At 38.5% G+C, this 576,716-nt stretch overlaps 15 protein-coding genes and 1 pseudogene across 34 annotated transcripts; 2 read left to right on the top strand and 14 right to left on the bottom strand.

The window, feature by feature from the left end:
* Positions 1–18,028: 18,028 nt before the first annotated feature.
* On the bottom strand, positions 18,029–77,683 carry pax7b (paired box 7b). Of its 2 annotated transcripts, none has more exons than XM_051660145.1 (9): positions 77,263–77,683; positions 75,971–76,206; positions 75,540–75,684; positions 75,118–75,246; positions 54,146–54,342; positions 46,643–46,808; positions 46,251–46,447; positions 23,648–23,897; positions 18,029–20,319 (listed from the first exon to the last, which is right to left on the bottom strand). In XM_051660145.1, the coding sequence occupies exons 1-9, from the start codon at positions 77,345–77,347 to the stop codon at positions 20,204–20,206; spliced, it is 1,521 nt and encodes a 506-aa protein (XP_051516105.1). In that variant the 5' UTR covers positions 77,348–77,683; the 3' UTR covers positions 18,029–20,203. The 2 variants fall into 2 exon arrangements, with proteins under 2 accessions (XP_051516105.1, XP_051516106.1); XM_051660146.1 differs by having other exon boundaries at positions 75,555–75,684.
* A 29,901-nt stretch (positions 77,684–107,584) lies between these two features.
* LOC127419074 (ERBB receptor feedback inhibitor 1-like) lies at positions 107,585–118,092 on the bottom strand. Of its 2 annotated transcripts, none has more exons than XM_051660157.1 (4): positions 117,959–118,092; positions 111,833–111,986; positions 111,145–111,227; positions 107,585–109,865 (listed from the first exon to the last, which is right to left on the bottom strand). In XM_051660157.1, exons 2-4 carry the CDS (start codon positions 111,886–111,888, stop codon positions 108,856–108,858), a joined length of 1,149 nt encoding a protein of 382 aa, XP_051516117.1. In that variant the 5' UTR covers positions 111,889–111,986; positions 117,959–118,092; the 3' UTR covers positions 107,585–108,855. The 2 variants fall into 2 exon arrangements, with proteins under 2 accessions (XP_051516117.1, XP_051516118.1); XM_051660158.1 differs by lacking the exon at positions 117,959–118,092 and adding an exon at positions 111,607–111,717 and having other exon boundaries at positions 111,833–111,922.
* A 20,296-nt stretch (positions 118,093–138,388) lies between these two features.
* Positions 138,389–141,081, bottom strand: LOC127419085 (uncharacterized; annotated as a pseudogene).
* A 22,747-nt stretch (positions 141,082–163,828) lies between these two features.
* ttc34 (tetratricopeptide repeat domain 34) lies at positions 163,829–174,575 on the bottom strand. Its single transcript, XM_051660737.1, has 6 exons — positions 173,839–174,575; positions 173,427–173,589; positions 168,290–168,425; positions 166,990–167,156; positions 165,270–165,296; positions 163,829–165,007 (listed from the first exon to the last, which is right to left on the bottom strand). The coding sequence occupies exons 1-6, from the start codon at positions 174,573–174,575 to the stop codon at positions 164,651–164,653; spliced, it is 1,587 nt and encodes a 528-aa protein (XP_051516697.1). The 3' UTR covers positions 163,829–164,650.
* Positions 174,576–187,117: 12,542 nt separating this feature from the next.
* Positions 187,118–199,130, bottom strand: LOC127419073 (tumor necrosis factor receptor superfamily member 1A-like). 2 transcript variants are annotated; one of them, XM_051660156.1, is made up of 10 exons: positions 198,984–199,130; positions 195,168–195,222; positions 194,898–195,008; positions 194,656–194,781; positions 194,295–194,403; positions 192,678–192,739; positions 192,332–192,499; positions 192,071–192,111; positions 191,808–191,946; positions 187,118–187,873 (listed from the first exon to the last, which is right to left on the bottom strand). In XM_051660156.1, the coding sequence occupies exons 1-10, from the start codon at positions 199,011–199,013 to the stop codon at positions 187,554–187,556; spliced, it is 1,161 nt and encodes a 386-aa protein (XP_051516116.1). In that variant the 5' UTR covers positions 199,014–199,130; the 3' UTR covers positions 187,118–187,553. The 2 variants fall into 2 exon arrangements, with proteins under 2 accessions (XP_051516116.1, XP_051516114.1); XM_051660154.1 differs by lacking the exon at positions 198,984–199,130 and having other exon boundaries at positions 195,168–196,252.
* Positions 199,131–223,741: 24,611 nt separating this feature from the next.
* On the top strand, positions 223,742–241,687 carry LOC127419068 (zinc finger protein 362-like). Of its 2 annotated transcripts, XM_051660147.1 has the most exons (9): positions 223,785–223,960; positions 231,259–231,322; positions 231,601–231,847; positions 234,189–234,293; positions 234,388–234,709; positions 237,514–237,738; positions 237,852–237,930; positions 238,260–238,418; positions 239,077–241,687. In XM_051660147.1, exons 2-9 carry the CDS (start codon positions 231,260–231,262, stop codon positions 239,191–239,193), a joined length of 1,317 nt encoding a protein of 438 aa, XP_051516107.1. In that variant the 5' UTR covers positions 223,785–223,960; position 231,259; the 3' UTR covers positions 239,194–241,687. The 2 variants fall into 2 exon arrangements, with proteins under 2 accessions (XP_051516108.1, XP_051516107.1); XM_051660148.1 differs by lacking the exon at positions 238,260–238,418 and having other exon boundaries at positions 223,742–223,960.
* Positions 241,688–243,500: 1,813 nt separating this feature from the next.
* LOC127419059 (coiled-coil domain-containing protein 30-like) lies at positions 243,501–279,710 on the bottom strand. Its single transcript, XM_051660131.1, has 26 exons — positions 279,056–279,710; positions 277,209–277,388; positions 276,937–277,057; positions 274,566–274,756; positions 274,240–274,329; positions 271,398–271,551; positions 271,220–271,291; positions 270,609–270,724; positions 270,083–270,147; positions 269,817–270,009; positions 269,636–269,725; positions 269,416–269,541; positions 269,076–269,213; positions 268,700–268,878; positions 266,640–266,862; positions 266,088–266,210; positions 265,752–265,901; positions 263,405–263,614; positions 261,464–261,621; positions 261,198–261,363; positions 260,878–260,999; positions 260,623–260,764; positions 260,393–260,529; positions 245,513–245,630; positions 245,355–245,419; positions 243,501–245,256 (listed from the first exon to the last, which is right to left on the bottom strand). Exons 1-26 carry the CDS (start codon positions 279,068–279,070, stop codon positions 245,043–245,045), a joined length of 3,558 nt encoding a protein of 1,185 aa, XP_051516091.1. The 5' UTR covers positions 279,071–279,710; the 3' UTR covers positions 243,501–245,042.
* A 694-nt stretch (positions 279,711–280,404) lies between these two features.
* Positions 280,405–303,646, bottom strand: usp21 (ubiquitin specific peptidase 21). The gene is made up of 13 exons (XM_051660151.1): positions 302,882–303,646; positions 301,733–301,925; positions 301,245–301,298; positions 301,027–301,144; positions 286,242–286,356; positions 285,563–285,685; positions 285,411–285,475; positions 284,173–284,276; positions 283,987–284,073; positions 283,814–283,892; positions 282,327–282,434; positions 282,045–282,159; positions 280,405–281,615 (listed from the first exon to the last, which is right to left on the bottom strand). The coding sequence occupies exons 2-13, from the start codon at positions 301,886–301,888 to the stop codon at positions 281,525–281,527; spliced, it is 1,215 nt and encodes a 404-aa protein (XP_051516111.1). The 5' UTR covers positions 301,889–301,925; positions 302,882–303,646; the 3' UTR covers positions 280,405–281,524.
* Positions 303,647–303,783: 137 nt separating this feature from the next.
* Positions 303,784–316,765, bottom strand: LOC127419065 (rho guanine nucleotide exchange factor 3-like). Of its 2 annotated transcripts, XM_051660143.1 has the most exons (13): positions 316,544–316,765; positions 316,236–316,293; positions 316,080–316,142; positions 314,780–314,824; positions 314,362–314,469; positions 312,644–312,808; positions 312,028–312,090; positions 311,855–311,951; positions 311,692–311,768; positions 310,302–310,559; positions 309,917–310,087; positions 309,554–309,746; positions 303,784–304,282 (listed from the first exon to the last, which is right to left on the bottom strand). In XM_051660143.1, exons 1-13 carry the CDS (start codon positions 316,597–316,599, stop codon positions 304,035–304,037), a joined length of 1,602 nt encoding a protein of 533 aa, XP_051516103.1. In that variant the 5' UTR covers positions 316,600–316,765; the 3' UTR covers positions 303,784–304,034. The 2 variants fall into 2 exon arrangements, with proteins under 2 accessions (XP_051516103.1, XP_051516104.1); XM_051660144.1 differs by lacking the exon at positions 316,080–316,142.
* Positions 316,766–319,213: 2,448 nt separating this feature from the next.
* Positions 319,214–381,347, bottom strand: LOC127419060 (ubiquitin-like modifier-activating enzyme 1). Of its 3 annotated transcripts, none has more exons than XM_051660133.1 (26): positions 381,124–381,347; positions 371,204–371,320; positions 364,741–364,799; positions 364,460–364,628; positions 361,056–361,190; positions 360,827–360,933; positions 360,653–360,743; positions 360,357–360,489; positions 355,290–355,387; positions 355,050–355,196; positions 349,393–349,569; positions 348,966–349,073; positions 338,748–338,828; positions 338,279–338,431; positions 331,389–331,554; positions 329,281–329,477; positions 327,723–327,787; positions 327,436–327,631; positions 322,373–322,447; positions 322,087–322,276; positions 321,750–321,838; positions 321,575–321,667; positions 321,299–321,490; positions 321,112–321,213; positions 320,379–320,479; positions 319,214–320,241 (listed from the first exon to the last, which is right to left on the bottom strand). In XM_051660133.1, the coding sequence occupies exons 2-26, from the start codon at positions 371,318–371,320 to the stop codon at positions 320,106–320,108; spliced, it is 3,177 nt and encodes a 1,058-aa protein (XP_051516093.1). In that variant the 5' UTR covers positions 381,124–381,347; the 3' UTR covers positions 319,214–320,105. The 3 variants fall into 3 exon arrangements, with proteins under 3 accessions (XP_051516093.1, XP_051516094.1, XP_051516092.1); XM_051660134.1 differs by having other exon boundaries at positions 381,213–381,336; XM_051660132.1 differs by lacking the exon at positions 381,124–381,347 and adding an exon at positions 377,667–377,920.
* Positions 381,348–382,046: 699 nt separating this feature from the next.
* LOC127419063 (caM kinase-like vesicle-associated protein) lies at positions 382,047–444,283 on the bottom strand. The gene is made up of 11 exons (XM_051660141.1): positions 444,072–444,283; positions 394,743–394,849; positions 392,855–392,986; positions 391,977–392,051; positions 390,477–390,615; positions 388,428–388,548; positions 388,235–388,310; positions 386,955–387,091; positions 386,762–386,840; positions 386,285–386,372; positions 382,047–385,320 (listed from the first exon to the last, which is right to left on the bottom strand). Exons 1-11 carry the CDS (start codon positions 444,276–444,278, stop codon positions 383,959–383,961), a joined length of 2,523 nt encoding a protein of 840 aa, XP_051516101.1. The 5' UTR covers positions 444,279–444,283; the 3' UTR covers positions 382,047–383,958.
* Positions 444,284–458,117: 13,834 nt separating this feature from the next.
* Positions 458,118–472,559, bottom strand: LOC127419061 (activity-dependent neuroprotector homeobox protein-like). 6 transcript variants are annotated; one of them, XM_051660136.1, is made up of 5 exons: positions 471,975–472,359; positions 465,925–466,321; positions 463,924–464,040; positions 461,712–461,804; positions 458,118–461,590 (listed from the first exon to the last, which is right to left on the bottom strand). In XM_051660136.1, the coding sequence occupies exons 3-5, from the start codon at positions 464,029–464,031 to the stop codon at positions 458,756–458,758; spliced, it is 3,036 nt and encodes a 1,011-aa protein (XP_051516096.1). In that variant the 5' UTR covers positions 464,032–464,040; positions 465,925–466,321; positions 471,975–472,359; the 3' UTR covers positions 458,118–458,755. The 6 variants fall into 6 exon arrangements, with proteins under 6 accessions (XP_051516096.1, XP_051516098.1, XP_051516095.1 ...); XM_051660138.1 differs by lacking the exons at positions 465,925–466,321; positions 471,975–472,359 and adding an exon at positions 472,461–472,559; XM_051660135.1 differs by lacking the exon at positions 465,925–466,321.
* Positions 472,560–474,601: 2,042 nt separating this feature from the next.
* LOC127419055 (collagen alpha-1(XX) chain-like) lies at positions 474,602–514,387 on the bottom strand. 3 transcript variants are annotated; one of them, XM_051660117.1, is made up of 42 exons: positions 514,241–514,387; positions 513,222–513,343; positions 509,781–509,885; positions 507,858–508,001; positions 503,919–504,074; positions 500,791–500,982; positions 497,880–498,047; positions 497,626–497,745; positions 497,277–497,441; positions 495,486–495,644; positions 495,179–495,348; positions 494,444–494,573; positions 494,218–494,363; positions 493,988–494,117; positions 491,139–491,278; positions 490,857–490,983; positions 490,568–490,707; positions 489,241–489,373; positions 489,027–489,169; positions 487,716–487,845; positions 487,473–487,589; positions 487,201–487,347; positions 487,044–487,100; positions 485,972–486,010; positions 483,449–483,587; positions 483,189–483,331; positions 482,922–483,031; positions 482,631–482,789; positions 481,021–481,098; positions 480,725–480,811; positions 480,519–480,572; positions 480,203–480,298; positions 480,051–480,104; positions 479,603–479,656; positions 479,069–479,122; positions 478,907–478,978; positions 477,930–477,965; positions 477,759–477,825; positions 477,425–477,613; positions 477,229–477,306; positions 476,432–476,590; positions 474,602–476,329 (listed from the first exon to the last, which is right to left on the bottom strand). In XM_051660117.1, the coding sequence occupies exons 2-42, from the start codon at positions 513,316–513,318 to the stop codon at positions 476,301–476,303; spliced, it is 4,713 nt and encodes a 1,570-aa protein (XP_051516077.1). In that variant the 5' UTR covers positions 513,319–513,343; positions 514,241–514,387; the 3' UTR covers positions 474,602–476,300. The 3 variants fall into 3 exon arrangements, 1 of the variants encoding a protein (XP_051516077.1); XR_007893596.1 differs by lacking the exons at positions 474,602–476,329; positions 476,432–476,590; positions 477,229–477,306 and having other exon boundaries at positions 477,551–477,613; positions 477,899–477,965; XR_007893597.1 differs by lacking the exons at positions 474,602–476,329; positions 476,432–476,590; positions 477,229–477,306; ... (1 more) ...; positions 477,759–477,825; positions 477,930–477,965 and having other exon boundaries at positions 478,909–478,978; positions 480,059–480,104.
* A 1,404-nt stretch (positions 514,388–515,791) lies between these two features.
* Positions 515,792–529,429, bottom strand: LOC127419077 (solute carrier family 35 member C2-like). 6 transcript variants are annotated; one of them, XR_007893600.1, is made up of 9 exons: positions 529,086–529,427; positions 528,420–528,593; positions 528,128–528,278; positions 524,967–525,059; positions 522,494–522,557; positions 518,827–518,933; positions 518,602–518,696; positions 516,906–517,484; positions 515,792–516,681 (listed from the first exon to the last, which is right to left on the bottom strand). XR_007893600.1 is itself a non-coding variant. In XM_051660162.1 (9 exons), exons 1-8 carry the CDS (start codon positions 529,155–529,157, stop codon positions 516,911–516,913), a joined length of 879 nt encoding a protein of 292 aa, XP_051516122.1. In that variant the 5' UTR covers positions 529,158–529,423; the 3' UTR covers positions 515,795–516,681; positions 516,906–516,910. The 6 variants fall into 6 exon arrangements, 5 of the variants coding, with proteins under 5 accessions (XP_051516123.1, XP_051516126.1, XP_051516122.1 ...); XM_051660162.1 differs by having other exon boundaries at positions 515,795–516,681; positions 516,906–517,033; positions 529,086–529,423; XM_051660163.1 differs by lacking the exon at positions 524,967–525,059 and having other exon boundaries at positions 515,793–516,681; positions 516,906–517,033; positions 529,086–529,426.
* A 47-nt stretch (positions 529,430–529,476) lies between these two features.
* On the top strand, positions 529,477–534,655 carry LOC127419084 (transcription initiation factor TFIID subunit 13). The gene is made up of 2 exons (XM_051660176.1): positions 529,477–529,562; positions 531,831–534,655. The coding sequence occupies exon 2, from the start codon at positions 531,838–531,840 to the stop codon at positions 532,210–532,212; it is 375 nt and encodes a 124-aa protein (XP_051516136.1). The 5' UTR covers positions 529,477–529,562; positions 531,831–531,837; the 3' UTR covers positions 532,213–534,655.
* Positions 534,656–536,412: 1,757 nt separating this feature from the next.
* Positions 536,413–538,712, bottom strand: LOC127419083 (troponin C, skeletal muscle-like). Its single transcript, XM_051660175.1, has 6 exons — positions 538,605–538,712; positions 537,806–537,857; positions 537,549–537,692; positions 537,240–537,354; positions 537,014–537,150; positions 536,413–536,897 (listed from the first exon to the last, which is right to left on the bottom strand). Exons 1-6 carry the CDS (start codon positions 538,605–538,607, stop codon positions 536,866–536,868), a joined length of 483 nt encoding a protein of 160 aa, XP_051516135.1. The 5' UTR covers positions 538,608–538,712; the 3' UTR covers positions 536,413–536,865.
* Between the last annotated feature and the right edge of the window lie 38,004 nt (positions 538,713–576,716).

Below are 576,716 nucleotides of genomic sequence, written 5' to 3'. Positions count from 1 at the left end.
GGAGAAACATTTATAACAAAGTTGAAACTTCAACAAATCATAGCTGAGAACTCCATTGGAGCCATAACATTGTCCTCTGGGTTGGCACCACAAGCTGCTCTGGGCCTTTTTATAGAATCCAATCAACACATGAAAATGAAGAAAATGATTCTGACATGCAATCAAAAGTCAATAACTCCTCTTGCATAGAGAAAACACTAACCATTAGCATGTCAATCATAAACAACCTATAAGCACTGAAGCAGTGAAGATGAACAAACTAGTGCTTGAAATGTTACTGTAGGCCATCAGCAGGAGAACTGAGGATGTAACCTCACTCAAGCCTGGCTGTGCGGGTAACCGCACTGACACATGGAAGGGACGCAGCTGTTCAACCAATCTCTCTTTATGCATGTGGGAGAAAAAACATTAAGCAGGAATGGGCATTCTCCCCACTTTTCTCATTACACAACTTTCCCCATTCTGGCACAACATCACAACCGTCTCTTCCTCACACGCATCTGTGGGCACAATGAGCTGTCTCTGGCCTAAAAGATGGGGGAGGAAGGAATCTCAGCTGTTCGAGTTGTCAAAACCCTGGGAAAGTGCTCTCTCCTCTCTTGTTCCCTCTTTGTTTTGCTCTCTCTGCATCTCTCTTTCTTTCCCCTTCTGCCTGCCTCTTATTTAATGCCCCTGAAACCTGAGGCCTTGCCTCTGATCATCATTTTAAGTAAGACTCAGTTCAAGGAAAAAAAAAAGAGAGGTACCAAATGGCTTAGAGGAACATTTAAAACGAGGCACGAGATCCCTTTAAATTTGATTGATTGCGAGTTCTGCTTGGGGTTGTGATGTTGATCCCAAATCAGTTTGAACAGGCAGATCTGTTTGATGGTCACTACAGCTGTACACATTTTGCCAGTGAGATGTCTTACATAGCCAACACATAATAATGAACCAGCCAAACTGGACGAGGAGGAGAACCAAAGCTGTACTTGAACTGTAAATGTGTTGCTGTAATGACTCTAAAAAGAAATGAATCCGATACAGCTAAAGTAAATTATATCTGCAGTTTGACACACTTGACTGAATTTGTTTCTCATCACGATCTTAAAACCTTTTTGATCTAAAGACCTATGCATAAATGCTAGAAATAGCTTTGTTGACAAATCAAAATTGTGCATATGAAGTTCATTCATTGTTTTTTTTTTTTAATGAATGAATGAATAAATAAATGAGCTGAATTTTCTTTAATACCGTTTAAATAGCATCCCATGTGTGCACAGATATAATCCAGGCAAAGAGAGGCTACTTTAAGAAATATTCAATAATTTTGATTAACATTTTTTTTTAAACTGCATGGGACTCTCTGCACTATTTTAGAAGTACACAAACAAGGTGCATGGGCAAAAAAAAAAAAAAAAGGAAAAAAAAAAAGAAAAAGCCAAATACAAAAAAAAGCCAAAATATTATAATAATACCAAGAGAAATGTAACACTTTATGCGAGATAGTTCAGTCACAGGTGACCTTCCTCTGTCGAAAGGAGCCACATTAAATCATACAAATCACATGGTCACAAAATCACATGACAGCATGAAACTGGAACAACACAGACATTAAAAAAAAATTAGTGTTTAGCATTACTAGAATATAATATTCCATGATATAATATTTGTTATCTGTATATGTATTTTATCACTGCTAATTCATATATTTCCATGTTTTAAAACATATTCTATGTTTTGATGACTTTATTACTATTCTAATATGGGTAAATTAGTAATAATTAAGAATGAGTGGGATATAAAAGAAACAATAATAAATAAAAATAAATAGGTTTATCCTTTTTTTACTGGTAGTGTATGTGAATACAATTTTGGGACAAATGTCATTGTTAAAATGTTGCTGAGGTGTGTACAGATTAAGTGATGTTGTGTGACTTTTTCCTCTATATATACAATTTTCATACATATTAAACATATTTGATGATTCTGTGTTCACAGTGAGGTATTATGCAAGCTCTAAACAGTTCAGTTGTGCCTCTCCTTTAAGAGGGTAAGCCATTTTTGTTATATTTCATTCTTTATCAAACAAAACTTCTGGGACTGAGCCCCTCATTCTTTAAAAATACATAATCAAATCTTAATGATCCCACTCTGTTCTGAAACATTTGGTGGCATCATGTACAATCTGGCTGATCTCAGTCGCTCTAATCCTACAAATTAAAATATTTCTCCTCCTTTGCTGCTATTCTTAGATCAGAACCAAATTGCCTTTGTGTGTGATGGTGGGGTGGGGGAGGGGGTCTTGTAATCCCACTCTCGTCTACATGTTAAATTCATTTGTAATATCCCTTTTCCCGAACATAGGTCTGTTTCAGATGTGCACTATTCCCCTGACTGCATGCAGGGACAATGAGAGGGGGATTTCTGATTTTCATCCCAATGAGACTCCAGAGAGCATAATAGATTTAATACAGGTGCTGAGCATAAAAGACAGACTGCATCTGATTTGTCATCTCAGGGATTAACATATTCTCAGAAAGTGAGGGACAGTCCCACAAGACATTCTGAATATGTTTTCATAATGGCAGAGGCTATTTGCACTAAGTGCAATAGTGGCAGAAACTATTCCCACTCCTAACAAAATAACAGTGTTTATTGTTTATGGTGTTTATTCAGAGTCCCACAGACACCCTTCACCCACCCCTACCCATAAACCTAACCCTATCCTAACCTTTAAAAAATTAACCATGTTTTTACTACAGTAACTATAGTATCACCATGGTATTTGTAGTAAAATCATAGTAACTACAAAATTATTCATGGTTACTATATTAACACCATATTACTGTAGTAACACCATGATTCATTGCATTAAAACCATGGCTTCTGCCAAAAACATGGTTACTACAATGCTACTATGGTAAAACCATGGTTAATTTTACCCAGATCAAATCTTTCTCTCAACTCCCTGACCGTCACTGTAACCAAATCACTGTGAGGCAATCAGACTTTACATTATATTTATTTATTATTATAAGTAGTTTTAAAGGAACTATCAAGGATGGAGACAGGAAACCAGTTGGGTAAAAGTGGGACAAAATGGGGACTCGAACCCGGGTCCTTCCACACAAAAAGAGCACATCCACATCATCTTTACACACTACACCATTGCAGCAACATACTAAATTATTTGAGTGCAAATAGCTATGCTCTGTGGCAGGTGCTGATTACACCTTGCAAATAGTTACTCCATTTAATAAAACAGCAGTCATTACTACTAAAATTAGCATGGAAGAAATTGATAGACAAACAGACAGAAGGCATCTTTACACCGGTGAGTAAAGATGCAATGCTGCATCAAATGCTGAATCTGACCCACCTCCCAACGTGATCACATGAGAAATCGACATGTTGCTTCCGAAAGTTTATGTACCCTGAAATCAATCCCATTCAGTGTAATTACTGATAGGTGCCATCCCTCATCAGACATTTTTGCATAATTTCAAGTGTGATGTCTAGCATTACTGATGCTAGAGTGACCTCAGAGACTTATGTTCTGGTCCAGTTGGAACCAGGAAGTATTGTGTTCACATAAACAATTCAGAGGTTACATTTAGGCTCTAAAATAAAAATTTTACTCCACTGACGATTAGGTTTAAGGTTGGGGTTTGGATTAGGGGGTAGAGTAAATAACATATGGATTACTGATAACTGTATTACATAATTTACAACTAAAAATACAGGTCGCTTTTGGTGCCACTGTGTGGACATTTTACCTGAAAACTGGAGCTCATGATCGAGCAAAGACGGAGGTCTCATGGTTTCTTTTTAGCCCTGCAAACACATATATCTTTGGCAAAGAGAATCAGTCACTTGCTTCATATTAGCAAAGAGACCTGAAAAATCAGACAGAAGGTGCAAAAAGGAACTTATCTGTAATGATTGCGCATTGTCACCAGTTTACAACAGAGAGCTACAACATTTCTGAAAGCTGATTGCACAGAGCACTCAACAATACACAATGATACTTCCTGTAGTATCCACAAAAAAATTAAGATTTGCTAAACAAGGAAGCTTTTAGTAGTTATTCATTTGTGTGAGAATTGCTGTGCTCAAGATTACTTGTAAGCCTCTATTCTTTATCTAATATTTACACAATCAAAGCTTATGAGAACTTCAAAACAATGTGGCTCAGCAAGAAATGTGGACTAGAAAAGATGTACAAGACACTGAAATAAGACTTTTCATCTCTAAAGACAGTGGGCTTTACAAGACGTATGGACCCCTCATAATAATTATTCTTCCTTCCAATTTAAACTTGTCCCCCACAAAAGAAAAACACACTCATGGGCCTTAGAGAACTGTCACTGTTCTTTTCTTCTGCAAGTGCTCCACATATTGTACATTTCATGAAGACATGACAATTCCATTGGCCCTAATGTCCAAGAGCCTTTTGGTGCTACACACAATGCTGTCCCTCCAGCCTGATGCAAAGAAAGACAAGCCTCCAGTCAGCAGAATGAGATTCTTTGCTCTGGCAGAGGCTTACTGGCACAACACAAGCACCTTTCATTACCGTCATAATTAATGACCTGCAGTGACACGGATCTAAAAGGAAGCTTGTCTCCTTATAAGGGAATTAAAAAGAGCAAAATAATGCCCAAAAAGAGCTCAGTTAATAATAAAGTGGCACAGCTCTGGGATAATGTAACGAACAAGGCAGAGCATCCATCAAATACACAGACATGTTGGATAAACAAATGCTTGATTCATTTCTGCAGCCCGATGGGACTGCTGATTAAATTAGAAAGCTCTAGAAGCAACAAACAACATACTTGAGGAATAACAATGCTAGTATGATGTAGGGGACAAAATACAAATTAAACAGAGAAACATTCAGTGATGTTTGACACAATTCTTAAAGGGATAGTTCAAAGGAAAATTCTCTCATCATTTACTCACTCTCATGCCATCCAAGATGTATGACTTTCTTTCTTCTGCAGAACACAAATGAAGATTTTTAGAAATATTATCTCAGCTCTGTAGGTCCTCACAATGCAAGTGAATGGTGGCCAGATCTCTGAAGGTCCAAATATCACATAAAGGCATCATAAAAGTAATCAATATGACTTGAGTGGTTTAATCAATATCTTCTGAAGTGATCCAATCAGTTTGAGCTCCAAAACCGCCATTGAAGATATAGGGAGCCCCTTACCTAATCTTTTCCCTAATCTTAATGGTAAGTGGAAGTGATGCCCCCTTTTGGAGCTGGCGCAACCCCCTTTTGGAGTAACCACTAGGGACAGGCGATACCATTATTTTCTTTTCGATCCGATACCATTAATTTCAAATCCAATATCGTCGATACCGATACCAATACCGATCCTTCTATTACTTTTTTTTTTTTTTTTTTTTTTTTTTGCAATTTCTTGGGATAAAATTAGCCATTTAAAATATCATTTTAGTCATAATTCAAGGCAATTTATTTATTTTTTTTACATTTGTGAGCCTAAACAGAAAATTATTAGACTTCTGTTTTGTTTACCCTTACAAAAATTAACCATGGTTTCACTACAGTAACTATAGTTTAACCATATCTTTGTTTAAACCATGGTTTCCACACAGTTAAATGGTTACTAGGCTATTACAATATTACTGTAGTAAAACCAAACTATTTGTTTTAATTTGTTTTGATTACTTATTAACAACAATTACACACAATTGTAAGAAATAAAAAATGTCACCTTTAGATATGTTGTTATTTTAGCGTGAATTTACTCCAGAAGCAGTGGTGTAGTGGTGTCTGAAGAGGTGGGCATACTGTGAATTTATGAAAGACCCCCCATAAAAAATATGCAATAAACTGTTAAGCATTGTTGCTAATATGAGTATAGTAATATTCACGTTAACATGTTATCTTGTATTACCATATATAGCCTATATAAAAATGAATGGTTATTTGTTTTATTTGTGTACTATTATGTGCTTTTCTGTGTAGAGTGAAATTATTTTCCTACTTAGAAATATAAATTGAAATGATTTGATATCACGAGAAAAAGGCAAAACCGACAGCAGTAAAAGGCACAAAAAGAGCATCAAAAATTAGCAGGGGTGCAATAACATTAAGTATTTCTCAGTTTAATTGCATACGTTACATTTAAATGTATATACGTATTATATTTACATTTAGCAGGGAAATAAATTCACGGTGCAAATTATGGTTACTCCTTGTGCATCAGCATTAGATGCTGGAAATGTCCCGCCCCTTACTGAAACGGTAAATATTATTGGTTTGCAAATATCCAATCGCGTTTGAAAAGAAAGTTCTGATTGGTGGATCAGCTTAGTCGGACTGTCTGTCTTGCCAGTGCCGTCAGTATTTCTTCCACAGTCCCGTGCACGTTTGGAAAAGTCTCTGTACACTTTAAAAAAATAATAATAAAAAAATAATAAATGCTGCGTCATCGCGTTCGCAGATTGAAAAAGTTCCGGGTCAAAAGACTACTCGTTGTTCTGGCGGCCACACGTATCATCACTTATCTAGAGACTACACTAGTGTCCAGAAGCTGTTTCTCTGATTTTCTATCATTACCTCCACAAGGTACTGATCCCTCTTGTTTGAACGAGTCTTGTAATGGTGCAAGCGCTTGTCTGCTTGTGTCTTTCAGCATTTATGCATGTTAAGATGAGCGGAAGAAGAAATAGTTCCCATCCTGCACAAGTTTTTGCTAATATAGCCTAATCATTTTTATTTCACTTTAAAGCTTGTGATTATTGCTCATGTTCATGGTAACCAAATAATAATATCCCTAGTTTAAATGTTTTTTATTTTATTTTATTTTTTTAGAATCGATATTTTTGTGTGAGGATCGATATTTTTGATACAACATCAGTATCGGAAGTATAGATATTTTAGGATCGATCCGCCCATCGATATTAACCACGCCCCTTTTAAAGTAACTCCGCCCTCTTTTGGAGATTCTGCTGCTTAGCTTATGCCGCTTATCCAAAGGAAAGCGATAGAAACATTGGCGTTTTAGTTGAGCATCGGACTTATGCAGCCCTGGTTAAAAGTTTTGGAATTTTTTAACCAGGGCTGCATAACACCATCTTTAGGGGTACCAGCATCAACATTAACAGACCCTCAGACACAGAAATAGTCATAACAGATTTATTAGCTGCTACTTTATCACAGTCATGAGAAAAATAAGGTTTCAACATATTAAAGGAATAGTTCACCCAAAAATGAAAACTCTCTTATTATTCACTTACCCTGATGCAATCCCAGATATGTATGACTGTCTTTCTTCAGCAGAACACAAAGAAGAATTTTAGAAGAAGATAGAGCTCTGTCAGTTCCTTATAATGCAAGTACACGGGTGCCAGCACTTTGATGGTCCAAAAGTCACATTTAGGCAGCATTAAAGTAATCCACATGACTCCAGTCGATCAATGTTATTTTGATTTAAAACTCGATAAGCATAAACCTTAAAAACTTTATCTGTTTGGGATAAAATGTAACTCACCTTTAACACCACACAGTGAACATTTCACTTAGGAACTGCCGCAATACATGTAAGTAACCATGTAATATAATTTGGCAAAAATGTTGCCGCTGCCACATAATTTTCACGAGATCAGGCTGATTAGAGTGTTTTTTTAGTGTGTGTTTGCCATCCATATTACATCTACATAACTTTCACTGAGCATTTGCCCAGGTTTGTGAGCACACAAGATTGGTGACATTTGACAGTTTCTCTTAAAGAAGGCTGATTTTTGAAGACCTCGTTCTGATTTTCCTGTTGTATAGAAATTAAAAGCAATTTTGCTCAGTCTGTCCCTTTTGTGTCAAGTTTGCAGTCCAATTTTCAGATAATATGAAGGTTGTGACTGAATCTGCACTGGTCTGAGTAGGACTTAATGCAACAGAACTGTAAATTGTTTTAGGGGGAGGGCTGGTGAAAGTGAGGGAAATTACTATTGAGCACTGTTAACACAGTCAGGGATACTGAGGAATGAAATAGATTTTCCATCTCAGTGTGTCAGATTAGATTTTCAGAGGTGCTCAGTGGCAGGTACATGTCATTAGTAACACTTTAACAATGTAATGAACTTTTTAGTTTATCCATCTCACAGCTCGGGAATGCAACAAGATTTGCTTCACTGCACTACCTACATGATGTGAATGGAGGAGAGGAATATTTTGAATTTATATATATATGTATATATATTTCTTGGGAAATATTCAGAGTTCATCAATTTTTTTTCTTAAATATTTAATGTTCTCTATTAAATGCATGTTATTTAAAATGCATTATGATATTTTCTAATTCATTCAGGGTTCCCATGGTTATGGAAAACCTGGGAATATCAGGCAATTTTAAAATTCAGATTTACAGGCCTGGAAAAGTCATGTAAATCAATAACATCTTTAGTTATACTCAGCTTTAAAATACTTTATTGGCAAAAAAAAAAAAAAAAATATCTTGTTTTGTTACATCCATTTCATAGCAAGGAACTGATTTGCAGTCTTGCTGTTTTTTTGCAGTGCCCCAGCTTGTTTAAAGCATACAGTATGTCAAAGTATGAAGATAAAATTGAATTTCAACAGGAAGCCATCAAAAACATGGCTGGCCTGAAATTGAAGTTCACAAAGTTTTAATTCCTTGTTTATGATATGCCGCAGTGCTGTGTTCTCCTCCGCTCTCTATAACCCTCTGGTCCTTGAGTTGTGGTGGTCAGGGGCTATAAGCCTCCAGCGGGAGGACGTCTGAATTCCTCCAGCTCCCAGCAGCCCTGTACTTCACTCGCCTTCTTTGTGGCTCACAGTGAGCTGGGGTTAGGAGAATGCCGCCTGAGCTGGCCGGAGCCCAGAGCTGCCACCTCAAACAACTTCAGTGTTAATTTCCCTTTCATCTTGTGTGTGAAATTGCTGCTGGTGAGGTGCTGACCCCCAGCATTATGAGGTCAAGTATTGAAATCTAATGTGCGCCTCTCAGGCAGACAGTGCACAGAGATAGATCGAGAAGTGGGAGGGGAGGTATGGGGAAGGGGAAAGTCTTTACTAGTTCTCTACTCTCTACATTGTTAAGGGCTTCATCGGGCATGAAGCAAGCCTTCACGTGTGAAGAAGAGAGAGCAAATCCATCAGATCCTCCATTATTGCAGCCAGACAAGTGCTGCTGTTCTCCCTTTGCAATATTCAGATTCTGCATAAGATATCAATGATATCAAGGGAAAGATGTAAGGTCAGCAAGGCCATATGTTGTATGTGAGGTGATGCTGTAATGTATTTTTCAATTTATTTGGAGAAGAAATTTACTTTAGAAGCACACTTATTTCTCCGAAGTGATCGCTATGAATATTGATGAATATAAATTAATATTTCTAATTAATATTTTTGTTTATTATACAAGTATGTATATGTATTTTTTTTTGTATATGTATTTTTTGTATATGTCATTTGTATATAATATAAAATATAAATACAAAATACTAAGTTTACATGTGACAAGCTATAGTCATCAATTTTTAAGTTTATTTGTATTTATGCTTTATTTATGCTTATTTTGCTAATTATTAGACATGCAGCTTCATGATCACATTAACTAGGAAACTACATGGAATATTTGTGCTTTTAAAAATGTATTTAATTTGTCACACTGCAGGATCACATAAAATGGAACAGTGTGAACAAAAGGGTCATTAAAATGGTGAAAAACAGCACTTAAGATACTGTATATACTTTCCATTAAACATTCATTTAAATTGTAACCTAAAATCTTGATTTTGATAAAGAAAATAAAGTCCATGGACATGTTATGTGTCAACTATCCATTTGCATATAAATACCTCCTGGTCATTGGCATCTCTGCTATCATCCTTAGAGGCTGCGCTCACCTCAGAATTACATTCTTCTTTTGTGCTGCCTGCAATTCACCATAACTTTCCGAACGAAATGCACAAGTTAACATCTTTTCTTCTATATATATTCATAATGATAAATAAATGCAATCTGTGGCAAAGAATGTGAGTGGGTACAGAGAAACATCTGAGTAGATAACCATTAGATATGATTTCCATGATAAGACTCTGTAATTTGGCTTTTAAAGATAACTGCAGGGGCTGTCAGGCTGAATGGCAGCAATTTACTGTTTGTTTTATTTTCCCCCTCCATCCTTTTTCTTTTTTTTTAAACAATTTTTATCTTGCCTATTGAAGGCTTTTCATCTTAGATGATTTTTCCTCTTTTTTTTCCTGTGTGAGCTACAGAAGGTGAGATCAGAAATCTAAAGCAGGCAGACTGGCATGTTTTAAAGCGATGGACAAAATACAAATATTTGAAAATGTATTTCATGGTAATTATGTCAGGTTTCAGGGCCTGAGCTGTGCACTGAGGCACTGCCTGGATGCCTTAATTTGTATAAAAATTGTAATCATTTGTTCATTTCAAGGTGAAAATTGCATTTTTTAATTTAAATTGTATCCTGCGTGATAGGCTATTATCTAGAAAAATTGTCTTTGTGTATTAGAGTCTATACCCAGGCGTCATGCTTGTTAAGAGCTGACTGGTTTTCAGAAAGAAGGTTTATGTATGTATCCCAGCACACAACGCAGCAGGGCGTGCACATTATTTTCATTCTGTAGTGTTTCAGCTCAATTCCTTTTTGGACCATTAATATGAATATGTCAGGAAGCTGACTGTAGATTTTATTATTTATTTATTTTTTTGAGAAACCTGTAAACAGGCGCAGTGACTTACTGCTTCTTATCTCTTGGATTTATAGCTACATGTTCACCTTGAAATCCCTCCTTTCTCTCTTCACTAAGGTGTGATGGTACAGGGGGGATCGAGAGAAATAGACAGCGTGGGACATTAAAGGGAGATATGTGTGAGATATATTGGTAAAAAAAAAAAAAAGTGTTGACTGCTCCAAGACTTTTTTTCAATGGAATGTATTGAAAGCCTTTGAGAGTGAGTGGGGTTAAAGCGACTCCCAGCTCCCTCACAGCTTAATTTTGCAGTGATGCTGGAGTGGGGAGATTAGAGACTTGGGGCAAGGAGGGGCACACAGAGGCTTGGTTGAGGGAAGCCAGGGTTACTATGGGGGACTATAATCTTGTATTAGGTGCCTAGAGACAGCAAATGAAAGACTGGGTTTAAAAAGGGTAACTTTGTATGAACTGCAGGGAGAAATAAAATTGTCTTTCCCTATTGACATCTGTAGTGGAAAAAAAAAATCCATTTTAGTAGAGTATAATGCCTCAGAGAAACAGAATATGTCGAACAATGGAGTCTGTCAAAGGATACATTCTTCTCTCTGTAACAATCTTCTGCTAAGCGCTCTACTTACCAATCCAGGTTATTAGGCAATCATGCGATCTGTCTGTGTAAGCTGATTGTAGGAATGTGGAATCCCTTCGGTGAAGATCAGACACCAGGGCTCAGGTACATAATGTATCCTGGAATAATTATGGGATTTAAAGAGATGTTAGGCTTTGTAAGTGCTTTTTTGTTACATTTTCTAGAGGTTGACACAGCAGAGTTTCTAAAACATAATAATAACAGCTGGAGGAAGGAGGGGGCCTAGGGGTGGGTGGGGAAATTCTTCAAACGTGTTTTAATCAGTCTATACCTTGTGGCATGTTCTTTACTCAAAATAACTGTGTGACCCAAAATATTAATTATCAGGAAAGCAATAAACCAGTTCTGCAATTTCATTGATAATATTGGCCAAATATTTATTTGCTGTCGTCCTGTTCCACAGGACCGGATTAACATAAGGTCTAGGCAGGGCTGAAGCCCCTGGGTCCAGTCGCAAAGGGGGCCCTGTGATTAGCTGCAGAGGACAGGAGTCCTTCATTACTGTTGGTTGCATTCATGATTGACAAGTCATAAGTGGTTTGTCTGTGTTTAACGTTAAAGATCAAAAGTGATGATTGGAACATTTCCCTGACTGTTTTCATTCATTATCCAATGAAAATCACATTTCAACTCGTAATTACGTCTGGGATCTCCTCTTTCATTTCCTAGTGATGGGAAATCCGATTATTTCCACGAACTGGTTCTTTTCAGTGAACCGGTTCAAAAAACGATTCACCCGTTCATTTACGTCATCGCGTAATGACGTCACTGTACATAATGCTAGTGCGCCGGCGTTGTAGAATACACGCTCAAACACATTCAATAAAGCCATGTGTAAGCACATTATACGGCTTGATACATTTTATTTAATTAAGTTATAATAATAAGGGTGTTTATTGTCATCAGTGTTTCATTCGGTGATCTTACAATACATCCTAAATTAAAGATTTGCACCTAAAGCAGATTGGAAGGCTCTAGGTTACTGATCAGAAGGTCAGGGGTTCAAGCCCCAGCACCACAGAAGGTCAGGGGTTCAAGCCCCAGCACCACCAAGATGCCACTGTTGGGCCCTTGAGCAAGGCCCTTGACCCTATCTGCTCCAGGGGCGCCGTATCATGGCTGACCCTGTACTCTGACCCCAGCTTAGCTGGGATATGTGAAAAAAAGAATTTCACTGTATATGTGCAAATGTATAATGTGTGATAAATAAATATAATTATAAATTATTATTATTAATTATTATTATAATTATTATTATTATAATTATTATAAAGCACCCAATACTGACACTGATATACAAATGCGGATGTTCTACACATGTCTAAAGCATATAAAGTAATTCATCTAGTCTTAATCAACTCACCATTTTTTACTTAAACCATGATCCAGCTCAAAACAACTTCAGATATAATCTGCATGCACAATACTCAATAGTATAATTAATTTACATCTCTCGACTAAAACGTTTCACCACCTCATTCAAGTCCTCCATTCGCACATGCTCATCAGCAGCTCACTGATCAGCAGTTCTCAGTATTATGTCCGAAAAAGATGATTCTCAGTTCAGTGTACTGGTGACTCATGAACTGCTGTGAGATGTACTGTTGACTCGAGAGCTGCTGTCCCCTGATCAGTGTACTGTTGACTTGAGAACTGCTGTGAGATGTACTGCTGACTCGAGAACTGCTGTCCCCTGATCAGTGTACTGTTGACTCGAGAACTGCTGCAAGCGACTCAATGTACTATTGACTCGAGAACTGTTGACTCGATCATCTTCATACGTTGAAAAAACGGTAATCAAGTCATAAAAATATTTCCAGTATGTTTTATTTGTTATACTTTTTGTTGTTCAGCAAAATACACCTGAAACGTACATTTTGCCCCTTAATCACATACATGCTCAATTTCAGCAGCTCATCGGTTCTCAGTATGTCGGACACATCCGAAAGAGGCGATTCTCAGTTCAGTGTACTGTTGACTCGAGATCTGTTGCGACCGGAGCATTCAGTCTGATTTGTGAACTAGTTTGAGCTGTTCATTGCAAAGAAGACCCGCTTATCGGCTCATTTCGAGTCGGAGTGTCAGGCACATCCGAGAGACAGGTTAAGATAGAACTTGTGGATCAGACTCGAAACGCGAACTGTTTCAAACGATTCAGTCCGATTTGGTGAACTGGTTTAACTCATTCACTAAAAAGAACAGGTTCAAAAGAACTGGATACTGAGAGACCATTTTGAAGGCTCAGGAAACCTTTGCAGGTGTTTTGAGTTGATTAGCTGATTGGCATGTCACCATATTCTAATTTTTTGAGATAGTGAATTGGTGGATTTTTGTTAAATGTGAGCCAAAATCATCACAATTAAAAGAACCAAAGACTTAAACTACTTCAGTCTGTGTGCATTGAATTTATTTAATACAGGAGTTTCACAATTTGAGTTGAATTACTGAAATAAATGAACTTTTCCACAACATTCTAATTTATTGAGATGCACCTGTATATATATATATATATATACAGTACTGTGCAAAATGTTAGGCACTTAAGATGTTTCACAAAAGCATTTGTCTTAAGATGGTTATTTATATCTTCATGTTTATTGTGTCAATAGGAAAAATACATTTTAGACTCCCAAACATTTATTTTGCAAATAGAAAAGATTAGAATAGAAGAACAGGGTGCTCTGCAAGAGATGGCACTGCCCCCACAATGCCCCCCAATGAATATCGAGTCAGTCTGAGATTACATAAAGAGACAGAAGCAATTGAGATAACCGAAATAGATAAAAGAACTGTGGCGAATTCTCCAAAAAGCTTGGTACATCTTATCTGCCAACATCCAAGAAAAACTGTGTCCAGGTGTACCTAGGGGAATTGGGGCTGTTTTAAAGGCAAAGGTGGCCACACTGAATATTGATTTAGCTTTTTTTATGTTTACTGGACTTTGTATGACATAAAGTGATAAATGAAAACTATTTATAGCATTATTTCTGAAGACATCCTCACTATGCAACATTTTTCACCAGTGCCTAAAACTTTTGCACAGTACTCGGACGCTTCACTGTGTGTATCACACCGCTTGTGTTCGCACCATTCTAAACTAAAGTGTAAGAGCAGTACATATGTGTTAAGAGCTACTGTTTGTCTTTTTTTTGACATTACATATGTTAGCCAGCAGGTGGTGGCAAAAGATCATTTTTGTGTGTAATATGGGCCAGTTGGTGACGTAAAGTGAATCCGCGTCAGCCACTGTTTACATACAACAGCGCTCTGTGATCGCTACTACACTACTAAAGCTGGGAAATAGCTTTAAACGGCTTCAAAAGAACAAATTCAGCATTATGGCTCATCACAGCTGAGAGACACAACAGACTGATTGATTACAGAACTCAAGGCGCTTACCGGAGTTTCCACATTGGACACACACTGTTTAAAATGGCAGAGGACATTGCGGTTTATATAGTGATCGACTCTTGCGTACCGGCTACCACGAAATAGAGAGGAATACCCCTGCTCGGATGGCTATTTTTCTACTGAGAAAGCTGATCTTCAGAAAGCTATCAACATCTCTGCTTGGGAGTGGCAACAGGTGATCGCACACACTCCTCTCTCTCTCTCTCTCTCTCTCTCTCTCTCACCCTCACCCACACACATGCACATGCACACACACACACACACACATCCATCCTTGTTTATCCAATAACTTGTTAGAAACAGCACAAGCCGTGATACTAGTTCTAAAGTGACATTTTTGAATTACAAACGAAGGCTTGGACACATCATTTGGTTTGAACCAGCAACAGCAGATTCTGATCCGTCGCGTAAGAAAGTAGTTCCATGCACAAATGTGTTTTTATGACCGTACTCAGTTTTTCCTATATTTTAAAAATGTACTTGTTCATTGAACTGTTGTATATAAGCAATATCACACTCACAATCCCTAAATCAGCACTGCTATGATTACCTACGGCACTCAGCCTGTGGCCGAATCACAGCAGTGCTGATGTAGGGCCATATCGCACTCTTGCTCGTGTGATATATATATATATATATATATATATATATATATATATATATATATATATATATATATATATATACAGGGTTGGGAGGATTGCTTTTTAAATGTATTCCACTACAGATTACAGAATACTTGCTGTAAAATGTCATTTGTAATGTATTTCATTAGATTACTCAAGGTCAGTAACGTATTCTAAATACTTTGGATTACTTCTTCAGCACTGGTAGATTTTTTCACTTGTTTTGACTATAAAAACTCTGTCAGTACAGTAAGACAAAATACAAATGTTAAAAATGCATTATCTGAAAAACCTAAATATCTTATGCAGTGTTGTTTCTAAAACAAGATAAATAAAACTGATCTTGTTTTAAGGATTTTTAGATATTTTTACAGGAAAACAATACAAAAAGTATCATCAAGAATATGATTTTTGCCCTAATATCAAAGGTCTTACTAGAAAAAAAGAAATTATGATCCAAAGTGAATTTTCTTGATAAACAAATATGATCGTGTCTGGTAACGTGCATGTAGAATGGCTAGAAATAGCACTTAAGCTTAGTGTAAAGCTGACAATTTACACAAGGTTTATTTCTATTTCTTCTGCTCCAAACTTACTTCAAACGAACATCTCTGTCTGCTCGTATGAATGTAACACATCATAAGAAAGTGTTTCACCGCTGTTCAAATGCACTTTGGAAGGACTAAATATAAATGAAACAAATGACAATAAAATGCAAAGTAATCTCTTCAGTAATCAAAATACTTTTTGAATGTAATTGTATTCTAATTACCAATTATTTAAATTGTAACTGTAGTGGAATACAGGTACTTATATTTTGTATTTTAAATATGTTATCCCATTACATGTATATATATATATATATAAACACACACTACCATTCAAAAGTTTAAGGTCACTTACTCATTCTTTATTATAATTTTTTTCACATTTTAGAATAATAGTAATTCATCACAACTATGGAATAATAGAAATGGAAATATGGGAATTATGTTGTGACTAAAAAAATCCTAAATAAATAAAAACTATGTTATATTTTAGCATCTTCAAAGTAGTCACTCTTTGCCTAGAATTTGCAGACATGTACTCTTGACGTTTTCTCAACCAACTTCTTGAGGTATCACCCTGGGATGCTTTTTAAACAGTACTGAAGGAGTTCCCATCTATGTTGGGCACTTAGTGGCTGCTTTTCTTAATTATTCGGTCCAAGTCATCCATTTCAAAAACTTTTTTTTTTTTTTTAAATAGAATTTTAGTTTTATAATGAAATAAATTAATATGGTGGCACAATTATATTTTTGTCTACAAAACTAATTTCAAACATTTAAGCATACGCCTTCAGATCAAAAGATTTTTAAGATCATGAGAAACATTTCAGTCAAGTGACCCCAAACTTTTGAATGGTAGTGTGTATATATATATATATATATGATAATACATTATTATTATATATTTAAATAAAATCATGAATAGTTTGCTATCAATAGCCACTATAACTGTGTCATCAAGGACGAATAAGTCAAGACTAATCTAGCTGGTTTTTTTTTTTTTAAATCATCCAAGGAGCATGCTTGACTGTTTTTCTAATTATTCGAGCAGCTGCTCCCCTCATAGTAATATTGCAAATATTTGAAATGACATTTTATGACATCACATTGCATTGAGGACAGCTGAATCATAAAGAGGGATTCCACAGTGCAAAATAACATTCCAGACACATTTACTCACTGTGTGCATCTGTTAAATGAAATCAAATGACCACACAATAACTTCTTTACAGTGGGTATTAATATGAAGTTCTTAATTAAAGAGAGATATTAAGAAAATTCTGTCATCAGAGAGGTGCTCATTCAGAAGGGTGAGTGACACTTGCTTGCATCTTCCGTATCTTGGACTTTTAATGCCATTATACATAACATGAATTCAGTGCCCCTTAGAATGTGCCCCAATGGTATGAAGTGATGTCAATTCCCTCAGGCCCTGCAGCTCTGACACAAGCTCTATGTGAATACTGTGCTCTGAGTGTCTCTGTTGTGACACTGCCTGTAACACTTCACTCTATTCACTTACAGCGCAACTCAATTACTGGAAACTGATATTTTTAGTATCTAAAATCACCACAACTGTCATGATGCTCTTGACTTCAAAGGGGTTATAAAAATACTGCATTGTTAAGATGGGGATTAAATCATGATTACAGTTGACAGCGACATCAAAGCAGTGAAAAGAGTTTATGTGATAAATGCCTATAGATTTTCATGTTTTAAGTATTACTAAAATATGAATATTTGAGATTAAAACCTCTTTATGGGGCTGTGCAAATTTAACGCTAGGTGGGAAAGCAATCCTACATGATACTTCAGGGCATGTTTCATCCCTGAATGATCTATTAAATGCTTAATAAATATGTTTGCATGTTTTTAAAATGAGAGCCATTTTTTCAACAAATGCCCTGTAAAAACAAATTATAAAAAGGAATAGTTCACCCGAAAATTACAAATCTGTCATAATTTCTTTCAGAAGAAAGAAAGTCATAGTTTTTTGGAACAACATTAGAGTGAGTAAACAATGACATAATTTTTATTTTGGGGTGAACTATCCCTTTTATTCATAAAGAATAATCAGTTGTTTCTTTGTCCAGTTTTTGAGCTTTAATCCATAACAGATATGCCAGTGCTACATTAAAGACACTAACAGGCTGAAGGTAGTAAATGCCAATACAAGTTCCCACTATGCTAATATTTCATACAGCTGAATAAATTATGCCATGGTAATATACACACATGCTGAACAGAAATGTATCAAAAGGAAATTACATATGCAAAAAAAAAAAAAAGGTAAACAATGAAAAAATAAAGAGCAACTGAGGTTGGAAAGATGTATCGCCCAGTCCGATAGTGCTATAAATATCCCAAAGGTAGATTAATGCTTGCATTAGAAATGAGTGCTACACACTAAAAATAATTTTTCACATTTCTTTTTTGTCTTTTTTATTTACATTGTACTAAAAATATTTTAAGTGATAAAATGGAAATGTCCTCAATCTTAAATTGGCACATGGTAATTTGTTTCTTTTTCAGTAATTGTCCTGAATAAATGGCATCTTAGGGCATCTCCAGTGACAATTCATCTTGGTCACAGAAATTGTATCATCACCTCTAAGGTTAAGAACTCAGTTGAGACAAGATGGGGAAAAGTAGCCATGGTTGCAAACAAAATGTAAACGCTATAAATGTGGTCATATATTTTTTCCATCTCTCAATTATAATTCTTGGAATACCTATACATTTTTAAGGTCTGACATTCATCATATGTAAAGGGTGTCAAAAATTTGCTCCTGTGTTGCTTCTTTTCCTCAAAACACAATGGATTTAAATTTAATAATGAATTAAGACTTCAAATATTTCCATGAATCCTTTTCTCTCAACGAATGGTTTGTTCTAAAAACATTTGATTCCCATTCTACAGTTCAATTCACTTTGTTATTTTACATTGACAATAGAGACAGAAAAGTTCCTCATCAATCAATTAGAAGTGCTACCATTGAAGAACAAAATCTACATCACTTTTTAAAGGTGTGTTTGCAGATTGCTTTTCGATGGCTGATATTTGATTGTTTTTTGGTATGTCAGTGCATTTCAATTCATTGACAACAATTGCCATGAATAGCAGAGAAGCATAAGTGAAAGTATATAAAAAAAGAATTTCATTAAATGTTGTCATCTACCCTTATTGGCAAGATAATTTAATTTCATTAGAGAGATTAATGGTAGTACTAATTACCACAGAGAACAATCTGTGTGCATTCATGCTGTTTTGTTCATATTTGACATATTTTTATGATTTGGTCTAATGATTTGGTCATCATACTAGGATAACATATGAGGGGCTGGGGTTGAGGGGCCACTGCACTGGGGTTGCTTAGGATGCTCATCACCTGGTGGGCAGAGAAGGATGAGAAAGTGATCATAAATAACACAGATAATTCACCCTTGATCGAATAGGGCAGGCTGCAGGCTGTCCTGACTCATCTATAACATGTTATTCTAAATTGTTGAAATGACTTAAGTGGCCTAAACATCAGGACAAGGTGAGGATAATGACTGAAATCTGAGCATTCATTGGCCATTCTCCCAAGATTCCACCAATCCAGAAGCCCCACTAACTAGCCCAGATCTTTTGGAACGTCAGGCTTACCACTAACATGAGCAAATCACATGCACTTTGCAAACAGCCTGCAAAGCTATCAGTGTCACTCCATGTGTCTCCATCAGAAATGTAATATTACAAAGCAAGGCCTTGTGGTTAAGATAGAAACATTAACTAAACATGAGGAAAAAAAAGCAACATGTAAACAAAGAGTAATTACGATAGTAAATGCAACAGCAACAGGAACAACTACATTTATAATAACAAATATAATTATAATACCATCATTTTCAGTCCTATAAACAACATGGTCCAAATAGAATGGAATGGTAAAGCGGCTAAAAATTTTGCCTATATGTGGTATCATTGGATGCCACTGGGCAGAGTTTTAGTGATTTGTGCTCAGACAATTGATCCTCATGTTCCCTTGGCTTTATGAAGCCCTGAAAAGGTCTCTTTGTTGTGAAAGAGAGAGAGGATCAGGACGAGTAAGGAGATGTGGCACAACAGTGTCCGTTTTTTGTGGAATGGCTTTTGTATTCACGCTGCCATAGGTAAAGAGTCTAAGACTGTCGGTGATTTCTCTCGGCAGATCGGCCACATGTGGGCACTGCAATAGGATGAAGGGATGCTGGTGAAACAAATGGGTGGATTTTCAGGTATAGCTCCATCAATACGCCTGTCCCGTCTCCACCTGTAGCAGTCCGAGCACAGCCGAGTGCTCTCCCAGCTTCATCCTTCTCTGTGTGGACAAGCTCACATTCTTGGCCAGGTAATCCACTGCAGCTGCACACAGAGAGACAACAGAAACCAATTAATTTCTCAGAGAGATGAAAATAATATATAAGCAAACTAATATGGATTTAGTTTGGGTTCAGTTTCAGAGCAGACAGTGGGCTGATTTCAGAGACATGGAGCACCTGTTCCCAACTGTCACTCACTCCTGTCATAGTGAGTCTTCCTTTGTACATTCCTCATTATGTCTGTCATCCCCATTTTCTGAATTCCACACTTTTCCATCATGTAATGTTATATTGTGACATGTCAGTCTTTTCCATTTATCTATTTTTCTTAATAAATGGTGGAAGGAAAAATAAATGAATAAAATAAAATAAAATTAACTATGGTCAAAATGTAGATTAAGTTTGAAAAAAAAAATAAATAATAATAATAATAATAATAATATATATATATATATAGAACTGTTGTTACATGTGTTTATTTGGGTTACTGTAGCCTTCCTGTCAGTTTGGACCAGTCTGGCCATTCTCCTCTGGCCTCTGTCATTAACAAGCAGTTTTTGCCCACAGAACTGCTGCTCGCTGGATGTTTTTTGTTTTTCGCACAATTCTCTTTACACTTTAGAGACTGTTGTGCTTGAAAATCCCAGTAGATCAGCAGGTACAGAAAAAAAAAAAAAAGAAATATATATATATATATATACTGTATATATATACTGTATATATAAAATATAACCGAAAGTCTTTTTAAAGTACTGTTGAGCATTATCTTTAGCAGCTGGGGAGAAAACAAAAGACAGTGAAGCTAAAACTTTTTCAGCTGTACTGAGTAGATTTAGATAATGAGTCCACTCAATTTTCCACGCTTGTGAAAACCACTCACTCACTCTTGATCTAGATACTGTATATATCTGTATGGCTGCACAAAATTCAATAGAGTGCGGGAGATTTGGCAAAAATAGTGGAGAGATTCCCACCAGATAGGTGTAGCACACAAAATGGTGTGACTAACACAGCAGCACCTGAGGGCACAGCTCTCATTGGATTGATCTGGAGTCTGGCTTGGCTGGAAGATCTTTATCAGGAGCATGTGTCAGTTCTATCCTGCGGGCTAATCCGGGGTCAGAGGGCACCCCAAGTCTCGCTCACAATCCAGGACCTCACCATTGATGTGCCTCACTTCTCACACTGTTTCAATTTAAATACATAAGCAAAAAACAGAGGGCATTCAATTGGTGGAAAAAGACAGTGAATCGGGCTTTGGGTTGCGAGGACAAACCAAGGACAGGATGGAAGTAGTGCGGCGCAGAGGCAAAAACTGAGGAAACTCCAATTAACCCCTCTAGCCACTTCCCTTTCAAAACAAAAAATCAAGCCAGGCCTCCCTCTCTATTTTTGCCTGAGTCAAACTGGAATTGGTAAACTTATTAAGTTAGCACTAGGCTAGCTGTAACCTTCAGGCAATTATTTGCATAAAAATGTGCCCCCTCAGTCCTCAAAGCCTAAATAGAAAACATGGAAGGGGAAGCAGTGACACAGAGGACGTTAAACCTGAGGGCTTTGCATATTCAAACTGACAGGATTGAGTTTTGCGTTACTTGAGCGTTTTTTTTTTTTTTTTGTGTACATGTGTGTGGAGTTAGCATTGCAACCAGGGCCACTCCTTTTCCGACAAGCAGTAAACATAATGATCATTCGATCACAATGTCAACAGTAATGACAAAATTTACCATTTGAAGTTCACGACAGAGACATCTATGATTAATGGATACAAAAAAGTCTTCTTAACGCAAGCATTAGCGCACTGGCATTAGCTGCTGGCATGTCAAGAGTCTCTGATGTTTTTTGGTCGGAGGCCCTTTGATTACCTTGGCTGAGGAGGTGTTATTTGAACCTCTCCTTTATTCATCATTAGCAGAAGTGTTGAGGCAGGGCAGAGCGAGGGTGTTTGCGGAAGGTGCCAGACATCTGTCAGTGTGACAGTAAGTGCAGCGTGTTAGCGTCTGTAAGCAACAGCAGAAAGGAGGCTGTCAGAGAACGGTGGCATGCACGGTAGCAGCCGCATACCTGTGGGTGGGCTAGCTGTCTATATAGGAGACACTCGTGCTGACAGCTTGCAGAGAGAGTAATCGGCGCTCATTTAACCTCTCTCCCTCAGGAAGCCGTTTGCTCCTGTCAGCCCCATTTACTCCTTAAATCCCTCTCAGACTGACTCTCTGCAATCCCTCTACCACTGAATCTGCTCTCTGACACACGGTCATAGCAAACACATGCAAACACACCTCTACAAAGTGTGCCCTTAAGCTGTCTACTAAATATTAATGACATATAAGACAGGTGGGTTAAATCAGTGATTCACAACCAGGGGTGCACATCCAACAGAGGGACCTTAAAGGGATAGTTCACTTAAAAAATGAAAATAATTTCATAATTTGTTCACCCTAATGTTGTACCAAACTTATATGACTTTTTTTGTAGGTAGAGCATGAGGAAAAATTTTGAAAAATGCTAGAGAACGCTGCTCTTTTTTTTTTTTTTTTTCATACAATGAAAGTGAATGACGACTGAGGATAACTCTACCTAACATCTCTTTTTGTGATCCAGGGAAGAAAGTAAGTCATACTGGTTTGGAACTACATGAGGGTGAGTAAATGATAACAGAATTAGTAGTTGTGGGTTAAATATTCCTTTAATTGATTCCAGGTTTATACCTAGGGGTATGTTCACACCAAACACTATTGTGTCTGTCTGCGCTGTTTTTTTTGTTGTTGTTTTTTTTAATAACCTCTAAGTTTTGTTCTGTGCAAGTCATGAGCTTCTCTAAATAATTTGTACAAATTACAGTGTATTTACTTGTGGGTGATATTTTAAACATGTTTTGCTCCTATGATATTTAAATACCACCATACAAAGGTAGCAAATTACATCACTTCTTCACTACTTCACTTTTGGAAACAGTCCCATTTGGATTTTATTAATAAATAAATTTACAGTTAGGAATTTCACAGAGAAAGTTACTCAGGTGTCTTATTAAAGAGAGAGGACGCTACTTGGTAAGACTGTTTCCAAAGTATTGAATGCTTTCATTTATTGTTTTCATGTGAATTTCCTCTCAGGGAGATCAATAAAGTTTATCTTATTTTATCTTAAAAATAGACTAATGTAATAATGGCAACTATAATAGTATTAAAGATAATGCTAAATGATATCCAGTATAATGAGTCAAAAGGAACACATTTATGGTCTGGTGTCAATAAAGGTGTGAGCTTACTGATGGGGCTGTGGGGGTACTTAAGAAAAAAAAAAGGTTATGAAACAATGCGCTAATTGATGTTGCCATTTTTATGTATACTAGAAAAGAGAGAAGCACTCACTCTGGCCATATTGACTGTATTGGTAACCTGCAGTGACAGGGTCCACACTGTAGCTGGTGGTGCTGTACGTGGGAGGGCAGTAGGACTGGGAGGAGGGGAGGCTGTCGGCGGTCTTGATAGGCTCAGAGCGCTGGCTGCAGCTGGCTGAGATGGGGTTGGAGGCCTCCAGGCTGCTGTGCAGGGGGGAGATGGAGAACTCATGCTGGGGTTGAGGGGCCACAGCACTGGGGTTGCTTAGGATGCTCATCACCTGGTGGGCAGAGAAGGGTGAGAGAGTGAGTCAAGACACGGAGAACAATGCTGCTGAAAAGACCTGCATGAATGTCCATGCTGGTCCAAGGTTGTTTTTTGCTGGTTAGTGTTGGTTAGCTATGTTGTTCACCAGCAACAAAATGCAGGTCAACAAGCAATCCATCATAACCACGGGTTTCTACCTTTAAATTAGCAGTAAATCTATCAAATTCCCAATTTTTGTTGGTCTCTGCATGCCACAAAAGCACAAACAGTTCAATGCCTTCTCCTTGATAGGGGTTAAACATCTTCACAACTATCCAATTCCTGCGTCCCAAGGGAGCATTTACTAGCCTGAAAAAAGTGTCAAACTAAATAACAGAGACAGATAGTGCAGACAGAAGGGAGAGTGCCAGGAGAGTGCCAGGATTGTTTGTCCTGAGGCTCTGTTCATAACAAGCTCCCAAGGAGAATTTTCAAGCCATCCCACAGTCTCAGCCCTCATGAATGAATAAAATAATAAACGCTCATATTAGATGCCCCCAGAGATTGGGAGATTAGACACTCTACAAGGTCTGTCCTTGCTTCGTGCAGTGTTGTTTAGAGCAGAGATGCTCCACTGGTTTTTCTTCAAGACCCAACATCAAGTGGCGACCCAACAAGCAATCAAAAATGTCCTTAAAATCAATTAATATCAATTAAATATAAATTAACTGATATTTATTAATAGACCCATTAGACTGCATAGAGCCAACAATATGCAAAATTATTAACACAATATAGGCTGAATAGGATAATTTGTAAATACATAAATAACAACTGAAGTGTGATTTATCCTCCTAACACATTGAACAAACCATCCTGGTCTCACAGTTACATTACTATACCTAAATTTTTGCAAAATGTTTTTTCGTGACTCCTATCATTGCACTTTCATGGTGATATAACCACTAGAGGGAGCTAAAACAACAATGACATTTGTTCCTTTTATTTATTCCTGTTTTTTCACACTAATCATGAGTAAAACAGATTATCAGTTCATAAACACTCACTTTTCGCCCTGTTCCTCACACAATGCTATCCTATGACATCAAAACACCTTTACTATAGCGCATGACTTTTAAGGCGATACATTAATGTTTGCACTTCATCACCAACTACATTTACAAGCTTGTTCAAGTGCATTGCACTTGCGATACAAAGGACCCAAGAACGAGTCCTGAAGCCCACGCAAGTCGACACATGAGCCGAAAGTGTCATAAAAGCACCACAAAATTACGTGGTTGCTTCAGCAATTGCGTTTTCATGTTTCGATTTTTTGACACTATTGGTTAGGTGTATGTTTAAGGTTTAGGATAGGGAGGTAGGTTTTGTTTATTTAAACCATAAGAGCATTAACCTTAAAAACCTCATCTATTGGGGAGAACATTTAGCACTACACAGTGGACATTTCAGCGTGGAACTGCCGCGATACGCGTAAGCAACCACATAGTATCATTCTGCAAAACTGTCGCCACAGGCAAGTAATTTTCATGAGATTAGGCTGGAACAAACACTGAGCCAAATATGTTATATATTTATTTTTTTATAAGCCATATTACCAAGTAACACATTAATTGCCCCAAAATACCAATAGTCTAATTGTGTGAGGGATGGAAGGCGTTTCCTCCTAACTTTTAAAAGTTAATAAGCCTGCTACTCTTATTCTGCACGATTATATGTTTTTTTGCATTTTACTTTTTGCATTTAGCATTATTTTTTCTCTGCTGTCCGAATTCCCATTAGAACAGAGCTGCGACTCATTTTTCATCAGTTGAGATCCACTGATTTAGATTTAATAGAACCCAGTAAACTGAAATAACTGTGCAAAAATAATAATATAAATATTTAAAACCACAATAACTTCTGGCAAGGATCCCAACAAGCTTCACCATTGTTTGTGATAGGTTAAAATCATGTTCACTCAGATCTGTTTAAAAACTGATTTTAAGAAGCCAGATAGGAAGGGGCAGAGACAGAGAAAAAAATAGTTTGTGAATGGAGAAAAAGAGGAACAGAGACACTGCCTGCAGAGTTTGCTCTGCCTGCCACATGCTCCCCATCCGCTGGCTGAGACAAAGCATCTTCCTGAACATCAGGTTCATGTTGCGGATCGCTACGCCCTACTGCCCTTTGGCCATCTCAGGACCCAATGTGCTAAACCAATTAGCCCATCACAGAGCTGCTGTGAGTGAAATCAAGCCCACATGCACCACTCCAACAACATCCATGGGCTATTTGTTGAAGTCTGATCCAACCCAGGAGTTGACAGAGTACTTGAGAATGGTCAACTGCATGTCGTGAAATAAATCAACTTACTCCAGCACGGTATTAGCCCACCAGTGTTCATACATGCTCCAATTCATGGCCTAAACAGATAAGTGAATTTAAACTAATATCCTTTCCCAGACACTTCCAGGAAAATATGCAGCACTTGAAACATATTAAATAAATAAAAGGGCACTTGAAACAGAGCATGCTGAACTGTGTGGAAAGTCCCTTTGCTCACTGGTGGCACACGTGATATAGGATATAAGCAAAGAGACTTCCTGTGATGAAGATGGAGAGAGAGAGGGAAATGTGTTAATTAATGTGGCAGCACACGGCGGGCTGTCACGCTGCTGAGCGCTGGTGTATGACCCTGGACATGGGACACTGGGTCAGGGGCAAACCATTCGCTCGACAGGGGGCTAAATGGGCAGCTGGAGGGGAGACAGACTTAATAGGTGCTTAATTGAGGCCTGATTACATTCAGCTCTCACTGTTAAATTAAAAGCCTCTCTCAGGACTCTATGCAGCACTATTGTGTTAAATGTGTGGTATGCAGTTTTATTTAAATAAGTTTGATGTTAAACACCATATTTGAATAACATTTGGTCACAAGACATGCGAGAACTGAAGACGTTTGTCGTCCAGCCTGCGCCATAAGAACCAATTTTGATTTGAGATCTAAGGCTGAAGACTTTCAGAAAGTCATGACAAACTTCAGTCAGTTCATCACACAAAGCTATCGTATGACTTGAGAAGACTTGGAATATAGTAAACAAGTCATCTTGGTCACTTTTATGGTGCTTTCACAGTTTTTTTTTTTTTTGGTCCTTTTTGGTGCTCTACAGACGTGGTCACTATGAACTGCTGTTGTATGGCAAAAAGTGGTGTGGAGATTCTTGAAAATTGTCCTTTTGTGTATTACAGAAAAAATAGCATATAGGTTTGGAATGAAGAAATAATGACAGATTTTTTTTGTTTTTGCGTGAACCTTATCTTTAAAGGAACATTCGGGGTTCAATACAAGTTAGGCTCAAACAATAGCATTTGTGGCATAATGTTGATTAAGCATAAATCAAAATTACAGTGAGGTACTTACAATGGAAGTGAATGGGGCCAACCTGTAAATGTTAAAATATTCACCATTTCAAAAGTATAGATACAAAACATAAACAATATGCGTGTTAACATGATGTTAGTGTGATAAAACCGATTACTAATCTTTTCGGTGTAAATTAATATCCAATTTTACAACTTCATTGCCATGATGATGTACAATAATGCTGTAAACCTTGTAATCCTGGTAATTTAGTAGCCTGAGGCAAAAATTATGATTTAAACAACCTCACAGCGCAAATAATACACACATTTTAACAGAACAATTAATGTAAGTGTTTTAATAAAATGCTAAGCTGCATATTTCTACCTTTAAATTTTCCAAAAATTGGCCCCCATTCACTTCTATTGTAAGTGCCTCACTGTAATCTCAATTTTTGCTTTTTTAAAGAAAAGGAGGGAGGAATCAAAATAAATGTGTGGTAATTAACATAATGCCAAAAATGCTGTTGTCTGAGCTTAACTTGTATTGAACCCAATATATTATTTTAATGTTTTTTTTTATTTTTATTTCTATTGCTTTGCCCATTTAAGCTGGGAGTGACTAGAATTTCCAGCAAACTGCAATGAAGTCATGAAATTCTGTAATCCGCTGTATTCCCCAATACTGACGTTTTACAGTAATATGAGATAATTTGAGCTAATAGTATAGCCTGAGCCTATGTAAGTTCAGCATCTCCCCAGGAATGGAGTTTAAATCAGATGAGCAGGGAGAGCAAACACAAGGGGTGTCAGCCCATAATGTGGGCAGAGAGGTGGGAGAGCACCGGGTGCCTGACACCTCCATTCAGCCCTGCGCTTAAGCAGCCTGTAGCCTGGGTGATGCCATTATTGTGCTGGAAGACAAATTATTCAAATCTTCAAATTTAGCATAACCTTATTGACATCAATTAAAGTGGCAAACGGAGAATATTCCAGCACGGTGAGAGGTAGGGCCTGGCTTTTATCAAGAGAGGCAGCACGTGGTGAGGCTATTGTCAGCCCAATCCTCTTGCCGCACAGCGGAGAGAGGCCTGCCTTAAACTACAGCACCCAGCCAGCTGTAATTAGGACATTCAACTTAAAGTGCATATGGAGCCACAACACAAACACTAACAAACAGCAGGACTGCCTGTGAACTCTTTACATGGGTTACTGCACTCACAGTGGGACAACCACCAAAACAGAAGGGGTAAAAATGGCAGAGTCTAGCTCAGTTTAAGCAAAGTGGACTGCCATCTAACAGTTTTGACACAGGAAGTTTAAATTCCTTTGAGTTAAACTATCTCTAAGAAAATACGAAAATATAACAGGGGATGGGGGAATGATAAATAAATATGCAAAATGTTGCAGTAACACTTTACAATAAGGTTGTATTCATTCTAACATTAGTTAACTACATTAGTTAACATGAACTATCAATGAACAATACTTTTACAGCACTTATTAATATTGGTTAATGTTAATTTTAACATATACTAATAAAAAAAAAAAAGTTGTATACATTAAAATGAGTTAATGCATGATGGCGTAACATGAACTAACACTGAACAATTGTATTTTCATAAATTATAATTAACCAAGATTAATAAATGCTGTGAAAAATATATTGTTCATTGTTAGTTAGTTCATGATGCCTATTTACTAATGTTAGCAAATACAACCTTATTGTAAAGTGTTACGGTTAATGCATTAGGCATCATGAACTCCCAATGAACAATATTTTTTACAGCATTTATTAATCTTGGTTATAAATATATTTTTGTTCATTGTTGGTTTATGTTAGTTCATGAATGCATTCACTTAATTGTTTTAACCTTAACTTTAAATGTATAATGTATAGAAAAACTTTTAGTATATATAGAAATTAACATTAATCAAAATCAATAAATGTTGTAAAAGTATTAATTATTTAGTAAACTATTGTTAACAAATATTAACCTATATAACCATACTGTAAAGTATTACCAATATAGTTTACAGAAAAAGCTGCTACTTCATTAAAATTCTACAGTTTTTTTCATTTATTATATTGTGTAAATTAACATTTAATATAAGAGATGCTGTTAAAGTAAGGGGTCAAAATCATAACAATAATAACTCGGGTAACCTTGCCTGCGGTAAGACATTGAGACTATAGCCTGAGCTGTGAAGACGGGGAGTGAGTGGACTCCACAGCCCAGCCAGACGCATAGTTGTAATCTATTATTTCCTGCCATACTACCATTGCTAAGTAAAAATCAATGTTTTTTCCACATGTGTAACCTTTTTTGTATCTGATACGGCTTGTGGGGAGAAAGCTGGACTGTTTGCCAATCATTCTGGCTGACAAACAACATCCCCAGGCAGTGTGACTCTCCAGGCCCACCCTACCAACACCAGAGGACAAATCCACCCACCCTGAGAGTCTAAGACGCACTTAACTTTCTTGAGCCCTTTCAAAGTAACTCCCACCCCCACAACCCTCTACACCCGCCCCCCCAACCCCCCACCCCACCCCCCAAACTGTTTCCTTCTTCTCTCTCGATTGCTGTCTCCCTTTCTTTTTTTTATTCCATTCTATGAAGCATCCCCCCAGTAGCTAGGCTTTCAGTTGTTGTCGGTCTGTGTGAGAGCTGCTAGTGCAGATAATGCCAGGCAGGATCCAGTTTAAAGGACATAGCTGCAGGCGCTTCTCCTTTCCCTCGCTCCTTCTCTCCTTCTCTCTCTTTCTCTCCTTTTCACATTCTGTCTCTCGATAGACAGATTACTTTATAAATAATAATAAAAAGTAATTAATTCTCACAACTTCAGAGCCCTCTAGCCTGTAAATGTAAAACTGGAAATTGATACAATGTGCATCCTTTTAGATAAATAAACAGAGGGCAATAAAAAAGGAAGCCTTTCACACTACCATAATTTCCTTAACTGTCAAATTATTATTATTATTATTTGTCAGAGTAAATGTTTCATGCGACTTGACTCTTTGTTGGAATTTTTTTTTCTTTTCTTTTTTTTTTTTCTAAATGGAACCAGGCACATGCTAAGCTGGAACAAAACTGAAATATGATGACAGTGATTTCTCTTTCTCCTTCTCTTAAAGTGGCAAATAGAGAGGCTAATTTAACAGAGCTGGAACTAAACACTTACATAGATGACAGCTTAATAACACTGCACTGTATTACCAATATGATATAATAATATAAAATCACAAATATCTCACATCTAACTAATGGGAAAAGGGGATTAAACAGAGGGGTTTCCTGCTTAAAAACATAATGGTACTGTTGCTATTAAACATTAGGGTACAATGGGGCTAAAGGCACATCTTAAGGAAAATTGGCTTTCTTTTTTTTTCTGGTTCAAAAGTGTATACAAATTAAAGAAATAAGTTTATTTGTACTGAATATTGATTGAGCAACATAATTTGTGTGAAAAGAAAGAACAACAGAAGCTTGTTTTGAATAAAATGTTTTTGTTTTGTTTTTTACCCCAAATACTATCCTTTCACTAATTGAATAGTTATTGAATTTCTTTTATATAATCACCTTGAACAAAATGTAAAATGACAAATAAATATTTTGTCTCAAAATAAATGTGGTTATTTCCAGGATATACATTAGTTGCATACATTTACAACATTTTAAAAACGATTAAATATTAGATCATAGATCAAATTAGATTACATCATATACATATATTGCAGCAGCAGACAAGTAAAGCATTAAGACAATATTAAAAGTAGCTTTAAACATCAAAATATTGTTCGTTTTATAACACTGTTATTGGCCTAGTTCCGTCTACGTTATTTTTGGTCTATGTACTCATGCTTCAGATGGACACTTTTGGAGCGTCACATCTCACTAGTTTTCAGCGTACATCTTGAGATCCCTGAATTCGGTTGTGCTCCACAGTGTGTCATCTCAAGAAGAATCAGTTGCCTGCTCTCGTTGATTTAACCCTAATCTTCTGTTGGAGGTTTTTTTTTTTTTTTTTTTTAAGTCTTTTGAACTTTGCTTCTTTAAAAAACACGGTTCCCTTCATCTCAGTGGGATGAGGTTTGGTGACTTTTCCTAAATGTACTATCTAAACACACTGGGCTGGATTCTGTTGGTGGAGTGGTGTGAAAAAAAGTAACTAAGGGTGTTTGGAGTCAAATTTGACCCCCTATTGGAAATGAATAGGTGAAACAATAAAACTGAGCATTTTATTTGTCAAATAAAATCAATAAATCAGCCACAATGCAGTACACAAACACACAGAAATGAAGGGGTGATACCTGCTCACAGGAATAAAAAGGTGAGACAATAACAGATAGCATTTTTTGTAGAATTAGTCAAATAAAATCAAAACACACAAAGAAATGTAGGGTTAGGACAATAACACATCCACAATGAAGAACACACACACACACACATGTTGGTACTCCTATCATTATGAGGACTCTCCATAGACATAATGATTTTTATACTCTATAAACTATATATTCTATCCCCTAACCCTAACCCCTAAACCTAACCCTCACAGAAACCTTTTGACATTTTTACATTTTCAAAAAACAAACATTGTTTAGTATATTTTTAAAGCCATTGGAATTACAGGGACACTATGGGTGTCCTCATAAACCACATTTATAGCATAATACCCTCGTAATTACTAGTGTGTAACCTAAATAAATGTCCTTGTAAACCACACACACACACTCACACACACTCTCTCACATACACACACACACACACACACACACACACATTTATTGCTGTTGGTTTTATTGACATTTTTTATTCATTTCTTCTATTGTGTTCTTGAATGGGGATGTTTGAAATAAATAATAGGTAACTAAAATTTAATGTGGCATCATTGCAAAAACTGACATTTCAACACACCTCAAACCAAAAAAAAAAAAAAACAAAAGCTACATTTTTTACATTTTTGTCTTTGTTAAGGTCTAAACATTTAAATGCATAACTAGTCATAGGTAGTGGTCGACCGAAATGGGTTTTTTAATGGCCGATGCCGATATCGAGAGAGCAGGGTGGCCGACAGGCTGATACAATGCCGATATATCACACAATTTAAAATAGTAAATTACATAAACATAAAATTGCTAATAAATGAATAAATCTTATTTAGCACTATATTTACTTAATTTCACACAAAACGTATATTAATAAGATATATTAATAAATTGTATTATATTTAATTATCATTTAAAAATAAGATACAATTTTAGTAATTTATTTCTGCATTAAGAAATTGTTAATATATTAGAATGGATGGCATTTGCGCATTAGGAATTGCATTTTCTCATAAAAGACCCAATCAAATTGTACACACAGTACACAGTGAATATGGCATTTACTCAAAGTGCACGTGAAGCGCTTTTACTTTGAAATTGCACTCACGCACTCGTGTGGATCCAGCGAGAGCAGCAGCAATCTACTGAGAGTTTATACGCAGTGGAACGCCTGCTTGGATTATCTTGACTGACCATCATGATTTGTGAATTATCAGAGGAACATTTGATCCTTATCTTGAAGTTTTTGATTCTGGCTGATAGAATACACGTTTCAGAGGAAGAAATTAGATGAGTGCTTGACGGGAAGAAAACACTGGATTTTCGAGAGGATCGTGAATTACATCTGTTTAAACGAGATATCTGCATATTTACAGACAGTATATGATAGAAGTTTTATTGATATTAGCCTTTTTATCATTAAACAAGACAGTTAAGGGATACAGGGAACTGTTGAGGAGAGAGATGGAGAAGGAAACAGGCGAGCACTGTAACGTGTCGTGGCTTTGATATGCGGACCGTTTAAATGAGACTGTGTTGCACACCGGCCTATTATTGTAGTAACAAAATGGAACATAACAACAAAACGAACTGTGATTGGTCATTTACATGTCTCAGATGCTCCTTCACATGCAAGCAGGCAATTCTCTGTGCCCTCGTGGCCTTAAGAAACCAATTGGCCAAACAGGAAAATGTATCGGCATTGCCGATGTATCGGTGGACCACTAGTCATAAGATCTGAAAACAAAAATCAGTTTGCTACAAGGCAAATGAGTTAACCAGCCATCTGCTGGTTAAATATTGTAATTTCATGTCTAAAGTTTTTTTTTTCTCTCTCTCTCCAACAGATGGCAGTAATCTGCCCCCAATGCATGACAATATGTCCCTGAATAAAATTGTGGCATGTAGTTGAAGTGTAAAAGTGAATTTAACATAAAATGTTCTTATTTTATATAAAAATTAAGGATTAGGGTAGGGCTAGGGTTAGGTTACACTCTTAGTGTGTGGGGGTCAAAATTGACCCCTAACACACAGCATGTAAACCCTTAACGAACAGAATACAAGGGTTAACCTGGCGCGTTATCTGTACAGCTGGATTTACGCTTACTGCCCTCTACTGTCACATATTTGCAAACGTTCCTTATTACGGAATTTACGTATGGGTCGGGCGCATGATTAATTGCAATTATTTTGTAACGTGTTATTTTTAATATAATAAATTGCATTCAAGTAACATGTTAAATCGACAGCACTAAAAATAACCATTATTTTTTGCAATTCTGGTTAGTGATGCTAGTGGTGCAGACATTACACACTTCAGCTTTAACCAGATTTGTCTACGAATAACAAGGTTTTGCTGTGGGGTTTACTGTAGGTGAATCCCCTGCAGAGAGCTGCAGTATAATAGCATTAATGATAATGAAAAGACACTCAGAATCCCTTACAATATAGCCCAGAATCTGGCCTGTCCACCTGCTCTTAGAGTGAGAGAGAGAGAGAGAGCGAGCGAGAGAGAGCAGTAGGATGAATATGGGTGGAGACTGAGGACAGTGAGGGCCTGTGGGCCTTTTAACACAGCCCAGCATCTGCACACAAAAACACACACAATCTCTCTCTCTTCCCACACACACACACACACACACACACACACACACACTCTCTCACACACAGCTTAAACTGTCCAAGACCAGCTCTCATTTCACCGGAATATACACAAGCAGATGCATGTTGGGAAAATGTCACCTGTGCAGGGAGCTGGAATTACAAGAGCTGATGTCATAAGGCTATCAGCTCAGCAAAAGGTAATGTCCTTTACCTTCACAGACCCAACCCTTAATATCATACTTAGATAGATTTGCTATTGTAAATGAGATGGCTTAAGGAGGATGGATGCAGTGTGGATAGATTAAAACAAGACATTGCTTCCAAATATAATACTTGATTTGAGGATAAAGAAATAGAGCACAATGTTCTCTTGAGTGACATGAGTATAAAAACATCTCATTCACTGACTTCAGCATTACATTTCAGGGGCAATATCTGATGCAATGCCACCGTAATTAAAGCAGCGCTACCATTCTTTCTCAGGAAGTTGATTTTCAGAGAGGAGCCATAATCCTCAAAATCCTCAAAATACCCCCAATGCCAGAATCAACTAACAAACAATGTCAAGTGGCAAGACTGTAAACAGGCAAATACATACATAAAAATATGGGCATTTGAGTGTGGTGCTTTTAGAATGCCATGATGCAATTTCACCTAGAGTTAGGCAAGATGACACAATGACTCAATGCTGAATAGCTCATTAGTCAAATTTGCATTCAATATTTTATGGGTAGTTGACATAAAATAATTTAAATAAATAACATGTCTTGCAGTGTGAAATGCTCTAAAACTATTTCAAATATTTTAAAAATGTTGCTAAATTTTCTATTTCTATTTCTGCTAAACTATTGTATTTTATTAATATACATAGTTTTTGGTTATTTTTTATATATTGTTTAAGATAATTCTGTATTTATATATAATATTATAATATATATTAGATTTATGCATGCAGCTTTTATGACCTGCATGTAATATTTTAACTTTTAAAAATTAATTTGTCACACCACAGGACCATTTAAAATGAACAAGGCAAAAGGGGATTAAAATGGTGAAAAACCAAGGGAATGGTGATCAGTTCCAGATCTACAATATACACTTTCTTTTTCTCCTTTATCTAATTTTCTGAAATAAGCGTGTATATTTTTTTTTTTTTTTTTTTTTTTTTAGTATCACCATTATTAGCTGGCACAATTATTAGTTATGGTTTCTTGAAATTAGAAAATGCCAGTTCACAAAACACATATGACCACCAAATGCAGAATCTCACCATTATGACATCAGTGCAATCGCCTTTTCATTCAGTCAAGGTGAACAGCCTAAGACACAAAACAGGGTCCCCAACAGAGAGGAAAAAATTGCTATTTTGGAAATAAACATTATTGCATATAATCAGTTAGAGGTTTTGTCACGGCTGGAAGCAGAGGTAGGTAATTAAAAGACCCATCTATTTACTGAAGGTGCCTCTCTCTCCATGTCCTGACCCCCTCCCCTAGTGGCAGGGAGCAGATGATATCGATGATTTCCTCTCCTATAGCTCTATGTCACTGCATTAATTGGACACAGCACATTAATTGAAAGTGAAAAGAAGATCCTGCCAAAAATGAGGAGGTTGTGGGGACTGGGGGTTGGTGGGTGTTTGACTGTGAGAAGGGATGGCACAGTCTGTGAAATAGAGGAAGGGAGGGACAGGAGGGGAGGGCATTTGGGGAGTCTTTAATTGTTTAAAAATTAGGCATGTGATTGACAGTGACAGAAAGTGGGCATTGACAAGCTGTGCCCAGATGAGAACGATTAGCATGCAACCAGACAAGCTGTCACTTCTCGCAACATGTTAGCTATAGGAAATATTGTCAAAATGGCAAACTCTGATCTGTGAATGATCCGGAAAAACTAGTACTAAAGATGACACTTAAACACATTAAGGTTGAGACTTACACTGACAAACAATATCCAGGGTTCCCACATTTTTTGACCAATGAATTTCCATAGCTTTTGCATGACATTTCCAGTCATTCATTATTACCAGATTTTTAAAAGTAATTTAATAGAGATTGCTGGCTGAAATTCCATTTGTATATCAGGTACCAATCTTTTGAATTAATAGATTTAAATTGTTATATTTATCAGTGTACAAATGTCTCCAATGAGATCCTCTAAGGACAGAATGATGTCATCATTCTGGATTGCAAGCACAAGCACTCACAAAGTGCAATATCTACGTAGCCAATGAAATAGAACTGAGCAAAACTTCAAGAAATATATTCATAGACTTTTTATTGCATTGGCTTTTTTCAGGCCGCCAAATCACAACTTTAAAATTCATTTATATGAATATTTCGAGGTTTTCCATGGCCGTGATATCCCTGAATATCAGGTCGCATAAAACAAACAGGAATAATAAACATTGGGAGGGAGGTTATGAACTTTATGGATTTTTTGAAATCATTTTATAGAGATTGCTGGCTAAATTACCATTTGTATCACATTATTTTAGTATGAAGATGAATACACCCTAAAATTAATAGATTTCAATGATATTACATATTATATACAGTTCTAATAAATTATTATGATCAGTGTACAAATGAGACCCACAAAGGACAGGATGATTTTAAAAATGTCCCGATAATTCCAGGCTTTCCATGACTGTGGGATCCCTGAATATCAGGTTGCATAAAACAAATAAGAATAATAAACATTTGGAGTGAGGTTATGACCTTTTCTCATTTTTGAAATAATTAAAAGAACATGCTTGTCAAACATTTTTCCAGAAATATCTAGCATATCAATTGCCCTCTGTCACTGCTAGGCTGTTCGAGTGAAATGCAGACAAAGCTTTTCAATGCCTCTGGACCCTAAATGTCCCAAAGTACTACAAGGCCTCCAGCTAACCAAAGGTTAATGCTTCTTATTGGGTTGATATAGGGGAAAAATGTGAGGTGCAATCTGATTATTTTATTCAATGTTTGTGTATGTGCAAGATGGATCCAGTCACAAGGAAAAAACATCCCCCTCTGACCTCTCATCCCACCTGCCAGTCTTTTCACGTCTCGTGCTGCCGCCGCCTCCGCTTCTGCTAAATTAAACGTCTGCTTTAAATGATTTCACAAGGAGCGGCTCAGCAGCAGCTAACACCGGCCAAGAATAATGCAAGGTGGATCTGAGAGTTGGCGTTGGAGATGGGGGGTGGGAGCGCGGAGGTATTTGTTTGCTAAAAACAGCAGGGAGCAGACCTAGTGAAGAATGTCAAGTCAAATTGTTCTTGACAGTGTTAATATCTGCACCTCATAGGGATAATTACATGTAAATAAATAGTGAAATAGCTCTCAGCTGGAGTCTGAGAGGAGTGAGCGGGGCAGTTAGTGTCAGCCAGATGGGGACTACAGTGCTAAGGACGGTACGTGAGTAAGAGGGAGGGGGGAGGGGACTGATACAGAGGCAGAAGCCTCTAAGATGTTGTAAAACCACATCACAGTACTGTAAAATTATAGTAGCTTTTCATACAAATCCAAAACAATGAGACAAGCTTTCAAAAGTCCATCATAAACGGCCCAAGTGAAGAAGTGCAGAAAGTGGGCGGGCAGGGTGAGTGGCAGTTTGTACTTTTGTGAGGCTGTAGTATTAATCATAGCTTTACACCTGTCAGACTGGCATCTGGAACTAACAGAAAGCATGTGCACTAGGCCGACCCCCCCCAGCCCTTGGTGTTTTGAGCAGGTTCATAATTGTTGGAAGTTCTTCTCCTACTGTTCAGACTCAATGACCCTGCACAATCTCTGACTCCACACTTAAGCCCCTAATGCCATGGCCTGGTGAGCCTATGGGGTGAAAAATCTGTGCATTCTCTAAATATACTAGATAACCCTTTTTTAAAGTAAAGATAGGATGTGGTCTCACACAAGGGTGCGCCTGTTCACCTGTTCACCCTGATTCCTTTATGACTGTATTTTTTTATTTTTTATAGTTCACCCAAAAAATGATTAACCTGTCATCATTTACTCACCCTCATGTAAGTATTAACTGTTTTTCTTCCGTGGAAAACAAAAGAAAATGTTAGGCAAAATGTTAGCCTAAGTCATTCATTTTAATTGCAGAAAGAAAGTTATATGGATTTGGAACAGCATGGGGGTGACACTAATGATCAATAAAGTTACCTTTTTTTATATAAAGACCCTTATTCTCAATAACGTTACTTTTTTAAAATAAATAATTGGTCACAGGTGTGCATTTATCTACATTTTATGGTTTCGAATGTGGCCCTTCTAATTAGAATTAAGGGTTTGAATTATCCGTTTTATACAACATTGTCTGTGCCCATCATCCCCAATCTTTTCCAATATTTTTCCCATGCTCCAATTTTATTTGTGTATGATTATGAATGCTACTCCTTGTTTACGAACATGTTAGCATTTGTGAGACAAAAAAGGATTTTTTAATTTTTTTTTATTGAAATTCAAAAAGAATATATATATATATATATATATATATATATATATATATATATATATATATATATATATATATATATATCAAGCATTTATAATAAGTAAATATTTTAGGATTTTCCACATTTATCATAAGAAAATAAGATTAAAGATTTATGGAATCCATTTTATGGAAGAACATTTGCAATATGCATGAATACATACAGCAAACCAGTTTTCTTTTTTACACATTGTTAATGCTGAGCTAATATTAATGGATAAATACTATTTTCCAGTCTAACAGTTAATTCTCCTGCATGGCACCCTGAATGCAGTGTGTGTACTGGTCTCAGCCCATCCTCACTTAAATCTCCTGGGATTTACTGAAATTTATATTGGCTGCCTCTGCGAGATAAATGTAAATCACAGTTCCCTTATATTTATATTTATCAGGATGCAACAGCTCACTTTTTGCAGCGAAAAATCTCTCACACACCCAAGCACCCTTGCATTTAAATTGAGTTTATATTGTCCTTCATTGCCTTTCATCTATTTAAGAGAAGAAGCATCCCTCTCTGTGGAGACATAGAAAAGAGAGAGTAAAGAGAGTGAAAGAGAGATCAGAGATGCTGTTAAAGAACAGCAGAAATATAGGAACGCAATATGAAGGTTTTATGATGGGGTCAGAGAGGCTGAGAATTGTGACTGATTTTGATTCCATTATATGGACACAAACAGCGTCAACCAAGCAACTGCTTCACTCAAAATGATGATTCACATGTGTTTGAAAGGCAGTGATGATAGTGAAACCGGGGCTAGTTGTCACAATTTTTTCTCCACTGATTAAAAATATGAAACCATTATTTTGGCTATCAAATATTGTAATTTATAAACAGTATAAATTTACAACATTTAAAAGAGACGTGACAACTTCCTGCAATAAAAATATGACTTTTATGAAAATATATCCTTGTCCTGAGAACACAACTCAACTTTCCGATTAAAATCTACCTTTATTAAATGGTTGACCTTTGCCTAAATGCACAGAATGTACAGTATATTCAACAGATATAGATATACAATTATACTAATAACAATTTAAAATGTAATTAAAATTTGGTTTAGAAGATAGAATTCACAAAAAATATTCTAATTTAAGAGGGTTTTAAACTAGGTGCTTCAAACCAACATACAAATCCACTGCTAGAAAAATCACACATTTATGTAATTTGACTTTTGACTCAAAACATAAATTCAGTGTCTGAGATACTGCCTTTGACCACTTCCTTGAGTGACAACTAGCCCCGGTTTCACCTATACAATTGTAAAGATCAAGCTAGGGATAATTAAATCCTTTTTAGTAATTTTTCACTTTCTCTACAAATAGGGTTATGCAGCAGACCTTCTGAAACACAAATATTGTACAGCTGCAGCTCGCCAGCAGGAGCCATTGAATATGAAATGTATGTATCTGAGTGACCTGAGAAACCAACTATATTTCATTAACACATGCACAAAACTCCAATTTCACTCAGTCTACGCTAGAGAGAAAAAAGATAGGATGAGAGAGAGAAACTAAATAAATTCATGCAGAAAACATTCTGCCAGTGGATATGATTTAAATTCCCCTGATTTTCTTGACAGCTTCAGAGCAGGTCTCAACCTTTTTTCTTCTTCTTCTTTTTTTAAAGCCTCTTAGTTTTTAACTCTTGCCAAATTGAAACAGCATCTGTATTTAAGTCGGGTTCTAATTAACAAGCAGTTCTCCTCTGATCTCGGAGTACGGGGGTGATGTAAATATTCATTTATTTAGTCTTTTGATTTGCTGATGGTGTCACGTTCCAGCTGACACCATGCCCAGCGAGCGGCTTAATATTGCAGTCTTAATAATAGCAGAGAGGACATACAGATTCACTCATTGACATTCAGGTGCACAATGTCTTGTCAAAAAGCTGCAAAGAAGAAAAAAAAGAAGCAAAAGGAGTGAAGCAAAACACAGTCTTTTTTCTTTCCCAAACCTCTTCTGCTTTCTCTCTCTCTCTCTCTCTCTCTCTCTCTCTCTCTCTCTCTCTCTCTCACTCTCACTCTCATATAAATTTCTTTTTTGGCAACCCCTGTGCAGGCTTCTTAAATATAATTCATCCAGTTTAAAGTGGCTGCTGTGCTAATGGAAGAGAGGAGAGAGGAGAGAGGTTGGAGTCCCCCCTCCCTTATCTCTAGCAGACAGTTGTCAGGAATCACTGGTGAGGCCTGAGTTTTGCGCGTGGCTCAGGCAGGGAGGCCTGGGGATATGGATCAAAGAGAGTGTTGGTGAGCACTGCTCTGTCTCTGATCCCCCAGTGCTGAAACCCAGCCTATTCGCTCTCCCTTCCTAACATCAAATGCTAGCCAGAGTTCCTTCATTACAAAACACAAATCTTCCAAATGCAATGAAGATAGGTGCAAAAACAAAACCAAAAAAACAATACTGTTGACGTTTTTTTCCCTTTCGCTTCTGTTACAAGTTTATGGATGTGTTTGTTTTTCATTGTTATTCTTGTTTTGTTTTGTTTTGTTTTTGTTTTTTATGGCAAATTGTTTTTTCTGCAATAAACATGTCTGTGTCCATAGTCCACAGGCATGACTGTTTTAAATACTCTTTTAACACATAAACATCCTATTTTAATGTTTCTAAATGTAATTTTTTAATATATGTTTTTAAATGTTTATTAAATTAAGCATGTCATATTTCAGTATGTTTTTAAATGTTTATTGCATTTAAAAAATATTTTTAATTTGTCACATTTTTACATTTTAATAAGTTAATTACATTTTATTTATTTATTTATTTAATTAATTATTTATTTATTTGTCTGCCAGATATATTTATTTTTATTTTCAGTGTATAATAAATTGGAAAAAGAGGCAGAAAGAATTAAATGAAATTACATTTGAAACAATGATAAATATTCTTTATTTACGCATGTTATAAATAAAGTTACATTTAAAAAATGAATTTTAAATTTGATGAAAATAAAGAAAATTCCACAAACTCCATTGCCAAATTCAGAGGACAAGTTTGCCACATTTTTTCTATTTATTTATATATAATGTAATTTATTTAAGATTTACATTGTTTACATTTTGTTGTCTATGAATAGTGTATGTCGAAGGATTTCTCATTATAAGATGCTTTGAAAAAAAAAAACACTTGTTAAAAGTTTACATAAATATAAACATAAATGACATAAAAATAGCAAAAACAAAATTGTAAGCAAAAAAAATAAAAAAATCTAATTTGTTTTCAATCCTTCATTAACAATATCATTACAGTAATGTGGGAAACGTAGAGGCACTCACACTAACAGCTAAAAACATGTGCACGCATCATTACCTGACACTGACAACTTAATCAGCACACTACAGAAATTTCAGTAATGCTCATTAGTACTGGGACACTCTGGAATCTTTGCTAGATGACTTCAGTGCTTTCAGGAGTGGTGTTGTTGCTACGGGGCCCAAAACAAAAAGCATGACTGATTATATTGAATAGTTGGTTTGAGTAAAACCTGTTCATTAAAACTGGCGTGCATTGTTTTCCTCTCCAGTTACGACAGCTAACAACAAAAAGGACACATATCAGGCATAACATACTGGAACGTCTCCCGTTGCAAACCCAATCGCCCGCCTGCACAAAAAGCATCTGTTGTAGGAGGAGGAGTGACTGTAACAGAAAAGCAGCCAACAGCTTTATTACTGCTTTTATCCATTCTCCACATGTCCAATGTTTGGACTAGTCTCTATGTACACCAGAGGATGAAACATAGAAAAGACATGCAGTCTAGGCCATAGAGATCTGTCTATTGCTCTGACCCGGTCCAAAAGTGGGCTTAATAGAGATTAAGACTGGCATTGCATAATTTTCATCTGAACTAATGTGTTTTCCAGAGGTGCAGTATGAAAGTGCTCTGGTTCTACTGGCACATGAGGAGTGAGAGAGCAGGGTGTGCACCTGTTAGTGTTGTGAACCCAGCAGGGTTGGATTTCATTCTGGCAAGTTGCCATTAGAGCACATATACTGAAACCCAAAAGTTTTTCTCTACCTGATTGTGTCTATCTACACCATGAATTTTCTCCTGCATGGCACCTGCATGAGTTTTCAAAAGTGCATTGGAAAATGTGCATTTACTGTATGTCATGCTCCAAAAATGCTGGTACAATAACATTTCCCTAAACTAGAAACAGTGGTGTCTTTCCTCCATTTAATATATAATAAATAAAAAGTAATTTTTCTATGGAAACCATATTAGTACATTTTCTTTTTTCACAATATCACAATTATGTGAAAATATGGGTAAATAAATATTTTCACTTCTTTGGTTTGAGAGGATGTTTCCATTCTAAAAATGGATGACTGGAAAATTGGATGGAACTTTCAGCTGTTTCTTCACGTTTTCCTCTTTCTCTAATAAAAATGTTTCAGACAAAACATTTTTCTGAAAATATTGTTTTAATTGGTATTTTTTCCTTCAGTATCACTTGCCATCCTATTAGTCTTTTGTAATTGTAATATAACTAACAAAAGCCTTTTACTTAAAGGCATCAACCTTCAGGAAGTGATTTCATTTTGGTGGGAAAACATCAGTTCAAACATCAGCCCCTATTAGCTAAGGATTTGTTCTCTTTGATGTTTTGTGGTACTTGGTTTGCCTCACTCTAATATGTTCCTTCCTGATTCAATCGATATGATAATATAACATTTTAAAAGATGCTTAAGAATTATCTAAATTAATTTAAACGCTCAAGAAAATATTTTTTTTCAGATTTACACATTTACATTTCACAAATTTCCATTCAGCTGAATTCAGTAATCTTTAAGAAAATTATTATTATTATTTTATTTTATTTATTTATTTATTTTTTTAAAGATAAAAAATTTAATAAAACTGAATTGTGGAATGAAATTAAAATGAAAAAACAAATCTTAAAAATAGGCTTGATATTTTTTGTCTTTATAGCTAATTAAATTATTGTTATATTAAATGATTATTATATAATATTATATATTTTATTTTTATTATATTATTATCATATATCTCTTCTCTCCATCCCTCACTGAACAATGACCAAATTTAAGTCTTTATTTACATCCAGTTCAATAAAATATGTGGCGTTTAATGCTACATATAAAAATCTGAAGGATATAGAGGTAAACGCAAGGAAATGTATAAGCAGGTGTTATTTTTAAACTGTCTTTTAGATGGGTCATAAAGAAGAACCAACTAATCTAAATTCAATAGTGTCAATGAAGTGGTTGTCCAGACAAATAACAATGGGCTATTATACTACAATATGACAACAACTTTAAGCTATAAAGCTTCCAATAATGGCTCTCTGTGCTTGCTGTTTCCCACAGTCCACTACAATTTGACAAGCGGTAGGAAACATCATTGACAAAATGAAATACAAACTGTGCTCTACTTGTGTATTTCCTTTGTATAAAATTCACAAGTCATGATGGTAATTTTGCTAACCTTTGTTGTAACGAATTATACTCTTCATATCCATACAGAATAATTTAGCGAACACAGCTTATTTGCATTGATTTGCATGAATTGTCTTCATTGAAGATTAAATTAATGTGTTAAAATGAATTACTGTAAGTAAAAGAAAGAGTGTAGATTGGACAAATGATGGAGAAAATCATGATGTACAAAAACAAGCTTGTAAGGACTGTCATGTGGGCTCCCTGTAGTTGAGAAGACTAAGGAGGGTTTTGCCTTATGGGGCACTGGCGGCCTTTTCATGGACACTGAGGCACAGTGTGATGCTGGGGTTGAACTATGATACTCCTGTCAAAGAGAACATACATTTTTCCTACAATAAGGGCCTGATGGAATAGCCACATGTGACATGTGGAGCTGGGTGAGAGGGGCTGGACTGGCATGGGGAGGTTAGGGGGCCTAAGGAGGGGTCAAATGAAGGGAAAACCATCTTCATTTTAGTGTGAGATTCATACAAAACACATGGAAAAATTTAATATTTGAATCTGAAAATGTTCTTTGACAATAATTTGACCACAGCTATTATTGCTATATCATTCTTCCATTTAAATCTATAAAAATTAACTGATGAAAAAGTGTAGCATAACCTGAACAATTTTACGTGTTTGTTTTTTCACATTCCTTCTGTAAAATTGCCAAAGCGAGGAAATTCTGCAATACATTGTAGAAAAAAAAGCACAGACAGCCTCAAATTAAAATAAAATTATGAATTAAATGATAAAACAAGAATAAGCTGTAATTTTATATTTTGTTTCTGTAGCAGGCTGTAAAAAAATAACTTTTTTATATTAGAAAAAAGCACCAGCCATGTTCTATGTTATTTATGCAGGTTTGCAGCAAGAGCATTAGTACTTAAAGCCCCTCCATACGATTAACAATCAAACATGCTGAGAAACGCTTATGTTATCCCCCAACTCTGCAGCAAAAGAGAAAATCTCTTTTTTGTCATCAAATCCCTAATTCTTTCCTCTTTTTGGAAAAAAAAAAGAGTAATACCAGTTTCCAATCTGCTTTGAGAAATATTTGGTGAGGGGGGAAAAGTGGTCATAAAATGTGTGAACAAGGGGGTAATTGTGGACAACTGCAGTATTGAATTTCATTTTCAACTCCTTACGCACCATTTCAATCTTATTTTCTGCCTGTTAGTCAGATCTTCTCAGTTATGGTGGGCAGAACTGCCCACTATTAGATGAACAATTGCATGTAATTTACTCTTCACCAAAAAAATTCATCAATAGCAGTCATTTTTCAATTATTTAGCATTTAATAATCCAGCCTAAGCAAAGAGCCTTATTTTTCCCCATCATTGTTCAAGGTAGCAGGCAAGGATGGTAAATTAACATCTTAATATAGTAACCTTTACGCAAAAACACACACTCAAATAGAGACACACAATGTACATATTTCATTCTATATACCAATATACAAGAGAAGCATGCCTTAAATTGATTCGCAATTGCATGGCTTACTGAAATCCAACATAACTAAACTAGCTAGAAGATGAATGATAACTTCACAATGTTCAGCTTTCACCTTTCTGAACTCACTAAACAGAGCCACACAAGAGCTTCTATACAACTATACTTGTTGCTCTATTCCAATTAATTAAAACATTCTGAATTGTTTAAATGTCTTTTAAGACTTGGAAATTTCTTCTAGACAATTAAATGTACAGACCCATTAGTTTGGTGAGATTGTTTTTCTCAATGAGGCACAATGCTACTAGCTCTTTGATTGAGTATTTCTTACTGTGCAAAGGATTTGTTCTCTTTAGGGTATCCTGTATTGTTTGAAACTCAAGCTCTAATTTTCCTGAAATCAAACTATTAAATCGTTATTTTAATTAGGGAGTGGGAGAAACAAAGGAATATTAATTAGAAAACATTATCTTATAATTACTTTAGCCACACAAGAGTGTATCAACCACTTAAAGACAGTTTCTCAAAAACATGTCTGTTCAGTACACATGAGACGCATCTAATCACCGAACATACACAGTAGCTAACAAAGAATATGCTGTTTTATCTTCAGCGAGGTCTCGTAATTCCACTTGAAAACCTTCTTGACATCTGGCTATAGAGAAGAGTATTTAAACACTGTGACCAGTGACCCTTACTGACCTGTGGAGAAAGCCCATTGCTCACGGGATTCATGTGATTGCTGGATGCTGACTGGCTCATGAAGGTGTCAGTGTAGTTGGAGAAACTGTGGCGACTGGATGAGAGCCCGTAGGCGGAGCTGCTGTCACTGGAGAGCCCGCCCTGATGCATTGTAGAGGGGGGCAAGGGCTGTGGTCGGTGCACTGTGCCACTGCCATCTGGAAAAAACAGCACATTTAATTGCATTACAAAATGCTTCTCATATGCATCATGGGACCAATTTCAACTCACATTTGTATTTGAGGATATTTGTAAGATGTGTTTGCTTATAGTCGTGCTAAAATAAGCCTTGGAACAGGGTAGAATTCTACACAAATAAATCACATTAGTGATGACATGATTGGTTAAGCTACCTTGTGGTAATGTTGTTGATGGGTAGGTGGACTCAGGAAGCTGATATGTTGGTAGAGTGGGCATCCCTGTGGGTGGAAACCCACCAGGTAACAGGTGGTTAAATGCAGCCAGTTGATTAGCTCCAGCTTGTTTACGCCACCTTGCTCGTCGATTGCTGAACCAAACCTGAAAAAAATCATAAAGCGTTAAGGTCATTTACAAATGCCTTATAAATCATTAATATACGGTATAACAACATGAATAAGAAAGGCGACTTTTATGCAATACTTGTCAAATAGTGAGCAATTTAACTTACATGTTATAAATGCTTAATAAACACACTTAAAATGAAAAACATAAAATGCCCTAATGTGTGACTTATGTCACAATGCAGCAAAAGTTTTATTACAGTGAGATTTAAAAGAGGGAGTATGTCATTTTGCTACAGTTCGCTATGTGTTTATATTCATTACTGAAATGTCTTGACTCTCTTGTGTTGTCACTTTCCTTGTCACATTCATGAGTGGTGTCCTAACTTGCCTAACCCTAGTTACCTAAAGTCGCATGTCCTCAGTATTTGCAAGGACCCCCTTTTCAATATTTCCCTTCATGTAGTTATAACCACATATCAATGATTTACAATGCATTTGTAAATGAATTATTAATTATTAATGACTTTCTTCATAACCCCTTAACAAAGGGAAGATTAATGTAAAAAGAGACTGTGAATGTTTATTTATTAGTTTGAAAAAACATTTTCTTTACAAATTTCTTTTTAAAATCAACAAGACATCCTTTATTGTGTTAAATTTTTCAAAGAAAGAAAGAAAGAAAGAAAGAAAGAAAGGAAGGGGGCAAAATGCTTCTGCCACATTAAGACACATTTTCAAAGTTTCATTCTAATGTGACTCATTGAAATGGGGAGAGCGGCCAATAACCCGCTCCTCTCTGGGGCCGGGGCACTGCCCCTGTGTATGCAAAAGAGTGAATGACATTGATCTATGCCTCAGAGGGGCCATTCTTCAGACTTTAATACACTGGCAGTGCAGTTAATCTACTGTTGTTTTTCAAATGGTCTCCACCATTGTGAGTGGAAGTGAAAGAGGGGGACAATGGCCCTTCAATGAATCAGACCACAAAGAGAGGGCGTCCTTTTTTAAACAACTCCTCAAGAATGACGCTTTCAGCCCGGGCATTGATCAAGGGGCTGGCATAGACATACTGTATGTGTACACACTTTTTCTCTGCCTCTCTCTTTTATCCTCACAGGCTCCCCTTCAATATTTGCACACAAAAGTAACAGAATGAAAGATAAAAATTCAGATCATTCTACATAAATTCTCAGGCAAATTCATATAATAGATTTTATGAGGTCAATAATGAGTAGTTGATTAGTGCATTACAGCCCATTGATTCCTTAAAATATGTTGTTGAAATGGCCATGTGGTGATAAATAAAACTGATAAATAAAATAAATAAAAAAATAGAAATGGGAATTTCTAAATTCATTAAAGAAAATCCCACCCATGGAAAAGAAGCAACCACAATGACATTCCTTAAAAACCTTCCCGTCTCATTCACTTATCCAAATGAAGACTAGGAAACACCTATAAGACCAGGAAACACCTATAAGACCTATATAATTATGCTTTGTAACACACCAGGGGACTAATTACTGCTTTGAACATGGTTAGCAATTGTCTACTTGCATAAACATGCCAAAAACACCCAACCTGTGAGAATACTAGACTACTGGAAAATATTGGATTTTTTATTTATTTAATTGTTTTTAATTGATGCTATTAAAATCCATTTAAAATTCCACCTCAAAATCCCAGTTCAGCAGCACTCCACCACCCCCCCATCAGCTGCCCAAAATTGCACCTCCAACAAAACTGCCACAATGTGTCAATAACTCTTCACATAAACTACAAGTCCCACTGACACAAGCCCCATTACTTTACATGTCTTAGGTAAGGATGGGGATCTGTTATTAGCCAGAACAGAAGGGTAGCACGAGGCATTAGAAGGTGCATATCTCAGTGTTAGAGGCTAGAGTGCCTGTTGTCCCACACTCAATAGATGGATCTCCTAAGAGGCTTGCTGTGAGCAAGGGCTTCTGAAAGCACCATTCTGGAACCCGATAGCAAAGGCACCTTGAGCAGGGATTTTCTCTCTGCTGCTGTTCTCTCTAATTCCCCACTCTTCTCATTTCCCTGCTTGAGTGGAGGCACAAAGCACACTGCCCAACCAAAATGGCCAACTCATTTCGTAGTTCTGAAAGAGTTCAAATAATTTCTTTAAAAGTGAATGGTGGCACTTGGCGAAACATTTAAGAGAGGAGAATCCGTTTGAGTGTGGCTGAAGAAACTGTTGTCTGATTGCATTTGGTTTCAAGAGAATGGAAGTCGAAAAATTCAATATACTCTCAATCTTCCAGTGATGCACAACAGGAGGAGTGAGACAGACAAAAGGAACGGAGGTAAATGGAAGACAAATCTGATTGCGGACTGTGTCATGATTTCACATTCCACTTGAGAGATTCGAGTGGGCAGCATCTTGCGTTCTCATCCAATATCAATCATCCTGGCCACCCTATCTGTTCCTTTCCCTTTCTTTTTTGCTGTCTCTCTGACTATGATGGTTATACAGTATGTATTCCTTGGATTACCATTGCCATGTGCAGGGCGGTTGGTGAGCAGACAGGAAGACGAGGAGTTAAACCTGGATAACGTGATTGAATTTCACAGCAAAAAAGTAGAACATAACAGTGGCTGAGAGGCGTAAAAAAGGCCAATATCAATCTCAGGGGCTCCATGCAGAAGGCTACTGGGCAAGGCTGGTAGAAGTTGGGAAGGGCAGTTGGAAAGGATGGGTGAAGAGACTGGACAGAGGCAGGCTAGAGTGGACCCCGGAAGTAACAGTGTGGCAAAACTATGTAAAACGGGGCCCCTCTCCAGAAACATCTGCAAAATTCAACTTCTATATCACCCAGATGTCTAGCATGGATTGTATAACCCTTGGGTGCATTCACACTCTCTTCTTTGCTTTTACAATCATATACATTTACAAATAATATGTGAATACATAAATACAAAACCCAAACAATGTAATCTATTTACAGTATTTGACCTATTTATTGAAGCTCTAATTTTTCGTAAGACATGAGTGTAAGTGTGGAGCTGGTATAGAATAATTGGCTCCAGACTTTGCTGGGATCAATCACAATGCATGTGATATGACTCCACAACAGAGGAGTCATATCTTCCAACACTTGTGGCCTGGAAGTCTTGTTTCAGGATTGGATCAAAGGGTGCCAGATTACAGAGAGGAAGTGGAGACATCTCCAAGTCTACTTGTGCATAACATGTGGAAGGACTAACTCTCCTCGCTCTGTACCTGATAGCAGAGTTCCTCAACACAAAGTCATACATATCTCAGAGGGTCATGTAAGGTGGATAGAGATTTATGTTCAAATTAGGTCACAGTATCTATAGTTGAATATTTCATAGTTACATTTTTTAGAATATAATCTAAAAGTGGTGGGTCGCACATCTGTTCTGATAGGGTCACGGACAGTAGGAATGATGATTTTGTGATTTTTTTAGGATAGCAAAATACATAAGCTTACAAACTTTAAATGAGAAGAATACGTTTCCCATATCTTTTGTAACTACTGTGCATCCAATCACAATCTGTGGTATGTTGATGCAAATTTGTCTGTCATTTGGTAGAAGCCAGCCAAACTGGCAGATGTCAACATGGACCTTTATAATAATATGTTTAAATGTTTTATTTTACTTATGTACGATTAACAATTGTGGTACAGATTTCGCCACTCGATGCCCAATATAAAGCCTGAGTCCTGAAGCAAAATCATTTCAGAACCACTGATCTAAAAATAGGATAAACAGTTTCCTTGTGAGAAAAATGGTTCCTCAGAGTTTTATGTCTAGATTAAACCACTTCTATCTTCTAATCTTCTCCTCATATTTCACAGTGGTTGTACCACAACCTGACACTTCAGCATATCACAAAAAAGATTGCTTGCCTCACTAACTGATTGGAAAATGTAATAACTGCCATTGCCTATGAAATTAACTGTAATTCACCATTAATTCATCCTGTGGTCATGTCTCCCTCTGGTCTTACAAAAAGCAGTGAACCAGAAAGACCAGCAACCATGCTTTAAGACCTGGAAGCACTTAGTCAGACATGGATCAATTCCCGTGATTTGTCATCAGGGGCAATAAAACAGTGGAATTATGAGTAAAGTGTCTGTGCTTAAGAATAACTACACAGTGACAGTGCTCAGTGAATACAGATGACAGCTAATAGAAAAACACTGAAAACATAAATTAGCGATTTGAATAAACGGCTTTGACATCACCACTGATCCATGTCTGACTTTCTCTCTTTGGCATCAAGAATACTCCCTCTCTCCCCCTCTTTCTTTCTTTCTTTCTTTCTTTCTTTCTCTCTCTCTCTCTCTCTCTCTCTCTCCCTCTCTCAGACATCTGGATACTGTGTCAGTGCAGCTGCACACAAGTGGGTTGACACTAGGGCAACGGGGTCTGCCAAAAGCCAGCAGGGTCAGACACCTTCCCCTCCACAAAAGCAATGATCCCAGAGCCCTGGCATCTCCATTTGAGCCATTTCCAACCAAAGTGCTGACACACACGCAAATACACACTCACACACATCATCTGCTCAGCCTCTCAAGAACCAACTGCTGGGCTATGACTGGGTTGAGAAAACAAAACATAAGCTCTTGGGCCAAGACACTGAGTATGTGGTGGTTTCATATTTTCCAGTGAGATTTAAAGGGATAGTTCACCCAAAAAGGAAAAATCAATCAAAATTTTCTCACCCTCATGTTGTGCTAAACCCGTAGACCTTTCTTCCATGGAACACAAAAGGTGAAATTTTGAAGAATGATTCGGTTGTTTTGTGCAGGCAGTTACAAAGAATGGGAACTGAAGCTTTCATGTTACCGAATGGAAGCAAAAGCTCCATAAAAGTATTATAAAAGCTGTTCATGTGACTCATATATTATATATAATTCTACTGAAGCCATATAATGGCTTTGTGTGAGGAACAGACCAATTTTAAAGTGCTAAATATCTCCTTTAGTGTTCCAATCAAGAAAGAAAGCCATACAGGTTTGGAACAACATGAGTAAATTAAAAAATATATATATAATCCTTGCCTGATTCAAGTATGTCAAGAAAAATGCTCCCTCAGAACTGATGTCAATTTTCAGTCATGTTTATTTACTTGTCTTATTAGCATCAGTTGCCATAAACACACAAAAGGGCCAAAGGCCCGATGGGGCTCCTTTCAGAGAGAGAACCTCAGGGCCAAATCACTAACATTTCAGAGAAATCAGCAGGCTCCCTGATACTGCCACTGAGAGGTCCTCTCTCTGCTTAAAAGAGAGACTGAGAAGCAAAAAGAAAGAGAGACAGCTGCATTTCAATTATGTCATGATGCCAAGCAATTTACATACAGTATTTTCAAATTAACACAAATTACCTTGTATCACAAAATCGAATAATCAAGACCAGAAATAGAATCATAGTTTGAGGGTAAGAAATTGAAACCTGAGTCCATCATATACTGCACTATACAACTTTCTGTGAAACTCTGACTGGCCAAAAATCTGCAGACTCTTCAAATCGGGACTAAAATCAGTATTAAAATCATTCCATATAATCCAGCATTTAAATTTGGGCATAAGTCAAAATACATCGACTTGAACTTGGACTCTGCATAAGAGACTTGTGAACAAGTCTGACCAACATAGATTGACCTTACATAGTTGTTCCTCCTTCACTCTTTTACTACAGGTCTTTTACTTTAATTTAACATCAAGACCATTAGCATTTAAAGTCTACAAGCCTGTACCACTGGAGGGCCACAGCAAGTGGTCATATCTTTTACAAGCTCTTGATTGATTAATGTTACTGGTGGAGAGGGATTCCCAGGAGAGAGTGTATGATGCTCTCTGATATGCAGCAAATTTTACAAGAGGCAGTGGTGGGCTTGAAAGTGGTGGGAAGAAAAGATCCCATCCAAAAGCTGAAGTGAGAAATCCATCAGGAATGCACTCTCGCTCTTTTTACCCCCCTCCCAATGCTCCCAACAGCTGCTGCCATAACTCTACTGTATTTCCCTCTCATTGTTTCAACTATCCACATGGTTGACGTGCTGTCAGGACCAGTGGTGGTGGGAGGACAATACTGAGGGCCCTTAAGTGGAGATGTTTGTTAGTTCTGGAAAAAACCAAAATGTGTTGGATGCTAACAAATGGGCCTCTATGTAAATGAGTGATTTAGAGGTATAATTCTGTCCCTGAGATTATTTATTTAAAAAATTGTGTTACAAATAAAGCTGAAGTGTGTATTTTTTTTTTCAGTGGTAAAATACTTTCTCCTATCCTAGCCCTTTGTAGGTTGATTTCCTCAAAAAAGTGTAAATCAAAATATTCCTCTGTTTGTTTGAGCATCCCAACCAGCCCAACACTGTATTATATTTCCAATTCTGTATGGTGAAGATATTGCCACAAAAATGACCCACTTCAGCTTGATTTAATGGCCCCAGGTATTTTATGCTGCTCTTCTACAAATCATGAATTCCGTTTAGGCTTACGCATTTCTTTAATTGTACAAATTGAAGGGGGTTCAAATACTTTTCATCTAAATGCAAGTTAACAGAGGAAGTGCCATCATGTTAGTCACTTGATCATCTTTCTGTCTTCATGGTCGTCCACTGTGATATGGCTGGCAGGAAGAGGCCTGCTGTGTTTTTCTAGGACTCTCTTTGAGATGAACTGTTGCAATGTTACATGCATCATCAATCAGAGGACCTTAGTCCAAGAGATTTAGTGACATTAGTGCTCTATAGAACTTACAGCTGAACTCTTGACTGAAATGCCATTCACATCTCCAACAGAGAGCATCAGTCTTATGCATAGCATCCTTTCTCACCCCTAAGTAAACTGCATACACAAGCACTAATAACCTTTGTGTACAGAATGGTGAAGGTAATCAAGAAATATCAATACTGAGCAACAATGCTGTTGTACTGATTATCAGCATGGCTTTGATTGGGCCATAAGCACAAGGCCGCAGGCCTCACACGATTGCAATAGAGAGAAAAACAAAATTTTTTTTTAACAGCTTATATACAGTTAGTGGCTTACACTTTCAAACACAATATAGACTTTTTATTTTTATACATTTTTGCTCCACCAACGAAAATAGCACCAAAAGAAGCCAAAGCATGATCACTGCCAAGGAGCACAGTATGCAGAGCAATACAAATAATGATGTTTTTTCAGGGATGTTTTTAAATAATCAGCACTCTTTGAATGTCATTCATCCAATCAAATTGGAGAACCGGAACTAACTGTTGTATTATGCTTCTTAATTCATATGTGGCTTTAATTAATATTTAAAGCCATGTATAACTCTACTACAGTCTAAATGCAAAGGACATTGCCGTTTAAAGAGGTGTCGTACTTGTACTCTAGCCTCAGTGAGCTTAGTTCTCTGGGCCAGCTCCTCTCTTGTGTAGATATCTGGGTAGTGTGTCCTCTCGAAGGCCTTTTCCAGTTCCTCTAGCTGCTCAGCTGTGAAGGTGGTTCGACTGCGCCTCTGCTTTCTTTTCAGGGGCAGGTCCGGTTCAGACTCCACGTCGGAGCCATCATCAATTCGACCTATCATAGAGGACAGAGAATGAGCGAACTGAGTCAGAGTGTATCATGCACACTGCTACATAAGTTGCAGGCAACTACTGTACTTTTCCAGTGAGACAAGCCTACCAGAAAGCTCTCTTATTATGAATACTCTCATCATACTGATTTTGACATGTGTGCATGTCAGAGTGAATGTGTGTGGCTTTCAAGCAAATATTATTTCCATGCATGGCTATTTTTACAAGCGAGGCTCCTGTAAATACAATCCCACATCAGCACACATCCGAGCTGGCCCTGGGGCCATGGAGGAAAAATGGGGGGAGTTAATCTCCGCAGACCACCTTAGCTATCCCCGTACCAGTATTCTCCACTAAAACGAAACAAAACTGGCACTATGTAAATAATTCCAGTATATTACTGGGTTCATTTCATTAAATGGCATTTACGATATATTCTCGGCATGTTTATAACACGGTGGATTATCTGTCAAGCGCAGTCATGTCAGTTGCAGATATCTATAGCATTGCTGTTTATTGGTTAGTTGGGGGTAAGCTGATACAGAGTGAATGAGCTCAAATCTGATCTGATGCAAAGAGGAGGTGTGTGGGTGGTATTTCAAGCAAAGAAGCCTATTGATGAAAATGAAACATTTGCTCATCCTTGCTGTGAGGCACAGTCACTAAATTATTCAAATTATAAAATTCACTTCCATTATATGAAAGAAAAAAAAGATGGATCAATGCAATCACTGGAAGTGAATGGTGACTGAGACTAACACACTGCCTAACTCCATTGTGTTCCACAGAAGAAAGTCATATGGGTTTAGAACAACAGTCATATCAATATCATCCAACTTCTCCACCTATGGCAGGGAAGATCTTATAGCCCATTTCATTTGAGTTGATTCCTTATTTATTTCCAGTATGGCTGGCACTGGGCTGATCCCTGAAAATCCCTTCAGCAACATTGGGGGACTAGCTCTGTAGACACTGGCCTTAATCCAGGCCATGACTTCCCCCTAAATTGAAGCAATTCTACATTAGTGATGGCTGAACCCAGGCTTCTTATTTGCTAATGCTGGTGTGGGCTTCCAAGACTGCCCCCTCTGAACACGCTTGATTATAGAGGAGCCTTGTGGGCCGATAGCTGCCACAGTGAAGGCTGTCACACTGCACACTGCCGTGGGTTTACACTCTCCTTCTCCACCCTTCTCTCTCTCTCTCTCTCTCTCTCTTAACCCAGAACCCTTGACCTAGACACCTTTTCTTTAATAATCATTATTATTTCATCATTCTTTGTGCCAGTTTTAGCATTGAAATACCTAGCAGGCGAAGAGTTCAGGAGAGGCCTAGATCAGGGTTTAAAAGAGCCATCTGCCCATAGGCTGCAGGGGAAAATGAGTGTGCCAAATGATATAGTTTAATCTGGTGAGGAGATGATGGACATGACCTTATATGACACTTCCTGCTCATTCACTCTGCCCTGCCTCCATGTCAGACAGCCCTGGTGTAATAGCCCAAGGCGTGAGAGGCATTTGAATGAGAGGTACTGAACAGAAGCCAACCAAATGGTGCTCAGAATTTTCATCCCACAAACATATCAGCAGTGAACTTCAGAACATATATTCCACATCCTAAACATCCGCTCTTTAATAGGATCCTTAAAAAAGATCCTGAATACAGCAAGAACTGGTTTTTCAGGCCAGGTGAAATACAAGAGGGATTGGGGAGGTAATTGCACAACAGTAGAACTTGTGTTGACAGATTCTGTTTCTGACAATTTTGATTCCACACTATTGCATTTGGAGACAGCAAGGAGGTAAGTTTGGGAACACAAACTCCTAACTTTTGGCTGAGTAACAAAAAAGCTTGGATCTAAGTATGTGAACATATTTCAAATATTCAAATTCATTTTAAAGTAAAATGATTTTGAAAAGAAACAAAGTCATTTCATTTGTAGTTCATTCATGTTTCTCTTCATATCAATTTTTTTTGTGTGTTTTTACTTTGGCACACCCTTGACATTGCTTTGGTCATTACAGCAAATCCAAACTAAGGGCAACATCAGATTATGGTATGCATATGTCTGCTAGTCACTGTTTGTGTGTTTTTGTTTGTGTGGATAAAGAACTGGACAAAAAGTTCTAAAAATAACCTACAAATAGAAGCACAACAATGAAAAAGCCATCAAAGTGGCTCCGAATCCAGGCCAGTTCTGTCTTTTAATTAAACAAGGAATTATGGGATTACAGAGAGGTTCTCATTACAGGCCACTTGAGGAGTCCTTTGGTAGATGTCTTTTTGTCTCCCAGAGCTGATGCTCAGGAATTCTCAACGGATTACATGTGGCCGTAGGACATGAGGCCGCATTAATTAAATCAATTCCTTTGCCTGTTCTTTTAAGATTCATTTTGCCCAAATTCTCCCCTCATGCTAACACTGTGGTAAAAACATTCTCAAGTATTCATATATATGGCAACTCATGCTCTTCAGCATCACTTACAACAATCCCTATGTTGTATTTGGAGAGATTACGACAAAGTGGTTTGCCTTTGGCTTGCCGTGACAACACTTGAGGTGCAGTGTTCTATACTGATCATTTTCCAAAGAGACCTCTGGATCCTTAGAGGTGACCGGGACTTTCATTTCAGAGACAACGTGGAATTTATTTGCTCACCCCTATAATGCTAGACTTGAAAAGCAGAAGAAAATCAAACTATTTCCAGCCCTGCTTTTGCCTCATCAACCCGCATAATGGACTCTTTTCACATTTCTGGATTTGGAATGTGGAAGTAAACTATACCGGGGTAAAGCTCTATAGAGGTGAATGGGAGACCACAACAAATATTATTTTTGTGTTCCAATTTGCTCAATTTCGACTTGTCTTTCCTTTTCTTTAAAAAAAGCAAAAATCTGGGTCACAATGAGGCACTAACAATAGAAGCGAACATTTCAAAAGTATAGCCACAAGACATAAACAATGTATGTAAACATGATTTTTGTGTGATAAAATCACTTACTAACCTTATCTGTGTAAAGCTATATCAGATTTTTAACTTCACTGCCCTGACGACGTAATGCAGTAAACCCTAATTACAATTATTTTAACAACTTTACAGCTCAAATAATACTTGAGTTTTAACAGAAGAATTAATGTAAGTGCTTTTATAAAATTATAAGCTTCACATTTCTGCTTTGAAGCCCTCCAAAAATTGGCCCCATTCACTTCCATTGTAAGTGCCTCACTGTAATCTCGATTTTTTTTTTTTAGACAAAAGGAACGACGAGTCAAAAATGATTTTTTGTTGTAATCAACATTATGCCACAAATGTTGTCGATTGAGCTTAACTTCTATTGATCCCGGAATATTCCTTTAATCCCAGGGTAGTATAACAAAAAGAATGTTATACATTTACAGTACATCAAATAATATATACAGTTTATAAACAAATGCTAGATTTCCGCTGCTAAATTTAGGCAGAAATGCATCATCACAGTCTGTAAAAAGAGTGAAAAGAGTCCATTATCTGAGCAGATTTATTTGAAAACCAGAGGTCTGTAATCAACAACTTCACATTCCCCCTGTTTTCTTTCCTTTGGACAAATAAATGAAAATCAGAGGGACAAATCTAAGCAACACAGTTTGAAAGACCAGATGCTTGATGCAGTTGTGCATGCATGACTGATGAGTATGTATTCTGCCATATCACATTCTGCCCTCGTCACAACAATTACAATGTAATTTAGCTGCCATAACAGACAACACACAAGCTGCTTCTCAGCCAGCCCTGCACAGACAGATAAAACCAGAATAAGTTTGACAGCACTCTCTTGCTAAAGGTCAGCATCTCTCTCTCTCTCTCTCTCTCTCTCTCTCTCTCTCTCTCTCTCTCTCTCTCTCTCTCTCTCTCTCTCTCTCTCTCTCTCTCCTACACTTAGTATAATGAAGATAGGATTATGGAAATGAAACAGAAAACCTGGACCTCATCTTTGTCTCTGTGAGTTCCCACAAATGACATGCTAGGTCCTATCACAAAAATGTGACCATGGCAAATACCCAGATATATTGAATGTGCTGCAGCATAAATATAATTAAGACACATTTTCTCTGAAATGGCCCGGAGCAGACACCTTTGAGGATGGGATCTTTGCTGTTGAATAATAATAAATGCAGCAAAGTATTTTATATCTGTTGTTAAAAAAAATTAGAGTTCATTGCCAAACCACTGATCAGGATAGAACATGAACATCCCAATTAAAATAAGATGACATTTTAAATCTATTAAAATGTTCATGGGATGTTGATAAAATGTGATTAATTAAGATTTCCTGTGAACGCATTATTCCATTATTCATGTATTCCTCCGGGGTTGTGGTATTGTTAAATTTGATATTTTTTGAGCGAAAGGCACATGATGCAAAAACACAGAGACATGATTTTCTGAGTAAGATAATCCGACAGTTAATGAGCAATGTTTTTGTTCTGACAAGCTCTGACAACTATTGCATACCCAAATCTATTAAAAACTTCAAACTTCAAGTTATTAAGAGTGAATGTGCCTCATTGGACCAACCTGACTAATGGCATTTAAACATCAAAGGCAGTTAATAAGGACAGAATTGCCCTAATGTACTGTATCTAGAATATGAATTTGACTAAAAGCCCTTCAGTAAAACTCAACCCATACAAGTAGCCAGTAATCTAAATCTCTGTACAGTTTTGAACTGATTCACAGAGCTTTATACAGACAACCTGACTTAGCTTTTGTTGACATTTGGGCATAAAAGTCTTTGAGAGAGGCAACATGGAGGACAGTGATTAACCGCTGTGGATGAAGAGTGACTAAAGCCAAAGGGTAGTCATGACCACCCAGCATAAGCTCTTCTCTTCCGTCCCTGAAGACAACAACACCAGTGAGCAGATGGGATATTCATCATCATGGCCACACTCAGACCTCTTTCTCATCTCTGTTGTCTTTTCATTTTCATTCCCTATTTCTTGCTTTCTCTTCCTCTAACCTGTCCTGCCACAGTCCCTGTGTAAAGAGCTAAAGGGCCTGGGGTAAAGTTTCTTTCCACAGCTGCACATTCCACAAAGCTTAGCATGATAGCAAACATCACACACTTGTCTTCATCAGAACTGGCACTCAGAACAACATTACACTCAGGTTGTGTCAAGAATTAGCTAAGGCACACAACTGGCCTCCTTGTTTCAAACACATTTTCACTCATTTGTGTGGTATTAAACATGGCAGGGTCCAACAAGACAAGTTGGTCACCAAATTAAGCTGTTCTGTCCTTCAGAGTATCCCATTTGTTTTTAAATCATGAACACTACCCTAATATTCTTAGCCACCTAATTGTTGATAAAGCTTTTTTGATTGGCTATTTTTATTTTACATTTGATGTTGTGCTATTCTCTGCTTTAAAATGCAAAACACTGCTGTTTCTTAATGTCATAGTTGATCAAGAATTTATCCTAGGTGACTAAAATCAATTTATCTTTTAAATCACCACTAGCTTTTGGTCAAAAATTCAAAGAACCATTGGTGCAACCATTTCCCTGAATGGACTTTCAAACTATTAACAAATTAGTTTTCATTCAGACACGTCCATACACTCTCTGGTACTATGGAAGAAATAATGTATAATTATAAATATTAATCCCATGTTTTACACTTTCACCTGCTTCTGAGCAATCTCTCTGATTTCAGGACTCTGCCATCATTTACTTGTTTGTGTAAAGCAACTCCTCAGAGAGCAGAAGAAAAGAGGGGGCTAGCACAAAGATTGGCTCATAGAGCATCACATGGTTGCAATGCAATTAAACAATTTTGGTTATTCCAAAAATTAATCAAAATCAAATACCTGGCAATGCTAAAAAACTGATGATCCTCATATTGTGTTTCAATAACTTTTCATTCGCCTGCTACTTTATTGTTATAGCACTTATTATTTAGACGAAAAAAAAAATTTTAAAGAAAGAAAAAAACAGTTTACCATAATATTCCCAAGCACAGATTGGTTTCAGAATAAAGGCAGAGGTTGCATACAAAATCAAAACACAGTGGATATTTGCTTACACATGCTCTGTTCCAATTCACTTTCTACTCCATGTTCATTATTATTATTTTTTTCATTCCATGGAATAATAGAATGTCCTTGAAAAGAAGTGGCTACAGTTGAAAACAGAGCGATTGAGTGAAAAAGGAGGGAAAGCTCCATAATTTTGGCTCCCACAACAAACAATTAGCCCTCCTTTCTTTTTGTAGTATGGAAAAACATTTGAGAGAAAGAGAGCGAAGATGTGAAGGAAAGGTGATGGGTGATGCTCTTTTATAGGTCTTGTCATGTGCATGAAGGCTCAGCGGGCTTTTTGTCTGCTGTGTCTGTGTGAGAGTGTGCTCACCTTAAACAACAGAGAGACTCAGGGGCCTCCATGGCCTTTCAGGCCCAATAGAAGACGCACCTTAGGGGGCCATTTAAGCCTGAAAAGAGGGTTGACAACCCTGTGCAGCTCTGTGGGGCATCAATAAATGCTGACATATTGACTCTCAGTGCCCAAGCGCCACTGGAAAATGCTGCCTGAATATGAATCCATTTAAGGGTAGGGGAGAGGGGGTGGCTGCACAGAGAAAGAGGGCGAGGGTGCTAAGGATGGCTTGTGTCTCTTGGGTTTTGAATGTTCTGGAATGTGGTCACTGAAAAAGTGTTTTTACAATGAAACTATCACTAATGACAGATAGGCTAAACAACAGGGGGAAACTATGAGCATAGAATAGGTTAGGGTAATAGGACCTACTTTTTAACAATTTCAGACATCCTGTTAAAGAAATCATGTTTTGCTGAAATTACTAGATCCGCTCAGAATGTGAATATGAATATCAAATATGTTCAGCTGCATTAACTGAATTTCACTGCACCGCTATTTAAGAAAGACTCAGAAACGGTTCTTAAAATATCTGTAGGCAATTAGGGGGAAAAAATCCTTTTAGTGATATGTGCAGTGCAGTCGATTTAGTAGGAAGTGCTGACTTAACTTGGTCAAAAGAAGCTGGAGAAAGTTCTAATTCAGTTTCTGTGAGAAACTGAAAAGGTGTCCATTTACTTCCAGTCTCATTCATTCTTTTTAATGTTGAGTTTTCTTTTCCTGGGATTGAGATCTCACTATTTGAGGTCAAAAGCAATCAGAACCGTGGAACTTAATCAAATATCTAAAAGGTGAGAAAGATGGCAAAATCAGCCATTTAAACTAGCATGCCTTTAGCATATTCAACTTTAATATGTGTGTCAGAGAAAACCAAAAGACATGAGCATACCTCCTCCTTTAGCAAATTTTAACTGGAACAAGAATCTGGTGTGTTTAAGACTAACTGCTTCACACAACAAACCAGACCAAGCAGATCTGATACAAAATGCACAATCACGCTGCCCTTGTTAATTTCCATTGTCTTTGTGTTGTAAACATTTAAAATGGTCTAAATCTGTTGAAAGACAATTACACAATTGTGATGTACAGAGTTAAATAACTATTTCAAGAACAGTAATTTAAAAAATTAATTATAATAAAAATTGGCCACAGTTCCCTTGCATTACTGCAATAAGGTACATTTTTAGAGAACTTTATGGTACTACATGTGAGGCCTATCCTGTGAATATTGAGGGTAAAACTGCAGCTGAACTAAATTCCATCCTCACAAAGATGTTTGTGCTACCATGGCTTTATGTCTTAGCAAACTACCATTTATTTAATGCAAAGCCTTTATCCGCTTTTCCCACAGCAGTGGCGTGTGTCTCCTCTTGAGATAAAACAGTTGCATAAACAAAAAATGCTGAGTGTCAATTTAACCACTGATTTAGCTTATGGGAAATAAATCTCAGGATATCAATGTGAGCTCTAAGTGGATAGCCTAATGCTTAAAAATGAGTGCCAAAAGTGAAAATAAATAAATAATAATAAAGGCATTTTCTTATTTTGAAAAGAAAACCAGATAAATAATCACAGATGAAGAAAAAGTGATTTGAAATGCATTCACATAGTGCTTCTTAAAGAAGAGGCAAGCTCTTCTTTGGCAGTCAGTCAAAACACAGCCCAGTGAAGGGCAACCCTTTAACACAAATGAGGTGCTCTAATGTCTTTATGAGCCGACCCTGTTAACGCAATTTAATGGGCCCATAAGAACTAAACACTGCAACCAGAACAGAGCACAAATCCAGTTCAGTTGTTTGAGGCAAATCTCATATCAACAGATGCAAGAAGAAAAAATAGCCAGCAGTACTTGCATTTGTATACTAGAGGGAGAGAGAAAAAAAGTAAATGTGAAAAGAGTAGCCTGAAGAGAAACTGACAATGGCTGCATAAATAAGCCCATTAGTTAAAAATGTACGACAAATGCCCTGTTTGAAGCCTGCGTGGGGAGAGGGGAGCGGGTAGACTCCCTCACAGCTGCCTGGCCCCTTCGCAGCTCTCACACTGCCCAGCACATTCACAATTTAAGTTGGTGGAAAAAATCTGAGCAAATTTCTGATTTGCAACACTCTAGGAACATGTTTATTGTCTTTGTGCAAGTGCAAAACACACATATAAATAAAGCTAATGAAAAATCTCGGGGTGAGGCCGCTAAAGAGCATAAAATGGGAAATTTTATGGCCATAAGTAGCGTGGGCTGATGGTGATTTTTAAGCCATTGGACCATGTTGTTCGGCACTAATCACAGGACTGATGCGGCACAATTACCCTGCCCACTTAATTACTGTTACTTATTACATGGGCCAAGCTTCTATTGTCATCTAAATTGGCTACAATTTTACTGTGTGTTTCTATTCTTGAGGCATATTATGGAGATAACACACACAACTTCAATAATGAGAGGTTTTAATAAATTTAAGGTCAAAGGCATTTTACGCACCTTTAACCTTGTGCCAAACACAAATGAATTAATGGAACCTGCAAACTTTACTGAATTGTGTTCTACAGTATCAAACACAGCAGTTCAGCAGAGTAGTGCAATGCTGTAAACAATCATAGCCAAGCAATCACTAATCTATCATTAAGTGACTATTTCCCCAAGACCAAAACAACAAAGGTCAAATAGGTGATTTCATCAGTCATTCATCAAGTTAATGGATTAAGTTATTAAATCAGATTGATGTTAAAGGGACAGTTCACCTAAAAATTTAAATTCTCTCACCATTTACTCACCCTCATGCAATCCCAGATGTGTATGACTTTCTTTCATCTGCTAAACACAAACAAAGATTTTTAGAAGAATATTTCAGCTCTGTAGGTCACATAAACACAGCATAAATGTAATCCATAAGATTCCAGTGGTTAAATCCATATCTTCTGAAGCGATATGATAGGTGTGGGTGAGAAACAGTTAAATATTTAAGTCCTTCATCTTTTGTTTTTGGTGATTTGCATTCTTCATGCATATTGTCCCCTACTGGGCAGGAGGAGAATTTATGGTAAAAACTGAATGAATTATTGATCTGTTTGCACCCACAACTATCATATCTCTTCAGAAGATATCGATTTAACCACTGGAGTCTTATGGATTACTTTTATGCTGTGTTTATGTGCATTTTTGGAGCTTCAAACTTCTTGCCACCATTCACTTACATTGTGAGGACCAACAGAGCTGAGATATTCTTCTAAAAATCTTTGTTTGTGTTCTGCAGAAGAAAGAAAGTCATACACATCTGGGATGCCAGGAAGGTGAATAAATGATGAGAGAATTTTCATTTTTGGGTGAACTATCCCTTTAACATTGTGCTGGAAGGAAGGTATTTATGTACAATCATAAGTTCCTTAAAAACTTTATGGGGAGTTATCCATCAAATCTGAATTGCATAAAACATTAAAACAAGTACCGTGTTATCTTATGTCCAGCAGTATAACTTGCCACATAATGATAATAGTGATTACAACATTGAAATTGCTTGTTTGTGCCCATCATTCTGTTTCTGAAAGATTTGTTTTCTTAGCTGACAACAGGAATATCATTCAGTTACAAGTACATTTCCAGCCAAAACTACATTTCTTTTATTCATGTCTACACAGACTATACACTGTGGGCCAGAGGAGAATGTAAATATACTTCTCCAGCCAAAAAGACAGCAATGTGTGTTTTCAAAACATTCACTAGTATATTTATGCTGTCCTCAACTAGTAACAATCTAACAACATTTTTTCAAAACAAGATCTTTGCAAAACAAAGATAAAATCTGTGTTGTGAACACTAACAAATTAGCATTTTTTTTTCTTTAAATAATTATCATCCTCAATTATAGACTCCATGTAATCTAAACTTCCAACTTCTATCTGGTCCTCTCTTTGCTTCCCACCTCTGACTGCCTCGTCCTGCTCTGGTTAAGCTCACCAACTGAAGTATCCAGCGGTAGCACCTGTTGCCATTTATATATGCATCCCTGTCTCTCCCGGGTCATTTCTCTAAACACTTCAGTTGTAGATGGGAGATCACAAATCACCTCACCAGTAGGAGAGGGTTTTTGTTTGTCGCATTTTGTTAATGTTAGGACTGCCCCGGGTGATCTGTGCATATGACAAATAAACTTTGATTTGATTTGATTTGATTTCACTCAAGAAGCTGAATGCGCTCCTGATTCTATAAGGTGAGAAGTATCTGCTTTAATATTTGCTAAATTGACTATTTAAGTTTCAAATTAAATGAACATTGGACACTGCCAAGAAGTGTCACAAAGAACAGTTTAAATCATTTACATGATTTTCTTTCTTTCTTTTTTAATTTTTTTATTATGCTCTTCAAACTGCAGGTGAGCATTCAAAGATAAAGCAATACAATTTTGTTTTATATTATTTTAAAAGGATTCACATTTTATCCAAGCATGCATTACTATGTAACCAAAGATGGCTTTAAAGTTGAAAAATTAAACATGCCGCCTGTCCACATTTTGAAAATGTTAAACCTTTACATGGAGGCCCAGTAAATCCCATTGCCTGCATTAAGACAAAATCCAAACCCTACAACAGCCAATTTCAAGTCATTCACTTGGAAAATGTTCTGTTTAAAATGTCTAAAGGAGGGCGACTCTTTTCTCGTGCACTTAGATTACCATATTTCTCTCAGGCCTGTGACACCTGCAGCCCACTGAGGGCGTGCAGAACATTGGACTTTACTTCAAACAGCCCAAAGGCTGTGGGTTTGTGTATTGACTGGGATTGAGCTCTTCCAGCTTGGACCCCTCCTACCGCAGATGTACATTAATGCAGAAAAATACAAATCTGTGCAGCAGAAAGAAAGGCCGTTCCTTTTAACATGCTGTTGTCTAGCTTGATCGTGTCAGTTTGAGGGAGCCCATTCAAAGGTATTCATGCATCTGCCTTTGAGGAACAATGGCAGCTAGTTTATAAACTGTCTCTTTTGGCTGGCTAAAAGCTTTAGACTCCATTGTTTTGCTCCTCTTAATAAACTTTTGGAGGAGTTCATCAACTTGCATGAATAGCCAGTGCAGAGAGGCCAAAGACACAAAATAACAGACGGTTCCCTTTTCCCTTTTCTTTCTGCCTTTTGAAGTGACTGTTTTTAAATCAGGAAAGAGGGCTGTCAGACACCAGAACAATTTTTGGTCAAACAAAAAAGCAAACCACTGAGGGAACAAAAGTTAATTCATAGAAGAATGGAAGACTTGACTTTTTAAATAAAACTGAAAAAGGTGCACATTGAAACACATTAAAACTCTCTATCTTTGCAACACCACGTGGTAGATTTGTGCATACAATAATTAATGAGCTAAATGTTAATTAATTGCCTCCATTACACAAATCTTGATGGGATTTTAGTCAGAGACGCTCAAATTCAAATAGCTTCTTTCCTCTTTTTGTCTTCTCAGTAACAGTGAACAGAATTAACAGACTCTGAATTAAGACAAAATTTTGAGCCTGTTAAAAATAAAATAAATTTTCAAAGGAAAAAATATATAGGCTAAATAGTGTTTTAAATGCAAACTGTTGATGCTAATTTTATACACTTCCTTCCCAAAAAAGTAGGCTAGTAGCTACCTATCAAACCTCACACAACGTTTTTCTACTAAAACAAATAAGCAAAAATTGCAGCTAATACTACTCATGCAGAAATATTTTCCCAAAAACATAACTGCAAATTCACATAAAATATAATACGATTAATCGGCAAAGGCAGGGCAGAGGTGAGTAACGAATTTTGAATATTTCTTTACTCAAATATAAATATTTCTGTTGACTTTTACTTCACCCCATTTTGAAGAGAAAATTAATGCTTTTACTCCAATACATTTTTCCCGACCCTTTTGTTACTTTTGCAACTGAGCAACGCAAAAAATAATGCAGCTGCAAATGTGAACTGCACACAGCTTGGCATTAGTGATGGCCGATTCGCAAACCAATCATTAGAGTCGAATATTTTGAATTTTATTCTTTAAAATCGGTCAAATCGGTTCAAAAAGCAGACGATTCGTTTTTTAATACAAATCATGAGAGGAACCTCAGACAATGTGGTTTGTGTCTCCACTTTAATCTTAGCAAAGAAGAGACTGTTCGTGTAGGTTTTAATCTGTTTTTGTTTAGAAAATAATTGCTGTTGGCTGGGATATTGGCAACTTAAGCCTTTATGATCATCTTAACTAATGTAGCTCATTATCTTACGATTAAGTTAAATTGAACTTAAGTGGTTCCTTACGGGAGCTGTCCAGTCCAAAGGTGCTGATCACTTTGGCCAGTATGTCCAGGAGTTTGTCTTCTCAACATGAGAATAATGTGGAAATATTAACAAACATGGAAGTTGTTTGTAACCTCGTAGAAGCGCCCAAACTTATTAACAATTACAGCATTTAATTAAAGAAATAATGATAGTAAGACAGAGTTTCAGATGTAATGATGCTCAATTATAAATGAAAGTGACGCAATAAATGCATGTAATGTGAATGCAGGCGATGTGAATCATAAAGGGCTCTCACGTAAGTTTTGTTACTTTGGCTGTAAACTGAACAAATGCTCACAGAATAGGATTAAAATGACATCAGAACTACTCATAGACCTGTCTAAATATTAATAGATCGTCTGGTTAGAGTTCAAGGCACTGTGTACTTGTAGCCTTACTGCCATAATGCAGCATGTTACTGCCTTGTAAAAAGACTATAGGCGAGCCGATTTGAAACATCCATTGGAGGAAGGAGGAAGAGGAGGAGGAAGAGAGAGAGGGAATCTCTCATTGCACACTCTCACTCTAATCTCCTTTGTTAACCAAATTGTAATTATTTACTAGGCATATTTATTTAAGTTTTAAACTGCATGGTCACATTACTCACATATGTCTTCTTAAATAATCTGTTTAATAAGAACATGTCGTCTTTCTATTGCCATTACAATTATGCTTATCAAAGAAGGCTAATATAACGTTATACTTTATTACGTGTCTTGTCATTTAGATAACGTCGCATGCGCAGACTGCAAAGACTGCCCTTTTGATTTCATAGCGATTTTTCAACACTTTTGATCCTCTAAAATAGTTTACAATGTCTTTCCAGTGATCAAAATATTATATACAATATAAATTATATACAGTTTATTAAATGTCCCATCGTCTTTGTTAAACGGTGAAAGATGAGAGAAGGCACGTTAAAGTTGCACTTATGGACTTAAGAGCGGTTCAAATCTTTCGTTAATTTACGAACGTTTTTGCGAACTATTTACATACAATGCTTTTAGGAAATGTGCCTTAGAGATTAAGTACTACTTAAGTGCTACTAACGTTCAATTTAGTGCTTCTGAAAACCCAGCCAATGAACTTTGTCTAATACTAATGACGTTTCAAAACCCATTTAACCTGAAACAATTAATTAACACATAACTTAAAGTCATTTACTTGTAGGCTACTTTTGATACTTTTGATACTTAAAGGAATATTCGGGGTTCAATACAAGTTAAGCTCACTCGACTGCAATATCTGGCATAAAGTTGATTACCACAAAAATTTATTTCGACTTGTTCCTCCTTTTCTTTAAAAAACAAAAAACAAAAAAAAACGAGGTTACAGTGAGGCACTTACAATGGAAGTGAATGTGGCCAATTATTGGAGGGTTTAAAGGCAGAAATGTGAAGCTTGTAATTTTATAAAAACACATACATTAATTATTCTGTTAAAATTCTTGTATCATTTGAGCTGGAAATTTGTTTATATCTCATTTTAATTTTAATGTTTGCTTTTTTTTTATTACATCATCATGGCAACAAAGTTGTACTATTGGCTTTAACTTTACACAGAAAAGGTTAGTAAGTGATTTTGTCACACTAAAATCCTGTTAACACACATTTTGTTTATGTCTTCTGACTTTGAAATTGTGAGTATTTTAACGATTACAGATTGGTTCCCATTCACTTCCATTGTAAGTGCCTTACTGTAATCCAGATTTTTGCTTTTTTTAAAGAAAAGGAGGGACGAATCAAAATTAATTTTTGTGGTAATCAACATTATGCCACATTGCAGTCGACTGAGCTTAACTTGTATTGAACACGGAATATTCATTTACGTTTAATATCAGCTAGGATATATTAATACTTTTACTTTAGAATTTTTCTCATGAGCTACTTTGACATTTAGGCTTGAGTCAATTTCCATATAGGTAACTTGAAGTTTGACGACTGGCTACTTTATACCTATAACACTGTGCACAGGTTACTTTTCTTTTCTGTTTATGAGTGTCCTTAACCACGTTTGGCACTACTGCTTTGTGGAAGGATTCCCTTTTGTTGGCTGATCAGTCTCCCATTGGGTCTCCAGACAGGATTCTTGGCATTTGTCGGCAAAAATGAAAGAAGGATTAAGGAATGGCTACTGAACACTCCATGGTAAAGGAGTGGGCAACAATTCCCCCAATTCAAACCCCCCTCTTCCGCTTTGGGAACTCCTCTTTTCGTATATTTGTATTCCCAAAGAGGCCATTAAAGCTGGTTTGAAAGCGATACGAACAATAAGATAAAAATCAACAAGTCAAGTCGTATGTTGAAGGTTTCCTTAAATTGAACACCCATAAATATGTGCAATTACATAGTCTATATAAATAGTAAGCTAGCCTACATTTGCCGTTAATCCCGTATTGTTTATTTGGTAAATCTATTTTGTATGCCAAGATATTTATTCTTATCAGTTGGAGCTCCTTCTATTTTTAGATACATTAAGTCATTTGTTGTTTTTATTCTCAGCTTCTTATATAGCCTAATTATTGCCATATACATTTATATTAAACCTAATTATATGCCATATGCCCTATTTTTATTTTTGTTTTTCGTTTCTTGACATGTTAAATGATTGTTCCTCTACCAATTTATAATTTTGGCCCAATTAAGTCTTTATTTGGGGTCACCAAGAGTTCCGAGGGCTTCCAATTTTATGGGGCAGTGTACAGCACTAAAGAGATGGCGAGTCCAGTGCATCAAAAACTTTTGTGACATTACATAGGAAGCCCGGAGGCCAATACTTTTATTAGTGTCAGCAGGAGTTTCCCCCAGTCGTTTGTTCGTTTTGTTCTTCTGGTCAAACAGGATGCCCACCCCCACACTCTACAGCACGGTGCCATTCTCTGTGAATGACATGCATTTTTGACCATCTAATTTTACATTTTTTTTTTTTATATATATATATATATAAATTGTGCAGGTTGCAGGTATTCCATGTCAAAACTGTTAGGGCTTAATTGAAACCTTTTGAGGTTTAATTTTATTTTTGACGTAAACGATGGGGGATCTTTAAAGTTCTTGAGTGGAAAGGGATTATGCGCTTGCTTTTATATGTGAAGAAAAAAAATCCCCATGTTTTACAGAAGATTTTTGAATATCACTAAGTAGGCCGAAATGGGAGATTGTCCCCATAAAAACACGCGCGAGCGCACGCAGCAGAGATCCAAAAAGCCATTGGCATAGTAATATGTGCACTAAGATAGTCCTTGTCCCACATGCCAAGAAATACTTTAATTAATAGACAGGCCGTCTTGAAAGTAGTACTGGCAGTCTGTAATATGATGAACTCCCATTGTCGTGGTGTCACCACAAATGTTTCCGATAAGAAAAAGCACCCAAGGATCAAAGACTATAAGCCTCTCAATTTCCTCCAAACGCCTCTACTTTTCTGCACCTACTTTCTTTTTATTTCTTTTTTTTTTTTCTTCCTCTCTCCCTTAAACATCTAAAAAACACAATAAATCCACTTCATGGCATCTACAGGGTCTGCCCCGGGTTAACAGGTCAGCAAAGCTGTTGAAAATAATTGCATATTAATATTCTGTGCAAGAAGACGCAGTCTTTGGGCGTTTTCAAAATGATTAACGTCAAATGTCACTTGATTGACCGATGACAAGCTGTTCGGAAATGTTATGTTCTATTCGGTTTTGTTCATTCATTGATATGCTATTTCAGTGGTATCCACTAAAACTACGTCTTTCGTAAATAAATAATCCAAATCAAATATTAAAATATAAAGCAAAGACGTTAGCCCATACCAAATGCTATGTATCCTAAGAAATTATGACAAAAAAAAATAAAAAATAAATAAATAAATAAATAAAACCTGTCAAAAGAAGGAAAAACAAGAGACTTGATTGGACGTTTTTTCACATTTGATTTGTTCCACGAATTAAAGATCTGAATTTGGTTCAGGCCTAGACTAGTTTCGTATGAACTTGGTTTGGAAAATAATTTCCTCAGCAAAGTACAGGACTAAAGTTAACTAGCATGTAATTCAATTAAACTGCAAATGTTTCACGAGTCAACGCGGTTGACACTAAACATTTGCTCTGGTGTCATGATCTCTGGATTAGAATATTTCACAGTAGTCTCATAATTAGGTTATGCCCTTGCAAAGAGATGGTTTTAACAAACGCCACACTAACAACGTCAGACTTCTAATTTGTAGAATTGTTTCTGTTCATCATACTAACAAACGGGTTTGTCATATTGTATATAAGCTTAATACTGTAAAAATGTTTAGTCAGGTAACTTAAAAATGTATACATGTGGTAATATCTAAATGAAGCCAAAAAAATATGATTTAATACGACTGAGTAGAAATAACTGCTTAAGGTAACTGCGCATAAAAACTTTTTACAATGGGTTAACAGTGCATTTTCCATTTTACTGTAATTAATTTCTATAATGATAAGAAACATTTGTATTAATCGATCAGTTGGTGAAATACACAGTAAGAAGAGCGCAATAATAATAATAATAATAATAATAATAATAATAATAATAATAATTCATTCATATATTTTCTTTATAAAAAAAAACTCCCTCTCCACAAAATTCCAACGAAATGTGTTGGGTAGCAGTGTAGTGAAAGGGAGGTTAATCCGAGTTTAATACATTGATGCAGAGCGCAGAACCGCGGCTGTGATGATTGTGTTATCTCTTCCCAACATTTGGGTCTCCCTCAATTTCAGCCCAGCCAAATAGCTGCGAGAAAGTGCAGATGGAGTGACTCTCGATGCCTGAGGGGAAAAAAATATTAATAGCTAAATAACTTCCCCATACTTTTACTCCCTCTCTCTCTCTCTCTCTCTCTCTCTCTCTCTCTCTCTCTCTCTCTCTCTCTCTCTCTCTATATATATATATATATATTTCAGATGGAATTGTTTGAAGTGGTCTCCTGACTCATTCTATGGTCCCTTTTTTCAAACGAGACTTAATTCAAAGTCTCAAATATAACTTTAGTTTTTCTACAAATACCTGAGAACTGCTCGCGTGCCAACATGGTGACTTTTCATTTTCTCCACAAAACTGATCTTTTGCAGTATTTTCGAAACGGGTTTGCTCATTAATGTGTGTCTGTATATCTCCGCCAAAGGCACGCTACAAAATCATATTACTTCATTCGATTTTATTCGATGTGTCTTGTTTCATGATTCTCTAAATATTGTGATGGAAGCCTTGTTTGAATCTGCTCCTGTTTTCCAGCCAGATTCACTTTCAGCGTGGTCACTTAACGATTAACGAGTTAATTAAATAGTCATAGAGTCGAACGATACCAAAGGGTCGAAAGAGCCATGGTTGCCTTTTTATTTCCTAATCTACCAATAAGATCAGGTAAGAAAATCAGGTAATCCGACGGTTTGAAGGTATCAATTGGTGTCTTCTGTGGGATTAGTTGGTTAAATCAATTGATGTCAAACGGAGAATCAGTAAATCTCCATTAATTGGCCAGCGATTGTGTTTGCTTTTGTTTTTGTTTTATTTTTCCTCTGGTCAAATTAGATGTTTATTGGTCGAGTAAAACGTGGTTCACGCACCTCTCTGTCTTCAGACTGGGTGTTCTTAAACGGAGTGAAGTTCAGAACATAAAAAATAAAAGCATAGACACCAGCACAGAAAGGCTAAATTCCTTAAATACAATACATCATGACAGGATATGCTTTGGGGACAGACCCTGCGTTTCAGCTCATTTCAAAAGGATCACACAGACAAATAGCCCAACTTATGTTTTAAACCTGCATGATTATGAACAAACAGCAGTGTTTTGGCTAAATTAAGAAGCCAGGGCACACTTCTTTTTGTTCAATAATTTCACCCCCATAGTAATAAAAAACTTCTCTATTTGTCCACAAATCGTGTGCTCGGAGTCTCATTCATTTTCATTTTCTATTACTGTTTGTTCGTCAAATCAACTCAAATAATCCACAAAATACACTAAAACAATAATATAAAATAAACCAATCCCTAACGAGTGTGAGCAAAACGTACAATCTCATGAATTTGTGCCGAAGGCTAGCCAGTGAGGGCCGTTTAAAGATGAAAGCGAAGAGAAAGAAAGGGCTCAATTTAATCTGCTTTAAACCCCTTCAAAATAACGTTGTGCTTGGAACTCGGCGAGTAAGAGCTGATTGGGATAAATAAGTTTCTACTATGCCTGTGAGCTATTACACCATCTCCAACACGGCCGCTTGTTCAAAAGACACGTTTTCATTACGAACTCTAATACGTCTTAACATTATTAAATGCCAGTCGGATGATCAAGTGAAACAACCCCAGAGAAAAAATCTTTTTAAGTCTAGAAAAAGATTGCATTTGAGCTCCATCGCGTTTGCATGACACCGTACAGCTAAAGTGTGCAAAATACGTATGACAAAATGTAAGACAAATGTGCAGTGAATTTGAAGGCTTAAAATGTCAATAAACATTAGCCTTCTCATATGCACACGAATGTATGTGCTGAAGACCCCTGGCAGACATCCATGCATCAGTTTGAAATATGATTTTTCTTTATGTACTGTGTTTTAAATTGATATAGGGCAGTGGCAGAAATTCCTAATCATGGATTGTCACTTCGTATATTCGTAATCCATTCGCCGTGGCTCCTGCTGGCCACTGAATTGTGTCAGTCTCAGGCGCAGAACTTGAGCTCAACGCCTGTCCACTGAGGTTGTTATAAGGGCGTTTTATTTATGCCCGCTCGCACACATGCGCACAAACACAAAACACATTTTTAATCAATTGTGTACAGAGTTGTAAGTAACAAACCATTTTAAAAATTAGTGCAGAAACGCAAATGTGCAAATGCATTTTTGCATCAGATTAGATTTGAAAACATTCCATCTGTTGTTTTAAATTCACGATGAGGTTGCATTAAAACAGACCTAAACTCAACGAATAACGGATGTTGAAATAACACAAGCATAACGACGAACCGATCATCCCACCTCTAAACCATTTCTCTAAACGTCAACTAAGAAACACAATAGTGATTCCAAAAAGAGCAGTGAGCATTTTCAAACAAGAATAAAACATTTTGCACCCTCCAAATCTCATTCTATTCCAACAGACGATTCCATAATATTACAAAACTATCTACCAGCAGGGTGTATTGAATAATTTATCTCTCTATAGTTCCCCTCTTGGCCTTTTGTTACAAGTTTTCCCCCTCCCTTTTACAGAGTTTTAAATGTGAAAGGACGGGTTCGTTCCTTCTTTCGAAACCTTGCTTTTAGGTTTTTCTTTGTACCACAGATTCTTTGCTCCAAAAGAGCTTCAATGAAGCAGAGATCTTTGGACTGAAGTTCATCTTCAAGTTTAAAAAAAAAAGACTAGGACAAAAACGACAGTGTTTTGTAATGTTGCTTTTACTACGCAAACAATATGATTTCTTCTTTTTGCAACCAAAATATTAGGAAATTCTGCACACCATTTCGCTGTCGACATTTGCTAAATATATACATGTATATATATATATATATATATATATATATATATATATATATATATATATATATATATATATATATATATATATAAACTCTACTGCTATATTTTATAACAGTGTAGCCTACAATTAAAATAATCCAACTGACAGTTTATTGCACCGCAATTTTGTTACTGGAAATACTCTTCACTCCGTGCCAGATTGAAAGGTCTGTTAATGTGCGAATAAGCGTGCCGAATTATCGCGAGAACCAGCGGGCAACGTTTCATTTATGGGTTGTAATTGATATTGATTGCCACATCGGTCATCTGTCAGTTACCGTTTCTCAGCGTCAAATGAGTCTGTTGTACAAATAGATCAAGGCCTAAATACCTCCCGTCAGGGCCAATATAAATACATACTAAATCAAATGAGTAAATGGCAATTCAACAGGGAGATAAATCGTAAGCGTTTGAAAGCATGGCCACAAAGAGCGCACACCGATTTAATATGCAAACACATCTTTTTAACATAGTTCATGTGCAACGTTTATTTAGACAAGCTGTCAGATGTATTTTGCACGATACAATCAGAAGAATATTTAATTAATTTACCTTTGTCTCCCAGAATTCCGTCAATGCTGTGCTTAGTTTTTTTTTCCCCACTTTCATCTTTTTTGTCACAATCGTCCTCGTCGTCTTTCTTGCCGAACCGCGCGCGGAGAACCCGGCTAATAGAACTTACTGATGGTATAAGTAAATGAAAATAAAAAGACAATGTTAACATAGGACTTTAATAATAATAATAATAATAATAATAATAATAATAAATAGACAACATCAATATTTCGCAAATAAGGTAGATAAATTAAATCAGTAAATTATCGTTTAAATGCATTTATGGGCAATTCAATTACAATTCATTTTCTTTTCAAAACTATTCATTTATGTCCAAAATGTTTGATAGAAATTGCGCTGGACATCTGAGATGCATGTGATAAAATATTGACGTGATTAAAAAAAGGGGGGCTGCTTACCAGATGAGGCCTCACCTGAGGGAACTGTACTTCTGTCACACACACCGTCCTTCAAAAGTTTGTCCCGAATCTCCCAACTGAACATACCAGGATTTTCGCGCTTGTATTCTTCGATTCGCTTTTCCACGTCAGGTGTTGCCACCTGCTTTTGTGTTTAATTGAGAAGTATAGAGAAAATACGAAGATAGGAAGAGAACGGAAAAACAGAGAGTGTGGGAGATGGGAAAAGACAGAACAGAATACATTTTAGAACAAACTGTATATTAACTTGCTCATGCTAAATAACCTGTCCTTCCTTTTTTGCTTTTCTCTACTGAAAATACTTTTAATATGTCCGGAGGTTGTCGTTGTCATAGCACAGTACTATATAATAATAATAATAATAATAATAATAATAATAATAATAATAATAATAATAATAATGTACTTACTCTGGGTTTACTTCCTCCTATTGCTCCAGGACGGATCGAACCAGTTTCTTGATAGCGGCAAAGGATTTTGGACACACAACCGTGGGAAACACGAAGTTGTCGGGAGATCACGCATGGACGGATGCCGTGGTGAGCCATCTCAACTATTTTGTGTCGGATATGATTTGGCAAAGGTCTGCCATTGATGAATACTCCGCCAAGCTGATTCACCCGACCTTGACCCAGAGGAGTTGAAACTGTGCGGTAAAGAAACCGGAATTAAATCTAACTTTGGCTAGTTTTCACTAAAACTTCAGATTTCTTTCATTCTGACTCTCTTAAAAATGCGTTCGACCTTTCTTCAAAAGACGAATTAAAATCTTCTACATTTATTGGACATATCATCCAAATAATGCATCCTTTATCTTAAACCAAGCCCTGTATCAAGAACCAGAGAAGCACTTAGAAAAAATGCAATTGCACTTTCTAGGCTAACTAAACTATTTGTGTTTAAATATAGGCCTACTGACTAAAAGAACAAAAATATTTATCCATAGGCTAATAAAACATAAGTACAGCTATATAGCCTAAATAGCTTACATTGATAACATTGAACTTAACTGATGGTCTTCCTGTTATAAACTTTCTTGGCTTGTTGTTCAATATTCTCACGCATCTTGAGATCCACCAACAATTGCGTTTTCTGTTAAAACATGTTATTTTGAACAAGCCAAGAAAGTTATTATATATATATATATTTCCGGGTTAAAGTTATTTAACTGATTTCTTTTAAGTGACTCTTTCGGCCTTCAGAAGCCGCGTCCTGCTTTATTATTAGCACTCATGTTGTTCAAATATTGGTATAACTCTTTAATATGAAATCTAGTTTATTTTGCGACACTAGACCACTTCAACAAACAGTGAAAGGCAGGCATAGTGTTTGGAAGTTTATTTGAGCCATTAACACACGAAACTTGTCTGGCCAACAAAATGGTATTTGGAAAAATGGAAGTTTTTTTTTTTTTTTTTTTTTTTTTTTTTGTGCTGCACTGAACTGACCATCAAAATGTGATAAAGTAAAAAAAAAATGTATAGGCCTACTAATAAAATAGTAACTGTCGGAAACGAAAAGTCAGTACGGCCATTGCGAACAAATGGTCTAAATACAGCTGAGAACTTTGTACGAAACTGTTTACAACATTTTTTAATATTGCAGCCAAGAATTAAAGATTCATGTGTAGGCCTATGACTTGCCATAAAATTGCATTATAAATGATAAACAGTGTAGGCTGTCCTACACCTGTCCAACCAACCTTCCAGGGGGAATCCAGTGCGGGGATAGTTTTGTCCAGGAGCCGGTCGCATCATTCGTGGTACTGTTCCCGCTAAAGATGACATTCTACTTTTAATGACTGACGAGGCACAATAAGGCTGATGTTTAAACGGCTAAAGCAAGTCCAGACTTGGTGTTGCTTGACTAAAAATGTACTGAAGTCCTCTTTTTCAAAAAGTGGAAAATAAAAAAATATCCAACTAGACCTTTGCGGAGATGTGAAACCTCCAAAACAAATCAAACAAAGATAAACACTTCTGTCCTCTCGTGCTGAGGGGGTCATGAGCGAAACAACTACTGCAGAAACAAGATGCAGCGCGCGCCAAGGAGGGGGTACTCCAAATGCTCTCGAGTGAACAAAGGTCACTTCATTCTTTGCAGTGTTTTCCTAAAAGGTCTGATAGTTTTGGATGACAAAGTCTGCTTAGGGGTTGGAGTCAGCTGGAGTGGATAACTTTAGCGCGCGGTGTAGGAGGGGTGTCGCGCACGCCGATAGGCTCTCGCAGTCGTCTTTTATTCATGTGGCCATGGTGGGGAACAAGCAAGTTTTTTTTTTTTTCTTCTCGACCAATCACAGAAAGCAGAGGGTAAGACAAACATGCACGCACAAGAGTGCCCAGCTTTTCATTCTGACTCCATGAGATTGTCTTTGAGCAGAAATCAAAACGTCTGATCGATCGACTTCCATATGCCTAATTATAAGTCAAAATAAAAATTGCTATTTTGTTGAGCTGTTTTATTTAATACCAAGCTATTATTTATTTATTTGTCGAAGTGCTTTTACATCTTAAATACATAGCATATTTAATAACCTTTTCACACAACGTCTAATGTGCATCCCAATTTTCTTTTTTTTCTTTTCTTTACACAGTTAGAACAAACACAGGCGCACAGGTTAGTTAACCAGCTCTTTGATTACAACAAATCTAAGGTAGAGGCTTGTGCTAATTGATTTATTCTGTTATTCAAGGGTATTGAGTTCCTTAATTAAAAATAAACAAGCTAATAATGATAGCTGTATTAATGACAGCCTGCTAAGGCTTGAACATTAAAAACCAAGAATTGTTCGAGCACATTTTTTCCTCGATATTTTTGTTTTGTTTGTTTATCCGTCAATAATGCAGTGGAGTCGTTTTTACACATTTGCGTTTGTTTAAACACCGTCCTCCTTTAAAACACCAATTTCATCACATCTTGGAAAGCCAATAAGCAGTCTGAACTTTATCGACGGTACGACAAAGTAATTCTGACTTTTTTAAATAAAACAAAAGAGTATTTCATTGGACAATGTGCATGAAAGCTGGACAAATTAGACAGGAGCAGAACAGAAAGTCTATGTTGCGTATATAAAGACTAACGTATAAACAAATCATTCAATTCCAGAACCTCATTTCAATGCCAAAACTTGTCCGTTTTTAAATTAAGCAATATCAAGCTAATAATAATAATGAAATAAAAAGAATCTATTTGTCAAACAAGGTGTGTTGCTGATGAATGCATATGAAATTAAATGAACATAACCTACAGGTCATTAACAACCATTATAAAGATCAGTAGGCCTAAATCATGTAGGCCTTACATTCAAATATATGCAGAAAATATACAACAAACACACACATTTCATGACATTGTCTGTCTGTATTACATATTAAGCATTATATAACGTAATGACACTGGTTAATGTTATTAATGAAAGTAACCTGACATTTTTCTGATCAGGCTGAGGTTCACAAATATCTGTTGTTGTCGCACATACTGTAAGTTGACATTTCAAACCACAATAAACTTAGAACTGCATTTTGTAATGAGTAAGAGGGATTGTGTGACTGAACTATAACTTTTACAGTCCTTATATCAGCCACTAACAAAGCTAATTAGTATTTCAAGCGAACACAAAGACTGCTTAGTCTAGGTGTGCCATGTGTGCGTTTAAAAAAAAAAAAAAAACATCAAACACGCGCATTCAATTTTAAGAACAGACAGGCAGTAATGACTTGAAAGCTGTGCTTTGTTGTTAACAATGGCGTCGTTAATTTGTGTGCATTGCTGGTTAATATATACGTCCACATGGCCAAGCATGTCACATCCCATGGGACCAGCAGCTTGAATGCCTTTGTGGTCTCCTAAATAGACAGCGGTGTGAAGCAAGACAACCCTTGCAAATGTCAAAGAAAATGTTGTTGACACGAGTTTTTGTGCAAAAACCTTCTTTCTTTTTTTTTTTTTTTTTATTCTTTTTTTTAGGAGGAAGTTTTTGGTTTGTTTGTTTGTTTGTTTGTTTGTTTAGATGTTTCAAAGATACGTTTTTCCTTTGTTTTCAATGCGAAATGACGCATTTTCCTCAAGGGGAAAAGTCCATAATGCAACCACTAACTTGAATTTTGGCGTAGCAATAGCTGGAGAATACACATCAGCCTACTTTTGGATAAATACATTCGGACCCCCAATATCTGGCAAATAACCATTAAAGTTTCAAAGACCTTTTTTATAAAGCCTTATTTATGTGTCCCATCACTTTTCACATCATTCCTATGCAATTGCAGGTAACCTCAACATCATATATCACGACTGGACAAAGTTAGTCAGGCGTGTTTAGAGAAAATGGCAATTCATTTTGAACTGCAGTTAAATAAAATACAATATGATGAGAGAAGGGAGAGAATGCCATATTGCATTTGAATCCAATACATTTTCTAATGTTGTTCAGCTTCTCGATTTAATGACAATGAGTGGTGGACTACAGGTATTACACAAGCCATGCCTCAGGTACATTGGTTATTAGATGACGACACATTTCTTGGGTAGGTCTGTGTATTCTAAATTTACGACAATGTCACCCTTAAAGTCTTCGTTTATATTGTCCATCGGCTGAATTACTCTCTATGTTTTTAAAGTGCAACTTTGTTAAAAGATTTGTTGCAGTAATACACACAATTCTATTTATTTCTAAGTAATCATAAAAACCAAAATGCAAAATTTGGGGGGTATCGTAAAAATAATAATTGTAAAATGGATGCATTTCAATTTCATATAAAAACAAATCATAGAAAATAGGCTAAAATATAATCAATATCATTATTTGTATTTATTTATTTATTTATGTTTGGTGTATATGGTCTTATGCTTCATTTTGGATTGCGTGTGCTCGCCCTATGCGTATACAGTAAATAGGCATATCATACAAGAACGTCAAGCATCACCTGAGTCATCATCTCTGTCACCTATTTCTCCAGAATCATACAAGGAGATCTACACGACGTTTTTTGTAAAATGTTCATGATACGGGCACTGACATTGTATTTTGGTCTGATGTGGGGCCATTTGAGAATGACTGACACAAAACAGGTGACTTGCCACTAGATGGTGTTAAAGAACAGAAAATTCAATTTCTTCAGGATTTACTCAGTTATTTTTCCTGGTTCTAAATGTGTAACTGGGATTTATTCACATGTGTGTTGTAATTTGATCAAATAAAGCACTGTCTCCTTACTTATAATGCAAAATATATTTCAGAAATACAGCTGAAGCATTGACATGTTATTATTGTTTATCTTGAGCAATCAATGGGAGAAAACAATCCACTTTTTAACCATCACAGTATTCAGATATACAGTACATGCCCTATTATATCACTAACAGTACATGTTCATACCTATATGATCACCTAAAATTTTGTAAAACCTATTGATTACTGATGTATTAAAGGGATAGTTCACCCCAAAATTAAAATTCTTTCATAAGTTATTCACCAAAATGCAAAAAGTCTGAAATACGCAGTTAACAAAAATGTCAATAATTATAACAGAGAAATCCATTTAAATGTATTTCCCTTCACAACATTACATTCTATACTGTCTGAAATTCTGGTTATGTATCTGGTTGGATTGGTGAAAAAACAGTAATTAGCATATGGTTCTGTCATCATAATTCTTTCTATAGTAAAAGCTTTTAAAACATTCTGACACACAATTGCCACAATATTACAAAAAATAATATTATTATTTGTACAATTTTAAACACTTCTGTGCTGCTTAAAATTAAATGTTGCAGGACTCTGTTCTGTTGAACAAGTTGTGGGGCCTATTGCTGTCCTGTAGACACAGGAAGAAATAGCATGGAAAGTGAAAGTGCAGAGCTGCATATCTGAAACACAAATGCAAGAAAAGAAGCAAGCAAGGAGAGACAGAGTGGAGAGAGAGAGAGAGGGAAAGAGAGCAGGTGCACCAGATCACACAAAGCCCAGCAGACTAAGGTTGAGTTCCATATGACACTTTTAGCATTGGGGCAGAATAACATTCCAGCTGGAAGCATTTAAAGGTGTTAAATCACTGGCTCGGTAATGACATTCTGTCCCCATACATCACTAAAAGCAAGGGAAGGAATGTCTGTGAGGTAGACCCATCTTTCTCACAAGCATTCCTACCCATTAGCACAGTAGTTTACAATAATATTCAGCATAAATGTTTATTGTTTGGCATACTCAACATTTTGAGTATTTTGAGATAGATGTTTACATGTTCAGATGTAAAAAAAATAAATAATAATAATAATAATTAAAAAAAAAACTTTTTCAAAACAGATGCACTGAATTTGTGCTGCATGCAGGAGAAGCCAAATTGGTGTTTAAATGTAGCCAGGCCAGCTTTTCAAGCCTTTTTTATTTGAGGGGTGACTCAGCTATTACAAATGGTACAAATCCAGGCTTTAGAGGCACTAATGAGTTATACAATTATATTTAGTCAAATTACCTAATATGTCATATAAAACATATAAGCCATCCTGCTTTATTTGAGTGTGATTTTGACATTCCAGACATACAAGCCAACAAAAATAATTAATAGATTATTGTTAATACCTTAGCTTTATTTATTTCCTCCAGGAAAGCGGTATGGCAGGTAGACAGTTAAATTAAAAGGTTTAAATAACCACACGCTGAAATAAAACAAACATAGTCCCATGACAACTCATAATACTTAGTAGATATTCAGCTATTGCAAAATCGTAAGATGTCATATTGGGTCGTACCAAAAGGTACAACTTATATTTCCATTGAGACCAACCAATCAACAATCAGAATATTAAATAGTTACAAGACAGGCATCACATTTTAGCTTACCTCATATCCCTCTCTTTATTTTAAGAAAGCAATCGTCTGTAAACAAATTTGGCTACTCTTTCCATATTTACTGTATTTATGCAATAGAAATGGCTGATGTACTGTATGTCAATAACCTGGAATACACTTGACTTCTCTTGTTCCAAACCCCAGTGTTTTCATTCTTCTGTTGTGTAACAATTGTTTAGATTTAGAGTTTGGGTAAGGGGTCACATTTTATTGATCGGTTTAGGTAAGGGATTCATGTAGGTAAAATAGTAATAACACTGTTTGTGTTTTTAATTTTACGTTTTTGTACGAGCCAATTAGATTTGTTACATATGATTTTTTATGAAAATAATTCTGTAAATTACTCTTAAATTTTGGTATTGATGAAGTGGGAAGGGCCAATAAAATAAACCCCTGCATATAACCTTGGCCTCTGATGAATGGGAATGACAAGAATGTTAATAAAATTGTCATAAAATGTTAACTTTATTCAAATGTTTAAAAGTTAAACACAATAACACTGTAACATCTTTTGCGCTGCACTCAAAAAATGAAGCCATTACCCTTACTTATTGAATCTGAGAACGTTTTTACATGCAATTTTATTTAGTTCATTCAAATTAAACCAGTTTCACTGAGCCAACATAATTTAGTAAAATGAGGTCAATTCAATGTACTTTAGTAACTTTACAACTTTATTAGGTTCATCAAACTCAATTTAATAATTTTCTTATGTTGGTCCATCTTATTTTATTTTATTAATCATTAGTACATGCCAGGCAAGCAAGTTTAAGTAGAACAGTGAAACTGTTACATTGTCAATTTGATAGCAACTGCTTATGGAGCTAAGCAGCACTTGAATCAAGAATCACTTTAAAGTGAAAGTCCATCCTCAACCTATGCACAAATGCCAATCTTCACCACAATGGTAACCCCCAAAACTCCAGCCTAACAGACACTCTTTTACATAACAATACAATAGAATATTAAACATGAACAAATCTCCTCATATTCTCATCTTGCTAAAAATGCATAAAAAACACCTGCATAATTTCAATATTTGTTCACCCCATCCAGTCCCAATCAAAGCATTCTGGGAAATGGAAATCCATTGCCCAGTTTCATCAATGCTACAAAAAGTATTCATGTAGTCCCAACTCAAATGGATTAAGTAAACTAAAAGTCTTTCTAGCAAGTCAGTCGGCCATCTTCCCAGTCATGCCAGTGCAGCTCCTATCTACTTGAATGGGGGAACACCGAAATCTCAAAAATGGTTGGTCAAGATTACGATCAAAGAATATATTTCAAATCAGCAATAAAATTTGATATTTGAATAAAAAATTGTGCTTCTTTACCTCATATTAACATTAAAACACGCAATTTATAACTAATGTGCATGCGCGTTAGTGAGTTGATTGACAGGTGATGCCTGTATCTAAAAGGTGATTGGCTCTTTTACCTTTAAGGCAGGTCTTCCTTTATGTTGACTGTTGGGTGCTAGAGCTTCTTGGTTGGGCATTCCAATTTTTCCCATTCATTTTAATAGAAGTGGCCCGTCTCTGTTAAACAGTCTCTGGTAAACTTAAATTTTACAAATTTAATTGGATGGAACACAATGAAATCAAGTTGTGACAAAATGGTCTAGAATTGTGTTACTTTAGTTCATTTGAATTAAGTAAACTGAACAACTTGCAGTGTGTTATTCTCTTGCAGGCAAAGCTGAAAACTGCTGTAACGCATTCACAAGATGGGCAAGGAGGGCGTGCATCCTCACGGCCTGGCCACGCCCTCCTCCTCGTCACATCTTCTTTTACAATAAAATACAGGAATTTCAAGTTAAGTACAATGATAGATACCATATTATTCTCTATCATCCCATCTTTTATTCAGACATAAAATGCGCCATGAAGACTCTTGGGATGCCTCCATATGCCAAACATGCGATACTCAAGGAACACCAAACCCCTACACTGTGAACTCTTGTGTGTCATCCTGTGAAATGATACCACCCCTTTTGTTGAACTCTTTCATGTGTTGGTGAGCACTGTGAAGTCTGATGGGGGGACCTGTGTGATCGTGAAGAGGTCATGACCAGGAAGGTCATGCTGCATGGGGTGTTGCTCTCTGTTCCAAGCTGTCTCTCTTAACCCTGATAACACAGGGACTGTTAACTCCTCACTACATACAAATCAGGGGTCATGTGCTGACATTTTAAGGTAAATGAGCTGATTTGGGATTACTTTGTGCCACTCATAACCTGATGAATAATATCATGTAGATAGAGGCTCTCTAGCCCTGGCTCTGACTTAGCCTTATTTAATGAGAAAAACAATCAGATCAGTGCTGTAGGAGCATCTAGGTCTTATATTTAACACATTTTGGATGAAATTTAATCAGTGTTTCTCAACTTGTGGGGTTGTGACCCAAAACGTGTCATGGGTCTGTTCTAATAGGGTCATGAACAGCAGGCTGAAAACAATGCTGAATGCAAATAATTATATGCAACTTTCAAAAAGGAGGAGAAACGCTTCCCATGTGTTAATCCATTTAAACACTGGTATTTTAGCACAAATTCATCTGTCACCTGGTAGATGCTAGGCAAGTACGGCAGATGGCAACATGGCAAGGGTGCATGTTGCAAGGTATAATGACACACAGTACAAACTAGACTTTAATAAAGACGTGTTCACAAGCAAACAAGGATAAACATGGTTTGTGTCGAACCCAATGTTTTTGATTTATTGTCTGAAACCATCCAAACCAGCAAAATTCAAGCAACATTCAGAAACCAAATGCTCAAACTATGAAGGCTGTTTAAAACCAAAAAGTGTCATGTTAACATTTTGCACATTTTTTAGCCTATACATTTAATGGTTATAATAGATTTCAACATTAGAAAGTACTTTTGTATGATTGGTACTGGGTTGGGTTGCCGCTTGATATCCAATGAAAATCTGAGACAAGAAGCAAAACCAGTTGGGAACCACTGCTCCAAATGCTTCAAGATAGAGTATATTGTGTTAAGTATACAGTTAAGGCAAGTTACAGGCTACCACAAAACTCATTAACAACTATATATTTAAATCAAATTGTCTGTGTATTTCAAATGTTTATTAAATGTGATCACATATTTCCCATATATTTTGGTATTTTCCCCTCTGAACTGGCAATTCATCTAAAAAAAAAGAAAATGCAGTAACACTAATGTTGAGGATTAGCCAATTCACATTGACACCCCCAAAAATGATAGATATGCAATCAAATGTTCCATAAATTTTATGATAAAATATAGTCTGAATTAATGGTGAGTTTAGCGTTTCGGTAAGTGAAATCCAAATGGGCTGCTCAGAGGCATGACTGTGGAGGTTACCTCCCCTAACAAGACATTTCTCAAGGTTTATCAGCATGTGATAGACTGGTTGTATTTTGCCTTGATCAGTTTGTCCAGACCTTCCCAGAAAATGTCAGAAAAGAAAGTGGTCTGTTTCATGTAGATGAAAGTAACAGTTTCAGTTTTACATGCTGCCCCAATTGGTTTCAGTAAATCAATCTGAAAGTGTAGTGCATGAAGAGAATCATTTGATGCCCCTTGTGGCTCTCCTTACCTCTGACTTTTGCCCCTTGCGTGTGTAAACAAGGAGTGCATAAAGAAACATATGATATTCTGGTGTCCTGTTCAAGTTTTATCATGACTTGTCAGTGCCTGTCATTTCAACTTAAAAACTTTGACTTTTTTTAAAGTTTTGAATCTCTACCATGCATGCTTCCTATATCCATCAACTTTACCATTCAAGATCCTTTCATAAATACTACATTTGACAATGTCTTGAACCATGATGTTTGATCTGTAATTTAAATTTCATTGTCAATGTAAATTCAGCCACATTTTACTATGCCATTTACTGTATAAAGAAAAAAAGCAACTGTTAAACAACATCAACTGGAATCCTAGAAGCCTAAACATTGATTTAATCCCCATTTTACCCTAATTAGTCTGATTGAGCTGGCAAACATTAAAAAGGGCATCAACAATGAATCAAATCAAATTACTCTGCAAAATTTGTCTCACCTTGGTGTAATTTACTTTCCATTAGTGTGGAGGCTACAGCAACACACTGAAACACAAATGTTAGTTCAATTGATATACTAATTAAAATAGAAGATACATTTCCCGTGTAACTCAACAAAGCCTTAGTTCTTATATTAGAGTTGAGAAGATTAAAATTAAAAGATTAAAAAACGAAAATTATTTTATTAAAGATTTCTCAATTCACTATGATGGAATTTTCTTATGAAACTGGAATGCATAAATCTTAAAATTATTTGTTTGAGTGTATGGGAGGTATCATCTTTTTTTATACACAGTCACTGGTTTTGGACAATTCTGACAGACCTTCGTAATTTGAATTCTGAGATATATGATTCAAAGATGGTGGTTAATCCTCCATTTAATACAATTTGTGAAATAAGACATTTACCTGACTGAAAAATGCCATTTGTAAGATAAAATACCATTTGTTTTATAGATGCCTGGATGTGGTTTGAGAAAATAAAATCTCTATCTTTCAAAAAAAATAAAAAAATAAAATAAAATAAAAAATAATAATATATACATTTTAAGCCTTTGAAAATTTAGGATGATCTGCCTTATTTGCCTTTCTGATTTCATGATATTGCAAGTATATCAAAATCATGCTTTGGTTCTAGGCCCCAGATTTCAATGTTTTATAGTTTTGTCAAATTGTTATGACAAAATAACCAGATGCAATGTAAATATAGCCTATCATATGCTTAATGTGCAACAAAACTAACTTTTGCTAATAGCTTACTAAACACACAGCCTTGTGTTTGCAAAAGAGTTGTAAACATAGCTAATTTATTATGGTGGGGTATTTTTTGTGCTTTTTTGGAGTGTTATCAGGTCATCCCATCATCTCTAACTTGTTTTTTCATAGATGATTATGACTGGAACAGACAGTCTTGGAATCTAGAAGAGCATGAGACCTTCATGTGGGGATGAGCCACCTCCGGGATCAGTGTATGCATTTTTTTGATCAAGGACTGTAGATCCACCATGCAAGATGCATTTTGTTTGCTTAATAATTATCTGAAGTCTCTATTCATTTGAAGATTTTTCACAGAAAACCAGAATGAATGATTATGACGTTGTATGGTTGAATAACATTTCCAGGCTTTATTCGTCACAATAGGTGATTAATACATTGAGATGGCTTCTGGTGATTTAACATTTACTGGTTGCATTGACTATTGCTATTTTTATAGTCTTTAATCGTTATTACTATTATTATTATTATTATTTATACTCATTATGTTTTTAATTTTTTAATTTTTTTATTTATTCTTCTTCTTAGTAGTAGTAGTAGTAGTAGTAGCAGCAGTAGTAGCAGTATATTTATTTATTTCCCAATTCTAAATAAAAAGCAGTATACAAATGCTTCTGAAGATTACAAGTTCTGGGCGAGAATTTTAAAAATGATCATCCATACCACATCACAAAAGACTGAAATACAAAACGAAACTTTATAGCTCATTTTCTGTAATATACTGTAATATACTTTTTTTATAATAATAAAAACAGGATATATTTTAATACTTGCTTGTCCCTTCTTTACCAGTCAACAGCACTGAAAGCAAAAATATAATGCGATGTTTTACTGCCATCTGCTGGTTAAAGAAAACGTTGCGTTATGGCAGGATACGTCAGTTTCACGCTTCTAAGATCATCTTAACTAAACTAATATCTTAACTTACATCTCAAGAAGTTTGTCTCTTCAACATGAGCATAGAGGAAAAATATAGCCTACTATCGAGGCACTGAAAGTTATTAAACAGTACAGCCTACAGTATACCTAAAAGTAGGATTTGGTAAGATAATTGATCAACAACTATATAGAAATGAATGAAAGTGGCCCAAGATAAATGCAGGCAATGTGAATACACGTAATGTGTATCACATGTGCTCTGTTGTTATTTAGATTATTGTGCTTTGGTTGGAAAGTTATAAAAAACGATTAAAATGAAAGGCATGACACTGAGTGAACAGGCCATCAGGGGCGCCCTTAGGATTTGCTGGCCCCTAGACAACTTTGTACTCTGGGCCCCTTATCACAACCCATAACAGTTATTTTCATAAACATTATCATTATTAATAAACATAAACATAAGCAATAAGAGACACTAAAAACATATTTTGAATAGTTGAATTAAAAATGCATTTAAAAGAAATAATTTTACAACAAATTAACATATCCATATGAGAATGTTTGATCACGTCAAACATTTGAGTGGAATGGAAATATTGGATTTTTTTATGTTTTACGTTTAATAAACATGTTTATTATGTTTATTTTTATGTTTATTGTCTCTTGGAATATCTGAAGGCAAACAAAACGATAAGGTTAAGACTGTAACCCTGGATCCCTGAAAGGAAGGAATGAGACGCTGCTTGATTGCTAACGCTATGGGGTTATCTCTGCATGTGTAACATATCTCTGAAACTCTTTAAAATCACAGCGATTTTAATCGGCAGATAACGCTTTGTGCTCCGCCTCCTTTGCACGTGTCATTGGGCATCAGGGTTGGGAGGGTTACTTTTGAAATGTATTCCACTACAGATTACAGAATACATGCTGTAAAATGTCATTTGTAATGTATTCTGTTAGATTACTCAAGGTCAGTAACGTATTCTAAATACTTTGGATTACTTCTTCAGCACTGGTAGATTTTTTTCACTTATTTTGACTATAAAAACTCTGCCAGTACAGTAAGACAAAATACACGTTAAAAATACATCCTCTGAAAAACCTAAATATCTTATGCAGTGTTGTTTCTAAAACAAGATCAATCAAATTGATCTTGTTTTAAGGATTTTTAGATATTTTTACAGGAAAACAATACAAAAATGATTATCAAGAATAAGATTTTTGCCCTAATATCAAAGGTTATACTAGAAAAAAAGAAATTATGATCCAACGTGAATTTTCTTGATAAAAAATATGATTGTGCCCAGTAACGTGCATGTAAAATGGCTAGAAATAGCATTTTATCTTAGCGTAAAGCTGACAATTTACACAAGGTTTATTTCTATTTCTTCTGCTCTAAACTTACTTCAAACTTACTTCTCTGTCTGCTCGTATGAATGTAACACATCATAAGAAAGTTTTCCCACCGCTGTTCAAATGCAAATAGGATCGCATAATTTATATGTATAAATGTTTTCCCATCTGAAAGGACTAAATATTAAATGAAAAAAATTACAATAAAATACAAAGTAATCTCTTCAGCAATCAAAATACTTTTTGAATGTAACTGTATTCTAATGACCAATTATTTAAATTGAAACTGTAGTGGAATACAGTTACTTATATTTTATATTTTAAATACGTAATCCCGTTACATGTAGTCTGTTACTCCCCAACCCTGTTGGGCATATATACAGCGGCAAACAATGCAGAATATTCGACTGAAGGGTACAGAACGATACTCATCCCTTGTAGCGAAGATTCAGTAGCACAACCAGCATATGTAGCATCTCATTCCCTCCTTTCAGGGAAATGTAAGCATAAGCGTAGTTCTAGCAGGAAGATCTTTGGATTCATTCATCAGGCATCACATCCAATCACAATACAGTCTCTGCTTTATAAGCCTGCCAGCTGCCTCTCATTGTTCACATATTTCCGTGTTTTCACCCCCCATCCCACCCCATCTCCACCAGTTTAGGTCCCGTCCTGGGCAGGGGTAAGCTCCGCTCCCCTGCCGTCATCGCCTCCGGCAGGATCTGATGGTTCAAGCAGCATCGGCGCACTGAACCATAGGACGGGGTTTATGCCAAATGATATAAGTATCTTTTTGTTCGTATTATTCCAATAATCTCGAGTCTTTCTGATAGAACCAGGGTTACAGTCGTAACCTTATTGTTCCCTTTCAAGTCAGTCATTTCGACGCTGTGTCTTTGCTGACACTATGGGGAATGTATACTATGACACTGTACTACTGTTTCGCACGTGCAACGATCCCTACTAGTCAATGGGGTAGTTAAAGACACCGACAGAGTCTCCTATTCATATCATTATAAGAAGGGAGGAGCAAAATGATGAATGGATGGATATACATGGTGATGATGCTAACCGGTTCGGGTTGCGCAACATCGAAGGATGCTTTAAATCACTAACTTGTGTATATATGGATATAAGGTACTGGCCAGATGGGTAGTGAAAATTTATATAAAGTGACCATTGACTGCGACTTATGAGATGATCATGCATAAATAAGCTGGTAGCAAACAGCGGAATGCACAGATTATCTCACTCTCACAGTAAGCACTTGGGAAGATTGAGAGATGACATCCAGGATATAAAACCTAGCAAAAGTGCTAGGGGAAGCCCAACCTGCAGCTAGGCAGATGTCTTCTAAGAAAACACCATTAGACCATGCTCATGAAGAGGCCATGCCTTTAGCGACTTGTGATGCAGCCAAAGAGATGATTTGACAATCTCATTTGCCTCGTATGATCGACATATGCACACAGTGCCCTTACAGGACTGTGCAACCTCTTCACCTCATCCGAAGCAAATGGAGGAGGGAAGAAAACCTGAATGGTAATAACCTGTGCCCTGAAGTGAGTGGTCAAAATTTTTGGCACATAGCCTTTTCTGGGTTTGAAAACAGCTCTTGACAAGCCCGGTTCAAACTCTAAGCAAGCGCAGACTTAAATGGGAATACACATAAACTCACTACATCCAAAGGTTCCAACGGCAGGCCTGTGAGTGCGTTTTACAAAAGCGCTAAGTTCCAAACAAGAACAGTAATGGGGCGAGACTATCTCAAGAATTTCACGATCAAAGGATGTGTGCCTAATGACAGACCACCCAATGGGACATGTCCAGTTGCTGTGGCATGCTATGGAGCATGAGTCAGTGCGTTTTGACCCAGAACTTACGCCTCATGTATCAACAGTAGATGTTTCTCACATCAGAGTTGAAGTTAATCATTGGGCACGATCAAACTCCCCCTTGTTGATTTATTTATGACACAAACGCCGTGTTGTGGGTTCGGATCAGGACATAAAAACCCTGGATGGCAGTCAGGAAAGCCATAAATGTTAGAAATACAGCAAGTAGTTCCAGACAATTTATGTGCCAGGTCGTTTGTGCATCTATCCAAGTGTCAAAGGCTGGACGTCTCTCAGACAGGGCTCACCAGCCTGTGTTTGAAGCATCTGTCATGACAATTTTTAATTGACCGAGTGCCACGCCCACCTGATATAATGTGCCAAATGGTTAATGTGGCTAGACACCGGCGTGATAACACAAGATGTAAGCAAACGTGTTGCCATGAATGATGAGGCAGCTCTGAAGAGGTCTCATCCGCAGTAGTCCCAGTGGAGTGACTGCTGCTACGGAGGCCATGAGGCCCAGGGACCATTGAAAAAGCTTGAACTGAAAAGTTTTCACATCTTGAATGTGTTCAAACACCAGAGAATGGAATGAATGCATTCTTCTGTCAGGTGCACCAGCATAGTGACTGAGTCGAGATTTAGTTCCAGGAATGAGATCTGGCAACTGGGAGTCAACATGCTCTTCGACCCATTGACTTTGAGTCCAAAAACGCTCCAAGTGTGCAAGCAAAAGGTCTCTGTGTTTGCAAGCTTGTTCCTCTGATTGTGTTTAAAGCAATCAGGTAATTCATAACATTAACATCGCTTAGCCTCAGCGGAGCGAGTGCCGCATTGACATTTTGTGAACATGCGAGGAGCCAGGGACAAGTCGAAGGGCAGGACTTTGAACTGGTAAGCAGTCCCCTCAAAGGCAAATCTCAAGAATGGACTGCGTCAAGAGTCGCATGGTGCCATGTGGGGGTCGGACGTGTGAACGGCGAGCTCTGCGCACTTTGCTAGTTTTTAATTATTTTTGTGTCTTAAACCGGTGAGATTCGACACACCCTGCTACATAACTGTTCTATGAAGTCAACATGTCAAATAGTTCAAAATCCTTGGGCTCTGGAGACACTTACATGCTCAAGCTGATACCCCAGACAGGGCAGCAGACCAGGGACTCAGTTTGGAAGGTGCGGTGGGAAAGATTCAACGTCAACTGTCCAGCATGTCTGTAATGCTGACGAAGGTTGCGGCGGACTTGGAGGATCTAGCTGTAATACGTCGATCGATCACTGCCATGGAGACAAAATTCTCTGAGTTGGTTACAAGAATCGAAGACGTCAAGAAACAGATTGATTATCTGGAGTCATCAGAGAGGGAATTAGCTGCTAACCCACTAGCGACCAAAGTAGATTTGGAACATGTTTGGGAAAAGCTGGAAGACCTTGAGAATCATAATTGGTGAAACAATGTCTGAATTGTTGGAATTCCTGGGCATGATGAAGGCCGAGATATGGTGAAATTCCTAGACGAGCTCTTCCTGAGTCTGCTCAACATAACGGGTCATAAGCTGGAAATCGAGTGAGCTCACAGAGTTCCGGCTCAGAGATCCCCGGAATGAGACAGGCCCGATCAATTCTGGCCAAATTTCTGAGATCATCCGATAAAGATTTCATGTTACACGAAGCGAAGCAAGGCAAGGAGTAAAGGAAGGCTTTCTTGGAAGAACCACAATATTTTCTTGTTCCCAGACTTTACGAATTCGAAAAGAGAGAAACGTGATCGATTCAAGGAATGCAAGAAATTCTTACCTCAATGGGAGGTCGCTTTTGCACTGATGTTTCAGGCCAAGTTGAGAATAGATACTAAGGATGGCCGCAAAATATTTACATGCCCACAGCAAACATTGTCCTTCATAGAGACAATGGGGTGAGTAAGCCCTTTGGTGATTTTCATGTTGCTTCCTAGTGGGCCTGACTCACTGAACATTCACTTGACTATCTGAGGAAGCTGGGCGCCTTTTTGTTTCTTTTTGTGATGGTTCCGCATAGTGGCCAGAGTCTGTTTTGTGGAATAACACTCCTTCAAGAAATTTTTGCATCAACGGAGGGTCGCTTTGCACTGAAGTTCCTGGCCAGGTTGAGAATAGATGCTAAGGATGGCCGCAGAGTGTTTACTTGTCCCCAACATGCAATATCCTTCATAGGGTCTATGGAATGAGTGAGTCATTGTGTGGTGCTCGCTTTGCAGCCAAGTAGACCTAACTCACTGAACATTCACTTGACTGTCCAATGAAACTGGGCACCTGTTTTGTTTCTTTTTGTGCAGGTTCTGCCTAGCGGCTGGAATTTGTTTTGTGGAATAACACTCCTTCGCAACAGTTGTGGATCAATCTGCACGTTCCTTGTGTTTATGCCTCCTATTGGCTGGAGTTTGTTTTGTGGAGTATTTTTTGCAGGACATTGGAAGGATTAGGTCATCTGCTGCACTCATGAATAGCCGGCTCACTGAGCACTCGTTTGGCTGGAGTTTGTTTTATAGATTATTTTCTGTTATGTAATTCTGACTCACAAAATTTGTATAGAAGCACCGGACTCAAGCAATCTGACGGCAAAGTTGTCACGGGGGCTCTCGTAGGCGTACATTGACTGTTTGAGTTTAGAGGGATGGATGCCAGTTGGCGCTGTCGTGCGTGGGGTTAATGTGCACGTTTTTCTTTTTTTCTGTTTGTTTGGCTCGGGGGGATGATCGGGGTTTGACTTTTGCACTAATGTTGGAATGTGGTTTTTATAATTTTATTTTTGACACACAATATATTTTTTCTCATATGTCAAAATGTCAAATGTTAATATGAGAGGAGTATCTCTCTCCACATGGAATGTGAATGGGTTGGGGAACCCCATAAAAAGAAGGAAGGTTATAAATGTTATATAGCGTTTCTTCAAGAAACGCATCTTTCCCCGCAGGAAGCTGAAAATTTTGGGAAGATATGGGGTGGACATGTTTTATTTAGTGCTGGCTCAAGTAAGAGCAGGGGAGTCATTACACTGATAAGTAAACATCTACAATTCAAATGTCTCAAACATATTAAAGATGAATTAAGAAGAGTTATTATTGTTTTAGCAGAAATTCAGGGGCAAAGGTTGATTTTGGCTAATATTTACGCACCTAACGTTGATAATCAGGGCTTTTTTATAGATCTTGAAGGGATGTTGCAAGCCACTGGCACCCCTCATGATATCTATTCAATCTATTGATGAATCAGTCCTTGATCATAGTGAAGCAAAAGTGTGTAAGCCCCCTAGAGCAACATTGACGTTTCACAGGATGTGTAAAAATTTTGGTCTTACAGATATTTGGAGACTTTTGAACCCATCTGGTAGGGACTATACATTTTTTCATCAGTCCATAAGATTCATTCTTAAATCGTTTTTTTTCTATATCTAAGTCCCTCATTTCCTCTGTTGTTGATTGCTCAATTGGGAACATCTTAGTCTCTAATGTTGCCACATTTGGAGAAAAAGAAATCATATAGTTGGCACTTTAATGTATCCCTCTTGCAAAATCCTGATTTCCAACAAATGTTAAAGGCTGAAATCAATGTTTATATGGAGACCAACTGGTCCTCAGTATCATTTGTGGGCATGGCTTGGGAGGCACTTAAGGCGGTTCTTAGGGGTCAGATCATACAGTATGCCTCAGTCATCAAAAAATCCAAAGCACGAGAACTTGTGGAGTTGGAAGGAAATATTAAAAGTGCCGAGGCAGAGCTGAAGCGCCAAATGTTGTCTAATTGCCTCAAAGAATTGACCCGATTGAAATACATATATAAAACTATTTTGTCGCGGAAGGTGGAGTTTTGGCTATTCAGGGCAAGACAGTCATACTTTGAGTCGGGGGACAAAGCAGGGAAGCTTTTGGCTAGATATATAAAGCAGAGAGAGTTTTTTTCCACCATTCCCTCAGTGAATTCTGCTGGTGGTGAAAATTTTACCTCAGCCATTGATATTAATAATGCTTTTAAAGAATTCTATCTTGATCTCTATAGTTCCATGTCTTCATCTGCTGATGAAGATATTAGAAACCATTAAAACTCCCTAAACTGATGACTGAGCAAAAAATTATCTTTATCCTTGGAGGAGCTTAATGAGATAATTAAGGCCTTGCCTACAGGCAAGGCTCTGGGGCCAGATGGCTTTGCCACTGAGTTTTTTTAGATGTTATGCTACAGAATTGGCCCCACTTTTGTTTTAAGTTTACACACAACCATTAAAGGATGGAAAGCTTCCGCCAACCATGACACAAGCCTGGATCAGTCTGATTCTTAACAAGGACAAAGATCCAAGTGAGTGTAAGAGCTATAGTCCAATTACCCTGATCCAGCTAGATGTTAAAAAATGGTCAAAAATTAAGTATTACCGATTAAGTAAAGTTATGACATCTCTTATACCTATACAGCTCTTCTGATAACAATATTATGTGGTCAGTGGTGAATGATCAGACTCCAGTCGCAGCCATCTCACTGGACGCTGAAAAGGCGTTTGATATGGTACAATGGGATTATCTTTTTAAGATTTTGGAAATATACGGGTTCGGGAATACTTTTATTGGATGGATTAAGATACTTTATAGACACCCGGTAGAGGCGGTACAAACAAATGGATTAACTTCAGAATATTCTACTCTGGATAGGGGCACCTGGCAGTGCCCTATCCTATTGGTCTGTCTTACCCTGGAACCATTATCAGCCGCGATAAGAAGGGAAGAGTATTTTCCAGGGTGGTGGTGGGAGGTTTGGCGCATAAGCTTTTGCTTTATGCAGATGATATTTTATTATTCGTCTCCGACCCCATTAGATCTATGCCTTGCCTCCACAGAATTATTAAATCCTTTTCTAAGTTCTCAGGATACAGAGTCAATTGTTCTAAATCCAAAGCTTTGGCTCTGACAGCGTATTGCCCAGTAACAGCTTTCCAGCCGGGCACCTGCCAGTGGCTAAAACAGGGCATAAAGTATTTGGGCATTTTATTCCTAGTAAATTTGTCTGATTTAGTTAATTAATTTTGATCCCTTAATAAAAAGGTTTTCGAGCGATGTGGGCAGGTGGGCTTCATTACATTTATCTATGATTGGGAAGGTTAATGTTATTAAAATGAATTGTATTCCAAAATGTAAATATCTGCTACAATCTCTCCCTGCAGATGTCCCCCTCTCTTATTTCAAGAAATTTGATAGTATAGCGAAGACCTTCATTTGGAATGGTAAGCTTCCTAGCTTACATTTTAATAAGTTACATAGGCCGATTGACAAAGGTGGGCTAGGCCTACCCAAGATTTTGGTTTATTATTATGCATTCGGTCTCAGACATTTGGCTCATTGGTCGCTTCCACCTGAGAGAGCCCCTCCCTGGTTTTGTATTGAACAGGAATTTCTTGCCCCTATTTCGCCATTGCAAAGCCTTTCTATTAAACTAATCAGAGAAGTTAAGTTACACCCCGTTATCTCGCATTTGCACTCGGTATGGACAATAGAGTCCAGAGTGTTTAATTCTGACATTTATTTAAATGTTGCCTCAAGCATATGGCTGAACCCAAAATTATGTATTGATAAGCCCCCTTTCTGCTGGTCGGAGTGGATTGTGAGGGGGGTTTCTGCACACAGTGACCTATATGAGAGTGGAGTGTTGAGATCTTTTGAAAATTTGGTTCAACATTTTGGGATTCCCAGATCTCAGTTTTATAGGTATTTACAGCTGTGCCACCTACTCTGTATTGTTTTTGGGAGTAGCATACACCTCCCTAAAGCGGCAGATACTCTGGGAGTGGTGATTACTGCTTTTGGAAAAGGTCATGAGGCTTCAGTGTATTACTCCCTGTTAATTCAGAGTCTGGGGACGGAGCTCTAACTTCTATCAAGAGATTATGGGAGATAGATTTAAACTTGGTATTGGAGGAGGGAGTGTCGGCTAGGATTCTAAAAGGTAGTAGGAGTTAAATGTTGATTTCCTGTATTTATGTTTTGCTTTTCTGTGTTCAAATAAAAAATGTTAATCATAAAAAAAGAATGGCCTGTGGCGTGGGGCTATGTCTACATGAAAGTAAGTGTCTTTCAGGTTGATTGACACAAAGCAGTCCATAGGACATATGTCGGCCAAAATCTGTGTCTGAGTAACCCTCTTTAATGGAACCTTTGCATGTCCGGTTCAAGCATCTTAAATACACAATGGGACGTAATCTGCTGCCATTTTGGCGACTAGGAAGTAGGGGGTGTAAAACCTGCTCTAAGCATCATCCACCGGTATTGTCTCTGTTGCATCTTTCGCAAGGAGACTTAATACCTCTGAGCAGAGAACCGACGCACCCAGCACAGTCATGGTGGAGGAAATAATGCAGTTGAAATGAGGTGAGGAATTGGAAAAGAGCTCCTTTTTCATGCACATGTTTGCATCCCACGTAATTGCAGCAGGGCACAGTGCCTTATTAGAATGTGACACACTTTTTGGCATGGAGCCAGCAACAGGGTTAACACAAACAGTGCTGAAAACATCTCATCTTTCCCGACAACCAGCAGGTGGTACGGCACTGAAACAAGGCAGCCGCCTCTCGAACTGCAGAGCGTAGCACAACCTTGTCCCCAGCTAGCGATAGCGGGGAAAGTGAGATGGCTATTAGGTGACATGGATGCATCTAAAATCTCTGTGTTACGACATTGGTAAAAACAAGCTGAACCATCCTGCATTACTGAGTATATGATGTACTGCATTCATCAAGATGGCGCCACAGATGGCCGCCTCGGTGTGTAGCTCTTCAGTTCTTTTGTTGTTTTTGTTTGTTTGTCCTGTGTTTAGTAATATTTTTCCAGTCAGTTTTACCAGGGACAAACTGCTGAACATTCGGCAGCATATACCAGACAACCTTTTCCCGGTTTTTGAATATGCAGACGTTTTGTTGGACATTTTAGTCTGAGGCGCAGCAGTGTTGTTTAAATGCGCTATGAGATGCAGGCAAGGGAGACGAGCTGGTCAGGCTCCGTCGGCACGGTTTTCGAACAGTGCTACCAAGTATTCATCTAGTGAATCTCCACTCTCTTCCTAACAAAACGGACGAACTACATCTTCTCACCCATACAAACAAGCACTTTTCAAACTCTGCTCTCTTGTGCTTCACAGAATTATTTATAATTATTATATTTATTTATCACACATTATACATTTGCACATATACAGTGATATTCTTTTTTTCACAAAAAAAAGAATTTTTTTTTGAGTGCAGGGTCAGCCATGATACGGTGCACCTGGAGCAGACAGGGTCAAGGGCCTTACTCAAGGGCCCAACAGTGGCAACTTGGCAGTGCTGGGGCTTGAACCCCCAACCTTCTGATCAGTAACCCAGAGCCTTAGCCGCTGAGCCACCACAGAAACCTGGCTGAGTGAAGCCATTCCGGACAGCGCGTTACATCTGCCGGGCTTTCAGCTGTTCAGAGCGCATCACATCGCAGAGTTAACAGGGAAAACGAGAGGTGGTGGAACATGCTTTTACATCAATGAAACTTGGTGTACAGATGTAGCAACGTTAAAGAGGATGTGCTGTCCTAATTTGGAAGTGCTCTTTATTAACTGTAAGACGTTCTACTCGCCGCGGGAGTTTTCCTCGTTTATTCTGATAAGTGTGTATATCGCACCAAACATGTGTGTGAACACAGCACTACAACAGCTGACTGATTGGACTCTTTTTGGACTCAAGATGGCGCCTAGTATGGCTGCTGCGTTGCGAGCTCTGACACAACATGGCAGTGTTTTGTTTGTTTTGTTCACAATTCTTATGTTTTTAGTCTTGGATGTTGTCTGCCTTATTGTCTACGACAGACAATCACTTTTGGACATTGGTTCAGCAATTTCACACCGTAAACCGGACTTCAAATTCCTCAATGCCGACTCGCTGTATACAAACACGTAAGCGGAGCCCTTTGTCTGTGCTGCACGACCGTGGAAACGCAGAGGAAAAGGGGAAACGGAGCCAGCGTTCTCATCAGAGTAAGACGCCGCGCAAATCGACCCCCGCTACCCAGTATTCTACTGGCAAATATTCAGTCTCTGGATAACAAGCTCTGCGAGCTGAAAGCGCAGATCTCTTTCCAATGAGAGATGAGGGACTGCTGCATTATCTGCCTTACGGAAACTTGGATGTCTGTGGAGATTCCAGACTCAGCCATTGAACCCGCGGGGTTCTCCGTGCTTCTGTGTCGACCATTCTGGCTACCGTGGGAATTCACAGCAGTCATTATCACTGCTGTGTACATTCCCCCACAAGCCGACATAGACCGGGCACTCAAGGAACTGTATGGGAGTATAAGTGAGCAGGAAACCACGCACCCTGAGGCCGTGTTCATTGTGACCGGGGACTTTAATGAAGCTAGTTTCAAATCAGTCGCACCAAAATACCACCAGCACATTAGTTTCAACACACGAGGGGACTGGGTTTTGGACCATTGCTACTCTCCCTTCCGGGATGGCTACAAATCCCTCCCCCGCCCACCATTTGGCAAATCGGACCACTCTTCCATTCTGCTTCTGCCCGCTTACGGGCAGAAACTGAAACAGGAAGCACCCACCCTCAGAACGATCCAGTGCTGGTCGGACCAATCAGACTCTATGCTACAGGACTGTTTTGATCACACGGACTGGGAGATGTTCCGGTCCGCCTCTGATGACGACATCGAGGTTTATGCTGATAGCGTAATGTGTTTCATCAAAAAGTGCATGGAGGACGTAGTTCCGACCAGAACAATATGGATCTATCCGAACCAGAAGCCATGGATAAATAGTGATGTTCACGCGGCACTTAATGTGCGGACCTCCGCTTTCAATTCTGGGAATGCAGAGGAGCATAAACAAGCCAGTTATGCCCTCCAAAACAGCAAAGCGCCAGTACAGGAGCAAGATTGAAGGACAGTTTAACACCACCAACTCTAGAAGCATGTGGCAGGGAATTAACATCATCACGGACTTTAAAGGGAATAAAAACTCCGCCATGAACACCGCTGCCTCTCTCCCGGATGAGCTAAATACTTTTTATGCTCATTTTGAGGGAATAACACCGCCCTCGCGGAGAGAGCTCTCGTGGCCGAAAATACAGAGGTTAATTCACTCTCCGTCTCTGTAGTGGATTTAACCCGATCCTTCCGACGGGTGAATATACGCAAAGCCGTGGGTCCAGACGGCATTCCGGGCTGTGTCATCAGAGCGTGCGCGAACCAGCTGGCTGGTGTTTTTACAGACATTTTCAACCTTTCCCTCTCTTTGTCTGTAGTCCCCACATGCTTTAAAACATCCACCATTGTGCCTGTTCCAAAGCAATCAAAAATAACTTGCTTAAATGACTGGCGTCCTGTTGCTCTGACCCTCATCATCAGCAAATGCTTTGAGAGACTAATCAGAGATTACATCTGCTCTGTGCTGCCTCTCTCTCTTGACCCATTGCAGTTTGCTTACCGCAACAACCGCTCCAATGATGATGCCATTGCATCTACAATACACACTGCTCTCTCCCACCTGGAAAAAAAGAACACTTATGTGAGAATGCTGTTTGTAGACTACAGCTCAGCATTCAACACCATAGTGCCCTCCAAGCTAGATGAGAAGCTCTGGACTCTGGGCTTAAACAGCTCGTTGTGCAGCTGGATCCTGGACTTCCTGTCAAGCAGACGCCAAGTGGTTAGAATAGGCAGCAACATCTCCTCATCACTGACCCTCAACTCTGGAGCCCCACAGGGCTGTGTTCTCAGCCCACTCCTGTATTCCCTGTACACACATGACTGTGTGGCAACACATAGCTCCAATGCCATCATTAAGTTTGCTGATGACACGACGGTGGTAGGTCTGATCACTGACAATGATGAAACAGCCTACAGAGAGGAGGTGCACACTCTGACACACTGGTGTCAGGAGCACAACCTCTCCCTCAACATCAATAAGACAAAGGAGCTTGTGGTGGACTTCAGAAGAAAAGACAAGAGAACACAGTCCCATCACCATCAATGGAGCACCAGTGGAGAGAGTCAGCAGCTTCAAGTTCCTGGGTGTCCACATCACTGAGGAACTCACATGGTCCATCCACACTGAAGTCGTTGTGAAGAAGGCTCATCAGCACCTCTTCTTCCTGAGACGGCTGAGGAAGTTTGGAATGAGCCGCCACATCCTCACACGGTTCTACACCTGCACCGTAGAGAGCATCCTGACTGGCTGCATCTCCACCTGGTACGGCAATAGCACAGCCCACAACCGCAAAGCACTGCAAAGGGTGGTGCGAACTGCCAGACACATCATCGGAGGTGAGCTTCCCTCCCTCCAGGAAATATATACAAGGCGGTGTGTGAAAAAAGCTCGGAGGATCATCAGAGACTCCAGCCACCCGAGCCATGGGCTGTTCTCACTGCTACCATCAGGTAGGCGATATCGCAGTATCAGGACCCGCACCAGCCAACTCCATGATAGCTTCTTCCCCCAAGCAATCAGACTTTTGAACTCTTGATCTCCCACGATCAAAATACATCAGCACTGCACTTTATTACTCTTAGTCTTATATCTCACACCGGACTGTCATAAATTATATTATTATTATATATATTCCCTCTTAACAACTTACTATCAACCGACAGCCTGAATGTCAATACAGTACAATACAGCCTACTGTACATTCTATATATACTACTATATATACTTTTTTATTTTTATTGAATAATGTGTATCTATATGGTGCGTATTGTATACTGTACAGTGTATGTTATTATTTGTATATTGCTGTGTATAATTATCTGTATATTAGACTTTAAATTGTGTTGTATTAATCTGATGTTATTGTAAATTGGTATATGTCTCATCACTGTCATGACTGCTATATTGATCGGAACTGCACCCAAGAATTTCACACACCATTGCACTTGTGTATATGGCTGTGTGACAATAAATGTGATTTGATTTGATTTTGATTTGATCAAATAACAGACACAGAACAACAATACCCGGACTCAGTTATTATTATTCTTAGGGATTTTAACAAAGCAAATCTCACACATGAACTGCCCAAATACAAACAGCACATTACATGCCCCACCAGAGACAGGAACATACTGGATCATTGTTACACATCAATAAAGGATGCATATCACTCTGTCCCTAGAGCAGCTTTGGGACTCTCTGATCACTGTCTGGTTCATCTTCTTCCAACCTACAGGTAGAAATTAAAATCAACCAAGTCAGTAATAAGGACTGTAAAGTGATGGACCAATGAAGCAGAGCGGGAACTACAAGCCTGCTTCGATTGCACGGATTGGAGTGTTTTTGAGGCTGCAGCCACAGAACTGGACGAGCTCACAGATACTGTTACATCATATATCAGTTTCTGTGAGGATATGTGCATTCCTACTAGGACTTATTTAAAGTTCAACAATGACAAACCGTGGTTTACAGCAGAGCCCAGGCAGCTTCATCAGGCTAAAGAGGATGCTTACAGGGGTGGGGATAAAGTCTTGTACAATCAGGCCAGGAACACACTGAATAAGGATATCAGAGTGGCTAAAAGAAGATACTCTGAGAAGCTGAAAAACAAGTTTTAAGCTAATGACCCTGCATCAATGTGGAGTGGCATGAAACAACTCACAAATTACAGGACTCCTACCCCCAACCCTGTGGTGGACCAACAACTGGCTGACGACCTCAATGTGTTCTACTGCAGATTTGAAAGGCCCAGTCTCACACCCCACACCCACTCTGACCTTCACTTCACACAAACACCAACACCAACACCTCCTGCAACCCCCCTCCTCCCCCCTCCTGCTATTCAACCTGCACTTAAGATCTGTGAAGATGATGTGAGCTGGAACTTTCAGAAACAAAAGACGAGGAAAGCTTCAGGCCCAGATGGCATCTCACCAGCGTATCTTCGATCCTGTGCTAACCAGCTGGCCCCCATCTTCACACAGATCTTCAATAGGTCACTGGAGCAGTGTGAAGTCCCATGCTATTTCAACCACTCAATCATCATTCCTGTCCCAAAGAAATAAAAAATCACAGGACTTAATGACTACAGACCTGTCGCCCTGACGTCTGTGGTCATGAAATCATTTGAGAGACTGGTCTTGGCCCACCTGAAGAACATCACTGGACCCTTTCTAGATCCCCTTCAATTTGCTTATTGAGCAAACAGGTCTGTGGATGATGCAGTCAACATGGGATTGCATCATATCCTGCAACATCTGGACAGACCAGGGACATATGCAAGGATCCTTTTTGTGGACTTCAGTTCAGCTTTCAACACTATCATCCCAGCTATACTCCAGAATAAATTACACCAACTCTTTGTTCCCATGTCTATCTGTCAGTGGATTACCAGCTTTCTGACAGACAGGCAGCAGCTTGTGAGGCAGGGGAAACTCACTTCCAGCACCTGCACAATCAGCACTGGTGCCTCCCAGGGATGTGTGCTCTCCCCACTCCTCTTCTCCCTCTACACCAATGACTGCATCGCCAAGGACCCTTCTGTCAAGCTCCTGAAGTTTGCAGACGACACCACTGTCATCAGCCTCATCCGAGATGACGATGAGTCTGCATACAGAAGGGAGGTTGAACGGCTGGCTGTCTGGTGCAGTCAAAACAACCTTGAGCTGAACACACTCAAAACAGTGGAGATGATTGTGGAACACCCCAACACTGACCCCCCTCACCATTCTAAACAGCACTGTGGCAGCAGTGGAGTCATTCAGGTTGCTTGGCACTACCATCTCACAGGACCTGAAGTGGGAGACACACATTGACTCCACCGTGAAAAAGGCCCAGCAGAGGTTGTACTTCCTTAGCCAGCTGAGGAAGTTCAACCTGCCACAGGCACTGCTGATACAGTTCTACTCAGCAGTCATTGAGTCTGTCCTCTGCACTTCAATAACTGTCTGGTTTGGTTCAGCTACGAAATCAGTCATCAGAAGATTACAAAGGACAGTTCGGACTGCTGAGAGGATTATTGGTTGCCCCCCCCCCCCCTTCAAGAACTATACACTTCCAGATTGAGGAAAAAGGCTGGAAAAATCACTCTGGACCCCACTCACCCTGCCCATTACCTTTCTGAACTGTTGCCTTCTAGCTGACACTTCAGATCTCTGAGCACCAGAACCGTCAGGCACAGGAACAGTTTTTTTCCCTCAGGCTATCCATCTCATGAACAGTTAAATTGCCCCGTTGAGCAATAACTATGTGCAATACATAGTTTAGTCTTTTTTTATATTTATCCAGCACATCCAACCTCTTCTGCCATTTCATTCCTCTAAAAAATAAATAAATAAAATTTGCACTGTACATAACAGATTCGTATTTTGCACTGTACATAACAGATATACGTTATACTACGTATGTGTATGTGTGTATGTATATATGTATGTGTCCGTGTGTTTATGTACGTATGTTTATAATTATTTTTTATTTTTTATTATTATCTATGTCTTGCTGCTGTTTTTGTATTGTTGTTCACTGGAAGCTCCTGTCACCAAGACAAATTCCTTGTATGTGTAAGCATATTTGGCAATAAAGCTGATTCTGATTCTGATTCCCAGCTTCCAACACCGAGGGAAACGGGAAGTGTGTTCAGACAGACAGACATGAACACTCAGCATACAAACTCTGCAACCTACTGTATCTCTGGACCGTGTGCATGTCAACCGTGCTTCCCTCGATAAAGATCTCAAACAATAGACAGAACTGAGGAGGAAAAGAGACAACACTATGCCATGTGCTAAAATAAAGGTTTTTCCAAATAACACATCATCACCTTACTAAAATTGATCAATATTTTGTAGTAGCAACAGTCACTGTGGTATTTTGATAAAAAAAAAAATATTCACATTTAATCATCTATTTGGTCAAATCTATTAGACCTCATTTAACTGTGGCAGCTGTAGTTAAAGGGATAGTTCACCCAAAAATGAAAATTATCTCATCATTTACTCACCCTCATGCCATCCCAGATGTGTATGACTTTCTTTCATCTGCTTAACACAAACGAAGGTTTTTTTGAAGAATATCTCAGCTCTGAAGATCCTCACAATGCAAGTGAAAGGGTGACAAAAGTTTTAAGCTCCAAAAATCACATAAGTCAGCATAACAGTAATCCATAAGACTCCAGTGGTTACATCAATGTCTTCAGAAGTTATATGATACCTGTAGGTGTGGGTGAGAAACAGATCAATATTTAAGTCCTTTTTTACTATGAATTCTCCTCCCTGCTCAGTCAATCTCCTCTTTAACTTTCACATTCTTCTTCTTGTGTTTTTTGTGATTCACATTCTTCATGCATATCGCCCCCTACTGGGCAGGGAGAAGAATTTCTAGCAAAAAAAGGACTTAAATATTGACATGTATCTCACCCACACCTATCATATCACTTCTGAAGATATTGGATTTAAACACCAGAGTCATATGGATTACTTTTATGATGCCTTTATGTGTTTTTTGGGGTGTCAACATTTTGGCACCCATTTACTTGCATTGTATGAACCTACAGAGCAGAAATATTCATCTAAAATAATGTTTTCTGCAGAAGAAGAAAGTCATACACATATGGGATGGCATTAGGGTTAGTAAATGATGAGAGAATTTTCATTTTTGAGGGAACTATCCCTTTAAGTCCTGTTTTTACTATATATTCTCCTCCCTGCCCCGTAGGTGGCGATATGTACGAAGAACGCGGATCGCCAAAAACAAAAGAATAATGTGAAAGTGAATTGAAAGTTGAGATTGATGGTAAAAAAAGGACTTAAATATGTATCGGTTTCTCACCCACACCTATTATAATCACTTCTGAATATATAGACGTAACCACTGCAGTCACTCGCATTCACTTGCAGTGTGAGGACCAACAGATCTGAGATATTCTTCAAAAAATCTTTGTGATTAGCAGAAGAAAGAAACTCATACACATCTGGGATGGCATGAGAATAAATGTAAACAATGACAGAATGTTCATTTTTGGGTGAACTATCCTTTTAAGTTTCAAAATGTGTTTAGACAAAAATGTTTTTTGTTTTTATTTTGGTAGAAAAAATAGCTTCATTCATTAAATATAACCACAGCAAAGCAGAGCCATTCATGGTCTTACTCTGGGCAAGTACAAAGGGCTTTAAAGTCTTAACCATTACTTATGGAGAAATTATGGGAAAAGTTTTCCTCCTTTGTAATATTCAGAATGTTTGTTTAAAGGATGTTTGTGATTAGGAAATAAACAGGATAATACATAGTATAGGCTCATATGAATAAATAGGTTCATCAACTTTAAAAGGGGTGAGAGAAAACTTCTTGTATATTTTGTTGTTGACACCAACAACAAAAATAGTCACTTGATACATGCCCTTATGCTTGAAAACCATTAACAAAACTATGTAAGATAAAAGAAAATGCGACCCAAGCTACATTTAATGCAGGTTGTATTTTTTACCGTGTTGGGTCGCCATTTTGATGTCCTGTGTAAAAATCTGGGTCCTGAAGCAGTTGACAACAGCTGCCTTCATAAACTCAACACATTACCTTCTCTAATCAACATTTAACGTCACCAATTTGAGTTGACAAGAGGTGGCGCTGTTGGCAATCAGACTACCACCGCTTTATAAAATTACAGTAGACGGCGTGCTAAAGAATTTTTTTCAGCCAACAATTGACCTCTCGGTCCACCAGCGTTTTATGGGTGGCACGCCGCCAGCATCTGCCTCCGTCGGCAGACCACTGGCAAACCGATATACCCTCATTTTACATATTTATTTTTAGTTTTTTCAATTAAAAACATATTTAGTTGTGCATGAATGGACTACAGTACTACTTTAAAGTCCATACCAGAAGGTCACACAAACCCTAGACGACAACGGTGATTCAAGGAGGGCAACTTTGTTCTGAAACATTCCAATTCTCTGCAATATCTGGCATATTGGTGCGTTGGCACTTTAAATGAAATGACTCATGCCAAAGTGTCAGGAGCTCAACAATCTTCTCATTATCACAGTTTTGAACAAAGAGCAGAGATAAGCTTCCACAATAAAGCTGATACCACCTCAACATATCATACATTCTGATAAGTGAATGTAGGAGCCTTGCTTTGCTTAATCATCTGGGGACAAAACTATAATGTCTCTGTTGATATAACAAGCAAGATTTGCTGTGATCACAAAATTAGAAATTTAAACTGCATGAAAAAATGTATGATGAACAGGAGTATGATCAGTTCAACACACTGGAGCTGAAAGACATTCAAGACATCAGTGCATAAATAAGTTATTACTTTATTTCTTTACGTTATGGTATATAAAAACCACCAATACTGTACATTTTTATAAGATAGTGCATGTTTCCTCTGGTTGAAACAAAGTCAGTTAACATGAGCCTTCACACAGAAAACAAAGTAATTTTTTGTTGGAAGGAAAAACATTAAAGTAGCAGAAATTTTAAATTATTTGTTTGATAATTTAAAGATTATTTATAAAGTTAAAAATCAAATTTTAGTTGGACACAAATGAAACACAAGGCCAGGACCAATCATGGACTTTCATAACTTCCTTTCACAATTCCTTTTACAAGTGATGCAACTTCAGGGTAAAACAGGTATAAAACTACAAAATACCAATGGTCAACTTTTCATTTATATCCAGTGTCCTGGCTTTGGAAACCAAATACTGAATCAGTGGCATTACTGCCTATTTAACAGGTGTAACAGATGAAAAGGGGCTTTGGCATGACTGAATCTGCTTGCTCTTGGCAAACTGAAACTAGCTCCAACTACAGATGTCATAATTTGAAATAAATAAGTTGATTAATTTGTGTCACATCTGAATGTTCCAAAATGGAAAGCACCAGAGCACAAAAAAGGCAATTAATCTTCACATGGAGACCTGAATACTAACACTTTTGCCCAGTCTGTTCCATTTATCTCACTATATAACTAATAACAAGTACAACTCAAACATCTCAATGGTATGATTGCATCATGTGGCAAAGTCCTGGACTTTGAGAGTAAAACAATCCAATGTTGACAGTGCTTGTTCTTGAATGCTACTGCTAATAATACTAGTCTTACACTACATTGTCATTTGTACAGAAAATCAATCTGAATTTATATTGTTTGTACTTGGGTTAATAGAAAAAAAAAAATCAAACTTTTTTCGCATTCATCTCAGAGTGACAAATCACGATAAGACCAGCTTATCCTCAGGTTAAAAAACTGATAACAGTGTAACAGTTCATCCTATTCCTTCATAAAAGGATACTGCACACTATAACTTAAAATACAGCAAGAAAAATAGTACCAAAAAAAAAAAAAACACATCCATAAAGGACACTTCCAACAAAGCTGCTCTGGAGTTTCCAGCAGTGGTAAACCATCAATTCTGACTGTTTCTGACTGTATGGAGTCAGAGGACATACTGCCCAAACACTAAAAATGGCGAGTTATCTGGAACACTGCAAGTATCATTCAAACAAAATATCAGTTTATATCCGGCCTTAGTGTATTTCTTAGTTTCCACTTTAAGCCAGAGGATTTCAGATTCTAACTGTTCCACTTGGGCTCATAATCAACATGAGTAGCACCTGAGTCTGAGGCTTTAAAAAACCTCTCAAACTTGTCCAAGTACCCAGGCTGATGAGGGAGGAGGAAGTAATGGGTATTGCTGACTTTCTTGCCATCTTCCATAATGGGCAAAATACAGGGGATATGGGGAGCCAGCAAGCTCTCACAGCTCTGCTTGTGTTGAGCCTTGCTGACATACTCAGGATAGGGAGCAAAGCTCTGAGTAGGAGGCATTACTCCATTGACATAAATTGGGAGACTCTTTGGACTAATGGCACATGGTATGACCTGAGGGATGGGGTCCTTGGGTGGAACTTTAGGAGGTTTGTCAACATCATAATCAACAGGTGACGGCCATCTGCCATCTGTGCACTCGCTCAGGCGAGGATGGATAGGAATGCGAGGTGGGACTTCGGGTTTCTCCTGTGGGTGGTTGTGGGCTGTGAGGTGAAGGCTGGCCGGCCTAAAGTTTGCAGACTTGAAGGATCCAGCAGGGCCAGAAAGAGAATGGTGCAGCTGACGTTGGGGCCTTTCCTGCGGTCTGTCTCGGTCTTGAGTTTCCGTCTGCTCCCACTGAGGCTTCATCCCACATACTTTCTGATGTTCTTGCATCCCTTCATTATAAGCAAAGTTTATCTGACCACTTCCTCGGATGCTGCGCCTGCCTGGCATGCCATAATGGAAGGATGAGGTTTTGGAACAGCGTGCAGGTATCAAACACTGACTCTCAGAAGTGCTGGAGAAAAACTCCACCTCGTTGTCTTCCGCTTCATCAGAGGACAGATCGCCCATGTCTGGGAGGGGAGGGAGGGGCTTGGAGCTTTTCCTGGGTGAACAAGGGGGTATGTTCTCATAAACAGACAGTTTCTGCAAGGACGGAACCACCTGGTCTCCCCCAGGTGGGTGGCACTGGGAGGAATAGAAGAACTGTGTAGGATTGGGAGTCTTTGGATATAAACATGGCAGAGAAAATGATCCAGACGTCCTTCCTGTGAAGCAAAAATACATTGAGAACATAAATGAGAATAAGCTCTTTTGTAATTCCTATCTAATCCACCTACATATACTAGGGTTGCACGTATACCAGTGCTATGGTAGGATCACGACACTAAAGCTTCAAAATACTGGCGGTGTCAGTATTTTTCAACTGTAGTACCATCAATATGGTAGTATCATAAGTAATGATGTATGTGCAGAAGTAAATATAATATTCGCTAAAACATTCATTTGAATCAGACCAATGTCTGCAATAACATAAAAAAAGTAGTCTTTGAGTCACGTCCCCTTCCTGCAGTGCCCATTAAGGGCTCAAAATGCTGTTTAGAATGGGCCCCTTATATGGTTGTTTTTTTAATATGTGGTTTTTCCCCATGCTTCAAACACGCATCTAAATCCCAAGGAGTTAATTTAGCAGCCGTGTCTCCTAATGGATAATATGGATTTAAATAAAACAGGAGAGCGAGAAGCTTTTAAATAAGACAATTCACGTAGCAAGATTTTGAATTATTCTGGGGTTTTGCCTGATAAGACTGGGAAAACCCATCTGCCGTGAATGCCTACAGAGATTGTAAGTTGAAGGAAGCACCAGCAACTTTTTAAACACTGACACATCTCACTGCTTTTGCAGAATACACAAAAGTTAGTGCCACTTCACTGAACCTAAATGCTTCATCTTAACCTTTACAGATTTACTGTTTCTCTGAAAAACCGAACATTGCACTGAACTCAGAACGATGCACGTAAACAATATGGCGGCACACATACAGGTCATTGCATTTGCATTTATAAATGTGTATGTATTTCTGTAAATTTGGTTCATTTTGTAGATTTGTTTGATTTGAAAAGTTGTAACATTGTATTTGTATAAATACTTAACACAATATCGTGTGGTATCGTGATGCAACTTATCATGATACTTGTATAGTTGGTATAGTATCGTAAGATATGATTATGGTATTGTGACAACCCTAACATATACAATCAACAGAGTCATATTAATCATAAAAGCGTCACCCTAATGAGGCAAGTAATCTTGCAATGGCTCTTTCTCCTGAGATGGTATCAGTCACAACACTGGGAGTTTATCAAAGGTTTGACATATTGTCATTTGCTCTTCTGATCTTACAACTTCCTATAACATTCTGCGCTTCTTGAGATACATACACAACATGCTAAGAGAACAGAGGGTGACCAGACTGTGATATGCACCATTAAGTGCCATCAAACGCTGTGTGAGCCGATATAATTCAACATCAAGAATGCACTCACTTTCAAAGGCCACTGATGCAGAATCTTGCTGATGCATTCTCAAGCTGTTATCCATGGACTCGGAACAAAAACCAAAAAACATCCTACAAAATACAAAAATGTAAGGCTTCAAAATCTTGTGACAAGAGAAAGACTTCTCAATAGAAAAACAGTTTAAATAATAGTACACCCAAAAATTATAATTCTCTCATCATTTACACATCCTTATGCAGACTCAAACTCATACAACTGTCTTCTGCAGAACACAAAAGAACATATTTTAAAGGATAAATGTCTGTTTTGTCCATACAATGCAAATCAACCCATGCGACAAGCGCATCTAGCTCATGATCACGTCAACAAAACTGCAGAAGATTTAAAGTGTAAAAGGAGTTTAATTTGTCCATTTCTCACCCAAAACTGAACATATTGCTTTAGAAGACATGGATTAAACCACTCGAGTCGTATGCATATTAGGCCTACCTTTATGCTGCTGTTTTGTTCTTTCTGGAGCTTGAAAGTTTTGGACCCCACTGACTTGCATTGAACGGACAAACAGACATTATATATCCTTCAAATATATTCATTTGTGTTCTACAGAAGAAAGAAATTCATATGAGTTTGAGACAGCACAAGGGTGAGTAAATGAAGAGAAAGATCATTTTTGTGTGAACCGTTCCTTTAAGCTGAAGACTCAGTTCACACTCACTTGTCCATGGAGTCACGGTCATGGTGTTGATCCCAGTATGGCTGGGCAGAGGCCATCCTGTTTGAGAATGGAGGCTAGTTTAGCCCTGGACCATTTTCAAACCTAGTGAACTCAAACGTTCCATTACACTTCACTATAATGGCACTGAAATAATCTGAAAGTAGAAAAATAAATGTTATATATTTATTATACACACACATGGTCAAGTTTTGAAACACTTATTCTTTATTATAATTTTTTTCACATTTTAGAATAATAGTAAAGTCATTAAAACTATGGAATAACAAATGGAACTATGGGAATTATGTTGTGACTAAACAAAATCCAAAATAAATCAAAACTGTGTTATATTTTAGCATCTTCAAAGTAGTCACCATTTGCCTACAATTTTCAGAAATGTACTCTTGACATTTTCTCAACCAACTTCTTGAGGTATCACCCTGGGATGCTTTTTAAACAGTATTGAAGGAGTTCCCATCTATATGTTGGGCACTTAGTGGCTGCGTTTCTTTATTATTTGGTCAAAGTCATCAATTTCAAAAACTTTTTTTTTTTTTAATTAAATTTTAGATTTATAATGAAATAAAATTAATATGGTGGCACAAGTATATTTTTGTCTACAAAACTAATTTAAAACATTTAAGCATACGCCTTCAGATCAAAAGATTTTTAAGATCATGAGAAAAATTTCAGTCAAGTGTTTCAAAACTTTTGACCGGTAGAGTGTGTATGTATGTTTTTAAGAGTGAATTGGGCCACTTTTGTCACTGCAATGTCCAAACTTGGCCCAGTTTACCTGAATTCACCATATAGCAAAAAAGGTACTCAGATTCAAGTCAAAACGCTTCAATATTTGCAGTGTGTTCATTGAAGAAACAAAATCTCCACTTCAAATACATAACATGTTCATCTAAACATGTTCTATCAGACCGAATGGATTCACAGAGTCCATTATTGAAGGAATACCGTGAGAATTGACTATTGTCAATCTTGGTGCAAGCCCCGTCCGACGGCCCGATGAGATTGTAACTCAAACCGTCAAATCCTGCCAGATGAAAGGCGGCAGGGGCAAGGAGACTACCCCCTGGACAGAAAGGGGACTCTATTGGTGGCAGCGGGGGAGGTGGAGGTTGCTGCGTCGGCACACTGGACAGCGGAGAAGATAGGCTGATAGTGACATTTAAAGGGGGAGCTAATATGTGATTGGCTAACAGGTTAAATTAATTATTGCGTAATGATGATGACCACAAGTCTCCCAACAGAACTACACTTAGGGCTGGGCGATTAATCAAATTTTATTTTCAATTATGATTTTGGCTTCCAACAATTATGAAAACGAGATCATCGAGAAATAATCGCAATGAAACACCCCAGCATTATATCTTTAAAGCATCCTTTATTAAAGTTAAAATAAGGAAGCGGTTATGAAAATAAACTCCAAAACCAGCATTTTTGTGGTCAGTGCTGCGTCTGAGTTGTGTGAAGTGACCGGTGAAGAGACTGATGTTCTCCTAGCTGATGCACACTCTGGCGCGGGCACGCGCATCGCTCACGCGTGTTTGCTGCAGTTAAGATTATAACGTGATGACTCGCAATGTAGTGAATCATAATATACATCACGTTCACTATCTTAACATGAAGCAAATCGGCGATACACAGCTCTATTAAGAAGATAAAGTTTGTTTTTTGTGAGTTAAAGACGGATCGAAGTGAACAAAGCTGAGAGAGTGTAGTCTTAGCCCATTATACACTGGAACAAAATATGTTTTTGATTAGTCTTTTGTCTTGTTTTGTCTTGGATTTTTATTGTTATTTTATTTTGCTGTTTTATTACTGACTGTTTACTAGTCTTGAATAATTAAGAACTTGAAACCATTCTTCCATAATTAACATATAGAATTATTATTTGTTGTGGTTTTGAAGCTGGCATCGCGAATCATCAAATTTCACTACTGACTACTGAAATTGTGGTATTGTGATAATGGATAGCCTTTATTGTACATGGTAGATCTTGCTGCAATAACATGATGAAAAAGCAGATCTCATTCCATAGAAGTGGGAGCACCCCTGCTGTAAATGGGGGCGATGGAGGCTTTTCTTTATTTGACCACAATACATAAAATAATTATCATATGACAATCGCCTCCTCCCCTATCCAGTGCATTTACATTTCAAGGAAATCCACTGTTAAAGACAAGGTTTTTTTTGTTTTGTTTTTTTTTTTTAAAAGTTCAACAAATGCATGATGTTTCCAAAATCAACGAGTAATCGTGTTAAATATTTGTGATCTCAATATTGACCAAAATATTAGGGATTATACGCTTGCGCTTCATTTCTTGGAGGAAATTCATTGACTTCCAAAAGCTGTGCGAGATGAATGTGAAGTTTTTTTCCATTGTTACATTTAGGCACATAGATATAACAAACAGCTCAGCTATGAAGCGCTGGTGATGCAATATCAGTTCTTTAAGACATCACACCCAAACACAATCAAGTATCTGTGTTCGAAAACAAAACCATTCAGTTAGAACTGTGCTGGAATGATTGGGCGCAAGTCAGAATATGATCAATGAAATACCCATGCAGGCTTCATTATGCAACTTGTCACATGCTCTGCCTATGCTTTGCCTCAGTCAGAACCGTGAAAGGCAGAAACTAACAACTGTCAATTCTCCAAGTAAAGACCTCCATGCAGATGCTACACTAAGCATAAATGGTCCTTTGTGCTTCTGTGGTAGGGAGACTGCCTGTGCATTTTCAACATCAGGCAGCTCTTATGCATGATGTTAAAGCCCTGCTATAGAAGCATAAAAGAGGTGTGAGGACGTCAACAGCAGGGCCTGGGATAGGAGCCAAAGAGGACATGCAGATCCATGACTCAGAGGAACAGCATCAACAATTTGCCAAATACTGTGGTGAAAATAGATTAAAACTGTAACACAATTGGGTCACAATAACTGAACTTTCACTACAAGTTCCCTTTGCAATTTTGATCATTTATATTAGGTAAAAGTGAATATCAAAGCACATAGCAGTCTATTTTGCCAAGTATACGCCGATCAGCCACAACATTAAAACCAGCTGCCTAATATTGTGTAGGTTATATTTTTTATAACCATAAACTAACCTTCCCAGAATGTCGCAGGGAGGAACTTACAAAGAATGTTACCTACATTATTTTAGATTTTGCACAATAATACTTATATTTTGTACTGTAATATTTTCATATATTTTTATTATTCATTTATTTCCACATTTATGTATTTCTACATTTCTTTGTCCACATGGTAATGAGGGGGCGTGTTTTCTACTTCAGGCATAGCAATCAAGTTCAGAGTGCTCCAGAGTAAAGCTTGAAGGCCACAGTGACATCTTGTGGTTGAGTCAAAAAGTTCAAATAGGGAATGAACCACACCGTCTTTTTCCAGAGCAGCCTGTATTTCTCCTGAGGTTACCTGTGGATTTTTCTTTGTATCCCAAACAATTCTTCTGGCAGTTGTGGCTGAAATCTTTCTTGGTCTACCTGACCTTGGCTTGGTATCAAGAGATCCCCGAATTTTCCACTTCTTAATAAGTGATTGAACAGTACTGACTGGCATTTTCAAGGCTTTGGATATCTTTTTATATCCTTTTCCATTTTTATAAAGTTCCATTACCTTGTTACACAGGTCTTTTGACAGTTCTTTTGTGCTCCCCATGACTCAGTATCTAGCCTGCTCAGTGCATCCAAGTGAGAGCTAACAAACTCATTGACTATTTATACACAGACACTAATTGCAATTTAAAAAGCCACAGGTATGGGAAATTAACCTTTAATTGCCATTTAAACCTGTGTGTGTCACCTTGTGTGTCTGTAACAAGGCCAAACATTCAAGGGTGTGTAAACTTTTGATCAGGCCACACACACACACACACACACACATAGTTTAATAGTTTTAAGAATTATTAATTCTATAATATAATATTATATCTTAAAAGCCTAGAAATTAGGGGTGTAACAGTTAAATTTTCTCATGGTTGGGTTTTAATTTTTTTAAAAGACACTTCCTATCACATTCATTGCAATAAAGAAAACATATATTATCAGTTCAGTTGTCACTGTCAAAGACACTGTCAATGTAAACTCCATGAGTGTTCAACAAACTCAACTAAGATATTACGTTCCAAAACAAGAGAGATATATCCACTATTAATTCCAAAACTGCTCCAGTGAGAAGTCATAAAGATTTGTTCACCTTCTTTAGCGTTTTGCGGTGAAATTAAGGCTGCCCACTAATAAGCATTTGTGTGAAGGCGCCTCAACAATGTTATTGCAAGATAAACTATTATTCTTTCCAGTTATCATGACAAGCATTATCTCCGTTAAGCGCAAACGGATTTGACAGATTTGCGCTGATGAGCGACTCTCAGGTGAGATTGAGAGCACGCATTCTTGATTGACAGACCGCGCCTGTGCACTGTTTCTATGAATGCGCGCTGACGGATCGTCACTCTCATGAAACGTCAGCTTTGCTCAGATATAATCTTTGTTGCTTATTTCATTCAATACATCCTTTCGCGGTTTATTTCCCTTTCTAACTGTGCTGTGATTCAGCAATCCAGCGAGCTACCGTAAATACTCTGGAAAATGGACACCTCACAATTCATGCATGTTTTATAGGCTATTGATAAATATATTTTTTGATGATGAAATCATAATGCGGGCCAAAAAAGATGGCTTGAGGGCCCGTGTTGAGTAGCACTGACTTAGAGGTTGCACTAGAAAAAAAATTTTTTGTCACTTTGGCGGACTGAGTTGTAAATTTTTCGTCATGGTCTACATCCAGGGGTGCAGCATCTATTATGATTGCATATACACGACAGTGGATACATGATGTTTTTTTTTTTTTGTTTGTTTTTGTTTTTTAACTTCTCAACCGCAAATCTGATAAAACCAAGGAGCTCTAGTGTGAAAATTCTATCTGTCAATCAAACGCTGTTCTGAAACAAGATTTTGAAACTTGTCTGCCGGTTTTGTCCGTCTTTAAAAGGGCAAATATAAAAGCACATATACATGCACAATAGGCTACTTCACAGAACTTAATCAGTGTGCCTGATATTAATATGCAGTGACAGATGAAAAGCATGAACACCTTAAGTTAATACAGGTATTCTACTACAATACCTGATAATTCTGCTCTAAACATCAAGCTTGTGCTTAGGTCAAATGCAGAATTTCCAGTTTCCAGTTAAAGCAACCCTGGATACATGTATGGCTAAGTGATAGCTAATTAAACTAACAAAAATAAAATTGCTTTTATTTTTTCAAATGTGTTGCCCTATTGCCTCCCTCGCTGTGCTGCTGTCCTACTAGGTACTGGAATAAATACTGGAATATAATAGAAATAAATACAATAGCATAAATAAGGAAATAAATGTATAAATACTAATTTATGTACAATTGAAACATTTATTTACTGACAAGTACACTTTCATTTTTTTTTTATTAAATGTTTTTTTTAATTATTTCTTTGCAAATATTAAATATAAATAAATACATATATTGTCACATTCGGTCCTCCATAAATTATCAGATGAACATTAAAAAGTATTTTTCACAGCTGAAATTTTAAATCCAGATTTAAGAGTAGTGTGAAAAGCAATAAATAATTGTATGCTTGCTTTTCCTCTATATTTCTTTTTTAAAAAAATGCTAAAAAGGAAAAATATGCAGAATATTAGTCATGATCCCTGTCAAGACGAGCTATAAAATACGTGCAAGTGCCCATACATCTGTTGGTAAATGATAAACTAGGTTACTACTACTACTACTACACAGGGACAGGTCGTACTCATCGTCCTGTACAGTTCCCTAGAGTGACGTAAGGCAACTCGTAAAGTACGAAATTGAATAAAGATTACTCTACGTCCTTTTCAACACACCCACTGACAAACCCTTTCTCCGGCTGACTCAGGTGCTACTCATCTCAACTCAATTCCAGTCCAAAGAACAACTATTGTTAGGGGCTCACTTGAACAAACGCGAGTTGCACCTACAATGCGAGTTGCCCAAAACATTCTTGACACGTATATCTCTGAAGCGAGTTAAAACGTAAAAAAACCCTCTAAAATATGCAGGCTACTTACTGATTAAATATTCCTTAGTGGCTTGTTTCTTGTTTCTCTCTTATATCCAGTGTAACTGAGACGAGTGTTGTGGGTAATCCCGGCGTATCTTTATAAACCAGTCACCTAAACAAAACGCACGTGCAACCGACGACTCCGCTGCTCGATTTAGCGCGAGTTGGAAACTATTTATATGGATTGCCTACGTCATACTGCCAGCCCCGCCCTTGTCTTAAAGGCGCAGATCAGTGCGACCTTATATGGCATCACTTCTTATGAAAAGCAACGTGTTTTGTGTTGGAATATACTACATTTTCGGACATAAAACGCAAAGTCTCCCTGTTAAAAAAATTATAACATTTAATTTCCAGTATTGCGAGGTAATAATAATATTTAGGCTAAATTACCCAGTCTGAGACAACCCAGTAAAAAACTAACGATGAAGCCTAATATTCGCATGTTGTATTGTGGTGGTGGTTGGAATCCAAACAGCTGTGAGGATGTTTCTTTAAATATTCCATTTCACAATCTGCATCAGGCATGTACACGTGGGTCTGTGTAGCTGTCACAGTATGTAGGCGTAGAAAGTGGGAGTGGGAGGGTGTTACTCTGGAAGTTGCTCGTTTCCGCTGGATCTGTCTTCCATATGGAGTCATGAATCACTGCTCTAGAACGCAAACAACTGAGAGGAGGTGGAATTACAGAAAATGTCACACAAAAAGACATCAGTGATGAATCAAGTCCACTCAACTCACAAACCAAGATTAAAAACAAACAAAAACATTAACAAAAGAAACTCATTCAGACACTTATAAATTTGTTAGAAGAGTGCACGAATGTATTAAAAAGTGATTCACGTCCATACTTTTCACCTACTTGGCAATAAATCAAAGTCTGACAAATCATGAATGGGAAACAGAATCACGTGGAATTACATTGAAACACTGCACAATACTTAACAGATAAATGCTTCAATTAAAAATCATGGTGGAAAATCACTGTGTTCGAATCGAGGTGGGGCAGGGGGTGTCCCGGACCACCCATAAGAGTTAAGGGACCCTCCATAAGACCAAAAAAAATTAACTTGGGGGGTCCCATATGGTGTTTCATCAAAACTGTAATACTAGAGACATAAAACTATAATTTTTGTCAAATTACTGCGCTGATATGCAACACTGTCAATTATTTGTACCCCTTTTCATAAGTAATATAAAATATATTTTGATTTTACCATCGAAAATTCATAAATAAGCACAGCTGCGCCCCCTTTTTTCAGGAGTTTAGAGTGTCACTAACAGAGTGCATCCTCATTATCACTTCACGATTAGGTAAAATATCATTCTTCTTTGATTTATGATTGCTGATAAACTCAATTTATTAACATTTAATCAGTATTATTTTACAGTCGCAGGGTTAATTCATAGTCACGCAGGTAATATGCACATACACGCTAGCCTATATATTTTTAAATCTAGTACTCTATTTAATCTCCACTCGTCTTCACATCAACACATTTATATATTTTTTTTTTAGTTTTTTGACAGAAAACATGATTTTACTATAGTTATATTGTAGTAACCATCCGTGTATGTTGTAATCATGACTATAATATTATCCATATTGAACCATGTTTTTACTACAGTAATGTTGTAGTAACCATGACTGTAATAATAATTTTTGGTGGGAATGTCGATACAATAACCATGATTTTACTACAGTAAAAATGTAGTATCCATATATTAACCATAGTTATAGTAATATTGTTGTAACCATGAGTTTTGGTGGGAACCATGTTTTATTTTTATTTTATTTTTTTAAATAAAATTAACCATGGTTTTACTACAGTTATACCATAATATCCATCTTAAAACATGGTTTTACTATAGTAATATTGTAGTAACCATGACTGAAGTAACAGTAGTACATTTTATATCATAGTGAACTGTGACTGTTTGTGATTTTGAAAAAAAAAAGAAAAAAAAAAGATTTATGTAGACTGAGTACAAGATAGACACTTATTGTAAGTAGATAAATATTATTTATGTACTAATATATTTACAGAAATGGACAAGAGAAAGGGAAAGAAGAGGAGAGCCATTAGTGACTTTTTTAAAGGGTAAAACAATTAATTTCAAAAGCATGTAAGGAAGACACTTAAGAACATTAGGTAAGTATATTCATTTCTTGTAGTCCAGCCTAAGAGGAGTCACAGCAGTGAAACACAAAATCAGCCCACTTTAATATCAGTGCAGCACTCACAAGTAGACCCTAGGCAACAAGAAATACAGATAGACCAGCCTGACCCCAGGAAAACATTAGTCAGTGCAAGCACAACAAACAGGAAACCTCCAGCCCAGACCATCAGCACAGCTTTGTCCCAACCCACTAGTACAGACGAGAGAAGATTCTTCAGCAAGCAGCAGCTTGAGGCATGGAGGCAGCAGTACTCCCCTTGGTTATACATAAATGAAAATAAGTGCAAAGATGCCAAGCACCTGTTTGGAACACAAAAGGGAATACAGGTGTCAGAGGAGTGGGCTTCTGGAGAGGTCTCAGCAAAGGATGTCACGGCCATGAAAAAGAAAATCTACAATCATAAAAACAGCATAGCTCACCAGAAGACAACAGAAATAAATCAACAGAGAGAGAAAGAGATGTTGCCCACTTTACCAGACATGTTAAATGCTAAAGTTCTTTCTGAGATTGTGCATTCATTTAGAACAGCATATTTTGTTGCAAAGGAAAGGTTAGTATTCTTAAAAATGAATGGCTTGGTTGAGTTACAAGAAATGAATGGAGTAAAAACTAGCTCCGTTCACAGATCTGACCACTCTTGCATTAATATAACAACACATATTGCCAATGAAATGAGAAGAAAAATTGTCTCAACAATTAAAACTGTTGGCTAATGGATTGCTCTTTCAGTGGATGAAAGCACAGTGTTTGGGAGAAGCTACCTCATCCTGTACCTCAGGGGAGATGTAACGGGGGAAGGTGAAATTGAAAATATATTTCTGGATTTGATTGAGCTGGAGGAAGGAACAAGTGCTGATGCCATATATAAAGCTCTTAAAAAGAGTCTTCTAGAAGCTGACCTAGATGATGACTGTCTTAACTCACCTGATTTGCATAACAACAGATCGAGCATCTGTAATGACCGGAAGAGAGAGCGGTCTAGTAACAAGGATAAAGAAAGACTTCCCTCTCTTGGAGAGTATCCACTGCCTTGCACACAGGCTTGAGTTGTCTGTAAATGATGCACTCAAGTCAGTCACAGGTTGCAACCACTTTTAGATATTTATTTCAAAGTTGTACACACTGTACCATCAGTCACCAAAAAATGCCAGACAGCTTACAGATGCAGCCTCTCACGTTAACATCAGCCTGCTTAAGATTGGTCAAGTGTTTACCATCCATTGGGTAGCAAGTAGTTTTAATGACTGTACAGTCTGTTTGGAGAGATTTTCCTGCTTTGGCTGAGCAAATGAAAAAATCTACTGAAGATGGATCACATTCCGACGCAGAACGAAAAAAAATTCAAAGGGCTGCTAAAGCGCCTCACCTGCAGTGGTTTTGTCAAGGACCTGGCAGCCATAAAAGATGTGCTGCGTGAACTGCAGAGTCTATCCCTGAAACTTCAGATATGCAACGATGGTTTTCTTTTAATTTAGCCTAAACAAGAAAATGACATTGAGCGTGATTTTGTGAAACTTATGCTTATTGTTCAAGGTTGTCTCCTTATTTTTCAGAACAGAAGCACGTCTCTGATGGATGCCACATGAGAAATAAATATGACGATTGAAGGCTATGAAGACCACACCAGGGAAGTCAATGGAGAAAGTGGAGGAAGGTCTTAACAAAGAAGAATTCAAAGGAGTGTCTTTGCATTTCAGCAAGGAAAATATAAATCGGTTACAGTTCCTCCAAGCCATCATTGACAATCTAACTTCACAAATCCCTGAACTCACAAAGATTCTAACACCACTGGATCCCCTCAACTGGCCAAAAAATAGGGAGTCCCTTGTTCTCTTTGGGGAAAAAGAGATCCAAGACCTGGCAAAGAAGATTGGAGTACCAAATAGAGAGGCAGTTGAGGACTTCAGGTATTGGAAACTCAACAATAGCCAGAATGGGAAGATCCTAAAAAAACTGTTGACTGCAAGCAAGACATACCTGGTAAGTTCAGCTGAATGTGAAAGAGGTTTCTCTGCTCTAAATTTCACTGCCACAGATGCAAGGAATCGCCTTTGAACCAGAAGCCTCTCTTCAGTGCTGTTTATTGACATAAATGGCCCTCCTCTCAAGATGTTTGACCCTTGCCTCTATATTCACTCCTGGCTGAGGGGGAAACATTGTCTGTCAACTGCCAGCAAAACAAGGAGAGGTAAATCTGCTGACAAAAATAGGCCAATATGGGTCGTTATAAACAGCAGTGCATAGAGATGTACTTTCTCAGGAAAAGTTCTCTTCACCACTGCTTTACATTGCTAATAACACTGAAAGAAAGAGTGAAAAGACCATCCTTTTCTGTGTTTTTGTTTAATAAAGTAGTTAAGTAAGAAGAAGAACAACACCATTATAGAGTCAGGTCTCTGTGTAATCTTTATATTTTATCATGCAGAATGTAATTATTGATACAGTTGGAAATGTGTGTGTGTGTGTATATATATATATATATATATACACACACACACACACATTTCCAACTGTATCAATAATTACATTCTGCGTGATAAAATATAAAGATTACACAGAGACCTGACTCTATAATGGTGTTGTTCTTCTTCTTTATATATATATATAATGTGGTACGATGGGACTCCCCAAGAGCTCTGGCACAATTCGAACACTGGACTCCGCCCCCCCCCAGGCAGCATCTTGTGTTCCTGAAGCATATGCTGATTGTTGAGTGAGGCTGGAAGCCACTGGGGGACTGAACTCCCAAGGAGAGGGTCAATTCATTTCCTGCCCCAAGTCCCACACAGCTGCCGGTGCCTTACATCCCTCGTGAACACCCTCCTCAGATAACTATATCAAAGCTGACCTATATCAGCTTCAATCAAGGAACTGTGCCTGAATGGCTACATTTTCACTTTCTTTTCTGTACAATATTTACTATCAGTTTCTGTCTGATATTAATATTTGTTTCAGTATCTTTGCATTAACAGAATTATAAAAAAAAAAAAAAAATCAATTACAAAAAACACAGAACAGGACAACCTAAAAAGAATGCTTAATGTAAAATTTCTATATTCTATGGCAAGAGCAATAGTTTGTGAAATTATGGAATTTTGCACTTCTATTCGAAGAAATATTTGTACTTTATAGTTTTTTACAAATAAGAATATACAGTTACATATACAGTATATGTAAGAATTTACAGAAATGTAGGTTTTCCTCATAATTCTCTGCTGATTCTTTATGAAAGAAAATAAAACAAAAGATTCTCAATGGAAACTGATAACTGAAACAAGAGTGTATTCCTAGCCACATGAGTTTTACTCATGGCTAACTCTGCAAAATGCATTATGTAAGACGATGACATCATTCATCACTGACTTTCTGTGGCAGGAATGAATAATAATAGTAAGAAATTTGACAGAAAAATAACTTTCAAAGAAACCAAATTAATATTATTTTCCATGTGTCATCATAAGTCATTCAATATTTATATTTTACTTAAAGATGAACCATATATGATTTAGTTTCAGCCTGAACAAAAAAACACAACATCAGTAAACGGTTCTGTCTTGTAATTTTCTAAACTGATTGTTCAACTCAATTTGTCTGTGATCATAAACAGAATGCACACCTACTTCACCTTAATTCAGGAACTGATTGTAGTTTTTCTGATAAGAAAGGACTGAATCATAAAAATCTAGGTAAAATCAATAATCTATAGCTGGGATATGACTCTGAAAATACTATAGCCTCTTTTGTTATTGTACATAATGTAAAAACTACATAAAATAGATGCAGTTACATCATATACTGTATATATTTACAGTATATAGTGTATTTCTAGCAACTGTGAACAGTATAGCACTTTAGCTTCCTCTAACATCATAGTCCTTGTGACTTACCCAACTTACTGCAAAAGCCAAGAACAAAAGGCACCCCTTGGGCCTTATAAGAACCCTAAAATCAGCATTGAGCAACAGCATATCTGGAATATTGGGCCTTTCTGGGAAAAAGCTGTGGGTGTGTGGTCAAAATTAAATGTTCCCAGGTAGGCGAACACAGTGCAGCCCAATATCTAAAAACCACGAATGATTTCTACAGGAAGTATATATTTGAATGTTATCTCCTGATACTGGATTGATTGAAATACCAAATGAATCTACTGTATGTAATTTCTATTTTGTCCATGCTTGTCTCAAGCAGAAAGCACACATTTCATCATAAGACTTACAGTACAACCGTCTACCGTTGACTAAGACAAGTACTTTTAAGGGGTCAGGAAGGAACTGTGTGCAATAAAATACAAATGTTTTACAAGGATGACTGCTCTCAGTGTGTGTTTTGTCAATTAACTGAGTGTTTCCCTCAACGTACCCCCTCTGTTCTGCATGTTCCGGCTGAGTTCTCTACAGCATGAATGATGGCAGCTTGAGAATCCTTTGTATGGTCTATAGAGAACCAGGTGACTGAAAGTATTTCCTCTGTCCTGATTTTGTGCTACAGAAATACAGTACTCTTTATCTCTAGGGCAAAGCTGGAGCAACAATTGAAAACAACTGAATGGAAATGACATTATAGCATGGGAGGAGATCTCTGCTCAAAAACTTTCACATAGTAATATCTGTTTCCCCATATATCTGTACAACATGAAAATAAAAATCAGCATACAAATTCATTTATAATATGTAAAGTAAATATCAGGTGTTTTAATATTATAATTCATGAAATTCAGCACTAATCTGGATCCCTAAACACTCTGACCTGATATTTGGACATATTGTGTGCAAATTTATTTATTTATTTTTTTTTTTTTATTGTTATTGTGTTTTCATGAATGTTTCAGTTTTTGTTTAGTTGTAAAATAAATTTTTTGAAAGTTTGTCAGTCAAAATACTGTTACCTTCACTTTGAAAAAAAACATGGTAGATCTGAGCTAGTTTAGGTGGAGGAACCTGACAGGGCTGTTGAGTAGCTTTTTTCGGTAGATGTTTTAATGGGTCATGGTGGCTCAGATCAACTACAGCATTTTTTCTTATGAGTAAGTCTCTTTATAACCAAGTGCACCAGTAAGCTTCACTCAAAAGGCAGGGTCATGCAAAGGAGCTGGTTGCCCCTGTCACTCCATGGCACCACTGTACTGCTAAAAGATTCCAGAGTCTTATGTAATATTATGACACGAGAAACGATAATTGATGATCAGTTCACCAACAAAAATTATATTAAGAACCTCCAGAGTTCCAGGTTCCTGACTTAGCGGTTCTACGGGCACATTAGATATACATTTTCTTGGGTGAAATGCAAAAAACTTATAACCATTCCATCAATAGAAAACATAAATTTGGAGGACCTGTTTAAATTATGAATATGTAATGTAAAATACAGAATATACAGGACTGGCCATCAGGAGAACCTGGACTTTCCTGGTGGGCCGGCCCCAAAACAGGGCCACGATTTGCCAAAGTGGGCCGCGCTATGATGAAGGGGGCCTCAATAAGCTGAAGGGGGCGGCGAAACGGTGCCGCGATATAAAGAAGGGGACAGCAAAACACATCGCCACAGCACCCCCTATATATACAGTATACACTCACTGACCACTTTATTAGGTACACCTGTATACCTACTTATTCATGCGACAGAAGGACAAAAAGGCTACAATAACTCAGATAACCCCAAAGTACAATTGTAGAGAGCAGAATAGCATCTCAGGATGCACAACACATTGAACCTCGAGGAGGATGGCTACAACAGCAGAAGACTACGTCGGGTTCCACTTCTGTTTTCCAAGAACAGCAAGCTGAGGCTGCAGTGGGCACAGGCTCACCAAAACTGGACAGTTAAAGACAGGAAAAAACATTGCCTGGTCTGATGAATCTCGAATTCTGTTGAGGTACACAGATGGTAGGCCCACTGCAGCCTCAGTTTCCTGTTCTTAGCTGACAGTAGTGGTACCCAGAGGGGTCTTCTGCTGCTGTAGCCCATCCGCCTCAATGTTTGACATGTTGTATGTTCATAAATGCTTTTCTAGATAGAATTGTTGTAACATGGTTATTTGGATTACTGTCACCTTCCTGTCAGCTTGGACTTGTCAGGCCACTCTGACCTCTGTCATTCACAATCCATTTTCGCCCATAGAACTGCTGCTCGATGGATGTTTTTTTGTTTTTCGCACCATTCTCTATACACTCTAGAGACTGTTGTTTGTGAAAATCCCAGGAGATCAGCAGTTACAGAAATACTCAAACCAGCCCGTCTGGCACCAACAATCATGCCACGGCTGAAATCACTGAGATAAAATATTTTCCCCACTCTGATGGTTGATGTGAATATTAACTGAAGCTCCTGACCCGTATCTGCATGATTTTATGCATTGCACTGTTGCAACACGATTGGCTGATTAGATAATTGCATGAATAAGTAGGTGTACAGGTGTAACAAGTGCTCGGTGAGTGTCTATATATATAAAACCTCAAAAATGGATCACACATATATAAACTCACATGCTTTAAAATAATCTAATGATAGGTCTAATTAAAGTGCACTGCTATACTTTAGGAAAACAATCCCATTTATAGGATTTTTGTAAGAAAAACAGTGTTTGGTTACTCCAAACAATCCACAAATTACCAATAACTTTCATGAAATTGCAATAAGATTACTAATTAATTATTCAAAAATGTAATCAGATTACTAATTACAGTATTTTCTAAAACACTTTTGACAGAATTTTTTTTTTATCTCAAGAATGTCTAGATTCTCCTTGTTAATTTTCACACACAAGTCATACACTGCAAAGAGATGAACATATCAAAATACTACTGTTTTAAAAATGTGTACCCAAGTAATGTACCTAAAAGAAATCAGTAAAAAAAGCAAGTCAGAATCTGTAATCTGATTTTTACATTTTTTAGAGTTTACAGCCAACAGTAATCTACTTTTGACTAAATAAGTGATACGATTACAGTAACAAATTACTTTGTAATTATATTACACCCAACACTGAAGACAAAAGATAAGCTGAAAATTTGGGTAGTGCACAGGATGCTTTAAAACTTTTTGAATTTCAACATATTCAGTGTGTTGTGCAAATGTTTGATTTGAGCCAGTTTTTCATTATGTGTTGCAATAGGCATCCCACGCAAAAGATAAGAGACGAAAGAAAATACCTAATGTTTCAAAGGAAATACTTAAACTTACCTCCTAAAATTATAACTTCTATCTAACGGCATAAATCGAGTTAATAACTATCAAATTGTGTTACTTTTAAATTTGATGAAGTGTAAATTTAAAGCTACAATGACAGTAGCTTGATCTGGAGTTGCTCTTTAACTGAGCAGGTTTACTTGAGGGGAGGACTCATTTCTTACATCTCTGAGTCACTCATGTGACCCTGAGTTGCAGTGCAACTGTTGTGACACTAGTGCTACACTATCGACCCAACAAGCAGGACCAAAGAGCAAACGGAAGTGAAGATAATGTTTATTATTATAATAAAGCATGCAGGCGCTTATAAAAATAAAAAGATGCATGATAAAGTGAACAGAAATATAATGCATAATCTTAATCTGTTCCCCCCTTTCAAAATAAGTTACAAACTCACAATGGCTGAAAAAAAAAGCCACCCTCAAGAGGAGTTTGGGACAAACACACACACAAACAAACACTGAGCTCCAGTCACACAAAAATAAGGACATCCATTTTCAAGTCACGCATACTTTCCCAGGATGCTGAGGGAACTGAGACAAAGAGAGTCATTTAATTGAGCAAGTGTGCTAGGAAGTAGCAAATGATTGGAGAACAAAAAACTAATGATTTTATGGCAACAAAAACTATGAAAGGCCATTTAGGCTGGATCTTGGGAAAGAAAGAGGCAGTTACTATTGCTGTTTGCCTGGGTTACAGCAATAGGATGGGTCACTCAATTACCCATGGTTCTAGGCAACAGAGAGGGCATGAGGTTTGCTCAGTCAGAAGGGTGCCTTCCGCAGTGTATTGTGAAGAAAAGGCCAGCACATTAATCTCCTCAAAAAGTGCCTTTTTCTGTAGGCTCAGCTCCCGATACTCAGTGCTCATGAGTCATGAACGGAATACAAAAGTAGCAGATATAGAGGAACGAGAAGAGAAGAAATGTCCTTGGATCTTTTTAAGGCATTAACAGGTTGTGATTGTTTAAAACCACTTTTAAATTAAAACCAATTTTGTAGAGTAAAACATTAGAATGTTTCACCTTATTCTTGAAGTAACAACAACAAATTACATTTTAAATTGATATTAATGTTATGTAGCACTTTTGAGGAATACATAAAAATAGTAAAAAAATAAATAAATACATGAATTACAGCTTCACATCTTCCTTTTCATTTTCATCAGTATTAAGCCACAACCAGATGATCACTAAGAAATTTTATCAGCAAATCACCTGAGGTAACAAAATGAGCAAACATGGAGGACATTAAAAATAACTGACCTGAAAGTACTTAAAGAATTCTTAGACATTCTGCTTGAGAAGCAAATATGTGAAAATATATTGTCACCCAGATCATCAACAGTGCTGGAACAACAACTCACCTTCAGTTTAAAATTTACAACATTGCAGATAAGGAAAATAACAAAACAATATTTCAAAGTTGTTAATTAAAGGAACAGTTCTCTCAAAATTTTAAATTTTGTAAATACTTACTCTCACCCTCATGTCGTTCCAAACCCACATGACTTTCTTTATTCTGTGGAAGACAAAAGGAAATCATTTAATGAATGTCCTGTAGGTTGAATTTAATACGATAGCAGTATAGAAACTCATTTTAATGCTTAAAACACCCAAAAGTGTCATGAAAGTAGTCCATGTTACTTGTGTGTCATATACTAAGTCTTCTGAAAGTGTATGATCACTTTGTATGATAAACAGACCGAAATTTAAGTCGTTACACACACTGAAGTCCATAAACAGTGCTGAATTCAAATATGGCAAATAAGGTGATAACATCAAACCATATTGCTTGTCTTGTGGCCAAATTTCATGATGTCACCTCATTTTTTATTTTTGGGGAACTATTATTTAAAGCACATTTCTTCTATCCGACTTCAACAGTGCAGAAATAGTACAAATAACAGTCTGCTGAAATCTATTTACCCAGTATTTGTATGCCTTTATTAATTTTGAAGGCCAGAAGAGATAAAAAAGTGTGAGGGAGTGACTAGTCATGTGTGGAAAGGAGTATCCGGCTGTAAGTACGGAAGCAGTCTATTTATTCCTACAGATTTCCTCTGAGGTCCCAGCCAGGAACTTGTTTTGGAAACCATGTAGGCAACTGCTTCCACTTTTCTTAGCCAACACTCATCTCACAAGCTACTTCCTCTGACTCACCATATCAGAGTCATGTTGTACAGTAACAATAATTCCTGACCTGGCTTTTTCCTGATTCCATCATCCTGACTCACATCTGGAAAACAAATGGATTGAACACAGGCGTTCAACGTTATTGCTAAGCATATGTTGTCTAAGTACATATGTTTTGGAAAAAAACAAATGGCTTATGGTGCGTAACACTTTTAACCTTTGAACTCTCACTCACCAATTACTCAGAAAACACACATTGCTGTCCGTGTGTCCTCTTGTTCCTGAGCACAAGAAAAACAATATTATTGGATGGATTGTTTGCTGTGGCTTCTCTGTGATAGAAAAAACATGATAAGAGCTGTTGTACCCTATTACTGAAAAATGCTGAGTAATGGAATGTGTTTTCAGTACACATTTTAACTTGTTAAAGCATAACTGCTTTTAGGCAGGTTTAATTTCATAAAGAAATGCCACTAAACTATGTAGTTTAGACTGTGTCAGAAACAGTAATGACCACAACTTTTGAGGGCTGCATGGTCATGGTTGGGCATAAATAATTTAATGGGGATTTTAGCAATAAGAAAACATAGCTTTGGAAAGTCCAGACTGGTCTAATGGAAAATCGGCAACAGGCTGTATTATTTTTCAGCTAAAATAAAAAAAAATAAAATAAATAATAATAAAAAAAAATCTTCTGAATTCGTTTCAATTCAAGTTAAGCTCAGTCGACAGCATTTGTGGCAAAATGTTGATTACCACAAAAATGTATTTAGACTCGTCCCTCCTTTACTTTAAAAAAATCAAAAATCAAGGTTAAAGTGAAGCACTTGCAGTGGAAGTGAATGGGGTAAATTTGTGGATGGTTTAAAGGCTGAAATTGTGAAGCTTAAAAGCACTTGCATGAAATCTTCTGTGAAAACTAATGTATTATTTGAGCTGTAAAGCTGTTTAAATTGTCATTTTTACAGTCATTTTAGGGTTTTAGGGTTTGTTGACATGACATCCAAGTTGTAAAATTGGCTATAACTTTACACAGAAAAGGTTAGTAAGTGATTTAATCACACTAAAATTATGTTAACACACATATCCTTTATGTCTTGTTGTAAGTTATATATATATATATATATATATATATTTGTTTTTTTTATGTTCAAAAATTGTCCCCCATTCACTTCCATTGAAAGTGTCTCATGTCACCTTGATTTTTTATTTTTATTTTAAAGAAAAGGAGGGACAATTCAAAATAAATTTCTGTGGTAATCAACATTATGCCACAAATGCTGTCGATTGAGCTTAACTTGCATTGAACCAGGAATATTCCTTTAATTAAACATTTGAGTAGTAATTACATTAATTACATACTCCTAACCCTAACCTAAACTCTAAACCTAACATTGTGGCTTTTTTCTGGAATGTGGCACATTTGGGTCTGAATATGGGTGGGGGTGGGGTGGGGGAACATGGTGATTTCTCACGAGATCATGTTGCGAAATTCAAGATAAGAAAACAGACATGCAGCAAAGTATTCTTTGTATATGTGCAATATGTCACGCAACTCAGTACATCCTTATGACATCACTAAACCTAGATAAATAACTAAGCATTTCATAAAAAAGTTTGCCAAGAATCTGATTGTGCTTCCAAAAGCATGCCTTGAGTCGGCAGCTTTTTATGAGTCACAAGGTTCTCACAGCTGAGTTCACGATGATGCATCCTGGTTTCAAGAGGAAATAATTTGTTCTTTGCCATGGCCTTGATCATATGTCATAGCAACTGATTGTTTTCTGTGGGCTACTTTTCTTTGTCCATCACACAAATAACCAAATCCATCGTTGTAATACTGATGAAAAAGGCGAGAGTTAGGTCATCTGATTTATTACACAATCATTGCGTTAGTGTTTACCCTCCCTCACAGTCATAACAAAATGATGCTTGTCGAAAAGTGGCCAGTGAACAGAGTGACACAATATGGTAAATCCTGTATAACACAATATGGCAAGGAGAGAGCATTTGTTTGACATGTTGTGTCAATCACTTAGTATAAAAGTTTTGAAGACATCAATATGCATCTCTTGCTTGCAGCCCTATATAAGAGAATGAAAAATTGTGACTCTAACACTAGACCTGTGGTTCCCAACCCTGTTCCTGGAGCCTACCCCCAAACACTACACATTTTGGATATCTCCCTAATCAAACACACATGATTCGACTCATCAGCTCATTTGTAGAGACTCCACGACCTGAATTGGGTTAGATAAGGGAGATATACAAAATGTGCAGTGTTGGTGGGCCTCCACGAACAGGGTTGGGAAACACTGCTAGACCATCACCACATAGTTTAGCCAGAGAGTGGTATAACAGCTCAGAGGTATAAGAAAAAGTTTTCATGAGCTCTGCATACTGTAGGAACTTAGTTTTGCAATTGTTAACAATGTTTAAATTCAAAATTTCTGTCTGAGAAAAAAGTTAACTCTGACAGTTAGATGCTATACAACTGACAGTATTTCCATACAGTCCTTTTTGTGAAGGTGGAAATTTCTTTTATTCTTATGAATGTCAAATTCAATGTTCTTGTAAACGGTTCCACTGAGATAACCTGCCCACAAAGTCAAGGTTGGGAACTGTGTGGACAGACTGCAAGGTTATGCATCCTTATGACCAAACCACTCTGACACACTCTTCAGTCTGAAACTCCATTTGTATCTGGTGACAAACTTGCAAATAATTCAAAAACTACTTTAATGTAAAAAATACTTTAATGCAGTTAACATGTTTTTTATATTCATGTGTTACATCTTACAGTCCATGTTGTTTCAAATCACATGCTACATGTCAAATAACGAAGTCACACACTCTAAGAAGAGTTCTTGTACATTTACAAGCTAACATTGTCTTATATATGATGCTGATTCTGCCACCTACAGGACTGCAATTCATTTCTGAGTGAGAATGCATCACTGCTTCATTCTTGTTTCTTGATGAACATTATATTGTTGCTCAGTATTCATTGTTTGTTAATGTTTAGAATCTGTTAAAGGTGCACTCAGTAATTGTTTTCATATGTTGTCTAGGACTTACACTGACACTTAGTGGCCTGGATGCTGCATCATTCAAACACAGTAGTTTTCAGTTTCAGATGCCATTGTAGAAATGTACTATTCACAGTCAGCCATGATTAATTTATTCCATGAGTTAAAAAATCTAATAACAAAGCGGTTACTGAGATTAAACGAGTAGTTCTCGGCTGGTCATGTGATCCTAACATGGCAGTCATCATGAGGGGACCCTCTCCATGTAGAATAAAACAGCTTTTATAAGGTTACAGATATGGCTGAACTCTTCATCTCACTTGAGTGGTCTTGACTTTATACATATGTTTCCATATAATCATTCCTTTCTTCATTTTGTTAATGAGGAAAAAATTACTGAGTGCACCTTTAATAATAATTTACAATAACAATGATGAAGCACCTCCCTATTCGTCAACAAGTCACAATATTTAGTCAAGTCAGTTTAGCGCTTTTTACAGTGCATATTGTTTTAAAGCACCTTCACAGAAAATAGTGCATTAGTATCCCCATTGAGAAAGCCAGTGGAGACACTGGCAAGGAAGGAAAAAAACTCTCTGAAATGTTAAGGTAGATGAGGAAGAAAACCATTGTCCTGGTTACTTGTGTAACCTCCGTTCCCTGATGGAGAGGACGAGACGTTGTGATGATGTAGTGACACTAGGGGTCACTCTTGGGAGCCCGAGACACCTCTGGTCTTTGAAAAAAGGCCAATGAAAATTGGCGAGGGGTTTTTGCATGCCACTCCCCCAGACATACGGGTATAAAAGGAGCTGGTATGCAACCACTCATTCAGGTTTTAGGCTGAGGAGCCGATATAAGGTCCGGCCATTTCAGCGGTTTGTGCAGCGTTGTGGCAGGAGGGACACCACGTCTCGTTCCCTCCATCAGGGAATGGAGGTTACACAAGTAACCATGATGTTCCCTATCTGTCACTCACTCGACGTTGTGTCGATGTAGTGACACTAGGGGTCGCTATACAAAACGCCACAATTGGCTGAACTGTGTTAAGTGAACTAACGGTGTGTGTGTGATGGTCAGACTATTGTGTGCCTCATAGCCAGCACACCAGGTCAACACGTAACCTCCCCCAACATAGTTATGAGTGTCAAACAGCCCTTTTTGGGGACAAGTCGACTACCCAAAAGATAGAGACAGGCTAACCCAGTCGTGGCCTCTTTTCCCCTTCTTTTTTTCCACTCCCTAAAAAAAGAAGGGGGATTATCCAACTGGGCCGCCAGGTCTAGTTGGGGGGTGTCCCTCCCAAGGGGAAGACACCACGGAGACCACACCTCGCCCAAAGAGAGGGGGGGATATTTAAGTGGAAAAATACGTCACATGGTCTTTCCAACCATGTGGAGAGTCTTCAAGGTAGATCCTACCCAACGGGGGAGGAGTTACTACAAACATGGAGACTGGGGCAGAGGGGCTCTGCCCAAGGAAGACGCAGTTTGCCAACAGGGAAACTAATTAGCGGAAGATATATATCGCATGGGGTTAGCCTTACAGGGAACCACCACATGCGGAGCACCTACCCCAGAACAGGACTCTTAGTTAGCACGTGTACTGGGCCGGGAGCGAGTCTCTCCGAAAACTCGACTGCCACAGGGCTCGGAGGAAGTCAACCAGGGAACAAAGTTTGTGAACACTATTGGGAATTAATGGTGCACGTCTTCAGCTCAAAAGGAGGTGGAAGGCACTATGTGCAAGCGATACACCCGGCCAGCTATCACGGGCTTATCCGCTTGTATTGCGTGCCACTACCTGGGACGAAACTGGTTCCACCTGGAGGTTGTAGAACCTTGCAAAGGTGTTGGGTGTTGCTCAGCCTGCTGCTCTGCAAATGTCTGTTAGAGAGGCACCCCTGGCCAGGGCCCAGGAGGCTGCTACACCCCTGGTAGAATGGGCTCGTAGCCCTACTGGGGGTGGCATGTCCTGGGCGTGATATGCCATAGTTATGGCGTCAATGAGCCAGTGGGCGATCCTCTGCTTGGAGACAGCGCTTCCTTTCTGCTGTGCACCAAAGTAGACAAAGAGCTGCTCAGAGATCCTAAAGCTCTGCGTGCGATCCAAATAGATGCGTAAAGCGTGCACCGGACACAGCAACGACAGGGCTGGGTCTGCCTCCTCCTGGGGCAGTGCTTGCAGGTTCACCACCTGGTCCCTAAAAGGGGTCATGGGAACCTTGGGCACATAGCCCGGTCGGGGTCTCAGGATCAAGTGAGAGTAGCCCGGACCGAACTCCAGGCACGTTTTGCTGACAGAGAATGCTTGCAGGTCTCCTACCCTCTTGATGGAAGTGAGCACAGTCAGGAGGGCAGTCTTCAAGGAGAGTGCCTTAAGCTTGGCTGACTGCAAAGTCTCAAAGGGGGCTCTCTGTAGACCCTGAAGAACTACAGAGAGGTCCGATGAGGGAATGAGGTGCGGTCTGGGGGGATTCAGCCTCCTGGTGCCTCTTAGGAACCTGATGATCAGGTCGTGCTTCCCTAAGGACTTACCGTCGACTGCGTCGTGGTGTGCTGCTATGGCGGCAATGTACACCTTCAAGGTGGAAGGGGACAGCCTCCTTTCCAACCTCTCCTGCAGGAAGGAAAGCGCTGATCTGACTGCACATCTCTGGGGGTCTTCCCGTCGGGAAGAACACCACTTAGCGAACAGACGCCACTTAAATGCATACAGGTGCCTCGTAGAGGGGGCCCTAGCCTGAGTGATCGTGTCTACCACCGCAGGTCCCATCCAAGGGCCAGACATGGAGATTCCAGAGGTCTGGTCGCGGGTGCCAGATGGTGCCCCATCCCTGAGAAAGAAGGTCCTTCCTCAGGGGAATTCGCCAGGGGGGGCTGTCACGAGGAGCGTGAGGTTCGAGAACCACATCTAGGTGGGCCAGTAGGGTGCTACCAGGATGACCTGCTCCTCATCCTCCCTGACCTTGCACAGGGTCTGTGCAAGTAGGCTCACTGGGGGAAACGCATATTTGCACATGCCAGGGGGCCAGCTGTGTGCCAGCGCGTTTATACTGAGGGGGGCCTCGGTCAGGGTGTACCAGAGCGGGCAGTGGGGAGGATTCTTGGGAGGCGAACAGGTGCACCTGTACCTGTCCGAATTGACTCCAAATCAGCTGGACCACCTGAGGGTGGAGTCTCCACTCTCCCCTGAGGGTAACCTGTCGTGACAGCGCGTCCGCTGTAGTGTTGTGGTTGCCCGGGATGTGAGTGGCTTGCAGCGACTTGAAGTGCTGCTGACTCCAGAGGAGGAGATGGCAGGCGAGTTGTGACATACAACAAGAGCGCAGACCGCCTTGGCGTTTGACATATGCTACCGTTGCCATGTTGTCTGTCTGAACTAACATGTGCCTGTCCTGGATCAATGACCGAAACCTCCGCAGGGTGAGCAGAATTGCCAACAACTCGAGGCAGTTGATGTGCCAATGCAGTCGCGGGCCCGTCCACAAGCCGGCGGCTGCATGCCCATTGCAAACAGCACCCCAGCCCATTTTGAAGGCGTCCGTCATGACCACGACGCACCTGGAGACCAGTTCTAGGGGAACACCTGCCCGTAGAAACGAGAGGTCAATCCAAGGGCTGAAAAGACAGTGACAGACCGGCGTGATGACCATGCAATGTGTCCCGTGGCGCCATGCCCATCTCAGGACTCGAGTCTGAAGACAGTGCTGAAGTGGTCTCATATGCATCAACCCGAGCGGAGTGGCCACCTCTGAGGATGCCATATGCCCCAGAAGCCTCTGAAAAATTTTCAGTGGAACCACTGTTTTCTGTTTGAATGCCTTCAAACGGGCCGAAGGGGCGGGCTGTGGCAGAGTTGGTGCAGTCACTGCAGGGGGACGCCCTTGGTGATGAGTAGACGGGGTGCGGGATCTTGAGCCGCGCCGGGGCAGGATATGCCGGATAGTCTCCGTCTACTGCTCCACCGTCGAGAACTGCTGGGCAAAGTCCTTGACAGTGTCGCTGAATAGGCCAGCCTGGGAGATGGGGGCAGCAAGGAATCATGTCCTGTCGGCCTCACCCATCTCGACCAGGTTGAGCCAAAGGTGGCGCCCCTGGACCACTAATGTGGACACCATCTGCCTGAGAGACCGCGCCGTGACCTCCGTCACTCGAAGAGCGAGGTCGGTCACCGAGCGCAGTTCCTGCATCAATCCCGGGGCGGAACTACCCTTGTGCAGTTCATTTAGCGTCTTGGCGGACTTGCAGGAGAGCCATGGTATGCAGGGCGGAGGCAGCTTGTCCAGCGGCACCGTAGGCCTTGGCCGTCAGAGACGACATAAACCTACAGGCCTTGGACGGGGGCTTTGGGCACCCACGCCAGGTGGCGGCGCTCTGCGGGCATAGGTGCACCGCGAGCACCTTTATCCACGGGGGATTGCCGAATAGCCCTTGGCCACCCCACCATCGAGGGTAGTGAGTGCGGGGAAGCTGAAAAGATCGGGACCGGGCAGTAAAAAGTGCCTCCCACGACCTTGTCAGCTCTTCATGCACTTCCGGGAAGAAAGGAATGGGGGCGGGGCATGGCTTTGAGTGGCGCCATGAGCCCAGGAACCAATCATCGAGCCATGAGGGTTCAGGGAAGAGCGGAGGGTTCCACTCTAGCCGACGCTCATGGCTTCCCGGGAAAGCATATCGTCATCTCCGCATCAGCCTGTGACTGGGCAATTGTCCCCGAAGGGAAGAGCCCAGCTGAGGCTTTCGCGTCCGACTGGACGAGCCCGCTCTCCGATGCTGCGCTCGAGAGCTCATCACTTTCGCGGGCTCCGAATAAGAGCTCGAACTCGCCTTGAGATGAGCCGGCGGATTCATCCGGAAGCCCGATCGGGGCAGACAAGCGTGCTGGGGAATGGGAGGTCCGCGGGGGATACCCAGCTGAGACGGTCCCATTGGGGTCCCCAAATCGCCCCCAGTGCTAGCCGCGCTGGCCTCATACCTGTGGGTAAAAGGACCGAGGCGGGGAGCCTCTGGGGTGGCTTGCTTTCTTACGAAGGTGAGCCGCTACCGCATCGTTGCCATGGACATGTCCTCGCAATGAGAACATGACCATCCACGAACGCTGTCTCCGCGTGAGCAGTACCCAGACACGAAAGAGAGTGATCGTGACCGTCAGAAGGCGAGAGATAACTAGCGCAACCAGGAATAGCACACAATCGGAAAGGCATCTTTAAAAAGACGCGTCTTTAAAAAGACATTCCGTGCGTGCCGCTCTTTTAGAGAAATATACTCTTATTTCTGCCGAAGTGCCCAGGGGCATTCTCTGCAGTGCACCAGTGCAGAGGAGGGAGAAGCCGCTGAAATGCGCCATCAGATCCAGCAGAGGTGAATGAACAGTCGTGGGAATTCAGCTCAGTGAGCATGACCGTTCGACTCCGAAGAGAAAATCTGAATGAGTGGTTGTATACCAGCTCCTTTTATACCCGTATGTCCGGGGGAGTGGCATGCAAATACCACTCGCCAATTTTCATTGGCCTTTTATCAAAGACCAGAGGTGTCTTGGGCTCCCAAGAGTGACCCCTAGTGTCACTACATCGACACAACGTCGAGTGAGTGACAGATAGGGAACCAGACCTATTCCAACAGAGAGCCCAGCAAAGCCTTGTGGCACTCAATACTTCACTTTTGTTAGGTTTGACAGTTCATTTATAATAACAAAATGGTAGGTCTGTCAGGCATGATCTAATCCATCTAAATCTAACCACAAATGGCAAAATAATTATCCAGTCTAGATTCTGGAAGAGAATGTCATGATTTATACTGTTACAGACAGCACTAAGATCTAATACTTTATGTAATATGTTATGCTTTATTTGTCATTGATTATGTAAAATACAAATTTTTCTCAAATTATGGACAGCACCAAATAAAAACAATCTTATTGTAATTGTACAAAATGATAAGAAATATGATGATTTTATTCTTGTTGTCTTAAATTTTTTTACAATTGTTTTGTCTTACAATAAAAATATGAAACATTAGATGTTGTTTCTCCCTTCTTAGGCTGAGACAGTGATATCCGTGGTTCAAATAAATAAATCTGGACCATTTATGCAAGAATACATATAAATATCTGTTACATTAATCATGAGAAATATGATCCAATTCAGTGTTATAATTTTATAAAAATAAAATAAAAAAGATGACTATATTAAAAATAAAGTCTATTTTCCTACACAGGTACATAAAAAAAAATATCACAAGAAAATTTAAGTCAAATACATATTTATGTGATAATAAAGTGGAATATTAATTAAATTTACACTGTGCATATTTAGCGTTCTTATATACATTCATCAGCTCTCCTGCTCATCACAGAACAAAACCCTGTTTTTCAAACGGACAGGCTCAGCTGCAAACACCAGTCTATGACTTGCTAATGTTTCCTTAGGACCTGACCTAATCAGAGTTGGGTCCTTATGCTGTAGAGATAACGAGAAAAACCATGGTTAAAACACAAGTTATGAAATTACTGAAATTACAGTATAGATCTCAGTATAAAGTCTTTTCACGTTAACCATATTGCTACACAACATGCTCCATTCTGATAATCAGAAAATAACTGCAGTTATTACATTTAAATTATAACATGCAGAATAGGTTATAATATAGCATGCAGATAACTTTCTGTTGCAGACAAGAAAGTGGAAATGGGAAAGACTTACAATCATAGCTGCAATGAAGGATACCATAAGGTGATAATTTGCCAAAATTACCTGGCGCTTCCATGTCTGCTGTGTGCTTTGTGTTCTTATTAATGAGGAAGTCAAACACTTTGATTTCATGTCTATCATATGTCAGTTCCTCCTTGTGAGAGGATGAGCAAATAGGTGTTATACATGATAACACCTATAAACACCTATAAAGTCATCAAAGTGTTGAAATGAATATGATGCCTCACATTACTACCATAGATCCCTGTTCTGCATAGACATATTTTTTCTGTAAACGCTACCATGGTAAAGGCAGCAGTCAAACCTCCTTCAAATTCCATGTTTACCACCTGCAATAAATCAATCAATCACTAAAAGTGGTAAACCATTAACTTTTTGTCTACTTTGTAATCTACTTTGCTAATGACAAACTTTTAAAAACCATATGAATTGTGTATGCATTCATAAGTAAAAACCAAAGAGAATGTTATTGCTGATAATCTTAAAAGTAAGTATATAAGAGGATACTCATTATTATGAAAATACATCAGAACATAGAAAGAGAGATCCTCCAACCTGATTTGAGCACACATCGTTATCACATTCATAGACACAGCGGCCAAAATGTCCTGTTCTGAGGGCTTCAGTCACAGATTCAATATCAGGCAGTGAGTTGGAGCAAATCAATGACATCCAACAATCCCCTAATTTATCAATAAACTGTGTCACTAAGTGAACTTGGTCAACAACATCTCTACATAACCCATATATTATTTTTGTTATAGACATCATAAGTTGAATTTAAAACAGAAAAGAAAAAGAAAGTAATTACGTAAATTACAGAAATACATTACTTTTTCACAGGATCCAAGTAGATTTTCTTCGCAGATTACGCACATTCCTCTTCTATAGGACAGACTAAACAACGATTTGCAGCTCCAGTTGTCTAGAAAAATTATAGAACATAAATTATTTTAAATTCTCACAGTAACAAGCAAACTTCTTTATACTGATAAAAAAAATTACCAACCTTGTTCTTTTTTCTGAAGAGGCTAAGGGACCCAAATGATTAAACTTTGATACACATATTAAAAATATTATTCCACCATGTGAACTTTAAGACCTAACCTTTGTGAATATTTAAAATGATATACAAAGAAAGTGGAACTCAATATCAAAAGTAAAGATTTATTTGATGATCATTTAAGCAAGAAGAAAGACGTTTTAAATAGAGAAAACCATGCTCTGAAAATAGCAGCATCATAGTACCATGAGGTTATGCGTGATCAGCACGTGCAATCAGTCTGAACCCTTGAACATACTAACAGACACTGATAAAAGAAGATATGACATTCCATTCATTCTTTGTATCAATAGTAAATTTTTTCTTCAGCTCAGCATCACCAAATCATTACAAGACATGTTAGTTAAGTGTACCTTCGTCCACCAGCCCAATGATGGCAAGACTTGGTTAACAGAACAAAAGAGCTTTCTGCCTCATTTCTCCGGTTCCCTCTGACAAAGGAGTGAGCAAAATTATAGAACCCAACCTATGAGAGAAGACATAGCTGATATAACACAAAGAGACACTGCACACAGCTCAAACACCTCAAGTTTACTGAAACACATTCTACCGGTTCCAAATGTTGAATGTGGATGACATCTCCGATAGCGCCGCTGTCAATTAGCATTTGCATTGTTGAAAAAAAAAATAATGTGAATGTTCTCCCCCTTTTCTAAGAACTATTATGGCCATTTATTAAGATTTAGAGAAAAATGTAAATACTTTTATTTTGTGGATAACAGGGTCGTATTGGAGAACATGGTACAATGCGAGCATGACGCCACTCTGGATGCAAGTCTCAACAATCTCAGAGCAGTCTTCCTCAGTAACCTTGGAAATCATAATATAATATAATAATATTCATCATTCATTTCAGATGGTTTGTGGTGCTGTGTAACTCCATGCACACAAAGAATGTCTTTTTTTATAGTTGGAGGTCTGAGTAAGTCATGGTGTATTCTTTTCATGTGCCCTCTGAGTGAACTTGACTCTTGATCACCCGAGGAACCAGGATTCCTGTTTTGCTGCTGTTTATGATGGTTCCGCCTAGCGGCTGGAGTTTGCTTTGTGGAGTAACACTGCTTTGGGACAGTTTTGTGGATGAACCTGCATGTTATTTGTTCTTATGCCTCCTGTTGGCTGAGGTTTGATTCGTGGAGTTTTTCTGCGGGACATTGGAATGATTACGTCATCTGCTGCATTCATAAGCAACCGGTTCACCGTTCATCTGTTTGACTGTTCGAGGACACTGAACAGTTTATAGTGGCTGGAATTTTGTTCTGTGGAAGAACACATCTTTGAGTCAGTTCTGTGAATGAATCTATACGTTACGTGTGTTTATGATGCCTATTGGCAGAGGTTTGTTTTACAAAGTATTTTCTGTTATGTAATTTTGCCTTACAAATTTGTGAGGCAAAATTGAGCAATCCGATGGCAAAGTTGTCGTGGGGGCTCTTGCAGGCGTGCATGGACCTTTTGAGCTTGGAGAGATTGACGCCGGTTGGCGCTCTCGTGCGTGGGGTTAATGTGCACGTTTTCTTTTTTTTTTTTTTTTTTTTGGTTCAGGGGGGAGTTCGGGGTTTGAATGTTGCACTAATGGGGATTGTGGTCTGTATAATCTTGTTTTTGACACACATTTTTTTTTCTTTCTATTATATCAAGATGTCAATCGTTAATATGAATGGATTATCCCTCTCCACATGGAATGTGAATGGGTTGGGGCACCCCATAAAAAGAAGAAAGGTTGTTACTTTTCTTAAGCATAAGAAATATGATATAGTGTTTCTTCAAGAAACACATCTTTCCCCACAGGAAGCTGAAAAATTTGGGAAGATATGGGGTGGACAATTTTTTTTTAGTGCTGGCTCATGTAAGAGCAAGGGAGTCATTATATTGATAAATAAACATCTACAATTCAAATATCTCAAACAGATTAAGGATAAATTAGGAAGAGTCATTATTGTTTTAGTTGAAATTCAGGGACAAAGGCTGATTTTGGCTAATATTTATGCACCTAATGCTGATGACCAGGGCTTTTTTATAGATCTTGAAGGGATGTTGCAAACCGTTGGCACCCCTTATGATATAATATTGGGAGAAGACTTTAATCTTGAGTTCTTGATCATAGAGAAGCGAAAGTGTGTAAGCCCCCTAGAGCAATAATGACATTTCACAGGATGTGTAAAACTCTTGGTCTTGCAGATATCTGGCGACTTTTGAACCCATCTGGTAGGGACTATACATTTTTTTCATCAGTTCATAAAATCTATTCTAGAATAGTCCCTCATTTCATCTGTAGTCGATTGCTCAATTGGAAACATCTTAATCTCGGATCACGCCTTGGTGAGTTTAGAGATGTTGCCACATATGGAGAAAAATAAATCATATAGTTGGCGCTTTAATGTATCCCTTTTGCAAAATCCTGGTTTCCAACAAATGATAAAGGCTGAAATCAGTGTTTATATGGAGACCAACTGGTCCTCAGTATCCTCTGTGGGCGTGGCTTGGGAGGCACTTAAGGCGGTTCTTATTGGGTCGGATCATACAGTATGCCTCATTCCTAAAAAAATCCAAAGCACAAGAACTTGGAAGGAAGGAAGGGAATATTAAAAGTGCAGAGGCAGAGCTGAAATGTCGTATGTCGTCTGATGGCCTCAGAGAATTGACCCGATTGTAATATAGATATAATGCTATTTTGTCGCGGAAAGTGGAGTTTTGGTTGTTCAGGGCAAGACTTTGAGTTGGGGGACAAAGCAGGGAAGCTTTTAACTAGATATATAAAACAGAGAGAGTCTTTTTCTACCATTCCCTCAATAAAATCTTCTGCCGGTGATATATTTACCTCGACCAGTGATATAAATAATGCTTTTAGGGAGTTCTATTTTAATCTCTATAGTTCCATGTATTCCTCTAGAGCAGCAGATACTTTGGGAGAGGTGCATGCTGCTTTTGGTAAAGGACATGAGGCATCAGTGTATTACACTTTGCTAATTCAGAGTATGGGGGACGGAGCTTTAACTTCTAGTAAGAGATTATGGGAGAAAGATTTTAATTTGGTGTTGGAGGATGGGGTGTGGGCTGGGATTTTAAAAAACATCAAGTCTGCATCTAGAGATGCAAGGGTGCGCCTTATGCAATTTAAGATTTTGCATCGATTTTATTGGACCCCCTCTAGAATGTATAGGCTTGGTTTTAAAGACACACCCAGCTGCTGGAGATGCCAATCGGAAGACGGGGTCACATCCCATGTTTTCTGGGGATGTGTTAGGATACAAGAGTTTTGGTTGAGAGTACACAAGGTTTTCTTTTTGCCCCAGATTGTGTGTTTTGGGGGATGTAGCGGTCCTGCATGTGGGTGATAAATACGTGGAGAGTTGGGTCCTGACAGGCGTGATGATTGGCAGGCGGTTAATTCTCAAAGGATGGAAGTCATCTGATGCGCCCTCGTTTCGTGAGTGGTGCGTTGGGCTGGGTAGGGTGGCGGCATTTGAGGAGATGGTGTACAGAAGGCTGGATAACATGGATATTTTCATTAGGAAGTGGGGCAGTTATCTAGCCTTTTTGGAGGGTTCTCAGTAAGGGGAAGTGGAGAGGGATTAGTGTTTTGTTTTATTATTATTATTATTTTTAAATTTTTAATTATTTTTTATTTCTATGTCTAAATATTTCCTGTTTTATTGTCTTTTGTGTGTCTTTGTCAGTTGACTCCCGATCACTAGAGTGCTTGTTTGTGTCAGGTGGGATGGAGAAATTATTGCTCGTGTAGAAAAAAAAAGAAAAGTTTTGATTTGATGTGGTCTGAGGTTGTATTTTCTATTATGTCTGTGTGATTTGCTGCATAAATCAATAAAAATTTGTTATTAAAAAAAAAAAAAAAGAATCAGTACTTGGTGTAATGGCTATTTTAAATCTGATAGTGGTCAAATAGCACTTAAAATTCAAAACCAAAGCTGGCTGTTGTCTGTTGATCTATGATTAAAACTGAGAAAGTCATGCCCGCATGCGATTAGGATAAATCACAGCATAGTCAGAATAGTTTTTCCCTCTGTTGCCATCTCCAACCAAAATAACATCCACAGGTGATGACATTACAGAAGAATCTTGCAGATTTAACAACATGTAAACATAAGTTTGACTCTTCCTAAAAACAAACTATAAACAAATAGTATCTGTAGTATACTGTAGCTATACAAGCTACACCTACATTATTCAAACTAGTCAGAGCATATGACAGTTTATCAAGCAAAACACTAGTCCAATAGCAAACTAAAGATCTGTTAGGGTAGGACTTTGCTTTATTGGATGGTCTTTCCAGTAAACCTGCTGGACTATAACGGTCGTGATAGTTCAAGTACTGGTCACCAGATTTTAGACAATAGACTGTAGTGTTTGCTCAGTTGATGCCCAATTCAGAATAGCAGGGAAAACTATATATGTCATTAAGGTGACTTGTCTTCTGCCAACACATTTAAATTTTTGAGACATTGTCTATACAGATAGGGAAGTGTGTCATGTGTTTTTCCAGATTTACCTTGTAACAGAGCTCCAGCGTGCATAATAAAAGTTCAATTACACTTCACAAAGGAATTCTTGATCCTGAATCTGGCTACAGCCCTTTGAGTGCGGGATGTAATTACATTTATTAATATAAGTAAAAACACAAAGACAGTTTTGATAGGAGTCACGTGGCGTCATGCAAGGGTCGGATGTGTGAACGGCGAGCTCTGCACACTTTGCTAGTTTTTAATACTTTTTGTGTCATAAACCGGTGAGATTCGATACACCCTTTTCCATAACTGTTCTATGAAGACAATATGTCAAAGAATTCAAAATCCTCGGGCTCTGGAGAGATTAAAAGACTCTTACGTGCTCAAGCTGATACCCGACAGGGCCACAGACCGGGGGCTCGGTTTGGACGGTGCAGTGGGAGAGATCCAGCGTCAACTGTCGAGCATGTCGGCAATGCTGGTGAAGGTCATTGCTGACTTGGAGGATCTTGCTGTAATATGTCGATTGATCACTGAGGGAATTAGCTGCTAACCCACTAGCGACCAAGACAGACCTTGAGAATCGTAACCGGTGAAACAACATCTGAGTTGTTGGAATTCCTGAGAACAAAGAAGGCCGAGATATGGTGAAATTCCTAGACGAGCTCTTCCTGAGTCTGCTCGACATAGCAGGCCATAAGCTGGAAATTGAGCGAGCTCACAGAGTCCTGGCTTGGAGATCCACGGAGGGAGACAGGCCCCGATCAATTCTGGCCAAATTTCTGAGATCATCCAATAAAGATCTCGTGTTACACAAGGTGAGGAGTAAAGGAAGGCTTTCTTGGGAGAACCACAACATTTTCTTGTTCCCAGACTTTGCGAATTCGACAAGAGAGAAACGTGATCGATTCAAGGAATGCAAGAAACTCTTACATCAACGGAAGGTCGCTTTTGCACTGATGTTCCTGGGCAAATTGAGAATATATACTAAGGATGGCCACAAAATATTTACATGCCCACAGCAAGCTATATCCTTCATAAAGTCAATGAACTAAGTTATTGTGTGATTCTCTCGATGCAGCTGAGTGGACCTGACTCACTGAACATTTACTTGACCATCTGAGGAAGCTGAGCACCTTTTTTGTTTCTTTATGTGCTGGTTCCACCTAGCGGCTGGAGTTTGTTTTGTGGAATAACACTCCTACAAGAAACTTTTGCATCGACAGAGGGTCGCTTTGGCAAAGAAGTTCCCGGCCAGGTTGAGAATAGATGCTAAGGATGGCCACAAAGTAATTACTTGTCCCCAACAAGCATTGTCTTTCATAAAGTCAATGGAGTGATTAAGTCATTGTGTGGCGCTCGCTTTGCAGCCGAGTGGACCTGACTCACTGAACATTCACTTGACCATCTGAGGAAACTGGGTGCCTTTGTTGTTTCTTTTTGTGCTGGTTCCGCCTAGCAGCTTGAGTTTGTATTGTGGAATAACACTGCTTCGGGACAGTTTGTGGATGAATCTGCACATTCTTTGTGCTTATGCCTCCTATTGGCTGGAGTTTGTTTTGTGGAGTATTTTTTGTAGGACATTGGAATGATTAGGTGATCTGCTGCACTCATGAAAGAGCCGGCTCACTGAACATTCGTTTGACTGTCCGAGGACACTGAATGGCTTTTTTTTGTGAGTGTGTGTGTTGGTTCCGCTAGAGGCTGGAGTTTGTTTTGGTGAGGAACACACCTTCGGGACAGTTATGCGGATGTATCTACACATTCTTTGTGTTTATTCTGCCTATTGGCCGGAGTTTTTTTTATAGATTTTCTTCTGTTATGTAATTCTGTCACACAAAATTTTTATGGAAACACCTGACTTGAGCAATCCGATGGCAAAGTTGTCGCGGGGGCTCTCGTAGGCGTGCATGGACTGTTTGATTTAGAGGGATGGACGCCAGTTGGCGCTGTCATGCATGGGGGTAATTCGCACGTTTTTATTTTTTCTGTTTGTTTGGTTCGGGGGGAAGTTCGGGGTTTGACTGTTGCACTAATGTTGGAATGTGGCCTTTATAATTACATTTTTTACACACAGTCTGTTTTTTCTCATATGTCAAAATGTCAAATGTTAATATGAGTGGATTCTCTCTCTCCACGTGGAATGTGAATGGATTGGGGCACCTCATAAAAAGAAGGAAGGTTATTTATTTTCTTAAACGAAAGAAATATGATATAGTGTTTCTTCAAGAAACGCATCTTTCCCCACAGAAAGCTGAAAGATTTGGGAAGATATGGGGTGGGAATGTCTTTATTACTGGCTCAAGTAAGAGCAGTGGAGTCATTACATTGATAAGTAAACATCTACAATTCAAATGTCTCAAACAGAGTAAAGATAAATTAGGAAGAGTCATTATTGTTTTATCAGAAATTCAGGGGCAAAGTCTTTTTTGGCTAATATTTACACACCTAACGCTGATGATCAGGCTTTGTTATAGATTTTGAAGGGATGTTGCAAGCCACTGGCACCCCTCATGATATAATATTGGGAGGAGACTTTAATCTATTGATGGACTCAGTCCTTGATCATAGTGAAGTAAAAGTGTGCAAGCCCCCTAGAGCAACACTGACACTTCAGGAAGGTTATATTAAAATGAATTGTATTCCAAAATGTACCTACCTGTTACATTCTCTCCCTGTAGATGTCCCCCTCTCTTATTTCAAGCAATTTGATAGCATAGCGAAGTCCTTCATTTGGAATGGTAAATGTCCCATATTAGTTAGTTAAATAGGCTAACTGACAAAGGTGGTCTAGGCCTACGCAAGGTTTTGTTTTATTATTATGCGTTCGGTCTCAGACATTTGGCTCATTGGTCACTTCCACCTGAAAGAGCCCCTCCCTGGTTTTGTATTGAACAGGAATTTCTTGCCCCTATTTCGCCATTGCAAAGCCTTTCTATCAAACTAATCGGAGAAGTTAAGTTACACCCCGTTATCTCACATTTGCACTCAGTATGGACAAAAGTGGCCAGAGTGTTTAATTTTGACATTTATTTAAATGTTGCCTTTCTGCAGGTCGGAGTGGATTGTGAGGGGCGTTACTATACTCTGTGACCTATATGAGAGTAGAGTGTTGAGATCTTTTGAAAATTTGGTTCAACATTTTGGGATTCCCAGATCTCAGTTCTATAGGTATTTACAGCTGCGCCACCTGCTCTGTATTGTTTTTGGGAGTAGCACACACCCCCTAAAGTGGCAGATACTCTGGCAGAGGTGATTACTACTTTTGGAAAAGTGTATTACTTCCTGCTAATTCAGAGTCTGGGGATTAGAGCTTTAACTTCTATCAAGAGATTATGGGAGAAAGATTTAAACTTGGTATTGGAGGAGGGAGTGTGGGCTAGGATTCTAAAAAACTTCAATTCTGCATCTAGAGATGCAAGAGTGCGCCTTATGCAATTTAAGATTTACATAGATTCTATTGGACACCCTCTAGATTGTATAGGCTTGGTCTTAAAGACACACCCACCTGCTGGAGATGCCAATCAGAAGATGGAGACACAACCCATGTTTTTTGGGGTTGTGGTAAGATACAAGAATTTTGGTTGAAGGTACAGAGATTTGTGTGTGACATGTTGGGCACTCAAATTTCGTTTTGCCCCAGACTCTGTATTTTGGGAGATGGGGCGGTCATAAACTTGGGGGATAAATACATAAAAAATTGGGGTTTGACCAGTTATGGTCAAATTTATGATTTTTGATATTAATTTTGTTATGATTTGTAGGCAGGTTATTTTAAGGGGATGGAAGTCGGATGGAGCGCCCTCATTCCCGGAGTGGTGTGCGGAGATGGGGAGGGTGGCTGCCTTCAAGGAGGGGTCAAGCAGAAGGATGGGGGTTAAGAATTTGTTTGACAGGAGATGGGGAAACAATTTAGTGTTTTTGGGAGACTCTTGGGAGGGGCGGTGGAGAGAGTAGTTTAGTTTTAGTTATATGTGATCAACATTTAAACCCCACAACCCCCACCCCCCCCAACCCCACCCCCCAAAAAACAACCCTGTGGTAAAACACAAGTAAATATATAGAAATAAAAATCAAACCAACACACATATATACATATATATATAAAAAATATACAAATACATATATATATATATATATATATATATATATATATATATATATATATATATATATATATATACACATATACATATACAAACATACATACATACACACACATAATAATCATACTAACTATAATACACTACTCTCTCCACATCCCACATGAGAGCCCTCCAAAAACTCCAAATACCGGCCCCATTTCCGAATAAACTTATCCAAGCCACCCCGTCTTCCTGATGACACCTCCTCATAAGCGGCCACCCTCTCCATCTCCGTGCACCACTCCGGATATGGGGGCGCACCAGCTGACCTCCAACCTCTCAAAATAACCTGCCTGGCAATCATCACACAGGTCAGAACCCAGTTCTCTATATGGCCATCCCCCACATCGATGACCGCCCCATTGCCCAGAACACAAAGTCTGGGGTAAAACAAAACCTGAGTTCCCACCATGTCGTACACAAAATTCTGAACCTTCGACCAGAATTTCTGGATCTCGACACACCACCAAAAAACATGTCTCCATCCTCCGATTGGCATCTCCAGCAGCTGGGTGTGTCTTTAAGACCAAGCCTATACAGTCTAGAGGGGGTCCAATAAATTCTATGCAAAATTTTGAATTGTATAAGACGCACCCTTGCATCTCTAGATGCAGACTTAACGTTTTTAAGAATCTTAGCCCACACTCCTTCCTCCAATGCCAAGTTGAAATCTTTCTCCCATACTTTCTTGAGAGAAGTTAAGGCTCTGTCCCCCATACTCTGAATTAACAGGGAGTAGTACACTGATGCCTCATGACCTTTTCCAACAGCCGCAATCACCTCTCCCAAAGCATCTGCCTCCTTAGGGGGGTGTGTGCTACTCCCAAAAATAGTACAAAGCAGGTGGCGCAGTTGTAAATACCTATAAAACTGAGGTCTGGGGATCCCAAAATGTTGGACCAAGTTTTCAAAGGATCTCAACACTCCACTTTCATATAGGTCACCGAGTGTAGCAACCCTCCTCACAATCCACTCTGGCCAGCAGAAAGGGGACTTACCAATACACAATCTTGGGTTCTGCCATATGCTCGAGGCAACATTTAAATAAGTGTCCAATTTAAATAATCTGGACACTTTAGTCCATACCGAGTATAAATGCAAATTAACAGGGTGTAACTTAACTTTTCCGATTAATTTGATAGAGATGCTTTGTAATGGCGAAATAGGGCAAGAACTGCCTGTTCAGTAACAAACCAGGGAGGGGCTTTCTCAGGTGGAAGTGACCAATGAGCCAAATGTCTGAGACAACGCATAGTAATAAAACAAAATCTTGGGTAGGCCTAGCCCTCCTTTGTCTATCGACCTATGTAACTTATTAAAATGCAATCTGGGACATTTACCATTCCAAATGAAGGACTTCGCTATGCTATCAAATTGCTTGAAATAAGAGAGGGGGACATCTACAGGGAGAGATTGTAGCAGGTAGATACATTTGGGAATACAATTCATTTTAATAACATTAACCTTCCCATTCATCGATAAATGTAATGAAGCCCACCTGCCCACATCGCTCGAAATCCTTTTTATTAAAGGGTCAAAATTAACACTAAATAAATCAGACAAATTTGCTGGGAATAAAATCCCCAAATACTTAATGCCCTGTTTCCCAGCTGGAAAGCTGTTACTGGACAGTACGCTGTCAGAGACAAAGCTTCGGATTTAGACCAATTGACTTTGTATCCTGAACTTGGAAAAGGAATTAATAATTCTGTGGAGACAAGGCATAGATCTAGTAGGTTCAGAGACAAATAATAAAATATCATCTGCATAAAGCAGAAGCTTATGCGCCATACCTCCCGCAACCACCCCTGGAAAATCAACCTCCTTCCTTATCACGGCTGCTAATGGTTCCAGGGCAAGACAGAACAATAATGGGGAAAGAGGGCAGCCCTGCCGAGTGCCCCTATTCAGAGTAAAATAATCTGAAATTAATCCATTTGTTTGTACCGCTGCTACAGGGTGTCTATAAAGTAACTTAATCCAACCAATAAATGTACTCCCGCACCCATACATTTCCAAAATCTTAAAAAGATAATCCCATTCTACCATATCAAACGCCTTTTCGGTGTCAAGTGAGATGGCAACGATTGGAGACTGATCATTCGCTACTGACCACATGATATTGATAAGATGCCTGATGTTATCAGAAGAGCTGTGGCCCCGAATAAACCCTACCTGATCTATTTGTATAAGAGATGTCATAACCTTACTTAATCGGCTAGCCAAAATTTTTGACAATATTTTTACATCTTGTTGGATCAGGGAGATTGGACGGTAACTTTTACACTCGCTTGGATCTTTGTCCTTTTTAAGAATCAGACTGATCCGGGCTTGTGTCATGGTTGGAGGAAGCTTTCCATTCTTTAATGATTCCGTATAAACTTCTAACAAAAGTGGAGCCAGTTCTATAGCATAAGATCTAAATAATTATGCGGCAAAACCATCTGGCCCCAGAGCCTTGCCAGTAGGTAGGGACTTTATTACCTCGTCATGCTCCACCAAGGTTATCTCAGAATCAAGAGAGTTTTTTTGCTCAATCGTCAGTTTAGGAAGATCTAATGGTTCCACAAATGTTCTAAAATCTTTATCAGTAGACGAAGACGTGGAACTATAAAGATCAATTTAGAATTCTTTAAAGGCATCATTAATATCAATGGCTGAGGTAAAAATTTCACCACCAGCAGATTTCACTGAGGGAATGATAGAAAGTGACTCTCTCTGCTTTATATATCTAGGCAAAACTTCCCTGCTTTGTCACCTGACTCAAAGTATGACTGTCTTGCCCTGAATAACCAAAACTCCACTTTCCGTGACAAAATAGTTTTACACCTATATTTCAATCGGGTCAATTCTCTGAGGCCATCAGCTGACATACAGTGCTTCAGCTCTGCCTCTGCACTTTTAATATTTCCTTCCAACTCCACGAGTTCTCCTGCTTTGGATTTTTTGATGAATGAAGCATACTGTATGATCCAGCCCCTAAGAACCGCCTTAAGTGCCTCCCAAGCCACGCCCACAGAGGATACTGAGGACCAGTTGGTCTCCATATAAACATTGATTTCAGTCTTTAACATTTGTTGGAAATCAGGATTTTGCAAAAGGGATACATTAAGGCACCAACTATATGATTTATTTTTCTCTGTATGTGGCATCACCTCTAGGCTCACCAGGGTGTGATCTGAGACTAAATTGTTTCCAACTGAGCAATCCACAACAGATGAAATGTGGGATTTGGATATTTAAAAAAAAATATTTTCTAAAATAAATCTTATGGACTGATGAAAAAAATGTATAGTCCCTACCAGATGGATTCAAAAGTCTCCAAATATCCATAGAACCAAAATTTTTACACATCCTGTGAAGCGTCAATGTTGCTCTAGGGGGCTTACACACTTTTGCTTCACTGTGATCAAGGACTGAGTTCATCAATAGATTAAAGTCTCCTCCCAATATTATATCATGAGGGGTGCCAGCGGCTTGCAACACCCCTTCAAGATCTATAAAAAAGCCCAGATCATCAGCGTTAGGTGCGTAAATATTAGCCAAAATCAACCTTTGCCCTTGAATTTCAGCTAAAACAATAATGATTCTCCCTAATTTATCTTTAGTCTGTTTGAGACATTTGAATTGTAGATGTTTATTTAGCAATATAATGACTCCCCTGCTCTTACTTGAGCCAGCACTAAAAAAAACATGTCCACCCCATATCTTCCCAAATTTTTCAGCTTCCTGCGGGGAAAGATGTGTTTCTTGAAGAAACACTATATCATATTTCTTACGTTTAAGAAAAGTAATAACCTTCCTTCTTTTTATGGGGTGCCCCAACCATTTACATTCCATGTGGAGAGAGATAGTACACTCATATTAACATTTGACATTTTGATATAGTAGAAAAAATATATTGTGTGTCAAAAACAAAATTATACAGACCACATTCCCCAATAGTGAAACAATCAAACCCCGAACTTCCCCCCGAACAAAACAAACAGAAAAAAGAAAAACGTGTGCATTAACCCCGCGCACGAAAGCGCCAACTGGCATCAATCCCTCTAAACTCAAAAGGTCCATGAGCGCCCACGAGCCCCCACGATAATTTTGCCAACGGATTGCACAATAATTACATAACAGAAAATACTTTGTAAAATAAACCCAGCAAATAGGAAGAATGAACACAAAGAATGTGTAGATTCATTCACAGAACTGTCTCAAAGGTGTGATCTTCAACAAAACATATTCCAGCTGATATAAAACTGTTCAGATATGTTCAGTGAGCTGGCTGTTATGAGTTCAACGGATGACGTAATCATTCCAATGTCCCGTAAAAAACTCAACAAAACAAACTACAGCCAGCAGGAGGTATAAGCATGAAGAAAGAACAGATTAATCCACAGCTGTTCCAAAGGAGTGTTATTCAACAGAACAATCTCCAGTCACTAGGCGGAACCAATACAAAAAGAAACAAAACCAACATCCCGGTTTCCTGGATGGTCGAGTCAATTCACTCGGAGGCCGCATAAAAGTATATACCATGACTTACACAATCCGTCAGCTTTATAAAAGACATCCTTTGTGTGAGCATGTAGATATTTTGCGGTCATCCGTAGTGTCCACTCTCAAACTGGCCGCAAAAGTAATCTTTCGTCAATGCAGAAGATTCTTTAAGGAAGAGTGTTATTCACAAAACAAACTCCAGCCGCAGGGCGGAGCCAACACAAAAAGAAAAAAGAAACCAAAATGTCGCCCAGCTTCCTCAAGAGTAAGTACCAATCCACTCACATGAGAAACACCCAATGGTTTACTCATCCATTGATTCAATAAAATACATTGCCTGATTGGGACATGTAAATACTTTGCGACCATCCTTCGTTTCTATTCTCAGTTTGGCCGGAAACATCAGAGCAAAAGTGATCTTTCGCCGATGTAAGAGTTTCTTACATTCCTTGAACCGATCGCGTTTCTCTCTTGTCGAGTTCGCAAAGTCCAGGAACAAGAAAATATTATGATTCTTCCAAGAAGCTTCCCTTTGCTCCTCGCCTGGCGCAACACAAAATCTTTATCGGATGATCTCAGAAATCTGGCCAAAATCGATCGGGGCCTGTCTCCCTCAGCAGATCTGTGAGCCGGGACTCTGTGAGCTAGCTCGATTTCCAGCTTGTGGCCTGTTATGTCGAGCAGACTCTGGAAAAACTTGTCTAGGAATTCCACCATATCTCTGCCCTTCTCATGCTCAGGAATTCCAACAATTCAAACGTTATTCCTGCGGCTTCTATTCTCAAGATCTTTAAGCTTTTCAAGGAAATGTTCCAAATCAACTTTGGTCGCGGGCGGATTAGCGGTTAATCTCTCAACATAAGTCACTCTTGTAACTAGCTTAGAGAATTTTGTTTCCATCGCCGTAATCGATCGACGTAGTACAGCGAGATCCTCCAAGTCAGCAAGAATCTTCGTCAACATCACCGACATGTTGGAAAACTGATGCTGTATCTCTTCTCCCGCCGCGCCATCCAAATCGAGTCCCTGGTCTGTAGGCCTGTTAGGGCTTTCATCATGAACATGTAAGTGTCATTTAATGTCTCCAGAGCCCGAGGATTTTGACTTGTTTGCCATGTTTTGCATCAAAGAGCAAATGTGTAACTGGGTGTATCAAAATTCACCAGATTATAACATGAAAATAATTAAAAATCTAGCAAAGTGCGCAGAGCTCGTCGCTCACACGTCTGCCCCTAGCATGGCGTCACGTCAGTAGAGGTTTAATGTTAAATGTGATTCATTATATATAAGTAGTGTTTTTTTCATTGTGAAAAGTCTATGAATCAATAAAAATGTTAATTGGGAAAAAAGGTGTGTGGGGTGGGGGGGAGTTTTGATAGAGAGTGTCAACTAGCAGATGGGAGCGCTCAGCTCTTTCACATTACATTGGTTACTTCCTTGTTTATGTGTGAGCCATGATGTTCAGATGACACAAGAGCAAATCTGGAACATGAAGATCCTTCCACCTCCAGCACACATAACAACTCCTACCATATGCTATATGTAAGATTGACAACAAGCGTTTGAAATGGTTACTGCAGTCCAAATTCAAAATATGGGCTTTAAGCTGTCTCCATCTTACAAAGGCATCTCCAAATATTACTACGCCTCTGGTCATGGTGGTTTTTAGATGGATGGAGAGGCTTTTTAGGTCGGGTAGAATCTGTTATTTCTGATCCAGTTTGTTTGTTGGCTTCCATGGCCGCAGTACGCAGTGTTGTTTGCCTGCAAACTTGTTTGAAATCTGGCAACCCGGAGGTGTCGAAATACTATTGGTGAGTGGGTAGTGGGCGGGATCACACAGGCCAAAACATAAACAGAAATTCCAGCCCGGAATGGGAACTTCAAAGTAGAATATACTGGCTGTAGCATTGTTATCGGAGAAGCCAGTATTTCAACTTAGCATGTCTTCTAATTTTCTAATGACATTTTATGATCATTTTATGATTTAGTACAGTAAAAATGTTACATATAGCACCTTTAAAAATCATGAAAGTCCAACTCAGTTGCTTAGGAATCATGCATGACGTACCAGAAACAGACTTTTAAGACTTTTATTATATTGCTTAAAAGGCAACAATATATTGATATTCCTCAAACATTCGAAAAAAATGTTTTCAGAACCCCGACTCTATAAGGCCATTCAAAATTTATTTTGTATACAATTTCAGCATAATGTGTGTCATATACTGTTGAGGGTTATTACATTTATACTCTTTTACTTTTTAATTCCTTATAAATTCTGCCAAAAATCTCCCACTGACATTGGCGGGAAAGATCGTCCTGGTTACTTGCGTAACCTCCGTTCCCTGATGGAAGGAATGAGACGTTGTGTCGATGTAGTGACACTAGGGTTCAACATAGTTATGAGTGTCAAACGGCCCTTTGGGGACAGTGTTAAGGTCGCCAGGTCTAGTCGGGGGGTGTCCCTCCCAAGGGGAGGACACCACGGAGACCACACCTCGCCCAAAGAGAGGAGGGGATATTTAAGTGGAAAATACGTCACATGGTCTTGCCGACCATGTGGAGAAGTCTCATGGTAGATCCTACCCAACGGGGGAGGAGTTACTACAAACAAGGAGACTGTGGCAGAGGGGGCTCTGCCCAATGAAGACGCAGTTTGCCAACAGGGAAATGAATTAGCGGAAGATATACATCGCATGGGGTTACCCTACAGGGAACCACCACATGCAGAGCACCTACCCCAGAACAGGGCTCTTAGTTAGCACGTATACTTGGCCAGCAGCGAGTCTCTCTGAAAACTCGACTGCCACAGGGCTCGGAGGAAGTCAACCAGGGAACATAGTTTGCGAACACTTCTGGGAACTAATGGCACACGTCTTCAGCTCAGAGGAGGTGAAAGGCACTATGTGCAAGCGATACACCCGGCCGGCTATCCCGGGCTTATCCGTTTGTATTGCGTGCCACTACCTGGGACGAAACTGGTTCCACCCGGAGGTTGTAGAACCTTGCAAAGTTGTTGGGTGTTGCCCAGCCCGCTGCTCTGCAAATGTCTGTTAGAGAGTCATCCCTGGCCAGGGCCCAGGAGGCCGCTACACCCCTGGCAGAATGGGCTCGTAGCCCTACCAGGGGCGGCATGTCCTGGGCGTGATATGCCATAGCTATGGCATCAATGAGCCAGTGGGCGATCCTCTGCTTGGAGACAGCACTTCATTTCTGCTGTGCACCAAAGCAGACAAAGAGCTGCTCAGAGATCCTAAAGCTCTGTGTGTGATCCAAATAGATGCGTAAAGCGCGCACCGGACACAGCAACGACAGGGCTGGGGAAGTCGTGGGAACCTTGGGCACATAGCCCGGTCGGGGTCTCAAGATCACGTGAGAGTAGCCCAGACCGAACTCCAGGCACGTTTCACTGACAGAGAAGGCTTGCAGTTCTCCTACCCTCTTGATGGAAGTGAGCGCAATCAGGAGGGCAGTCTTCAAGGAGAGTGCCTTAAGCTCGGCTGACTGCAAAGGCTCAAAGGGGGCTCTCTGTAGACCCTGAAGAACCTCCTGGCGCCTCTCAGGTACCTGATGATCAGGTCGTGCTTCCCTAAGGACTTACCATCCACTCTGTCGTGGTGTGCTGCTATAGCAGCAATGTACACCTTCAAGGTGGGAGGGGACAGCCGCCCTTCCAACCTCTCCTGCAGGAAGGAAAGCACCAATCCGACTGCGCATCTCTGGGGGTCTTCCCGTCGGGAAGAACACCACTTAGCGAACAGACACCACTTAAAGGCATACAGGTGCCTCATAGAGGGGGCCCTAGCCTGAGTGATCGTGTCTACGACCGTGGGTGGTAGACCTCTTAGGTCTTAGGTTCCAGAGGTCTGGTCATGGGTGCCAGATGGTGTCCCGTCCCTGAGAAAGAAGGTGAATTCCTCAGGGGAATTCGCCGGGGGGGAGCTGTCACGAGGAGCATGAGTTCTGAAAACCACGTCTGGGTGGGCCAGTAGGGTGCTACCAGGACGACCTGCTCCTCGTCCTCCCTGACCTTGCACAGAGTCTGTGTAAGTAGGCTCACTGGGGGAAACGCATATTTGTGTAGGCCAGGAGGCCAGCTGTGTGCCAGCGCGTCTATGCCGAGAGGTGCCTTGGTCAGGGTGTACCAGAGCGGGCGGTGGGAGGATTCTTGGGAGGTGAACAGGTCTACCTGTACCTGTCTGAATCGACTCCAAATCAGCTGACCACCTGAGGGTGGAGTCTCCACTCTCCCCTGAGGGTAACCTGCCGTGACAGTGCGTCCGCTGCAGTGTTGAGGTTGCCCGGGATGTGAGTGGCTCGCAACGACTTGAAGTGCTGCTGACTCCAGAGGAGGAGACGGCGGGCGAGTTGTGACATACAACGAGAGCGCAAACCGCCTTGGCGGTTGACATATGCTACCATTGCTGTGTTGTCTGTCCGAACTAACACATGCTTGCCCTGGATCAACGGCCGGAACCTCCGCAGGGCAAGCAGAATTGCCAAAAACTCGAGGCAGTTGATGTGCCAACACAGCCGCGGGCCCGTCCATAAGCCGGCAGCTGCGTGCCCATTGCAAACAGTGCCCCAGCCCATTTTGGAGGTGTCTGTTGTGACCATGATGTGCCTGGAGACCTGCTCTAGGGGAACACCTGCCCGTAGAAATGAGAGGTTGTTCCAAGGGCTGAAGAGACGGTGACAGACCGGCGTGATGGCCACACGATGTGTCCAGCGGTGCCATGCCCATCTCGGGACTCGAGTCTGAAGCCAGTGCTTAAGCGGTCTCATATGCATCAACCCGAGCAGGGTGGCCACCGCTTAGGATGTCATATGCCCCAGGAGCCTCTGAAAGAATATCAGTGGAACCACTGTTTTCTGTTTGAACGCCTTCAAATAGGCCAGCTCCGACTGTGTGTGCTCGTTCGTGAGGCGCGCTGCCAATGCGTTTTTGCGTCATCATCTTGAACGGGAGTCTGTGTAAAGCCCGGTTTAGTTCTCGCAGGTCCATGATTGCCCGCAATCCACCGCCTTTTTCAGTACGATAAAGTAGGGGCTGTAAAACCCTGTCTTCATCTCGGCCGGAGGGACAGGTTCTATCACACCCTTCCGTAGGAGGGTGGCGATCTCCGCACGCAAGGTAGCAGCGTTTTCGTCCTTCTCCAAGGTGAAGTGGATACCGCTGAACCTGGGCGGATGCCTGGTGAACTGAATCGCATAGCCGAGTCGGACGGTCCGGACCAGCCATCGCGACGGATTGGAAAGCGCAAACCATGCATCCAAGTTCCACGGGAGGGGGACCAAAGGGACAACGTCGTCAGACATACCGGCAGGTGGGGCATCGCGGCGGGTGACGAGCAAACGGGGTGCGGGATCTTGAGCCGCGCCAGGGCAGGATATGCTGGATAGCCTCCATCTGCTGCTTCACCGTCGAGAACTGCTGGGCAAAGTCCTCGACGGTGTCACTGAATGGGCCAGCCTGGGAGATGGGGGCAGCAAGGAACCGTGTCTTGTCGGCCTCACCCATCTCGACCAGGTTGAGCCAAAGTTGGCGCTCCTGGACCACTAATGTGGACATCGTCCGCCTGAGAGACCGCGCTGTGACCTTCGTCGCTCGTAGAGCAAGGTCGGTCGCCGAGCGCAGTTCCTGCATCAGATCTGGGGCAGAACTACCCACATGCAGTTCTTTTAGCGCCTTGGCTTGGTGGACCTGTAGGAGAGCCATGGCGTGCAGGGCAGAGGCGGCTTGTCCAGCAGCGCTGTAGGCTTTGGCCGTCAGGGACGACGTGAACCTACAGGGCTTGGACGGGAGCTTTGGGCATCCGCGCCAGGTGGCGGCGCTCTGCGGGCAAAGGTGCACCGCGAGCGCCTTATCCACTGGGGGAATCGCCGTATAGCCCCTGGCCGCCCCGCCATCGAGGGTAGTGAGGGTGGGGGAACTGAGAAATCGGGACCGGGCAGTAAAAGGTGCCTCCCACGATTTTGTCAGCTCCTCGTGCACTTCTGGGAAGAAGGAGTGGGGCGCGGCTGCTTTGAGCGGCACTGCGAGCCCAGGAACCAATCATCAAGCCGCGAGGGTTCAGGGGAGAGCGGTGGGTTCCACTGTAGCCCGACGCTCGCGGCCGCCCGGGAAAGCATGTCCGTCATCTCTGCATCAGCCTGTGACTGGGCAATCGTCCCCGAAGGGGGAGCCCAGCTGAGGCTTCTGCGTCTGACTGGACAAGCCCGCTCTCCGATGCTGCACTTGAGAGCTCATCAGCTTCGCGGGCTCTGAACAAGAGGTCAAACTCGCCGTGAGACGAGCCGGCGGACTTATCCGGAAGCCTGATCGGGGCAGATGAGCGTGCTGGGGAATGGGAGGTCCGCGGGGGGATATCTAGTGGAGGCGGTCCCATTGGGGTCCCCAAATCGCCCCCAGTGCTAGCCGCACTGGCCTCAAACCCGTAGGTTTTCTTACGAAAGCAAGCCGTGACCGCAACGTTGCCATGGTCATGTTCCATCCACGAACGCTGCCTCCGTGTGGGTCATGCCCAAACACGAAAGACAGCGATCATGACCATCTGAAGTTGAGAGGTAATGACCGTAACCAGGAATAACACACAATCGGAAAGGCATCTTTAAAAAGACGAGTCTTTAAAAAGACGTTCCGTGTGTGCCGCTCTTTTAGAGAAATATACTCTTTCAGGAAAATATACTCTCTTTTTTCTGCCGAAGCGCCCAGGGGCGTTCTCTGCAGTGCACCAGTGCAGAGGAGGGAGAAGCCCCTGAAATGCACCGCCAGATCCAGCAGAGGTGAATGAACAGTCGTGAGAATTCAGCTCAGTGAGCATGACCGTTCAGCTCCGAAGAGAAAATCTGAATGAGTGGTTGCATACCAGTTCCTTTTATACCCGTATGTCCGGGGGAGTGGCATGCAAATACCACTCGCCAATTTTCATTGGCCTTTTATCAAAGACCAGAGGTGTCTCGGGCTGCCAAGAGTGACCCCTAGTGTCACTACATCGACACAATGTCGAGTGAGTGACAGATAGGGAACTAAATCTAACCGAAAGCGATAACACCATCCTTTTATTTGCATACTTAATTACTATTGGTTTAATTTCTTACATCTGTTTGCATACTAAATTGTGATCAGCACTGACTTAATTTCAACGATCAAAGCCTTACATTTAAAGAAATAGTTCACCCAAAAATGAAAATTCTCCCATCATTTACTCACCCTCGTGCCATCCCAGATGTGTATGACTTTCTTCCTTCTGAAGAACACAAACAAAGATTTTTAGAAGAATATTTCAGCTCTGTAGGTCCATACAGTGCATGTGAATTGATACCAAAATTTTGAAGGTCCAAAAGCACATAAAGACACAGCATAAAAGTAATCCATATGACTCCAGTGTTTAAATCCATATCTTCAGAAGTGATATGACCGGTGTGGGTGAGAAAATCAGCAATATTTAAGTCCTTTTACGATAAATCTCCACTTTCACTTTCACATTCTTCTTCTTTTGTTTTTGGTGATTCGCATTCTTTGTGCATATCGCCATGTGCTGGTTGAGGCTGGTCAAAGATGGAGATTTATAGTAAAAAAGGAACTTAAATGTTGATCTGTTTCTCATCTACACATCTTATGGATTACTTTTATACTGCCTTTATGTGCTTTTTGGAACTTCATAATGTTGGTACCCATTCACTTGCATTGTATGAATCCATAGCACTGAAATATTCTTCTAAAAATCTTTGTTTGTGTTCAGCAGAAGAATGAAAGTCAAACACATCTGGGATGGCATGAGGGTGAGTAAATGATGGAGAATTTTCATTTTTGGGTGAACTTATCTTTTAAGCTTACCTGAAACTCTAACAACACTATTCATTTACTGCCTTGTAAACACTGGAATTATTTTTTTAAGAAATGTAAATCTAATTACATTTTATCTTCAGAATCCTTCTTATTGGTTGAACAATGTCAAAAACCAAAATAATTCCCAAGTGCATTGTGATTGGTCACAACTTTTCGTTTTCAATCCATATACTTTCCTAATTTTGTAAATTCATTTTTTCCTGTTAGTTACTAAAAGGAGTTTTTGAGGTTTTGAATCAAGATCTTCAGCTCAAGCAGTACCCTCTGGTGGACGCATGTGAAAAGGCAGATGGGTAATTTTATTAAAGAATGAATAACGGCTTAAATTTCGGTCTGTTCATGACACAAATTGATCATATGGCTTCAGAAGACTTAGAATATATTGTGTGAGTCGTATTAATGAATTTTATTGTGGTTTAAAAGTGTTTTTTGTCCTTTGTGGAGCTTGACAGCACATAATCTCTATTCACTTTTATTATAATGTGTGACAAAAGGTTGTGTGAAGACTTTTCCTTTTGTGTTCCACGGCAGGAAGTAATACGGATTTGGACTCTGGAGCTTCATTAGGGTAAGTAAATGATGACAGAATTTCCATTTTTGGGTAAACTATCCCTTTAAGGTCAGTATGAATAGTTCTAATTTATTAATTACATTGTCTTGTATATAAATTATAGAAAGGCTGGTGGTCATCTACTGGGTGTGCTATTCAACTGACAAATCACCCATCGTGAGGTTTGTAGTTGTGATGTGTAGACATGATGAGAATTCGTCATACTACTGATGACAGACATAATAAAGAACCTGCTTTGCCAACAAATTATAAATGTGATTACTTATATTTCTACAGAAATTATAGATTTATCTTGGAAATGTGCACTATGGTTGCAATGATGCAATGTTAAGATAATATTTAGTCAATATAGATTACAATAGACAAGTATACACTTTATCTCTGCAATTCTACTAATATATATATATATATATATACACACACACACAACACTGCCTCCATAGTCTCTGCACAAGACTGTGCACCCAGAAGTTTAATTCTCTAAAAGTAGGCCACAAAGCAGACAACCCACTTTGAAATTTGATGGTCAGTCATTTAGTCCATGCATCTTTTTTTTAATGCATGAAAAGAGAAGAGCATTATTGAATGAAACCAAACAAAAGTAAACACAAGATGCAGATCAAAACTTACATTTTATTTGTCATTAATTCTGTATATGTTTCACCCTAAAACGAAAATTCTCCCATCATTTACACACCCTCATGCAATATCAGATGTGTATGCAAGGGCGTAAATTCCAGGGGGGTGGGGAGGAGGTAACCCCCCCAGTAATCAGAACAAGCAAGTACACCCCCCCCATTAGAAAAATATCTCAGCTCTGTAGGTCCATTAAATGCAAGTGAATTGTGGCCAAACTTTGAAGCTCCAAAAAGTGCATAAAGGCAGCATACAAGTAATCCAGACTCAAGTGGTTAATTTCATGTCTTCAGAAACTATATGAAAGGTGTGGGTGAGAAACAGATAAATATTTAAGTCCTTTTTTCCCCCTATAAATCTACTTTCAAACAGCCCGCCTATGCGTGTTCACGAGAGAACAGAGTTCTTCTTCTTCTGATTTTTAGCGATTCACATTCTTCGTGCATATCGCCACCTTCTGGGCAGGAAGGAGAAAGAAAAAAGGAAGAATAAAGGAAAATAATAAATAAATCTTACTTGCACAACAGCCAAGTAGGTGGTGATATGCACAAAAAACACGAATTGCCAAAAAACAAAAGAAGACCTCTCATGAAAACGCATAGGAGGTGGATAGAAACGCAATAGCAGTGGACACATTCAGGTGTCATACACTTACATTTGTACACTAATGTACTGTATATGTAAAAGGGAAACATATATTGGTAAAGAATAATCAGCTTGGAAAGCATACAGTATTTATGTACAGTAGACCAGTGATGACCTACATTATGTGCATTCTTTTTTAATATGATGCAAGACCATACAGAAGACACACAAATCTACAGTAGTATACTTTATATTCTAACCTCAGAGATTGAGTTGCAGAAATGTAATAAAGTATATAGTGTATAGCCATCAAATGTTCAAACTACTCACATACGTGTGCCACCAAGCATCTGAGCAGCTCACCAGCCACATCATAGAGGTTGCTGACGACACAACAGTGGTGAGGGGTTGTAACTCACGATGATAAGACAAGTGTACAGAGAGGTGACAGACACTGAGTTACAGTGCAGAATCTCTTAACATCAGCAATCATTCAATGCTTAGAAAGAAAGAGATTATGGATACTAATGGACATTCATTTCTATTCTGTGTTGCTCCTACATTGTCAATTAATGGCACAATGACTACGTTACTCATACTCACTGTCGACGCATACTGTATATAGTCAAATTTTCTGTAATTTATGGAAGTGTTTATATTTATTGCCTCTGCCTAATGGACAATATGTTAATGTGTTAAATGCCCTGCACAACATAATTTCCTGCTACACAGGGAAGCAATGACAATAAATCAAACTATGACTTTCACTAAAATAAATAAATAATTTGTTTCAATTATGATACTTTTACAGTGATTTCTTCCATAGCTGATTGTGTTTGTTTGTTTTGTCTTATAATATATTTATTTATATATTTATATCCATCAATGTTAAAATACAAACTGACACAAAATGTTAACAATATACCTTCAGTATAATTTAGTGATAAAATTGCTTGCTAACCTTTTCTGTGTAAAGTCCTATCCAATATTACAAATTAGATGAGGTTGTCATGATGACAAAACACTGGTAAATCCAGTAATATGGTATATCCTATAATGCTGGTAAATCCCCGATTTTATCACACTAAAATCACATTAACACATATAATGTTTACCTCTTGTAGCTATACTTTTGAAACAGTGAGTATTTTAATGAGTATTTTAAAGCCTTACTGTAACCATGATTTTTGCTTCTTTTTTTTAATAAACGAGGGATGAGTCAATAATTTTTTGTGGTAACCAGCATCATGCCACAAATGCTGTCAATTGCCTTTAACTTGTATTGAACCTGAAAAATTCCTTTAAGGCTTACTATAATAGTCTGATACAACACAATAACCTACAGTAATATTGCCATTTCTTTTATCATAAAGTCTTACTATTATGTCTGCCTGTTTGGCCATCCTTAATATGAAGCCATAACTGTCAGCTGTATCTGTCACCTTTGGTTCAATTGTCTTTGCACAATTAAACATGACATCATCATATTTCATCTCTAGTGAACTGTACATGGACCTGAGACCTCTCGTTTTATTCTAAACCTCAGCCACATTAAGCCCATTCTCTGTCAGAAGCCGAGCTTTGTCAAGCTGCTGCTCTCCTAAGTGCTGCAGGGCAAAGTACAAGAACAATTCAGCAAGGTGTTCTATTCCCAGGCCAGCTTCAGCACACAGCAGTGCCTGTTCCTCGTGCAGGTCCAGGGCTTGGGAAATGTCCTGTAAGCCAGACTCCTCACGGGAACACAACAGAAGGCTGCGACCTCGACAGCAAAGGTCCTCTGCCCACACCCTATGCTCCTCTCTGCTGTCTGTGCCATGGCCATGACTTTATTCAGATCAGATACTGCCCTCTCATGCAGGCCCAGGTGGGCTAGGCAGGCTGCACGCTGCCTAAGGTACTGAAGCTTCACCTCATTGACTGCTCGCACTGTGAGAGTCAGCAAGGCTAAGGCATGCTCCCACTGGTCACTTTTAGAGACACTTCTGGCCTCCTGAGATGCTGCCTGGAAGCACATATATTAAAATCAGAATCACTTTATTAGCCACTACAGAGATAAAGTCGAATCTGCATTGAGTAATAGCACAAGAACTATACAAAAAAGAGAAAACTCTTTATACCACATCAAAGCAAATTTGGTTGAATATACTGTATTTACCACTAGACCAGCCTGGAACTGCATGGAAATTTACACTGGTCTAAGCTGGTCTTTCAGCAGGGAGTACCTTATCTTAATTTCTTGAATATTTTATTGGAATAGCGATTACCTGTGCCAGGCATTTTCTTTGAGAGGCCTACGGAAGACTTATTAGAAATTCTAAAGTTGCTGGTTCTTTCTCAGCCACCACACTTAGATAGTTGGCTTCCACTGTGTAGTTCTGCTGCCAGGCCTTCACCATGCCCCATCTGGCCCAAAGGTTTGCACCTGCAGCATTCACCTCCCCTATCAAACATCAGTTCAAAAATCTACTTTGTAAAACATATCTTACATTACGACTTAAAGGGTTAGTTCACCCTAAAATTAAAATTCTCTCATCATTTACTCACCCTCATGATATCCTCGGTGTGTATGACTTTCTTTCTTCAGCAGAACACATTTGAATAAAAACAGAAACATATCTTAGCTCAGTACGTCCTTAAAATGAAAGTGGGTGGTGATCCGACCTTTGAAGCTCCAGAAATCACAGACAGTCAGAATAAACGTCATCCATATGACTCCAGCGGTTAAATTAAGTCTTCTAAAGCAACACAATCGCTTTTGGTGTGAAAAAAGATCTATATTTAAGTACTTTTTAACTCTAAATCATCATTTCTGGTCTGCAGCGGTATGGGCGTGATGTAATTGCGTTGGCACGTGAGACACGTGAGAACTGAGGCACACATGGAAGAGCAGTGCTGTTTACAACTGAGTAGGAGGAATGCTGTACAGAAGCTTCATTGGTTTTGGTTTAGATCTGTATTTGTATCTGTTTCTTTACTCACAATGGTGCGTTTGTGTGCTTATCCTGGATGTCTCAACCGAGAGAAAAACGTGAGATTATGTCTGTAACATGCCAAAGCAAATACGGCACAGGAGAGATCGCATGAACTCCGCCCTCTCCTGAAGTTTACCGGAACTGATGGTTTATATTTAAAAAGTACTTAAATATTGATCTTCTTCGCACCAAAAGCAACCGTATCGCTTTAGAAGACATTAATTTAACCGCTGGAGTCGTTTGGATGATGTTTAAGCTGACTGTCTGTGATTTTTGAAACCTCAAAACTCTGATCACAATCCACTTTCATTTTAAGGACCTACTGCGCTGAGATATGTTTCTATTTTTCTTCAAATGTGTTCTGCTGAAGAAAGAAAGTCATACACACCTGGGAAGAAAGTCATACAGGTTTGGTGAGTTGCACAATGACAATAGGTGAACTATCACTTTAATTAAATTCGTATAACATATAATCTCAGTTTTGTGTAACATAATTTTGTGTTCAATGAAAAACCACAGGAAAGACGAGCCACAGGAATGACTCTCAAACGTTCTATACTGCTCACCTTTGGCAAGTAGTGTATCCATGTACAGGAGGTGCCAACTGGGATCCCTGCAATCAATGTTCACTAGTGCTCCACCAATCAAAAACGTCTCTCGAAGGTGCTCCTCTCGACAGGGTACTGGATTGGCCAACAGAATTTCTAAAAGGCTGCAGTGACAGTGCTGACCTAACCATTCACTGATGAGCTTTCTTGCTTTGTCTTTAAGAGACAACATGCTCTCATCAGCACCACACTGAAGGGCAGCAAGTTAGTATTATGTGTATTCCTGGAGAATAATCAATTTAACAGTGTCAGTTTACCAGCATGCAAGAACAAAATTACTTTCTGTTCTGAGTTTCTGTTATAACAGCCTGATCAGTTATATCTTGAAACATCATGTGACGTGAAGTGAAACTGTTTTAACATAGCTGAGTATCGAAGGAAAGTCAATGTCTTTGCTACCACACCTTCTGTTGGTTCAGCATAAGATAAGTGAATCCTCTTCCACACAAAGCCTGCACATGGTCTGGGTGCCCCTTTAGGATCCCAGTAAAGTCAAAGATGGCTGTCTTCCATTGGCCCAATAAAGCATAACATCTCGCTCTCTCCAGCAGGGAATCTATTGCACCACCACCTACGAATTAATCATTGAAAGGGAAAATTCACACAAAAATTTACATTCTATCATTATTAACTCACCCTCATGTTGTTTCAAACAAATGAAAAACTTGCATTCTTCCATGGAACACAAAAGGGAATGTTAGGCACTATTCACTTTCTTTATCTGGAACAGGATGCAATGAAAGTGAATGGTGACTGAGGCAAACATTTTGCCTGGCTAACATCTCCTGTTGTGTTTCACAGACGAAAGAAAGTCACAGGGGTTTGAAACAACAACATTGTGAGTAAATGATAACAGAATGACCTAGCTATGTTATTTTTTTTCTCTCTATCTTTAAGAATAATTTCTGATAACTGATTATGAGACTTACATGCAATACAAAAAGTACAAATATCAAGATATTATTATATAATGGAAATCAATTACCCAGTGAAGCAAATTAAATTTGCAGAGCTGAAGAGGAAATATTCCCCCATACAAAACAAGAAATTATGTCAGTTAGACATAATCAGTGGTGTGAATTCATGTTAGCATACAACTGCACTATTTCCTAAGCTGTCATCCCCTATTAAGTAATTGAATAATGGAACAAATTTAGTAAGAATTGACAATAGTGACTGTAAGACTCATTTTACAGTGATGTGACCAGTGCTGGGTGTAATCTAATTACAAAGCAATTATTTACTGTAATCTAATTACTTTTTAGAACAAAGTGTATTGTATTGTATTACATTTAAATTTTCTTGTAATCCGATTACAGTTACTGACTTTGAAATAAGTTAATTACTTTTCAGTTCTTCACTTGGGTTACACATTTATCTAAAATAATACTATATATGTAGAATACATTTGAAACATGACATGTTTATACATCTTTTTGTGTTTTGTGGCAGCTAAAGGGCATGAGTCACCTAACAATCAATGAACAAGGAGAAAATATAGACTAAAATAATTTTGAATTCATTGAGCGGAAAAACCAAAGCTTTTCTGTGAAAAGTATTTTAGGAAGTAGATTTTTCGATAAAGTAATCAGTAATGTCAGTAATCTGATAAAAAAAAAATGTATAGTAATTAGTCATTTGTAGTGAATTACTTTTTTTGAGAAATACCCAACACTGGATGTGTCAATAACATGTCTGTGTTACCTGAAGCATGGACAAATAGGCCACAGCTTCCCTTATGGCACATTCGGCTTGTTGGCCACACAGAATACGTTTTGATGCGGTGTGACAATGTTTTTCTAGAAGTGTTCTGTCTTGTAAAAATCAGCTTCTTGAGGAGCTGTAATACATCAGACAGATTCATATTTAACTATCATAGAAACACTTTAATAGTTTCAATACAATTTAGCTGAGGGCGAAATACAACTTTTTCCCTGATAGGCATCACAGAGGAAGCCACAATGTAGTTGCAATATTGCAAGGCATGCAAGAATAGGTGGTCGGGGGGAGAGTCACGTGGCGCCATGCAAGGTTCGGACTTTGAACCTTGACTTTGCTAGTTTTAATATTTTTTGTGTCATAAACTGGTGAGAATCGATTAACCCTGTTCAATCCTTGGGCTCTGGAGACATTAAAAGACACTTACGTGCTCAAGCTGAAGCCCCTGAACAGCAGGCCGCAATCCCGGGACTCATTTTGGCCAGTGAGACTAAAAGAGATTCAGCGTCAACTGTCGAACATGTCGGCAATGCTGATGAAGGTCGTTGCTGACTTGGAGGATCTTGCTGTAATATGTTGATCGATCACTGCCATGGAGACAAAATTCACTGAGTTGGTTAAAGATTTGCTGATGCTGAGAAACGGATCAATTATCTGGTGTCATCGGAGAGGGAATTAGCTGCTAAACCTCTAGCGACCAAGATGGACTTGGAGCGCATTTGGGAAAAGTTGGAAGACCTTGAGAATCGTAACCGGCGAAACAACGTCCGAATTGTTGGAATTCCTGAGGACGAAAAAGGCAGAGATATGGTGAAATTCTCAGAGGAACTCTTCCCGAGTCTGCTCGACATAACAGGACATAAGCTGGAAATCGAGCGAGCTCATAGAGTTCCGGAGACAGGCCTCAATCAATTCTGGACAAATTTCTGAGATCAACCGATAAAGATCTTGTGTTACGCAAGGTGAGGAGTAAAGGAAGTCTTTCTTGGAAGAACCACAGCATTTTCTTGTTCCCAGACTTCGCGAATTTGACAAGAGAGATGTGATCGATTTGAGGAATACAAGAAACTCTTACATCAATGGAAGGTCGCTTTTGTTCCCGGCCAAACTGAGAATAGATACTAAGGATGGCCGCAAAATATTTACATGCCCACAGCAATTGATGTACTTTATAAAGTCAATGGAATGAGTAAGTCATTGTGTGATGCTCTCAATGCAGCCGAGTGGGCCTGACTCACTGAACATTCACTTGACTGTCCGAGGAAACTGAGCACCTTTTGTGTTTCTTTTTGTGTTGTTTCCGCCTAGCGCTGGAGTTTGTTTTGTGGAATAACACTCCTTCGGGACAGTTTGTGGATGAATCTGCACATTCTTTGTGCTTATGCCTCCTAGTGGGTGGAGTTTGTTTGTGGAATATTTCTTGCAAACATTGGAGTGATTAGGGCATTTGTTCCACTCATGTAACAGCAGAGTGGGCCTGACTCCTTGAACATTCACTTGAATGTCCGAGGAAACTGGGCGCCTTTTTTGTTTCTTTTTGTGCTAGAGTTTATTTTGTGGAATAACACTCCTTCGGGACAGTTATGTGGATGAATCTACACGTTCTTTGTGCTTATTCCGCCTATTGACTGGAGTATGTTTTATAGATTATTTTCTGTTGTGTAATTCTGTCTCACAAAATTTGTATAGAAACACCAGATTTTAGCAATCCGACGGCAAAGCTGTCGCAGGGACTCTTGTAGGTGTACATGGACTGTTTGAGTTTGAGTGATGGATGCCGGTTGGTGCCGTCGTGCGTGGGGTTAATGCGCACGTTTTTCTTTTTTCTGTTTTTTTTTTTTTTTCTGGGGGAGGTTCGGGGTTGATTATTGCACCAATGTTGGAATGTGGTCTTTATAATTTAATTTTTGACACAATCTATTTTTTCTTATATGTCAAAATGTTAATATGAGTGGATTGTCTCTCTCCACGTGGAATGTGAATGGGTTGGGGCACCTCATAAAAAGAAGGAAGGTTATTTCTTTTCTTAAACGTAAGAAATATGATATAGTGTTTCTTCAAGAAACGCATCTTTCCCCACAGGAAGCTGAAAAATTTGGGAAGATATGGGGTGGACATGTTTTCTTTAGTGCTGGCTCAAGTAAGAGCAGGGGAGTCATTACATTGATAAGTAAGCATCTACAATTCAAATGTCTCAAACAGATTAAAGATAAATTAGGCAGAGTCATTATTGTTTTAGCAGAAATTCAGGGGCAAAGGTTGATTTTGGCTAATATTTACACACCTAACGCTGATGATCAGGGCTTTTTTTATAAATCTTGAAGGGATGTTGCAAGCCGCTGGCACCCCTCATGATATAATATTGGGAGGAGACTTTAATCTTTTGACCATAGTGCAGCAAAAGTGTGTAAGCCCCCTACAGCAACACTGACGCTTCACAGGATGTGTAAAAATCTTGGTCTTACAGATATTTGGAGACTTTTAAACCCATCTGGTAGGGACTATACATTTTTCCATCAGTTCATAAGATTTCTCTAGAATTTATTTTTTATATATATATATATATATATATATAAGTCCCTTATTTCATCTATTGGGGATTGCTCAATTGGAAACATCTTAGTCTCAGATCACACCCTGGTGAGTTTAGAGGTGTTGCCACAGTCAGAGAAAAATAAATCATATAGATGACACTTTAATGTATCCATTTTGCAAAATCCTAAATTCCAACAAATGTTAAAGGCTAAAATCAATGTGTATATGGAGATCAACTGGTCCTCAATATCCTCTGTTGGCGTGGCTTGGGAGGCACTTAAGACAGTTCTTAGGGGTCGGATCATACAGTATGCCTCATTCATCAAAAAATCCAAAGCACGAGAACTCGTGGAGTTGGAAGAGAATATTAAAAGTGCAGAGGCAGAGCTGAAGCACCGAATGTCATCTGATGGCCTCAAAGAATTGACCCAATTGAAATACAGATATAATACTATTTTGTTGCGAAAGGTGTAGTTTTGGCTATTCAGGGCAAGACAGTCATACTTCGAGTTGGGGGACAAAGCAGGGAAGCTTTTGGCTAGATATATAAAGCAGAGAGAGTCTTTTTCTACCATTCCCTCAGTGAAATATGCTGGTGGTGAAATATATAGCTCAGCCATTGATATTAATAATGCTTTTAAAGAATTCTATCTTGATCTTAATAGTTCCACATCTTCGTCTACTGATGAAGATATTAGAACTTTGTGGAACCATTAGAACTCCCTAAACTGACGACTGAGCAAAACAATTCTTTTGATTCTTAGATAAACTTGGAGGAGCTTGGCGAGGTAATTAAGGCCTTCCCTACAGGCAAGGCTCCGGGGCCAGATGGCTTTGCCACTGAATTTTTTAGATTTTATGCTACGGAATTGGCTCCACTTTTGCTAGAAGTTTATACGGAATCATTAAAGAATGGAAAGGTTCCACCAACCAAGACACAAGCCCGGATCAGTCAAAGGACAAAAAGGACAAAGATCCAAGCAAGTGTAAGAGTTACCGTCCAATTTCCCTGATCCAGATAGACGTTAAAATATTGTCAAAAATTCTGGCTAACCGATTAAGTTATTACATCTCATACACATATAGATCAGGTGGGGTTTATTCGGGGCTGCAGCTCTTCTGATAACATTAGGCATTTTATCAATATCATGAGGTTAGTGGTGAATGATCAGACTCTGGTCGCTGCCATCTAACTTGACATCGAAAAGGCATTTGATATGGTAGAATGGGATTATCTTTTTACAATTTTAGAAATATACGGGTTCGGGAATACTTTTATTGGATGGATTAAGTTACTTTATAGACACCCGGTAGCGGCGTTACAAACAAATGGATTAATTTCAGTTTATTTTACTCAGGATAGGGGCACCCGGCAGGGTTGCCCTCTTTCCCCATTATTGTTCTGTCTTGCTCTGGAACCATTAGCAGCCGCGATAAGAAAGGAAGATGATTTTCCAGGTGTGGTGGCGGGAGGTATGGCGCATAAGCTTTTGCTTTACGCAGATGATATTTTATTTTTCGTCTCCAACCCCGTTATATCTATGCCTTGCCTCCACAGAATTATTAATTCCTTTACTAAGTTCTCAGGATACAGAGTCAATTCGTCTAAATCCGAAGCTTTGGCTCTGACAGTGTACTGCCCAGTAACAGCTTTTCAGCCGGGCGCCTTCCAGTGGCCCAAACAGGGCATTAAGTATTTGGGCATTTTATTCCCAGCAAATTTGTCTGATTTAGTTAGAGTTAATTTTGACCCCTTAATAAAAAGGTTTTCAAGCGATGTGGGCAGGTGGGCTTTATTACATTTATCAGTGATTGGGAAGGTTAATGATATTAAAATGAATTGTATTCCAAAATTTAACTACCTGCTACAATATCTCCCTGCAGATGTCCCCCTCTCTTATTTCAAGCAATTTGATAGCATAGCGAAGTCCTTCATTTGGAATAGTAAGTGTCCCAGATTACATTTCAATAAGTTACATAGGCCGATTGACAAAGGTGGGCTAGGCCTACCCAAGAATTTGTTTTATTATTATGCATTCAGTCTCAGACATTTGGCTCATTGGTCGCTTCCACCTGAGAGAGCCCCTCCCTGGTTTTGTATTGAACAGGAAGTTCTTGCCCCTATTTCGCCATTGCAAAGCCTATCAAACTAATCGGAGAAGTTAAGTTATATCCCGTTACCTCACATTTGCACTCGGTATGGACAAAAGTGTCCAGAGTGTTTAATTCGGACATTTATTTAAATGTTGTAATAATGTATTAAAAAGTCCCCTTTCTACTGGTCAGAGTGGATTGTGAGGGGGGTTACTAAACTCGGTGACCTATATGAGAGTGGAGTGTTAAGATCTTTTGAAAATTTGGGAGAGGTGCAGGTATAAATTATAAATGTGTGTGATTATTATAAATATATTTGTTTGTGTGTTTTTTTGTGTATATACTCATATGTTTGTTGGGGGTCAGGGCGGGGTTGGGGATTGGGAGGGTGAGGGGTGGTTGTGGGGTTTAAATGTTGATTCTATGTATATATATTTTGCTTTTCTTTATTTAATGTAGGAATCAATAAAAAAATTGAATTACAAAAAAGAACAGGTGGACGAGGAGCTGTATGCTCAATGTTGAACAGAAGACGGTAAGCCTCCTCAACACGACCCAGCTGGTACAGGGTATCTGCTATGAGAATCTGGGATCCATCAGCACCGGGTTGCAACTCCATTAGGAGAAGAGCAAGAGCATGCACACCAACAGCAGTCCTGAAACAGGAAGCCAAATAAGAGATAAAGCCAAAAAGCAAGAGATAGCAATACAATGAACTTTTGGTCAGAATCAGAAAGCTGAAAATGTATCTTTGCTTGTTGGTAGAGTGGTTCTGTTCCTGCTCTTGTTGTGCTTTCTGTGGGTTTGAATCAGCTTTCTGCTCTCCAGTCCCCTCAAGCATGGCTCTCCCCTGTTACAGCAACACAGTGCACAGCAACCCACGTTAGTTTCATGGCACCAGGCACCTAACAGTTAGAGCAGTGTCCTGCAGCTGTAATTGGCTCACTGTAACATAATCCAGAGCAGTCAGGTAGTGTGAGTCAGCCATCAAATGTAAGATTCCCCTACCGAAAAGTGCATGCACACGACTGGGTGGGTGAGGAGCGTTATGCTCAATCACTGCCTGGAAATCCTCCAGAGCACCTTTATGGTCTTTGATTAAAAGACAGGAAAACCCTCTGAGCACTTGCAAGGTGTTCTGATAGCTTTGCTGGCCTGGAGCTGCAGAGGCTAGCTGGCAGCTTATGGAAAGAACTTCTCTATGTTCCCCATGCAGAAGAAGGCAGTCTGCCAGACGCACACGCAACTCCCTACCTCCTCCGTCTGATTCTAAGTGACAGAGAGCTCGCAGTTGAGCAATAACGGCATCCAACAACTCCAATCCTTTGGATGAGCGTAGGTCAGGCCACGCAAGAACCGCCACCCTGAAATCTGAGTCACCCTTCTCCACCTGTTGACGCTGCTGGATGCGAGCTGCCAAGCCTATGCCATTGTCAGAGAAGAGGCTTTGTAATTGCTGTCTCGCTGTCGCTGGGTGAACTGAAAAACCATCACCGAGGTCTTTGCAGACTTTGCTTGCTCGTCCTCCAGCTGAAAATTGTGCAATTGCTCTACCCACCAGTAGACATACTCTATTCTTAGGTGACACTGCCAGCTCGGCATGACCGTTAGATGTGTTTGTCTTGACCTGTGAGCCACCCATCTGAAGAGCCAGGGACAAAGCTTCAGCACTTTCCGCAAACTTTCTTGATTAGAACAAAACTTCAGCTTGAAGTTCTCTGACTTGGATGTCATCTGGTGAAATGGCGAGTAAAAACTCAATTGCTTCATGGCAATCAAGATCTCCACTTCATTGGTTTCACAATCTGGCCTTTATTATAGAGAATAGAATTTATCTAAGACATTTGCTCATAAACGGCTTTAACTAATAGTGACACGTGTTGAGTTTCACTTTCTTTGACAAGTCTAATAGTTTCAGATTTATTTCCACAAAAGGCCTTCAGATAGAGCTGTGGACCTTTAGGGTTGTGAGGATCAGAGAGCAAGCAGGCCTGTGCTCTTGTTAGCTCCAGAACTAACCATGTGCAACCCTGTTCAATGATGAACCTAAAGGGTCACAGGAATGACTATCAAATTGTCTATACTGCTCACCTTTGGCAAGTAGTGTATCCATGTACAGGAGGTGCCAACTGGGATCCCTGCAATCAGTGTTCACTAGTGCTCCACCAATCAAAAACGCCTCTCAAAGGTGCTCCTCTAAACAGGGTACTGTACTGGCCAACAGTATTTCTAAAAGGCTGCAGCGACAGTGCTGACCTAACCATTCATTGATGAGCTTTCTTGCTTTGTCTTTAAGAGACAACATGCTCTCATCAGCACCACACTGAAGGGCAGTAAGAATGTGTTGTGTGTATTCCTGGAGAATTATCAATTTAACAGTGTCAGTTTACCAGCATGCAAGAAAAAAATTACTTTCTGTTCTGAGTTTCTGTTATAACAGCCTGATCAGTTATATCTTATAATGAAACATCATGTGACATGAAGTGAAACTGTTTTAACATAGCCGAGTATAAAGGGAAGTCTACGTCTTTGCTACCACACCTTCTGTTGATTCAGCATAAGATAAGTGAATCCTCTTCCACACAAAGCCTGCACATGGTCTGGGTGCACCTTTAGGATCCCAGTAAAGTCAAAGATGGCTGTCTTCCATTGGCCCAGTAAAGCATAACATCTCACTCTCTCTAGCAGGGAATCTACTGCACCACCACCTACGAATTAATCATTGAAAGGGAAAATTCACACAAAAATTTACATTCTATCATTATTAACTCACCTTCACGTTGTTTCAAACAAATGAAAAACTTGCATTCTTCTGTGGAACACAAAAGGGAACATTAAGCACCATTCACTTACTTTATCTGGAACAGGATGCAATGAAAGTGAATGGTGACTGAGGCAAACATTTTGCCTGGCTAACATCTCCTGCTGTGTTTCACAGACAAAAGAAAGTCACAGGGGTTTGGAACAACAACATTGTGAGTAAATGATAACAGAATAACCTAGGGTTCTATGTTATTTTTTTCTCTCTATCTTTGAGAATAATTTCTGATAACTGATTATGAGAATTACATGCAGTACAAAAAGTACAAATATCAAGATAGTATTATATAATAGAAATCAATTACCCAGTCAAGCAAATTAAATTTGCAGAGCTGAAGAGGAAATATTTCCCCATATAAAACAAGAAATTATGTCAGTTAGACACAATCAGTGGTGTGAATTCCTGTTAGCATATAACTGCAATACTTCCTAAGCTGTCAACCCCTATTAAGTAATAGAATAATGGAACAAATTTAGTAAGAATTAACAACAGTGACTGTAAGACTCATTTTACAGTGATGTGACCAGTGCTGAGTATAATCTAATTACAAAGCAATTGTTTACTGTAATCTAATTACTTTTTACAACAAAAAGCAATGTATTGCATTACATTTAAATTTTTTAATAATCCAATTACAGTTACTGACTTTGAAATAAGTTAATTACTTTTCAGTACTTCACTTGGGTTACACATTTATCAAAATAATACTATATATGTAGAATACATTTTAAACATGACAAGTTTATATATACATCTTTTTGTGTTTTGTGGCAGCTAAATGGCATGAGTCACCTAACAATCAATGAACAAGGAGAAAATATAGACTACAATAATTTTGAATTCATTGAGCAGATAAACCAAAGCTTTTCTGTGAAAAGTATTTTAGGATGTAGATTTTTCAATACAGTAATCAGTAATGTCAGTAATCTGATAAGCAATTTATAGTAATTAGTCATTTGAGCAATACCCCACACTGGATGTGTCAATAACATGTCTGTGTTACCTGAAGCATGGACAAATAGGCCACAGCTTCCCTTATGGCACTTTTGGCTTGTTGGCCACATAGAATACGTTTCAGTGTGACAATGTTTTTCTAGAAGTGTTCTGTCTTGTAAAGAATTAATAAGCTTCTTGAGGAGCTCAAATACATCAGACAGATTCATATTTAACTATAATCAAAACACTTTAATAGTTTCAATACAATTTAGCTGAGGGAAGCTGCAAGCAAAATACAACTTTTTTACCTGATAGGCATCACAGAGGAAGCCACAATGTAGTTGCAATATTGCAAGGTGTGCAAAAATATGTGGTCATGGAGCTGTATGCTCAATGTTGAGCTGAAGACGGTAAGCCTCCTCAACATGACCCAGCTGGTACAGGGTATCTGCTGTGAGAATCTGGGATCCATCAGCACCGGGTTGCAACTCCATTAGGAGAAGAGTTAGAGCATGCACACCAACAGCAGTCCTGAAACAGGAAGCAAATAAGAGATAAAGCCAAAAAGCAAGAGATAACAAGACAATGAACAAGCATGGCTCTCCCCTGTTCCAGCAACACAGTACACAGCAACCCACGTTAGTTCCATGGTACCAGGCACCTAACAGATAGAGCAGTGTCCTGCAGCTGTAATTGTCTCACTGTAACATAATCCAGAGCAGTCAGGTAGTGTGAGTCAGCCATCAAATGTAAGATTTCCCTACCGCAAAGTGCACGCACACAACTGGGCGGATGAGGAGTGTTATGATCAATAACTGCTTGGAAATCTTTTTTTGATGAAAAGACGGGGAAACCCTCTGAGTACTTGCACTGTTTTCTGATAGCTATGCTGTGCTGGAGCTGAGAGGCTAGCTGGCAGCTTATGGAAAGAACTTCTCTATGTTCCCCATGCAGAAGAAGGCAGTCTGCCAGACGCACATGCAACTCCCTAGATCCTGCGTCTGATTCTAAGTGAGAGAGAGCTCGCAGTTGAGCAATAACGGCATCCAACAACTCCAGTCCTTTGGGTGACCGCAGGACAGGCCTCGCAAGAACCGCCTCCCTGAACTCTGAGACACCCTTCTCCACCTGTTGACACAGCTGGATGCGAGCTGCCAAGCCTATGCCATTGTCAGAGAAGAGGCTTTGGAATTGCTGTCTCCCTGTCGCTGGTTGAACTGAAAAACTATCACCAAGGTCTTTGTAGACTTCGCTTGCTCATCCTCCAGCTGAAAAATGTGCAATTGTTCTACCCACCAGTAGACATACTCTTTTCTTAGGTGACATTGCCAGCTCGGCATGGCTGTTAGGTATGTTTGTCTTGACCTGTGAGTCACCCATCTGAAGAGCCAGGGACAAAGCTTCAGCACTTTCCGCAAACTTTCTTGATTAGAACAAAACTGCAGCTTGAAGTTCTCTGACTTGGATGTCATCTGGTTAAATGACGAGTAAAAACTCAACTGCTTCATGGCAATCAAGATCTCCAATCTTTTGGGTGCAATTCATTGGTTTCACAATCTGGCCTTTAGTATAGAGAATGAAATATTTCATAAGCCAGTTTCGCGATCGTGGGAGAGAAAGCAGCTTCTAGTTTATCACTCAGAGACGCGGTGAACGGCTTGTAAACCGTCCCGCGGTCTTTGGTTCTTTAATGGATAAACTCAGTGTGCCGGTCTCACCCACGATGGCGGAAATACACAACAGTCCAATGTGGTTGGACTACAACACAGCAGATCTCATTCGTGATAACAGTACATTACAGTAATACCTTGAGTATTATTAGCAGCAATGAGTGGACTCGGTGGTCCGTAAACTGTACAAACAATAACGTTGATACACAAGAATAACACACTATAATATTCTATCTCTACCCAGACGTAAACCTCTTCCTTTAATAGCATGAGGACGCAGGTAGAATGTGTGTTCATCCGTCGTTTAACTCCAACTCGGTTCCTCGAGGCTCGGGTGATGACGGGAGGCCGTTTCCTCGGCGGGCTGGCGGAGAAATCAGCGACGTCGACTTGATTGGAGAGGGAAGAGAAATCTTTTTCTCTTCACTTCTGCAAGCAAATGGATGAAGATGCGGATTGCTCGGCAGTCTCCTTCGGATCTGTTAGAGTGTTCGGTGGAACACAGAGTAATCTCAGCTTGTCCAGCGAGATGGAGATTGTATGGCCACAGTTTCAAGTCGGATGTTACTTCCTTGTGCCACAAGGCTACACCTGAGAGCAGTGATGAGCTGCGTCTACACACGGTGAGCAAAGTTGCTGGAAGCAATGCCCGGAAGGATCTCAGAGGTATTTCTACTACCGATGACGTCATGGTTGAGGGGCGTTCTGTTGTGTGCCTCATCCAATAGGAGTTGAGAGTTTGATCCTTTAGTGAGCAAGGCTTCATGGGATTTGTAGTCTGTTTTTGGACTCCCTTTGTTTGATTTTGGCACGGTTTTTATCAGTAAGATTTATGACTTGGTGTGTGGGCCTCAGTCAGGCTTTTTATGACTGTGTTAGGCCTGCATTTTCTTATATCTGAATACATGAGGCCCAACATATACATTAAAAAACAAAAAGGCTACAACACACACATTTAAAACAACATGTTTCCTTCCACTGCCCCTCGCCGAGAGCCCTCCAAAAAGGCCAAATAGCCACCCCACCTCCTGATGAACATATCCATGTTGCCTAGCCTTCTATATGACAACTCCTCCAAAGCTGCTACCCTGCCCAGCTCCTCGTACCACTCACAAAACAAGGGGGCTCCAGCTGACTTCCATCCTCTAAGGATAACTTGTCTGCCTATCATAACACCAGCCAGGATCCAATTCTTCATGTACTTATCCCCTAAATCAGGGGTGTCAAACTCAGTTCCTGGAGGGCCGCAGCCCTGCAGAGTTTAGTTCCAGCCCTGCTCCAAAATGCCTCCTTGTAATCTTCAAGCACTCCAGAAGACCTTAATTAGCTGCTTCAGGTGTGTTTAATTAGGGTTGGAGCTAAACTCTGCTGGACTGTGGCCCTACAGGAACCGAGTTTGACAACCCTGCCCTATATCAATGACCGCCCCATCATCTAAAATACAGAGTCTGGGGCAAAATGAAATTTGAGTACCTAATACATCGCCCATAAAACTCTGGACCCTCAACCAAAATTCTTGAATTTTAACATATCCCCAAAAGACATGGGTTGTGTTTCCATCTTCTGATTGACATTGCCAGCAGGTGGGTGTGTCTTTAAGACCAAGCCTATGCAATCTAGAGGGGGTCCAATAGACTCTATGTAAAATCTTAAATTGCATAAGGTGAACCCTTGCATCTCTAGATGCAGATTTGACGTTTTTTAGAATCATAGCCCACACTCCCTCCTCCAATGCCAAGTTTAGATCTTTCTCCCATAATCTCTTAAGAGAAGCTGAAGTTCCGTCCCCCACACTCTGAATTAGCAAGGAGTAATACACTGATGCCTCATGACCTTTTCCAAAAGCAGTAATCACCACTCCCAGAGTATCTGCCGCTTTAGGGGGGTGTAAACCACTCCCAAAAACAGTACAGAGCAGGTGGTGCAGCTGTAAATACTTATAGAACTGAGATCTAGGAATCCCAAAAAGTTGAACCAAATTTTGAAAGGATCTCAACACTCCATTCTCATATAGGCCAATGAGTGTAGTAATCCCCCTCCCAATCCAACAAAAAGGGGACTTGTTGATGCATAACTTGGGGTTCAGCCATATGCTCGAGGCAACATTTAAAACAGTGTCGAATTAAACAGTCTGGACACTTTTATCCATACTGAGATCAAGTGCGAGATAACAGGATGTAACTTAACTTCAATTAATTTGATAGAGGCTCTGCAATGGCGAAATAGGGGCAAGAACTTCCTGTTCTATACAGAACCAGGGAGGGGCTCTCTCAGGTGGAAGTGACCAATAAGCCAAATGTCTGAGACCTAAAGCATAATAATAAAATAAAATCTTGGGTAGGCCTAGCCCACCTTTGTCAATCGGCCTATGTAACTTATTAAAATGTAATTTGGCACACTTACCATTCCAAATGAAGGACTTCGCTATGTTATCAAATTGCTTGAAATAAGTGAGGGGGACATCTACAGGGAGAGACTGCAACAAGTAATTGAATTTTGGAATAAAATTCATTTTAATAACATTAACTTTCCCAATCATAGATAAATGTAATGAAGCCCACCTGTCCACATCGCTCGAAAACTGTTTTATTAAGGGGTCAAAATTAACTCTTTTTTTTTGCTGGGAATAAGATGCCCAAATACTTAATGCCTTGTTTGGGCCACTGGAAAGCGCCTGGCTGGAAAGCCGTTACTGGGCAGTACACTGTCAGAGCCAAAGCTTCGGATTTAGACCAACTGACTCTGTAACTTGAAAACTTAGAAAAGGAATTAATAATTCTGTGGAGGCAAGGCATAGATCTAGTGTGGTCAGAGATGAATAATAATATCGCGGCTGCTAATAGTTCCAGGGCAAGACAGCACAATAATGGGGAAAGAGGGCAACCCTGCCGAGTGCCCCTATTCAGAGTAAAATAATCAGAAATTAGTCCATTTGTTTGTACCGCTGCTACCAGGTGTCTATAAAGTAACTTAATCTATCCAATAAAAGTATTCCCGAACCTGTACATTTCCATAATCTTAAAAAGATAATCCCATTCTACCATATCAAACACCTTTTGGGCGTCAAATGAGATGGCAGCGACCGGAGTCTGATCATTCGCTACTGACCACATGATATTGATGAAACGCCTAATGTTGTCAGAAGAGCTGCGGCCCCGAATAATCCCTACCTAATCTATATGTATAAGAGATGTCATAACTTTACTTAATCGGTTAGCCAAAATTTTTGACAACATTTTTACATCTAGCTGGATCAGGGAAATTGGACGGTAACTCTTACACTCGCTTGGATCTTTGTCCTTTTTAAGAATCAGACTGATCCGGGCTTGCGTCATGGTTGGAGGAAGCTTTCCATTCTTTAATGATTCCGTATAAACTTCTAACAAATGTGGAGCCAGTTCTGTAGCATAAGATCTAAAAAAATTCAGCGGCAAAACCGTCTGGCCCCGGAGCTTTGCCTGTAGGCAAGGCCTTAATTACCTCGTCAAGCTCCTCCAAGGTTATCTCAGAATCAAAATAATTTTTTGCTCAGTTGTCAGTTTAGGAAGTAATGGTTCCACAAATTTTCTAATATCCTCATCAGTAGACGAAGATGTGGAACTATAGAGATCAAGATACAATTCTTTAAAAGCATTATTAATATCAATGGCTAAGGTAAATATTTTACCACCAGCAGATTTCACTGAGGGAATGGTAGAAAAAGACTCTCTCTGTTTTATATATCTAGCTAAAAGCTTCCCTGCTTTGTCCCCTGACTCAAAGTATGACTGTCTTCCCCTGAATAACCAAAACTCCACTTTCCGCGACAAAATAGCATTATATCTGTATTTCAATCGAGTCAATTCTCTGAGGCCATTAGACGACATTCAGTGCTTCAGTTCTGCCTCTGCACTTTTAATATTCTCTTCCAACTCCACGAGTTCTCGTGCTTTGGATTTTTTGGTGAATGAAGCATATTGTATGATCCGACCCCTAAGAACTGCCTTAAGTGCCTCCCAGGCTACGCCCACGGAGGAAACTGAGGACCAGTTGGTCTCCATATAAACATTGATTTCAGTCTTTAACATCTGTTGGAAATCAGGATTTTTCAAAAGGGATACATTAAAGCGCCAGCTGTATGATTTTCTTTTTCTCCGTATGTGGCAATATCTCTAAACTCACCAGGGCGTGATCTGAGACTAAAATATTTCCAATTGAACAATCAACAACAGATGAGAGACTTAGATATAAAAAAAATAATAATCTATTCTAGAATAAATCTTATGAACTGATGAAAAAAATGTATAGTCCCTACCAGATGGGTTCAAAAGTCGCCAGATATCAGCAAGACCAAGATTTTTACACATCCCATGAAGTGTCAATGTTGCTCTTGTGGGCTTGCACACTTTTGCTTCACTATGATCAAGGACTGAGTCCATCAAAAGATTAAAATCTCCTCCCAGTATTATATCATGAGGGTTGCCAGCGGCTTGCAACATCCCTTCAAGATTTATAAAACAGCCCTGATCATCAGCATTAGGTGTGTAAATATTAGCCAAAATTAACCTTTGCCCCTGAATTTCTCCTAAAACAGTAATGATTCTCCCTAATTTATCTTTAATCTGTTTGAGACATTTGAATTGTAGATGTTTACTTATCAACGTAATGACCCCTCTGCTCTTACTTGAGCCAGCACTAAAGAAAACATGTCCACCCCATATCTTCCCAAATTTTTCAGCTTCCTGTGGGGAAAGATGCGTTTCTTGAAGAAACACTACATCATATTTTTTAGGCTTAAGAAAATAAATAACGTTTTTATGGGGTGCCCCAACCCATTCACATTCCATGTGGAGAGAGACAATCTGCTCATATTAACATTTGACATATTGATATAATAAAAAAAATAAATTGTGTGTCAAAAACAAAATTACACAGACCACATTCCCCATATGTGCAAAAATCAAACCCCAAACTTTCCCCTGAACAAAACAAACAGAGAAAAGAAAAACGTGCGCATTAACCCCACACACGACAGCGCCAACCGGCGTCCATCCCTCTAAACTCAAACAGTCCATGTACACCTGCGAGAACCCCCACGACAACTTTGCCATCGAATTGCTCAAGTCCGGTGTTTCTATACAAATTTTGTGAGGCAAAATTACATAACAGAAATACTTTGTAAAACAAACCCCAGCCAACAGGCATAATAAACACAAAGAATGTGTAGATTCATTCACAGAACTGTCTTGAAGGTGTGTTCCTCCACAAAATAAACTCCAGCTGATATAAAGCCATTCAGTTTCCTCGGACAGATAAACAATTGTTCAGTGAGCCGGCTGTTATGAGTGCAGCAGATGACGTAATCATTCTAATGTCCTTTAAAAATACTCCACAAAAATAAACTCCAGCCAACAGGAGGCATAAGCACAAAGAAAGAACAGATTCATCCATAACTGTATCAAAGTAGTGTTATTCCACAAAACAATCTCCAGCCACTAGGCGGAACCGAATGGGCAAGTGTGTATTAATCACTCGGAGGTCGCATAAACAAAATACATCATGACTTACTCAGTCCGTCAACTTTATAAAAGACATCCTTTGTGTAGGCATGTAGATATTTTGCAGTCCTTCTTAATATCTATTCTCAATCTGGCCAGGAACTTCAGTGTAAAAGCGATCTTCCGTCCATGCAAAAGTTTCTTGGAGTGATATTCCACAAAACAAACTCCAGCCGCTAGGCAAAACCAGCACAAACAAAAACAAAAATGGCACCCAGCTTCCTCGAAAAGCCAGAGTAAGCATAGCGAATTAATCTACTCTGGAGCTACATGAAAAACCCCAAATGGCTTACTCACCCATTGTTTTTATAAAAGACATTGCTTGCTTTGGACACGTAAATACCCTGTGACCATCCTTCGTTTCTATTCTCAGTTTGGCTGGAAACATCATTGCAAAAGCGATCTTCCGTTGATGTAAGAGTTTCTTGCATTCCTTGAACTGATCGCATTTCTCTCGTCGCATTCGCAAAGTCAGGGAAATAAGAAAACATTGTAATTCTTCCAAGAAAGCTTTCCTTTGCTCCTCACCTGGCGCAACACAAGATCTTTATCAGATAATCTCAGAAATGTGGCCAGAATTGATCGAGCTTGTCTCCCTCAACAGATCTGCGAGCCGGGACTCTGTGAGCTCATTCGATTTCCAGTTTATGGCCTGTTATGTCGAGCAGACTCGGGAAGAGCTCGTCCAGGAATTTCAGCATATCTCTGTCCTCTTCATGCTCAGGAATTCCAACAATTAGAATATTGTTCCTTCGATTTCTATTTTCGAGATCTTCCAATTTTTCCAAAACATATTCCAAGTCTGTTTTGGTTGCTGGTGGAGTAGCGGATAATTCCCTTTCCGACGACTCCAAATAATCGATTTGTTTCTCAACGTCTGCGACTCTTGTGACCAACTCAGAGAATTTTGTTTCCATCGCCGTAATCGATCGACGTATTACAGCGAGATCCTCCAAGTCAGCAACAACCTTTGTCAGCATCGCTGAGATGTTGGACAGTTGACGCTGGATTTCATCTCCCGAAGAGCCTTCCAAATCGAGTCCCCAGTCCGCAGATGCCTCATCTTTAGCACGCAAGTGTCTTTTAATGTCTCCAGAGTCTGAAGTTTTTGACTTCTTTGCCATGTTTACAGCAAAGAGCAAATATGTAACTGGGTGTATCGAATCTCACTGGATTAAACATGAAAATAATTTAAAAAAAACTAGCAAAGTGCGCAGAGCCAGTCGCTCACACGTCTGCTTCTCGCATGGCGTCACGTGACCCACCATGTGAACTATCCCTTCAAAAAATGTCACCATTTGCAATTTAACCCGAAAAGAGTAGTGCATTACATCATCCATATAAACACCTTTCATTAAATTTTACTTACCAATAAAGTCTGTGAGAGGGTACTCTAAACACTTTGGTCGACATCGCTGTTTTCCCTTGTTTTGACTCGTAAAACATTATGTTTTCTTAGATGTCAAAGTTACCGCACAGTAAACACTAGTTTAGTAGATAATCGATTAATCATTTAGCCAATTTATACCAGACATCTGTTAAAAGACCGACTGTTTGGTTAAAAACGAACTTTATGTTCTGACCAGGTGCAGATAAAAGAAGCGCTTTCTGAAACACAATATTCCGACCTCATGAAACGATAACACTAAACAAAAAAGAAAACACATTTACATAGAGAAAACACTAAATGTAAGACTTAGAACTTTTGTAAATAACAAACAACAACACGTAATTTTCTCATCTCAAACGTTCTCTTGTATAAAATAACATGTATCGGCTCGAATTACTCACATCTAATTAAGTTGCACACCTCGTCAGTCTTCATTCAAAATTCGTGTCATGAATTCCCTTAGCGATGAAAAGAAAAAGAAACGGGTTAGAGAGCTTCATCATCTTTACTCAGTCAACTGTTTCTTCACTTTGTTGCATCCACATTCCAAAAGCTTTGAATATTAAGCGACACCCAGCATGTGTTCAGTGGTTGCTATGGAAACTAAGTAGTCTCTGCAAATGTACAGGAGTATTCCGGGTTCGATAAAAGTTTAGCTCAATGGACAGCATTTGTTACATTATGATGATTACCAGAAAAAAAAAAAAAAAAATTCTACTCGTCCCTCTTTTTCTTTAAAACAAGCAAAAATCGACGTTACAGTAACACACTTACAATGGAAGTCAATGGGGTAGATGTTTTTTTTTTTTTTTATTTTTATTTTTTTATTTTTATTTTTTTTTTTTTAGGGTTTAAAGGCAGAAATGCGAAGCGTATACTTTTTTAAAAGCACTTACAATGTTTTATTTTATTTATTTTTATTTCATTTCTTTTTTTTTCTGCTTAAACCTTTGTATTATTTGAGTTATTTGTACATTTGTTTAAATTGGTGTTTAGTGTGTTATGTAGTCATGGCAACAAAATTGTAAATTGGATATAACTTTACACAGAAAAGGTTAGTAAGCGATTTAGTCACACTAAAATCATGTTAACACACATATTGTTAATTTCTTATGTTTGCGGCTATACTTTTGAAACAGTGAGTATTTTAACATTTACGGATTGACCCCATTTACTTCCGTTGTAAGTGCCTTACTGTAACCCAGATTCTTCCGAGGGACGAGTCGAAATTATTTTCTGTGGTAATAATTACCACAAATGTTGTCGATTGAGCTTAATTTATTGAACTTGAAATATTCCTTTAAACAGGGAAATCGCCTACAATGCTTCTTTTTAAATAATTAATAAATACGATGTCAAGAGTCACTGAAGTTATTTGGAAGGACAAAATTACGTTTCACATTTCCCAGAACACATAAGTTTCTTAGAAATGTACTAGAATCAAACAGCTTTGAAAATATGTTAGGACCATATATATGCCTGAAAATACTGCACAGTTTGCAAAAAAAAAAAAAAAAAAAAAAAAAAAAAAACAACTGAGTCAGAATGCTTTTGATTTCCAGTGTGGTTCAAACAGAAGTTAGATTAACCTTCACAGGAGGGGAATTTCCTCCTGTATAGTTCAGAGGCCACAGTAATGGTGTGCTGACCACACTTAATGTCAGTACTTTTCTCTGCCTGTGCTGTCTAAGGGCTCTTTCCCTGTCACATTTTCCATTTTATTTTAGAACTATGTGCAATCTCTTTGTCATCAAGATCTTAGCCATATTCCACACATTCATCAATTATTGTATTTTTATTAAGAAAAAATAACAAAATATACACTGTTGTTACAAAATGAGTGTGAAATAATACTTCATGTAAAATATGACTCAGAACTAATTATCTTTGATTACTGTTTATACTAGCACCAGTGTTTATCCTGAAAAACAGTAGAGTACCTTTATAAGTCCATAGATACCTAAAATATTGTGCTTTTTTTATTTATCTATTTATTTATTTATTTATTTATTTTAGAATAAAATATGAAAGGTTCAATTGCTCTTTAAATATTCACATTTGTACAGTATAGTGGTAACTCAAAGGCTGTGACAAAGAACATGGCACTAAATAATATGGATTTGTTTAACATTATGCAATGTTTTAGATATTTAACTATGACTGACAGTTTCATGTCAATTAAACAACAGTACAAATGTCTGCAATACAGAGTTCTCTGTAAATGATTGCACAATTCAGCTTCAGCTCTCACACATAAGCGATCAAGTCAAGATGAGGCTGTTTTCATGCTCTCTTGCAGTTGCTCTAGCTTCTCTTGCAGCTCCTGGGCACACCCTGACAGGTTCATGTAGTGTAATGTTGAGTAGATATTCTCCAGCTTTGCTCCACTGCTCTGGCTCCACAGACGTAGTATTTGGTACTGCTTTTCTAGATAGAACGGGCCTGTCTCCAGTTCAATCCGTTCCATCTGATCATCTGTCACGGAAAGAAGCCGCAGAAACTCTTTCCAGCGTTGTACAGGAATTTCTCTGATGATCGTGTAGAGCACAGGCGCTGGCCAAGACTCCTTCTGCAGCACCTGCACCACTGGGGGAAAGCATTTTGGATATGGCTGTTAGATTTAGATGTATTGGTGTAACCAGTACAAAATGGTTTTATGTGTTATATTACCTTGGCATTAATAAAATTAGATAAAAGTGCTGCGGTGGGGTTTCAAATACACTTACTGAGGGAGTGAATATAAATGTGGCATCTTTCTCTCTTCTGACTGCCGTATTCTCTCTCTGATGCTTTCCTCTTTTAAAGTCATGGAAGCTTAATAGTGCATTTTCTCTTTTGCTTTTGGAACAAATGGGAGCGCAAAAATAATATGTGATATGGTTTCCCAATTACTGCTATAAGTGTACACTGTTATAGTTTTCTTCTGTGTTCCAAACCCGGAAATGTGAAAAGAGTCCATACAATATGAGGCAAGCTCCCATATTAAGCATTAGGTCTTTTTTAGTGGTGCCTAAGCATCTCAAATAAAAGGGGAATAGTATGTGATGTGTGAACCAATACAAAAATCCCTTTTTCTTTTTTTTTTCTCATGTACTCCGAAAATGTGCTGGTATAATCTCTATTTAATCTACAACTTTTAATGTTGCCCTTCCAACTGGGGTTAAGTGGCTCCGGCATATACAGTTGTGCTCAAAAGTTTGCATATTCTGGCAGAAATTGTGAAATTTTGGCATTGATTTTGAAAATATGACTGATCATGCAAAAAAAAAAACTGTCTTTTATTTAAGGATAGTGATCATATGAAGCGATTTATTATCACATAGTTGTTTGGCTCCTTTTTAAATCATAATGGTAACAGAAATCACCCAAATGGCCCTGATCAAAAGATTACATACCCTTGAATGTTTGGCCTTGTTACAGACAAACAAGGTGACACACACAGGTTTAAATGGCAATAAAAGATTAATTTCCCACACCTGTGGCTTTTTAAATTGCAATTAGTGTCTGTGTATAAATAGTCAATGAGTTTGTTAGCTCTCATGTGGATGCACTGAGCAGGCTAGATACTGAGCCATGGGGAGCAGAAAAGAACTGTCAAAAGACCTATGTAACAAGGTAATGGAAATTTATAAAGATGGAAAAGGATATAAAAAGATATCCAAAGCCTTGAAAATGCCAGTCAGTACTGTTCAATCACTTATTAAGAAGTGGAAAATTTGGGGAACTCTTGATACCAAGCCAAGGTCAGGTAGACCAAGAAATATTTCAGCCAATATGTCTGGCAGACAATTTGCATTCTTCTGCACAAAAGCTGCACATGGGATGCTCTTGGGCTTTCCAGCATGACAATGACCCTAAGCACAAGGCCAAGTTGACCCTCCAGTGGTTACAGCAGAAAAAGGTGAAGATTCTGGAGTGGCCATCACAATCTCCTGACCTTAATATCATCGAGCCACTCTGGGGAGATATCAAATGTGCGGTTCATGCAAGACGACCAAAGACTTTGCATGACCTGGAGGCATTTTGCCAAGACGAATGGGCAGCTATACCACCTGCAGGAATTTGGGGCCTCATAGACAACTATTACAAAAGACTGCACACTGTCATTGATGCTAAAGGGGGCAATACACAGTATTAAGAACTAAGGGTATGCAGACTTTTGAACAGGGGTCATTTCATTTTTTTCTTTGTTGCCATGTTTTGTTTTATGATTGTGCCATTCTGTTATAACCTACAGTTGAATATGAATCCCATAAGAAATAAAAGAAATGTGTTTTGCCTGCTCACTCATGTTTTCTTTAAAAATGGTACATACAGGTGCATCTCAATAAATTAGAATGTCGTGGAAAAGTTCATTTATTTCAGTAATTCAACTCAAATTGTGAAACTCGTGTATTAAATAAATTCAATGCACACAGACTGAAGTAGTTTAAGTCTTTGGTTCTTTTAATTGTGATGATTTTGGCTCACATTTAACAAAAACCCACCAATTCACTATCTCAAAAAATTAGAATACATCATAAGACCAATAAAAAAAACATTTTTAGTGAATTGTTGGCCTTCTGGAAAGTATGTTCATTTACTGTATATGTACTCAATACTTGGTAGGGGCTCCTTTTGCTTTAATTACTGCCTCAATTCGGCGTGGCATGGAGGTGATCAGTTTGTGGCACTGCTGAGATGGTATGGAAGCCCAGGTTTCTTTGACAGGGGCCTTCAGCTCATCTGCATTTTTTGGTCTCATGTTTCTCATTTTCCTCTTGACATACCCCATAGATTCTCTATGGGGTTCAGGTCTGGTGAGTTTGCTGGCCAGTCAAGCACACCAACACCATGGTCATTTAACCAACTTTTGGTGCTTTTGGCAGTGTGGGCAGGTGCCAAATCCTGCTGGAAAATGAAATCAGCATCTTTAAAAAGCTGGTCAGCAGAAGGAAGCATGAAGTGCTCCAAAATTTCTTGGTAAACGGGTGCAGTGACTTTGGTTTTCAAAAAACACAATGGACCAACACCAGCAGATGACATTGCACCCCAAATCATCACAGACTGTGGAAACTTAACACTGGACTTCAAGCAACTTGGGCTATGAGCTTCTCCACCCTTCCTCCAGACTCTAGGACCTTGGTTTCCAAATGAAATACAAAACTTGCTCTCATCTGAAAAGAGGACTTTGGACCACTGGGCAACAGTCCAGTTCTTCTTCTCCTTAGCCCAGGTAAGACGCCTCTGACATTGTCTGTGGTTCAGGAGTGGCTTAACAAGAGGAATACAACAACTGTAGCCAAATTCCTTGACACGTCTGTGTGTGGTTGATGCCTTGACACCAGCCTCAGTCCATTCCTTGTGAAGTTCACCCAAATTCTTGAATCGATTTTGCTTGACAATCCTCATAAGGCTGCGGTTCTCTCGGTTGGTTGTGCATCTTTTTCTTCCACACTTTTTCCTTCCACTCAACTTTCTGTTAACATGCTTGGATACAGCACTCTGTGAACAGCCAGCTTCTTTGGCAATGAATGTTTGTGGCTTACCCTCCTTGTGAAGGGAGTCAATGATTGTCTTCTGGACAACTGTCAGATCAGCAGTCTTCCCCATGATTGTGTAGCCTAGTGAACCAAACTGAGAGACCATTTTGAAGGCTCAGGAAACATTTGCAGGTGTTTTGAGTTGATTAGCTGATTGGCATGTCACCATATTCTAATTTACTGAGATAGTGAATTGGTGGGTTTTTGTTAAATGTGAGCCAAAATCATCACAATTAAAAGAACCAAAGACTTAAACTACTTCAGTCTGTGTGCATTGAATTTATTTAATACACGAGTTTCACAATTTGAGTTGAATTACTGAAATAAATGAACTTTTCCACGACATTCTAATTTATTGAGATGCACCTGTATATTACCAATTCTCCAAGGGTATGCAAACTTTTGAGCACAACCTCCAAAGGTGCCAAAGTGTGAGGGTTATTTGAATTTCAAGCATATTGCCTTATTTGATTAGACAATTCTAAGAAGTCCTTTGACCATGATTTTGATCACCTTGCCTCGAGGCTGAGCATAAATCTTCACATACGCCTACATGATTGGTTAATAGATAAGGTACAAAGATAACAAGAAGAGTACAAATGTCTGCAATTCAGAGTTCCCTGTAAATGACTGCAAAGTGCAGCTGCAATTTTACAACTTATTATGAAAATAATTTCAATTTCCATTTCATTGTAAGATTTAGACAGTTTTAAAACAGAGAATACACCTTAAAGGTGCAGTCATGATTTTCCTTACTAACAGCTAAACTTTTAAAAAGAAAGAAAAGTATTTTTGTAAAATATGTCCAAAATTATGTACACTCACATAAGATGAAAACTCTAGTCATATCAGAGCTGTTTTACACATTCATGAGCGAATGTTGTGATCACATATTACTTGCTTTATCTCGATAATCCCCTGTAATTGGACACTTTCACTTGTGGAATAAATTAAGTATTACTGAGTGCACTTTTAACTTGATATATATACATAATTACATTTTGGGTCTCCATTTGCAATCAAAGGAGCCATGATACTCTGCCAATCTTCACTAAAGAGGCTGTGTGGGTAGCTGGTCACTGGAGACCCCGAGCAAGCTTTGATGATGGTTTCATTGCAGGCTGAGACATTTCTCACCTTTAGGTACAAACAAATGGTTATCAAGATAACACTAGTCATTCAACAAGTAAAAAAACAAAATTTTCACCCTGTCCTTTAATTTTATTTAACACAGAAAACAATGATTACAGAAAATACAAACCGTTGTTATGGGAATGTTGATTAGGTTATTTGAATGATCTCCTGAAACAGAGAAAAACAAATTGACCACACACCTCAAATATAACCATATTCAGATTTCTTAAATCAGTTTCCAGTTTCAGGAAACTAATACATTTCAAATCACAGAATTAACAGAAAAAGTTAAGCTGCTTCTCTTTGCAATGAGAGAAGCCCCCATTAAAGACAAAACATATGCTTTATTTCAACCAAATCAAATGCACGTGAGGTATACAGTATATACCTTGTTGAATCAGAATGTTTGGATGCATGCCAAGATGCAAGTGTTTTGCTTGGCAGCAAAGCCGTCTTTTTCTATAGACCCAGATTAAAAGAAGACAGAGAAGACCACCCAATACTACCACAATGATCAAAGACACTAGCAAGAGCTGGTCAGGATGAGAGGCCAAACCTAAAAAATAAAAATAAACAATTTATATAACACATTGTGACAAATAAAATAAAAATAAATAACAGGCACTGTGATAAAGGGAATGAATAAATATTCAAAAATTTATCAAATGTGTTTCTTGCGATTAAAGAGTTTTATTTATCAGTATTTTTGTATTTCAATAATATTTCAAAATTACCTTGTGATCCACTGTTTATGGTGGTACAAAAAGATTTACAAACCTCGTTCTTGCAGCGAAATCTGAAATAAATGATATCAACCAACAGAAAATGTATACTGATAATTGATTTGATATTCAAGATATTTTGGCTCAAAACACTGTTTCAGTTAGATGGATTTTTCTAGCAGAAATATTGTTAACATTTTACAATAAGGTTCTATTTGTTAACATTAGTAATTTTAAAAGAGAATGAAAATGAAATTAAAATTCTCTCATCATTTACTCACCCTCATGCCATCCCAGATTTGTATGACTTTCTTTCTTCTGTTAAACACAAATGAAGATTTGTATGGTCATTTCAGTGCAAGTGATTGGTGGCCAGATATTTGAGGCTCCAAAAGGAGCTAAAGTCAGCATTAAGGTAATCCATAAGACTCCAGTGGTTTAATATATGTCTTCTGAATCGATCATATCGGTTTTGGGTAAGAACAGATCAAAATATAACACATATTTCACTGTACATCTTGCCATTGCAGTTTCAAGGCACAATCATGATTTCAAGCTTGATTACACTTCCTAGTGCTTGACACATGTGCAGAGCGCTAGATGGCACTATATGAAGTGTAATGGAGCTTGAAATCATGATCGCCAAGGAGACTGCTGTCAAGATGTCCAGTGAAAAAGGAGTTACATTTTGATCTGTTCTCACCCAAAACCAACTGGATCACTTCAGAAGACATTGATTTAACCACTGGAGTTTGGTGGATTATGTTTATGCTGACTTCATCTGCTTTTTTGAGTGTCAAATGCCTGGCCACCATTCAATTGCATTGCAATGAACTACAGAGCTGAAAAATTCTTCTACAAATCTTCATTTGTGTTCTGCCTAAGAAAGTAAGTCATACACATCTTAGATGGCATGAGGTTGAGTAAATGATGAGTGAATTTTCATTTTTGGGTGAACTATCCCTTTAACATTAGACCTCATGAACCAACAATTAACAATATATTTTTACAGCATTTATTATTTTTTATAATAAATATAATTTTATTTGATAAAAATGCAGTTGTTCATTGTTAGTTCATATGCATTATGAGCATTACCAACTTTTAATTTAAAACGAGAAGTATTAGTGAATGTTGAAATTAACATTAACCAAGATTAATAAGTGCTGGAAAAGTATTGGTCATATTAACTAATGCAGTTAACTAATGTTAACAAATACAACCTTATTGTATAGTGTTATGGAAATATTTCACATTTACTGTGGCAAATGTCTGCAAACCATAACTGTAAAATACCTACCAATACATTTACCACATAAACATTTTCACAAGCTTTATTATAAAACAATTCTTCCTAAACTTATGTGTTTTGGAAACTGATGTTATCAGTAGCTAATATCTTGTGTAAACAAAACTTAGAAGGGACAATCATGAGAAATGCAGGACATACTGAAGTTTATGCTAACCCTTATTCACAGGAAACCGCACAACCTATTGACCTACATGCTAAAACCTTGAACAATCAAATCAAAACTTTCAAAGATCCCTATTCTGCATAAATAGTATTATTACCAAAACCCTTTCTGAAATGCACAGGGGAAAAGATGCATCAATTTTAAATCCACTTACTTTACACAGTCTTGGCATTGTCCACCATTCGGAAAATAGCCATTTCCACAAACTGCTGGTGTGGTTGTAATTCTCTGTTGTTGGTTGCATTTCTCTCCACAGTTTAAACCTGAGTGACAGATAAAAGGAAGAATTAGTGGATTCAGTCACAGCTTCCAGATCACAAGAGGTTCTGCTCTGCTTATAAAAATTAAATCATCATCTGTTTCCCATAGCCTTTGCACCATAAAACAAAATGAAAACTTAAAGTTTGGCTTCTTTTAAAAGATAGTTGCTCCAAACATGTATGATTTCCTTTCCTTGTGGAAATGATGACAGAAATTTTAATTATCGGGTGAACTAACCCTTAAATGATACTTACATTCTGTGCAGTTTCTGCATTTATTACAGGGTTTACAGAAGTCAGGATAACTTTTGTAAAAACCAGGTTTACATCCGCAGACTCTGTCCTGTTTTGTTGTACAGGGCCTATCCTCTACTTGATGAGCTGTAAAACCATGGCATGACTTGAAGTGTCTTACATTCAGCTGTACCGGCCATTTCGCTGCAATTATATACATTACAAATAGCCAAAATTCTAGTCTTTTCTGATGTTTTACTTACCAGCAAAATCACATTGAGTACACATTATACAGTACTTCCGATTATTTCGAAAGGCAGTATAATCAGTACCGTTCTCGCACTCTGAACAGTTATGTCCTTTTTTGTAAAATCCTGTAGATGTCAAAATAATCACATAAAATACTTCAATTTATGTTACATTTTTCTCATAAATGTGTTTTATATTTATGATCAGGAAACCTATTTGTTAGGCATGATTCAGTGGTTTTATTGTGACTTTTCATTGAGTCAAAGGAAGACCTATCTATTTACCTGCTTCACACATTCCATTACATTGGTGTTGGGAGGCTAGAAACAGTATGATTACCTGCAATGAAGACACAATGAACTCAACTGCCATCAAATAAATTAATAAAAACTTGAATGTGACACTTCCTCAGGAAAGCTTTTGACATAAAACCCTTAAGATGGATTTCTTTGAAAAAAGTATGGCTTTGCAGACTGACATCAAGATTTAATATGTATTTAAATGTGAGTTTGATGAGAAATATTTTTGTTCATTGGTCTCATTTCAAGGTCGACCATTTGCCATATCAGCTTGCAATTCTACTCAGAAATTGACTTTGAAAAAAATATTTAAAACATTTAAATATCCCCAAAGCAAAATTTCAATTTAGCAGGAAGAATAGTTTAAAAGAGAGAGATTACTTTTTGAAAGCCCATGAAAAGTCAGCCAAGAGTGGAATTCATTCTCATACCAAACAAAGCTTAAAATGCTTTTGATCTGAGTCACGTGACGTCATGCGAGGTTTGGACATGTGAACAGCGAGCTCTGCGCACTTTGCTAGTTTTAACACTTTTAATGACATAAACTGGTTAGATTCGATACAATCTGTTCCATAACTGTTCTAGGAGGACAATATGTCAAAGAATTCAAAATCCTCAGGCTCTGGAGGCATTAAAAGACACTTACGTGCTCTTGCTGACACCCCCGAGAAGGCCCCAAGCCAGGGAGTTGATTTAGTCGGAGAAGTGCGGGAAATGCAGCGAGAGATGTTGAACATTTCGGCATTGCTGAGAAAGGTCGTTACTGACTTGGAAGATCTTGGAGTGATACGTCGATCGATCGCTGCCATGGAGACTAAATTCTCTGAGGTGGTTACAAGAGTGGGAGATGTCGAGAAACGTATCGATTATCTGGAGTCATCGGAGAGGGAATTATCTGCTAATCCACCTAGTGACCAAGGTGGATTTGGAGCGTGTCTGGGAGAACATGAAGCGAGGAGTAAAGGAAGGCTTTCTTGGAAAAACCACAGCATTTTCTTGTTCCCAGACTTCGCGAATTCGAGATGAAAGAAATGTGATCGATTCAAGGAATGCAAGAAACTTTTACATCAACGGAAGGTCGCTTTTGCACTGATATTCCCAGCCAAATTGAGAATAGATGCTAAGGATGGCCGTAAAACATTCACATGCCCACAGCATGCGATGTCCTTCATAAAGTCAGTGGAGTAAGTTATCTTGTGGTACTTTTGTTTTTTTTTTGTGCTGGTTTGCCTAGCAGCTGGAGTTTGTTTTGTGGAGTAACACACCTTCGGGACAGTTTTGTGAATGAATCTACATGCTCTTTGTGTTTATTCCACCTATTGGCTGGAGTTTGTTTTATAGACTATCTTTTGTTGTATAATTCTGTCTCACAAAATTTGTATAGAAACACCAGACTTGAGCAATCCGATGGCAAAGTTGTCGCGGGGGTTGAGCAATCCAATGGCAAAGTTGTCGTGGGGGCTTTCGTAGGCGTACATGGACTGTTTGAGTTTTGAGGGATGGACGCCAGTTTGCGTGGGGTTAATGCACACGTTTTTCTTTTTTCTGTTTGTTTGGTTCGGGGGGAAGTTCGGGGTTTGACTGTTGCACTAATGTTGGAATGTGGTCTTTATAATTTTGTTTTTGACACACAATCAATTTTTTTCTTAAATGTCAAAATGTCAAATGTTATATGAGTGAATTGTCTCTCTCCACTTGGAATGTGAATAAGCTAGGGCACCCCATAAAAAGAAGGAAGGTTATTTCTCTTCTTAAGCGTAAGAAATATGATATAGTGTTTCTTCAAAAAACGCATCTTTCCCCGCAGGAAGCTGAAAAATTTGGGAAGATATGGGGTGAACATGTTTTCTTTAGTGCTGGCTCATGTTAGAGCAGGGGAGTTATTACACTGATAAGTAAACTTCTACAATGAAAATATCTCAAACAGATTAAAGATAAATTAGGAAGAGTCATTATTGTTTTAGCAGAAATTCAGGGGCAAGTCTTATTTTGGCTAATATTTACCCAACTAACATTGATGATCAGGGCTTTTTTTATAGATCTTGAAGGGATGTTGCAAGCCGCTGGCACCCCTCGTGACATAATATTTGGAGGAGACTTTAATCTTTTGATGGACTCAGTCCTTGATCATAGTGAAGCAAAAGTGTGTAAGCCCCCTAGAGCAACACTGACGCCTCACAGGATGTGTAAAAATCTTGGACTTACAGATATATGGAGACTTTTGAAGTCCCTCATTTCATCTGTTTTTGATTGCTCAATTGGAAACATTTTAGTCTCAGATCACGCCATGGTGTGTTTAGAGGTGTTGCCACATATGGAGAAAAGGAAATCATATAGTTGCCACTTTAATGTATCCCTTTTGCAAAATCCTGAATTCCAACAAATGTGTTGTGTGACTTATTGGGCACTCAAATTTCATTTTGCCCCAGATTCTGTATTTTAAGCGATGGGACGGTCATTAGTATATGGGATAAATACATAAGAAATTGGGTCCTAGCCAGTGTCATGATCGGTAGACAGATCATTCTGAGGGATCATTCAGATCATTCTGTTTAATCTTTTTTTTTAATTGTGCCCTCATTCACGCCCTTTAGAATTCATGCTGTTTTCATACAGCCCCAATACTCTGTGTGCAATCTAATAATTACTACATAACAAATGTCATGGCCAATGGGTCAGTAGGTACAATAAAATCGCCTTACTATAAAATGTAAAAGTCACTATAAAATGTGTTTCAGATTCAGACAGCTTTTAATGCTTTATGGTACAGTCAGTGTGGTTGATTTATACACATTAATTCATTTTCAGCTGAACTAGTCTATCCCAAAGGATGATCTGACACTCAAAACATCAAGTAACTAAATAATATTACAGATACATTTATTCACTTTAGGTATACCTATAGATATATAGAATTGCAGATATCGGTATCAGTGTGACAAACCTACATTGGTCCATTGTAAAATATGAACTGTTGTATGTCATTGGCCATTGTGGCATACAGATATGTCCAAAAATAATTAGTGTCAATTAATTTTGTGCCTATGTATTTCAAGTGTGTGCAGTTCAGTTAATATATATTCAATAAGGCATAATTAATAGTCAGCTATCCATTATCTTGCATCACCCTGAAGGAGTTTATTCTGCGATAAAGACTGGCTGATGGCATTGTCCTGCTTATTACATGGCTACTTACCAAATAAATAAATGGACATGAAATATGGATTTGCATTGAAATTATGCTATTATGTGAGAAGAAAGATCATAGAGTCTCTAGAAACCTCCGGTTTGTGTTGGAATTCTGATTAACCTGTTGGTGTTTATTTTGCGAATAACCGTCTGACTGCTCGGTTTCCCACTTCTTGTAAGACTACTTGAGAAAAAATACATGGACATGAAATATTGATTTGAGTTGAAATTATTTTATTAGCTTACTTGTAGAGGTCGTAGAGGGATACGAGAAATACAAAAGATGACTCGCAATACACGGATGACCGGTGAAATATCACTTTAACCCAGATGTGTGGTCAGTATTCAGAAATATCAAGCCACTGCATGGAACGCGCGATTCATCGAGTATTCCATACATTAATAAACTGTACATCAATATACTGTATGTATTTTTATTCATGTTTCATAAACAAACAGTAGACAGCAAAGACATCACATAGTAAGTATTAATAATGATTACTGAAATTTTACCAGAGTCATGATAATTGATCTAGACTGAGAATAGTATAATAAGGAAAAACAGCAATTATTATACTGTAGCAAAAGATGATCAAATTCGAGTTCACTTACCAGTTCAAAACACAATGTAGACACAGTCATGGTCAGCTAATTGTTAAGTTTCAGCTCAAGAATCATGAATGATGAGCAATAATAGCATTTGAATTCATAGAATTCATTGCATCTGTGCATTCAGCTAGTGCTTCACTCCGAGATGTGTTTAAACAGGAAGTTGAGTAACCAAACCAGACAGCTTTAAGTGGAAGATGTAAGAAAATGTGAGAAATGAGAAACAGGATAACACGTCAGACCAACAACCTCAACAGAGCACTGAGTACATATAGCATATCATATAAGGTCTGTGATATGGTAATAATGGCATTTTGCTCCCTTAAAGAGCACTTTAACCAAACAATGACTAGGTAAAGGCAATGGGTTAGTCTTATGTTAATGACTTCAAGACCACTGATGGCCATTCAAACTGTAGCCAGGTGGAGACCAACTTGGGTTCTGATTTCTCCTGTACTAGCTGTTTTGAGACCCAGTGTACCACTTTGCATGGCACTGTGCATTCTTTGTTTTAGAATCACACTTGTACTCTTCTGTCAAATTTGAGCTGAAAACAATAAAAAAGTATTTTTTTGTTGTTGTTGTTTTTTGTTTTTTAATGAAAGAAATATAGTAACACTAACTTCAATAAAGTAAAAATAAATAAATATAGTTGTGCATTTTTGGGAGGGATTTGGGAGGATTTTATGGTTTTTAGACCTAACTTAATTGGCTCTACATTACTAAATTACACCATTCATTTTCATATAAAATAAGCACATTTTATGTTATCTTCACTTCAATAAAAACCTTCATTTCAGTAGTCATCCTGAAGGGTAAAAGGACCCTAAATGTTCAAATGAATGTCATGCATTTGGGGACTCAGGTAAAATCTGCTGAAATATAAATAACAATAACGTAAAATGACAGCTATGTCCAATAGATGCTTCAGTGCTGCTTGCATTGGCTAATCTCTATAAGCAAATGTTTAACAAACTTAACTTCTAGATATTATCAGAAGTTATACATTGGATATATTTTTAGACAATATAAAAACAATTATTTTTCAAATTGTTGCATATTTAGCTCTGAAATGCTTGCACAAATTTTACCAACTGGCACACTGATACTAAGTCATGAGGTTCTTGTGTTCTACAAGAACACAAGAAGATCTTCAAATTAAAGTTGAATAGTATCTCTTGATGCTATTAAGATTGTAACTGATGCAGATTAGTTTTTAAAGAGTAGTTTTTAAAAGTTAAAAAAGGTGCTCACTCCTACTGTCTAGTCGGAGACCCATGCCTGTCTAATGTGATGCCTGAAGCGCTGTCAGATTAAGTTAGGGGTCATGCTTTCATTGTGATTGGTTGATCAGGGACTAATCAGTGACCAAGCAGTATTTATATTATAAAAGCGTGTGGTTTTATTGGTTTGCACCAAAAAACATGTGATGTCCATTCTAATGGAAGCAGGGTCTGAAGGGATTAACTTGGTATAAGCCACCACTGTGATAAAAAAAAAAAGTATGAAATTGACAGAAAAGTTTACACTGTTTGTAGGAAATACCATATTAATCGAAACAGGTGCACAAACACGATTTCCTCAGAATTTCTTCCTTCAACACAGCGATCATCTCTTGTCTAGAAGCCCTCTACCTTCACTATCGATATACACGACTCAGCGGGCGGAATCTTCACGGGAAGACTTTCCACTCCCCTGCAGTGTTCCGGCGAACATCACACCACCTCGCCGATCGACGCTTCGCTGGTGAACTGGCCTCAGCATCCTGATTCCCCACAGCATTTCGGCAGGGTTTGTGTATCCTTACAAAGCAATTGTATATTGTATATTGTATTGTATTTTGTGTGATATAAATATAAATTCCGTAAGTGTTCGTTGTGCGGGAGACACATCCCGCCGTCCAGCCGTAGCCCGTGCATTTTAAGTCTAGGCCTTCAGTGCGATTCATGCCATTAAGCAAACACAGTTTCACAATGAATAAGACACCGTATGCCCATCATACATTACAAGGCAGTCAACTAATAATACCAACTGACATTTTAAAAACACGTCCACACACGAAAGCCAGAAACAAGGAGGTCTAATACCAAGAATAAGCTCTCTAATAATATTTGCGATTTAAATTTAGCTTGCAATAAATTTTGTTTCGTCAGGGTACACGGTTACTTTTCAAAACTTGATCCGACACTGAATGCTCAAGCAGCCTAATTTACACGTAGAAAATTCCTGATGTTGATATAACAATGCAAAAAGCACTTACCAATTTGCTTGAAGTGAAAATCAGTCCTCCTTTCCTGTTTAATTAATCAATCACATCATCATGCAGAACAGGTTTTTAAATCCATAAGGATCTCTTTCTCGATGGTGATGAGGCAGTGATGACAGCCAACTCGTCAGCAAGATCTCGCGCTCTTTGCTTTCAAATTACGTACATCACTTAAAGTGTGATCGCGTCACTCAAGGCCAGCTAGAAGGCCTGGAGCATGTTCAATCTCAAAACGGTGTGCACCATTTTGCTACAGTTTCCGGGTTAAACGACATGTTTCCTCTAAACGGTGTGAAACTGGATGCAACTTTGAGGGATGTTTTCTCTCCTTTGGTGGGTGTGTCAGAGGTGTTACCCAATCAGCAGCGACGTGTATATTAACCCCGCCATATTAAAAAGGCAGTGTACAAAATGAATCCAACTGAAGTCCTTTACAAATGTGTCCACTGCAGCTTGGTGTATGCAACAATTGAAGACATTAGAAGAAATGTTTGCTTTGTCATCCTGAAATGCGAGGCAAATGTTGGATCACCATAATTAGGAACCACAGTTTCCACATATCCCTTCACTTGATTGGGATGTTCTCTGCTATTCTGGATGGCAAGGGCAGTGACTGTATCATTGAGTGTATTTTGTAGTATTAAACATGTATTTAAACCGATTTCATCAGGTTCCAATAATTCTGCGAAAAGAATGCAAAGAATGGCCTTCTCAGCTGCCATTGTTGCAACGCTTGCATAACACAACAGGGTGTTCAACGCACCACAGTTTCCATTTAAATAAACGTTTTTTCGCGGCTGAATGTGCCCCTGGACTGGGACATATCCTAAAGACCACACCCACAAGAACAAATAATCAACCTGATTGGCTTATGAATCTGAAAATCTGACTTTAGATGCCTAGTCACTTACACTGTTGGGGGATTCTGTGGAAATTCACCCTTACAGGGTGGAGCTCAGACTCACACGCTGCTTCGGCTGAGGAGCATGGCTTCGGGCATGCGATTTGTGAAACAGTTGTCACACTTTGCTTGTAAGCATCGAGGAATAAATTCTGATTGGATAAATTTTTTTGCTTTTTGCTATTCGTTTGTAGATTAATTAGGAGTGGAAAGTGATTGAAAATGCATAGGCAAAAAGGTCAATGAGAATGAATGGATGAAAAAATATTTATTTATTAGGCATGTTACGCCAGCAGAGAAGGCTTTACTGGCCCTGAGAAATCACCACTGCTGCTGTCAGATCAGCATGAGAGCTGCGTTTACTGTCTGGGCCGTGCCCACGCAGAGACAGCTCTTATGGAGACACTGTCCTCACTGTGAGGACATGAGTCTCAAGACACTTCGCTCGCGAATCACTCTTGTTCTGAGGGATGATTCAGCCTTACGTGCCCTCCCACCCGCCTCTTCTGTGATACCCAATGATTCACACGATGAGGCACAGCGGGGCCGCAAAGTCGAGCAGGATGACTTTGAGGTGGTCCACGTGGCAGCACATGCCCTGCGAGTCCCCCAATCTCTACGAAGTGCATGTTTTCAGATACGCTATGAGCAAGACGAGCTCCGGCATTCTGAAAGAGCGGGCAGCCTCGTCTCGTTCAGCGGTTCTGACGCTGGGGATAATAATGACGATGCATCAGGCGAGTGGTCAGTGGATGATGTTGCCGCCCCTCTCCCCAGTGAGGGCAAGGAACTTGCATGCGCCACTGACAGGGAGATGCTCCGCGTCTTTACAAGGGCAGTCGAAGAGCTTCACCTTGAGTGGTCTCCCACAGAGGAACCTGAACAGTCTCACCTCGATGAATGGTTCCTGCAGTCCAGATGGCATCAAACGGCAGCATCCCACAAATCTGCCCCATTCTTCACCGAAGTTCATAACAAACTCTAAGTCTAAGGTCTAAGTTCTGGTACGCGCCCTTCTCGGCACGCTCACGCAGTGACACCATCCTCTCAATGTGGATCATGGGGAAGAAAACAGTTATGCCCAACTACTCCTGTGTAGGAGGCGGTAGCAGCACACCTTTGCCCAGCGAGTAACAGGTCTTGGAAATCACGCCCCATACATCCTTACAAACCGTGTCGACAAATGTCCGCAATTGCGGGAAAAGCATACTTAGCAGCAGGACAAGCTGGATCAGCACTCCAAGCAATGGCGGTGCTCCAGGTATTTCAAGCCAAGCTCCTCAGACAAATGGACGAGCATGACTTCGAACCAGAGACATTCAAAAAGCTCCGCACCATTACAGACTTAGTGCTGCATACCACGAAAGTCACTGTGCAGGCCATCGGTAAGTCCATGGGCAACCTGGCAGTTCTGGATCAACATATATGGCTGATCCTCACAGAAATGAGTGATAAGAAAAAGCCACTCTGTTGGATGCTCCAGTGTCTCCAGCCGGACTCTTTAGCAGCTCTGTGAATAAGTTTGCGGAGCATTATGTCACGATTCAGCAGCAGTCACAGGCTATGAGACACTTTATGCCCAAACGGAGTACATCACAGCTGGTTCACCCTCGCTGTTTCGAGCCAGCACCCGACTAAAAGCCCCATACCTGCTACCTCACCGACACCTATGTATCAGCACGTGCAGCAAAAGTGCTCCTGACGGGCACAACCCTTTGAAGCGGAAAGTTGAGCCCTGCTCCAAAAAAGGCTCGGTTGGAGACACAAAACATTGTTCCCCATCTCCCCACTACTGTTTGCCGGGAAAGGAATATTGTTGTTCACAATTTTGTTTCTGTGTCTTGCACTCAAATAAATGCAATAAAAAATTCAATAAGTGCAAAAAAGAATACAGCATTCATTGCAAATGCATTAGATGCTCACACATTCTCAATAAAGAGCCCTTTTTCCTCTTCAAAGCACACATATCAATTCAAAGTCCTGCCCTTCAGGCTGTCTCTGGCTCCTTGCACATTCACAAAGTGCATCGATGCGGTTCTCGCCCCTCTGAGAATGAGCGGCGTGCGCATCTTGAACTACCTCGACAATTGGCTGTTACTGGTGCAATCAGAGACTCTTTCATGCCAGCACAGAGACTTACTGCTTCAGCATCTAAACAGCTTGGGCCTCAATGTGAACTGGGCAAAGAGCACGCTCTCCCCAGCCAAAAAAAACTCTTTTTTGGGAGTCCGTCTCGACTCCACAAGCGGGCACAAACACCTCACGAGCGAGCGTGTTCAGGCCATTCTACAGTGTCTGTGTCAGTTTAAACTGGGGAGAACACTTCCACTGAAGCTGTTTCAGAAAGCATTGGGATTTATGGCAGCAGCATCCTTACATATGAGACCTCTTCAGTGCTGGCTGAAGCACCATGTGCCATGACACGCTTGGTGCCAAGGACGCATGCGCATCACTATATCCTGCCACTATATAGCTTCTTTAGCACCATGGACAGTTCCTGCATTTTACCAGCGAGGTGTCGTGCTTGGGGCAAGTTATCATGCGGCGCCTAGAGCTATCGGCTGTATTTCTAGACTTAAAGGCTTTTCAGTCAGAATTAGTGAACTGTCATGTCCTGGTTCACTCAGACAACATGACAGTTGTGGCATATATATAAACCGCCAAGGCGGAATTCAGGAGACTTCATCCTCAAACTGTATTGAGGATTTGGGAAATATTTGGCAAAGTAGAAATCGATCTATTTGCCTTAGTGGAGAATACCCACTGTCCCCAATGGTACTCGAAGTCCCAAGCCCCACTGGCAGCGGGCACAATGGCACACAAATGGCTGGCAAAATGCAAATATGCGTTTCCCCCGGTATGCCTGATTCACTCTGTCATATGTAAAGTCTGAGAGGACAAGGAAACGATTCTATTAGTTGTGCCGAAATGGCCCAACCAGCCATGTTTCCGGAAATGATAGAGATGCTGTACAGCTTGCCATGGGAAATACCGTTGAGGGGTGTCACGTGACGCCATGCCAGGATCAGACGTGTGAACAGCAAGCTCTGCGCACTTTGCTAGTTTTAACACTTTTAATGATATAAACTGGTGAGATTCGATACACACTGTTCCATAACTTTTCTAGGAGGACAATATGTCAAAGAATTCAAAATCCTCTGGCTCTGGAGACATTAAAAGACACTTATGTGGCTCAAGCTGATGCCCCTGAGCAGGCCGCGAGCCTGGGAGTCGATTTAGTCGAGGAAGTGCGAGCAATGCGGCGAGAGTTGCTGAACATGTCAGCAATGCTGACGAAGGTCGTTGCTGACTTGGATGATCTTGCTGTGATACGTCAATCGATCACTGAGGTGGTTACAAGAGTGGGGGATGTTGAGAAACGGCTCAATTACCTGGAGTCATTGGAGAGGGAATTATCTGCCAATCCGCTAGCGACCCAGATGGATTTGGAGCGTGTCTGGGAGAAGTTGGAGGACATGGAGAACCGTAGTCGGCAGAATAACATCTGTATCGTCGGAATTCCAGAGGGCGAAGAGAGACAGGATATGGTGAAATTCCTGGTGGGCTCCTTCCGAATCTGCTCAACATAGCAGGCCATATGCTGGAAATCGAGCGAGCTCACAGGGTTCTGGCTCGGTGATCTACTGAGGGAGACAGGCCCGATCAATTCTGGCCAAATTTCTGAGATCATCCAATAAAGATCTTGTGTTACGCGAGGCGAGGAGTAAAGGAAGGCTTTCTTGGAAGAACCACAGCATTTTCTTGTTCCCAGACTTTGCGAATTCGACAAGAGAGAAACGTGATCGATTCAAGGAATGCGAGAAACTCTTACATCAATAGAAGGTCGCTTTTGCACTGATGTTCCCGGCCAAATTGAGAATAGATGCTAAGGATGGCCACAAAGTATTTACATGTCCCCAGCAAGCATTGCCCTTCATAAAGTCAATGGAGTGAGTAAGTAATTTTGTGGTTCTCACATTGCAACTGAGTGGGCCTGACTCATCATTCTGAACATTCACTTGACCATCTGAGGAAACTGGGAGCCTTTTTTGTTTCTTTTTGTGCTGGTTACGCCTAGCAGCTGGAGTTTGTTTTGTGGAATACCACTCCTTCGGGACAGTGTTGTGGATGAATCTGCACGTTCTTTGTGCTTATGCCTCCTATTGGTTGGAGTTTGTTTTGTGGAGTTTTTCTTGCAAGACATTGGAGTGATTGGGTCATTTTTTGCACTCATGTAGCAGTCGAATGGGCCGGCTCACTGAACATTCGTTTGACTGCCTGAGGAAACTGGCTTGTTTTGTGGAGGAACACACCTTCGGGACAGTTATGGGGATGAATCTACACATTCTTTGTGTTTATCCCACCTATTGGCTGGAGTTTGTTTTATAGATTTTCTTCTGTTATGTAATTCTGTCTCACAAAATTTGTATAGAAACACCGGACTTGATCAATCCGACGGCAAAGTTGTCGCGGGGGCTCTCGTAGGCGTACATAGACTGTTTGAGTTTAGAGGGATGGATGCCGGTGGGTGCTGTCGTGGCACGTTTTTCTTTTTTCTGTTTGTTTGGTTTGGGGGGAAGTTTGGGGTTTGATTGTTGCACTAATGTTGGAATGTGGTCTTTATAATTTTATTTTTTGACACACAATCTATTTTTTCTAATATGTCAAAATGTCAAATGTTAATATGAGTGGATTGTCTCTCTCCATGTGGAATGTGAATGGGTTGGGACACCTCATAAAAAGAAGGAAGGTTATTTCTTTTCTTAAACATAAGAAATATGATATAGTGTTTCTTCAAGAAACGCATCTTTCCCCGCAGGAAGCTGAAAACTGGGAAGATATGGGATGGACATGTTTTCTTTAGTGCTGGCTCAATTAAGAGCAGGGGAGTCATTACATTGATAAGTAAGCATCTATAATTCAAATGTCTCAAACAGATTAAAGATAAATTAGGAAGAGTCATTATTGTTTTAGCAGAAATTCAGGGGCAAAGGTTAATTTTAGCTAATATTTATGCACCTAACGCTGATGATCAGGCTTTGTTATAGATCTTGAAGGGATGTGCCGCTGGCACCCCTCATGATATAATATTGGGAGGAGACTTTAATCTTTTGATGTATTCAGTCCTTGATCATAGTGAAGCAAAAGTGTGCAAGCCCCCTACAGTAACATTGATGCTTCACAGGATGTGTAAAAACCTTATCTTACAGATATTTGGAGACTTTTCATCCCATCTGGGAGGGTCTATACATTTTTTTCATCAGTCCATAAAATTTATTCTAGAATAGATTTTTTATATATATATATCTAAGTACCTCATTTCATCTGTTGTTGATTGCTCAATTGGAAACATCTTAGTCTCAGATCACGCACTGGTGAGTTTAGAGGTGTTGCCACATACGGAGAAAAAGAAAACATATAGTTGGTGCTTTAATGTCTCTTTTGCAAAATCCTGATTTCTAACAAATGTTAAAGGCTGAAATTAATGTTTATATGGAGACTAACTAGTCCTCAGTATCCTCTGTGGGCATGGCTTGGGAGGCACTTAAGGTGGTTCTTAGGGGTCGGATCATACACATGCCTCATTCATCAAAAAATCCAAAGCATGAGAACTCGTGGAGTTGGAAGGGAATATTAAAAGTGCTGAGGCAGAGCTGAAGCACCGAATGTCACTGATGACCTCAGAGAATTGACCTGATTGAAATACAGATATAATACTATTTTGTCATGGAAGGTGGGGTTTTGGTTATTCAGGGCAAGACAGTCATACTTTGAGTCAGGGGACAAAGCAGGGAAGCATTTGGCTAGATATATAAAGCAGAGAGAGTCTTTTTATACCATTCCCTCCATGAAATCTGCAGGTGGTAAGATATTTACCTCGGCCATTGATATTAATAATACTTTTAAAGAATTCTATCTTGATCTCTATAGTTCCACGTCTTCGTCTACTGATGAGAATATTAGAAATGCTGTGGAACCATTAGAACTCCCTAAACTGATGATGGAGCAAAAAAATTCTCTTGATTCTGAGATAACCTTGGAGGAGCTTGGCTGGGTAATTAAGGCCCTGTCTACAGGCAAGGCTCTGGAGCCAGATGGCTTTGCCGCATATTTTTTTAGATCTTATGCTACAGAACTGGCTCCACTTTTGTTAGGAGTTTATATGGAATCATTTAAAAATGGAAAGCTTCTGCCAACCATGACACAAGCCCGGATCAGTCTGATTCTTAAAAAAGACAAATATCCAAGCGAGTGTAAGAGTTACTGTCCAATTTCTCTGATCCAGCTAGATGTAAAAATATTGTCAAAAATTCTGTCTAACCGATTAAGTACAGTTATGACATCTCTTATACATATAAATCAGGTGGGGTTTATTCGGGGCTGCAGCTCTTCTGATAACATTAGGCATTTCATCAATATCATGTGGTCAGTGGCGAATGATCAGACTCCAGTTGCTGCCATCTCACTTGACACCGAAAAGGCATTTGATATGGTAGAATGGGATTATATTTTTAAGATTTTGGAAATATACAGGTTCGGGAATACTTTTATTGGATGGATTAAGTTACTTTATAGACACCCGGTAGCGGCGGTACAAACAAATGGATTCATTTCAGATTATTTTACTCTGGATTGGGGCACCCGGCAGGGTTGCTGCTTTCCTCATTATTGTTCTGTCTTGCCCTGGAACCATTAGCAGCTGCGATAAGAAGGGAAGATGATTTTCCAGGGGTGGTGGCGGGAGGCATGGCACATAAGCTTTTGCTTTATGCAGATTATATTTTATTATTCATCTCCGACCCTACTAGATCTATGCCTTGCCTCCACAGAATTATTAATTACTTTTCTAAATTCTTTGGAAAGAGTTAATTGGTCTAAATCCGAAGCTTTGGCTCTGACAGCGTACTGTCCAGTAACGGCTTTCCAGCCGGGCACTTTCTAGTGGCCCAAACAGGGCATTTTATTCCCAGCAAATTTGTCTGATTTAGTTAGAGTAACTTTTGACCCTTTAATAAAAAGGTTTTCCAGTGATGTGGGCAGGTGGGCTTCATTACATTTATCTATGACTGGGAAGGTTAATGTTATTAAAATGAATTGTATTCCAAAATTTAACTACCTGCTAAAATCTCTCCCTGTAGATGTCCCCCTCTCTTATTTCCCCCTCGTTCCTTCATGTGGAATGGTAAGCGTCCTAGATTACATTTTAATATGCTACATAGGCCGATTGACAAAGGTGGACTTGGCCTACCCAAGATTTTATTTTATTATTATGCATTCGGTCTCAGACATTTGGCTTATTGGTTGCTTCCACCTGAGAGAGCCCCTCCCTGGTTTTGTATTGAACAGGAAGCTCTTGCCCCTATTTTGCCATTGCAAAGCCTTTCTATCAAACTAAGAAGTTACACCCTGTTATCTCACATTTGCACTCGGTATGGAAAAAGTGTCCAGAGTGTTTAATTCGGATATTTATTTAAATGTTGCCTCAAACATATGGCTAAACCCTAAATTATGCATTAATAAGTCCCCTTTCTGCTGGTCAGAGTGGATTGTGAGGGGGTTTACTACACTCGGTGACCTATATGAGGGTGAAGTGTTGAGATCTTTTGAAAATTTGGATCAACATTTTGGGATTCACAGATCTCAGTTCTATAGGTATTTACAGCTGCGCCACCTGCTCTGTACTGTTTTTGGGAGTAGCACACACCCCCCTAAAGCGGCAGATACTCTGGGAGAGGTGATTACTGTTTTTGGAAAAGGTCATGAATCATCAGTGTATTACTCCCTGCTAATTCAGAATCTGGGGGCCGGAGCTTTAACTTCTATCAAGAGATTATGGGAGAAAGATTTTAACTTGGTATTGGAGGAGGGAGTGTGGGCTAGGATTCTAAAAAACATCTTGTCTGCATCTAGAGATGCAAGGGTTCACCATATGCAATTCAAGATTTTAAATAGATTCTGTTGGACACCTTCTAGATTGTATAGGCTTGGTCTTAAAGACACACCCACCTGCTGGCGATGCCAATCAGAAGATGGAGACACAACCCATGTTTTTTGGGGGTGTGTTAAGATCCAAGAATTTTGGTTGAAGGTTCAGAGTTTTATATGTGACGTTTTGGGTACACAGATTTCATTTTGCTTCAGACTCTGTATTTTGGGCAATGGGGTGGTCATCAATTTGGGGGATAAACACATACAAAATTGGGTTCTGACCAGTATTATGATTGGCAGGTAGATTATTTTAAGGGGATGGAAGTCGGATGGAGTGCCCTCATTTCCGGAGTGGTGTGCGGAGATGGGGAGGGTAGCAGCTTTTGAGGAGATGTCATATAGAAGGCTAGGCAACTTAGATTTGTTCAATCAAAAATGGGGCTGCTATTTGGCCTTTTTGGTTGACTCTCGGGGAGGGGCAGTGGACAGAGAAGTGCAATTTTAAATGTGTCTGATTATTATTATTTTATATATTTTTATATATATATATATATATATATATATATATATATATATATATATATGTATGTATATATATATACATATACACTACCGCTCCTTGAAACAACCACACTGTGTTTTTCCAGAGCAGCCTGTATTTCTCCTGAGGTTACCTGTGGGTTTTTCTTTGTATCCTGAACAATTCTTCTGGCAGTTGTGGCTGAAATCTTTCTTGGTCTACCTGACCTTGTGTCATTTGTATTGTGTTCATTCATGTCTTTTATTTTGAAATTCTAGTTCCTGGTTCATGTCATGTGTTCCTGTTTCCCTTGACATGTGATTTCTGTTTTCCCTCCATGTTCTTGTGTCATGTTTTCATTGGGTTATTGTTTAATTAGCTTGTTATGAGTTCTGTTTGTTCATTGGTTTATGTTCTCCCATGTCTTGTATTTAAGCCCTCATGTTTGCATTGTCTGGTTGTCAAGTATTGATGGTGATGGTATGTGTTTGGTACGCCGTAGTCAAGTCAAGCCATAGTCAAGTCAAGCCATAGTCAAGTCAAGCCATAGTCAAGTCAAGCCATAGTCAAGTCAAGCCATAGTCAAGTCAAGCCATAGTCAAGTCAAGTCAAGTCAAGTCTAGTCCATGTTCATGTTTTGTTTTGTAGTCAGGGTTAATGGTTCTCACTTTGTAAATAAACTGCACTTGGGTTCTTCATCTTCACGTCATCTTCGTCATTGTCATCATTGTCAGCAGCCAACATCGTTACAGAATACTTGACCCACCCATGAACCCAGCAGTTTTACTTCTGCGCCTACGTCAGGGCAATCGTCCCCTGGAGGACTATGTCGAGGACTTCTGTGGTCTAGCCAGCCAGGTGGACTTTAATGAGGTTGCCCTCAAAGACTGTTTTAGATTTGGACTGAATGAGTCCATTTCTTTTTTGATGCCTGGCGGTCGCAGTTCCCTCAGCCTGGCTCAATATATCGACCTCGCCCTACGGTTCATTGGTTCCCCGTTCACTGTGGGGGAGGCGGATGCCGAGCCCGAGTTCCACGTCATGGCCTCCGCCGAGCCCGAGTTCCACGTCATGGCCGCCGCCAAGCCCGAGTTCCACGTCATGGCCGCCGCCGAGCCCGAGTTCCACGTCATGGCCGCCGCCGAGCCCGAGTTCCACGTCATGGCCGCCGCCGAGCCCGAGTTCCACGACATGGCCGCCGCCGAGCCAGAGTGCCTCGTCACAGCAACGCCTCAGCCTGCTCCATGCCTCGTCACAGCAACGCCTCAGCCTGCTCCATGCCTCGTCACAGCTACACCTCAGCCTGCTCCATGCCTCGTCACAGCAACGCCTCAGCCTGCTCCATGCCATGTCACAGCCACACCTGAGCAGTGGGACCTGGAGATGGTTCCCACCCTTATACCCACCCTTAGTTCTCCTGAGCAGGCAAGGGGAACTTTCGGCCCTCCGATCCCGCCTGGACCCTCTGAGCCCTGTATTTTGCCTTGGCCTGTCAGTCCCTCGACATTGCCTCAGCTCGGCGTTCCCTTGGCTCCACTACGGTCCTTCAGCCTGTCGGCTGTGCCGGGGTCCCTCGTCCCTCCGGCTCCTCCTTGGTCTGTCGGTCACCTGGCTCCGCTTTGGCTCTCCGATCCTCTGGCTGCGCCTCGTCCCTCCGATCTGTCAGCTTCACCGGGGACCTCCTTCCCTACGGCTCCACCTTGGTCCTCAGTCCCACCGGCTCCACCTCAGTCTTCCGATCCCTCAGCTCCGCCTTGCTCCTCCGAGCCTCCAGCACCGCCTTGGTCCTCCCTGCCATCGGCTCCACCCTGGCCCTTCGAGTCTTCAGCTACTCTGCCCCTCGAGCCTCTCACAGCTCCACCTTCCATGGCTCCGCCCCTCGAGCCTCTCATGGCTTCACCCCCCACGGACTTTGCCTTGGTCCCATGCCCCTCGCCCTTTCTCGCCATGCCACACCCCACACCTCAAGACAACCCCCCCCCCAGCTCCCTACAGAACTTTGAATTTATGTCATGTTTTACTTGTTTTGTGTTGGGGCGTCGGGAGCCGCCCCTTAATGGGGGGGATATGTCATGTGTATTGTGTTGATTCATGTCTTTTATTTTGAAATTCTAGTTCCTGGTTCATGTCATGTGTTCCTGTTTCCCTTGTCATGTGATTTCTGTTTTCCCTCCATGTTCTTGTGTCATGTTTTCATTGGGTTATTGTTTAATTAGCTTGTTATGAGTTCTGTTTGTTCATTGGTTTATGTTCTCCCATGTCTTGTATTTAAGCCCTCATGTTTGCATTGTCTGGTTGTCAAGTATTGATGGTGATGGTATGTGTTTGGTACGCTGTAGTCAAGCCATAGTCAAGTCAAGTCTAGTTTAGTCCATGTTCATGTTTTGTTTTGTAGTCAGGGTTAATGGTTCTCACTTTGTAAATAAACTGCACTTGGGTTCTTCATCTTCACGTCATCTTCGTCATTGTCATCATTGTCAGCAGCCAACATCGTTACACCTTGGCTTGGTATCAAGAGATCCCCAAATTTTCCACTTCTTAATAAGTGGTTGAACAGTACTGACTGGCATTTTCAAGGCTTTGTATATATTTCTATATCCTTTTCCATCTTTATATAGTTCCATTACCTTGTTACACAGGTCTTTTGACAGTTCTTTTCTGCTCCCCATGGCTCAGTATCTAGCCTGCTCAGTGCATCCACGTGAGAGCTAACAAACTCATTGACTATTTATACACAGACACTAATTGCAATTTAAAAAGCCACAGGTGTGGGAAATTAACCTTTAATTACCATTTAAACCTGTGTGTGTCACCTTGTGTGTCTGTAACAAGGCCAAACATTCAATGGTTTTTAAACTTTTGATCAGGGCCATTTGGGTGATTTCTGTCACCATTATGATTTAAAAAGGAGCCAAACAACTATGTGATAATAAATGGCTTCATATGTTCACTATCCTTAAATAAAAGACAGATTTTTTTTTGCATGATCAGTCATATTTTCAAAATCAATGCCAACATTTCACAATTTCTGTCAGGGTAAGATGGTGTGGTTGTTTCAAGGAACACAATACGACGATACTTGAACAAAAATGAGCTGCATGGTCGAGTTGCCAGAAAGAAGCCTTTACTGCACCAATGCCACAAAAAAGCCTGGTTGCAATATGCCCGACAACACCTTGACATGCCTCACAGCTTCTGGCACACTGTAATTTGGAGTGACGAGAATAAAATAGAGCTTTATGGTCACAACCATAAGTGCTATGTTTGGAGAGGGGTCAACAAGGCCTATAGTGAAAAGAATACCATCCCCACTGTGAAGCATGGTGGTGGCTCACTGATGTTTTGGGGGTGTGTGAGCTCTAAAGGCACGGGGAATCTTGTGAAAATTGATGGCAAGATGAATGCAGCATGTTATCAGAAAATACTGGCAGACAATTTGCATTCTTCTGCACGAAAGCTGCGCATGGGTTGCTCTTGGACTTTCCAGCATGACAATGACCCTAAGCACAAGGCCAAGTTGACCCTCCAGTGGTTACAGCAAAAAAAGGTGAAGGTTCTGGAGTGGCCATCACAGTCTCCTGACCTTAATATCATTGAGACACTCTGGGGAGATCTCAAACCTGCGGTTCATGCAAGACGACCAAAGACTTTGCATGACCTGGAGACATTTTGCCAAGACAAATGGGCAGCTATACCACCTGCAAGAATTTGGGGCCTCATAGGCAACTATTACAAAAGACTGCACACTGTCATTGATGCTAAAGGGGGAAATACACAGTATTATTATTATTTTTTTTTTTTTTTTTTTTGTCATTAACAATTTTTATTGATCCCACACTCAAATCAACACAAACAGCACATGAAAACATGGAATCAACTTTCACTAAATATTTCCCCCTCCCTCCCTCCCTCCCCTCCCTTCCACCCAACACACATCCCAGTGGTCAGACACCAAATAATAACAGACACACATACAACAGACAGTCCAGTGAAAATACTCAGACATAAAAAAATAAAAAAACACAAAAAATTGCCCAACAAAAATGAAAAAGGGTTCCACACATCAATTAATTACATACACACCATTTATACTGTCCCTCTCCACTGTTGCTCCCTGGCAATCCTCCAAGAAGGCCAAATAAGTGCCCCACTTCTTCTCAAAGGCACCCAAGCTGCCAAGCCGTCTATGCGACATCTTTTCAAAGGCCGCCACTCTCCCCAATTCGGTGCACCACTCATGAAATGACGGCGCACCAGCCGACTTCCATCCCCCAAGGATCACTTTCCTGCCAATCATCACACTGGTAAGGACCAAGTTTTTAATGTGTGTATTCCCTAAGTTAACCCCCGCCCCATCACCCAAAATACAAAGTCTGGGGCAGAATGAAATCTGAGTGCTCAGGATCTCACAGATATAACTCTGAACCCTCGACCAAAACTCTTGAATCTTAATACAATACCAACAAACGTGGGCTATGTCCCCATCCTCTAATTGGCATTGCCAACAGGTGGGAGTATCTTTAAGACCAAGCCTATGCAATCTAGAGAGAGTCCAATAAAAACGATGCAGGATCTTAAATTGCATGAGGCGCATCCTTGCATCCCTAGACATAGACTTTAAAAATTCTACCCCATTCTTCATCCTCCAGTACTAAATTCAATTCTTTCTCCCATAATTTCTTGAGAGACGTCAAAACCCCATCCCCTAGACTCTGAATTAGCCAGGAATAGTACGCTGAAGCATCGTGACCCTTTTCAAAAGCCTCTAGTACCATCTCAAGAGTGTCTGCAGCTTTAGGGGGCTGCGTACTAGATGGTACAAAGTAGATGGCGCAGCTGTAAGTACCTGAAGAATTGAGATCTGGGAATCCCAAACCGCTGTGTAATATTTTCAAAGGATCTCAATGCTCCATTTTCATACAGGTCACCTAGCGTAGCAACTCCCTTCTCAATCCATTCTGTCCAACAAAAAGGGAGCTTGTTAATACACAATTTAGGGTTTAACCAGATGCTTGCGGCAACGTTCAGGTAAATGTCCGAATTGAGCATGCGGGAAACTTTTGTCAACACTAACTGCATGTGTGAGATAATGGGATGTGTCTTTACTTCTCCGGGCAGCTTGGTAGAAAGACATTGCAATACGGCAAGACAGGGGCAAGGACCTCCTGTTCGATGAAAAGACAGGGAGGAGCTCTTTCAGGCGGAAGCGACCAATGCACCAAATATCTGAGACCAAAAGCATATTAGTAAAACAATATTTTGGGGAGTACTAACCCACCTTTGTCAATTGGCCTGTGTAACTTGTTAGAATGCATTCGAGGACGTTTACCATTCCAGATAAAAGATTTAGCAATACTATCAAATTTTTAAAATAAAAGAGGGGAACTTAAATGGGGAGAGACTGTAATAGGTAGTTACATTTTGGAATACAATTCATTTTTATAACATTAACCTTCCCAATCATAGATAATTGTAATGAAGCCCACCTTTCCACATCACTCGAGAACTTTTTTATTAAAGGGTCAAAATTAACTCTGACTAAGTCACATAAATTTGCTAGGAATAAAATGCCCAAATACTTAATGCCCTGTTTGGGCCACTGAAAGGCGCCCGGCTGAAAAGCCGTTACCGGGCAGAAAGCTGTAAGAGCCAAAGCTTCGGATTTAGACCAATTAATATCCTCCCACCACCACCCCTGGAAAATCATCCTCCTTTCTTATTGTGGCTGCTAATGGTTCCAGAGCAAGACAGAACAATAATGGGGAAAGAGGGCAGCCCTGCTGGTTGCCCCTATTCAGAGTAAAATAATCTGAAATTAATCCATTAGTTTGTACTCCCTCTACAGGGTGTCTATAAAGTAACTTAATCCAACCAATAACTGTACTCCTGAACCCATACATTTCCAAAATCTTAAAAAGATAATCCCATTCTACCATATCAAACGCCTTTTCGGCATCAAGTGAGATGGCAGCGACCGGAGACTGATCATTCACTATGACCACATGATATTAATGAAACGCCAAATGTTGTCAGAAGAGCTACGGCCCCGAATAAACCCCACTTGATCTATATATATAAGAGATGTCATCAGTTTTTGACAATATTTTTATGTCTATCTGGATCAGAGAAATTGGACGGTAACTTTTACACTCACTTGGATCTTTGTCCTTTTTAAGGATCAGACTGATCTGGGCTTGTGTCATGGTTGGGGGAACTTTCCATTCTTTAATTATTCTGTATATACTTCTAACAAAAGTGGAGCCAATTCTGTAGCATAAGATCTAAAAAATTCAGTGGCAAAGCCATCTAGCCTGGGAGCCTTGCCTGTATGTAAGGACTTAATTACCTCGTCAAGCTCCTCCAAGGTTATCTCAGAATCAAGATAATTTTTTGCTCAGTTGTCAATTTAGAGAGTTCTAATGGTTCCACAAAATTTCTAATATCTTCATCAGTAGACAAAGACGTGGAGCTATAAAGATCAATATAGAATTCTTTAAAAGTATTATTAATATCAATGGCCGAGGTAAATATCTTACCACCAGCAGATTTCACTGAGGGAATGGTAGAAAAAAGACTCTCTCTGTTTTATATATCTAGCCAAAAGTTTTCCCTGCTTTGTCCCCCGACTCAAAGTATGACTGTCTTGCTCTGAGTAACCTTCCACGACAAAATAGTATTATATTTGTATTTCAACCGGGTCAGTTCTCTGAGGCCATCAGATGACATTTGGCACTTCAGCTCTGCCTCAGCATTTTTAATATTCCCTTCTAACTCCACGAGTTCTCGAGCTTTGGATTTTTTTGGTGAATGAGGCATACTGTATGATCCGACCCCTAAGAACCGCCTTAAGTGCCTCCCAAGCCACGCCCACAGAGGATACTGAGGACCAGTTGGTCTCCTTATAAACATTGATTTCAGCCTTTAACATTTGTTGGAAATCAGGATTTTGCAAAAGGGATACATTAAAGCGCCAACTATATGATTTCTATTTCTTTGTGTGTGGCAACATCTCTAAACACACCAGGGCGTGATCTGAGAATAAGATGTTTCCAACCGAGCAGTCAACAACAGATGAAATGAGAGACTTAGATATAAAAAAAAAATCTATTCTAGAATAAATCTGATGAAAAAGTCCCTACCAGATGGGTTCAAAATTCACCAAATATCTACAAGACCAAGATTGTTGCTTTAGGGGGCTTACACACTTTTGCTTCACTATGATCAAGGACTGAAATCATCATAAGATTAAAGTCTCCTCCCAATATTATATCATGAGGGGTGCCAGTGGCTTGCAACATCCCCTCAAGATCTATAAAAAAGCCCTGATCATCAGCGTTAGGTGCATAGATATTAGCCAGAATCAACCTTTGTCTGTGAATGTCTGCTAAAACAATAACTCTTCCTACTTTATCTTTAATCTGTTTGAGAAATTTGAATTGTAGATGTTTATTTATCAGTATAATGACTCCCCTACTCTTACTTGAACCAGCACTAAAGAAAACATGTCCACCCCATATCTTCGCAAATTTTTCAGCATCCTGAGGGGAAAGATGCGTTTCTTGAAGAAAGACTATATCGTATTTCTTATGCTTAAGAAATGAAATAACCTTCCTTCTTTTTATGGGGTGCCCCAACCCATTCACATTCCACGTGGAGAGTGATAATCCACTCATATTAACATCTGACATATTGATATAATGAAAAAAATAAATTGTGTGTCAAAAATAAGATTAGACAGACCACATTCCCCATTAATGCAACAATCAAACCCCAAACAGAACAAACAGAAAAAAGAAAAATGTGCGCATTAACCGTGTGCACGACAGCGCCAACCGGCATCAATCCCTCTAAATACAAAGAGTCCATGTACGCATACAAGAACCCCCACAACAACTTTGCCTTCGGATTGCTCAAGTCCGGTGCTTCTATACAAATTTTGTGAGGCAAAATTTCATAAGAGAAAATACTTTGTAAAACATACCCCAGCCAACAGGCAAAATAAACACAAAGAACATGTAGATTCATTCACAGAACTGTCTCGAAGATGTGTTCCTCCACAAAATAAACTCCAGCTGATATAAAGCCATTCAGTTTCCTCGGGCAGACAAACAAGTGTTTCAAGTGTTCAGTGAGCCAGCTGTTATGAGTGCAGCAGATGACGTAATCATTCCAATTTCCAGCAAAAATACTCCACATAACAAACTCCAGCCAACAGGAGGCATAAGCACAAAGAGCGAACAGATTCATCCACAACTGACCCGAAGGAGTGTTATTCAACAAAACAAGCTCCAGCCGATAGGCAGAACCAGCACAAAAAAAAAACAAAAAACAAAAAAAACAGGCATTCTGGTTCCTCGGATGATCAAGAGTCAAATTCACTCAGAGGTTGCGTAAAAAAAAATACACCATGACTTACTCAGTCCGTCAACTTTATAAAAGACGTCCTTTATGTGAGCATGTAGATATTTTGCAGTCATCCATAGTGTCCATTCTCAATCTGGCCTGGAACTTCAGTGTAAAAGCGATCTTCTATCAATGCAAAAGTATCTTGGAGTCAAGCCACAAAACAAACTCCAGCCGCTAGGCGGAGCCAATGCAAAAAGAAACAAAAATGGCACCCAGCTTCCTCGGTCATTCGAGGCACTAAACAGCGAGTCAGTCCACTCACATAAGAAACGCCCAATGGTTTACTCACCCATAGTTTGTATAAAGGCCAGTGCCTTTTTGTGGCATAAAAATACTTTGCTGCCATCCTTGGTGTCTATTCTCAGTTTGGCCAGAAACATCAGTGCAAAAGTGGTCTTCTGTTGATGTAATGTTGAGTTTCTTACATTCCTTGAACCGATCGCATTTCTCTCTTGTCGAATTCTCAAAATCCGGGAACAAGATCTTTATCGGATGATCTCAGAAATTTTGCCAGAATTTATCGGGGCCTGTCTCCCTCAGCTGATCTGCGAGCTGGGACTCTGTGAACTCACTCAATTTCCAGTTTATGGCCTGTTATGTCGAGCAGACTCGGGAAGAGCTCATCAAGAAATTTCACCATACTCTGCCCTCTTCATGCTCAGGAATTCCAACAATCCGTATATTATTCCTTCAGCTCATATTTTCAAAATATTCAAGTTTTTCCTAAATAGATTCCAAGTCTGTTTTGGACGCGGTGGATTAGTGGATAATTCCCTTTCTGGTGATTCCAAATAATCGATCCGTTTCTCAACATACGACACTCTTGTGACCAACTCAGAGAATTTTGTTTCCATCACCGTAATCGATCGACGTATTACAGTGAGATCTTCAAAGTCAGCAACAACCTTTATCAGCATCACCGAGATGTTGGACAGTTGACGCTGAATTTCATCTCCCGACGTGCTTCCCAAATCGAGTCACCTGCACACAGTCCCATCAGAGGCCTCAGCTTGAACACGTAAGTGTCTTTTAATGTCTCCAGAGTCTGAGGATTTTGACTTCTTTGCCATGTTTACCTCAAAGAGCAAATATGTAACTGTGTGTATTGAATCTCACCGGATTATGATATGAAAATAATTAAAAAACTAGCAAAGTGCGCAGAGCTAGTCGCTCACACGTCTGCTCCTTGCATGGCACCACGTGACTCCGGCAATACACAGTATTAAGAACTAAGGGGATGCAGACTTTTGAACAAGGGTCATTTCATTTTTTTCTTTGTTGCCATGTTTTGTTTTATGATTGTGCCATTCTGTTATAACCTACAGTTGAATATGAATCCCATAAGAAATAAAAGAAATGTGTTTTGCCTGCTCACTCATGTTTTCTTTAAAAATGGTACATATATTACCAATTCTCCAAGGGTATGCAAACTTCTGAGCACAACTGTATATACATATATATATATATATATATATATATATATATATATATATATATATATATCACATCCCTGATATTTGTTGAGGGTCAGGGTAGGATTGGGAGGGAGGAAAGGGAATAATGGGGGTTATAGTTGATTCTATGAAGATATGTTTTGCTTTTCTGTTTCAAATGTGTGAATCAATAAAAAGTGTTAATTGGAAATACCGCTGAGGTGGGATCTCCTCTCTCAGAAACAAGACACAATCTGGCATCCCCAGCTTCAAGAGCGATTAGACACAGGTCTCATCCCGTCAACGCTCAAAGTGTATGTGGCAACTATATCTGCATATTATGCACATGAATCCGGTGCCTCTATAGGCAAGCAATGTCAAGTGTACTGAGTCGTAAGGGAATGTCTCGGTTATGTACGTAACCTCTGTTCCCTGAGATGAAGGGAATGAGGTATTGCGAACGCTAGCCACACTACAAGACTCAGAGTTCTTGAGTTACGAGCGATGCACTCCTTGTTCTCAGTCAGAAATTCTGAGGAAATAGTATTTGTGCACCTGGTTTTATAGCGGACAGTTTCACGCCAAAACAGGCGGGGCTCATACACCATAGCCAATATTAGATTATTGGCATTATTGTAGAGAGGTTTCAACTAAGTCGTGTAAGAAGGCAATCCCCATATGCCTTTATAAACGCAATGTCTCGTTCCCTTCGTCTCGAGGGAACCGAGGTTACGTATGTAACCGAGGCATTAACATGGTAAATTTTTGCATGGGAAAGTACCAGTCTCTTTAGTTTTCACTAATGCTTCTGTCTTCCACCTATGAAAAGGTGAAAGTAATGTGCACTTAGGTAACACAGAAACAGTCAAGCCAACTTAAAAGCAATGCATCTCATCATGTCTGTGTGAAACTACGGAAGCCCTGAACTGCAAGGTGGAAAAAAAATAACAGTGGAAAAAAAAAAAAATAGTGTCTCAGTTCCTTCCTGAGCCTGTCTTAATTTTTTCTTTTCCCTTCCTAAAATGTTTTTTTCTCTATTCAAAAAAAAAAAAAAAAATTCTCTCTTCAAAAATTTTTTTTCTCTTCAAAACATTTCTCTTTAAAAAATCTCTCTTCCAAAAATTTTTTTTCTCTCTTCAAACATTTTTTTTTTTCTCTCTTCAAAAAAATGCATGCGGTACCAACCTTGGCCACCAGATGCCACTATCAGTAAACATGTAATCTTATGCTTTTAATGCTTTCTCTGTTGCTATATAGCTGAATAATACATTTATTATTTATTTAAGGGTATGCAAACCTTAAGACAAAATCAGGTTACATATGTTTGATATGGCATTCGTTGTCGTGTAACAACTGGAGTTATTTTTTTGTTTGAAATTGTTGGTCTTTCTAAAGTGTTACATGGTGGAAGCGAAGGAATGTATTGAGGAAAACGGGAAACATGGGGAAATTATTATTATGTCTGTCCTTTTGAAGTGTTAGGGGTACATCTGGTAATGTTAAGGCCGTGGGTGTCGTGACCATTTATATGTGTATGGTCGTGACATCGTGTACAAAAGAAGTCCGATTTCATTGGCTAGGCACCAACCTATAAAACGACTCCTTTGCGCCCTCCCCCTGCCCCGCCTTTCTCTCTCACCAACACTGAGTTTGCAAGTGCACAAGTTAGTTATGCATCAGATATATCGCGAAAATAGTTGCAAAAGTCAAGGCGCGAAGGTTTGAAATCGCAGTGACAGATTTGAGAAGTTGCAAGTGCCTAACTGAGGTTGTACTGCGAATGTGAATGTAAGAATAAGTGCAATTTGTAAAATATCCATGAGGTAATTAAAGATGAGTGGAATCTTTTGTAATGAAAAATACTGTAAGGTAAAAGTTGGATGTCTACTATAAGTAAAATATTTTTCAATTGTGTAAATTATAACAGAACGCTAACGTGAAATACGTTTAAAATGCAATAACGCTCACTTCTGGCCAGAGATGCTGTGATGGTTCAGCGGCCCGGCAGATGGAACCCCCCAAGCGCAGGGAGAGATAAACAACCTGCCCTCATACTCCTACTCACACACACGCTCATGATAATAAACGCCAGGGGATGAATAAATAACATTACACATAACATTCAATGAGGCCTCCCGGAGAAAAGAAACCCACAAGCATGTAAAACAAATAACCCAAAAACAAAATGTACTGCTGGCTTCCTAACCCGCTACCAGACATGGGATACAGCATTCGTAGAACACATCAACAGCGGCCACCTAAACCTGGAGTTCAAGATTACCCCGAAGTCGCAAATAACCCCTCCCAATTTACTCACGGCGTTTTCGCAATAACAGCCAGCCTACGTCCCGGCACGGCAGCTCCGGCAAAAAAATTAGCAGTACCAAACCCCCCCCCCCCCCAACAACAGAAATCATTATACTTTTATAGCTTCACGCCCATACTGCTAATACAAAACAGGTGTGTGTAGACTACTATTCTTCCCCCCGCGGAACCCGGGGAGCGATACTATAGGTGATTCCTCACCCCTCACCAATTTGTTTGGGATGATCATTTTACATCACCGTAACTGTCTAGATCATGTTTAGACAGACCAACAATATCTGGATATTTATTTGACATTCTTCATCTGGAACTCTTCACTTCTGCAGTAGACAGTGTGTTTCAAAAGCATAGACAACATGTTATATTAAAATATATTATTATAATTAAATTCCACCATGAAAGTCTCACATGACATCCCCGTTCAGTCGCGAGGATTTAATTTATAAATGATCTTTTCGTTTAGAAATTAGATTTCTTACAACAATATTAACATTACCAGATGTACCCCTAACACTTCAAAAGGACAGACATAATAATAATTTCCCCATGTTTCCCGTTTTCCTCAATACATTCCTTCGCTTCCACCATGTAACACTGAGCAAACGGCATAGATGGTTTAGGAAGACCAACAGTTTCAAACAAAAAATAACTTCAGTTGTTACACAACAACAAATGTCATATCAAACATATGTAACCTGCTTTTGTCTTGATTAAAGTTTGCATACCCTTAAATAAATAATAAATGTATTATTCAGCTATATAGCAACAGAGAAAGCATTAAAAGCATAAGATTACATGTTTACTGATAGTGGCACCTGGTGGCCAAGGTTGGTACCGCATGCATTTTTTCTTTTTTTTTTTTTTGAAGAGAGAAAAAAAAAATTTTGAAGAGAGAAAAAAAAAATTTTTTTTGAGGAGAGAAAAACATTTTTGGAAGAGAGATTTTTGAAGAGAGAAAACATTTATTTTTTTTTCACCGTTAATTTATTTTTTTTCCACCTTGCGGTTCAGGGCTTCCGTATGAGACAAAACAAAAAGGCAACAAAAACACTTGTGTTCTCCCAGCTAAAATGTGAGATTTTAGCGTGCAGCAACCAGAAGTGAACAAGCTGACCCGGAAGCTGTGCTATCTAGAGGTGCATAGAGAGAACGTCCAGGCTCTTCACTGCTTTATTAAAGCTTCTCCAGCGAGGAAAAAAGGTTTGTGCTTTTAAATCTTTTTTCCATTTGCTAACACCGAGGTATCGTTACTGCATTGTACGACAGAGAAGTGTTTGACATGCGGCGATTTATCGCCTTTGATCTACCATAGGTTGCAAAAAGCCAAATATAAACTATAAATTGCATTTTGTGAATGCATTGTACAAAATCTTTGTGCGTGCTTTCGCTATAGCGCTGTTATAAAGCAGTTAGGACTGTAGATGTTGTGAAATTACACAGCCGTGCGACAGAATTTCGCCAAAGACGTTTTTTTTTTTTTTTTTTTTTTTTTTTTTTGCACAGCATGATTGCAGGAAGTGTCGTTGTTTTTCAAGGGGGCCGGGCAAAGGTGCTATTCTTCATAAACAAACACACGTATATAACCACAAACATCTCGTAATCGATCCGTTTCTCTCTGATTAAAATTGACCGATTGTGAATTTTGGGGGTCTGCAGAATTTGACCTCCTTATGAAAATATAACAGGCTGCCATTTTTGTTTTGTTTTTTCTTTTGTCTGATTTCTTGGTTTAACTGTACAGAATGAGTTGGAGGCTTTGCGTGTCTCTCCGATCAGTGGATGTAAAGACAAAAGCATTACTCGTAATGCAGCTGCAGTAGGGGAAAGCAGAAAAGTTTTGTAACTGTTGTGTGTTGACCTAAAGAGGCTTCAGGATTTTTTTGCTATTCCGGCATGTGGTTTAACAGATCTGTTAGTCAGGGTGGGTGAGAAACAGGACCAAGAGCTGTTGTGTTGTATTTACAGAACTTGAATTTGAAAAAGCCTCCGAATTCATGATCTTGAAGAAAAAACTGGGTGTAATTTGATGTTATTTTGTGTGAATTCACCAATTCAAAAAATTTAGGTTGTGAAATTCAAGTTTTTATTATTCAAGTGGTGGATTTCAGGTCGTGAAATTTAGGTCTCAATATTCAGGTTGTTGAATACGGGTTGAAAAATTCAGGTGGCAAAATTTGAGGATGACATCCGGGAATGCAAGGAAGAGCAAACGAGTGTTGATGTAATCCATCTCTCTCTTGGACAATCGCAAAGCGATGGAAACAGCTGTGAAAACAACACTGTGAAAAAACAAAAAGGTATAATTTAGGGATACATATAATGTTTCATTAATGTGTTTTGAAGAAAAGATAAACTTAATCATAAAATTGGATCCTTCCCTTACAGCAAGTTTCATCAAGAACCTTATTTCATAATCATATGGGCAAAGGACATTTACCAGTGGAAACGAATAATCAAGCTATCTCATTTTAACTGCAAGTCTGAAAAAAGAAAATTGTAGTCGAGAAGTATTAAATAATACATATAAAAAGAAAAAGATTATATATATATATATATATATATATATATATATATATATATATATATATATATATATTATCTCTGCCTTCAGAGAATAACAGTGTGTTACATCCTACATCCAAGGTAATATGAATCGGGTAGATATCTACCTCATGTTGTTACTGTAAATAAGTGAAATAATACAGACCTATGGCTGACTGAAACAACAGTCGCCTTTACCCATTTTGTAAATGTGTTGCATGTCTTGGCTGTTTGATAATATTTATTATATTTATTATAATTATATTTCACTTTCTTTTGCACATTTTTACTAGTGTTGAATGAAAATATAATGAATTTTGAATGTACAACACACATTCTGTTCCTAATTGTTTACATCAGTCTGGATTGCTTGAGTTAGCATGCCATCTCGCTTTTTAATATTTTTATCAAAATTATGGTCAGTCTAACCTCATATGTAGATTTGTAGACTACTAATGATTTGTCAATGTTTTATTTATTATGAACCGCGGCAGACCACGTTACCTTCATGATAATACAAATCTGGGCTCCATATATACTTTAGAGAAGTGTTCTGTAATATGTGCATTTGCATTGTACCCCTTACTGTAATTAGACAGCAGTATTTCGTTAGAGTTTCTTTTGTTTTGCATGCAATGCATGCGTGAAAGATCAAAAGAGATCATTACAAGAGTCATTTAACCTTAATGGTGCAGTATGTAAGATTCAGAAACCTGTGTTATTAATGACACCTGTGGCCGTTAAGTGAACTGCAGCAGCTACCTGTTGCTCGTGCTTGTGCACACACTCCATAGGGACGCGAGCGAGCATCGACCAAAACAATGACATAACGTACAAAGAGACTGAACGTGATCCACCGGCATCATGCTGATGAGATGTTGTAGCATAATTAAAATTACACAGTTATGATTATTTTACTACAAACTTTGAGACTAAACTAAAACTACTTATCAGCTAACATAGCATACTGATACACACATACAGCTACATACTACCAAACTATACCAGACAGTTTACTGTTGCACTATTGTATGTTTTGTATGTGATATGTTGTACTACGAATAAGAAACCAGCATATTTGCTTAAATGTATCCTGTATACCTGACTTTTATTATAAAGAGAAGATCGCTGAAATTATTTTAAAGTTACGAAGCAAGGTATCTTGCAATTCGTCAGCGTTAACAGGCAAGATCAAGTTAGCTAAAATTACACAGATCAATCCTTATGGCACTATATTTCACGTGCTTTGCAGTTATGTAAGCTTACCTGTCCAATAATAAGAACGCCAATTCAGGGTTGGTTTTGATCCCCAAAACCGAACGAAGGTCCCTCCAGGAATCAAATGCCCTGCCGATGTTCACTCTAGTTTTCGCTCGACCACGATCACGTTCCTGCTTCGCCAGACGGGATTCAGTAAGTAAATGGTTTTTTTTTTGTTTTGTTTTTTGGCTTACTCTGAGTTTGTGTAGGAGTCTGTGTTGTTCTGGGAGCCGGCCGTTTGCTGGATTCCATCTCTAAGATAATGTTACCTAGTGTTGCAGTTTGTTGTCGCTGTTGAATAGTGAAAGAGAAGCTATTATTGTCTGATGCAAGGCTCTCGGGAGCGTGCATAAACTTAACATCCTTTGGATTTTCCCGGCAAAAGCGACCTGCTCCCTTTGCATAAAAATCAGTCTACAGGCTTTAATAGGCAACCTAGGAAGTCCGGGAAGGGCTCATTTTTAAGTTGCGTTACAATCCGTTCACACATTGGCAAAAAAAGGGCAAATATTACATGAAAATTGTTACATATTGCACCTTTAAATGTCAGTCTTTTTCTTTACTCACATTTTCTTTTAAGTATTAACACACACACACACACACACAAAATATATTAATAATAATACAGAGGCCTATAAAGTATTCTTTGTCATTTCCTGTAGCTATTATTAATCAGGTATTATTATATTAATTTCCTATACACTCATTTTGTGCATATACCAATAAATAAATTAATAAAATAATTAACGGTAATGCTTGAGCATATTGACCTGTTACATGTGACATCACTGTATGATCACGCTGCCTTTGTGACCAAAATTCCATTTACTTTCAGACAGTGTGCTGCACGGATGCGACAAAAGTCAGCAAAAGTTTTGTTTCTATTTATAAATCTTGAAAAAGTGGTACTGCTGTTTACTTATCAGAGCCATCATTTTATTTTTCTTTCATTAAAGTTTTATCTTTCAGGTGACATGGCTTCATTTCACCCAAGTCAAGCAGCAATGAAGGGGGAGAACAGAGATATAACACTTATATGTTTCTTCTTTATTTAGACATTTCAGTTATCTGTGTATCAAATATAGTATATATGTTCATATGTTCATTCATGTATATAAGTTCATAACAGCCAGACTATGGTATGTCATGATTGTAACACATTGTAATAATAATAAAAGCACTATATTGTCAATTTACAGTACATTTTTTATGTGTATATACTAATGTTGGTCAATAAACAACACATAAGATTATGAAGCACAGACTTTATTCACCGCCAAACTACAATGTAAACATTAGTCACAAACACGTGTGTTCTTCATGAGTTAAAAGCAGCTCTTACATTCATACGGACGTGATCATCACAGATGTTTTGTAATTAATCAGACCACAAAACAACACAAAAACATTTTAAACTTCTGAATGAGAGATGTTTAAGTGATGTACCGCTGAGATTGGCTGGTGTTATGGATCAACTGGGGATCGTGTTATCTGGACATGTATGCATGCACATGAATAATTTGAATGGCCTTTTCATCAGATTCGTTCAATATGAATTGCCAAGGAGCAAAGAAAAGACGTTTTGCACATAATTAAAAATTTAGGCTATATTTATTTACTGCTATATATGTATAATATACTGTATATATTCATTAATTCATTTAAAATGACTTCTGAGCTGTTTCCATCGCTTTGCGATTGTCCAAGAGAGAGAAAGATTACATCGACGCTCGTTTGCTCTTCCTTGCATTCCCGGATGTCATCCTCGAATTTTGCCACATTCATTTTTCAACCCATATTCAACAACCTGAATATAGAGACCTGAATTTCATGACCTGAAATCCACCACTTGAATAATAAAATCTTGAATTTCACAACCTGATTTATTTATTTTTTTGGTGAATTCACACAAAATATTTTCAAATATTTAAAATTAACAGCAAATATTTTTGATGACATCAAATTACACTCAGTCTTTTTCAAGATCATGAATTCGGAGGCTTTTTCAAATTCTGGTGATATAAAAATGACGCCATAGGAATCCTCCTCCAAGGACACTGGGTGGAATATACTGGCGAAGGTAAACAAATGCAAACAAAGGTAAACAAAATGTTAGACCTCTTACAGAACCACAAAATAATCAACATCCAATGACAGAACAACAACAATGATCCAAAATCGGACATGGCACACTAGAGGATTTAAATAAGCAGGGAAACAAACAAGCGGTTGGTGCCGCTCACAGCTGACAGTTGTCATGATCAGTGTTCCCATGGAAACAGTCAGGGTTACCATGGGAATGCTGATTCCGCATGCCAGCAGCACCTGAAACACATAAGGACAAAACGTAAACACACTCAGGGCGGAGGCAACACAAGACTGTGCAATGGCCGCTGGGCAGGAGGCAGAGAACTGGGCGGCAACTGCTGGACAGGGTTCAAGGGGGAGCGGCTCAGACGTTAATTATTAACCCACAAATGCTGGTTGGCTAAGAGAGGTTTATGAGTTGAACTCTGCAGTTTCATGATACATTTTCTGGCTGTGGTCAGAATAAGGTGTCCTAAATATTGATGTTTACTCAACTTGTTTGTTGGACTGGAGTCAGATTTGACTCACAGTTGTGAGGGCTTATTGCTTAATATTAGAATTCTTGACACTTCACTTGAGCTGATGATGACTCGAATGATATGTTAACAGATTAAAAAAAATATCACCATATCAACCATAGTTTCTGCCAAAATGTCAGTTACAACTGTTATTATTAATGCATTAAAACTGTTGTAACTTGATACTTGCCACCACTGTCTTAAAAAAGGGGGAAAAAGAAATTTAACGTAACAATTTACAATAAGGTTGTATTTGTTAACATTAATGCTTTAGTTAATTATTATCACACGAGCAGTAGTGCTGTTCAAGAAACTAGTAAAGAATAATAAATAATGTACTTTTAAGGCAAACATGGGCCAGTTAGTTTGTGCACTTTTTCTCTGCAAGTGAAAATAGTTCCAAAAGAAGCCATAGCATCATGTAGAACTCCGTTATCTGCACCGCCCAATTCTCTGTTTTGATTTAGCAGTGTTTTGTTTGTAAACAAATCTTTTTGAATGTTTTTTTTACAAATCTTTTAAGACGTGAACAAATCGCTCTCATTCACTTCCATTGTTTCCATAGTGAATGATTCCGTGTTTTGTATGAATCAGTTGAGTCAGTGATTAAATGAATCACTCATAACATAAATGAAGCTCATTTGTCGCCACCTACTGGCGTAAATAAGCAATCTCCAGAAATGATTGCTGAATTAAAGGTGCACTTAGTAACTTTTTGTTCATGTCCTCTTGGACTCGGACAGTGACAGCTAGTGGTGTGGGTGCAACATCATTCAAAATCAATAGTTTTCAGTTATAGATGTCATTGTAGAAATTCACTGTTCACAATCAGCCATGATTCATTTAATCCAAGAGTGAAAGTGACCAATAACAAGACGGTTACTGACATTTAAGCGAGTAGTGTTCAACTGGTCATGTGATTCTAAAATGGCAGCCCCCATGAGGGCGCCCCTGCCCCATGTAGAATAAAACAGCTTTTATAAGGTTATTGATATGACTGGAGTCCTCATCTCATGTAAGAGGTCATGATTTTATACATATGTTTAAAAATTACAATTCATTTCTTTAGGAATAAAATGTTTTTAATGGGGGAAAAATACTGAATGCACCTTTAAACAGTGAATGAAGTAAAAATGAATGATGAATCAAAATCCCCACCACCATTGTCAAGCCACAAACATGGAGAAGCAGAGTGATACAAACAGTAAAGTGTCCCAGTGCTGTTATATTGAATATCAAATTTGAGGACCGGAACTAACTGTTGGATAACATGAACTTACAATGAACCATTGTAATATATATATATATATAAAAAAAACATTAATCAAGATTAATAATGGTGTAAAAAAGTGTTCATTGTTAGTTCATATTACTTTATGGATTTGCTTATGTTAACGAATAGATCCTTTTAATAAAGTGTTACCTATTAAACAAAATGACAGTGATTCTGAAAGTTTTAACACTGTGTGAAGGAGACCCTATATTTATTATAGTTTTACAGAAGTAACTATAACTTTAACTGTACTGTTATTTTTGCAGCAACTACAGCTATATTGGAAATAATAATAATAATTAAGTTGCCTTTTCTGCTTGGAGCACTGTACAGTAATTTGGAAACGCATTAAATGTGGAGGGGAGAAAAAAACATGATTAGTAGGCCTAAATGATGTCATTTAAATCAACTCATTTGTCATCCTGTGTGCATTTAAACCACAAACCCAGTAAAAAAAAATCCCCACATTTATTTAAAGATTGATGGTTGTATGGTATATTCCAAATTCCTCCTATTCATGGTGTATTTATTGGCACTAATAAAACTGTGACTGTCAAAAAGCCAATAAGAATTTCAAGTAGGCTTGAGAGGTTTTTATTGGAATGATTTACATTCCTGCATGGATATTGTATTACAAGCCTCACTAGTGTGGATATCTGTAGTTAAATTCCAAGTACTAGTGATGCAAACCAAAATAAACATGATTTATTTTGCTACCTGAAGAGAAGTTTTGTTATAACTAAATACATGTATGTGTTTTTAACTAGAGTTATTAAATATGTGGTGGGATTTGACACTTACTCTCTTTTTATTGTAAGGATGGCAGAGCCTCGATTCAATAATCCATATTTCTGGCCACCACCCCCCTCTATGCCTTCTCAAGTGAGTATTGCCTGAACTAGGGATCTTCAGTGGGGGAAATATATATGGAATGGTCACTTTGACAAATAACCAGTTTGAAAATGGCTGTTTTCGTTAAACATTTCACTATAAATTAATTTAATTCACCAAAAAATAAATCAAAAAATAAACACACACAAATCGCACACCGAAACCTTAAAAGTTTCACCCAAACTTCCCCCATGTTCTCCTCACTTGGTAGAGTGTCTCAAATCACATGATGTGTCCATATCCTCCAACATAACAAATTACTTTTACAGCTTGATAACCTGATGCTTATCGACAAGATCAAAGAGCAGCTGATGGCGGAAAAGATCAGACCTCCGCATTTGCCACCCACCACTGTCCCCTCTCAGCAGACTCTGCTGCTGGCCTCAGCGCCATCAGATGGCGGGCAACATGTGATGTCCATCCCCAAAATGCAGCAGGTGCCGGGTCTTCAGGCTCACAACTCCTCTCAGCCTGACATCGCCTTGCATGCTCGCCCAGCATCCAGCACCATTTCAGGTATGAAACATTCAACACGAAATCAAAATTGACCCTATTTACTTTATTAACATATAGTTTACATGCAAATGTTATTCCACATTTTTGTTATTGTCGTAATCATTAATCAAAATGAATAACTTATTCTTCTTCTGCAGCAAATTTTCTTTTCCGTTGACGTAACCTAGGCTGCACAGGCTATTGGATAATGTTAACCAATGACCAAATAGCTGTTCAGGCATTGTTTTAGCAAACTTGCATTCAGGTTTGGCTACATTCTGAGATGGAATGTCCATATGCCCATATTATGTTCTAATTAAGTCTTGCCCTGCCTTTTTTTCTCATTGAAAATCCTGTTTTACTCGGAAATACGTAACATTACAGAAGTAAAATGGGTTACAAACAGGGTTTCATGTTGACTTAAGACCAAGTTTAATGTCAAAGGGATTTGCATGTAATGCTTCACTGTAATGTATTGTACATTTTATTATATTAATGTATATATGGGTGTTTCTTCATCTTGGGCTACTCTTATGTCCCAGTGTTTCAGATTTAAACTTTTTTCTTTTTGTTATATGAAGGGCACATTAAAACTGACTTGGAATATTTTTTTAACCAGGCCTTCATCATTTATTTTTGGTTCTTTTCAAAAGCCTTTTATGTACACATTTTCCTGTTTAAGCCTTGCCCCCAAAAAATTAAGGTTGCCGTGCATTTGTGACTTCATACCCACCACACCAAATGATTTTGGCCTGTTAAAATTGTAGCAAAAGTTTATGTACTTGTTAACTAAGTTGACAAAAGTTTCCATTTAAAGAATGCTTGAAATGAAATACGAGACAAGAGATAATTGAAGAAAACAAAGAAAATTCTACGAATATATCCTTACACAGAATATTTTATGGCCGTCATGTCCAATCAAGCTGTAATTCGGGCGAAGTCTGCAAAAAGTATGAAAACATTGTTTAATTGTGGGTATTTAGGATATTAAAAATGTTAGCTATGAAATTAGCCTTACAAGTCAAATGAGTCTTCCTTTTTTCTTTTTTCTTTTTTTTTTTTTTTTTTTTACATTAAAAATTTAATTTCCCCTAATTTCCTCCACAGATTATTAAATTAAATAAATCTCTTGTAATGCATGTATGTACACTGCTGGACATTGTTTAGGGATGCACAATATATCCGTAGTCGATATACAGTGTATTATTGGCCGATTACCGGGAAAATCTAAATATTTTTATCACACCAATAATGGAATTGCCGCCTATAATTTGTTATGGTTTATTTACTTGCGACTGAAATTTTCTGACTGCCTGTGGCGTCTTTCTTTCAGGCAGAGACTCGTGCAGTCTCAAGTGACAGTGTGCGTGCGCATACACAGCATGTCTGTGTGAGTGAGAGCCAAGCTTATGTTGCTCTGTGAGGATTATTTCAACATCTCTGCACCTTGTTACGTTGTTTTGGGGCTGGTTTTAGTCATCTGCTGTAACTAACAATTGCATTTCCCATATTCTGTTTGTTTCATGAGGCAAAAAATTAAACATGGCAAAAACATCTATCATTTTCGCTTATTACTTCATGAAACATAAATAGAATTTGGGAAATAGCACATTGTTACTTACATCGCAGCATTGTTATTAAAACAAGTCCAAGTACAATCTAAAACGGCACATTTAATAAATTATACAGTGGAACTGTTACAGATGAGCACTGCAGCAAGCATCTGTGAATGAGACGCACATAAGCACAAGCACGCAAATTCATAAAACACACACAAACCGCTGCCGCCACTAATAATACACCATGTATACAGAGATTAGGGTTTGTTTTGTGCGTTTTGTTGTTAAATATTCATTACATGCAGTTTATCGCATATCACCAGAAACACCTATATAAATGGGCACCATAATTTATGCAAGTGCATTATTATTTATTTCTCATTTAAATCAGCATACATCTGTAATATAGGCACATTTATGGTTCATGTTACATTTGTCAAACCTTAAATAGCAGTCCAAATTCCAAGCTTTTAAATGACACCTATTTTAAAATGAGAAGATTTTAATGAATTAGCAAGCAATTCCAGGTTGAAGGATGAAAAATGAAAACCTTAATATATATATATATATATATATATATATATATATATATATATATATATATATATATATATATATATATATAAGTTATCGGTATTGGCCACAGTGAGCTGTGAGTTATCTGTATCTGCCCAGAAATTCCATATCAGTTCATCCCTAACATTGTTAGTAGACAGTTTAAAAAAATAGAAGAAACACCCATATACATGTGTATGTAATGCTAAAGTGCTTTACTGACTGTAGTGACATGTATGTATGTTCAGAGCTGAACATAGATGACAAGTCTACAGTGAAGGCAAAGGGATTATGGGAAGACTGGCATATGCGACAAGCAGTGGACCAAGCCAACAGAGTGAACCATCGCTCAGGTAGAAGACAAACACAGATGTGATATTTAGTTTCCATGTCCAATAGATAAATTGTATTAACCTTCTTGTACTTTCAAATTTTTTTCAAAAACAGGTCTTATGCTGTCATCCCGCACAGACAGCCACAACACCTCTGAAGCGATAACGCCCACCACCCCAACATCCAGCAGTCAGAATCGCTTGGGTGGAGCACCTTCCTTAAACACAATTTCTGGCCTGGCCAGTGGTCCTGGTATGGAGCAGCTTAAAAGTGGAGGCTTGGTGGGGATGCTGGGACCTCAGCCTAAAGCTCCACGAGGCCGCAAGAAGATTAAAGCAGAAAACAACACGGGCCCCCTTCTGGTGCTGCCCTACCCCCTTCTGGCCTCAGGCCCTGACCAGGCAGTTACCATCGCCAAAGAGGGAAAAACATACAGGTCTGAACTCACTGGTATTAATGAATTTGATTATTTATGACCTTTATTACACCATAAAACTCTGACTGATTTCAAACCGTTTTTTCGAACAAGTCTTCCTTTTATTAGCCAAACAGATAGTCCTGTCCGAAACTCACACCATTGGTTGTTCCATTGGGCACGTTTACATTCACGTTCTTTCACTGATTATTTCAAATCACATGTAAACACAGTTTTATTGCTTTGTCATATTTTTTGAATAAGCTGATTTTTAGGAGTAATCAGCGTATTGGTATGCATGTAAACGGGCAAGTGTACCTGTGTCGGGCTGGTCGGGCTGCTCAAACAAACAGCAATGTTTTCATGAGTTTTTTTTCCAAGGAAAATGCACTATTTTGGAGAAATTAAGCTATAAATTAGTGTTGTCAAAACTACCGGTTCTTCGGTACCAAGTCGGTTCTAAAATAAAAATATGTTTCTGTAGTACCGAGCACCAACTTAATTCGTACCCGTACGCTGTTTGACTGACACACGACTTTTCAAATGCTCACATGCTTATTGAACGCATGCTCTGTTAATCCTTTTACATTGAAATGGACAATTAATCAAATTAAAATTGTGATACGTCCTAGTGTTGTTTATTAAACTGCTAAAGCCTGCAATCTATGTCTGCATTCGAGCTGCAAGCTTTAAATTAATGTGTGAAGCTGACTGCTGATACACTGGAAACTCCACAGACACTGAGAATCATTTGCGTTGTATCAGATGACAAAGCAGAGCACTCGTCCATTGTGAAGCGCACAGCACATGCAGACTATATATTTATATAATTAAATCACAGCATTTGAGCTTTGATGATCACACTGGGCCATGTAGCGAACTGTTTATCCATCAGAAGAACTGAAGCTTCTGTCAAAACCATGCATCAAAATAAAAGCATGATTCAAAATAAAAGCATGATTCAAAATAAAAGCTAGGCTCCTGAAATTGAAGAAATTGCAAAGAAACTGTAAAGTGAAATGTAATATTCCCTGTAGTAATAGTAATAATAATAAATACTGATTAATAAATAATAATAATAAATAAGCAATACATCACAAGCAAGAGTGCACTTATACTGAATAAAAGTTTGATAAAAAGAAATGCAATGGTATGTTGAAAGTAATTGTTCTATTTTTCACTTGTTAAAAGTTAAGTTATAAGAATTAATTTGATTGGACACCATTTTGATGATGAAATAAAATTAAACTTTAAAACATGGAGTTCTGGAAAATTATTTAAAAAAACAATGAAAAAAGGATTTGGAGGAAAAAATAAAACAGATTTCAGTAGGGCCCTACTTAAAAACACTAAAGCAATGCATACTAAATTGAGAAACACTTGAAGGAAACATGCATTTCTTTTTTTTTTTTTCATTTATTATTTACACAAATTTAACTTTAAATTGACAAAATGAGTGCGTTCAATAGCACATTACCATATTAGCATATTTTTTGCTGTGGTATCGAGAACCATGAAATTTCACTGATATCGGTACCAACTACTGAAATTTTAAATACAAATAATTTACTTATTGTTGTCTCTGAAAATTAAACTGGGATAGGAGAAAGTATTTAAATAAAAAAAAAAACTTATATTACACACTTCACCTTTAATTGCGATAATTAAATAAGACCTTTCTTTTTTGTGCTTTAACACTCTTGTAGTGTTTGGGTCAATTTTGACCCAAATCCATTTTGTTTCTTAAAAATTTAATCTTTTGAGGGTTGTGACATGAGGGTTGGTGACTTTTCCTAAGTTTGCCATCCTAACACACATTTTTTTTGCAGTGGATCCAATGAGTTTTGGCCACATGACAAAAAAAGTCACACACGTAGTGTTCACGGGTCAAATTTGACCCACATAGGAAATGAATGGGCGAGGCCAAAAAACAGAGCAATTTTTTGTGGAATTTGTCTGTCAAATCAATAAATCAGACACAATGCTGAAAACACACGGACAGTAATGAAGGGGTGACACCACAGTACATCCACAATAGAGACACACTGCTTGCACACACACACACAAACACACAGAGGTATGAACAGGTGGGGCTAAGACAAGATACAATTACAAAAATATACATTACCATTTTTTATTAAGTTTGTCAAATGAAATAAATAAATCAGCCACAATGCAGACCACACACACACACAGAAATGAACAGGTGACATTACAGTACATCCACAATACAGAACACACCACTCGAACACACACACACACACATATGTTGGTACTCCTATCATTATGAGGACTCTCCATAGACATAATGATTTTTATACTGTACAAACTATTTATTCTGTACAAACTATTAAATTGTTTAGTATGGTTTTTTTTAAGCTGTTTGAATAACGGGGACACTAGGGATGTCATCATAAACCACCTTTATAGCATAATACCCTCGTAAACCACCAAAACACACACACAGAAATGAGTGGGTGAGAATAACACAAGGCACACATGCACTCTCTCTCTCTCTCTCTCTCTCTCTCTCTCTCTCTCTCTCACACACACACACATTCTCATACTGTATCAAGTATGAACTTGAAAAAGTTTAGGTCTTCACTGAATTGAAAATAACATAAAATGTGCTTATTTTATATGAAAATGGATGGTGTAAGTTAGTAATTTAGAGGTAAATAGGCCTAAATACCATAAAATCCCCCCCAAAATACATAAATGTAGTGTTTTACCTTACTGATGATGAACACTACTCAAGGGTTAAGAGCAGAATGTGGAATGAGGATGATGTTTATAAAGTAATTCCGTTTTTGCTTTTTATGCAGGTGTAAAGTGTGTCCGCTTACTTTCTTCAACAAGTCAGAGATGCAGATTCATTCCAAGTCCCACACGGAGGCCAAACCCCATATGTGCCCTCACTGTTCCAAGTCCTTTGCCAATGCCTCGTACCTAGCACAGCACTTACGTATTCACTTAGGCATCAAGCCTTACCACTGCTCCTATTGTGAGAACTCCTTCCGCCAGTTATCACACCTCCAACAGCATACCAGGTAAGGAGAACTCAAGAGTATGCAGAAAACCCTCTAGTGTATGTCCAATTGAAAACTATAGGACCATTTTAAAGTTGTAATGTTAATTTACTGTATATGTTATTGTTTTTAAGGATTCATACTGGTGACAGACCATATAAATGTGCCCATCCTGGATGTGAAAAGGCATTCACACAACTCTCAAACCTACAGGTGAGGACAGCATTAGGATAGCTAGGGAATGAATATACTGGGCGGTAGATGTCCATAGGTAATGTAATGAACTAAACTTGTGGTTACTCTGCTAAGACACCTGTGTGAACTGACTTCATACATCCACTAAAAATATATTTTGTTTTCTAATGATATTTTGTTGTCTAATGCAAGGACATTCAGACATTTTTAAGTTTGGCTTAAGTGTCCAAATACTTTTTGGGGGCCACTGTATACAGTATAGCAGCCAGTATGTTTTATATCCAATTATGTGTTTGATTCTTCACAAGTGCTAAGCTTTCTACTCCTCCATTCCTTTTCTTGTTCAGTCTCACCAGAGGCAACATAACAAAGACAAGCCATATAAATGTCCAAACTGCTATCGGGCTTACATGGACTCAGCCTCCTTACAGATCCATCTCTCTGCACATGCCATCAAAAACGCTAAATCTTACTGTTGCAGCATGTGCGGTCGCGCATACACCTCAGTGAGTACAGACCACATTCGAGACACATATCAGAAACTGTTCCCTTGTCTTAAAGGCACAGTTCACCCAAAAATGACAGTTCTGTCATCATTTACTCACCCTAATGTTGTTCCAAATCCATATGATTTTCTTTCTTCTGTGGAACACAAAAGGAAATGTTAGGCAGAATGTCAGCTAGGCAGAATGTCAGCCACAGTCACCATTCATGTAGATCTGTGTCTTTTTTGCAATACATTGAAGTGAATGGTGACTGAGGCTAAAGGCCAAAGTATACTGGGGTTGTCCATGTTGCTGATCGCTCCACGCACAGTATGCGTGACGCAGATTTTGTCATTGGCACAGTCTGCGCAAGACTCGTCCTCGTTTGTGTGCATCGTCAGCGCATGCGCCTTCCATTGACTGTACTAAAAGAGTATCACAAAGCAGTCATAGTCCGCATAAGTCAAACGCGCTCATATACGCTCACGGTCAAAAAAGTATACTTTGAAAGGCAACACGGTGACCGATCCAATATATACTCAGGCCTTAACATAGTAAGTCAAATGGGTTGAGTAAAATTATGACATCATTTTCATTTTAGGTGAACTATCCCTGCCTGGTGCTATTACGTTTCAAACACATATTATAACACTATCATGTTTCCTGTCTTGTTTTTCAGGAGACATACCTTATGAAGCACATGTCCAAACACACCGTGGTTGAACATCTTGTCAGTCACCATTCCCCACAGAGAACAGAATCTCCGAGCATCCCTATACGTATTTCACTTATTTGAGCTTCCTCCTGCTTGTTTTTCTTCCATTTAAAAGGTATTTTGTGCACCGTGCTGGTCTTCCATTGAAAATAAAGGAAGAAAGTTGGTGCCCAGCTCCGTAGACCTTGGAGGACATTCGAGTCTGTCATTGTCTTTGCCCCTTTAGCTGTTTAGTGAAACTAAGCATTCAGGCCACAGACTTGGCAACTGCTGTCTGAATTGAATTGTCCATGGCAACAAGAACAGACAGCAGTCTAAGGATTTGACTGAGTATTTCAAAACAGGAGCTTCATTTTGATCATTTTAATATTTTGTTTCAAAGGTGTGTAAGGGAGACTTCCAAAAATAACCTTAAAGCACTTTTTCCGCCTCGTTGTTTTGTCTCAAAGTAGAATGAATCTTCTCAGAATGGGGGCAAATTTCTCGCTTTTGGCAGCTATGAGATTTCTACCTTTGTTTTAGAAAGTAAGATGGCTGTTTGTTGGTTTCTGTCTTCACTTTGCCTCCTTGTCATTTTTATTATTATTTTTTTTTTTACAGGGTAGTGCGTTTTATTTTTCTGTGGATGTGACACTTCTTCCCCTTTAAGCTTCTTTTATGAGGAATATGAGGTCATAGTTGAAAATTTAAAGGATTGTTACATTCTTGTGTGCCACGATGTGGCATCTGTTATTTGGAAAGGTCAATTTTCAAACTGAACTTGTGGCTAGGATTTAAAAGTGTCAATAAGACTCACTCTCTAAAATATGTAGTTGTGTTAATTACATCATATTTGTTTTACTTAAGTTTTTTGTGGCAAGGCCTTTATTGTGCAATGCCATGGAAATCTAGATTATGCCTCCCTTCCAATCACAGTATTAGAGGAAAAAGTGTCCTTTTTGTCATTGATTTATTTAAATGGCATGGCAACGGCAATCATTGCAGCATGACAATGCCCATTGAATGTGGTTATGTCATGACGTAGCAGAAGAAGTGTTACATGGGATAAGTGTCATTGAATCATACATGTTCAGAGTGTAACATGTGCCCTCTAAAGTCTACCAAGTGTTAATTACAACTATTCCTCCCCTGAGATGAGCAATGCAAAAGCACCTTGAGACCATTAACTCACACCTTTGGATAGCTAAAAGTGTACATGGGTTTTTTAAGATTATGACCAAATAGCACTTGCCTTATTTGTGGTTGAATTGTTTTAACTTGTAGGGTTAGAAAACATAGAATTTGTAACACCAAAACAGGTGTGTTTGAAGAACAGAATAAAGTGGAGCCTAATCTTAAAATGTCACAATCAAAAAATGTGTAAATTTAGTCACATTTGAATGTAGTCAAGTTCTTTTCCAACAGTGTATTTTCTGTTTCAGCTCATCCAAAAGAATTAATTCTGTAAATCCAGTATGCTTAACAGCTGTTTTGTTTATACATGTTATAACGAGCATAATCAGCACATAAGCTGATTAATCAGATTTTTTTAAATAATGGACAGCAATTCAAAATGCTCCCTGAATCGAAGCACATGGTCTATTGAAATGTCATCATACACGCAATGTGATCATTGCAGTTGATTTGTTTTATGTGGTCAACAGGCCACAACACTGTTGCTCTAGAACATTAATTTACTTTTGTGTTCATGTATACCAGTCATTTGTTAAGCTTATTGTGATCTATTCATGTATACATAAGAACTTTTTTGTTTTTGTTTGCAAAGGACCAATTGTTCCTCTCAAATATTCTCAAAATCCCTAAAATATATATAACTTCCGATTTTATTTATATATGTTGGTAATTTATTCCATAATAAATGGTTTACCTGGTCAAACAGGATTTTTTGTTTTGTTTTTAAGTTAACGTGGAAATGGAAATGTAATCAGTATCACAATTTTAGATAACAGCAAGTTGATGAGGATCTATTTCTTGGTGTTTTTTTTAAAGAGGACTACAAAACCTCAGCTCTTGTCTGTTACTGCAAGGTTGCCAGGAATAGATTATTGTATTACAGTATAATCAACTCAAGTTCTCCCTAAATCAATAAGACGTGTACATTTACTATAAAATATTCCTGTATTCATTAATAGTGCAAAGGTTTTAGAAACTGTACTGTGTTCATTTTTGTATCAGTATATTTCAACGTATTAAAATAATGTTTTCTGTAAGTACTGATCATTGTTTTTATAGACATCCTTGTCAATTTAATGTCTACGCCTTAATTTTGATCATCATTGAAAGAGGTTTCTTTCTCTTTTTTCCCCTCAATGTCAGTGTTTTTCAGTATTCAGTTTTCTTAAGCCTTTTTTCCACATGGAACCCAGTAATCTTTATTAATTAACTTTGAACATGTATTACGTAAAACATTGTTAAATATGTCCTGAAATAATTCAAGTTTTCCTTTATCTTGCTTTGTCGTTCCATATAAAGTTTTTGTTTAATAAGCACAGACAAGACTGATAGATGAATTAAGAAAATATCAATGTCAAGAACACTTTGTATCTCTATCTTTTTCATTAAATTCAGACTGTTACACCTGAGCCTGTTTTTTCTTTTTTGTTGTTGTTGTTGTTGTTATTGTTTTGTTTTTAAGAATGAGTCAAATGATCTGTTGGTGATTCTGTTAACATTGTAGGCATGCAGTTTTTGACACACTGATGATAGAAACACATATGTAGAGTTGTCATGGACATGCTAGCGAGTGAACCCAAGGAATCAAAATAAGTTCAGACTATCATGTGACACTTTTAAATACAAACTTCAGGGCGTCATTAAAGGCAAAGCAGGATTCTGTTATCTAGTAATGTATACAATGTATCTTCGGAACTAGCAACTGTGTGATTGCTATATTTTGCAGAACTAGAATAAAGTGGCGTCTCTTACATACAAAACACCATACTGCATTGCAGGCCAGACTCTGCACAAAACAGCATAAAAACATCAAATATTAAGGTTTGAAAGAAATAGTAGCCTATTTAGTGTGGATGTTGTTTACTCGAAATAACGCACAACCTACTAGTGTGGATACAATAGCCACTTAAACTGTTGGGCCCGGCCTATTTATTAACATACATTGTCGTCAATAATTAACAGTGGATATTAAGTCCACATATCCTCAGTGAAATTGCAAATTTTGCAATATAAAGCCAAAAAAAATTAGACAAAAATCATACATTGTCCATTTTTTTATGTGACCCCTACAAACAACATTCAAGAGAAAAACAAACTGATAATTCTTGGGAAAAGTAATTGAAATTAAACCGCAACACCCTGGTTGTCTAAGTTCGGTAAAGTTGGATATAATTCACAGATTCGAACTTCCCGGATTAATAACAAACACGCGAAACGATGTTAAAATTGATCTCTGCGTTCAACCGGCTGTGAGACGAGTGCGCAGGGACCGTCAATAAAGTGCAACACCGAAAAGCGATTCTACAAAAATATTAAATAACTTCACTCTTACGAAGTGTAGTGTCACCAAAATCACTTCACACACCAGTGGTCTCCTGCTGGATATACTACAACACTTAGTTTGGAGAAATATGTTTTTCATAATTTTGGGGAATTTTCATTAGGAAAAATATGCAATAACTTTACTCTTATACAGTGTAGTGCCATCAAATTAAGTTCACACATCAACAGGAGACCACTGATGTGTGAAGTGATTTTGGTGACACTACATTGTTTAAGAGTGAAGTTACTGAATACTTTTTCATAATAAAGATTCCCCAAAAGCTTTTTTCCTTAACTAAGTGTTGTAGTACAACCAACAGCACACCACTGTGTGAACTATTTTTCCTAATAAAAATTCCCCCAAATTATGAAAAACATATTTCTCCAAACTAAGTGTTGTAGTATATCCAGCAGGAGACCACTGGTGTGTGAAGTGATTTTGGTGACACTACACTTCGTAAGAGTGAAGTTATTTAATATTTTTGTAGTATCGCTTTTCGGTGTTGCACTTTGTTGACGGTCCCTGCGCACTCGTCTCACAGCCGGTTGAACGTGGAGATCAATATTATTTGTCCAGCTCGTTTTGATGAAAATTAGGTTGTAGCTCATTGTCTACCTTACTACGGTTTGAAAGAGGCGTCGTTTGTGTTTTAACATCGTTTCGCGTGTTTGTTATTGATCCGGGAAGTTCGAATCTGTGAATTATATCCAACTTTACCGACTAAATAAGCTTCTATCCACTGTATTGTCCATGCATGGTGTAATCATTGATGTACCTGGGTCAGTGGTGGCATTTTAAATTATATTTCAATGTGTGGTTTATGAAGGTTAAGTTTCGCAATTTTTTATTTTATTTTTTTAAATTTAGTCTCAGATTGACAATCAAACAGAACCCTTGAAAATAAGTTTATTAAGAAAATACATGCTTTGTCAATGTGTACCTCGTACACTGATGCCATTCGCAGTTCCAGGAGCCCTATATTAATATGTTGTGAAAGTTGCATCCTAAGATTGTATAGCAGCAGGATACAATGCTCACATTATATACAGGCACTACTGCAGGATCCGGATACCTCTGCCACAGTTCAAAATGATATTACAATAGTTCTCCTCTACATCAGCTGATTTTGCTCCCAGATCACAGGTTATTACAGTCTCTGAGGACTACAAATAAACAGAGAGTGCGAAGAAATCATTGAACAGACTACATAATCTATAACTCCTTATAAAAAGGATGTGAAAACATTAACTGAGCACCAACTCACATACTCTATAAACTAACTCCAGAAAAGAAGATATAATGAAAGCCTTAATATGTATTTGTCTTTACACAGTGAACTAAACCAATCTTATGTAACACCGATATTGTCTCGACAAGTATGACCATCCCAGTGTCCATTACGGACAAATGCAAGGGGTTTAACTGCACTTCTCTCAACATCAATAACATTTGCAATCTAATGACATTTAGACCAGATCTCAATAAAACAAAAACACTCTTGATTTCCAATACTTAATGCTTATCAAAAGGCAATAGTGCATTTCAGTTGTAAACACATGCAGATTTTACCGTCTTAACATCAGATTAATAGTGCTTTAAGTGCTTCTCTATTGATGTACCTTTGGGTAAATGTATAACACAAGGTAAATGTGTATGTATGTGTATATATATATATATATATATATGGCATCTTACAGATTTGCCACAGAAAATGTATACTTTTCCTGGTCTCTGGGCAAACAGTAAAATCAGAACTGGCCAATGACAAGGCTATTTTGACTATAGCATTTGAAATCTCAGGCATCTCGATCTCAGACTCGATGTGAGCCACAAAGGCAATGCAAGTGAATTCAGCCAAGCTGTAATGAGACTGTGTATTAATTCATGTGTTCATACTCCTGTTAACAAAATAAATGGGGAAATAAAATGTGGGATAGTTCACCCAGAAATCTAAACTCTGTCATCATTTATTCACCCTTATGTTTTTCCAAACCTGTATGACTTTCTTTTGTGGAACAAAAAAGAAGATATTTAGTAGAATGTTAAAGCCACTATTTTCCATTCAGTTAAATTGGATGAGGACCACGGACAGCTGATGACACAATACACATTCATTGTTTGGAAAAGAGTGGCTTGAACATCCTGCTAGATAACTCCTTTTGTGTTTAATGAAGAAAGAAAGTCATATGGGTTTGGAATGACATGAGGGCGAGTACGGTAAATGATGACAATTTTCATTTTAGGGTGAACTATCCCTTTAAGACATGAAACAGTCATGTGTGCCACAGTTAGAAACCATTTCTTGAGTGAGTTTTTTAACCAAATCTATCCATCTGCAGCTCGCTTGCATTATTTTTAAGCCTAAACTAGCCAGTGACTTGTCAGATTTACAGTTGGCAAACTTTGTAATGGCATTTCACAAAGACAAACTCTCCTAGGTCTCATCATTGGTGACACTGAGACCCTCTTCATGCTCCAATCTGGTGTTAGGAGCCACAGGGGAGGTCACATTCAGGTATCCTATCTCAGTGGACTGTAAAACGGGCACAGGCGAGGAGATCTCCAAGCTCTTCACTCCAGACTCGCACACTTTGACTTTGCGAATGGCATCCAATATTCCCCATGAGTCACAGAGTCCAGGCTTTGGACTAGAGCAGGATGTTACAATGGAAAATGTTAACATTTGTTTTGTGACAAGCACTGTGTATATTGTTACACTGACAATGACGAAATATCTGAATTATACCAGGGAGTCGATGTCCACAATAGGCCATCAGGATGAGCTCCACAAGGAAACATTTTCTTGACCTCCTAAGACAAAAATCCCCAAAATCCAAACATAACTTTCATAATCAGAATTATTATTATTATTTTTTTATTAATCTCTGATCAACAAATCTGTACCTCAACAGTACACACCGACTGAAGGTTTCTCAAAGCACGGTCTAGAATTCCTATTTGATTGGCCAGTGTGAGGATTTTTTCCTGCAGCTGATTATTCTCCATCTCTAGGAATTTAACCCTAAGAGAGACCAGAACAAAGAGAACGTTAGTACTTTCCTCTACTTTCTTGTCAAGTGCAGAAGAGTGCTCAAGATCTTTGCCTTCAGTTTCAGTTTAGTTTACTTCAGTTAATTTTATTAATGCCCACAGGGATATTACAAGTAGGACAACAAAAGTGCTTCTGAACACAGGAAATGGACAGAACATCATAAAATATAATAAACACATAACATTAAAAATCTTAAGGCTGAAGTGTGTAAACTCTGCAGAAGGAATTGCAAAAAAGTTTTCAAACACTCTCCCAGTCTTCCATTAGTCGAGCAAACAGACAGTACCACCCCCAATCTCAAGCAACTGGTTGAGCCAATGTTTCTATGTCAGGCTAGTTGGAATGCTCAAACAGAGCAATGTTTTGGGAGCACCACAGAGTTGGGGGAAAACTTATATTTCACCTTTAAGACCACACAAATGCATGACATTTAACCCTTCAATATTGTGCAGCATTAACAATACAGAGTAAAATAAATGAATAAAAAGTCTATTAAACGTGTTAATTAAGTTTGATTAATTCTATAAAAAACATAGCATAAAAATTAACACAATGAATCATTCCTCGGGACGATAAGGAACAGGGCTAGGAATCGAAAGGAAATTTATGATTCCGGTTCAGAGTCCTTAAAGGTTCCAGTAACGATTCCAGTAAATCTTTTAGTACCTTTTTTTCCCCAAAAATATTTATTTGGAAATAAGAAATGCAATTTCAGAGACAGTTTAGACTGTGTTATGTAGCCTGTATTTCAGGCTTGTGAGACTTCAACAGTTCTTTTTTTTTTTTTGTGATTATAATTTTTTTATTGATTCATATATTAAACAAAGAAAAGCAAAATATATACAAACAGAATCAATACTTAACCCCCACTATTGCTTTTGTCTTTAAGACCAAGCCTATACAATCAGAATCAGAATGAGCTTTATTGCCAAGTACACTTTCACATACAAAAAATTTGTCTTGGTGAAAGGAGCTTCCAGTGCACAACAATACAAAACTGCAACAAGACAGAGATAATAATAATAATTTAAAAAAATTATAATTATTATTGAATAAAAATAAATAAAAATTGAATAGAAAATAAAGTATATATATACAGGTGCATCTCAATAAATTAGAATGTCATGGAAAAGTTCATTTATTTCAGTAATTCAACTCAAATTGTGAAACTCGTGTATTAAATAAATTGAATGCACACAGACTGAAGTAGTTTAAGTCTTTGGTTCTTTTAATTGTGATGATTTTGGCTCACATTTAACAAAAACCCACCAATTCACTATCTCAAAAAATTAGAATACATCATAAGACCAATAAAAAAAACATTTTTAGTGAATTGTTGGCCTTCTGGAAAGTATGTTCATTTACTGTATATGTACTCAATACTTGGTAGGGGCTCCTTTTGCTTTAAATACTGCCTCAATTTGGCGTGGCATGGAGGTGATCAGTTTGTGGCACTGCTGAGGTGGTATGGAAGCCCAGGTTTCTTTGACAGTGGCCTTCAGCTCATCTGCATTTTTTGGTCTCTTGTTTCTCATTTTCCTCTTGACAATACCCCATAGATTCTCTATGGGGTTCAGGTCTGGTGAGTTTACTGGCCAGTCAAGCACACCAACACCATGGTCATTTAACCAACTTTTGGTGCTTTTTGCAGTGTGGGCAGGTGCCAAATCCTGCTGGAAAATGAAATCAGCATCTTTAAAAAGCTGGTCAGCAGAAGGAAGCATGAAGTGCTCCAAAATTTCTTGGTAAACGGGTGCAGTGACTTTGGTTTTCAAAAAACACAATGGACCAACACCAGCAGATGACATTGCACCCCAAATCATCACAGACTGTGGAAACTTAACACTGGACTTCAAGCAACTTGGGCTATGAGCTTCTCCACCCTTCCTCCAGACTCTAGGACCTTGGTTTCCAAATGAAATACAAAACTTGCTCTCATCTGAAAAGAGGACTTTGGAACACTGGGCAACAGTCTAGTTCTTCTTCTCCTTAGCCCAGGTAAGACGCCTTTGACGTTGTCTGTGGTTCAGGAGTGGCTTAACAAGAGGAATACGACAACTGTAGCCAAATTCCTTGACAAGTCTGTGTGTGGTGGCTCTTGATGCCTTGACCCCAGCCTCAGTCCATTCCTTGTGAAGTTCACCCAAATTCTTGAATCGATTTTGCTTGACAATCATAAGGCTGCGGTTCTCTTGGTTGGTTGTGCATCTTTTTCTTCCACACTTTTTCCTTCCACTCAACTTTCTGTTAACATGCTTGGATACAGCACTCTGTGAACAGCCAGCTTCTTTGGCAATGAATGTTTGTGGCTTACCCTCCTTGTGAAGGGTGTCAATGATTGTCTTCTGGACAACTGTCAGATCAGCAGTCTTCCCCATGATTGTGTAGCCTAGTGAACCAAACTGAGAGACCATTTTGAAGGCTCAGGAAACCTTTGCATGTGTTTTGAGTTGATTAGCTGATTGGCATGTCACCATATTCTAATTTTTTGAGATAGTGAATTGGTGGGTTTTTGTTAAATGTGAGCCAAAATCATCACAATTAAAAGAACCAAAGACTTAAACTACTTCAGTCTGTGTGCATTGAATTTATTTAATACACAAGTTTCACAATTTGAGTTGAATTACTGAAATAAATGAACTTTTCCACAACATTCTAATTTATTGAGATGCACCTGTATATATGTATATATATATATATATATATATATACACACACACACACACACACACACACACACACATATACATATGCATACATACATATATACATACAGACACACACATACATACGTAGTGCAAAACTAAATACAAATCTGTTATATATAGTGCAAGGGAATGTAATGGCAGAAGAGTTTGGATGTGTTGGACATACAATCTAGAGGGGGTCCAATAGACTCTATGTAAAATCTTGAATTGCATAAGGCGAACTCTTGCATCTCTAGATGCAGTTTTTATGTTTTTTAGAATCCTAGCCCACACTCCCTCCTCCAATACCAAGTTTATATCTTTCTCCCATAATCTTTTGATAGAAGTTAATGCTCCGACCCCCAGACTATGAATTAGTAGCGAGTAATACACTGATGCCTCATGACCTTTTCCAAAAGCAGTAATCACCACTCCCAGAGTGTCTGCTGCTTTAGTGGGGTGTATGCTACTAGGGATGTGCACGAATAGTCGAATACTCGAGTATTCGTTCTGAAATAATTATTCAAAAAGTAAAAACACTATTCGAATTTTGCAAAGTTTTGCTTTGCCGGCCATATATAGATTGAGATGCATGTTAAATCCTGAACACACAAACTAAAACTGGCAGTTATAACAGAATGCACTGGGTGGCGCTGTTGAGTGTGGACACAAGTTGATCACATTTGATGAGCAAACCATTTTGTCAGTACATTTAGATGGACACCAAAAAGCGGGTTATTGCGATGTGGCTTACTGCCAGGGTTGGGAGGGTTACTTTTGAAATGTATTCCACTACAGATTACAGAATACATGCTGTAAAATGTCATTTGTTATGTATTTCGTTTCATTATTCAAGGTCAGTAACGTATTCTAAATACTTTGGATTACTTCTTCAGCACTGGTAGATTTTTTCACTTGTTTTGACTATAAAAACTCTGCCAGTACAGTAAGACAAAATACACATGTTAAAAATACATTCTCTGAAAAACCTAAATATCTTATGCAGTGCTGTTTCTAAAACAAGATAAATAAAACTGTTCTTGTTTTAAGGATTTTTAGATATTTTTACAGAAAAACAATACAAAAATTATTATCAAGAATATGATTTTTGCCCTAATATCAAAGGTCTTACTAGAAAAAAAGAAATTATGATCTAACATGAATTTTCTTGATAAAAAATATGATCGTGCCTGGTAACGTGCATGTAAAATGGCTAGAAATAGCATTTTAACTTAGTGTAAAGCTGACAATTTACACAAGGTTTATTTCTATTTCTTCTGCTCCAAACTTACTTCAAACTTACTTCTCTGTCTGTTAGAATGAATGTAACACATCATAAGAAAGTGTTTCACCGCTGTTCAAATGCACTTTGGATCGCATCATTTATATGTATAAATGTTTTCCATCTGAAAGGACTAAATATTAAATGAAACAAATACAAATTACAATAAAATGCAAAGTAATCTCTTCAGTAATCAAAATACTTTTTGAATGTAACTGTATTCTAATTACCAATGATTTAAATTGTAACTGTAGTGGAATACAGTTACTTATATTTTGTATTTTAAATAAGTATTCCCGTTACATGTATTCCGTTACTCCCCAACCCTGCTTACTGTGAGAAAGCTGGGTTCCTGTTTAAATGTACTGTATAAGCGATGTGCTCTTTACTCCCATAAATGTGCAGCTTGACAGAAAGCAGCGTCCCTGTAACAACCTAATCCCCGCGACGCTTCTGTAAACAACAAACAAGGCATCCGAGAAAGACTGCTAGCTGAGGTAAGGGACATTCCATCATTTAAACTGGCATTTACAAATGAGTATAGTTTACTGAGCATGTGGATATGCTTGTTTTTCTCAATATGGAGACCAACTGGTCCTCAGTATCCTCTGTGGGCATAGCTTGGGAGGCACTTAAGGCGGTTCTTAGTGGTCGGATCATAAAGTATGCCTCATTCATCAAAAAATCCAAAGCACGAGAACTTGTGGAGTTGGAAGGGAATATTAAAAGTGCAGAGGCAGAGCTGAAGCGCCGAATGTCATCTGATGGCCTCAGAGAATTGACCTGATTGAAATATAGATATAATACTATTTTGTCGCAGAAAGTGGAGTTTTGGTTATTCAGGGCAAGACAGTCATACTTTGAGTCGGGGGACAAAGCAGGAAAACTTTTGGCTAGATATATAAAGCAATGGTTTTTCTACCATTCCCACAATGAAATCTGCTGGTGGTGAAATATTTACCTCGGCCATTGATATTAATAATGCTTTTAAAGAATTCTACCTTGATCTCTATAGTTCCACGTCTTCGTCTACCGATGAAGATATTAGAAAATTTGTGGAACCACAAGAACTCCCTAAATTGACGACTGAACAAAATAATTCTTGATTCTGAGATAACCTTGGAGGAGCTTGATGAGGTAATTAAGGCCCTGCTTACAGGCAAGGCTCCGGGGCCTGACGGCTTTGCTGCTGAGTTTTTCAAATCTTATGCTACAGAACTGGCTCCACTTTTGTTAGAAGATTATATGGAATCATTAAAGAATGGAAAGCTCCCGCCAACCATGACACAAGCCCGGATCAGTCTGATTCTTAAAAAGGACAAAGATCCAAGCGAGTGTAAAAGTTACCATCCAATTTCCCTGATCCAGTTAGATGTAAAAATTTTGTCAAAAATTCTGGCTAACCGATTAAGTAAAGTTATGACATCACTTACACATATAGATCAGGTGGGGTTTATTCTGGTAGCCCTTCTGATAACATTTCATCAATATCATGTGGTCAGAAGCGAATTATCAATCTCTGGTCGCTGCCGTCTCACTTGACGCCGAAAAGGCATTTGATATGGTAGAATGGGATTATTTTTTTAAGATTTTGAAAATGTATGGGTTTGGGAGTACTTTTATTGGTTGGATTAAGTTACTATATAGACAACCTGTAGTAGCGGTACTAACAAATGGACTAATTTCAGATTATTTTACTCTGGATAGGGGCACCCGGCAGGGTTGCCCTCTTTCCCCATTATTGTTCTGTCTTGCCCTGGAACCATTAGCAGCTGTGATAAGAAAGGAGGATGATTTTCCAGGGGCGATTGCGGGAGGTGTGGCACATAAGCTTCTGCTTTATGCAGATTATATTTTATTATTCGTCTCCGACCCCACTAGATCTATGCCTTGCCTCCACAGAATTATTAGTTCCTTTTCCAAGTTCTCAGGATACAAAGTCAATTGGTCTAAATCCGAAGCTTTGGCTTTGACAGCATACTGTCCAGTAACGGCTTTCCAGCCGGGCGCCTTCCAGTGGCCCGAACAGGGCATTAAGTATTTGGCAAACTAACCAGAGAAGTTAAATCACACCCCGTTATTTCACATTTGCACTCAGTATGGACAAAAGTGTTCAGATTGTTTAATTCAGATATTTATCTAAATGTTGCCTCGAGCCTATGGCTAAACCCCGAACTATGCATTAATAAGTCCCCTTTTTGTTGGTCTGAGTGGATTGCGAGGGGGGTTAATACACTCGGTGATCTTTATGAGAGTGGTGTAATGAAATCCTTTGAAAATTTGGTTCAATATTTTGGGATCCCCACATCTCAGTTTTTTAGGCATCTTCAGCTACGACACTTGCTCTGTACTATTTTTGGGAATAGCATACACCCCCCTAGAGCGGCAGATACTCTGGGAGAGGTGATTTCTGCTTTTGGAAAAGGCCATGAGTCATCAGTGTATTACTCCTTATTAATTCAGAGTCTGGGGGACAGAGTCTCAACCACTCTCAAAAGATTATGGGAGAGGGATTTAGACCTGGAATTGGAGGAGGGAGAATGGGCTAGGATTTTAAAAAACATAAAAACTGCATCTAGAGATGCAAGGTTGCGCCTTATACAATTCAAGATTTTACATCGGTTCTATTGGACCCCCTCTAAATTGTATAGGCTTGGTCTTAAAGACACACCTACCTGCTGGAGATGCCAATCAGAGTATGGAGATTTAACCCATGTCTTTTGGGGGTGTGTTGAAATTCAAAAGTTTTGGTTAAAGGTGTAGAGTCTGGTATGTGAGGTGTTAGGTATTCAGGTATTATTCTGCCCCAGACTCTGTATCTTGGGTGATGGGGCGGTCATTGACATTGTAAGTAGACACATAAAGAATTGGGTCTTAACCAGTGTCATGATCGCCAGGCAGATCATTTTGAGGGGCTGGAGGTTGGCTGGAGCACCCTCTTTTCAGGAGTGGTGCTCAGAGATGGGAAGGGTTGCGGCCTTTGAGGAAGTTACATTCAGAGGAACAGGGAGGTATAAAGTGTTCGTGGAGAAATGGGGCGGGTATTTGTCATTTGTGGATGTGTGATTATTGTTATTGTGTTTTTTTTATTTGTTTATTTATTTATTTTTTATGTATTGTTTTTGTATGTGTGTGCATGTGTCTCTATGTCATTTAAGACCACTGTTATGTTGCTGGGGTTAGGGTGGGATTGGGATGGGGAGGAGTAATAGTTGTGGTTAAGTTTGATTCTATGTATATATGTTTTGTTTTATGAGGTACATTTATGTGAAGCAATAAAAATTGTTAATCTGAAAAAAAAAAAAAGATAATTCCATTCTACCATATCAAATGCCTTTTCGGTGTAGGGCTTTACCGGTTGTTTAGATCAGTGTTACTATCAGAAATAATTAATAATTATTTCTGTAGTTATTAATTAATATTTAAATTAATTAATTGGATCTAACTCATTAAAACCTCATATGGGGCTCCAGTAAATGTAGTGTGCTACGTTTAGGAGCAAGTTTGGTTATTAGCAATAATTAATAATTATCAAAGATAATTACTAATTATTAAAATCAATAGAACATTGATGAGAATCAATGTTAGCTTTTTTTAATGCTTTAAAATCAAAAATTATCAAAGATAATCGTTAATTGTTAACATCGATGAAACATTAATTAAAATTAACACTAGCTTATTGATCATTCAAATTCAACAATCATCAAAGATAATTGTCAATTATCAAAAATCAATAGAGTATTAATAAGGATTAACATTGACAGGGCACCACCCTGGAATTAGGGACTAATAACCAAATAGTAAAACAGTCTCAATATTAGATTGTTTTCTTAGGAAAATCAGCATCCGAAGAATATCGATTTTCAGGAAAAAAAACAATGAATGAAGGTTTGAATCCGAGCACTGACATCCCGTCAGCATGACACAGGCGTATGCAAAACAAACCAAAACCCTTCTCTTTGTAATATAAACAAAAGTTTATTTATGCAGTAATATCAATTAATAATTAATACAATGCAGTCAATAAACTTCCGACTTACAACTACAAACTAAACAGTATATAGTTCTATAACACATAGGGTGTGTGTGTGTGTGACAGTGTGTGTGTAAGGAGGGACACGCACAAAATAGCGGACGTGACTCTCGTGGAGAGTATGTCACGCGAGACTTCCGGCCAGGGAATATGACCGCGAATGGGGGCGGAGATGGCGTCTACCAGTTACCGCGTGTATCCGCTTGTACGATAGCTTAGGGACAAAGCTGGGCTTTAGCATTTAAGCTATCTACGAGCCAAAATGTGTGCCAGAATGTTTGTGAGGGTTCGCGTGCCTGCATGTGTGTGTGTGTGTGTGTGTGTGTGTGGTTAGTACGAGAGAGAGAGAGAAGTGACAGCCCTAAGCTGATTTCGCAATCGTGGGAGAGAAAACAGCTGTTTAGTTCATCGCTTAGAGACGCGGTGGACGGCTCGTAAACAGTCCCGCGTACTTTGACTATTTAGTGGATGAACTCAGTTGCTGTCTCACCCGCGATGGTGAAATTTGCACAACAATCCAATTTGGTTGGACCACAATACAGCAAAACAAATTCCTGATAATTAATACCCTGAGTATTAATAATGAGCGGACATGGCGGTCCGTAAACTGTACAAGCAAAAACCTTGAAACACAAGAATAACACACTATAATATTCTATCTCTGCCCAGACGTAACCTCTTACTTGAATCACACGAGGACACAGGTAGAATGTGTTTTCCTCTGTCCTTTAACTTTGACCCGGTTCTTTGAGGCTCGGGTGATGACGGGAGGCCGTTTCCTCGCTCTGTCGGCGGGCGGTACGGCTGTTGATTCTCGGCGGGCTGGCGGAGAACTCAGAAATGTCGACTTGATTGAAGATGGAAGAGAAATCTTTAATCTCTTCACTTCTGTAGGCCAACGGATGAAGATGCGAATTGCTCAGCGGTCTCCTTCGGATCCGTTAGAGTGTTCGGTTGAACACAGAGTAATCTCAACTCGTTCAGCGAGATGGAGATTGTATGGCTACAGTTTCAAGTTGGACATTACTTCCTTGTGCCACGAGGTTGCACTTGAGAGCAGCAAAAAGCTACGTCCGTATTCGGTGAACTAAGCCGCTGGAAGCGAAATCTTTAAGCATTTCAGAATTATTTCAACTCCTGATGATGTCATGTTCGAGGGACGTTCTGTTGTGTGCCTCATCCAATAGGAGTCGAGCGCTCGATCCTTTAGTGAGCAAGGCTTCATGGATCTGTAGTCTGTTTTGGACTCCCTTTGTTTGATTTTGGCGCGATTTTTATCTGTAAAATTTACGACTTAGAAGGTGGGGGCTTGAGTTATGGTTTTACGACTGTGTTAGGCCTGCCTTTGTCTTCTATCTGAATACATGAGGCCCAACATAACCCGAATAAACCCCACCTGATCTATATGTGTAAGTGATGTCATAACTTTACTTAATCGGTTAGCCAGAATTTTTGACAAAATTTTTACATCTAACTGGATCAGGGAAATTGGACGGTAACTTTTACACTCGCTTGGATCTTTGTCCTTTTTAAGAATCAGGCTGATCCGGGCTTGTGTCATGGTTGGCAGAAGCTTTCCATTCTTTAATGATTCTGTATAAAAGTGGAGCCAGTTCTGTAGCATAAGATCTAAAAAAATTCAGCGGCAAAGCCGTCTGGCCCCGGAGCCTTGCCGATAGGCAAGGCCTTAATTACCTTGCCAATCTCCTCCAAGTTCATCTCAGAATCAAGATTATTTTTTTGCTCAGTCGTCAGTTTAGGGAGTTCTTATGATTCCACAAAGTTTCTAATATCCTCATCAGTAGACGAAGACATGGAACTATAGAGATCAAGATAGAATTCTTTAAAAGCATTATTAATATCAATGGCTGAGGTAAATATTTCACCACCAGCAGATTTCACTGAAGGAAAAATACTGCTGTATACACCTAGACAAAAGCTTTCCTGCTTTGTCCCCCGACTCAAAGTATGACTGTCTTGTCATGAATAGCCAAAACTCCACCTTCCGTGACAAAATAGTATTATATTTGTATTTCAATTGGGTCAATTCTCTGATGACATCAGACGACATTCGGCGCTTCAGCTCTGCCTCTGCACTTTTAATATTCCCTTCTAACTCCACGAGTTCTCATGCTTTGGATTTTTTGATGAATGAGGCATACTGTATGATCTGACCCCTAAGCACCTCCTTAAGTGTCTCCCAAGCCACACCCACAGAGGATACTGGGGACCATATAAACATTGATTTCAGCCTTTAACATTTGTTGAAATTCAGGATTTTGCAAAAGGGATACATTAAAGCGCCAACTATATGATTTCTATTTCTCCGTATATGGCAACACCTCTAAACTCACCAGGGCGTGATCTGAGACTAAGATGTTTCCAATTGAGCAATCAACAACAGATGAAATGAGGGACTTAGATATATATAAAAAAAATCTATTCTAAAATAAATCTTATGGACTGATGAAAAAATGTATAGTCCCTACCAGATGGGTTCAAAATTCTCCAAATATATGTAAGACCAAGATTTTTACACATCCTGTGAAGTGTCAATGTTGCTTTAGGGGGCTTGCACACTTTTGCTTCACTATGATTAATGTTTAAAGTCTCCTTCCAATATTATATCATGAGGGGTGCGCCAGCGGCTTGCAACTTCCCTTCAAGATCTATAAAAAAGCCCTGATCATTAACGTTAGGTGCGTAAATATTAGCCAAAATAAGACTTTGCCCCTGAATTTCTGCTAAAACAATAATGACTCTTCCTAATTATCTTTAATCTGTTTGAGACATTTGAATTGTAGATGTTTACTTATCAGTGTAATGACTCCCCTGCTCTTACTTGAGCCAGCACTAAAGAAAACCTGTCCACCCCATATCTTCCCAAATTTTTCAGCTTCCTGTGGGGAAAGATGCATTTCTTGAAGAAAAACTATATAGGTTCGCCTTATGCAATTTAAGATTTTACATAGATTTTATTGGACCCCCTCTAGATTATATAGGCTTGGTCTTAAAGACACACCCACTTGCTGGCGATGCCAGTCAGAAGTTGGAGACACTACCCATGTCTTTTGGGGGTGTGTTAAGATCCAGGAGTTTTGGTTGAGGGTTCAGAGGTATTTGTGCAACGTTTTGAACACTCAGGTTTTATTTTGTCCCAGACTCTGTATTTTGGGTGATGGGGCGGTCATGCATTTAGGGGACAATCATATAAAAAATTGGGTTATGACCAGTCTCATGATCGGCAGGCAAGTAATTTTAAGGGGATGGAAGTCAAATGGAGCACCCTCTTTTTTGGAGTGGTGTGTGGAAATGGGGAGGGTAGCTGCATTTGAAGAGGCGGTAAGTAGAAGGCTGGGGTTGAGGGACTTATTTGCTAAAAAATGGGACAAATATTTAGTTTTTTGGGGGGAATCTCAGGGAGGAGATGTGGAGAGTGTAGTTTAATCATGTATTTTTATTATTTTATTTATTTGTGTGTATATATATATATATATATATATATATATATATATATATATATATAATATATATATATTTTATTTTATGTAAGTGTATGTATGTATATATATATATATATATATATATATATATATATATATATATATATATATATATATATATTTATTTATTTATTATTTTTTTGGATTGTGTGTGTGTTATGTGGGACCACAGGAGTGTTCGTTAGGGGTCAGGGTGGGATTGTATTAGTAGGGTTTAAATGTAAAATGTTGATTCATTATATATGTGTTGAGTTTTTTTCACTGTCATGCACATTAATCAATAAAAATGTTAATTACAAAGAAACACTATATCAAATTTCTTACGCTTAAGAACAGAAATAACCTTCCTTCTTTTTATGGGGTGCCCCAACCCATTCACATTCCACGTGGAGAGAGACAATCCACTCATATTAACAATTGACATTTTGACATATGAGGAAAAATAGATTGTGTCAAAAACAAAATTATAAAGACCACATTCCAACATTAGAGCAACAATCAAACCCCAAACCTCCCCCAGAACCAAACAAAAATAAAAAATAAAAATGTGCGCATTAACCCCACGCACGACAGAGCCAACTGGCGTCCATCCCTCTAAACTCAAACAGTCCATGTACGCCTACGAGAGCCCCCGCGACAACTTTGCCTTCGGAATGCTCAAGTCCGGTGTTTCTATACAAATTTTGTGAGACAAAATTACACAACAAAAGATAATCTATAAAACAAACTCCAGCCAATAGGTGGAATAAACACAAAGAACGTGTAGATTCATCCACATAACTGTCCAGAAGGTGTGTTCCTTTCAGGCCCATTCAACTGCTACATGAGTGCAACAAATGACCTTTTCACTCCAATGTCCTGCAAGAAATACTCCACAAAACATACTCCAGCCATTAGAAGGCATTAAGCACAAAGAACATGCAGATTCATCCACAACACTGTCCTGATGGAGTGTTATTCCACAAAACAAACTCCAGCCAATAGGAGGCATAAGCACAAAGAACTTGCAGATTCATCCACACAACTGTCCCAAAGGAGTGTTATTCCACAAAACAAACTCCAGCCGCTAGGCGGAACAAGCACAAAAAGAAACAAAAAAGGCGCTCAGTTCCTCGAACAGTCAAGTGAATGTTCAGTGAGTCAAGCCCACTTGGCTGCAACACACTTGAGTACCACAAAATAACTTACTCAGTCCATTGACTTTTTGAAGGACATCGCTTGCTGTGGGCATGTGAATGTTTTACGGCCATCCATAGCATATATTCTCAATTTGGCTGGGAACATCATTGCAAAAGCGACCTTCCGCTGATGTAAGAGTTTCTTGCATTCCTTGAATCGATCACGTTTCTCTCTTGTCGAATTCGCAAAGTCTGGGAACAAGAAAATGCTGTGGTTTTTCCAAGAAAGACTTCCTTTACTCCTTGCCTCGCGTAAAACGAGATCTTTATCAGATGATCTCAGAAATTTGCCCAGAATTGAACAAGGCCTGTCTCCCTCAGCGGATCGCCGAGCCGGAACCCTGTGAGCTAGCTCGATTTCCAGTTTATGGCCTGTTATGTCGAGCAGACTCGGAAAGAGCCCGTTCAGGAATTCCACCATATTCTGACCCTCTGCTCCCTCAGGAATTCCAACAATATGGACGTTATTTCACCGACTACGATTCTTCATATCCTCCAGCTTCTCCCAGACGCACTCCAAATCCGCCTTGGTCACTAGCAGATTAGCGGTTAATTCCCTCTCCGATGACACCAGATAATCGATCCGTTTCTCAACGTCCCCCACTTTTGTAACCACCTCAGAGAATTTCATCTCCATGGCAGTGATCGATCAACGTATTACAGCAAGATCCTCCAAGTCAGCAACGACCTTCGTCAACCAACAAATTGCCGACAAGTTCAACAATTCTCGCAGAATTTCCCACACTTCACCAGCCATATCTGCTCCCTGGTCCGCGGTCTTGTCTGGGGCGTCAGCTTGAGCACGTAGTGTCTTTTTTTCTTTTTTCTTCCCTTTTCTCCCCAATTTTGAATGCCCAATTCCCAATGCGCTCTAAGTCCTCGTGGTGGTGTAGTGACTCAATCCAGGTGGCGGAGGATGAATCTCAGTTGCCTCCGCGTCTGAGACCATCAATCCGTGAGTCTTATCATGTGGCTTGTTGAGCGCGTTACCGCGGAAACATAGTGCATGTGGAGGCTTCACGCTATTCTCTGCGGCATCCATGCGCAACTCACCATGTGCCCCACCGAGAGCAAGAACCACATTATAGCGACCACAAGGAGGTTACCCCATGTGACTCTACCCTCCCTAGCAACCGGGCAAATTTGGTTGCTTAGGAGACCTGGCTGGAATCACTCAGCATGCCCTGGATTCGAACTCGCAACTCCAGGGGTGGTAGTCAGCATCTTTACTCACTGAGCTAACCAGGCCCCCCACGTAAGTGTCTTTTAATGTCTCCAGAGCCTGAAAATTTTGAATTCTTTGACATATTGTCTTCCTAGAACATTTATGGACCAGGGGGTATCAAATCTCACCGGTTTATGACAATAATAGTGTTAAAACTAGCAAAGTGCACAGAGCTCACTGTTCACACATTCGAACCTCGCATGGCGCCACGCGACTCCCCGAATTCAACAGTTCTTATTTAATTTCAAGTTGGACATTCATAACTAGGACATCAGTATAAGATTACTTGTTTACCAGACTATACTGGCAGCACTGTAAGTTTTGCGCTGTAGATTCACCATCTCATTGTAGGCCAATGATAGGCTTATGTTCAATGATCTGGAAATAAATCACATATTGCATTCTAAAGCAAATTTTTGTATTACCTACTCAATGCTTCAGTCTGACACAATAATGTAATGTATATTAAAATTGTCTGAATTATTGTATTTATTATATTTTATCTGTATAATTATTTATATATAATTTAATCGTTAGAAATTGATACATGTGATTCATTTGATTAATTAATAATGCATATGATGTAATTAATTTGATTTAAAATTTTAATTGATTGACAGCCCTAAAATAAATAAAACAATAAATACGATTTCATCTTTTGCCTCTGGCGTAGTCGCTGCACTAGAAACAATAGTTCAAACTGCGAGTGCAGAGGATGTGTGCTATCTCCAATGATAATATCACTATTCCTTATCACCTGATGCTCATAGAATTGGGCTAGGCAGCAGCACACCAGTGGTTTCCCAGTGTATCTTAACCATTACCTCTGCTGAATGGTAGTAGCTGTTCTCAGTCCATTATTTCCCATCTCCTCTGCCTCACTTATTCTCTGCAGAAGCTCTCGTCTCTCCAGGAGAAGCTGATAATTTTCTTCTGTCACAGTCTTAATCCAGTCCTTCTCCTGCTCATAGAGTAACACATAGGTGAAGTACATATTATATTATGTATAGTGTTATATTTAATTTCTGGTCTTTAGAAATAAGAGCTGTCTCACTTTCTCTGAAAGACTTGAGGCAAGAACCAGATCATTCTTCAGCTGCTGGATCCTGTGCTCATGTTGGGTTACTTTCTTCATGAAGATCTGTTTGGCTCTACACAACTTGATCTTGTGCTGAGACTGTTTCTCGTTGTATCTCCTGCAGGATAACAAAAGCCATATCATCTACAAGTACAGAAAAGATAGTTAACAAGTACCTTTGCACCACTCTGGTGTTATTTACAGTGTATGCCAAGAGGTGAATGGCTATACCTGATGTTAGAGTCAAGTTGCTGAATGACCAGCTTCAGTTCCTCTTGCAGTCTTTCAGACTCATGCTGGGATGACTGGAGCTGCTCCTCCAGCCTGTGGCTTGTCTTCTGGTTAAGTCTCTGCTGTAGGACACACGAGAGTGGTCAGAAAATCTGCTGACACATCATGTCAGCAATGATACTAGCTCTGTTCCATAACTTAATGAGCCATCTTGCTGAATACTGCCTTCATAGGCAGCTTCTTTCTAAAGGCTAGGCTATGCTTAGTCATTTTGCTTGCCGTTTTGCCTCGCACATGTTTGATAGGCTCACATCACAAACCTCCTCTCTGGCCATGTTGAGGTCACTGTCCAGCACCTGCAGTCGTGTCTCTAGCTCCTGTGTGCGGTGAGACAGCTCTGAGTTGGTGCGGGTCAGAGTTGCTTCCTTCACCCACAATGAGCGCACCTGCTGTTGGAGTTCCTCATCTTTCTGCACTAGTAATTTCCTATCAGAAAACACAAACAGCACAGGGTAGGGTATGACATCAAACTGACAGTCGCTGGGTGCTCAGTGTTATGGCTTGTGATGCAGCAACGGGTGCTGACCTCTGGAGTTGCTCCTCTTGCAGTCTGGCTCTGAGAGCAGACAGGTTATCAGACATGTCTCTTGTGTCTCTCTCCAGTTTGCTGGTCTCTCCTGCTCTGGCCTCCTCCAGACGCAGTTGGTGCAGAGTGTTCTTCAGCTGCTGCTGCAGTTCTACAACCTGCAGAGATCATAATGTAAAACAATAAACTAACTGAGCAAAGCATCTATTTTTCTAGCTATGTTGCCAAACTACCATCACACTTCAAAAAATAATTTTCTTAATAAGTATTTTGCCTTGTTTTGCAGTAAAAATATAAAAAACAACATACATTTACATGAGAACCTTGAAATTGTGAAAGGCAAGAAGACTTGTTTTCAGAGAATATATCTTGAATTAAGTTAATTTCTTACATTTCTTACCCCATTTGTAAAACGTATCCCTCATTCAATTTTGTTAGATTTATGCTTAAAACAAGAAAAAATAAATTGCCAAAGGGGTAAGAAAAGTAAACTTAATTCAAGATATATTCTCTGAAAACATGTCCTGCAAATTTGTTTCACTCCTAAAATCTGACCAAAAGTTCAGTTTCAGGCTGCAGATGATGTTTGGACCACTCAATATTGTTGGCAGATATGGGACAATGGTAATCAGAAAGTGATTCAGGAAGTGATTGGATGATGCTGGCCACAACTTTGAATAAGAATTATTTATTCAGCTTTACAGAACATTAGCTGTAATATCTGTTAAAATTCCACATATGTGAACATAAATTTTTAGGAAAACTATTTGCTCTAGAAAATGCTTTTTTTTTTTTTGCTTGCAGGCATGTGATCGGCTAAGCACAAAAAAAGCAGGAAATGAATTGAGCAAAGTGGGGGGCAGCGAAGACCCCCCCCCCCCCCAATCATTAGTTATCAACATTAGTTAACATGAACTAACAATTAAACCACTTCTAAAGCGTTTATTAATCTTTGTTAATGTTAATTTCAACATATTAATTTTTTTTAAATCAAATGTTGTATATGTTAACATTAGTTAATGCACTAGGAACTAACATGAACTAACAATGAAAAATGTTATATAACCAATGCTAACAAAGATTAATAACTGCTATCAAATATTGTTAATTTGCAATGTAATACATGTTACATGTGCATGTGTTAATGTATAACCTTAACGTAAAGTCATAACACCCCCTCCCCCGTTCAGACCCCGCTGAATGTCATTGTGTAATTCGCACCCTGATTACATCCGTAACCCAAGTTAATCTGCCAATTTAAACGAGGGAAAAATTTGTCTAGACTGAACATTTTTAAATGTCTGCACTGTATCCGCAGGGTTTTATGATTATACAGACAAACGGTTCGATATATGTTAAGATATATTTCATGATTTCACCGCAAATATCACGTTGGTAATGCTGGAATTGCAGCTAGCGATTTTTAACCTGTCAGCAACTGTGGCAACGGTTCAAACCTGTTTTATATCCAACCATTTTATTTTTCTTGATGAATTCAAATAAACCTGTCTTACTTGAATTAAGTCCTGAGGTCGAAAATCTGGAGCCTGTCTCAAAGTGTGTGCGTGACGCAGAAGCAGCAGTGAAGTTTGTGAGTGAAGTTGTTCTGAGGGAAGGTTGAATGAAAAATGCTTATCGAGAATGCACCGGACAGGACATTGTTGATAACAGGAACCCCTGATGACAGATTTACACAATTCTTGTGGGTCACATTTTTAGGTCGGAAAAAAATGAATTCCGGATTAATCCGGAAGATAAAGAATCACATGTCTGGCTTGTTTATTAGGTGGTACTAGTTACAAATCAAGAAGGGAAATGGAAAATACACACAGCAGTCATGCTCAGGTCTCAGGAGGTTATTTTTACTGGAAAACAAGACAAACTTATACTACTGATTAAGAAATTTCAGCCTTGTTCCATGTTCCTGCTCAAAACACACACCTTCTTGTCTACAGCGATCACTCGTGCCCTCTCTGCATTCAGTTCTTCCATAAAGCTGCTGTTAGTCTGTTTGTTGTGACTGGTTCTAGCCACCTCCAATTCCAGATCTCTGGCCCTTTGCTGTAGTTTCTCCAGCTGTACCACCTGCCCTGCTGTGCTTGCCTCCAGCTGAGCTACTTTGGCCTGGGCCTGCTTCAACTCGACACATAGCTTATAAAAAAATAAATAATAAAAAACAGTTCCACCATATTGCTGAACAATACAATCAACATTTCAGAGATAGTGTTGTATACAGCTTACAAGGGACACTACAAATTTGGAAACAGCAGGAAGCACATTAGTAAAGACCTAAATTACTTTCTAAGAAGTAGAGAATGCGTGATTCTACATATCTTCATAATTAACTAATCGCTGTCTTGTCTGAACGATTAGTCAAATACTAGTTGGTCTTAAGGAAGTCCTATAAAGTTATGTTGACTTTCGGTAATGTCCACCATACTCAAAGGTTTTTTTATTGGGTGTTTACATAGGATGCATTCCTATGTTCAAAAACAGCTGGACAAATTTGCAATGTTTTTAAAAGTAGAACTTTTTAAACTTGACATGTTCTAAAAATGCAAAATGTCAGACCCAACAGCCAAAGATGTCCATCTGCATGTGTGCACAAAAAAAAAAAAAAAAAGGACTTAAATATTGATCTGTTTCTCACCCACACCTATCGTATTTCTTCAGAAGACATGGATTTAACTACTGGAGTTGTGTGGATTACTTTTATGCTACCTTTGTGCTTTTTGGAGCTTTAAAGTTCTGGCCACCATTCACTTGCATTGAATGGACCAACAGAGTTGAAATTTTCTTCTAAAAATCTTTGTTTGTGTTCTGCAGAATGAAAGTCAAACACATCTGGGATGGCATGAGGGTGAGTAAATGATGAGAGAATTTGCATTTTGGGGTGAACTATTCTAGGGCTGCAACTAACGATTATTTTGATGATCGATTAATCTAACAATTACTAGAATGATTATTATTGCAATGATTAATCATTAGCTCTTAAGCTTGTGCCCCGACTTAAAAAGTAGTATTAAATGTGCTTGCTAACAATAAAGAGGACAAAATCATCTTTTAAAAATACCTCTAAATGACATTCACTGAATTAAAGGGGGAAAAAAAATACTTTTTATTATGTTTAATTCAGTAAAGGAATTCACTGCAAAAAAATCCTATGGTTACCAAGTGTTTTGTCTTGTTTTCTATTTAAAATTGTCTAAAAATCCTTAAAACACAATAAATTCACTTGAGAAGCAACATATATTCAGACTTGCTTTAAGAGAATGTATCTTAAATATAAGTGTATTTTGTATAAAGTGTATTTTTTTTTTTTACTTGGTTATACTTCTGCCAGTGCAGTAAAGACAAAATATACTTATATTCAAGATCTATTCTCTAAAAGCAAGCCTAAATATCTTATATGCTGCTTCTCAGGTGAATGCATCTTTTTTTTTAAAATATTTTTGTTTTTTCTCCCAATTTGGAATGCCCAATTCCCATTATTTAGTAGGTCCTCATGGTGGCGTGGTTACTCACCTCAATCCGGGTGGCGGAGGACAAGTCTCAGTTGCCTCTGCTTCTGAGACCGTCAATCCACACATCTTACAACGTAGCTCATGCTACTCTCCGTGATCCACGCACAATTTACCACACACCCCATTGAGAGTGAGAACCACTAATCCTGTCCACGAGAAGGTTACCCCATGTGACTCTACCCTCCCTAGCAACCGGGCCAATTTGGTTGCTTAGGAGACCTGGCTGGAGTCACTCAGCACACCCTGGATTTGAACTCGTGACTCCAGGGGTTGTAGTCAGCGTCAATACTCACTGAGCTACCCTGGCCCCAAATATTTGTATTTTTAATATTATATTCAACATACTCAGATACTCATCCTTCTGCAGTATAGCTGCTAAAGAAAATGTACATAGTTTTAAAAGAGTTTTAGATATTTATATTGGAAAACAAGCCAAAACAAAAACAAATCAAAAACATATTTTGTTGCAGTGTATAATGGGGTGAAGACTACCCTCTCTCACCTTTCTGTTCACTTCAATCCATCTTTAACTCACAAAAAACAAACTCTCTCTTATTAATAAATGTGATCTCATGTTACGTTAAATGAGACCAAACGGCTATTCATTGTCGATAAAGTCAACTAATCGTTTCAGCCCTAAACTATTCCTTTAATAAATAGTCGGCTGGTGGACTTCCTACCAATCACTACTAAGAACTATTGCCATGTATCCTGAATATTTTCTTGGGCTATTTAATTGTTTTCTTTCTTTGCATATGTTTTACCTTGATCTTCTCTTGGTCTAGAAGTGCATTGTGTCTCTTAAGGTCTAGATTTTTCTCTCTCTCATAGCGCAGCTCACGCTCAGCAGAGGTGAAAAGGTGCTGGGTTCTGTGCAGGTCCTGCCTCAGCTGTTTGCTCTCCTCTCCCTTTTGCTGCAGAAGTAAAAAACAATATACCAGCCATATTGCGCAGCTAAACAGTACATTCCAATACATCAGTGGATGTTAAAGGTCTGCTATTATTTTCTAACCCCATTTACATGTTTTCATTGGATATTCACTCTTAAATTATGTCAGTTATGTTGTGCATGTGTATGAAAATTGCCGAACAGGGCTGACCTTAGCCCAGACTTGAGCTTCACTGATCTGGGACTGCAGGGCAAGCTGGTGTTGGTCGGCCAGCTGTCTCTCCTCCTCCAGGGTGGAGTGGAGCTTACTCATCTCTGACTTTACACAGGCCAGCTGAAGGAGCAGCACAGAACACCAAACAGATTACACATAACTTAAGCTAACAGACCAAACACACCACACATAGCTTAAGTCAGGCAAAAGATATTCAAGGAAACAACATCCAAAGTACAACAAAAAAGGGCAGAATGGTGGTTGGTAATGGATAGCCCTTTTTGGCCAGTATTCTAGCTAATGAAATATTTTAGAGCAGGACAAAACTATGAAAATTTACAACTTTACTTTCTAATTTATTTTGCATATGTAGATTATTTTTCCAGACCAACTATTCACATTTCACAATTTTATAAACAATTCCCTGGTATCTCCATGTTTTCCATAACCGTGGGAGATCTGGACTTTAAACACTAGACTACAACAACCTAAAGTAATTTATCAGACAGTAAAACAAACAACAATCTCAGGTCCAGATTTGTTTCTTACCTGACAAAGACCCTCATCCCCTGCAGAAGGTTTGTGGTTGGCCGTGTGACCATGTGATGGTCTGGGTATCTGGTCTCTAACAAACTGTAGCTGCTGCTTCACATGCAGGAGCTCCAGACTGAGTCTCTCCTTCTCCCCGTCCATCTGAATCCTCTCATGGGCTCTCTCACTGAGCTCCCTCTGAAGCTCCATCACATGCCCACGCTTCTCCATCAGCTCATCCCTAACACAAAATATATTACAACATGCTTTCTGTAGAGTACAAGAGCTTTAGCAAGAATCAATATTCACTTTGCTGCTATTGAAGGATGGGGCAGTACAAACTATATTAGAACTGACAGCAAACCTGTAACCCATAAGCAAGCAGTGCTACTGATTTCACATGCAAAGAATTTAGCCAATCATAAGAGAGGGCATGCACTGTACATTTAGAAGTCTTGGTAACACTTAATGCAAGTATTTATTAACATTAGTTAACATGAACTAACAATGAACATCATTTTTTCAGCACTTATTAATCTTGGTTCATGTTAATTTCAACATACAAATGCATCATGAACTAACATGAACAATTGAATTTTTGTAAATGATTACAAATAGAACCTTATTACAAACTGAAACGTATTGTAAAGTTTTACTTAAGTCTTTAACCTTGTGCGACCCCGCGTTCTCATGCACATACATTATGTTGTGTCTTCACTATATGCTATGCATAATTTAATTTCATTTATACTGACTGATCAGGACAGTCTGGGCTGTCATTAAAGAGTTAAACATTTGATGCGCCGAGTCATGTGACAAAAGAACATGGCGCTGATCCCTGCGGAGTTTGTCTTTGGGAGAAATGGCAACAAAACTAAATCTGGTAAAAAAAATAATAAAAAAAAACTCATTACGTTTTTACATTGAAACCTGTTTGAGTCAAAAGATTAGAGTCTCTAGTTTCATTCAATATGCCATTTTGAAAATGTCATAGATTTATCGTGAAACGGCACGCTGTTAAACAGCAGACGAGGACTATAGGGCTATTTTCCCCTTAGAAATCCCATATTCACTGTGCGTTATCACCATTGAGAATGAATGAATGCATACAAAAGCTGGAAAATGTTGCTTTCAGAGGCTTTAAAAGGAGTTAGGATGAAAATAAGGTGCATTTCGAACTGTTTGAGACCAGTGCAGACATACAGTACACTAGAGGTTAAGTCATTCACTAAATAGGGAGCAAGGGAGCATCCAAAAGCTTTCCAATGCAGCCAAGTGCATGCACTCCAAACTTCCAGTCAAAAGTTGTTTCAGGCTGCAGATGATGTTTGCACCACTCAACATGGTTGTCAGACATGGGACAATGGTAATCAGTACTTAGATTCAGAATTTATAATGCTTAACTTTACTTGGATGGCAGTGATTGGACGATGCTGGCCATTACTTTGAATCAGAATTAATTATGCAAATTTTTGAATGGTAAAATGCTTCAGCACTGGCTCTCTCTTGTTTGTTTGACTGTGCAAAGAGAGAACATTGAGATTTTGTTGCCAAAGTAGAAAAAAACTTTGAAACATAAAAGTCAAATCAAATAATTTTTATTTCTATAGTTTTTTTAAAAATTATTATTATTTGAGCTTTTGTCAATACACACTGTTCCAAAGCAGCTTTACAGAAAATCAGCTGTAATGTCTGTAATGTCTCGAAAACATGAATAACTAACACTCCTGGAAACATAAACAATTTGATAAAAAAATATCTGACTTTTTTTTTTGCATGTTTATTAGGGGCTACTAGTTACAAATCAAAAAGGGAAATGGAAAATGCACACGGCAGTCACGCTCGGGTCTCAGGAGGTTAAGGGGTAATAGCTAAAATAGCCTTTAGTTCTAAGAGTAAGAGAGAAATTGGTCAGGTAAAACTAATTAATTTAGAACTGTTTTATGTGCAATAAACCTGGACTAATGTTATAAATGGAAAGAAAATGCTTAAAAAAAGCAGAAGATTGCATCTTGAAAACATCATACAAAAAAAAAAAAAAATCCAGGAAAAAGTTATGTCTTTTCAGAGTATTGCACCTTAGAGTGCTGTGTTCCTTCTCCAGTCGTGTCAGTTCTGTTCTTAGCTTTTCCACCACTGTCTTAAGCTCTGCCATCTGCCCCCTGCTCTCTCTCAGGTCCTCTTCAGCCCGACTGTTCTCTGTCTGAAATGTCAGGTTATCCTGGAGTCGTGTCTGAGCACGCTCCAAATGGGCCACCTGCATAGTGGCAACAATAACTTCAGCAAGTATTTTGCAGGCAACAGTAAGTATCTGAGAGTATCCCACCATTAAATAGATTACAAAAAAAAACAAAAAAAAAAACACAAGTACGATTCATTTACACAAGTACATATAACCTTCTTCAGGGTGTAAACCTATAATTACCATACATGACATCATTCAATTTTCATTACCTTTTCTTCCAAAATTCCCTTTTCTCCTTTAATCTGTGTGAGGTTCTTGTTAAGTGTCTTCCCTTGTTGACATTCTGCCTCCCATCTCTGAACCTCTACACGTAAACTCTTCAGCTCCTCGTGGTCTCTTTGCATGACCTGTTCACAAAATGACCATGTAGCATTAAGGCTCTACATTTTACATTTACTTTGCATCTTCAGTTTATGGTCTCATATCACTTTATTATGATTCTTCTTAATGACTGCATAATGCAATATGAATAATGCATGACTTACTGATTCAATATTCAATCATCAGAAATGTCACAATGATGATATATGATGCGAATGTGACAAATACCTCTTTATCCTTTTTGAGAGCAGACTGGGATACAGATAAGTCCACCTCCAACTGTTTCCTCCAACCTTTCTCCTCAACAAGACGATCCTCAAGGAACATAAGTCTCTCTTGAACACTGTTTTTGAGCTTTAAAGTAAAAGACAATGAAAACAGACAACGTTTTTGCAACCACACACTCTGCAAGGACTGCATGGAAGTTGTTGGGGTTTTTTTTCTTTACCACAGAGTCAGTCTCTCTAAACCAATCTTCATCTTTCTTCACAGTTTTCTGAATGTTTCTCTTATTCAACTCTTCCTCAATACTTTTAATCTAGGATAAAGAAGAGGTGGTTATTTTTAAAACATTAGCCCAAGGTGGATGACATGACAGTAAACAAACAAGTGTTGTGAAAACATCTCACCTTTCTCTGTAAGCCCTCCACCTCACACTCATGACGCTCCTGCTCCTCTTTAGCTGCATTCTGCACCTCCCCCAGCAGCGCCTCAAGCTCCTCATTCCTCTCCACCAGCTCCTCATGCTCCTGCTGTTGCTTCTGAAACCTCCTCTCCAGTTCTCGCAGGCGGCTGTCTTTATCTTCAGACTCCCTATGACACCTGCCAACACACAGCTGCCATATCAGCATATTGATTCAGTAGCAACATAAATCAAATAAGAGCAAGGATTTACCTTTTGTGGAGTATCTCGTCCTCTTCAGTTGGTGACTGATAAGGACTGACATTATTCCCAACTCCCTGACAAAAAGAAAAAAAAAAGTAAAAAGCCCTTTCAGAGGAAAATAAACATTAAATTAATATATGCGTCATACAATATATGCAAACTAAACCCTTCAAGAAAAGATTACAAAAGTATAAAAGTGTAATACTTGATGCATTCAAAGCATAAGACACCTCAGATCACAAAGTGTACAAAGCAACTTTAAAATTCAACACCGTTGACTCCCTGTGAAGAGTGTATTTTATTATGCTCAAATGTCACTTTGATTCCTTGATTCGAGTGCATCTTAGTTTGTTCAACCTGTTGTACACCAAACAAAGCAAAAACTGTTAAAAAAACTGTTCTTTTCTGCATTTGCAAATAAAGCTACAAAGAAATAAAAAAGGATACTTTGCTGTCTTACATTTAGTGTAGGCTAATGTACTTTTCTACGATATTAAATACAATCCTTACGAATAAATACAATATTTATTCTTGCCAGTTCAAGAAGGGATCTCTTCTCTGTGTCCAAGGTGCAAACTCTATCCCTCAGCACTCTGATCTCACTATCCAGCCTTTCATTGCATTCCTTTGTCTTCTGCAGCGCCACCATATCTGCCAAACATTTGGATTTAGTACCAGAACACATTCTCTCTGCATTAGTCAACATGAAAGTCAAATTGACCACAAAAAGAAAAGAAAAAGGCTTGTACTTGTATTGTAATATTTGATTAAAATGTAATAACTTGCTCCATCTCTGAAAACACTTTCTTTTTTCCCTGATGTGACAAAGGCTGTACCCACTATTGGATAAAGGCAACCAGTTGCCAAATAGCTATTTACAAATAGCATTGTTTTGGGGAAAACTGCAATAAGGTCTGACTCTATTCTGCAATGGAACACCCACTTTTCATCATCTAATCAATTCCATTGGATAAAAAGTCCTGTCCTACCTTTGTTAATTGAATATACCCTTTTACTCAGAAATACTCATAAAATGGGTTGCAAATGCAGTTTCATGTTGACTTTAGCCACAAAATAAGGCAAACGTGAGATTGTGGATTTTGGGAGATGAATGAGATATTGGTGCAGTGGCAGATAAAATCTCACCACACTGTTTAAGTTTGTCCACTTCCTGTTTTAACTGCTCCACTTCCTCCCCAGTTTTCTGCAGGTCAGGTACTGGAATAAACATTTTATTTAAGTTTATGTCTTAAAGCAAAAATAAAAACAGTTGTACGATGATTAGAAGCATAAAAAAAGCTGAACCTCATGGCTATTCACTTACCACACAAGTTCTGGACCTTATGAGCCAGATTCAGCTCATCAGTCAGGTGGCGAATCTCTTTATGTGCCATTGCAAGATGACTGGATGCCTCTTCCAGATCTCTCTCCAACCTCTGGCGCTCTGTGCGCTCTCTATTGAGCTCCTCACTGTGGGCCTACAGGGGAACAGAGTTTCTGGTGAGAAATAAATCTGACTGACCTGGGTGGGCAAGAGGAAAGCATGTCAGCATCCATGCGTGTTTCATGCATTTGCAACAGAACACAGGTGAAGCTGAATGTGGATCATGTTCCAGTGTGAACAGAGTTTAATGTGTGCCTGCTTTTCTTTAACTATCATCAGAAAAAAACTGAAAATGGGGAAAAACAAATTCTGGTTAATAACCACCCAAAAACAAAAAGGCGCCTTTGAGCTGTTGGCGTCAAGAGCGTAAAGGGAGGTGTTAAAGTGGTCATGTCAGGTGCAGAGTGTGAGAAGCAGTTTTCAATATGTTGTTTTTTCAGAGACAGACTGATGATCGGTTTGACTATTATTTTTTTAACTGATATTCACACTTTTCTACTTAGTTATCAGTTCCTTAATACAGGTCCCACAGTAAATGGCATTTTTGGCATTCAGATTTTCATTTGGAAACATGCCACTTTGTAATAACAATAATACAGACTTAAAGGAATAGTTCACCCAAAACTGAAAATTCTCTCATCATTTACTCACCCTCATGCCATTCCAGATATGTATGACTTTCTTTCTTCTGCAAAGCACAAATTAAGATTTTTAGAAGTATATTTCAGCTCTGTAGGTCCATACAATGCAGTGAATGGGTTCCAAAATCTTGAAGCTCCAAAATCCACATAAGGGCAACATGAACGTACTCCACATGATTCTGGTGGTTAAATCCATATCTTCTGAAGTGATATGAGGTGTGGGTGATAAACAGATAAATATTTAAGTCCCCTTTCCTTCACTTTCTCATTCTCCTTCTTATGTTTTTGGTGATTCACATTCTTCGTGCATATCGCCCCCTACTGGACAGGGAGAAGAATTTATGACAAAAAATGACTTACTGGTAAATACTGATCTGTTTCTCACCCACACTTATCATATTGCTTTAGAAGTTATGGATTTAACCACTGGAATCATATGGATTACTTTTATGCACCCTTTATGTGGATTTTGGAGCTTCAAAATTTTGGCACCCATTCACTTGCATTGTATGGACCTACAAAGCTAAGATATTCTTCTAAAAATCTTCATTTGTGTTCTGCAGCAGACAGAAAGTCAAACATATCTGGGATGCCAGGAGGATGACTAAATCATGAGAATTTTTATTTTTGGGTGAACTATCCTTTTAATTTGTCCACAATAATATTTGTATTGTTATAATTGTAATTATTCACATATTTATAGTTTATACTATGTTTTTATTGTAGTAGTCTGTTGATTATTTAGATAGCATTTTGTCAAAAAGCAGAAATACGACAATAATTAAAAATCGGTTCTACAAATCGGTAATCATACACTAAAGCATTTAAATTATTAGCATTATATCAGTCATAAAAAAAAAACATAATATCGGTTGATCTCTAGTTATTTTGTGCCTTGTTATAGGAGATGTAAGACGTGCAATATTTCATGGTGACCATAGAGCTGTCCTCGTATGCTTTAAAGGGTCAGTTCACCTAAAAATGAAAATTCACTCATTATTTACTCACCCTCATGCCATTTAAAATGTGTATGACTTTCTTTCTTCTGCAGAACAAACGAAGATTTTTAGAAGAATATTTCAGCTCTGTAGGTCTACATTGCAACTGAATGGTGCCTAGAGCTTTGAAGCTCCAAAAAGTAGTTAAAGGCAGCATTAAAGTAATCAAAAAGACTCCTTCGGTTAATCAATGTCATCTGAATCGATCCAGTAGTTTTGGGTGAGAACAGACCAAAATAAAACTCCTTTTTCACTATAAATCTTGACAGCAGTCTCCTTGGCGATCTTGATATCAAGCACAATCACACTTCCTATGGCGCCATCTAGTGCTCTGTGCATGTGTCAAGCACTAGGAAATGTAATAGAGTTTGAACTCATGTTCATGCCTAGAGACTGAAATGGCAAGATGTACAGTGAAGGAGGAGTTACATTTTGGTCTGTTCTCACCCAAAACCAACTGGATCACTTCAGAAGACACTAATTAAACTACTGGAGTAGAATGGATTGCTTTAATGTTGCCTTTATCTGCTTTTTGGAGCTTCAAATTTCTGGTCACCATTCACTTACATTAAAATGACCTACAGAGCTGAGATATTCTTCTAAAAATCTTCATTTGTGTTCAACAGAAGAAAGTCATACACATCTAGGGTGGCATGTGGGTGAGTAAATGACAATATAATTTTCATTTTTGAGTAAACTATCCCTTTATGTGGATCATCCTTACAAGGACAGTGGAGAGTCAGAGAACTCAATATTTTACACTTTTGCATGAGTCATGACTTTTTTGACAATCAGCCCAATCAAGAGACAGGACAGTTATGACAGGTACAGGAACATACAGGAACAAGGTTCTGTGCTCTTAATGTAGACTTGCGCACACAAAAAAACGTCCTCCAAGTACTTTGAACTGATGACTCCTGTCCATTTAGGGTGGGACAAAGAATCAGGAGAAATTATTATGTAAAATACATAGAGAGATGTACAACAAACACTCATTCTGCCTAACGACATGTGGAAAGGCATCAGGGTGAGTAAACGATGAGTTTTCATTTTTGGGCGAACTATCCCTTTAACTAAGCTAGAAAAAGTCCATGACTCTGTGTTCCTCAACACATCTCTTGGGACACTCCAAGATCTTCTCACCTTTTTCATATTGTCTTTTGTGTGCTGCAGTATTTCCTTTTGCTGCCTGAGTTCCTCTTCCAATGTGTGACGAATATGATCTAGCTCCTCCTGATTTCCATAAAAGGGAGATATTCAAATTATTATAAAATTACTATGCCACCACTGCTGTTTACTATAAAAAGAAGGTCAGACATTTAAACAACAACAAAAAAACCTATACTGCCACTATTGTCATTATATTTTATGCATTTGGAAGAAGCTTTGAACCAGAGCGAATTTGACATACATTTTATCAGTATGTGCTCTCCCTGGGAATCGAAACTACAGTATACCAGTTGAGCTACCTGTAGGTGCACCTCTCTGAGGTTGCCGGTGAGGGTCTGAGTGTCCAGCTTCCTCTCGGCAGCCTCCAGTCTCTCCAGTAGAGTGACTCTCTCCACTAGAAGATATGCCACCTGCTCACTGGCACTGCTCTGGCTGATCTCTGCTAGACCCTCCTGCTCCAGCATCTCCACCACCTCCTTACACTGGGAGTCTAAGACACAGCGGAACGCCTTAGGACTGTATACTGGACTAAAAGCGTATTCACTTGCCGGACACAAGGGCTATGTTCGAAATGGAATACAAGCAAACTGATTACAGCATACAATTCTTTAGCAACACAGAAATAACAGATACAATTTTTTTTATTATTTTTTAATCCAATTATGTGTAAAAATGTATTAAAGGACTATTTCACCCAAAAATGAATGAATATCTCAGGTCTGTAGGTCCTCACAATGCAAGTCATCAGGGTACAAAACTTTGAAGTAAAAAAGCACATAAAGGCAGCATAGAAGTAATCTATAAGACTCCAGTGGTTAAATCCATATCTTTAGAAGCGATATGATAGGTGTGGGTGAGAAACAGATCAATATTCAATCCCTTTGTACTACAAATCTCCAGTTTCAAACAGTCCTCCTAAGCACTCTTCTCTCCTAAAGCCCTGTATACACATACTGTGACATCCAGCAACAAAGCGACCTCATTAAATTCGATGGACCCGCCGGCGGGGCCACTATATTGTGAAAAAGTTTACACTTAAAATGTTAAGGTCTCCATATACATAGGTCAGACATATGAGGTTTCGTTTGAAAGCTTAGAATCTGATCTTTTCAGAGAATACCATCACTTTTGCATTTTTGTTACACAAAATAACAAAATAAGGCCTGAAAACATTTGCGTTGCAAATTAGCGCTCCCTAGAGATAATGGGGTAGAAATATTAATATGAATACAAAAGTCTTTCAGATGGCACTTAAATGGGCAAATCATATATCAAATGAAAGCTCTCTTATTTTGTTGCCCTAATACCACAGTTCGAAAGATTTTCAAAGGAATCACAAAATGAAATATGATTGTCATGAAATACAAATGTCTCATTTAAGCACCAATTTTTGCTGCCGTAAGCCCCAAATAACTAAAAACTTTATTCTGCTTTCACTTTAAACAGCCATTTTTTACTTGTCTGTGAGCTTGATTGGCTGAATAATCTAATGTTATATCTTAGATGTCCAGAACAAAATATGCCATCCAGCAGAAAGAGCATACTAAACAAATCATCATAAAAATATGTTTTCGACTACTGATGATAAAATGTTATATATCTTAGCAAAGATGAGGATCTCAGCTTTATAATGACACCTAGACATATGTGAGGGCTAAAATGCGTTATAGCGCCACCTACATTTCATATCTGTATATTGTGATTAAATGTGATAGAGAATGAAATAAGACTTTTCAAAGTGAGACAGAGTGAACAGAAACAGAATTACATGCTTACAAAGCTGGGACAACAACAACAACAACAACAAAAACCTTTCTGTTTATCATAAGATTACAAACACATACAACATTATTTATGAATAATTGGAGTCTTTTTTTATTTATTTTTATTTAATTTTTGGGGGGTGGGGGGGGGGGGGGTTTCTGAAAAAATGAGACCAATTTTTTGCAGTTCGTCCACAGCATTTATGAAGGGTGTACTTTTAAATTTGAGTGTGAAAAATTGCATGCGGCAGCACAAAAACATATCAGAGTTAAATATTGATACGTTTCTCACCCACAACTATCATATCGCTTGTGAAGACATGGATTTAACCACTGGAGTCTTATTGATAACTTTTAAGCAGCCTTTATGTGCTTTTTGAGCTTCAAAATGTTGGCACGCATTCACATGCAATGTATGGACCTACAGAGCTTAGATATTCTTACAAAAAAAAAAAAAAAAATTGTGTTCCACAGAAGAAAGAAGATAGCGTGAGATAGCATGAGAGCGAGTAAATGATGAAAGAATTTTCATTTTTGGATGGACTACTTTTGGCAATCTGAGCAAATTAGTCAAGAAACGGATGGAAAGAAAACTGCGGCAGATATAACTTTCAGTTCATTCATCACCATGAGGAGAGGAAGTCAAGCGCATTGCATTGGTTACAGTGTTCCATGCATGCAGTATGCTCTGCGATGTACTGCACAATTTGCAAATCAGGCTAGGTCAACCGGGTATTCCATGCATACAAAAAAATCTGCAGATTTTGCAAAAAATTAACTTTTTCTTACTGCAGAAAACGTAAGAGAGGTATGGTAGAATGCCATTCTTAACATAGCCAATGACATGACCTCAAGGCACAACGTTTACTATGACAAATACAATATATGATAAAAACATTATGACCACCATGCTGGTGTTTCAGTAGCGCAAGCTCGGCACAGAGTTGTTCGTTGTCGCGTTCATACTCCGCTGTTAGAGATTCCCGCTCCTCCAGAATGTTTCGTATATGCTCCACGTAATTTTCCACCTTGAGAAAAACCCATATAAACGACAATAAATGCAATAGTAGGAATTTGTTTTGTTTAGGTAACAGTGTGGTCATGTTAAAATGTTGATGACAGAGTCCGTCATTAACTATTCTTTAGGGTGGATGCCTGGTTTGCCATCTGTTCACTCACCTCTCTCATCTCGCTGGCCTGCTGTGTGCGTAAAGTTTGCAGGTCTTCAGTGGTTACGGTCAGGCTGCCCTCACTGCACTGGAGCAAATGCAACAGGTGACACTCACGTTCTTCTGCTGAAGCCTGAGGACAAAATCCGTTTCTGTGCAAGTGGAGCGTGATCTCCTCCAGCTCTTCTTCCTTGGTAGGAAACAACAAAAAGTCATTTCTGTCTTTCCCTTTTTTTTTTTCTGACAGCCTTAACAGTTTAAATGAATGGGGCCTGGGTGATCTGATACCTTCTTGAACACTCTGTCACCTTGTCAACAGTACGTCTAACTGACAGCAAGAAGCATTGTTTGAGAAAACTTGCTCAAGCTGCCTGCAACATCCTGTGTTTCCCCTAGGATTTTTTCAGCAGCGGTGCTGTTGTGCGTGGGTCCGTGAGTCCGTAACGCCGGACACGTATTTACACACAGTGGTGGAGGAATAGCTTAAAACGACCTTAGAATCATTATATAGTTTCCATCCACTTTTCACGCTATTTTGTTATCGACAAAGTGAAAATGCATTAAAAAAAAATGTGCCGTCTTCTGCCTGTTTCCATTCAAATGACCTTTTATCGATAAAAATGTTGTGCGTGATGACGTCATGCCTAAAAAAACACTTTGTTGCATAAGTTTTGGTTTATCGCAAAAGAAATCTGCCCTTAAGCCGTTTCCATACAGAAATGTGAGTTTATCGCTAATTGTGTACCTTTCGCCTCCCAGATGTCCCTAATTTTTTTCCACCGAAGTTTTGGTAAAATGGGGAGAGAATTGAGACAATCCATTGAAATTAGACAGCTTGCTGTCATTATAATTTCACAAATAAATGCAATCAGAAGATGAGGAATTGCAATCAAAAGGGAGCAGTTCCTCTTCTGATAGGACTGTAATATTGGTCCTGATGTTGCGACTATCGCAGGTTGCCACCGGTTCCGACCCGAAAGCGAATCATCATGGCCCTGTTCAAGTCTTAGTATAAGGACCATCCATCGATGTGAATATGCTGTGTGCACAGCTATTAAAGAAAAATTGATGCGGTGTAATATCAGGGTTATATATATGATACATTCCTGATATTCAATAGGCTATTTTGATCAATCATCTAATCTAAAGCATTGCCATCTCAACTGCATTATGTCCTGCATATTTGTCCAGCAACTTTTAACGACCAACTGAACTTGATTGTCATCTCAAATTAATTTTAGCATCATAATGCAATTTACATTTTCTGAAGAAGCATCAGATCCATGCGATCTGAGATAAAGAGGGTTAGATTTAAAGTATTTAAAAGTTTTAAAATGATCAAAAGCTTGTTTTCTGAAAGTGAACTCGGCATTGGACAAATAGTACGTGTAGAACATTCTGAGAATGTCATTCAGCCGATATTTTCATCTACAGAACAGGGTAAGGCTAATTTACACCTATAATATTGCTTCTGAAGATATGGATTTAACAACTGGCGTCATATGGATAACTTTTATACTGCCTTCATATGCTTCTTGGAGCTTCAAAGTTTTGGTCACCATTTACTTGCATTGTATGGACCTACAGAGCTGAAATATTCTTATAAAAATCTTCGTTTGTGTTCTGCAGAAGAAAGTAAGTCATACACATCTGGGATGACATGAGGGTGAGTAAATGATGAAAGAAGTTTCATTTTTGGGTGAACTATCCCTTTAACTGTATCGTAAAGAAACTTGTCTAAATACTTTCACCATGTACACAACACATAATTGTCATTACAGACACATTACATAGAATTAACTGGTCTTAAATGCATATGCTGAATGTATATAAGTATATAAATGACTGACACCGTACCTCTCTTCGCTCCATGGCCAAGTACAGCTGAACAGGAGTCCTTGCATCACTTGCAAATTAGCCAAGTGTGTTTATGAGACCAAAGTTCAGATTGTGGTTTCCAACATTTGACAGACAAACCGCCCATGCCAGCTTCTGTCCTAATCATCGCTTTATAATAAAAATGAATGACAAAATAAAATACTAAACTTAAAGAGTACAACGTTAAAAAGGTTTACCATGCATTTAAATTGGCAAATAATTGGAGCCTTTTATATACTATAAAGGGATTAAGCTACAACAAATGATATACATGATCTTCTGCGTAATGTGCCCGAGCAACCAAAAATCCCTCATCATCAAATGTTTTCTTCCTTTTCACGTCGACAGCAACAGACACGTCTGTATTTGACAGAACTAGTGTTACTTCGTGAAAGGAACAACATTAATTTTGCTCTCCAAATTTTTAGTGCAACGTAAAAAGTTTTCTAAACCTAACAACTTTGGCTAGCGGCTAGTTTGCAGGTATTACGCGCGAGTGTCTTTACTTATCATCCTGACGAGAATTAAAAATGAAATAAGTCACAATTGTCGTTGTTCTTCAAAGCCTGTTTTAAACAGATAATGAAGTCTGTCAGGTAGTAAATACCGAAGAAGCAGTTTAGTGTTCGTTTTTACTAAGGTCTACCAAGTATTGTGATGTTGCTGCTTGCAGTAGCTTGGACCGAGCACCTTGACAACGGGTTAAACCATTCTGACAATAGTTGGGGAGGGTCGTGTTTTGAAAGGAACCCTCATGCTGTGAAAGTCTCGCGAGAGTCACATTTGCCGTTTCTAAGATTAGGGTTAGGGTTCGGTTTAGGGATAGGATTAAGGTTAGTATTATGTTTAGGGGTAAAATTAGGTGTTGGGTTTCTGTAGGACTCCAAATAAATACAATATACACAGTAGGCTCGTTCGAGATGAGCAAGTTCTGCGCAGAACCGATCACCGGTGATCAGCGGCAGGTGCATGTCGGTTAGAAATCTGTCCGACCCTCTGTGATATCATGGTGGCATATGCCAAAAATGTCCCACGAGAGCAAGGCGGCCGCAGTTGATTTTTCCGAGCTGTGCACGATGGGAAATGACTGGCTGACGACACAGCTTCAAGACGTTATCTTCTAAAATGTTTGATTTATTTTTTTGTATCTCTAATGTCATGTTTTTATGTGTATAAATTATCTGTGAATATTCCCAACACTCTGACAGTGCGATCTCTGTATGGGATATGTGTATTTATTATATTTCTGAAAAATCTAAAATACGTGTCTTTATTAAAAAGACACGTCTTATTGGCTAAATCAAACAACAGGTACATTGAGTGTCTTTTTCATCATATTTATTTTCATTTTAAAGCAACAGAAATTATCCACTTTATCAGCAACAGCGTATGAACGTGAATCCCGCGATATCTGCCTGTGAACTCGTAGATGTCTGATCCACTACGAGAAGTGAGAAATGTCCGACTTGACAGCTTTTATTTCACTCCTCCCCTGACTGCAGTCGTCTGCTCTCGTCTGCTTACAAGGCGAGGCGTTTGGCATCTCGTACAAGCCTAATGTATGAAAGTAGCATGCTAATCTCGCGAGATTTTATCCAGACAGAGGGTTCCTTTTGCGAACAGGATTTAAAGTATCACATTTAGCCAGCAGATGGTGCTGTTTGCTCAAATTAATCATATGGATAGATAAATGGCAGTAACATACGAACAAACATTTTATATGATCATAAAAGTATTTTCATTTCTAATTGAGTATGTAATGATGTGTATTTTAATTTACAATAATATGATTTTATTATATTACTATAAAAATCCCCCTTATTTGACAACCTCAGGTCTGTTGTAATCCGGGCAAATAAGTTAACTAGAGTCAGATGTATAAAATATTAATTTAAGCATATTACACAGCATGTGGGATGCCTGAAGTAAAATACAGCATACTGCAAATGACTGCCAAATTCTGTGGAGTTAAAAATAAAATAGTTGCCATTTAAAAATTATGCCAGACATAAAATAGTCACATGCTCACACAATCAGACAAAAGTTTGACCTTATCCACCAATTGTAGGCTACTAATGTTCAATTAAGCTCCGTTTTCCCCATTCTCAGTTAACCACATTATCCACATTTACACTTTAATTGCAATGAGGATAAGAAAAAGCATAACAATTTTGCAAACAACAAGTTCTACAGATCTTTGTTTTTTGTTGTCTAAAATGCAATGGCTGAAAAATATGTTTCTGAGCACAATTTTATCAAAAACACATTGTTAATAGTAGAAAAAAAAATAACATTGGTCAAATGAAATACAATTACAAGACTTGCTTATTAGGACTCTCTCAACATCAACATAGCCCAATTATCAAAGTGAAAGTTGATTTTTTTCAGTGGCATCTGAAGACTGCCAAATAATGTTAAGTTGTTTGTAAAAACTGGTGTCTTTGGTACTCATTTCCTGCTGATACTGCAGCTTTTCAGCTCATAGAAGAGAACATATGCCTGATTGGACTGAAGCTTCTCCTCTGATATTGCGTTTACACTGTGAGAAAAACAGAGCATTAATGGTCAAACATTGTCATCTGCTATAGATATTAAATGCTGATCCTTCATTATAAAATTCCCAATATCATTGAGCACAGATACTGTATGTTTTTTTTTTCTTCAATAAACTTATTTCACATGATCTTTAATATGAGCACATTGCCATTATTGTGTCTTGTGTTAGGCTGAATAACAAAATGGAGACTACAGCATCTCATGTGTTAGGCTCAGAAATAGATTTTTAAAGTCAATGATTCCCACTCAATTCAAAGTACATGATACAACATTTGACATTTTCCAATCCATCATATTTCCCCTTAGCAACTCTAGAGCACACTGATTATTGTAATATTACACTTAACTGTAATGCAATGACACCAATCATCCTTTTATTGCCTAGAAGATGTCAGATTAAAGCTCCACGCACCAGGAGTCATTGTAGAAGCACCAGCCCTCCTCCTCTCGACATGCAGCCGTATAGTGACCCATATTTACTGTGCCTGAATGATTGCACACTGCATACAGATCATACAGCACAGGACCTGAAAAGAAACATGTAGCCATATTGCATACACTTCAAAACAAAACAATAGTAAAACTTGATGTATAAAGTTAGTACATAAAACAAATGTAATCATTTATTCAATTGTTAACATGTGACTTCTTTTGAGACTTGTGGGTCATTATACACTAGAGTTAAACAGCTCACCACAATCAACAGGTCCAAATGGCCCCAGATCCAGCCCCATCAAGGGAAAGGAGACAGACACTGTGCTTTTACAGATGGAGTACCTTGATGTGGTGAATCGATTTAAGTCTGAGGTGGCAAGTTAAGTCTATGTTAACAAGCATGAACCTTTAGCAAAGCAAGTAGGCCTACTTTTTAACTGAAAAACAAATGAGTTCCAGCCAGATATCCTAAGAAATCAAATTGGCCCAGTTGCTAGGGAAGGTAGAGTCACATAGGGTAACCTCCTTGTGGTCGCTATAATGTGTAGTTCTCGCTCTCGGTGGGGCACGTGGCGAGTTGTGCGTGGATGCCATGGAGAATAGCATGAAGCCTCCACACGCGCTATGTCTCCGCGGTAACGTGCTCAACAAGCCACGTGATAAGATGCGTGGATTGACGGTCTCAGATGCGGAGGCAACTGAGATTCGTCCTCCTCCACCTGGATTGAGGTGAGTCACTATGCCACCACAAGGACTTAGAGCACATTAGGAATTGGGCATTCCAAATTGGGGAGTTTTTTTTTTTTGTGACAGTCGCTCTTTATCAAGCGTCTTACTCCTTTTAATATAGGGTTCGAGCCTGCAGCCAGGGCCGTTTCTAGCTATAAGCAGTGAAAGCACCTGCTTAGGGCCCCCGAGCCACCAGGGGGGCCCCACAAGTTTTTAAAATCTTTAACCTTATTTTTTAATATACCAAGAGCTTCAAGTAAGACTAAGGCAGCTGTCATGGCTCAGTTAGACAGTTATAGGGGGCCCCCTTGTGGCCCGAGGAAGGGAGAATGTAACTGCAAGGAGAGAGTAGGTAGATGTGACAGGCACACAGGGTTTTTCATCTTCATAAAGTGCACCTACAAGTCAGGAGCAGAAAAACGAAAAAAGGAAGAGTATAAGAAACACAGCCAGACCACTGGTAAGGAATAAATGTAAGCCAGCTACTTGGCTAGATGGTGTTTGTTCGTTGTCATGCATTAAATTGCAACAGTTAGTTAGCTAACGTTTTGCAGTTTTGTCCTGTTTTTCAAATGTAGCCTACATGTTTTCAGACATTTATGCTAGCTATATAACTAAGGTGTAACATTGGACGTAGTGTAGCTAGCCAAGATTACCTCACAGACTCAATGCTATCTTCGTTTCAGTTAGTTAGTTAGCTAGCTGATGGTAATCAGACAGTAGATGAGTCAGCCATCCAAATTTGTCTTGTCTGCATTATTTTCAGGTGCCATACTGAAATATGTATGTGCATCAAAGGCAGCTGGGGATTTGAGTAAACAAATTCCTTGTAAATAGCCATTTTGTATGTCATCTTTACAGGGGCCTCCAAGAAGATTTAGCTTATCTATGCTCAAAAACAGCCCTGCCTGCAGCCCTTGTATTACCAGCGTGAATCCCAAACATTATACTCACAGCTTCCACACCACAATTAATTATCAGTGTGATTATACAGCACTGTATAATCGAAAAGGATACGTATCACGAGGATTCTTGGGAACCTTTGGATGGTTAGTCTTTTTGTGCTGTCAGTGCGACGATTACACCGCTCACACATCTAGGACACAAACAATTTCCACAGGTATCCATTTAAATAGCCATTTTACATGAAACTAAACCGAAAACAAACATGGGCCATGCTATTCACCTACCGGTGAGTTTTCTTTATCAAGTTTTTCCTCTTGTGAGAAGAGGTCAAGACACTCTCTAAGTTTAACAATTCGGCCATAATCACTCTTCTGCAACATAAAAAAAAAAAAGAAAATGACACATTCTCCACACACACAATTAAATACATATTGTTCCAAAGCAGCTGTAAAAGAAATAGAGAGTGTTACCTTCGGGATGGGGAGTGACAGGTCACAAAACACATCAAAGGTGTTGGAGTAATGGGAGCAGACAGAACAGTGCAAGGAGCTGCGCAACTGACCAGAGAATAAATCTATGACATAGATGAGAAAGATATCTGAACACAAATTTAGATTGGCAATGAGTTTAAAATATGCAACAAAGACAACACATCATGATCTGCAAGGACCAGGCATCGAGTGGTGCAACACAAACAACCAGTTATGTCATATGCCACTGCTATTCACTTTTGACAATTTACGATTTATTCACTGACTTAAGTGTAGTCAGTCACACAGTCAGCCATGATTAAGTTAATTCACTAGTAACAGTGTCAGATAACAGGGCGGTTACTGAGATAAAGCGAGTAGTATTCGGCTGGTCATGTGATTCTAAAATGGCAGCCCCCATGAGGGGACCCTCTCCATGTAGAACAAAACAGCTTTTATAAGGTTACTGATATGAATGGAGTCTTCATTCCATGTGAGTCATGATTTTATACATAGGTTTCAAAATTAAAATACATTTCTTTAGAAGTAATTTTTTTAATGGGAAAAAGATTACTGAGTGCTAAATAAACTAAAATGCTCTGCTAAATGACTAAATGTAAATGTAAACAACCATATACAACATCATTATGATCTGGAGAGTGGTTTCCAAAAGAAAAAAAGAAATTGTGAGATATAACAGTATAATATATAAAAGATATAGTATAGCATATAAAAATATAATAGTAATAATAATAATAATAATAATAATAAATAAATAAATAAATAAATAAAACAGGTCAACACAGAATCTGCACACTTTTTCAGATTTTCTATGCTGATTGTGGGGAAATTCTGTATATTTGGTATAACATTTTAAACAGAGCTCAGACCGTACTCTTTTTAGTAGCTGAAAGCATGTTTAAAGGATACTTTTTATTTAAACAACATTATTCACATTGCATTTCAATCCCTTTCAAATGCAGTTATTATAAGAAACTATAAGCAAGCACACATGGTGCAGAATTCAGTGAACAACAGGTGTTCAAATTCTGGCGAATTCTGCAGACACAGATTCAGTTTGTACCTATATACAGGTATAACTAAACAGTTATACAATTTAACAACTGTCTTGAAATCTTTTTAAGCTCTTAGGGATGTAGGGGATAAAAGATTTCTCCATGGTTTAAACACAGCACAGCATTTAAGATTAAACACAGCAGCCATCCATTAATGCTTACCAACAATCTTACTATCATCCCGGTCAAGATGTCTTTGCCACATGGCAAAAGCCTCCTCTGAAATCCTGCAGGAGAGATCAAATAAGTGATTAGGAGGTTCTGAATGACTCAAACTTAGTTTGTTCCTCTCAGGCACTGTGTCTTCTTAGTACCTGAATCGTGAGTATGTTGGTTCCTTAATTTCAATAACTGCAGGACGTTTGGATGATCGGCGGTTAATTTCTGTATGTAGCCTGTCCAGAAGGAATCTTAAGAACTCCTGAGCGTCTTGCTGACTGTGTATGTGAGAAAATGTCTAGATTATTTGATTATAACATGCTACATAGCAATTGCAAATAATATTGACAAAAGTTAAAGGTGCACTCAGTAGTTTTTTGTTTATGTTGTCTTGGACTTACATTGACACCAAGGGGCACAATAGTTTTTAGCTACTGATGCCATTGTAGAAATGTACTATTCAGCTGTCACTCATTTAATCCATTTAATCCATGAGTGAAAATGAGTAGTATTCGACTGGTCATGTTATTCTAACATGGCAGCCCCCATGAGGGGACCCTCTCCATGTAGAATAAAACAGCTTTCATAAGGTTGCTGATATGAATGGAGTCTTCATCTCATGTAAGTGCTCATGATTTAACATACATTTCAAATTACTATTAATTTCTTTAGGAAAAAAAAAAAAAATTAATAAGAAAAAAAAACACTAAGTGCATTTTTAATACACAAACATGCAGTATATTTCACATACTGGGCTAATCAGAGACCAATCTTAAAGTTGTACAATGTAATTAAGGAATACAAATATGACAAATATATTAGTATTGCACACACCTATATCCACTAAAGTAAGGCACTGCTTCTTTAAATACACGATAAAACTTCCCAGGGTTCACTGTGGTTTCCCCGCCATCACATTCCCACAGGCCAGCCAAAACATTAGAGAATTCTACAAAAAAGTCATTAACAAAAACATTATGCTTATTACATTGTACTGAATTGTACATTTTAAAATTAAAGTTTAATTTAATGGTAAAACTTTGCAATAAGTTTGTATTTGTTAACATTAGTTAATGCAATCATATCATGAACTAACAAAGAACAGTCACAGCACATAATAACAGGAACTAAAAATGGTTCAAGGAACGAAAACCAAAAACGAACAAATTTTTTGCAGAACGTAACTGAAAACATTAACAAATTGATTATCAATTGTTCCAGAGTAAAAGCTTTATTTTAAAATTCTCGTAACCCGTTAATTCCATTTTGCTAATTTAAAAAAAAAAATCCAAAATCCACAAGAGAAGTTGTCTGCACACTGAATGAGAAACAGACTAGAAAAAGTCAACTATCAAAAATTTAAAAAAAATATTTTAGACTTGCTTAGTGAAAAAGTGCAAAGTGTAAGTTAAAAACAGACCAGCGAACAAACGTTTCAGCCCATAGTTTCAACAAAAGTAGTACGAGAAAAAAAAAATCCAGAAGAAATTAAACAAACAATACCACAAGAAATTACATCAAACACAAAGAAATTACTCTGTAATAATTTATTGTCTCAATCCCCCCTCTCCTATGAGGAAGGACCCTCTCAATGCCCAGGAACTTCAAATCTGAAGAAGAATGATTAGCAGATTTAAAATGGTAAAAAATAGGAGATGTGTCATCTTGCCTCCTGATGGCACTCATGTGTTCAATAATTCTCGTGCATAATGCACATTTTGTTTTGTCAATATATAACAGGGGACATGGACAGATTATTATATATACGTTTTGGATGCACATGGATGTGTAAAAACTTTACATTTAATGTAGTGAGAACAGGAAATACAGTTGTTACATGGAAAGTTTCTCTGGGCATTGGTGAGGGTTGTAGAGGAGAAGATGGAGGCATCGGCATGCACCAATTTGTCGCTTTTATTGCAGCTCCTAGAGTAGACACAGAGAGGGGGTCAGTAACCAAACCCATTAACTGACTGTCGCTTTGAATAATGTGCCAGTGGTTATTAATAACCTTTTTTATCTCAGAACTCAAAGGACTGTATGTAGATTTAAAAATACAAGATAATTTTTTTGTTCTTAGAGAACGAATTAGTGGCTTCTGATATGTTTGAAGAACGAACTCTATTGAGTGCAGTATCCAGCAAATTGGTAGGATATCCATGTGACCTGTAGTCCCTATATAAGGTCTGCGCTTTGGCTTCAAAGTCATCTGTGTCAGAACAAATACTGTAAAGTCTTGTGAATTGGCTCTAAGGTAGACCCCACAACAGAGAGGTAGGATGAGCACTCTTGGCATGTAAGAGACTGTTTTTTGCAGTTTCCTTTCTAGATAGGGAGGACACAATGCACCCATTAATAACGGAGATACTAGTATCCACTAGTATAAGTTGACATCTATGGTACCAATATGATGTGTAAACTTGATGGATGGTCTTAGGCAGTTCATGTATAGAGCAAATGCTTCAAAATCTGTCGCTGGGCCTTTACAAATTACAAAACAGTTATCAATGTATCTCTTAAACAAAATGTTATTCTCTGAGAAAGGATTGTTTTTCCAAGATATATTTGTCTTCAAGATAGCCAAGATAGGGGCCATGGTGGCACCCATGGCTGTACCTTCAATTTGCAAATAGAACTTATTCCCAAATAAAAAATAATTCTTTGATAATACAAGTCCTGCCATATCTATAATGAGCTCAGTAGGCAGGCCATAATCAACAGTACGTAGATCAAGAAAATGTCAAAGTGCCAAAAGGTCCTCTGTATAGGGAATGTTTGTATATGAAGTGACATCCATAGTAGCAAGTATGACATCTTCATCTATATTCATAATAGCTGACAAACACTGAAGGAAGTCTGCTGTGTCTCTAAGATAGCTGGGAAGAGATGTGACTAAGGTCTCAAAACAAAATCAATAAAATTGGAAAGTGGCTCTGTGGGACTATTATTACCCTTCACTATAGGTCATCCAGGTGGATTAACCAAATCTTTATGGATTTTGGGCAAGATATAGAAAGCAGGCTTGGTAGAAGAGCGATTGACACGATACTGTAGTTCTTTATCAGAGATCAATGAACGAGAGTGTACGGTCTTTAGAAATGTCTCAATCTCTTTTTGAAACTGTATAGTGAGATCTGATGGAAGAACTCTACAGTAGGTTGTATTTTGTAATTGTCGAAGAACCTCCTGATTATAGAGAACTCTAGGCAAAATCACCAAACCACCTCCTTTATTTGCAGGTTTCATCACAATATCTTTATCTCTATACAATTTGTCAACAGCTCCTTTTTCAGATGTTGTCAAAATAGACTTCCTGTTTTGGGGAGAACAGTCAGTTAACCCATCAATATCTCTTTCCACTAGCCTACAGAATGTATCAATTGAAGGTTTTGGAACGGAAGGACAGAAAGTGCTTTTGGGCTTAAATATCTCACGGCTACTATAATTATAAGAATTTGATTGATCTGTTTTGGTATGTTTATAGAAACATTTTAATCTTAGAGTCTGGAAAAATGTAAACAGTTCAATTTTAGTGACAAAAGGATCAGCAGTTCTAGTTGGAACAAAGATAAGACCTTTGTTCAAAAGGCTTACTTCATGAGGATGTAATTCCTGGCCGGTGAGACTGAAGATCAAATTGTCCTTTGACAAGTTCCCCTTTTCCGAGTTGATTGTGATGCCCTTCCTCTTGCCATGGTGGGTCCTCTTCGATGCAGTTGTCTGTGTCGTTTGAATGATCTACTAAAAAAAATCACCATCGCTGTCGCCACTAGATGCAGAGGTATGGAGGATTTCGTCTTTGAAACAGACCTTCCGTAGTGGCTCTATTCTCCTTGTAATCTATGGTGTCCCTACGGAATTTTCGTATCTTCTTCTGTTGCAGATCTCTCTTGAATTCCACCAAGGATGAGTTCAGAAGTTCTGCTTGTTGTTTGAAGTCTGTTTCACTGTGAGATTAAATTATTAAAGCTTTAGTTTCAGCAGTTTCTTCTTTAACTTCTTCAGTTCCTTCTGTGTAAATTAAACAACTAGAAGGGTAAGGTCTAATGAGGCCTTGTTCATAATTTCACACCATCTCTTACAGAATTCAGGATCTTCACCACCAATTGTGGGGGACTTTTGTATCCTAAGGCCTCTTGGTATTCACTCTCCAGTATTCACAGAGGGTTGTGCCATGGAGCGTAAAAAAAAAACTCTTTTTGTAGAAAATGTTTGTAGTGATTCATGGAGTTCTAAATAGTCTCTGAATGTAGAATACTGGTCTCATTTTTAGGAAAAAGTATATTCTGCAAGGTTATAGGTGAAAGTTGTTGCTTTAGAGTCTGTGATCTGGCTAATTTCAGCAAAGGGCAACATTTTGTAAGCTGAAAGCTTTTGGTGGAGCAGTAAACAATAAAACATCAGGTGAGTAGAAGGAATTGTTGCACTCAAACAAGACTTGTATACGTTGTTTTTTGTTTCTTATTTCTGTGCTTCTTTTGTTTAAACTTTGCTGAAGTCTCTGTAATTTAGTGTTGCTACCTTCAGAGTTTCATCATTAAGCTCAGAGGCCTGTACCATGAATTTCACTGAATGAACCTGACTGGTTTCAGGTTGATAAATTCAATCCAATCAGGTTTAACTGGTATCATGATACAGCTCATCAACTTTCTCTGTCAACTCAGGCTTCTATCCTGACATTAAGAATAGATTATGCGCTTGTGCACATGAATGAGTGACATTTGCAGCGCACAACCAATCGTGTGAGAGAACGTGATTCACTTCTCACGAGAGACTCAGCGGGATTTACCTCTCTGCTGAAAGCTTATGATTATGAAAATAAGATTTAAATTAATTTAAACTGTGCACAAGTCATTGTTTTAAAAATATACAAAAATTAAAATGCATTTACACTACTCAAGCATTCAGCATGAAATCATGAAGACTTAAAACACATGATTTACACAGTACAAGTGATAACTGTAAAATTAAAGACATTTATACAACAAGAAGAAACAGCGGCTGCTACGAGAAGAGGACTGCTGCAAACAAATTCTTAATGTGATAAAAAAGAATAATATATAAAACAGCTGGTATATCAATGTGTAAGTGAATTCATATAGGCCCACAACAAGAACACACAGGCTTATTAATTTTAACAGCTTGAATTTATTTAAAATATAAAAGCTTTTATATTTATTTGAATTAAAAACTTTATATATCATTCAAAACTATTACAAATAAATATAGGCTACTATTGGTTACACAACGAATAGAGAGTACAAAGATGAATATTCTTCCTACGTTTATTTTCCTTTTTCAAAATCTACCAGTTAGTATATCAAAAAGTGTTTTAGACAATGGAATAAACTACTTTGTAAATATATGTGGGATAATAGGAAACCTAGAATTAGTCTAAAAATTCTTAAGTTGTCAAAAAGGCTTGGAGGACTACAATTCCCAAATTTAATAAATTAATAAATTTAGCTTCCCAAATTCAACCTATATTGATTTGGATGAATGAAGAATCTAAAGTGAAATGGAGGAAGATGGAAATTTATCAAATGGGGGAACCTATTAGTATATCCCTGTTCCTACCCAAACAAAGCAACAAATTTAAATCAATAGATAATATTTGTATTAATAGTACTTTTAGAATTTGGTTAGAAAAAAAGAAAAATAGTAAAATTAAGAAATATATAGTTCAGCAAATTTGTCTGATTTAGTTAGTTATGTGGGCAGGTGGGCTTCATTACATTTATCTATGATTGGGAAGGTTAATGTTATTAAAATGAATTGTATTCCAAAATGTAAATATCTGCTACAATCTCTCCCTGTAGATGTCCCCCTCTCTTATTTCAAGCAGTTTGATAGTATAGCGAAGTCCTTCATTTGGAATGGTAAACGTCCCAGATTACATTTCAGTAAATCGCATAGACCAATTGACAAAGGTGGGTTAGGCCTACCCAAGATTTTGTTTCATTATTATGCATTCAGTCTCAGATATTTGGCTCATTGGTTGCTTCCACCTGGTTTGTATTGAACAGGAAGTTCTTGCCCCTATTTCGCCATTGCAAAGCCTTTCTATTAAACTAACCCCCGTTATTTAGCATTTACACTCGGTATGGACAAAAGTGTCCAGAGTGTTTAATTCGGACATTTATTTAAATGTTGCCTCGAGCATATGGCTGAACCCCAAATTATGTATTAATAAGTCCCCTTTCTGCTGGTCAGAGTGGATTGTGGGGGGGGGTTACTAAACTCGGTGACCTATATGAGAGTGAAGTGTTGAGATCTTTTGAAAATTTGGTTCAACATTTTAAGATTCCCAGATCTCAAATCTATAGGTATTTACAGCTGCGCCACCTGCACTATATTGTATTTGGGAGTAGCGTACACCCCCCTAAAGCGGCAGATACTCTGGGAGAGGTGATTACTACTTTTGGAAAAGTGTATTACTCCCTGCTAATTCAGAGTCTGGGGGATGGAGCTTTAACTTCTATCAATAGATTATGGGAGAAAGATTTAAACTTGGTATTGGAGGAAGGAGAGTGGGCTATGATTCTAAAAAATGTCAAATCTGCATCTAGAGATGTAAGGGTTCGCCTTATGCAATTTAAGATTTTACATAGAGTCTATTGGACCCCCTCTAGATTGTATAGGCTTGGTCTTAAAGACACACCCACCTGCTGGCGACGCCAATCAGAAGATGGAGAGACAACCCATGTTTTTGGTGGCATGTTAAGATCCAAGAATTTTGGTTGGAGGTTCAGAGTTTATATATGATATGATGTGTTGGGCACTCGGGTTTCATTTTGCCCCAGACTCTGTATTTTGGGAGGTGGGGCGGTCATCAATATGGGGGATAAACACATAAAAAATTGGGTTCTGACCAGTGTTATGATTGGTAGGCAGGTTATTTTAAGGGGATGGAAGTCAGATGGAGTGCCCTCATTTCTGGAGTGGTGTGCGGAGATAGAGAGGGTGGCAGCTTTCGATGAGGTGTCAAGTAGAAGGCTGGGGTTGTGAGATTTGTTTGATTGGAAATGGGGCAATTATTTAGCGTTTTGGGGGGACTCTCAGGGAGGAGCTGTGGAGAGAGAAGTTTCGTTTTAATTATGTATGATTATTATATTTTCTTTTTTTGTTTTCTTTTTGTGTGTGTGTGTGTGTGTGTGTGTATTCTAATATGTGACCACAGTGGTGTTCGTTGGGGGTCAGGGCAGGGTTGGTGATTGGGGAGGGGTAATAGTGGGGGTTAAATGTTAAATGTTGATTCAATGTATATATGTTGTGTTTTTCTTTGTTATATATCTATGAATCAATACAACATTTTAATTGAAATATATATATATATATACACTACCATTCAAAAGTTTTGAAACACTTGACTGAAATGTTTCTCATGATCTTAAAAAATGTTTGATCTGAAGGCGTATGCTTAAATGTTTGAAATTAGTTTTGTAGACAAAAAATATTTGTGCCAACATATTAATTTAATTCATTATAAAACTACAATTTTATTAAAAAAAAAAAAAAAAAAGTTTTTGAAATGGATGACTTGGACCGAATAATTAAGAAAAGCAGCCACTAAGTGCCCAACATAGATGGGAACTCCTTCAGTACTGTTTAAAAATCATCCCAGGGTGATACCTCAAGAAGTTGGTTGAGAAAATGTCAAGAGTTCATGTCTGCAAATTCTAGGCAAAGTGTGGCCACTCTGAAGATGCTAAAATATAACATAGTTTTGATTTATTTAGGATTTTTTTAGTCACAACATAATTCCCATAGTTCCATTTATGTTAATCCATAGTTGTGATGACTTTACTCCTATTCTAAAATGTAAAATAAATAACTAAATAAATAAATAAAGAATGAGTAAGTGACCCTAAACTTTTGAACAGTAGTGTATATTATATATAGTTAATTTACAAGAAATTGCTAAAGATCCTGATTTCATGTCAAATAGATTAGATAATAGATTTAAGTCTTGGGCAGAAAGAGGTCTGAAAAGATATCACCAACTATTCACTGATAAAGGAATAGATACCTTTTCAAACCTAGCAAAAAAGTATGAGCTTCCAAATTCACAATTTCTTAATTATTTACAGGTAAAAAGATATTTATTAACAGATGTTAAAGTAAAATAAAGAAAAAGGGAAATGCATCCATTAATAAATTATTTAACTGATACATACAATACAAAATAATCCAATAAAAATGTTAGGAATTTTAAAGAGTGCACTTGAAAGAGATATAAAAGACACTCTTAATAAAATTATATGTAGGAGGGAGGATTAATTAAAAATAAAAATTAGTCAGCAAGACTGGAAGAAATATCATATAATACATTCCACATCACTCAATCCAGTGTTTGGAGGGAATATGCTTGGAAGATACAAATGAGATTTTTTATAACAACTGTTATTAAAAGTAAATATAATAGCATGGTAAAAGGGAATTGTTGGAGAAATTGTGGGGGAAAAAAAGGCTCATTACAGTTTAGAGTGCTCTAAATTGACAACTTATTGGAATGAAGTGATTAGACAGGTTAATTCATTATTTAACTGCACAATAGAAATATATCCAGAAAACCTTATTTTGGGTAAAATGCCATTGTCCTTAAGAAATAAAACTGAACAAAATATATTTAGAGTAATCAGAATAGCAGCTTTGAAACAGATTACAAAACATTGGCTTAAACCAGAACCCCCACAATTTCAAAGATGGAGAGATTTCAGAAATATACCAAATGGAGAAAGTAACATTTAAAATTAATAATAAAAGTCTGAAACGTGAACATAAATGGGATTTGCTTAAAAATATTATTAATTAATTTAGATAGATTGTTTCCTTCAGATTCTTGATTTTTGAATCAAAATTAGTTAAAATATGAGGTATGATGTCCTATCTCATTTAATATTTTTTAAAAAGGTGGTGATGCCTTAACTTCTTTCCACTTTATTTGAAATAAAATATAACATGTAAATTAATGAATTACGCATGTTATTTATGTTAAATATGTTGTGAACGGTTATTTGATATGGTTATTCAAAATATATATTTTTTTTATTATTTCTCTTTCTTGATGTACAATTTGTACATTGTCTTTAGTAAAAAAAAAAAAAGAAAGAAAGAAAGAAAAAGAAAAGAAAAAAAAAAGAAAAATTAAAAAGCATAAAAAAGGCTACTATTGATTAATTAAAAAGTGAGCACTTGGAATACTGTATGCAAAAAATTGGTATGCAATAATAAGATGTTTTTGTTCTTTTTATAAAAGACGTATTTTGTGTACTGCTTATATTACTTATTGCTTATATTATTACAACTTCAAGTAAAATTCTGTACGTTCATCTCGAGTCCATGAAAGAAAGAAGGGGGTTGGGTGGCATTCACCCCTTTCCATAGCAATCTTGAGCTTTTAATATTTTAAAAACGATTATTTTTTTTGCAGGTATTAATCCATTTTACTGGCTGTTTTATAGACTGCCTAATATAGTATGTTTATATTTTCAAAGATATTTTTTGCTACGGCTAAAGAGGGTAAATGAAAAGCAATTAAATTTTAAATAAAATACAACACTGCTGATTGCTGAAAATCTACATTTATATTCTCAAATCAATAACTGATCATGAAGAGTCGATTTTGTGGATTTCTCAGATTGTATTTGTAAAGTGTACTTTAAGAGACACGGGGGCGTGACTTGATTGCGTCAGAGGTGTCATTTTACTCACAGCTGATTGGTTCAGCATCTGTTAGCGATCTGTAATCCAGAATGAAACCTGTTCCGGAACAGGTTAACCGTGTAGCGTAAATTGCTATGGCGACGAACACCGCTAAAAGCCGACCAACTTCCATGGTACCTAAAACCCGGGGTTGAGGCAAACTAAACTAAAAATTACCTGGCTAGCCACCGAAACCGGCTTCATGGGACAGGCCTGTGCTGGTCTCAATCTGTAATCATGTCTCTACAAAAGGGATGAGTTGTTGTTTGTCTGGTGAGCACTGAAGAAAGCTATGGGCTGAAACGTTTGTTCGCTGGTCTGTTTTTAACTTATATTTTTCACTTTTTCACTAAGCAAGTCTAAAATATTTGAATTTTATTTGTGATAGAATTTTCTAGTCTGTTTCTCAATCAGTGTGCGGACAACTTCTCTTGTGGATTTTTGATACTTTTGTTTTTGTTGTTGTCTCTACGCACCTGAAGTTACAAGTCTCGTTTGAGCGCAACAATTCCTTTTACTCTTGATAATTTTTCATGAAGCCAAAGGATTTATCACAGTAAATCTTTGGAACTACACTTCATGTTGCCTGAAATAATTCAACAGGAACACAGTACAACAGGATCTGACAGTAACGTTCTCAGCTATAATGGGGGTGGTTTTAAGACAAACATAAACCCTAAAAAAACTTGTGATGTTATTTTTTTATCTACAATTTCTTTTGAGCTTTTCTCAGTAAATAGCGGTGAAAGTGTACTTGTTGGGACAGAAAACCATCAGATTTAATTAACTCTAAACAGCTGGACTAAAGTGGACAACGGAGCTCTCTTGTGGCCAAATCACGCAATTGCATTTCTAAAAAATAAAAAAATAAAAAGCTGGGCTAAAGGGAAAAAAAGAGAAATATGATCAGTATGTCCAGTTATTGTACAGTTATGTGAGTGAGCACACATTTATTCCAAAAGTCTACAGTATTCACAATGGAAACTCTCTCAAATATAATATTATTTATTGATAGAAAAAACTGTAGGCATAAAAACGCAACAAACAGGTTCTGTTACCCCGTTTTCAAGATATAACTAGACAGTCATGAATTTGCCTTTCACTTCTAGAATACAACATTCTACAGATAAAACTAGTTAAAAATCTAGTTTTGAGCCTTTGCGCTCTCCGTAGTACCTCAGTGGTACGAGCACAGCATATCGGGGGCGAGCTTTTTGAGATCGCGCGCATCCTTCGCCGTTCGGACAGGGGCGGGGCTAGGGGGAAACAGACTTCGACACAACACCTGTGCTGGCAAAATGATGCCCTACGCCAGCCTCATCTCATTAATATACGTAGCTATTTGTAAGTTAATATTTGTTACATTTAAATGTACATGTTTGTAAGTTTGGATAGACACTAAAACGAACGGGCGTTTGAAAGCATCTAAAAAGTAAAATTCTTTACATATTTACAGCTTTAGAAACGTAAAATATTGACAAATCCATTACAAATATATCTGAATAAACTAATCGATTATAAATATATTTGTAATTTTACTGTTTTATAGATATTTTAGATCCCTTAAAGCTAGGGTGTGCAATCTTTTCCAGAATTTTTTTTATTTTTTATTTTTATTTTTTAATACTGGTTGAAAGTCTCTTAACATCACTTTATTGTGTGACAATAAAGTGATTTGATTTGATTTGATCCTGATAGCAATCAATAATTTAATTGGTCTAAGGGGCCATTTACACGACAACGTTTTCAACTAAAAACAGAAACGTTTTTATGTGTTTTGGCTGTTCGTTTACACGACAACGGCGTTTTGGGGCCTGAAAACGCAAACTTTTGAAAAAGGGTTTCAAAGTGCAAGTTTTTGAAAACGATTCCATTATCGTCTCTGTGTAAACACACAAAAACGCGAATTTGTGAAAACGATGACGTCATGTGCACGCGTATTACATGTTCAGTCTATAGGCATGCGCGCGAGACATTCAAAACTACAGTGGCGGACTACAGGACTGTGTTTGTGCTGCTCAAGATTTTGAGTTTACTGACGCTTCTCCAGCAAAGTGTAGATTTACTGCATCACTACTACGACCAGCGATCGCCATCTTCATTGTTTGTATTCACCGCTCTGTGGAAGAATGCTTATGTGCGCAGGCGCACAGTGTTTCTTTACAAAGTGACATCGCCAACTACTGGCCTGGCATGCATAATACAACGTTTGTAGTCGTTTTGGCGGATCCGTGTGAATGGGGATTGTTTTGACAACGTTGTCGTCTGTACGCGAAACTTTTCCAAAACGCAAAAGAAAAACTTTTCAGTTTTTAGTACATCGTTGTCGTGTAAACGTACCCTTAATGTAAAAAAAATATATATATATCTTCTGTGGAAGGGACAGGACTAAAAAATGATCGACCAATCATTGCATTCGGTCCGAATGTAATGACAGGATGTCCTTCCTGTCTGTCAATCTAAATTTGCATACCGCCACGCAACTTGTTTGCGCAGACAATCATACGTCATCAGCGCGGGTTTCTTGATGCTGTGCAGAGTGAGCGCGAGAATGGAAGGGGAACCGAAGCTACCGTATGTTCCTCCTGAACCACCAGTAAAAGGAAACAAGAAAAGAAAAACCATGTTAGAAACTTCTACAACGAAAAAACGTCTGGATCAAGAGCGTGCTAAAAGCAGAATTAACACTGTGTGATAGAGGAGGCGTGACTTTGGAGATACCTCTGAAGCGAGGGCGGGCTCTATGCTTTCAAAGCTAGCTTGCTAACTGCTAGCCTCCCTGGATTACACACCCTATCCAAACCTCTAAATATAACCACATTTCAACAATATAAAAACATGTAAAAAGTAGATACAGTAGCAATAATTTTTGTTACAATATATTTAAGCAATATCATGAGCAAGAGTGCGATATGGCCCTACATCATCACTGCTGTAATTCGGCCATGCTGATTTAGGGCCATAGCACGATTGCGAGTGTGATATTGCTTATATACAACAGTTCAATGAACAAGTTAAAAAAAAAAAAAAAAAAAAAATGGGAAAGACTGAGTACGGTCATAAAAACGCATTTGTACATGGAACTACTTTCTTACGCAACGGGTCAGAATCTGCCATTTCTGGTTCAAACCAAATGATGCGTCCAAGCCTTCGTTTGTAATTCAAAAATGTAACTTCAGAAAAGCTGTTTAAAGCTATTTCCTAGCTTTAGTAGTGTAGTAGTATTACAAGTGATCACATAGAGCTGTTGTGTGTAAACACTGGCTGATGGCGATTCACTTCACGTCACCTAACTGGCTCATATTACACACAAAAATGATCTTTTGCCACCACCTGCTGGCTAACATATGTAATGTAAAGAAAAAAAAACATGTCAAAAGACACAAACAGTAGCTCTTAACACATCTGCACTGCTCTTTCACTTTAGTTTAGAATGGCACGAACACAAGCGGAGTGATAGACACAGTGAAGCGTCCGAGTGCTGATGGTGTAAGACCATCAGTGCTCATGGAACGTCTCTCGCCCAATCAGATTCGAGGACCGACATTACTGTTGTATATTAATTTATATATATAATCCCACACCTACTCCTAAATCTAACCATTTATTAAGCATATAAAACACGTAACAGGCAGATACATTTAATCACAATAATTTATTCAGATAAATTGCTAAATTCAGTACTAAAGTAGTTTAAAGGGTGATGCGCTGCATCCGATGTGCTCCCTGATGGCATACAATAGCATTGTGTGAGGTGGAGAGTAGAATTTAAACTATTAATCGCTGTAAATCTTCTCCTGATGCACTCCATAATGGTGCTGTGATACCTCATTCAAACATACATCTTAAACGGTCACGAGACACTTGAGAGCCAATGAGCATTCGACATCACTGCTGGTCGTAATGCTTGAGGCAGCAATTTTTGAATTTTGAAAACCAATGTGGGTTTATGGTTACAGCGGGCGCAACGGCGCTGCGGTGGATGGAGATGGAGGTCGTTGAATAAATGGCTTGAATTTGGGTCTGTTCTTCACAGAAATCAGTCTGAAGATTTGGATTATAGCTAACAAATTTATGGATTCATTTTATTATTGTTTTATAGTGCTTTTTGTGGTTTTTGTTTTTTTGGCATATTCTGACATTTTTGTGTCCCATGGCAAACGAAAGTAAAATTAAATGCTTAATAAATGATTAAACGATTACAGAGTTTTTATTCATTTTAACATTTTAAAGTTTAGTCTTGGTTAAAATGATATAATCCTTTAAAACGTTATATAGGGCAGCAGAAATCACACAGAACTAAATGAAACCATTAAAATGTCATATTATTATGTGAACTGCATTAAATAAATGTGATGGCATTTAACTAATCTCATTGATTATAAATGAAATGTAATTAACAGATTAATTCTATGAATTATAAAATATGAATCCATTCAAACAGTACACGTAAACATTTATACGTTTCTGTAGGTGTTAATACGTAAAATGATGACGTTTAGATGCTGTCAGTACGTCAATATTGTACGTTTCTATGTCTATGCAAATGGAAGAGAATGTACGTATGTATAATTACTACATATACATGCAAGGTTAATCCAGATACAAGAAAAACCAACCCGATCTCATGAAAATTCGTACATAATTTATAAGTTGGCTGTTTCATATGGTCTTGCACAGTGTTATTCGCATAAACTCGTACGACGTCATTGGCTGTAGTGAAAGTCATAGGGATTCAAACGAGTGCAGTCACACGATATCATACGAACTGGCCAAATTTAGAAAAGTTGTACGAATCCTGACGATTTCGCCATGAGAGTGTGTTGGGAAAACATTAGAGGTAAAAAGTAAATTTCAGTTGTTTCCAAGTCGTCACTGAATTATTCTTCTATATGATGCATTAACAGATTCAGTGCTGCTGGGCTTTGACTGAGAAGCAGATCTTTAATAAAAATTATACTTTACTGTTAATTAACTGTTTGCTTATGATTTCAATGCTGATAAATCCACCACACAGAAAAAAAATATTGCTTATTTTGGTGAGGCAAGTGTCTTATATTGGGGTTGTTTTTCCAGACCACATTGCTTTTTCTTTTGTGAGATCTGGCAACACAACAACTGGTATTTCACCCACCTCTTAGCGCAGAGTACTGTTATTTTAAAAAGAACGTTATTAACCGTTCTTTTATTTTGTTCTAACCGGTAACCTTTTGGAAAGGAGGCTACAGAACTTTCGAACTGGAACGGAAAAAAAACAAAAACAGTTTTTGCTCAGAATGAACCGAAATGAAAAATATTTTGTTTTTAGTCCCTTTTTAATTGTCTTGGTTAATTTTAATTTATCAAAACACTATTGTTCATTGTTAGCTCATGTAAGTTCATATGCAATAATTAATGTTTACATTTTCAACTTTTAATGTTAAAACAAATTATTAGTATAGTTTTACATTGACATTAACCAATTGTTCATTGGTAGTTTATGTTCACTATTAAAGTGAACAAATATTTAAGCAATAAGGTACGAGAGGCCGTGCTATACTGTGAATATAGTCACGCCTGAAGGGTGTTAGGCATGACGAGAAGTGGATATATTCACAATATGGCACAGCCATGAGTACCTTACTGCTTTTATGAAATGGTTACCACATATTAAAAAGAGGAAGGACCCAAGTGTTCATTAAAATTTTATATATTTAAAATAAAATCATTAAATGCCATCCTTCCGCTAGAAGAATGTTGCTATGCAACAAGAACAACCGTCAGCTTTTTTTTTTTCATATGTAAAGAAACTTGAGAGCAATGTTTACAAATTTAAATTTAAACTTCAAAGGAACAATAACAAAATCTTCTGTTTTTTGATCTACTGATCCATTATATGCCTAATAAATAATGTTTACTAGGATCTAGCACCCACCATTCATAAGAACAGGCTCTTGGTTGGAGTGACTGTCCTGAAGGTACGCTTTCATCAGACAGTAGTCCCGAAGACTGTGAGTGTGGGAGAGACACTGCACAATAGCATTGAGGAAACACTATAAAGGAATCAAAACATACATATGAGAGAAATATACTTCAGAAAGAAAAAGTGAATATTATTTTATCTTGCATAAATAAGCACCAAAACTCATTTACAGTATTTCCAACGTTACACAGTCCAACTTGTCCACTGCCCAGTTGGAGCTCTCTCTGTAGAGTGAAAAATATGACAGCAAATAATTGTTAGTGTGACTTCCTCAATTACCATTACAATTACCAGGATTGCCATTTACTGTCCCTGTATGCAGTAACTGAGTGTCCATTTATAGAGCTGTAATCCAATTACAGCAGGGTAGGAAGATACTCATGACTGATCAGACATACAAACTCACTGGAGGAGGAGTGAGGAGCACAAACATGTCAAAACACATGCCTTTTACTCTTTTTAATATATAGAATAATTTAATACATTATATTTGGTCTGAAGACACTCTAAGCCATTTATATCCAGAATATAAGAGTTGATAGGAATAGGCGTATAATGCTTGTCTCCCTATACTGTATGTATCAAAACATACTAACACAGGGACAGTAATATCATAATCCACTAGATGGATTGTCTAAATACCACAGCACTGTCTCACCTCCTTGTCTGTCACCAGCAGTAGTCCCATGATGGACGTGTATAGTACAGACTGTGAGATGTCCATGTTCTCAGGCTGCAGGCCATTTTGAGTGACTAAAGTGCGGCACAAGGCCTGACACGAGTTGTCCATGGCAGTGGATTCAGCTCTTGGCATTACCTCCTCTGTGTGGCATGCAACCCCACCAATTAACCTGTAAATTAAATATTATCTGTAGCCTCTATCCATTATTTAAGGATCTACAAACCATATTTGAAAGCTTAAGCTACGTTTGTACAGTATGAGTCACAAATGTTTGGAATTCATTGCACAAGATAAAATAGCAAACCAAGTGGCTTCTGCAAACATGATGCTAGACTTTGTTTTTTCTTTCAGATTTTTACTTTTCTTTGTACAGCACAATCTTGCTATTGGTACTCATAGCTACATAGTGTGATTGTATCACATTCAAGTTCACAATATGGAAAAGTGGATATGCATAGTTGTTACCATAAGAAGCTATTTCTACATGATCTAACCCAGAAAAATTACTTTATTTGTGTTACATGTCATGTTTATTAAGTCATACTGTATCCCTGCTTAAAAAAAACAATAGAAACAATCAAAGGAAATCTAATGGTTTAAATGGTTATAATTGTATTTGTTTTACTGGAAACTATAATGGCAATGTTTTGGCTTCATATTGATGGCATCGTTATGTCTTGTGAACACCATTAGAGTCCAATACATATCTGTAATAGAAACCAATACAAACCATTAAATCCTAACGGACTATGGCCCAAAATACAATACACTCAGAATGGCATTAGTTGTGGAAACCATTAGAATTTCTATAGCTTTTTTATTTTATTTTATACTTTTTACTTGTATAAAACCAGTTAATTAAGATGTTACCTCATGAAACACATTTTTAGGTAAACTGACAAAACCTTTTAACATTAAGTTCCACTAACTTTGACAGCCATAAAGTGCCCAAATACTTTTTGTTTTAATTTTGATCTATTGTTTTATCATTTAAAACCAGTGTAAGATAAAAATAAAATAAGAACATTGACATTGCAGAAAATAAGCATATAAAAAAAATTAATTTGTTAAACTTTTAATTTTTGAAAAGGAAACTTTCATAAGAACAAAAAAATGTGTACTCACCGGTCTTAGAAATCCTCACTAATTTTCTGATTGAAGATCAAAAAGTGCCGTGTTTTGGTTCATCTACACATCAGTACAGTTTTGTAATTTATAACAAAACCTTTAGTTTCCTCTCATTGCACTTGCAGTTCACCAGGCTGTCCTGTCGCTGTTTGCGAACAGGCTTTAATCATTGCTAATCTTTTCTCACTCCTTTTAGGACCTTCTATATTTAGCCATGTCTTCGCCTGTGCTTAAGAACAGCTTTGACACTGAGAGGTGAAAGTGTCTAAAAGCCATTCACTGCCAGGATATTAAACTGCAATTGGAGCACATATTATGAATAATTACTGTGCAAGTACGCAGCATAAATAATTATGTTGATAAGCAGTCTTACTCTTTGTTAAGCAAACTTGTTTACAGATGATATTCTCAACCTCATTCTGTCTGAAAACGTAATAGGTCCATATTCCTGGAAGTTGTCAGTTTATTGAAAACAAAACGGTCACCATTATGCATTGTAGGGGGAAATAAGAGCGAATACAGTTTATAAATGCCCCAGGAAATCGTCAAATGTGGAAAAATGGCAAACAAAAGCATGTTAAGGCTACACATTGAGGTTATTTCTTCAAAAACTTTAAGTACCAGTAGATCTAATGCTGCCAAAGTCCAATAAAAAGCCACATACTGTATAATATTAGTTACCGTTTCGATTGCACCAATTTTCTTTTGTATTAACCACATGGGATGGAAAGGAAAGGAACAAGGAATTTAGAGTTTTAGGCCTATATGTTCGACAGATATCACACAACTTTCCCAATGTAAATTAAACAGGTTAACCAAGAAGCATACATCGAATTCAAAATGTTCCCTCCATAAGACATCTGGCACCAGCAAACATCCACATATGAAATATGTAAGTTTGTGTGTGTGTTTGTGTATATATATATATATATATATATATATATATATATATATAAATATATATATATATACATGTATATATATTTGTATTGCAACATGAATTTCTGCTCACAGTTCTAAATATAGGGTGAGTGGCAGTGACTGGGTGAAGTCATTTATCCTGAGAATAGTAGCTGTCATTGTCACAGTAAAAGGGCTTTCTGTTTGTCCATAAACTATAGAACTAGACAGCAGCGCTGTTAGCCCTAGCTTATGTGTCTGGCATCTCCACATCAGAGTTTATACTCAGTTCAGCGATGTTGTTATGGAGTGCAGGGTCAGGGCTCAAACGGTAAGAGGGATTGGAATGGCTGGCTTGGGCCTGTCTGTCTCGTGATTGGACCATTGCTTGGCGCAGACAAGAAATCCATTGCTGCTTGTTGAAGGAGTCATTGGCCTGCAGGCTGTGGGATTGAGACTTTGAGCGTCCTGTGGTGCTCACACGGAAACAGTTCTTCGCTGAATAAGGGAGAAGCAGAAAGTGTGGGATGATGGAAATAAATCACATGGAATAGCAATTAGTAATTGGCCAATCAAAGTCAAATGTGGAAAAAATACAAAAATGAACAGAAACACAAACAACTACAAGGTGCTGTTCTACAAGTTATGCATATACAGAATATTAGACCTGCAGTGGCCCCAAAAGTATTTAAATTTGAATTAAAATTAAAACCTAACAAACTTCTTTTTGTGAATACTTAGCTTAAAAAGTGTGTTTGTGCTGTATAGTATTTGTCAAATAAATGCCACATGATTTGATATTTTCTTATCTAATATAAAGACATTCAGATATCTTAGTAGAGGTAGACTGATACAGGGCCGGACTAGGGCGGGAGTGGGGTGGTGGGGGGGGATTGGTGGTTGGGGGCACAGAACGGCTGTTCCATATTGTATATCGCATCTAATCGCGTTCAGCAGGAGATGCGGATACAAACACGGAGACAGCGTGCAAAAGCTTAAGTGAAAGCCGTCGGGACAGTGCATGTTGATGAAAGAACTGTCCGCCCCCCTGGCTGGACCAGTATATTGGTTTTACAAATTAATCAGTGGCGATTGTTGCTTTATGGAACTATCGAATCTATGCTAATAGTTTCTGATGGTTTTGTTTTATATTTGTGATTAACAATCACATGGGGATTTGCTGAATCTAAATAGCAAATCTCATTTCATCACTGACAATATTCATCCATATTTTCATCCTCACTTCAATGCATTTTGTTATATGATTAGATAACCAAGTGTTCTAAATTGTGACTATATGGAAAAGTGCCCGGTCAGCACATACATTGTGTCTCCAACTTCATATCTTTTGAATAATAATAAAAAACCTAATCTGCTGAAATGTATATTTATATGCAAAATTCTAAATCTGGTGAACACACAGGCTATTATAAGCTTAATTTGGTAACACTTAAATACAGAGCATTGCTTCTGAGCCAAGTGACTGTCATTTCAAAATAAGGGCCCCTTGTTTGTTTTGGGCTTATTTACAGTTAAAAGTCCCACATTCTGCACAAAATCTTCATTTATTTCTGGTTATTATTGGGATTTTGGTTGAACAATAAACTGCATCTGGGATTTTATTCATTTTTGTAACATGTCTGTGCCTGCCATAGTAAGGAAAGACTAATAATGTTTTTTTTAACATTCTATAAATTGAGTTGAAAAACTATCGGCCAATTAATTGGTTATCGGCCTTTATTATCTGTATCTGCAAAATCCACTATCTGTCAACCTCTATTCTTTTTTTCTGATTAACACTTTTTTTTTTTTTATTCACATATTGTACACAGAAAAACAAAACATATATACACAGACTCAACAATTAACCCCCACTATCACCCCTCCTCCTCCCAATCCCCAACCCCACACTGGCCCCCAACAACATCCCAGTGGTTGTACATGTCTATCAACACACACATGCACAAAAAAAATAAAAAATAAATAATCATACATCCAGCAACGTCAGATATCCACCCCATTTCTCCACAAACAAATTCAATTTCCCTAGTCTTCTAAATGACCCTTCTTCAAAGGCATCTCCGAGCACCACTCCTGAAATGAGGGTGCTCCAGCTGACCTCCAACCCCTTAAAAGAATCTGTCTGTCGATCATGACATAAAGATTCCATCTTTATGGAAGCTTATGCGCCACACCTCCCTGAATAAACCCCACCTGATCTGTATGTATAAGAGATGTCATAACTTAATCGGTTAGCCAGAATTTTTGGCAATATTTTTACGTCTAGCTGGATCAGTGAAATTGGACGGTAACTCTTACACTCTTGGATCTTTGTCCTTTTTAAGAATCAGACTGATCCGGGCTTGTGTCATGGTTGGCGGAAGCTTTCCATTCTTTAATGATTCCGTATAATCTTCTAACAAAAGTGGAGCCAGTTCTGTAGCATAAGATCTAAAAAAATTCAGTGGCAAAACCATCTGGCCCCAGAACCTTGCCTGTAGGCAAGGCCTTAATTACCTCACCAAGCTCCTCCAAAGTTATCTCAGAATGAAGATAATTTTTTGCTCATTCGTCAATTTAGGGAGTTCTAATGGTTCCACAAAGTTTCTAATTTCTTCATCAGTAGATGAAGACGTGGAACTATAGAGATCAAGATAGAATTCTTTAAAAGCATTATTAATATCAATGGCTGAGGTAAATATTTCACCACCAGCAGATTTCATTGTGGGAATGGAAGAAAAAGACTCTCTCTGCTTTATATATCTATCCAAAAGCTTCCCTGCTTTGTCCCCCGACTCAAAATATGACTGAATAGCCAAAACTCCACTTTACGCGACAAAACAGTATTATATCTATATTTCAATCGGGTCAATTCTCTGAGGCCATCAGATGACATTCAGCGCTTCAGCTCTGCCTCTGCACTTTTAATATTCCCTTCCAACTCCACGAGTTCTCATGCTTTGGATTTTTTGGTGAAAGATCCTTACTGTATGATCCGACCCCTAAGAACCGCCTTAAGTGCCTCCCAAGCCACGCCCACAGCCTACTGAGGTCCAGTTGGTCTCCATATAGACATTGATTTCAGCCTTTAACATTTGTTGGAATTCAGGATTTTGCAAAAGGGATACATTAAAGTGCCAACTATATGATTTCTTTTCCTCTGTATGTGGCAACACCTCTAAACTCAACAGGGCGTGATCTGAGACTAAAATGTTTCCAATTGAACAATCAACAACAGATGAAATGAGGGACTTAGATATTTAAAAAATCTATTCTAGAATAAATCTTATGGACTGATGAGAACAATTTATAGTCCCTACCAGATGGGTTCAAAAGCCTCCAAATATCTGTAAGACCAAGATATTTACACATCCTGTGAACCGTCACTGTTGCTCTAGGGGGCTTACACATGTTTGCTTCACTATGATCAAGGACTGAGTCATCAAAAGATTAAAATCTCCTCCCAATATTATATCATGTGGGGTGCCAGCGGCTTGCAACATCCCTTCAAGATCTATATAAAAGCACTGATCATCAGCGTTAGGTGCATAAATATTAGCCAAAATCAACCTTTGCCCCTGAATTTCTGCTAAAACAATAATGCCTCTTCCTAATTTATCTTTAATCTGTTTGAGACATTTGAATTATATATGTTTACTTAGCAGTGTAATGACTCCCCTGCTCTTACTTGAGCCAGTATTAAAGAAAACATGCCCACCCCATATCTTCCCAAATATTTCAGCTTACTGCAGGGAAAGATGCGTTTCTTGAAGAAACACTATCATATTTCTTACGTTTAAGAAAATAAATAACCTTCCTTCTTTTTATGGGGTGCCCCAACCCATTCACATTCCATGTGGAGAGAGACAATCCACTCATATTAACATTTGACATTTTGACATTTAAGAAAAAATAGATTGCGTGTCAAAAACAAAATTATAAAGACCACATTCCAACATTGGAGCAACAAACTAACCCCGAAATTCCCCAGAACAAAAAAAAAAGAAAAGAAAAATGTGCGCATTAACCCCGCGCATGACAGCACCAACCGGCGTCCATCCCTCTAAACTCAAACAGTCCATGTACGCTTACGAGAGCCCCGCGACAACTTTGCTGTCGGATTGCTAAGTTCAAGTGTTTCAATACAAAGTTTGTGAGACAGAATTACACAACAATTTGTATAAAACAAACTCCAGCCAATATGAGGCATAAGCGTGTAGATTCATCCACATAACTGTCCCAAAGGTGTGTTCCTCCAAAAAACAAACTCCAGCCGCTAGCGGAACCAGCACAAAATGAAACAAAGGCGGTGCTCAGTTACTCAGGTAGTCAAGTAAATTTTCAGTGAGTCAGGCCCACTCGGCTGTTACATGAGAGCAACAAATGCCCTAATCACTCGTGTTTTCAAGAAATATTCCACAAAACAAACTCCATCCAATAGGAGGCATAAGCACAAAGAACGTGCAGATTCATCCACAAACTGTCCCAAAGGAGTGTTATTCCACAAAACAAACTCCAGCCGCTAAACGGAACCAGCACAAAAAGAAACAAAGAAGGCGTTTAGTTTCCTCGGACGGTCAAGTGAATGTTCAGCGAGTCAGGCTCACTCAGCTGCATCGAGGGAATCACACAATGACTTACTCAGTCCATTTACTTTATGAAGGACATCGCTTGCTGTGGGCATGTAAATATTTTGCGGCCATCCTTAGTATCTATTCTCAATTTGGCCAGGAACATAAGTCCAAAAGGGACCTTCCATTGATGTAAGAGATTCTTGCATTCCTTGAATCGATCACATTTCTCTCATCAAATTTGCAAAGTCTGGGAACAAGAAAATGCTGTGGTTCTTCCAAGAAAGCCTTCCTTTACTCCTCGCCTCACGTAACACGAGATCTTTATCGGATGATCTCAGAAATTTGGCCAGAATTGATCGGGGCCTGTCTCCCTCAGTGGATCTCCGAGCCTGTGAGCTCGCTCGATTTCCAGCTTATGCCGTTATGTCGAGCAGACTTGGGAAGAGCTCGTCTAGGAATTTCACCATATCTCAGCCTTTTTCGTTCACAGGAATTCCAACAATTCGGATGTTGTTTCACCGGTTACGATTCTCAATGTCTTCCAACTTTTTCCAAACGCGCTCCAAATTTTTCTTGGTTGCTAGTGGGTTAACAGCTAATTCCCTCTCCGATGACTCCAGATAATCAATCCATTTCTCAACGTCCGACACTCTTGTAACCAACTCAGTGAATTTCGTCTCTATGGCTGTGATTGATTAATGTATTACAGCAAGATCCTCCCAAATCAGCAACAACCTTCGCCAAGCATTGCCGACATGCTCGACAGTTGATGCTGAATCTCTCCCACCGCACCATCCAAACCGAGTCCCCGGTCTGCGGCCCTGTCCGGGGCATCAGCTTGAGCACGTAAGTGTCTTTTAATGTCTCCAGAGCCTGAGGATTTTGAATTCTTTGACATAATGTCTTCATAGAACAGTTATTGAACAGGATGTATCAAATCTCACCGGTTATGACACAAAAAGTATTAGAAACTAGCAAAGTGCGCAGAGCTCGCCGTTCACAAGTCCGACCCTCGCATGGCGCCACGCCAACCTTTTGACCTCTATAAAGTGTGGCTTAAGTGTCCAAATACTTTGTGGGGCCACTGTTTATATACAGGTATACATGATATAACATCCATCCATCTAAATATATTGCTGTATTATGCTATTTTGTTATAGCATGCAATATTAAGTATACAAGGCAATGCCATTACCTTTATCATTGCCCGTGAAGGCTCCACGGAAGGATCCAGAACTGCTTGGCTCTCCATCAGGTAGGTCCTCTAGATGGAGGTGAGCTGCTGGGAGGGGCTGGCGATACACCTGGAACTGGACTGGTCCTTCCCTGTCTTGTGCCACTGGTCGGCTCAAAACCAGTACCAGCTCAAAGAGGAACACATGCAGCTTCTAGAAAGAGACAATAAAATGAATGTGTGGAAAAAGAGGCAGACTAAAAAGAATTAGAATAGTAATGTTTAGTCAAGTTTAGCATACTTACAAACTGAACATACTGTGTTTGAATCAAGTGTTGTTTTGTAAAAGGATTAAAAACATGTACAATAAAAGGGACTAGTTACCTGTCCTTTAGAGCTCTTCAGTTCACCGTGGCAGTACAAAAAACGGGAGGCCTGAATTTCAGGAACCCTCTGGCCATCTTCTGAGTAGCACAGTCCCCGTCTGTAAAACTGACACTCAGCCTCTCCAGTTTTAAGGTTTACTTCTGTTATAATTCTCTGTATTAGATCCATCTGAAGTAACAAGAAATAAGAGGGCATACTGTGTTGTCTGTATGTAAAATTACATCAATTAAGATAACAGAAGTATAATAATTACACAATTTTATTAGTACAAAGATTAGTACACGGAAAATCAGTGTAACTTATCTACCAATTGCCAACTATAATTATTTGGAGCTTGGCTTCAAATTCAATAATGCTAGATAGTGGAAGCATCTAAACTCACAGCCTGTGGCAGGGCCTCCTCATCCGGATGATCAGGTGGAGTGCTCTTTTGAATTTCCTTCAGCAGCAGAGGGTATTTCACCAGTCTGCTGCGAGGCAAGTCCAGAAAGTTCCACAGGTCCAGCTTTCTGCTGAAGGACGACTCCTGGCACAGCCGCAAGAAATGCTCTACTCGCCGATCCTGCTTCTTTTGATCGAGAAGAGCTTTTGCCCCAACCTGGTTACAGCAATATGTGATGTATGCCTCCAAACAGGGAAACTATGAAGGGAAAGCAAAGAGGTAAAAAGAACTGCTACATATAGTTAAAAGACTGCATAATACAAGATGAACAATATGAAAGCTATTCAGAAATTCTTCATAAACTCTCAAAGTTTGGTGGGTCACCTCAAAGAGCTTAAAGTTTGGTATGAGTTTCCTCAATAATACTAAATGCAAACATTTGAAGAAAGACAAACCTTAAAGCTGATTTGTGTAATGTATTAAATGTTTTAAAATGCAGCGTCATCTATAAGTAAACCATTCATAGGTTGATTTCCACAAAAGGTGTTAACATTGTGGCTCTGTGCGCTAAAGGTCGACCAATAGTGGATTTTGCTAATACCCATATCAAAGGTGGCTGATAACCAATTACCATAATCGGCTGATAGTTAGTTGATAAAATGTATTTATAGAATGTACAAAACTTTCTTAGTCTTTTATTAATATGATATGACTGGCACAGACATAGAGGCTGCAAGATTCAAAAATTAAAAAATACCAGATGCAGTTTATTGTTCAACCAAAATCTCAATAAAATCCAGAAAAATTCAGATTTGGTGCACAACACGTCTTTTAACTATAAACAAGCCTGAAACACACCGGGGACTCTTATTTTGAAATTGAGAATTGGCTCTGTTAAGTAGGCTGTTTACCAAATTTAGCTTTTTATAGCCTATATTTTCACCAGATGAAGGGATTTGTGTAAGTATTTTTAACCTGATGAGGTTTAAAGAGGAATAAGGTTAATTTTTAATGACAAGATATGAAGTTGGAGACACAATGTATCTGCTGACGAGGAACATTTCTAGTCACATTTTCTTTGCATGCACTCGCTTCAATATAAAACACTTGTTTATTTAATGAAATGAAAGAAATATGCATTGAAGTAAGGATAAAATGGGGATGAATATTGTCAGTGAGGACAGATTTATACACACAGAGTAATAATAATAAAAAAACTAAAAATCTATGCCAATAGTTGGCGGTAACCGAAAAAGCAACTATCTACACACGGTATTTATTTTGGCAGTTATGTTTGGTATTGCTAGAGGTGCTTCAAAAGGAGGTTCATGTCTTTCTTCTGAGTATATTTTTATTATATTCTATACATATTAGTATTTGTAACACTGACCCAATCCATCATGGTTGGGCCAACTTCTTGTACAGTCTTCTCTGCTCCACGCAGACCTTCAAGACGAGTTAAAAGATCTGAAAACACAGGCAAATAGCTGTGAATACATCGGTTCACTGCAAAGTTACATGTATTTTGTTGAGTTTTAATCACTGACAATTACCTTCATGAAGGGGTATTAAAGAATCAAGGGTTCCAAATATCTGGCCCAGCTCACTTTCTGTCATTATGTCTAATTTCAACATTGGTTCATAGTACACCTGTGAGACAAGTCAAAATTAAAATCATTCCCATAAAGACAACAACAGGAGTAAATTTGTTGACTTCTGCACAAACCTTTTTCACTAGACTTAGATCCTCAATGAGCTGTTTCTCTCCCTGAGTCAACTCATAAATGACCTACAGGTCCAGTAAATAAAGACATAACAAATAAATGAAGGATAAACAGTGTACAGTCAGTTCTATCCTAACAAGGCCATCATATTCATTCATGCACACAGAGGGAAACACTAATGAAAAAACACTAATACTAACACTTTTTAGTAGGAATCAGTGAAGCCAAACTAATCACAACATAAAACTCAGTTTTGGCAATGCTCATCACTACTGTTTTCATGGTGTGGTAGAGCTAGTGTCTTTCAGAGGAAATATTGAGACTGAAATAGAGAACATGGCCTCATATACTAGCTCACTTCCTGTTTCACAACTAAGGTAGTGAAGACAGAGTTGGGCAGCTGAAAGCTCTTTAAATTCTTTTTTTTTACTAAAGTACAGGAGCCAAAACTACATATGCATCGCTTTTAATCAGCACAATATGATCAACCCAATACAAGCCTTAACATGGCATTGCAGTGTTACCTAAAGACTTTAATTACAACATCTAAAACCATAACTTCGATGGACAAACTCATATATCTGTGTTGTGGCACTAATTAAAACAACTTTGTCTCACCTCTTGTCGCTTGATCTCTTTGGTACTAAGCTCATGACTAAGAGTGTCCACTGTGTCACTCCAAAGCTGGCTGTTCCGTCGGCGTGGAAAGGAAGAGGCCTTCTGGCGTGTTCTTATTGGCATTGGAGGCAATGGCCGGGCCTCTGTCCGGAAACTGATGGAACGCTAGTAGTGGTAAAAAAAAAAAGGGTAAATTTATATTAATTTATGAATATATCAATAAATAAATCAAACAACATTTATTAAAGGGAAAGTTCACCCAAAAATGAAAATTCTCTCATCATTTAGGCTACTCACCCTCATGTCATTCCAGATTTATATGACTTTATTTCTTCTGCAGAACAAAATTTTTTAGAAGAATATCTCAGCTCTGTACGTCCATACAATGCAAGTGAATGGTGGCCAGAACTCTGAAGGTCCAAATACCACATAAAGGCAGCATAAGATTAATCCATATGACTCCAGTGGTTTAAACAATGTCTTCGGAGGTGAACCAATCAGTTTTGGGTGAGAATAGACCAAAATATAATTCCTTTTTCTCCATTAGCTTAGCAATCATGATTTCAAGATTGATAACACTTCCTATAGCGCCATCTAGCACACGGCGCATGCATCAAGTACTAGGAAGTGTAATCAAGCTTGAAAACCAATCAACCTAGAAACTGCAATGGCATCATGTACAGTAAAAAAGGAGTTATATTTTGGTTTGTTTTCACCTAAAACTGATTGGATCACCTCAGAAGACATGGATTAAACCACTGGAGTCATATGGTTTACTTTTATGCTGCCTTTATGTGCTTTTTTGGACCTTCAGAGTTCTGGTCACTATTCACTTGCATTGTAAGGACCTAGAGAGCTGAAATAATCTTCTTAAAATCTTTGTTTAATTTCAGCAGAAGAAAGAAAATCATACACATCTGGGATGATATGAGGGTGAGTAAATGGTGAAAAATTTTTCATTTTTGGGTTAACTGTCCCTTTAAAAACAATACACTGAAGATATTTTCAAGTTGTAGTTTTCTGTTAGTTAATTCGTATGGTTATTGTTTTTTTTTTTGTTTTTTTTTAATGATTTTCTCCTCTTTTCTCCCCAATTTGGCGCTCTAAGTCCTCGTGGTGGCGTAGTGACTCACCTCAATCCGGGTGGCAGAGGATGAATCTCAGTTGCCTCCGCATCTGAGACCATCAATCCATGCATCTTACCATGTGGCTTGTTGAGCACGTTACCGCGGAGACATAGCACATGTGGATGTTTCACGCTATTCTCCGTGGCATCCACGCACAACTCACCACGTGCCCCACCGAGAGCGAGAACCAGGGCCATTTCAGACCTTTCTGGCGCCCTAGGCGAGATCCCTATTGGCGCCCTCATCGGGCAGGGGGGTGGTATGGCAGAGGCCTCCTCTTTGGTACCCTCCCAGCAGGTGCCTAGAAATGGCCCTGGCAAGAACCACATTATAGCGACCACGAGGAGGTTACCCCATGTGACTCTACCCTCCCTAGCAACCAGGCCAATTTGGTTGCTTAGGAGACCTGGCTGGACTCACTCAGCATGCCCTGGATTCGAACGTGCGACTCCAGGGGTGGTAGTCAGCGTCTTTACTCGCTGAGCTACCCAGGCCCCCCTCGTATGGTTATTGTTAATGATAAAACTTTTTAAGCTGGATGAGATGTTTAAAATTAACACATATTTTATTTAAGGGATAACAAAGCTTCACCTGTATGGATTGCCCCAAGCGTTTCAGTGCAGGGGTCTTTACCGGCGTTATGATACCGGTGACTGAAGCACTTTTGTCTACTGGCTTGACTCTTTTGTTACAAGGACCCTAATATGTGGGCAACAGCAGAGAATAAGTGTTAATATTACAATTTAGTTTCTGTTTCATTAAAACAATTAGATGTTTAAGCATGGAGCATGAAATTTTAATGTTTAAGCATGCATCATATTCACTAAAATTAACCGACACAGTTCCCCACAGACACTCTGGCTTTCATTTTCATGATCTTTCAACTAAACATCTGAATTCTCTCTGACAGCCATCATGGTGTTTGGACACATACAAAGGTTAACAGGATAGATCATTCTTGTTTTGAGCAGAAAAGTTAAGAAACAAAGAGAGATATAAATGTCTATACCTCAGAATCCTGTATGTGGTCATTGATGGGAAAGTCATCATCTTCCTGGAAGAGACGTGTCGTTTAGCAAAAAATATCAGTAAAAGCACATAACCACAACAAATAAGATGAAAGATGCATGACATATGAAACAATTTACACTGTAAAATATGGCTAATCAGTAAAACAAAACCTTTGTAACTCAGGAACAAAATTAACTGACAAACATGCACAGTGAAAGATTTGTACAAGCTTGGACTGAATCAATTTTTTCATGGCCTTAAAAACAGATGATCTAAAGGTATAGGCCTATGCTTAAGTGCTTGAAATTAGTTTTGCAGACAAATGTAAATTGTGCCCATGTATGAATTTCTTCACAAGGCTAAATAATTCTTCAATGAATACTTCTTATAAATCGCAAAAATACTGTTGGAAAAGCATCCGAGGTGGCACCTTATGACGCTGATTGAGAGAATACCCAGATTGTGCAGAGCAGTAATCTAGACAAAGTGTGGCTACTTTGAAGAGGCTAAAGTACAAGATGACTTTAATTTTTCCCCCCCTAAAATGTGGAAAATAGTAATAATAAAGAATGAGTTGGTCTGTGCAAACTTTTGACTGGTAGTGTATAGACACTTGACACAATTCAACGTTAGTATGGTTCAACAACTACAAGAAAGAGCAAGCCAGTTTCACTCAGAGAGACAAAGTGGATAGCTATGAGAGTGTGTGCACACATAAGAGTCTTCTTTCAGAACTGATACAGGAAACTGAGTTGTAAAATGTCAGCTTTCTACTCACAGCTGAGCACAAGTTGCTCCACTCTGTGACTGATTGCTGTAACCTTTCTAAGGTTCTATCCATCTTGAAAACTTTTCTATGAATTATGAGTGTTCTTTTTAGCATCTTACATGTCTTGTTTAACAGTTGAATTGAAAACCATGCATTATTAATGCAGTCACTTGGTCTTAAGTTTCTGTTAACGTACACACAGCTTAAAGAGACAGAGACCAAGGAACGGAGCCAAAAGGAAGTTGCAGGCAGACCACTTTCACCATACGAAACCCCTTTACAAAAGTGTATGCTACAGACTGATACTCATTAAGTTAAATATTCATGATTAAGCTAAGGCTTGCATGTTGAAACTCTCAGGATAGACTCAGGACCAAGGCATGAAATATTAAGGCTTTTTTAAATTTGTCTTTCTTAAACATACATGCTGAAAACTGATTATTCAAGAATCCAATCTTCCATGAGACCAATAGAAAACTTTTGACATACTGAGATCAGACATGGTTGGATCTTGACATAGATAACTTACACAGTCCTCCAAGATTCGGGCTGAATTCTCAGCATCACTACTTGGATCTTGTTTTCTTTTCTTCTGCTCAGAAAACCAACAGATAACACATTGGTGTCCCTCAAAGGTACAAGGCCTATATTGTTGTATAAGGTTAAGGATGGAAATTAATCTCACCCCAGCAATTTCTGAAAGGTTGGCACAAGTGAGGAGTCTCTCTCTATGTACAGGAGACCTGAGCGAGAACAAAAATAAAGAGGAATTATAAAAATAAAAAAATGAATACCTCTATATAACCTTATGAAGAAACTCACCTGCTGGTTTCACTGAAAAAAATCACTCTACATATCTATCCATACTGTCATTTGTAATTGAAATAGACTATATTGAATTTATAAGCTGCAACTTAGTCAGAATGATACTGAAACACAGAAAGGTCTGAAATCTTTAGTTTGAGCAAAGTCTGATCCATAAAAAAGAATTACCAAGAAAGTGATGAATCAACCTCCGTCTCTTCAGGCTCCATCTTTGCCTCTTTCATAGCATCTTCAGATGTTATGATAAGGAACTCCAGCAAATAAAAGAGTATTCGATTAAAAATCAGAACAAAAATCTTCAAAACACCTGTACCAAAGTTTCAGAGAAAAAGATAGCAAGACAAAAAATTTTATGTGCACTCTTCTCCTAGCCCTCCCCTCTTCCTCTTACATGTCTGAAACCACATCCTGTGAAAGAACAAAAATTGTGTGCTTCCTGTTGTTAGGCAGAACAAAGCCAAACCACGGCTCTAACAGTAGACAATCTCTGACATATCCCAGACTCTTACCAGTGACTTCTGCGTAATTACGCCAACCTATACATAACTCCATCACTGAAGAGGAAATTAAGTTGAACCAAACCTTCTGACCCATTTCTGTAAAAGAATACAGTGGTGTCAAAAAAAGTACGTTGATTAGATCATGCCAGGGTCACGCTTCATAAATTTGTCTTGTTCAAAAGTGTCAAGCGGTCCAGAATTTCAACAAGCATCATTGTAGACAGAAAATATTGCATGAAGTGAGAAAATCACTTGAAAGATGACAACCAAGAGAAAGACTCTGCTGTGATGAGAGCAAAAACTCAAACTCAGACCCTGTTCCTAAACCAAAAGGGGTTCTGAATACTTGCAGATTCATTGGGCCTTATTCATGAAACACAAGCATATTTGTCATCATACATAAATAATCTTACATAAATTTTGCATTCAATTTAATGGGACAATATACTATATACCTTTATATATAGTTTATATATAATAAGTATATAATATATTTACATAGAAAATCATTCTGCATGTTTCAAATAGGAGCACCAATTATGTTCTGCCAAAATAATTTTTCAATTCTGTAAAATATCTATTGTTTAAAAATGTATATGACAGACATGTTTGTGTTAATGAGTGGCCAAAGTTATCATTAAAAATAACTATGGTTCCATTATATAATGTAATAATTAGGGATGGGTGTTTAGTTCAATTAACATTTCTTACTTTTGAGGAAGAAATATATTATATTGCTGCCCTCAGCAGTCTGTTGCCAAATGATGATTATTTTAGGTTTCAACAGAGCAGATATAACAAGAAATAACATCACATAATTAAAATGCAATTCTTGTGAAAGGCATGTGACACAGCATGTTAATTACTTTTCAAAGACTTTTTAGAGGCATGAATGCAGTTCGATACTTGGTCCTAACGACATATGTTGGCTATTAAAAATTCAGAACAAACAGAACTATGAAAACATATTTGATTCATTTATTTTTATAAAATTCCACTGATGACAACAAATCTTGGTTTAAGATGAAGTACTCTCTACATTAAATACATTTAAGTGTGAACTTGAAAATATTAAGTAAATTCTACATTTGTACTCAATTCAAATATGTAAAAATGTATGCTCTAGTCTAGCATGCAAGTAATAATTGTTATTTTTACAATGTGTCATTATGTATCAATCCTTAAGTAGAAAACCATTTCATATCAATTCAACAATTTGAGTAGATTTCACAGATTTAATTAACTTTTACTTAACTTTTGCAGCTGGTGTTCCCAGCATGCACTGTGCTTCAATACGGTAATTAATGAGCTTGCTTGGTTTCACCGTTTTCAAGTTTTACACAGTTTTTGCTGTTGCGTTTTGATAATTTCTTGTTTTTTAAAGTCTGAAGTTCATTTTCTACTCATTACTCATTCATGATCAAAAAAATTGTTTATTGTTACCGTCATCGTGATGTTGTCTAGACTATATAGCATGCATTAAGTTTCCCTGTGAAAGGCTACCGTATGTCATGTGGTACATGAGTAAATGCGTTTATAAGTTAAAAATGTGAAAAGTTCTAATAAATGTTCATTTAAATTTGACTAAGTTTAAGTACACTGTACATCTGATTTGTAGGTAAACGTTACTGTATTAACTGAAACGTTTAAAAGGAAAGTTTACTCATTTTCCTCAATATGTCAAAGTACATTTGTATTCTTACTTGGAAAGTTTTTGCAGTTTTTTTTTGTAAATTTTAATTAGATATTAAAACGTAAAAATATATTTAAAAAAAAAACCTCGTAGGAGTCATTTGAGCAGGAATAGGGCTACACTGTTTTTTTCCCTCTAGTCTAGATGTTCATCGGAGTCATTCATTCAGGAATCGGACTGCACTGGACGCGCAGGTGTTTCGTGCCAAAGATTCAGTAGCAGGGCAGCACTGCAGGAAACAGAATATTTTAGTATGGTGCTCTGTCCACATGAAAAACGCACGTGCTAGAAGTGAAAGTCATGAAAATCATACGGTTCCTGTTTTTATTTATTTATTTTTTTAAATGGAACCGATTCCAAATAGAAACCTCTCCTTGGTTCCCAACCCTAATAATAAAATGGTGAAAAAGTTGAAGAGGCTGAAGTGTTTTTAGAGGTGACTCCTCCAAAGCAACAAGGCAATGCCCTAAATTAAAAATACACAGACTATAGTGATAAAGGCATAAATAATCTTAAATTCCACAGAAAAACTGTTCTTAAGCACTTTGAAATATTTTTGATGACCAGTTTGATTAGCTGCAGATACTTTTTTATTAACCTTTTAGATACATTTGAAAAACAGTCACAAAGAAAAGACAAAGCAAGAAAACTTTTTCAACTTTATTCACTAATACGCTAAGTGCTCCCATTACAGATTAAAATCCCTTTTTTACTGTAATGTTTGTTTATTTTTCTGAAGTTTAACAAAGTAGAAAGAATACAGGGTTTATGATCTACAAGGCATACACCAGAAGTCTGAAGAGAAAAAAAAAAAAAGAAGTTATGTGCAAGTTCCTGAACCCCAACCCAAACAGAAGCCAGAGAGGCAAAGGGATATTCCCACTGGGCCTATGGAAGAGCAGGAGCTCAATCAGTGGGCCAACTCGCTTTCACACCTTGGCCACTAAGGGCACAACATCAGCATTTAAGGTGACAATAAGCCAAGGCAGATATTTGAAAATTAAATATTAGCAATTAACATGACTGGTAGTTTTTTTTCTTCCCCTCCAGTATTTGGCATCAACATTTTATTCCAATCAACATGTTCATTACTTTCATGTGCACAGCAAGATGGTGCCCACAAACGCATCATGAAGCAAAGAACAGATCAGTGTGCAAAAGATGAATGAGGGAGTGATGATAAGTATACAGAAATTCATGAAGAGGTTAGATCAATTTAAATAAGTTACAGCCAAAATATTACATGCTTCCCATCAACATGTATTGTCCATTCCTAAAGTTAACCAGCTTTTTCAAAATTGAATTAAAGTTTGATTCATACCCTACAGTGCTCAGCCAAAAGGGAAGAGGGTGCTTGAAATCTAGGTTACAGATATAATACTTATATTATCCAACACCTGGTTTAAAAAATTACTCCCACCCCTATCGATTTTTCTTTGGGCTCTCCAAGCATACTGATGCTCTCCAATTTGCTCCACATCCCCAGTGGGTCCCCTCTCCCTCCTCTAACCTGTCCCTCTCCACCCCAATATCCCTCTCAGCGGATGGTGTATCTGACATAGGGCACCTCTACATCCTCTTCTGTGTCATCGTTGCAGCAGAGCTCAAAAACTAGTGCTTTAACATGCTTCCCCAGTTTCTTCTTGGACACCTTGGTCACAATCTCAGTCATCCTATGAAAAGCAACACAGAACAAATGTTAGTATAACAAAAATTTAAAAACAGACCTCATTAATTACATATGCCTCACTTCCACTCAACATCTTATCAGAACTCATTTAATCTTCAAAAAGGAAAAACAGAGACTCACGGCAGGTCCAGCCTTTCTTTAAGCTTGGCCGCAGGCATGAAGAAAGAGTAGAGCATGGAAACTCCCTGAGAGAGCATAGTAATCTCCAGTTTGTGTTCATTCTGAGGGAAGATGAGAATGGGACCATGATTATGCAAGGTCAAAGATTATAAAGGCCCATAACTATGCCAGGTTCAACTAACGCTTCCCAAAACAGGGTTCCCATGCCTTTTGACAAATGAATTTCCATGATCTTTAGTTGTTTATGATTACTGGAAACTAGGGGTGGGACAATATGGTTTTCAAACAATGTGGTTAGATGTACGATATGAGATTCACGATTCTATATAATCTCAACTCAATAAAACGCTTTAATGATAAAAACAGATACAGTGGCAAGAAAATGTATGTGAACCATTTGGAATTACCTGCATTTATGTACACATTTTTCTTAAAATCTGGTTTGATCTTCATCCAAGTTACAATAATGAACAAACATAATTTGTTTCAACAAATAACACACAAATTATTGTATTGTTCTTGTACATAATGTATCAAATTTCGCCTCAATATGGTTTGTTATTTCGGCACGAGATATTTCATCCAATCCCTAATAGAAACTGATCTTTAAGAATTAATTTAGACATTGCACTCACAGAAAGCAATTTCAGGCAGATTCAATATTTTAGAACTGAGCATAACTAGAATTTCACTTGTCTAAAACACTTCACTGAGCATTAAACATCACTGTTACCTTAAAATAGTCCAAGAACTGCCGGAGTGTCATTTCCTCTCCATTGGGCTGAATGCCCTTCACCTCGAAACGATCCCAAAGCGTCCAATCATTCTCGTAGTACTGTGAAAGGAGGTACATGTGTTAAAATATTTCAGACACTCAAAATAGATGCCAAAACCACTGCAGGGAGAATGCTGCTATGTACCTTGTGCTTGGGTGCAGCAATGGGCTCAGAGAAGGCAAAGAAAGGCAGAGCAAGGTTCATGAAGCCGTTCTTGTATGACTCAAGCTTCTTGTGCCGCTGAACAATCTTCAGCAGCTCCAGACAAACCAGACCTACCACGGCAGCTGTCGTCGTGGCGATAGCTGGAATGATTTTTCCAGCAATAAGTTTGCTCTGAAATAATGAAAGGTGAAGATCAGCAACTGTGGGATTTTACTCTCAGAAAGTTGACAAACTAGATTTTTATAACCCTCTCACCTTGTGTCTATCCGCAGGAGGAATGTCGTAGTTCTCTGCTCTCAGATTAGAAGCTGCTACAATGAAGTCCATATGGAAGTTTGTGTCATCGTCCTGAGGAAGAGAATTTAATAGCCATTATAACTAAAGAGTTCAAGAAAGTTCTACTAGCCTGGAAATTGGGACAGAGTCTTACCTTTTCAAAGTCTATGGGACAGAGTTTGAATTGAGAAGCCGCTTCTGTAGAAGGCAACAGTTTCTTGAGCTCTTCAAGCCTGGAGTCATCTAAAAAGAGCAAATTGACATCAAGTCACCAAGTGGCATCCAGAAAAAACATAGATTGAATGAGCAATGCAATGGAGGAAGAAAACAAATAATACTATTGCATTTGCTTTACTTTCTAGTTTAATTTTTTCACTAATTCTGTTATTAAACCCAATCTGCACTATTGCAAAACAAAAAGGACCAACTCAGCAAATCCAAATCCACATAAAATGCTTCCATCAAACGTTCTGCACTGCTTTTTCTCTTACCGACTGATGCACTGGTACTCTGCAGCTCCTGATCAGACACATGGATTTTGACTCCTGACTTGGGTGTGAACTCAGGCACTTTAATACCCTGCAGCTGCTTGGCCAGAGCTGTGCGGTCAGTGGAGCCCTGCAGGCCATATGACTGAGCACATAAGTTAGCCCCTGCCATGATGTAGTCCATGTGAAGATCCTGTCGAGTGAAAAATTAAATGTCTTGATTTTTTTTTCAAAATACAAAATTAGAATAGAGTCCGTTTAATTAGACTCTTTCTCAGTCAATACTCACATTGTTAGTGCTGAATTCCAGTGGATGAGGACATCTCTTTGGACCCGACCAGAATGGCGCCCCAGAACTTGTGAGCTGGTAGACAAAGAGAACAACAAGGTAAGACCCATTAAATCCATTTTCAGATCTTTTTTTTAAATACTTGTTTAGAATTGCAGATCAGATTCCAGAACCATAAATTCAACAAATTAAAAGTTCATAGGGGATAGTTCACCCAAAAAAGAAGCTTTTGTCTTCATTAACTTAGATTGTACCTCATATATCATGATGTCCTAAGTCCATATGACCGGGTTTGGTGGAACACAAGATGAGATGTTTGGCAGAATTTTGGCCTTAGTCACCATTTACTTTCACAGCATCTTTTTTTTCATACAATGAAAGTGAATGGTGACTGAGGCTAAAGGCCAGTTTATTCTTCTGCATCGAACCTACGCTGTATGCTATGCATAGCTACAGCAGTTACGGCGCTGCAGCCTGACATGTACCTCTTCAAAAATATAACTGCGCAAACAACAGTTGTGATTGGCTCACTTTGTAACCAGAGAACATCCCCCAGGATGACAAAAAAGATATCTGGGGTAGAGTCATATTTTCTCCAATATTATTTTAAGATCTGTGCATCACATCACATTGTATTTAGACAAGGGACTTTGATTTGGACTCAAGAGAATTGTTTTAATCGGGAACATCTGCTGTTACAAGTGAAACATGACATAAAGAACTATCTGTTTACAACTTATGAAATTTGTGCCATTTTCTCTGGGCCTTTACTATATGTAACAGTCTTGAAAAAATTAAGAGACCACTGCAAAATTATCAGTTTCTCTGGATTTACCATTTATAGGTATGTGTTTGAGTAAAATGAAAATGTTTGTTTTATTTTATAAAAGCACTGACAACATTTCTCCCAAATTCCCAAAAAAATATTAGCATTTAGAGCATTTATTTGCAGAAAATGACGACTGGTCAAAATAATAAAAAAGATGCAGTATTTTCAGACCTCGAATAATGCAAAGAAAACAAGTTCATATTCATTTTTAAACACAATACTAAATGTTAGAATGTCAAGGATCTGAAAAGACTTCCCCCTCCCTTACATCCTCCTGACGTGGAGCTGGTGTAGACAGCCAGTGAATCATCCACCACGGGGGACCTGGAAATGCCCAGGTTCCCCGCAGCTCCAGCAGACCGGCCCAGACTTCACGCCCACACCCACGGCAGCGGATTCACCAGCATGCGGGGGAGAGCAGATAGGGTTAGGGAAGACCGACGGGTTTAACGGCCCAAGGGACCGGGGAGCCAGGTTTGGGGTCAGAATAGGAACAGGACGAGGGGAAGCAGAGGGGGAGGCAGGAGAGAGAGAGGGAGAAAGAGAGAAGGGGGCTCACCGGCCCCCAAACAGGCCCCTATATGGTCCTCAGCCAGTTGGACCGCTCCATCTAGAAACACCGGTCGGTGGCACTGGACACACTCCGCCGTCCCATTAGGTAACCAGACAATGAACTGCTCCAGTGCCACCAGATCGAGTCTCCTCGGCATTGCGATCTTCAGCCAGCAGCCACCTTGGGCAGGTGTCACGGAGCTGTAGAGTAAATGCGAACTGATGGCCGAGCTCGCAAAATGGAAGTGTTGCTCTGGGCTTCAGCCAACCCTTTGCAGGATGGCTTTCTTCAGATCTTCGTACACCAGGAGGTTGGATGCAGGTAGTTTGTGGGCCACGAGTTGGGCTTCCCCGGACAACAGTGGCACGAGGCGGAACGCCCACTGAGTGCTGGGCCAGTTCCATGCTCCCGCCGTCCGCTTGAAGAGCTCAAGGAATGCCTCTTCGTCAGTGTGACATGTGGTACGGCCGTAAGTGGGTCTGGAGTCCCGTAATGGTGAACCAAGCTCCGCAGCATCTGCCGGTCCTCCGCGTGAGCCTGGAAGAGCGCCTGGAACCGCTGCTCCTGTTCCAGACGCAGCTCAAGCAGAGACTGATGTTGGGCTTGGTGGATGCTGGCGAGGGTCTTCAATACTTCGGACAATGGCGAGGATTCCATGACGGCATTTTCTTCCTCCTAATTCCCAGGTTTCGGCACCACTGTGATAAGTCACTTGTTCAGGTAGGGAGGAGGAAGCGGGAGCCGGATAAACAATCCACGCAAGTTTCTTTATTTACACTACTTTTCAGTATATAACAAACGGTTTGCTTTTCAGCAGGGCACACACACATACACTCAGGTCGGTCTCTCTCCTCCGGCGGTCTGGACTGCCCTTTTAACCCCCTCCAGCTCTCACTGCAACACAAAACAGCTGTTAGAGGTGATTTCCCACAGGTGTCAATCCTTACCGCTCTTCCTCTCCCGGCTTTGCTCTCCACAGACGTCGCTCAGCCATGCCCACATCACCACATACATACCTACACAGCAAAATCCCCGATGATAAATGTACACTCCTGGTGTTTATATGGGTCTCACTCGCTGATGTTAAAAACACTGAAGCAGTGTTGAATCTACAGCAGATAATTAAAGTAGGTACACTCTCTGAGTGATGATTGATCATTAGTGATGACACCTGATGTTAACAAGCAGAGTCTACTGAAGGAAAGAGGAACAAGAGGAAAACAAGAACAAACCAGCAAACACCACAACAATTAAATCTGTTTTACAGCCACACAACATTAGATGTACATCAACTGCAAATAAAATATGCTCTTGGACAACAAATTAAATGTCTCATCTCATGGGAGAAAGCTTGAAAATGCTCAAAATACAACATTGCCATGTTCTATTATTATAAGTAACTTTGGGGTTTTTTTTTCATGTGTGCAAAAGATTGGGAGTTAATAGAGCTTTAGCTTCATTTAGTGTTGCTATTTTTTATTTTTTTTATTTGAAGTCACCATTATGGTAATTAGTGGTATCTTTGGTTAGGCACTTGAACCTTAGTCTGTAGTATCAAGTTCTCTTCCAACCAGTACAATAATATTTAATCAAAACAAGTGTAATTGTACTGTGATGAGAAAGAATACAATTAGATGAAAGCAGGTTTTTCTTATTTTGAAAAGGGTCAGTTAGAAGTGTGATGAACTGATTTCATTTGATGGATGCTCACTGTAAATAAAATTAAAGCTACATTATTCATACCAATAGCAATAAATATGAAAGAGTAATTGCAACAGATATTTGTCAAGTTGAGCAGATACTGCAAGCGAAGGATCCAACAGCTGCTTATGAAAAAAAAAATAGACCTTTTGCACAATTAGACATACAGACATCAACACTCAGCATACAAAACTCATCAATGGTGACAATCAACAAACTCCTTTTTAGATCCTTGCCGCAATGCATGCTGGGTGCCATTTTTGAGTTGTGTGCTATGCAAACACCCATAATGCATTGCAGCATGAATCTGAAATTGAGTTTGTTGATTGTCACCATTGATGAGTTTTGTATGCTGAGTCTTGATGTCTGTGTATCATTGACAGCTCAGAAATGATCCTTAAGAGACAGTTTCTGGTCACCTTATCACAGCATTGAATTCACCCTTTTTATGAATATTTTTCCATAGTATTTCTGAAATTCATATGATTTTACTTTGGATGATATCTCACTTAAATATACCAGATAACATCCAGGTGGATTCTCTCTATCACAGTGTTTTGTACTTGAACAGCACTACACTGCCCTGAAGATAATAAAGTTTCAGGATCTAACCAAAGAGAACAATAATCACCATAATGGTATTAAAAAAATGACATCGGCAACACTAAATAAAGACAAACCTCCATTAATTATAAGTAAATAACTTTTGCAGACAAATAAAAACAAACAGCCACACTCAACATATTGAAAGATTGTTGTATAATAACATTTTATTTGCAGTTGATGTACATCAAATGTTGTGTGGGTGTAAAACAGATTTAAGTGTTTGCTGGTTTGTTCTTGTTTTCCTCTTGTTCCTCTTTCCTTCAGTAGACTCTGCTTGTTAACCTCAGGTGTCATCACTAATGATCAATCATCACTCAGTGTACCCACTTTAATTATCTGCTGTAGATTCAACACTGCTTCAGTGTTACTTTTTAACACCAGTGAGTGAGACCTATACAATCACCAGGGGTGTACATTTAACACTGGGGATTTTGCTGTGTACATATATTTTATTTTTATTTTTTTCAGAATGTGAGTGACACAATATTTGTTGTGTTCTACTCGAGAACTTTACAATCTGTACGATGTTTTGACCATATGTTTGACAGTGGTGTACAGTAAATATTCATATTTCAAAAGATATGAAAACAGAACAACTAATTTGACAGCAAATTAAAAAGCACCAGTTAAAAGTCCAGCCTGTAAACTTTAAAACAGCACCCATTTTGTGTTGGTCAAGAGATTAGTTATTAATTTGATGATTTTTTTTCAGCACCGAGCAACAAAAGTATGCCAAAAATGTACAATTTAAGCGACGCAAAAGCAAGCATACAGCATATACCAGATTTATTTTCTCTCTGCATGGCAGACAACATGCACAGTAAATAATATGTACGAAATCTCAACATGTTCACATGCTTTGATAAACTCGTTCTTAATGCTGTAATTTAATAAATATACTTTTGAATCCACAAATTCCATTGCATTTGTTTAAATACAAAATGTATAATTATTTCAGAAATTAAGGCATTTTATTATTTTTTATTATCTCTGTGTTATATTGTTTGTGCACTGGAAGCTTCTGTCACCAAGAAAAATTCATTGTATGTGGAAGCATACTTTGCAATAAAGCTCATTCTGATTCTCTCCGTGTACTAATACAGAACAATGCACGCGCACACACACCAACGCAGAACCATAAATGCAAACTACCACGTTGGCCCGTGGTGTCGTAGGTTCGACGCAAAAGTATAAAACGGTCTTAAATGCCTAACATTTCCTTTTGTGTTCCATGGAAGAAAGGACAGCATGAGTTTGAAACAACACAAGGGCAAGTAATTGACAATTTTGGGGGTGAACTATCCTTTAAGTTTGAGGTTATGGAAAAATATTCCACTGACAGCTGATTTAATGATCAGTACAGACAGGCCTCACCTGGTCTGGGGGGAAGTTGTGCAGTAGCTGACGGATGTTGTTGTTATATTGGCATTGCCAGTGGTTGCGGGCCCAGGCAACACAGTCCTCCCAGCTGCGAGGGAAATCTGTCACCAGACTCTTGTATACTGCTTCAAGCACCTCTAAAGGCTGAGCACCAGGCAGCTTTAGAGTACGCTCCATGAACTTTGGATCTCTAACAAGGGATGAGAACATCACCTTTTAAAACAATACAGACACTGGAGGTGGAAAAATCTGGGGCTGGTTTACAGGCGACAGGTACTTACGTCAGATACTGCAAGGCGTTTTCAGCTGGCTGTTTGAAAAGTCCTTCAAACTCATCACGAGCCCACTGTGAAAGAGGTGGTGGAAAAACATTAAGACTCCAAGTGGACATAGTTTGGCCAGCGGGAAGTGCTGGATGAAAGTATGTGAAGGAATGGTTCACTCAAAATATTAAAATTCTGTCATTTATTCACCTTCATGTCTTTCCAAACCCATATAACTTTCTTCTGTGGAGCACCAGATGAGATGTTAAGGCCTGTTCATACCAAATATGTGACTATTTTGCGAGATGAACCTCTGACGGAAGCTCTATTCACACAGAGTCCGTAAAAAAAATTAAACAAAAACCATTTCACTCCTGTACAGTAGGTGGCACTGTTGTGGTGCTGTTATTATACCAGTCTCCTGTCCACACCTTTAGCATTTAGCAATTAATATAATGAACACTGGTAAAGCATTTATTTACCTAATTTGGTATAACTGTTTCATTATGTTCTTTCCATAGTGTTGATGCATTTTGAGGAGTATATAATCTGTGTTTTTTTTATGTGAGTGAGATGAGTAAAGAGCTCTGTTGGATATTTATTTGCACATGTATATTACAAATTGACACCTGAAGCCAATTTCGCTTTTTATAATGCCTGGATTAATGTCTGGATAATATAACACAAGGTACAGTGATATAAATACATGTGGAATAATGTACATTAAGAATAACAGGTATACTACGAAAATGTAATGCAGAATATTAAAATATAAAACAATACCCTGGCTCTAGTCTTTATTAAAATGACTGCAATTTTTTGTTATATTACCCTTGCAATACAAATAGCAGTGTAGTTTGTCTACAGTATAGCACGTAAATTGTCTTTTTCTGGGATTTTCTACGAGCTCAGTGCAAACGAATTGCTGAACCTCGCTGCTATTTTTTAATGCCATGAGAATATAACAGGCACAGCAATGTACATATTAAATAATGTACGTAAAGACAAAACACCATAAGCAAACTAACAGAACGGGCTTATGTTTACAGTACAAAGGGTTCATAAACAGCAACAAATTTTTTATTATATAATTTTCAGGGGTGTTTATCAGCTTCACGTATGCGGGTGTTTGCCAGTTGATTAGCGCCACCAACACGCAAGATTGAGCAGCTGCAGAGACTGACAAAAAGATTCTCACTGGTCAGTCAGTTTTCATCGCAGTTTATAAAAATGTTGTTTTTTTAAAAAAAACGCCGGACCTGATGTGCATAGCGTCCTAGGAATGCATTGTTACTGTACAAAAGCTCGTTCGGAACAAACATTCGTACTGAAAAAACAGACTTGGTGTGAACAGGCCTTTAGGCAGAATGTTAGCCTCAGTCACCTTTCCATACAATGAAAGTGAATGGTGACTAAGGCTAACATTCTGCCTAACATCTCATACAGGTTTGGAATGGCATGAGGGTCAGTAAATGACAATTTTAATTTAGAGTGAACTGTCCCTTTAAGGCTCAGTGTAAAACGCTCCGAGTAATGATTCAAGAGAACAGAGGTACATTAGAAAAATGGTTGTTACCTGAAGGGTGTGTTCAATTGCATTCGGGAAGTTTTTGAGTGTGCAGATTGGAATAGATTTCTCTGGTGGGTCCTGGCTGGAGCTGTACGACTCAGTGATGAAAGGGATGACCACCTGCACATTCCCCTTGGTGCCAAGAGTACCAGACTCCAGCAATGGCTTACGGTAGTATACACACCTCCGGTCCATATACATGCCTGGAAAAGGAAAGCTTACCTCATGAGACATTTATCTCACAAAAGAAGCTATTTTACCAATATATTTACCTCTGCCTTTTGAAAAGTCATACAACTACTGCACAGCTCATTGTGTAAGACATACGTTGCCCTCAAGTGTCTGGAATTACACATCTAACTAAACCTCTGAACAAGACCATTAAGAAAAACAACTTTTTACAGCATTTACTAACACATAGAACGAAGTCAGAAGTTTACATACACTTAGGTTGAAGTCATTAAAACCCACTTTTTAACCACTCCACAGATTTCATATTAGCAAACTATAGTTTTGGCAAGTAATTAAGGACATCTACTTTGTGCATGACGTGAGTAATTTTTCCAACAATTGTTTACAGACAGATTGTTTCACTTTTAATTGACTATCACAATTCCAGTGGGTCAGAAGTTTACATATACAAAGTAAACTGTGCCTTTAAGCAGCTTGGAAATTTCCAGAAAATTGTGTCAAGCCTTTAGACAATTGACCAATTAGCTTCTGATAGGTGTACTAATTTGGAGGTGTACCTGTGGATGTATTTTAAGGCCTACCTTTAAACTCAGTGCCTCTTTGCTTGACATCATGGGAAAATCAAAAGAAATCAGGCAAGACCTGATTTTTTTTTGTGGATCCACAAGTGTGGTTCATCCTTGGGAGCAATTTCCAAACGCCTGAAGGTACCACGTTCATTTGTACAAATAATAGTACGCAAGTATAAACACCATGGGACCACGCAGCCATCATACCGCTCAGGAAGGAGACGCATTCTGTCTCCTAGAGATGAACATAGTTTGGTGCAAAAAGTGCATATCAATCCCAGTACAACAGCAAAAGACCTTGAAGATGCTGGAGGAAAAGTATCTATATCCACAGTAAAACAAGTCCTATATCAACATAACCTGAAAGGCTGCAAAGCAAGGAAGAAGCCACTGCTCCAAAACCACCACAAAAAAAGCCAGACTACAATTTCCAAGTGCACATGGGGACAAAAATCTTACTTTTTGGTAAATGTCCTCTGGTCTGATGAAAACAAAATTTGAACTGTTTGGCCATAATGACCATCGTTATGTTTGGAGGAAAAAGGGTGAGGCTTGCAAGGCGAAGAACACCATCCTAACCGTGAAGCATGGGGGTGGCAGCATCATGTTGTGGGGGTGCTTTGCTGCACCCGCACTTCACAAAATAGATAGCATCATGAAGGAAAATTATGTGGATATATTGAAGCAACATCAAGACATCGCCAGGAAGTTAAAGCTCAGTCACAAATGGGTCTTCCAAATGGACAATGACCCCAAGCATACCTCCAAAGTTGTAGCAAAATGGCTTAAGGACAACAAAGTCAAGGTATTGGAGTGGCCATCTCAAAGACCTGACCTCAATCCGATAGAAAATTTGTGGGCAGAACTGAAAAAGCATGTGCGAGCAAGGAGGCCTACAAACCTGACTCAGTTAAACCAGTTCTGTCTGAAGGAATGGGCCAAAATTCCAGCAACTTATTGTGAGAAGCTTGTGGAAGGCTACCCAAAACATCTGACCCAAGTTAAACAATTTAAAGGCAATGCTACAAAATACTAACAAAGTGTATGTAAGCTTCTGACCCACTGGGAATGTGATGAAAGAAATAAAAGCTGAAATACATCATTCTCTCTACCATTATTCTGATATTTCACATTCTTAAAATAAAGTAGTGATCCTAACTGACCTAAGACAGGAAATGTTTTCTACGATTAAATGTCGGAGTTTTGAAAAACTGAGTTTAAAATGTACGTAGATGGATGGGTGCAATTTTAATTTGAAACATTCATCATGCTCTTTAACTGTCAAAGTGCAGTGCTATATTTGTGCTGCTTGACTAAACATTTCAATGGTGGTGCTCTCAGAATTTTACTTACGGGCATCTACATTATCAAGAGCATTTGCCACTCCGTCTAGGGACTCGAAGAAGTCATCATCATAGACCTTCTCTGTGTCAGGCCCTACACGGTTCTGATGGCCCGTGATGCGGATCGATGGGTTCATCCGTTTCACAGCTGCAGCAGCGGTCTCACTCTTCATCTTCTGCTCAGCAAAGAGAGGCCATAAACATCAGACTGAGACATTCTTATAATTGAAGTGATGGTTCACCCAAAAATGAAAATTCAGTCATCCTTTTCTCCCCCTCTTGTCATTCCAAACCTGTATGACTGTCTTCACTTTCAATGTCTAGAATAAACTAACATTATGCCTAACATCTGCTTTTGTGTTCCACAGAGGAAAAAAGTTGTATGGCAAAAGCATTTTGGAAGAATATGAGGGTGAGTAAACAATACCAATAGTCATTTTGGGGTGAACTATTCCTTTAAAAGATGTTCCAAGCAAGGTTCCCAGTCTTTTCAAGGAACAATTTTCCAGGACATTTTAAGCGCCCAACAAGTGTAATATTTAAGCAAAAACACATACGTCCATTTAAATCTAGCTTTTATTTTGGCGTTTCTGTTTGTTTTTGACGGTAGTTTCTCACCTTCGGATAAGCAATTTGCTCCATGGCCCTATGTGATTATTAATCCCCATAAAGCTGTGATTCAATTTAATAAATACATAGTATATGCTGTGCACTTCGGAGTGCTCTCTGTCTGTCATTTCACACACACAAGAGTGCACTTGATGATCATGAAGAGGTGTTTTCAGCTGTCTCCACACATTCAATTTGAAGCGTGCATCATTTGCAGATTATTTATTCAATTAAATCATAGATTTTAGTTTAATTATCACACTAGGACATCAATTTTAATTTGATTATTTGTACATTTAAACATTAATTTTCATCCAAATATGTCATTTCACAACATTCTGCATTTTACTGTTAATGCCATTTTTCCGCATACATGTGGTAACTCCGGTATAAGCTGACTCCGATCATTGAATTATTGAAAATTAATTCCCATCCTGAGGTATTAAGGCCAAATCACCATGCTATCAACCCAGTGTGAATTCATAATTTAAAAAAAAAAGTGTTTGACTATCATCGTTTTCTCAAGTTTATAACTCACAGGGATGCAAACTAATGTGGGGTGAAAAAGGTGAGAATCACAGATCCACGAACATGTTTTCCGGGGTTATTTTTTTCAAGAATAAGCTAAAAGCAGGGGCCTGGGAAGCTCAGTGGTAAAATACGCTGGCTACCACCCCTGGAGTTCGCTAGTTCGAATCCCAGGGTGTGCTGAGTGACTTCAGCCAGGTCTCCTAAGCAACCAAATTGGCCCGGTTGCTAGGGAGGGTAGAGTCACATGGGGTAACCTCCTCGTGGTCGCTATAATGTGGTTTGTTCTCAGTGGGGCAATTAGTGAATTTAGCGTGGTTGCCGCGATGGATGGCGTGAAGCCTCCACACGCGCTATGTCTCCGTGGCAACGCGCTCAACAAGCCACGTGATAAGATGCGAGGGTTGACTGTCTCAGACGCGGAGGCAACTGGGATTCGTCCTCCGCCACCCGGACTGAGGCGAATCACTATGCGACCACGAGGACTTAGAGCGCATTGGGAATTGGACATTCCAATTTGGGAGAAAAAGGGGAAAAAAATCCCACCAACTTAAGCTATTTTAATGATTCAAGTATAGCAAATTATCTGCACAATTGTGCAGAATTAGCTGCAAAAACAAAGGGTACTTTGTTGTGGCTTGCTTCTGTTTCAGAAATGTGTTCAGTTTAATTAATTGACTAGTTTAGTGACCACTTCTGGAGATGCCACTAGGTGGTGACAAATGAGCATCATATGTGCTATGAGCGAGTCACTGAATCATTTTGAGATGTTCACAACCGAAATCTGCCAAGAGACTTTATAGTATTTAAGCATTATAAGAACAAACCAGATCAATAATTTCCATTCAGTTTGTTAACTGCTGAGCATGACTTTTCATTAGGGCAACAACTAACGATTATTTTGATAACTGACTAAAGATTATTAGAACAATTATTAGACTATTCGGGCGATTATTGCAATGATTAATCATTAGCTCTTAACCGACTATTCAGCTTGTGCCTCGACATAAAATGTTGTATTAAACGTGCTTACTAACACAGAGGACAAAATCATCTTTTAAAAATATCTCTAAGGGGCCGTTTACATGACAACATTTTCAACTAAATACGGAAAACTATGCGTTTTGGCTGTTCGTTTATATGACATTTAATACAATAGTCAATTGATTCATTTGGAGTGTTTTGTATGGAGTGTGAACATTGTACAGTAGGCAGAACCTGCAATTTGAAAATCTTGAAATGTATAGTTTCAGATGGGAAAAATGTATTTGTATTTTAAATGTTATTTACTTAATTTTATTTGATGTACCTTTACCCTGCAATTCATTCACCCACTGCTTATGTATATAGCCTATAGACAGAGATGTGATGCCATGTACAGTATTCAATGATATGCTTAGAATATGAAAATATGAGGCAGTGAATATGCATGTTAGATCCAGTGTACACAAGACCTCTCTCTGTCAGAAGATATCCATATATCAGAGTTCTGTCTGATATCCAAAGCCAGTCAACATCAACAGCTTGTTATGTTAACTTACTCTCCTACCAGCCCAAGACTCAGCAGGGGGAATACAGAAGGAGGCAGGAGATGAAGTGATGGTAAAAATGAACAGAGTGTATTGAATAATCTTGAGAGTTCAGTCTATAGGCATACGCGCGAGTACTTCAAAACAATGCGCGAGACATTTAAACTACAATGGCGGACTACAAGACTGTTTGTGCTGCTCAAGGTTTTGAGTTTATTGACGCTTCTCCAGTAATTGTAGTAAAAGCAACCTCATCATTTTGACAATGTTGTCGTCTGTACGCGAAACTTTTCAAAAATGCAAAGGAAAAACGTTTCCGTTTTTAGTACATCATTGTCGTGTGAACATACCCTAAGTGACATTCACTGAATTACAAGGAGAAAAAAATACTTGGCCTTTTATTGTTTAAATTCACTGCAAAAAAAAAAAAAAAAAAAAAAAAAAAAAATCCTATTGTTATTGTGTTTTTGTCTCGTTTCCATTTAAATTATCTAAAAATCCTTAAAACAAGATACATTTATATTATAATAAAATATATTTAGACTTGCTTTCAGAGAATGTATCTTGAATGTAAGTGTATTTTGTATACAAGTGTATTTATTACTTGTTCATACTTCTGTCAGTGCAGTTAAGACAAAATATACTTGTATTCAAGATACATTCTCTGAAAGCAAATCTAAATATTTTATATGTTGCTTCTCAGGTAATATCTATATTATCTTTTTAGATATTTGAAAATATTTAAATATTAAATATTTTATTCAACATTCTCCATTAAAAATTATTCTTCTGCAATATAGTTCCTAAATTAAATGTACGCAAGTAATTTTAGATATTTATATTGGAAAACTAACCAAAAGACAAATAAAAAAATATATTTTTTTTGCATTGTATAATGGGCTAAGACTACACCCTCTCATCTTTTTGTTCACTTGATTTCAAGCCATCTTTAACTCACAAAAACAAACTTCTTAATAGGAGCTGTGCATCGCCGATTTTCTTCACGATAAGATACACCACGACACATATATTATGATTCACTATGCTGTGAGCCATCACGTTATAATCTAGCTGCAGCACGTGAGGGATGAGCGTCTCCGCGCGAGACAGTATCTGCAGGGAGAAGTTTGAAACTCACCTCGCATTGTTTTTCCAAGTGACTCATACAAGCGGCTCTGACCGCACAGAGAAATGCCAGTTTCGGAGTTTGTGCTCATTTAAACAACACGCATCCTTATTATTTGAACTTTAATAAAGGATGCATTAACGCCAGGGTGTTTCCTTTTTAGATGCTCTGACAGGCAAGTTTTGCTCAAGCGGAACAGCAGGTATGGCTCCGCTTTATTTCACGTCACGACAGCACTGCTTCTGTATTTACTTCTGTATTTTTGTATTATAATTCCCCTCATACTTTGCGATCTACATCACCTTAATCTGTTTGAAAAGTTTGGAGTGCATCTGGACTGCGAGCTGTTCTTCCCCTCCTCAATCAAGCATGAGCTGAAGAGCTGCTCTCCTGCGTCATCATTAGCGTTTCAAATTATTTCATGCTGCATTAAATGAAATCAAAGGACTATTCATAGGACAATTTTTTTTATTGTTATCGACAACGTCGACTAATCGTTTCAGCCCTACCTTTTCATCCAAAAAGACAACTAATAATATTAACGAGTATCATCTTAACCTTCTCCTTTATTAAAATTTTTATGACAAATCTACTGACTTCAGTAGAATGTTTAAGAATTATAAGAACAAAGCAGATCTACTGTATCATTTTCCTACAGCATTTAAACTGCTGCGCATGACTTATCAGAAAAGACAATAATAGCCTAATATTAATAATAATTTTGAGTTTCAATAATGTCCTTTGGTCATTGCAAAGCGCATTTCACATGAGTTGGGTCGAGGTGTCAACGCTCCGCTCAACAGCAGCGTCAAGTGGCGCTTTGCCCTTCCTCATGAAAGCGTTGCAGAAAGCATCACAGCGGGGCGAATTTACGAGCTTGCCACGCAAGAAAGCAGGAGGAGTGCACAAACATTAGAAACATACTGTATATTTGGAAAGAAAAAATGTCAATTGCTTTGATTGCAGAAAATAAAGAGGACTCGTTTATGTTTAAGTTCTTGATTATTTTATTTTTAGGTGAATGTAATGATTACTGTGGTTCAATAACTGGGGTTTCTGGATACTTGGAAAGGATAAGGCAATAATTAATAAAGAAAAATGTGACATTCAATCTCTCTTCATAAATTTGGACAGTTTTAAAATATTTCTTGTAGCTTTGTACTCTTAAAGACACCATTTGTGTGAGGCAAAAACATGCGTGAAAAACACTTTGGTGTGAAGTTGGAGCCGAGGTGGCGCTGATGCGTCACTTCGTAGACTTTAATGTTTTCGGCAGCGCTGATATAAGTCATGTGAAAGCCCCTCAGCTTGTATAAACATCAGTCACTTTTACGCATTAATAGCTCTTCCGCCATTTTCTCTCTGTGATGAACAAGGCTATACATTATCACAATACCAAAATTTCAGTAGTCGGTAGTGAAATTTGTTGATTCTCAATGCCAGCTTCAAAACCACAACAAATAATAACACTAATATGTTAATTATGGAAGAATTGTTTCAAGTTCTTAAGTAAATATTCAAGACTAGTAAACAAACAGTAATAAAATAACAATAAAAAAAAGCAATGAATAGAAATAGATTTAAAATAATAGAACAAAAAATACAAATTAAGAAAATTCTGTGCTTTTTTAACAGCTTTAAAAAGTCTTTGACAGCAGTAGGCTATCAAGTATTCAAGTAAACATTCAGAATGAAATGCAACATAAAACTACCACCCTTATACATTAGTACTTTTTAAAGCTACTAAAGTTATTCAGTCAGGAGCAGTGAGTGTTTTCTCGTTTTCTTGTTATGCTTGTTTGATTATTATAATGACATACTAGACAGCAGCAGGACTATTAACCTACATTTATACTTACAAGTCCGACATTTTAATAAAAATCCGCTTTTTTCTCCTCTGTTTACGTTCATTTTAGACATCACACTCTGTTTACATGAATACCTCACCAAGACGGGCATTTTGCTGGAATTTTGAAATGTATTTGACCGTTCAGAAGCGCATTGGTGCGAGCATTTTTAGAACACACGCACATGCCGATCAAACAGGGCACAGCTGTTATTAGATCGCTTGTGAATTATACAATTACGCATTCTGGATTATTTTCAACAGCAGAATAAAAATATGACCTAATAAGTGACATAGGCCTAGGCTTTCACAAATATAGCTGGTTATTTTTTTGTCATTGACATTTTAATCAGTCTGCTTGTCTGGTCAGGCAAGTAAAATTCTTTCACTTGCCCCTTCAAAAATCCTCTTGTCCCGGACAAGTGTTTATGTCGAGCCCTGTGAGCCATCAAAGAAATGAAGTGGTTACCCTGTGTTGAACTTGCTCCTCAGATGCTGAAAATAGTTATGGTGTCAGAGCCGCTGGTAATAACATTAACAATAGATAATTGGTTCCAGTGCGAGTGTGTGAGCATGCGCACGTAGAGCAAGGGGGGACGACTGGGAGTGAGAGATGCTTTGCCGAAGCAATGGCGCAAAACACAATGTTAGAGATCTTTTATGTTATTATGAGAAATGTAAAAATATTTTCGGATCATTATGAAACTGTGGCGGGACAAATAGGTAATAAATGGGAAACACTGTACTGTTGTAATCAATCACGTGGGTGTAAGCGTCCTTAACCATTGACATGTTTCACGATACACAGCCGCTGGCAGTGACAAAATTATACAAATTTGTGTATTTGACTCCTTTTCCTAGTACCGATCATTACCGTGTTTTTGTACCAAAAACCTTGCTAGCAACACAGTCAAACTGTTTTATTATACTAAAATATTTTCCAGTACAAATAATTACTTTTCAGGATATTTAGGTATTTTTCAAATTTTCCATGACTTTTTCCATGACTGGAAAACTGCATTGCAAAATTCCAGGTTTTCCAGGATGCGTGGGAACCCTGCCAAGAGAACAAAACCCTGCTGTGTCCTTAAATTTACAGAAATGAGAGTGGGATCAAATCAGAACTAGGATTGAAAATCTGCTTTATATATTAGGCAAAAAGACGGCACAAATAATGCAAAATAATGAAAAAAATTCTCTCTCTCTGGAAATCCAACTGTTCTCCTTATTTCTTGTCTGAAATGGTGTCAAATCACTCTTACCGTGACATCCCAGGGCCTGAAAAGGAACTGTCGATTGAGGTTTGACTTTTCTATGGTGTCCATGTCAGTGACTATGACTTCCCCATCACCGCAGGCCAGGCCCATCATCGCAAAATTTTTCAGCAGCTCACAGCCAATGGCTCCAGCACCAACCTGAATTCAAGAAAGAAAGAAGTCATCAAAATTGAATTTCTAGATAATAAAATGGCAAAACTGCCACTAGTTTGGGGAATATCCAAGTGGCTTGACTAAAAACAGGACCAGACACCTTCCATTAGTGACACTGGAGCACAGTTAACAGTGTTAACACTTGGGACATAAACTCTGACAACTGCCTATCTGATAATTGCGATTTAAAACTATTTTGTTCTACTGGCTCAATATAACTAGGGAAAATGCAACTGTGGCACAATTGCATAATTGGCATGGAGCAATAACCTCCCATTTTGATAAACTGCCAGATACTCACCAGAAAATACCGCTGTTTGGCTAACAGCTCCTGCAGCTTGGACCCAAAGACAGCAACCTGGCCATCATATCGACAATTTGTCTGTAAAAAAAAAAAAAAAAAAAAAAAAAAGGACCAATGAACACCATCAAAACCATAACCTTTCGAGTATGCTGCAGTTTCATTTTAGCTAAACTATGGCTGCGTCTGAATGTATTTATATTAAAATGTCCTCGCTTCTGTAGCCGCACACTGTTTGACTGACCAAGTGTGTGTGTGTTTCCGGGCTTGTGTGCTCAGAGCGCATGCAATAAGCGAGAAAACGAACAAATGTCAAATACACTTAAAATCAGCCAAAATGCACATCTTTGTGAGGTACTAAAGGGGCCATGAAACTAAAAAAAATGTCCTTGATATTTAGACATGAGACAACTGTAATATAAAAACATGCTGTAAATTTAAGAACTCAAAACTTCCACCACAGTCTAAAAAGAGCATTTATAGTTACCAACCTGCTGAAACATCCCGTTTTGAAAACTTAGCATTCATGTTGTCACAAGACATTTCTCTTTGCATTTACACGCTCCACAACCAGCATCATTCCACCCTTGGCCACGCCGACTGGAGCTCACTTAGTCTCAGGAGAGCAGGACAGACAGGCCTAGTGTGGCCAACAATTCCTGAACACCAAAGGGGACCCAGCTGGACTATTTCTAATTATTTTTGTATATAAACATGCACTAGACAGACATCTTTGACCATCTTCATGTATCTCGCACCGCTTTAAAAAGACACATTGTCAAGTTACATCTCAGAAAAGGAGACCTTTATTTTGTTTTATTCAGCAGCTCTGCCTCTCGCCTTCTTGCGCCCATCTGTGGTATTTTTAATTGTTGGTGTATGTCAACATGCACTAGATTAACATCTTATACAGTTTTGATGCGTTTCCAGCGATATACGGCTCAGTGCACCTGTGTGCGTCTTGTTCATCATGCTTTGGATTATGTATGTGGGGTTTTTTCAGCTCATATCAGTGTGGGTTGCTTGTGAACTATTAATAATACAATTCAAGCTTTGCAAAGGAACTGTTATTGAAGGATGGGGCCATTAAAAAATACTAATGAATCCAATCACAAAACCGTAAGTAAACAGTTTCACTCATGAATATTTCAAATGTAATGATTGCTTGAGAGTCTATGGGGCTGATGCGCTAGAGATGAACAGTTTAATATATTCGGATGCAATGTGTTGGATACGTGTTGTGTATAAACCCAGACATTTAATTTTATAATGTTGGAGCATGTTCATTCTCTTCCAGTTGAGTTTCAAATATGGCTGTATTTGAGGGGCTGCACGATGTTGGCCAATCATAACAGTGACCGTTGACGTTTAAAGGAGCCGCTGAGGCCAAAACGGAGCGTTTCAGTCAGAGGGCCAGAAACAGGGTGGAAAATTAACATAATACTAAATTATGACAGTTTAAAAAAATAATTACAAAATACTTTACTGACATTATCAGTGGACCTCAGGTAACAAAATTATAAAGAGAGAGAGAGAGAGAGAGATCTCATATTATATAAGTATTTCATGACCCCTTTAATGTAAACAGACAATTATGTCTAAAGTGAATGTAAACAGTGGTACAAAAAGCAGATTTGTATCAAAATGCCAGACTAGAAGAATAAATGTAACCTAATAGACCTGCCGCTGCCTAATATGTCATTAATAGGCTATTTATCAAACAACAAGAAAACCACTCACTGCTCTTGGCTGGATAACTTTAGTAGCTTTAAAAAAGTATTAATGTATTATAAATCAAACATGAAGACCGCTAGTAGTCACATTTTTTTTTTTCATTCTGAATGTTTACTTCAATAATTGGTAGGCTAATGCAGTTTCTTAATTTGTATTTCTTGTTCTGTTGTTTTTAACTTGTTTCTATTCATTATATATATATATATTTTTTCATTGTTTTTTGTTGTTGATAGATTTATTTATTTATTCCAGACTGATTACTTATAATTATAATTAATAATAATTTTATTTATCACACATTATACATTTGCACATACAGAGTGATATTCTTTTTTTCCACATATCCCAGCTAAGCTGGGGTCAGAGTGCAGGGTCAGCCATGATATGGTGCCCCTGGAGCAGATAGGGTCAAGGGCCTTGCTCAAGGGCCCAACAGTGGCATCTTGGTGGTGCTGGGGCTTGAATCCCTGACCTTCTGAGTAACCCAGCGCCTTAACTGCTGAGCAACCATTATTTGTTATTGTATTAAAATTGGTATCAAGAATAGAGGTGTGAATCTTCACTGGTCTCACGATTCAATTTGATTATGATTCAAATCATAATTTAATTACAAATCAATTCTTGATGCATTATGGTGCATCTTATCCTCTTTTTATCAATACAAACACTCAGATTTGAACTCCTGCCCTTTGAGCTTTTTATTTTGAAAATCAGAACAAGTCTATTACACTATTAAATTAAATGATTATATTAAACTGATTATATAGAAATATTTTGATATTAAAGCATTGTTCATAATTTTTATTTAATAGTATTAAATTATTCATTTTGAATTAATTGATCAGTAGCCTATAACCACAACTATCGGTTGCTGGTCCAGGACGGCTACGAAAGATATCTTCTGCTTTGATAGGGCCGATGTCAGCTGCTTTTTTCAGCATGGGTGATGGTAAAGTGACAAATAGCAGGGTTGCTGCTTAAGAAATCAAGCATCTCATATGTGCACTGTTCTGATGAGCGAGAGACTGACAATGAGCAACAGCCAAAGAAAGAGTGTGCATGAGTAGAGAGAAAGGCATTGGCAAGCAGGAGAAATACTTAGAAAATAAAAACATGACACACATCTCCTGAACCGCTGTCTCATTATTTTCAGCTGTTTTTTCCCTTTCTATGCAAATCATTGCCATAATCGGCTCAAGCCTTTCTTTCATTTTGTTGACACATTATCATATATAAACTCTCCCAATGCTATGAACTTGAGTTTGTGAAAGTCGTAGTTTTGCAATCATAGTTTCAGTTGGGGACGATGGTCACGTGGTTGATTCATCCAGTCTGCGATCAGTTCTGTAGTGTGCTTGGCTTTAGTAATCAAATCAAATCAAATCACTTTTATTGTCACAACCATATACACAAGTGCAATAGTGTGTGAAATTCTTGGGTGCAGTTCCGAGCAACATAGTAGTCGTGACAGTGGTAAGACATACCAATTTACAATAAACATCAGATTACAACACAATTTAAAATCTAATATACACATAATTACACCCAACACAATATACAAATGATAACATACAATGTACAGTATACAATACATACAATATAGAATATACATTATATATACTTTTTTATTGTATATAGTATATATAGAACGTACAGTAGGTTGTATTGTACTGTACTGACATTCAGGCTGTCTGTTGATAGTCAGTTGCCAGTGTGTTGTTGAAAGAATATAACAATAATATAATTCATGACAGTCCGGTGTGAGATATAAGAGTAATAAAGTGCAGTGCTGATGTATTTTGATCATGGGAGATCAGGAGTTCAAAAGTCTGATTGCTTGGGGGAAGAAGCTATCATGAAGTCGGATGGTGCAGGTCCTGATGCTGCGATACCGCCTGAATGATGGTAGCAGTGAGAGCAACCCATGGCTCCGGTGGCTGGAGTCTCTGATCCTCCGAGCTTTTCACACACCGCCTGGTATATATGTCCTGGAGGGAGGGAAGCTCACCTCCAATGATGTGTCTGGCAGTTCGCACCACCCTTTGCAGTGCTTTGCGGGTGTGGGCTGTGCTATTGCCGTACCAGGCGGAGATGCAGCCAGTCAGGATGTTCTCTACAGTGCAGGTGTAGAACCGTGTGAGGATGTGGCGGTTCATTCCAAATTTCCTCAGCCGTCTCAGGAAGAAGAGGCGCTGATGAGCCTTCTTCACAACGGCTTCAGTGTGGATGGACCATGTGAGTTCCTCAGTGATGTGGACACCCAGGAACTTGAAGCTGCTGACTCTCTCCACTAGTGCTCCATTAATGGTGATGGGACTGTGTTCTCCATCTCTTCTCCTGAAGTCCACCACAAGCTCCTTTGTCTTACTGATGTTGAGGGAGAGGTTGTGCTCCTGACACCAGTGTGTCAGAGTGTGCACCTCCTCTCTGTAGGCTGTTTCATCATTGTCAGTGATCAGACCTACCACCGTCGTATTATCAGCAAACTTAATGATGGCATTGGAGCGGTGTGTTGCCACACAGTCATGTGTGTACAGGGAATACAGGAGTGGGCTGAGAACACAGCCCTGTGGGGCTCCAGTGTTGAGGGTCAGTGATGAGGAGATGTTGCTGCCCATTCTAACCACCTGGCGTCTGCTTGACAGGAAGTTCAGGATCCAGCTGCACATTGAGCCATTTAAGCCCAGAACCTGAAGTTTCTCATCAAGCTTGCAGGGCACTATGGTGTTGAATGCTAAGCTGTAGTCTACAAACAACATTCTCACATAAGTGTTCCTTTTTTCCAGGTGGGAGAGAGCAGTGTATTGTAGATGCAATGGCATCATCAGTGGAGCGGTTGTTGCGGTAAGCAAACTGAAATGGCTCTAGTGAGGGAGGCAGCACAGAGCAGATGTAATCTCTGATTAGTCTCTCAAAGTATTTGCTGATGATGGGGTCAGAGCAACAGGACGCCAGTCATTTAAGCAAGTGATTTTGAATTGCTTTGGAACAGGCACAATGGTGGACATTTTAAAGCATGTGGGGACTACAGACAAAGAGAGGGAAAGGTTGAAAATGTCCGTAAAAACACCAGTCAGTTGGTTCGCGCACGCTCTGGTGACGCGGCCCGGAATGCCGTCTGGACCCGCAGCTTTGCGGATATTCACCCGTCGGAAGGATCGGGTTACATCCACTACAGAGACGGAGAGCGAACTAACCTCTATAGCTTCGGCCACGAGAACTCTCTCCAGGAGGGTGGTGTTATTTCCCTCAAAATGAGCATAAAATTATTTAGCTCATCCGGGAGAGAGACAGCGGTGTTGCGGCGTAGTTTTTATTCCCTTTAAAGTCCGTGATGATGTTAATTCCCTGCCACATGCTTCTAGAGTTGGTGGTGTTAAACTGTCCTGCAATCTTGTTCCTGTACTGATGTTTTGCTGTTATGATTTTTCGGAGGGCATAACTGGCTTGTTTATGCTCCGTGTTCCCGGAATTAAAAGCAGAGGTCCGCGCATTAAGTGCCGCGTGAACATCGCTATTGATCAAGGTATCTGGTTCAGGTACATACATATTGTTCTGGTCGGAACGACGTCCTCTACGCACTGATGAAACACGTTATGCTATCAGCGTAAAGCTCGATGTCGTCATCAGAGGCGGACAGGAACATCTCCCAGTCCGCGTGATCAAAACATTCTTGTAGCGTATGATTGGTCTGACCAGCACTGGATTGTTCTGAGGGTGGGTGCTTCCTGTTTCAGTTTCTGCCTGTAAGCGGGCAGAAGCAGAATGGAAGAGTGGTCCGATTTGCCAAATGGTGGGCGGGGGAGGGATTTGTAGCCGTCCCGGAAGGGAAAGTAGCAATGGTCCAAAATCCGGTCTCTCGTGTGTTGAAACTGATGTGTTGGTGGTATTTTGGTGCGACTGGTTTGAAACTGGCTTTATTAAAGTCCCCAGTCACAATGAACGCGGCCTCAGGGTGCGCGGTTTCCTGCTTGCTTATAATCCCGTACAGTTCCTTGAGTGCCCGGTCTATGTCAGCTTGTGGCGGGATGTACACAGCAGTGATAATGACTGCTGTGAATTCCCTCGCTAGCCAGAATGGTCGACACAGATTCCAGATCAAGAGAGCAGAAAGACTTGATAGAATGTACAGTGCATCCAGAAAGTATTCACAGCACTTCACTTTTTCCACATTTTGTTATGTTACAGCCTTATTCCAAAATGGATTAAATTCATTATTTTCCTCAAAATTCTACAAACAATACCCCATAATGGCAACGTGAAAGAAGTTTGTTTGAAATCTTTGCAAATTTATTAAAAATGAAAAAACAAAGAAAAAAAAAAAAAAAAATCACATGTACATAAGTATTCACAGCCTTTGCCATCACACTCAAAATTGAGCTCAGGTGCATCCTGTTTCCATTGATCATCCTTGAGATGTTTCTACAACTTGATTGGAGTCCACCTGTGGTAAATTCAGTTGATTGGACATAATTTGGAAAGGCACACACACCTGTCTATATAAGGTCCCACAGTTAACAGTGCATGTCAGAGCACAAACCAAGTCATGAAGTCCAAGGAATTGTCTGTAGACCTCCGAGACAGGATTGTATCGAGGCACAGATCTGGGGAAGGGTACAAAAACATTTCTGCAGCATTGAAGATCCCAATGAGCACAGTGGCCTCCATCATCCGTAAATGGAAGTTTGGAACCACCAGGACTCTTCCTAGAGCTGGCCACCTGGCCAAACTGAGGGATCGGGGGAGAAGGGCCTTAGTCAGGGAGGTGACCAAGAACCCGATGGTCACTCTGACAGAGCTCCAGCATTTCTCTGTGGAGAGAGGAGAACCTTCCAGAAGAACAACCATCTCTGCAGCACTCCACCAATCAGGCCTGTATGGTAGAGTGGCCAGACGGAAGCCACTCCTCTGTAAAAGGCACATGACAGCCCGCCTGGAGTTTGCCAAAAGGCACTTGAAGGACTCCCAGACCATGAGAAACAAAGATTGAACTCTTTGGCCTGAATAGCAAGCGTCATGTCTGGAGGAAACCAGGCACTGCTCATCACCTGGCCAATACCATCCCTACAGTGAAGCATGGTGGTGGCAGCATCATGCTGTGGGGATGTTTTCAGTGGCAGGAACTGGGAGACTAGTCAGGATCGAGGGAAAGATGAATGCAGCAATGTACAGAGACATCCTTGATGAAAACCTGCTCCAGAGCGCTCTGGACCTCAGACTGGGGCGAAGGTTCATCTTCCAACAGGACAACGACCCTAAGCACACAGCCAAGATAACAAAGGAGTGGCTCCGGAACAAATCTGTGAATGTCCTTGAGTGGCCCAGCCAGAGCCCAGACTTGAACCCGATTGAACATCTCTGGAGAGATCTGAAAATGGCTGTGCACCGACGCTCCCCATCCAACCTGATGGAGCTTGAGAGGTCCTGCAAAGAAGAATGGGAGGAACTGCCCAAAAATAGGTGTGCCAAGCTCGTAGCATCATACTCAAAAAGACCTGAGGCTGTAATTGGTGCCAAAGGTGCTTCAACAAAGTATTGAGCAAAGGCTTTGAATACTTATGTACATGTGATTTTTTTTTTCATTTTTTATTTTTAATAAATTTGCAAAGGTTTCAAACAAACTTTGTTTGTAAACAGCGGGTCGGCATAGAGGAATTTGAAGTCCGGTTTACGGTGTGCAATTGCTGAACCAATGTCCAAAAGTGTTTGTCTGTCGTAGACAATAAGGCAGACAACATCCAATACAAAAAACATAAGAATTGTAAACAAAACACTACATGTTGTGTCGGAGTTCGCAACGCAGCAGCCATACTCGGCGCCATCTTGAGTCCAATCATGCACATCTGACAATTTGTTTCTAGCATTTCACTCTGTCAATAGCACACACTTAAGCGTCACTGCGCTGCTACAGTTTAAATTGAATACAGAATTGATTCTACATTTTTGATAACCAATACAGAATCATTGGAAAAAGAATTGATGCAGAGAATAAATTTTTTTTCTCCCTGCTGGACCACTGAAATTTTGTATAGTGCCCATGAATGTTAGATCTTGCTATAATAACTTTATGAAAAAGGAGAACTTTAAGATATTTATGTACTATTCGGTTAAATGCTTTTCCATAACCCTGTCACACCTGCTAATTTTTCTGACACAGGAAACAAAACCTTTCAGTGAACGTAATGACTTTTAGGCAACAGCACTTAAATCATATACAGGTTACGTAGCCATCACATGCCTGGGCAAAAGCTGGAAGAACATTGTTGAAAATTTTAAAATGAATGACCATGAGGAGTCAAACGTCTGCTGAAGACGATGAAATTGTGACATAAGTTCACACCATATAAAGATTAAATCCTAAACAGAGTATACTTCTTGAACTTCAAAAATCAAAAAGGTAGCTTACCCCGAGTTTACTTGTAAACAAACAAGTTGTTTACATTCATTCTTGGTCTAACAAACATGTGGAATCATCGACCTCAAACATGGCTTATCATTTGAAACACAGATATTATAATATATAGATCTTGAAGGGATGTTGCATGCTGCTGGCACCCCTTATGATATAATATTGGGAGGGGGCTTTAATCTTTTGATGGACTCAGTCCTTGATCATAGTGAAGCAAAAGTGTGTAAGCCCCCTAGAGCAACATTGACGTTTCACAGGATGTGTAAAAATCTTGGACTTACAGATATCTGGAGACTTCTGAACCCATCTGGTAGGGACTATACATTCTTCTCATAAATCCATAAGATTTAATCTAGAACAGATTTTTTTTTTTTTTTATATCCAAGTACCTCATTTAATCTGTTGTTGACTGCTCAATTGGAAACATTTTAGTCTCAGTGAATTTAGAGGTGTTGCCACATATGGAGAAAAGGAAATCATATAGTTGGCGCTTTAATGTATTCTTTTTGCAAAATCCTGAATTCCAACAAATGTTAAAGGCTGAAATCAATGTTTATATGGAGACCATCTGGTCCTCAGTATCCTCTGTGGGCGTGGCTTGGGAGGCACTTAAGCTGGTTCTTAGGGGCCGGAACATACAGTAACGGCTCATTCACCAAAAAATCCAAAGCATGAGATCTAATGGAGTTGGAAGGAAATATTAAAAGTGCCGAGGCAGAGCTGAAGCGCTGAATGTCGTCTGATGGCCTCAGAGAATTGACATGATTGAAATATAGATAATACAATTTTTTCATGGAAGGTGGAGTCTTGGCCATTCAGGGCAAGACGGTCATACTTTGAGTCAGGGCACAAAGCAGGGAAGCTTTTAGCTAGATATATAATGCAGAGAGAGTCTTTTTCTACCATTCCCTCAGTGAAATCTGCTGGTGGCGAAATATTTTCCTCAGCCAATGATATTGATAAGGCTTTTAAAAGAATTCTATCTTGATTTCTATAGTTCCAAATCTTCGTCTACTGATGAAGATATTAGAAACTTTGTGGAATCATTAGAATTCCCTTAACTGACGACTGAGCAAAAAAATTCTTTATTCGGAGATAACCTTGGAGGAGCTTGGCGAGGTAATTAAGGCCTTGCCTACAGGCAAGGCTCTGGGGCCAGATGGCTTTGCCACTGAATTTTTTAGATCTTATGCTACAGAACTGGCTCCACTTTTGTTAGAAGTTTACATGGAATCATTAATGGAAAGCTTCCGCCAACCATGACACAAGCCCGGATCAGTCTGATTCTTTAAAAAGGACAAAGATCCAAACGAGTGCAAGAGTTACCGTCCAATTTCCCTGATCCAGCTAGACGTTAAAATATTGTCAAAAACCGATTAAATAAAGTTATGACATCTCTTATACATACAGACCAGGTGGGGATTATTCGGAGCCGTAGCTCTTCTGATAACATTAGGCATTTCATCAATATTATGTGGTCAGTGGCGAATGATCAGACTCCGGTCGCTGCCATCTCACTTGATGCCGAAAAGGCGTTTGATATGGTAGAATGGGATTATCTTTTGGTTTTGGAAATATACGGGTTCAGGAATACTTTTATTGGATGGATTAAGGTACTTTATAGACACCTGGTAGCGGCAGTACAAACAAATGGAATAATTTCAGATTATTTTACTCTGAATAGGGGCACTCGGCAGGGTTGCCCTCTTTCCCCATTATTGTTCTGTCTTGCCCTGGAACCATTAGCAGCCGCGATAAGAAAGGAGGATAATTTTCCAGGGGTGGTGGCGGGAGGTATGGCGCATAAGCTTTTGCTTTATGCAGATGATATTATTCGTCTCCGACCCCACTAGATCTATGCCTTGCCTCCTCAGAATTATAATTAAATTATAATTAATTCCTTTTCTAAATTCTCAGTTCTCAGGATGTTTGGGCGGTAGGGGGGTGGGGGGGTAAGACTTAATGTATATAATTTGATTCCATATTTCCTGTAATGTTTATTTAATTTGTGAATGGAATCAAAAACTGTTAATAACAAGAAGAAAAAGATGGTGTTCTGGATTGGAGGAACTCACAGGTGCACACTCTTCCTCTGTAAGAACAGTTTCCTCGGCCTCAGGTAAACACTCTAGAGCATCAAAATACAGCCACTGCAAAATGGGCATAAACTTCCCTGTACAAGCCTGTGTGTGAAGAAAAAAATGAATAAAAGAGCATTTACATCATTAATGAAAAAGAATACATAATTGGAAAAACTGAAACTATAATAAACCATGACCACACATTTTGTTTGATACACAGTATATTAAATTTGAAAACTTGACATCCCACCTTCATTAAACACTAAAATGCCACTAGATACCAATGACAATAGAGTCTTTAATGCCGTTAAATATTTAAATTACATCAGTAGATGCATTAACTTTGGCAGCCCTAAAATACTTAAAACTGGAAATTGAAAACAAACTAGAAAACACAAAGAAACCTGGGTGAATGTATTACCTTCAAAACCTCCTGGGCAGCAAGCCCACCAATAAAGGCATTGACAGGTGCCAGGTCTCCATCAGCCACGCAGGAAAGCTTTTTGATAAGTGCCTGGTCCAGCTGCTCCTGCTTGGCAGATCCGGTCTGTGCAGAGTTCACCTCTTCAGCCAGAGTCACGAGCTCGTCCGCATCCGACTGCAACACAGAGAGAGATGAGATCACTGCTGAATCACTCAGTCTGATGTCCACAGCTCAGCATTCTTAAGCAATTAAACTGAATACAGTGAGCACCAGACCATTCTAATATTACCAGACCTGTGTATTGGTTTTTGGTATTATATATCCAAAGAGTTAATCTTGTGCCTTCAATTGCCTAGTCTCAGCCTCAGATGGCACACCCAGACCATCTGATGTGTTTTGCACATAAACATGAGCCTTCTCAATATAACAATCTGACTGGCTGGCTTTACACAATTTTCAGGAATCAAGTCAAGGTGGTGAGGATTTAATGAGTCTGCTGATAAACAATGTTGTCTTTACAAGCTCCCAGACTTCTAAAGGAAGAACTAGTCACTGGGATTGTTTGCAAGATTTGTGATTTTAATCCTAGGGCCCTATGAAATCAGCTTTATTATTTCCAAAATTGTTCCGTTTCATTTTTTTCAGAATTCAATGTTTTAAAGTTTAATTAAAATGTATCATAAAAACAAATGTCAAATCAAATTAATTCATAGAATTTTAACCCAAATAAAAACAGAACAATTACTTTTCAATATACCATTGCATTATTTTTATCAAATGAAATGCTTCTGTACCCTCACAGCAATCTAAACACAACATTGGAGGTTTTTTTTTTTTGTTAATAGTCTTGCACAGCAGAGCATCACAGTATTAAAAAAAGTAATAATGAAAATGTATTCTTTACAACAGCACACTTGCTTGAGATATTGCTTAAATGTAATTATTATCGATTTATTATTACTACATTAAATATTATATTTTACTAGAGATCAATCGATATTGATTTTTTTTTTTTTTTTTTACAACCATTGCAATACTGATTATTTGTATTTTTACATGTCTCATAACTGATATGCAGAACCAATTTTTAATTAATTAAATTTGTATTTCATCTTTATTTAACCAAAGTTGTTTGAATTTTAATATGTAAAACAGCGCTCGCACACAAGTAGGACAAATCTCACATTAATTTATTTATTAAGAGGCCCTAAGAGAAAAAAACATGCTAAAGCGCCCATGAGGTAGCCATGCCTCTGGTAGAATGCGCTTTCAAGCCCTCTGGAGGTCACAACCCCAGACTATTATAACTTAATATAATAGCTTCCACTACCAAATGAGATATGGGTGTGATATGGGTCTGCCTTTATCAGAATCAGCCCAAGAAACAAAAAGCTGATTACTCTTCTTCAATGCCTTAGTCCTCTCCACATACAAATGTAGAGTACAAAAAGGACACAGACAATTAAGCTGCTCATACGGTGGCAGGTGAAAAGCCAGCAAGTCCACCGGCTCACCTTAGGCACAAAGGCTGGATTCATTTTAAGATACACTCTCGACAAATCCACTGCAAAGCACATACAAGAGTGATGTACCAACAAAGCATGGAGTTCACTAACTCACTTTGTGGTCGTCAGAGCCAGTAACAAATCTGACTTTAGTGAAAGGAGCTTCAATTCCACACTTTCAACTGGCTCAAAGGAAGGCTGAGAAAGTGCATTTAGAACCACGGACAGATCCCACTAGCTGTTTTGACACCCTGTTCAAATGCAGAGCGCCCCTCATAAACCTGCAAACAAGCGGGTGTTGACCTATTATACTTCAGTCAATTCCCACACGACAGGCCGATATGGCAGCGAGATAAACCTTGACGGAAAAAAAAGGCCCTGCCTTTATATAAAAGTTTCTGAAGAAAACACAAAACATCTACCACCGCACATAAAAATAGAACGATGTGTCTGTGCACACACCACTGCTCAAACAAACTCCCTTTCCAATCGTACACAGAGCGCATTAAGGCAGCCCTCGCACTAAATCGTTTCAAGGGGTAAACCCGTGACATTCAAATTTTGCCTTTAACGGGCCAAGCCCAAAGAGCTACTCGGTCCAGGGCGAAATATTTCCCTCCGTGCCTGCGACAGCAAGTCTCTGTGCAGCGGGAGGGGCCAAGGCTGGCCGTTCAAGAGTTATTTCTGCCAGCCACAGTTTCCCCGGCCAGTACGGGGCGATCCGTATGACTGAGTGACCGTATTCTCTTACTCTTCTTAGAGTTGGAATGATTAAACAGTGGGAAAAACGCGTAAAGTAGCGCGTAGTGTTGGGTTCGAGTCTGAGTTTAGACTGAGTCCATAACAGGCCGAGTCCGAATGAATCCATTCAAGAATCTGAATTAAATTTGTAACAAACATCAATATTTTAAGCTTAATTTAACCTTCACAGCTAAGAAAAACAATGTCAATATAAATGCAAAAAAACAAGATTAGTATCCTGCTGAAACATATGCTTTAGGTGTATGAAGACAATTCAACAATTCTTACTGCATTCTGTTGACATTTCAATCATTTGCTGCTTTTCCCCTCCACTCAAACATACAAAGTGAAAGCTGTGTTAGCCTTTACAACCAGAGTTATTTCGAATTTTTATTTAGTTTTTATTTCTACTTCATTTTCAATTTGTTCATTCAATTTATTTAAATTTTATCTAAAATTATGGTGAAATAAATTTAATGATATTAAACACATTTAACACATTTAATAAATGGTAATATTAAAACATTTAATAATGCCCATAAAATTAAATACAACAACAAAATAAAAACCGAAAAGATACCATTAAAAAAATATTTATATACTACAGTACTACACTTCACACTTTTCAGTCCTCCTGCTGTGTTCAGGTGTAGCCTACTTAAAATCAAGATAACATTTTTGACACTCACCTTGGGCTGACTTTTTCACATTATATTTAGTATGGATAATAGGTGAATAGACTTCTCCCCTCACTTGTGTTCTTCATTGTATTTTCTGACCTTTTGCCATTGAAACGCAAGTGCCAGCTCTACAGGTAACACAGAGGTTGCACTACAAATATGTGACGGACTGAGTTGTACAATTTCCATCATGGTCTATTTCATCCATCATATTCGTTTAAATGTCCCTGATACGTAGTAAATTTGATTTTGTCTCAATGTAGTTAACATTTTCAGTTAGAAATGACTGCGTAGTAAGCGTGTGTCTGAAAACGTGATTATTTAATAATTTGTAGAGTTGGGGAACGTACTTTATAAAAAGTGCTTACGTTATTGATATTTCTGGATGACAGCAGCAGAGCACATCTGGCGAATGGCGATCTCTTTCCCAAAAACACATACAGCACGGGCGCATGGGCGAGAAAGTACTTTGAAAAAGTGTGCGTTCTCAGCCAGAATCCCACGTAAGGACATATACACGTGAAAACTGATGCGCAGTATCAAATATACCATATGTATGATAGTACTAACTGTAGAGAGCACATCAATATAAAGACAAAGCCAAATCCCTGACATTTAGAGGCAATTTTGAAATCCCACCCGAATGCTTTTTTCATGTCTGAAAAAGAGGACATGTCTGGGGAAAAGAGGATGTATGGTCACCCAATGTTACGTTATATTTTTGTTTGTTAGTTTTTCATTGCATCACAAATGCCATGGACTCGATCGGAAATCCCAAGTCCGAAAGGTTCGAGTCCGAGAAAAAAAAATGCAACCAGGTCTGTTACAAGTCCAAGTCCATTAAAATTGGATTCGTGACTCGGACGAGTCCAAACTCAAGTACACCAACTCTAGTAGCGTGTATGGCCACGAATGCGCTAGAGCATTCACACCCATAGGAGCAAATCTCTCACCAGAGAAGAACAGCAGGCAATGAGCATTTTCGTACGATGCAAAGAGATCTACAGAGGTTCGCCCATATTCCTCCCACAGCTGACTCACCACCTGAGGATGAAGCTTCTACTCTCAGTACAGAGGATTCACCCTGGACAGGAGATCTGCCCCATATTCTTCACTCCCGGAACATCGCTCGAAATGAGAGCGCGCGTGCACCGCTCCACACAATCAGCTACTGTGCCAAGCTGTGAAGTCGCTGTGAACGCGTGCCCCCTTGTCAGTTTATGTATGCCACAATTGTCGTGTTGTCAGATCTGACTTGGACATAGTGGCTTTGAAGGAACCACACCCCAACCTGTGAGTGACATGTCTGTCGGGGATTCTCCAGTGACGGAAAGCGAGCATCCCCTCTGACATCACTGTCACCCTGCAATTTAAGTGATGGCGAGAACACAAGTGCTGAACTGCTATCCAGTGCTGAAACTCTCTCATTCGCAGTAGTCCCAAAGGAACGTCTAACACTGTCGACGCCATCAGACCCAATGAATGACACTTTTTTTTTTCCCTCTCTGAAGCAAACTAGTTTATCGGTCGGCCGATATTAGCCTTTCACAGATATATCAGTATTGCCGTATATGTTTTCAGATATGAACACTTTTTTTCCAGAACATATAGTGCAGAAAACAATGCTTGGGTTGGTGAGACACAATGCTGGAAAGTAAATAAATAACATCCATCTTTTTCTCTCTGTGACAACAAGCTTATAGCTAACTTACCTTGTTAAGCTAATGTGTTAACATGAATTCACCAAACTGTTTTGTTCAGCATTCACAGTTTCGTACCCCCTTCAACTGAACAATTCCAGTCATTGCATTTACAAAATGTAATATTTAAAAGTTTGGTTTTCCACTGTTGAAAGTTTCCCCTGAACTTGTATATCAGAATACGGTGTAATACCACAGTCGCTGTTCATCTTGACTTGGTAGGTTTTACACCTGCCAAGTCAAGAGATAAACAGCGGCAGTGGTATTACACTGTAATACTGCTTCTTGTTTTATAACCTGCCCCTAATTGACTGGCAGTATTTAAATAGTCAGCATTTGACTGATACTAAACAGTACTACTGATGTTTATTTAGCTATTTATTTTATTTGTATTTATTCTTTATTTTCTCAGTGTTCATTTCTAGAATTGGTTGACAATGTATAATAATAATAATGTCAAATATTCTTTGATAAAAATATTTAAGAAAGCAGCATTCGGAGGACCTTTGCATAGTCATATTGGTGCAAAATCGGTGCACAATCTGCATAGAAAAGGTCTGTTTTCATTCCAGCTCAAAAATTAACTATATCGGCCATCATATCGGTAATCAGTGAATTGTCCCCCTCTAAAATCGGTATCGGTCGGGCTCTAGTTACTGCCCAGCACTGTGTATGTATCTCTCACTCTCTCTAATTGTGTGTGTGTGTGTGTGTGTGTATTTATATTATATATATATATATATATATATATATATATATATATATATATATATATATATATATATATCACACACACACACACACACACACACACACGTTTTCCACATCGCTTAAATCATTGAATCTTGGCAACATATTCAGAGTTTTGTTTGAGACAGTTAGTTGCAAGTAAACAATGTACTTGAACAGATTGGTAAGACAGCCCCTGCTTGTTTAAATTAAACCAACCAATTTAAATTACCAAGTCTAGGCAAAAAAAAAAAAAAAAAAAAAAGCTTCAAAAGGTCAGACTTTGTGCCATAGCTCACCTGATTCCAGGGCTTTGGCGGACGACTGTACTTCTTCTCAAAAGCGTGCAATGCCTGAAAGCCCACATGCAGTTGGCCTGGGCGATCAAATTTAGCAAAGTCAGTCATCATAAACTCTGGTTCGGTCAAGGAGGAGGGCAACGATTTCTAGGGGAAGAAAGTATGCGCATGAAATAAAAATGGAATAAATCACTTTATATGCATTCCACAATACTAGTCTCAGCAAGGGTGTCAACTTACAAAGGCAATCGTCTTGGGCATCTTGACTTGTGTGACAATACCTCCTCTCACATAGTCTGAGAAAGAGCTGGTGTCACAGATGCTGAAGGTGTAAGGACCTGATGGCAGAGGATGTTACAGTCACATACAGACCACAAGACTGCTAACCTTCCAACAGTACTGTCGACTCAAGCACTAATAGAATCCTTTATAAAACTGAGCAGTAACTATTGAATTAAATAAAACTATGAATCATACAGCTTAAAAATATTTAATAAAGGATATGCCATTGAGTATGGATATTTCATTAAGTAGGATTTTTTTTTCAACAAAACCAAGATTCAAAGCATAATGGGACTCCTAAAAAAAAACATTTGCAATTATAAGCCATCTGTTCCTCTGGTCTCAGGAACTTTGTCTCTCATCAGATCCTGTTCTACTGAGGTAGTGGTAGTGACTTAAGTGATGGATTATTATTGCCCTACACCCACGGTTTTCAAACTGTGGGCGCCAGACCATGTCAGGGGAGGCACGGAGATTGATGATAATTTCACAAAGAAAAAAAAAAGACAAACACAATAAATATGTATAATGTGAAGATAAATGAATATCATTGGCATAATCGACTACAGTCCTGCTTAAAGGACCATAGCGTCATAATATTGTTAATGTCAAGAGCACAACATGCATATCATGCAAGAGCGCATCCATGTACCGGTTGCACCAGCGCAAATCTCTCCGCTCGCACGTGGATAACTCTCGCTGGATACGCGCTCTCTAATAAACTACGCTACTCTATGACATTCGCAAATCTATTATAAAGCCACACAGCTCTGCCTCTGTTCATTCATACTCTGCTTCTGCAGACGTGTTATATCAAGGGAGAAACGATACCAGAGTTTGAGTAGTCAAGTACTTACCATTTGGCCGGTCACTTTTTTTTGGTTGTGACCATAAAGCTCTATTTTGGTCTCGACACTCCAAATTACAGTGTGCCAGAAGCTGTGAAGCATGTCAAGTTGTTGTCGGGCATATTGTAACCAGGCTTTTTTGTGGCATTGGCGCAGTAAAGGCTTCTTTTTGGCAACTCGACCATGCAGTTCATTTTTGTTCAAGTATCGTCCTATTGTGCTCCTTGAAACAACCACACCTTTTTCCAGAGCAGCCTGTATTTCTCCTGAGGTTACCTGTGGGTTTTTCTTTGTATCCTGAAACAATTCTTCTGGCAGTTGTGGCTGAAATCTTTCCTGGTCTACCTGACCTTGGCATCAAGAGATCCCCGGATTTTCCACTTCTTAAGTGATTTAACAGTACTGACTGGCATTTTCAAGGCTTTGGATATCTTTTTATATCCTTTTCCATCTTTATAAAGTTCCATTACCTTGTTACGCAGGTCTTTTGACAGTTCTTTTTTGCTCCTCATGACTCAGTATCTAGCCTGCTCAGTGCATCCACGTGAGAGCTAACAGACTCATTGACTATTTATACACAGGCACTAATTGCAATTTAAAAAGCCACAGGTGTGGGAAATTAACCTTTAATTGCCATTTAAACGTGTGTGTGTCACCTTGTGTGTCTGTAACAAGGCCAAACATTCAAGGGTGTGTAAACTTTTGATCAGGGCCATTTGGGTGATTTCTGTTATCATTATGATTTATAAAGGAGCTAAACAACTATGTGATAATAAATGGCTTCATATGATCACTATCCTTAAATAAAAGAGTTTTTTGGCATGATCAGTCATATTTTCAAAATCAATGCCAAAATTTCACAATTTCTGCCAGGGTATGCAACCTTGAGCACAAATGTATGTTAAGTACATTTTTTTATTCACTGTGTTAATGCACACACACCGTTACATGCACTTGAAATCATTAAAACAACTCCACAGATTTCATATTAGCAAACTATAATTTTGGCAAGTCGTTTACAGGGTTGGGAGGGTTACTATTGAAATGTATTCCACTAAAGATTACAGAATACATGCTGTAAAATGTCATATGTAATGTATTTCGTTTCATTATTCAAGGTCAGTAACGTATTCTAAATACTTTGGATTACTTCTTCAGCACTGGTAGATTTTTTCACTTGTTTTGACTATAAAAACTCTGCCAGTACAGTAAGACAAAATACACGTTAAAAATACATTCTCTGAAAAACCTAAATATCTTATGCAGTGTTGTTTCTAAAACAAGATCAATCAAATTGATCTTGTTTTAAGGATTTAGATATTTTTACAAGAAAATACAAAAATTATCAAGAATATGATTTTTGCCCTAATATCAAAGGTCTTACTAGAAAAAAAAATTATCTAACCTGCATTTTCTTGATAAAAAAATATGATTGTGCCCGGTAACGTGCATGTAAAATGGCTAGAAATAGCATTTTATCTTAGCATAAAGCTGACAATTTACACAAGGTTTATTTCTATTTCTTCTGCTCTAAACTTACTTCAAACTTACTTCTCTGTCTGCTCATATGAATGTAACATCATAAGAAAGTGTTTCACCGCTGTTCAAATGTACTTTGGATCGCATCATTTATATTTATAAATGTTTTCCATCTGAAAGGACTAAATATTAAATGAAACAAATGACAATAAAATGCAAAGTAATCTCTTCAGTAATCAAAATACTTTTTGAATGTAACTGTATTCTAATTACCAATTATTTAAACTGTAACTGTAGTGGAATACAGTAATTATATTTTGTATTTTAAATACGTATTCCTGTTACTTGTATTTTGTTACTCCCTAACCCTGGTCGTTTAGGACATCTAATTAGTGCATGACACGTATAATTTACCCAACAACTGTTTACAGACAAGACTGTTTCACTTTTAATTGACTAATCACAATTCCAGTGGGTCAGAAGTTTACATACACTAAGATAACTGTGCCTTTAAGCAGCTTGGAAAATTCCAGAAAATGATGTCAAGCCTTGAGGCAATTCGCTTCTGATAGGCTAATTGAAGTCAACTGGAGGTGTACCCGTGGATGTATTTTAAGGCCTACCTTCAAACTCAGTGCCTCTTTGCTTGACAGCATGGGAAAATCAAAAGACATCAGCCTCCACAATCTGGTTCATCCTTGGGAGTAACTTCCAAACGCCTGAAGGTACCACTTTCATCAACAATAGTACTCAAGTATGAACACCAAAGGACCATGCAGCCATCATACCACTCAGGAAGGAGATGCATTCTGTCTCTTAGAGATGAACTTTGGTGCAAAAAGTGCAAATCAATCCCAGAACAACAGCAAAGGACATTGTAAAGATGCTGGAGGAGACAGGCATCTATTTCCACAGAAAAACGAGTCCTATATTGAAATAACTTGAAAGCCTGCTCAGCAAGGAAGAAGCCACTGCTCCAAAACCACCATAAAAAAAAAAAGTCACACTACAGTTTGCAGATGGGGGCAAAGATCTTACTTTCTGGAGAAATGTCATCTGGTCTAATGAAACAAAAATTGAACTGTTTGGCCATAAAGACCATTGTTATGTTTGGAGGAAAAAAGGGTGAGGCTTGCAAGCCGAAGAACACCATCCCAACCATGAAGCATGGGGGTGCTTTGCTGCAGGCTACCCAAAACGTTTGACCCAAGTTAAACTATTTATAGGCAATGCTACCAAATACTAACCAAGTGCATGTAAACTTCTGACCCACTGGGAATGTGATGAAAGAAAAAAAAGCTGAAATCATTCTCTTCTATTATTCTGACATTTCACATTCTTAAAATAAAGTAGTGATCCTAACTGACCTAAGGAAGGGAAGGTTTATTTGATTAAATGTCAGGAATTGTGGAAAAACTGAGTTTAAATGTATCTGGATAAGGTGTATGTAAACCTCAGACTTCAACTGTACACCTTAGCCAAACACATTTAAATTCAGTTTTTCACAATTCCTGAAATTTAATCATAGAAAACTTGCCCTGTCTTAGGTCTGTTAGGATCACTATATTTTAAGAATGTGAAATGTCAGAATAATAATAGAGAGAATCAATATTCAAGTCAGTTTGTACCAGAAATTCTCCCTGCCCAGTAGGGGGCGATGTGCATGAATGCAAATCACCAAAACAAAAATAAATGTTGAACTGTTTCTGACCCACACCTATCATATCGCTTCTGAATATATTAATTTAACCACTGGAGACTTATAGATTACTTTTATGCTGACTTTGTGCATTTTGGAGCTTCAAGATTTTGGCACCCATTCACTTGCATTGTGAGGACCTACAGAGATTAAATACTCTTCTAAAAATCTTTGTGTTCTGCAAAAGAAAGCCATACACATCTAGGATGGCATGAGGGTGAGTAAATGATGAGAGAATTTTCATTTTTGGGTGAACCATCCCTTTAACTGCATAATTTTGCAGAAATTAACTGCAAAAATAATGAGTATTTAACTGTGGCTTCACATGTACCAGGTCATTCAGTTCATTTAAGAATGAAGTTTCACGAGTGCCGCTTCTTCAGAGCCCTTCACGCTACATTCCTGTCAGACGCAGAATCACTGTGCACGCGATGCTGTAACCGGTAGGACTATGATTGCCAAGTATGCGATTGGCCGCTCCTGTAATCAATCACGTGAGAGTCTGACCCCCAGATGTATATGACTGTCTTCAGCAGAACACAACTTAAGATTTTTATAAGATAGACCTCTGTCAGGTCCTTATAATGCAAGTAAATGTGTGCCAGTTCTTTGACGGCACCCATTTAGCAGCAGCATAAAAGTAATCCATGCGACTCCAGTCGATCTATGAATTGTATTCTGATGAAGACAGACAGTCATATACATCTTGGATGCCGTCAGGTTAAGTGAATAATGAGAGAATATAAATTTTTGGGTGAACTATTCCTTCAAGTAACGGTTAATCTTCATGCGCTCTTCAGGAGCTGCTCTGGGTGCGATCTGTGATACACGTCTGTTGGAGTTCATTTCGAGTGCTCAAATGCAATAAAACCAGAAAATGCACCATGCACCACTCATGGCAAATTCGCTAGAAATTTTCTTATTTTGAAAGTAAAATGTGATTAGTTTTTATAGAAAGTTTTGTTAATCTCTATGGCTAGAAAAACTCAGTCAACTCACCCAATGTCTTGATCTCTACTGGTTCACAGCCATTAAGCTCTGACATGCCCTGCACTTCTGTAAAAGTGACGTAGTCTCCGCTCTCAAATCCATGCCGTGCTTCATCCAGACACGTAACCACACCAGCACTGTCCTTTTCACACAACATGAACAAAGCAAAAGGTTCAGACAGCCAGATGTGTAATGATTGACAATCTAGTTCATTTTGCCTCTAAAATAGACTTAAACTTTTATGCTACCTTCAAATGTGTAATATGGTCCAGTTTTTTTGGCTTATTGAAGTTAACAGTTTTTACCTTTGTAATCATTGAGATCATTGCGCTCAGTGGCTGCTCTCCATTGGTGTCAAACACCACCATTTCCTCCCCAAAATCACAGAACAGTTGCCTATTCAAAACAGAATGTGTGAAAAACTGGATCCGTAAGCATGAGATCAAAAGGCACTTTCTATTTTTGGAAGGCGTTCTTACCCAAACAGCCCACGTGTGACAGCCACGATCAACTTGATGTTGTTACTGTGGCAGAACTCTCCAATGCGTGTCTGGTCATCGAGGCTAGAGTTGGTAAGCACAACAACCTGGAAGATAACATATGACTATTAGCCAATTAGGTCAAAATTAAGTTACAAATTGACCACTGCATAATTATGTGGACAAATTAAATTATCTATATGATCAAGAGCAGCCAATACTGCAGTACCTGAAACTGGGTCAAGTACTCATTGGTGAGGGTGCTAGTGTAGGAGGTCACAGGCACATAGCTGTTCAGTTCTGCCAGTCGACTCTGGCTGACCTCAGCACGGTTCTTCCCAAGATCCTCCTCGCGTAGATAAAACTATAACGTGTAAAATAAACAACTTAAATTTATTTCACTTCAAGCAGTGTTATTGTGGCAACAAATTTTGCCACAGGTCTCTCAAAATATTGCAACTAATTTGAGCTATCTTTTGAGCGTTTTCAGTTTCTTAAATGATTAACAGCAATGCAAGGAACATGTTACTACTTGAGCTTTTGGAGGGGTCTTGATAGCGATTCTTAAATTCCAAGACCTACCTTTTACTCTATGTGCAACTCTCCACTACAATGCGAGGAAATTACTCGCATTTGCTACCAAATTTCACACTATGCGTCGAAAATATAAATATATATATATATTTATATTTGGGAACTGATAAGTCTATGGTACCGTAATTATGAACCAGAAGATATTGTACCATTTTAAAATGTATGGTATCGTGATATTTGGTTATTACTGGTATACTGTGCAACTAGAGTTGCAGCAGTATACCGGTTTCAGAAAGTCATCTGGTTTCACGGTATACCGTGGTATGAAAATTGACGGTTATCATACCATGTACATTTGCTTATCTACAGTATAGAGAATCTCACCTGCGCATCTCCTTTCCTCCTCAACTGCCTGTCTTGCGCCACACACACACGCGTGCAGCGGAGAAAATGTCAGACAGAAGCGAGGCTGATATCATCAATCTCCTTCCACCGCCGAAAAAGAACTTAAAATCAGCAGCATGGGATTACTTTGGAAATCCCAAAAACGAACATTGGGTCGTCCTCGAGGACGGATATCCAGTTGCAAAAAATGTGGACGCAAAGTGGCTGCCAAAGGAGGAAACACATCAAACATGTTCGCCCATCTTTGAGAACACCATCCCTCCAAGCAGATCAAGCCATATGTCCCGTTTATAACTTTAACCCGTAACGAATAAAACATGTGAATGTTTGAACGTCGATCATAAAATGCACCATCGAAATAATTTTCCACATCCCGGCTCCATCTGCGTTGTCTGACATAAGTGAGTGTGTGTGTGTGTGTGTGTGTGTGTGTGTGTGAGAGAGTTAAAGGAACAGACAGGAGCAGTCTGGGTGTGCTACTTTTTTTCTCTCCCATTTATGTTGTTCAAAAGGAAGTGCAGTCTGATTTATTTCTAAAGAGATTACTTTTTTTTTTTTTAAAGGCCCTGCTAATTTTTTCCTCCTAATTTCTTTTAAAACGGGAGATGTACAGCTTATTTTCAAAAGGGAGAATTTTTTTTGTTTTTTTTTTACACATACTTCCATTAAAACAAATTGTTTCAAGTTTCAATTATAATAAAGTGTTTGTTCAACCAAAAAAACTCTGCTGTTTTCATTCCTTTAAGGGTCATTGAAACTGATAATAATAATAATAATAATAATAAACAACTGCGTAATACCGTATACCTTGAAACCATGATATTTTCTGAGACATTATCATACCGTGAAAATCTCATACCGTTGCAACCCTACTGAATTAGCTGTGCCTACATGTGACGGTATTCGGTTATATAGTATATCACGATAAATAACATGCAAGATATTGTTATCGTGGGCACTTCAAAATACCGTAAATAATTCCAGATAAACTTTAGGCCAAATTGTTTGGATTCTTCTGATTGCACAGTAGTTTTTATCCAATCAACGAATCAAGATTCACAACACTGCGTGTAAGTGGCACAAATAACACATGGGCACTCTGATATAACCAAACCAGCACGGACGAGAAACGTGGCTCAAGGAGGAACGCAGCCGACACTTTATCCGCATTCTAATAGGGTTAAGTTGGAAGTGTGGAAGTATTTTGGGTTCCATAAAAATGCAGAGGGATTGTTGGTTGGAGATGGTTTACCTTTTTGTAAAACAAGCGGCAGAAAAGTGGCAGTGAAACACGGGAACACCTCTAACATGATCGCTCATCTGACAATCATCCCGTGCAATTCAGTGAGATAAAGGTAAGTTGTGACAATTCTGTTCCAAACTGTTCTTGAAAATGGAGACATAACTCTGAGACAACTAGCTAAGTGACAACTAAGATGACAAACAAAGTGAACTGTTGTTGCCATTTGCAGATGTGTAGCTTACTTTCAAGTGGCAGAAGAGTAGTTTGCTAAAACTCCGAAAGCTACACAGTAACATTTGTGTCTTGTAGTAACAACTAAAATACAGTTGGAATCAGATAATAGTAAGTCTTGTAATTAATAATGGCAATGTGGCACAATGATGATTTCAATAATAATTTCAAGTTGGAACGCCAGTACGCCACGCAATCGTACGTTGCCTTTCAGTGCGAGTGAACTCACGGTTATTATATTTTTAGCTAGCGCATTGATGTATATTAGCAACAGGATTGCCATCCAAAAAAAAAACCTGCATACTATTGTTGTAACCTAGTAGCTGGCACAATAAAATTAGTCTAGACTTACTTTAACATTAGCCTCAAGACAAGGTCTATACTGATCTGTAATGATCAGTGGCCCCATGGCATAATGACCATTTAAATATTAAGACATCAACTTAATGTCATATTTAGCTATGTACCTATGGTGTTGATGGTAGTTTTTTTTTTTTTTTTTAAATAAATGTTAAGGGTTCTTTGTTATCTGTTCATTTAAAGGCCATTTTGGTATTGAAAAGGTAATTTAATTTGTTATTAAGAGAACAACAAAGTTTATCATTCAACTCATTTTAGTAATGCAATTAGCAATTATCGTGACGTGAAAATTTTATACCGTCACATGCCTATTTACATGGCAAAGAAGTTCTTTCATATGCAAGCAAACGGGACATAACTGAAATATATCTATCGAATCGGAACTGAATCAAGAGCTTATGAATCAAAATCTGTATCTATATCCAGCCCTATTTGACACTAAGCCAAATTTTTTATAGAGAAATCTCACAAAATATTCGTTATGTTAGAAATCTACTTGTTTTTAAAGTCTATTAAAAAATTTTTTTTATATATTATATATATATATATATATATATATATATATATATATATATATATATATATATATAAATACATTATATATTAAATATAAATTATATATATTAAACAACCTACAGTATTTTTTGTCAGCAAAAACTAGGAAACAGCTATGGTATTATAAACACAATAATTCAGTTAACAGTGACGATGAGCAGAAAGCTTATTTATAACCAGTTATGACAGAGCTCATGATAAAAGGTTAAATGATCGGTATCAGCATCAGATGACAAGAAATCAGCTGTAAAAATCCTGATAGGAGCATCACTACTCATCATTATTAGTTATTATTAGCCAATGACCTGTGATGAAAGGTCCTTCCACTCGGCCACGCCCTGGTCGTGCAGGGTCACACTCTTGACTCCACCCAGAATTACATTCTTCGCTATCTCTACACCCAAACCTCGCAGTCCTGAGATCAGTACATTGGAGTTCTGCATGCGCTTCATAGCATCATGACCCAGTACGTACCTGAGAAACATGCACTAAATTTAGCAACAACACACATTCTTACATGTCTCTCTCATTCACTTAAAAAGAATGTAATAAGGATGCATCAAACTGAAATGAAGCTGAAACTCACAGTTGTCTGGAGTATAGGCCCTCATCGATCTCAGCATCATTTCCATTCTTAGCCATGCCCTGTCAAGTCCAAAAAAAAATCAATAATAATATTATATATATATATATATATATATATATATATACACACATACATACATACATACATACATACATACATACATACAGGTGCATCTCAAATTAGAATGTCGTGGAAAAGTTCATTTATTTCAGTAATTCAACTCAAATTGTGAAACTCGTGTATTAAATAAATTCAATGCACACAGACTGAAGTAGTTTAAGTCTTTGGTTCTTTTAATTGTGATGATTTTGGCTCACATTTAACAAAAACCCACCAATTCACTCTCTCAAAAAATTAGAATATGGTGACATGCCAATCAGCTAATCAACTCAAAACACCTGCAAAGTTTTCCTGAGCCTTCAAAATGGTCTCTCAGTTTGGTTCACTAGGCTACACAATCATGGGGAAGACTGCTGATCTGACAGTTGTCCAGAAGACAATCATTGACTCCCTTCACAAGGAGGGTAAGCCACAAACATTCATTGCCAAATAAGCTGGCTGTTTACAGAGTGCTGTATCCAAGCGTGTTAACAGAAAGTTGAGTGGAAGGAAAAAGTGTGGAAGAAAAAGATGCACAACCAACCGAGAGAACCACAGCCTTATGAGAATTGTCAAGCAAAATCGATTCAAGAATTTGGGTGAACTTCACAAGGAATGGACTGAGGCTGGGGTCAAGGCATCAAGAGCCACCACACACAGACACTACAGTTGTCGTATTCCTCTTGTTAAGCCACTCCTGAACCACAGACAACGTCAGAGGCGTCTTACCTGGGCTAAGGAGAAGAAGAACTGGACTGTTGCCCAGTGGTCCAAAGTCCTCTTTTCAGATGAGAGCAAGTTTTGTATTTAATTTGGAAACCAAGGTCCTAGAGTCTGGAGGAAGGGTGGAGAAGCTCATAGCCCAAGTTGCTTGAAGTCCAGTGTTAAGTTTCCACAGTCTGTGATGATTTGAGGTACAATGTCATCTGCTGGTGTTGGTCCATTGTGTTTTTTGAAAACCAAAGTCACTGCACCCATTTACCAAGAAATTTTGGAGCACTTCATGCTTCCTTCTGCTAACCAGCTTTTTAAAGATGCTGATTTCATTTTCCAGCAGGATTTGGCACCTGCCCACACTGCCAAAAGCACCAAAAGTTGGTTAAATGACCATGGTGTTGGTGTGCTTGACTGGCCAGCAAACTAACCAGACCTGAACCCCATAGAGAATCTATGGGGTATTGTCAAGAGGAAAATGAGAAACAAGAGACCAAAAAATGCAGATGAGCTGAAGGCCACTGTCAAAGAAACCTGGGCTTCCATACCACCTCAGCAGTGCCACAAACTGATCACCTCCATGCCACGCCGAATTGAGGCAGTAATTAAAGCAAAAAGGAGCCCCTACCAAGTATTGAGTACATATACAGTAAATGAACATACTTTCCAGAAGGCCAACAATTCACTAAAAATGTTTTTTTATTGGTCTTATGATGTATTCTAATTTTTTGAGATGGTGAATTGGTGGGTTTTTGTTAAATGTGAGCCAAAATCATCACAATTAAAAGAACCAAAGACTTAAACTACTTCAGTCTGTGCATTGAATTTATTTAATACACGAGTTTCACAATTTGAGTTGAATTACTGAAATAAATGAACTTTTCCACGACATTCTAATTTATTGAGATATATACACCTGTATATATCTATCTATATATATTTATCTCTCTCTCTCTCTCTCTCTCTCTCTCTCTCTCTCTCTCTCTCTCTCTCTCACTATATATATATAGAGAGAGAGAGAGAGATATATATATATATATATATATATATATATAAACTCAGCAACAAAGAAATGTCCCATTTCAGGACACTGTATTTTAAAGAATTTTGTAAAAATCCAAATAACTTAGATCTCTATTGTAAAGGGTTTAAACAATGTTTTCCATGCTTGTTCAATGAACCATAAACAATTAATGAACATGCACCTCTGGAACAGTCGTTAAGACTAACAGCTTACAGACGCTAGGCAATTAAGGTCACAGTTATAAAAACTTACGACACTAAAGAGACCTTTCTACTAACTTTGAAAAACACCAAAAGAAAGATGCCCAGGGTCCTTGCTCATCTGCGTGAACGTGCCTTAGGCATGCTGCATGGAGGCATGAGGACTGCAGATGTGGCCAGGGCAATAAATTGCAATGTCTGTACTATGAAAAGCCTAAGACAGCACTACAGGGAGACAGGAAGGACAGCTGATCGTCCTCGTAGTGGCAGACCACGTGTAACAACACCTGCACAGGATCGGTACATCCGAATATCACACCTGAGGGACAGGTACAGGATGGCAATAACAACTGCCTGAGTTACACCACAAACGCACAATCCCTCCATCAGTGCTCAAGACTTGTTCAGGGACACATTATTCCATTTTTGTTAGTCACATGTCTGTGAAACTTGTTCAGTTTATGTCTTAGTTGTTGAATCTTTTTATGTTCATACAAATATTTACACATGTTAAGTTAGCTGAAAATAAAAGCAGTTGAAAGTGAGAAGACGTTTCTTCTTTGTTGATATATATATATATATATATATATATATATATATATTTGAAGTCAGAAGTTTACATACTTACGCTGAAGTCATCAAAACTCATTTAACCACTCCACAAATTTCATATTAACAAACTATAGTTTTGGCAAGTCGTTTAGGACATCGACTGTGTGCATGACACGAGTAATTTTCCAACAACTGTTTACAGACAGATTGTTTCATTTTTAATTGACTATATCACAATTCCAGTGGGTCAGAAGTTCACATGCACTAAGATAACTGTGCCTTTAAGCAGCTTGGAAAATTCCAGAAAATGTCAAGCCTTTATGCAATTAGCTTCTGATAGAAGGTGTACTGAATTGGAGGTGTACCTGTGGATGTGTTTTAAGGCCTACCTTCAAACTCAGTGCCTCTTTGCTTGACATCATGGGAAAATCAAAAGAAATCAGCCACAAGTCCTCCACAAGTCTGGTTCATCCTTGGGAGCAATTTCCAAATGCCCAAAGTTACCATGTTCATCTGTACAAACAATAGTACGCAAGTATAAACACCATGGGACTAGTGCCCAACCTATTTATCGGTCGGCTGATATTATCGTTGCATTTATAAAGTGTAATATTTAAAAGTCTGGTTTTCCACCGTTGAAAGTTTCCCCCGAACTTGTATAGCAGAATACAGTGTAACACGGCTGCTTATCTCTTTACTCAGCAGGTGTAAATGCTTCTTGTTTTACAACCTGCCCCTAATTGACTAGTAGTATTAAAATATTCAGCATTTGACTGATACTTAACAGCACTACTGATGTTTTAGCTATTTATTTTATTTGAATTTATTCTTTAAAGGGTCAGCATTTGACTGATACTAAACATACAGTACTGATTTATTTAGCTATTTATTCTATTTTTATTTTCTCAGTGTTCATTTCTAGAATTTGTTGACAATGTATAATAGGACTGCACCTAACGATTATTTTTTTAGCGATTAATCTAACGATTATTTTTCCGATTAGTCGGTTAATCTAATGACTAATTTGCTGATTATTCTAAAGGTTTTTTATAATTATTACTTGATTAATATAACAATTAACCCAAAATAAATATACATTCTCATATTAATATTTCAATATTTTATTAAATCATCTTCTCTTAAACATAAATGTACAAGAAACAAAATGTGCACTGCAGGGCATTATTCTGCAACAAAAAAAACAGTTACTATGAATGCAAACTTGAATACAGTGAAAAAGACACTATATTAGCATAACATAAATATATATATATATATATATATATATATATATATATATATATATATATATATATATATATATATATATATATTTATAAAAATTTCAAAAAAAATTTAATGTGCATGTACTAAAAATATTTGATGCCATGAGTGTACCTTCATTAACTATAAGTAATGAAGCAATGTGATAATTTTACCAAAACGTAGTCTGTTAATTTACCTGATGAACTTTCACCTTTTGCTGACCCTTTATGCTTCGAAGAGCTAATGTGTGCTTCTAAATCACTTGCACCTTTATTAGCATGTCATACATTCTGCTTCCCACGGATCTCGTCCTGGACAAAAGCATGGGAATTTTGTGCAAATCTTCTGTAAATTTGCACTTTCGTTTGGGCATTGTTTCCACTCAGTTGTCATTTGCTGCTACTGTCAAGCAACTGTTTGATGCCGAACACAACAGCGCTTCGCGCGTTCACGGAGAGATTGACGGGCAGAAATTTGCCCAATAGTTGCTGCAAGCCTCTTATAATTGATCAATTGGTGTGCGAGAATGCGGGACTTACAAAGAGGGGTTAAAGCAATGCAAATATGCGTGCACACACCCTACGTTAGCAGCGGTGCAGAAATTACTTTTAACATGGGGGCGATGAGGAAACATTTAGAAAATCAATTTAAAGTGACTACTACTAACAGAAACACGTGCTGTAATACTAATATGTCATGCTTGGGTGGACTGGGGCCAAAAAGTAAACAGGCCTTGCTGCCGTCTTGACAAAGCGCTCTGGGATGCTTTTGCTTCAAGTGTTCGTTCATGGCGGCTGTACTACTGCGATAAGCCATTTCCAATTTGCTTAGCTTACACAGCACCACATTGTTGGGTCTCTGGCTAAAATACTCCAACGCTTTAGATGACCGTGGGAGAGTTTTTTTTAGCTGCAGCTTGTTCTTCGGGGGAATCCATACTTAAACCGGGAGCTGCCATTTTAATTACTCCATTGCGACACGCCAACGCATGTTATGCAAATCGTATTTCTGTAATCGATGACGTCAATGAATCGTCCCAGCCCTAATGTATAATAATAATAATAGTCAAATATTCTTTTATAAAAATATCTGTTTAAGAAAGCAGCCTTCTGAGTACCTTTGCATAGTCTTATCGGTGCAAAATCAGAGCACAATCCACATAGAAAAGGTCTGTTTTCATTCCAGCTCAAAAATTAGCTATATCGGCCACCATATCATTAATCGGTGAATTTCTCCCCTCAAAAATCGGTATCGGTCGAGCTCTACATGAGACTACGTAGCCATCATACCGCTCAGGAAGGAGACACATTCTGTCTCCTAGAGATGAACGTAGTTTTGTGCGAAAAGTGCAAATCAATCCGAGAACAACAGCAAAGGACCTTGTGAAGATGCTGGAGGAAACAGGTAGACAAGTATCTATATCCACAATAAAACTAATCCTCTATCAACATAACCTGAAAGGCTGCTCGGTAAGGAAGAAGCCACTGCTCCAAAACCACCATAAAAAACCAAGACTACAGTTTGCAAGTGCACATGGGGACAAAGATCTTACTTTTTGGAGAAATTTCCTCTGGTCTGATGAAACAAAAATGGAACATTTTGGCCATAATGACCATCATTATATTTGGAGGAAAAAGGGTGAGGCTTGCAAGCCGAAGAACACCATCCCAACTGTGAAGCATGGGGGTGGCAGCATCATGTTGAGGGGGTGCTTTGCTGCAGAAGGGACTGGTGCACTTCACAAAATAGATGGCATCATGAGGAAGGAAAATTGTGGATATATTGAAGCAAAATCTCAAGACATCAGCCATGAAATGAAAGCTTGGTTGCAAATAGGTCTTCCAAATGGACAATGACCCAAAATATACCGCCAAAATTGTGGCAAAATGGCTTAAGGACAACAAAGTCAAGGTTTTGGAATGGCCATCACAAAGCCCTGACCTCAATCCCAAGGAAAATTTGTGGGCAGAACTGAAAAAGTGTGTGCGAGCAAGGAGGCCTACAAACCTGACTCAGTTACACCAGATCTGTCTGGAGGAATGGGCCAAAATTCCAGCAACTTATTGTGAGAAGCTTTTGGAAGGCTACCCAAAACATTTGACCCAAGTTAAACATTTTAAAGGCAATGCTACCAAATTGTATGTAAACTTCTGACCCACTGGAACTGTGATGAAAGAAATAAAAGCTGAAATACATCATTCTTCTATTATTCTGACATTTCACATTCTTAAAATAGTGATCCTACCTGACCTAAGACAGGGAATGTTTTCTACGATTATATTTCAGGTATTGTGAAAAACTGAGTTTAAATGTATTTGGCTAAGGTGTATGTAAACTGACTTCAACAGTGTTTGTGTGTGTGTGTGTATGTATGTGTATATATATATATATATATATATATATATACACACACACACACACACACACACACACACACACACACACACGTTAACACCATATATAGACATACATGCACAGAACTTTTCAAAAACTGGCTGCCTTTCAGCAACTATAAATACAATCTTATTTAGACTGTATAACTGTTTGATTTCTGCATATTCAGAGTTGATCCTTTTAAGCAAATGTGGATCATCTTAAATTAACCTACGTTGGCTGGTGTGTGTGACAGTTCGGTTCTGACAGAGTTAGAGGAGGAGCAGTGGGATCCCGTCTTCGTCTCTGATCCTGACACGCGACGCTTCTTGGACAGCGGCGAGCTGGACATCTAGAGAGAGAGAAAAAAAAAACTGTATGAAAACTCAATCTCAGCTTCTAGCAACAGAATGGCATTCTGTTGCAAACCCTGCAGATCACATGAAATTTGCAGATGAAATAAAAACAGTCTTTCAGCTCACTTAGTTTTGGGGCAATCAAATATCAGTTTCCCGAATTAAAGATGCATTCAGTATTTTTTTCTACAATAAAAAAATAAAATTTATTTCTAAAGACATGAATTTTTATTTTGCAATACATATAGGAAATCATGACTACTCACATTAAAATTAAGACTCCACTTATATCAGTAACCTTATTTTATTCTACATGGAGATAGGGCTGGGCAGTTATTAATTCGAATTTGGGTCTTGACTTGATTTTTTATTTTAAATCAAGATTTTGCATAAAAACATTGCAAACGCTGTAGTTAGATACGTTGTAAATCCACCAAAGGCTGAATAAGGAAGAGAAAAAGAATTCACAGCACTCATCTTAATGCCGCTCCCGATCTGATCAACTGCATGTGTGGGTGGACTCAAAATGAACATGACAGTTTAACATCACAGAGACTGATATAAAAGATAGTGGTAATATTCCCAGAATGATTGTACACAGTGTGACTGTAGCTCAGCTTTGTCCATCATGCAAGTCTACACCGGCTTAAGACCATAACTGACCTCGGTGTGCACATGTTGATGAACGGTCTCCTTTTATTTTTACCCATAAAAAAAAAAACAAAAAAAAAAACAAAGTTACGTGACAGTTACGGGCGCTTCATTTCAAATCATGGAGAGGCTATATATGGGAGAATCAAATATCCGCCACTCCTTTTACCATGTTGATTCAGACAGATCGCCAATTATGGCTTTGTTCTGTGACGTGTTTCAAGTGTACTGCATCTATAGCCAACATTTGGATAGTGATCATTTTGACAAACTTTGCTAGTTGAACTAAATTATTTCATATTGCTGCGCTGCTCAGCATGAACCGCTAGAGGGCACGTCTCTATCTGCAGGGGTTTATGAATGTACAGTACACACAAACTGCTTGATTTACAATGAGTATTTTCTAGATAAACTTGATAATTGATAGATTGATTTCTAGATAACTTTCTAGATAGACCTGGTTTAAATAACATGAATACCTACACTGGCTAAGACGTATTTTGCAGTTTTCTTATTTTACTCTATTTCTGAACATCTGCATTTATTAGATTTAAATTTATTTTACATTTACACTATATTGACAGCTTCCCCCTGAGGTGCATTTGTAAATTTATTGCACACCTTTCCTATGATGAAAAGAACTTGGATTTCTCTAACCAGGTTGCCCTGCATTCTAATAAAAACCATGAACATTCAGAAGATGAAAAAAATCAAATCATCCACAAGTTTGAGATCAATCGAGATTCTTTTCTTTTTTGGCCATATCGCCCAGCCCTACATGGAGGGTCCACGCATGTGGGCTACCATGTTAGGATCACATGACCAGCCAAATACTACTCACTTAATCTCATTAAAATTCCTGTTATTTGACACTTTCACTGATTGATTAATCATCAGTCAGTTTCCTCCAGGCATGATGCTTGCCATTCAGGCCAAAGAGTTCAATCTTTGTTTCTCATGGTCTGAGTGTCCTTCAGGTGCCTTTTGGCAAAGTCCAGGTGGGCTGCCATGTGCCTTTTACTGAGGAGTGGCTTCCGTCTGGCCACTCTACCATACAGGCCTGATTGGTGGAGTGCTGCAGAGATGGTTGTTCTTCTGGAAGGTTCTCCTCGCTCTGTCAGAGTGACCATCGGGTTCTTGGTCACCTCCCTGACTAAGGCCCTTCTCCCCCGATCGCTCCGTTTGGCCAGGTGGCCAGCTCTAGGAAGAGTCCTGGTGGTTCCAAACTTCTTCCATTTACGGATGATGGAGGCCACTGTGCTCATTGGGACCTTCAATGCTGCAGAAAGTTTTCTGTACCCTTCCCCAGATCTGTGCCTCGATACAATCCTGTCACGGTGGTCTACAGACAATTCCTTGGACTTCATGGCTTGGTTTGTGCTCTGACATGCACTGTTAACTGTGGGACCTTATATAGACAGGTGTGTGTGCCTTTCCAAATTATGTCCAATCAACTGAATTTACAACAGGTGGACTCCAATCAAGTTGTAGAAACATCTCAAGGATGATCAGTGGAAACAGGATGCACCTGAGCTCAATTTTGAGTGTCATGGCAAAGACTGTGAATACTTATGTACATGTGATTTTTTTCGTTTTTTATTTTTAATAAATTTGCAAAGATTTCAAATAAACTTCTTTCACGTTGTCATTATGGGGTATTGTTTGTAGAATTTTGAGGAAAATAATGAATTTAATCCATTTTGGAATAAGGCTGTAACAACAAAATGTGGAAAAAGTGAAGCGCTGTGAATACTTTCTGGATGCACTGTATTTTTTGTCTTCACTGCACTCGCAGAAGTATAACCAAGTGAAAAAAATACACTTATATTTAAGATACATTCTCTTAAAGCAAGTCTAAATATCTTATATGTTGCTTCTCAAGTAAATGTATCTTGTTTTAAGGATTTTTAGATCATTTTAAATTGAAAGACAAAACACTTGATAACAATAGGATTATTTGCAGTGAATTTCTTTACTGAATTAAACGTAAAATTATTTTTTCCCTTTAATTCAGTGAATGTCATTTGGAGGTATTTTTAAAAGATGATTGTCCTCTTTCTTGTTAGCAAGCATGTTTAATACAACCTTTTAAGTTGGGGCACAAGCTGAATAATCGGTTAAGAACTAATGATTAATCGTTGCAATAATCGTGGAATAGTTTAATAATCGTTCTAATAATCATTAGATTAGTCGATTATCAAAATAATTGTTAGTTGCAGCCCTAAAATAGACATACAAATATTAGGACATATAACACAGAACGGCGCATGTAGATGTGCAAGTGGTAATGTATGTGCAAGGTAGGGGTATGTACAGTTATTGTGAATTATGTGAATTTACATATGTACATATAGTAACCCTTTCAAGCAATTTTAATAAGGATATGTAGAAAATGTTACCAAAAAATTAGAGAAAATTAGTTAAAAAAAAAAAGGTGACTTTAGCTAAAGGGGGAGTAGTTTGCATCCCTGAAAAATAACTCTACAAATTGTAGTTTTACTCATTATTGAAGGAAGACATTTTAGGATCTTGGTGCACAGCCAACATGGATGAAACAGGCACAAAAATTCCAGTAATTTAATTTCTCAGAGAGGAAATTGTCATCTGTGTCAAACAACATGTAATGTGCATCTACTGGAATCCTAAAATATGTTGTATAAATAAATTGTGATTTCAGCACTGGACAGTTCCTTTACATTGAAAAAGAGTATGAAATTGATTCATGCAGTGAAGTCAGCCTCATTCAAAGAGGTACAGTGGATTCAGATATACGCAAAACCATGGCTAAACAACAATCACAAAACAAAAAATTTTTCATAAAGAGAGGAGTCTCAGAATGCCGTTAAACAAACAGGCATGTGTCACCGACAGAAACAATAAACAGAATACAAAACTAATAGGAAAGCAGCAACTTAACCAAAAAGCATTGTCTCAGTCTGAAAGCTCTGATTATTTTACTGGTAGTGGATTTAAAACAATGTGGCTTGTCTTTACACTGCACAAGTAGAGCCTGAATTCTGCTGCAAGATGAAGCTCTTCGGTTATAAATATCTCGCGGTCAGAACCGTTGTGTTTATGGTGGAAGGCTCGTGCATCCACTGGCTCGCCCATTCTGCCTTAACAAAAACGCTTTTTCATTCAAACACAACTGCAGCGTGGGTGTCACATCCCAAGACACGTTTTGTTTCCACAAACGCTATTATATTGCGGTAATCATCCATAACCCAAGTGTCACGGGTAGACATTCCATTAATAACGTAATGACTTTGATTTGCTTGAGTTTTACACTTACAACAGTCACTAAATTAAACTGGGGTACAAAAAGTACGTGCTAATATTGCCTTACAGACGCGTGAAACAAAACATTGCAGCAGTTTGTGGCACTTATCACTTTAGCGGTTGCAGAGTTCAATGGTCCTCAAAACATACCGTAGATTCTAGATTTAATACAAACTCACATGCAGCAAATTCTGCATACTCTCCCGTGCATGGCGTTGGTGCATTTTCATTATTGGAAAAAACTTTTATTTAATCAGAATATCACGCACAAATGACAGTTGTTATACACCAGTCAGTCACAACACTAAAACCACCTGCTTAATATTGTGTAGCTCCCCCTCGTGCCGCCAAAACAGCACCAACCCGCATCTCAGAATAGCACTCTGAGATGCTATTCTTCTCACCACAGTTGTACAGTGTGGTTATCTGAATAACCGTAGCCTTTGTCAGTTCAACCAGTCTGGCCATTCTCTGTTGACCTCTCTCATTAACAAGGCATCTTCTGTCCACAGAACTGCCGCTCACTGGTTGTTTTTGGCACCACTCGGAGTAAATTCTAGTTTTTTGTGTGTGAAAATCCCAGGAGATCAGCAGTTACAGAAATACTCAAACCAGCCCATCTGGCACCAACAATCATGCCATGGTCCAAATCACTGATCACATTTTTCCCCCATTCTGATGGTTGATGTGAACATTAACTGAAGCTCCTGACCTGTATCTGAATGATTTTATGCACTGCTGCAACACGATTGGCTGATTAGATAATCACATGGATGATTGTTGGTGCCAGATGGGCTGGTTTGAGTATTTCTGTAATTGCTGATCTCCTGGGATTTTCACACACAACAGTCTCTAGAATTTACTCCGAATGGTGCCAAAAACATCCAGTTAGCGGCAGTTCTGCAGATGGAAATGCCTTGTTGATGAGTGAGGTCAACAGAGAATGGCCAGGGCTGCGTTTCCCAAAAGCATCGTAAGCCTAAGAAGATCGCAGAAACCATTGGCACCAATAGTCTCTATGATCAACTTACGCTTGCAATGCTTTTGGGAAATGCAGCCCAGACTGGTTTGAACTGACAAAGTCTACGGTAATTCAGATAACCGCTCTGTACAATTGTGGTGAGAAGAATATCAGAATGCTATTCTGAGATGCAGGTTGGCGCTGCTTTAGCGGCACGAGGTGGACCTAAATAATATTAGGCAGGTGGTTTTAATGTTGTGGCTGATTGGTGTATGTGAGCATTAAGTAAACTTAAAATTTTGACGTAATATTTTATACAAAGATTACAGCAAGAACAGATTGAGGTGTCGACCCTTTGATTCGGATCGCCCAAGTCAAAGCGAAACATGAATAAATCAGTGCATGACACAAGCAGAAATATATATTTATGCCTAGGAGCTCAATTATCTCGTGACGGATCTACAGTTATGCTGTGTTCCATTCAACTCTGAAAGTCGGATTTTCCAAATTCCAACAGGGAAAAGTGCAATGGAATGCCACTTGAAGTCGTAATTACAACTTGGAAAGTCGTGCGGAAATTATGAACTTTCGCCTGTCGGCACCCAGAAAGATTTAAAAAAATAAGCGAGAAACATTCATTTGCATTAAATAATATCGATAAATGAGTCAAAGTTCCTACATTACATGATATTAAAGCATGTATAACAAACGTTAGCAGAGTAGCAGGTGTTCAAAACATGGTAATTATACTCTCTTTTAATAATCTGTAGCACAAATGCTAGCGTTGCAGATTGTTTCTGAATTGGGTTGATGGAAGACATCTCTGGTGACAGTCAAACACCTGTTATGCTAACGGGAGCGTTGCAGTTTTGTTTCCTTAAACGTCATCTTCCGAGCATCTGCCAATGGAATGCATTTATGGCCAGAGTTCGGAGATATTAAGTAGGAAATCCCACATCCGACTTGAATGGAACGCAGCATTACACCTGCTCGGTTAGTTTCAGATGTTCACTTCCTTTTCCATAAGGGTTACGCCTTCATTAGTATGTCAAGGCATTAAACATAGCAATTAAACAAACATTATTAAAGAGTCAGTGAGGCAGACATCAAAGCAGCTCGCATGCCACTAATCAGATTTATCTAATTCAACCGGATGATCTCGCGAGCAACACGAGGAGATTTTTTTGGCCACCTAATGCACTGTTAGCTTGCTAGCCTGCTACATGCTTTGTAATAGTTGGTTCAGGCAGTATACGGAGACTGGCTGAGGCCTAGCTCACTACAGTCACAAGTTCGCATGCTACGATCTGATCTATGCAGATTAAACATTTCATCATTATACATGGTCCAGACGAGAACTGTCGGTGAAATAAGCGCGGTAACACATCTATTTAAGCAAGCAGCTGCTTGCACTAGAGTAAGCGCATAGAGTGCAATGATTTGGCTCTTACCAATAATCCTTCTCAGTCCACTCTCTGTCAGCAAACCGCTCCTCGTGTGAAACTAACTTAGATGGTGCGGATTGTGGACTGATTAAGATGACGAGAGGAAAACGATCTGCGACAGCACGAACAGCTGGGCGAAATGCTGTGAGAAACCCCCCCTTTACTATCCTGCCGAGTCACTGTGTCGTCCCGTCTGCTCGCTGCTCTATCGCGTTTCTGGGTTTATTTCAGCGCACTGAACAAAACCAAAATGGCAGCTGTGGCACAGGGGCGGAGTTGCTCTGATAAAAAGGAACAGGAAAAGGTGGTCTCGCGAAGAGTGCTGCAATCCTCTTCAGTCAATCATTGGCTGCCCTGCCTATGACATTACGGAAAAACCCTCCCACTTTAAGTACGTACCGAACATGCCGGGACTTTATGGTTCTATAATTGATACTCAGTATATGCATTTTGAGCTGAACCACGTCAACCATTGTTATCATGAGGCTACAGATCCGAAGCAGACATGGGACTTTTGTCATCTGAAACACATATTTCACATGTCATTGCTTGGGACAAGACATGAAAACAGTATAGTAAATCATTCTGCATTTATAAAGAAACTAATTTGCTCATAAATTGAACCCATTTGAGTGTGTGACACCAAGTGTGAAGATATAAAGTCATTTAAATATTTTTTTTTATTGTTACAATTAATAGATGGCAAAAAAGTGGTGTTTGGTAACAAAATGGAGCATTAACAGTCATTTACATTTGAGTCAGGTCAGATTAGCAGCATTTTGGTGATGTTATGGCATACAAAACCTTTCACCAACTTGCGATAAAATAATTTTAATTTGCATATGCGGAATATTTGTAAATGTTTGACTGATAAACTGAGAAGTGCTTGCTTGATAACTTGAAGGGAAAGTTCACCCAAAAATGTAAATTCTATCATTTACTCACCCTCATGCCATCCCAGATGTGTATGACTTTCTATCTTCTGCAGAACACAAATGAAGATTTTTAGAAGAATATTTCAGCTCTGTAGGTCCTCACAATGCAAGTGAATGGTGGCCAGAACTTTGAGGTTCCAAAAAGGACATAAAGGTAGTATAAAAGTAATCCATAAGACTCCAATGGTTAAATCAATTTCTTCAGAAGTGATATGATAGGTGTGGGTGAGAAACAGATCAATATTTAAGTCCTTTTTACTAAAATTATCCACCCTGCCCAATAGGTGGTGAAATGCATCAAGAATGCAAATCTTCAAACACAAAAGAAGAATGTGGAAGTGAAAGTGTCCCTCGTGCATCCAGAACCACGTACTGATACAGTATGTACTGTATTTGATGAAGGATGCACTTTTCGGCTGGTAATACAGTTTATTATTTTAGGTATGTATGCAAGTAGTATGAATAGAATTCAGAAATACTTCATCAGGGGACGTGGGTATTGACCCGTGACCCGAATATATGGCGTAAGAGCAACAACCGTGGAAATTATCCACTCTGGTTTTGTCAAACAAGCACCTTGAAGTGCAAGGAACAACTTTCTTGGTATCACTAACAGTTTTGAAGAACCGTCCAAGAACAGGCATTCTTTTAAGTCAATCTTTCAGCGTTTTGAACGTGACGGTGCCTCAGCTCCCAAGGTATTATGGGATCGTAAAGTGTCCAGTCGATCCACACTTCAGAATTTTGCAGGAAAAAGTAGGTCATCCAGGTATTTCTCCTTTACTGCTTCATGAACACTGAGGATTCGGAAATAGTACTCCATTGGCATTCTGTTTTATGGCATACCATAATGTAGGGAAGTATGGATATTTGGACACAGCGTGAAAGTGGACATTTATATAAAAAAAGGGCTTATATTTAGATCTGTTTCCCACCCACACCTATAATATCGCTTATGGAGACATGGATTAAATCACTGAAGTCATGTGGATTACTTTTATGCTGCTTTGTGCTTTTTGAGCTTCAAAGTTCTGGTAACCATACACATGCATTGAATGAACCAACAGAGCTGAGAATTTTCATTTGTATTCAGTATAAGAAAGAAAGTCATATACATCTGGGATGGCATGAGGGTGAGTAAATGATGAGAGAATTTACTTTTTTGGGTGAACTATCCCTTAATTGAGCGCAGAATCCTTATTTATGTATATAAAAAAACTATATATCCTGCTTGTTGACAACAGGCTCTGTAAAGTAGGTCACAATTATTTTACCAAGCAGCAGGTATATATATAAACCCTGTAACAAATGCTGATAATGGAATAATGGCTTGTAAAAAAACACTTATGCAAAGTTTAAGAATGATATGTGCCACATAATTGTAACGATGCTTTCAAAACCCCTCAGCTTCAGCTTGTAGCATTTTGCCAAACAACACACCTGTCCCTAGCCACTGCACCAATAAATGCAGAAAACAGCTTTTTCAATGCAGTGGCCGTTAAAATGAGGGGTTATTAAGGGGCTTTCTTGTAAACGAGAGGAATAGGCGTTGGGGGATGGGGTGATACCTTGTGACAAAGGCCCAAGTGGGCCGCTCATTCTCGCCGGTGGTGCATAAGTGGCAAATGTGCGAGCTCTCACCCTGCCTGAGTTACCTTTTCAGCAAGTACAAATAATATCAACAACCACCAACGCATCGCATCTATCTTTCGCCCAGGCACCTGCACTTGGTAGTTAAAACCCCTCATTTGGCGTGAGCTAGTTAGCTCTCTGTAAAACACCATCTTTGAGATTATCATATCTATTTTGCATGCTTTCAAGAGAGAGGATATTTGGATTTTAAATGAAACTTCCGTTCAATGTATAGCAAATCATCTTACAGCACGAGCTACCAATGCACAGAGCTACATAAACTGGTTGAGGTTTAATGATTATTGATCAGTGATCTAAACCTAACAAGCTAACAGTGACTGACTACTACCCCACATCCCGGTAAGTTTATCAATATTCAGTCTATTTTGATTAAAGCTTGTATTACTTTAAAAAGAAAGCCTTTTCAAACAGTTATGAGGACGCGTGACTAGCCTGCCTGTTAAATGTCAGATTATCTTGCTATCCATCAAAGCTAGCGTTCAGGGAAAACGATGCGAGGGCGCAACACGAACATGCCGTTGACGTTCCGCGGGGATCAACTGATAACATAAGCCAACAAAAACGATGCTTGTTAGCTTAGCACATCCTTCTTCCATACCATGAATGAATTCTGAAAAATAGCCTAAACCATATGACGGGAGATCACGCCAACTTTTTTGACCAGAATGAGTTTATGTATTATAGCCCTGGCCCATTGTCTCGCGCATGCAGTTAGCTTGCTCTTTCAAAAGTGGACAGTCAAATTTACAGCCAAATTGTTGTGTCTAGCTAGCTGACTCCAACGGCAAAAACTGGCTGTAACTAGATGCAAAAGTATTCTTATGGACACGTTAGCCTGCTAGCATTAGCCAGGGACATAAGTATGCAGAACTCACCACATCCGATATTACTTGGCCTCTCCACGGTACTGAATACAGAAATACCTCGCGGTCAAAGGATAAACAACAAAAATGCAAAATCAAACCGTTTCTGTAACTTTATCCCTGGAAGTGGCGGGAGCTCCGTGGCTTTCCAGTGTGAGGGGAGGCTGGATGGTTGCCTGACCGGCTATTCCGTGTACCGTTAACAGCACACACTTCCAGTTCTGCAAGTATTCTTCAGTTCACGAGCGCAGTACCAACATGTGCAGAGTTTGAGTTGAGAATGTTCTATTACTCAAAATACGGGGATATAACCCAAACAGGTTTTGGTGTTTGACGGTCAAATACATTTAGAAGGCGTATTATCAGATGATAAACGTTTTATAATATTTTTAAAACAATCTAAATTTTGTATCTATAAAGACGTTTCATATCTTTTAGTCGAAAGACATAATTTCATCCTTGTCACCCCCCGATCCAGTTACATAATAGGTTCACCCAAGCTTGGCTTGCGCTGTGCACGATGGGTAAAGTAGTTTTTAAACGTTGAAATGTGCTTCGCCAAATAAGTGAAAACACTAGACTTTTAATTTGTATATCACTAGCTGTGTAAATACATCTCTGCTGTTTATACTCCAGGGAGAAGCTTGCTGAACAAGCCTAAGGTGGATTTAATCAGTCGGTAAAGCGCGCAGTAGCCTATTACAGTAGATTTGTAAGAACATCCCAAGCTTATGGCTGGAAATGTGATAAATGGCATGAGTTTGCGTTAGCTCTTTGCACGATGTTTTGAGCCATTTTAATTACTTGATGAAAGGTAATTCTGGCGTTTTAATATTTACTTGAAGGTTGTTCAAGGTTGAGTTTTGTAATGTCAAAATTAGTCATTTTATATGGATTCAGAGATTACAAGTCAATCAAGACAAGAGGACAGCCTGTAAAACAAGATAGTTTGATCTGAATTTTATTGAAATTTTAGCATATAGAGTGCAAAAAATAGCTTGGAAGAATATACACATCACCAAAACTATATAATGGTGGGTGGAAGCTACAGTTACATTTCACAAACATTAGGACTAGCATACATATAGACATTTGAGCTTACTTTAGGATATATTAGCAAAATTATTATACAGTATTTTTCAGAAAGATTATTATTATTATGCATCAGAAATTGAAAAAAAGAGAGTAAGAGAATGATTAAAAAATACAAATAAAAACACACACAGATGGACACATACAACAGAAAAAAGAAGAAAATGCCAGGAAAGAGAATATACTGTATTTGTAAAGTTGTCTCAAAGATATGATCTGTTTTTCCTTTTAAGATTCTTGCTCTGTGAGCATTATTATTTTCAGTCAATAAGGTTCATGTTTGGCAGACTCATAGAAAGATCTGTACAACTTGAGAATATACATGAACAAAGATAAATGAAATAGTCTTATTGGAAATATTACTGAAAGTAAATGATTGATGAGAGTACACAGATGCACTGCCTCAACTTCACTATCTTAGAGCAAAAATCAGAGATAGATGAAGTGACAAAAATAAAAACACCCTCCAATGTAAGTACTCGGTGAAGAGCAAATGTGCTGTGATTTTCCCAAAACAGGCCAGGATGGCAACTTGTTTTAAGGGAACAGGTTTCATTAAAGGTGAATTGTTCAAGTTATATAAACCTATGAATTTTGCATAAACATTGCCTCCATTCTCTATTGGACATTACAATTATGCAATCATTATTATGGGAATATATTAGTGATTGCTATAATCTGGTAGTGTTGAATAGAAGTGTTTACAACCATTTGTATTTCACCCAAAAATAAAAATTCTTTCATCATTTAGTCACCGTCATGTTATTCCAAACCTGTGTGACTTTCATTCTTCTGTGGAACACAAAGGAGATTTTATTTGCAGAATGTTAGCCTCAGTTACCAATTATGGTCATGGTTTGAAAAAAAGGATGCAATGAAAGTGAATGGTGACTAAAGCAGGTGCCACACCAGCCGATTTTTGCAGTGATTTTCAGGTGTAAGCTTAATTTACATATTCACCGACCAGTAGGTGAGAGAAGAAGTGCGAAAATTGCGTCTCTCAGCAGGAGGTCGTTAATCACTTGACCGTCAAGACTCCCCACTGGGTTAATGGCTTCAAAAACTGAAAAAGCATTTCAAGCTTGCTTGAAAAAAATCGTTCTGTCGCCAAGGCGAGGTCTTGTGTTCTCGTCAAATGACCAATGAGCTTCTGAAGAACTGACAAGATGTCAAACTGATTTGAACGTTTTCATCTGCGATCGCAGTCACAGACACATTTCATCACAAACACTGACTGTAATAGTGATTCTGTCACCAAGCGTTTTTCCTGCATTTTCTCTCCTACACTAAAATGACTAATTAAAATCAGAATGTGGAGGCACAACAGTCTGTTTTTTTATTGAATGTATTTTTTTTTAACTCAATGAAAGCTGCATATAGACATATGTCTTCTACGGCAAGCCTCGAGGGGAGTTCAAGTCATATGGTCTGGAAAACAACATCAGTGGGCGAGTAAGTGATTACACAATTTTGTGTGAACTATCCCTTTAATTGTGGAATATTTCAGATGTTTCAGTCTAAATAAAATATTTATTTTGTGTCAAACCTCAAAACCACTTTCCTCTTTATACATTGAAAATCTTCTAATCAGTATAATACAATCAGTAACCGGGCTCTTCTAATATTTGTGTTGGAGGCCAAATAGATCATTGGACAGCCCCAAAATGTTGGCACTCATTCATTATCCATAACCCAAAGATGTTATTGTTTTACATGGCTTACCTAGTTAGAGCTTACACTCTCCTTAACGTACATTTACAACCCTTTTCCTGACACACTTCCCCTTGGTGAATGGCCAGACCGCACTGTATTCCTCTGGCCATCGCTGTCATCAGCAGTTGGATGGCTGTGACCCTGGATGTGACCGGGTGGGGAGGGTGGTGGGTAAGAGGGAGGAGGGATGGTCAGATGTGGTAGAGAAGGCATTGCTGGGCGTGGTGTGGTGGGAAGGGGTGGAGGGGTTGAATGATGATACGAGCGAGGTCGAGGCGAAGGGGAAGAGCTGGCACTCTTCGCTCTAGGCAGGGTCTCTGGACGGTCACTGATCTGCTCTAGCAATGAAGGCATGTCTCCTTCAATCTTCTCAAGCACAGCAGCCATTTGTTTTTCAATTTGTTCAATTACACAGTCCATTTGCCAGTCAACGCTGGCTCCACCTCCTGGATCTAGACCACCATACATAGCCCCACCACTAACAGAATAAGGTGTTGGATAATATGGGATCCCATATCCGGGTGCGCCATGAACCATCTCTTGTAGCTTCTGCTCAAATACATCTTTATCATGGCCAAGACTTAAAGATCCCAATCCTGGATATGTAGACTGGATGTTTTTCACTGACTGTCTACCTTTGTCTGTTTTTGCTTTCTTTGTCTCTCTGCTTTTGGAGTTAACCTCTCCAGTCACCCCTACCTCAACTGGCCTCTCTGCCACTGCTTCTGGAAGCTGTGTTTGACACCAGCTACTTTGGGCCACATCCTGCATTGTGTCCACCTTCTCCTCTGTTTTAAGAGGTTGTTCCTTCCCAACTGACAAGGTACCAGTTTTGGCATCAGAACATAAGCCATGATCCATTGAGAGATTGGCAGCCATTTTACGTCGATTTGGAGTATCAGGGAAAGATGATTTTTTTTCAACAGCTATTGCCTCTGGCTCTGTGGGGACATTGTTTTCTTTATTGTTCGAGGTCTTCATGACCTGGGAGGTTGCTGGTTTCTGGATTGCATCCGTTAGTGGTTTGTCTTCCTTTTCACTTTTTTCAATTTCTTTCTGTACATCTTTCCTGTTCAGCTCCTCCATCTGTAGTTTTGACGATCTGTTTGATTGGGCAAGGAGCTCTGCAACTTCTAAAGGCAACACTGTCACACCGTCTTCTTTCTCCTTCTCTGCTTTTCTGGGTTCTGGTTTCTCCTCTTTTTGATTCTCCAAGGGACTGTTTTCAACAGTCACCTCATGGGACACATTCACAGTAGAAACTCCGCCTGAGTCTATTTGTGTCCCCTTACCATCTAACACATCTGCTCGGACCCCTTCACTTTGGCCTTCTACTACCCCATCAGCCGATCCAATTTCAGATGCTCGGAGACGCTGCATGAAGGTGGTGACCCGAATTGCTTTCTGAAATTGAAATGAAGAAATATCAAAAGCTTAGTACCCAATGAATTAGAAATTAACATGAGGTCTTCTTTGCTATAGAGGTGAAATGCATTGTCAACAATTTGTGGTAGCAAATCCTCCTTATCGCTTTAATGAGATGTACATATAAAGGAGTGGAATAACTCTCAAGAGCATACCACCATTATACTGTACAGTATATGTATGTGTCATCGATAGAACATGACGTGAATCAATGAATCAGGGCCACGGTAAGTCATCTGAGGACAAAGCCACTTCGTCTCTGACACTCTTTCTTTTTCGTAGAACCAGTTTGGTCCTAGCTGGCACACACACAAACACAGGGACAACTTTTTCATACACAAAAATGTGACACTACAATGAAAAGTCAATCTGGAGATTTGTCTGAGTGAATGAAGGACTATCTGGAAGTCGAACTGGAATATTAAGGACAGTGTGAGTTAAAGCCAGACGGCATATGATTGGATGTACATGGGACCAGCTGGGCAGTGATAAATTTGTTAGTTAGTGGTGTGCAAATACACGGGAGGCTTAAGTACAGGGAGAGTCTTTCCAACAATCAGACTTGAACTACATATTTCCCGCGTGACTGTTGTTTGAAGAAACAGGCCAGGCCATGAGACACTGAAGCCATGTATTGTTGTACACAAGGCATGGTGCAAGAGGAAATATGAGTGCCCAAGTCAAAGATTGTTATACAAAGAAAAGAATCTCTGCCTCTAGACTGCTCCACGACAACAGTACCTTCAACTCCTGGGTATCACATGCAAGGAAAAAGCAAACGTGAATATAATAACAATCAGAACCTTCATAGTACAATTAAACAATACTTTTAATGCTATCGCCATCTTTATGGTTACTGTTCGCAAGAAAAGTGAGTAATAACATTTTTAGAGGCACTTGGCAAGCTGCATATGACTAGTGTGTGATATTAGATTCCTCTTACCCTCCACTTGGCCTTTGCAAAGTTTTTCTCAAATTGAGCGCACACTCCTTCCTTCAGATTCTTTTCAGAAGCCCCATTTCCGGCAATCCTGTTTAGCATGTAATCAAAGGAAAACTTAAAAAGGACAGTTCACCCTAAAATCATTCACTCACCTACATGATGTTCCTTACCTGTATGATTTTCTTCTGTTGAACAAAAAATGAGATGTTTGGCAGAATGTTAGCCTCGGTCACCATTTACTTTCATTGCATCTTTTTTTCCACACAAAATGGTGACTGAGGCCAACATTCTGCCTAACATCTTTTGTGTTCCACTGAAGAAAGTAAGTCACAGCACACAGATTTGGAAAAACACAAGGGTGAGTGAACTGATTACAAAATGTTCATTTTTTGGGTGACCTGTCCCTTTAAGGTGAGGTATTGTGCCTGGAAAAAAGTGGCTGTGTTAAATTATTTTTGCAAGTATATGTGGCCGTACCATTCATGTAGAAGTGCATCTTGTGCAGTAATTCTCAGCATCTGGTCAACCTCCATTAATCTGCAGACCAACTCTTTGGCTATGACAGATGAAAGAGGGAGACGGATGTTTAAAGCACCAAAAAGTAAATCAAAATAAAATTTTAATTGTTACTAGTTATGATCAGAGACTTCTCAGATTCTGATCATAGTACCAGCAGGGGAAATGTCATCCCAGTATGGTGAATCAAATTCAAATTCTCCAGCAACAATGCGGCAGAAGATGATCCGGTTGTGCATGTCGGTGTTTTCCTCCTCTGTTTCATCATAGAAGGGAGGGTTTCCAGACAACCTGAAAATGAGTTTTTCGTGATTTGCATTGTGTCCAGCTGTTTTGCACTACATTTCCTCAAAAGGATCATTAAAGGTGAAGTGTGTCATTTCTGCACCACCAATGCCACCAAAGTGAATTGCAAAAATAATGGCTGATTTCAAACAATTTTCTCTAACATTGCCCCATCTGTCTTGTTTGGACAAACATAATCCCGCCCCCAGCTTATGCCATTGGCTGCCAACAAATAGCTTGCTAATAGTTAATGTTGTATAAGATAGCATAAGAGAAAGTATTTTAACATTGAATAAAATTACACACTTCACCTTGAAGTAGCCTATTCATTTTGTCTAATCAAGGAAGTGCTGTAAATTTATCAGTATTTGCAGGCAAATGTACCAACTGTACATGATAGGATATTTTTTCAACTTTTGACACTTTTGTGAAAAACATTTGTGAAAATTATTCTATTAATTTTTCCAAAGAACAAAATACACGACTGAGACAGGTGTGGCATCATTTCCAACACAGCAAACAATTTTGCCCATTATAAAGTGCCTTTTATTTTTCAAAAGTTAATGTTCTTGTAAACCAAGTCGATAAAAGTGTCATGCTTGAAATGAAAAAATAGATAATGTGATATTTAAAGAAAACAAAGAAAAATAATGAAATATCACTTGTGAGCAGAATATTTTATTGGGTGTCATTTCCAATCAAGCAGAAATTTTGCTAAATTATGCAAAAGTGTGAAAATATTACTTTATTGTGTATATTTAGGATACAAGAAAAAGACATAGTTGGCCATTTTATTTCAAAAACATTTTGTCATTTCCCTCTCTGTCATTTCCATCAAGGAATTAAACTAAACACAATACAGAATTTGAGATGTGGTGGAAATTATACTATATGGGAGTTTCCATGACTTTCAAAAAATAAAATAAAATAATAAAATCTCCTGTAATGCATATACATAATGCATGTACAAAATGTACTTTTTAGAAATTGACAGGGCTGAAAGTGCCCAAAGTTGAAGAAACACCTGTAAATTTAACATACAGCGAAGGTTCTAAAAACAATGTTTAATAGAACCAAAGTCATAAAGAAAACAAAGAATCACTGACAAACCAATGGATTGTCAGCATGTTGTATCCAACACCAACTTACAGTATGTACATAATGACCCCCACAGCCCAACAATCAACTGGTCTTCCATACCGATGACGGGCCACCACTTCAGGGGCTGACACGGAAGATAAGAAACAGATGTAAATACTGTAACATATACAATATAAATATGTAACATACTCATTATGTTTAATGACAAGTAAATATCATTTAATGAATGAACATCATGTACCCAGGTACTCAGGTGTTCCACAGGGTTCAGTAATTGAGCCATTCTCAAACCTGGACAGGTAGAAATCCCGCAGCACAACTTTGTTGTGGTTACTCTCCCTGTAGTACATCAAGTTCTCCAGCTGAAACGACAGAAAGAGGCACAGGGTTAAAAAATAAAATAAAAATGGCTATGAAAACAAAATCAATACTTTAATATAGAAGTAATGTTAGGAGGAATGGCATGGCATTAGTCCAAAGTATGACTGAATAAGAGGTCACTCCGTCCCATATAATGTCAATATTAAGCTATCAGCTTGGCAGATCAGACAGGACACACCCTTCAACTAATATAATAAATGAGCCTCAGTTTGTTGAAATGAAAGAGATGCATACATAATATTACAGAATGTCTAATATTAATATCCTGCACACAGCCTGTTGTCCATTTCAGATAAAACGTGCTGCAGGAACATTTTCTCTATCGATGTGCACTAGAGGGCACTACAAACACATGTTGTCTTATGACAAACTGCCATACTGTACAACCTTAATGATTCTAGTATGAAGAATTAGAATCACAGGAGATGGCAATGCTGTTTATTTCTTTTATATTTGCTTTGTATATTAAGGGCACCCAAAGGGAGCAGCTGCAATATTCAAGGTCTGCACTGTTATGAGTCAAAGAGGACAAAGTGTTTGATTAATATAACTGATTATAATTTACTAGTGTGCAGATCAGTACATACACATATAAGAGCATCCCCTGTATGCTCATGTAATTGGATAAAAATGAGATACAGCCCTTGAATCACACATTCAAATGGTTTCTTTCCATGCAGGTGCATAAAATGAAAAAGAAAACAGCTTAGCACATTGCGAATCTGAAAGATTTTCTGTGAGACTTTTCTTTTACTCAAGGACAAGTTGCATTCCATTTGTTTTGCACTACATTGAAAAAAAAAAAACGTAATAAAATGATTTTGTGGTGAAGTAAATATAGCAGAAAAGATTAAGTACATTTTTACATTGAATAAGTTAGTTTGAGTGTGAAATTTATATTAAGAAAATTCTACATTAAAACATGTTAAAATTAATACTTAACAATTAGAAAACCTTGTCATATTTATTTGCTAATTTGAGTACATTTTACTCAACTTTTCAGCTGCTGTTCCCAGCATGCATTGGGCTTGACTAATTAATGACCTAGCATGATTTCACTTTTTGCAAGTTTATTTTCACTGTTTTTATTGTTCATTTTGTATTTGGTAACTTCCATTTTCTACTCAAAATGACTCGTTCATGATAATATATATATGTGTGTGTGTGTGTGTTGATTGTCATCGTATTGTGTGCACAAAGTGTTCAGTTCGGCGTATATCTTGTTCCTTCTGCCTGTAATGCAAGATGATGTAGTCTCTGCATAACCTTCTCTGAAGCTTCTGTATATTATTTGCTACATGATTAAGCATCTGTTTATAAGGAAATTTCAAAATGTGACATTTTCTAATAATATGTTCATTTAAATTTTACAAAGTTTATTTAAGTACCATGTATATCATATTTGAAAGTAAAAGTTACTGTATTTACTAAACTGTTTGAATTAAATGTACTCATTAATCAATATTATGCCATGAAGTTAAGTAGATTTGATTTAATTTTATACCGTTAAGATTTACTTAGAAAAACTGTGCATACAGTGTGCGAAATAAAAATTAATTTGAAATTACATTTAATAATTATTACATAATTTTTTTCAATGTAACAGTTAAACTGAATTTTCGTATTGCATGTTTATTATTTTACTTTTGAAAGGAAGTTTATATGTGTGTAAATTATATGTTTTATGTATAATATGTTGAATGTTACTGTTTTTTGTACTTTGATGGTGCCACTATTTTGCTTCATTATTTGAAATATGATGTTTCACTATTTCAATATCTATATCAAAATCAATTCAATCTTTATATATATATATATATATATATATATATATATATATATATATATATATAAACATAATAGTTTTCATTAATAAACAAGATCTTTCATAGTAAGATTGCAAACCCACCTTTAGGTTTCTGTGAACTATGTTGAGTGAGTGAATGTAAGCCACTGCTTCTAAGACCTGACGGATTACATTGGCGGCATCTCTCTCTGTGTAGTTGCCCTGGTCTAAGATCCAATCAAACACATCTCCACCTGTGGCCCTGTGACGAACATACAGTGAAGAAGAAGAAGAAGAAAGAGGAGGAGGATCTGGATGTTTGTTTGTAAAGTGAATTTTAATTATACAAGGCCCTAATTAAATTTGCCAGATTTAGCTGAAATGCAATAAGAAAGCATGCACTTTTCAAATGTAACATTATTTAAACATTAAGGTTAAAGTAAATATTTTAAAGATGAATATTAAATATAAACGCTAAATCAAATGTAAATCTTAAACTAAATCATGAAGTCATAAATCTTAATCGGGAGTGGAGCTGAATATTTTTCTAATATCTGAAACTGTATTATCTCCATGAAGCACAAACCCACTTGTGCAACAGCTAATTGAACTGATAAAGAAAATGCTCTCAAGCTGTTGTCTTGAACTACCAAGATTTTTGTCCAATCAAATGCTCTCTTGAATGTGAAAGTCCCTCCCCAAGTACCATGTGCAGCATCTAGCAAGTTCATGGCTGTGACGTAACTAAGCCTACTGGTATTTCAATATGTCCCACCCAAACCTCTTGTTTCAATAAAAAATGGTATTGTTAAACAATTTCATGGGGTTTTTAGTTATTGGTCAAGACTTCCTACATGCCAAAAAATTATACAGACAGTAGTAAGACATTTCTGTTCTTTTTTGTTTTTGTTTTACCCAAACAGATATAATAACTTACTTCATGTGCAGAAAATCTATATTCTTTATTGAAACTCTTAATCATAAAAACTTAAAGGTGCACTGAGTGCACTGTCATGTTGTCTTAGACTTACACTGACACTTAGTGGTCTGGATGCAGCATTCAAACGCAAAAGTTTTCAGTTACTGATGCCATTGTAAAAATTCACAATTCACAGTCAGCCATGATTACTTTAATCAAAGAGTGAAAGTGTCAACTAATAGGATGGTTACTGAGATTCGGCTAGTAGTTTTTGGTTGGTCATGTGATTCTAACATGGCAGCCCCCATGTGTGGACCCTCTCCATGTAGAATAAAACAGCTTATATAAGTTTACTGATATGACTGAAGTCTTCATCTTAATGTGAGTGGTCATGATTTCCTAGACATATTTCAAAATTACAATTCATTTCTTAAGGAATACAGCTTTTGTAATGAGGAAAAAATTACTTAGTGCACCTTTAATTGTTTTAATAGCATGTCAATGTCATTCACGCAAAAATCAGATGAAAGGGTTTTATTTAGTTTATATTCTGTAGCTCAGGCTAGATGTGGCTATTTGCATGAGGAATGGTAACAAAAAAGTTCATTTTCTGGAGTGATGTAGACAGTAGAGATATGTCCTTGGCCTACTGAATGACACTGAAGGAAACATGACTGATCACAGCAAACAGAGGTCAGGCTCACAGCTCTTGTATGATGAAGAACTCTTTCCTGGTCTCGAATGCATCAATCAGCTGTAGGATGTTTGGGTGTTTGACCCTGGAATGAACACATCACAGCAGAGAGTTGAATAGTTTCTTTATCTCACATTAATAGAGACTGAGCAGATTATGCTAAGGGCGATACATACAGTGTCTCTCACCCTTTCAATATTTTTCCCAATTTCTCTCATCCTCAATCTACCCCACCATTCTTAACCCTCGTATTATGTTACAGGAGTATTTCACCCCTAAAATGATGGCAAATGCCATAATTTACTCACCTTCATTGTGTTCCAAACCTGCATGACTTTCTTTCCTCAGTAGCAGACAAAAGAAAAGGTTAGCCTCAGTCACCATTCACTTTCATGAATGGAAAAAGATGCAATGAAAATGAATGGTGACTGAGGCTAACTGTCCATCCTTTAGTGTTCCACAGAAGAAAGTCATACGAGTTTGCAACAACATGAGGGTGAGTAAATTATGGCATTTGCAATCATTTTAGGGGTGAAATACTCCTTTTTAATTTTAATTTGTGGGTAAACTTGCCCTTTAACACTCATGTTCTGTTCAGATTGACTGTTTTTATATTTGGGATCTCTGAGACCCCAGACATAAAAATTAAACATTTACACAGAGGACAGTGAAGTACTTATTTTCTTTGTTTTTGTTTATAATCAGTTCTCTTAGGATTAATACAAGTAACAACCAGATACTTAATTGTTGAATATGATTTTCAAGCTATTAAAATGCCCTTAGATCACAAACAGAACATGAGGGGGGTTCAAATTTCTCAGTGTCCTCTCAGATCAGCACTCTCACAAAACTCTACATCATCTGTTGATGTTTTGAGACACCACATACATTTTCAAGATCATGATCTCGTTCTTGGCTGCCTTCCGCACTTTCCTGCCATCCTTCTTGAGGAATTTCTTGCACACATAGACCTTGTCTGTCTGTCGTTCCTTCATCAGGCACAGCTCACAAAATTCTTTCCTGCAGAGAGATATTATACTGAATGCTGCATTCTACAGTACAGTAAATGCTGAAAACCCTCATGGTGTTACACTGAAAACAATTTTTTTTCTGGGGTAAGAAAAATAAATTAACAAATTAAATTAATTTTCCTCAAAATTCTACAAACAATACCCCATAATGGCAACATGAAAGAAGTTTGTTTGAAATCTTTGCAAATTTATAAAAAAAAAAAAAAAACCCACATGTACATAAGTATTCACAGCGTTTGCTCAATACATTGTTGACGCACCTTTGGCACCAATTATAGCCTCAAGTCTTTTTGAGTATGATGCTACAAGCTTGGCACACCTATTTTTGGGCAGTTCCTCCCATTCTTCTTTGCAGTACCTCTCAAGCTCCATCAGGTTGGATGGGGAGCGTCGGTGCACATCCATTTTCAGATCTCTCCAAAGATGTTCAATCGGGTTCAAGTCTGGGCTCTGGCTGGACCACTCAAGGACATTCACAGAGTTGTCCCATAGCCACTCCTTTGTTATCTTGGCTGTGTGCTTAGGGTCATTGTCTTGTTGGAAGATGAACCTTCACCCCAGTATGAGGTCCAGAGCGCTCTGGAGCAGGTTTTCATCAAGGATGTCTCTGTACATTGCTGCATTTATCTTTCCCTCGATCCTGACTAGTCTCCCAGTTCCTGCTGCTGAAAAACATCCCCAGAGCATGATGCTGCCACCACCATGCTTCACTGTAGGGATGGTATTGGCCAGGTGATGAGCGGTGCCTGGTTTCCTCCAGGCATGACGCTTGCCGTTCAGGCCAAAAAGTTCAATCTTTGTTTCTCATGGTCTGAGTGTCCTTCAGGTGCCTTTTGGTAAAGTCCAGGCGGGCTGCCATGTGCCTTTTACTGAGGAGTGGCTTCCGTCTGGCCACTCTACCATACAGGCCTGATTGGTGGAGTGCTGCAGAGATGGTTGTTCTTCTGGAAGGTTCTCCTCTCTCCACAGAGAAACGCAGGAGCTCTGTCAGAGTGACCATCGGGTTCTTGGTCACCTCCCTGACTAAGGCCCTTCTCCCCCGATCGCTCCGTTTGGCCAGGTGGCCAGCTCTAGGAAGAGTCCTGGTGGTTCCAAACTTCTTCCATTTACGAATGATGGAGGCCACTGTGCTCATTGGGACCTTCAATGCTGCAGAAAGTTTTCTGTACCCTTCCCCAGATCTGTGCCTTGATACAATCCTGTCACGGTGGTCTACAGACAATTCCTTGGACTTCATGGCTTGGTTTGTGCTCTGACATGCACTGTTAACTGTGGGACCTTATATAGACAGGTGTGTGCCTTTCCAAATTATGTCCAATCAACTGAATGTACCACAGGTGGACTCCAATCAAGTTGTAGAAACATCTCAAGGATGATCAGTGGAAACAGGATGCACCTGAGCTCAATTTTGAGTGTCATGGCAAAGGCTGTGAATACTTATGTACATGTGATTTTTTTCGTTTTTTTATTTTTAATACATTTGCAAAGATTTCAAACAAACTTCTTTCATGTTGCCATTATGGGGTATTGTTTGTAGAATTTTTAGGATAATAATGAATTTAATCAATTTTGGAATAAGGCTGTAACATAACAAAATGTGGAAAAAGTGAAGCGCTGTGAATACTTTCCGGATGCACTGTATTGGGAGAAATGTGCCAAATAAATTATTGTTTAATGAGATAATTTATCTTTGATTAATGGATTGGCTGTCTTAAGGATATAATGAAAGATCTATGCACACTCACGCCTTGAGGACCTGTCCAATTTCGTATTTGTCAGTGATGTCTGACAGGCTGTTGTATGTCCGCCCATCTCGCAGAGCAAGGCACCCAAATGGCATGACAGGATCCACCTGTCCAGGGGAGAATAAGAAGCATATGCATACAGATATCAATCTCAATAAAAACTAATGACTTTCGATCCAGAGAAGGATATGTCTCCACAAACTAGCCTCTCCCAAGACAGGCCCCACGCAGAAATTGTGAAATACTATTGAATGCTATTTCAACTTGATTGAAACCAATTATAACCAATTTATGGAATACTAAATATCAACTGGAAACATTGATTATATGGTACTTTTCCTGGAAAGTCTACAAAACGGGGCATTAAATATTTTTTTTATTATTTATTTTTTTTTTTTTTAAAACAAAGTCAATTTTGCTTTCTCTTTCAACAAAGGATCAGTGAAGGGGCAATGCTTAACCTCCAGAAGATGTTGCTTGTCAACCTCAGGAGATCACACTAAATATTATATGAGTTCTTTTATTTTCTATTCATTTCATATGAGATGTGCAGTTTTTGCAATCCTACTCCATGTCCCAAACAAAATTTTAAATAGCGATCAGTCTGGTGTCATTATTTTTTAGCATTAAACACTAAATAAAACAATATAAATAAATCCATAAATCAAATGTTCCTTTTTTTTTTTTTTTTTTTTTTGTCATACGGTAAGTGGGTGTCACGGTGCGTAAGCAGAAATAAGGAAATGAATGCAGGAATGAGTAAAATTAAAGACTTCATGAAATAAAACAATACCAACAGGGAAAAACACAAACTCTCCCAAGGGAGAAAACTGAAAAGCAAAACAATAACAAACTTCTAAATGAAAGACAAAATGACAAACCAGACTGGAGGCTGAGCAAACAAAACACTGACTTAACAACATGAGAACAAAACAATCCAACAAACAAAAGAGGAAAGGGAGCACAATATATACAGGTAAGGCACATAAGGTAAAGGCAATTAACATAAAAAGGACTAAACGAGGAGAGTGATTAGGGTAACGATGAGGTGGGGTCAGGGAAGCACATGGCAGACAAACACAAAGCCATGTGCTAACACACAAGACTAAAACAGACACGAGTGAACATGGTGATGGGGAAAAAAAGCCATGTGCACTCACATATCACACAAGACTGACAGAAAAGCGCATGGCAAGAGGGCTGAAACCGAAGCCATGTGCTCACAAAAGACGAGGCATGGAGCATGAGTGTCGGAATCCTGACCCAGAACATAAACCGAACTAGGCTGAGTCGGGACCCAGACACCACGCTCCGAACATGAAAACACAAGGATCCTGTCACCACCATAAACATGACTGACAAAGTGACAGGATCCTGACAGTGGGTTGGACTCAAAATGTGGGACACAGCTAAATATTGTGTTGTTGGTAATTAATATAAGTTAAAGCTATGTTAATTTGATGCTAGATAATAATTTAACATATCCAATAGTTCTCACTCCAAATAACAAGATTTGTATCTGTATTGCCTTAAAGAAGCAATGGGACACCAATTGATGCTCTTTTTATGGAAAATGCCATAAAGAAAAATATCTGAATGCTGCTTAAAGGCTAGAAGAAACAAAAACAACTAATTTGCATTAAATTCTCCCAAATGTATCTGATGTTTCACACAATCACAAGATAAAAAAAAATCAACAGATGGTTGAGAGGATATGTGTCTGCGTGCAAGGAAACCAAAGATCTTTAAGACTCAAATGCTGATGGTATAGTGAGAAAAAGCGTGATGAGAGTGAAAACATCAATTTTATCAGAAGAGAGAGCACTGGACTGTTAGCTATGTAATCCAGCTCCTGCCCCTAATCCTTAATCCCTCACATGTATCCATGTAAAGGGAGGGGATACAGTAGGGAAGGTTAGGAACAAGTGAAATATTACATAACCACAACATTGTGCCAGACTGAATATATGTTGGATTTATTCTGGGACAATGGTATAGCAGCACAAGGATTGTTCTGGGAATGGTCCATCTGATATGAAATAATTATTTGGAAGATTGGCTGTCATATCTGTTTTGTCTCTGTGTGCTAAAAAGAGGACGTGCAGGCACTGAATGACTTCCTGGGACTAGACAGCTGTAAAGCAAAGTCAACATGGTGTTCTCAAACTGTATGTACTTCGGAGATATGAGATATCATATTTGTTATGTTTGCATTGCTATTTCTGATACCTGCCTTTAGGTATCACCTAAACAATCTAATTTCAAGACCAGTCAATTAAAATCAGTGCATCAATAATTTGAACATGACAGTCATGCTTGATAAACATTTCAACAACTCAATAAATAAAATACTGAGGAAATGACACTTTTTGAGGCAGAGCAAATAAGCATCATACTTCCCTCCTATAGACACATTTTAACAGTCTTTCCATATGGCATGAATGTGCCGAGATGGTCAGACTGAGTGTGGCTTCCCTCTGGAGATGCATTCAAAAACAGGAGGTGACGTGCTTACATTCGAATTGTGATGCGCATGTTTTGATGGAAAGCTTGCATTGGGAGGATGGATTACATATGACATCCCTTGCTCGTTAGTTACACTCCATACAAGCGTGTGCCTTGCATTATGGGACTCAGGTGCACAGTAAACACACTGAATTGCGCATCATTCTCTCAGTGGTGCCTGGAGGTAAATCTTATTACCGTCATTACTTATTACTGTAACAGTTGTACTGCATATTTACATTTTATCTAACTTACACCACTGCATAAACAACACTGAATTGTATAGTATTGTACATTCCATAATATATTCCATTGTACATGATAATGTATTTTTCATGTTCCTGTTGCATGCCTGGTATTTCTCATGTATTACTGTTACAAGTATATTTATAAGCAATATCAGACTCACAATCATGCTGTAACAGCTGTGATTACCTGCGGCAGCTGAGCAGATATTTAGTACAACAGCATGATTGTGAGTGTGATATAGCTTTAATACAACAGTTCTATAAACATGAAGGTAATGTTACATTACATTTCTGACACAATGGTCAGATATTTAGTTTACTTTGCTCAGCAAAAGCACGATCAACTGTTGTTTGTTTCTAAACAACACACAGACTTACAACCTGTCCAGACTGATCATACTGTTAATTCCGCAACAGAAGTTCAAAAGTTCTGCTGCTGAAATTAGTCTGTGCTAACTGCAATTTAAACCACTGTGACCCAGTGGCTGAAGCTGGAAGTGTTGTTGAAATAAAATGTCCATTGATCTTATCCACAGTAGCGCCATCTTTGATTTTTAATTGGAATAAAAACGAGGCTCTGAGGGAGAGACTTACCATCTTTTCAATGGCATGTATGATATAAAGCACTTAGATCCCATCTGATTTTCCACAACTCATGTTGTCTGGAGTTTGTCATCTAATGAATGTTCTTGGAAATATATTTTTTCAATGTTTTGTCCACAGAACGATCCAAAAAACTTTAAACTGCAGTACAGCCCATTGAAGACACTGCATGTATCCCTCACTGTCAACGGTGTAATGAAGGACCCAAAATACAGAGGAACAGCTCACAGTTTACTAATAATCAAAGTAAATAAAGAACAGGGCAAACACTGAAGAATCAGCCAGCACAGACTGCAGTGGTGTAGAGAACTGGGTCTTGAAGCTAGAGCGGCTGAATAAGGAGATGCGGCAAGGCAGAAAACCCCGACGAGGAGAGTAAGTGAGCAGGCAGCCGGCATATAAACAGAGCTTTGAGAAATCCAATGACTGGAGGAATCCGAAGAACAGGCACTGCCACTGGAAAACAGGACACAGTAGAGAAACTACACCCAGAGACAGAGTGAGGTAAGAACTACGCAACACAATAATCTGGCAACAAAACAGACACATTAGGGAGCTTAAATAAAGAGAAAGGAGATGAGACGCAGCTGCCGCTGATCCGTAGTCATGGTAACGCTGATCACAGCTGCTTAGTGACAGCTGAGAGACACGTGGGGAATGAAAACAAACGCACAAGAATAAACCAGCAACTCACCAGGACCGTGACAGTACCCCACCAATGGGCACCTCCAGGCTTCCAGAGGAGGCATATCAAGACTACAATGGAATTTGTCGATGAGGGTACCATCCAGAATATCCCGCTCATGTACCCAGCACCTCTCCTCAGGTCCATAGCCCTCCCAGTCGACCAAATACTGGAATCTTCTGCCCCTCTGCCTCACGTCTAAGAGGCACCTAACAGAATAAGCTGGAGTGCCCTTGACAAGGTGTGGGGGAGGTGGGGTGGGAGTGGCAGGATGCAAGTTGGAATGAAAGACAGGTTTAATTTTCGAAACGTGAAAAACTGGATGGACGTGTTTGAAGTGGTGGGGTAATGTGAGCCGAACCGCACCGGGCTAAGCACCTTGGTGATGGCAAAAGGCCAGATGAAACTGGGTCCCAGTTTACATGATGGGAGTCGGAGTGGGATGTTCTTAGTGGACAGCCAAACCTTCTGCCCATACACATAAACCTGGGGCATAGACCGGTGTCAGTTGTCTTGTGATGGGTGCCAGTCCTCAAGAGGGCTTCTCTGGCCTGTTTCCACGTACACCGGCACCTCTGAATAAAGACGTGGACAGAGGGAATGACGACATCGGGCTCCTGCGTTGGAAAAAGGGAGGTTGGTAACCCAGGCAACACTGGAAGGGCAAAAGGCCCATAGACAACATGGGCAACGAGTTGTGGGCATACTCAACCCAGGCCAGCTGGGAACTCCAAGACGAGGGATTCTGAGAAGTCACACAGCGCAGCGCCCTCTCCAAGTCCTGGTTTGCCCGTTTCACTTGACCATTGGTCTGAGGATGGAACCCAGAAGAAAGTCTCACCTTTGCCCCAACTGTCAGCAGAATCCTGCCCAAAACCTTGACATAAATTGGGGTCCCCTGTTGAAAACTACATCTGATGGGAGGCCATGAATTTGAAAGACATGGTTTATGACCTCAACCACTGTCTCCCTCGCTGAAGGTAATTTGGGAAGGGGAATAAAATGAGCCACCTTCGAGAACCAATCCACTATGGTCAAAATGACATGTGTTGCCATGGAAACGGGGGTAAGCCAGTAACAAAATCCATGGCAATGTGTGATTAGGGTCTCGAAGGGAATGACAGCAGTTGGAGGAGCCCTGCCGGAGGGCGCTGGGAGGTCTTATTGGTTGCGCAGATGGAGCAGGCAGACACAAATTGTCAGATGTCAGACACAAGGGATGGCCACCAGAATCTCTGTCTAATCAAGGCCTGAGTATGGTCAACCCCAGGGTGGCAGGCCACATTAGATGAATGACAAACAACAGGCCTGCTGGGCATTGTGCCGGAACAATTGTCCAGCCTAAAGCAGAATGAAGTTTGGATTCCACCTCCAAAGAGACCATGCCCACCACCCAAGATGGGGGGAGCGTTGGTGGAGGTCTCGATCTCAAAACACAGAGAAATAGCATTGACTTGATGTTCTTGGAACCCAGATGTTAAGAGAGTACGAAGTCAAAACGCTCAAAAAACAGTGCCCAGTGTGCTTGTCAGCAATCTAACCATTTAGCCAAGTGAATGTACTCGAGGTTCTTATGATTGGTCCACACCACAAAAGGTACCCCCGAACTCTCTAACCAATAGCGCCATTCACCCAATGCTAGCCTTACCGCCAACAACTCACGATTGCCCATTTTGTAATTCCATTTTGAGGGTGTAAGACAATGTGAGAAAAACACAGATGCACCTTTTCGTCCAAGGGGGAACGCTGTTACAGGACCACTGACACATCCACCTCCACCACAAACTGTCGCAAGGGATTAGGGGAAATATAAATGGAAGCTAAACAAAAACTCTCCTTTAATTTGAGAAAGGCGGACTGAGCCCACGGCGACCACTTAAACAGAACTTTGGGGGAGGTGAGATCCGTCAGATGTGGATAAGGATTCTTCACCATGATATCATTCAACCCCCGATAATCGATGCAGGGTCTAAGTGAACATCTCTATTCTCCACAAAGAAAATCTCTGCCCCTGCCGGAGACAAGGAAGGATGGATGATACTGGCTGCCAGAGAATCGTTGATGTACCTTTCCATGGCCGACCCCGAGGTGGAGAAGAACCTGATAACAGGTCGATCACGCAGTCATACAGGCAATGAGGAGGGAGGAACACAGCATGGGACCAGCACCGAACACAGCCCCCAGGTCATGGTATGTCACCGGCACCCCGGATAAATCCACCAGCTCTTCCTGAAATGCAGAAACAGACTTGACAAGGGAGACAGCATTAGACAGACTATTAGACAAACAGTAAGGACTCCAGGACAGCACAGAGTTCATGGACCTGTCAGTGTGAGGATTGTGGATTACCAGCCAGGGATGGCCTAACACGACTGGAGAGGATGGTGACTGGATGAGAAAGAACGTGATGAGTTCTAAATGGTTCCAGGAGATGAGGATAAATGGCTGAGTGGAGTGTGTCACCAGTGACAGTGGGGTTCCGCTGAGGGTGTGGGCGGTGATGGGCTTCTCCAGGGGAACAATGGGAATTTCCCACTTGGAGGCAAGCTCGATATCCAGAAAGTTACCCTCGGCTATGAAGCTGACCAAGACCACTTGACTGGTTGAAGCCCACTGCATCAATGCCGGGAGGAGCATGCGGGATCCAGGGGATTTACTCAAAGGAGTTGTGCTCGCCAGTTACCCCTTCTCTACTCACGCAGTGCCTTTTGCTGGACAGAACGTGGAAACATGACCTGGTGCCCACAGTAGAGATACAGACCCTGGGTGAGACGGCGATGTTTCTCTTCAGGAGGGAGGCGAGTTCTCCTGATCTGCATGGGTTTTACTTCCAACGGAGACTCCGATGACCCGGCAGAAGTCCACTGATGATCCACCAAGTCGTCGAATCGTGTCAGAAAGTCCATGACGTATATCTCATCCAAGATGTTTTCAGACAACCCATGCAAGAACCGATCCCACTGCTCCTTTTCGTTCCAGCCACAGGACGCTGTGAGAAACTTCTGGAACGATGCGACACAGTCGTGATGGTTATCCCACATGGTGGTGCCCCATTCATGAACCTTCCCCATCAAGATCGTGATGACACAGGTGACATTGGACTCCTCCATCGGGAAGTAAGAGGACTGCAGTAAGAAGTACAAGGAGCATTGGGACAGGAAAGACTGGCACGAACCATCATCCCCAGAGTAAGATGCTGGAGGAGGTAAACAAGGCTCAACCCGTTCCTGGCTGGAGAGCACTGCCAGTGAAGGAGCAGAGACTTTAGGTTGGGGATGGGGATTGGTAGTCCGGTGAAGATGTTGTACCAGAGATGTCAGCTCACCCAGCTGAGCAGCCATCATCTCAAAAGGCCGATTGGTGGAGGTAATCTGATCCTCCTAGCACCCAGCAGCGCTCCTTGTTGGGCGAGGGCGGCGCGAAGACTGGCGTCCTCCACTGGGTCCATCCTTTGTCCAGATTATTCTGTCACCATTGTAATGAAGGACCCAAAAAGTAGAGGAACAATTCACAGTTTATTAATAACCAAAGTAAATGAAGAACAGGGCAAACACTGAAGAAACAGCCGGCACAGACTGCAGTGGTGTAGAAAACTGGGTCTTGAAGCTAGACGGCTGAATGGGGTGATGCGGCAAGGCGGAAAACACCGGCGAGGAGAGTAAGTGGATGGGCAGCCGGCATAGAAACAGAGCTTTGAGGAATCTGATGACTGGAGGAATCCGAAGAACAAGCACTGGCACACAGGAAAACAGGACAGAGTAGAGAAACTAGACTGAGACGTGAGGTAAGGACTACACAACACAATAATCTGGCAACAAAACAGACACATTAGGGAGCTTAAATAAAGAGAAAGGAGATGAGACGCAGCTGCCGCTGATGAGCTGATGAGCCTCGGTGACAGCTGAGAGACATGTGGGGAATGAAAACAAACACACAGGAATAAACTGGCAACTCACCAGGACCATGACACTGACATCCTCGTTGTCATTCCCATCAAAAATCAAGATGGCGCTGCTGTGAATAGGGTGTCGCCAAAAGCAATTTGTATTTTTAGATGTTAATGAAGTAATACAGTTAACAGCAATTGCTATTTTATTAACCCTTCTCCCTAACCCAAACCCCAACACTAAACCTAGTGTTTTTTAGAGTGAAAATGCGACCACCAATTTGTGCTCACCATTGTTTATGTGAACACAATTACTGCCTGGTTTCCATGGGAACCAAACCCTTGTCTCAGAGATCGTTCGCGTAACACATAGGAACACCATGTAAAAAGGAGAACATGTTCGAATTGATGCAAAAATAACGCTTGTCAGATATTCGGCAGAGTGGGTTTGATTTCAGAGTACATGAAAATTCAGAAGGAACATACAGTAGGTGGATTTCCTGTGTGATCATGTTGACCTGTCTGGAACACCAAAATCACTCTATTTCACATGATTATATTCCTATAACTATTCTATTCTAACAATTCTATTCTAACTCCCATGCTACAGTACCATATCTCCTTCACCTGTACCCCACCGTTTGTGCAATCCACTCTGTGTGGCCAAAACAAAATTGTCCCTTGGGGGATCAATACATTTGTATTGTTTTGTATTGCATTTTGTAAGGAAAACTTTATTAATGCACCATTTTGGGATACGGTGCTAACACACAGCAAGGGAACAAAGAATTATGAGTGCTCATAATTTCTCGAATCAGTTCCCACCAAAATGTATGTATTTTTAATTGGGGTCCCATGCATATTCATAGAGGCTATTTCTGCATGCCTACTTACACATCCTCACGCCTTAGATACTGTACACACATGCACACCCATTTTTCACTCTAAAATTAGCATTAGAACATTCCCCAACTGACAGAAGGCGACACGTCCACTAAAGACAGAGTTCAAGAAAAAGATGTAGACAAAGATGGGCTTGAGGGGGGTCTTCTACAAAGACCAGCTCACAACAGCTAATTCCCTCCATCATTAAAGACCAAAAGAACCGAAGAAGGCACCCTCACCACCAGCCTTCCCCAAGATGCTTCTCTGTAATGGTGCTTTCTTCTCTCCCCTGTCTGTACTACTCTTATTAAAGCAATGAATCTTCATCTCCAGGGACACACACATTAAATACCAGAGCCAATCCCACAGGATGGATGAGAGGAGCTGCAGTGTTCTCAAAATACATTTGAACCCAAACCCACATACACAAGGCTATGTTCGAAATTGCATACTAGCATTCTACTCTAACTATTTCTGCAGTATATAGTAAAGCCCAGTATGCAAAATTTCAGTATGCATGATGGAATGCCCAGATGATCTACTTCATATGCCAAAATCTGCAGTGGTCCTGCTGGAGCATCCAGCTTAAGCTGGTCGCTGTGTTTTGGAACATGGTAGCTGGTTTTCAAGTGGTCTAAGTTGGTTATTAACTGTTCTCACCAGGTCATGAGTAGGCTGACCAGCTACCATGTTCCAAAAACCATCTTGACCAACTTAAGCTGGTATTACAAGCTGGTTTATTGCTGGTCCAAAATGGTTTACTAGCTTGGACCAGCCAATGACCAGCTAGGACCAGTTAATTATCAGCTTAAACCAGCTAGAAACCAGCAAACAAATCCAAATCCAAATCACACATACTAGCTTCAGTTGGATTTTTATAGACCACATTTCACCCTATACTGTATCCCAAAAAACAAAGCACTGGAGTTGACCTTCCATTTCCACTGTGATGAATGAACCAGAAGCAATATCAGCCACATTTTTTAACATTTCTTTTAATTATTATTTGATTGAACTGTCAAATGTTAAGACATTTTATACAAAAAAGAAAGTAAAATGTGAAACTACTGTTTAAAACATTTAGGGTTGCATAACATTCTTTTTCACATATATATAAAAAAAAAAATAAAAAAAATAGTAGGCAGTATCCAGAACATACTGCAGAGGATTCGGCAAGTAAAGCTAGTAATCCATTTTGAACATAGCCATATTCACACAATCCAGCACAGCAACAAGCTCTTGAAGTTCAAAAGTCACAGCATGGAGAGAAGTTTACTTCCCTCCCTTCTTCCTCTTGCTTTATCTGGTGCTAAATTACAGCATGCAGTCCCGCTTTTATGTCCACCTCTCGGAGACAAACACCATAATCATTATCATCCTGCTGGGTTTATTATGCATTTGGTGTTCTGAAACAGAATTTTGGCACTGCTGGGAGAAATATTTGCCAGAGCCTCGGATAATGCCTCACATGCACTGAAAATATTGAGAAAATACTCAACTGAATTGTGATTCAGCTTTTTTAATTGTTACTATTACATGTTGTGTTGGGGGTAAACTTTCATGTGGAATCAACAATGTTATGGCAGAGCATTTGATGTCACAAATTTTCAGAACAGGAATGAGGACCCAAGCGCAGGAATGCAAGAAAATGTTTCTTTATTGAACAAAAGATCAAAATCAGAACAAAAACTCTGATGGGAGAAAAACGAACAAAACTTAGGAATGTATAAACCGAACAGAGAAACCAACAAGGATGAACGGACGGACGGACCGACTGAAGGAATAAAGCTAGAAACATGAACAGACTCCCCAACTCACAAAACAATTTAGTCACAATTTACGCACTACTAAATATGTGAGCGTTGCTCCATTAAACTTAGGTAGAACGTAACCCTACATACTGTATAAACTAAATATTTAAGGAAGCCTCCAACCAGGGGTAATGGATGGAATAAAAAAGCAGACCCATTTAATGACATCAATGAGCTTATGTTTTGGTTGACAGGCTTCAGTCCTTTCGACTTATATGATGTTGGCATTTACACTCGTTTACATTTACAGTAGAAAACATTATGTAAAAAACGTACTTCTTCAGCATGAAACCGATCTAACGGTGCACTTTCCTGTGTACGGTGTCAAGTTTCAACATATACGATATATGTAAGATATTATAATGAATAAATGTCTATTTTTCCAGCCTGTTGTATTAGTATTTATTTATTTATTGTCCCTTATTCGTTTTAGATAGTTAATAAATATTGTTATTTACATAGGCTAAATATACCATTAATAAAATCTTGTTTTATTACATATCGTATTTCAGTGGAGATGAGCAAACATGAGCAAACAAGGTTTGAACATCAACTGTAAAATGATCAAACTGAAATCCACGGCTTTTTAACACTACTGTGTGCAAACTGGAAGGCTGCTTATTGGATCAATACAGGTAAACGTCATATTATGTGACTACACATTACGTTACGGAGAGCTTACGACCTACTAGTTAAGTCTTGTCTTAAGAACAGGTGGTGCAACCAAATTACGCACTGACTTTGTTACAAACTAACTAGTAGTTACTAAGCCCTTAGTGTGAACTTTACGTCTTTACTTAAGTGAGACCTTACATACAGCTGGTGCAATCCTACCCAGCTGATGACAATCAACACAACAAGGAATGGATGAGGATGCATGGCAAGGGGAAACAACGAAGTGGAGTACATGGCAGACACAAACACTCACATACAACCAAAACAGATAGACACACCAAAACTAACAAAACAGAAAGGACAGTCCAGACAGGATCATGACATTGAAAGTTTTGCATCTCAGTAAACATGTCTGTAAATAGGACCCCATTTCAGACTGATCTCACAATGAAATCGGAAACAGTAGGTTGACTTTTCTTTGGCTAAAATCAGTTTGTACCTACTGTAGCTATATGACACACTGCCCACAGTGGCCAAAGCGGCAAGTGTTGTTGGGCGTATAGGCACGTGTAAACTCCATTTTCCAGGTGAAAATGTCTACAAAGGGGCGCCAAAAGCGAGCTGTGAAGCGGGTTGTTTTCAGCTGTACAGGCTATAATAAAGTGAAATGAATGTATAATTTATAAACTGAACCCCCAACCCAACCCCCAAATCTAAACCTGTATGATTGTCAATCAAATCAAATCAAATCACTTTATTGTCACACAGCCATATACACAAGTGCAATGGTGTGTGAAATTCTTGGGTGCAGTTCCGATCAACATACACTATATTGCCAAAAGTATTCGCTCACCCATCCAAATAAATGAATTCAGGTGTTCCAATCACTTCCATGGCCACAGGTGTATAAAATGAAGCACCTAGGCATGCAGACTGCTTCTACAAACATTTGTGAAAGAATGGGCCGCTCTCAGGAGCTCAGTGAATTCCAGCGTGGTACTGTGATAGGATGCCACTTGTGCAACAAGTCCTGTCGTGAAATATCCTCGCTACTAAATATTCCACAGTCAACTGTCAGTGGTATTATAACAAAGTGGAAGCGATTGGGAATGACAGCAACTCATCCACGAAGTGGTAGGCCACGTAAAATGACAGAGCGGGGTCAGCGGATGCTGAGGCGCATAGTGCGCAGAGGTGGCCAAATTTCTGCAGAGTCAATCGCTACAGACCTCCAAAGTTCATGTGGCCTTCAGATTAGCTCAAGAAGAGTGTGTAGAGAGCTTCATGGAATGGGTTTCCATGGCTGAGTAGCTGCATCCAAGCCATACATCACCAAGTGCAATGCAAAGCGTCGGATGCAGTGGTGTAAAGCACGCCGCCACTGGACTCTAGAGCAGTGGAGACGTGTTCTCTGGAGTGACGAATCATGCTTCTCCATCTGGCAATCTGATGGACGAGTCTGGGTTTGGCGGTTGCCAGGAGAACGGTACTTGTCTGACTGCATTGTGCCAACTGTGAAGTTTGGTGGAGGGGGGATTATGGTGTGGGGTTGTTTTTCAGGAGCTGGGCTTGGCCCCTTAGTTCCAGTGAAAGGAACTCTGAGTGCTTCAGCATACCAAGAGATTTTGGACAATTCCATGCTCCCAACTTTGTGGAAACAGTTTGGGGATGGCCCCTTCCTGTTCCAACATGACTGCGCACCAGTGCACAAAGCAAGGTCCATAAAGACATGGATGAGCGAGTTTGGTGTGGAAGAACTTGACTGGCCTGCACAGAGTCCTGACCTCAACCCGATAGAGCACCTTTGGGATGAATTAGAACAAAGACTGCAAGCCAGGCCTTCTCGTCCAACATCAGTGTCTGACCTCACAAATGCGCTTCTGGAAGAATGGTCAAAAATTCCCATAAACACACTCCTAAACCTTGTGGAAAGCCTTCCCAGAAGAGTTGAAGCTGTTATAGCTGCAAAGGGTGGGCCGACGTCATATTAAACCCTATGGATTAAGAATGGGATGTCACTTAAGTTCATATGCGTCTAAAGGCAGATGAGCGAATACTTTTGGCAATATAGTGTAGCAGTCGTGACAGTGATGAGACATATACCAATTTACAATAACATCAAATTAACACAACACAATTTAAACATCTGTTATACACATAATTACACAACACAATATACAAATAATAACATACACTGTACAGTATACAATACGCTGTTTTTTTTTTGTTTTGTTTTTTACTATATAGATACACATTATTCAATAAAAATAAAAAATTATAATATATAAAAAAAAGTATATATATATATATATTAGAATGTACAGTATTGTACTGTATTGACATTCAGGCTGTCGGTTGATAGTCAGTTGTTAAGAGAGAACATAATATAATAATAATAATATAATTTATGACAGTCCGGTGTGAGATAAAAGAGTAATAAAGTGCAGAGCTGATGTATTTTGATCGTGGGAGATCAAGAGTTCAAAAGTCTGATTGCTTGGGGGAAGAAGCTATCATGGAGTTGGCTGGTGCGGGTCCTGATGCTGCGATACTGCCTACCTGATGGTAGCAGTGAGAACAGCCCATGGCTCGGGTGGCTGGAGTCTCTGATGATCCTCTGAGCTTTTTTCACACACCGCCTTGTATATATTTCCTGGAGGGAGGGAAGCTCACCTCTGATGATGTGTCTGGCAGTTCGCACCACCCTTTGCAGTGCTTTGCGGTTGTGGGCTGTGCTATTGCCGTACCAGGCGGAGATACAGCCAGTCAGGATGCTCTCCACAGTGCAGGTGTAGAACTGTGTGAGGATGTGGCGGTTCATTCCAAACTTCCTCAGCCATCTCAGGAAGAAGAGGTGCTGATGAGCCTTCTTCACAATGACTTCAGTGTGGACGGACCATGTGAGTTCCTCAGTGATGTGGACACCCAGGAACTTGAAGCTGCTGACTCTCTCCACTGGTGCTCCATTGATGGTGATGGGACTGTGTTCTCTGTCTTTTCTTCTGAAGTCCACCACAAGCTCCTTTGTCTTACTGACGTTGAGGGAGAGGTTGTGCTCCTGACACCAGTGTGTCAGGGTGTGCACCTCCTCTCTGTAGGCTGTTTCATCATTGTCAGTGATCAGACCTACCACCGTCGTGTCATCAGCAAACTTAATGATGGCATTGGAGCTACGTGTTGCCACACAGTCAAGTGTGTACAAGGAATACAGTAGTGGGCTGAGAACACAGCCCTGCGGGGCTCCAGTGTTGAGGGTTAGTGATGAGGAGATGTTGCTGCCTATTCTAACCACCTGGTGTCTGCTTGACAGGAAGTCCAGGATCCAGCAGCACAGCGAGCTGTTTAAGCCCAGAGCCCGGAGTTTCTCATCTAGCTTGGAGGGCACTATGGTGTTGAATGCTGAGCTGTAGTCTACAAACAGCATTCTCACATAAGTGTTCTTTTTTTCCAGGTGGGAGAGAGCAGTGTGTATTGTAGATGCAATGGCATCATCAGTGGAGCGGTTGTTGCGGTAAGCAAACTGCAGCGGGTCAAGATTGAGTGGCAATACAGAGCAGATGTAATCTCTGATTAGTCTCTCAAAACATTTGCTGATGATAGGGGTCAGAGCAACAGGACGCCAGTCATTTAAACAAGTTATTTTTGATTGTTTTGGAACAGACACAATGGTGGATGTTTTAAAGCATGTGGGGACTACAGACAAAGAGAGGGAAAGGTTGAAAATGTCCGTAAAAACACCAGCCAGCTGGTTCGCGCACGCTCTGATGACGCGGCCCGGAATGCCGTCTGGGCCCGCGGCTTTGCGGATATTCACCCGTCGGAAGGATCGGGTTACATCCGCTACAGAGACGGAGAGTGAACTAACCTCTGTAGCTTCAGCCGCAAGAGCTCTCTCCGCGAGGGCGGTGTTATTTCCCTCAAAACGAGCATAAAAAGTATTTAGCTCATCCGGTAGAGAGGCAGCGGTGTTCATGGCGGAGTTTTTATTCCCTTTAAAGTCCGTGATGATGTTAATTCCCTGCCACATGCTTCTAGAGTTGGTGGTGTTCAACTGTCCTTCAATCTTGCTCCTGTACTGGCGTTTTGCTGTTTTGATGTTTTGATAACTGGCTTGTTTATGCTCCTCTGCGTTCCCGGAATTAAAAGCGGAGGTCCGCACATTAAGTGCCGCGCGAACATCGCTATTGATCCATGGCTTCTGATTCGGATAGATTCGTACAGTTCGAATCACTTCCTCTACGCACGTTCTGATGAAACACATTACGCTATCAGCGTAAAGCTCGATGTCATCATCAGAGGTGGACCGGAACATCTCCCAGTCCGTGTGATCAAAACAGTCTTGTAGCATAGAATCTGATTGGTCTGACCAGCACTGGATCGTTCTGAGGGTGGGTGCTTCCTGTTTCAATTTCTGCCTATAAGCGGGCAGAAGCAGAATGGAAGAGTGGTCCGATTTGCCAAATGGTGGGCGGGGGAGGGATTTGTAGCCATCCCGGAACGGAGAGTAGCAATGATCCAAAACCCGGTCCCCTCATGTGTTGAAACTAATGTACTGGTGATATTTTGTTGCGACTGATTTTAAACTGGCTTTATTAAAGTCCCCAGTCACAATGAACGCGGCCTCAGGGTGCGCGGTTTCCTGCTCACTTATAATCCCGTACAGTTCCTTGAGTGCCCGGTCTGTGTCGGCTTGTGGCGGGATGTACACAGCAGTGATAATGACCGCTGTGAATTCCCTCGGTAGCCAGAATGGTCGACACAGAAGCATAAGAAATTCCAGATCAAGAGAACAGAAAGACTTGATGGAATGTACGTTCCTCTGATCACACCAGGATTTGTTGACCATAAAACATACACCACCTCCTCTAGTTTTACCTGAGAGGTCTTTCGCTCTGTCCGCTCGGAGCATGGAGAACCCCGCGGGTTCAATGGCTGAGTCTGGAATCTCCGCAGACATCCAAGTTTCCGTGAGGCAGATAATGCAGCAGTCCCTCGTCTCTCGTTGGAAAGAGATCCGTGCTTTCAGCTCGCAGAGCTTGTTATCCAGAGACTGAACATTTGCCAGTAGAATAGTGGGTAGCGGGGGTCGATTTGCGCGGCGTCTTACTCTGATGAGAACGGCGGCTCTGTTTCCCCTTTTCCTCCTGCGTTTCCGCGGCCGTGCTGCCCAGACAAAGGGCTCTGCGTGTTTGTAAACAGCGGGTCGGCATTGAGGAATGTGAAGTCCGGTTTTCGGTGTGAAATCGCTGAACCAATGTCCAAAAGTGTTTGTCTGTCGTAGACAATAAGGCAGACAACATCCAAGACAAAAAACATAAGAATTGTGAACAAAACAAACAAAACATTGCTATGTTGTGTCGGAGCTCGCAACGCAGCAGCCATACTCGGCGCCATCTTGAGTCCTTAAGTACCACAGAGGATGGTAAATATGTTAGAGCTGATGCAAAAAAGTCTTATTGGAGATGGCCAGGGTACTGGAACTCTCAGAAACAATATGCCAACTTCCCGTGTGATCATGCTGATTTACACCAGGTACTGAAATCCATTTTGACATTCAACTCAAAATGTCACACTTGTGGCAAGATTAAATTTTGCAAAAATTATATTTGGAAGCAACAGTGTGTTGACTTTTTGTGCATTTTCTTCACTTTTTAGACTTTTTTTGCTCTGTCAACTTGCAGTAGCACACTGATGTACAGTATTAATTTATATATATTTAGTCACAAAATCACAGACTCTACCCTAGAAATGCGATTATAAGTGGTCACAGGTGCCACATTTGAGACACAGGTTCCTACCTGGCATTAACATGTATCAGCCTGAGCTGGAGGTTAATACTAGCTAAAAACAGGAGGCAATGATTCCTTTTTTTAAAGTTTCTCATTCAAGGTTTGGATTAATCCCAAAATCAATAACTTATCTGACTTCATTGCTATATGCTAGGAATTGACTTTGGCATGAATGTAAATGGGGCAGAATTAACCCCACCCAGATTGAGTCAGTCCAGCTGGGCTACTGCTATGAGCAGCTGGATGCTCCACGGATCAGGGATGGGAGGGGGAAGGGCTTTCATTCACACAGACAAGATGCTCATCCAAACTGTCTGCTCCTCAGGAGGGAGCCTCAGATATCTGGAGCTGATGCAAAAGGACAGCTTCCACACAGGAAGGGCAGCAAAGGCCTGGATTAAATCAATCTTTTCCCCTTCAGGTGGAATGCAGTGAATTGACTAGAACTGATGGTGAAGACATGGCTGTTGATTTTTGTCTATATCTGTAGGTCATACATGATGCGCGTGACTAGAATATGTGTCTGATGCTTGAGCTGTAGACTCGCATAAGTGAGGACACAAATTGAAAGGATAGATATAAAAAGAACTGGAAGCCTGGACAATGTGTGATGTGTTTGAATATAAGGTCAAAATTAAGTGAGTAGTTTCTGTACTTCTAGCATCACCAAACGGAATTGCAAAAAGAATGACTGTTTTCATACAGGTTTATAGAACACTCCCCCATCTGCCATTGGTCATTCAAACAGATAGCCCCAGTCTAAACTTAGCCAATGTTGTGGTGTCGGGCTGATCAGGATATTCAAACAAACAGAGCAATGTTTTGAAAGAGCCAAAATTTTCAGGGAAATCATCCTATGAATGGCTTACTTTTAGTAGTCTCTGCATATTAAACTGGGATGTGAGAAATTATTTTAACACTGAAAATGTTATGATAATGTATGAAAGAGAAATAACTTCAAACATACTGTACAAAAATCCATACAATGATTCATGAAAATGTTAAAATATCTGTAATTTTTTGTTTCGGCTAAGAAGCGAATGTTAAAAGACTACAGGCACAACAAGACTGTGGGAGGAAATATTTCATTCACTTAAAAAGACAGAAGCCTTCAAAGTTTTCTGGACTTCACTTTCATCATGTTATCTTTAATATTAACTTTAATTGTTACTTATGAGGACAAATCGATTTCATTGTGGCTTTGGCACAATATAATGAGGCACTCCTGTGGTTTGCTGTATTCTCTTCATTTCTGCATATGTTCCTCTCAGAGGCCAATGCATCAGTTTTATTTTTATTTGTCTGCTCACGGCATGATCATACGCTCTTCCCAGTTAACATTGGTGATCTCCACATATTTCACATTTCCCTTATCACTGAACTGTCTGCAAGCAACAACAGAGCAGAAAATAATTTACACCAGCCTTTTTAATAAGCAAATTTTGCTCAGTAAACTTACAACAGTCTGCGGAACAATGGGTGTATTTTTTTATTTTTTTTTGGTCAAAATTATGGACATATTTTAAAACAGCTCCAAAATACCCCTGACCCCAAGCTGTGAACGAGTCCTGACACATTTTAATTCACATTAACACTGCAAAAGCTGATTTTCTCAATCAGTATTTTTGTCTCTTTGTTCAGTAAAAAATATCGGGAACACTTTGCATTAATGTTCCCTTTGTTAAGGGTTTATAAAGGGGTTTGTTAAATGACTAATAGCATTGTAATTAATTGATATGGTTAAAACAACATGAATAAAAGGGTTGAATATCATGTAGTACTTGCCAAATTGTGAGCCATTATACCTAACATGTTATAAATGCTTAATAACACTTATTCAACATTAATAACCTATGAAAATTTACCTTAATGTATAGTAGACAAATATTAATAATTGGTAATACTTTACAATAAGGTTCCATTTGTTAACATTAGTTAACATGAACAATGAACTATACTTATTAAGCATTTATGAATCTTAGTTAATGTTAATTTCAACATATACTAATACATGTTTTAAATCGAAAGTTATATTTGTTAACATTAGTTAATGCACTGACTAACATGAATTAACAATGAACAGTTGTAGTTTTATTAACTAACATTAACAAAGATTAATAAATTGTGTAAAAAATATATTGTTAATAGTTTGTTCATGATAACTAACGCATTTACTTATGTTAATGAATGGAATCTTATCGTAAAGTGTTAACGAATCATTTATTAATGAGTTCCCGACATTAAAAACCTAAAGTTAAAGTTCTGTATGGTTTAATGGCCATCATGCTTCATTATGTGAGATAAGCTGTGAATGAGCATGAAGACCTGAAAAGTGTTTTTGCAGAAGGCTTTAGGTAACTAGGGCTCTAGGTAAGTTGGGATACTATTCTTTCGACATCAACATGACAAGGAAAATGACAAAACATGTGAGCCAAGACATAATATAATCACAAAGCAGACTATAGCAAAATGACATAATCCCTCTTTCTAATCTCACTATAATAATCTATTTTTGCTGCATTGTGACACAAATCATGAATTTGGGCATCTTTTGTTTTTGTTTTTGATTAATATAAGTATAAACATGAAAGTAAAAATGTTCACTATTTGGCAAATTTAGCATGAAAGTCACCCTATTTTCATGTTGTTATAACCATAATAATTTATAATATAATTTGTAAATGAATTACTAAAATAACTAGTGTTTTTTGTTGTTGTTGTTTTTGCTTGTTTAGGCATAAACCTCACTAAATGTTTTTAGATTTTTGCTTAAAACAAGAAAAAGCTATTTCCTTTCTAAAATAATATTTCTCAATTACAAATGCAATTTTGCTTCTCAAGTAAATGTACAGTATCTTGTTTTAAAGGTGCTATATGTAATATTTTTAATGTACTAAATCATAAAATGACCATTATATGTCATTAGAGAATTAGGAAACATGCTAAGTTGAAATACTGGCTTCTCCGATAACAATGCTACAGCCAGTATATTATACTTTGAGGTTCCCATTCCGGGCTGTGTGATCCCGCCCACTGCCCACTCACCGATAGTATTTCGACAATAGTATTGGCTAATTTGCATGTCAACATTCTGGCAACCTGCATGAGCTTCGAGTCTGGGGCGGGGCAGACAACTCTCCAATATTTTGAATTTGGACTGCAGTACCCATTTCAAACGCTTGTTGTCAATCTTACATATAGCACCTTTAAGTATGTTTAAATATTTTATTGGAAAATAAGATAAAAAAAATACTGATTAAGAAAACATTTCTCTTTTTTCAGTGTTTTAGCACAAATCAAATCTGACCAAACCCATATAAAGCTAGAAGACAGTGAGTACTGCAGGAGACGTGGCTATTTCTGCAGTTTGGTATATAACGAGTTTTTAAAGCGTGCTGTCGGCTGTTGTGAAAAAGCTCTTCATGAGACCCTTCTTTCAGCAATTCCGGTGCTTTTTAACACGGATTCCTGTGTCCTAGCAGAATCTAAATGAAGTCCCTGGGGTCTCACACAGCCAGGGCCACATACAAGTCATCCACATCATTACCTTTCTCTGTCTCTCTACAGGCTGCTCTTCTGCTTTAGATACTGTATATGTCCCAGTGGGAAGACAGTAGAGCTAAAACAGGAGCTGGTGTGTGTAACCTTTGCCCAACGGACACTTGCAGATAAAAGCAGCGACTGACTGAGTGGAGCAGAGAGCAGAAATCAATATGAAGAGTAAAGAACAGCCACAGACAAACATAAAGTTACAGACACAGTAGGGCTACACTGTGTATCATGTTCTGCAAATATCTAAATGATTAATTCTCATTTGATTATTGATTGGCATTCTGCAGAATAATAATTTTCTTATTCAGTGTCTTCTTTTCTAGTAAAACATCTTAATTAGCTTAAAGGTGCTGTAAGCTATTTTGGCTGTTCTAGAATTTCCACAAGCTAAGCTGTTGGATTAGCCATGCCCCCTCTTTCCAAAACCCCGCACTCCAAAGATACAAAACAAGCTTTATTGAGACCGACACGAGCAGAAATGGTTGTCAAAAACAGCAGCAGCAAAATAGCGCCCTCATTCTGAGCAACATGCCATAAAAATGGCATTTAAGCCTCAATAATTCGTTACAACTACAATACTATGAGAACGCGGACACATTTTTGTTTGCTGTTTACAGAGTCTAGAGCTGTCACAGAGACCGTTGAGATATCTCAGCACACTTATTTCATTAATATCTTTCAGGGAGTAGGAAAAATTTGTGCATTCCTTTCCATGAAAAAATCACTTACAGCACCTTTAAAACAAGATGATTTACTTTTTGCATAAGAATATACTGTATCTTGAATTACTGTAAGTCTATTTTTTTCTTACCCTACTGATAAATATTTTTTTCTTATTTTAATCTTAAATATAACAAAAAAATGTTAGGTTTATGCTTAAAACAAGACAAGGTTCCAAGCACATATAGACCTTATTCACAGAAGTGTCATGTTTGATTTTTGATGGGATTAAAACAAAAGGGTGAGGGACAGACCTATAGTCTCTACAATGGTTTGTTCTATTGTTTAAAGTGTTGTGAATTATTCTGAGGACAAAAAATAAATAAATCTTACAAAATAAAAATAGAAAATAAAAAAATTGGTAGGTTGAGATCATCTGAAAATTTGGTCCAGCATTTCAGGATTCCTAGATCTCAGTTCTTCAGGTACTTACAGCTGCGCCACCTGCTCTGTACTATTTTTGGGAGTAGCATACACCCCTCTAAAAGGGCAGATACTCTAGAAGTGGTGATAACTGCTTTTGGAAAAGGTCATGAGGCATCAGTGTATTACTCCCTGTTAATTCAGAGTCTGGTGGATGGAGCTTCAACTTCTCTCAAGAGATTATATGAGAGAGATTTAAATTTGGTATTGGAGGAGAGAGTGTGGGCTAATATTCTAAAAAACGTCAAGTCTGCATCTAGAGATTCAAGGGTGCGTCTGATGCAATTTAAGATTTTGAATCGATTACATTGGACCCCATCTAGATTGTATAGTCTTGGTCTTAAAGACACACCCACCTGCTGGCGATGCCAATCAGAAGATGAGGACACATCCCATGTTTTTTGGGGATGTGTTAAAATACAGGAATTTTGGTTGAAGGTTCAGGGATTATGTGTGATGTGTTGGACACACGGTTTTCATTTTGCCCCAAACTCTGCATTTTGGGTGATGGGGAGGTCATTAATTTTGGGGATAGCCACTTGAGGGGTTGGGTCCTGGCCGGAGTTATGGTGGCCAGGAGAATAATACTCAGGGGGTGGAAGACGGCTGGAGCATCCTCCTTTCGGGAGTGGTGCAGGGAGATGAGTGAGGTTGCAGCATTTAAGGTGGCGATCTACAGAAGGTTGGGAAAGTGGGATTTGTTTAATAGGAAGTGGGGTGGATATTTTAATTTTTTGGAGGGTTCTCGGGGAGGGGCATTGGAGAGGAATTTTTTATTTTTAATTTTTAGTTTGATGTGTATGAGCCCTCTTGTTTTTTGAAAGTATTTTTTTTTTAGTTTGTTTCTAATTTTTTGTTATAATTGTAAGAGACCACTGTAATGCGTGTTTGTGTCGGGTGGGGGGGGGGGTGTTCGGGGGGAGGGGTTTTAATTTATATAACTGATTCCATATTTTTTGTTGTGTTTATTGGTTTTTGTGTATGGAATCAATAAAAATTTTAATAACAAACATCTTTTTTGTATGTTTTGCTGACAACAGAAATATATCAAATTTGGCACATGCCATCAGACTGTTTTGGTGTGTATGACTAAAATAACCAAATTTAACAGAATAGATCCTGTGGATGCCATGTATACATTTGTTTTGGTGTCAGATTTCAACTGTCTTGATCACTGTTGAAAAAACAAAAAATTTTTTAAGTTATTGACCCTAGCATCAATTTATGAAATTTTGCATGGGACCTCAGAATGTTCTGTTGTCCATGTGTTTTACACTTTTATTATGTTTGAATATTGCGCTCACAAGATGAAGGCCAATTAGTCATTATAGGACACACCCAAAAACATATTCGCTAATATCTTCCGAACTACTTCATGAATTGAAATTATGGTTCCAGAGTTGTTAGTGAAAATGTGAATTAGCTTGATATTATTGAATTATAGTGCCATCGTGTGGCCGATTCTCACAAAATTTGGTTTACAGCTTCCTGTAGAGACTCTTCTTGTGTACAGGGTTGGGGAGTAACGGAATACATGTAACGGGATTACATATTTAAAATACTAAATATAAGTAACTGTATTCCACTACAGTTACAATTTAAATCATTGGTAATTAGAATACAGTTATATTCAAAAAGTATTTTGAATTTTTCAAGAAAATTCACGTTGGATCATAATTTCTTTTTTTCTAGTAAGACCTTTGATATTAGGGCAAAAATCGTATTCTTGATAATAATTTTTGTATTGTTTTCTTGTAAAAATATAAAAAAATCCTTAAAAAAAGATCAGTTTAATTTATCTTGTTTTAGAAACAACACTGCATAAGATATTTAGGTTTTTCAGAGAATGTATTTTTAACGTGTATTTTGTCTTACTGTACTGGCAGAGTTTTTATAGTCAAAACAAGTGAAAAAATCTACCAGTGCTGAAGAAGTAATCCAAAGTACTGACCTTGAGTAATCTAAATGAATACGTTACAAATTACATTTTACAGCATGTATTCTGTAATCTGTTGTGAAATACATTTCAAATGTAACCCTCCCAACCCTGCTTGTGTATAATAAGTTTCATGACCATCGGTCATTCATTATTATGTGCTGAGGTTTGATTGGATGCTGGTGACCATTTTTGTTGATTTGTCGAACTGATATAAACGAATGCAGAGTTATGACACTTTGTTGTTGTGGCGTCCCCTGTGGGTAAAATTGTACGAACATTTGCGTGCATCCTCAAAATGTCCTGTTGTCTATGTATACCAGGCTTCGTTATGTTTGGACTTTGTGTTGAAAAGATATTGGTCAATGAATTAAATTGCGTTCCACCGAAGGAACTCTATTGGTAATATATTTGGAACAGTTTGACATATCGGAATTCTTTTAAACAATTTTTGTCAGGAGGGTCTGTAGATGATATATTCCAAGTTTCATGCTAATTGGACAAATGGCCTAGGAGGAGTTAGAAAAAGTAGGTTTTTCACCTGAGTAGTGGTGCACATTTGGGAGTACACTTTTAGGGCAGAAAAATAAAGAAGAAGAAAATCAGAAAAATACAATAGGGTTCCAGCACCTTCAGTGCTTGGACCCGGGGTAAAGAAAAAACATATTCTCTTCTTTAAGTATTATAATCTTACATGATGTTGCTTCTCAAGTAAATGTATCTTGTTTTAAGGATTTTTAGATACGTTTACTGGAAAACATGGCAAATAATACAAATCAAGAAAATGCTTTTTGCATATTTACTTTTGATGGATCATGTGTGAGAGAATAACTAGGTGTGATGGAGAGTCGAGTGGGTAAATGTGTTTGTTTGCTCTTGTTGATGATTTATGCATTAGCATTGAATTGATTATCGCTGTAAGGCAGTGCAGTAATTCATACTTAAATGCTGTAATGAGAAAAAAAAAATCACACTTGCCTACCAACTAAATGCGACTTTAATTGAGCATTATGAACGAACGAGTTGCTCAGTGTTTTGGTCTGAGTTACTCTTATTCAACTGAAAATACGCACAACTCGCCCTACAAGCACATACACATTCAGGAACAATACAAATACATGGTCACTGGTGATTTGAAAGTCTAATAATTGTTAGTGTTTGTAAGATGGGGGTGGCCTGTGTGACCCAGGAAGTAAAACTACCCACAGTCATAATCTCCTTATTTTCAGTCAGATTAGTTTATTAATGGGGTCATATCATATATTTTTTTTTTATTTTATTTCATTCCCCAAGGTCCATTTAGAATGTTAGTCAAGGTTTCTTGAACCAAAAACATGAAATTTAGTTTTACATAACTATTTCCTGCCCTCTCTGTGAGCCTTACAATAAAAGGAATATTCAGAATAACATACAACTAAGCTCTACTAATTGCCACAGAAAATGATTTCAAATCATCCCTTGGTTGAAAAAACAAACAAACAAAACAACATGTTTACAGTAATGTACTATATCTACAACAGATGTCTAGGGGCGATTAGACAGTATCAGAATAAACATTAAAAATATGTGATCATTACAAGTACAATGTCTGCTAAATGAATAAATGTAATGTAAAATGTACAATGTTTCAAAATTATAGCCACAACACAAAATGTGTTAGCATCAGATAAGTGTGATAGAATAATTTTTATTAAAATACTATCCAATCTTAAACTCATGCCAGGTCAAGTAAACCCAGCAACTTTCACATAAAAGAATACCAGGAAGGGATACATAACCAGCTGTAAAGCACTGTTCACATGGAGCCACGATCGTGGCATAGACTTCCATTATAAGTGCATTAATGTGAATGCAATTTTTGTTTTTATAAACTAAGGGATGAGTTGAAATTATTTTCTATGGTAATTGACAGTGTGGCTTACATGCTGTTAATACAGCATAAGTTGTATTTAACCTGGAATATTCCTTTAAATGGGCCAATCTAACACTCGCACTTTCTTCTTACGCAGCCAGGCACTTGTAATCCAGGCAGTATTTTTTTACTTTTTTGCCATTGTCCTGGTGGAAAATGCAGGGACGTCCCTGGAAAGGACAGTGTCTGGATGGCAGCATATTTTGCTCCAAAATTTTAACATATCTTTCTGAATTAGTGCTCACAAATGTGGGCACAGGCACACCCCCATACCAAGACAGACACTGGCTTTTGGACCTGACACATAACAACTTGGATGGTCCTTTTTCTCTTTGGCTCAGAGAACACGACAGCTGTTTTTTTCCAATAAACTATTTGAAATGGGGACTTGTGGGACCACACAAAATGATTCCACTGTTCTACTTTCCATTTCAGATGAGACTGAGCCCATTGAAGTTGGCAGGGCTTCTGGACAGTGTTGATTTATGGCTTCCGCTTTTCATAGTAAAGCGTTAACTTGCATCTGTGGATGCAGCGACGAATGATGTTGAATGACAAAGGTTTATCAAAGTATTCCTGAGCCCATGTCATGATATCCATTACAGACAAATGAATGTTTTTAAGACAGTTACATCTGAGGGATCAGATATGACACACATTCAGAAGTGTTTTTTCAGCAGGACAACGTAAAACCATATACTGGCCGAATTACAATCGACTGGCTGTGTAAGCAGAGAGTTTGGGTGCTAGATTGGCCTGCCTGCAGTCCTGACCTATCTCCAATTGAGAATGTGTGGTGCATTATAAAGCGCAAGGTACAGCAACATAGACCCTATACAATTGTGCAACTGAAGACCGGCATAATGGATGAATGGAAAATTCCACTTACTTAAACTTCTGTCTTCAGTGCCCAAACGTTTAATAAGTGTTATTTGAAGAAATGGTGATTTTACACAGTTTTAAAGTATTTGATTATGTGAGGAGAAAGAAACCGCAGGATCTAGCACAGTGTACTGTAAAAAGTGGTAATCTGCATTTGTTACCTTAAGGAGCTATTTCTTCCTGATCTAAACCTTAAAATTTGTTTTGTTTGTGTAACCTAATGTATTAAGGTTGATTCAGTGATGCTAAATAATATTTTTGACTTAAATAAAACCAGTTTATTCAGATGTTATATACAGTTATACAGTTTAGTGGTCATTATACAACAATATTTGACTGCAGAATGCCGCGATTGACTAATCAGAATCAAGTATTCCAGAGAGTCGTGTAATAATTACAGGTAATGCCCCCTGCTATCATGTATGTCAGAATTAATTCTAAAAACAGACTGGTGCGGTAACACATCTTCTTGGTTGAGCTCCTCTTTGCTTATTGGTCCTTTTTCAATTGCTTTAAAAATCGGCCTGCAAGCAGATCAAATTTGTGGAATATATGAAAAGCGTATAGTGTAATAATTGTTGATTTATATCACCATTTCTGGTGCATAATGTTGAGGTTGATTGATCGACTAATGTATACGTTAATATGAAATCATTCACAACTCAGCTCACCTACAGACATTCATGCATTGCCACTTACACACATACATACACACAAACATCCTTTGCTAGCTTGCGTTCTCTTTCACCAGCTGTGATGCTAAACTAACGTTGCAGACTGTTCAAGATTCTGTTTGAAAAATGCTTTAGCTACTCCACTCTCAACTACTTTAATCTTTTTATGTAAAATTAACCATTACAGAAGCCATGATCTATTCTTTTTCCCCAATTATAAGCCCTATTGATGATTGCACCCCAGTTTGTCCACCCTCTATATCTTTCTATTTTCATGAAGCTTTGATCCTTTACTCTATTGTTAATTTTTTCCAGCTCTCCCTTTCCTGTGCTCAGCCTCTGTTTTCAAATCAGACGTGGAAAGAATGCACATAAAGCTAGAGAATAAAGGACACAACTTGAGATGATACAATTTTTTTTAGATTTAAATTAGCAATGGACAAAGGCTTTGTCTTGGATGTTATTATACAAGCCAAATTGGGCAACAGAAACATAGAGCTTCTGTCATGCACATAGCCAATTACACTGCAAAACATTATTTTCAAGATAAGTATTTTTGTCTTGTTTTCCAGTAAAATTATCTAAACATTCTTACAGTTTTTCCCAATTGTTTACACACTAAAATTGGAACTTGAAATGCAGTCACCGAAACCTGAAACTCATGTACCAAATCCCTAAACTCTGCAAAATTGCAAGCACAATTCCTGCTTTACACTCAGTTTTCAATTCTATATCACACTTTTTGCAAAACACTACACACAGTTCACTAAATTAGGTACAACATTCAAAATTAAAATCTCTTTAGTCCCTTTGGAAAGCAACGCCAATCACAATACCAAACTCTATACACCAACTGGCAACACCCACTCCTCACAGGTTTAAACACTAGTTGCTGAATTGTTCACATAGAAATCAGCGCTTTAGCTCTATAAAAGGCCACAGATGAGCTCTCCTGTTTTGGAGGAAAATGGAAGTCAATGGTGAAGCAAGAGCTAGAGGTGAAGGAGTGAAAGTAAGAGGAGGAAGAGGAGGATAAGGAAGGACAGTTGTCTCAGATGTGATCAGGGCCACTCTGGTTGACCACATGCTCAACCATGGATTGAGTATGAGGGAGGCTGGGCAGAGAGTTCAGCCCAACCTGAGCGCTACATGGTTGCATCTATCATCCATACATTTAGAAATGACAACTATGCTCTTTATGTATGTATACTGTAGTATACTGCAGACCGACATATCAGTAGGCCTATGTTACTCAGTGATTGTTGGCCAATGTTACAGTAATGTCATTTCATATTGAAAGAAAAGAGATTATTTTAGCTTACTGTAACCAATCATATCATATTTGTGGATCTTCTGTAGAACTAAGAGATGGCCAGGCCATGGTGGAAGACATGGCTGTTCACACCAGAACAGGAGTCCACTATTGTGAACATGTGGTGGCAAACAATACCATTAGACTACGAGAAATACAGAATCACATAATTGCAGACAACACAATATTCAATAACATTCACCAGGTGGGCTTGTCTACATTGGACCATGTATTACAGCACAACCAAATCCAGATGAAACAGGTCTACAGGGTGTCATATAACTGAATGATCTTTAAAGCATGGCATTAACGATTCTAAAAGCAGCTTTACAGGAGCTGTAAGCAGAGCATCTGTAGTACTGTCAGCCTCAGACTTCTTCAGTACAGAACTGACACTTCCCTTTCACACATCCATATTCTAATCTCGTGAAGGGCAATACCACTTATTTTCTTTTCGTTCCAATGCCAATTACTATAGGCCAATACTGCTGATATTGGTACCAATACCAGTACTTGGAATGTTTTTGTGATTTCTGAAGATAAAATGGGTAATTATTGCCATTATTAAAGGTGAAGTGTCACCAAAAAGAATTGCAAAATTGTTAGTGTTTTCAAACCTGTCTACCACAGGTTATTCATGCTAATGAAAAACTTCGCAACAAACAAGCATAATGAATCAACTGAGGAGCTTAACACCCTTGAAACAAACTTCCAACACCTTGTTGCAGTTGATGGGAATTTCAAGACAATAGCTTCATGGTAATTTAATGAGGACAGCTGTATATACCTCCTGCAGATGATGAAATAAAAATAATGTTTTTCGTAAGGTAAATGAATCTGTGATACGAAAGAAATCACTATGTGAGTGTTAGAAGCAATGTGTGTGTGTGCCCATGTGAGTGCAGACATGTCTTCGGAGGAGAATTAGGTCAGTTGGGCTCCTGGGAAAATCAGAGGGAAGAAAGAGAGAGAATGAGAAAGAATACGCAAGTAAAATAGAGAAGATAGTGGGGGATAAGGAGTGGGAAAATTAAAAGGTTACAAGTGAAGGATAAAGAAGAGATAAAGAGAGAAATACCTGGAATTATTTACACAGATGGTACCAAGAGAATAACATCTCAGTATTGGCTGCAATGTTTCTTGTTCTAAATATTTTGACCTCAAATCTCTCCCACGACACTGAACTATGCAAAAAAAAAATAAAAATAAAAGCTCTAAACTGTGGAAGTATCTAAAACTGAAATGATGTAGTGATGTAGAGAATAAAATTCAAAAGCTGAAGCATTATATTTAGACAAAAAGCATAGTTGCATTACTACAGATTACAGAAAAGTGCATTTATGTCCATTATGTCTCTAAAAACAAACTGTTAAAAAGTTAATTTTGAAGAATGTGCTACTCTTTTTTTTTTTTTTTTTTTTTCCATATGATGAAAGTGAATGGGGCCTGAGGCTTTCAGTCCCTAACATTTTGCCAAACATCTCCTTTTGTGAGCAATGAACGAAAGTCATACATATTTGGAACAACATGAGGGTGAGTAATTAATGACATTTTTTTTTTTTTTTGGTGAACCATCCCTTTAATTGTTTGCACACCACAGACACACAACACACAACTCTCCAACTGAAATCTCAGTGATGTGTCTCTCCATCTCGCCCTTCAATCATTCTAAAATACTGTTTCATCTCTCTTTATACTGTAGGGCTTGATACTGTACTGGGGTAATTAGTCAGTGGCTGGAAAAAAATTATAAAATATTTAGTCCTCCAATGGAACAAAACTTCAAATGGAAATCATTCTGGCCTTCTGGAAATGTGTCAAGCAGGAAAACTTACTAGGAATGTGTTTTAAAAAAATGGCTTATAATGTGTCCCACACTTATTTTAGTGCTTGTCAACAACAATGAAACGAAAAAAGATAACTGGATAACACAAAGGCTTTGTCAGTGACAGTTTCCTCAAACTCTGTACAAACCGGACAATTACTGGTACTAATTTGACTGGACAAACAGCTTTCCAAGAGTACTGTTATTTGGTATAAATGTTAGTGATATAAATCAGTGATAACAGCACTAGGATCCTTCACTGTTTGACTGTGTTTGCCACATACCCGACAGGGCAATATGCAACAGTTGGGTTGTGTTTATCGTTGGCAAAGGAAAAATAAAATAGATAATAAATACGGAGTGTGTATTTGCACTAGGTGCAAATAGTGTTAGATGCTATTTGAACTCCAGAGAAAAAGTGGGAGATACTACAGTATTTTCACCCCTAATTAAATATTAACATACAGTATACGGGCATCACTGCAGTGTGTTTATTGTGTTTATTTAGCTGTTTGTGTTTACCGTTTCCACCAGACTATTGGAGTGCAAATTGCTGTGCTGTGTGGCAGGTGCTATTCACACTTAATGCAAAGAAAATGCTTTTGGTTGCTATTTGCACTTAGTACAGATTGCCTCTGCCTAATCAATATGAATCTCTTGTTTATAGAACTGTTGTATTAAAACAATATCACACTCACAATCATGCTGTTGTACTGAATATCTTGCTTGTGTCATACTGCTTAATAAACAAACTGTCAAATTCAGTTTACATTCATGCAGCAAATGTCCTCAGCTGTGGTTTCTTTCCCTTTGATTTATCCAGAGTGTCTGCTATTCAAAGGACAAACCTAGTGAGTTTTAAGAAATGTATGAATGAGAAATATTTATGAATAAAGTGCTGAAATATTTGTAAAAAGAAATATCAAATAAAAAAGGCAGTCAACTTCAATACTCCAAATCCATACTGTGTTTTCAGAAGAGGTCCATATTGGGAGGGTGTAATGAAGGGATGAGTCCTCTGCAAAAGGCATCAGCTTCACAGACTGAAGACCAAGGAAGCCACAAGAAAGCAACGGAGCAGGAAAATGAAAAGGGAGAGAGCAAAAAGGCACGTGTAAAATATTCAGCACTGAAATCCGATCCCTGGTGAAGACAGCACTGATGATTGAAATGAAGATAATGGTGGCCACGTTACAAAAACTCTGGGTGTCATTTATCCTCTTTATTTCCAGAGTGAAATTAGCTATCGCACTGAAAAATTTCCCACACTAAGTCATCAAGGGTACTTAACAAGTCATTAGCTTGTTGTAATACAGATTTTGATGTTTGTCCCCTAAAGAGATGTACATTATGAAATGCTTGCCTGTGTTTTTCACTGTAATTTTAAAAACAGTATCGTCTTGTTAAACATAATGACAAATTTGACCATAACTGTAAGGTAAAATCATACTTTTTACATCTAAAAACATAATTAATTCAGTATTTACAAAACAAATTACATGAATTGTCTTATAATATCATGTTATTTGTCAGCATATATGGTAAAGTGACTTCTACTATTTAACCAATCAACAGTTTTTGACTGTAGCTTTTTAACAATATTTTTTCCATTAAAATTATGATTTTCTTTTTAAGTGCACACACATTTTGCAAAAACATTTTAACAGATAAAAATGTCTACATGGACTTTGAATTATTGAGTGACTTTGGAATATGTAAGGGGTTTTACACTTGGCCACTTCATGACTTTTTAATGATTGGATAGCTATCAGTGATGTGACCAAGTGTAAATGGAATATGCTTATTCAATCGTATAGCAATCCAATCAGTAAAAATGCATGAAAGTGTAAATACCCCCTATAAAACATTATTGAATGATGACACAAACAAATTGTTCAATTAGAGTTCTGCACTGATTCACGGAAATGCATTGAACCAATCAACCATAATGTTTTTGTTTTTTTCTACTTACGTTTAAATAAGTGACACTCTAATAGGAAAACATCACTGTCTTTATGCTTTACTACTTGTGAGTGGCAAAGCATGGAAGGATTGCGAAACTAGTATAGCGACACAGTCTTAAGGAAATTAAAATCAATGTGATATGGATGATGTTGCTTAATCTTTTGTTGCCAGAAAAATCACTGCGAAGATATGGTGAATATTCAATATCTTGCTCAGCACTACTTGCCTCTACGCTGCTGCTATATGCATATGTCATATGCTAATTAATTAGCAGGTCACAATGCTACATCAATGAGAGAAAACACACTGACAGGGAATGAGAAGAGTCAGAAGTGTGGACCAAAGAGGAAAGTAAATCAGCAGCCACAGACTGCAGTGAATTGCTGTTTGTAAAGCGAAGTGCGGCCAAAGTCCTCTGCCTTCACTGGGAAGGGCCCATCTGGAGAGTTCAGCTGCCTGCTCTCACTGTAAACTGTGATGAAGCCAAAGCTGCTTTTGTCACATCAACACACCAAAACTCAATGCACTTAACTCAAACAGATTAGCAATTAACGTCATCTCCTCTACCCTGACCGCCAAATGCACATCAGGAACAAAGCGGCCAAATATAGGAGATAGGGGTGATGATTTGGAGTTTAAAGTAGGTGGATTATCTAAAATCAGGTCAGCGAAAGCCATTGCAGTTTCATTTCTCTATACTTCCCATTGTTTTCACTTGATACTCCAATAATCTGTTGCGTAATGCCTCTCCTAACTGTTAGAACATAGTGACTGTGGTCTATCAAAGTGTTTCCCAACCAGTGTGCCAAGGAAAATTATCAGATTCCACAAAATACATCAACACTAAAAAATACAATTTTGCGACCATTTTTCCTAACAGTGCGATTAAACTTTGCAAGAGGTCGCACTGGTGCGACTACAAAATTGGCCAACTCTCAGATTGTGCGCTGTCGTTTTTTGTTGCGTATCAGAAATGTAAAATGGCAAACGTTCCAAACGCGAAAGGAAACAGCTCTACCCGGATCAGTCAGCGCGGCTCAATGGACAGATCATCGATTTGTTTTATGGTTACTGCTAATTATGGTATTTTTACCTTTGGTTACTATGATCTTATTGCACAGTTAAAACTATGGCTACAGTGGAACTTTCCTTCTGTGTAAAATCTTTTCTAATGCCCTCTGATTGTAGAAAAAGGCTTTGTTTGTCTTCAGATGACTGTATTTTTTATTTTAATCAGCAAGATCTGTATTTTAGACCATATTTTAATCAGCACTCTCCACCCCAGTGCAACCAACTCAGGTGCTGGTGCGACCATCTGTAGAATTCAGCACCGGTGCTACAGCTCTTAAATGTTAGTCTTGAGCCCTGTAAATAAAATAAATAGATAAATAAAAAAAATAAAGAATATATAAAAAAAATATATATATATATATATTTGCTGTCATTGCAAGAATTAATTTGCAAGAACAAATCTACAAATTAGAAAAGATGCAAATTTGTTGTTTTTTTCATTACCTAGTTAGCGCTCTTGTCACCTGTGATCTCATTATGCAGTGTACCTACGTGATTTGCATTTTTTGCATAGCCAAATTTCAAACATTACGAGTAAACACGCTACTTAGACGGACAGAAAACATGGACAAGTTCTTGAAAAGGACAACTATCAACGATCGTTATATGGGATAGTGGTTTTTTATTCGTAAAAAGTGTGCCGTGGCAGAAAAAAGTTGGGAAACACTGGTATATTGTCTCTGCCTCCTTCATATTTAGAACATTAGATTAGATATTAAAGTTCTGGTTATTTAAAGTACACTCAGAGGGATAGTATGTAGAAGTGCGAGTGTGTTAAGAGATGAATAGGTTTTAAACAGAATTCATTAACAACTGTGTGTATGTGTGAGCATGACTGTGAGTGTGTTCACAACAACTGACATGCAATTAAAGCTGGGGGAGAAAAAAAATTATATTTCAAAATATTACAAAATATTGAGTTTGCCTCACAATACTATTCTAACAAAAATCAATATTTTGGATTTAATATTATTGACTAATTTATTTATTTTTTTATTTATAATTTTGGGAAAAAGAGATTGCTAATCCGACATAGCAAGTGTGTGAGAAGACAAAAGCCAAACTCAGAATCAGATAAGAATATAAGCCTATAAATGGTTTCATTTATTAGGATGGATAAGTTATACAAAAAAAAGTAATCCATTACAAATTACTTCTTTAAAAAACTGTAATCAGATTACTGATTTCTTCATATAAAAAATTATTACATTACTAATTGCATTGCTTTGTTGCCTAGAAACACTTTTCCCAGAAAAGACTGTTTCTCTGCTTTACAAATTCAAAATAATGTCAAGAATTTAAAATGTTAACTACATTACAGTAACAAATTACATTGTTATCAGATTACAGATTGGTACAGATCCTCTGTACAACTACACTGCGATGGTTTTTGTTTAATAATAAACAATACAACCAATGAACGCTATTTCCTCACATCCTCTATTTTTATGCTACTTCTATAGCGCTACAGCGATGTAAAGCAGGAAGTTCAGCACTTGTTGCACAAAGCACCAAAGTCCAATAAAGTTAAATATTGCAATATATCACATTTTTGAATCACAAAGTACTAAAGAATTGCAATATTATCATATTGCAATAAATACCATTATAATATCATATAATATGATTTCCAACCCTTCATGCTATAATGGATGGGTAAATGCTTGTGTCCTCATAATGTTCTTGAAGAAAGAAGGTGGTTGGGAAAGACAGTAAAAAGAAGGAGAGAGAAGGAAAGAAAACTAAGTTATCAAAAAGAAGACAAGAGGCCAAAGGGATGCATACGAAGAAGATCTGTAGGAGGAGGGAAAACATGAGTCAGATTCTGAAAATACTGAAACAATACATGTTTGACCATACACAGCTATATTAAAAGCATCAATCATTTTTTTCTACAGCTGGAAGAAAATCATTGCACAGTCAAATTGGTTAGCCTTGATTTTTTTTGTCGTCTACCTTATAAGAGTCATTAAAATTTAAAAACACAGCCATGAAGCAAAGTATGCTGTTGATTAATAATTTTAAAGCAACAGAGAGCTTGCATGTTACAAAATGAGCTTTTTTAAACAGCTGCAGCAATGCAGTGGACACTCCCTGGTTATGAATATGTGAATACACTTTCCTGCTACAGAGAAATACAGGCTGGTCTGGATAAAGACGGTGTGGTTGTTTCAAGGAGCACAATACGATGATACTTGAACAAAAATGAGCTGCATGGTCGAGTTGCCAGAAAGAAGCCTTTACTGCGCCAATGCCACAAAAAAGCCCGGTTACAATATGCCCGACAACACCTTGACATGCCTCACAGCTTCTGGCACACTGTAATTTGGAGTGACGAGACCAAAATAGAGCTTTATGGTCACAACCATAAGCGCCATGTTTGGAGAGGGGTCAACAAGGCCTATAGTGAAAAGAATACCATCCCCAATGTGAAGCATGGTGGTGGCTCACTGATGTTTTGGGGGTGTGTGAGCTCTAAAGGCACAGGGATTCTTGTGAAAATTGATGGCAAGATGAATGCAGCATGTTATCAGAAAATACTGGCAGACAATTTGCATTCTTCTGCACGAAAGCTGCGCATGGGACGCACTTGGACTTTCCAGCACGACAATGACCCTAAGTCCAAGTTGACCCTCCAGTGGTTACAGCAGAAAAAGGTGAAGGTTCTGGAGTGGTCATCACAGTCTCCTGATCTTAATATCATCGAGCCACTCTGGGGAGATCTCAAACGTGCGGTTCATGATGACCAAAGACTCTGCATGACCTGGAGGCATTTTGCCAAGACGAATGGGCAGCTATACCACCTGCAAGAATTTGGGGCCTCATAGACAACTATTACAAAAGACTGCACGCTGTCACTGATGCTAAAGGGGGCAATACACAGTATTAAGAACTAAGAGTATGCAGACTTTTGAACAGGGGTCATTTTATTTTTTTCTTTGTTGCCATCTTTTGTTTTATGATTGTGCCATTCTGTTATAACCTACAGTTGAATATGAATCCCATAAGAAATAAAAGAAATGTGTTTTGCCTGCTCACTCATGTTTTCTTTAAAAATGGTACATATATTACCAATTCTCCAAGGGTATGCAAACTTGTATTAAATAATCATATTGTAATGCATATTTTGGATAATCCAGTCAGTGAATGAAATACATTTTTTTTTAATTTTCTCCTTATTCGGAACTTGGCAAATAATAATAATAATAACAATAAAAATCATAGGCCTACAACTTGGTTTTAAATAATTCTTACCATAATGCTTTATTTCACATTATGTCACATTTCAGTCTGATACGTTGTTGACCAATATTATTATTGTTATTATTATAAAATTTCCTCAAGAAAGATTTTCCCAAAGCAATGCAACAAGAAAATTATAGGCATAATTATAGGCATTATCTACATAAGTACAAAAAAAAAACAACAAAAAAAAAAACAACAAAAATAAACACCTTGCAGAAAATACAAAAAATTATGTAAACACTTCAAGCAGAATAATATCAAATAATTATAAATACTTCTTGCAGGAAACAAAAAATACATAACCGAAATAATGCACAGTGCATCTTTCATAATATTCTTTTGCGTGCTTCATTTTGAGGGGATAAAACAGATCAAACCCACACCAGATGTCGCACCTGGTTTTTTTCCTCCCCTTTTCTCCCCAATTTGTAATGCCCAATTCCCAATGCACTCTAAGTCCTCATGGTGGCATAGTGACTCGACTCAATCCGGGTGGCGGAGGACAAATCTCTGTTGCCTTTGCGTCTGAGACCGTCAATCTGCGCATCTTATCACATGGCTTGTTGAGTGCGCTACCGTGGAGATGTAACGCGTGTGGAGGCTTCACGCTATTCTCCGCGGCATCCACACACAACTCACCATGTGCCCCACCGAGTGCGAGAACCACATTATAGCGACCACGAGGAGGTTATCCCACGTGACCCTACCCTCCCTAGCAACCGGGCCAATTTGGTTGTTTAGGAGACCTGGCTGGAGCACCTGTTTTAATAACAAGCCCCTCTTCATTTTCTTAACTTATTTGGGAGTGGTCCCATTCTGTTGAGACATTTTTCTTGGGTCAAAAATGATAGTGTAGCGCGAGTTATCCCGCTCTGCGCTTTCCTGTAAATAACTGGAGGTGCAAGACACACATGAAACATAGATGCGTGTGTCAGATGAGAAGCATATTATTCATATCGCCTAGCCCTAGACATACATTACCTAGTGATTTTAGTTATTTTAATATTTCTTTGTAAACATAAAGATATGTGGCAAATTGCAGTTAAATTTTTTGAATGTTTTTTTTAATTTTTTTTTATTCCATGATGCCTGTATTTTAATGTTTTGTTTTTTTTAAATAGAAAAGCAACTAAACAGAACACACGTTTTTCAATTTGTGTCAATATTATATCACATTATAATGCATAGTCCATCGCATTACAGAGCAAGATAAACACCAAAATGAGATGACTAGTTTTTTCCAGTTTGTCCAGTAAACTTTATCCCGGACATGTTGGCTGGCACCAAAATTTCTTAACGGAAACTCTGATCTACACGCATATTGTTTTGAAAATTTGAGTATTTTAACATTTAAAAATTGATTGATTTCAGTGAGGCACTGTATCCACTGTAACCTTGATTTCTCCCTCCTTAGATAAATAAAAAGAAAGTTGAGGATTAGTGGTGCAGTGCAGACCAGCACTAAAACAAATGGATAGCACTGCTGTCAAAATGAGGATCAAACCTTCAATGACAAAGGCTTCATCTCTTTCTCAACCTCATCTCATTCTTCAAGAGGCCACATACCTCTTTTTATTCTCAAGATGGGAGTTAATGCTGACAAAACAGGGCAATAGGGAAGAGTCCTCATCACTGATTTATGTTTGCTTCTCTGTCCCTTATGTATTTATTACACTTTGCATGTAATATAAAGCATAGCCCATCACAAAGAAACACACAAAAGCGCCAGCTTTCATTGTGATGCGGAAAGCATCAACTTGCATACAGTACTACGCTCACAAAGCCATGCTTCCTGCTTCCACCACCCACCCCCCTTTTTATGTTTCCCTCTATTTTTTGCTTTGTTTTGTCACGAATGGTGAAGTAGAAGCTGCAATCGGAAACAAAATTATGCTGAAAAAGGTAGCTAGGCAAAGGTACAGTTGGTGGAAAGCTTCTACGATCATTTCTTTCTCGCCGAACTGCTTGAAATTATATAATGTAGATGATTAAAAGTAATTTGATGGAGAGAAAGAGTGAATGGGTGTGTGTGCATGTGTGAGAGAGTGTGTGTGTGTTAAGACTGAGGGTACATGACCCTCATAATGGCTTAGTTGTCCGCGTATCTCAATTATGCTGTAATTGCCACTTTGCCCCGTGTTGGTTCCTGCTGGGCTATCATCATGGTTCCATGCCTGGGCTGTGCTGGTCTTAAGGGGAACTAACTCATCTGCTGTAGCCCATGTCTGCATATTAGTGAAAAATATAATTACATTATCTTTCTTTAATATGTTAGTCAAGAGTGCTACAGGGGGAGGAATTTATTGGCATTCAACACTGCAACAGTAGATGTATGGTATCTTATCCGTACTTTAAACTCTAAAATTAACTCTTTATGCCCCCTGGAGAGGGTTCACAGAAAGGCAGTGTAAAATAACCTCAGCTGGTGTGCAAAGAGGGCATGTGGACTGGGGCCCCTAAAAGTAACAATGAACAGCATAATCTCAAACAAGTTCACTTCCACACTAACAGCGTTTCTGCTGGGTACCAGAGCCGCAGCTCTATTCAGAAAAGAAAGTGATTTCTAGGCAGCATGATAACAGGAAATCGACATGCTGCTTCTGACTGTTTACGTGCCCTGAAATCGATCCCATTCTGCTGAATTACTGACAAGCACCAGGTCCCATCTCCCAAATTACTGACAAGCGTCATCCCCCATCAGACATTTTTGCATCAATTCCAACATGTAAAGTACAAGCAAACTCCGCAACATAGGTGTTGGTCTCACGGAAACTAGGAAGTAATTATATAATCAAAAGAAGTTAATATAAACAATGGTGAGCGTGATTCAGAGATTGCAATTGCATTATAAAATTTTATTTTTACTCTACAGATGGTTAGGTTTAGAGTTGGGGTTTGGGTTAGAGAGAAGGGCAAATAAAATATGCATTGCTGTTGACAGTATAACATAATTTACAACTAAAAATACAACTCGCTTTTAGCGCCACCCTGTGGGCATTTGACATCAACAACACTTCCAGCCTCGGCCACTGGGGGCAGTGGTTTGAATTTCAGTAAGCAAAGACAGATTTGAGCAGCAGAACTTTCAACCCCCCTGCTGCTGAATTCACAGTATGATCAGTCTGTTCTAGGTCAACACATTAATAACATCCATAAATTATTAAATGGTTATCGGAAGTGAGCCATTTTTATTGCACAAAATTATTACAAACTTTGTTATGAAATTTAACTTACATGAAGAGAGGGATCACATTTGCATCCAAATGGTAATAAATCTACAAAACTATAAAGATTATAGACTGTAAACTTTGTCAGATTTACTAAATTTTGTCAGATTTACTGAACAGAAAGTGATGTTTGCAAGCCTTGTCACTGTGTGTGTAACTTAAATGAAGCCTGAGAGGCATCTTATTTTTTGCTGCTTCAAACAAACCTATACTGCAAAAGATTTATGTACAGCGTTAATAAATAGGTTTACAGAGCATTTTCACCACATTTTCTGATGAGTTGCAAAATTAGAATCGAAAATCTGTAAAATCCGCAAAATTAGCCAAAAATATCCTTGCTGCCACACTTCTGCCATGCTCCTGCTATGCAGAACCAGGCTGCTTAGGCATGCAGTACTAATACATTTGAATTGGCACTGCTAAATAAATTATTTATTTATCAGTATTTAATCATGTTTTCCAGTAAAAAAATATCTAAACATCTTTAAAACTAGATAGATTCACTATTGTGAATGTATCTTGAATTAGTGTAAGTTTATTTACATTTCTCAAATAAAATGTCTTATCCACTGGCAATTTTTCTCTTTTCTTGTGACAACATTTTGATAGATTTATGCTTAAAACAATACCATAATATTTGCAAACAATCGAAAAGTTTCATAGTAATTATAAAGCTGTTTGTGTACTAGATCTTCAACGTATGGGAATATGTCTCGCTACCGTTTTTCGAATCCTATTTTATTGGTCATTATTGAAGAGTGCTCATAGAGATTACACAAATCCATCAAGGTGAACAGCACATTTGTTGCAAGCTGATATGATTAACAAGTGTTTACTTAATTTGTTCAATTGTAAACAGCATATCAAAGCATATGAGCTGACTATTGGACAAGAGACTTTAGGTGCCTGGAGTACAGAAATACACCCATCCATACATACTTTACAAAACACGTTTGTGGGAGGTGTGTAGTGTGTGGGCAAAAGGTACAAATCTAACTTTAAAGTGCTTTTTTTATATAGACTCACATCAAGGTACCCTACAGGAGTTGAAGTGCATGTAGTGTTTCACTGGTTGAAGTTGAAAATGAACAGAAATGAACAGTGTATTACGTATGTGTATATGCATTATTTTTCACTGAATACACTTGTCTCGTTGGAAGATCTTGAGGAAAGCTTCTGCGATGAGTCTCCGAAATTAAATACATTCTTAATTGGCACCAGCCAAGAGGTGAAAACAATGTGTGACACACTACTAATGGGCATTAACATGTTTATAAATACCCAATTGCATATAGACAGTCAGTTTCAGTTGTGACTCACTGATTGTGAGTTCCCTCTACTAGCGTTATGGAGAAATGTAGTATACGTGTCATTTACCATGAAGACATGTTTCCGTATTGTGTTAACAAGCCATGTGAAAAATGCAAACTCGGTAGCATACAGTATGTTCTAGCTGAGGATCTCCACTCTGACTAGTTCAGGGCTGCCAGCACTTTTACTCTCATAAATCGCTTAATTTGTTGAGTAGCTGGATGTGATAGAATTCAGGTTGAGGGCTGAATTGATTTAGAGTTCCATCCAGTAGGAACAAAGATAATGATGCTGACATTCAGCATATCAGCAGTCTTTGGAGTGCCTTTATTTGATTTCAATGCACCATCATGTCAAAATACCAGTGAATGGGTGTGTTCAATTTACTTTGGTTACTTGCATAATGACTAGGTTGTTATATTTGTCTTCATCAATGCCTATTGCCACTTTGCACCAAAGTCATCTTTCAGAGTTTCTGTAAATAAAGGGAGTGAAATTTCATGGCCATCTCGGAAACAAACATGCCTCAGCTACGTCATTTTAATTAGCTACCTCATTTTAATCTTGCCAGAAGTGTTGGGTAGTAATGGATTACATGCAATCAGGATTACGTAATCATATTACACAAATCAAGAACTTATAATTATATTAAATTACATTTTAAAATGTGCATAATCAGATTATGAACATTACATTTACATAGAGCTTTCTGACACTACACTCAAAGCGCTTTACACAGTGAACAGGGGACTCTCCTCAACCACCACCAGCGTGCAGCATCCAACTGGATGATGCAACAGCAGCCATAGTGCGCCAGTACGCTCACCACACACCAGCTATTGGTGGAGAGGAGAGAGTGGAGTGATACAGCCAATTAATGGATGGCGATTATTAGGAGGCCATGATTGAGAAGGGCCAATGGGGGGAATTTGGCCAGGACACTGGGGTTACACCCCTACCCTTTACGAGAAGTGCCCTGGGATTTTTAATGACCACAGAAATTCAGGACCTAGGTTTAACGTCTCATCCGAAGGACGGTGCCTTTTTAAAGTATAGTGTCCCTGTCACTATACTGGAGCATTAGGACCCACACAGACCACTGGGTGAGCACCCCCTGCTGGCCTCTCTAACACCTCTTCCAGCAGCAACCTTGGTTTTCCCCAGGAGGACTCCCAGCCATGTACTGGACAGGCTCAACCCTACTTAGCTCCAGTGGGCAACCGGTCTTGAGCTACAGGATGATATGGCTGCTGGTAAATTACAGTTTTCAGTTACTTTTTATGGATTACATGATTACATTTTTTATTACATTACCAATGAGCAAATAGCATTAACTAGTGTGTAATTTACTGATTTTGCTTCTAAATTTGAAAAGAGCGGTCTGAGCCAGAGCCTAAAATTTGTGTGATAGGCCTAGCCAGGTAGCACTACATAGGACTTCAGTACATTGAAGACAGTGCTGTCCTATTCATCATATAACCTAAATAACTTGACTTTCAAAGACACATGAAGAAAGAACAACTAAGCAATGCAATCTTTGCATCAAAAAATTATATCAATTGAAAAGACTCCACATCCAATTTTAATGCTTTGTATGGTTTTGATAGTTTTGATGTTGTATTGAAAGTATGAATGTCAGTGTTTTTCAAACTGAATTGTTCAAACCCTATTCATTAATATCAACAATTGTCTTCAAATTAAAAATACATTCATGTTATCATTGTCTTCCATTTTGGGTAACGTATTGGTGGTTTTTACCTTTTGTTTTACTCAGTGACTGTCAAACAGCATGTTGCTGTTTGATTATATGTTTACGGATGTTTAATGAAATGAGTGTTAATTGGTACTTAATACAATTAAAATTAAAGATCGGATTTAGTGAAACATGCAATGATAATCAAAATGTTATCCAATTGGGGGCCTGGGTAGCTCAGCGAGTAAAGATGCTGACTACCACCCCTAGAGTCACGAGTTCGAATCCAGAGCGTGCCGAGTGACTCCAGCCATGTCTCCTAGGCAACCAAATTGGCCTGGTTGCTAGGGAGGGTAGAGTCACATGGGATAACCTCCTCGTGGTCGCTATAATGTGGTTCGCTCTCGGTGGGGCGCGTGGTGAGTTGTGCATGGATGCTGCAGAGAATAGCGTGAAGCCTCCACATGTGCTATGTCTCTGCGGTAACACGCTCAACAAGCCACATGATAAGATGCACGGATTGACGGTCTCAGACGCAGAGACAACTGAGATTTGTCCTCCACCACCTGGATTGAGGTGAGTCAACACACCACCACGAGGACCTAGAGCACATTGAGAATTAGGCATTACAAATTGGGGAGAAAAAACTAAAATTGTATCCAGTTAAATTATGTAATGTTTATCTATAAGATTGCATTAATGATTACAATTATAGTTCTTTAAATTGTGATCAGTACCGGATTACATTTCAAAAGCTATCTGAACCCAAACACCGCTTGCCTGAGTAGGGTACAAGCAATGATCACATGTCTCTGAATCACATTTGTGAGAGAACCTCTGAACAGAACAGACTCTATTTATATTCTTAATGTATGTTCAGAACTGCATGTTCCTGGTCTTACTGTAAACAATTAATTGGTGAAATTTATTCCAAATATTTCTGTCTTCATAATCTTTAATTAAAATGTATAACTTGCTTTTCCTCTGAAACGACTTTCTTTTTCTGCTGTCATTATCTAGGCCATGTGGATAATCTTTACCAACAAGCTACTTAGGCACTGTTTTAGCAAACTCGCATTCAGGTCTGGCTACATTCTGAAATGGAACACCCATTTTTCATAAACCAAGTCCTGATGGATAAAAATGTAAGTTCCACAAAATATTTTTCTTGCTGAAAGGAAACAAAATATGAAATTGGTTTTCATATTGAATTTCAGCTGTAAGTATAAAAGAGTTCCAAAAACATCCTAGATTAATACTGGACCTGGCTCTGCTGGACCTATCTGCTGCTTTTGACACTCAACCACCTTTCAACCCTCACAGCAATGGGCATCGCAGGAAACGTGCTCCGCTGGTTTGAGTCTTACCTCACAGGTAGGTCCTTCAGGGTGTCTTGGAAGCAGCAGCATCCAAGTCGCACCAACTAGCTACCTCAGGGTTCAGTGCTTGGGCCCCTCCTCTTCTCCATCTGCATGACGTCACCGATGTCACACAACTATACAGTACCTCTCATTCCAGCCTGACGATCTTATGGTAGCTGCACGAATCTCAGCCTGCCTGACAGACATTCCATGTTGGATGAAAGAACACCACCTCCAACTCAACCAGCAAAGATGAAGCTTCTCATTGTTCCAGTAGGCCCAGCAGTTCATCATAACTTTATCATTCAACTTGACTTACCAACAATTACAACATGCAGGACAGCCATAAATCTTTGGGTTTTGTTTGACGATTAGTTGAACTTCATAGACCACAGCCCGATCATGTAGATTTGCTCTGTACATTAGAAAGATCAGACCCTTCATATCTGAGCATGCCACACAACTCATTGTACAGGCTTTTGTTATATCTAGACTGGACTACTGCAATGCTCTTCTGGCAGGACTTCATGCATGTAATGTCATGGGAGGATTCATACTGTCAGTTTGTTTCTGTGTGTCTCCCTCGTGTTGTTGCAGGTGCGAGTTTAATCACGCGGCAGCGTTGCCCAGCAATGCTCATTACCAGCCACTGCTTGATTAGCTCAGCACCTGCACACTATCTTCTCTTTCCCTTATAAGCTGCAGTGCATTTCTGTCTCAATGTTCTCTAGCTTTTGCTTTGCAGCTATCTGCTTTTCCTACTGAAGTTTCGAAGGTGGCTTATGTTGTCTCATTACTGTAGGGCCGAGCATGCCTGTGGGGAACGGCGGTGTGGGATCAGAGACATCCTTGTTGCTCCTCATTCCAGTCATTTTCCAGTGAGCTACTGAAGGTCTTCGACCATTCGGCGCATGGCAGACAGGCTGCCCGAGTATTAGCAGAACTACGACAAGGTACTCTGTCTGTCTCTGATTACTACATAGAGTTTTGCACATTGGCAGCCAGCTGTAACTGGAACGAGGAGGCGCAGTGGGACTTATTCCTGCATGGGTTCGCTGATCGCATCAAGGATGAAGTTTACACTCTGGACTTACCCAAGACCTTCGATAAGTTGGTCGACCTCGCCATTCGAGTGGACTCACGTCTTCAACATTGCTCACGCTTGGCACCAGCTTCTTGTCCAGAGCAAACTCCCAGCATCTCTCCACCCACCGAGGAGTACCAGTCTCCAAGGTACGATCAGCCGGTCATCAGAAGGAGAACCCATGCAGGTGGGCGGAGCTCGGTTGACCCGGGAGGAGAGGGATTGACGATGCACTCATGGTCTCTGTCTGTATTGTGGAGCTGCTGGTCATATGTTACAATTCTGCCCATTAAAAGACAGAGCCCACCAGTAGTCCAGAGGTTACTGGTGGGTGGATCTTCTCTACGCAAACTCTCTTCTACTCTCCTCCCGGTATGGCTGCAATGGGATTCCCTTCATCATTCCTGTCACGCCCTGGTGGACTCCGGAGCAGAATCCAATCTCATCGATGCATCCCTGGTCAAATCTCTCAAGATTCCTACTTCCACACTCAAACACAAGATTCCGGTCAATTCCCTCTGTAACACCCAACTCACTGAAATCACCCAGGTCACCACCACCATCAGACTCATCATTTCCAGTAACCACCCTGAACTCAACTCATTCTATGTTACAGACTCTCCCCTGGCTCCAGTCGTCTTAGGTCACTCATGGTTATCCTTACACAATACCCACCTCAACTGGTCAACCTCAAAAAGATATTGGCTTGGAGCACTTACTGTCATTCTGCTTGTCTTTTGTCTGTGTCTTGTTCTGTGTTGCAGGATGAGCCGGTGGATGTTTCTCGTGTTCCTGTGGAGTACCATGACCTGAGAGAGGTGTTCAGTAAGTCCCGTGCTGCTTCTCTTCCTCCGCATCGTCCCTACGATTGCGTTATTGAGATTAAGTCAGGTACGTGTCCCCTTAAGGTGGTTTATACTCACTCTCAGCTCCTGAGAGGGAGGCCATGGAGAAATACATTTCTGATTCTCTGGCAGCTAAAATCATTAGGTCCTCTTCTTCCCCTGCACCCAGGGTTCTTTTTCGTGGAAAAGAAGGATGTTCCCTTCATCCCTGTATTGACTATCGTAAGCTGAACGACATCACGGTGAAGAATACTTACCCTTTGCCGTTGATGTCTTCGGCGTTCAAGCGTCTGCAGGGAGCTAACTTTTTCACGAAATTGGATCTCCGCAATGCCTATCATTTGGTCTGCATAAGGCAGGGTGATGAGTGGAAGACTGCTTTTAACACCCCTAGGGGGCACTTTGAATACTTGGTGATGCCTTTTGATTTAGCCTATGCCCCCGCAGTCTTCCAGGCTCTCATTAATGACGTGCTGAGAGATATGGTTGATCAGTTTATTTTTGTCTACCTGGATGACATTTTGATTTTTTCCCATTCTCTCCAGGAACATGTTCAGCATGTCAGGCGAGTGCTCCAACGGCTGCTAGAGAATGGGCTGTATGTCAAGGCTGAGAAGTGTGAGTTCTACTCCCAATCGGTAAATTTTCTGGGATTCATTGTGTCACTGGAGGGAATTCAGATAGATCCAGCCAAGGTTAAGGCTGTGGTGGATTGGCCAACCCCGGATTCTCACAAGGCCCTGCAGAGATTCACTTCAACTGTTTCTTCTGGTGAAATGACCTGCCAAACCCCACTAGAGCAGCTGATTCTCTAGCCACCTTCAAGAAACATCTAAAGATGCATCTCTTCCGTGAGCACTTCACCCAATCCTACTAATACAAATACTGTCATCTTTCTTCACCTTTATAAAAAAAAACTCAATTCATTCTTTTGCCACTGTCTCTCACCTTCCTCTCTACTTGTGCATCTCTGAGTCATTTTCAACTTTGTATTAGCATTTCTCTTATTACTGCCTCCTTAGGATGAATCACTTCTGTCGTATTCCTCATTTGTAAGTCGCTTTGGATAAAAGCGTCTACTAAATTAATAAATGTAAATGCAGTACTCTACTTTTAGGACTCTCTTTTTTCTGAAGTTTGTCTTATTTTTTGGGGTAGATTAGTAATCCACTACATATCTGACCCTGACCATGATACCTTGAATGGTCTTGAATGCTAGCCAAAAAGTGGATTTATTTTGGGTGGATAAGATTCATTTTAATACGGCTGCATTTTCAACACCAGATCACCAACAGCTATATTTGCATATATTTCATGAGACTCGTTCCCTTTTTAATTTTTCTCTTATAAAGAAATTCTTGTAATGCAATACCACTGCAATCATGCTAATCCCAGTTCCATACTACCAAGTTTTATTTGTGTTGCTAGTTTATTAATTTATTTTCTAATCCGCTGTGTCCCATTTGCAGCCTCTCCTACTGAAGCAGTTTTGGCACATTCCATATAGAAGTAAATCACAACCATTAACCATTTAAAACAGATCTGTTCCAGAGGCTTAGCATTTGTGAAATCCTGTAAATGAGTGTTAGTTGGGAAATCCTGCATCATGCTGCAATGTGTTAAGAAAATGTACAAGATTTCAGTCGAGTTCACAGCTCACCTGTGGGTGCGTCTGTCACTTTCACAAACACCTCTCTGGCTGCAAAGACTCTTTAAATGTGGCATGGCGTAAAAACCAATCTCTGTTAAAACAGCTACGACCTGCAGCCGAGAGCTCCAGAAGATTCTTCGTACTTGTTTGCATGCTAACATTTGAGATTCTGCTCAGCACATCCTCATACAGGAATGCTAGACAATACTAAAAAGAAGTACCGCTATTACATGTGCTCTTTCCAGATTGGCTTTGCATTTATAATGTAAAACAATAAAAATTTCAAACTCATACTGATTCCCAAATTTTAATGACTTGAGTTAGGCCATTTAGCTCAATTTTGTGAAATATTAAGAAAATGATCTCACTTCAAATTTATGTAATATTTTTTGACTGCAAGCCAATATTAATTTCTTTCCGACTGCTTTGGATATTGACAAAATTAGATAAATACAGAACTTGATGTGCCACAGAAAGCAGGCATGTCTGTATTTGGCCAAAGCTTTAGCCTACTAGCACTAATGATAAGACAGACTGAAAAACCACAATTAAGTATGTGAATGTTTAACAAAAAAGTTATACATTTCAACAAGAAATGTGGGACTCCAAACATGGTTTCACAATTTGTCGCAAAACTCACATGAAACATAAATTCGCTTTAAGCAGTACCTCCATTGGGAATTTACAAAGTCACCATTCAGAACGTTCAGGTAGCCTATATTTTTGTTTAATTATGCATTCCCTACCTATCAGAAAACACACACACACACACACACACACACACAACCACCACCATCACCAACCTTGCTATGGTTACTGACCCTGAATTTCTCTTAGCCATAAAACATGTTCTCTATTGTTAAGCCTACTTAATAAATACTACTAAATAACTGTTGAATATTTTAGTATAATGGCAAGGACAACATGACAATAGGAAAATATGCGACAAGTGCAGAAGAGGCCAATCACGATTGGTGATCTTTATATTTATAAGAGAAAAAACCCTGTTCAATGTGAAAAAAATCTTTAAAAGCCCATGAAGGGCTTATGTCACAATTTGTCCTTTATTAATAATTCAGTGGTTATTTAAAAAATGACCCTCCACCCCAACAAACACAGCACAGAACTGTCAGAACATCTGCTATACTGTACATATACCGTATATAAACTCTCTAAACTAAACAAATTCTATCTTCGACTGTAACTTCGCTCTTTTTTAAGGATTCAATTCACATGTTAAACAACTTTCAGCTGCAAATGCGGTCAATGTTGTAATTACTCCAGGAATAATTAAAAAAGGCAACACTGGAGGCAATAACGCGCAGTGAGAGCATATCTCTTCCTCAAACACCTAGACGCGTTCATCGACAGGTTGGATTTCACAAGACATATTCACGACTGCCGTCATCATGTTTCCTCACAAACTCTAATCAACGAATTTAATTGACGGCTACACAGGCATGGTTCGACCTGAAAGAAAGAAAGCGTAATGTCCTACTTTGTTTTTACTGTGCTAATATTTCCAGTCTGGATTGTCGACGGAGGAAAAGCTTAAAGGGAAACACAAACAAAGACTTAAGCCGATAAACAAAAATATCTGAACTTTATTTACCTGCTCGGGTTGGCACAGAATACGCACAGGCTGGATGAAGGAATCCAAACTTTGAAGAGCCCCTTGATCGGGTATCAATATCTCTCTTATGAGAGACGCATTAGTTCGGCTAGTTCTGACAAGACTATCGACGTGCAATGCTGCTCTGTCTGTCCTTACCTCTCTCTTTCTTTCTCCCCCAGTGAAATAAATAATCTCTGATTTCATCTGGATCACCGAATCTCCATCCCCCCCCCTCCCCCCCTACCCACTCTCTCTCTCTCTCTCTCTCTCTCTCTCTCTCTTTCTCGCACACATTATATTATCGCATTGTCTTAAACGGTTTCAAGTAAACAGGTTTGGAAATTATGCGGCGCTCTAAAACCACTCCAATAGTTTTTTTTTTTTTTTTTTTTTTTTTTTGAGAGAGATAGAGAGAGAGAGAGAGAGAGAGAAGTTTAATGCATAGTATCAGGAAGTATTTGGGTGCTCGAAGATGCTTTTTGCACGGTGGCGGTGCATAATGCTTTTTGGCCATTTTAACCAGATGCGATTGAACTGAGTAACACGTTTTCACGTATGCTTCAGTTTGCAAGTATTGAATAGCCTCCGAAAGGCGGCGAATTGCAGTGAATTTGCGAGCGACGGGATTACTACATCGGATTAAACTGCAACAAACATCATTTAATGATCTGCGCATCAGATAAAAAGCACGAGACAGTTGAGAAACCCGCTCACTTGCAACTGCTCTCGTGTCCAGTTTTTTAGGCTATGGGTCACTGACAAAAAATGCTGTCCGAGATTATAAAAAATAATAAATCTTTTAAAAATCTAATTTAAAACACACATGTCAAGTTCGGAGAAATGTAATAGGCTATTTGTGTCAGTGTTGGTTTTAATAAAAAAAAAAGTGATGAAGCAATCAATTTAAAAGGCATTTCAATACATTTCTTGCGCCTTTAATACACAATCAAAATTTCAATATTAAAATCATTTTCAATTTTTTTAAAGGTATTTTGTAAAAGTAAACAAACCGTGAATTTCTGAGTCATTTGAACTGACCAAAATGTGACTTTTAATAAAAAAATGTCGCTCTGTCTGTCCTTCCCTCTCTCTTTCTTTCTCCCCCAGAGAAATAAATAATCTCTGCTTTCATCTGGATCACCAAATCTCCACCCCCCTCCCTCTTCAGCCACCACAATATCAGATTTTTTTTTTTTTTTTTTTTTTTTTTTGTTTTTGTTTTTGTTTAAATGAACAGTATGAGGGTCTAATAAAGGGGTCTAAATGGTTCTTCTCTGTTATTGTTGTTTTAAATTGGGGGTTGTCACGTGACGGGAAAAAAAAATGGCTACCGGCATTGGTTACACCACCTGACTTTGATTTGGTGGACAAAAGTTTCTCAAACATTAATAATATTTTAAAACAAAAATATTTCACTTCTTATTTTAAATAATAATATTAATAAAACATAATTTCAAACTAGTTATGCAAACTTTTTTTTTCAAGAATTTCAGACAAGGTTTAACAAGATTCTTTTCTTTTACTGCCTCTGGACAGTTATACAGCTTAGACATTTTTTATTTTTATTTTTTACTTTAATCGCCAGAAAAAATATCCAAATGAATTCGAACTCAGAAATTCTAAATCATTTTTATCATAGAAGTGTGTTCAAGTAATTGTTTGTGTATATTGCATTTTTAATGTATTTTTGCATAACTTAATAGATCCAAAGCAAAAATTAGTGTCACATCATTGACCCTTATACACTTAATTCCACTATATGAGGCACAATGATATCATTATGGTGCATTAATGTGCGGCAATAATGGGTACAGAGTTTATATATTGGAGTTTCCTAATGACCCACTGCAGTTTTGTGGGGTTTATGATGTCATAAAAGCTTAAGACATACCAGTAGTCTTCCATAAATGAAATAATACTGGCATCTCAGCATGGATGTGTTTGGTAATCTGCATGGTTTCACGCCATTATGAAGTTTATCAGTCAGACAGGGAAATGAAGAGCTGCCCCTTCATGTAGTCTGTAATAATGTCTCTCTGGGTTCTGCGTATAAAGCAGAAGAGCTAACCTCTTCTTAATGGGATGAACCACTGAACCAAACAGAGATCAGGCCAGCAATGCTGTACTAGGTCTATAGTGTGCCAATGGGATACGGACAGATGGCTGTGTAATTACGCAGGAACTAACCCCTGTGCGTGTGTGGCTTCCATTTTCGAATGTGATTCTGTTTTTCCTAAGAAAATCACGCCATTCTCTCTGATATCTGTACATGACTGATCAGAACAAAAATTCGATATGGTCTGATTTAGAAGGTAATGCAACATAATGTGGAGAGAGAGCATGATCATTCAAATTCAACATCAAAACTCATTTTGCAAAATATATGTATAGCCCCAGGAGTTCATCACAGCAACTCAGAGCATCATATACATCAATTTAGAGTTTAGAGTCTGACCTTGATATTCTGAAGGAATAGAAAGTTAGCTGTGCACATTATGATGGAGAGACAAATCTTGGGTGAAGACTTCTTAATACTGCAGAGTGTGGTTCAATTTCGTGCACTGTGTTTTAGATAAAAACACAACAAAATAAATAAAATATATCAAAGCCTTCTTAAGGCAGTCTTGTCTTTGACCCGTGGTCCATGAAATCAAAAGCTTTATAATTAGCAATTGGGTTTTAAAAAGGGATGAAATGGCCCCACTGGCAGGCCTGTTCTAGACAACCTATAATTGGACCACTGGCACACCCATTGAGCCAGCTACACAGTGTCCCTGCATCAAGCATTACCGTTTAATTGTAATAATTAAATTGCCCAAATGTAGTTGCAATATAATCACGACTTAAATGACAATCTGTTTGATGTAGATAAATAAGCATTTAAGCAATGTGTATGAGTAATGGTTTACAAATATGCACTGATCTGGTCATGTATTGCACAATTAGGGATCAAAGGATAAATGCCACATATTCAATAATATTCATCATAGGTTTTTTTTTGGGGGGGGGAGGGGGTTGTGTTGGAACTAACATCTATTTGTCTTTTTTCAGCATTTCAGAGGGAAATTTGGCTTTCGCCTACACAAGTTCATACTGTGGCCTTGGGTTTGTGTGACAAAGACTTCCTCTTAGAAAAAATATCAAATCCTGTAAAATAAATAAATAAATAAAATCTGTTGTAACTGTGAATGTATTGGCACTTTTCCACTGCACGTTACGGTTCGACTTGACTCGACTCTGCTCGCTTTACTTTTCTGAGCTTGCTTTTCCACTGCAGTTTAGTGCTGCCTCAATGTGGGTGGGATTATAGGCTGATCATCACAGTTGTGCCACCTCTACTGCCATGACATCATCTTAATCGCGACGCAAACATTACTGACCATAAACAATAACTCGACCGCTAGCTGTTAGCTACTAGCTCATTGTGCTGCATAAAGCAGTTGTTGCATGGTGATTTTACACAATGTAACAGTTAAATTGCAAAGAGCAAAGAGCTGCTTTTTTGAAACCTGGCGAAAATAATTATTGCCTTAAAATACAAAGATGGCAACACACCAATAGAAAGTGTATTGGTCCATGAGTCCATGAATTAATGTATGGATTCCGACTGCTGCCTCTCTACAAGGAATGATAAGAATACCCTATGCAAAACTGTGTATAGACAGAATAATTGTATTCTTTTTACTATGTTTTGTCTTGTAGAGGTTTTCTGACACAATATGGTTGAAAAGGAATAGTTTCCCAGGCTAATGGGTTATTGGTCACGTGTACTAGATGGCCTTAATTATAAAGCTATATTTGAATGGGGATGTAGGGCAGGGATTACTCTGACATTAACTGAGTATAGAGGTAAATCACAAAAGGATCCGTTCAGTCCAGGATATGACTAAGTGCATTGTTAAGATCTGCACTGTAAGAACGTCACTGATCCAATAAATGAGCACATTCAGTGTTGTCTTTAAAGTTTTTAATTGGCTGGTCGGTGAAAGTTGATTGGAGAGTTTTCATCCCAGCACACTGACTGAAGTGAGTTGGGGAGCATTCATTAATCACATAGACATAATGGTGAGAAGTTCTTAGAAATATGGGGCAGCCTGTGATGGCTGATATTTTGGAAAAGGTGAAATTTATTTTGAAATCTCGATTTTCTGTCTATATTGGGATTTTTATGAGCATCTCAAACATATGCACTATTTTTTATTTATTTATTTTTTGTCTTTCATGTGCAAAGCCATCTTATCTTCAGACAGAGGTCCCCAATTAGCCTGCTCTCTCCTCTTGTAGGTCTTAGAAATCAGCATTCTTACACACCTACACACACTATTGTCTTTTGCGCATCTAAAAATGTGTGCTAGCATGGGCCCTTGTTCAGCCTTAACCAAAGCGCAGGAAAAGTGGTACCAAAAAGAAATATGCAAAATTTGTTCACTTTTGTTTCAGTTTCATGTTGTCGCACAGAAGAATGTGAGTGACCTCTAGTTTGGGCAGTGGTACTTTACCCATACAGAAATCGGATGGCCATATATAAACCTGTATAAAATTATAGTTAATGTATTTGGAAATACAGTATATGTACATATTCAAATTCCAACATGATTTCGGAAAATATATGTTGTATATATGAAAATGGCAATAGTATTTTTATAGTGAAAAGCACACATTCATTTATGGGGGTTAGGGGTGATTACAATTAGGTCCCTTCGATACTGAATATGTGGTTACGTTCTTGATTTTCACTGTTCCTGTTTAATTTTCTTTGAAATGGCATTATGACTTGAAAGACATGAACAGGTTGTACAGTGTTAGAAAAGGAATGTATCTATATCTAGAGCAGTCTTTCCCACAGATTAAGAGGTCACTAATAAAAAGACATATATCCCAAAGAGAAAGCATGAACTGGGTCAGAGTAGAGATTCTTTAATTCAGTAGGTGCTTTAGCAAAGACTCTTTAACTCGTTTTTTTTCATGCACTATTCAAACACGAAGCAAAGAATGCATGTTCAAGAACATAACAGGACCAGGTCACACCTGAAATCAATTGGGCACTGTTTTCCCCCAACAAATGAAATGGTTAAAGTGTTAAAAATAGCACAGTGAACATTCTTTCCTCAGCGCCCCAAGCCATCTCTCTTTTAAGGTAAATTCAAACTCAGGTACAGTACATCCTTCAAATACCCACTACTCCTATAGAGTAAAACTATAGCAATTGACTAATGATATATTAATATATAACATAATTAAAGTCTATTGAAAAATGTATCCATATGCATCCGTCTCTCCCTCATATATTATGATACATATAATTTTGTCTGTAACAGGTTTCTGCACAAAAATATTTCATTTGTGCATGTTCCATTCAAGGTTTTTGCTTTGTATCCAGTTTGGCTCATCACATTTTTTCGCAAGAAGTGTCAGTTCTAACCTTTTGCTCTCACGCACATGTACACACCATCAGCAACTTCTTTAGTATTGACTGAGGCTATGGCAGCTGCTTTTGCTATGTTTTTTCCCTCAAACTATTCTGCTGACCTTGAGCTTGTTTTATCAGGAGAATAAAGACTGACCTTCACTCTCTGCCGAAGAAGATGGGAGTCATGGTGAAGCTGTATGAGAACGACTGATTGAAAGTGATTTCTATCAAGCACCAAGCTTTGACCAGTTTTGATCTTAGATATGTGTACTGGGGAGTTAAAGAGTTATAGTTTTATCACCACTGCTCTCTGGACTGAAGCCCTGGCTACTAAACTGACCCTTAAAATAAAGGTGCAGTCAGTACTGTTTTTTGTTTTTGTTTGTTTTTTACACATAAAGAAATGAATAAATACTTTGAAAATGTGTCTAAAATCATGTGCACTCAGATTTTTAGTAATAAAAGCTGTTCTATTTTACATGGAATGGGTCGCCACATGGGGGCAGACATGATTAGATCATGTGACCAGCCAAACAGTACACGCTTTATCTCAGTAAATCCCTATTTTTATTTATTTTTTATTTTTTTATATCTCCCTGTTATGAATTTGGCTGACTGCAAATAGAGCATTTGTTTTTACAATTGCATCATTAACGGAAAACATTGATTTCATTCAATGCTTCATTTTAAGTCCAAGATGACCTTCACATCGGCCAGTGCAACTTGAACAAAAATTCTGAGCGCTCTTTTAATGTAAGCCTCCTGTGATCCATACACAAAAACAAAATTATTGGAGTGTACATATATGAAGGGTGTTGATTTAAGAACAAGGATTTGAAAGATGGAAACCTATTGTCACCTCCAAATTGCAGACAAAAGCTTTGCATAATGAACAGAAGGTGCAATGTGAATTATTTTTAAAGAGTGAAAATTGTCAATAATTCAAAACCAAGTCTAAATTAAATTTTCATTGCAAATTGAGAAGTTATTTTCAGCTTGACCAATACACAACAGGCTGTCAGTCAGCATATCCACTCCCATCAGTAGGAATAACTACGGATTCATTTAAATCTCTTCCTTTGAGAATGATGCACAATGAATAATCAATAGGCGTGAACTGAATTAACTCCTTTATTATTCATTTACCTTCATAAATAGAAATATGCACTGATATCCAATGTGCATATTTAGATGTTAGTTTTAGCAGCTAAAGAACAGAAAGGGGATAACTTAAAAGGATAGTTTACCCAAAAATGAAAATTCTGTTATCATTTACTCACCTTCCTATTGTTACAAACCCCTGTCTTTTTTATGCGGAACACAAAAGGTGATATATAGGACTGATACCCTCAGTCACCATTCATTTTCTTTTGCATCTTTTTTCCTCACAGTATAAGTGAATGTGACTGAGACTGAACATTCTGCCTAACACCTACTTTGGCGTTCCACAAGAAGAAAGTCAAATGGATTTGAAACCACATGAGGGTGAGTAAATGATGACAGAGTTTTCAATTTTAGGTGAACTTTCCCTTTAAAACATGTTGATTAAGGCAGAGATAATGAGAAATATGTGGTGCATGTAATCAGAGGAGGTTAAGTGATAAACAGGCAATGAACAGAGGACATATAGTTCCGGCCATCGGGAACTCGGAGCAGAGCACAGATTGCTGTTGTGGCCAGGGACCAAAACACAAGCTGACTGAAGAACCTTCCAACAGTGCATTGGAATGCCCCATTGAGATCCCCCTTACATAAGCATTCCAACCTCTCAGTGCTGGCCATCAAGACCTACAGAATATCACACAACTGTCCATCAACAAGGCACCATTGCAATACAGGAGGTAGATGCACCAATTAGAATGTCATACTCAAGCCAGCTTTGATTTTTACAGTATAAAAATATAATTTACTACAAATGAATAACAAAATGTTAGAACTTATTCCCACAATAGCGATACCTGTTGTGCATGTGCAAGCAATAGATTTCTACATGAGAGCATCAACACATATTTCACAAAGGTTTCTTTCTTTTAATGGTTCGGCCACCCTTTAATTGCAGAAATATCTTTTCATTGGCCTTGCACAACGCCCTTTTTATAACACTGCCATCTAGTGTAATAGACAGCAACCACTAATCTAACAATTTGAAATCACAGCAACCTAATTTTAAGGCACATTGTGATTACTAAATGTAATTTTGTTTATGTCATTTATTTATATACAATATTAACATTAAAAAAGAAACTAAAATGTGACTGAAGTTGATATGTCCTGCAGTGTAACATGCTATACTCCATGTAAATCTTTTTTTAAAAGGCATTTTGCTCAATATTTTATGGTTATGTATGACCTTACATTAATCGAAAGTCTTAATGGAATATTTCTACTTTTAAAAATTCGTAATAAAAATGGTGACCAGTAAGGCCTAAGACATACAATTTCCCTTATTCAGTCATATATGTTTTAATCTAAAATCCAGATATTTTGAAAAATAAAAAAAGTCCATGGATGTGTTGTGCATCAACTAGCACTGTATTAAACTACATATGTTTGAAATCATTTATAGTATCTAAACGTCCTCACAGAATCACAACAATTGAAGACTTTCAATTTAAACAATTTAAGGAATGTTCTAGATTCAAGACAAGTAAGCTCAGTTGAGATTATTTGTGCCATCATTTTGATTACCACAAAAAATAATTATGACTCGCACATAGTTTATTTAAAATTACAATGGAAGTGAATGGGACCAATCCATCAACATTAAAATACACACTGTTTCAAAAGTATAGCCACAAGCCAATGAGTGAAGAATTGCTTACTAACCTTTTCTATGTAAAGTTATATCTGCAATGTAGAACTTCTGTTTACTAACATGGATGTAACACAGGTGACATTTACCTCATATTTGAGAAACAGATGTTGACACAGTATTGACGTTTAATTGTAACAGCAAAATAATTCAGCGTTCTTCATTGACGAACATCTTGAAGAACCTGTAAAAATGCTGAAAAGTCAATAAACAAACAAACAATAATAAACAAACAAACAATAAACAAACAAGACTCAGACCCAAATTATTTAAGAGCTTCTCCAGCAGTGGAAGAAGCTTTTGAGAGATTTTATAACATGCTTTTTACTGTTTGGCAGCCATAGCAACCTTTGAACACATCTTAGTCAAAATATCTCTCTGCATTCAATTCAGTGCTTATGCTGTGTGTGTTTCTTTTTCAAGATATTTTATGGTTAGTTGCCAGCTTTTCCTTGACAGCAACCAGCCTTTGGCACTAGTACCTGACTCTCAAGTGCCCTGCATTAGCGCTGCCCTGACCATGACCATGGGACTTCACAGTGTTTTTCAAACTGAATCACCATGTTCCCCAAGTCATGTTCATGTTTTTAAGATATCTACCAAAGCTAAATAATAATTGCATCTTTGTGCCAGGATCTTTTGAATAAAAACTATAAAACTGACAATGTCCATTAAGGATTAGATGATGTATTTACCTGTGTTAATAGTTCAACACTTTTAGAACATTTTAACAACCCTGATTCAAGGAATAGCGCAAATGGGTGTTGACACGTCCCCCACACTCTTTAAAAAGGTGATTTTTGTCCCCTGCACTTTTCCAAGCTAAACCCATACCGAGACCAAATGGTGTATTTGTATACAGTATTCTATATGTTTTGTTACTTTGGGCTGATTGAGTGACCATCCAGCCAATCACAGGTGAGTTTCATGAGCCGAAACAACGCTTACGTAATAGGCCGTTAGTCAGACAGTCTAATCAATGTGGGTCTGTTCATTTCTACAAATTTACCTCAATATTGGTGTGCAGTCGATAAACTGTAAGAAAAAAGATAGATCTGCTGTGATCTTAGAACAGTTAGGCATTTTACTGAAGTCAGTAGATATGCAGACACGCTTTTTTTATATACATGATAATGTACGGACGTTATTGAAACTCAATTATTATAAGACTATTGTTGTCTTTTGATAAAAGTAATGCTCAGCAGCTAGGGGCGCCTTAATGCACGGGCTTATACGGTCCGAAGCCCAGGGGCCTACAACTCCCACGGGGCCCAGGTTGCAGCCATGGGGCCCATTTTCCCCTATCCATGTTCGCAGAGCACATTTAAACACTTCCGGCGGGAGACACGGTTGTTGACATGGTGACATTGCACAACCGTTAAAGCCGTATGCATCTTCAACGGACAGCAGATCCACCCCCCGCTCAATAAATGGAAGGGGGCCTCTGCAGACCAGTGAGCCCATGGGCCCAGAGAGGTTCCTTAAAGCAGTAATGTTCAATGCGAGCGGTGCAATATGCAATGAATCCAAAATAATTCTAAAGTGCTTTCCGCTCTTGTTCTACAGCTTCTTTTTGAGTGTCAGGTGATGTTTCTTCAGTATTAATTTTCGTGTGCCATGCGAACAGAAGTGGTACATAAAGCAAGCATCTGGGCTTTCAGACGGTTTAAAACCTGCGCATTAGGATCAGCTGTCATTACTGATAGGACGGAGGATTAATTTAAGCGGCTCTGATTGGCCATTGCCATTTCATTGCTCAACGTACATGTTAGTGATTGGTTAGAGTACTCAACCGCTGCAAAAACACGTTGTAAATAGAAACCATTGAAGCAACACGAGCAGACTTAAATTGAACGCTGTAATCGTCAATTTTCACGATTACATATTCGTGGCAGCCGTAATCGTAATCACGATTAGTTTTTCGATTAATTGTGCAGCCTTAACATAGTCAAAACATTTGATATAATGCCTATAATGCACAAGCACAGAGTCAAATATAAAATTGTGCACATGCACAATCAGGCCTGGCTCCAGCTCTAAGATGTAAGCTGGGCCATCAGACCTGGGTGGGCCAAACAGTTGGAGAGGTGGGTGTAGTTCTCAAGGTGGGCCAAGTTCATGATTGGGTGGGCCAGGCCTGTGCACAATTGTCATTATTGTAATTGATTAAATTATTTATTACCAGCTTGTGCTCAGTCTTTCACTGTCATGTGAGAAACAAAACCAAGTGCTCCACAAGATGCCCTTTATTTTTGCTGCTAATTTTGCAATACTTTAATCTTTAAAACACACTTTTAAAATGACTGCTACGCCCCGCTTGACATCGTACTAAAGTATGTGCGATTTCTCACAAATAATCCTATTTAAAGTACAGCATTTAAAATGCAGTGTAGTGCAGAACAATTTGTGATAAATCAGGAGTGAGCTCATCACATGTGCTCTTAAATCAAGTCACCAGAGAGCTGACCAAGTCACCCCCGTTCCTTGCCTTTTTTCGGTATTCCTTAAATGCTCTGCAAGTGTACAGTTGACATCTTTTACTAATTATGTATTATTTTATTATATTTTTTTGTTAAACAAAAATAATGAAACAAAGAAATGGAATTTAAATGCTGGAGCCAAGAATACCTTCAAATATGTATGAGCCAGTTGAGGAGTTATAACATGTTTTCAGAGTCATTGTGATGAGGAATGAGGATCTAAACACAGCTTTAATAAAACCAAGTAACTCAGAATATAATGAAACACAGGGACCGAGCATCAAACAATACATGCTGAGACTGACAAACTAACCAGGGGAAACAAGGGCTTAAATACACAAGGGAAAACAAGGAACACCTGGGGAAACAATCAGGGAGAACCAATCATGAAATAAAACTACAAAGCACTACAAAACTAACACAGGAAACAGGAACGTGGAACTAAACAAGAATTTCAACATAAAAGTATGGACAAAAACAGGGAATACATGTCAGTCATCTGCAAAATCAATTGTCAAGACATTTCCCACAGACATTCAAAGCAATGAATTCTTGTAACAGAGAAGACTAAAGAGTAATTTCTGCACCAGACAGTCCATTAATGTTGCAGCACAAAAAAACAAAACAAAAAACACGATGAAATGACAATGAGCTACAATATGCTAGACTGCCAGAGGACATATGCTGATTAACTTATAAAGACCTCAATACAGTTGCAAAACTTCTATTTCATCATAGGTTACATATAGAAGACATGCAGATAAATAGGGGTCCAAAAGTCTGCAACCACTTATGAAAAATTCTATTTTGCAGTTTTATTTATTTTTTTAAATACAAATTTCTTCATTACAATTTATTTTAAGGCCATAACAATTTGACTGAAAAGGTGCACTGAAAAATTAACATGAATTTAAAAATGATCCCCTTTTGCTGTAATGACATCATGCACTCGAGTTGGCATGGACTCCACAAGCTTGTGCAAAACCTGATGACCCATGTTATCCCAGCATGATTTAAGAATGTTGAGGAAGCAAGAAAATATAGCCTTTAGTAAAAAGAAGATAGCTTAGAGCACGTTTACATGCACAGCGATACGCTGTGAACTACCATAAAACAGTTTATCAAAAAATTGGGCAATGCAAGAAAACCATGTTTATAATTCATGACCTTTGAAATAATGGGGTTATATTCTTCTTTTGACATCATAAAGTAAACAGTCATGTGCACAACACTTGCACACATTGGATGCCGGTAAAGGTGCTTTCATGCAACGCAAAATCGGGGTAGTAGGCAAATATATTCATGCTTAAACTGTTTATGACCTTTCCCTGATAAAGGAAAACCATTTAAGGTGTCATGGCACACGTTGTCAGATTATTAAGCATAGCCTAATCAGTATTTTAACCAAGATTACGTGTATAATCGCCCTCATGGTCAGTAGTCACAAATTATCTTTTTTGATTAGTGATCTAGAAATAGATTAGTTCAGAATCGTAGATATTTCTTTATAATTTTATGTCAAATTATTTCTTTGCATAAACTTTTTCAAAATGATAAAACTGTTAATTTACAGATTTAAAATAGATTTTCAGTGTGCTCTCAGAAAAGTGATTTTGTGAAGTAAATATATCGGAAAATTTTCTAAATTTAAATAGTTAATTTAAGCATGAACTTGACAATATTGAGTCAATTCTACATTTGTACTCAATTCAAACATGTAAAAATAATGTTCAAGCTTATAAGAAAATATTTATGACTGTTTGAATTGTCTTTACAATTCGTAATTACAGTGGCAGTTCCAGCTTACTTGGTGCCCAAGGCGAGAATCGACGTGGAGCCCCCCTGCTCAAATTTCAGCTGAACATGCGCATGATGTGTGTAGCAATGTTTTGAACCCCAGAGCTAGCTGAACTCAGGACCCACACTCTCAACCAGAAGCAGTGCTACTGCCCAAAGCTCATCTCTGATTGCAGGGGGCACTACAGAGTCTCCTCCTACCCTTTTGTCAGACTTATGTTCCACTCCCCCATTGCGATACTGCTCTGTGGACAAGCACTGGCCTTCATCATTTTTTTGGTGTGTGTGTGTTCCACAGAAGAAAGTAACATTCAGGTATTCTATAGATTCTGAATTGCATTATGAGGGGCATTGAGAACATGGTTGTACAAACTAAGCCAACCTCCACTTAAGCTTCTTTAAAAAAAAAAAAAAAAAAAAAGCAGTTACGTGAGAAGTTTACTGGAAATATGCTAAACCAGTGAAGATAAAAGGTCATAGAAAGGTGGAAAAAGATAGTAGAGGCTGTGCAGGGTTGGAAAAATTCTAAGAAGGACAATACAGCACTTTATTGTTCAGAAATGCTTGTTGTGACAAAAAAACAAAGCTAGACTGAAGAGAGAATGCTCATTCCGGACCTCATGTAACAAAACATCCATCTGTAGAAGTTTAAGTGTAATTGTTGGAAGAGAAAACAAACAGAATTCAGCCGAGGCTGAACCAAACACAGACTTGTCTACTTAGCACACTGCTACAGTGATAAATTTAACTGCTATTTATTGTGAAGTTAGGGCAGATACAGTTGTGCTCAAAGGTTTGCATACCCTGGCAGAAATTGTGAAATTTTGGCATTGATTTTTAAAATATGACTGATCATGCAAAACAAATATTGAGCCATGGGGAGCAGAACTGTCAAAAGACCTGCGTAACATGGTAATGGAACTTTATAAAGATGGAAAAGGATATAAAAAGATATCCAAAGCCTTGAAAATGCCAGTCAGTACTGTTCAATCACTTATTAAGAAGTGGAAAATTCGGGGTGTCTTTTGACAGTTCTTTTCTGCTCCCCATGGCTCATATCTAGCCTGCTCAGTGCATCCACATGAGAGCTAACAAACTCATTGGCTATTTATACACAGACACTAACTGCAATTTAAAAAGCCACAGGTGTGGGAAATTAACCTTTAATTGCCATATAAACCTGTGTGTGTCACCTTGTGTGTCTGTAACAAGGCCAAACATTCAAGGGTATGTAAACTTTTGATCAGGGCCATTTGGGTGATTTCTGTTATCATTATGATTTAAAAAGGAGCCAAACAACTATGTGATAATAAATGGCTTCATATGATCACTATCCTTAAATAAAAGACAGATTTTTTTTTGCATGATCAGTCATATTTTCAAAACCAATGCCAAAATTTCACAACTTCTGCCAAGGTATGCAAACTTTTCAGCACAACTGTATATTGAAAAACTGCTTTTAAACAACACAAGTTATATAATGGTATGCATTTATAAATATATTTATAAAAACAATACTTCAATTATAAACAAGCAAAACAGAAGAGATTGTGTTCTTTTTAATTTGCCTTTTTATATTTAGACATATTTTTTTAGCAAAGTGCTATACTTTTGTTAATAAAAGTAAACAGGAAAAACAGCCACCAAAGCCATATCCATTTTAAATGTGATCCAATGTAGAACATATTAGCGTGAGCACAAAAAGAATAGCAAATCTTTTTTTTTTTTTCCAATCAGTGAGTACACCTACACATTTCCTTAGACATATATAAAAGACTGTACAAATATACACTACCCATTCTATATAATAACATGAAATTCAAGAATAATAGACACTCCTTTAACCACACATTATTGGCTGAAGAAACTAATTATGTTTCTAGTTATTTTAAAGAAATATAAACTGAAGGCAAATCATTTTCTATTATTTGGTGCATGTTCAGTGTTGTCTTTCCCTATCCTGAGAGAAACCCCAGCATCATTCACAGTCATCTTCATAACTTCAAAACTGTAAAATATGACTTTTTTGCCTTTTAAATGGCTTTTGGAGTTGAGGAAAAAGCATATCCTTATAGCTACCGTCTGTAACCACGGTCCAGAAGTTCAATGAGGCAGCATTGTTGGTGTATGTCAAACATAACGCAAATGTATACATGTTCATTTAATTAACCCTGTCCTGAAATCAGACCTGTTGCTTTGTTAAAACAGTCTCTGAATTTGACTGTTCAAGCTTGTTTGTTATACCTGACTGGCTTTCATCTATTGGCCGAATTTTTTCCTCTAACACGTAATTTGACCCATAACCATTTTCGCTGTGGGAGTCCTCCCTGATATTAGAGATCGCATCCTCTTTATTACTGACCTCTGGTTCCTCACTACTAACTGACGGTGTGTTTAGCCTAGCATTCTCTTGTTGTTGCACGTCACTGACATGTTCCTCATCTTCACTGTCCGAGTCCACAGCAATTGACTCCGAACTGACAAGTGCTCCAGGTTTTAAGGTACTCTTGATTGAAGCATTGAAGTTGCTCCCTATAGTGGCCTTTTGACCATTAGTGTAGAGTGAGGTTTTGGCAGCAAATCTTGCTAGTGTCCCCTGCTTCTGTTGCAAGTCACCACCATTGGTTGTAGCTCTTTTCTGAAAGCTAATGGCATTGGCAGATCGACCTATGCGATTTCTAGAAGTTCGTCTTTTCGGCTCATGTTTGTTGCCCTCGAAATACCACTTAGAGTGAAATTTGATGGGATGCTGCAAATGTACAATGTCTTCCATTTTAAATCCCAGTAAGACCCGAGTTTGTAGCGTTTCACAATTAAGCATGCATCGCCTCCTTCGATTCAAGAAGTGGCTAGAAATGTCAGATTTCCAAAGCCAGAGACTGGATGCCAGCATCTCCACCTCTCGGCGAGTGGGGTAGGGCTGCACGTTGAAGTATTGTGTGAGAAACGCTTTACGTGCCTCGTAGGACTCATTCTCAAGACCCTTTGGGTCCAAAGCGAAGACCACAGGGTCCTCTGGTGACATTGGCCTATCTTGGTCATCTGCAACAACTTTCCTTTTCTTTGGCTCGGTCTGGTCACAGTTTGCTAGACCTGACCTTTTGAGGCCAGCACCCTGGGCCTGTGCAACTCTGGCAGATGGAGTGGGTCGACCGTTCTGAGTTTTACTTACACCGCGGCAGTGCACAAGATGCAAAGTGATGGTGGAAGCTGTCATGTTACTAGTATAGACACCAAGGCAATGGATACACTTGTAGGTCAACTTCTTCTCCACAGGATGAACCGTTTGTATAACTTGATGCCTCTCACGCAAGTGGTGGGCTAGCGAATCTGAGATAGGTCCCTTGAGAATAGAGAAGCACAGAGGACAAAGTGTTTTCCCTACATCCCTCTTGTAGGGTACAGCAGCTTGTGGTGAAGTCTTAGCTGGCATGGCATCTGAGGCATTGGATGGTGTCTTTGGTATTTGTAGCGTAACCTGTTTATGCCCATGTGATGATGACAATGCATTGTTTTGGGCATGGAATGCCACAGATTCTTCAGGGGCATCTCGCATATTATATGTGGTGACAATCAGCTGGACGTTCTTCGGATTCCCCTGCTGAAGTGTAAGGTCAAAAGTAAGTGGCGAGTCTCTATGTGACCCGATGGATTCGTTTGGATGCACCCCTCGCATATGCGTCACCATTTTTTCGACATCGTTGAACGTGGCCTTGCAGTGTGGGCAGGACAGGCCATGTATCAACATATGGTTAAGAAGTGTGTCGCTAGGTAGGTAACGGTTGCAGTACAAGCATTTACTGGTAAAATTGTGGATTTTCATGATGTAGTTGGCCACCGCTGGCACCTTTTCTGCTTTGTGCTCTTTCTCAAAATGTGAGCTATATACATTTTCTGGAAAGAGTTCATTGCAGATGGTGCAGATCTTCCATTTCTGAGTATAAGATGTGCCAAAGACTGAGTTGCCTTTCTTGGGGGTAACAGAAGTCACAGTTGTAGCCGCTGCCTGAACTCGTGAGGTCAGTTGAGGAATCTTTAGTATAGAGGTGGATGCTGATGTAGAGACTGAACTGCGAAGACAAGCAGAAAGCTGAGATTTATTTGTTAGAGACTGCTGCTGCATTGAGAGCTGCACCTGTTGTCCTCCAATGGTCAAAGCTTGGGTAGACCCTGGCTTCAGACCAAATGCCCCCTGTTTCAGGTGAATACCTGACAGGAGACTAGTTGAGTTCAAACTTCCTTTTGGAATGACAATGCGACTCAGCTGATGAGTGGACAAAGGTCGGCCTCCAGCTGCCACTACCATGCTCTTTGGCATTATACCAACGATGCCTTTATCCCCCTGAGCCTTAGGGGATACCATAATTACAGGCTTTGCCCGAGGTACTACTACGTTGGTATGCCCAATCATGGCAGTAACTTGATATCCAATGCGCTCATGGTCCTCAATGACATGCTGCACAAGTGCTTCATAGGTACGTGGAACAAAGAGGCATCGTTTGCAATGGATGGCTGTACTTGTATTATTGGCACTGCCAGTAGTGGTGTTAGAATCGGTATTACTCCCTGTACCAGAGCCTGCTGTCCCATTAGGTGGTGTTGCCTTGTCACCAAGCCTCCCCACGTATGGTGCCGCTACATGTTGGAAATGTTCCCGGTAGATATGCTTGCGCACCACATTGTATAGTGGGTCCCTATAAGTGCATTTTTTGCAGTAGTACACGGCCTGCTCAACATTATCACGTGTCTTATCCAGGCGCGCACCCTCCTTCAAACCAACACCTGCCCCCTGAAGCCCACTAGCATTCTGGCGCACTGCATTGTTAGGCATATGAAACAATCTGATGTGTGTATCCAATGTCTTTTTGTTCCCATTGTAAGTGCAATAGGGGCAGTTTAGAAGAATATGATTTTCAAAGTCCTCGCTGTGTACATTACGAAAGTGACTTTTGTAGGCTGAGAAAAACTTTGAGGCGAATGTACATCCTGAACAGCAGAATGGCTTTGAGCGGTACTCCTGAGAAGACAAAGGGGACAACTGGGTCAGAAAAACTGTGTTTTGGTGAGAAACAAAAAGTGACAAAAGATTGTAAAATAAAGTTGAGTTTTCTTAATTAAGCTTTTAATGTACTTCTCACTTGTGATTTGGTCATTGAGAGGTCCCACATGCAAACATCTTCCCATGACGTGTTCTTAATGTAGAACTCATTGGGAACAAATTCTTTATAGTCCTGAAAGGGAAAAGAGGAGCACAGAGTGAGAAAGACTGTCTCATTAAAATAAGATCAAGGCTACATAAAAAAAAAAAAAAAAAATAAAAAGATTTTCTGCATGTGATCAGAATCAGAATCAGCTTTATTGCCAAGTATGCTTACACATACAAGGAATCATGATGAGCATCATAGAAAACATTCCCTGTCTTATGTCAGTTAGGATCACTACTTTATTTTAAGAATGTGAAATGTCAAAATAATAGTAGAGAGAATAAATTTCTTTCAGCTTTTATTTCTTTCATCACATTCCCAGTGGGTCAGAAGTTTACATACACTTTGTACGTATCATGGCTGACCCTGCACTCTGACCCCAGCTTAGCTGGGATATGTGAAAACAAATAAATTTCACTGTATATATATGCAAAAATGTATGTATAATGTGTGACCAAAACAAAATTAAGGCTTCTACGTTTTTGGTAGCATTGCCTTTAAATTGTTTAACTTGGGTCAAATGTTTTGAGTAGCCTTCCACAAGCTTCTCACAATAAATTGCTGGAATCTTGGCCCATTCCTCCAAACAGAACTGGTTTAACTGAGTCAAGTTGGTAGGCCTCCTTGCTCGCACACACTTTTTCAGTTCTGCCCATAAATTTTCTATCGGATTGAGGTCAGGGCTTTGTGATAGCCACTCCAATACCTTGACTTTGTTCTCCTTTTAACTATTTTGCCACAACATTGGAGGTATGCTTGGGGTCATTGTTCATTTGGAAGACCCATTTGCGACCGAGCTTTAACTTCCTGGCTGACGTCTTGAGATGTTGCTTCAATATATCCACATAATTTTCCTTCCTCATGATGCCATCTATTTTGTGAAGTGCACCAGTCCCTCCTGCAGCAAAGCACCCCCACATCATGATGCTGCCACCCCCATGCTTCACGGTTGGGATGGTGTTCTTCGGCTTGCAAGCCTCACCCTTTTTCCTCCAAACATAATTATGGTCATTTTGGCCAAATAATTTTTGTTTCATCAGACCAGAGGACATTTCTCCAAAAAGTAAGACCTTTGTCCCCATGTGCACTTGCAAACTGTAGTCTGGCTTTTTATGGTGGTTTTGGAGCAGTGGCTTCTTCCTTGCTGAGCAGCCTTTCAGATTATCTCGATATAGGACTTGTTTTACTGTGGATATAGATACTTGTCTACCTGTTTCCTCCAGTATCTTTACAAGGTCCTTTGCTGTTGTTCTGGGATTTATTTGCACTTTTCGCACCAAACTACGCTCATCTCTAGGAGACAGAATGCGTCTCCTTCCTGAACGGTATAATGGCTGCGTGGTCCCATGGAGTTTATACTTGCGTACTATTGTTTGTACAGATGAACATGGTACCTTCAGGCATTTGGGAATTGCTCCCAAGGATGAACCAGACTTTTTTCTGAGGTCTTGGCCTGATTTCTTTTGATTTTCCCATGATGTCAAGCAAAGAGGCACTGAGTTTAAAGTTAGGCCTTAAAATACATCCACAGGTACACCTCCAATTAGCCTATCAGAAGCTAATTGCCTAAAGTCTTGAAATAATTTTCTGGAATTTTCCAAGCTGCTTAAAGGCACATTTAACTTGATGTATGTAAACTTCTGACCCACTAGAACTGTGATACAGTCAATTAAAATCTGTCTGTAAACAATTTTTGGAAAAATCACTTGTATCATGCACAAAGTAGATGTCCAAAACGACTTGCCAAAACTATAGTTTGCTAATATGAAATCTGTGGGGTGGTTAAAACATTTGTTTTAATGACTTCAACCTAAGTGTATGTAAACTTCTGACTTCAACTGTAGTTGTGTAAAAATAGAGGGGTGTAGAAAAAACACCCTCACCCTCAGGTTTTTCCAAACCCATTCGACTTTCTTCTGTGGAACACAAAAGGAGATTTTGGGCAGAATGTTAACCTCATTTGTCTTTCACTTTATTTATCTGGAAAAAGTGAACAGTGACTTCTAACATTCTGACTAACATCTCTAATGTTCTCCCAAAGAACATGTGTTCTATGGGAGTAAGAATGATCCATGGTGGTGAGCATATACTTTTCTTGTCCATGTAGACATTTAATCTATGTAGCCCAATCATAAAATTTACTTACATCAATCTGCTCCTTACAAAATTCCAAGCCAATGTCACCCAGAACTTTTTTCACATTTTTCCTAGCTTTCCTTAGACTGCTGACGTTGTTGACAGGGAGTTGAAACATTCTGCCCACCTGGAAATAAATAAATTAAATTAATTTGGGCAGGTAAACAGGCTGCTTCAAATGCAATTTGCATGCATTATGTTTTATCATCATGAATGAATGTTACTGCCTTTGATCTTCTGCACAGAAATTACATCCGGTTTTGTATTGCAATAGTTTGAAAGATTTTATAAAATATCTACACAATGGTGGGGCCTGGGTAGCTCAGTGAGTATTGATGCTGACTACCACCCCTGGAGTCACGAGTTTGAATCCAGGGTGTGCTGAGTGACTCCAGCCAGGTCTCCTAAGCAACCAAATTGGCCCGGATGCTAGGGAGGGTAGAGTCGCACAGGGTAACCTCCTCGTGGTCGCAATTAGGGGTTCTCGCTCTCAATAGGGCATGTGGTCAGTTGTGTGTGGATCGCAGAGAGTAGCATGAGCCTCCACATGCTGTGAGTCTCCGCGGTGTCATGCACAGCGAGCCACGTGATGAGATACGTGGATTGACTGTCTCAGAAGCGGAGGCAACTGAGACTTGTCCTCTGCCACCCGGATTGAGGTGAGTAACCGTGCCACCACAGGGACCTAGTAAGTAGTGGGAATTGGGCAGGCCAAATTTAGGAGAAAAAATAAATAAATAAATAAATAAATATCTGAGCAATGTGGTCTATCTACCAATGCATCTCACTGAGTGTGTTTAGCAGCTCAATCTTACAATGATTATGCTTAATTAACCAACAAAATGTAAGGTCATGTAAACCAGAGACTATTTAGCATAAAGGGGCCAATTTTTTTACAATGATTTGGAGTGCCCAACGGTCAACGGATGTAGAAAGGAAGTCCTGCCTTACAGGTAAAAGAGCCAATCACCATTTATAAACAGGCATTGCCTGTCAATCAACTCGAGAACGCACACGCCCATTAGCTATACAAACTGGATTTTTTTTTTTCGTAATCTGAGGTAAAGATGCACAATGTATAATACCAGTGTTGTCAGATTTTACTGCTGATTTGAAATATGTTCTTTGATCATAATTTTTACCAACCATTTGAGATTTCTACCTTTCCCCATTCAAGTAGATAAGAGCTATACTTGCATGTCATATGTTTACATAGAAAAATAGCTGCCCGAGAGTGTTCCAAAGATGGCCGCCGGTGGACTGACTTGCTAGAAATATTCTGATGTACACGTCTTGAACCTTTATTGGTGAAAGGTCATAAATGGATTAAAGCAAATGATCGGCACAACTAGATTTGAACCCATTACCCCAATTTATTTTTGCATGGAAATGTCTTTACCGGCGTTCTGGCAGCTTATTCAGTGCGTGCATGTCCATTTACATTTTGACATCAAGACCAACCAGGAAAAAAATCAGGGTTCTCTTGCATTGTGAGGTTCATAATGAGGTACATAATGAGCTGATTTCTGATGGCTATTAACATTTTGATGCACATGTAAACACACTTGCTGTGATACACTGTGATGCTTCATGTCAGAACATTGGTCACTAATGAGCGGCAAAGATCTAAAGCAAATGAGTCAGTCAGCATCATTCTCTTAGTCCTCATCAAGCTTGCAATAATGAGGTGCATGCTGAATAGAGAATAATAAAAAAGATAACTTGCTTTTGCCATTCAAAATTATTCTTATTTTAAACCAAAAATTACAGTGCAGACAAAAAAAATATGAACACATTAACCAAGCTGTGGCTCAGAAAACCTGTAAGTCTACATGTATGCACTACAGATTGGAGCTCTAATGAACAATAAATATCAGAAATTGAGAAATAAAATTTAAACTCATTACATCACCAAAACAAGGTCGATCCCACATTTGTCTTTAACTGAACAAACAATAAACTGCAACCACAGAATGAGGTCAGAGATCAACAAAGGTCAAAGATCATGTACCTATTTCACCTATCACCAAGGAAAACCTGTGTCAGCTTTTGGCCTAACCAATGACAGTCATCACTCTGTATACCCCTCTTTAACAAAGAGGAGCAGTTTCACTTCAGCACTGAATGAGGGCTCTCTCTCTCTTTGGTTTGGCATTCCTCATCTCCTCATTGAATTTATCCCATCGTTTCTAGATGGCGCTAGAGGGCATCGCTGCCTCCATGTTATATAAGCCTCTCCCATTTCTGCCTGGCCTTTTTCCGCTCTTTTTTGTGCAGTCTTCTGCATTACAGTCCTGGAATGGCGCCTCCTGTTGAGCAGCATCAGAGGGCAGCGTGTGGAACACAGCTATATCTGCAGTGTCTGCTCTGGGTGGAGGTTTTTATCTGAAGCCCGCACATACAGATTTCTGAGAATGTACAGTATACATACTGCTTATATACAGGCAAATCTGAACTGACAAGGTAATATCAAATATATGATGAACATCAGAATACATCTGACCTCTCATATTTTAATTTCAAACTGAATGCCAGAGTTAACTTCAGTCACGACTGTCTCTCTCAATGGCCTCCCTAATCAAGTTATTATAGACACAACATAAACCTTGTGTAAATGTGAAGAAATATATCTGCTGTCAAACAGAATCAGTATCTCAATTTAACATACTGTATGGCCTAACACCATACCTATGATTGAAAAATGACAGTAAATATTGTATATCCATGGGGAAAAACACAGCATGATAAACATAAACGGTCTAATACAAACATTACAGTTTTGCCTTTACTTTGATGTTGAATCAAGCCGTGAAGATGATTCAATGCTGAAAGACATCTACACTTAAATTACAGAACAAAAAAGTAAACAGTGCCAAATAGTTCAATCAATCTAAAGACTGCATCACACTGAAAACTGTTAAGAAAATGTCCTGGTCCCTTTTTACTCCAAAAATCAAAGAAACAAAGAAGAAATAATATTTTGCATAACGAAAATCAAGTCTATTTTTTGGGCCACTGACATTTTTTACATTTTACCCCCTAATTCGCATTACCGCAATGTGAAATAACAGGGTCATTATGACATTCTCATTTCCACAATGTGAAAAAAATTATAAAGTGTTATTTAATTGTAAAGTATTTATGCATCATCATAATAGTACTCTCTTGGTACTGCCTTCCATTTTAAGTGATATATTTTATTGTAATAGAGAAGAACATGACTTAGTTATGGGTAATGAGAATTATCTTTGGAAACAATGGGAATAGTCAAAGTAAAATGAGAAATGTGCTTAAGTGTCATGAAAATTATGCCATAATGAAAAAAAATTTAATAATAATTAATGGTCCTAGATATACCCTTTCTTTTCTTTATGCAAAATATAATTTCATTACTTTATATTGATCTGGGGTTAAATATGACCAGGAAGTTTTCTTGAGAAAACTCTGACCAGCCGACCAATTAGAGACCTGAAAGAGTCACACGTTGAACTGTTTACTTTGTTGACATAACAACAGTGATCAGATGCAGTAAGTAATGACTGATTATTATTAGAGATAATGCACGTGCAGAGATGACGGCACTGCTTGGTTAATATCTATAACAAGTATCATTAAAACACTTCAGCTTGTTCATTTGTGAATTCAGATGACATCATCCTCCACTCTGTAATTGGTCGGCTCTTCACCCTTCACTTTTCACTCTTTACTCTCACATTTCCAGCAAACATGCAGTCTGGGTTCATGCAAATGTATCGTTTTAGATTGTGAAAGTTTTCACAATCACATTTGGTCGCGTTTGATTGCGTCTTACTGCTCTACCCAGTAAGGGTTTTTAATTCTAAAAACTGACCATCTTCACAGGTCACAGTAGGCTCAAAAAGACCCTGATGATTTGTAATTAAAAAAAATAAATAATAATAATTCCCACTACTTACTAGGTCCTCGTGGTGGCATGGTTACTCACCTCAATCCGGGTGACGGAGGACAAGTCTCAGTTGCCTCTGCTTCTGAGACCGCCAATCCGTGCATCTTATCACATGGCTCATTGTCCATGACACCGTGGAGGCTCATGCTACTCTCCGTGATCCACGAACAACTTACCATGTGCCCCATTGAGAGTAAGAACCACTAATCCCGACCACAAGGAGGTTACCCCATGTGACTCTACCATCCCTAGCAACTGGGCCAATTTGGTTGCTTAGGAGACCTGGCTGGAGTCACTCAGCACACCCTGGATTCGAACTTGTGACTCCAGGAGTAGACCTTGAAGATTTATGAATTTTTTCACAGATCAGTTTGTCTCTTAACCATTTTTGAGTTTTGGAGTCAACAGTTTACCTAAAATAATCTGTGCTATAGGATTTGAGAGGTCTCATTCTTGAAACAGGATAATTATGGTGGTAAAACATTAGTTTCACAAAAAACTGGATTTGTGAAGACTTTAACAGCTTGATTATAGTCATTTTAATGCCTTCATGCATATTGGCATTGTGGAAAATCAAGGATATACACCATTAAAAGTAAAATAAAAGGCCTAAAACTCTAAAAACTGACAATCTAGATGGGTCATAGTAGGCTCAAATTGACCTTCATGATTTGTTAATTTTTTCACAGATCAGTTTTGGAGTCAACATTTTACCTGAAAAATCTGTGTTATAGGCTTTGAGAGGTCACATTCTTGAAACACATAATTATGATAGAAAAACATTAGTGATTTATGAAAATTTCGCAAATTGATTTGACAATAAACGTCTTATAATTCTACAAAATGAGCACCTAGATGTCACATTAGGCTTAAATAGACCATCCTTATGTGAATTTTTTCACAGATCAGTTTTTGTCATTTAACCAATTTTATGAGTTCTTGGGTCAACAGTTTACCTGAAAAATCTGAGTTATAGGTGTAGTGTTATAACTGCTCTTTGTTTTAGTCTTTCCCATTCATTTCCTATGGTCAGTCAAAAATGACCTGGAACACCAAGAGTGTTACTTTTTTTTGTCATGTGGCCTAAACTCATTGAATACAGTCCAATATTTTGTGGGTTCATATGGCAAATGTAGTTAAAGTAACCAAGCCTTGGCCCACCGAGATGAAGGATACCATTTTTATTAAAGAAACTAAATCAATTTGGGTAAAAAATGACCCAAACACTGCACAAGGATTAAAAAAATATTACTAGCTAGTTGACGTATCAACCATATCAAAATTTGTCAACAACAAACCAAAGCCATCAAACTGAGTCAAATCAATCTGTGAAAGTTTTCACAAATCCAGTTTTGTGTGAAACTAGTGTTTTTCCATCATAATTATCATCAAGAATGTGACCTCTCAAAGCCTATAACACTGAGTTTTCAGGAAAACTGTTGACCCAAGAACTAAAAAAAGGGTTAAATGACAAAAACTGATCTATGAAAAAATTCACATCATGAAGGTCAATTTAAGTCTAGAGTGACCCATCTACATGCTCAGTTTTTAGAGATTTAGGCCTTTTATTACTTTTTTGGCTTACAGCCTTAATTTTTCACAATGCCAATATGCACGAAACCATTAAAAAGACTACAATCAATCTGTGAATGTTTTCACAAATCCAGTTGTGTGTGAAACTACTGTTTTTCCACCATAATTATCATGTTTCAAAAATGAGACCTCTCAAATCTTATAACACAGATTTTTCAGGTAAATTGTTGACTCAAGCATTCAAACAAGGATTAAGAGACAAAAACTGATCTGTGAAAAAAATTCACACATCAAGATGGTCTATTTAAGCTTAGTGTGACCCGTCCACAGCTTCCAGTAGAGACCCACAGACCCAACACTTACAGTGCAGTATTAATATATTACAATATATAGTATTATATAAGTATGATTTAAGTATTATATTAATATAAACATATTATTTACTTTTAATATTTGTAGTATTTTAAAGATTCAAGTATTGCAAAATTTGCTGCAAAAATAAAGGGCATCTTGTGGAAAACTTGGTTTTGTTTCACACATGACAATAAAAGACTGAGCACAAGCTGGTCCTGAATAAATTATTTAATCAATTACAATAATTACAATTGTGCATGTGCACAATTTTATATTTTACTCTATTTACTTTATTCTGCTTGTGCACTGTGGGATTTAAATTTATCCATGTGGCTCGAGTGTTTTGACTACATTCACCAAAGTATGTTCAGATCCATTTAATGATTCAATGACCATTTCTGGTGATGCCAGAAGGTGTCATGTGTGAAATGAGTTAGTCACTGAATCTACAATCAAAAGAAAATTTTAATCCTCTAAAATTGTTATGTCTACAGACCTACAAAGAGACTTAAGTAGAGGTTTTAAGCATTAAAGAACAAAGCAGATCTATCATTTCACTACAGTTTGTGAGCTGCTGAGAATGACTTTTATCAAAAGACAACAATAATAGTCTTATAATAATTATAATGAGTTTCAATAATGTCTGTACGTTTTCATGTATAAAAATTGCTTGTCTACTTATCTATTGACTTCAGTAAAATGCTTAACTGTTCTAAGATCACAGCAAATCTATCTTTTTTTCTACAGTTTGTCAACTGCACACCAATATAGATGTAAAAAACAGGAGCTGATATTAAAAGTAGCTTTACATATTTAACACAGATCTAGTAATCTGCTTGAATTGGCAAAAACAACCGATCAAACTATTACCTGACAAACATAATGTAAAAAGCATAACTTAATAAAGACTCATGCACTGATATAAACTCCACTTACAATGTGTGCTTTAAAGATGGATTGTCCTTTGTTTTTTTTTCTGCAGTAAATTTCACGTAATGCTGCCAATCTAGAACAATATGCCGATAAATAACTCTCATTTGTGTGTTCCTCATTTCTAGATTATTCATTTAGATCAACATCAACGCCAATAAAAAAAAACATGGATAAATGAGCATTGTTGAAAGCAACTCTGTAGAAATGAACAGAGAAGACTGATTAGACTGTCTGACTGACGGCCTATTACGTAAGCGTTGTTTTGGCTCATGAAACTCACCTGTGATTGGCTGGATGGTCACTCAATCAGCCCAAAGTAACAAAACATATAGAATACTGTATACAAATACACCATTTGGACTTGGTATGGGTTTAGCTTGGAAAAGTGCGGGGGACAAAAATCACCTTTTTAAAGAGTGCGGGGGACGTGTCCCACACGGCTGCTACGCCCTTGCATGAAGCCATCATACTGAGTCAAATCAATCTGTTAAAGTTTTCACAAATCCAGTTTTTTGTGAAACTAATGTTATACCACCATAATTATCATGTTTCAAGAATGAGACCTCTCAAATCCTATAGCACAGATTATTTTAGGTAAACTGTTGACTCCAAAACTCAAAAAATGGTTAAGAGACAAACTGATCTGTGAAAAAAATTCACAAATCATCAAGGTCTTTTTGAGCCTACTGTGACCTGTGAAGATGGTCAGTTTTAAGAATTATAAGATGATTTCCTAGTATTACTCAAGGCAGTGGGGGTAGAGCAGTAAGACGAAATCAAACGCGACCAAATGTGATTGTAAATGTTTTCACAATCTAAAACAATTATATTTGCAAGAACCCAGACTGCATGTTTGCTGGAAATGTGAAAGTAAAGAGTGAAAAGTGAAGAGCACTTATTTGTCACCGTCCCGACTCATGGACTTAAAAAGAGTTGACAGGAAAACAAACTGCTGTGAAAAAATTCACAAATCAGACTGGTCAAGATGAGAGTGGTTTCAGTCTTCTAGGTGTTCAACTTTTGTAACTATTTGCATTAGAAAATGAAGAGTCGTAAAATTCAAACGAGCAATTGCAGAGCGGATGTTGATGTCGTCTGAATTCACAAATCATGAAGAACAACATGTAACATTGTTTACATGTCTACGACAGCGCATAGCGGGTTTCTAGCCAATCAAAGTCTGAATTTCAAACCGCAAACTATCTTTACCGCGGTTTATATGACTCTGGTTTTCTCCCTCCAGATTTCCTGTTCCTATTAATAAGCGAGTTAGCAGGCTAGCCCGTCTCATACACACACGGAGACTGTTTATTTACCCGTCTCGAGCTCCCGCTAACACAAAGCAGCAGCAGCAGCCCGTAATCTCACTTTCTCTCCACGGGAGCCGACCACCTCGTAGTTCGCTTCACGGGCGGACACACCACGCCGAAAGAGGGAGCTCGACTCCTGTCACGGGCCGACCCAAAGCTATCAGCCGGGGATGCAACTCATCCAACAGCTCCTGTGGTGGTGTTTGGGGGTCCTGGAGGGAGAGGGAGTGTGACGCGCTGAGCGCCCGCTGCGTTTACGACTATGCACTGTCCACACAGACGATATAATTGAGAGCAATTAACGTAATCCGCCATCCACTTAAACAATACGACCCGGTCCAGTATTCAGTCCACTATCCAAAATGGCGTGTGAAAAAGGGCGGAAGTGACATATGTGTTTGATTACCATAAAAAAAAGAAACATTGTGCCGAATGATACCCGGCGAACATTAATCAAACATTTACCAGTCATAGAGGGATCTAATTGCTTACCTGAATTTCACAAGGTCTCTCAAAAGGGTGTCTATCTGCGCATATAATGTTTTATTAAGCGGTCCTGAAATTGGTGTAAACAGCCCCCCGGTGCAGATGCGCGGCATGAACCCATAGGGGGCGCCACCGGCTGAAAATTGATTGGTTAGAGGCGTATGCGTCAATTCTGCATCTGGTATCTACCCCGCATAGAGTCGGATGAATACAGTGCCTCAGTACTCACCCAGCGTCGGAGCAGTTTGGGTTCAGGTGGTGGCGCTGTGCTGCTCTTATGCGCAACTCACCGGGACTACTTCTGGATGTGCAGTGTCGGGGATGCAGAGCACTGGTGATTTCCCCACCCACTGGCCCTTCAGCACTGGAAATATCCCCCCACCCTGCTTGCCCCAGTCGTCTCACCTTGACAATGGCTTCATGAAACTCACTCTGAGCAGTTCTTACATTATGGTAAAGTCAGTAACTATCTTTTGTTGAACACTAAACCCAGAGGGAATACTTTCTTTTGGAAATATCATTATAAAGTAGTCACTAATGCAAGAGACTGACAGAAATGGCTCTTGGACGAAGACTATAGATTTCTTGTGATACGGAATTACATGCAAAATTTAGTCCATAATAAAATCTCACTACTTTGATCAAAAATACTTGTTACCACCAGTGATGAAGAGTCTAAAAACAAAATAACTAATTTATTTTACATATACAGTATGTTATGTCTAGATGATAATATCCAAATGCATTGCACAACCAAAACAAAACTGCAACATGAAATGTTTATTTCAAAGCACACATCTCTAGAGCCACTCAAAGATACAACATATTTCTAGAGGGGTTTGAGCCTTTAAAAATAATGCTGATAATCTCGGTAGATATGAACTAAGTCCATCAATTTTCCAAAATTAAAAAAGGGGGAAATGGTCTTAGTCTGCGTTCTTGATCAGAATAACATTTTATTAAAAAAATTTATTTGGTCCTTTTTATTAAATTCTGCAAATGTTACAGACATTTTTGACGTGAATTTCAAAAGATAGAGGAATATTAAGTGTTCAAAAGCAAGCATTTTGATCCATACAAAAGCGTCAGCAGCCTTGTGTGCAGTCACAGAGCAATAATCTAGAATTGCATCTACAGTAAAAGTGATAGGACATATAACTTGTCATTAAACAACTCCTATTCAGAGCACAATAATGCCAACTGCACTGCAGCAATTATAAGCACTGATCATACATCACTAAACAGAACCAAATGAGGTCAAAGGTCATGTTGTGGCAAAAACAGTGAGTAATCCTTTCAGGAAGGACACAATTTCATTTCCACCCAATTTGGATTCCCCATAAACACGGTCCACAAATGAAATAGGAACCTGCATAAGAGACAGATAAGATCCATTTTCAGCAATGCATCAGAAAAAATACTGTGCTTGTTGAAACAGATGAAAAACAGATTATTATATAAATATTTAGACAAATACTAAATCATCTACATGTAATAAAAGTGTAATAATAGTAATAATGTAATAACAGTCTTATTATAATGTAATTAAACATTTAAATTCTAAATCTAAACCATGGGTTTTCAAACTTTTCTTTGCCTAGGACCCTCAAATATGATGATCCCCTTGCGAGGAACCCCATTCCTAATATATATATTAGCTATATAATATAAAAATATTTATTTAGTATGAAGTTTAGTGTTTTTTTCTTTACCATCTTATTTTCACTATTAAAGGGATAGTTCACCCTCTGGCATCCCAGATGTGTTTGACTTTCACTCTTCTGCTGAACACAAATGAAGATTTTTACAAGAATATTTCAGTTCTGTAGGTCCTCACAATGCAAGTGAATGGGTGCCAAAATTCTGAAGCTCCAAAATCCACATAAAGGAGCATAAAAGTAATCAATAAGACTCCAGTGGTTAAATCCATGTGTTCAGACATGGTATGATAGGTGTGGGTGAGAAACAGATCAATATTTATGTCATTTTTGGTCATAAATTCTCCTCCCAGCCCAGTAGGGGGCGATATGCACAAAGAATGTGAATCACCAGAAACAGAAGAAGGAGAAGTGAAAGTGATCTGTTTCTCACCCACACCTATCATATAACTTCAGAAGATATGGATTTAACCACCAGAATCATGTGGAGAACTTTCATGTTGCCCTTATGTTATATAAATGATGAGAGAATTTTTTGGTGAAATAACCCTTTAATGTTTGTATATAAACCATAAGAGAAACATTTTAAATTACATTTAAATGTATTCGTATATCGCTTTCGCAATAAATATTATTCCAAAGCAGCTTTACTGAGAATATGGCCTTACAACCATATTCAGCTAAAGGTGACAGCTACAGGTTCAATAATTTTTTATTTTTTATTATCACAAACCAATGCACAGATTTTTTTTATATTTCTTACAGTTTGAACTTGGGCAGTCAATAGAATACAATTTTCATAAATAAACTCATGATTTCCAACCAGTCTTTAGTAAGCTGAACAAAACAGTTATAATGTCATATTCGGCAATGTCAAATTGTTGTTTTTTACTTTTTCAAATTTCCGTGGTACTAGTGCAAATATCACTTCCTGATACTAACAATTGAATTACAACTAGTAAAAAGAAACTAATTTTAGATATCCATAATTGGGTTTTGAATAGAAATGAATGACTGATGAATGTGAAATAAAATAAAAAAATCAACCAGTTAATTAACTATAATTTACACTTTCACTGGTAGTAAGTACATTCCTGATATCAAGAATTAGCATCTTAACCAGTGAAAATTTAATTTTTGATATCAACAATTCCTATCCTGCAAGTGATTTAAAGTCAGTTTGGCTTGCAGTAGTATCACAGATCATTTTAAAATTCTACTAGTGAAAATGAAGTTACAGATATCAAGAATTACAGTGTTTACTAGAGAACATTTAATGTTTGATATGTAGAATATGTATTTCTACTAGTGCAGAAGTAATTACTGATATTAAGAATTGGAATTTCCACTAGTTCTAGTTACATTCCTGATATCAAGAATTAGCATTTTAACTAGTAAAATTTTAATTGTTGATTTAAACATTTCAAATCCTGTGAATGAACAAAAGTCAATTTGGCTTGCCATAATAGACAGCATATCTGCACAATATGTAGAAAAGTCAAATAATGCAATATCACAGTGTATTTCATATTGACATGTATTGCTATTGCAAAATATTGCTTATTTCATTAAAAAAAATACTTGGAACAAAAATCAGAAAGCAAGAGATCAAGATACTGGAATGGAAAGTATTGAAAGTAATATGCCTTCAACAATATAAAATTAAAACACATACAGTGCATTAAATACAATAAAATACATAAAATATTAGAAACATTCTTAGTGCAGATTTTAGCTATCATTCAGTAACAGTAACTAGTTCCTCATCTGAAAATGTCTACCTCTAAAATATAAGAGTCTGAGTGTGTGTGTGTGTGTGTGTGTGTGTGTGTGTGTGAGACCTCCTCAGCTTTCAAACAGAACATCAGTGCAGCACAAAATCAGTTCCACACAAGAATCTGCTGTTGTCTCGTAGCAGCAGATCAGGTTGAATACTGGGTAGTGTAGACAGGGGTCAGGGATGATCAGTGCTTTGGTGATCTCAGTATGTGAGTTGGGAACTGAGATCAGCTATTGCTTAGAGAAAATAAAGTCAATAGGGTCCATAAACAGGCTTATTGAAAGTTAACTTTTGGCAGAATCACTTTATCTGTTACTTTCCACAACGTCTTTTCACAAAGTGTGGAGAGGGAGATGATTCTGGTAGCAATGAAGTAACACAAAGTAACTTTTTTACAAACTTTGCAACTCAAGGCTGGTATCCGAGGTATGGATCCTCTGTAAAATGATAAAACATCAGAAGTAATTTTACCCACAGTTCAAACAGGAGTTTATACATTTTTGCATGACGGTAAAAATGAAAAGCAATTGTGAATTTACCCGCAGCAGGGGCTCCTCGATAACATCCACTGCTGTCACAAACACCAGGAGGGCCAATTTCTCCTTGTTTCCCCAGAGCTCCTGGTATACCAGGAGGTCCTGATTTACCATCTTCTCCTTTGGGGCCTGGTTCCCCTGTTTTGGCTTCACCTGGAGGTCCTGATGAAGTACAAACAAATAGTGCTGCACTTAACAGTTTACCATTAAAATTAATTTAATTGGGTTTTTGAATAATTATATGTTTTTTTTATATTTAATATTGCATTAAAGGTGTCATGTATATCATTATATCTATTGTAATAAAAGAGTTTGATGTACAATGTGAATATACTGTAACTGTCAGAAATGAAAAATTTCCTTCCAAGACCCAAAAAGAACATCTATTGAAACAAAGATGCAAAAATAGTTTTTTCCAAAACAGCTGGATTTCAGATGTTAGAAAACCAAAATGTATTTTTCATTTACACTTTACCATCCACATTTACATCCACATTTACATTCCTATTCTAAATTCAGGAACTTGACCTGCCCAGTCATGGTGAAATAATACAGATGAACCAGAAGAAGAAGATGCTTTTACTCTAGTTGGTATGTAACTATCAATAAGGTTAAGATATGGGGAATTTCTGCCAAAATGTGTGCTGTTTCTCAGTATTAAAACCAATTCAGTTCTTGAAGGATGGGGCAGCACCAACTATACCGGACCCCACACAAAACCTGCAACCCAACCATAAGCACAGCAGCAAAAACTGACTGTAATATGACCCCTTTCTGGATCCACAAGTATATTTCAATACCTGCAAATCCCTTTATTCCTTGTGGTCCCAGCATATTGGCTCCTGGAGACCCCTTTTCACCAGGCATACCACTACGTCCTGTAAGTTAACCATAGAATTACACTCAAAAGGCCAGTACAATGCAGAATTCAACCAGACATATCAGATCTGTCTAGCAAATTGCATCTCAACAGAAATGAAAAAAGTTTAATCTTACCCTGTTCACCAGGGTACCCAGGTTTCCCATACTCCCCTCTGCTTCCTTGTCGCCCCTGAGGTCCGCGTGGTCCTGGTGTCCCCCTTCCCCCAGGTATACCTGGCTCTCCTGGTGGAGCTACTGGTTCCTGGATGGGCACTGGCTTCCGATTTATCTCATTTAGAAATGTGTCCAACTTCAGCACCTCATCTAGAAAACAATCTATTATCAGCTATACTCAAGAAATGCAGTTACTCAGGCCAAGATTTCAATTAAATCTACTATTAAATTACCGTACTAAAATTGAATGAAAATGGACATGGAAAGAATAGAATGGGGAGAATTTACTACATACTGTGCACAAGCTTTTCACAGGCCTGTGTAACAAGCTGGAAGATTATGGCAAGAGACTGTGGCTCTCCCTAAAATAAGGAACCATTATCAAAACCCCAAAAAAAAAAAACATGCTAAAGTTCTCAAATGGCATGCATGTACCTTTCATCTACTGAAAGACTTTCAAACCCACCTTCTCTCCCCTCTCACCCTTACTTCCTGGAAGCCCCTGCAAAAGGATTTTTTTTTACATGTATTAAACAATCTAATATGGAACATCTACTAAACATCACAACTAGTGTCAGAAAGTTACCTAATTCATTCAATTCATTAAAATACATTTTCAGTCTTGGTAAGTAATTAGAAGTAATTACCAGTAGTTTAAAGTAATTAAATCAACATCAACTCATATTTTGCACGAAAATATATTTAACTAAGACTAGAATAAAATTCATCAGATGATACAACAAAACAGAAATATTCATTAATTTTGAGGATTTTTTTGTGGCATTTTTGCCCCGAGCTCCCATACATTTCTGACCCTGATTACAACCTTGTACTCATATTTACCATCCCGTCTGTCAGTAATAGCACTTAAAATTCAAAGAATTTCTGTAAGATTGGGTGGATTGGAGAGCAACATGAGTACAGTTAAAGATATAGTTCATCCAAAAATGAAAATTCTGTCATCATTTAGTCAACCTCATGTCATTCCAAACCCATATGACTTTCTTCCATGGAACACCAAAGGAGTTATTTATAGTATAATGTCCAAGATGCTATTTTCCAAGCAATGAAAGTAAATGGTGACCACAGCTGTCAAGCAAGATTGTCAAGGCAAGATTTTCAGTTTCTTAAATTTGTTAAATTTTGGTCTGTTCCTCACAAAAAGTTATTGTATGGCTTCAGAAGACTTGGAATATAGTGTAGTGTAGTCGTATTGGATTATAAACATTCTGCTTTAGGAGATTGACAGCCCCTGGTCACCATCCACTTTCGTTGTATGGAAGTGAGCAGCTCAGACATCCTGCTAAATGTATTATTTGAAGTTCCACAGAAAAAACAAAGTTATACGGGTTTGGAACGGTATGAAGGTGAGTAAATGATGGCAGAATTTTCATTTTTTGAGTGAACTATCCCTTTAAACAGATATATGGGGGATTTACTCACTGTGGGCCCTAGAGGACCTAGTGGTCCTCTCTCTCCCACTGGTCCTGGATGGCCGGGTATACCCTGAAAACCCTACAAATGGAACACAGAGATGTAAAGAAGAATGCAACAAAAAACATATAACAGATATGCCTTTAATGCATTTAGGTAAGGCTGTCTTACTCTCGGGCCAGTAATTCCTGGGGGACCTATGTTACCTTCTACTCCTCTGGTGCCCTGTGAAAGATTTGTGGACAGAAAGATAAATGATAAACTGAACATTTCATTTTGTACAGTACAGCATAAAACAATAGACCAATATGTGTTATACCATATTACAGTGGTACTGGCTCTAAAGCAGGGGTGGGGAACGTCAGGCCTGGGGGCCGTATAAGGCCCGTGAGACCATTTTACCTGGCCTGCGAGGTCATTTGAGAAATAATTTGAAAAGCAAAAAAATACAATTAAAACAATGATTAAAAACAATTTTAAATGATAACAACGCAAAATATTGTATAATAGACAGACCTTTTAGTGTTTTTTTCTTGGTGCATGAGCACGTAATGGAATGCGTACGTTAATTTCAACCCACAATCAGAAATTGCAAGCAATTGTATGGCCTGCGAATAATTTTTGAAATCCTCGAGTGGCCCTTAATGGGAAAAATTTTCCCCACCTCTGCTCTAAAGTGATGCCCAGAGCCACACTGAGACTTACCTTAGGACCAGGAATGCCCTCTTCACCTTTTTGACCAGGAGGCCCTGGTAAACCCTGCAGCCACACAATGAGTGAAGAGTGTAATACACACAAAATTAGATAGCATGAAATAACACTAGATTTTTACATTGTAGCTTGCCCATTCTAAACATGATTCTTGTTTTGTGGGTCCTTGCCATGCAGTTGCTAAGGTTTGCTGTGTGATTGCCAAGGTGTTCTGGATGGTTGCTAGAGCACTACTAGGTGGTTGCTAATTCATCATGTCCATGAAACAAACAATGTTGGACAAGATACGTGCCAAAGTTTAATATTTAGAGTTAGGAGTTTAGAAAAATGAGCAAAAGTAATAGCCTTAGCAAGCATCACTAACTACATATTTGACCAGCTACTGTATAACAGTGGAGCTGGGTAATGATTAAAGACATAGAAGATTGACTCTGAAGATTACTTGACTACCAGGCCTTCCAATATCTCCTTTTTCCCCTCTGGCTCCTGGTGGACCCTTTACAGAAACAAAAAGAGAACTTTTTTTTATCTGTTCCAAATGCTTTATTGATTATATTCGTTATACTGTCTCTATAAAAAAAGGTGTTGGCATACCACTTTTCCCATTACTGTTATTCCCCGTGGACCAGCAGATCCAATGGTGCCAAAGTTGCCCTCAGGGCCTGGCTTGCCTGGAGGGCCCATCTCACCCTGTATAGGAGGCAGAGAAGAGCAAGGAACACTTTGATGAGATATATTTTTGTATATGACAATCAGTACTATGAAAAGTGGGGTGGTATGGCTTAGAGATTAAAGATCTAGGTGGGTAACCCAAAGGCTGTAGGTTTAAATCACAGAGGCTACCTCCAGAAGTTGCAATGGTGCTGACTTTCTAAAACCACCAGGTATACCAGGTAATGAGTTGACCTACCTTTTGCCCCACTTCTCCTTTTTCTCCCTTTTCCCCACGAAGGCCAGGTTTTCCCTGAGAAAAAAAAGCATTGTGGTCAGTTCATATGACTGATAATGTCAGCAAAATTTGGCAATGGAATCACAGTGATGTATTAACTATGATTTTAAAAGATCCACATTTTAATGTCAGTTTTAAAATGTAGTAGATAAGGGATGTAGACTTACAGGTGGACCATTATCTCCAGCTGCTCCGGGGACGTTGGTGGTACAGGTGCATGCATATGGAGGGGCCGGACAGCTCTCCTCATCTCTCTAGAGGACAGAGAGTGACACTCTATATTTACGTATACTCCTACTATCCTTTTTTGACTACATAAAGTAAGCCACATCCATGTATGGACATGTTGAGATGTCAACTCAACCTCAAAGTAATTGTCTGCCTCATGTCAGTAAAGCACAGTATGGATAGATTGAAATTGATTTACACCTGAATTAATGAGAGGAGTGTGGCTCTCATTTACCTGTGCAGGCACATCACAGCAGGTATCTTCTGAAGCCCAGGTAGTGTTGCACACAATCTCAAAGGACTGCAGCTGAAACTGTGGAAAAACACAATATGGCTTTGACATTCAAAACTGAACAAATGCATTGTACAGTGCCTCCAAAAGTATTTTGACACAAAGGGATAGTTCACCCAAAAATGAAAATTATTTACTCACCCTCCTGGCATCTCAGATGTGTATGAATTTCTTTCTTCTGCAGAACACAACTGAAGATTTTTAGAGAAATATTTCAGCTCTGTAGATCCAAACAATGCAAGTGAATGGGTGCCATAATTGTAAAGCTCCAAAATCCACATAAAGGGAGCATAAAAGTGATCCATTTGACTCCAGTGGTTAAATCCATGTGTTCAGACATGATTGGATAGTTGTGGGTGAGAAACTGAACAATAAAGTCATTGTTTTATCATAAATTCACCTCCCTGCCCAATAGGGGGCGATATGCACAAAGAATGTGAATCACCAAAAACAGAAGAAGGAGAAAATGAAAGTGAAGGAAAAAGGACTTAAATATTGATCCATTTATTACCCACACTTATCATATCACTTCAGAAGATATGGATTTAACCACCAGAGTCGTATAGAGTACTTTTATGTTGCCCTAACGTGGATTTTGGAGCTTAAATTCACCTGAATTGTATGGACCTACAGAGCTGAGATATTAATCTAAAAATCTTTGTTTGTGCTCTACACAAGAATGAAAGTCATACACATCTGGGATGGCATGAGGGTGAGTAAATCATGAGAGAATCAGAATCAGAATGAGCTTTATTGCCAAGTGTGCTCACATACACAAGGAATTTTTGTTTGGTGATAGGAGTCATACGTATACAGAACATTACAGAGACACAGAATATAAAACAAGGTAAGAGTATAAATATACATAAAAAACATAATTACAAAAAATGTACAGTTATTGAATTAAATATGAGTGAATTTCAATATGTACATGTATTTACTTTATTGCACTATGGGGGAGTCCTGAAGGCAGTTTAATTGTTCATGTGGTAAATGGCCTGAGGGTAAAAACTGTTCTTGTGCCTGGATGACCTGGCACTGAGTGCTCCGTAGCACCCGCCAGAGGGCTATAGTACAAAGAGGGAGTGGGCAGGGTGTGTGGGGTACAGAGTGATTCTGCCTGCACGTTTCCTCACTCTGGTTATGTACAGGTCTTGGAGGGTGGGCAGGGGGGCAACAAGCGACTTTAAGCGACACTCAAAAATTCATGAATGTCTATGCATTATGTAACAAAATATCAAAACAAATATAATTTATTTTAAAGAAAGTTAGCACAATCACACTTTTTTTTAGCAAAGCATTTCACTAAAAGAAATTTGTTAGATTTAGGTTGTGGTTAAATATAAAACAATACATATCTTTTTTTAAAAGTACGACAAAAGTACAATATTTGGACATTTTCATGGTTATCTTAATGGACCATATCCATAATTAGTGTGACCTGTGGTTACTCTGCTACAGTAGGGCACCACTGTGTGAACTTGAAGGGAACGATATTTATCATATTGTATATAATGTGGAGTGAACAGTTCTTGTATGGAAATCAGACTCACAGCTGCAGATCCGCTGTGTGGCCCTCTTGTCCTAACTAGCTTGCCCAGCATCTCAAAGCCATCAGTTGGCAAAGTTCCCAAGGGACGTGCAGGCCTCTCACCAACTCGCTGGCAATCTATAGACAGTGATACGCTCACCTGACTGACAGATAAATGAATCTGCCAAACACATCGGATACAGAGATTAGAAGAATTAGAGGCACAAAGTTTACTTGTCAAATCTTTAATACAAGACATTATCTTTTCCCCGTCACTGAAAGTACTCTCTCCAGCAATCTCTTTCTCACAAACCTTATGAAAGCTGCCGTAGAAGATAGAATGGACTTGTGGCTGGTCAAAGGTCAGCTGCTGTATCTCTCCTCTGTAGTCCAGACTGAAATACAGCAGCACTTTCTTCTCATCTGACAAACAGAACACAGAAAACTACATCTCATGAACTTGACTAGGCAATCATGCACACTAGAAAGTCAAAATCAGCAAAATATTCAAACCACTCTTGAATTTAACTACAAATATTAAGTCAAAGCACTACATTTAGCATCCACCAGAGGCACTCACGGTCCAGCACAACCCCCATCTTAGGCTGGAAGTCATTGTCTGTGAGCTGCCAGAGGGCGAAGGGCTCTCTTGGTGAGTCCTGCAGAAGCCTGAAGACCATGCTGATGGTATGTTCTGGAGAAAACCCAGCGGGGTGGATGAAACTTAAACACAGAGGGACACATAAACAAGGCTGGGTGTGAGCTGTAATTGAAGGGTGTAAATGGACTGTTTACTAATATGTGCGAGTGTATGCATGTGCGTGTGTTTGCATTTCTCACCCTGTGCTCTGGGTCAGTTGTACGTCTCTGTAAATGGTGTAACTGGGCAAGGTACTGAAGATGAATGGCTCGGCTGCCACACCCTCAATAGAAGAATGAGCTCTCTGAGTTAGACCAAATGCTTCCATCATGTTGAAGCCTAGAAAACACGTGTACACGCATGCACATTTGGGTTTATATACATAGTGCTGATTTCAAAGACTTTGAAAAAAGGCAGTATAACTTAACCTTGGTTGCAGTGGCGTAGCCAAAACATTTAGGTGGGTGGGCCAAGAGAAATTTTGGCGTTTGCTGGCATGTCTTTGGACGGATAAAAATGATGGAAATGTGTATTGTCCAGTGACGTGTGGTGGACTTTTGAAATGAGAAGGCAGAGTACCATCTCGGTGTTTTTTTTTTGTTTGTTTTTTTAACAAATCCAATATAAATTCCAATTTCAGTTCCAGTTGACATATAATAGCTTTCAGGTTAAACCCATACAAATCTGAAATCTGATTTATCGCAACATATGATATGAAAAAGTAGCCCTGCATAAAAATATATAATATAAAAAGTCACATATGTTGCTTATAAATGTAACAACATAATAACAAAATACTAAAAATGGCTGTTGTTCTATATGTAACATACATTTTCCTTAAATCAGTTTATTATCATCAAATCTGTATAGGTTATATATGTTAATTGCCATATATCAGATTTCTGTACGGGAAGGCAAATGATATACCTTTTAACTTACACTGTAAATAAGCATGAAATACTTATTTTTGTACGTTTTTATTAACACTATTTATTAAATCAAGTCAAATCAAAGACTCATCAAGTGTATGCATTGCTTTATAATTATTATTTTTTCATTGCCTCAAAAACAATACCTACAAGAATATAGCAACAAGCATATTTCATGAACTGTATATTTCATCTGTTCACCTATTATTTTTATAGTCATCTTATTTTTGGATCATCCGTCAACTACTCCTTGATAAACAACACTGGGTTTGTGATGGCACGGATCTGTAACTTTAAGAGCGAGTGCTCACTAAAAAGCGTGTCACTCACATACCATTTCAGATTTCAAGTATTTTGATTTGGACATGACCAAAAGTGCTGTTGTCCGTGTCAGTTACAGTAATTCTTTTCTGTGCAAATAGTTTCTGCACTTCCATCAGTTTGTCCCATTCATAGCAATCTCTGGAGACCCACTGTGAGGACAAGAGCATGAGAGGCAGGCACTATAGCTTTGATTCACGCCATGCTTTAAGGAGCTCAAATATTGCAGTGAGCTGAAGGGAGGCTTGAGAGAGGCTGCCTCCCTCTGAAACTTTATCTGCTGGGTGTCACTCTTTTACACAGTGTCTTTAGAAATATGACTACTGTACACATTGTTTGTATATTTTATTTGTTTTATTTATGTACAGTCATTTATTTTTCTCACCCGAATTTTTGAGGAGGCAGTGCCTCCCTTGCCTACTCGGAGAAATCGCGAATGGGATTGTCACTACGTCTCTGCGATGGTTTACTGTTAATAAAATGACTTTTCTGCTTGCAAATATACTCTGATAAAAGTGCTGGAGAGATGATGCCAACTCGTGGAAAGAGAGAAATAGCATAAAGGAATCAAGTTCAGATGAAGAGAAAACCTACAGTATACGGAGCTGTCTACGTACGTATGTGACCATTTCCCAAGTTACGACATAAAAATGTATAGCAATAAATTCAATCATATGATATTTTGAAATAACATAATTTTTTTTTAAATGGATGGGGAAAATAAAGAGTCTTTGGAGTTTTGAGAAAATATTTTATCATCTAAAATAAATTATTTCAGTGTAACGTATTTAAGCTGTCACAAGCTGCTTTTGATGTAACTGACAGATGTTACAATGAATAAAATTCATACATATGATATGGATGTGTAATTAACATTATTTTATCTTAGAAAATAAAGTGGATGAAGTTTAGAGTCTTAGGAGTTTTGAGAGTATTTCAACATCCAAAGTTATTTAATTCAGCATCTTATGTCAGCTCGATCTGGTTTTGACGAACAGGTCAGAAATAATTGAAATATATAATTAATAACATTTATAGCAATCAATTAACATATATGACATTTGTTACAAATATTTTATTAGACCGGGAATATAATGTGGTTAGAGCCGCTGCACGATATATGATGCTGCGCGACATGGGATTGCCACATCGTGTGTTCACAGAGTAAATAGCTTTATTATAATGAGAGCGATATGTTTTTTTGTTTTTTTTAACTGTTGTTTTAAAAGTTATGGTGCTGATATTATCCCGCCCGACAGCCTCTGACATTAGCGGTTCGTGGTTTGAGGATAAAGCTTTTGGCTGTTGGTGAATATGGGCATAAGACAATAATTGGGTGGGCCTGAATGCCCAATGGGTGGCTCCGCCAGTGCTTGGTTGTTTCTATATATTTGCTCTCTACAGTATGTATATGTGTTATGTAAAAGTTGCACAATTGCCCAGAAAGACTCTCTTGTCAGTATGTGACCTTACCTTTACCTATGTGATTTCTGACTGTCATCTCAGGACACACTGAGAAAGATAAAAAGCATGTTATGCTTAAAAAGAGCTGCAGTTCTACAATAAGTAGTGTAAAGGCCTGTAAACACCAAAAGTGTAACAATAAAGCAGACAAAATAAATTTGCAGGCAAATGGTCTAGTCAACCAAGAATTCACACAACAGCTTTTGTAGCATTTGCACAAACAAAATTATTTCCAAAGCTGCAGTGGTTACGGAAATGTAACCTAAAGTTTATATCTTATGGGTTGAACAGTTTTTAATCACTGGGTGTAGGAAAAAAAAACAAAACAAAAAAACAGTCAACCCACTCACAGAAACAAAAACAATCACTCTGAAGTTGTTTGGTAATAGGCCTTAAAGGTAGTTCACCCAAAAATGAAATTTCTCTCATCATTTACTTACTCTCATGCCATCACAGATGTGTATGACTTTCTTTCTTCTGCAGACCACAAATTATGATTTTTAGAAGAATATCTCAGTTCTGTAGGTCCATACAATGCAAGTGAATGTTTGACGAAATTTTGATGCTCCAAAAATCACATAAAAGTAATCCATAAGACTGCAGTGTTTTAATCCATATCTTCAGAAGTGATATGATAGGTGTGGGTGAGAAACAGATCAATATTTAAGACCTTTTTTGCAAGAAATTCTTCTCCCTGCCCAGTAGGGGGCGATATGAAGAATGTGAATCACCAAAAACACAAGAAAGAATGTGAAAGTTAAAGTGTAGATTGACTGAGCAGGGAGGAAAATTTATAGTAAAAAAAAAAAAAGGACTACCCACACCTATCATATTGCTTCTAAAAACATTGATTTAACTACCGGAGTCTTATGGATTACTTTTATGCTGATTTATGTGATTTTTGGAGCTTCAAAATTTTGGCACCCATTCACTTGCATTGTATGGACCAACAGAACTGAAATATTAATTTGTGTTCTGCAGAATAAAGAAAGTCATACACATCTGGAACTGCATAAGGGTGAGAAAATGATGAGATAACTTACATTTTTGGGTGAACTATTCCTTTAACTGCTAATCTTACCTTCGTTTTGAATGGGATGCAGTCGAGGAGGAACCTGAATCCTCACTGGAGCAGTTGCTTTATGAGACAGTTACATGGTATTACAATTGAGCAAAACAAAACAACAATAGCTTTTTGGGCTGTAATATGTTTCACTCAGAATGAACAGGATTCTAACCAGTGGGGTGAAGGATGGTGACTGCGGCGCCCTCTACTGTTCCCAGACGGGAATACACACTGATGCGATACACTGTTTCAGGCTGCAGTTCTAAGAAACAGTGACTGCTGCTAGGAGCATTCACTATCTCCTCCTTTGTGTGTTTATCTGAGACCACACATACAGAGAAAGAGATGGATAACCCAAAACAATCTGCCTTTTCACCACTAATCACTTAATGATTTGACTTTGCCTATTTGATGCCACATGTCTGAGCTGTGCAGGTCTGGTACCTCTGAGGGCCTGGATGACTATGCGATAACCGCTGACTGCAACTACAGGCCTCCAGGACACACAGATACTGGAGTGATCGGACCGAACCACACTCACACTGCTGACCCTCAGACTGGCTGGTTGAGCAAAGAGAGCAACACACATAGGGACGTTAATACAAGACATTGCCAATACTGAAGTTATTGACTGAAGTCTATAAGTGTGTATGTGTGTGTGTGTGTGTGTGTGTGTGTGTGACTCACTGGTCTTCCCCTGAGCTGAGGCACTGCCGCCCTCCCTGTTGCGGTACTCAGCAGTGACCAGCACACTGTAACGAGTGTCAGGCAGCAGATTCTGCAGCAGGATGCGCCTCTCGCTGCCAGGCAATGACACCTATTACAAGCACCCCACAGGACTACATTACACATGACACCACATAATATTTCTAACACAAGAAACAAATTATGTGGCATTGGGAATTAGATCAGCTGTGATTTTGTGATGAGCTCAGTTTTCACAGATACTGCAGTCATTTTGTCCAGTAATCAAAGACAGTACCTCCATATTTTAGGATTACACATGCATAAAATATATGTAAGGAATTTGCCTTGATGGCACAATCTTGATGGCATATTTCCATATAAGAGCCAACAGGACTTGTACACAGAGACAAAACCACCTTACCATTCAAACATTAGAGGTCCACTACAAAAAGGAAACAAACACAAGATCTATATATTTTGTGAGCGGTGCTTGCTATGCAGTTGCTGAGGTGTTTTGAATCATTGCAAGAACGTTTGCTATATGGTTGCTAGGGTGTTCTGGTTGGTTGCTAGGTTTAGTTGGTTACTATTGGTCCAAGTCAAGAGAGTCCATGCCCAAGTCCCTAGACATGGCTGGGGTCCCTCCTTAAAGTCAGCATAATATCAAATTGACTATTTTCTTAATGCATGTTACTGGTCTTATCGTGAACGACTCATCCTTGCATATATGTTTTGGATTGACTTCATAGTAGTTAATAAAAATGTATTAACTTGCTCTTCCGCTGATGACTGACACTTCTCTGCTGATGTATGTAAGACCGCTCAGCAGTTAAACTATAAGTCAAAAGCTTTTAGTAAGTTTTGTCCCCTCCCCTTCAAGAGCCTGTCATGTACACAATCCTGCCATCAGTCGAAGTAGCAAATGCAGAGATGGTGTTCCCTACCCCAGACTAGCTTGGTTACGGGCCCGCTAACTTGAGTTTTTTCATTTCGACGGAGGGGGAATGTCAGCGAATTTGTGGTTGCGTTCAAGGCATTTCACGCTTGAATGTTTCCAGGGGTGATTACTTATGAATGAAACGCAAATGAGATGCAAAGAAAATGGCTGGAGTTTATTTATATTTTTTAATGCAGGCATTTTTGGGAGGTATTTTAAGATGCAAAATACGAGTAAGTGTTCTTTATTCTTTATATTTAGTGTAGGCTATTGTGATTCAAAACGTTGAAATATTGTCATCTTTTACTCGCTTGATCCATCTGCATATGGCTTGCACAAGTTTTTTAGTGACGTTTGCCTTATCAAGCACTCACTGTGTTCTCCCTCGCGTCTCCAGTGAGGGGAGTGTAGGACACATGGTACTGTTGTACGTGGGCATTGGGATGAATCCAGCTGACCAGCATACTAACTGCTGTCTCCTCTGAGATAGATAAACTGCTGGGTCCACCTCCTGATACTAAAACAACACAACAAACACTTCAAATGCTTGCATGTTTATTCTTACCTTGTGTAAGCGTGTATACTCACAGGTGCTATATCGTATTGCCACAGCCTCACTCTGAGCCCCATCAGCATATAGTGCCGACAATGAGATCTGATATTCCTTATCTTCCTCAACCCCTTCCAAGATGGCTCCCTCACTCTCCCCATCGACTTTCAGCTGGAATGCATCCATACATTACCTCACAATTGTTCCCATACCTTTCGACCAATAATTTTCGATGATTTGTCCAAATGTACAGTATGTGATTATTGGATAAGGAATTTTTGTAATTGTTTCAAAGAGACTGCTAAACACCGAGCAAAACTGTAAAACATATTCGCTATAAAACAAATTCTGTGACTTTTCCATTACATTTTAACATGTATTAGTTTCTGTGAATTTTCCAAGGCTGGAAATCTATTGTTAATTTTTTTTAAATCTATTTTTACATTTCCTGGTTTTCCACACTGTAAACATAAAGATACTCAAGACACAATTTGGGGCATTTCAGTTGCCACATTGGCAAAACACTCTGGACTGTCAGTGGTTCCTTCAGTAACCACAACATAAGGGAAAAAATTTGAGGCTCTTGAAATATACTGTATCTTAAATTTCCTTGAGGACATAAATACGATATTTGTGGCTAAAGAGTATCTCCAGGGGGCATTTTGACCATTATGGTGGGCAACCGGTTCTCCCGTTTCGCCATCCTTTTGGGATGGAGGCAGGGTCCAAAATTAAGGGTGCCACCAAAAGTGACAAAAATGCCCCTTAAATTCAAAATGTGGGGGCAGAAAATGCCCCCGTAATTATATTTTCTGTTTTTATTTATAACATATAATTTATAAAATACAGTTCTTAATATTCTCTTTTAAGCCTAGTTGTACACATTATCACATAAAATATGATTTGATGTTGATTTAATTTATGTGTAGGAGGTAATATGTTCTCAATTTAATTATTCATTTTAAGAACTTACAAAAATTAATTAAATTTAAGTATTTAAATAAAATAAGGACAGTATATTTTCTGAAAAAAAAATTAAAAAAAGCCCCTGAAAATCAAATCCAGGGGGCAATTATTGCCCCTTTTTGGAAAAATTCATTTCTGACACTGGGTGGGGGGCGTCAGAAGTTTCTGGGAGACACAAGGAAAATCTAGCTCCCACCGTTAGACCTGGTCATAGTTCAGCTGAGGTGTGGCAGATGAGGAACCCCAAACGGTGCCTTGAGTGTCTCTTAATTTTTACACTGTATGATCGTGGAAACCCTGTTTGTAATTAAATTGATCACACATTCATCTGGTCATCCTATTTCTGACAGAACGGATAGCATAGAAGCAATGTATGAAGCACTGAGAGTTGGAGCTAACCTGCCTGAGATCTCCCCCACTGAGGGAGATCCACTTGATGAGATAAGAGACCACGTCATCCGCCGCGGCTTCCCATCGCACTGTTATGTCACTGCCAGAGAAGTTAGTGACTCTCAGATCTGAGGGAGCTGGCACCTTCACTGAGAGATAAGATGGATGGATTGATGGATGGAAATGTGCATTGAGGTGAAGAAATGGAAGAAGAACAAAAAGTTGAATGAGCAGAAATCCTCAAAATTGGCATTGGTGTGTAAAAAATAAGTCACAAAAAGATATGTATGTAACTTACAGGTAGTGACATTGGCTGTGACAGGAGTGGACAGGCCCTTGTCAAAGAGTGACTGCACTGACACTAGATATCTGGAGAGTGAAGACAGATTCTGCAGTAACATTGTGTTCACACCCTTGACCTCCACCTGAAAAGTAGGAGAGAATGAGTATGGCATAGCAAGATGCACTTTTACGTATTACCAACAAGAGACAAGAAAGCAAGGGCTGTCTGCATAGCTCAAAGCTGTACAAGCAGAACATCAAGAATATAAAAAGAGAGAGATGTCCTTGATCTGCTCACCTTCTTGACATCACTGCCATGATTGGTGCTGTAGATGATGCGGTGGGAGGGAACATCGACCGCTCCAGGGACCCATGTTAACCTCAGAGTGCTGTGACTGATCATGGGAAACTGCAAACTGAGAGGAGACGGCAATGGGACTGAAAGCGAGAAAGATGAAAGAAAGAAGTGAGGGAACGAGCAAAGGATTTAGAGGTAGTTGGATACTGTTAGATTTGTTGTGACTGTGTTTGAGTTGTCTTTTTTTTTTTTTTTTTATTATAAACATGAAACATAGTACTCAGTTTCCTGTAGTGTTGGAAAGTCCGACACATTTCCAAGAATGGCACGCGGAGAGGTAATCACTGGCACGCAAGCAACGGTGAGAGAGGAGTAGACCATTTTATTCATATGAAAATCAGAACCTGCATTCCAATCTACATCTTGATGTCGTCTTTCCTCATGATCACGCAGCGTGTTTTCATGAGTTGAATGGGAGGCTAAACAAAAAGTTAAAATGTGATGAGACTGAAGTTTACCCAACAGACTTGGGCAGCGCTTCACTTTCGGTTAACGCGAGTAAACGCGCCCGCTTTGCTTCGGTCAGGCTACGTGAAACATTTGTTTCTTTTTGCTTTCAGAACAACACGTGATGAAATATGGAAAACACCACTATTAATCCTTGAGATTTCCAACCCAGCATACAGGTACACCCTCCTTAAAACATAGTCACATTCAAAATTGCATTAAACAATTAAAAGAGAAAACATAAACCCACATCGTGGCGTTCAAAAATCAGAGTCTATTCAAAATATAAATTAAACATGGAAATAAAGTTTTAGGATTTTGCAGGTGTGATTCACAGAAAAGGGCTGAATCGCTGATCGGCTTGTGATGCGCGAATGGCTTGCACACGCAGCACGAGTCTCGTCACACTTTAATAGTGTTAAGTCTCCCATTCAGCTGATGAAAACACGCTGCGTGATCATGAGGAGGATTACATCAAGATGTAGATTGGAATGCAGGTGCGAAAAACTTCACAAATGTAAAATATATGACATAATATAAGAAATATTTAAGATTCCACACAGTTTCATGATCAGTAATCAAATAAGTAAATTTGTGACATTAACTGTGTTAACTCGTTTTGTACAAAAGGACAGGTTTTCTTTCATTAAAGCACTTTCACAAGGTGCTCTGTGAAAATTCACATGCAAGATTTTTCACATGCGGGTTTTGCACAAATTTTTCACTCAAACTGTTATGCTGATAATATCATTTGTAATGAAAAATAAACATTAAAATAGAAAAATGCAAAAAAATAAACATTTTCATAAGTGCACTCAAACTTCGAAAATCTCAAACATCTCAAACATTGGCACGGCCATTGACCAGGAAAATAAAAAATGGCACTTCATGTCAAAAAGGATGCCGACCCCTGTTTTACGTCATTCAAAGTGTTCAAAGAAGTCCTGCATACTTTTAAAAGAGTATTCAGCATTTTTGTCTGGAGCAAAGACAGTCAGTGTTGAAATAGCAGCGAACAACACACCGTTTACAGATGGTTGTTTAATTAGTTTCATTTCCAGTAATAGAGATTTTATTCAAGTTTCTTTTTATGTTTACCTTTGAGCAACTAAGACGTTAATGTAGTAACTTGACGGTTAATGTAAACATAGCCATATGGATTTTGATTTTTATGTTATGGTACTTAAAGGGATAGTTCACCCAAAAATGAAAATTCTTTCATAGTTTACTCACCCTCATGCCATCCCAGATGTGTATGACTTTCTTTCTTCTGTAGAACACAATTTAAGATTTTTAGAAGAATAATTCAGCTCTGTAGGTCCTCACAATGCAAGTGAATGGTGACCAACATTTTTAAACTCCAAAATCCACATAAAGGGGGCATAACAGTAATCCATATGACTCCAGTGGTTAAATCCATGTGTTCAGACATGGTATGATAGGTGTGGGTGAGAAACAGATCAAAATTTAAGTCATTTTTTGTCATAAATTCTCCTCCCTGCCCATTAGGGGGCGATATGCAAGAAGGATGTGAATCACCAAAAACAGAAGAAGAAGAATGTGAACGTGATCTGTTTCTCACCCACACCTATCACATCGCTTCTGAAGATATGAATTTAACCACCAGAGTTGTTTGAAGTACTTTTATTTTTCCCAAATTTTGCCACCCATTCACTTACATTGTATGAACCTTAAAGAGCTGGGAAATACTTCTAAAAATCTTTGATTGTGTTCAGCAGAAGAAAGAAAATCGTACACATCTGGGATAGCATGAGGGTGAGTAAATGATGAGAGAATTTTCATTTCTGGGTGAACTATCCCTTTAATGACAAAAATGCAACCTATAAAGATGTCACATATATTTTAATTACTTTCATGACATTATTGAGAAGAATGAACCTCATATTTTTGGAGCCTCACAAAAAAATAAAAACAAGGTATTGCTGGAATGGGACCAACAGGACGCATTTCTGCATTCAGCTGCACTATTTTTTAATTGTTATTCTATGTACATTTGGATTAGACAGATGTCTTTGATCGATGCTATGTGTATCATTGTTTTGTTTCAGTGTCTCATGCCCTGAGTACTGCATATTTAAGATGCTGTGTTTAGTTAAAAAACGCATCTTGAGTTATTTTCCATTCTGCTGTTTTGCATCCAACTTTAAAAAAAAAAAAAAAAAAAAAAAGAACATGTTCTGTGTGAATGACCCATAAGTAGGGAGCGGGTTGACAAAAACTAAAATTCTTTGGAAGCAATATGGAAAAGTCAGTCCTGTGCAGATATCTATATAAAGGCAGATATGTTTCTATGTAGGTGCTGAAAATGATTGAGTATTTACAGGTTGTGCTGATGGCTGTGACTGGATCACTCGGGTCCTCATCATAAAGAGCATAAAGTGTGACTGAATAATCTGTGGATGGCATCAGATCCACCAACTCTACGTCCGTCTGAGCAGGTCCGAACTTCACCTGCCACAACAAACACAGGAAATGTGTCAAACTATTGTGATTAGAGACAGCACACCTTAGCACAGGTACTAAGCTATATGGGACATGAATCCAAACTGACCTCTCTGGCATCATCAGGTTCTCCATCAGTGAGTGCTGAGTACAAGGCCATGTACTGTGTAGCTCCTGCAGCCGGCTGCCAGCGTACCCGCAGACTGCTGGGGGAGGAGGCAGTTACCTCTAGAGCCTCGGGCATGGCTAATGGCACTTCAAGGAGGAGAGGGTTTTTGTGATGCATATAGAATTTATATTCATGAATTTTGTGAACTTTCACTGCTGAGACTCACATGTTGTAAAGGTGCCTCTAAGAGCAGAGCCCACATTATTCTCATATACAGGGAAGATGGATATATGATACTGTGTCTGTGAGGACAGTCCTGTCAGCAGTGCTGTTGAGTCTGTTCCATTTACCACCACCTGAGAGCAAAACATAAGCATTAAATAACACAGTCACTTAAGTTATATATACAGTCAAAAGGAAAATTTATAGTGAATAAAAACTTACATTTTTGGTCTTTGTCTCACCCAAAAGTGATCATTTCACTTCAGAAGACATGGATTCAACCACTCTAGTAATATGGATTACCTGTATGCTGCCTTTAAGTCCTTAAAAGTTTTGGACCCCACTGACTTAGATTGTATGGCCAAAAACACCTCAAACATCCCTCAGAATATATTCATTTGTGTTGTGCAGAAGAAAGAAAGTTATACGAATTTGAGAAGGCATGAGGGTGAGCATATGATGAAAGGATTATCATTTTGGGTGAACAATATCTTTAAGGATAAGCAATAATAATAGTGAGGCGTACCTAACCAAAGCATTACCAATTCAAGCATAGTAAGTGTAAAGTAGATGGCATCAACAATCAGCCAAGCAATTCCTTCCTCATTCCCTGTGCTTTTACAGTAACATTCCAAAGTGACGCACAATAAACCACAGCCATTTCAAACCTCTCTCAAGCGATTAGAGCTTTTGACATCTTTACAGGAGAACAGCCTTCAGGCATGTTCCAGTACATCACCTCCTTCAGACTCTGTCCTTCAGCGGTGTGGTACACCACTCTGTACTGCTGGGGAGCTCTGCTGGAGGCGGTCCACCGCAGACGCACCTCTCTTGAACCTAGTCCTACGTACTGCAGATCAGATGGGCTCGGGTAGGACAGAACTGGGTCCTGAGTGGGACGCTCCATTCCTTCTCCACAAAAGACACAAACAAACACACATTTTTGTAATAATGCGAGTAAACAGTAATACTGTGTGGGAATGTGTTGAATCAGTGTTATGAAGGCCAGCTCATTAGACCAATTAATGTGTGTGTAATTGACATACTCCTTGCTTTAATATGGTCTTCAATCTTGCCACAGACAATACGAGCCAGTCTTCCCACCAGTTTACTGAGCAGAGGAAAATCATTCACATTATACACATTTAGCTCCAGAGGCTCAGACGCCACCTGTCTCAACTCTGCCTCATCTGCATTTTTCACACCTGGAGTGGGTGGAAAAAGATAAAAAACAAACAAACCAAAAAAAAAAACAAAAAAAAACATTAAAATAAAGATACAACATTTTTTATATGTAATTGTGCATATCTATAGCAAATATAATTTTAATTTCAACAGAGAACATGCAATCACATATGTGTTCATCATTATCAAACAGCATTCATCTCTACAAAGCATCTCTACTTTTTATATTTCACTGGGGATGTCATAGGCATGTTGAGCAGCCCAGAAGGTGGATGTACTTTGCAGGAGACGGGATGCGCTCCACTGTTCTTTGATTTATTGCACATACATCAACACAGGGGTTTTCAAACTGGGTCCGGAGACCCCCCAGGGGGCCACAAGAGGGCACCAAAGGGTCCATGGAAAATTTGGGACAAAAAAAGTTTACAAAATGTATTTTTTAAGGCAAAGTTAACTCGTTAACTTAAAGGTGCACTCAGTAACTTTTTGTTTGTGTCATCATCTTGGACTTACAGTGACACCTAGTGGTGTGGATGCAGCATCATTCAAAATCAATAGTTTTCAGTTACAGATGCCATTGTAGAAATTCACTATTCACAATCAGCCATGATTCATTTAATCCAAGAGTAAGAGTGTCCAATAAAAAGAAGGTTTCTGAGATTAAGCGAGTAGTGTTCAGCTGGTCATGTGATTCTAAAATGGCAGCCCCCATGAGGGTGCCCCTGCCACATGTGGAATACAACAGCTTTTATAAAGTGACAGATATGACTGGAGTCCTCATCTCATGTGAGTGCCCATGATTTTATACATATGTTTCAAAATTACAATTCATTTCTTTAGGACTAAGACATTTTAATGGGGAAAAAATGACAGAGTGCACCTTTAAAATATTAATTCACATTTTATAACAGTTGCAGTACAGCATTGTTAGGCATCTCTAAAACTGCTTTGTAATATTTATGTAACACTTTACAATAAGGTTGTATTCAGAAACATCAGTTAACTAGATTAGTTAAAGCTGCACTACGAAAGTTTGTGATCTCTTGCGACATTTTATTGTAAAGAGTTACCGATATATTTTGTGAAAAGTGCTACACAAATAGACTATATCAATATATCTATATCAATATATCTATATCAAAGAGATATCAATTAAATCCAATGTAAATATTTTCCAGATACTATTTTAATTTAATTTGATAATTTGGCTATAGTTCAAGGACAATATAAAATGTAATTTTGCAAACAAAATATTTTTATAATGTCACACCATTTATTTCCATTTTTCCAAACAGTATAAATGGGTCTTAATACATGAAAATATAGCTGCCTTTATATTTTAGAAAGTGGGTCCCTCACAAAGGTATTAGGTGGTCCTTGGCATCAAAACGTTTGAAAGCCGCTGCATTAAAACATCAACTCCTTTATGGGTATGGCATGAATAATAGCTATGAAAATTGTACACACATGAGAATAAATCCATGAATCAACCATAAATGCATGAACCAAAGTATCCAAATACACATTAGGGTCAAACCAAACACAACCTCATTTCTAACCAATTATACCTAACCACACCCACCCTACATACAACATACAAGTCCTTGGGCACAGGGGTCTCTCGCATGACCATGTAATAATGAGGGTCTCACCGATAGCAATGATCTCCACGCCGACGTTCTTCAGCCTGTTGGCTGCAGATATGGCATCGTCCTGAGATTTGCCATCAGTCAAGAGCAGCAGGAACTGTGGTGTGTTGGGACGCGCCCCTGCCTCCTCTTTCAGATTGTTCTCAAGAACATGGATGAGAGCCTGACCTGTGATATAGAGATCCTTATGCTAAAAATAAACTGAGCAGATGATCACAATTCATCTTCCTAATAATGGGTGTGTCCTTGTAACAGTTTCATAAGATATACAGTAATATTTGTTGTTATTGTAGTAAAGTTGGATAGCAATGAATTATGAACAATGAATTGAGGTGGTGGTATGTACACTTACCTGTGAAGGTGTTGCCTCCCTTGTATCTGAAGTTCCTGATGGCCTCCAGAAGCGGCTCTCTAGAGGTGAAGTTATTAAGATTCCACTCTGTGCGTGGGTCTCCACTATACTGAGATAATGCTGACATGATAACAAAACACACAATATTTATAGATTCTTATCCATGCTGCAAGTAATTATACTTAGAATGCAAATGTTAATGTACATTTTGATTCAATGTACATTTTAATGATACCACTGAAATAACGTCTCACCTATCTGCACGCCCTCTGGGCCAATGTGAAAGGGAACAGCCAGCCCCTCTAAGAAGTCGCGCACCTTTCTGAAGTTGGTGCGGCCGATGCTCCAGGATCCGTCCACTAGAAGGACCAGATCTGCCTGTGCGCCAGCGCTGCATTCAAACGGTTTCCGTGTGGACACAGCTGGAGATGGACAAGAATCAAATGGACAGTGGGACATTTGATTCTTGCTGTTTAAATACAGGGTAACTTTAGATTAAGAGTATATAATTGTTATTGTGAATGTCTTTTAATGTCTTATAGCAGGGTTCCTCAATAGGCGGCCCACGGGCCAGATCCGGCCCGCGAGAGACAACTGTTTGGCCTGCACCAAAGGCCTGATCACACCAAATCTGTGACAATTTTGCGAGACGAACCTCCGATGAAACGCACACAGAGTCCGTGAAAAATAAAAACCAAACACAATTTCACCCTCGTACAGTAGGCGGCGTTGTTGCTGTTCTACAAACATTTTCCCAGTCTCCTGCCCTGCCCAGCTGTGAATGCTAGATGAAAGCTGTTAAGGCATTTATTTACCTATTTTGGCATAACTGTTTCATTATGTTCTTTCCATGGTGTTGATGCATGTTGCATAAATATCATCCTGTTTATATTTGAACATGTATTTTGCTACTAGTAAATGGACTCCCGAACCCAACTACTCTTTTTATAATGTCTGGATTAATGCCTGGATAATATAACACAAGGTTCTGTGATACAAATACACATGCACAATAGTGCACATTATACGTACAAAATACGATGCATAGGACTAATATTAAAAATAAGAAATCACTGGCTCACAATTATTGCAATACTTTGTTATATTTTCCTCGCAATAAAAAGAGCAGTGTGGTTCTGAAGTTCGTTTGTGTACAGTAAAATATTGCATGTAAAGATTCTTTTTATGGGATATTTTCACTACGAACTTTGTGCAAACGAATTGCCGAACCTCTCTGCTATTTCTAATGCCAGGAGAATATGATATACATTAAATAATGTATATTAAGGCAAAACACCATAAGCAGCCTTTCAAAAACAGACCAGGTGTTTGCAGTACAAATGGTTCAATTTTATAATTTTCGGGGGTGCCAGCTGCACCTACATCTGTGAGTCATCGTTTTCTATAATGAATATCATCAAGAACCAGGATAGTGCACATCTTGATCGGTGTCTCAGGATTGCTACAGCAGAGTAAAGTCCCAACATCAGAGGTTGCTTCAGCCCGTCGCTGTCACTTCACTCATTGAATGGGGAGTATATGTCAATTAATACAGGTACAGTTTGACCCCCATTAATCAAAGGAAAAACAATAACAATATTAATGCCAACAGGTCTAATAACTGAAAACAGGTCTAATAACTGAATTAGGGAAAGTGCAGTGAGTAGGTCCCATTTGGAGATGAGCAGGAACAGTTCCATTGAGAACATGGAGATCCAGATTGTTCATTAAAGTTTTTTGTTTTTCATTATTTCATTCAGTTTTTATTATTTTAATTTTTTTCAACAGGCAAAGTTGTGTAGTTTTGTTTTTCTGTATACAAACAAAATGTTCATAATTGTTTGAAAAAATAAAACAGGCTACTAATACTGAGAAAAAACGTATAAAAAACAAACAAACAAAAGAACAGGATATTTATGTCATGACTCTTTTAACAAAAACAATCAAAACAACAATAGTAATAATAATAATAATAATATTAGCAGCATCACAAACACTTTTTTATAACATCGAGGGTGGTGGCCCTCGTAAAACAAAACAATCGTAAAACAAAACATGGCAACAAAGAAAAAAATTAAATGACCCCTGTTCAAAAGTCTGCATACTCTTAGTTCTTAATACTGTGTATTGCCCCCTTTAGCATCAATTACAGTGTGCAGTCTTCTGTAATAGTTGTCTATGAGGCCCCAAATTCTTGCAGGTGGTATAGCTGCCCATTCGTCTTGGCAAAATGCCTCCAGGTCACGCAGAGTCTTTGGTCGTCTTGCATGAACCGCACGTTTGAGATCTCCCCAGAGTGGCTTGATGATATTAAGGTCAGGAGACGCAGGTCTTTTGACAGTTCTTTTCTGCTCCCCATGGCTCAGTATCTAGCCTGCTCAGTGCATCCATGTGAGAGCTAACAAACTCATTGACTATTTATACACAGACACTAATTGCAATTTAAAAAGCCACAGGTGTGGGAAATTAAACTTTAATTGCCATTTAAACCTGTGTGTGTAACCTTGTGTGTCTGTAACAAGGCCAAACATTCAAGGGTATGTAAACTTTTGATCAGGGCCATTTGGGTGATTTCTGTTATCATTATGATTTATAAAGGAGCCAAACAACTATGTGATAATACATGGCTTCATATGATCACTATCCTTAAATAAAAGACAGTTTTTTTGCATGATCAGTCATATTTTCAAAATCAATGCCAAAATTTCACAATTTCTGCCAGGGTATGCAAACTTTTGAGCACAACTGTATATCAATCTATTGTTACACCCATTTAGCAAGATCCTGTGTGTGTACATACTGTATGTGTATTCCTACATGGTGCATTCTTATCTTTGTGTGTGTTTTAATGGGAGGAAGGAGGGAACCAATTTCAGTCCTGGGGGCAAACAAGGGGCCCTGATAACAACCTAAACAGTGTCATTAACTGTGTTTTGTCCCTAATTATGCTTTTATCCCTCACATATACAGACACAGGAAACATCAACACAGCCCATTATTAATCAGTGACCGTTACTTGCTTCCTGTATGCCAGGTGTGTCTGAGTAAATGTAAATAAATGCATTTGCTTAATGTGGTGTAGTTCATCTGTCTTCACTTCCAAATTAAACCTGCAATGTCTTACTTATACTTTGGCCTTATGATGTGCAATATGAGTGATGTTACCTGTGACAGGTTGGGATGGGGTGGATTTCTTTGGTTTGTTAGTGTTAGGGAAGTCATTTCTCACTGGCTTTCCTCTGGTTTCTTCTTGATCATTTTTACCCTCAGTCTTGGAACGGTTCTTGTCTTTTTTCTTCTTCTTCTCTTTGGTACTTTTATCAATCTCTGGCTCAACCTCAGGTAAAGCAGGGGGCTCTATAGTTGCAGAGATTACAATTAGGACATTATAGGTGAATATATATATGTAAACTCAGCAAAAAAAGAAACATCCTCTCACTTTCAACTGCTTTTATTTTCAGCAAACTTAACGTGTAAATATTTGTATGAACATCAAATGATTCAACAACTACGACATAAACTGAACAAGTTTCACAGACATGTGACTAACAGAAATGGAATAATGTGTCCCTGAACGGGGGGGGGGGGGGGGGGGTTAAAATCAAAAGTAACAGTCAGTATCTGGTGTGGCCACCAGCTGCATCAAGTACTGCAGTGCATCTCCTCCTCATGGACTGCACCAGATTTGCCAGTTCTTTCTGTGAGATGTTACCCCACTCTTCCACCAAGGCACTTGCAAGTTCCCGGATATTTCTGGGGGGAATGGCTCTAGCCCTCACCCTCCAATCCAACATATCCCAGACATACTCAATGGGATTGAGATCCGGGCTCTTCGCTGGCCATGGCAGAACAGTGACATTCCTGTCTTGCAGGAAATCACGCACAGAACAAGCAGTATGGCTGGTGGCATTGTCATGCTGGAGGATCATGTCAGGATGAGTCTGCAGGAAGTGTACCACATGAGGGAGGAGGATGTCTTCTCTGTAACGCACAGCATTGAGATTGCCTGCAATGACAACAAGCTCAGTCCAATGATGCTGTGACACACCGCCACAGACATAGACGGACCCTCCACCTCCAAATCAATCCCGCTCCAGAGTATAGGCCTCGGTGTAACGCTCATTTCTTCGATGATAAACGTAAGTCCGACCATCACCCCTGGTGAGACAAAACCGCAACTTGTCAATGAAGAAAACTTTTTGCCAGTCCTGTCTGGTCCAGCGAAGGTGGGTTTGTGCCCATAGGCGACGTTGTTGCCGGTGATGTCTGGTAGTGACCTGCCTTACAACATGCCTACAAGCCCTCATTCCAGCCTCTCTCAGCCTATTGCGGACAGTCTGAGCACTGATGGAGGGATTGTTCATTCCTGGTGTAACTTGGGCAGATGTTGTTGCCATCCTGTACCTGTCCCTTAGGTGTGATATTCCGATGTACCAATCCTGTGCAGGTGTTGTTACATGCACTGCGAGGATGATCAGCTGTCCTTCCTGTCTCACTGTAGTGCTGTCTTAGGCGTCTCATAGTACAGACATTGCAATTTATTGCCCTGGCCACATCTGCAGTCCTCATGCCTCCATGCAGCATGCCTAAGGCATGTTCACGCAGATGAGCAAGGACCCTGGGCATCTTTCTTTTGGTGTTTTTCAGAGTTAGTAGAAAGGTCTCTTTAGTGCCCTAAGTTTTTATAACTGTGACCTTAATTGCCTACCATCTTTAAGCTGTTAGTGTCTTAATGACCATTCCACAGGTGCATGTTCATTAACTGTTTATGGTTCATTGAACAAGCATGGGAAACATGGTTTAAACCCTTTACAATAAAGATCTGTAAAGTTATTTGGATTTTTACAAAATTATCTTTAAAATACAGTGTCCTGAAAAATGGACGTTTCTTTTTTGCTGAGTTTATATATATATATATATATATATATATATATATATATATATATATATATATATATATATATAGGATATATAATGCACATATATATTTATGAGATTTATACTGTAGAAATATGAAGAATTAATAGATTTTTTTTTTTTAAGAATTTCAAAACATTACTGCCTTGCAAGCACTGTAATAAAATCAGTGAGTTATTCAAATTAAGATAAATCACAATAGCTATGGGATCTGCCTGTATTCCCATACCACATCTAGTCCTAAATGAACATTTAGCACAGGTGGACAGCATCCCTTCCATCCTGTCCCCCTGTCCCATTACTGCAGCATTGATTACAGGTGTGTGGGTGAATGGACTCTTATTAATAGGTTAGTGAAGGAGCTGGCGCCAGTCAAACCATCTGCAGCTCCACCAGTAAAACATGTATAATAACAGGGAGACTGCAGGACAGAAGGTCGGCGCACAGCACACTGGAGTTCCTCTGCTTTAAACACCCAGTAGGGTGGGAACTATGAAAGTATGTTGGGTCTTAGTAACATAAGGCCAGTTTCACACATCCTGTGTCTGTAGCGCTTAAGCAAAAACTGCAACAGCAGTAACATAACACCTTAAAGCACATATACAGAAAATAACATAATTTCTGGGCTGCAACATTAAGGGGCCAAATCACATTGAGTATTTGAATAAGTCATTGTCTGGGTCTGAAATGTACAACTGTCATGCGCCAAATGCAGGTAAATTTTCTATTTGGCCGGTGAAATCTTGAAATACTCCCGATTGATTTTCATGATGTTCTGTTTCATTAACAGACCTGAACATGCATTCTTTCAGTACATACAGTGTTTCTTGCACTACAATTCAGAGGTGCCGCAACACCGCTACTGAATCTACGTCACTAAACATAAATAATAACTAGTGTAATTCGATTCTTAAACAAATTTCTCTTTTCAGATGTTATTTTTAGAAAAGTTGAAAGAATGACTCTTATGAGCCTTTTTTTTTTTTTTTTTGTGAATCAAAATGACTTACTGTATGAATCAGTCAGAGAGGTGATGACTGAACTAATCTGTTACTGTGTTATGTGTTAAAGCTTGTGACACTTAAATCAGCAACTAACAATTTGTTTGTATGATAGCAGTAGTTTAACTACTTTCTATGTAAATTAAGCTTATTATCGAATGTACTGTATTCACAAAACTCTTTAACATCTTTAAAACACAAATGCCAGATTGTGGTAGTCTGCTTCATCCTCCACAACCTTACACTCTGAACTGACCTGCAAGTGTCTGTCACTGCATGTGTAACTTGAATCAAGACCGACAGTTGTCTTCTTTCAAAGAATATTTCAAAAGATTGTGTTGATATATGGGCAGACAAAGTTTGCAGGCCCTCTACCTGTGTTTGCTGATTCTCGGTAGAGCACTGTGGGCAAGGATGCCAGAGCTTCTGTCACATCATCCACCTCCCCAGAGCCAGAGCCAATGGCTGGAATCTTCTTCTTCTGCTCCCTGTTTCCATTGCGGATTATCTCCTCTTCACGCAAACCATCAACTGAGACATACCGAGAGAAAAGTGGAAGATGATGCAAAATTTAAGGGGAAAGAGGAAATGGAAGGGAGGAAGAAACTGAGTGACTATGTGAAAGACTATAAAAACATATGAAATAAATGATAAAAAATGTTATTGCTATTTTATTTGATAAACTATAGAAAACTTATTAGCCGTCAACTTATCATTAGCCAACCTAAGGACCCCATAAAACAGCATCATGAGCACAGTTTTCATTCCTGTGTTTACGTATTTACTATTGAAACAGTAGGTATGGGCAGGACATATCAATCAAAATCAAATCAAATCACTTTATTGTCACTCAACCATATACACAAGTGCAACAGTGGGTGAAAGTCTTGGGTGCAGTTCCAAGCAACATAGCAGTCATTACAGTGATGAGACATATACAATTTTCAATAAACATCAGATTTACACATCACAATATACAAATAATAATATACAATGTACAATATACAATACACACAATATAGAATACACAGTATACAATAAAAATAATATATATAAACATGCAGTAAGGTTGTATAGTGTTGTATTGACATTCAGGCTGTCGGATGATAGTCAGTTGCCAGTGTGTTGAAATATAATTTATGACAGTCCAGTGTGAGATAATAAGATTAATAAAGTACAGTGCTGATGTATTTTGATCGTGAGAGATCAAGAGTTCTGCTTGGGGGAAGAAGCTGTCATGAAGTCAGCTGGTGCAGGTCCTGATGCTGCGATACCGCCTGCCTGATGGTAGCAGTGAGAGCAGCCCATGGCTCGGGTGGCTGGAGTCTCTGATGATCCTCCGAGCTTTTTTCACACACCGCCTGGTATAGCTCACCTCCGATGATGTGTCTGGCTGTTCGCACCACCCTTTGTAGAGCTTTGCGTTTGAGGGTGGTGCTGTTGCCGTACCAGGCGGTGATAAAGCCAGTCAGGATGCTCTCTAAAATGCTGGTGTGGAACCGTGTGAGGACGCGGTGGTTCATTCCAAACTTCCTCAGCTGTCTCAGGAAGAAGAGGTGCTGGTGAGCCTTCTTCACAATGGCCTCTGTGTGGACGGACCATGTGAGCTCCTTAGTGATGTGGACACCAAGGAACTTGAAGCTGCTGACCCTCTCCACCGGTGCTCCATTGATGGTGATGGGGCTGTGTTCTCTGTCTTTTCTACTGAAGTCCACCACAAGCTCCTTGGTCTTGATGATGTTGAGCGAGAGGTTGTGCTCCTGACACCAGTGTGTCAGGGTGTGCACCTCCTCTCTGTAGGCTGTTTCATCATTGTCAGTGATCAGACCAACCACCGTCGTATCATCGGCAAACTTGATGATGGCGTTGGAGCTGTGTGTTGCCACACAGCCATGTGTGTACAGGGAGTATAGGAGTGGGCTGAGAACACAGCCCTATGGGGCTCCAGTGTTGAGGGTCAGTGATGAGAAGATGTTGATGCCCATTCTGACCACCTGGCGTCTGCCTGACAGGAAGTCCAGGATCCAGCTGCACAGCGAGCTGTTCAAGCCCATAGCCCAGAGTTTCTCTTCAAGCTTGGAGGGCACTATGGAGTTGAATGCTGACCTGTAGTCCACAAACAGCATTCTCACATATGTGTTCCTTTTTTCCAAGTGGGTAAGAGCAGTGTGTATTGTAAATGCAATGGCTTCATCAGTGGAGCGGTTGCTTCTGTAAGCAAACTGTTGTGGGTCCTGTGAGGCAGGCAGCACAGAGCAGATGTGGTCTCTGAAAAGCTTTTCAAAGCACTTGCTGATGATGGGAGTTAGGGCAACATGACGCCAGTTTTCCCGGAAGAGAAAGTCTCTTTAAATTTTTAAATGCATAGAAGTTAATTTTGTAAACTTTTAGCAGTACACTAGCATATAGATATAGAAAAGTACAATTATGATTTCATAGTCTTTACATCCTATTTAGATCCTTTAAGTTTAAAGCAAGCCAAAAATAAGAAAACAAGTAAATGGTGTTTTAGCCCCTTTTTATCAACACCAGCACCTTTTTGACATATAAACACATTCATATGGAAAGACTGATGATGCATCCCAAACTGCACACTTTGTCATTTTGTAGTGTAAGAAGTGTAAGTATGTTGACACTGCAAACACAACAAAAAGAAGTGTGTTATAATTATCCGGACGATGTACTTTTTCAACTGTCAAAACAGAGTGTGGAATGCTGGAAACTTCATGCATCAGCGCACGTGGCTTGCCGTACATAACGGAAGGGGTGGAGTTACTTAGCTGCGTTTCTGGTCTGACAAAACAGTTGTAAATAATGGAGAATATAGCAACTAACGAAACTTCAGAGAAGACGTCACATTATAAATGTAACTGAATGCTTTACCATCACACCATTTCTTTTTTTATTTTTCCTGTATCATTTTGGATGATACAGCACTTTTAAAATTCATTCACTACATGGCTGACTGCATAGTATATTTTATAAGTGCATAGTGTATAGTGTGTCATATGGGACACTGCTTGAGTGTATTCTTTAGCTGTTATGTGCGAACAATGGAATAATACTCCACAGACAAGCAAGCCTGGCCCTTTAGCCGAACCACATAAGTGGCCTGTCCAGACCTGCACAGCTCAACATAGTAACCTACACTCCCAACCTACAAAAAAACCTCTCTCCTCTCAATGTATCACAGATATTAAGCATAGTCTGCATCTTTGACAAGAAGAACACCATGCCATAATGAATCTTTGTCTGGAATAAAGTCTGAGATTTGTGGTTGAGATTTACATTCTTATTTTAGCACTTTGACAGCAAGAGTGAATGGGTTCTCCATTAATTAAGCTATTTCATCATCGATTATCATGTTTCTTACAGGGTGGTCTTTTAGGTGTAGTATTACTGTTTTTCAAGGGAATTCCAAAAGTGTTCTGTGCCTGTAAAAACACAAGCATCATTCCAGAGTTTTCCCTCAGAGTTTGTCACAGCCTGTAATCCCACAGGAATCCACCATCCGACACTGTCAATTACAGACAGTCCCCCTCCTAAAAGGGTGAACACTGTTTTTGTGTGTGTGTAAATGGAGTTAGAGGTGTGTTAAAAGGAGTTGTTTCATTAACACAATGAAGTGACTATACTTTGGGTCTGTTTGTTGACAAATCATGACCTCTGGGAACTATTTCAGTTATGACTAATTCTGCTTCTTGCACACATACAGCACTTAACTGCAGGAAGATCCCTCACCTCCAACAACACCCCAGAGTGAAATAATCCCATACATTTACATAGAAGAAGGGTTCCGAGCCATATCTAGGGACCAAAATATATCATAGAGACTTGATGGTGGGCTCTTTTGATTTGGGAGAATAAGCAACCACCCACAATACCATAGCAACTGGATAGCAACATGTTAACAACCTTGCATAGCACATAAGCAACAGCATAGCAACTTCCTAGCATCCACCCATTAAACTTTGCATTGCAACATGTTAAAAACACTTAAGACACGTTAGCAACTGCACAACAATGCCCAGTCAACCACCAGAACCTTAGCATAGTAGTGCCAAGTTTTGCACAGGCAAGCATCACTCACATTTTGTTCAAAAATCTAGTTATCTCTGTTTTTTTCTTTTTGAACTCCTGGTTACACCCCTAGAAGTCTCTGAGCTTTTTCACATGATCCTTTCTCATGATTCCTCACTTATTCATAGAGCCATGACCTCTATTATATGTTTATCTTCAGTTTCTATCACCACAGCTTTCCTCCATTTCATGCACTCTTATTCTCTCATGCTCTCACTCATCCTCCACTCTTACTGGTGAAGTGTCTCTTTGCAATGAGTTTCTCCTGCGTTCCATTGAGCAGCAGGACTTGGAGGAGGTATTCCTGTCTGGAGTCCAGGCCTGCCACTGTGGCTCGGCCGCGTGTGGTTGTCAGCATTAGCTCTGGCTGAGGAATCTCTGGAAAAGACAAAAAGAAGGATATTTTAGGGTATTTACTACATTTTATGCTCTTTTAATTTCATTCAGTATGTATGGAGAACGGGAATGCAAGCATGTTTTCACAGCATACTAAAGTTCAAGTCTGGCGAACTCTGACATGCAAATTCATATAATGAAAACACGTTTGACCAGTTGAGGATCTATACATCACAGACTGACTTGTCTGAAAATCAAAAATGGAGGAATGAGAGAACCATCATCTGATATAATAGAAATTTGGAGCAGTGAATTTTGAAATTTTTTATCTAAAGCAGGGATTTTCTACCTTTCAATCTCCAACCTTTCAACTTTCAACCCCTGCTTAAAAACCCTGGATATGGAGAATGGGCAATGAGTTGACAGTGTCTATATAATACAGGATTAGGTGATTAGGTTAACATCAAGCACTCTGTTTGTCAATGATGTGTAAGAAGATGGCACAGTGTAAGAATGTATTATTACACATGGTCTCTCCCTGGAGCACTGTGGGACATGTATAGTATTTGTTTTTCTGTGTGAACTATCTTGAGACTGCAGCAGACCTGTCTAGACTCACCTAGCTGAAAACAGGGGTGGAAAAGCAGATAAGAGAAACAAAGATAAAGGGCAGTGAGAGAGTGAGAGAGTAGGAATGGGAAAGAGGCACATGAAAAGGGTGGGAATGAAAGGGGTTTAACGGAAAGACAGAGACACATAGATTGGTAAAAGTAAGATAGGTGAGAGATGTCAGACAGAAGTGATATGAGGAGAGGTTATGGCTGGCAGCAGGCCTATCTTCATTCCATCATTGCTCAAAAATCCTTCTTCCCATTCCTCACCTGTCCTAAACACTTACATAGTGGGACAGGAATGTAGTGCAAAATTTCATTTAAAAGAAAGAAAGAAAGAAAGATAGAAAGAGAAAGACAGAGAAAGAGAAAGAAAGATAGAGAGAGAGAAAGAAAGAAAGAAAGAAAGAGAGAAAGAATGAAAGAAAGATAGAAAGAGAAAGAATGAAAGAATGAAATAAAGAAAGAGAGAGCGAGAGAAAGAATGAAAGAAAGAAAGAAACAGAAAGAAAAAGATAGAAAGAGAAAGAAAGATTGAAAAAGAGAGAAAGAAAGAAAGATAGAAAGAGAAAGAATGTAAGAAAGAAAAAGAGAAAGAATGAAAGAAAGAAAAAGATAGAAAGACAAAGAAAGAAAAAGAAAGAAAGAAAGAAAGAAAGAGAAAGATAGAAAGAGAAAGAATGAAAGAAATAAATAAAAAGATAAGAGAAAGAAAGAAAAAGATAGAAAGAGAAAGAAAGATAGAAAGAAAGAGAGAGAAAGAAATAAAGAAAAAGAAAGATAGAAAGATAGAAAGAAAGATAGAAAGAGAAAGATTGAAAAAGAAAGAAAGAAAAAGAAAGAGAAAGAAAGAATACATTTTGAGGGGTAAAGGGTTAGTTCACCCAAAAATGAAAGTTCTGTCATCATCTATTGTTTAAAACAGATTTTTTTTTTAGCAAGTATCTAAATATTTAGCAGAAAATATTGGTTGCTGCCGATGCCCTTGAGAATGCCTGATTGTGATTTATGATTTGTTTGTTAATATGAGTTGTGAGAAATGGGGGCGATAGAATCATGATAATGTTTATCTAGTGGGCAGTGAGCTGACCCTGCATGTACACTGTATTATACAACATATGTTACTGAAAGCTGTTCACCAATATCATATTTAGCCACAACAGTTTTTCTCTAAATGCCCCTTCAATATCCACAACTAGAGCAGTCTCACCTGTAATAGGCCGAACACGGACCTTGTAGCCCTGCACTGGCCCCTCTGCCTCCTTCCATTTCATCTGCAGCCGATCTTCAGACAGAACCGTCAGCTTCAGCCGGCCTGGAAACATATACAAAGAATGCATGGAACAAGTTTCATGGAAATGCAAGTTTACAACATGTCATTAGCAAAGAAATGCATATGTGTAAGAGTGAAGTAATGTGTGTGTGCATGTGCATGGTGTGTCAATGGTCAATGTGTCTGTATGCACAGACAGATGAAGGACAAAAACAAGCTTGTAATTTGAAGAGAGAATCATGGGAAAAGAGAGCTGTATGTAGGGCCATGGAGGTTAGGCTGAGAGCTGTATGTCTTGAAAGATCAAAGCCTTCCTCTAGAAGCCTCTCAATGCCTTTTTTTCTCAACTTCCCCTCTGAGAAATTATAATATTTGAACAGGAAGTTTTTCATTCATCGTCCCTCAACTCTGCCCTTTTCCTTGCCTTATCTGCATAATTTCCACATGACAACTTTGCCACAATCCCCATCTTTCATGTTCCTTGCTGTCTTTCCCTCTTCCCAGCTGTCCAAGACCACTCAAAGAAGGCCCTTTAATGGCCTGCAGGGTAACAGGGGGTAAAAGACCACAGGAAATCTGCCTTTCGGAGGGGTTGAAGGTCAGCATGAGGGGGGGGGGTGGTGCTTGCATTTAGGGTCATACCCCAGATGAGAGTTAAAATGGGGATAACCCCAAAAGCACAAAGAACTTTGTCCCCTTTTACTGTAGTGTCTGTATAAACTCTAGATAGCTAACCACAAAATTAGGAGCTTGGTGAAATGCTGGATTTCTCACATGTTTTGTTAGGGAACCTAAAAAACTTAATACCAAATGTCAAGATTATTGTTTAATGTGACTGAATCAATCTGAATACATTAGGTTTCACTGATGAAAGTCAATTTTTGGGGACAGATCTAGTTGAAATAGCTCCTTAATGTAAGCTTAGATACTTTTTCACTCTTTTGTGGTGTGGTAAAAATATTAGTGCTCTGTCTGCATTAACTGGCAGTGGATCAGAGCCGAAAATAAGTTTTCCGTCTGACAGCAGTACCACCAACCCAGAAATCAACAAATGTGCGGCCAATCATTCAGACATAAAAACAGTGCAGAAAACACAGGCACAGCATGTATCCTCTAGGGACGATAGCGATAACAAGAAGACTAAAGAGCATACATTAATTATTTCAAGCACTTTAATGCAAATTTCTTTCCCAAATGTGGCAACTTCCACTGAGGGCTTTGTGCAGTTGTCTGGGGATTCCACAATGTTGCACAGTTGCCTTAGGCAGTAAGTTTGCATTCTAGTAACTTATAGTATTCTTCACTGGTTTGCTGCTTACCAAGAGTTTCATTTCCTTGGGGAATGTTCTATATACTGTCGGATAATTGTACAACTAAAATTGAGACATGGTGAGATAAATGTAACTTTGTAGTTAAATCTGTCTCTGTTGATTTAAATGCAATAAGATATAGAGAAAAAGTCTGACTTTTACTTATTTTTCATTGTTGCATGTGATTATAAAATACTTTTCTAGCATGGGGGTTGCAATGTTTGGTCCAAATAGATGAACTTGCAGGAATGCATATGACATTTCCCAAACACAACAGAAGTTGTGTTCTCTAGAAGTACTTTAAAATCATCCCAATACATTGTAAAATGTGGCAACATGCAATTACTGTTCTTCCCTGATATAACCTTTTAACATTACTTTTGTTGGTGTTACCTAGCATAGTGAGATTGATTCAGTCATATTAATATTTTTGACTAGATGTTACCACATCCTTCTCATTATTTAGGTTTAAGGGATAGTTCACCCAAAAATCAAAATGTTCTGAAAAAAAGAAATAGAAAACAGCAAAAGTAAAAGACGCCAGTCTACTGCATGTGTACATTGGGGGTGAAAACAATGGCAAAAACAGCGCTGTAGGATGCGTTCGATGTGAACAGATTTATTTATTTTTTGTCCAAAAAATGCTAATAATTCCCCAAAATGCTGCAAATACCCTAAATAAGAATCCACCAGTACTGCATGAAAATGATAGTTCACCAAAAATGAAAATTCTCTCATAATTTACTCACCCTTATGCTATCCCAGATGTGTGTGACTTTCTTTCTTCTGCAGAACACAAATGAAGATTTTTAGAAGAATATTTCAGCTCTGTAGGGTCATACAATGCAAGTGAATGGTGGCCAGATATTTGAAGGTCCAAAAAGCACTTAAAGAGAGCATAAAAGTAATCCATAAGACTCCAGTGGTTTAATCCATGTCTTCTGAAGAGATATGATAGGTATTTTTTTGTTTGTTTGTTTTTTACTATAAATCTCCACATTTCACTTTTTTTTGGGCAATTTTTCACCCACACCTTCAGAAGATATGGATTCAACCACTGGAGTCTTATGGATAACTTTTATGCTGCATTTATGTCCTTTTTTGAGCTTCCAAGTTCTGGACACCATTCACTTGCATTTGAAGGGCCTACAGAGCTGCAACATTCTTCTAAAAATCTTTATTTATGTTCTTGGCATTTTCATTTTTGGGTGAACCATCCCTTTAACTGATAAAACATTTTTAACAGCGTAACAAACAAATATATAATGAATATAATTTCAACCTTCTTGACTGTATATATTGTATACTATATACTCTTAATATCCTTGAAGTAAATGCAATAGTATATAAATAGTATTAGTATGTCAGCAATAATGCCCAGAAAGGACACAAATTAATTAAAAGTGAATTGTGTAATTTCTTTGCCACTTGTAGTACCAAATGGAAATGCAAAAGTAAAAGACTGTTTCCAAACAGGTTTCCAAAAAACTATAAAAATTCCGCCCTAAACTAACACCATTGGTTGTGCCAGAAGGTTGACATGTCGGACCTCTCAAACAAACAGAGTGCTACAGTCTTTAAACTCTTTGGGAAGAGAACAAGTGAATGGCTTACTTATAGTTTTCTCTGCACATTAAACTAGGATAGAAAATAATGTTGTTGTTTTGTTTTTTTATAACACACTTCACATTTAATGAATTAGAAGGGTAATGTGGTCCCCTGCTGCATGGAGAGCTTAATGTGACATGCTATTTTGTGTCTGTGTGCATGGCTGCAACATGAGCATTAATATTATGCCATGGCAAAGTGCAGCAGGCTCTGCATTTTGGCTGGAAAAGAGGAAATCCAATAACGGAAGTAATGGAAACTCTCTGTGGCACTCAAATTCTGACCACCCTTATGGGTGCACATAGATACATGCGAGAATACTTTAAATACAGGGGCAAAAGTACAGAATCTGGAGACTTTTAAAATGTCAGCTGCGTTATAAAGAACTGTTCAATCTTAAATTAAGTCAAAAAAGCCTTATGGTAGCTTGAGAGAAGGGTAAAAGACGACAGTATGTAACCTTGGGTATGAACTTCAGAAACCAGCATCAGGAGAACGGTCACTAGGATGAGAGTCATCTGGTCTGGGAAGAAGAATGGAGAGCGATGGGCCGGCATGATTAAGCTGGTTTCAGTTATAAACCTGTGAGAAAAATGATCACAATGAGCCAGGATGTCGACTTCTGGATCCCTAATGCTTTAATGTCTGAAACTGAACTTTAAATATAGGCTGCCTTTTTAAACAATGAAGAGCCAAGAAAGAGAGATAGAGAGAGAGAGATAGAGAGAGAGAGAGAGAGAGAGAGAGAGAGAGAAGGTTGCACCAACACTTGTCATTAGGAGTCCCATTGAAGATAATTACAAGACAAGGGGAGGGAAAGCTGAACACCTGCTATAACATATCTATAACCCAAGGTCTGCATATTCACATGTGTGTCTGCAAAATGTGAATATAGTTGATGTAAACTGTCTTTATCCAAGTTTGCATTTGAACTTACCCACATGCCTTAAAATCCCTAACTTGTCTACATCAAAAATTAATGGTGTGAACAGAAAAATCTTCTCAGTAGTGTGTTTGCATGATTAACATATGAAACCAGACTGTGTGAGAAGTGCATTATACTGGCTTCAGGCCAGTAATAAGAGGGCCTTTGTATGCATTGGCTTGTTATATTAAATAGCGTAGCTGGATGATATCTGGACCTTTAAAGCTCCTAATCAATGTTAAATCTTTTCAGATACCACACCTAAAATCAGCTGTCGCACAAGCGCATAATTATGAAACCTTTCAGCTAAAACTCAAACTGCCCCCAAATATGAGAAGACCTGAGCATTCCTACCGGTGAGACTTTACACTTTGTATCATCCTTAACTTGTAAACAAGATAAATGTGACTAATGCAAATAATGATCAACTCAGTCAGATACTTGAACCAATATGAGCAATTACAACGAGGAAAAATATTTGTTTTTAAAATACACACATTCACATAGGCTATATATCACTATGAATAAGGGTGTGTCGGATTAATGCAGTTTACCTGAAGTTGTGCTCTTCTTTCCGCTTGTACCTGGCGCATACCACACAGGGATGTTAACACATTCAGTTCCGTTCACTAACTTTCCATTCGATCCCGTGTCACGTCTCTGCTCTGGTGGGGTTAGGTGTGAAATCTGATACGGTTCTCTGCCCTCCTCTTGTAACATAAAGGCGGAGAATACATTCAGGGTGGTATATCAGCTGTTCTGCCAAGTCTGAGCTGTATAGCAAAACTTACATAGGGCGTTCACACCGAACGCGTCTTTGTGCAAAAAAAAAGTTAGACGCAGCGATTTGAGCAGAACGCAGGTGTATACAGACACGTTTTTAACAGCTGGAGTTTTTTTTATTTTTTTTATTTGACAGCGTATAAAAAAGAAGTCCACCTTGCGCATGTTTACATAGGAAAAAACAATGGAGAGAACAGCGCGGACGTCCGCAAAACGCGTTTGGTGTGAGACCGAAAAAGCTACAATAGACTAGACGCTAAAAAAATAAAAATTAAATAAATAAATAAATAAATAAATAAATAAATAAATAAATAAAAGCAGAACGCAGGTGTCTCAAGACCCGTTTTTTATTTATTTATTTATTTTTAAAGTTTACGCCGTCTAAAAAACGCGGCGCTCCTGCATGATACGCTGAAAAAACAGCGAGACGCGGCGCAACAGTAAAAGACGTCACTCTAATGCATGTTTACATAGGAAAAAACATTGGCAAAAACGGCGCTGTAGTACGCGTTCGATGTAAACGGCCCCTCGTTTAGCATTTTGTCAAATTAAAAGTGCGCTCAGTAATTATTCCCAATTAAAAAAGTTTTAGTCCTAAAGTGAAAAATAATTTTGAAACATATGTATAAAATCAGGAGCACTCACATGAGATGAGGACTCCAGTCATATCAATAACCTTATAAAAGATGTTTTAGTCCACATGGGGCAGGGGTGCCCTCATGGGGGCTGCCATTTTAGAATCACATGACCAGCTGAACACTACTCGCTTATTCTCAGTAACCTTCTTGTTATTGTACACTTTCACTCTTGGATTAAATGAATCATGGCTGATTGTGAACAGTGAATTTCTACAATGGCATCTGTAACTGAAAACTATTGATTTTGAATGATGTTGCATCCACACCACTAGCTGTCACTGTCCAAGTCCAAAAAGACAAGAACCCAGAATATTCCTTTCAAATACTTATTTTCCATTAACAAACATTGCAACAACTTTATTGGAAGCACCCACATCAATGAGCCATGTATATATCAAGACATTTAATCTAGATATTACTGCACATGTAAAACTTAGTATAACAGAAACCGGAAAAAAAGTCTTAAGACCACATATTCGATGTAACAATCAGAAGAGGACATAGGACTATCAACAACCTGCACCCGAGGTTTGCGTTACTATTGCTGTAATTACGCCTCAGCGCCACAAGGCGGAAGTATTGTACCAAATAGAGCTAGCTATCGAACAGATCCAAAAAAAAAAAAAAAAAAAAGAAAAAGAAAAAGAAAAAGAAAAAGAAAAAGGTTCAGGAAAGGTAAACCAGTTCATTCCCATCTCCTGAAACAACCTTTCCTTCTGCAAAGTTCTCGGAACTGAAATCGGTCCTTTCACTTGCATGTCGATCCACTAGACAAACTCAATCAACCCAGTTTCAGGTTGATGGATTTGCAAACTTTCTTCCCTCTTCATGAAAGCTCCAAAGGAGTAAATCTAATTATATAATCTGCTTTGCTGAACTCTGCCTCCTCTCACACGTCTGATAGAAATAGGCTGAATGATGATTAACCTTGGTAAATACACACCATTTATAAGTGCCAGGCATAAAAGTAAAAGGGAAGGAATCCTTGTCCATTCATTATATTGCAAAACATGTACAGTATAGTTATTCTCTCACATTCTATTGGTCATAATAAGTAAACTAATTATGATGAGGTACTGATAAAGAATGGATCTTTAGTAAAATAAGTCCTTTATTGTCAGGTAAACAGAAGTAAGGCCACTTGGAGATTGGTTCTGTGCTGAGGCCACAAGCAGTTTAAGAGATCTCCTGTCTACCAAAGAGCAAAGGTTTTCTCTGTGTTCCTTCAGTATGAAAGAAAGACAGACTACATAGATATATACACTAGTAGTGCATTATACCACAAGTGTCCAGTGGCTTTTCATATCTTTTTAAATCATATCTGTGTCTTGTTCTCTTTCTGTCATCAATGTGACCATCAATAAAGGCCTTAAAGGAGAACATTCCTTGTGTCTCTACAGCCCTCTTCAGTATATAGATTTTGTGGCATTATATGTCCTCCTCAATCTAATGGAGAATCTCATGCTCCTCTTCATCATTTGTGTCTTCATAATAGTCTTCTTTTGCCAGCAGAAGTGGAAGCTCAATGTCTGGGTTGTCTCTGCCTGGTAGCTTTCTCACCGTAGGGCTATTTCCTAGAAAGACACAAAGACCCGTAATCAAAGTGTACAGACAATACCAGGGCTGCACACAGGACAAACAATTAGTGATTCACATTGTCTATGGAGTCCTGTCTGAATGTGAGTGAGTTTCTAAATCTTTTAGAGATAAAAATAACACACCGCAACAACTAGATGAATCAGCTGCGCAATGTATATAAGTAAACATATCGAGTTACCGACACCCACATGAGCCATACCTTTGTTATAGTGTTTTGAGGCCAATATGGAGTGATATGCCAGACAGACAGATGGCAAAGCCCAGCCAGTTAACTGTACTCATTTTATCCCCCATGAACTCTACTGCCAGCAGCAGAGTGCACACCTCCTAGGGGTGACAAAGACAAGACAGGGTAATGTGTTTAAGAAGAATGCTTATTTGAGTAATATTTGTTTTAATAAAGCTAATGAAGGCTTTGCTTTGAAAGCTAGCTGAACTTCTGAGAATGGGACAGAAATAAAAAGATACAGTATATAGAGAGGTTCTGCATGGGAAAACATGAGGAATGCAAAAAATAAAAATAGGAAGCTAAATGTAAACAAAATGTAAGCAAAAATGTGAATGAAAACAAAAACAAAACTCATATTGGGTCTGAAAGTATCTTATGAAATGCCTGCAAAAGACAGTGTGAGGCTGGACGTGCGGGACACCAACAGGAACTCGGAGAAGCTGAGTCCAAAAGCCAGCAAGCCCCCCACAGACAGAGTCACCAGAGAGTACAGCAGGTGGGAGAGCTCGGTGACCTGGAAGAGCTTCTCTGTGGTACTCACACTCAGCCCTGATCATGCAGAACACAGGATGAAGAAACAAGCAACAGGTTAAAGGGATAGTTCACCCAAAAATGAACTTGAAAAAGGATCTGTTTCTCACTCACACCTATCATATTGCTTCAGAAGATATGTATTTAACCACCACAGTCCTTTGGAGTACTTTTATGTTGCTCTTATGTGGATTTTAGAGCTTCAAAATTTTGGCACCCATTCACTTGCATTGTATGGAACTACAAAGCTGAAATATTCTTCTAAAAATCTTCATTTGTGTTCTGCAGAAGAAAGAAAGTCATACAGATCTGGGATGGCATGAGGGTGAGTAAATGATGAGAGAAATTTCATTTTTGGGTGAACTATTCCTTTAAATAATGTACAAATGCGCTGGTGAATAAAAGACACTACATATTTCAGATTTACGATATACAGACTCATCTCCTGAAAAGAAAACAAGCAAGATATACATAGATATATATTTTTTTGCATTATGACATTATTTGGAAATTTTACTGTAATATGAAGAAAATGTAAAAATTTTGAATGAATAGAAGAAGAACAAGGAGCCCTACAACAGATGTATGGCCCCCACAGAGACCGGATCTCAACATTATTGAGTCAGTCTGAGATTACATAAAGAGACAGAAGCAATTGAGACTAAATAGATAGAAGAACTGTGGTGAATTCTCTAAGAATCTTGGAACATCCTATCTGCCAACAACCAAGAAAAACTGTGTCCAGGTGTACCTAGGAGAATCTGTGCTGTTTTGAAGGCAAAGGTTGTCACACAAATATTGATTTAGCTTTTTTTTTTTTTCTGTTTACAGGACTTTGAATGATGTTAATTGATAAATGAAAACTATTTATGGCATTATTTTTTAAGACATCCTCACTACACAACATTTTTCACAAGTGCCTAAGACTTTTGCACAGTACCATATATAAATATAATTTCTCAATTTTTTTCCTTTTGATTTTGGTGTTAAATATGGCTCTGACATTTCTTTTTTAAATTCACTGTTACAGAAGATAAAATCTTCACAGTGTATGTAGCCTAGCAAAATATAATGCTTTAATACAGAGCAAAATACAAAGGGAAGAAAGTGAGGCATTTAAAGTAAAAACCCATACATCCAAATAACCCTCATTAAGAAGAAACATAGGAAAGAGGCCCAGGAACATGAGGGGCTGCAGATGGTACATGGTGTCAATGGGGTTCTGGAGGCCTGTGTGGCAGAGAGATGGACATAACAATTAATCATCCAGTTCAGCATGAACACATTATAACAAAACATGTTGACACAGTTTAGTATACTGAACAAAAGCCTTAGAAACAATCCTCTGTCCAAGACTTACCCAGCTTAGCTTTCTGCATTAGGACTTGGGTGAGAGTCCAGCGGATTCCTCCAATAAAAGAGGCAAAGAGGACCATGATGAAGCCCTCCAGATAAAACTGGGTAGACCTGAGAGTGAACATGAACAGACCACTGACTATCAGCAAAACCACTAGGATCAGGAATGGGTTCTGTTGGGTTCAAAAGGGATAGAACTCTTCTAAACCCAGGGTCATTCTCAAACACAAGAACACAAGTAAACTACAACGAACACTTAAAGTGCACCTATTATGGTTTTTAAACGTGCCTAATTTTGTTTTAAAGGTCTCATACAATAGATTTACATGCATCCAAGGTCAAAAAACACTTTAATTTGCTCATAATTTAAATTGCAGCATTACTTTTTTTTCCCCAGTGTCAAAAACGACTCGTTCAATGATCCGTTCTAAAGGATTCATCCTAAACTCCTTTCAGAGAGCCTACTCTGCTCTGATTGGTCAGATGTCCCAGTCTGTTGTGACTGGTCTACCGCTTACAGCGCATTTCGGAAAAGAAATGCCCACTACCATATCCGAGTTTCAGTTCCATCAGAAAACATTTCTGTTTTACCTTACCAATTTGAGCCCGAGTTCGATAGTGATACATCAGAAGATCAACCCGAACCACCATCGCAAGCATGACGAGAACAGGACGTTTCTCTGTGGTAAGTTTATATGTAGTTTGACAATAATGTGAGTTAGCCGGTAAGCAGAGGCTAACGGCTAACAGGCTAACTGTGTGCACTGGCTGTACATGTAAACAGACCAGAAGCGGGTTTTTATGTTACCAAATTATGTAGGTTAGTACAGGAAGTAAGTCTGGAATTACTAACGACTCGTTTCAGGTGTTCAGAATCAGTTCTTTCTTTTGGGTGTCAATAACTCCATATTTCGTGCACTTTGATTTTTGAAATTTTGCAGACTTTTTTACATTCACAAACAGCTATATAACATACTTCATTAAAGGTAATATTTGAAAAACCATAATAGGTGCTCTTTAAACAAACCTGGTGTTACCAAGGTACCAAGGCGAAGACAGAAAAACTTAAATCAAGGCTTGGTTGTAGGCTAATGCATGCAAAATCAAAAGTGATCTTAAACCGGCTTCCTGTGGATTTTTACACTCTTAAAGCACTTAGCACCTGCATACATTACTGATTGCTTGCCATTAAAATTCCAGCTGGACTCTCAGATTACCAAGTATTCAAGTACCAAAAATTTTAATTAAACAAAGAGGAATGTGTCTATGCATGGAACACACTGATGGAAGCTATAAGAAAATCACTAGGTATGGCTAAAAACCTCTTTTTAGAGTTTATGGTGCTTTGATGTATATGACTTTATATAAAGATTTCAAGTATTTGATTAAAGATTATATGTATTTTTATGAGATGTCTTGCATTATTTTCCTTCTTTTGTGGTTTGATAATCTGTATAAATCAGCTGCATTAAATTAAAGTTTCAAAAGTTCCAGTCTATAAATTTCCTTCCCAGCAAAGGTCTGAGAAATCCTAACTAAGGAGCCAATAAATTGTATGGCTATTAAATTAAATGAACATGGATTAAAGGAATAATCATTGGAGGACCTCACTGTCCTGTTTTATACTTAGAGATGTTGTGGTCTTTTCAGTGTGAAAGGTCACGGTTTCAAACCTTGCTTGATTGACATTATGTTTAAAGAGCAATTAAAATTGCAACTATATGTATATCAGTACCAGACGCTCATTTGTGTGCATTTTCTAGAATTGCCTATGATTCACTGTAAATTTTCAGGTTGGTAGCAATACCTCTTGGTAGCATCAGCTCTGAATGCTTTATACCAGAGATCACCAATTGTCTGCAATAATTGACTATTTAGACTGTTTTTAGTATTTCTTATAAATACTAAAAACCAGGGGAAAAAAACGGAAAATCTAAAGACATTTTTAGCTAAGCATAACCGAAAAATTTTAGTTCCGATAATTTTTTCATGAAACTAAAGGCCAAAGGGTTTATCACACTGAACTACACCACTTCATGTTGCCTGAAAAAATTAAACGTGTGCTTTGATCCTGAAGGAAACTGCTGCATCACACATTTCTTTGCCTAACTGCCCATTGTGGATGAAGCATTCACTGAATGAAGACCTTTTTAACAACTATTTATAATTACTACATAGACATGCATGATTAATCCAGATCCAAGGAAAAATATCGAGTTAAAAAGTAAATCTCTCAGTTGTTTCCAAGTCTTCACTGAATTATTGTTAGATATGATGCATTAATACAGATTTGATGTTGCCGTATTTTGACTGAGAAGCAGATCTGTAAATAAAATTATCCTTAACTGTTAATTAACTGCTTGTTATGATTTCCATGCCGATAAATCCACCACACAGGAAAAACATTTATTGCTTATTTTCACTTATTTTGGTGAGGCAAGTGTCTTATCTTGGACTTGTTTTTCAGGACCATGTTGCTCGTTTCTCTTGCGAGATCTGGCAACACTACAATTGGTATTTCACCCACCCCTTAGTGCAGAATACTGCCATTTTAAAAAGAATGGTATTAACCATTATTTTATTTTGTTCTAACTGGTAACCATTTGGAAAGGAATCTGCTGTACTTCTGAACCGGAACGAAAAAAATAAAGTTTTTCTCAGAACGAACCGAAATGAAAAATATTTCGTTTTTAGTCCCTGCTAAAAACAGTCCAAATAGTCAGTTGTTCTAGACAGTTGGTGACCTCTGGTATAAAGCATTCAGAGCTGATACAATGTATGAAAGGTACAAGCTAAATAGATTTATTATTATTATTATAAAAAAAGCCTGAACTGCCAAAAATGGGAAAGTAAATAGTAGTCCACAAAATTTAGTCTCACAGTATGACCACTGAGAGAAGCTTTCACAGTGCATTTCAAAAGGCAGTTAAGTTGCCATTTAAGTGAAAATTATCTAAAGAGGACTGACCTAAGATCTCTGCTGAACAATTGTACTTGACCATCCATTACCACAGCAGGAATGTGCTTTTCAAAAAAATGAATCAATTTCCCTTAACTGCCCACTCAAACATGCTGATATATATGTGGTCTGGGAGGATGATTATAAAACAGTCCTCTTAAATGGACAGATTGGCAGCTAGCAGCACCAATTTGGCATAAAAAAAAACATTGCTAAGGAACATCATGTTACTGCCTTTTGCAACAATGTTTTGCATCACCACTGTAGCAAACCAGAAGTGCTTGCAAAAAATCATGATTTCATTTCAGAGGTAAAATAAGGTTATGTACAAACTTTAATCTTTAGCAAGCCATTTACATGTCAATTGATATGACCTATTAATATGCAAAAAATCCACTATTACTGTATATTAATTATGGTTTAATGGGTTTGGGAGAACAAAAGACAGCTTCTTTTGAACAATAGCTTCCCATTTCTTAGTCTTTTAAGTAAGGATCAAAGGTATACTGACATTCAGCGAGAAAATAACTTACTGGCTCCTCTAATTTGAAGACCAGGGAAAAAAAGAGAATAAAGAGTACCACTGAAGACTTGGTCATGGTGTACCTACAGGAAACATAGTCCAATTCACATTTTTATGTCATTTCAAATGAACTACTGCAATACAAGAAACCATATCTGTCAAATAATAATAACAATAAAACATGCTTACAAACTGATTGTGATGAAAAGGAAGCTCCAGTTGGATAGTCCCATATCCAGCGCTGTTGCCAGGGCTGATAAACACAGACAGACAGTGTAGGTAAACAAAAGACCTTTTTGCCAATTAACAAAACTCATTATGTGTACACTGATGAGCGAAAACATTATGACCACTCACAGGTGAAGCGAACATGTCAAGGTCTGTGTAGATTAGATGGTAAGCGAACAATCTGTTCTCGTGGTCAACATGTTGAATGCAGGAGAAATGGGCAGGAGTAAAGACCTGAGACAAAGACCAAATTGTTATGACCAGACGACTGGGTCAAAGCACTTCTGAAACAGCAAGGCTTGTGGGGTGCTCCCGGTCAGCATTGGTGAGTCCCTGCCGACAGTGGTCCGAGGAGGGGCAAACCACAAACTGGCGACAGGGTGTTGGGCGCCCAAGGCTCATCGATGTGCAAGGGCAACGAAGGCTATCCTGTTTGGTACGAACCGACGGAAGATCTACGGAAAGAATGTGTCACAACACACAGTGCATCGCACCCTACTGCGTAGGCGTGGACCGGTCAGAGTGTCCATGATGACCCCTGTCCACCGACGAAAGCAACTACAATGGGCACACGATCGTCGGAACTGGACATTGGAGCATTGGAAGAAGGTCACCTGGTTCGATGAGTCCCGTTTTCTTTTACATCACGTGGATGCCCGTGTACGTGTGCACCATTTTCCTAGGAAATTGATGGCTAGGCCTGACTTATCGTACGATATATGGACATGACCGTGATCATTTTTGCTGACCTCGATATTGCCCATTGTGTTTACATTCGTGTTTGTTTACATAAGAATGAATGTCACCAACATTTTAGCCAGTCATGCTGCTTCTGTCCTCTCATCTGCTCTCTGTGTAGGAGGCGGGGCTCAGGAAGCTCCTCCACACACACAGAGCGGACAGCGACAGGTGAAGATTACATGTTACTTGAGGCTAATAGGTGTTTAAGAGGTGTTTTTCCAGACGACTGCATAATTCCAACCATAAAGTTTGGAAGAATAAGTCCAAATGGACTTGGTTTCAAAGCCGCATTCCACAGCTCCAGTGTGGAAACATTTTGTCTTTAAGCCAAATGAGAGAGGAGAGCCCATTAACATGAACAAGCCGGTATGTCGACTTTGTTTAAAACCAGTGGCAACGAAAAGTGGCGATACAACTAACCTAAAAGCTCATCAAAAACATAACCATCCCCTCCAGTTTTCCAAGCTGGGAACAAAAACTGCAGATGGAGATGGAGAGAGGCCTTCCCAACTTAATTTCTTTTTTTGACATTCCAATGTCTGAATATTCTTAAGAATTAAAAGTTAATTGCTCTTTGAAAGGGTGTACAAGTAGTGATGGCACCAGGATGCACTGTGGGAAGACGACAAGCCGGTGGAGGGAGTGTGATGCTCTGGGCAATGTTCTGCTGGGAAACCCTGGGTCTGGCCATTAATGTGGACATCAATTTGACACATGCAATCTACCCAAACATCATTGCAGCCAGGTACACCCCTTCATGGCAGTGGCCTCATTCAGCAGGAAAATGCACCCTGCCACACTGCACACATTGTTCAGGAATGGTCTGATGAACATGATGATGAGTTCAAGGTGTTGCCCTGGGGCCGGTTGCACCAGCTATACGTACGTTACAACTTAGCCTAGTTGTGGCGTAAATAGGCACTAAGATCACAATTTACGCACTACTAAATATTTGAGCAGTGCACCATTAAACTTAGGTAGAACGTAACCCTACGTATAAACTAAATATTTACGGAAGCCTCCGACCAGGCGTAACGGATGGAATAAAAAAGCATGAAAAAAAGCATCAATGAGCTCATGTTTTGGTTGACAGGCTTCAGTCCTCTCAATATGTATATGATGGTGTTGGCATTTACACTCGTTTACATTTACGGGAGAAAACATTATGTAAAAAACTTACTGCTTCAGCATGAAACTGATCTAATGGTGCACTTTCCTGTGTACGGTGTCAAGTTTCAACATATACAATATATATAAGATATAAAAATGAATAAATGTCTATTTTTCCAGCCTGTTGTATAAGTAATTATTTATTTATTGTCCCTTATTCATTTTAGATAGTTATTAAATATTGTTATTTACATAGGCTAAATATACCATTAATTAAATCTTGTTTTATTATGTATCATATTTTAATGGGGATATAATTTATTACAGCTGACAGTTCTGAACAAGGTTTGAACATCAACCATAACAAGATCAAATTGAAGTTCACAGCTTTTTAACACAAACTAACTAGTAGTTACTAAGCCCTTAGTGTGAACTTTATGTCCTAACTTACGCGAGAACTTACGCACAGCTGGTACAACCCTACCCTGGCCTCCAAATTCCCCATATTTTAATCCGATTGAGCATATGTGGTATGTGCTGGACCAACAAGTCTGATCCACAGCGGCTCTACCAAGCAACTTACAGGACTTGAAGGATCTGCTGCTAATGTCTTGGTGCCAGAAACCACAGGTCACCTTCAGGGGTCTTGTATAGTCCATGCCATGGTGGGTCGGTGCTGTTTTTGGGGCACACAGAGGACAAACAGCATATTAGGCAGCTGGTCATAATGTTTTGGCTCATCAGTGAATATATCTAATAATTAACCACTTCATCACTAATATACAAGTCAAAGCTGTGGTACATTGAGCTGTGCTCATACTCTTGACCTATAAGAGATGTTGTTACGGACTGTGTCAACCCTCATTCCCATCTGCAACAACACCTACATTTGCTCCAAGGTAAATTAAAGCTAATAACTGAACGTTAATTTATTTTTGTATTGATTCAAGTCATAGTAAAAGCGATAGTAAATAAAAAGTTCACAGCATCAAAATGAGTGTTATGAGATGTTATAAAAAGCTCTGTTCACTTACGCTAATGTTATTAGAGGTGTAATCGCTATCTCTTTTTGAGTAACTGTAATAATCATTTGCCTTGATTCTGATTCACAGTCTCCACACCTTTTAATCAAATTACTGTGTAATTTCACATTTTCTTTTAATTGACATTGACATTACAATGTCACTCTTCATACCAGCCTACGTAAAAATATTATCCATTCTGTTTCTGAGAATATTTAGCCAAAAACTGCGTTGTTCAGGGCAATATCCCATTCATTACAATGGGGAGTACTGCAGAGCTTGTCAGGGTGAGCGCCGTAGCCAAGGGAGCGGAGTCATTTGGAGACTTGTGTCTCTGCAGAACAAAAATAGCCATTTTCCAATCAGTGGGCATTTTCAAACCAGGGTAGGCATTTTTCAACCGCTTTACACGATTGCCTGCTACACTGAAATTCCCTACTTTCATTGGATAGTTCAGAAATGCCCATGCTGGTTTGGAAATGGCCACAGATTGTGAAATACCCATTGAGCCAAGAGGTCATTGTGTGACATTTCTTCTATTGGTCAGGCGTCTTCTCCTCATCCAGAATCACCACTCAGAGTTCACCGAACTTGAACTTTTGTACGCAGCGGACTGTGAAATTTTTTTGCATGAGGGGATGGACACAATAGGCTTTGAGCACACTATTTTTTTTCCGGACAATGAACCAGGATATGATGTCATGTGGGAGGGCTTCTGGTGTAAGTAAATAATGAATCACAAATAATATTTTATTAAAAATGTTAAAATATATTGTATACTCACTTTCCAGCAACAATAAAATCTTACAGCTTTGAAATATGTATCCTCTGAAATGAGCCAAGAGATCAGCGTGTGACGCTTCGGTCTCCCGTTAGTCGTGCGTCCTCTTATTGTACGAATTCACGGTTCAGAGTTCACCAAACTTGAACTTTGGTATTGTCACGTTTAATGTGTTTTTGTTCATGTTTTGTGTTCATGTCTTTTATTTTGGAAGTCTATTTCCTGTTTTATAGTCATTTGTTTCCTGGTCATGTGATATCCTGTTTCCTCCATGTTCATGTGTCTTGTTTTCACTGGTTTATTGTATTGTTAACTCGTTATCAGTTCTAGTTTGTCATAGGTTTAAGTTTATTAGTCTTGTTATCTTGTTTATAGCTCTGTCTGTTCATTGGTTGTCTTGTTACCCTTGTCCATGTATTTAAACCCTCATCTTTGCCATAGTCCTTGGTCAGGTATTGTTAATGTAACATTGTTTGGTTGTCAAGTCAAGTCAAGTCAAGTCAAGTCCAGTCAAGTCCATGTTTATGTTTTTGTTTACGGTTTTTGGATTTCACATTTATAAATAAACTGCACTTGGGTTCTTCACATCATCATTGTCTTCGTCTGCCTGTCATTGCCAGCATACGCTACAGAATACCTGACCCACACTATGAACCCAGCAGTTCAGCTCATACGCCTATGTCAGGGGAATCGTCCCCTGGAGGAATACGTATAAGACTTCTGCATTTGGCCAAACAGGTTGGGTTTAATGTTTAATGTTGGGTTGATCGCCCTCAAACACTTCTTCCAGGCCGGCTTGAATGAGCCAGTGCTCTCTCTGATGCCTGGCGGTCGGAGTACCTTCAGTCTGGCGCAATACATCGACTTCGCCCTGCGAATGAGTGGTTCTTCTTTCACTGTAGGAGAGGCTCATGGCCACTGAGCCAGAGTTCCCCGTCATGGCCACCGACCGAGCCAGGGTCCCACGTCATGGTCGCCGAGCCAGGGTCCCACGTCATGGTCGCCAAGCCAGGGTCCCACGTCATGGTTGCAGAGCTTGCTCCATCTTCTGCCCCGGATCCTGAGTCTACTCCATACCATGTCACAGCCACACTTGAGTCTGATCCATGCCATGTCACAGCCACGCCTGAGTCTGCTCCATGCCATGTCACTGCCACGCCTGAGTCTGCTCCATGCCATGTCACAGCCACGCCTCAGCCTGCTCCATGCCATGTCACAGCCACGCCTCAGCCTGCTCCATGCCATGTCACAGCCACGCCTCAGCCTGCTCCATGAAATGTCACAGCCACGCCTCAGTCTGCTCCATGCCATGTAACAGGGCAGCCTCAGTCTGCTCCATGCCCTGTTCATATTTGTTGTTTCATTTCTTTTTACACTTGCAGTATCTCTGTCCTCTCCATGTCTAACTGTAAAGCGAGTCAGAACTACTAACATAATGACTGTTGAAAATGGGCACCTTAATATTAATCTAAATTACAACATATCTGAAAGTGTAAATCCACAAATGCTTAGAATTGCCAATTACTCACCATTCAGTGGCCGCAGTTATGCTTCGAGGGCTAAGCAAGTGCTCATTCATTAGAGTAGCAGTATATGTGTGATTTCGTGCTATTCAAAAAAAAGATTGTCCCTGAATCTAGTCATGATTGGCCAATTGCTGATCACCAGATTTACGATGAAGATAGATCGGTGGCTGATCGAACGGTGCATCTCTAAAAGTTAGATTAATGTAAAGACAACCAAACATGCAACGATTTTTTTTTATATTAGGCTTTTTCTGGCACATACAAGTATAAAAATATATTGCTAAATATTTTTTTTGGTGGGGCCAGTGAAAATGTTGGCAGGACAAGTAAAAATCTGAACTACTGGCCCAACTCGGCAAGTGGGAAAAAAACCTTAACCCTTGTGCTTCAATAAAAAATTGAATAATATTCCAACCTGTTGGGGCAACTTTAGAAATGTAGACTTTCCTGGACAAGGTTACTCGAAGCTTTCCCATCCAGCACTGCAAGGCACAGCGTGCCAGTGTAGAGAAACAGAATATTATAGTGAGGTGGACTAGGATCTTGAATAAAGGAAAGTGGAAGTCCTGAAGCAAATGGAAATAACAAAAAAGTATTAAAGACAGCCATATTATTCCGAGCCAACAGTACAAATGAGGAGTCTCTTTAATACAAAATAAACAAAAAAATGTTTTAAGAAATAACATGCAAATTTTAATGTGGCGGACCTTTACCACACCTTCATGAGCCACTTGTTGTAGAATGTTATGCCAATTGAAAATACATAATAGAAAAGCACCAGCCCACAGTGCGCATCTCCCTGCAGATGAACTGCATCGGCATGCCATCCTGGACAACCAATGTGCAGCTTCTCTGGGGAGATATGGATGATTACAGGACCACTGTTATAAAAGAAGAGGGTAAATAAGTTTTAGTCAGACTCAGAGCCAGTGTGGAAAAGATGTGTTCTTCGAAGAGACCCACAGTATAGCAACATATGGAGTCAAACTTTGAGTAGTTAGATAAGAAGTTTGACACTCGTGGGTCGATTGCGCTGAATTGATCTACTGAAAAGTGCAACATATGTAGACACTTTAAAACAGTGGAGGAGGCTGCATTTTTATGAGATGTAACTATGCACCGTTATAGTAATGTGTTAAAGTGCGGGCTGGAATTTAGACTATCCTTCCTTCTTTCGGTTTGACTTTTAAACAATAAACTCAAATACTTTTATCAAATCTCGAAACATTTTCCCAAGCTTTGGGCATCGCGCCCATTCAAAGCGTGTTACCTGACAGATTCTGTGTCGTGTTACCTGACTGATCATGCATGCTGACTGTGCCATTTACAGCTAACTAGTACTAGTTCAAGTCAGTGTTCGCAGGGTTTCTTACCTCAGTGTTTACATAATCCTCGTAAACGACATCAAACGCTATGTGACCATCATTTGCGTGCAAGGGAGACATTAGCGCGCTACTTCTTCCTATACTTGTGTCATTCAAAAAGCTATCTGTTTGTCAACCAACAGGCACCCCCGAGTTACTTCAGCTATGAGGTGCACGTTGCTATGTTGACATAGTGTGAATTCCACACTGAGCAGATCACTAGAAGTGTTTGAACACGAAATGTTTATTTTCTTTCTTGGTGTAAATTCTCTCACTAGTTCTCCAAGCCATTGTGAACCGCGCCAGATCGCAGATACACGGTAAAGCGGTGGTCCAGTAATATTAGTGTCCTGAACTCCGAGATGGCGCTGTAGATTTTAAGTCACCTTCCAGTGGCGCGTAAGATGTAAGTGAATGAACATTATTTCCTGTTTCTGCAGATGCTGGTTGGGGTTTGTTGCTTTTGTTAGCCTTCAGTTTTAACATGTAAGTTAAGCATAAACACTGTGTGAATGTGTATACGTGTTCTTGATTTGCTCTCAGTCTGTAATGACATGTATTCTCGTATAAATGTGCCTTAATGTTGTATTGTTATTCATACTAGTTTGAATGCAAACAATGCTGCCTGGTTGTCTTCGTAGAGGAATGTTTCAGGGTCAGTACAGGTTTGTGCATTTGGGCCATAATGCTGATTACCGCATAGTAATAATAACTTCGAATCGTCTATCATTTCTTAAGAAAACAAATCACGATTACAGCAAAGCATTTACAATGGAACGGGGCCAGTTCATTAATGTTAAAATGCACACTGTTTCAAAAGTATAGCCACAAGACATAAACATTAAATCTGTTATCATGATCTTAATGTGATAAAATGAGAGATTTACCAGCTTTACGTCGTCATGACAATGAAGTTGATATATTGTAATGTTATATAATGACATTATATATGTAATGACATATAAGGTTAGCAAGCTAGTCACACTAAAATCATGTTAACAGATATAATGTTTATGTCCTGTGGCTATACTTTTGAAACGGTGTGTATTTTAATGTTTATGGACTGATCCCATTTACTTTCATTGAAAGTGTCTTACTGTAAACATGATTTATGCTTCGTTTTTGTTTTTACCCTAGGTAAAAATGACACAGCGACGAGTTTTTAAGACATAATATTTTTTTGTCTTGCGTATTCCTCAATTAAGGTGTCTTTTATCATGTAAACAATTTTTATTTATTTATTTATTTTTTGTATTTAGTATATTTTTTTAGATTATAAGAGAAATTGCATCACTACCCCTAGAATATGTCTGTGGGTCCAGACATGTTTCCTTTGGTATTCAGTGCATTTAACACTGGTATTATTTTTGTAATACATCTTTTTTTTTCAGTTGCCATTTTTTATGTAATTAAATATATGTTAAATACCATGTTCACATTTATATTTACACTACCGTTCAAAAGTTTAGGGTCACTTACTCATTCTTTATTATATTTTTATTTATTTTTTCACATTTTAGAATAATAGTAAGTCATCACAACTATGGAATAACATTGATGGAACTATGGGAATTATGTTGTGACTAAAAACATCCAAAATAAATCAAAACTGTGTTATATTTTAGCATCTTCAAAGTAGTCACCCTTTGCCTAGAATTTGCAGACATGTACTCTTGACATTTTCTCAACCAACTTCTTGAGGTATCACCCTGGGATGATTTTTAAACAGTATTGAAGGAGTTCCCATCTATGTTGGGCACTTAGTGGCTGCTTTTCTTTATTTTTTGGTCCAAGTCATCCATTTCAAAAACTTTTATTTTTTGTTTTTATATACAATTTTAGTTTTGTAATTAAATTAATATGTTGGCACAATTATATTTTTGTTTACAAAACTAATTTCAAACATTTAAGCATACGCCTTCAGATCAAAAGATTTTTAAGATCATGAGAAACATTTCAGTCAAGTGACCCCAAACTTTTGAACGGGAGTGTACGTGTAGTATGGAAGTATAGAAAGTTGTCATTCAGCCGATGCTTATATCCAAAGTGCATGACATTATACCTATTACAGGGACAGTCCTCATGGAGCAAACTGTGGCCTTATTCACGACAACTGCACAATGGTAACATCTCCTGGACCACTTCTTAGTGTATTTGAACCGGAAATTTCTCACCAGTCTAAGTTTATCACAAATTATTTTGTTAAAAAAAAAAAAAAAAACATTTGATCCTAGTCCATTGTATTTAATTGTATGTGTTTGTGTGGGTAGAGTTGTTGAAACATGTCATATTTTACCACCAAACAGTTTTTCTGCTGCACAGGCTTTTTAACAGTGACGCAAAACTCCTACTCCATTGTCAATGTGTCTAAAACACTTCAAAATTTAATAAAAGATATATCAATCTTAAAATTTAGTTACTAATAAAATTATAATTAGAGTTAGTTTTCCTTGTAAAAATAAGTAGTTTATAAAGAATTAGCATCTAGATTTCACCTTGATCTTTTTTTACCCTCATTTGCATTTAAGCGGGGTGAAGCGTGAAGTGTTACATATGCGTTCTAGGGTTAAATAAAGAGGGATGAGACAAAATTATTATGTGTGGTAATTAACAAAATGCCACAATGCTGCCGATTGAGCTTAACTTGTAATATACCTGGAACATTCCTTGACGAGACACAGAATATTTTGATTCTTGAAATCCTGTAGAAACCAAATGTTGTTTCAGCTTTCATAACATTGTTGTGCATTTCAGTTGAAGAATGGCCGAGGAAGAGGATGATCCTGGCTTTGATGAGGATATAGACGATGGAGGTAATGGGGCAGACTCGGGCCAGGGTAAAAGAAAGCGACTTTTTTCGAAGGAGCTTCGCTGTATGATGTATGGTTTTGGAGATGACCAAAATCCATACACTGAATCAGTGGATATACTGGAGGATCTGGTGATTGAGTTCATCACGGAGATGACACACAAGGCGATGTCTATAGGCCGCCAGGGCCGTGTTCAGGTGGAGGACATCGTCTTTCTCATCCGCAAGGACCCTAGAAAGTTTGCGAGAGTGAAAGACCTGCTCACAATGAATGAGGAGTTGAAGAAAGCTCGCAAAGCCTTTGACGAGGCAAATTATGGGTCTTAAAATAGGCCATGATTCGTAATGCTTTCATTTTATTCAACCCATGTGAATATGGTTACTTATTGCCTCTAATGGAGTTTGACCTGTTATAAATATTTGTATGAAACTGTACATCTTGCATACAGTACAGTATTTTTTGAGTTGCATGATAGTCCATAAGGTTTTTGTCTTAACTTTGTGGAATATTTTTAATTTTTTTCCCCGAAACAATTTAAACTTATTTAACATGTAATGGAAGAAGGCAAAAAGACTATGCTTTTATAATATTTTGAGAAACAAAGTAAATGTAAACCTTGAAAATCCTATGAAAATGGCTCTTTTTAATTATTAAATTTGTTTTTTGTCTCTTATTTCCTTTTTGTTCAACCTTTATAGCATAATACCTTAATAACAGTTTGTCATATACATAATGGCATTATTTAATACCAGAAGCCAAAAATAATTGCTTTGGTAAATTGTGCCTGATATTGGCTGTTCACAATTGAACATAAAAGCAGTACAAATAGGATGCAAGTTCATCACACATTTATGTTTTGCCAGTAATATACAGTGCATTCATAAAGTATTCAGACCCCTTCAGTTTTTTCACATTTTGTTATGTTGCAGCCTAAATGCTTAAAATATTTTTTTTCCCCACAACAATCTACACTCCATGCCCTATAATGACAAAGCAAAAACCAGATTTTTGATAACTTTGCAAATTTATTAAAAAGAAAAATCTGAAATAATCACATTAAAATAAGTATTAAGACCCTTTACTCAGTACTTAGTTTAAGCACCTTTGACAGTGATTACAGCCTCAGGTCTTTTTGGGTATGATGCAACAAGCTTTGCACACCTGGATTTGGGGATTTTCTGCCATTCTTCTTTGCAGATCTTCTCAACCTCTGTCAGGTTGGATGGGGACCGACGGTGAACAGCCATTTTCAGGTCTCTCCAGAGATGTTCGATTCAGTTCAAGTCTGGCTGGACCACTCAAGGACATTCACAGAGTTGTCCCTAAACCACTCTTGCTTTGTCTTGGCTGTGTGCTTAGGGTCATTGTCCTATTGGAAGGTGAACCTTTGGCCCAGTCTGAGCGCTTTGGACCAGGTTTTCATTAAGGATATCTCTGTATTTTGCTGCTTTCAGCTTTACTTCAGCCCTGACCAGTCCCCCAGTCCCTGCTCTTGGAAGAGTCCTGGTTGTTTAAAACTTCTTCCATTTAAGATTTATGGAGGTCGCTGTGCTCTTGCGAACCTTCAATGCAGCCAAAAAATGTTTGTAGCCTTCCCCAGATCTGTGCCTCGACACAATCCTGTGTCTGAGCTCTGCAGGCAGTTCCTTTGACCTCATGGCTTTGTTTTTGCTCTGATATGCATTTTCAGCTGTGAGACCTTATATAGTCAGGTGTGTGCCTTTCCGTATCATGTCTAATCAATTGAAATTGCCACAGGTGGACTCCAATAAAGGTGTAGAAACATCTCAAAGATTATCCAGAGAAATGGGATGCACCTGAGCTAAATCTCAAGTGTAATAGCAAAGAGTCTTAATACTTATGTCAATGTGATATTTCAGTTTTTTCTTTTTGCTAAATTTGCAAGGTTATCAAAAATCTGGTTTCTGCTTTGTCATTATGGGGTATAGAGTGTAGATTGATGTGAGAAAAAAATCATAATTTAAAGCATTTTAGCATACGGTTGCAACATAACAAAATGTGGAAAAAAATGAAGGGGTCTGAATACTTTATGAATGCACTGAATATACAACTGATGTGTTAAGGCCGCTGAAGATAATTTTAAACTTGTGGTAGAGGTTGTAAACTTGCAATGTATTCAATTTTCACTGGCACTGCACCTTCAACTTATAGCCTTCTACTTATAATACTCCTTAAAAAGCCATTAAAATTTGCCACTTTTGAACATTTCAGTGTATATGACTCCAGCAACTTTACAATCTCTAGTTAATTTTTTGCATCTGAGGGTACGTTTAAACGACAACTATGTACTAAAAACTGAAACGTTTTTTCTTTGTTTTTGAAAAGTTTGGCGTACAGACGAAAACGTTGTAAAAACGATCCCCATTCACACGGATCCGCGAAAACGACTAAAAACGCTGTATTAAAGCTGCGTTCACATTGCCAGCGACATCGCGCGAGACAGCAACACGATCCTATTCATTTTCAATAAGAGCACAGCGACTTCCGGCGACACGAGCTGCTGCGGCCGTTGACGACAAGACAAGTTGAGAAAATGTCAACTTTATGCAAATGACGAGCGATATTCACGAGCGACTGCCAATGAGAGTGAAGACAGCAGAGCTTACGTCATCTGTCTCCTGGCAGACTAGGGATGAGTGCATGCAAGACAGAGAAGTTTCAGCATCCTGAGCGATTTTTTACTGTTCTGTATAATTTGTATGTAACCACATGCATGGATATAATAAAACATTGATGCGTGGAAAAGCATTCCGAGTGAGTTTGATTAATTCATTCATGATAGATTGATTGTCTTATTAATGATTTAATACACTGAACACTGCTGCACATTTTATAAAACACTCTACACTGCAGAATGTACAATTTTAGAGACAAGAGAACTGATTCCTTGTCAAACTTAATTTAACCAGTATTAGGTCTCATCCGTGATCAAATGTTTAAACGTTATTGCCAGACGTGCAGTCCTCCAATAACGTTACAGCGACATCACAGCGTATAGCGACACCAAGCCACAAAGTTGCTGGCAGTGTGAATGCAGCTTATGCATGCCAGGCCAGTAGTTGCCGATGTCACTTTGTAAAGGAACACTACGCGCCTGCGCACATAAGCATTCTTCCACAGAGCGGTGAATACAATGAAGATGGCGAAAACATCGAGCAATTTTGTCTGGACGGACGATGAGGTTGCTTTATTATTACAATTACTTTGCTGGAGAAACGTCAATAAACTCAAAATCTTGAGCAGCACTAACACAGTCCTGTAGTCTGCCATTGTAGTTTAAATGTCTCGCGCGTTGTTTTGCAGTACTCGCGCGCATGCCTATAGACTGAACTCTCGTGATTATTCAATAAACTCTGCTCATTTTTACCATCACTTCGTCTCCTGTCTTCTGTATTCCCCCTGCTGACTCTTGGGCTGGTAGGAGAGTAAGTTAACATAAGCTGTTGATGTTGACTGGCTTTGGATATCAGACAGAACTCTGATATATGGATATCTTCTGACAGAGAGAGGTCTTGTGAACACTGGATCTAACATGTATTTCCTCATGTTTTCATATTCTAAGCATATCATTGAGTACTGTACATGGCATCACATCTCTGTCTATAGGCTATATACATAAGTGTTGGGTGAATGAATTGCAGGGTAAAAGTACATCAAATAAAATTAAGTAAATAAATAAATAACATTAAAAATACAAATACATTTTCCCCATCTGAATCCATACATTAATTTCAAGGTTTTCAAGTTGCAGGTTCTGCCTAATGTACAATGTTCACACTACATACAAAACACTCCAAATGAATAAATTGTTGATTATTGTTATTTGCACAGACACCAGTATTCATACTGATAATTATACATCTCAAAATGATGCCTATCAATCCATCATTCTTTATATAACACATAACACGCGTGCGCATGACGTCATCGTTTTCAAAAACATGCACTTTGAAACCCGTTTTCAAAAGTTTGCGTTTTCAGGACCCAAAACGCTGTCGTCGTGTAAACGAACAGCCAAAACGCATAAAAAGTTTTCCGATTTTAGTTGAAAACGTTGTCCTGTGTAAACGGCCCTGTGCAATCTTTTAATTTGCAAATAATACTCAGAAGCCATTGACCATAAAAACAAGACAGTTTACTGATTTACACAGTTTGGAGCACACAGAAAATGTAATCTTGAAAATCTAGATCTCCTAATATGTGCAAATAGAGCAGAGCAATTAACTATGACTAATATAGCTACAGTAAATGCCATAAGCTAAATGCCATTCTGTAAGTGAATTATCACTTTGGTAATATAAAGGATTGGGGTTTGCAGTAAAATAAACAGTAATAGTTATAGTCTCATAGTATATTGCATAGTCTTTAGTATATACAGAAATTGTTAACTAATTGGGGTCAGGGACTTTGGAGAGAAAAAAGAATATTTCATTAATATATTCCTCAAAAAAACAAAATAAAAAAAAAAACAAAACATACAATTCAAAATGTCAGACCAACTAAACTTGAGAGTGTTTTATTTTTTATTATGTTTTTAAGCATTAGTTCTTCAATACAGTGAAGTGGTGGTGGCTTTGGCATTGGTCTATGCAGCGATAACAAGCTGCTGATCTAGACTAAATCTAGACTTAACACCCACTAACGTGGGGTCTACCATGGCACATGCTTTTAGCAGACTAAATGTCGTTATACATGATGAACTTGTGAACCACACCACAGCTTGGCTCCTTGGGTATTGCATGAGGGTCAGTGGGAGCCCAAGATCCGGAGCTTTGTAGGCTGAACCTTGGCAAACCCCACACAGGTGTTTATCGGTCTGTCTGAAGATGTGAGTTGGAGGTTTAGAGGCAGTGGGGCAGATTGATGACAAAAGGGGAAGGAGAGTTTGAGTGGTGTTGAAAGGATAGGGTTTTATTCGGCAGGGTGAGAGGAGGGAGGAATGTCCATGAGTCTCTGTTTTACTGCACGTTCTCCATCATCTTGAGGAATTCTGCAGAAAGAAGGAAGTGTTTAGTGTTATGTGTTCCAAAATTGCATCATAACTAGTTGAAATCCTTCATATATGAAATGAAATGTGGTAATGTAGTTTATAATACATAAACATACCATCAAAGTCCAGCATGCCATCGTTGTTTTTGTCTCCATCTTTAAGCAGCTCGTCAATCTCATCATCTGTGATAGATTCACCAGTACTGCGGATGATCTCAGCAAACTCTTCTCTGTCGATGTAACCATCACCGTTCCTGCAGAACAATAGTGTTGTGAAGTGAGTTTGATGTTGGGCCTCATTCCAAAACAGATGTACACAAGAAGATATCAAATAATTACATACCTGTCCAGCACACGGAAGCATTCAGACAACTCTTCCTCGCTCTTGCCAGCCTGGTCCTCCTTTAGGAGTCTCACCATCATGACCAAGAACTCCTCGAAGTCGATGGATCCGCTGCCTACAATTTTACATAGTGATGAACATAAGCCATTGCCATCTACATGTTTGTTTTACATGATTAATAAATAAACAGATCTTATAACTAATCTGTCATATGTGTGCATATATCATCACTTAGTGTAATATGTGGAAATGTGTCTCAAAATGCTCTGAAAGAGCTCATTTATTTATTTATTCATTTATTTTCCATACCGTCTTCATCAACCTCCTCAATGATTTCTTCCAACTCCTCTCTGGTTGGGTTCTGACCCAACATTCTCATGACGGTACCCAACTCCTTTGTGCTGATATCACCACCACCATCAGTGTCGAACATGTCGAAGGCAGCCTTGAACTCTTTAAAATGGACAAAGAAACCCATTTAATGGAATGGGAAGATGTAAGCGATGTATGTGACGTAAGAACTGCAATCAAACATTATAATGTAATTTTTCTGTTTGTACACTCACCGGCAAGCATCTCATCGCTCAAGTATGAGCGGGCCTCCTGTTGTGCATCAGTCTACAGAATGACAATGATTATATGGTGAAAGGCAAGTTTCAATTAAATGTTACAATGCATGAATCTGATCTATGATGCAGGAAAATCCTGGATCTGCTGGACAGTCATTTATTTTGTTTTCTTAATAATCTATAATTCAACCAATGCCTGTTATGTAAAAACAGGGTTTTTGCAATATTGTCCCCCACGCCCCCCTCCCCCCAGCTGGACAATATTGCAACTATTTTAAGGCTCAACTAGTTATCCCCTGAGTCAGTGGCTGAACATGGTAATTCCGAAATGGGACCCTTGGAATGTGTCGCCTAAGCTTTTAAGGAACTCATTTAACCTGCTGACCAGTTGCATATCAAATAGCATGATATCCACCTCCACACTTTAACTGATTTCTGTTCCCCATCCCTTTCATTTAAACACTAATTTATCCAAACCATAATTTACTGAGATGTGCAAAATTTTCATTTGTAATTAAAAAGCTGAATTAAGTAATATGACACAAATTGCACCAAACACCACAAGTGCAATATTATCTCATCCCATCTGAAGGCCATTTTTATTCCTCATTATATAAATGCACTCAAAACCGCATAATAATAATAATATTTTACATATTCCGTTATTAATAATAACATATATAATCTATTCTATATCAATAGGCCTAGGTATAATTTTTATAACTGAATACTTTTTGATTATTAGTCCATTTGCACATTCAATGTTTTCATTCGCTTAGATTATATAATGTCTTACCATGGTTGTGGATTAGCCTCCCTCACGTATATCCACGAGACAAGCAGTGGTCAACGCGCTTGCACCTCAACAGAAAGACTAGACGTCAAGTGACAGTTCAGACACACTTTAAACAGGTCACCCAAGACACGCCCAGCACTGGTGTCCAGATTTAGAGTCTTGAACTTTTAGGGTTCGGAGGCTCCCGTAAGCCAATAGAAATGTGAACGCTTATGGTCGGTCTGTTAAAACACTGGAAAATTGTGACTGCTTAATTCTGCTGTATTTACTGCCAGAAAGCCTGTATATTTTTTTAGTTGAGAGGGAATAAGGCTAGGTTTGACAGAATTTGAAATGCTGATGAAAGTAGGTTATTAGAATCTGTTTAGGCTGGGTTTAGGCCAAGACTTTTCTCTTAACTAGTTCTGCTCAAACCACATTTGTAAGAACTAAGTATCACTCTTCAAGCACAGCTAAAATGGCTCATGTTGTTATAACAATTTAAAGTAAGTGTCCATGCATAGATTTTAGGATTAGAGGAAGGAATAATATAAAGCTTTTTCTCAAGTGTACACATAGTGAGAGCTGACGGTGGTCTGTTCCCCCCTTTTAGTCAAGCAGAGAAACTTTAAACCTCTTGGGAAAGTGCTGTGTTGCAAAACGTTGGCGTGCCTTGAATAGCAGATGATTTAGATCTCCACTCCACCCCATACAAACCCCAATAACACAGGTACCCCACACACTAAACACACTCCTTATATGGCATGTGTTTCCTGAGTGAGAAATCATAAGGACGTGGATTGGAGAAGGATGCAGTGGAAACCCAGAGGAGATGTTACGGACTATATACCTACAGGCAGAAATGGGGTGATTTAAAAGAAGATTACCACAAGAACAGAGAAGTCCTGTAATGCCGCTTGCTGTCTAAATAATGTTATATTGCCTCCTAAAGGATGGTCCTGAGTTAAGCTTATGGCATCTTACCATTGCAGCTGTGGAAGTTGCTTTTACAGCACTGGCATGAGATACATCTATGAGCTGAAGACAAAGAGCTATCTAAAGGATCACAACCATGAGAAGAAAACATGGACTTTTGAGCTTTTGCCTCTTTTTCACCATATGAATATACAGTGTATATGTGTAACTTGCATGCCTTTACTGCTGTGGCAAGACAGGGTGTCTTTAGGAATCAAAAGGGATCTTTCCATGGCCTTGCTTGGTCATGTGAAGACTCTAAATATTGTGTTGTGTACATTAGTAGGCAGGGTAAATATGAAGGGGGGAAATAAATATTGCAAGAGACCAACTGAAGAAAAAATAAATACTAAATTCAACATGCGTTTCTGGATTTATTCTGGATGGCCAAATCGAAGAAAGTGACGGGGCAGAGGAAGGGGGTACTAACGTGATCCTGGGATGATCATTCTTTCTGATGGGGTGTAGGGTGGGTAAAATGATCATTCAAATCTCAGTTAAAGTTTCTAGAAATTTGATATTTTGCCACGTAACATTCTTTATTTAGGCCTGAAAGTGAACATTCTATCTTAAATTATTATGTTAAAGCACTGAGTAAATTAGCTGCAGTTTTCAAACACAAGGAGACAAAATATAATTTGTAATAATCAAATCAAATTTGTAAATGAGAGGTTTGGAGAAAACATCATGCTTTTACCTTTTATTAGATTTATAGAGATGCTGCTAACATGTTAGCTAAAGAACAGAGGAGATTTCTTATTGCTATGACAACACAATATTAAGTCAACTTTATCTGAGATAAAAAATATGGCAGGGTTATTTTAAAACATTTTAAAGGGTGAGGAAGATGTGAAGTGGGTTGAAAGAAGCTGGGATAATGTCTTGGGAAGGAACAGGTGTTGTGGGGGACAGCTGGGGGCAAATCATGGTGGGTGAGAGTATAGGGTAAGTGGTTTCCTCTTAAAAGGTATTGACGGTTATTTTTAGACATTGTCAAAGTCCAGTGCCTAAGGGACTTTGCCAAGGAGACTGGCAAATCCTCTTTTCCTATGTAGGCCTTGGCATAGGTTGTCCTCTTTGGAGTGCTGCTTTGGGTGGGTGGAATGTATTTTTTTTTCTTTTTTTTTTTTTTTCTTATTGGACATTCTCCATCATTTTCCGAAACTCTGGAATGAAAAGGGAAAATACAATGTCAAACATTTACCATGGTATTTATAATGTAATCCAAGACAAAACTCTTTTTCCAACTGACATTTTATACATACCCTTTCTGCAAACCCCCACATATCTCATTAGATATCAATTATTTTTGTGATTATAAGATTAAAAGAACAAAAAATTATTTCCTGGCCTTACTTATAGCCATGACAATTGAACCATCAGGACAAAATATTGTGTTTATTTGCACATGTGTGGCAGTGTGAGAAAATTAATGTAATTTTAATAAACTTTTTGTTAAGGAGCTATATTTAACACTTGGAACCATATAAAAACCATATACCATATGAACCATATAAAAACAAAACCATTCAGATCTGAACAATTATAGCTGTTACCTATAAAATTAAATCTACATCAAAACACAAGTAGCTGTAAATAATGCACAAGATTATATTATACAGCTCTCTACTGTCAACGGTCACAGTATATTTTAATGTCCATTTTAAATTTGAGTTATTAGGAGTTTTGCCTTCAAATTAAGTGTTTTCAGAGCATTCATGAAAAATCACTTCATATTAGCTACACATTAAACACTTGCCCAAGAGTCAGTGAATACAGATACTGTCTCTGACAGCTACAGGTCACTATGTTGTCTGCATCGAAACTAAACACACCGTATAACTGGACAGGTCTAGTGTAATATAATATAATTATAATATAATAATATTAAAGAATATAATGAAATGCAGTTTATCAAATGTTTGATAAAAAATAAAAGCAGATGAAGGCATTTTTGCCTCCACGCTTTAAATATTTTTGCCCCGAGCCCTGGTTAAATTCTGACACTTGTGTGTGGGTATTTGTGTGTAGTTATGTATTCTTTAATCCCACATGATGGCAGCACAGAAAACAATGATAATGAAGAGTAAATAAGATACCATCAAAATCAATCTTTCCATCTTTGTTTGTGTCTGCATCTGCCATGAGTTCATCTGTGTCTTCCTCTGTCACTGGCTCTCCAGTGGCATGCAAGATATCCCCAAACTCCTCACGATCTATGAAACCATCTTGGTTCTTGTTTAAAGATACCATTCAAAGTAAAAATACCTTACAGTATTTAGCATTTCAATAATATTTGTTGTAGTAGGTAAGAAAAGGGTGTTTGTCTAAAACGCTGTGGCAGACATCATACATTCACATGTCTGAATTTGATCAGTTCAATACAGGCAGACTGCAGATCTTTAGCTTTAAGCTAAAATTTGTGTAGTCATCATCTATCACCCTTATGTCCCTCCAAACTTGTATTACATTTTCCGTGGAACAAAATTTCAAAGCTGATCTTTTCCTTTCAATGAAAATGCATGGTGATTATGGATTGTAAAGGTAAATAGAAGTCCTTTAGTCGTGTCTTATCTCACTTGGATTACACCAAATGAACCAAGATAGCCCCTAACTGCACCACTGTTTAAACTCTAGTTCAGATTACCATATAGGTGACTGTGACATGAAATTTTCGAGTCTGAGAGTTCAGACTTAATCAGCACAGACTGGTATAATGCAACCAAGCATGCTTTACTTGCTTCACAATTAAACGGTTATAATTTGGCTAGGTGATGAACAATACTCCACACACGTTATGTCTCCGTGGCAACGCACTCAACAAGCCATGTGATAAGATGCGTGGGCTGACGGACTCAGATGCGGAGGCAACTGGGTTTCGTCCTCCACCACCCGGATTGAGGCGAATCACTACGCGACCACGAGGAATTAAAAGCACATTGGGAATTGGGCATTCCAAATTGGAAGAAAAAAGGGGGAAAAAATCATAAAAAATAAATACATAAAAATTAAAATAGTGCCACTACCTGAGGAGGCAAAACCGAGATACAGGAATAATGAAATAGATACAGGAATATAGCAGGGAAAAAACAATGTTGAATGCAAATAATACATTGCAACTACCAGAATGCAAATAACAATATAGCAACAAGTGGCAATTATTGAGGTCCAGTTTGGAAAAATAACCTAAATTGCCAAATAAGCAATTCCATTTCATTAATAAGTACTCTAGTTACTTTGTAGGTTTGGGGTTTGCAGACTTAAATGATTTCTTAACTAGTGGACAAAATTGGTAGTACATCTTTCATCTGTCATTCACAGTTCAGTTAACTTGCTGATCATTCTGATTTGCTTAACCAAAAGAAATTTTTGAAATTTGGCACATGTCCTCAAAGTGTCCTTTTGTCCCTGTGTACCACGTTTTGAGAAATTTGGACATTGCGCTCACAAGATACAGTCCAATTAGACATTGAGTACCACACCCAAAGGTGCATATCTGTCAAAAAATGTTATCCATGTCAGATGATAGGTAATTCAGGACTCGGTTGCAAGGATTCAGAATGTATGTTTTTTTTATTTTTTTATTCTGCTTCTGCCCAGGCACAGTTAGGACAGAAGAAGTAGAATAATAAGAGGAAAATAAAGAAAATCAGTATACAATAGGGTTCCAGCCCCTTCACTTTTTATTTATTTTTTTGATAGATTTTTTACAAGACCTCATCACATTATTAACTAAACAGTCTTGGCTTACTTGACATATTTTAGTGTGGTAATTACTTTGAAAAGCATTGCTAGCTTTAGTATCTCAGATTAATAACTTAATAACAACATCCCCACTTTTTTGGAAAGTGATACTTACCTTCAACTTTTCCACCTCCACTCTTCACAACTTTTCCCCTTCCCAATACCCTCTTTGGAATAATAGGGTTATAGATAAAAATTTGAAAATATGTCAAGATTTATTGGATGCTGATGGGCATTTCTTTTCTTTTAATAATCATATAATTTAGCTGATACATAGACTTAGATTTAAAGGTTATGTAAATATATGTAGGGCTGAGCCCACTGGTTTGACGAGACAATTCAAATTCAAAACAGTTTCGTAGTTCTTTATCCCTTTATCCAAGTGTAGCAACAAACTTATTCACAGTGAGTTTAAGTGTATTATTGTTGGTGACTTTCAGTGTGCATTTTGGATGTCGAAGTTTCCGTTAACATAGAAAACTGCACTCAAAACATTTCAAGACGTCTTTAAACAAAGATGCTAATACAAACATGCACATGTTCTTACAGCAAATACATTTGGTCAGATACACACACCACTAGCTACACATGTTTATTAACATTATATTTATGTACCAGAAACATGTTCAGTCATCGTAATGAGACGTTAGACAAAATATTAGCCTAAGTCACCATTCACTTTGGTTGCATCTTTTTTCCATACAATTATAGTGAAAGGTGACTGAGGTTAACAGTCACTCCCTAACATTCTACAAAACATCTCCTTTTGTGTGTCACAGAAGAAAGAAAGTCAAGCAAGTTTCGATGGAATAGCATGAGGGTGAGTAAACGATGACAGAATTATAATTTTTAGATGAACAACCCTAGAAATGTATAATGTGTGATGAGGTACAATTACTTAAAGGGATAATTCACCCAAAAAGGAAAATTCTCTCATCTTTTACTCGCCCTCATGCCATCCCAGATGTGTATGACTTTCTTCTGCTTAACTCAAAGATTTTTAGAAGAATATTTCAGCTCTGTGGGTCCTCACAATGCAAGTGAATGGTGACCAAAATTGTGAAGCTCCATTAAAACAATTCTTAAGTCCCAAGTGGTTAAATCTTTATCATCAGAAGTGAAACAGATCAATATTTAAGTCCTTTTTTACTATAAATTCTCCTCCCTGCCTAGTAATTGGCGATATGCACGAAGAATGCAAAACAAAAGAAGAATGTGAAACTGAAAGTGTAGATTGATAGTAAAAAAAAAAAAAAACTTAAATGTTGATCTGTTTCTCACCCATCACTTCTGAAGATATGGATTTAACCACTGGAATCTTATGGATTACTTTTATGTTGATTTATGTGCTTTTGGAGCTTCAAAATGTTGGTCACCATTCACTTGCATTGTGAGGACCTAAGATATTCTTCTAAGAATCTTTGTTTGTGTTAAGCAGAAGAAAGAAAGTCATACACATCTGGGATGGCATGAGGGTGAGTAAATAATGAATGAATTTTATTTTTGGATGAACTATCCCAGTAGGCTCGTTTGCACCTCCTGGGATTAATTTAGTGACTTACCATCTTCATCTCCTTCTTCAATGATGGCATTCAGCTCCTCTCTGGTTGGATTCTGACCCAACATCCTCATGACGGTACCCACTCTTTGGTGCTGATATCTCCACCACCATCAGTGTCGAACCTGTCGAAGGCAGCCTTGAACTCTTTGATGTGGAATGAAAAAAGGATTTCGCTACAGGATGTGAAAAGCTGCATGAACAGAAGTTTGACTTTTTTTACGTTAACAATTCTCCACAGGAATTTCAAAGGAAGGAAGAGTAACTCGAATGTTCCTCAGTAATGGGTTCCAGCAGCTGTTCAGGTTGCTCTTCAGCTAAATGTAATATGCTAAATCATGAAGAGCTTGTCAATGGCATGTTCACACACTCACCAGCAATCATTTCCTTACTCAGGAAATAGCAGGCATCAGTCTGGGCATCAGTGGGCTAATAAGAAAGAGAGAGATTACTGTATGAGAGCCTTATGGGGTATATATCAGTGTAGTACAGCATGAAAGTACAAAATTAACTTCTACCTTATTTCGGACTGGAGAACTTTATTTTTGCACTTGGCAGATACTTTTATCCGAAGCAGATACTTTTATTTGTGTGTGTTCCCTGGGAATTGAACCCATAATTTTGGCATTGCTAACATCATGATCTATCAGTTGAACTACAGGAATCCCAATAACTTTTAAGGGGGATTAACAAATAATTCCATGAATCTAGTGTATTATAATGTGGGAAATATATTTCTAGGATTATTAATGATAAATGCAGTGATGGAACAGGAACAACAATAAGGAATTATATGCAATCAAGAATGTAATCATGTAATCCATAAAAGTAACGGTAATCTGATTAAGCACATTATATAATTAAATATTTTCCATTTACAAATAATTTTTGATATTATGTAATCCAGATTACATGTAATCCATTACTACCCAACACTGAATATGTAACGTTTCGAAGGGAAACACAATAGCAGGATCTAGGTGCGGCATAAGAAGTTTAATAAAGAAACAACTTGTGGTAAAAATTAACATAGAAATCTCTGGAACACGGCAGAACAGAACTGGGGAATAAAACAAACAAAACATCCACGATGGGAACTAGGTACAACTGAACGGGAGAGAAACAGATAACAAGACGGAGCAGACATCAGGGGATTATATACACAAGGATAAATGTGGTAATGGAAGACAGGTGAAAACAACTGGGAACAGCTGGTAGTGATGAGGGCAGTTAAATATAGGGAATGTAGTCCGGGGAAACAGATGACAGGGGCAAAACACAAGGCAAACAATAATGAATCATTACATAACCCCCCCCCCCCCCAAATGGGTGGCTCCTGAAGCCCAAGGAAGGCTGGTAAGGGAGGCAGGGCCAAGATGGAGACGGAGACCAAAGAGGCCAGAGCAGATCAGATGGAAGGCCATGAAACCAAGGACACCAGAGTAGATTAGGCGGATGGCCAGGAGACCAAGGAGACCAGGACAGATCAGACAGACAGCTAGGGGACCCAGGAGACCAGAGCAGATCAGGCGGACGGCCATGAGACCAAGGACACCAGAGTAGATCAGGCGGATGGCCAGGAGACCAAGCAGACCAGGGCAGATCAGGCAGACGGCCAGGAGACCCAGGAGACCAGAGTAGATCAGGCGGATGGCCAGGAGACCCAGGAGACCACCTGAGGGTAGGGACTGGATCAGGAGGCATAGTTGGTGGCCACAGGGCTGAAACAAGGTCAGGAGGCCCGGGAGGCAGCCACAGGCAAGAGACTGGAGCCGTGGAAGACTTTGAGGGCGGAGCCGTGGAAGGTGAAGCTGTAGGAGGCTCGAGGGGAAAAGCCGTGGCAGGTGGAGCCATGGGAGGCTTGGGGGTGAAGCCGTGGCAGGTGGAGCCATGGGAGGCTCGAGACAAAGAGTACTGGATGACTGGGAAACATGTGAACATGGGAAGAGACTCGGAAATGACCTCCGTGGTCGTGGGCATGGGCAGAGACTCGGAGATGACCTCTGTGGTCGTGGGCACGGGCAGATATTCGGAAATGACCTCTGTGGTCGTGGGCACAGGCAGAGACTCGGAGACGACCTCTGTGGTCATGGGCATGGGCAGAGACTCGGAGATGACCTCTGTGGTCGTGGGCACGGGCAGAGACTCGGAAATGACCTCTGTGGCCGTGAACACGGGAAGAGACTCAGAGACGACCTCTGTGGTCGTGGGCACAGGCAGAGACTCAGAGATGACCTCTGTGGTCGTGAACACGGGAAGAGACTTGGGAACGACCTCTGTAGTCGTGGGCATGGGCAGAGACTAGGGAATGACCTCCGTGGTCATGAACATGGGCAGAGACTCAGAAACAGAAGCCTTTCTTCTCCTCCTCCTCCAGACGGACAAGGCTGGCAATGCAGGCTCTGGGATGGTTGAGGTTGGAATGGCAGGAGTGGGGGCTGGCTCGTTGGCCGTGGCAGGCATGGGCACTGGCTCGTTGGCCGTGGCAGGCGTGGGCGCTGACAATTTGTGAAGTAGGGTCTTCATGGCCCTATGCACCGACATCATTGGCAGATCATTCAACTTGGAGACAGGGGCCGTGGAAGGCTTCGAGACAGGGGCTGCGGGAGGCTTGGAGCAAGGAGTCGCGGAAGGCTTGGCTGTGACATGGCGTGGAGCAGACTCAGGCGTGGCTGTGACATGGCGAGGAGCAGACTCAGGCGTGGCTGTGACATGGCGTGGAGCAGACTCAGGCGTGGCTGTGACATGGCGAGGAGCAGACTCAGGCGTGGCTGTGACATGGCGTGGAGCAGACTCAGGCGTGGCTGTGACATGGCGTGGAGCAGACTCAGGCGTGGGAGGCTCGGAAACCGGGATCAGGACAGAGAGGGGAGGATCCTTAGAAGTGAGAGATTCCTGGGTTAACCTCACGTACTCCCTCCATATGTGGTTTCCCATCTCAGGCAATTCCCTTCATCGGTGAGCTGTTAAACCAGTCCAGTATACTGACTTGAGATGGGAGTCCGTGAAATCTGTGAGACAGGCAATGGTGCAGAAACGGCGGGAATCTTCCATAATGGGTAAGTCCTCCCGGCTCAACTGAATGAACACAGCCGCTAGATCCATTTGTGCCGTCAGTTCTGTAACGCTTCGAAGGGAAACACAAGAGCAGGATCTAGGTGCGGCTTAAGAAGTTTAATAAAGAAACAAAGTGTGGTAAAAATTAACATAGAAAACTCTGGAACACGGCAGAACAAAGAACTGGGGAATAAAACAAACAAAACATCCACGATGGGAACTAGGTACAACTGAATAGGAGAGAAACGCATAACAACCGACCAAGACAGAGCAGACATCAGTGGATTATATACACAAGGATAAATGAGGTAATGGAAGACAGGTGAATGGTGAAAACAAGTGGGATTTGCAAACAAATCATACTAGGACTTTCTCAGAATTGATTTGACTTTTCTTTGCTATTTTTTTTAAAAATGATTATAATTTATTATTATTTTTAGTTCAACTGGTCCCAAGGTCATTTTAGTGGATCTTTAAATATCCTTTATAATACACTGAAAGGATTAGTTCTACCAAAAAGGAAAATTCTGGCATAATTTATTCACCCTTATGTCATTCCAAACCTGTATGGCTTTCTTTCTTAAACACAAAAGATGTTGTAATGAGTATCAACAAAACAATATGGCTTGTTCAACTTAAGTTCTCGTATGAACACACGAGCCACTGTGAACAAGTTTCTTTCTGTCATTATGCTCATGAAATGTTCTGCTTGTAACGTATGCTTGTGTCCTTTTTATATCTTCCTTTATAGTAAAATGCCACTTGGTTTGATATTTTGTTATGTAAAGCAGAACATAGTGCACAGCCTATTTTTTTTAGGTGTACTTTAAGTGTCCAATTTCCATCCAATTTAGGGTAGTCTCAGTCGGTGGAGGAGGTGAAGTAGGTGTACACTATGTGATGGAAGCAGGTGGTAGCTACCTAATAACATTTATTGAGAACTAATGGAATAAGCCAATATCTAAAGGTGCTACCACATAAAACAATGTGGAGAACATGTGCAGAATAATGAACTCCAGTTTTACCATCCACCTGTTCTTGCCATGTCCTCAAATTATACAGATTGTGGCTTTCTATTTGAAGTTATGATGAGTTAGATACATACATACTAACTCATACAGATTATATAAACACTCAGAATCATGCCACAATCTCTGTGTTGTTGATACTGGCAATAATGTGTTCTCTTTAAAGCCCATTTGCAGGATTTGTTCAAGAAAATTATTGCAGACCACATATGATGTGCACAGACCTATCAAATGGAAGCACCTTTGTCAACTGCAGAAGTAAAATGTCATTACAACAATGCTTCTTCACCACAGATTCACAGATTTATAATGCGAATACTGAATACAACACGCACGCATGCATGCACACACATACACGCACATACACACACTCACAAAGTCATCATCACCTCGTTTTGAGAAAACAATCTTTTTAGAGAAAAAAAAGCCTCTGAAATTTTAAGGACCCCTTTAAACTGTTCTTTTTCATTTTATCACACTCTTTTGTGATATTTATTATTACTATTAGTTGATTGTGATTGTGTAAAAAAAAGATGTTACTAGAAACAGCATGCATGTCTTCCATTGTCCTGTGAAGTAAATACCTGGTGTCCCTTGTACACTCTTTATCATTGAGCTTTGTGTAAACATACTATTCAAGGCCAACATGAATACACAGTTTGTTGAGTTCTTGAAGCTAAAATGCTAAAACATGGCACTAAGTGCTTGGTAACAACAAGGTCGTGGGAACGTACAATCTGATAAAAATGCATAGCTTGAATGCCTTGTAAGTCACTTTGGATAAAAGCTTCTGCCAAAAGCATCATTGTAAATATCTGGTAAACTCACACAGAGCCAGAATTACATTTCCTGCCTTAGAGGTACGTGCTCAGTTTACCAAAGACAAGATGGTCTCAGCACTGTAATTAAACCCTCTATGATTATGTGGATTACCACTTTTCTACAGAGACATAAACAGGGCTAAATCCTGTCAAGCCAATAGCAAGAGATAGCTTAGAAATTACAGGAAAATTAGAGAGGGATTCTACCATCCACTTACAAATGTGCCTACTAAATACTTAACAGTAATGATAGTTTCAGTACAACTGATCAAGCCTGACTACTTAATTGCTTTGAATAATTCTCACCCAGTAATCTTTCAAATCACTGAATATGTTTTAAAAAGATCTGTATTTGGCATAGCATATCCTCAGATTGCAGTGTGCAAATTCAAGCACATCACATTTTGCATAGCTGAATCATAGCTTACTGTGAAAATGTAAAAAACAAAAAAACAGCATTTCTGTGCCTACTTATCTAGCAAGATATGTAAGTGCATGCTTAATGTTTATTTGACCATGCTCATGTGCTATTGACATATCCAATCCTGTGTTTAACGATCCAGATTCACAATCTTAACCCAGCCATGATGTATGTATCCCTTTTGCGCTCTCATGCTACAAAGATCAGGCATTTAATGGACCTTCATATCCATATCTAATCCATTCCAGAAATCTTACCATTGTAGGGCTTTACTGGTTGTTTAGATCAGTGTTACTATCAGAAATAATTAATAATTAATTAATAATTATTTCTGTAGTTATTAATCAATATTTAAATTAATTAATTTGATCTAACTCATTAAAACCTCATATGGACTCCAGTAAATGTAGTGTGCTACGTTTAGGAGCAAGTTTGGTTATTAGCAATAATTAATAATTATCAAAGATAATTATTAATTATTAAAATCAACAGAACATTGATTAGAATCAATGTTAGCTTTTTTAAATCCTTTAAATCAACAATTATCAAAGATAATCGTTAATTGTTAACATCGATGAAACATTAATTAAAATGAACACTAGCTTATTGATCATTCAAATTCAACAATCATCAAAGATAATGATCAATTATCAAAAATCATTAGAATATTAATAAGGATTAACACTGACAGGGCACCACCCTGGAATCAGGGACTAATAACCAAATAATATAACAGTCTCAATATTAGATTGTATTCTTAGGAAAATCAGCATCCGAAGAATATTGATGAATATTGAAAAAAAAACAATGAATGAAGGTTTGAATCCGAGCACTGACATCCTGTCAGCATGACACAGGCGTATGCAAAACAAACCAAAACACTTCTCTTTGTAATATAAACAAAGTTTATTTATGCAGTAATATCAATTAATAATTAATACAATGCAGTCAATAAACTTCCGACTTACAACTACAAACTAAACAGTGATATGATTAGATATGGAAATCAAAATAATCCTATAACACATAAGGTGTGTGTGTGACAGTGTGTGTGTGTGTGATTAGTAAGAGAGAGAGAGAGAGAGAGAGAGAGATGATTAAGTGACAGCCCGAAAGCCGATTTCGCGATAGCGGGAGAGAAAGCAGCTGTGTTCATCACTCAGAGACGCGGTTTTACGAGCGGGCTCGTAAAAGTCCTGCATTATTTGACTCTTTAATGGATGAACTCAGTTTCTGTCTCACCCGCGATGGCGAAATTGCACAATCCAATGTGGTTGGACCACAATACAGCAAAACAAATTTGTGATAATTAATACCCTGAGTATTAATAATGAGCGGACATGGCGGTCCGTAAACTGTACAAGCAAAAACCTTGAAACACAAGAATAACACACTATAATATTCTATTTCTGCCCAGACGTAAACCTCGTATTGTATCGCATGAGGACACAGGTAGAATGTGTTTTCCTCCATCCTTTAACTTTGACCCGGTTCCTTGAGGCTCGGGTGATGACGGGAGGCCGTTTCCTCGCTCTGTCGGCGGGCGGTACGGCTGTTGATTGTCAGCAGGCGGTACGGCTGTTGATTCTCGGTGGGCTGGCGGAGAACTCAGAAATGTCGACTTGATTGAAGATGGAAGAGAAATCTTTAAGCTCTTCACTTCTGTAGGCAAACGGATGAAGATGCGAATTGCTCAGTGGTCTCCTTCGGATCTGTTAGAGTGTTTGGTTGAACACAGAGTAATCTCAACTCGTCCAGCGAATTGGAGATTGTATGGCTACAGTTTCAAGTCGGATATTACTTCCTTGTGCCACGAGGTTGCACCGGAGAGCAGCAAAAGCTACGTCTTTATTCGGTGAACGAAGTCGCTGGAAGCAACTCACGAAACATTTCAGAATTATTTCAACTCCTGATGATGTCATGTTTGAGGGACGTTCTGTTGTGTGCCTCATCCAATAGGAGTTGAAAGTTCGATCCTTTAGTGAGCAAGGCTTCATGGATTTGTAGTCTGTTTGGACTCCCTTTGTTTGATTTTGGCGCGATTTGTATCAGTAAAATTTACGACATGGAATGTGTGGGGGCTGAGTTAGGTTTTAGGACTTGAATACATGAGGCCCAACACCATTCTGAAAGCTTGTTAGTGAGATCCATATGTTCTGAAGTGATCCAGTTGGTTTTGGGTAAGAACAGACCAAAATGCAACTCATTTTCTCACTATACTTTTTGCCATTGCAGTCTACACGATTATGAATTCAAGCATAATTACATTTCCTAGTGCTTCATACATGCGCAGAGCTCTACTAGATGGTGCTAGGAAGTGTAATCATGAGTGCCAAGGAGGATGTCAAGATTTATAGTGGGAAAAAAGTGTTACATTTTGGTCTGGTCTCACACAAAACCAATTGGATGGCTTTAGAAAATTTGGATCAGACCACTGGAGTCATCTAGATAACCTATATGTTGCCTATAAGTGATTCCCCCCAAAAAGTAAAAAAATAAATAGGTAAAGTAATGAGAGGTTATTTAAGCAGTGGATAAACAGACATTCCAGAAACATGTGCTGGCTACACTATCGCACATGAACATGCAAAGGCACAAACAAACACATGGATTTGTGCCATCACTCGCATGCTTGCATTTTGTCACCTTATCTGTCAGTTGTTCCATTCATCAGTCCCTCTGGCTGTGTATCTATGCCTGTGCTCTGTTAATGCCTCACTTGGACATCCTCATCACATAGACAGCAAGTATAATGCACAACAGAGCTGTGCAGGTTGTAGTCCTAAAACCCGGAAGAGAATTAGCATTTTCGACCCATGGGTATCCTTGAGAATTTCTAATGTGTTTTTAGAATAGCAGTTTTCGATTTATGAGTAAACTAAGGTCTGTGGTTGATATTATTTGCTTTTTATTCTTTAAAAATGTATGTTGCTGACAAATTGCTACATAAGGACTATAACTGTCAGATTCGCCAAACATGTAAAATCACATCCATGTGGTCGTTGTAGTCACACAAGGGTTTTAAAAGGGAGTGGTGGTAGCGTAGTGGGCTAAAGCACAGAACAGGTAAACAGGTAAGCGGTTCGATCCACACAGCAACTACCATTGTGTCCTTGAACACTTAACTCCAGGTTGCTCTGGGGGGATTGTCCCTGTAATAAGTGCACTGTAAGTCACTTTGGATAAAAGCGTCTGCCAAATGCATAAATGTAAAATGTAAATGTAAAATTCCCATGTGAGGTATGACTATGTGTAAATTAGGTTTTAGAACATAACCACCATTATTTTGCTCAGAAATGAAAAATCACTCCTAAAAATCACTCCATGGTGAGTTAGCTTTTTCGGTTGGCATACAAAATATAGGTCACATAAAACATAGCCTCTATTTAGAACATTAGAAAAGAAGTGTCTACAGGTGTTGGCCCTTACACATCACACATTGTTTAGTCAGTATATTGATTTGAACTGACAAGCATAGTCAAATTTACTGTATCATTGAGGAGGGAGTGTTGTTATCAGATAGTTACAGTATGTGTGATTACTTGTGAATACAACTTTTGGTGTCCAGTGATTTATAGGAGTTTTACAGATGTTCATAAATGTCATATCATTGTTAGGCTCAACAATAATGAAAAAAGAGAGAGAATAAGAGAAGTGGGAAAGGGAGAGAGATAAATGGCGAACCTAATATGACACAGACTGATCTGACAGTGAAATCAGAAATGGTAGGTTGAGTTTTCTTTAGCTAAAATTAGTCTGTGCTTACTGAAATTTGAAACACTGCCCCCAGTGGCCAAAGTGGTAAGTGTTGTTGAGCGTATGGGCATGTGTGAGCTCAATTTTCCTGGTGAAATGCTCACAGATGCGTGCAAAAGTGAGTTGTGAATTTCTTTTTTCTTTTTCTTTTTCTTTTTTTTTTTTTTTTTGATGTATATACAGGATGTAATACAGTGAAGAGGAATGCATATTTAAAAAACAGCACCTCATTGGTAAAATCACCCTTTGTATCAGCTCTTGTGTACCTTCCTGTTATTTTATAAATGCTCTCCTTGAATATGGGAAGAGCAAAACCATTCAGAATCTTAAAAACCAACACTAAATCAGCAAATATTATCAGATGTCCCCAGCTAAAAAAATAATATTTAATTAAAATACCACAGTGATGGAAACTATTTGACTTTTTGTCTAATAACTTAAATGCTTACTTATAGACAGTTTCAACAGGCTTAAGAATGGACTTACATGTTTGTGTCCAAGTAGTCATGCAATATGTAATATGTGAAAGAATCATAGCATTCATGAATAACACTGCTGCCTCTTTAGTTAAGCTGTTTCTAATTAATATAAAATTGGCTAGATTGACTCTCACTTTATTTACAACTTTGTAAATAAATGTTTTTTAAAAGAAAGCTGAGAATCAATTATTAATCCTAAGTATTTAAATTCTTGTACATCAAGCTACTGTCCCTGGACATATACTTCTGGTTCAATGTCAGAAATTGCACGCCTCACTGTATCACTTTTGTATCACTCTGCTTGTCTGTGTTGGCAGCGTCCTTACACAGGCTGTCAGAAAATTTCTGTTTAGGGAGCAAAAAATAGACAGAAATACTAGGCCATATTGTGTCGAAAATGTAAGAAATAATGTAAAATTATTAACTTCTTTATAGAACTGTTGTATAAAAGCAAAATCTCACTTGCAATTGTGCTGTGGTACTGAATAACAGCACTCTTTCTTGTGTGATGCTGCTTAAATTATTAGATCTCTATTGCTTGTATTTCTGTTTACAAAAGATTACTTCTCATTTCTCCCTCTCCCTTTTAGTCCATTCCTCTGTTCATCATTTCTTCTTCTGTATATTTTTCTTCTACAGTATGTGACAGCACAAGAAGTGACCTTTTCCTGCCTCTCATCATTACCCTTTCAAGCCTTCTCATAGTAATCCTCAATCTGATAGAGTTTTGTTGGCTTTGCAAATCTATCTACTCTCAGGCTGTGTCTTAGTCTAGTTAAGTATGACACAAATGCTTAACACTCCCTCTTAACCACTTGTAACTCACAAACAAAGTCAAATTGAAGCCATGGTATGCCACAGCCATATGTAGACTAATGTCATGGTTAAAGGCTAATATGATTGAAGGCAATTATTTAGCCAGGTGACGCTGATGTGAAATCATTATGAGCATGACCATGTCAACCACTGATTTTAGCCACTCTCTCTTTGACAGCCATGTGCACAGTAGGCACTTGTAAACTCATTATAATTACAAATAGCATTCAGTGGTAACACTTGACTATAAGGTCCTTTACGTTAACATAAGTTAATGAATTGGGTATCATGAACAAGAAATAATTTTTTTACAGCATTAGTAATCTTGGTTAAAGTTAATTTATAAATGTACTATTGTTAATGGCTAGTTCATAGTACTATTTACTCACCCTCATTCCATCCCAGATGTGTAAGACCATCTTTCTTCTGAAAAACACAAACAAAGGCTTTTAGAAGAATATCTCAGCTCTTTTGGCCCATACAATGCAAGTGAATGGTGACCAAAAGTTTGAAGCTCCAAAAAGCACTTATAGGCAACATATAGGTTATCTAGAAGATTCCAGTGGTTTAATCCAAGTTTTCTAAAGCCATCCAATTGGATTTGTGTGAGACCAGACCAAAATGTAACTATTTTTTCCACTTTAAATCTTGACATCCTCCTTGGCAATCATGATTACACTTCCTAGCATCATCTAGTAGAGCTCTGCGCATGTATGAAGCACTAGGAAATGTAATTGAACTTGAAGTCATAATCGTGTAGACTGCAATGGCAAGAAGTATAGTGAAAAAATTAGTTACATTTTGGTCTGTTCTTACCCAAAACCAATTGGATCACTTCAGAACACGTGAATTAAATAACATGAGTTTTATGGATTAGTTTTATGCTGCATTTATGTGCTTTTTGGAGCTGCTAAATTTTGGCCACCAATCACTTGCATTGTATGGACCTACAGAGGTGAAATATTTTTCTAAAAATCTTGGTTTGTGTTCTACTGAAGAAAGTCATACACATCTGGGATGGTATGAGGGTGAGTAAATGATGAGAAAACTTTCATTTTTTGGTGAACTATCCCTTTAACTAATGTTTATATACAACTTTAATGTTGAAAATATATTAGTATATGTACAAATATATATATATGTAACTTTAGTGAAGATTAACCCTCAGAGACCCAAGTATATACAGTATATACTGTATCCTTGATTGTGTTTTTGTAAAAATCTTGATTTTTAACCATATTTTGTTTTGGAATGAATTTTTGTGTGACTTCAGAAAACAATGGCAGTCTATGGTAAAATACTGATTCTTAAGCACATTTTGCCTTGATCTGACTATTAGTGACTATAGCGATCTAGACAAGCAATTTTTATCCCCATCAAAACTGTTGTTGTGATACAGTTTAGAGTGTCAGCTAATGTTATGTGTAGTTTTTACCATAAAAAAGTATTGCTTAATTGCCGTAAACAAACCTTGCAGATCTGCTACACCGTGTCTCTCTAATAAATGCTGTAAAAGCATTGTTCATTGTTGGCTCTTGTTAACTATTCAGTTAACTCACTAACCAACCAACTAACTAATTAATTTTAAAATGTATTTTGCAGTGGAAAGTGTGGAATATTTTTATAAAGTTGAATATAAATTAATCAAGTATAATCAATGTAAATATAGCCATTTTATTCTACAATTGTTTCTGGTGGTCAAGCATGTATCTTGCTGTGTGTGCCTGTGTAAGAATGGAATGTGCTCACATATGGTAAACTACTCTCCTGTGTTGACACTAGAGAAGACATATGGTGAAGCCCCTCCATGGACATTTCCTGTTCACTTCTTGAGAAATGTGATGGATGGTGGTGACGTGTGGAATGTATTAGCCACGCCTTGGTAGATCATATGTATTTAAGCGGGTGCAAACTCAGATTCTGCAACTTGGCTTTTTTATATCTGATAATAAAGTCTATCTTCTGGCATCAAAACCCCAAGACTTCAAGAGTGATTTTTCACACAGGTGGCAGAAGCCACAACAAAAGATGTGTAAGTCTCAAAATACATACTTTTGGTGGAAAAAATAATTTGATGATTATATATTTTTCTTTGAAACAAGAATTAATTTTTCCTTTCTGATTTATTAAATATTTAATACATCAGAGTGTTAAATTCAATATTATGATCTAGTCTTTCTTAGTGTAAATATATACAGTATATTCATGGTACTAATACTTCATGTATATTTCTTATGCCAAAAAATTAGAAGTTGATTTGTAGTAGCCAGTGAGTTGTGTGCAATAATTGCTTCCAGTCTCCCCTACATTTTGGTACCAAATTTCATGTCTCTAAAGCTGAAGAGGTTTCTATAAATGGATGAATTTGTAGGGGTGAATTTGATAATCAGAATAATTTACATTTTACATTTATGCATTTGGCAGACGCTTTTATCCAAAGTGACTTACAGTGTACTTATTACAGGGACAATACCCCTGGAGCAACCTGGAGTTAAGTGCCTTGCTCAAGGACACAATGGTGGTGGCTGTGGGGATTGAACCAGCAACCTCTGATTACCAGTTATGTGCTTTAGCCCACTACGCCACCACCACTTCATCATATAATAATGTATATCTGTATGGATATATCACATATCATGCAGTGGAGAAGGAGTGTCCTGTCATTATAGTTTCTAATTATCATGTACTGCTAGGCCAGCCCCCCGCTGAACATTACCCAGTCCTTTGTACATATCATCAAGGCAGACTGTGGTGGTGGGGTTTCTGTACATAAAGTAGGCAACCCCTGGGGGCTCAGATAACAAGTTCTTCATGAGTGACTAATATCACTCATAGCTCTCTAAGAGGCTTAAGCTGAGCTAAATGACAGCACCACCTGCAATCTCTCTCCCTCTTTGCCTTCATGTCCTTAGCGCTCCTCTTTTTTCTCTCGCTCTATTCTTGGACATTCTTAAGGACAGCAGCTGAATCTTGGAGAACTAGATATGTAGGAAGAGAAATAAGGAGAGAGTAGTGAAACACCTTCCCTCTTGTCTTCTTTAAACACCAGGGGTGTAAAGTAACAAATTACAAATACTCACCTTACTGTAATTAAGTAGTTTTTCCCATGAATTTTACTTTTTTAAGTAGTTTAAAATTTTTACATTTTACTTCTACTTGAGTACATTTTAAGTGCTGTAACTGTATTTTTAATGTGCAATTTTCCCACTGTCTGTGTTCACTACTTCCCTGTCCTGATTTTACTTTTATATATCAGCATGATTGGCTAGGGAGAGTCTCGTGACTCCCGTCAAATCAAATCACACGTAAAAAAACTTGAATGGCAGCTGTTGATCTGGCGCCAACTGTTATGGATGCCTCAAACACATTTCAACAACTGAACATCACGGCCGCACCTGAAAGGGCTTTTCACAGTGAAAAAGGCCAATTGCTTGATAAGGCTGGTCGATAAAACAATCTTGATGTTTATCTGAAAAAAAAGAGAGATATCCTCGATATCAATGGTAAACTTTTAAATAATTTTCTATACTTAGCCTATGTTCTACATCTAGAACAGGGGTGTTCATTACATTGATCGTGATAACAAGACAACCACTGGTTGGTTGATCTAAATAAAATATGAAAGATTGACTTTTTATTTCCTGGCATCTGTAGCTGCGTGCTGTTTGATTGACAGGCGGCTAATATTTGTGCGCTAATGCGGGTACGCGCCTAAATGATCAAATACACTTTATAATTCCACCAATGCCCGTCTTGGTGAGGCATTAATGTAAACGCAGTCGGTTATGTCTAAAGTGAACGTAAACAGTGGGACAAAAAGTGTATTTGCATCAAAATGTCAGACTTGAAGTGTAATTGTAACCGAATTGAGCACTGTCTAGTAGGCTATGTCATAAAAAGGCTATTAATCAAACAACAATAACAAGAAAACTATTCACTACTTTTGGCTGAATAACTTGAGCTTTAAAAGTGTTAATGTAATAGAATAAAACAGTGACATTTTTAATTATACTATTTTTTTAATAATATTGTTAGTTTTTTTTTTTAATAATACCAACCCCTGATGTAGAGAGTGTGTTAATTTGTATAATAAACTACCAGGAAATTAGAGATGATAAAATAATTTATAATTATGCTTAGCCTGTATCAAGCTTTTTCTAACGCTGATAGAAAAGTATCTAACTTTGTAGAGCAATACTTCAGGCAGAATATTCAACCAGTCTCAAATACACTTCAAAAAATTGTGCATCATGCATGAGAATGAGAACACAACTATTTCTGGGCTTAAAAGATACAAGAACTAAATCAATGTGGAACATTATATCTCAAAAGGAGGACAATGTGGCCCCCCATGTGCTACTTAAAGAAATAATTCACACAAAAATTCTCTCATCATTTACTCACCTTCATGCCATCCCAGATGTCTATGACTTTCTTTCTTCTTCAGAACACAAATTAAGATTTTTAGGAGAATATTTCAGCTCTGTAGATCCATACAATACAAGTGAATGGATGGCAAAATGTTGATGCTCCAAAAAGCACATAAAGGCAGCACAAAAGTAATCCATATGACTCCATTGGTTTAATCCATGACTTCTGAAGTGATATGATATGTGTGGGTGAGAAACAGATCAATATTTAAGTCCATTTTTGCTAGAAATTCTTCTCCCTGCCCAGTAGATGGCGATATGCATGAAGAATGTGAATCACCAAAAACAAAAGAAGAAGAAAGTTTAAAGTTAAAGTGGAGATTGACTGAGCAGGGAGGAGAATTTATAGTAAAAATTGACTTAAGTATTGATCTGTTTCTCACCCAACCTATCATATCTCTTCTGAAGACATGGATTTAACCACTGGAGTCACATAGATTAGGCTAATTTTATGCTGACATATGTGATTTTTGGAGCTTAAAACTTTTGGCACCCATTCACTTGCATTGTTTGGACCAAAAGAGCTGAGATATTCTTCTAAAAATCTTTGTGTTCTGCTGAAGAAAGAAAGTCATACACATCTGGGATGGCATAAGGGTGACTAAATGATGAGAGAATTTTCATTTTTGTGTGAATTATTCCTTTAAAGCCCGATGTGGCCCCTGTACCAAACAACTGCTCTACCGCCTCTATTGTGCGGGACATGATGCGACAAGTGACCCTGCTTTTTTTGTGTTTTATTTTTTATTTTTTATTTTTTTGCATTCCTTGCATTGTTTTGAACATGCTTTATGCGCAACAATAACTCTCTTAGTCGGCACTGAGGGAAATTGAGACCCTACACATAAACTGATTTTAATGTAATTGTTTCATACATTATGGTATTGAAAATAACTTTTTCATCTTTTCATTTCTGTAATCATGTCGCCCTTTTATTTATTTTTAAAATCAGATTCATTTAGTGTTTACAGTATCATAGATAAGTGATGTATTTTAAAAGTTGTCAATCACAAACACCTATAAAATACCTATATTTTTTATTCTTTCTGGCAAACAGCCATAAAAGGGAATGTAAATTACGGTATGTGTGCCAAATTTCTAAATTGCAGCATAGAGTTTTTATAATAAAGGGGTATAACTTTCGCAACTCAATACTCAATACTCACTACTCATGAGTACTTTTAAATGAGCTACTCTTTTACTCTTACTTGAGTAGTTTTTAGGACAGGTACTTTTACTTTACTCAAACTAAATTTTTTATGAAGTAACAGTACTTTTACTTGAGTATTATTTTTCAGTACTCTTTCCACCCCTGGTAAACACTGAATGGAAGTCATTGGAAAGACTTAGATTCACATTTAAGGAATTTAAATGTCATTCTCATCCAGAGCAACTTATAAAACTGCTGTAGCATCACATATGAGACCATTGTGATCAACAGATGGCAAACATGACATTTGGAACTTTATCTCCTTTATACAAACAATTGCTAGGAGTACAAGAAATCTACTTAATATTCAATACAACCAAGTGCAAAGAAACAAGTCAATGCAACATTAAAATATTTTCATTAAAGGAGTGTTCTGGGTTCAATACAAGTTGAGCTCAGTGCCAATTTGTGGCATAATGTTGATTACCACAAAAATGTACTTTGATTTGTCCCTACTTTTCTTAAAAAAATAAATAAAATAAATAAAAAAAAATCTTGGTTCCAGTGAGGCACTTAAAATGGAAGTGAACACTGAACAGTATTTCAACAATCTGATTTACTTTAACCAATGTCATTGTTTTAATTGGTTATTTTGTTGTGGTAGCCTTTAGGGGTCTTTGAAATAACTGAAATAATTTGGCAAAGTGATGTGGAACCGTTATGTGGTCAAGACCTGGAACTATTTCATAGCTATGCGTTTACTTGAACAATAATGGCACACCTTAGAATGGTATATGGTATAAATATTCGGGGGGTTGTACTTGCTTGTTTTGATTATTGGGGGGGGGGGGGGGGGTAGGGGGGTTTACCCAAAAGATCCTGGAATTTACGCCCCTGGATAATAATAATAATAATAATAATCATCACATAACTGAGTAACAGGGTTTTTTTTTTAATCAATTATAGCTTGCTTCCAAGGTTGCTCCAGTGCTTCAGTTCTGTGTTGTAATATTTATTTGTTTGTTAATTATTTTATTTTTAACATGCAGATTAAGTTTTGAGATGAAGTTGAGACGAAGTTGGTCACAATGTACATAAAAAAAACAAACAAACAAACAAACAGAACAATGAATAAAAAACATTATTAGTACTTGAAAAGGATTTGTGATTCTGTGAAAAGAAACTGATTGTGTGATCTGATTAACTTTTGCAGTGGCAGCTAATTATTACACTATTCATTGACCTCATTAGTTGCCTCTCTCTCTCTCGCTCTCCCTCCCTCTATCTCTCTCTCTCTCTCTCATACACAAACACACACGCACACATGTTGGTGCGGCTATCTTTATGAGGACTCTCCATAGACATAATAATTTTTATACTGTACGAACTATAGATTCTATCCCCTAAACCTAACCCTCACAAAAAACGTTCTGCATTTTTACATTTTCAATAAAACATAGTTTAGTATATTTTTTAAGTGATTTGAATTATGGGGACACTAGATATGTCCTCATAAACCACATTTATAGCATAATACCCTTGTAATTACTAGTCTGTAACCTAAAAAAAATTTCCTCATAAAACACCCATAACCCGCCCACACACACACACACACACACAAAAACACACACACACACACACACACTACAATTATAGTCTACAAAAACCTTGCCAGTGGTTTTTTGCGAACAGCCATTTTCATTGGTAACCTAGCCCATTTCATTGATAAGTTTCTCAAAACATTCATGTATAGCCAAGTAAAAAAAAAAAAACTGAATTTCTCAACAAAAGTCTACCAAAACCTACAGCTTTTTCACAGCATAAATATTCATTAGTGAAAATAATCAAGTCGAGCTGCAGTTTTCAAAAGTGGCATGAGTGACTTTGAATAGCGAAATGCTTACTGTAATAAATAGATATTTATTGTTTAAAGGCTATTTAATTAAAAATAGATGTTTAAATGCTTTTTTAATTTAATAGCTAGTGATATATATATATATGTATATATATTTTTTTTTTTTTTTTTTTTTTAAAGGGCAATCGGTATGTCAAAATGAAACAAAGTGTTGTCCTTTCCATTTCAAAGCTCTTCTCTTTTTACTGGATGTATTTTCTGAAGGTTTGCCCTCTTTGAATGAATATTAGCTCCACCTTCCTATGAGTCACTCACCTGTCCGCATCCGTTCCGCTGCTCCTTCTGTGGGTAGATGCAACAAATGCAAGCATCACCGACCATGTCAAAAGAAAACACTGCTAATCTGATACTCATCCACTGGGTTTTTACCTTCGTCCAAATGTGTTTCAAACATGCCATCCCATGTTGCATTGTATGGACTGCTGTCTATGCATGTCTGCCTCCTGCACAGCTGGATCACAACATCACTTTTGAGATTCCCCAGTCGTTAGACCAAGGGAGCTGCCTCTTCAGATCCATCCTGCCTTCAGATACAGCTGTGCAGGTACTGGTTTGTGTTTTTTTGGTGATGACCATCATCTCTCTTGTTGTTAATGGCTGCACTCTGTTCGGTCTTGGACGTTCAGAAGATTTATCCTGGGAGCCACGGTTTGCCTTGCTGAAAAATCTCATTGTGAGTGACATTCTGCTTATTATCACCCAGGGTCCGACAGTAATACACTGCCTGCTGCAGAAAACCACACTGCCATATGGAGCTTGGTGCCTCACCCAGTTCTTCATTAACACCATCTGTGTTTTCTGCACTGTGCTGACTATCACCTGCATGGCTCTGGAGCGTTACCTGTATGTGTGCCAGGCCATTTACTACCTGAGTATACTAACCACTAAGCGCCTTTACCTCATAATTGGGCTCACCTGGCTTATTCCAGTGTGCTTGTCTACTGTGATCACTGTGCTGCTAAGTTTAGGGCACAATCACTTATTGCTGGGAAAACCAACAACAGGAATCCTTTGTGAGCCGGACACCATGGAGGCACACCTGGGCTTTCCACGGGCTCCAGCCGTCTTTCGTAAAGTGGTGGGGCTTGTAGTGACGCTGCTTTGCATCTTTTCTTATTCTTTCTCCTACCTGCGCATGTATCAGAAAGCACGCAATGCCATTCAGCCTTTCCAGCAGGTTAACAGAAAGGCACGTAAAACTGTGGTCTTCTACTGCACCATGCTACTGCTTCAGCTGCTCCCCATCTTTCTGAAGATAGTTTCTGATGCTCTGTGGGAACTTGAAGGCAGCATGGCCATGATCCACTCGATGGATTACCCTCCAGGCTGGACCTCAGCAGGGACCCTGCATGTCATGTTAGTGGTGATGCTCCAGGTGCCTCCGTGTATTAATCCACTCATCTACGGTCTGCGCAACAGGGAGGTGAGGGAAGCTCTGCCCAGGTTGCTGTGCTGGAGGAGGGAAAATCAATAAGTGAGCCCCACACAGGGACAGAGACTTCTGACAGAAGGTATTGTTATTGCAAGCATTGTATTGCAAAAAAAAAAAAAAAAAAGTCCCCGGAGATGTTTCAGAGAAATTAAAGTCCTGTGGCAAAATTCTAAAGTCAGAGAGTGAAACATGAATATATTAAATTGTGTATGACTGTGACTTGTTATTAAACATGTATAGATCTTTATTATTATTATTATTATTATTATTATTGTGAGATTTAAAAAAAAATTATGTGTAAGATGCACAGGCATCTTACAACAACACAGGTAAAGTATATTATTTAATGTATTATAATAGTCAAGAATTTAATGCAGGATGCTTTAAATGCAACTCATAATAAATGTGACTCTGCATAGCAGGTGCCTTTTATTTTGTCATGTACTTTTTTGGTTTTATTTGAATTCATGTTTTGTACTTACCTTTTCACAGTACTTATGTTATAAGTTTCTTTGTAAATATATATTTACAAAGTGACCCTTTGAATTTCACAGATGGTCAATCCCTGGTGTTTACTTACTCAAATCAACTTTTAAAATGACTATAAATGTCTGACAGATTAGAACAGATGGTTTATTACTATGAAATGGTACAAATATGCTCAAAGTTGTGAAATGTAACCATGTTAACATTCTTAAAGGGATGGTTCACATACAAATAATTATTCTGTCATCATTTACTGTACTAACCCTCATGTCATTCCTGTTAAGACTGTTAAGGATTGACAGCCTCAGTCCATATTCACTGTCATTCAAGAGCAGCGTCAATATTCTTCAAAATTTCTCTTGTGTGTCACAGAACAAAAAAGGTAATTTGGGTTTAAAACAACAGAAGGGTACCTCATTTTCAGGTGAATTAACCCTTTAATAATTACCTGGTACAGATATCATGTTCACACTCTTAGTACTGCATTAATTACCTGTTAAGTATGCAGATATAATGAGGCATAGCAAAAAAAAAAAAAAAAAAAAAAAGTGTGCTGTATTGTTTTAAACATTGTCATTTACTTGTTAATTAAACGTGGTGTTAATTAAAACTGAACATGTTGATGACTTTTTCACCTTCTTAAGTTTTGTCAAAAATTTAGTATAAAAATATAAAAATGAGTAAAAGAATATATATATATATATATATATATATATATATATATATATATATATATATATATACAGTAATTTTATATAAGTATTTTGCTTAATTAAAGAGTGTATTACAATTCTGTCATCACTGTCATATAACTATTGACTACTGATTATTGGTAGGTTCAAAATAAAAATGTAATAACATGCTGAGTTCACACCCTTGTTAAAATAATGTAGATCAGTCAGGGAATGGAAAAGTATCTATTCAGGTGTCTCCATAGAGATGTGTATTTGCAGCAAAAGTGCTTATTAAACTGTTTTATATGGTGAGCAAATCCTTTATAATTGGACTAAAATTACCTAATTGACCATTAGGCCCACTGCTTCTTTTGTAATAATGCCATTATAGGCCCTCCCCCAACAGACATTCAGTGGTCCCCATCTGTGGGCACGTATTACTGTGCTACTTTTTAGAACATTTGCATTTTCAATACTTTGTGACAAGGCCATAGGTAACTGAAAGCGTACTTGAAAATTAAATCAAGGTGAATTGAATGAAGAATAATATGAAGAATAATATTACAAAGCAACCATTTCCCGATGGACTACTGCAAGACTTAGTATTTTGTTCTTGTTAAACAGCTTTAGCCTGATGTACTCTTCTATTGCTTGTACTAAGGGTTAGTATTAAAATGTGTACATTATCTTGCACTGTCTTTGCTAGACAATAGACACATGACACATACTTTTCTAAGAAACCAGATTAACCCGATTTTTTAATTTTAATTTTTTTGCCTGTGTTCAACATCTGTATGGATGTCATTTTCAGCACCCAAATGAATGTTTTCTCAGATCCCCTGACTCTCCATTGGTTACTAGTCATTTTGGATTATGCAGTATGTATCTTGCCCCACAAACATGCAGGGCCGTGTCCAGGATTGCGGAATGTTGTCACACTGTGACTATCCTTGTGGCCACGCCCTTGCAAACATGGTCATTCAGTAAATCTGGTGATCTTATACGGTTTAACCAATAAGAATCCACAGATAGTAGATATTAGTATGTACAAACACATAAAAATGCACTCAAACAAATATTTTAGCCAGTTTTCAAGATTTACACATTGCAGTTTCATAACACAATTCCATAACATTTTTATTTTGTAATGTTTCACGAAATTAAATATAATGTACAATTTTATTATTAAATATTAATATAATGTTAACAACTAATTATTTAAAATATTAACTTTTTATTTTAATTTTATTAAAGATTACTCAATTCACTTTGTTGGAATTTTGTAATGAAGTTGAAATGCATAAATCATAAAATAATTTTTTTGAGTGTGGAAGTGAAACTAGCAGATAGATTCAAATCGATACTGATAAAAGTAAAACAAAATAGAGTTCCTTTGTAGAAGGGAATTCTTATTTTATGTCTGTGAGGGAAGCTACACTTAGCTATTCTCAGCACCAGAGTTTTGTACAGTCAGTGAAAAAGCTTGGTAACCTGAGATTGTGAAATTATTTGAATAATAATTGCACAGAAATGGGTAAATCTTATGGCTGGTGATGCAGAAGTTGTAGGCTTGGTCCTCAGTAGAAATTATCTGTGAACTGGAGTAGCATTAAAGGAACCTTACAAGGGTGCATTCACAACATCCAGCAATATATGGTCAAATTCTGATGTTGACAGTCTGTTGTTTTTATGGTGCATGTGTGTAACCAAAGCAGCAAAACCACATTCTGTGTTGCCCCTCCTGCATGTTCTGTAAGGGAAAAATACACATTATAGGAAAAGGAACAAATTCTTCAATTGAATCTCTTAAAAACTAAATATCTGAAATTCCCCTCATAATCTATATGAGCCCACTCAGCCCAGTTTTCCCCTTCTTTTTGTGGCACACTTTCTTCAGGTAACATCCAGCTCACTTAAACAATAAATGTTGAGGAGTTCAGAACATGGCTCATTAGTTCATTCAGTTGGTCTTAAAGATCTGATCTAATATCAGATTTTTTATTGAACACACAGTGTACTAAATGTTTCAGCAACTGTAAATCCAATGGGTCTAGCTAGGTATTTAAGAGCTTCCTCTAGTGGTTATAGAGGGTATTATACAGTATATGCCTTCACCATTTTAGAGTCACATTTTTTGATGCTCTCCAGTGTCCTGTTCAGTTCAAACACTCCCATCCCTCTTTACTAGGGATGCAAAAGATATCTTAATAAACACCTATCAAAGTTTTGGTTTATATAGAGAATGAGGGCAGTATGTAAAAATAAAATCCTATTTAGATGTAAAAATTATTTTATAATAATAATTTAAAAAAAAAATGTTAAAAAAAAATAAAAAAAACAAACAGTGTTAAGTAATTTACTTTTTTCATCTCAGGTGTAGAGAGAAAATAGAATGAGGAAGTGATGAGCCATTGTGCAATCAGTGACTTCATGTTGATGCATTACAGTAAGGGAAATTAAACAGACACATTCTCTCACACACACACTCACACACAAGCCTGAGGAACTGAACAAAGACAAATACATAGGTAAGAGCTATTTTACAATTCATATTCTTTTTATCCATGCATCATGAGTTGATGTTCAGCTGGTAATTTTAACGTGTTATAAAATAAACATCTGCAAGATACTTGTTTTTCTCTTTATCAATTGACATTTTGGTTAAAAACTTCATTTACACATACTTTTAAAATATGCCAGTGCAACGCAAAGATGTCTATAGTTCTGTTTGAAGGCTCTTTGTGTGGAATATACTTATGGAAAATAGTTCTCTTGGCTTGGCTTTAACTCTGATCATGAAAACTGTGAGCTCTGCAAGGCTCAGCTTGAGAGCAAAACTGATGCATTCTTTAAAGAGTGGCTGGTAGATCCAGATTTGTTTGTTGCCAAACCCTCAACTTAAAAAGACATTTATTTAAAAACTGGTACAACTAGTATATTTATATTTTGTTTTGGTGGGGTAAGGATAATGTTGCGAGAATGTATTTTTATCAATGTCAGTTTTCTACCTGGTCAGGTTGTATATCAAAGCAAAATTATCCACATTAAAAAAATATATATTATACATGTTGGTGACTTGCCATCATACAGTACAATCACTGGCAAAGAGAAATCCACCATTGCTTGAAAAAATAAAAAATCTTAATAAGGTATCTTTTTCTATGTAACACTTCTGCGCTAAGGAAAAAGTTGGTTTTCTTCCAAAAACTTAGTCTTCTGAAGGCATACAAATGCTTTTTGCATCTGTCTGTGCTATTTTTCTATAGTTTTTCCAAGTATCACTGTTTCTTTATTCAGTGTCTCGTACAGGAGCGTCACATTTTTTAGATGCTTTGTAAGGTTAAAAAGAACTTCAACTTTTAAATACGCATCTCGAAACACCTGCATTCTGTTTTATATGCTGCATCTAGCCTTTTTAAATGTGAGAGCGCGTTCGGACTGAACAGCCTCTAAGGGGTGTTGGCATAAGTTCTTTAACAATGTACTTTTTTGAAATACCATTTGGTGCCTCTGAAGTTGCAGGAATGACATATTTCACTTTTCAGTATTTTACTGTCTCTGAATATTGAAGTATGGTGCCATATTCCATATTGTGTATTTGTCCCTTGAAACTTTTTTCACTGTCCGTCCATTTAAATAAAACATTTTGATCAATAAACTTTTGGTGGTTGGTTAATGAGTAAACTTTTTGTAGAACAGCAAACCATTTGGAATGAGATAATGAATTATTAAATTTACTTACTTGAAAACACTAACATTTCAATTTTGTCATAATTCAACTTAAAGGAATAGTTCACCCAAATATGAAAATTCTCTCATTATTCACTTACCCTGATGCCATCCCAGATGTGTATGACTGTCTTTCTTCAGCAGAACACAAATTAAGATTTTTAGAAAAATGCTGAAGCTCTATAGGTCCTTATAATATAAGTAAACGGGTGCCATCAGGCTGCTGGCAATTTGACGGTCCAAAATGCATATTTAGGTAGCATGAATGTATCCACACGACCCCAGTTGATCAATTAATGTCTTCTGAAACAAATTGATAGGTTGGTGTAAGAAAAAATCAATAATTAAAACCTTTTTATCTTCACATCGTTGCTTCCGGCCAGCACTAGGATGCTGTTTGAAATGAACTTACTCCCGTGTGACGTTTGTTCCTCAGTTGTATACAAAATGCGTGCTTCCGACTTCTCGTGTCAACGCGCCAAAGCGTTTATGTCACTGATGCGTCGACTGCTGGCAGGAAGCGATTTCTTAAAGCTAATAAAGTTTTAATTATCTATTTGTTTCTTACACCAATCTATCGAAATATTAGGTTAATTAGTTTTACCTGTCTCCTATTTCCTTATAACATTTTAAGTAAAACTGCCACATCTTACCCAGTAGTGTAATCTAGACTCTAAGGCATATGCAGTCATATGCCATATGCCCACCTATCTTTCTTAAGACTTTGCGTATGCACACCTAAAATAAGTGAAGATACGTGTAGACCTTATTCACGCTAGCGCCATCTTTGATTTTTAATAGGAATGACCACAAGGCCGTGAGGGATAGATGCACAGTCTCTTCAGTGGGCTGTACTGAGTGATTATGGATCATTCCGTGGACAAAACATTGATAAAATATCTGTCCAAGAACATTCAGTATACAAAGAACTCCAGACAACATGGGTTGTGGAAAATCAGATGTGATCTAGGAGATTTATACAGCTTTATACCGTTTGTGCCATTGAAGAGATGGTAAGTCTATCCCACACAGCCTCATTGTCATTCCCATTAAAAATCAAAGATGGTGCTAGCGTGAATAAGGAATATTGCTGCCAGAACAATGAGAAGGCTTCTGACCTGGAACTTTTTCAATCTACTAATGAGATGCCACAGCACATCACTGAGTGAAGTAAGTTTTTTTTTTGTTTTTTTTTTGGTATGGAGATTCTCTCTCTAAACGCGCACGGAACAGCGGGAGGCGGGAGCGACACCGATGGCAAGGGCAAGACAGACAGTCCGGCTAAGCTGATCCACCAATCACAAAGTTAATTTCCAACGTGATTGGATATTTGCTAACAAATCATAGGTCATTTCCTATTTCAGTAAGGGGCGGACCATTTCCAGCATCTAATGCTGATGCACAAGCATCCCTGGAGTAACCATAATTGCTCTTTCCAAGCTGGACAACTGTGTCCCGTAATCATATCAAATGTTGTTGTTTTTTTGCCTTTTACTGCTGTCGGTGGTGCCTTTTTCTCATTATATCAAATCATTTCAATATACCCAAGTAGGAAAACAATTTCACTATTCACAAAAAAGCACATTATAGTACACATCCTTCATAAAGTCACAGTATGCCCAGCTCTTCAGACACTACTACACCACTGATCTTACCCTTCTACACAAGCTTTACCCCCCAAAAGTTTAGTGTTTCTTTGGAAAATGACAGGGGAAGGGAATATTATACATGTGATTTTTAAACAAAACAAGCTATGTTCTCAACAACTAATGTATCTTTTCAATTCTAGCAACAATAACCAATGTTCAGTGGAAACCTTGAACGACTGCCTTGCTCTGATCACAGTCTAGTGTTTATTTGCAAGTTACCTGCAAGGGAAGGTTTCCAGTCAGTGGACAACCAGGAGCCTATTCAGATCAAACTTCCAGCGCAGTGCAGTGTCCACCAGCTTCATGTGCAGCTGTGTATGCTAGCAAAGGAAACGAACAGACTTCCTGAGCCGTTTGCACTTCTGGACCCAGAGAGATACAGTCTGCTGTACCACAAGCATAAAGAGTGGTATGCAATCTATGATGACTTTTAGGTATTGAGAATTTTGGATACACCCTGGTTTCAGGGAACTGATGGTCTTCAGACTGTTTGTGTCACTGTTTTGGCTCAGCAAACTGCCTCTGAAGAGAGAATACACTTCCATCGCATTCTGAATGACCTAATCGGCTATGATTTGGACGCTTCAGATACTAATCGTTTAAGTGAGCTGAGCTTTACCCGAAGAAAGTTTGCCACACCATGAAGGAAGGAACTGAAAAACTGGGATCCAAAAGCTTATGCCATAGAACCGTGGATAACTTCTACACCACTCCCTAAGGACCAACAAGATCAGCTTCAGTGGAAACTGCCAGTGATGCTTTATTACAATAATTTGTGTCTTTTAATTAAAGCTAATATGAAACATACCCCCACTGATCTACTCAAGATCATTTGGAAATCATTGCCAAAGGGGGACCAGTAATTTGAAACATGGTCTGTTGATCATGTCTTCAAGGTGTGTGGTAGGGAGAAATTCTTGAGTGAAGAATTACAACTCTCAGACTTTCTGTGGGTGGAGCTCCATCTCTCAGTGGTTGCTGTTTCATCCCTTCCAGATGACACAGTGAGAAAAGAGTATTGGCCACTGGTGGACAGTCCCACGAGCCTTTCCGGCTCCCATGAGGAACTTTCCCTCACAGGAAAGGAAGTAGAGGAGATTGTGATGATTTCCCTGTAGGATTTTGAGAGAAAATTCTGGGTAAAACTTCTAGGGTTTGACATCCCAGAACTCCCAAGTAAAGTATCTCAGTTTGTTTACGTGGAAGCCACCATAATCTATGGAAGCAAGATTGTGAGATCAGTTTTTTCAACTCCAAAAAAGTTTACAGATGAAGTGCTGTGGAACACTTGGCTGGAGTTTGATATTTTGATCAGAGATATCCCTCATGGAGCTAAATTAGGCCTCATGATTAACAATGGATGACATGTTGTCAACCAAGGACCCAAAGTCAAACTCTTCTAAAGTGCCAGATGACCAGAAGGGAAAAAAGAAAGTTCTAGATTTTGTAAATCTCCAGTTGATTGACCACAGATGTCTCCTTAGCCAGGGCACTCACACACTGCATATGTGGCCATTCCCAGAATGGGACGAGGAGGCATTCACTCATGAAGCTGAAAAGCTCTCTACTGCCACTACTCCTGATGTGGCCAAATCTATGGCAATTACTTTTATGTTGGATCGCTTCAGCTTTCCTGTTGTCCTGCAGGAGCTCCACTGGTTCTTTCTTCGCTGGTAGAGGTACATATCCTGTTTCAGACACCTCCAGAATCCAGACCCCCCCCCCAAAACAAACAAAGATTGTCTCAAATTTACCCACGTCATCTACAGTGGACTGGATGTCCAGGATGTCCACTGGCTTTTGAGTCACTGGGAACCAGAGGGCAGAGAGCTGCCTGTGGCCCTTGAGCTTCTAAATGTGTATTATTATGTGGATATGAAGGTCAGAAGATTGGCTGTTGAAAGGTTAGTGATGCTGTCAGGTTCTTAAGTACCTGCTGCAGATGGTTCAGGTAAAAAGCTATTCAGAATACTGTAAGTTTAAAGACCTATATAGTAATGTTATAAAGTAATGAGTCCTTTGATGTTGTTAATACAAACTAGGCTTTTGGAACTCAGTTTTTACAATTCTGACCTAATTAATCTCATAAAGCATGTTTCTAAATTGTGCCATTTTGTATAGACTCTTAAAGTTGAGCTGTATCATGATTCCTCCTCAAATGAGCACTAAGTGTGAGTGATTGCTTCCGGTGGTGCATTCTCAAGTAGAGGATGTATTGCTTTTCTATGCAAATTATGTTCACTAAAATATTATACTAAAATAAATTCATCTGTCAGAAAATGTTTAACATCATGCACTGTTACACTTTTTGATATATGTAACACAGAGCCAGCGAACTGGACATTTATTTGGATGATTAATTTTGTCCACCATGATGGATTCTGAACCTAACGGTAAATTGTTAGTACACAGTGCTGATCAAGTAGGTTGTGAAAATGTCTCAGCAGTGTGTACAGTAGCTGTGTCTCGTTTCGTCCTCCGGAGGTCGCGTTTATCGGCCGCATACATCATCAAGTCTGTCTTGTTTCAGAAAAGCGAGTAGGACACTCTGAATGCAGCCTTCAAATGTGACCTTCTTTCACGGGAATTCAGAGGATGCATGAGAATGTATCCTTCTTGGTCACTCACAACCCACAATTCTTTGCTTCAATGGAAATTAACATAATTTGTCTGAAAAAGAAAATGATGCCAATTTGCCTGAAAATATGATGTTCAAATGCAAGTAATGTTAATTCCCAAGTTGAAGTACCTCAGTAGACGGTTGCAGAATATAAAATATGTATAATTATAGTAATATTTAATTAAAATAAAGTATTATAGACTAAAAGTACACCTGTAAAATCTATTTTCTTCTCTCTCCACATCATTATAACTCTCCAAAAATGTACAGTGCTGTCCTGATTTCTTCTATTTTTGTGTATTTTTCATACTAAATAGTTTTAGATCTTCAAACAAGATATGACATTATTGCAAGTCGCCCTAGACCTGAAGCAGCAAAGCATCCCCACACCATCACACTACCACCACCATGCTTGACCATAGGTATGATGTTCTTTTTGTGGAATTCTGTGTTTGATTTATGCCAGATGTAACAGGACCCCTATCTTCCAAACAGTTCCACTCATCAGTCCACAGAACATTCTCCCAAAAGTTTAGAGGATCATCAAGGAGTGTTTTGGCAAAATCCAGACGAGCCTTAATGTTCTTCTGGGTTAGCAGTGGTTTTTGCCTCACCACTCTTCCATGGATGTCATTTTTGGCCAGTGTCTTTCTGATAGTGGAGTCATGACAGTGACCTTTACTGATGTGAGAGAGGCCTGCAGTTCCTTGGATGATGTCCTTGGCTTTTTTTGTGACTTCCTGGATGAGTCATCGCTGTGCTCTTGGAGGAAGTTTGGAAGGTCGGCCGCTTCTGGGAAGGTTCCCTACTGTGCCAAATTTTCTCCATTTGGAGATAATGGTTCTCACTGTGTTCTTTGGAGTCCCAGAGCCTTTAAAATAGTTTTGTAACCCTTCACGGACTGATGCATTTCAATCACCTTTTTCCTCATAATTTCTGGAATTTCTTTCGACCTTGGCATAGTGTGATACTGGGTGAGACCTTTTAGCTAACTTCATGCTGCTGAAAAAGTTCTATTTAGGTGTTGATTTGATGAACAGGGCTGGCAGTAATCAGGCCTGGGTGTGTCTAGTCCAGCTGAACCCTATTATGAATGCAGTTTCATAGTGTCACAGTCTGGCCATGACTGTGCCCCCTCTATCTGTCAGTTTGTCTTGTCTGCATGTTTCCCTGTGTTTCTCTCCTTTCCTCTTGTGTTTTGCAGGTGCCACATTGAGTTTGCCAGCTCCAGTTGCCATGGCTGCCATCATTACCCCAATCAGCTGATTATCCGTGGCACCTGTCTCCTAATTACCTCTCCATATATCAGCTCCCCTCATGTTCAGTCCTGTACTGAATTGTTTTGTTTGTTTGTCAGTTTCTGGTTCTGCTAGTTTCATACTAGTTATTTTCTTTTGTCCTGTTTTTCTTCAATGAGATTTTTTGTTTTTATTCCATTTTGTTTGTTTAATATAGACTTATTTTTTTCCTGCATCCCCACATTTGGGTCCTTCATCTCAGCAAGGTTACGTAGATTTGGGGATTTAGTAACTATGGGGGCAAATACATTTTCACACAGGCCCAGTTGGTATTGTAAATCTTTTTTGCTTCAATAAATATCATTATCATTTATTAACTGTATTTTGTGCTTAATCAGATTGCCTTTGTTTTATGTTGGATTTTGTTTTAATTTTTGAAAGAATTTAGCATGAGATATACGCAAAAATATAAGAAATCAGGATGGTAGCAAATACTTTTTCAAAGCACTGTACCTCATACATTCTCTTTCAAAGGGACTTTGTTCCCTTCTCACTCAAAGCGCTCAGGCTTGTTAAAGAGTGGCCTGCTGTCATAGCAACCATGATAAGTTCTGTTTCCATTTGTCCTATGAGGGCCGTCTCATTTAAACGAGGCTTGTTTAAAGGAGGACGCTCTGTATACTGCTGTCTTCAAAGGACGCATCCTAGCTAGTGCACAGCCTTTGAAACGAGGCACAGCGAATGTCACAAGCCTTAAAATATGGCAGCATAATTTAAAGGTGCTGTAAGCAACTTTAGCGTTCTGAAGCTTTCACGTGACTGAGCCATTGATTTATCCACGCTCCCTCATTCAAAAACCCCACCCTCCAAAGATAATTTTGAGACCAAAAACGAGATAAAGAGCAGCAGGCTGTCAAATTCAACAGTGGCACAATAGCGCCCTCAACTGACAAACATTATTAATCATAGCCTCAATGATACGCTTCAAAGACAACAGGATGAGAACGAGCAAAATGATTGACAGGTGAAAAGCGTCAGTGTCCGCGGACACATTTTTGTTTGTTGTTTACAAGGTCTACAGCTGTCACAGAGACCGGTGAGATACAGTTGAAGTTAGAAGTTTATATACACCTTAGCCAAATGCATTTAAACTCAGTTTTTCACAATTCCTGACTTTTAATCATAGAAAACATTCCCTGTCTTAGGTCAGTTAAGAACTACTTTATTTTAAGAATGTGAAATGTCAGAATAATAGTAGAGAGAATGATTTATTTCAGCTTTTATTTCTTTCATCACATTCCCAGTGGGTCATAAGTTTACATATACTCTGTTAGTATTTGGTAGCATTGCCTTTAAATTGTTTAATTTGGGTCAAATGTTTTGGGTAGCCTTACACAGGCTTCTCACAATAAGTTGCTGTAATTTTGGCCCATTCCTCCAGACAGAACTGGTTTAACTGAGTCAGGTTTGTAGGCCTCCTTGCTCGCACACGCTTTTTCAGTTCTGCACATACATTTTCTATCGGATTGAGGTTAGGGCTTTGTGATGGCCACTCCAAGACCTTGACTTTGTTGTCCTTAAGCCATTTTGCCACAACTTTGGAGGTATGCTTGGGGTCATTGTCCTTTTGGAAGACCCATTTGCAACCGAGCTTTAACTTCCTGGCTGATGTCTTGAGATGTTACTTCAATATATCCACATCATGATGCCATCTATTTTGTGAAGTGCACCAGTCCCTCCTGCAGCAAAGCACCCCACAACATGATGCTGCCACCCCCATGCTTCACGGATGGGATAGTGTTCTTCAGCTTGCAAGCCTCACCCTTTTTCCTCCAAACATAACAATGGTCATTATGGCCAAACAGTTACATTTTTGTTTCATCAGACCAGAGGACATTTCTCCAAAAAGTAAGATCTTTGTCCCCATGTGCACTTGCAAATTGTAGTCTGGCTTTTTTATGGTGGTTTTGGAGCATTGGCTTCTTACTTGCTGAGCAGCCTTTCAGGTTATGTCAATATAGGACTTGTTTTACTGTGGATATAGATACTTGTCTATCTGTTTCCTCCTGCATCTTCACAAGGTCCTTTGCTCTTGTTCTGGGATTGATTCACACTTTTTGCACCAAACTATGTTAATCTCTAGGAGACAGAACGC

The sequence above is a fragment of the Myxocyprinus asiaticus genome, chromosome 28 (assembly GCF_019703515.2).
Source record: "Myxocyprinus asiaticus isolate MX2 ecotype Aquarium Trade chromosome 28, UBuf_Myxa_2, whole genome shotgun sequence".
Classification (NCBI taxonomy): domain Eukaryota; kingdom Metazoa; phylum Chordata; class Actinopteri; order Cypriniformes; family Catostomidae; genus Myxocyprinus; species Myxocyprinus asiaticus.
This window is presented reverse-complemented; position numbering and strand designations above follow the sequence as displayed.

Excerpts from the sequence above, each read along its gene's own strand:
- pax7b (XM_051660145.1), bottom strand. The coding sequence starts at position 77,347 with ATGTCATCTTTAGCGGGAACAGTACCACGAATGATGCGACCGGCTCCT. Across the intron at positions 76,207-77,262 it reads CACTGGATTCCCCCTGGAAG|TTTCAACTCCTCTGGGTCAA; the intron begins GTTGGTTGGACA and ends TTTACCGCACAG. Across the intron at positions 46,448-46,642 it reads ATCAACAACATTACCACAAG|ATGGCAGTGGCACAGTGCAC; the intron begins GTAGCTTAACCA and ends TGTTTTTTCCAG.
- LOC127419074 (XM_051660157.1), bottom strand. The coding sequence starts at position 111,888 with ATGGCCTCTGCCCAGCCATACTGGGATCAACACCATGACCGTGACTCC. Across the intron at positions 111,228-111,832 it reads GACCGTGACTCCATGGACAA|GATGTTTTTTGGTTTTTGTT; the intron begins GTGAGTGTGAAC and ends TGTATTTTGTAG. Across the intron at positions 109,866-111,144 it reads TGCATCAGTGGCCTTTGAAA|GAAGGACGTCTGGATCATTT; the intron begins GTGAGTGCATTC and ends TTTGCTTCACAG.
- ttc34 (XM_051660737.1), bottom strand. The coding sequence starts at position 174,575 with ATGGGTGGCTCACAGGTCAAGACAAACACATCTAACGGTCATGCCGAG. Across the intron at positions 173,590-173,838 it reads GACACTGCTCTAACTGTTAG|GACTGCTGTTGGTGTGCATG; the intron begins GTGCCTGGTGCC and ends TTCCTGTTTCAG. Across the intron at positions 165,297-166,989 it reads TTATGCTGAACCAACAGAAG|GCCTCTCAAAGAAAATGCCT; the intron begins GTGTGGTAGCAA and ends AGTCTTCCGTAG.
- LOC127419073 (XM_051660154.1), bottom strand. The coding sequence starts at position 195,255 with ATGGCAGTTGAGTTCATTGTGTCTTCATTGCAGGTAATCATACTGTTT. Across the intron at positions 194,404-194,655 it reads ATGCAGAAACTGCACAGAAT|GTTTAAACTGTGGAGAGAAA; the intron begins GTAAGTATCATT and ends TCTGTCACTCAG. Across the intron at positions 192,740-194,294 it reads CAATGCCAAGACTGTGTAAA|ATTTCGCTGCAAGAACGAGG; the intron begins GTAAGTGGATTT and ends CATTTATTTCAG.
- LOC127419068 (XM_051660147.1), top strand. The coding sequence starts at position 231,260 with ATGGCAGAGCCTCGATTCAATAATCCATATTTCTGGCCACCACCCCCC. Across the intron at positions 234,294-234,387 it reads CAGAGTGAACCATCGCTCAG|GTCTTATGCTGTCATCCCGC; the intron begins GTAGAAGACAAA and ends TTTCAAAAACAG. Across the intron at positions 238,419-239,076 it reads GCGGTCGCGCATACACCTCA|GAGACATACCTTATGAAGCA; the intron begins GTGAGTACAGAC and ends CTTGTTTTTCAG.
- LOC127419059 (XM_051660131.1), bottom strand. Across the intron at positions 271,552-274,239 it reads CAAAAGACAATATGAAAAAG|GCCCACAGTGAGGAGCTCAA; the intron begins GTGAGAAGATCT and ends GTTCCCCTGTAG. Across the intron at positions 271,292-271,397 it reads TAAGGTCCAGAACTTGTGTG|TACCTGACCTGCAGAAAACT; the intron begins GTAAGTGAATAG and ends TGTTTATTCCAG.
- usp21 (XM_051660151.1), bottom strand. The coding sequence starts at position 301,888 with ATGCCAAGAGCTGAATCCACTGCCATGGACAACTCGTGTCAGGCCTTG. Across the intron at positions 285,686-286,241 it reads CCTTACTTTAGTGGATATAG|TCAGCAAGACGCTCAGGAGT; the intron begins GTGTGTGCAATA and ends TCACATACACAG. Across the intron at positions 282,160-282,326 it reads ATTTGGACCTGTTGATTGTG|GTCCTGTGCTGTATGATCTG; the intron begins GTGAGCTGTTTA and ends GTTTCTTTTCAG.
- LOC127419065 (XM_051660143.1), bottom strand. The coding sequence starts at position 316,599 with ATGAAAGAGGCAAAGATGGAGCCTGAAGAGACGGAGGTTGATTCATCA. Across the intron at positions 316,294-316,543 it reads GTTGATTCATCACTTTCTTG|GTCTCCTGTACATAGAGAGA; the intron begins GTAATTCTTTTT and ends GTTCTCGCTCAG. Across the intron at positions 312,809-314,361 it reads GCTTGGGGCAATCCATACAG|CGTTCCATCAGTTTCCGGAC; the intron begins GTGAAGCTTTGT and ends TACCACTACTAG.
- LOC127419060 (XM_051660133.1), bottom strand. The coding sequence starts at position 371,320 with ATGTCCAGCTCGCCGCTGTCCAAGAAGCGTCGCGTGTCAGGATCAGAG. Across the intron at positions 360,744-360,826 it reads GTCACACGTGGGCTGTTTGG|GCAACTGTTCTGTGATTTTG; the intron begins GTAAGAACGCCT and ends TGTTTTGAATAG. Across the intron at positions 338,432-338,747 it reads CCAAACAGCGGTATTTTCTG|GTTGGTGCTGGAGCCATTGG; the intron begins GTGAGTATCTGG and ends TCTTGAATTCAG.
- LOC127419063 (XM_051660141.1), bottom strand. The coding sequence starts at position 444,278 with ATGAAATCAGAGATTATTTATTTCACTGGGGGAGAAAGAAAGAGAGAG. Across the intron at positions 392,987-394,742 it reads ATTGGACAGGTCCTCAAGGC|GAAAGAATTTTGTGAGCTGT; the intron begins GTGAGTGTGCAT and ends ATCTCTCTGCAG. Across the intron at positions 388,549-390,476 it reads TAGTTCACAGAAACCTAAAG|CTGGAGAACTTGATGTACTA; the intron begins GTGGGTTTGCAA and ends CTGTCGTTTCAG.
- LOC127419061 (XM_051660138.1), bottom strand. The coding sequence starts at position 464,031 with ATGTTTCAACTCCCTGTCAACAACGTCAGCAGTCTAAGGAAAGCTAGG. Across the intron at positions 461,805-463,923 it reads TTTGTAAGGAGCAGATTGAT|GACTATAAAGAATTTGTTCC; the intron begins GTAAGTAAATTT and ends TTTCCCTTTCAG. Across the intron at positions 461,591-461,711 it reads TCTCAATGACCAAATCACAA|GAGTACCGCTCAAAGCCATT; the intron begins GTGAGAAGTACA and ends TTGTCTTCTCAG.
- LOC127419055 (XM_051660117.1), bottom strand. The coding sequence starts at position 513,318 with ATGCCGGCCCATCGCTCTCCATTCTTCTTCCCAGACCAGATGACTCTC. Across the intron at positions 498,048-500,790 it reads CCCATCCCAACCTGTCACAG|CTGTGTCCACACGGAAACCG; the intron begins GTAACATCACTC and ends GTCCATCTCCAG. Across the intron at positions 479,657-480,050 it reads TTGGAAGGCCTGGTAGTCAA|GGTTTACCAGGGCCTCCTGG; the intron begins GTAATCTTCAGA and ends GTGTGGCTGCAG.
- LOC127419077 (XM_051660162.1), bottom strand. The coding sequence starts at position 529,157 with ATGTCTCCCTTGCACGCAAATGATGGTCACATAGCGTTTGATGTCGTT. Across the intron at positions 525,060-528,127 it reads TTCTAAAGTTGCCCCAACAG|CACCGACCCACCATGGCATG; the intron begins GTTGGAATATTA and ends CCCCAAAAACAG. Across the intron at positions 518,697-518,826 it reads AATGCAGAAAGCTAAGCTGG|GCCTCCAGAACCCCATTGAC; the intron begins GTAAGTCTTGGA and ends TCTGCCACACAG.
- LOC127419084 (XM_051660176.1), top strand. The coding sequence starts at position 531,838 with ATGGCCGAGGAAGAGGATGATCCTGGCTTTGATGAGGATATAGACGAT.
- LOC127419083 (XM_051660175.1), bottom strand. Across the intron at positions 537,151-537,239 it reads TGCTTCCGTGTGCTGGACAG|GAACGGTGATGGTTACATCG; the intron begins GTATGTAATTAT and ends ATTGTTCTGCAG. Across the intron at positions 536,898-537,013 it reads TGGCATGCTGGACTTTGATG|AATTCCTCAAGATGATGGAG; the intron begins GTATGTTTATGT and ends TTCTTTCTGCAG.